At 45.5% G+C, this 562,846-nt stretch overlaps 2 protein-coding genes across 8 annotated transcripts in view; one reads left to right on the top strand and one right to left on the bottom strand.

Annotated features, from left to right (window-relative positions):
- Positions 1–135,585: 135,585 nt before the first annotated feature.
- Positions 135,586–402,089, bottom strand: CRYZL1 (crystallin zeta like 1). 2 transcript variants are annotated; one of them, XM_085621362.1, is made up of 14 exons: positions 401,858–402,089; positions 356,768–356,839; positions 341,616–341,693; positions 317,329–317,401; positions 297,582–297,626; positions 261,410–261,478; positions 243,053–243,186; positions 172,193–172,304; positions 163,933–163,953; positions 160,249–160,347; positions 143,424–143,539; positions 141,508–141,613; positions 137,070–137,115; positions 135,586–136,096 (listed from the first exon to the last, which is right to left on the bottom strand). In XM_085621362.1, exons 2-14 carry the CDS (start codon positions 356,831–356,833, stop codon positions 135,997–135,999), a joined length of 1,065 nt encoding a protein of 354 aa, XP_085477488.1. In that variant the 5' UTR covers positions 356,834–356,839; positions 401,858–402,089; the 3' UTR covers positions 135,586–135,996. The 2 variants fall into 2 exon arrangements, with proteins under 2 accessions (XP_085477488.1, XP_085477489.1); XM_085621363.1 differs by lacking the exon at positions 163,933–163,953 and having other exon boundaries at positions 401,858–402,081.
- A 38,461-nt stretch (positions 402,090–440,550) lies between these two features.
- The window catches only part of ITSN1 (intersectin 1), a 1,732,490-nt gene continuing 1,610,194 nt past the window's right edge, over positions 440,551–562,846 (top strand). For 3 of the 6 annotated variants that reach the window (XM_085621359.1, XM_085621356.1, XM_085621355.1), the window contains exon 1: positions 440,597–440,774. The gene's annotated coding sequence lies outside the window, so the exon portion shown is untranslated. Of the gene's footprint in view, positions 440,775–562,846 lie in introns of all 6 variants that reach the window. The other 3 variants (XM_085621360.1, XM_085621358.1, XM_085621357.1) reach the window with 2 other exon arrangements.

The raw sequence follows: 562,846 nt of genomic DNA, 5'->3' as shown, positions 1-562,846 counted from the left end.
CGCCTTGCGCCCGAAACCCTGGCCGCTTAACCCCAGATCCCGGTAAGCCCTATTCCTATTCCAAAGTACAGCTCCTGGACCTTCAAGTGCAGAGGGGGTAGCAATGCAGGTCTATGAACCATGAGCTCCTGGCAGGTTGCCAGGTGTATGAGTGTGTAGTTTGTAAGGCACTCATTCCGCTGGGTGCGGCTACTAATCCCCTGGAGGAGACTCGTCAGCCCTACCCCTTGTCCCTGAAGCATTCTTTTATGGGGTATCTTGTGAACGCTAGATCTTTGATCAAGAATAAGGTAGAATTCAGGGATTTTGTGTCCCTTTGCAAGCCTGACTGGGTATTTATCACGGAAACCTGGGCCAGAGACTGCTCTGGGCCTGATATGGTGGAGGCCGTCCCCTCCGGGTATGCTCTTTCTAGACTTGATAGGGAAGGGAGGATAGGGGGTGGTCTAGGAGTGTTGTATAAAGACATCTACTCGTACTTCACTGAGGCACTCACCACTCCCTCGGATCCCTATCAGGCCCTATATTTTTCCCTGAAGACCCTACCAGCTGAAAGTTTTGTTGGAGTAGTGACCTTTCGACCTCCTGGACCGAGAGTGATGTTCAATCAGGATTTCAGTAATCGAATAGAGCCCTATCTGGCAAGATCAAATATAACTCTCCTGGGTGATTTTAATTTTCATTTAGAGAAGACCCTGTGTACAGAAACACAGGTATTCTTGGAAAATATGGACTCCTGTGGCCTCCCCCGGCCGGTTATGAGCCCCACTCATACTGCAGGACACATTCTGTATGGCATTTTTTCTAATGATCCTAGGATTAAGGTGAAGGATCCTTTTCCACTTTCTTGGTCTGATCATTATGCCATTCCATTCCATCTTCAAACTGTAGGATCTCACCTAGATCTCAATATCAAGAACAGGGTGGAGATGAAATCTCAAGCTCCTCAACAAGGAGGACCTTCCAAACAGACTTAGCAATTATGCATGCCCCCTTCACCCGGTTGTCAATTCAATCTATGATGACTTTTCCAATTGGCTTTTGGGAGCCTTGGATTCTCTTGCTCCCCTTAATGAGCATTATGTGGCCAGAAAACGGACTTCGGCTCCTTGGTTCTAGGAAAGACGGAGAAAGCTTAGACAAGTATGCCGACACCAGGAAAGGAAATGGCGCCGTGACCTTACACCAGTCGAACGAGATTTGCATAAACTTAGACTGAGAGAATACAAACTAGCTTTTAATGAGGAAAAGGCATCATATTATTCTAGGATGACGGAATCTCTAAAGTCCCCTAGGGAACTTTTCGCTGTGATTAATTCCCTCCTAGCCCCCACTGCCAGTGGCAACACTGACGTTTCCCAGGGTCTTCGTGATAAAATGGCATGCTTTTTTCATGCATGGATATATATTCCTCCCTGGAGACCTCTAATGCTGGAGGGACTAATGTAGATCTCCCACTGGATCCTTTGGTCGCGGATCATTTGGTAGCTCCTATGAAGGAAGGCCACTTTTGCTCTTCCCTCCCATACTGCAAGAGGACACTGAGCGGCTGTTAAGTGGAATCAGGTCTGGTTCCCCGCTGGAGCCCTGCCCTTTGAAAGTTTTTAAACTGGGAATGGAGGCTATTGCTCCACCTCTGACCTCTGACCTCAATCCTTAATGCTGTTATTACATTGGGGCAGTATCCCATTGCGTGGAAAACTGTGGTGGTTAACCCCCTTTTAAAGAAGCCCTCTTTGGATCCAGCGGAGCTAAAGAACTATTAGCCCATTTCCCTGCTGCCTGTCCCGACAAAAATTCTGGAGAAACATATAAACTTTCATCTTAGCTCCTATTTGGAGGATCACCAGGTGCTCGATGGCTCGCAGCATGGGTTCAGAAGTGAGCACAGTACGGAGATGGCATTAACCGTTGTACTCAACAACATCCGAAGTCAGGTTGATGCCAGTCACACTACTTTACTGATCCTTCTGGACCTTACGGCGGCCTTCGATACTATTTCTCCTTTAAGATTGGCTGGGAGACTCAGGGAAATAGGGATTGAGGGCTCCGCCCTTAATTTGCTTACCTCATTTCTTATGGATCGGTCTCCAAGAGTTAAGATGGGCCAATTCTTCTCAGCTCCCAATCAATTGTTCTGCGGAGTCCCTCAGGGATCCTCATTGAGTCCTACCCTTTTTAATATTTATGTAGCTTGCCAGGTTTGTAAGATCTTTTGGGCTAAAATTGTTATCCTACGCTGATGACACTCAAAACATGATTACCATTACTGATAGTGTTGAAGCATCAGCTGCAAATTTTAAAAATTGCATGCAGGCAGTGGCTTCCTGGATGGTAGAGAACTATCTAAGACTCAATGGGGATAAAACTGAGGTTTTAATTTTTGGAAACAATCAGGAGATTTGGTCAGAGGCCTGGTGGCCCTACACGCTTGGATCCTGCCCCCGCCCTGGTCCTAGTGCTGGAGCGAGTTATACAAAATTTTGTATACCCACCCCATTTTGCATGTCATTTTATTAATTAGATAAATTAATTAATTATAATCGTACTAATGGTTTGGAGTGATGTGGAAATAACTAATCAACCTTATTAATGACCGAAATACACGTGGGATTTGCATCTGCATGGCCTAATTAATTACGTGTACTAAATTTCGTACGCATACTAATGATAGTTAATTAGAATATTGCATGATATATGTTGCTTTGGTGATGTAATTGTGATTCGTGCTTTATTTAGTAAGTATAAACTGCATTGAGTGTTGCTTTTGGCTAGATAAATACACACACATATGGGTATTAGCGAGGGAATAATATTTAATTCGTCATTTCTATGTATTAATTACGTTTTTGTGTTTCTGTGTTTAAGTTGACTATTCTGGCCTATCAAATGATGGCTGCTTTTGGTGCCTAACCCGACTGGCGACGCTGAACCAGGCTTGGGTGAAGTGCGCCTGCACTAAAAGATGAGCAACAATGGCCCTGTCCTGACCCCAGGCAAGCTGTACTTATCAAGGACATTGGGAAAGGTGCCAGCGCTCCAGACAAAAGACTTTATTAAAGAACCGGAACCAGCAAGTATGCTGACAACATGGACTAAACCTTATGGGAACGGAGAGTTTGACCCCTGATCATCCAATCAGAACAGTTTAAAACTCAATATTGTTACATTTTGCTATTGAAATTATTATAAAACCCATAGAATAGAGAGGTCGGGATGTCGCTCCTTCGATTTCCTGATGATATGCTGACGGAGAGGACGGTGACACTGCAGGACAGCTGTTAGCCTGAATCTTTGACGGACTGAATTAATGCCCAAACTCCTGATGAACTGAATTTGCTAAAATTGATGGGCATAGATTTGCGAGATTGCAAAATTTGACATAGAGGACGACTTTAGCCAGAATAGGTAAATATGAATGGCAACTTGATCAAATGAATGATTTAATCTGCAATATTAATATAAATTTGGATTTGAACATCTAAAGAAATGAGTTGGGTTGTTTATTCATTGAAATGTGTTAATGAAAAGGTTAATTAGAATATTAGAATTTCACTTAAACTACAACTAACAGATCCGTCCCGGTTATGAGGGAAATACCAAATGTGAAATCTAGGGCCTAATGAGTATAAGAAAGGTTTGTAGGTTTGCTGCTTATTAGGGTAAAGTGGTATCTTCTTCCCTCATTAACCAGCGCTTGGAAGGATAATCGCCTCTCGCACGGACTGATGGTGAGTGTGTGTTGGTGTTATGGGCCCCACTAGCGAATGTATGGATAGTGTGCGTGTGTGAGATCTTTTGGTCCGTGGCAGTAGGGAGGGATTTTGCACTCCGCGCTGGATCAGTTTTTCTGGTAGCAGTATGATGGTTTGTTATTGTTTGGTTTAGTGATTATTGCTTGTACATTGCTTATTGATTTTGGTTATTGATTGGTATTGATTTATGTACTAACACTCTATGTTGAGTTGTGTCGAGTTTAATGTTGTTGGTACGACTTCTGGGATGTAGGAAGTCGGAAGTTTGTAACGGTTCCATAGTAGAGCAGAGGTAAGCGCTGCTCTCGGGAAAGACGGAATTGTTGTTGCCCTGTAGGTACACAGGGGAAACGTGTGATGATTGAAGTTGCACGGCGCATTGTCTGGGTTCGATTCGGTAGCATCGTCGTGTGTTGCCATTAGAGACATTTTCTGTGTGAGAGAAGTGTGTATGATAGCGAAGGTTATCTGTGAAGTTCTGGTCTTAGGTACCAGGGATCCAACTGGCATTCCGATAACGCTGATCACTGGAAAGGTAATTGGTACTCTCTGAGCTTGTTAGAAGGACAAAGTAGAGGTAAGCGCTGCTTTGTTGACGTATGACATAATTCTGGAGCAGGACAGACTGTTCGCTGTTCTCGGGAAAGACAGGATTCTGTGTGAATGTACTACATTTTTCTTGAGTGAGTGAGTGTGAATGCAAAGGCATTTGGGTTGATTGCGAAACTCTAGGTTTATTTCTCAGGAGCATTGGGTCTCCAACTATGTGTCTTAAATGCTAGAGAAACAATTAGCTAATGCTTGTTAGAAGGGGGAAGTAGAGGGATGTGCTACTTTAGAAGTAATGATTCCGTAGTAGGGCAGAGGTAAGCGCTGCTCTCGGGAAAGACGGAATTCTCGTGAGAAAGGTCTTTTTGCTGTTCTTTGGTTAGCGAAGCGGACAATGGAGATGTTTCTATGTTGTTACTAACAGAAGTGTAGAAATTGAAACAAAAACTTATTGAGCGGATTTGTAAAGGAGGGGTAGACAGGAGCAGGAGCTGCCGCAGCGGCTGCTGACATCAGAACGACCGCGCTGGGATTGGACAGTCGGTCAGAACTGTGAAACGCCCCGGATCAGTGCGTTAGTGTACGCCGCGCTAGGATTGGAGAAGAAACAGGGTGACGTAGACGCTCCTTATTGGTGCGTTAGTGTGAGTCGCGCTAGGATTCGAGGACTGTGACAGTGATGTGGACGCTTTGAATTGGTGCGTTAGTGTGAAATCGCGCTGTGATTGGATAAATTAGCGGTACAGTTGTAAAGAGGGACTAGCTTTGCGCGAAAGACAAGAAAATGTATTACGACCCACCAGAGAAGGAGAAAAAAACCTGGTTAGGGAGAATCAAGAAGTGGTTTAAAAAGGACAAACCAGTTAAGACTAGGGAGGGACAGTTACTTCCTCCACCGAAAACCCCTGCATCCTTTATGATTGCGAAATATGGGTATCATACTTGTATTTGGTTAGATAACTGGGTGAGATACACCAAGGACGACGGAGTATTGGCTTTTCCAGAGCATGGTTCATTTAATTTGGCTGTTTTAAGAAATTTACGGGAGAAAATGATGAATTTGGAACCAAGACCTAGACCGACACAGTTTGAGGCTTTGACAAAATGGGAAGACAAAATGCATGAACGAGAAAGGCAAAGAAGTGGTAGAGGATATAGGTACTGGTTTGGAAGGCCATACGGACACGAAACGCATAGTGATCGAATGAAAAGATGGCGAGATGCGAGCATGACTGAGGGTGTGTTCCCTGTAAGAACTGTAGGAGAGAATGAAGGTCGAAAGTGTGCAGAAAAGAGGCATAATTTAGAATCGAGAGGGTATGGAGCGAATGAGTCTGAGGATGATGTTCTTGATGATATGTTTTATAAAAATCCACCACCGTATCGATCAGAACCAGAAATGTTAACTCCAAGTGCCCCAATGAGAGAAACAATGCGAATTATAAAATCCGAACCAGAATCCCTAAGTTTGAGTAAAAACAGTGGTACCAGAGAGGTAGAAAAGAGATCAGAAGGAAGAACAGATGGAGAAAATTCTGTAGAATTAGCAAAAACAACCCTGGAATTAACTGAGAGAATTGACCAAGAATCTAGAAGCTGTAACTGTTCCAGTAACGATAGGTCCAGTAATGCCTATTTTTGAAAAACAGAAGGACAGTGAGCATTGTTTGACAGTCCCTTACAGAAATAGTAACCCTGTAGAACAACCAAGAGTGAGTCAGAATGAGAATCCATGGAGGCAAACTATGAGTGTAATGGAACCGAATTTTACAAATAATCCATTTGTAGATCAGAATTGTGCAGAGAGACGTAGGACAATGATAGAGACAGTGTCAGAAACACAAAAAGATTTTGGATACGGGAGTATAGAGAAAAGCAGTAGGACCATCAACAGACGAGTTAAGTGAATGGTTAAGAAGCCTGCAGAGGAAAGACAAAGAATCCCAATCAATTGATGTGGCCAAGTTACGAATGGCATTGGAAGAATTAATAGTAGGGACTATCCCGACAGAAAAATTGAAAACCTATCAGGATGAAGAATTATTATTTCTGTGTAAAAGTGCAACCTGGAGAGAGAAAAACTTGCATGATAGGTTAGAAGAAGTGGCAAATGAAATGGGTATTTATATTGAAAAGGTAAAAGCCTTACAGAAACCATATCGAGTAGAATTCACTGAAAAGGAAATTGAAAATATGAACACCACAGGACGAATAGGTCAAATTAAGGACATAATCATTTTACTGAGAAAATGGGGAGACGTGGATAAATGGAGAAGCAGGTGGTATAGAAAACGCGATGATGCCTCAGATAAGACATTTTCAGCCTTTCCTGTAAGAGAAAAAGAGAAGGTAGTGACAGAGTGCCCTATGAGAGAGATTCCAGGAGGAGGATATGTACATGTTCCATGGACGTGACAGGATATTTTGTCATTTACGAATGACTTCCCTCGACTACGCGAAAAGCCTGTCGAGTGGTACAGACAGGTAGACAGATTTGTAAAATTATCTAAAGTACTATGGATTGATTTGAATAGTCTCTTTGACATAATAGTACCAGCAGATCTATGGTCAGAGTGCAAATTGATGATAAATTTGCCAACCAAGGAATATCCTAGGGATCCTAAAACAGGAGCACCAGATGTAGGAAGGTGGAATCTGACTATATGGTTGCCCCCACTTTTTTCCTGGTGTTTGAATGGTTTTTGACTAGTCTGGCTGGGATCCTGCTATCCAGGACCCCAGCCTATCTGCTTACTCCCTTAAATGATTGGTGTGCATATTAGATGCACTAGTGATTGGATACTGTGGTGCCTTGTGAGCCCCTAGTATATGGTACCTTAGGTACCTAGGGCATTGGTACTTCACAGGCCTACCAGGGGCTGCAGCATGTATTATGCCACCCCTGGGAAGCATTCACAATCTGACACCACAGGCCTGCTACTGCAGCCTGTGTGAGGTAGTGTTAGCACTCCTCACTGAGGTATAGGTTCCTATATCTCACCATACACACACATATAAACCTATTAGTCACCCCTATGGTAGGCCCTATCAATCCCAAGGGCAGGGTGCTTGGTTTACTATGTGAGGGGGTGCTTCTGCCTGAGCAGGACCCCTCTGCAGCTGGCAGAGTCTATTCTCTGCTGCTGTTTGTGGATGCGGTTAAACCATATACTCTTAAGTGCATTATAACCTCGCGGTAAATGCTAACTTTGGAATGACTGCATCAAAACATGTCGTGTTTGGTGTCAAACAACTTGGAATCCTACCCCCACACCAGTAACTGGTGTGGGAGTAGGATCCCACCCTTCTAGAGGGGATGACATGTACCCACTGTACTACACGGTAGAAATCATCTAGAGCCCTGGCATCACAAAATGGATGCCACCAGCACAGACACCGGGCTGCCCTCCTGCTGCTGACCGAAACTCGCAGTGGAGGGAGCCCAACAAAGGGTTTCCTGTCACAGGGAGGTGTCACCACCTCCCAGATAGGATTTAGTGTATTGGAGCTGGGTGGGTGCACTCTTAGAGTGCTTTGAAGTCCTGCACTGGGGGAGCAGTAGGCTCCTCTGTGCATATGCCAGCTCAAACCGGTTCAGGGGCTACCTGCCCCTGCTCTGGTGCGAAACTGGACAAAGGGAAGTGGGTGTAACCACCCACTACCCTGACCCTCCTAGAGGAGTGGTCATAGAGCTAGTCCCTCCCATCTTTTCACTATAAGATACCACACACTGCCAATGCAACTTAGATTACACCTGGACGACGCTCTACTAAGAAGAATCCTGGCCCTTCGACGTTCCACTATCTCTGGAAGACTGAAGAATCTCCCTTGGAGTCAAGGAGTGACTCCCCTGCTTGGCAGGCACCAAAACTCTTCTACAACGGTTGCAAACTTTACCGCTCCCGCCGGAGCCCGAAGTCCCTGCATCCCCCGAAGCGGATTTCCTGACCTCTTGACGGCCATTTTGAGTCCCCAGCGAAGCTGTGGCATCTGGACCCCACGAGTGACGAGGAACAGCAATACCAGGGAACCGTGCACTGATTTCGAGTGCAAGCCCTAATCTACGTCCAACGAAGTTGTGCTTTGGACCACTTGTTGTCCAAGTCCCTAGCAGGTCTAGGTCCGAAAATCAGCGGCCTACCCCGTCCTGAGTGACCGTGGGCTGTTGGTAAACTTTTCCTGCAAAGGCGTCTTCGCGGTTGCTTGCCTGTTGGCTAGTAACTCACCTGAAGACTTCCACATCAACTTCAAGGGCTCGCCTGGTTGCTCTGGGCCTGTCCTCACTTACTCTCGCTGGGTAAGTCCATCAGACCTTGCTGGTCTGCACCATTGCCAATCTTCACTCTACACGAGACTTGCAGTTGCCAAAGCTTGTTGGCTCCAATCCGGGTGCCGACACCGTCATCAGCTGCAGATGTCGTGGGAACCTCCGAAGCCAGCTGCTGGTCATCTTCGATCCCTCCTGGTCCTCGTGAGCGAAGAGACAAAACACCATCATCGACCTGAAGAGACGCGACAGCTGTGGTCATCCATCTTGCTGGCCACCGGTCACTGGCAAGTGACTTTGAACTCTATCCCCCCAATTTCTAGGTCTTCTGCAACTCCAATCCATCGCCGGATTCCAGCGGACACCTCTCCAGTCGTCACAAGCAGCAAGTCTTCAAGGATCTCCATTGAAAACAGCATCGCGCCCCGACACCAAAGGACACCTATGCACCCGGCTTCCCTGGGTGAGGTAACTCGTGCACTCCGGTGCCCAAGTGTGTGTTGGCCCTCGAAATACTTACCCTGTAAGTTGCTTGCCTGTTGACTTTTGCGAAGTGCCCTAGAACTGTAAAATACAAACCGTGACATTTGCCATTGAAACGTATTGAAAACCCGCGTGTGTGTTTAGACACTGCACGTGCCTCCTGTGGGCTGATTACTTACCTGCTAACACTGCAGAAATGAAGCCCCAGCGATTCCCAAGGCCCTAGGTCTCTTCATTTTGCAAGTCGAGTTTGTTACACCATTTGTTTAGTATATGGTCTGGTACGCCCCTAGGGCTACAGCCATATTTGTGCTTAATTTATTGAGAACTGTTGATCTTTTGAATGTTTACCTGGCTCTAATCTCATAAAGAGATTAGTAGAGTATATTTAGAAATAAATACATATATATTTGATATATATACCTGTGTGGTGTCTTTTCATTTGGTAATTCAAGAGATTATAAGGTAAAACAAGCTGCTTTACATTCCTCAGAGACTTAGCCTGAAGGCTGCTCTCCACAGCTACCACTAGGATAGCTTTCTTTAAAAGGTTGTCTTTAAACCTATCTACCAAGAGTCGAATTGGACTGGTGCAAGGTGGCCACTATAACTATTGACCAGCATATGCCAGGCCAACTTCTCACATTGGTGGGCAGCGTGTGGGATTCCAGCTTGCCATTGTTTTACCAGAAAATCTCTATTTGAATTACTAACTGAAAACCACTAAAGGTACTCAAGGTACATATAAAGTCAAGCTAGTATCAATAAGTTCTACTGAACTTAGAGCTGTTTGTGAAGGGATAAGCACACCCTTGCTACAGCTCAAGCTAGGTCCAGTAGGCCTCAACTAGTGTAGGTAGTACAACTCTGCACAACACTAGTATGTCTCACCATGGTGGAGCCAGTGGGTCCACCCCATCTCAGTACAAAGATATAGCCTACACTGAACTGAAGGCCTTATGCTTTGAAAGACAACTGAGGGTGGGCAGGAGTCCCTCATCACAACACCTGATAGATCTGTTAGTAGCAGATGACCTGAGACAAGCTCTAGGAGCAAGTAGGTCTGCATCAGGGGGTGGTTCAAACATAGTCTCTGGGTCTGATGATGAAAATCAAGATGACCTGGAGTCTGTGGGTGAAGGGCCAGACCCAGAAGGGTCTGAAAAGAACAGAGGAATTCTCCCTAAGAGGACTGACAAAGTGGGAGGAAGGCCTAGGTCCCTTTCAGGGGACTCTGACCATTCATACCACTCTGGAAGAGAATCTGTTCACCAGAGGAACTCCAACTTTCCCAGGGAATCCTCCTCTGAAAGAAGGTTCAAGATGCTCCAGTATGAGGAAGCTAGGCTTGCCCTCAGAACCAAGCAATTGGCCTTAGATAGGGAAGCCTTCGAGCTCCAAAGAGCTTCTAAGAAGGAGGGGTTAGATACCCCTGGTGGCAGCAACAGTGTCCCTAGAGGCAGAGATTACATGCCAGATCATAGGAACCTGTCCAAGGTTGTTCCTCCCTACCAGAGTGGGGATGATATCCACAAATGGATAACTGCTATGGAGAGGGCCTGTACAGTTCAACAGGTCCCCCAGAAACAGTGGGCAGCAATCTTGTGGCTCTCCTTTTCAGACAAAGGGAGAGACAAGCTCCTCACTGTTAGAGAAGAGGATGCTAATGATTATGAATCCCTGAAGAGTGCATTAATAGATGGGTTTGGCTTAACCACTGAACAGTACAGGTTCAAGTTCAGAGACACCCAGAAAGCACAGACTCAGGATTGGGTGGACTTTGTAGATTGTGCTACCAAGGCTCTGGAGGGTTGGATAGTTGGCAGTAGAGTCACTGACTTTAAAGGATTGTATAATTTGATTATGAGAGAGCAGATCCTTAATAATTGTCAAAACCAACTCTTACACCAGTACCTGGTGGACTCTGATCTGACCTTTCCCCAAGAATTGGGAAAGAAGGCAGACAAATGGGTCAGAACCAGGGTTAGGCCCAAGAACCAAGGTGGTGACCAGAAGAAAGATTCCACTAAGCCCAAAGAGAAAGGTGGGGATGATAAAACAGAAAAGTCATCTGAAGGGCCCCAAAAACCCAGTTCTGGGGGTGGGTCCCAAAATCCTTCCTCTTCCAATAAGAAACCACATTGCCATGTGTGCAAGCAACCTGGGCACTGGAAAACTGACTCCAGCTGTCCAAAGAATGGCAATAAAGAAAATCTTCCTCCCTCTGCAGCTCAAACACCTCCTGTTACTACCAGTAGTAACCCCCCAGGTGGTGGGAGTGCACCCAAAAAATTAGTTGGGCTTTCTTGGGGAACTGGGGTGGACTCTGGCCTAACCAGGTCCCCTACACAAGCAACTCTAGTCTGTGATGGTGGCATGGGGTTTGCCAACTTTACCATGAGTCCCAATATCTTGGGCAGGTACAGAAAAGAGCCCATGATCAATGGTCAGAAGGCTGTGGCCTACAGGGACACAGGGGCTAGTGTCACCATGGTGACAAAGAGACTAGTGCCCCTAGAACAGCTTTTACCTGAGTTTAGCTACCAGGTGACCAATATTGATGGAATTAGGACAGACCATCCCATGGCAGTGGTAAATCTCAGCTGGGGAGGGGTCACTGGCCCAAAGAGAGTGGCAGTGTCCCCAACCTTGCCTGTGGATTGTCTACTGGGGAATGATCTGGAAATCTTAGCCTGGGCCGAGGTAGACCACAATGCCAATTTAAGAATGTTAGGCATCCCTGAGAGAATGGATGAGACCCTGAGGGCCTCACCTCCACCCCAGGAGAAATTAAGGGGAGTGAAGCCTGAAACTATGGATCACTCCACACAAACAGAGAGCATAGGGGGTGAGGAACAGTCCTCCCCCACCAGACTAAAGGTAAGGGTCAGCTTTCTAAGGGAACTGACCCTGCCCCTTGTGAAGTAACTGCCCCAGAAGTGGTCAGACCTGTCCTGGCCACAACTCTGATGGCAGGGGATCCTTCCACGGTGGCACCCAGTCTGGAGCAGGTACCCTGCCCCTCTCTACCCTGCCTCAGTCAGCCCAGGGCTGCAGAGGTCAGGGAGGTCAGTGGACCCTTAATGGGCCCCTGTCCAGAGGAACCCCCTCATCAGCAGATTAGGGACACCCAGCAGAGTAGTTCTAGCCAGGTGAATATTCCTCTACAAACTGAAGGATCCCCTTTACCCCTAGGTACAGGTACCCCCAGATGGACTTGGTTGGGCACAGGGAAACCTGGGGCATAGTTGCCCCAAACATTCCAATGCCCTCCACTACTCCAACCAGAGGGACCCAACCCCCAGCTGTAGGCAGCCAGAGGTTGAACCTTAGGGCTAGATATGACACAGTCATGGACAGAAAGGCTTCCATGGTGACCAGTGTGCTGAGGAAGTTGAGACCACCCCAAATAGGCCCTCACTTCCACATTCAGACACCCCACCAGCCTACTGCTGTACCAGAAAACAATACAGGTAATTTCCCTAGACTAAACCCCTTGGGGTAGGATTTCCCAAGTGGACCATGAGACAGGGAGCAACCATGCTAGTGCAGGTTCTTCCTTATATGGCCACTCAGGAAATAAAGGTTTAACTGGGCAAGGTTAGCCTTATCTCCATTCGTTTGGGGGGGGGGTGGGGGGGAGGTTATGTAGGAAGGTGGAATCTGACTATATGGTTGCACCCACTTTTTTCCTGGTGTTTGAATGGTTTTTGACTAGTCTGGCTGGGATCCTGCTATCCAGGACCCCAGCCTATCTGCTTACTCCCTTAAATGATTGGTGTGCATATTAGATGCACTAGTGATTGGATACTGTGGTGCCTTGTGAGCCCCTATTATATGGTACCTTAGGTACCTAGGGCATTGGTACTTCACAGGCCTACCAGGGGCTGCAGCATGTATTATGCCACCCCTGGAAAGCATTCACAATCTGACACCACAGGCCTGCTACTGCAGCCTGTGTGAGGTAGTGTTAGCACTCCTCACTGAGGTATAGGTTCCTATATCTCACCATACACACACATATAAACCTATCAGTCACCCCTATGGTAGGCCCTATCAATCCCAAGGGCAGGGTGCTTGGTTTACTATGTGAGGGGGTGCTTCTGCCTGAGCAGGACCCCTCTGCAGCTGGCAGAGTCTATTCTCTGCTGCTGTTTGTGGATGCGGTTAAACCATATACTCTTAAGTGCATTATAACCTCGCGGTAAATGCTAACTTTGGAATGACTGCATCAAAACATGTCGTCTTTGGTGTCAAAGAACTTGGAATCTGGAAATTGGATATATATACCTGTGTGGTGTCTTTTCATTTGGTAATTCAAGAGATTATAAGGTAAAACAAGCTGCTTTACATTCCTCAGAGACTTAGCCTGAAGGCTGCTCTCCACAGATACCACTAGGATAGCTTTCTTTAAAAGGTTGTCTTTAAACCTATCTACCAAGAGTCGAATTGGACTGGTGCAAGGTGGCCACTATAACTAGTGACCAGCATATGCCAGGCCAACTTCTCACACCAGACCCCGAGGTAATGAAGAAATATGAGCAGGTTATGGTATTTTTGAAAAATAAAGTGCCCCCTAAAGAACAGACTGGGTAAAAATTGATCGAACACACCAGGAAAGTAAAGAGTCAGTACATGCATACTATGAGAGGCTAATACAAGCTTTTAAGCAGTTTAGCGGAGACGAGAATCTGAGTGAAAAGGATTTGAGCCATTTTGTATACAGATTTGTATATGGTCTACGACCAGAAATTGGTGATATGATTAAACAGCATACGGTAGATTGGCAAAACAAGAAAATAGATGAAGTATTGAGACATGCTAAATACTTCAGTGATGAAATTGAAGCGAAACAGCGAAAGTTAAAGGAGAAGGCAATGTGGGCACAGGTGAAGGTAGCGGAGAGACAGGAAGCACAATTGGTGGAACAAGCAGGGACCAAGCCAAAGTTTTATAATGGGAAGTACAAAGGGAACATTGAAGAAGCTAAAAAGAAATTTCCGTGTCATAATTGCGGCAGGATAGGGCATTGGAAATCCGAGTGTAAATTTCCCCCGAGTACTAACAATGAAAATCCATCATTGAACCCAAAGGTGCAGCATGAGGTGAGTGGTCAACTGCAGCAACAGCAGCAAGTTGTTCCCCCACAGAATCAGGTGCCAAAGCCGCCTTTTCCACAGAGCAGAAACACACAGAAGTATAGTAGTGAATCGGGATTCTACAATGAAGAACAGGTAAATAAGCTGCCACGCTCTAGCTCTGTCTCGCAGTATTGGCTGCAACGCGATGAAAGTGACGCAGAAGAGAGCTATTGACGGTGCCAAAGGGAGGAAGAAGAGTGCGTACTTGGCGCAACTCTAGAAGTAGACCAGACAGGACCTTTCGTAGATGGGAGGGTTAATGATGAAAATATTACTTTCCTAGTAGAAACTGGTGCTACTCGATCAACTGTTAGATCATCTGATGTTAAGAATCTTGCTCTCTCGGATGAAACGATCCAAGTAGTTGGTGTGTCCAACAGGCAAATTAAGACCTATCTTACAGAACCAGTGAAAGTCAGCATAGGGAAATTTTCAGAAATGCACCGCTTTGTGGTGTGTGAAACCAGTCCTGTGAATTTATTAGGTAGGGACTTGTTGTGCGAAATGAATTGCACTATATGTTGTACTCCGGATGGAATAGCTTTTGAAACACCGGATGATGATGTATTGTACAAGATGACCCTAGCTAACAGAGAAAGTGAAGTTACTGAAACATATGCTGTATTCAATCCTGATGAATTACCAAAAGAACTGAGAAACTCCGTAAAGGCAGAGGTTTGGGATTTCACTGGGGAGGATGTAGGACTAATGAGAAATGTAGATCCAGTCAAAATAATTGTAAAAGAAGGAGTAACGTATCGAAATGTTCCACAGTACAGGTTGACACCTGAAATAATTGAAGGTGTAACTCCTATAATAGAGAAAATGATCAGACAAGGAATCTTGAGAGAAATAATGAGTAACCCATGTAATTCACCGATAATGGGACTGAAAAAGCCTAATGGGAAATTCAGGATAGTGCAAGATTTGAGAAAGGTGAATAAAATTGTGGTATCATGTTGTCCCATTGTACCAAATCCATCAGTGATTTTATATCAGATTCCCCATGATGCAGAATGGTACACAGTAATTGATCTGTGTCATGCTTTCTTTTCCATTCCATTGCACCATGACAGTCAGCAAATTTTTGCATTTCATATTGGTGAGCGTATTTTGGCATGGTGCCGAATCCCACAGGGGTATACAGAGAGCCCCTCAATATTCAATCAGTTGTTAAAGAGATCTTTGGAGAGTCTAGAAATGCCTGAAAGCTCTGTACTGGTACAGTATATTGACGACCTTTTGGTGGCGTCAAAAACACGTGAAGCCTGTGAGGCAGATACAATAGCCTTGCTGAATCATTTGGCAGATGGAGGACTTAAAGTGTCACCTGCAAAATTACAGTTTTGTAAAAAGGAAGTGCAGTATCTGGGACACAACATTGAGAAAGGACTTAGGAAAATAACCATAGACATAATCAGAATAATAAAAGGAATGAGGGCTCCCATGACTCAAAGAGAAGTGAGAATGTTTTTGGGAATGGTTGGATACTGTCGTCAGTGGATAGGGAACTTTTCCTTGATCGCAAAGCCTTTGGTGCGATTAACAAGAAGTGATGTAAAAGATCCCCTTGAATTAAACAAAGAAGAATTGGCAGCCTTTAGACAATTGAGAGATCGTTTGTGTGAAGCCCCTGCATTAGGTATGCCTGACTATGAGAAAGAATTCGAGTTGTATTGCAGTGAAAGGAATGGATGTGCACTTTCTGTGTTGACCCAGAAACATGGAAAAATTAGAAGACCAATTGCATATTTTTCATCAATGCTAGATCCAGTAGCTGTAGGCTTACCTGGATGTTTGAAAGCGGTGGCTGCAACATGTCGAAGTTTGGAGCAGAGTGAAGGAATTGTGATGGGATATCCATTGAAAGTGTTTGTACCCCATGATGTAGTAATTTTGTTGACAAGGAGTCGTACTCAGTATATGACACATAGTCGGCTGACTAAGTATGAAAAGGTCATATTGGGTGCAACTAATGTGAGTCTTGCGAGATGTGTGAATGTGAATCCCGCAACATTGTTGCCTGATGCTGAGATTGTGGAGGTAAGAGACGAAGTTGATCATGATTGTCTGGATGTACTTGATTTGGATGTATGACGTTACAACGCATGCTATTACAACACATACCTTTACAACGCATTTTTTACAACGCAAACACTATTACAACGCAATATTTTACAACGAATACTGTTACAACGCAAAACTAAGTAAAATACTTAAAAGTGCTTTTACAACGAAAACAATTACAACGCATACCATTACAACGCCAAAAAATATATTTTTTTTTAAAAGTACAATAAAATCTGGCACGGGATGCAGGGAAATTAGGGGTTTTAGGGTGGGGAAGTGTATAAAAATGTGGAGCAAAACTGAACGTAAATTAACTGAAATGCATTACAAAATGAATGCTGGAGTATTAAAATTAATACTCGAGTATTAAAATTAATACTCCTATTTCCCAAAAAAATCCTTTATAACACATTTAAAAGATTTACACAAATAACGAATAATTAAACAACAGTTCATATACATGCAAATCATGATTATATCAGAAAATAAGTAAACGGATTAAAACAGAAAACCCATACACATAGTCGCCATTTTCTCCATCCCACTTCTAAAACTTGTCCTACAACACTTTCTATGAAAACAATAGCAAAATACATGTTCCAAAATGGATGCCAAAACGGAGCAAATAAATGAAAACAACACATCTTTTAATACTTTTTTAAATTATCATTTTCTAGAGCAAAATAAAATATATTAAAAAACACAACGAACGCTGTTTTAAAAAAAATTAATAGTGACACTGACTAAAACTTATAAATACCAGCAAGACACCATTTTGCAATCAGTTGATTATCAACTACCAGAGAGACCAGACGCAAAAACCTGACCCTCTGACACCTAGACTGTGACCTCGACTGAGAGAACACTGGAATCCTTTGGAGAAGCATTCTTTCTTTCCTACTATTAGTAAGTCAGTATTATATTTTAACACCATGTTTTGTCCTGAATCATTTTTTATTTCCATGCAAACAGTGCATTTAAATTAATTTTAATATTTTATAAAATGTACTCTAACCATTTTTTTTCTCTGAAGTAACTTTAATATATACGACCTTAAAACATCTTATTTTTGTTCCTAAAACAGAAATTTGATTTTCTATCTAAAGCAACATATCGTTTGCCTAATTTTTCTTCACCTGAACCTACTCGACTCACCTTTGTTATTGTGAAGGTAAATTATTTAATACTCCTTATTTTTTTATTTTTTAATATACAAATTATTTATACCATTAGCAAAAGTGTTGGATGGTGTAGGGGTAAAAAAATAAAATAAAATAATTTTTTTTACACATTGAAGGTGCATCATAAAGGAAAGTGTGGGATGGTGCAGGGGTAACAATTACTAATGTTACTGCACTTAGGTGCAGCAGTAGAGAAAGTGTGTGATGGTGCAGGGGTAACAATTACTATTCTAACTACAGGAAGGTGCAGCAGTAGGGAAAGTGAGGGATGGTGTAGGGGTATCCATTACTACTCTAAGTTCATGATGGTGCAGCATTATTGAAAGTGTAGTATGTTTAGGGTTACAAATTATTTTTGTAACTCAAGTGTGGTGCAGCACCATTGAAAATATGATATGTTATGTAGTTATACTTAAATAAAATGTCAGCATTACAAACAATTTTTCAAATTTTGGTTTTTTCACCAACGTTGTCAAAATCTTTTTTTTTTTTTTTTTAATTTCATTTTCACAGACAATTGTTTGCAACTTTGTGGGAAAAAACTGAAAAAGAAATAACCAAAAACTCCAGCCAGCAGGCCAAAACCACAGCAGAAGCCACACCAAGAAAGAAACACCAAAAACAAAAGGTATTTTAAATCAACACTGTTATAAATCCAACATTATAATAGTCAAACCTTTTATTTATAAATTTAAATAAAATTCCACTATGCAGAAAATATGAGTTGTAGTTGGAATAACAATTACTATTCTAACTCCAGGAAGGTGCAGCAGTAGGGAAAGGGTTGGATGGTGTAGGGGTAATAATTACTATTCTAACTCAAAGAAGGTGCAGCAGTAGGGAAAGTGTGGGATGGTGTATGGGTTAAATTTACTATTCTAACTCCTTGAAGGTGCAGCAGTAGGGAAAGTGTTGGATGGTGTAGGGGTAACAAATACTAATCTTATTCCTGGAAGGTGCAGCATTAGAGTAAGTGTGGGATGGTGTAGGGGTAACAATTACTATTCTAACTCCAGGAAGGTGCAGCAGTAGGGAAAGTGAGGGATGGTGTAGGGGTATCCATTACTACTCTAAGATCATGATGGTGCAGCATTATTGAAAGTGTATTATGTTGAGGGGTACAAATTATTTATGTATCTCAAGTGTGGTGCTACACCAGGGAATGTATAATATGTTATGTAGTTATACTTAAATAAAATATAATCATTAGAAACATTTTTTCAAAATTTGCATTTGTCACCAACGTTGTCAAAGTTTTTTTTTTATTTTTTTTTTTATTTTCATTTTCACAGACAATTGTTTGCAACTTTGTGTGAAAAAACTGAAAAACAACTAACCAAAAACTCCAGCCAGCAGGCCAAAACCACAGCAGAAGCCACACCAAGAAAGAAACACCAAAAACAAAAGGTATTTTAAATCAACACTGTTATAAATCCAACAATATAATAGTCAAACCTTTTATTTATTAATTTAAAAAAAAAAACACAATACAGAAAATATGAGTTGTAGTTGGAATAACAATTACTATTATAACTCCAGGAAGATGCAGCAGTAGGGAAAGTGTTGGATGGTGTAGGGGTAAAATTTACTATTCTAACTCCAGGAAGGTGCAGCAGTAGGGAAAGTGTTGGATGGTGTAGGTGTAAAATTTACTATTCTAACTCCAGGAAGGTGCAACAGTAGGGAAAATGTTGGATGGTGTAGGGGTATAATTTACTATTCTAACTCCAGGAAGGTGCAGCAGTAGGGAAAGTGTTGGATGGTGTAGGGGTAACATTTACTATTCTAACTCCAGGAAGGTGCAGCAGTAGGGAAAGTGTTGGATGGTGTAGGGGTAAGATTTACTATTCTAACTCCAAGAAGGTGCATCAGTAGGGAAAGTGTTAGATGGTGTAGGGGTAAAATTTACTATTCTAACTCCAGGAAGGTGCAGCAGTGGAGAAAGTGTTGGATGGTGTAGGGGTAAAATTTACTATTCTAACTCCAGGAAGGTGCAGCAGTAGGGAAAGTGTTGGATGGTGTAGGGGTAAGATTTACTATTCTAACTCCAGGAAGGTGCAGCAGTGGAGAAAGTGTAGGATGGTGTAGGGGTAAAATTTGCTATTCTAACTCCAGGAAGGTGCAGCAGTAGGGAAAGTGTTGGATGGTGTAGGGGTAAGATTTACTATTCTAACTCCAGGAAGGTGCATCAGTAGGGAAAGTGTTGGATGGTGTAGGGGTAAAATTTACTATTCTAACTCCAGGAAGGTGCAGCAGTAGGGAAAGTTTTGGATGGTGTAGGCGTAAAATTTACTATTCTAACTCCAGGAAGGTGCATCAGTAGGGAAAGTGTTGGATGGTGTAGGGGTAAGATTTACTATTCTAACTCCAGGAAGGTGCAGCAGTAGGGAAAGTGCTGGATGGTGTAGGGGTAAGATTTACTATTCTAACTCCAGGAAGGTGCAGCAGTAGGGAAAGTTTTGGATGGTGTAGGGGTAACATTAGAGCTAGTGTATTTACTTTTACATCCTAATTTTTTTTTCTTCTCTTCTCTTCACAGATAATGTCTACTCTTGAAGCAGCTAAATATATAAAATCCAGGAAAGGGAAGAATTTATTAAACCATGCAGGATACATATATAGTAAGGAAAGAGTAAGTTTTCCTAGAAATCATTGGAGGTGTGTGCAATACTACACTACCCATTGCAGTGGCAGAGCGGTTACACTTGCTAATTTAGTTGTTAAAACAGAACATAACCACTCTGCCTCTGCAATGGAGGTAGAAATAAGAGAAACAGTTAATGAAATGAAAGCTATTGCAAGCACCTCCAATGATTCTACAGGATCCATTTTAAGAGAGGTTGCACAGCATGTCCCCAGTCATGTTGCTAGTAACATGCCTATAATTCCTAATTTGAGAAGAATTATTCAAAGACAAAAGCAGGCAAGTAACATCCAATTATCTACACCACATACTTTTTCTGATATTAGAATTCCACATGATCTTTCTATTTCTTTTTCTGATGAACCTTTCCTTCTGCATGATAACCAAAACCCTCAGAAACGAATTCTTATTTTTAGTACCCCACGTAACCTAGCAAAGTTAGAAAATAGTGAAATTTGGATGATGGATGGGACGTTCAAAAGTACACCCCATCCTTTCACTCAAATTTACACTATACATGCAAAAATTAACAATAATGTAATCCCCTTAGTATATAGTTTGCTACCTGATAAGACTTTTGCAACATACTCTGAACTTTTATCAGTTATTAAAAGTAAAACTTCTCAAAGTCCTAGGAAAATAATAATAGATTTTGAATTGAGCATGATCAATGTGATCAATAAAACGTACACGGATACCCAAATTCAGGGATGTTTTTTCCATTTTTCCCAGGCATTTTGGCGTAAATTACAAAAAACATCCCTAGTTGCAGATTACTGTCGAGATAGCAAACTACAGTTTGAATTAAAAAAATTAACAGCACTTTGTTTTGTTCCTCCCGATAATGTGGACGAGTACTACACTGCTATTATAGAATCTGTTTTTTATACAAGTAATGAAGAGAAATTGGCACCCATCCTAAATTATTTCGAGGACACATGGATTGGGCACCTAAGCAGATCGGGTCGCAGGAGGAAGCCACGATTCCATGTGGAGTGGTGGAACTGTTACACGAGCTGTTTAGAGGGAGAAGCAAAAACAAATAATGCCATTGAGGGATGGCATAACTCCTTCAACCATACAATTGGCAAACCTCATCCTAATTTCTACTCTTTCTTGGAAACTTTGAAGAAGGAGCAAAGTTTTCAAGAAATGAGACTTGCCCAAACACTTGCAGGTAGTCTAAACCCACGAGTAACTGTTAAAACAAAGGAAATGTCTGAGAGACTATTGGCTATATTACAACAATTTACGTTGTGTGTGGCTCTAGACTACCTGGAAAATCTTGCTAACATTCTTTCTTTCTAAAAATAGTTATGTACTTACTTTCCTGCTTTGCTTCAAATTTAAATAACCTTTAATTACAATTGGCATACAATTATTTTCCAAACATTTTTTCAAATTTACGAGTCGGGTCTCCTAATTTTTGTCTTTTTTTTCCCAATCTTCATTTTTTTCCAAACAACCAATGTATCCCAAACAACTTTTCCATAATATTTGTCCAACTTTCCAAACATCAATAGCAAGATATTAATTTTTAGAAAACTTCCTAACTACCACCAAAAAATTCCAAAAAATCTCTACCTATTTCAAAATTTCCAAAAGTCAATCCATTTTCCGAAATGCACATTGCTGCATAAACACCAAATAAATAACAATCATTTTTTTAACAAATTATGAATACGCAAAACATTTTTTTTGTTAAATCAAGTTATTAATCATTTCTAATCGTTCAGAAGTTTTGAAATTAACATTTTTAATTGTAACTTTAATTACTGTTACAGTTACTTACATTTTTTTTTTTAACAAATAAATTTTCGCGACCCGACATAGGCATACACTAATGAAATGAACGTGGACATGCTTTTTTACATTTTAAACATCAATTAGTTATTCCGCAACCTCTCCTTATTCTTTTTTTACTATATATGTATCCTTTTTTAACTTTATATCTATAAAAAAATGTGAAAAAGTTTCCTACCTGGACGCAGATCAGCTTCCTGCTGCTTCCTCCTCCGATGCTCTCCAAAATGGCGCCTTACGTTTACGTTCACGTCATGACGTCATCGCGTGCATCAATGTTAAAAAAGGACTATTTTATTTACTATTTCAATAAATATATGTTTAAAATTAGTAATAAATAATGTTTATTTTTTCTAAAATATGTACATTATGTTATAAAAAACAATAAATCAAAAATGTTTTTTCTATGTTTTTTCAAATAAAGAAATATTTATTAAAACTTATTTGTTTACTGTTATTTATTATTAATTTGTTATTTAAACATGTTAAATTTATTTTATAATATGTAATTTTACTAAATGTGTTCCTTACCTCGACTCTATTTTCTTTTTCCTTTCAAACTTGCTTTTTCTTCTCTTTTCGCTCCTTCCTTTCTTGTTCCGCGGGTTGTATCTTCTTAAGCTGCCAAAATAAACGAAGGACAATTTATCACATAGACTTCAATACAAAAGCGTGGGAATTTTTTTAAAGTAATATCTTTTTTCTTAGTTCTATTTTCTTTTGTTATAATGTCATGTTAAATTATTTTTTAATAACTCTATTAATATTTTAAATATTATATTAATTATTTATATTTTTTTTTACATTATCATATTTTAAATTTAAATACTCCAAAAGTACTCTTTCTATTTTTAATTTATATTATTATTGACATTTTAAATTAGAAAGTTACAAATACTCAAGTATTAATCTCTCATAATACTACTCATTTATTATACTTTTTTTATTTATTTATTTATACTTTAAAAATACTCTTACATATTTTAAAAATACTCAAGTATTAATCTTTTATAATACTACTCATATATTTTATTTTTTCTTATTTATTATATTATTTTATCTCAATGATTACTCTTTCATATTTTAAAAATATAGTATTTAATATAAATAATAAAATATTATTTAATTATTTTTCAAATACTCCAAAAGTACTCTTTCTTTTTTTAACATTTTTTTATAATTAATTACATTTTAAATAAGAAAATTAAAAATACTCAAGTATTAATCTCTCATAATACTACTCATTTATTATACTTTATTTATTTATTTTTTTATACTTAAAAAATACTCTTTCATATTTTTTAAATATAGTATTTAATATAAATAATAAAATGTAAAGTAATTATTTTTCTAACATCATTTTTCAAAAAAATAAAAATAATTACTCTTTCATATTTTTAAAATATAGTATTTAATATAAATAATAAAATATAAATTAATTATTTTTCTAACATCATTTTTCAAACAAATAAAAAAATTAAAAAAATGCTTTGTAATGGTATATGCGTTGTAAAAGTACTTACCATATAAAAGCATGCGTTGTAAATGCATGCGTTGTAAAAGCTTTTGCGTTGTAAAAAATGCGTTGTAATAGCATTGCGTTGTAAAAGTTGCGTTGTAAAGGTTGTTTCCCACTTGATTTTTGTACCAAACCACGACCAGACATAAAAGATGTACCTTTGCCAGAAAGTGATTTTGTGATGTTCGTTGATGGGTCATGTTTGAGAACAGATGAAGGAGTGCTGAGTGCAGCGTATGCAGTATGCACAGTCGCAGCAGTAATTGAAGCATCATATTTGAAAGGAGTGAAATCAGCTCAAATAGCAGAACTTGTGGCTTTGACTAGAGACTGCAAGATTGGGAAGAGTGTGAGAGTGACTGTGGTAACTGACAGCCAGTATGGCTTTGGAGTCGTCCACGACTTCGGCCAACTGTGGCTACAAAGAGGTTTCCTGACCTCGAGTGGAACTCCCATTAAGAATTCAGAAGTGGTTGGAAAGTTGCTTGAGGCGATACAGCTGCCTAAACAATTGGCTGTTGTAAAATGTGCTGCACATAGTCAAGGTGGCGATTATATTGCCACTGGGAATAGGTATGCCAATGACATGGCACAGTTTTGTGCACGGAATCAGAATTTGGTCAATCGGGCTAAGGAAAGAGAAATGTCTTCTTGCTCATTGATGTTCACTAACATTGTGGGAACTTGGGAAGAGGTAAAACAGTTGCAGGATGAGGCAGGAGATGAGGAAATGAGACAGTGGGTAAAAGCAGGATGTGCCCCAAGGGAAAAGGATCATGTGTGGGTCTATAGAGATGGAAGACCAGTTATGCCTGATAGCATGATGTCTACTATGGCACGGATGTATCATGGCCAGGGACTTATTGGACGAGATGCTATGATCAGGTCATTTAAGCAGACCTGGTACAATGCAAAATTCAGACTTGTGGCAGAAAGTCTTTGTCAGAGATGCTTAATATGTCAGCAGTACAATCCTGGCAGGAAGACAGTAGTGAGTCTGGGAACAATAGGTCGAGAAGGAGGGCCTTTCACCAGAATGCAGGTAGATTTAATTGAGATGCCTCCCTGTAACAGATTGAGGTATGTTTTGGTAGTAGTCTGCCTATTCTCCAGGTGGGTGGAAGCATTCCCAACAAGAAGAAATGATGGGTTGACAGTGGCCAAGCTACTGCTGAGAGAATTCATCCCCAGGTTCGGGTTCCCAGTGACGATTGAGTCTGACCGAGGAGGACATTTTCATAATGAGATTGTAGGATTAATTTGTGAAGCATTGAATGTACAACAAAAACTACATTGTGCCTACCGACCAGAGGCTTCTGGTGTGGTCGAACAGATGAATGGTACTATCAAAAATAGAATAGGGAAAATGTCTTTGGCTACAGGTATGAAATGGCCTGATGTCTTGCCTCTAGTACTCATGACAATAAGGGCTATTCCAGACAGAACTACAGGATTGAGTCCTCATGAAATAATCATGGGACGTGCAATGAGACATGTGTTTATACCAGTCAACAAGCTGATGACAATTTCTGATGATATGGTGTTGGAATACTGTAAAGGCCTGGCTGACGCAGTTCATTCTGTGTTTCATCAGGTTGGACCAGATGCCACCACACTTGAAAAGAAGCAAGCCCATGATCTGAGCCCAGGTGATTGGGTAAGGATAAAAGTCCACAGAAGAAGAAATTGTCTGGTTCCAAGGTGGGGAAAACCACGACAAGTCATTTTGACCACGACTACAGCTGTGAAGTGTGCTGGACTGAGAAACTGGATCCATGCCAGTCATACATTGAGAATTCCAAATCTGGTGGACAGCACAGGAAAAGAATACTTTGATGAATCAGAATCAAGCACTGAATCAGATGACGAAGGGTCAAAGACTCAAGGAAACTCTGAAAGGGGGGAAACAGAACAAAGATCAGCTTTAGTCCCCAGAAGTATCGCTCTGAGAAGAAGATTGCAGATTTCCGAATCTAGCGATTCTGGAAACGAGCAAGAAGCGCAGGGTTCCAAGAAGGAACACATGAAGAAAAGAGGAAAGAGTACTGAAGACGCAACAAAAGAAATTCGTGAAAAGGAAGTACCAGATGAGAGACTGAGAGAAATTCCACCTGAAATAACAAATCTAAGTGAACAAGGGACAGGTACAGAGAGAGAGGGACAGATTTCTGCGGAAGACCCCAGAGGAGGTGTAGGGAACTGCAACCATGAGTTAGGTGAAGGGACAAGTAGCCAGCAGGAAGATTGCGTGTCGGAGACCCGAGGAGGGACAGAAGTAGGGAAAACAAAACAAGTGGTGGAAGAAGAAGTCGCTGAAAAGACAAAGCAAGTTGAGACAGAGTCTGAAGAGAGTGAAAATGAAATACCTGAAGGTCGAGTTCTAAGAAAGAGAGCTTGGAGGAATGAAAAGAATGACAAAGGAAGTAAAGTAAAAAGAGTTGCAAGAGATGATGTTTGGCCCAATAAAATAAGGAAACTGAGATATCGATTGACAAGAGTGAATTCACCAAGAGCTGAACAGGTGAATGAAGTGACAAGTCAAGAGAAATCAAAAGAAGACGACGAATTAACTGAAGACAAAGAAAGTAGAAGAACAAGGAAACCTAACCAGAAGTATAAGTCACCAGAATGGACATATGTGGCTCTGCCTGAACAGGGAGAAGAGGCAGATAGTCAAGGAAATCCAGAGGAGACTGTACTGAAAGTGGTTGAGGATGAAATAGAATCGAAAATCCTGAGAGTTCTCTTGTCCGACATTGGAGAAGAAGAAACGGAAGTTCAGGAAAATCCATATTTGGAAGACGAGAGGAGAGTGAAGAACGATGAGATGCCCAACTGAATAAAGTAAGAAAATTATTGATGAAGAAAACAAGATATTGAAGTAAATATAGTGACTGGTAGAACCAAATAGGTGTTAGAACCTTAGGTTAGAAAAACTAGTTGTGAAGTAAAAGAGGCTAAGTCAAAAGACACGGTCCATTTTAACAAGATGGCTAACATAGAAAGTAGTAAAGGTAGATGTACATTCATGAAAAGATGGTGTAAAATGTGTTGTTGTTGTACAGGATTATTAATGCTTTTTATGGAGCATCCTTGCTCTTGTCATTTCCTTTAAGGCTACTATAGACACATTAGAAGGACATAGTGAGAATAAAACTAATATAGGGAAAATTCCAAAAGTAGTTCCAACTAGAATAGATAAAAATTATTTGCATAAAGACAGGTCGATAACAGATTTTTTCTAATAATGTGTTTTCAAAATTATTGTATGAATATGTAAAGACAATGGACGTACGGGACTGCTACGTATGTATGCAGTTACCTGCATCTGTTTCTGAGGGAGTGACATATCATCACCTTCCAGCAACGTATGGAATAACATGTAGTGTGATAGCTAGTTTGTTTTATGAGACAGGGAAATTAGAAAATTATTTTTCAGATGTAGATAACATTTTTGCGCAAGTGCCTTCTTATAATAAATTGAACAAAGTAACATTAGAGTATATTTTTAGAAACTATTTAACATTCAGTTTGAAGAAGGAGGAAAATACATTCCTAGACATGGTTGAGGAAAGGAGATTGAAAATGCAAAGGAAAGCAGCAGAAGGGAAAGTGGAGAAAACAATCTGGGATATAGAGAAAGAAAAACATTTGAAAGGAGAAGCTAGTCCAACGATAGCTTTAGATTGGCCTCAGAAAGGGAAATTTTGCATTCGAAGGAATCAAACTGTGTATGATAATTATTTTCTAGGTAATAGTGAGTGCCATGATACATATCGAATCATGGGTGGTTGGGGATTCAAAGGTGGAAGAGATCCAGTCTTTCCTGGATTATATTTTATTTGCGGGAACAGGGCATATTATCGTTTGCCAGACCATTGGTATGGCACATGTTATGTAGGCCTGGTCTTTCCAAAAATCTTTCATATGGATAGAGGAGAAGATGGTGCACATAGCTTAAGTAATCATTTAGCTAGGACCAAAGAGAATCTTGGGCAGAAATTGTAGGTGATATTTTTCAGGCATTGATACCAGCAGTGGGAATAACTCTGAATGCAAACAAAATCAGAAAATTGTCAACAGTAGTGGATCGCTTGTCAACAAGCACCGCTGGAGGATTTTTATTGGTTAACACTGAAATGGTTGCCATGCGTGCTATGGTAATGCAAAATCGACTTGCCCGTGATATTTTATTGGCAAAAGAGGGTGGAGTCTGTGGAATGCTGAAAGTTCAACATTGTTGTACTTACATTCCTGACGAAAGCAAAGATCTGAAAACTTATATTAAGAATATTACTGAATTGCATGATGAACTTGCACCACTGGAGGTTGAAAGTGTTTGGGATAGAATTTGAAAGAAAATAGCTGCTATTAAGAATTTCTTAGTGAAAATAGGTAGTACACTTATAGGTAAAATATTGTTTCCATGAACATGTGTAATCTGCATAGTTTTAATGATAAGATTATGTTGTATCTGCTTGTCAGGGCTGAAGGTAATGACAGAAGGGCCACTAACCTGCAAGGACGGCCAGCATGGACGATGTCGTGAAGAGGGCTCCTCTTTCTACCCTGGGAACAACCCCACCCAGAGGAATTAACCACCGCTGCGTGAGGAAGCACCCCGGGGAAAATAGGAATGGGAAAAATCAAAGAACCAGTGGTTGCTGACGTTTCTGGGCTGAGGCTTATGAGACGAGCAGCTTCGCATCAAGGCCAGATCCCCTTCGGGAGAGCTGAAGGGGGAGGAAAGAACATGACATGCGAAATAAGGAAACAATCGCTCTATCTGCTATGCTTACCCCCCCTTTTCCATCCTTCCTAACCACGTTGTTCCTTACTGCTGTAACCTCCGCTGGCTCCCGAAGTAGGATGTCAAGGGGAAGGAAGCAGCTCCGGAGAGTTGGAGGAAATCCTCAGCCCTTTACGAAAGGATAAGATAGGCGTGTTAACCTCACAGCGCCTTTCCTCTTAATCCGTTACAATGCAAAGGAGGATGACGGGAGCAAGCCGGCTAGAGTTCGAGCCGGGAAGATTGGTCTGGTTCCGTGGACCTCCAAGAGCAGAGAACTCTCTTAGAACTCGTGGTCTCTTCCACGTAGGGAATATGGAGAGAACAGGAAGAAATAACAAAAAGCGCCGGAGGAGCGGGGGAAGCGTCCGCTCTCCGCGCGAACCTAAATACCTGAAAACGGGCTCCGCCGCTCGTGGACGCGGTTGTGCAAAATGTCACGAACAAGGTTGATTTCTGGAACTTGCAAATGAGCGTCGGCTTGGACTTCGGAACGGTAAGCGCGCAAGAGAATCCGCGGGGAATACCTTCCGCAACGCGCTTACCCTGGAATGCTGAAACGGGAAGTTTGACAAGCCCCGTTTGGCGGAAGAGGTGGGGCTTTTGTAGTGCACGTGACTGGGCGTCTTTCGGCGAGGCCAGCGTGTCGTGGCCCCTTGGCCTTCTGGGTCTTGTAGTGTGTTGTGGCCGGCACTCGGTGTTGCCGCCCGAGGACCGCGACAGAACCCCCTCTCAAAAACCGTTGTCTCGGCGGTTGGCCTGGCTTGCCTGGGTTCTTGCTATGGAACCGTTCCACCAACCGGGGACAGTGCAGGTTAGTCACCAGTTCCCAGGTTCTATCCTCTACTCCATAGCCCTTCCAGTCCACCAAGTACTGCAATCGACCTCTCACTAGTCGGGAATCCAGCAATTCTCGCACCTCATATTCATCTTGCCCATCGACCTCCACAGGTGATTGTATCGGGGGAAACCTCATGCTGTCTGGACAGGGTTTTAGTAAAGAGATGTGGAACACGGGGTGGATTTTCCATGATGGGGGCAAGGACAGCCTCATAGCAACAGGGTTTATAATTCGTTCGATACCATAGGGCCCTACAAACTTGGGAGTTAGCTTACCCACCCCCTTGAGATGCAGATTTTTAGTTGACAACCATACCTTTTCCCCTACTTGGTACATGGGCTCGGGGATTCTTTTCTTGTCGGCCTGTTGTTTGTGTGCCCTAAGTGAGTTTTCTAACTGACCCTTGGCTTCGGTGAGCACAGCTCGTAAATGGGTATGGTGTTCGAGTATGGCAGGATGTTGATTGACTATAGGCCATTCAAAGGGCAGTATGTTTGGATGAAACCCCTAGAGGCAGAAAAAGGGCGAACAACCCAACGTAGAATGTTTTGCGTTGTTGTAAGCAAATTCAGCAGTCCAGAGCAACGGGTACCAATCAGGGGTGTTCTGGAGGGTGAAACAACGCAAATATTGTTCGAGTGTTTGATTTAATTGTTCCGTCTTTCCATCTGTTTGGGGGTGGTAGCTGGTAGACAGACGAGCCTCCACTCCCATAACGTCACATAATGCTCTCCAGAAACGAGAAATGAATTGGGTCCTCCGGTCAGTGATAAGCACTCTGGGCAATCCGTGTGCACGTACTACGTGCTGGAGGAAGACAACAGCGAGCTCAGCAGAAGTAGGCAGTTTCTTTAGGGGGATAAAATGGCCCATTTTGGACAAGTGATCAACCACCACTAAGATGGTGGTGTAGGTGTCACATGGCGGCATTTCCACAATGAAGTCCATAGATATAGTGTGCCAAGGGAGTGGAGGCACAGGAATGGGGTGTAACAACCCCACAGGTCTGGAATGGCTGGCTTTGCTTTGGGCACAGATAGCACAATTCCTGATATAGTTCTTGGCGTCGTCTTTTAGAGAGGGCCACCAAAAGGATCTCTCGAGGAGGGATATGGTTTTGGTATTCCCTAGGTGCCCGCCTTGAATCGTGAGCCCATGCCATCACCTGTTGTTGTTGGGCCGTTTGGGGTATGTACAAGGTATCATGATGAAACAACAGGTTTTGTCTTGTGGTTCGATGTTCGGGGTCTTCTTGTATCCAGGTGAGACCATCCACTGGGTCCAACGACGTTTTGAGGTCTTCAAGGAAGTCTGCGGCTGTAATCGCCGCAACGGTTTCTTTCGGAAAGGCGTTCTCCGCAAGGATGTGAGGAGTTTCTTGGAGTTCCTCCTTTCGTGGTCTGGAGGTTCGTCCAACCGTGACAAAGCGTCGGCCTTTCCGTTTTGTGAGCCAGGTCGGTATTTAATGATGAAATCGAAGTCGGAAAAGAATAGAGACCACCTCAGCTGGCGGGGAGTGAGGGCCTTAGCCGATTTCAAGAACAACAGGTTGCGATGGTCGGTGTAGACTTCGACGGTGTGTAAGGCTCCTAAGAGGTAGTGCCTCCATTCTTTACAGGCCCTCTTTATGGCTAATAATTCTTTATCCGTGATGGAATAGTTTGTCTCACTAGGGGAGATTTTCCTGGAATAGTAGGCCACCGGATGGATCTGTCCTGTGTCTGGATGTCTTTGTGACAATACTCCCCCTATTGCATATTGTGATGCGTCTGTTTCAACAATGAATGGCAGGTTCGGGTTGGGATGACGCAAGATGGGAGCTTGGGTAAAGCGAGATTTCAGCTCTTGGAAGGCATCATTCGCCTCTTGGTCCCAGGTAAATTGGGTGTTTTTTCTCAGCAGTCGTGTGATCGGGTGTATGATTCTGGAGAAGTCTTTGATGAAGCGCCTGTCGTAATTCGCAAACCTGAGGAAGCTCTGTACTGCCTTAACGTGCTGAGGCGTTTTCCATTGCATGATGGCTTCTACCTTGCCCATGTCCATGCGAAATCCTTGTGGATTGATGGCATATCCCAGAAAGGCGATCTCGTTTACATAAAACTGGCATTTTTCCAATTTTGCGTATAGCGAATGTTGTTGGAGTCTGTCCAACACTGCCTTCACATGAGTTATGTGTTCCTGGGGGGTAGACGAGTAGATGAGGATATCGTCGATATAAACGATACAGAAAAGGTCTAGCAAGCCCCTCAGCACCTCATCCATGAAAAATTGGAATGCTGCCGGGGCGTTGCATAGTCCGAATGGCATGACCTGATACTCGTAGAGCCCGAACTTTGTCCGGAAGGCGTTCTTCCATTCGTCGCCGGTCTTCACGCGGACCAAGTGGTATGCCCCTCGGAGGTCGAGTTTTGTGAATATTCGGGCTCCCTTGAGTTGGTCCAACAGCACCGGTATTAAGGGCAGTGGGTACCTGTTTTTTATGGTCACCTTATTTATTGCTCTGTAATCAATGCACGTCCGCAATTCATAGCAATCTTTCTTAGTGATGAAGAAGAGTGGAGACGAGGCGGGCGATGAAGAATGTCTGATGAAGCCAGAGGCTAGATTATCTTCCAGGTATGTTTTCAGGTATCGGGTTTCGGGTTCTGTGAGAGCGCACACTCTGCTGCAAGGAATGTCCGCTCCGGGTATCAGGTCGATACGGCAGTCGTATGTACGGTGTGGAGGTAGGTGAGTGGCCTCCTGTTTGTCGAAGACTGGCCTATAGTCCTTGTAGATATCCAGAAGCATGATGGTACCACAACATTCGTGCTCTTTGCTCCCTTCTTGTAGGTATCCGGCTTGTGTCCTAGTGCCAGTCTCCTGGTGTGCTGGTTTTGCAAGGCAGTGGTCCGTGCAATAAGCAGAGGTTAAGGAAACAGTGCGGTCTGCCCATCGGATTACGGGATCATGAAGGGTCAGCCACGGCATACCCAGAATGAGGCGGAAGTGTGGTGCGTCTATGAGGTCGAACTGAATCGATTCAAGGTGAGCTTCTCCTATCCGCATCAAAAGGGGGTGTGTGTGGTGCCTCACAGGTCCAGAAGTGAAAGCCGTCCCATCTACTGCCTTTACGAGTTCAGGCTTGTTCTTACTTTCGTATGGTATTCCAAGTTCTCGGGCATACTGCCGATCCATGAAGTTTCCAGTGGCTCCGGAATCCAAAAGAGCGGATACTTCTATGGTGAGTGTTTTTGACACCCATAGTGTTACACACACATTGATGTGAGCCACTGAAGGCTGCATGGTGTTGGCCAATAGTAGAGAGACCGTATCAGTTCTTGAACCCAAGACAGGGGTCCCATCCTGGCTTGGGCGCTTTAGTTTTCCGGCGTCTGTGGAAAAGCAGTGGCCTGCGCTCTGAGGGTGGTTGGCCTTTCGGAGAGCCTGGCTCTGGCTCGGCACTCTCTAATGAAATGACCGCTTTTTCCACAATACAAGCAAAGCTTCTGCTGTCGTCTCTTCTCGCGTTCTTCTACAGAAAGCGGGCCCCGGAGACCTCCGATTTGCATTGGCTCCGGTCCTTCGGCCTGTCTCGAGGGTTCTTCGTTCGCGGGTTTATACCCTGGTGGAAGAAGACGAGTATCGCTTCTGCTCCGGTCTCCCTTTCTTTCCAGCAAACGATGATCCAGTTGGACAGTGAGGTCAATTAGCTCTTCACAGGTGTGAGGTAACTGTACGACTTGAGACAGCACATCCTTTAGTTCTCCTCTTAGGCCTTGATAGAACAAGGTAGTTCTTTTCTCTTGGAGCCAGTCTGTTTCCACTAAAAGACGGTTGAACGTCGTGATGTAGGTCAACAAATCCTGTGAACCTTGTCTTAAGATGATGAGTTCCCGGTCCAGAGACATCATGTGCGCCTTGCGATCGAACAGTTTTCTCATCGCTAGACAAAAGCCCTGGAAATCATGCAGGACCGGATCATTTCTTTCCATCAAGGGAATGGTCCAGCTGGCGGCGTTTCCTCCCATGTACGACATCATAAAGGAAGTCTTGGCCGTCCCATTTTGGAACACGGCTGGTTTGCACAAGAAGTGAAGTCTGCATTGGTTGAGGAACGTCTCGAACTTCTTGGGGTCCCCATAGAAGCGTTCGGGTGGTGCCAGAGGTATTCCCTGGTTCTGTATGATATGGACGGTGGGCGCAGGCCCCTCTGGATGTGTGGTGGCCACTGGTGTGGCGAAGAACCCAGGGCCTAATTTGTCTTCCCCTGTGACTGGTGTAGTGAGGGGAGGGGGAAGGGTCCAATCCCTGATGTATGACTCCCTTCCCGTACCTTTTCGGGGAATACCAGCTACCTCCCTACGTAACGTGTTCATGTCCTTTTTCAGTTCTTGATTCTCTAAGCGAGAGGTGTGTACTTCCTGCTGCAGAGCCGTAAGGCTCTCCAACAGCGAAGCCAACACCGTGCCGGTGTCCATCGTCCGGGCTGGGCAATTAATATAGGCTTGTCAATCTGTCAGGGCTGTACGTAATGACAGAAGGGCCACTAACCAGCAAGGACGGCCAGCAGGGACGATGTCGTGAAGAGGGCTCCTCTTCCTCCCCTGGGAACAACCCCACCCAGAGGAATTAACCACCGCTGCGTGAGGAAGCACCCCGGGGAAAAGAGGAATGGGAAAAATCAAAGAAACAGTGGTTGCTGACGTTTCTGGGCTGAGGCTTATGAGACGAGGAGCTTCGCATCAAGGCCAGATCCCCTTCGGGAGAGCTGCAGGGGGAGGAAAGAACATGACATGCGAAATAAGGAAACAATCGCTCTATCTGCTATGCTTACCCCCCTTTTCCCCCCTTCCCAACCACGTTGTTCCTTACTGCTGTAACCTCCGCTGGCTCCGGAAGTAGGACGTCAAGGGGAAGGAAGCAGCTCTGGAGAGTTGGAGGAAATCCCAAGCCCTTTACGAAAGGATAAGATAGGCGTGTTAACCTCACAGCGTCTTTCCTCTTAATCCGTTACAATGCAAATGAGGTTGACGGGAGCGAGCCGGCTAGAGTTCGAGCCGGGAAGATTGGTCTGGCTCGGTGGACCTCCAAGAGCAGAGAACTCTCTTAGAACTTGTGGTCTCTTCCACGTAGGGAATATGGAGAGAACAGGAAGAAGTAACAAAAAGCGCCGGAGGAGCGGGGGAAGCGTCCGCTCTCCGCACGAACCTAAATACCTGAAAACGGGCTCCGCCGCTCGTGGACGCGGTTGTGCAAAATGTCACGAACAAGGTTGATTTCTGGAACTTGCAAATGAGCGTCGGCTCGGACTTCGGAACGGTTAGCGCGCAAGAGAATCCGCGGGGAATACCTTCCGCAACGCGCTTACCCTGGAACGCTGAAACGGGAAGTTTGACAATCCCCGTTTGGCGGAAGAGGCGGGGCTTTTGTAGTGCGCGTGACTGGGCGTCTTTCGGCGAGGCCAGCGTGTCGTGGCCCCTTGGCCTTCTGGATCTTGTAGTGTGTTGTGGCCGGCAATCGGTGTTGCTGCCCGAGGATCGCGACACTGCTGTAGAAACAAGAAAAATGAGAAAAGAATAAAAAGTGAAAATTCAAAAAGAAAAGATAAGAAACAAGAAAGAGAAATTGAAGAAATAGAATTGGAGGAGTGGAAGGAGAGTATGTATGAATCAGTAAAAAGAGAAGACGTAGGTGAAACTGAATTATGATTAAGAGCAAGAAAACATTTTTAAAGATTCCGTAAAGACAAAACAAAATGTTTGGGTGGTGTGGTGATAAAATCACCAAAGGGGGGATTGCTGGAGCGGGATATGCAAAATGTTGTATACCCACCCCATTTTGCATGTCATTTTATTAATTAGATTAATTAATTAATTATAATCGTACTAATGGTTTGGAGTGATGTGGAAATAACTAATCAACCGTATTAATGACCAAAATACACGTGGGATATGCATCTGCATGGCCTAATTAATTACGTGAACTAAATTTTGTACGCATACTAATGATAGTTAATTAGAACATTGCATGATATATGTTGCTTTGGTGATGTAATTGTGATTCGCGCTTTATTTAGTAAGTATAAACCGCATTGAGTGTTGCTTTTGGCTAAATAAATACACACACATATGGGTATTAGCGAGGGAATAACATTTAATTAGTCATTTCTATGTATTAATTACGTTTTTGTGTTTCTTTGTTTAAGTTGACTATTCTGACTATCAAATGATGGCTGCTTTTGGTGCCTAACCCGACTGCCGACGCTGAACCAGGCTTGGGTGAAGTGCGCCTGCGCTAAAGGATGAGCAACAATGGCCCTGTCCTGACCCCAGGCAAGCTGTACTTATCAAGGACATTTAGAAAGGTGCCAGCGCTACAGACAAAAGACTTTATTAAAGAACCAGAACCAGCAAGTATGCTGACAACATGGACTAAACCTTATGGGAACGGAGAGGTTGACCCCTGATCAGCCAATCAGAACAGTTTAAAACTCAATATTGTTACATTTTGCTATTGAAATTATTATAAAACCCATAGAATAGAGAGGTCGGGATGTCGCTCCTTCGATTTCCTGATGATATGCTGACAGAGAGGACGGTGACACTGCAGGACAGCTGTTAGCCTGAATCTTTGACGGACTGAATTAATGCCCAAACTCCTGATGAACTGAATTTGCTAAAATTGATGGGCATAGATTTGCGAGACTGCAAAATTTGACATAGAGGACGACTTTAGCCAGAATAGGTAAATATGAATGGCAACTTGATCAAATGAAGGATTTAATCTGCAATATTAATATACATTTGGATTTGAACATCTACAGAAATTAGTTGGGTTGTTTATTCATTGAAATGTGTTAATGAAAAGGTTAATTAGAATATTAGAATTTCACTTAAACTACAACTAACAGATCCGTCCCAGTTATGAGGGAAATACCAAATGTGAAATCTAGGGCCTAATGAGTATAAGAAAGGTTTGTAGGTTTGCTGCTCATTAGGGTAGAGTGGTATCTTCTTCCATCATTATCCAGCGCTTGGAAGGATAATCGCCTCTCGCACGGACTGATGGTGAGTGTGTGTTGGTGTTATGGGCCCCACCAGCGAATGTATGGATAGTGTGCGTGTGTGAGATCTTTTGGTCCGTGGTAGTAGGGAGGGATTTTGCACTCCGCGGTGGATCACTAGCACCAACAAACTAGGCATCATAGTTGACACCACCCTTTCCTTGGGCCCACAAATAAATAGAACAGTTTCCACCTGTTTTGGAATTTTAAGGACCCTTAAAAAGATCTCTCAATTTCTCTCCTTTTCCTCGCGGAAACAGGCAGTTGTGACCCTTGTGTTGTTGAGATTAGATTACTGTAATGCCCTTTATGTGGGGATAAATAAGGGGCTTTTGCATCGACTTCAACTAGTGCAGAATGCTGCTGCCAGGCTGGTGATGGGCCTTCCCAAATATCACTCCATCTCGGCCACTATCAGCAATCTGCACTGGCTTCCGCTGGGTCGGAGAATTGTATTCAAAGCCCTGTGCTTGGTACACAAGGCCTTCTACAATTTGGGGTCAGAAGGCATTAAAAAACAATTTCGGAGATATGTCCCTGCGAAGCAGCTAAGATCTGCCAGCAAGAACATTCTGTTAGTCCCCAGGTTTAGGATAACCAGATGGGGGGTTAGGGCCTTTTCGCTGGCTGCGTGAAAACTTTGGAGTTCCCTTCCTCTTTCAATCACGGCTCTGGAAACCCATCTTCAGTTCCGTAAGGCCTTGAAGACCTGGCTCTTCACTACTTCTAATCCGTAAGCCGGCTATTTATGGGCACCTCTATATACTGACCCCTTTCCGCAGCATCTTGGTGCCCCTGGGCTAAGTTTGCGCTTTACAAAACTTATATTCATTCATTCATTCACTTACAGTGCCCAAGGATGGACTTAGACACTGTAGGGGTACAGGGCTCATGCACCTGTACCCTCACCACTGGTACAGTGCACCCTGGGGTTGGCTTACCTGTGCCAGGGCAGTGGATTGTAGGCATGGCACACAGGGATGTGGGTCATGTCGACTCTTCACTTTTATTCTGCACCAAAACACACAGCCTGCAAAGACAGTGTGCGTGTGTAAAGGTACAGGACCTCTAACGGTGGCACAATAAGTGCTGCAGCCTTGAGAGGCCTCCCCTGGTCACAGTGCCCTTGGTACCTAGGGTACAAGGGACTTACATGTGGCCAGAGAGTTGCCAATTGGGTTTTGCAACAGAACATTTTAGGGAAATAACAGAGGCCCTGGCAACCTGGCTGGCAGGAGCCCAGGGCACACTCGGTCAAAGAACATCGACATTAGGCAAAACGTGTGGGGGGGCACCCTGCAAAAAGGGGCACTTTCCTACAATCCCTGCTTGGGGATTGCTGCAAGAGAGCAATCCTCAAGCAAGGATCCACCCTCTAAACAACAGGGATAGGGGGAGCGGTGCCTTTGGGCAACAGCTTGTGCTCCCCCTTGGCAATTTATATATTTTAGTCTGTCTGCCCCCCACTGGGGGCAGATACGGGCAATTAACACCAACCTGCCCTGCCGGCATTGGCAAGGGGGTTGAAAGTATAAACAACAAAGTATGCGGTTCCTAACTAAAGAGGCAAAACAAAGACAAAATTCTAACTGTAATAAGGAATACCAGTGAACGACAGGAGAGTGATCTCCTCTTTTTTTTGGAATAAGGCCCTCACACACCTGACAAGAAGGTGTCTTGCTTCATCAGCGGGCCTGCTCCTACTCGGGCCGGCGCTGCAATGCCCGATCAGGCGCCCGTGATGGGGCCTACTTATCGGAGATCTTTTTTCCAAAGCCGTTAGGTAAGATGTAAGTGAGGGTCTTAGTGTAGGTGAATGAGTGAGTATGTGAAGTGATTTAAAATAGGGAAAAAAATCCAATCAAAACTATTTTAATGTACATGGCTCTTCCCCTAATTAAAAAATATGAAAAAATCGCGTATGTACACACAATGTTCTGTTTTTATACGCTAGTTTTTGTGGTCAACATGTTTCATGCCTATTTTATCAAGTAGATGGCAATTCTTCAGGACCTAAACAGTAATCCTACCTACACACATTTTTTGGTGGTGGACACAAAACACAAGAAGTGAGAAGTGACCACCCTTACAGCACCCTAAAAAAGTGTGAGGGTACCTCTGGTATAATTAAATTTGAATGTAACCCTTGTCTCTAATGATCCGGGCCAAGTCGGTACCGGTCGCCGCGGACACTGAGTTCTAGTGCCGGTTTCCTTGGTGGAAGTAAACTGTTATCCTACCCGAGCAGCGTCACCGGTCCATACGCGCTGTATGGACCGGTGACGCTGCTCGGGTAGGATAACAGTTAGGAACTACAAACTTTGTTGTTTATACTTAATTACTTGGGTACGTATGCTGGACCTTAATATAAAAAACCCTAGATTCCTAATCCCCTCCCCTTTGTCTTCAAGGGGGTTGAAAGCCCACTAGACTCCAAGTAATGTTTTTTTTTAAATATAGGGATTGACTGGCCAGCATGGGCATGGCCATACCCCACCCCAAGTAAATGGAGCAACTTTGTTTTGTTCCCACCTGGGGGGCAGACGTTGTGGTACCCATGATCTGCCCCCAGGGAAGGCATAAAGCCCACTAGACACCAGAGAAAGTTGTATTTCTTTACAATATAGGGTTAGGTGCTGCCCACCATTGGCATGGATATGCCCCCAACCCGACTAGAGGCGGCAACAGTCTTTCTGCCCCCCTGGGAGAGCAGATGGGGGTAGTTACCCCTGATCTGTCCCCCCCGGCAACAAAAAACCACTAGACTCTAGGGAACATTTGTTTGTTGAATATAGGAGTGGGGGTGCTCAGCAAGGGCATGGCCAGGGCCCCCCCAAGTAAATGGGGCAACAGTGCATCTGCCCCCCAGGGCCATCATGGGGGGACAGAGAGCCCACTTGACACCAAGGAATTATTTTTGTTACATTTAGGGATGTGGGGCTGCCCAGCACGGCAATGGCTATGCCCCTACCCCAACTAAATGGGGCAACAGTCTTTCTGCCCACACCCAGCCAGGAGAATATGGCTAACTCCTAATATCGTCCTACTTTCAATGGTGAACCGCGCACTTTTTGGACTTGGGTAGGGTGCCACCTGGAAAAACGTACCAGACCCAGACAGTTCTAAAATATAGATAACAGGGGAGTCCAGGGTGGTGTTCCCTGCAAACCTCAAACTTGTACTAAAAACACACAATTTCCCTCAAATTTCTGTGAGGAAAACTTCGGGAATCTGTGAGGAGCCACAAATTTCCTACCACACAGCATTCCCACAAGTTTCCTAATAAAAATCGTACCTCCCTTGTGTGGGTGGGCGAAGAGACACACAAGGCCTAAAGTGCTATGAAGAGAGATCAGCAATAGGAGTAGCTGAGGGATTTGGGGCCGTGCTCGGCCGTCACTCATGGAAATCTACCAACCACAGGCATTTTTGAAAAGTAGGCAACCAGGTTATTCCAGGGTGGTGTGCCTTGCAAGAATCCCACAAGAGTTTCTTACCTACAATGCCCTTCAAACCTCAAACTTTGCCTGAAATCACACATTTTCCTAACATTTCTGTGATCTAAACTTCTGGAATCCGCAGAATCTGCAACAGGCACAAATCAAACCAAGTGAGGACTCCCATTGACCTCGGTTTGAACCGTTCCAGTCTTGGGCACTAGGCCCAACCGTACATGTGGCGTAGCGTTTTTATCTGCACAAGTGGGGCAAGCTGGGTGGTAGGAAGTTTGTGGATTCCTGTAGTGGTGCGTGGAGTAAACTTGATTATTGTAATGCGTCCAGGATGCTGCAGCTAAATTGACATTAAACAGATCACACAGAGATCCTCTGCACCCAGTGCCCTTAGGGAACTTCATTGGCTCCCTGTGGAGCAGAGGATCCATTTTAAGTCAGTGTGTATTGTGTTTAAAGCCCTTCAAAATAAGGGCCCTATACTGCTGCAACGTAGACTGAAAAGATATTGTCTGAGGAGGGCTCTTCAGTCAGCTACTGTTAAACTTATTCAAGAACACAAGTTCCGAAAGGTCTGACAAGGTGGACGCGCCTTTTCAGTTAAAACTGATCAGTTATGGAACAGGCTACCGCCTGATTTGAGAGTACTGACGGACTTGTTGAAATTCAGGAAAGCTTTGAAGACCTGGTTGTTCCCTAAGTAATGGATGCCTGTAATGATGTACTATTCTCAGCTCTTTTTTCTCCCTTTAGGCAATTCCTTTTCTTAGCACCAAGATACCGGTCTGGTCACAGTGCATTCTACAAATACTATTAATATAAATAAAACAATTTCAGGCAAAGTTTGAGCTTTGAATGGTGTTGTCAGTAAAAAAAAACCACGGGGTCCACGCAAGGCACACCACCTTGGACTTCACGAGTTGTTTAGTTTAAAAAAATATGCAGGTTTGCTAGGTTTCCCTAGGTGACGCCTAGGTAAGGGCCCATAATCCACAGATACCCACTTTGTAAAAATCGGTCAGTTTTGAGCAGAAAAATGTTATATATCCATGTTGTGTACAAAATAGGTACCGTTTTTATGGGAAGGCTTAGGGCAATGCTGGGTGGAAGGAAGTTTGTGGCTCTCTGAAAATTCCAGAACTTTCCATCACAGAAATATGAGGAAAATGTGGTTTTTCAAGTCAAAATTAAGGTTTGCAAAGGATTCTGGGTAAAACAACCTGGTGACTGCCCTGCAAGTAACACCATCCTGTTTTTTTAGGTGTCTAGTTATCAAAAATATACAGGTTTACTTGGTATCCCTAGGAGATGGCTGAGCTAGGACCAAAAATCCACCAGATACCCAATTTGCACAATAAAGGTCAGTTTTTAGTGTAACAATGTAATGTATCCATGTTGCATTTTGGCTGTTTTCTGTTGCAGGCACTCAGCCTACCCACACAAGCGAGGTACCATTTTTTCTGAGCTCTTATGGGAAAGCTGGGTAGAAGGAAGTTTGCGACTCCTTGCAGATTCCTGAAGATTCCATAACAGAAATGAGAGGAAAACGTTTGAGATTTGCAAAGGATTCTGGGTAAAACAACACGGTAAGAGCCACGCAAGTCACCCCATCCCAAATTTCACTAGGAGTCTTGCTTTAAAAATGTACAGGTTTGCTAGGTTTACCGAGGTGCCAGCTGAGCGAGAGCCCAAAATCCACAGCTACCCACTTTGCAAAAAACAGGTCAGTTTTAAGTGGAAAAATGTGATGTATCCATGTTGCGTATTGGGCCATTTCCTGTCGCAGGCACTAGACCTGCCTACACAAGCGAGGAACCATTTTTATCAGAAGACATGTGGGAGTAGAGAATAGTAGAATATCTGCTATTACCAATTGGATTTTGCTGCATTTGTGCCTTCCAAATGTAAGCCAGTGTGTGAGAAACAAGACATTTTGAAAAATACCCTCTAAATCATATGCTCATACAAGTACCGACAAATTCAGAGATGTACAAACAACCAGTGCTTCTAAACTCCATATCTTATGCCCATTTCAAAAATACATAGATTACCTTGATACCCAATTTTCACTCTACATATTTCACCATATGAATTGGTCTATACTCAGCACACAATCGAAAATCATTGTACGGCTCAGCTCAGTTGTTGGCTCTGGGCAAATCGGGTTATTGGAGAACCTACAGACCCTATATATACCCACAAGCAAAAGGGTCTTGCAAACACAGTGGTACATTTCTTTTGTAAATCGGTCATTGTGACAAAAAGTTACAGATGAAAATATTGTCACAAATGACTTTCTTCCTACTCATGTTCAATATTTCTTTATTTCAACAGTTAGTTTCTTTAGGAAAACCTTAAGGGATCTACACATATGACACTTTGCTGAATTCAGAATTGTATCTACGTTTCAGAAAAATATAGCTTTTTTGTATCACCCATGGGTTTCACACTGGTTTCTACAACAAACTGGAAGTAGGTCCAATGCACTAAAAATGAGGAAAATGGGCTACATCTTTTGACAAATGCTAAAACTGTTGTAAACAATAGGTTTTTAATTCAGCTCTTCATGTTGCTGAAAGCTATGAAGTTTATTGACTTTATCACAGCAAACCTTTAGTTGAAAGAGGAAAAAAACAGACACTTTTATCTAGAGCACTTTTTTTTTCCACCCAAAAAATCAAACTGTAACTATATTTTGGCTATTTTCTCGTTCCCAACCAGGGCAATGCCCGGGGTACCTTTAGATTCCTCAGCATGTTGGAAAAAAGGTTGCAGTGTTTACCTTATGTAGAAAAACGTTATGGAGGCCTGAGCACAAACAACCCAAAATAACCAAAAAGGGCTCAGCACTGAGGGGAAAGGGGGATGGGGTAAGGTAAACAGTTAAGAAACCTGGCTTTAGATAAAATTGTCATGTCTGATCTAAGAATGGGCAAGCGCAGAGTATATGGATGACTGAGTCCTCATGATATCCGCATAGCCTGCACGTTTTGTCTTTGTCTTTTGATACCCAAGGTGGTGCTTTATCCTTGCATGGAAAAATTACAAAGAATTTTACCTTTAGTGTGAATGGCTGATGGAGACAATCTTTCTCAGGTCGGGGCCTATACAAATGTATTACTGTCTGGGCATGTGTGCATTATCCAAATATGATTTTGTTTGAATCTTTTCTTTGTGTATAAATCAGGACCCTTTTTACTCTTTTCCTCCCAATAATCACAGTTTATTTTCATTTTCTCAAGATTAATTTCCTGCATGTTAGTAGTATAGCAGATACTCGGGCAATCTAGTAATCTTCGTTATTACAATTGTATCATCTGCATATTGCAGAAATGGCAGTCAATAGTTCTCCTGTCTTGGTAGGTCTTCTGGCAGATGCTTGGCAGCATCATAAAGATCAGAAATACAAATTTAAACAACATTGGAGCCAGAACATAGTCTTGCTTGACACTGTTGTATGTTGGATTTTTTTTAATAGAAAGTGCTCCCTAGCATCTTTATTGGTGTAAAGTTGGCATTACTCAGTTAAAGCATAGATCCCTCTAGAGCAGTTCACGGTCAGTATTCTTAGGCATGGACAGTTAGATATAGGTAGCAATACATTAGCATATAAAAACTGCCACCTAGCCAATATTTAACAGGTATTTCCAGTACTGTTTTTGGCTGTGGTATTAAATGTATTTGTAAAATTAGTAAAACAGATACCCACCTCCATGGAATGTAAAAGTAGGATATTAAATACAGAAAGGCATCTCTTCAATAGCATTTTAGAACGGGACAAACTATTAATACTTGGTTATTCAAGCAAGCACAGGCATACTTGCCATGGTTAAAAAAAAACACAACAATTAGGATGTATCACAGTATGTTACTCAAGGCCAAGCTCCTGGCCTCTCCAGAATAATGGCTGGTATTTTTCTCTGAGGAGGGTGGCAACACAAGGTACAGTGCAAAATGTCCTGGATTATGTGGACTACAGACAGGGAAAGTAGGTATGAACTGAAACTGTGAGCCTTTCCTATTGAAGCTTAGTCTGTCGAGAGTCAGACACAAGTAGCATTGCCTGGTATATGTGTAGTATTCTTGAGAACATTTTATTTACTGCTCCAAGATGGGTGTCTGGTATCTTCCAGTGACAAACTAAAAATAAACTAGCCACGGTAGTATCTTGCTGTTATGTAAGCATGTCTGATGATGCATGCGTGCCTCCTCATACATCATCATGGGTAGGCTATATACAGTAAAAACATACATTGGCAAAGTCAATAGGCCCGGAGTTGTTAACCTTTCGCCTTTGCCAATGCTTGTTTTGTCTCGTCATGCTTTTTCAAAACTTCTTTGTTTAAGGAGATGCTAGGTCCTCATGGTACTAAAAAAAAAAAAAGCTGTAAAAGCAAAAATAACTTTTTTGTCTCCTAAGGTAGGCATTTCCATAGTAGCTTCTAGCATTAAATGAACTACTTTCTTTGCGGATGTGTTCCTTGTAAAAGAGTAGAATGTTGTAACTGAGAGTGAAGTTAGCCAATGGCTGAATTAGGCTGACTAATTGCCCCATGCTGTACGATGTAGCAGATTAAATACAACGGTGACTGATGCAACAAACAGACCAATGATTGAAAAGGGGTGATTGAAAGGCACTATTTGTAAGTAAATTATACATAATGTTTGTAAAATCAAAAGGTCTTGGCTAACGCCAGACCTGTAATGGCCACCTCATCAGGATGTTGAATTATTACGCATGCACCTGTAGACAGGACCAGTCTTTTTCACTTTGTTTTTTTCTGGTTTTGTCATGGCTTTTTGCTGATGCTAATCAGCATAAATAACAACCTTCTATTTATGTCTTTTTGCTGATGATGAGCAGCACAGGCAAAGCCAAAGGCCTCTTTAACACCTTTCAAGGTCAGGACCAGATGGCATTGCTGTCGCTTCTTTGATAAAGCCAGCCGTGTGTGGTCGGGAGTGTCCTTTTTGTCCAGTATCTAGTATCTCCTTCAAATTCTAAATTGCCGAAGGGATGTGCCACACAATTAAGACAGATATTGGGACAGCTAGCACAGTGTTTTAGGGTAACTAATTGGTAGCCCATCCCAGAATGATGTTGCTGGTGGGTTTCATCTACTTATGATCCCATTGCAGTCTGGGTAGATGTTGATTATGTTGCCTTATTTGAAGTCGAAGCAGTGGCTTTATAAGATGATAACTGGGAATGGGCGATTATATGTACAAGAATGTATATACACAGTTAAATTGAGGTTATACGTTAATAGAGATTTTGAGATTAGGGTCAGGAGAAAAACGTTATGAGAGGGCCCCATTAACGTCTTTGATGGTAGTAAAAAAAAGCTCAATTAAAGGTCTAATTGTTGTTATGGGAGATTTGAGTGACAGAAGGCCCTATCAAGAGTCTGATCTTAAGGGAGTCTGTCCAATGTGTACATGGAATGAGTCAACAGAACAAACATACCTGTGCACATAAAGACTTTCACTGGCTCCTATTTCTCAGGCAATAGTGGGTCAGAAGCGGTGTCTGAAGTATGTGCCTGCTCAGGTCGTCTCAACGCGTGCTTGCGATTGTGCAGCTTGGAGATGCAATAAAACTGCCTAGAGGGTATAGACACTGCAAAAGTCTTGAGAAGGATGTGATGGGTAGGGCTGAGATTTTTTGGTCCATCTCTCTCTTGGCACTTCTATGTTTGTATGGTGTAGGAGCATGGGAAAAATACAGTAAACTACTAACTTCTGTTTTCCACCACTACCAGCGACTTTGCAAATATCGTTTAATCATTAGATCATCATAGTTCTTGTCATTTTATAAAGAATTTGTCGGTGTTCTCTATATCGCGGAAAGAAATCTGCTAGCCTCTTCCCGTTATGTCGAGCTCGGTCATTTTCAGCTTCATAACATACAATGCATGATGTTCTGATGCCATCATATGGCCACTTTTGATATTGCAAGCATCGGTAGAAACACACTGGCATGTTGATACTCGCACTCGTGCTTGTGCTGGCATCCAGGAGAGCGAGCAGCGGCGCGCAGGCCATGTGTTTTCAATTAGCACGCGCGCCGCTGCTCGCTCCCGCAAGGTGGACGCCAGCACAAGCACGAGTGCTTGAACAGAGCTGACCAATTTCTAAAGGTCATCTCCTATACAGCGCATGCGCGCTGCCTAGGCGAGACCTAAAAACAAGCTCTCACCCCTGGCTTTCCTCACAACATCCATCACTTTGCCATTCACTTCTAGCACCCAGATGTCCTTGGGGATACCTGCTCATTCATAAGGTTCATTTACCCTCCAATCCCTCTTCTTGATCACTGCCTGACCCTCTTCACTGTTTTCTTTGCCCCAATCTTGTGTTCTTCACTGCTCATTCCCTCTCTCTACCCTCCATCCTCTGTTCTCCTTCTTCTCCCTCTGGTCTCTTCCTCCGACCCTTTCCTTTCTCTCCCTTTTTCATCTCCCTATCTCTAGATCTCATTTCATCACCCCTCTGCTATTGTTCCTTGTTTCTCCCAGCTATTGTCTCTTCTCTGCCATTTTGTATGTGTCATCTCCTTTCTTGTGTCGTCTCTCTCTCTCTCTCATCTTGACAAACCTTCACCTTTAGTCTCTTTTGCTCTCCTACCCTCACTTATCACCTATTCCCTTTTTTAGGTCTTGCCTGAGCCAGCGCATGCGTTGCTCTGGCGAGACATTTAGTGTGTGGGCTTTAAAAAGCCGACCACAGCTTTTTGTCTGGCATAGAGCGTGCGGTTACGCGCACAATGACGAGCAGAGGCGCCATCTGGCTTTCCTCTCTCATCATGGTGCACATCGCACACCACTCGCCAGCCTGCTTTCAGTTTTGCCATTGCGCGCGTGCACCCAGGCCACCCCCTTCTTCCCACCTCTCCTCTTCCGCCCTCTTTCTGCATCCTGAACGCCCTCTCTCCTCCTCTTCCCGCCCACACTCTTTTCATTTTCCGCCGGTCTCTCCACCGCTTCACCGCCCCCTAGCATCCTCTTTGCCACCTACTCATCTGGCTTTCCTCTCACAGCCCGTGAGCGATCGCGATCACTTTCACGGCTGCGCCACTTTCACGGCCAATGCTTGTTTATTTGAGCTACTGGATTTCCTTGCAGCAGTGATCTCGCTGTCTAATGGCATTGTGGAGACGTTGGCCAATTGTCGCGATTTAGACTGACCTTCAACCGCTTTCTTCATGCTCCCATTTGTTTGTCTTCTGTCTCTGTGTTAATTTTATCTCCGTGCCCATTCTGTGTGATTAGTATGAGTCTGTCTTTCTCTCCTAATTCGCTGTGAACTTTCTGCTTCTGTGTGTTGCCTCTGCTCCATCAGTCTATTATCTCATGTAGGTTCTGTCTGAGCTCCTTGTGTCTGCCTCTCGGTGCCCTTTATGTGTGTCTCTTTGATTTATGGAGTCTCTCTGTACCCCTTTTGTCTTGCAATGCTGCTTCTCTCGTTCTAAGTCATTTTATTTATTCTGTGCCCCTTCTGTCATTCTGTTCACTCTCCACTTTTTACGTATTGAGCCTTTATTTCTCTTACGTTTCTCTGTTTCTTCAATCTCACAATGCCCATTCTGTGGTCTCTTTTCAGTCGTTTGCTTTCCTGCTCTTCTCTCTGCCCTCTTTTTTTTCACTATGGCCCTTCTTTTTCTCAGCGCCCGTCTTTGTCACTGTGCCCTTCTTTATGTCTGTGTCCCGTCTCACGTTTTATACCCCTTCTGTTTCTCATTGTCTTTTCTTTTGTTCTGTGTCTCTTCCTTCACCTTGTCCTTCTTTCTCCATTTGCCCTTTTCTGTCTCAGTGCCCATTTGTTCTCATGTCTCTTCTGAAGAGGCACTGGACGAAGGAGCACTGAGAGGAAGAATGAGCGGAGACAAAAGGCCCTATGTTCTCTGTGCCCCGTCTTTCAAAATGTGCCTCTTCTTTCTCTATTCCCCCTCTTTCACCTTCAAAAGTGGCACTGAGAAAAAGGGTAATGAGAGAAAGAAGGGGCAAAGATAGAACAAGCATTTGCAATGCAATAGGTCTCGCAGTTACGTGAGTTTAAGCTATTGGCATTGTAAATGACAATGCCTTTTTTTTTATGTTTTTAAAACGAAAACAAAAATAAAAAGCTTTGTTATTTGCAATCTCAATAGCTCAAACGCGTAAATGCGAGACCTATTGCATTGCAAATGCTTGTTCTACTATCCTATGAGTCTCAAATTCCTCCTGTTGTCTGTAACTCTCCCCTGCCCTCTTCTCCCTTTTTTTAAATGTATATTCATCTTCCTCCTACAATCTCACCCATGTCCCTTTTTCTATGGTCTTTCTCGTCCACTCTCACCTCCCTTACTCCTACCATTGTCTCGGTTTCTCTGTACTGTGCCAGGCTGGGACCAAAGACCACATAGACATACATTGCATATACACATACCAGCAAAAGCTCTGCTTGCGTGGACTGTTGTATTTTATTAACCTGCTGTTTTAGTGAGATAGCACAAATCATTAACACTAACTGCCAGGTAGGCTTGTCTATGCCAAACCATTAACAGGATCACTCTAGTGCTGTACAAACGCAACAGTACATTATTCCCAAAGCAGAGCACAGTTTCAACACACGAAAGGTCAAGGTTATGATCTCCAGTCACTCAGTACTGCTCATAGTTTTAATACTTCTGAAAAGTTGCTGGTTTGGTGTGAAGGTCATAGGTAGGGTGGTCCTGTCTACCACAAAGTTGGGGATGTATCTCTGAGAAGCCCTGCCGCCACTTCCTCTGACGCCCCTGCAGCAACTGCAGACGGGTTTCTCTCTATTTCTAGAGGAAATGGAGGTGAATTAGAGGTCTCTGCGCTGACCCCAGGTATGGGTGTTGAGAGGTAGCGCTGGCCAAGGCGCTCCTGGTCTCCTCAGAACAGTGACTGGCTGATCCAGTCCATCTACTTGCGGCTAGAAACATTGGGAATGTAACATTTCTGGTCACCGTGTCTCCTCAGCTGGCAGGAGTTTCTTGGTTCCTCACACTCTAGTGAATGTCCACTAAACTGCTTCATATTGAATTCTAAACTTAATGCTGGGCTGTCTGTCTTTGACTAGCATCAAATTGTCCACCTGCATACTGGACAGCCATGCCCTGTATTTCTTGCGGATAGCCTCATTTAGTTATTTTTTTTCCCATCCCATGGTTGTGATTGAGTGGAGCCAGGGTCCAACATGGGTGATAAGAGATCACATCGGCCACCACTTGACCCTCACACAGTTCACTCTTGGACTTTCAGTGGTTTGATGTGCTCCTGCGGGTACTCCTCGATAAACAAGTGGGGGGCACATACGATTTGATGCTTTTTGACCTCAGCAGTGCAAATTACCTTTGTAAACCTTTTGACCTCTCCATTGGGTTGAAGCCTCCTTGGCATTATTTTATAATGTTTAATTCAAAGAGATTTTAGAAATTCTATGGCCTCTTGCCCTTGAAACGGGGGCTCACTTTCATTTCAAAGTTCCTGGACAATGCTGTGGGTAGCCATGATCTGCTCTATCTTAGGGATAAGCTCTTGGGCTGAGGTATTGTTTACTAAAAAAAAAATTTACTAGCTTGGTCTCCAGTACTTTAAGTAGTTGTCAATCAATAATATTATGTGTCGGCCATGAGACATGCTTCCAAACTCACAGCTGACAATAGCCCACATAACTTTCAGGACATCCTCTGTAATGATAGGGGCCGACGAGTCAGGACTCGCAGATGCTTGGCACATCACGCATTCCTTCCCAGATCTTTCCACCATTTTGTCTAGTTGGGGAAAACACATTTTGGTTCCCAGACAGCTCTTGGTTTTTACCATGCCTGGAGGCCAGCATGGGTGGGATTTACTGTATGGGCAGTGATGCAGCGCAAGGGGCAAAATTTACATATTCTCCCTATGTCGCAGATCCGTAATCACAACAACTCATCCATACACTCATTCATTGGTGGGGCCCATAGCACCAACACACACTCGTCACTCAGTAACTCTCACTCGAATCCGTACATAGGAGAAAAGCGCTGGACATGTGGGTACCTTATTACCTATCAGGATTAATTTTCTTTACATTATATACATTTTATACATATACACCTACAGAATCCTGACTTTAACATCAAGGCACTCCACCACTTGGTCAATGGACCAATTAGTTGGACTGGTTGATGGTGAATTAGAACCAGCTAAAACACAATTAAAGCCTAGGAAACATTTGGCATTTTCAGTAATTAATAAAAGAACCACAAACTAATTTCGTATTATTTCAACTTTGTTTATCTAATAATAATTTCCCTGCGTTATCATTTATGCACTACAGTTCATAATATAAATTCAGTTTTATTTAAAAAGAAATCAGACATTTAGTAAATAGGCATGAACTTTAGAAAGTGCAGTTAATTAGTTACCAATTAGCAAGCCTCAATGACTTTCTGAATAAACAGAGAGTTATCTGCATTCTCTGGTACAATTTCCAGGATAGGCTATCCGACCCACGACAAAGATCAAACCGTCAGACGAAATATAAGATACACTGCAAACTTCTCTCCCGGAAGCCAAAGAAACCCAAGGCAAACCATTGAAATCGCCACCAGCTCAATGCAGACCCAACGCCATGAAAGATCAACCCGATGTCCACCCCCGTTTGGCGGATGAGGGTTTTATATACCCCTTTTCCCTCTTACTTCATATTAACATGCAACAATTTAGGGGTAGAGAAATGTTCCGATTGGACAGTTTGGGGTTATCTGTAAGTTTTCTAAAAGTTCCCCAGGGTAAACTGGTTCTTCACGAAGACTTGGCATAGGAAGGCACACATTTTATAATGTTCCTTTAGCTCCCAAGCGAAAGTTGCGAATGTAACATTTAGAGGAAGAGAAGTCATTTCTCCACAGGTTCTGTATTGTTTTTCCGCTGTTCCCACACCATCGTCAGTTGGCAGGCAAACGAGTTCCTATCCTTGACAAGGACCACGGTGTCATAGATTTGGGGTCATTTGAAGATCTCCAGAGCCATCAGATTCTGCATAGAAATCATCGCGCTCACATGGTGGCATCTTCTTTAGAGACTCCATCTTGGGTACTGCGGCCTAGTAGGCCTGAATGCCAACTTAAGCAAAAAGAGACATAACAGTAATTAAAATATCGAAATGGAGATTCTAATGTTTAAACCCACACTAATCCCAATGTGCATCAGTATTTACCTAGCTGTAGCAACATTTAAAGCGATAATACTCACCATTTTATAGTCTGGAAAGCACAAACAATCACAAAGCAACATAAATCATGCAATTTTCTATTTCACCACAATATAAGGTTAGTTTACGTACCATAATTAATAAATTAATTATTCTGCCATGCAATTAGCATTTTAGTCCCACGTGTATCTCGTGTTTATCAAGGTGCAAAAGTTGATTAGTAAAATTTCACTGCAAACTGGTTATTGCAAGTTAATTTTAGAATGATTACGTAATTAATTTCATGCAATTTAGAGGAAGTATACAAAATTTTGTTTTACCTGCTCCATCAATCCCCCCTTTGGTGATTTTAAACATCACCACTATTCACAAAATTGTCTAAATTTCTCTACGGAAATGGATTTATTCAGTCCCACTTGCATTTGTTAGGTTAAATCATAGTGTTTCCCATATTGTTCTCTTTTGTTTTCTTGTACACATTATCTTGCAACTCTTCTAATTCTATTTCTTCTATCGCTCTTTCTCTTATTTCCTTCTCTTTCCTTTTCTTGTTTTCTCTTTTTCTCTTATTTTGTAATTTCCCCTTTGGGCACGATAGGTTGGAGGCTAGGAATGTACTGCATAAAACTGTGTTGAACTGATGGCCTCCTTATTTGTATTGTGATATTCTGGATAGGCTTCGATGACAACACCACATGGGGCACAGCGGTAGTATAATGCCTGCATTGTATCCTGAGCTCTCTGTATAACTAAACTGCTCAATGTAATGTGTACTACGATGTACCCCCACTTGAAAATCCCAATAAAGTTGTTTAATAAAAAAAAATAATCTTATTTTGTAATTTCCTTCTTTTCACGCACACACATCCTAATCTTAATATTAACACTAAAACAATCACAAAGGCACAGGTATCAGTATTTTTCCCACAAAGGAGCTACCTAGTTTTGTTAATAAATTCTTAATAGTGGGAAAACCCTTACCAAGTTTCTCCCATACACCTTCAACCTCCATTGGAACAATTTCTTCATACAAATCAGTTATATTCTTAATATATTTCTTTAAGTTCTGACTTTTGTCAGGAATATAAATAAAGCAATGTTGTACTTTCAGCATTCCACAGACTCCTCCTTCTTTTGCAATATCAAGGGCAAGTCGATTTTGAATTATCATCGCTCTCATGGCAACCATTTCGGTATTCACCATTAAGAACCCTCCATATGTGCTTGTTGATAAACAATCCACAACTGTAGACAATTTTCTAATTTTATATGCATTCAGAGATATTCCAACTGCTGGTATCAGTGCTCCAAAGTTATCACCTATAATTTCTGACCAACTCTCCCTTCTTCTACGTGTTAGTTGTCTACCTATTTTGTCCAATCCGTCATTTCCCCTTTCCACATGAAATATTTTGGGAAAGACCAGGCCTAGGTAACATGTCCCGTACCAATGGTCCGGTAACCTATAATAAGCTATGTTCCCACAGATGTAATGTATTCCAGGGAATACTGGATCATTTCCTCCTTTAAATCCCCACCCTCCCATGATTTTGTATAAGTCATGGCATTCACTTGCACCTACAAAATAATTATCTTATACAGTATTATCTCTACTGGTGCACAACTTCCCTTTCTGGGGCCAATCTAAAGCTATTGCTGTATTTTTTTTCTCCCTTTAAATGATTCTCCTTCCCCACATCCCAAAATGTGGTTTCCATCTTTTCCCCAGTCACCTTCTTTTGCATTTTAACTCTCCTCTCCTCTACCATGTTCAGGAAAGTTTTCTCTTCATTTCGTAAACTACAAGTGTTATTCTTAAACACTTCTTCTAAAGTTAATTCTCTTGTTTCCAGGGAAAATTCACCTAGTATTCTACCAGGAATCACTTTGTTTAGTTCAGGAACTACAGGAACCTGTGAGAAAATATTATCTACATCAGTGTAATAGTATTCTAATTTTCCTCTTTTATAAAACAAACTAGCTAGGACACTACAAGTTATCCCATAAGTCAAAGGAAGGTGATGATAAGTAACACCTTCTGATACAGATGCAGGTAACTGCATGCAAACATAACAGTCTCTAACCTCCATTATTTTCACATATTTGTACAATAATTTTGAAAAAACATTATTACAAAAATCGTTTATGGACTTATATTTGTGAAGTTCTGTTTTATCTACCAGTTTTGTGACATGACTTTCATCAGCCTTTTCATTATTAGTTCCGTTTATTGTATGTTCATCTATATTTGCAAATGTTACTCTAAATGAAACTGTTATTGCTAATATGATCCAGACAAGCATTAGTAATCCTGTACAACAAAAACACATTTTACACCATCTTCGGAGAAACCCACATGTTGGATTTCTATTTTCATTGTTTGCCATTTTGGTAATGCTCAGCTTTTTTTTTACTTACCCTCTTTTCTTCAACAATTTACCTTTCTCTAAACCTAAGGCTTTGGTTGCCTACTTGGTTCTTTTCTGGTCACGTGTCTTGTCCGGGTTTTAATTCCTTTCGATTTTCCTTTGCCACTCAATCCATGTATGAATCGTCTTTGTCTTTAGGTTTACAGTCTTTGTTCAGAATTTCCTGATCATCCGTTTCTTCTCTGGTGTCAGACAAGATAACTCTCAGGATTTCCGAATCTTCTTCTCCTTCGTCCACTTTCTGCACAGTCACTCGCAGACTTTCTTGGCTATCAGCCTCCTCCTGGATATCAGGAAGTGCCAAATATGTCCATTCTGGTGACTTGTACTTCTGGTTTGGTTTCTTTATCCACTTTGCTCTTTGCAAGTGTTTCTGATCAGTGTCCTTTTGTTTTTCTTGACTAGACACTTCCTTCACTTGTTCAGCATTATCAGATTTTATTCTGGTTAGATGGTATCTCAATCTCTTGATTTTGTTGGGTCAAATATCATCTCTCAAAGGCCTTTTTAATTTAGATCCATTCCCTTCTCGCTCTGTTTTCCAAGCTCTTTTCCTCAAAGTTCTTCCACCTTTGCTTTCTTCTTCACTTTCTTCAGATTTTGTATCTGTCTGGATTTTACTTTCTTTGGATTTTATCCTCAAGACTTCAGGTTCACTGTCTGTATCTATTCCTCCTCGTGTTTCTTCCAAGCAATCTTCCTGCTGACTATCTGTCCCTTTTTCTACCTGTGTGTGTTGTGTCCCTACACCTCCTCGGGGTTCTTCCGTAATTATCTCACCCTCACTTTCTGTATCTAATTCCTCACCTTCTATCTCTATGATTTCGGGGGGAATTTCTCTAGTACTTGTACTCGGGATTTCTTTTCCAAAGATTACTTGTTCAGTTTTTCCAGTGTCCTCATTTATTCTTTTTTTTTTTTTTTTTTAATGTATTTATTTGCATTTTTCCAATTACATTACAAAAACACTTCAAATAGTCAGAGCAACTCATTTTCTTGTTCCTCACATGAAGAGCGGAGTTCAACAGTACTGTTACACAATCAACATTACCAAAATATTTCGTGTCAACGTGATCTCTTGTTTCCCTCTCCCCCTCCCCACATCCCCTCTCTCCCTGAATTCACTGTGAGTCTGTGAGTGTAAGTCCGTAGTAAGTCCACCAAGGCTTCCATATTTTTCTAAATTTTTTCGAGCACCCCCTTGCTTTATAGATTGTTTTTCCCCCAACATATACATATCCCTACTCCTCCGCCATTCTTCTAGAGCTGGATTTGATACAGCACCCCACGCTTTTGCCAAGGCCCTTTTGACCACCACCAGTCCCAGCTGGAGCAATGTTAATTTCGCCTTGGGGAGATCAGTGTCCATAGGTATGCCCAACAGAATAAACAGAGGATCTGGGGGTATTGAGTCTTGCAATATATGCTCCAGCTCCTTCAACAGTTCCCCCAATATACCTGCACTTGTGGGCACCCACAAACAGTGTGGGTTGAAGGTACCTTCCATGGTTTGACATTTCAGGCAATTGGGAGATTCAGCTCTTCCAATCCTATGCAGTCGGGCTCTGTCATAGTACATTCTATGTAGGTACTTGAATTGAATCAATCGAAGTCTGGACCTAATAGCTACCTCCCTAGGATGCATCAGAGCCATTTCCCAGTCCAAGTTATCTATGTCCCCCAGATCGGCTTCCTCAGTGTCTGCAAAGGGTCCGGTGTGTTATTCATGATTGTTCAATAGGCCCAGGACACTGCATATCCCCCAATTTCGTCCATCAAAAGCCTACTCTCCAGCGGGGAGTATTCCTGGAGGCCCTCCATATCAATACGCTGCGCCCTCCATGCATGCCTCAGTTGTAAATATTTAAAATGTTGCGTCCTGCTCATGTCGTACTCAGTCTGGAGGTGCAAAAACGTCACCAGCTCCTTATGATATACTATATCTTTAAGCTGGGAAATGCCTACCAAGTCCCATTTCTGGAAACCTGTCAGCTTAGCAAATTCCGTGAGTCGTGTTCCCACCCACAGCGGAGTTTCCTTGGTTACCCGGCCTTCCCATTTCGTTCGCCTCTCCACTTTCTTCCAGGCCATTATTACAGTCTGTGTAGCTGGCAACAATCTTGCGACCCCTTTACCTCCATAAAGATAGTGCGAAAATGTTTTTTTGTAGAATTGTGTGTGGTCAAGTGCGTAGGTAGGTTGATCCCTTTCCCAAAAATGCGCAGTCGTTGATAACTATCAAGTGGGCAGCCCAGTAATCGGAGCGAAGGTCCGGCAGGGATTTGCCGCCCCTGTATTGGTTGCATTGTAGCTTCCCCAGCGCTACCCTAGGGGATTTCCCTCCCCAAAGAAACTTTCTTAGGATGTCATCAATCTTGATAAACACCTCTTCCGGGATTGGATGGTAAGTATTTTGCAGCACATATAAAAATGTTGGTAGAGTTATCATTTTGAAGAGTGCCGCTCTTCAAGCAGCGTCAAGGCCTATCGCTCCGCGTCTAAGCGGAATTCTCCTAATATCTTGTACAGGTTTCGCTCCAGTGCCAGCGGCTTCTCCAGCGTGACACGAAGACCCAGGTATTTTATCCCTCTGGGTGCAACCTGGAGTTGGCTGGGATACAGTACGGTCCCAACATCTTGTCCTGTGGATAGATGCACGACTTTTCCCAGTTAATTCTGTACCCCGCATGTCTGCCATATTGCTCGCAGCTCGTCATAATGTTAGGGAGTGTCTTGCCGTGGTTTGTGACATATAGAAATATATCATTGGCATATAATGAAATACGCTCATCGAGATTGTCGTTGTCATTCACTCGGAAACCCGTTATGCTCGGATGCGCTTGAATTATACATGCAAGGGGCTCTAGGACGATTGAAAAAAGCAGGGGAGACAGGGGGCAGCCATGTCTGGTGCCCCTTTCAATCGGAAACTTCCGAGACGTAACCCCGCTGAACCTGACCCTCGCCACAGGTCGTTCATACAGTATGGCTATCCATTTCCTGAACGCAGGACCAAATCCCAGTCTATCCAGGACAGCCATGAGAAATGGCTAGTGGACTGTGTCGAAGGCCTTCTCGGCATCCAGGGAGAGTATGAGATGGGGCTCGGTTCTATGTTTTACCATCTCCAACCAGTCTAAGGTTGTGTCTAGTCGATCTCTTAGGCATAAAGCCAGACTGGAAATGAGGTCCTGTGCACACGTGTGAGGATAATGTTCTGTACCCAACAAGGATCAAACAGATATCAAATATCTCATGTTCACGAAATCATGAAGGTCGACATCAGGTGTATTATGAGCAGAACTTCTTTATATACGTAAATTCAGACCATTACACAATGAACATAAATTAGCCGACACGTGTTTCGTCACAACGTGTAAAAATTGTGACTCTTTAGGGCTGTTTGTGATGTGTGGCAACTACGTGTAGCCGGGTGACGGCACGGGTGAGGCCAGACCACGGCGGGGGGGAGGTGGGAAATTCCCAACGAGGAGTGTAAAGGCTGTAAGCACATTGGAGAACACGCATACGAGATCCGACTCTTACCGACCTATTTGAAGCCCAACGTACCGGTCCGGCTTTGGCTTACCGCCTTTACACTCCTCGTTGGGAGTTTCCCACCTCCGCCCCCGCCGTGGTCTGGCCTCACCCGTTCTGCTCATAATACACCTGATGTCGACCTTCATGATTTCGTGAACATGAGATATTTGATATCTGTTTGATCCTTGTTGGGTACACCCGGAACATTATCCTCACACATGTGCACAGGACCTCATTTCTAGTTGTTGTTGTGGGTCTTGACCCACTCTATTGCAGGGGTTTTTTCCTTGGGTTTGTTTCCCCTGACCTGCTAGCACCGTAATCACCCAATTCTAGCGACATCCACGTCGCACTCGCCTAAGCGCCATTCTTCCTCAAATCCAACGAAACCCTCCACCATTGTTATAAAGCCAGACTGGTCCCTATGAACAAGTCCCGTAATGACCTGCGTAAGTCTATTGGCCAGAATTCTGGCCAGGATCTTAGTCTCCATATTTATTAGGGAGATGGGCCTATACGAACTGCATCTCTGTGGCGGCTGCCCTTCTTTAGGTATCACCACAATAGTGACTGTCCTCAAATCTTTGGGGAGTGTACCCACATCTCGTGCCTCAAGATACATCTGCAAGAGATGCTTGCTATAGAGTGCCCCATGTCGTTTAAATAGTTCTGGTGGGAGTCCTTTGGGACCCGCGGACTTCCCCGTTTTCATCTGTCCTATGGCTTCCAGAATTTCTTTTGCCGTCAACTTTGCCTCCAGCGCTTGTGTTTCACTGGACTCCAATCGAGGGAGCTGTATGGATTGTAAATACATGTGGATCTGTTCATCATCTGCTAGGGATCTTTTCGCATAGAAGGCCTCGTAGTAGCCTGCAAAGGCGTGCGCTATGGCCTCTGGGGTTACATGGTCATTTATTCTTTCTTGTATTTCCACTGGTTCTGTCTCAGATTCAGAACTGGTATCAGAAATTTCAAGGAGTCTTCTTAGTGGTACATTTTCCTGCCCAACTATTTGACTTAAACCCGTTTCTCCTGCTTCTGGGGTTTGTCTTGTTCTCGTATCTTCTGCTTCTTATTCTGAACTGGTGTCTGATACTGTCAGGATTCGGACGAACAGCGCCTACAAACCCTCATTGAACTACATTACCCAGGAAGCCCGCTGGTGCATGGGGATTTAGGCTCCGGTGTCGCGCAGGAAGTTGCGCGTAATTCTGTATCCGCTTGGTTTCACTGTCTCGGCGGAGGGAGACGAGAAGCAGGAAGGCGTCACTGGGAATCTCGAGGGCCAGGGATTCCGGGCTGGATTGTTCGTGCCAGGAGGAAGTCCGTAAGTACTGTGTGGAGGGGAGGTGGTAGTTCGGCTTCCTCGAAGTCAAAGACGGATTCCTCGCTGTAGTGACAGGAGCGGAATACGGCGGTGCTCCCGCGTATTGCCGTTTCCGAACTCTGATTCTATTTTGGGTGCGAGAACACAGCGGAGCACGGCGGTGGTCACAACCGCGTACTACCGTGTGTGTACGTCTCGCGTATGGTGCAACGCTGTATTAGCGGAGTACGGCGGTGGTCGCAACCGCGTACTGTCGTGAGAGCTACTTGTGTATAGGGGACTGCATTCTCAGCGGAATACGGCGGTAGATGGTAACCGCGTATTACCGTTAGCTAACCGGATGTCATGTGTTTATTTTGATTCCCTTGGATATAACATTGAACCTGCTGGCAGGACTCTCCGCTAAAAAACCTATGTTGAGCTCCCTTGCTGGACTTCCTTTGGAACCATCACTCTTTATTACGGAGGTGAAGCTAACCCCGTAGAACCAAGTGATTTGTCCTTTGATTACCTCAGAGCAGGGAGTGAGGTTCTGCCTTCATGAAGTCACTCCCCTGGGGCCCGTTGCTAGGGTACTCTGAGTTGTTCCTTATTATTTGATGAAGATACAGTTATGGGTATGACAGGGTATGTATGAGACATACTGGAAAATTGAGGAAACTAAAGGGATGCTTGCGGATGTTAATGCTTTGTGTGTTTTTCCCGTTGCAGGCTCAATATCTGTCATCATAACTATTAGGATCCCCAAAGAAGGCGTTGAAGCGGTAGTCATATCAGGTACATGATCCAATACTCTAGCTAGATATAAATGAGAGTAGACTTGTACACGTGATTAACCCTGTGCGTTTGTTGTTTCAGGTTCTATTCCCCTGCTGTCCCTTCCTTTTTCCCTTCCCTCGCCTGATCCCTCGAATACCCTGTGTACGTTCACGTTTCAGGGTGTTGATGATATCAGGAGGTGGACCCTCTTTTCTACAATGACTGGATCCTGTGGAGCTGGGCAAGACAGAATTACGTGCCCACGTAATTAAGCTCCGCCCGGTTCAGACGGGATGGAAAGAATGGCTACCATGGAGGATGTCCTCCAAGCATTAGTTCTGGTACAACAAGAACTGGCATCCTCAAAGGCTGAAACAGCCGCTTTGAGGGATAAAGTAGAAAGGTTATCCAGGAATCCTTTTGATGTTACTCCTGCAGCTTCCCAGATTCAGGTCACGGTCCCTCCTCCCATTCCATTAGCAAGTCCCGAAAGATATGCAGGGGATCCATCCAAAGTACAGGTTTTTTTTACACAAATTATGTTACACTTCTCCTGCAAACCAGCCTCTTTTCCCAATAACCACTCAAGAGTAGCTTTTGCGATTTCTTACTTGATCGGGGATGCGGCCAATTGGGCTGTCCCTTTAGTCAGAAATAACGATGCTGTATTATCGGATTGGGCGGCCTTTAGGGCAGAGTTCAAGAGGGTTTTTGATCGCTGAACGACTATCTTTAGTGCTGATAGGGAATTGTTGGAGCTCAAGCAAGGGAGAAGCGATTTGGTTACATATTTAACTACTTTCAATAGATTAGTGGCTGAAACGGCCTGGCCGGAGGAGAAGAGAATGTCTTTGTTTTACCAGGGACTAAGGGACGAGTTGAAGGATATTGTGGCACAAATTGACCCACAACCCATGAATTGCACAGACATGATTAATTTGACCTTGCGGTTAGATGGGGTTCCTATAGGTCCGAAAGGCCTCAACTGCGAACTATTTATAGCCCAGAGATGCCATCAGAACCCATGGAAATAGGGGCAGTTCGTACACCTTTATCTAAGGAAGAAAGAGAGAGTAGAAGAATACAAGGGCTATGCATGTATTGTGGGAAAAAAGGGCACTAAGTTAGAGAATGTCCCACTAAACCTAAGGTTTCCGAAGCATGGTCCCAGAATAAACGCGTGGCTGTGTTTTCTTCGGGCCCAGCAACCTCCACAGGGGTTTCCCCTGGAAGTGGTGAAAGCAATAAAGGATGGCAGCTCCCTTCTTTAGCCACATCGGATTTGTTAGATACAGAATCACACATAGTGATTCCTATGGTTCTTGTCCATAGTAATCAGTCCCACCATGTACACGTCATGTTAGATTCTGGGGCCACAGGCAACTTTATTGACAGCGGTTTAGTCACACACCTTGGGTTACAGAGGGTGCCTAGGAAGACGGCAGAGGAGGTATTCGCAGTAGATGGTAAACCTCTGAAATCAGGCTTGATTATGGAGCAAACGGAAATCCTTCTTTTGACCTTAGACCTGACAAAGGAAAAACATACGGAGGAGTTGTCCCTGAATATAATAGAAGCACCACAGTATGAGGTTATCTTGGGTATGCCTTGGTTATGTCACCATAACCCCACTATAGATTGGAAAACTAAGTCCATTCAGTTCCTCTCAGAAGAATGTCAAAAACATTTAGTTCCCAATAAGCATACTCAAGCGGGGGCTCTGTTACATTCATATGTGGTGGCCACAGCAGCTGAAAAAGAAGTCATACTACCTGTAGAGTACTCCCAGTTCCAGGAGGTCTTTAGTGAAGTACAGGCGGAGCAACTGCCCCCTCACAGGGAGTATGATTGTAGGATAGATCTGGTAGAAGGGGCTACGATACCTGCCTGTAGAGTGTATGCGTTGTCTGAGCCCGATAGGATTCATTAGACCATCCAGGTCACCAGCGGCATCTCTGCTTTTTTTTATATCTAAAGCCAACGGACATCTGAGAGCCTGTGTGGACTATCGAGTCCTAAATAAGAATACTGTAAGAAACAGATACCCTCTTCCCTTAATATCTGTGTTGCTTGATCAAGTAAGAGAGGTTAAGATATACACCAGGTTAGACCTGGGGGGGGTGTATCATTTGGTGCGCGTGAGGAATGGGGATGAATGGAAAACGGCGTTTAAAACTCGATACGGGCTGTTCGAATATACAGTCATGCCGTTCGGCCTTTGCAACGCCCCGGCGGCATTTCAGTATTTCCTTAATGATGTCCTTAAGGAGTTTGTGGATTTGTTTGTTGTTGTATACATCGATGACATCCTCATTTACTCCGGCACCATGGAAGAACATGCTAGTCATGTTGTCAGAGTATTGGCCAAGCTGCGGGCGCACAAGCTTTTCTGCAAATTGACCAAATGTGAGTTTGGAGTGAGGCAAGTGGAACTCCTGGGGGTAATGCTGTGCCCGAGGGATTGCACATGGCAGAGAGAAAGGTATTAGCAGTGCAAGACTGGCCAACACCAAAAAACGTGCGTGATGTGCAGTGTTTTTTGGGTTTTGCGAATTACTACCGTAGATTCATCCTCCGCTTCTCTCAACTAGCTGTTCCAATCACCAGGCTACTTAGGAAGGGTAGTGCTTTTCAATGGACTAGTGATGCGGAGGAAGCTTTTGCTTACCTAAAGAACGCCTTTACATCAGCTCCAGTGCTTGCACATCCTCGGCCGGAACTTCCTTTTGTGGTAGAGGCAGATGCCTCAGACGAGGCCATTGGGGCTATACTGTCTCAAAGAAATCCTAGCACAGGACAGCTGCACCCTGTGGCTTATTTGTCCACAAAATTGAACCCTGCGGAAAAGAACTATACCATTGCGAAAAAGAGCTGTTAGCAATAAAAAAGGCTTTTGAGGAGTGGAGACATTACCTGTGGGGGGCCGTCCACCCAGTCACCGTGTATACGGATCATTGAAACTTGCAGTACATTAAATCCGCACGACATCTTTCTCAGAGACAAATGAGATGGATGTTGTTTTTCGCAGGGTATGACTTTGTAGCTACCTTTCGACCGGGAGTAGAGAACCGTAAAGCCGATTCCTTGTCCAGATAGGAAACCAACGACTCTCTGCAGGAAAACAAAACCGAGGCTATCATCAACCCGTCAAAGGTACTGTGTGTTGTTCGAGCAGACAACTTCTTGGAAGAAGTGAGAAAACATCAATTTCTATCAGAATGGGAGGCTGGGGCTGCAGAGGAGACGGAGCGCGTAGTAAGGCAAGGGTTGCCTTTCCATAAGGACAGGTTGTTTCTACCCACTGTTGCTCTACAAAAGAAGGCTATTTTGTGGTGTCATGTATCCCCTTTAGCCGGTCATCCAGGAGTGAGAAAGACCCAGCAGTTAGTGCAACGTCACTTCTGGTGGAACTCCCTAAAGATTGATGTTGTCTCTTGGGTGGCTGGATGTGAGGAATGTGCCAGAGCAAAGAATGAAACCAGGGGAAGGAAAGGAAAACTCATCCCATGCCCACTCCGCGCTATCCTTGGCAATACATCAGCTTGGATTTCATCACAGGTCTGCCCTTGGAGAAAGGGTATTCGGCTATTTTAGTAGTAATAGACGGTCTCACTAAGATGGGGCATTTCATTCCTTGTGTAAATCTCCCTACGGCCAGTCAGACAGCTCAGTTGCTATTAACCAACATCATTAGGATACATGGATTACCTGAAGTCATCATTTCCGACAGGGGACCCCAGTTCATAGCCAGGTTCTGGAAGGTATGGTGCAAAGCATTGCACATTGAACCGTCCCTGTCGACCAGCTTTCATTCACAGACGGATGGGCAGACAGAGCGCCTGAACCAAACACTAAAGAAACACCTTAGATGTTACGCAAAGGAGGCCCAGGAGTCATGGGTGGACCTATTATGGATGGCGGAATTGGCATATAATAATGCTTGGCATAGCTCCTTCGGTCTGTCCCCTTTCCATGCAACTTTTGGGTTCGATGCCAGAGTTCTCCCGGTGAACATCCCTGAGGAGGTGGTCCTTCAACCTATGGTGCTGTCTCAAGTATGTAAGCTCCACTCAATCCAGCGTAAGGTTAGAGATCATCTGGTCAAGGCCAAAGAGGCCTACAAAAGATGGGAGGACCGTCACCGGCGAGAGGGGCCTCAGTACAAGGTGGGGGACAAGGTGTGGCTGTCCACCAGAAACATACGTTTCAAATTACGCAGTATTTTCCATCCACGGTTTATCGGACCCTACACCGTTGTAAAACAACAGAATCCTGTCACCTACAGACTGAAATTGCCTGGTACCTTTCGTATACACCCTGTGTTCCATTGTAATCTCCTGAAGCCTGCTGTGGGGGCACGTAGGCGTGCTCCACCTCCTGTGTTTCGTGACGGGGGTTTTGAATACGAGGTCAAGTGCATCCGGGATTCCAAGATGAGACAAGGGGTGCTGTGGTACCTGGTTTCGTGGAAGGGGTACGATGTAGAGAACGATTCATGGGAGCCTTGGCAGCATGTACATGCCCCTGTGGCAGTTCGTTCTTTCCATCGGCGATTCCCTTTGAAGCCTGGGCCTAGGAGGCGCTAGGCGGGGGGGACCTACTGTCAGGATTCGAACGAACAGCGCCTACAAACCCTCATTGAACTACATTACCCAGGAAGCCCGCTGGTGAATGGGGATTTAGGCTCCGGTGTCGCGCAGGAAGTTGCGCGTAATTCTGTATCCGCTTGGTTTCACTCTCTCGGGGGAGGGAGACGAGAAGCAGGAAGGCGTCGCTGGGAATCTCGAGGGCCAGGGATTCCGGGCTGGATTGTTCGTGCCAGGAGGAAGTCCATGAGTACTGTGTGGAGGGGAAGTGGGAGTTCGGCTTCCTCGAAGTCAAAGACGGATTCCTCGCTGTAGTGACAGGAGCGGAATACGGCGGTGCTTCCGCATATTGCCATTTCCGAACTCTAATTCTATTTTGGGTGCGAGAACACAGCGGAGTACGGCGGTGGTCACAACCGCGTACTACCGTGTTTGTACGTATCGCGTATGGTGCAACGCTGTATTAGCAGAGTACGGCGGTGGTCGCAACCGCGTACTGCCGTGAGAGCTACTTGTGTATAGGGGACTGCATTCTCAGCAGAATACGGCGGTAGATGGTAACCGCGTATTACCGTTAGCTAACCGGATGTCATGTGTTTATTTTGATTCCCTGGGATATGACATTGAACCTGCTGGCAGGACTCTCCGCTAAAAAACCTATGTTGAGCTCCCTTGCTGGACTTCCTTTGGAACCATCACTCTTTACTACGGAGGTGAAGCTAACCCCGTAGAACCAAGTGATTTGTCCTTTGATTACCTCAGAGCAGGGAGTGAGGTTCTGCCTTCATGAAGTCACTCCCCTGGGGCCCGTTGCTAGGGTACTCCGAGTTGTTCCTTATTATTTCATGAAGATACAGTTATGGGTATGACAGGGTATGTATGAGACATACTGGAAAATTGAGGAAACTAAAGGGATGCTTGCGGATGTTAATGCTTTGTGTGTTTTTCCCGTTGCAGGCTCAATATCTGTCATCATAACTATTAGGATCCCCAAAGAAGGCGTTGCAGCGGTAGTCATATTCAGGTACATGATCCAATACTCTAGCGAGATATAAATGAGAGTAGACTTGTACACGTGATTAACCCTGTGCGTTTGTTGTTTCAGGTTCTATTCCCCTGCTGTCCCTTCCTTTTTCCCTTCCCTCACCTGATCCCTCGAATACCCTGTGTACGTTCACGTTTCAGGGTGTTGGTGATATCAGGAGGTGGACCCTCTTTTCTACAAAGACTGGATCCTGCGGAGGGTATTAAGATAGAATATCGACAGGAAAATATCGACTAGCAATAATATCGTGGCAAGAATATCGACTGTGAAAAATATCGTAATAGAAAATATCTTTGTTAAAAATATCGTTTCTTGAGAATTACAAAAATATCGTCAAGAAAAAATATCGATGAACAGAATATCGTTGATCAAAATGTCGTTTCATATAATATCGACAGAAAAATATAAGTTGTTATAAAATTTATAAAAAAATATGTATTATGTTTTTAAAAAACTTACAAAACTCCTACTAGTAATAATATGTGTTAAAAAATATTTTCTACAAAAGAATTGTTAAAATTTTAGTAGCGGGTTATTGGTATTATAGGGGATAAGGGTGGGTAGTAATTTAAAATTTGGTTTTTACAAAATTTCTAAAATATAAAATTAGTAGAAAATAATTAAGAAATCGAAATTTTAATTAGAAATTTCGATTTGTTCACGAAATTAAATTTGTAATAAAATGTTTAAATTACAAAAAAAATGTTTAGGAGCGGGTTATTGGTATTATAGGGGATAAGGGTGGGTAGTAATTTAAAATTTGGTTTTTACAAAATTTCTAAACTATAAAAATATTAGAAAATAAATTAGAAATCAAAATTTTAATTAGAAATTTCGATTTGTTCACGAAATTAAAATTGTAATTAAATTTTAAAATTCCTCAAAAAATTTTTAGGAGCGGGTTATTGGTATTATAGGGGATAAGGGTGGGTAGTAATTTAAAATTTGGTTTTTACAAAATTGCTAAAAAATAAAAATATTAGAAAATAATTAAGAAATCGAAATTTTAATTAGAAATTTCGAATTGTTCACCAAATTAAATTTGTAATTAAATTTTAAACTTCCAACAAAAAATTGTAGGAGGGGGTTTTTGGTATTGTAGGGGATTAGGGTGGGTAGTAATTTAAAAATGTCGTTTTTTAAAAGTGTAGAAAATATTAATAAATTAGAAATTTATCATGAAATCTAAATTTAACTTCGAAATTTAAAATTTTACATGAAATTTAGTTCGTTATATCAATAAAAAATATTAAATTAATATTGAATAAGCGTTATTTTGGTATTGTAGGGTAATAGGGTATAAAAAAAAATTTAGATAGAAAAATTTATATTGTTTACTAACCTGCACATTTCCTGACTTATGTTGGATTGGAGTTAGAATAGTACTTTTTTATGGTTTACTATCCAGCACTTTCCCTGACTTATGTTGGATTGGAGTTAGAATAGTACTTTTTTATGGTTTACTATCCAGCACTTTCCCTGACTTATGTTGGATTGGAGTTAGAATAGTAATTTATTATGGTTTACTATCCAGCACTCTCCCTGACTTATGTTGGATTGGAGTTTGAATAGTAATTTATTATGGTTTACTATCCAGCACTCTCTCTGACTTATGTTGGATTGGAGTTTGAATAGTAATTTATTATGGTTTACTATCCAGCACTTTCCCTGAGTTATGTTATGTTTGGAGTTAGAATAGTAATTTATTATGGTTTACTATCCAGCACTTTCCCTGACTTATGTTATGTTTGGAGTTAGAATAGTAATTTATTATGGTTTACTATCCAGCACTTTCCCTGACTTATGTTGGATTGGAGTTTGAATAGTAATTTATTATGGTTTACTATCCAGCACTCTCTCTGACTTATGTTGGATTGGAGTTTGAATAGTAATTTATTATGGTTTACTATCCAGCACTTTCCCTGAGTTATGTTATGTTTGGAGTTAGAATAGTAATTTATTATGGTTTACTATCCAGCACTTTCCCTGACTTATGTTATGTTTGGAGTTAGAATAGTAATTTATTATGGTTTACTATCCAGCACTTTCCCTGACTTATGTTGGATTGGAGTTTGAATAGTAATTTATTATGGTTTACTATCCAGCACTCTCTCTGACTTATGTTGGATTGGAGTTTGAATAGTAATTTACTATGGTTTACTATGTAGCACTTTCCCTGAGTTATGTTATGTTTGGAGTTAGAATAGTAATTTATTATGGTTTACTATCCAGCAGTTTCCCTGACTTATGTTATGTTTGGAGTTAGAATAGTAATTTATTATGGTTTACTATCCAGCACTTTCCCTGACTTATGTTGGATTGGACTTAGAATAGTAAATTATTATGGTTTACAATTCAGCACTTTCCCTGATTTATGTTGGATTAGAGTTAGAATAGTTAATTATTTTGGTTTACAATCCAGCACTTTCCCTGACTTATGTTGGATTGGAGTTAGAATAGTAATTTGTTATGGTTTACTATTCAGCACTGACTTATGTTATGTTTGGAGTTAGAATAGTGATTTATTATGGTTTACTATCCAGCACTTTCCCTGACTTATGTTGGATTGGAGTTAGAATAGTAATTTATTATGGTTTACTATCCAGCACTTTCCCTGAGTTATGTTATGTTTGGAGTTAGAATAGTAATTTATTATGGTTTACTATCCAGCATTTTCCCTGACTTATGTTGGATTGGAGTTAGAATAGTAAATTATTATGGTTTACAATCCAGCACTTTCCCTGATTTATGTTGGATTGGAGTTAGATTAGTAAATTATTATGGTTTACAATCCAGCACTTTCCTTGACTTATGTTTTGTTTGGAGTTAGAATAGTTAATTATAATGGTTTACTATCCACCATTTACCCTGAGTTACGTAGGATTGGAGTTAGAATAGTTAATTATTATGGTTTATTATCCAGCATTATCTATTTACTATTTTTATTAAGAATAATATATGTCATGTTGTAATATTCATTTCAACAATATAAATTAAAAACATTTTTATAACATTTTTACATACATCTGACAAGTTTCTAAATTAAGAAATAACAATTTTTAGATCTTTTTTTTAATTTATATTTTAATTTGTTACTGCAAAGATTTTGAACATTTTATAAAACATTTAACATAATTTTTGTTAACAAATTATATTGCAGTTTTGTACATAAATACAGTTTCAATTATGCATACTTTAGTATATTAAATTTTTATATTTTTAATAAAAATTTAATATATTACATATTTTTTATGACATTGATTTTATCTCGATATGTACATAACATAAATTTACATTTTTTAACATCTGAGAAAAATATTTAACAATGAAAAACATATTTTAATATACAATATACAATTAATATATAATTCTATTGAACATATTAATGTATATTTTACAATATTCATTTGTTTTTTAAGACTAAAAAGTAAATTAGTACTAAACATGGTAAATTTATATTTAAAGGATGGATTTAGCTATTAGGTCTAAGTATGCTAGACCTTCTATACTTGGGTACAGTCTAGTTTTTTGCTGGAGATATTCGTACATAGTTAATGTTTGTTTACTTAGTTTAGGGCCAATTTTAGAAAGGGATTGCTCTATTCTGAGTTCTTGGTAGCTTTGTTCTTTTTTAATGCTTTGGATTAGTTTGTGAAGTGTTGGTTGACTTCTTCCTAAAGTGGCTTGGAAGGCATTATGCCATCCTTCAACTGCGTTAGTTTTAGCTTTCTGTGCTATTGTACTAGCATACACATTCCACCATGGAATTTGAAATTTAGGTTGTCTACGGTGGCCTGAACGATGTAATCTTCCAACCCAGGTATCTTCAAAATAGTCCAAGAAGGGAGTTAGTATTTTCTCATTGGTGCGGTAGAAAGGGCTGTCAATTAATAAATTGTAGTAGTTAGCTACTTCTGTTGTTGGTACATATGCCAATGCAATCAACTTTTTTATTTGATAAGCAAAGTGACTGTTTGTACAATATTCAATGCTTAAGGTCGATTTTTGTAAGTGCCTCCATATACTTTGGTTGTAGTGATAATAACAACCTTGTATTGAGGTATGGGGATATATCTTAAGGATAGCTTGAATCATGGCTATTTCAAAGTCAATTATAATTCTTTGAGGATAGTAATTATCTGTTAATTCTTTGATCTTTGTTAAAAGTTCAACGTAGGTAGTATTTGTTTTGTTTGGCAGCAGAGTATAAACTAGAGGGATATTTGTCTCTTGGTATTCCCCATGGATGGTGTAAAGTTGATAGAAAGGTTTGGGACAAACTTTAAAAGTCCCGTCCATCATCCATGTTTCACATGATTTAAGTTTTTGCAAATTACTATTAGTAGCAAAAAGTAAAACTCGTTTGTCATGACTCTGGTTGTCGTACATTAGGAATTTATCCTCATTATGTGTAATGGTATATTCAGGATATATTTTTATATCCTTAAAACTTTCTGGCGTTGGTGGAGTTGGATCTGAAGCACGTTTAGTTTTTGAAATTAATCTTTTTAAGTTGGGAATAGAAGGTAGCTGTCCTGTCACATGTTCTGGCACTTTGCTTAAAACATTTTTCAAAATAGTAGTGCTTGTTTCTTGTGATCCTTTACTAGCATCTTTCAATGTTTCCAGTGCTTCTCTAACTTCCACTTCTGTTACATTTGGTGGGTGGTTATGCTCACGTACATTTACCACATTGTTATCAACAGTTGTTGCTCTACCATAGCATGCACTTGAGTAATATTTGCTACATTTCCAATGGGTCTTATTCGCTTTTACTCTTTCTTGGGTGTAGGTGTAACCCATGTAGTTCAGCATTAGTTTCCCTTTTTGCGAAGTTATGAAAGTAGCTCCAGTTGCCATGTCTAAGGTAGATCTGTGGAAAATATATATATGTATTTTTAAGAACATTGAAGACGATTTACAGAGATGTGTATAAGAGCAGGAAAAAGCGTGAACATATACTTACTATGTGGCTTCAGTGGTAATTCTTTTATTCGTATTTCTCTTTCTGAATTTTCTTATTTTTAAGTTCTGTAGTAGTGTTAAAGAATAATTGAAAGACATGATTTAGTGTTATAGGTGTTTGATTTTATTTTCAGAATTGTTATACATACAGTGACTATACTTACTTGATGTAGTAGAAGATGTTGGTAGTGTAGTTGTAGATCGGTAAATAATTTAGTAGAGTCTGTGGAAAAAATAATCATTGGGTTACTTATAGTATTTGGATGATAGTAGTTGTTAACATATGAAGTAAATAGTAAATTTACTTAGCAAGTTTAAATAATTTTTATCAGCTATCTAAGTAGACATGGATAAGGTAGTTTATAAATGTTTTTACATCTAATTTTTTGGTCGTTGTTGATAAGTTCAACATGTTTTGTTTTCACTCTAAAGAAGAACAGTTTTTAAATTAGGGAGTTTATCTACTTTTTGCTAAGTTCGAATGAAAAAAGCAATGGGATTTTACTTACTTGAAGTGTAGTATGACGTTTTGTAGTTGTAGTCGTAGGTTTGTATTCTCTTCTCTCAGCAAGGTAACCGTTTTTCTCCAAGTTTGCGCCAAAAATGGTAAATTACGTTAAGTGTATAATTGTTTTTATATTAGTGAGTTAATTAATGGTCGTTTTTGATTGGTTCAATTAGTGAAATTTCAAAATCATTGGTCGAGAACGTAATTTCGAATTAGAAAACCGTTATTTTCGTAAGAGTTTGTTGCATCACTATTTGTTTGTTAAAGTACATTGTAAAAAGGTTTATATGTGTTTTTTTGTTTGATATGTAAATAGTTTATATGTAGAAAATAATGAAATGTGTTTCACATTTAGGCCATCGGAGTGTATGATAGTATCAGTAAATGTAATTTTTTTTAACATATATTATATATTTTTATATCAATAAGTATTAGGAAAACTAAATAATTATATGTGTGAATAGTTTTGTAAAGTAAAATAGTAAAAACAAGTGAGTAAAATAAAATAATCGTGCATATCGAGTTGGTAAAAAAAAGACGATATTTTTTGTATATTTCTATAAGTAGATAGGTCGTCGATGTTAGTGTAGTCGATATAAATGTCTAAGGTAATGATATTTAAAATAAAGTCGATAATGTAGTAGTCGATATTTATGTTGTAGATATTAGCGTGAACGATATTAGGGTTGTCGATAAAAAAAAATCGATATTTGTGTGAATTCTTGTTTAAGTATAGGATGACGATATTAATGTAAGCGATATTTTAGTGACGATATTTATTTCTGACGATATTTATGTTAACGATATTCCATCATGGAACCCCTGCGGAGCTGGGCCTGACAGATACTTCTCGTTGTTCCTCTTCAGATTGATCTTCCGGATTTGGGACTCGAAGAGTGTGACTGGCATGAATCCAGTTCTTCACTCCTGCACACTTCACAGCAGTTGTTGTTGTCAAAATCACTTGTCGTGGTCTTCCCAGCGTGGAACCAGACAATTTCTTCTTCTGTGTACTTTCGTGCAGACCCAATCTCCAGGATTTAAGTCATGAGCTGGCTTCTTTTCAAGAGTGGTCGCATCTGATCCAACCTGATGAAACACAGAATGTACCATATCAGCCAATCCTTTGCAATAATCCAAGACAAAGTCATCAGATATAGGCAGCAGTTTGTTGACGGGAATCGGGAATAAAAACATGTCTCATCGCTCTACCCATGATAATTTCGTGGGGGCTCAGAACAGTTTTCCTATCAGAAATTGATCTAATTGTCATTAGAACTAGAGGCAAGACATCTGGCCATTTTAGACCTGTGGCCAAACACATTTTTCCTAATCTGTTCTTTATGTGCCATTTATTTGCTCCACCACTCCAGAAGCCTCTGGTCGGTAGGCACAATGCAGTTTCTGTTGTACATTCAATGCTTCGCAAATCAATTTTATAAGCTCATTCTGGAAATATGTTCCTCTATCTGTTTCAATCGTTACTGGGAAACCAAACCTAGTAATGAACTCTCTCAGTAGGAGTTTTGCTACAGTAACTCCATCATTCCTTCTGGTCGGGTAAGCCTCAACCCAAGGTGAAAATAGACAGACAATCATCAGTACATATCTTAGTATGTTACATGAGGGCATTTCAATGAAATCAAGCTGCATTCGAGTGAAAGGACCTCCCTCCCGTCCTATGGTTCCCAAGCTCACCACAGTTTTCCTTCCTGGATTAAATGGCTGTCCTATGAGACATCTCTGACAAAGGCTCTCAGCTATAAGCCGAAACTTTGCATTATACCAGGTCTGTTTAAAAAGCCTAATCATGGCATCCCTGCCTATGTGAGCCTGCCCATGGTACATCCGTGCCATGGTAGAGATCATGCTATTAGGCATTACTGGTCTTCCATCACGATAAACCCAAACTCTGTCTGCTTCTCGTGGTGTACATCCTGATTTTATCCACTGTTTCTTCTCTTCTTCCCCTGCCTCTTCCTGTAACAATCTCACTTCATCCCATGTACTTACGGTGTTAGTAAAAAGCAAGGTACATAAATCCATTACCTTCTCCCTGTTACGATTTAATGAAGTTTGGTTTTGTGCACAATACTGTGTTAGATCATTGGCAAATTCATTGCCTGCTGACACGTAGTCAGTTCCCCTTCTGTGTTCACTACATTTAATAACAGCGATCTGTTTAGGCAGCTTTATCGCCTCAAGTAATTTTCCAACTATTTCTGCATTTCTGATTGGAGTTCCACTCGACATCAAGCAACCTCTTTGGGACCAAATTTGCCTAAAGTCATCCACCACTCCAAACCCATACTGACTGTCAGTAATCACAGTGACTTGCAAATTCTTTCCCAACTTGCATGCTCTAATCAGTGCAAACAACTCAGCAACTTGAGCAGATCATACTCCTCTCAAACAAAATGCTTCCAACACAGTCGCTAGAGTACACACAGCATACGCAGCACTCAAAATCCCTTCTCCAGTTCTTAGGCAAGACCCATCCACAAACATCACATAGTCACTCTCTTTCAGAGGCACATCTTTTATGTCAGGACGCGGTTTGGTGCAAAAATCAAGCACTTCCAAGCAATCATGATCAACATCATCTTCCACCTCCGCATTCACAGCATCGGGTAGTAATGTCGATGGGTTCATATTAGTGTATCTTACAAGACTCACATTTGTAACACCCAAAATCACCTTTTTATATTTAGTTAGACGGCTATGCATCATAAACTGTGTTTTACTTCTTGTCAAAAGGATCGCCACATCATGGGGAACAAACACTCTCACAGAATATCCCATTACAATTCCTTCACTTTGTTCCAAGCTCTTACAGGTGGCTGCCAGGGCTTTCAAACAACCAGGCAATGCTACAGCTACTGGATCTAGTACAGCTGAAAAATACGCAATCGGTCGTCTCAATCTTCCATGTCTCTGCACCAATACGGAAAGAGCACACCCATCTCTCTCACTGCAATATAACTCGAATTCTTTGTCATAATCAGGCATTCCAAGAGCCGGTGCTTTACACAAGTTGTCTCGCAATTGTTTAAAAGATTTCATCTCTTCTTTATTCAGCTCAAGGGGATCTTTCACATCACTCTTTGTCAAACGTACTAGCGGTTTTGCGATCAGTGATAAATTGCTGATCCACTGTCGACAATATCCCACCATTCCAAGAAACAGTCTGACTTCTCTCTGTGTCATTGGTGCTCTCATTCCTTTGATTATTTTAATTCTGTCCATTGTTACTTTTCTCAGGCCCTTTTCAATCTTATGACCTAAGTATTGTACTTCTTTCTGACAAAACTGAAATTTTGATGGGGATACTTTAAGTCCTCCATCGGCCAAATGATTTAACAGCGCAACTGTGTCCACCACGCATGGTTCTCGCGTCTTCGATGCCACCAATAGGTCATCGATGTATTGGACAAGCACTGAACTTTCGGGCATTTTTAAATCTTCCAGTCACTTCTTCAGAATCTGATTAAATATTGAAGGACTCTCTGTATACCCTTGAGGGATACGGCACCATGCCAAAATACGCTCACCGAACCAGAACGCAAAAATTTGTTGGCTGTCAGGGTGCAACGGAATAGAAAAGAAAGCATGACACAAGTCAATGACTGTGTACCATTCTGCATCATGGGGAATCTGATATAGAATTACCGAAGGGTTTGGCACAATGGGACAGCAAGGAACAACAATTTTCTTCACCTTCCTCAAATCCTGTACTATCCTAAAGGTCCCATTTGGCTTTTTCAAACCCATGACCGGAGAGTTACATGGACTGCTCATTATCTCTCTCAGAATTCCTTGTTCAATCATTCTGTCTATTACAGGCGTTACTCCTGCAATTATCTCTGGTGTTAATTTATACTGAGGAATATTCAGGTAATTCACTCCTTCTTTTACAGTTATTTTCACAGGATCTACCCTTTTCATTAATCCAACATCCTCTCCTGTAAAGTCCCACACTTCTGTTTTCACTGTTTCTTTCAACTCTTGAGGCAATCCTTCTGGATCAAATACAACAAATGCCTCAGTAATTTTAGGTTCTAAGTTTGCCATTGTCATTCTATACAGTACATCTTCATCGGGAGTTTCAAAGGCTATACCGTCAGGTGTACAAAAGATGGTGCAATTCATCTTGCACAATAAATCTCTCCCCAACAGATTTACAGGACTAGTGTCGCATACGACAAATCGATGCATATCAGTGAATTTCCCTATTCTAACCTTTACAGGATCAGTAAGATAAGCTTTTATCTGTCTGTTTGAAACTCCAACTACTTGGATTGTTTCATCCGAGAGAGGAAGATTTTTCACTTCAGCTGATCTAACAGTTGAACGAGTAGCACCAGTATCCACTAGGAAAGTAATGTTTACTTCATTCACCTTTTCATCCACAAAGGGTCCTGTCTTGTCTACCTCCAGAGTTGCGCCAAGTACGCACTCCTCTTCCTCTCCTAGGCACCGTCAATAATTCTCTTCTGACTCACTCTCATCGCGTTGCAGCCAATACTGCGAAACGGCACCAGAGCGCGGTAACTTTGTTACCTCTTCTTCAGTGTGGAATCCTGTCTCATTACTGTATCTTTGAGGATTTACGTTCTGTGGAAAAGGTGGCTTTGGCACCTGACACTGTTGGGTAACAACCTGCTGCTGTTGCGGCGGTTGGCAACTCACCTCATTCTGCACCTGTGGATTTAATGATGAATTATCACCATTAGCTCTTGGTGGCAATTTACACTCTGATTTCCAATGCCCTAATTTTCCGCAATTATGACATGGCCATTTCTTTTTACCTTCCTCTATGCTGATCTGTCCTTTTCCTTTTCCAATATTAGGTTTTTGTTTTGCTTGCCACATTCCGTTAGCTTGCTCGATCAACTGGGCTTCTTGTCGCTCGGCTACCTTAACCTGTGCCCACATTGCCTTTTCTTTCAGTTTACGCTTTTTGGCTTCAATTTCATCACTAAAATATTTTGCATGTCGTAACACTTCGTCTATCTTTTTGTTTTGCCAATCTACTGTATGCTGTTTAATCATTTCACTAACTTCAGGCCTTAAACCATAAACAAATATGCACACAAAATGACTCAAATCCTTTTCATTTAATTTCTCATCTCCACTGTATTGTTTAAAAGCCAACAATAACCTTTCGTAATACGCATGCACGGATTCTTTAGCCTCCTGGTGAGTTCTGTCAATCTTTACCCAATCAGTTTCTTTCGCAGGTACTTTATTTTTCAAAAAAGTAATTACCTGATCATATTTTTTCATTACTTCTGGATCGGGGGCTCCCGTTTTAGGATCCCTAGGATATTCTTGTGTTGGCCAATCTATTGTAATTTTACATTCTGCCCATAAATCTGCAGGTACAATTATATCAAAAAGACCATTTAGATCTATCCACAACACCTTTGAAAGTTTGACAAACCTTTCTACCTGTCGGTACCATTCAACTGGTTTTTCTCTTAACCTAGGAAAATATTGGTAAATGACAAAATATCCTGTCTAGTCCATGGAACATGCACATATCCTCCTCCAGGAATCTCTCTCATGGGACATTCTGTTATCACTGGCTCTTTTTCTCTCACTGGGAAAGCTGGAGAGGCCTTATCTGTAGTTTCCTCTCTCTTTCTAAACCATCTACTTTTCCATCGATCCACATCACCCCATTTCCTTAACAAAGCAATCAGTTCTTTAATTTGGGTCAGACTCCCTGCAGTATTCAAGTTTTCAATATCCTTTTCAGAAAAATCTACCCTATATGGCTTTTGTAATTACCTTATTTTCTCAAAATCGATTCCCATTTCACTCGCTGTCTCTTCTAACTTTTCATGCAAAGTCCTTGCTCTCCAAGTTATGCTTTTACATAAAAACATTAATTCCTCATCCTGGTATGCTTTAAATTTTTCAGTTGGAATTGTTCCTACGATTACCTCTTCTAATGTTACTTTCAATTTTGCTACATCTAACGGTTGTGGTTCTGTATCTTTTTTCTGTAAACTTCTTACCCAGTCACTCAATTCTTCCGATGTTGGTCCTACAGGGGTTGTTTCTATTCTCATTTTATCTGTCATTCTTTCTGGGGTTTCTGTTGCTGATTCTGTTGTCATAGCTGTCTTACTTGCTGGACTTTGATTTACAGTTACATTTTTATAGGTACTTAATCCTGATATTCCTGCCGTAATCTTCCATTCATTTTCTCCGAAACCACTCCTTTCTTTCTCCTTTTGCATACCGCAATTATATGGGACTGTTAAACAATGCTCACTATCTTTTTGTTTATAAAAAACAGGTATCACTGGTCCTATAGTTACAGGCACAATCACTGCTTCCATATTCTTAGTTAATTCTCTAATTTTCTCAGTTAATTCCAGTGTAGTTCTAGCTAATTCTGCTGATTTTTCATGTTCAGTTCTTACGGTCTGTGACATTTCAGAATCTTTAAATGGATTCTTTTTTCCCAAATTAGGTGGCATTTGCCCCAAATTTTTATTCATTACAGTCTCCTTCGCCGGTGCACTCAGCGTCACCAACGCAGAATCCTGTTGATATGGAGGTGGGTTTTTATAAAACATGTCTTCCAGCACTTCATCTTCTGATTCACTCACTCCATATCTGTAACCTTCTGACCCTGTGTTATTTCTCTTTTCTGTGCATTTTCTGCCACTCATCTCCCCAGCGTTTCTCAGAGGAAACATACCATCAGTCATTTTCACATTTCGCCATTTTCTCATCCTGTCATCATGACTTTCTTGACCACAATGTCCACCAAACATATAATTATACCTTCTCCCACTCCGATGCCTTTCCCTTTCATACATCTCTTCTTCCCATTCAGTCAAAGCCTCAAATTGGGTAGGTCTGGGTTTCGGTTCTAACCTCATCATCCTATCTCTTAAATTTCGTAATACTGCCAAACTAAATGAACCATTTTCCGGAAATGCTAGCACTCCATCATCTTTGGTATACTTTGTCCAATTCTCTAACCAAATACATGTATGATAACTATATTTCGCCACCATAAAAGATGCAGGCGATTTCGGTGGAGGAAGTATCTGTCCTTCCCTAGTTACAATCGGCTTATCCTTTTTAAATAGGTCTTTGATTTTTCCAAACCATGATTTTTTCTCTTTCTCAGGTGGATCGTAGTACATCATTTTTAATTTTCAAAAGTTCTTAATCAACTAAGCTTTGCAAATCACTTCTTTCACGGCTTCTCCGTATTCTGTCCAATCCCAGCGCAACTCACACTAACGCACCAATCTTAAGCGTCCACGTCACTCCTGAAATCTCCAATCCCAGCGCGACTCACACTAACGCACAAATCCTGGGCGTCTACGTCACTCTGGTAATTCTCCACTCCCAGCGTGTCTCACACTAACGCGCCAATCAGGGAAAGCTTCGCCTTTCCACGGCCGACCAATCCCAGCGCAGTCTTTCTGACGTCAGCCTTTCTCGCTACTCCTGTTCTTGCCGACCCCTCCTTTACAAATTTTATCGGCAAACTTTTCTTTATGTTTTCTTTAATCAAAATCTGTTAGTAACAACATAAAACATCTCTATTGCCTGTTTCGCTAAACCAAAGAGATAGTTTTGTTCATTTACACAAGAATTCTGTCTTTCCAGTAGGCAGCGCTTACCTCTACCCTACCTCAGAATTTTCTGTTACGCCGATAAAGTAGCACTTCCCTCTATCTTACCCTTCTATCAAGCAAAAGGCAAACTGTTTCTCTGGAGATGAAACACATGTGGAGACTCCAATGCTCCTGAGAATTAAGGCCAGAGTTTCACAAGAGAACCTATTACCATGCCACTCACACGCATTCACACAGAGATTTCCCTAACATAACACAATTCCGTGTTATTAAAATTCTTGAAACCAGACAATGTTCAATTCCATGTGACTTCTCTTGCCACATAAATCCACTCCCTACTTCCTGGACGCTTCAAATTTCCGACTACATTTAACATAAACAATACTCAACATAAAATGTTAAACATAAATCGATAATCACCAAACCAATACGATAATAACCATCATTCTGCTACCAAGAAATCTGATGCAGCGCAAGGGGCAAAATTTACATATTCTCCCTATGTCACAGATCCGTAATCACAACAACTCATCCATACACTCATTCATTGGTGGGGCCCATAACACCAACACACACTCGTCATTCAATAACTCTCACTCGAATCCGTACATAGGAGAAAAGCGCTGGACATGTGGGTACCTTATTACCTATCAGGATTAATTTTTTTTAAATTATATACATTTTATACATATACACCTACAGAATCCTGACCTTAACATCAAGGCACTCCATCACTTGGTCGATGGACCAATTAGTTGGACTGGTTGATGGTGAATTAGAACCAGCTAAAACACAATTAAAGCCTAGGAAACATTTGGCATTTTCAGTAATTAATAAAAGAACCACAAACTCATTTCGTATTATTTCAACTTTGTTTATCTAATAATAATTTCCCTGCGTTAGCATTTATGCACTTCAGTTCATAATATAAATTCAGTTTTATTTAAAAAGAAATCAGACATTTAATAAATAGGCATGAACTTTAGAAAGCGCAATTAATTAGTTACCAATTAGCACGCAACGACGACTTTCTGAGTAAACAGAGTTATCCGCATTCTCTGGTACAATATCCATGATAGGCTGTCCAACCCACATCAAAGACCGTCAGACGAAATATAAGATACGAAATATAAGATACACTGCAAACTTCTCTCCCGGAAGCCAAAGAAACCCAAGGCAAACCATTGAAATTGCCACCAGCTCAATGCAGACCCAATGCCATGAAAGATCAACCCGATGTCCACCCCCCTTTGGCGGATGAGGGCTTTATATACCCTTTTTCCCTCTTACTTCATATTAACATGCAACAATTTAGGGGTAGAGAAATGTTCTGATTGGACAGTTTGGGGTTATCTGTACGTTTTCTAAAAGTTTCCCAGGGTAAATTGGTTCTTCATGAAGACTTGGCATAGGAAGGCGCAAATTTTATAATGTTCCTTTAGTTCCCAGGCGAAAGTTGCGAATGTAACATTTAGAGGAAGAGAAGCATTTCTCCACAGGTTCTGTATTGTTTTTCCGCTGTTCCCACACCATCGTCAGTTGGCAGGCAAACAAGTTCCTATCCTTGACAAGGAACACGGTGTCATAGATTTGGGGTCATTTGGAGATCTCCAGAGCCATCCGATACTGCGCAGAAATCATCGTGCTCACATGGTGGCATCTTCTTTAGAGACTCCATCTTGGGTACTGCGGCCTAGTAGGCCAGAATACCAATTTAAGCAAAAACAGACATAACAGTAATTAAAATATAGAAATGGAGGTTCTAATGTTTAAACCCACACTAATCCCAATGTATATTAATATTTCCCTAGCTGTAGCAACATTTAAAGCGATAATACTCACCATTCTATAGTCTTGAAAGCACAAACAATCACAAAGCAACATAAATCATGCAATTTTCTATTTCACCACAATCTAAGGTTAGTTTACGTACCATAATTAATTAATTAATTATTCTGCCATGCAATTAGCATTTTAGTCCCACGTGTATCTCGTGTTTATCAAGGTGCAAAAGTTGATCAGTAAAATTTCACAGCAAACAGGTTATTGCAAGTTAATTTTAGAATGATTACGTACTTAATTTCATGCAATTTAGAGGAGGTATACAAAATGTTGTTTTACCTGCTCCATCAGCAGCCAGCTGACATAGAATCACTAGCTGATGGCCCATGAGGATGCACCCAATGGCTAAAGTGGTCGGCTCATATCTCACATTGTACAAGGATGCTAGAATCTGTTGGGCGCTTGGTGTGTGTCCGGATAAGTCGCCTTGTTGCACAGCCTGAAGATCCAGTTGTAGACATTTATCACCTTCTGTAGCTCGATGGATCTCATCCAGCATCACTGAGAGCAGTCCAGACCTTTCAATCAATAGCTCAACATAGTCTTCAGACTTTTGGACACACTCCGCCTCTTCTGATGAGGCGAGGTACTAGACTGGATTGTTGCACTGTACCGAAAATGAGTATATCTGCAAGTGCAAGATCCACTTTTCTAACATGAGTGGTGGTTTTGAGGAGGTTCCCTGAAACATAGGAACTAGGGGTTTATGATCAGTGTGAACGGTGACTGAGGGCCGACAGAATACCAATGGAAGAGTATCCACCCCCGTGCATAGCAATTTGATGTGATTTGATTTGATTTATGGATTTGTAGAGCGCAGCGAATGCCCGTGGGCCTCTTGGCGCTAGGACGGTAGTTTGCCAGGTTTTAACGAGAAACCAGGAAGATCAAGCTCAGTTGTTAAAGAGCCAGGTTTTCAGTGCCTTTCTGAAAGACCAGAGTGATAGGCTGCTCTTTATGGAAGTGGGGAGCTGGTTCCAAATCTTCACTGTCCCTAACAGGAATCTTCTGCCACCCCATCGGGCCGTTTTACATTTAGGTGTCTGCAGAAGTTTAGTATGGGCTGATATTAGGCTTCTGGCCGGCACATACCATTTCAGATGTGCCCTCAGAAAGTGCGGCCCTATACCATGTAAAGCTCTGAAGCCAATGAAGGGCTCTTAAACCATGAGAAACTGATTGAAACCTTGGGATGTCTAGTACCAATCTCGCAGCAGCGTTCTGCAAACGTTGCAGTTTTATTAGATGCTGGGATTGAATTCCCAGGTATAGTGCATTCCCATAGTCCAATCTCGAAAGGGCCAATGTTGTGACCAAGGTTTTAATTGCATCAGGAGAAATAAATGGGCGGATTTTTCTAATCATTTTTAGAATGAACCAGATACTGGAGGAGAGTTTGTTAATCTGATTACTAAATGTTAATTGTCATCGAAGATGACTCCAAGGTTTTTAACCTTGGACACTGGGGTAGGACAATCTCCCAGATTAGCAGGCCACCACCTGGGCGACCAGAAGGTTGTATCGGCGCCCAGCAGCAGGACCTCGGTCTTTCCGCTGTTCAATTTCAAGGAGTTAGACTGCATCCATTGGTTGACTTGTGACCTACAGCTCCACCAGCTGTGTGTCGTCTGCGTAAGAGACAACAGAAAACCCAAACTGCCGTATAATTGAAGCGAGAGGAGCCACATATACATTAAATAACGTAGGGCTCAGAGACGGGCCCCGAGGCACCCCACAAGGCAGTTTGAAGGGTTTGGATACGAAGGCTCCCGATTCCACTGAGAAGGTTCTGTTGGCAAGATAGGACAGTAACAGTGAGAGGGCAGAATCTTGGATCCCCAACTCCGCAAGTCTACGGGCTAATATTTCGTGGTTCACCGTGTCAAAGGCCGCCAATAGATCTAATAAAATTAAGGCAGCCTTGCCCCCGGAGTCTAGTATTGTCCTAAGTTTTTCTGCTGCCATAACCAAAGCTGTCTCCATTCCGTGTCCTTCCTGAAACCCATATTGCGAGAGATCCAAAAGATTTTGTGAGGAAAAATGTGCTGTAAGTTGTGCGTTAAGAAGTTTCTCAAGTACTTTTGCGGGGAATGGGATCCTAGAGATTGGACGATAGCTGCTGGGGTCCTTAAGATCGAGGGTTGGTTTTTTTAGCAGAGGAAGAAGTGAAGGAATTTTCCAGGAGTCTGGAAATATGCCTGCATTAATTATCTTGTCGAACACCAAACTTAGGTATTCGCTTAGTAGATCCGAAACCAAATGAAATACTTTCGAAGGGCAGGGGTCTGTTGGAGCTCCTGATCTAGTGGTCTTCACCACCTGACTGATTTGTTCTGGTTTGGGGTCGGAGAAGAAAAAAGCTGGAATGGTGGCTGTAAGAGCTAAGGCTTTTGGAGCAGTCATAGGGACTGAGCTGGCACTGTCCTTGAAGGAGTTATACACCGTCTCAACCTTATCGATAAATGACTGGCCCAATAGATTGCAGAATTCGGCACTGCTCTCTATCTGAGTCATTACCGGTGTGGAAATGTGCCTTTTAATGAGCATACCGGTGCAGGGGTCACCCTTCTCTGTCCACGGGTCCGTAGACCAACAAAATAGAGATTGGCACTGAAGCTGGAATTCAAATAAGTTTATTAATCACTCATGAGTGGGACCACGTCCATACAGCACCCTCAAGTGTTGCAGGAGGTAGTACTTTGAGTACACAGACCATGAGGCTTTTGTACACACTCTGTTGCAGGGTAAGCATGTAGATACAAATAGATGGTACAGGCCTACACAGAAATAGTTACCGACAAACATGGGCAGATGGGTGATCACTTAGTCAGCAAAGTGGGAGGGGGAACAGAACTGTTTACAACAGCAGAAAATAGTTGACAGTTACATCTTTAACAAGGTGCATTTTAGCAGCTACAGGTCTTTTCTCAGCACGTACATTGCTTTGGCTCAGTACAGAAGGAGTTAACTAAAGCTGATGACACAAGCAGAATAGAAGGGCAAGCAACAGTGAAGACGGAAGAATTACATAGCTAACAAAATGAATGCCACAACCAAGATGGCTTCAGCTTATGCTAACGGAAATTATTTCAGATTTCCACACTGGTAGTTTGGCTAAGTTCTTGGTTATGGAAAAAAGCTTCCTGCTGGAGTTCCCTGCCTCACGGATCTTAGCCGTTAAGTATTTACATTTTTCCTCTACAATCATGTTCTTGTAGGCTGCCAAAGCTTGACAATACTTGGCTTTCTCCTCCCGATCGTAGTCTACTCTATATTTCCTTTCCAGCCTCCTACATACTTGTTTTTGTGCTCCACGCTTCAGAGGGACTTTTGCGCCGAGAGCGGCAACTCTTTGTGGGTGCTAAGGCGTCCACTGATGATTTAATCCAAGGATAGGCTATGGACAGAGGTGTTAATATCTGCTGAAAGGTCTGGGTAGTGCTTAACAATAGCATTTGTAGGGGGCGTGGCCAGGCCCGTAAGAAATGGCCGCCTGACTCCGGAGCTCCGCCGGGACCGTTGGTGTCCTACAACATCCTTAGCGAATCCGAGCTGAGGGGCTTGCCCATGAATGCCCCCCAGCTCCCTCAGGCCCAGTGACCCACCGGAGCGGTTGTGCGGATGCCGGAGACCCGTGGACGGCTCGGCACGGCGGTCGCGACTGGCGGCGGTGGCGGAGTGCCTCGCTCCTGGAGCTGCGGTGCCGCTCCCTTCGCCACCTGAGGCCCCGGCTTCGGCCTAACGCGGGACGCGACTGGAGGGGCACCATCGGCGGAGGACGCCGCCCCATATGCGGAGCTGAGGTGCCGCTGGCCTCCGACTGCCTGACTGCGCCGGTTGCGTGACCCTGCAGCCTTGGGGGGCCGGCGGACTGCCACGACTAAAGCGGCACCAACAACGGAACACAGAGGCATGGTGTACAGCGGTATGGGTCCTACTGCAAGGTGCTGAGGCTGGCGGCGCCAGAATCGCGGAGGTAGGCTCGGCCATTTCCCTGACTGCTGTCGCAGGAGCGAGGGGAGGAGACCAGCCGGGGCTGCTGCTGCGAAGTGACCTGTGTTGCCTACCCGGTTGGCGGCCCTCGTTCGCAGCTGCTGGGGCGGCCTGGACATTAGAGAGCCGGCGGCAGGGGGTGGCTGAGGTCGCAGACCCCATAACGTGCACGCAAGGCTCGCTGGAGGACCCCCCCGCCCTGAGCTGTTACCTGGAGAGTGCCGGTGGTGCCAGGGTTGCGCCCAGACTCCACGTGGGTGACCGGAGCTGGTGCAGACCCGCGGGCGCTCTAGCGCAGAGACGGACGGAGGGACGTTTGGCCCCAGAGGTACCGGCGGCACCATGCGACCTAAAGGGGGCGCCACGACCCAGTCCAACAAGCTGGATAACTATACGGTAGCTAGACCGGCGGCACAGCCTGGAGGGACGACGAAGGAGGCCGCGGGCCAGGCGGAACCCTCCCTGACGTCCATAATGGCCGCAATTCAAACCCTGGGCACCAACCTGGAGACGAAAATGGACAAGATCACGATAGAGGTGAACCTGCTCCGGGCCGACTTGGGAAACACCACGGGCTGCTCTAAAACCAATGCAGCTGACATCAAAGCCCTGCAGGAATCGGAGAAGCGGCTCGAGGGGAGGGTCAACGAGCTTGTGCACCAGCACCGGCTGATGGCCCTACGGCTCGACGACCAGGAAGGCAGGGCTCGGAGAAGCAACATACGCGTGGTAGGTGTGGCGGAAGGACTTGAGGGGGAATGTATGGAGCTCTTTCTTGAGGAGTTGATCCTCCACCACCTTAAGCCCAAGAGACTTTCTAAGCTCTTTACTGTCGAGCGGGCGCACAGGGCCCCGATCCCGAAACCTAAACCGGGGGCCCTACCGCGAACAATTATTGCTAAAATATTGAACTACCGAGACCGCGATGCAATTCTCCAGGCTGCTAGACAACATGGTGATTTACAGTACGAGGGGGCCACGGTTCGCTTCTTCCCGGACTTCACGCTCCAGGTTCAGCAGGAGAGGCGCTCCTTTCAGGGGGTGAAGGCGGCACTACGAGACCGCGGGATTCGGTACATGATGTTCTTTCCCGCCAAACTGAAGATCATAGCTGGCGGCAAATCCCTTTTCTTCACTTCGCCTGCGGCGGTGCAGGAGTGGCTGGATACGGATGGGACTGCGGGGGCCCCTCGGCGAGACGGCGCACAATGGCGAGGCACAGGGCACTCCTCCCCGGGGTCAGCGGTGGGGCGAGTGGAAGGAGGTGAGCAGAGCCAGCGGTCTTGGCGTTCAAGATCGAATAGTCCCCGCTGGGACTCACCCAGAGACGACGCAGCGAGATGAGGCCACGAACGCTCGACTGAGAAGCCGTCGGACAGTAAAGTATTAAAGTTGTTGACTGTAAGACTGGCTTGCTCCACGAGGCGCTGTGACTGCATGCCCGAGGTTGCTGAGCCGGGCTCACTATTTAGCGGATGCACTGAGGGCCTGGGGGGCTGAGTGAATTGGGCACCACGGGCGGGTGGCCAGGCGGGGGCTGGCCCACGAACTTCCCACGTAGAGTTCCTCGGTGGGCTCTCACCGGGGTAGGGTTGGGCGACAGGCGCTCTGCTAATTGGGGCAGTGGGTAGTTTGGAACCCACGGAGCAGGGGGCAGGGAGGGGGGGTTTGTTTTGCAAGGGGGGGTAGGGATGTTGGGGACGGCTGTTGGGGGGGAGGGTGGAGTGAATGGGATGTCAGGTCCCCGACCGCGGGCATTGAGTACACTTGCGGGGTGGGAACCAGGGAGGGGTGGGGAGTTGGGGTTCCTTTATGGTCACACGAACTATGTTGTCACTCAGTCAGCCGGAACACCAGGGTGGTGGGACGAAGCACCCTGCGAAGCAACGGCTATGGATAGACGATGGGAGAAGAGTCTAAAAGTCCTCAGCTGGAATGTTTATTTATTTATTTATTTATTTTTTTTAAATCTTTATTTATGTCAGTCTGGAACACAGCTATTCAGCCGACATCCCGGAGGTTCGGCAGCCAATTAAGTACAACACATGGAAGTGTCCACAGCTCTGGTACAGGAAAAACAAAGGTTCCTTTTTAAAAACAACCTAAAGAAAATAACACAAGCAAGGCATTATACACAATAAACTCGTGCCAGTTCCCGATGGGGGCGCGGCCCCATTCCCAAAGACAGAACAAAGCCACCGGTCGGGTGGATGAGGGAGAAGCAGAGGCGCTAACAATCTAGCATATTATCCACATAAAAATCCCAAGTTGGAAGTGAAGCTAGGGGGAAAGTTGCTCCTCTAACGGTTCAGTGGCCGGGGGCAGACATATATCACCCCTGTACTGGTTCCATCGCCCCCATACCTTATGCCATTTCTTAGGCCGCCCCCGGGCACTATACACCGTCTTCTCCCTAAACATGCTCCAGTCCATATTTTCCATCCATGCTTCCACGGCGGGAGATCTCGGAGAGCCCCACAGTCGCGCAATATCACGCTTCGCCACCATATTTCCTAGGGTCACCCATTGAGTCTGTGCCGCATCATAGTCAGTAGGACCCCAGACATTCAAAAGACAGCGCCGTGCCTCTGGCAGCAGTGCAATGCCTGTGACCTCCTGCATCACAACATGAATTTGCTTCCAGAACTCCGCGATCACACCACATTCCCATATGATATGTAGGAAGGTGCCCACCATCCCACAGACCCTCTTACATAAGCCATCCTCGGAGAAACCCATATGAATCAGTCGGGGCCCCGTGACATAGACTCTATGAAGTATCTTAAGCTGTACCAGCCTTAGCCGTGCCGGGATCGCGACCTCCTTAGGAGAGGAGATGGCATACTGCCAGTCCTCATCATCCAGTTCAAGGCCGTCCCTAGTCCACTGATCACGCACCCCGAGGAGGAGGTCAGTCCGGACATTGACAAGCTTCTTGTAGATTAAGGAGATTGTACTCTCCGGCATATGGCCATCTAGGATCTGATCCTCCAAGGGAGAGGACTCGGGCACAATCTCCCCCTCGACGAGGACGGATCGCAGAGCGTGGCGCACCTGTGCATACCGGAAATATTCCGTACCCTCCAGATCGTACTCCGTCCGTAACTCGTCAAACGATTTCACTCGTCCCTTAACCAGCAGGTCCCCCACTCTGGATATCCCAATCAGGTCCCATTTCTCGAACCCCTTCGTGTGCCAGAGTTTCCCCAACACATCTGAGTCAAACAGCGGAGTAGCGCGGGTAAGCCTATCCTTCCAACCCAACGAGTTCGTAACAGCCTTCCACACGTGCACCGCCGTCTTGGTCGGCCCCGTGAGGGACCCATCCATCGACCTGGAGTAGAGTGCTCTAAAGTAATTACCCCCGCGCAGCAACCACCGATCCATAGCGAGGCCGGGGCTCAGCGCTGGTCCGTAGACGCCGTGGTTGATCGCACTCAACTGGGTGGCCCAATAGTATCTTCTAATGTCAGGAAGCGCGATACCCCCATCGTACCACGGAAGGGTCAGCTTTGCAATGGCTATACGCGGTCGGCCGTCCCACAACAGCGAGCGCTGGAGGCTCTCGACCTCCCGAAAATAGCTGGCCGGGACCAGCTCCAGGGTATTCTGCAGGGCATAGAGAAAGCGGGGAAGAGACATCATTTTGAACAGCGCGGCCCGGCCTAGGAGGGAAAGCGGCAACCGCCGCCAACCCGCCACATCCCGCCGCAGGCGCGTCAATGGAGGGAGCAGGTTTCTCTCATACCGAACAATTGGATCGGTGGAGATATAGATCCCTAGATACAAAAAGCCATCCCGGGCGATCTGGATCGAGCAATTCCGCGGGAGAACAGGGACGTCCCCACTCAGGGCATACAGATACGACTTACCCCAGTTAATAGTGAGACCCGAGTTCCTACCAAAAGAAGTCAAAATGTCACAGACTACTATGAGAGACTTTCTGGGTGAAGTGAGGTATAGCAAAATGTCGTCGGCATATAGAGAAATGCGGTCCTCATGATCTGGTGACCATCGGATCCCCCTTATGTCCGGGTGCCATCGTATCCATGCCGCCAGCGGTTCAAGAGCAAGAGCAAACAACAAGGGCGACAGGGGACAACCCTGCCTGGTGCCCCTCCCCAGTACGAACGGGCAGGACGCCCTACCTTTGACCGCAACTTTAGCCAAGGGTCCTTCATATAGTAGTCTCACCCAGCCAACAAAGCCAGGCCCAAAGCCGAATTTTGCAAGTGCAGCCCACAGATATGCCCACTCTACCGTGTCAAAAGCCATCGTGGCATCGAGTGCAGCCACAACGGTCGACTCCTGCAGCGTCCCCGTCCGTGCGAGCACGCCGTGGATGCGCCTAAGGTTCAACGCAGTGTTACGATGCGGGATGAAACCGGATTGGTCCGGGTGGATCAGATCCCCGATCACCCTAATCAAGCGGTTGGCCAGTATTTTAGCGAGGATTTTCGGCTCGGCATTAAGTAGCGAAATCGGCCTATAGGAGCTGCATTTATTCCTGGGCTTGCCATCTTTGTGTATGACCACAATTGTCGCCAGGCGTTGGTCGAATGGAAGGCATCCCATCTCCCGCGCCTCCACAAACATAGCTCGCAGATGTGGAGCAATCTTGTCCGGCCGGAGTTTATAGAACTCAATTGGCAGACCATTCGGGCCCGAGGCCTTGCGCGGGCGCAGTGAACGGATAGCACCCGCGACTTCGTCAGCTGTGATGTCACCATCTAGATCGTCCCTGTCTATGTCAGAGAGGCAAGGCAGAGCCAGATCATGCAGAAGTTCACACGAGTCCTCCACCGGCCTGTCCGACACCGAGGTGTAGACCGTGCGGAAATAATCTGCAAAGCACTGAACTATGCCATCCGGCTCAGTGACACTAACGCCACCCTCTGTAACAAGTGCTGGCACCACACGATTAACCCGCTCTTTTTTATCCAGCCACGCTATTAATTTCCCGGCCTTGTCCCCAACATCGTACAGTCGCCCCTGCTGCTCCCTACTCAGGGCTTTGGCCGCGTTCGTCACCAGGGCCTTATACTCCGACTGCTTAAGGCTCAATTTATGCAGCGTTGCTGCCGTAACCTCCTCCTCCAAGGCCAACTCAAGAGCCGCTATCTCCGCCTCAATCTGTGCGACCTCCGCATCCCTCCGACGTTTGGCTGCCGCTATCAAGGAAAGGGCCTCTCCTCTCAGCACAGTTTTAAACGCTTCCCACAAAGACACCGCGGACGTGACCGAGCCTAGGTTTTCCTGGAAATAGAGATCGACAGCCTTCAGCACAGCACTACGAGTCCTAGGGTCACGGAGATACCAGGGGTTAATCGGGGCCACCCTGCCCACCCCCTCTCAACCAACATCCATACAGATCCACACCGGCGAATGGTCAGAAATACCCCTAGCCATGTGCCTAGCCTCTGACACAAAGGAGGCGTGTGCAGCCAAAGTAAGTACATAATCAATTCTAGAGAGACTGCCATGTGCCCCTGAGTGGAAGGTGTACTGCCGCTGAGTGGGATGCAGCAGTCTCCAACAGTCAACCAGACCAAGGGTATCCACGAAATCTGTGAGCCATTTCTGCCCCCCCCCAGAGCTTCTTGGCGGGTGTCTATCAAGCAATCCGGAACCAACCGCATTAAAATCGCCACCAACCACCAACATCCCTTCTGGGAGATCCAGCAGAGCCCTCCCCAGGTCCTCAAATGTGGAGGGCTGCAGCGCAGGAGGGACATAAACAGAAACCAGGACCAGCGTCCTGCCCTCCCACCTCCCCGCCACAGCTGCAAATCGCCCCCTCTCATCAACAGTGGTGGAGTCAACCTCAAACGGCAGCGAGGCCCTAACAAGTACTCCAGCCCCTCTGGAGCCCGAGGAGAACCCCGAGTGCGCAACAAATTTGTAGCCCTTCCTGTTGAGTGCGTAGCACGTGTTACCTATCAAGTGCGTCTCTTGCAATAAAACTATATCAGGGGAGCATCGCTTCAGAAATTGCAGAACGATCCCTCGCTTAATACGATCCCCTAAGCCGTTAACATTCCAACTGAGTATCTTTAAGCCCCTACCCCCCATCCCGAAATGTAAGGAGACCACCACCCCCCCCGAAGAACCGCACTCGAGTTTCAGAAGCTTGCATCGCTACGCCTTGCAAAACAAAAACCAACAACAACCGTCCCAACAACCCCAATCCACCCCCCACCCTGCACCCCTGCGTAAGCTTGAAAAGCCCCCCTAAATTGCAGTGTGCCTGTCGCCCTATTCTAGAACTAGTCTACAAAAAGAACCCCAGAGGAGGAAAAAGCTCCCTTCATACCCCCGCCGCCCCCCGGGCTACTACCCTCCCGGAGAGACCGAGAACTGTGATTCACTGTCCTGGGCAAAGTCAAAATGATCTAGCACCAGAGTCCTCACTCTTGTTCATCACCGCCACCTTCTGCTCCACCAGCATGCTCCCCGCCAGCCCGTCGCTGGGGCAATGTATCCAGCCAGTCTCCGACCATGTCCGGTGATTCAAAGAAGAAAGTCCGCTCTTCATACACCACACGCAATCTGGCCGGGAAGAGCATGGCGTATTTCAGTTCCATCCCTCTGAGCCTTCTCTTAACCGCCAGGAAGCTCTGCCTTTGCTTCTGCACCGCCTGGGTAAAGTCAGGTCCACCGACTGTTCCTCCGAGTTTTCCGGGACCCCAATAATGCGCACGTTATTGCGCCGTGCCCGGCCTTCAAAGTCCTCCAGCCGTCGGGCAAAGAGGTCGTTTGCGGACCTCAAATTTCGGACTTCCAGCTGCAGGTCAGAGACATCACCCAGGAGGCCAGAGGTTTTAAGGTCCAAGGATTGAACCCGTTCATTGGTTTTCCCCAGATCTGCCCGAATCAAGTTGACGTCGATCGAGATGGTGTCCACTTTATGTGCCAGGGTCTCGAATTGCCGCCCGATAGAGGCCTGCATCCCCTCGATGGCCCCCATGACATCCTGCAGGGTTGGTTCCGTAGCGGGGGGCAAACCATCCTTCAAGGCTTCAAGTGGCCGACCCGATCCGCCCGATGACTCCTTCTGCTGGGCATAACGATCCATGTTGTTGGTTTGGGTGTATCCTCCCCGCCTGGTGCTCTTGGGCTTCTGTTTTTCGGCTTCCGATTTGGCTGACATCATGATCTGCCGCCGAAAACAGTCCCCTTGCCCATCCAGAGAAGACAATGCAACAAGTGACCGGCGCGGCGCACTCCCAGGCCAGGGCGCGATGAAATCAGGAAAGCGAAAGCGAAAGTGATGACACCGTCCTTCCGACGGCTCGCCCCTCACACGGCCGCTGTTGTTCAATTAGTGCTCGGGCACCGTGCCAGCGCAAGCCCCGGGCATCTTCCGGGGAGCAGGCCGCAAACTTCCATGTGGCACAACTTCGGCCTCCGGTAAGCGATTTCAGTCCGGACAGCGACAATCACCTCAGCCACGGCTCGCCTCCAATATTCCGGGTGTTAAAGACAGGATTCTTCACAGGATATTTGCCGGAGGGAGCGAGGGTCTCAGGAGCTCTGAGCTCACGCGGCCATCTTGGTCACGCGCTAGGCTCCTCCCCGGTGTTTGCCCCTCAGCTGGAATGTTAACGGGTTAGGAGACAGGCTTAAACGTACTATAGTCCTACAATTCCTCAAGCGTCACCAGCCGGACGTAGTCCTAATGCAAGAAACTCATTTGATGGGTAATGTCTGCCAGGCCCTCAATAGGTGTGGCTACACTTTAGCGGCGCATTCTAGCTTCACCTCCGGTTCGAGGGGGGTGGGGATTCTCCTACGTCGCTCACTGCCCTTCCATATAGACCTTATCAAAACTGACCCACAGGGCTGCTTCACGGCTGTTTCTGGACGGTGGGAGGGCCGCACGATTAACCTACTCTCTATATACATCCCGCCTGGCCTCCAGGCCCGGGCCTTCGCGGACCTGGGCGCGCTGCTCCTTTCCCTTCCCGGGGGTCAGTTGATGCTGGGGGGGGACTTTAATGCAGTGGTGTCAGGAACCCGGGATAGGCAGCCCCCCAGAGACCTGCCCCGGGGGCAGGGGTGGTTGGCGGAATTTCTTGAGACCTTCGGACTTACTGACGTCTGGCGCCTGCTCCACCCTACAGACACCCAATTTACCTTCTTTTCGGGGTCGCATCATTCATTTTCACGATTAGACTACATCCTTACCCTTCTGCACCACGACATGACAATCCTGGAGGCAGAGCTTCTGCCTAGAGGTATTTCCGACCACTCACCGGTCCGTACACACATCGTATTTGGGAATCGCCGGGAGAGCTGCATAGCACCCATAAACGCTTGGCACTTAAAACATGAGGACACCAGAAAACATATGTCCGACTCAATCTCACAGTACTTCGAAGAGAATGTGGGCTCGGTAGACTCCTCCATCACCTTGTGGGAGGCATTTAAACCCGTGATTAGAGGGGAGGCGCTCTCGGTCGTCTCAGCTAGACGGCGGGAGCGGCGCATGCAGGTTACTACGATCGAGGCGGATTTGGAGGTTCTGGAGGGGGAGGCGATGGAGGCTGGGGACAGGGACGTCAGACACAAACTGCAGTTGAAGGCGGCGGAGTATAGAGCACTGGTTACCCAAGAGGCCCAGACCGTGGCTCATCATAAGATGGGCAGAATATATGACCAGGGCGATAAAGCCGGGAAATTGATAGCCAGGCTCGAGAAAAAACAACAGGCCAGTAAGGTGGTGCCAGAAATACGCACCGAGTCTGGGATTGTAGTGACAGAGCCCCAGGGAATAGTGGAACAGTTTGCGAGACACTTCCAGCAGGTCTATAGGCGTGAGTCGGACCGGCCGGAGGAGGACTCCAGGGACCTCTTAACCGACATTCGCATGCCCTCCCTATCGGAAGAAGATCGGGAGGCTATGGATAGCCCGATCACTGAGGCCGAACTACAGCGTGCAATAGGGGAACTTCGCCCTGGTAAGGCTCTCGGACCCAATGGCCTCCCGATAGAGCTTTACAAGCTCCGGCCTGACGTCACTAGTAAGTACTTGAAACTCATGTTCGAACAGAGCAGGGAGATGGGGGTGCTACCCCGTGATCAGCGCATCGCGACTATAGTGGCAATACCGAAAGAGGGGAAACCCAAAGACTCCTGTGCGTCATACAGACCAATTTCGCTCCTCAACGCGGAGCCCAAAATACTGGCAAAGACGCTGGCCAACAGGCTCAAGGCGGTGCTTCCTTCGTTGGTCCACCCTGACCAATCAGGTTTCATGCCCCACCGTAACACGGCCCTCAACATTAGACGGTTACACGGCGTTCTGGGGCAGTGCCACAGACTGCAGGAGGATGCAGTGGTGGTCTCCCTGGATGCCACCATGGCCTTCGACACCTTAGAGTGGCCATATATGTTCGCAGTCCTGCGCAAACTGGGATTTGGACCTCAATTCATAGCTTGGGTGCGTCTATTATACACCGAACCCCTGGCGCAGGTACTGGTTAACAACAAGCTGTCCGAGGTGTTCACGCTTGAAAGCGGGACTAGGCAGGGCTGCCCCCTCTCTCCCCTTCTCTTCGCCCTCTCCCTAGAGCCGCTCGCGGCCTGGATTAGGCAGGACGTCTACCTAAAAGGTATAGCATGGACGGAAGGGTGGGAGGATAGAATATCCCTCTACGCCGACGACATTCTCCTGTACCTTTGCAGGCCACGCAGGTCGATCATTGTGGCACTCGACATATTTGCCAGTTTCGGTCGTAACTCTGGCTTCCGGATCAACTGGGCCAAATCACATCTCTACGTCTTGCGTGGTGATCCTCCGAGGCTCCCGGACACGTGCCCGATCAAGGTGGCAGAGGACGGGTTCCGGTACCTGGGAATATTCATCACCACTAACAAGACCCTGTTATACGAGCAGAATCTCAAGCCACCGTTAGTTCGGCTACAGAGGGAGGCCAAATCCTGGCAGCGCCTACCACTGTCTTTGTTGGGCCGGGCAGCCTTATTCAAGATGCTAGGGTTGCCACGGTTCCTCTATGCGCTACAAAACTATCCCGACTTGGTCCCTAACGCCTACTTTGTAGCGATAGAGGCTGCGCTGCGCGACCTCCTCTGGGCCGGGTCGCCCCGAATCTCATTGACTAAACTCACATTGGGGTGGTATGATGGCGGTATAGCCCTCCCTGACATTCGTAAATACTACTGGGCGGCCCATCTCACAGCGATCAATCAGGGGACGTATGGCGACGGGAACGATCCCGCCTACGTTATGGATAGATGGCTGCTTCCCGGAGGGAACTATGAGAGAGCACTCTACTCTAAACGGGGTACACACAATCTCACCGGCCCTACACTTCACTCGGTACAGGTATGGCACATTGCTCAGAGGAAGCTCGGATGGTCAGGAGTCCTAACACTAGCCACGCCACTTTGGGCCTCTGAAAAACTAGGCAATCTGGGACGCACCAAGGGCTTCCGCAACTGGGACTTGATCGGCATCTCCCAAATCAGGGATATCTGGGGCCCCACAGGGATCCGCACGTTCGCCCAACTGCGAGACACATATGAGCTGGCACACACTGAATACTTTAGATACTTACAGGTGCGACACTCCCTACAGGCCAATATCCCACCGGAGACCAAACCACCACAAACCTCCCCGCTTGAAGATAGGTTACTGGATGGACACCTCACAGAACACGCCATATCTCTTACGTATAAAAAACTAATCGACAACCCCCCCCGATACGCTCCTGCCCCTTAGAGAAAAGTGGGTCGCTGATGGGCTGGAGATAGACGAAGAGGAATGGCTACATGCTTTGGCTTCCCAACGGGAGGTCGCGATATCAGCCCGACTGCGACTTATCCAACTAAAGATCCTACATAGAATTTATATCTCCTGCACTAGGCTACACACAATGGGTAGGGCGGACACAGTACTCTGTAGAAGGGGATGTGGGGGTACGGGTACCTTCTTCCATGTGTTGTGGGACTGCCCGAAGATTCAACGGTATTGGAGAAGGGTGGTACAGTGTATGGAGGAGGTATGGGAGGTGGAAATTCGCCCGGAGGCCAAGAGGTGTCTTGGGAGCCAACGGACCTGCCACCGAAGGGGAGGCTCTGGGTGACGCTCGGACAAATGGTAGCAAAAAGGAACATTGCCAGACTCTGGGGAAGCCCTATTCCACCAAAACTGTCGGACTGGCACAGCGATATGGACTGGTGTATGCTGCAGGAAAAGACTGTATATGTAGCGAGAGGGTGCCCCCGGAAGTGGGTGGAAGTGTGGTCCAAATGGAATGATTTCAGGGGGGGCATTTGCGAGCCTCCTTCCGCCGCACAGGACGGCGCAGGAGCTGTGTAGGAATCCCAACGCTCTTGTTGCTCCCGGTGCTATAGAGTGGGGTGCTGAGGTCGCCTCACCGGTACGGAGGTATTTACGGTGTTCAACGTGGTGACCTGTTTTGGGGAGTTGGGGGGGGGCAGTTAATCGTTAGGCGCCTGGCGCCATTGTGGTATTCTCCCTCTGTTTTTATGGCGGTAACAAAGAGAAAATTAGTCCTGCACTATCCTTCTCTAACCTGTGAGACGCTTGCACCTTATACCGCCGCCGTACCCCCGGGTTGACGGCACCGGGCTGTGTTATATACGACAAAGTGCATGTGTACAAACTGCGCGGCCAGCCCGAGGGGTTGTAGGCTAAAGCTGTGTATTGTGGAACACTACAATAAAGGTCTTTAAAAAAAAAAAAAAAAAAAAAAAAAAAACAATAGCATTTGTAGAATTGGAGGGTCAATATTGGCCCAGTGTCGACGGGTTACCGAGGCCGGTGTGTTTCAGACTATTGGTGAATTCTGATCTGCATATAAAGTAAACAATATCGCTTTATGGTCAGACTAATATTTGAAACGATGAATTTGAAGTGAAAATCCCATCTAGGGTATGTCCAGCAGTGTGGATGTCGTGTTTGACTATTTGTGTTAATGAAAAATTAGCCATTGAGTCGACTAATTAAGCTGTGTCCCGCTCAGCCAATTTTTCTAGGTGATAATTAAAGTCTCCTAGTATCGTGAAATCAGATACCTCTAGACTGGATTCGAAGAAGGGACTGATAGTATCCAAGAAGGATGTCCGTGCTCCTGGTGGTCTATATAGAAGTAGGCCTTTTAATGTGTAATTGTTACTCAAAGAGATCTGAAATGTTGACGTTTCAAAGTCTTGTGAAGTTCCGGCTGGGGATCCCATCGCCGGTATGTCTATTCTAAGGATGATAGCTAATCCACCCCCTGTTTCTTAACTCTATCTGCTCTGATGATAGTATATCCTGCTGGTAGTGCTAATTCCAGATCAGGGTCTGATGACTCATCCGCCCAGGTTTCTGTAATGAAGGCTAAGTCTAGGTTATGTGCACTAATACATTCTGCTACCTTTGTGTTATGTTTCACCAAAGACCGTGTATTATTCAGCGTAGCCTGAAAGGTTTTGGATATTTTTTTGTGTAATGGTTTTTGTAGACATTCAAGAGCCTTAACTTTGCAGAAGCTTAGCTGCAATTTACAGTGTGGGCACTGCTTGTGCTCCTTTTGAAAGTTTATTTGAGGACAGCTAATGTCACTGCAGTTTGTATTCAGCCCAAGTAGTTTGTCCCTAGTGTAAGAAATAGACTTTGTTTCGTGGGGAAAACGAACAGGGGTTCTGGTTCTAGGTGCGGTCCAGGCATGGACGGGCACAGATGGGCTTGCCTTTGGCGCGCCGGTGGCGCGCCTGCTGCGTGCGTCGTGAATGGCATTGCGATTAAATAGGTACAGAAACTAGACTGCTGACCTAGAAGCTCTGCCCTCCCGCCCTTGAACCGGAAGTTTAGGAACCTTGAGTGCCACCAGCTCCCACCACGCAATCGGGCAAGCCCAGGGTGGACCGGGGAGCGGGCGGAAGCTGTCTGCCGGTCTTCTACACGCCGCTCTTCTGCTCCTCTGGGCACAGGCTGAAGCTTCCAGACTCCCCCATGGCCAATCCAGACGCTGCTCTCATAACCGTGAGAGCAGTGTTGGGATTGGACAGAGCTGTGCCAGCTGGTCTCTGCACCCTGCAACACAGCTGGGTTGGAGCAATGTCAGTGCAAATGACAGTTTGGTCACCCTAAGACGGTCAGCCAAACGGTATTGCGCACTGACAGCAGTGCCCACCACTTCTCCTCCCCCTGCTGAAGTGTTTTGCCCCGCCCTCTCAGACTGCTACAGGACAAAAAATTAAATGATCATCATTTTATGTTTTGTTTGCAGCTGCGGGCAGGAGGGTAACGCTCCTCCACCATAGCAGAGAAGCCACCGCTGGTAACCTTATATGTGTGATAATCTCCCCATGGAAAAGAAAGGAAAGGTGGAGTTTTACACCGGTAGGTTTGTGAACTGCATTTTGTTGTACCTTAGTAGTACTAATGTAGTGCTACTAAAGTACTACAAAATACAACCAGTTTCTTAGCAACTCTCACGTAGAGAGTGTTGCAGTAGTTGAGCCTGGAGATTTTCAAAGCGTGACAAACTTGCTTTTGAGATTCTAAAGGAAATATAGTAAATCTTTTTTAAACATTTTTTAATAAAAGGAAACAAGCAGATATGACATTCTTTACCCTCGAGTAAATCATGAAAGTATTATCAATGTGAACACCCAGAATTTTTACTGTTGTACTAAGAGCTGGGGATAACCCTGGGTCTACTAGCCACCAGCTAGAGGATCAGGTAATCGTTGGTTGCCCAATCAAAAGCACCTAGGTTTATAAAAGTAAAATTGAAGGGCGTTATTATGCACTCACTTGACCACCTATAAGAGACAACTTCTAAGATGCTCTTTTTTGTAACCAGCGACCCTTCTGAGTGGATGATAAACTTAACGTCATCTGCGTACATCATGAAAGTATAGAAAAAAGAGCGTATAAACTGAGCAAATTCAGTCACAGATATCAAAGAGTGTGGGTCTAGACGAAGGGCCCGCGGTACTCTGTGTACCACTGGTTATACCTCCGTAAAAGGAGGAGGCTATTTTTCACTACTTCTGTCCTATTTTGAAGATAAAAAGCAGCCAATCCAAGATAAGCCTCTGATACAGATCCCATGAGGCTTGGTGATGGGGACTTCATAGGCAATGGTGTCAAGTGTGGCATTTATAGCTAAAGGAATCAGGGCAGCACAGTAACTCTGTGTCACTGTCCAGCAAAGCACATCTACAATGGACACTAGAGCAGACTCTGTGCTGTTGTAGACTCTTAAGCCTGTTTGTGTGTGATTGAGAACAGGGTTAGATTCCAAGAATGAGATGAGCAAAAAATAGTTGGACATTTGGTGTCCTGCAGAAGCCCACGCCTGAATGCATGACAAACATCTAAATTAAGGGATAATCCTGCATTCTGCTACCCTACTTTACTGGGCCTCATAACGATGGACCATGGCTATAAGGCCCAGGGGAGGGGAGTCTGTCCTGCACCTTGTGGTGTTATATCATGGCTGCATAGGCCATGAGAGAGGGGCCAGTAGTTTAGTGATGTTATCATGGGCACTGATGGAAGCAATGTAAATGGGTCACCCCCCACCTCCACTGGTTAGACAGTAAAATACAGTCATAATTTAGGTACATTTAGTCTCTAATGCCCCTGGACTCCATTGCCACTATGACTGCTGTATAATTGATAGCTACATCCCTGAGAGGGGCCTCATCACTTGAGCCTTTCTTCCACGGTTGTGTGTTGTGAGGCCCAGTGAAGGCGGTCCCCATCATTTAGGCCTCACAATGCAGGAACGTGATTGATTGACCCACTGGAGAGAGACCATTGGCATAGCAATGGTGCCATGGGCCTGGGTGCATGCAAGGTAAATAGCCTTGAAACCAAGGTTGAGCACTGCGAGGCCCAGGGGATGTGGCACCCTCTGATGGGCTTCACATTGGTGGGCCTCACAGCCATGGCCCAGGGGACGAGAGACGCCTCCAATTGGTTTTGCAGCCTTGACCCAGCATTGTGAGGCCCAGGAAGATAGCCCAGCATTGGTTTAGTACTGAAAGGCCCAGGAGAGGAAGGGCCACTCTTGGCCTTGCAGCGCTGGAAGATGGCTGCAGGGCCCATGAAACATAGCTCAGGTGAAACCAGGCACTTTTAGCCAGCTAGTTGATTTGGTTTCCCATGTTCAGGTTCTTATCCAGCATAATTCCTAGTGATTTGGTTGAGTTCACTATGTTTAGGGTGCAGTTTAGCGCGGTGATCATCTTGGTTCATTCCTTTATATTGGAAGAACAGTTTTGGGGGCATATTAGTAGGAATTCTGTTTTTTGTGTGTTTAGTTTAAGCTGATGCTTGTTAACCATTGAACTGTCAACTTTGATGCTTCATTCATTGTCTTGATCTCCTCCAGAGATGAAATCTTAATATAAATCTGTGTGTCATCTGCATACATGTGGAAGAAGATGTCGGTGTGACATAGTACATGTACGATGTGCCCAATCAACCCTGGAATTTCCTGCCTGTTTATAGATCTGCTGAGGGGCTTTTCCTGTCCTCTTTGTAAAGCACAAGTGTACGGCACTAATTGTCTACAGATATTCTGTTGTGCTTCTAAATAAGGACTGGGTTGTGATTGGTAATGTGTATTGTTGGTATGTACAGTGTGTATTTCAATCGACATTATGTAACCATCGCGTCTCGTGAGCGTTGTCGTGGTATCGGTGGAATGCAGCTTGGCATTCCAGGGAAGCCACACAATCTCGGAGATGGTTGATGGATTGAACAGGCTGGGAGCCCTGTCTGTTGTTGGAGAGCAAAAAAACATAAACGTACCTTTATCATCATCTGGCACGTAATCTTTACCTAATCATCTTCATTAGACTGCTCTTGCAACATCACTTCCCTTATGACCAGGTGAAGCCCAACAAAAAGACAAATAGCTAACTCCTCCCAAAGTCATGCAGAAGTAGAAAACTGTCCCACAGAAAAGGACTAAGTAATGCATCAACAAAAAATGATCTGAATGCACAATCCTGGAACAAAAAATTCAAACGACACTACAAAATATATATTTAGAATAAAAGACAAGATGCCGGGATATGTTCTTGAAAGAGCTAAAGTTACTCCATGCAAACCGCTGAGTAGCTAACAGGTAGAACATAAAATTAAGGTGGAGATTCAGAGGTACTATCAGCAGGCCTCACCAACAGCATTTTGCATACATGCCAACTCTCCCAATTCAGGCGAGCGACTAGCGATTTCAACACTAGTCTCCCGCCTCCCGATTCTTGCATGAAAAGCCAGATCCCTGGACAGACTTCTGCTGACAGGGAAGGGTCTTGTGTGTGCACTGACAGAAACCTGCTCCTGCAGGTCAGTGCACAACATATTTGTCATGCTCTCTCGGCCTAACATAGCGTTTTCTCCCTGCTCCTGACAGGTAAGGTAAAAAAAAGGTATATTTGAAATTCTGATATCCGATCCTGCAGCAGCACTTTTCCAAGTCCCATACATGACATTAGACCCCATTCAGGTCAATGGGAGGAAAATTTAATCTCCCACTTGCCTCTTCTAAAATGTTGGCATATATGAACAAGTTACTTACCTTCGGTAACGATGTGTCTGGTAGAGACACAGTCTAGCCGCAGATTCCTTAACTTAGAATATCCTCCAGGTGCCAGTCTGGATCTGGAGATTTTCCAGCAATACCTCTGCGCGCCGGGGGACGGCGTTGCATGCCTCCGCCTTGATGTCATCCACAGATATGGCGTCAGTGGAGCCATATAAATATAAGTTCCTCCCAGTGCGCTGACGTCAGTTTTCTAATGTGAAACTTTTACGCGCCAAAACGCAGAGCCAATACTAAAACTGAATGTGGGAACAGTGTGCTAAAAACGGTTAAACATCTGTTGAGCCAACAATGATAATAAAAGAAAAAAGTAAATGATGATGAATAACATCACAATGCATTGTAGAGAAGAACACTACATAATGGAATAGACGGAAGGGCGAGAGCAGAGTACTCGCCCCGCAGAAACAGTCTCACATAAGCGAAGAACGAGACCTTCCAATGAGGCAAAACAGCAAATTAATGATACAGCAAACGACAAGCAGTCTGCAATCACATGAATGCCAAGGTAAACGACAACGAGACCTGGACAGCATGAAGGTAAGGGACGTAATACCATTTCTGCAAAAACAGAGAATGTCCAACCACACCTCCAAAAAATGACTGCAACAGAGTCAAATAGACCCCAAACTAACGGATGAAACATCAGGGAGGGGAAAGGCGGGGAGAAGGACACGAGAAACTACCACACTGGATAGAACAAGGGTGCAAGACCATGTATGGACATATGAGCCCACCACCCATTTGCGAGAATGGGCGGTGAAGCCGTAGGTAAAATAGAAGAAGAAGACAACCTGACCAGGTGAAGGATGCGGAGTAGACTAACACGCGTGAAGACAGATATCACTGGTAGCAAGTACTAGAGAGTAGAACCCAGCCTGAAAAGGGAGGATGGCTGGGCGTTAAGGAATCTGTCTCTCTACCAGATACATCGTTACCGAAGTTAAGTAACTTGTTCATCTGATAGAGACCTCCAGCAGCAGATTACTTAACTTAGAATAGATACCAAAGCTATACCTCACCAGGTTCCGTAAGAAAACCAGTCCGCCAAGAAGATAGACTAAAACAATTGGAGACCACAAGTGCAAGCATGGCTGACACTAGACCATTAAGCTCCAGAAAGGGAGCATCAACAATCAAAAGATATAGCACCACAGTCCGGCAGAGGACAGTTCGAGACCTTCACCTCCCAGGAAGGGACAAAGGAAAAACATAGAAAGTTGAACAGCCAGTGCACAATGGAAGAAATCTATAAGCTTCTGCAATAAGAGACGAAACAGAACTATGCACAGAATACATGGATCTACAAAAGATAATGTCCCAGAGACAGGACAAAACAGTACGCCAAATCAGGCAGTACAAAATAAGCATACACAACAGTGGATGCAAAGACGGGCACGTATTGAGACAGATGTCACTAATGCCGAGATATACAAAACCAAAGCTAGATATAGGGATGTGGATAAGAGGAATACCCTCATACAGACTGGGTGTACCATGTAATTCAAACCACACACATGCAGAAGCACATTAAACGAAGCATCAACAGCACACATGCTTCGGCAGAAATATACAGAATGTACCACCAACTAGTAATACCGACCAACCATACACAGAAGTACGACGGTGAAAGAAAACTGGCAGAAGCTGGAGACACACACACAGCTCGCTGTAATAAGAAGAAAGAGACAGAGCGAGCGTGAGCGTGGTCCCTCGCAGTGTGTACATCTCCCTACAGCCTGACCTGCAGGCTTGTTCACCAACAGTGTGAATAAAGTTAGCCACCATTTTTAAACACACCTTAACACAAGTCACATGATCAACTACAAACGCAGTGTATTAGAAAAATGACTTGTAGTTTTTCCTTCTACCCAAGCTTTGAATCATGATAAATTCGACATGTTACTCATACTGCCCTGAATTCTAAACGAGATATTATTAAAAAATTCATAATCCTCATTTAGGATTAAATTACCAGCAATTGTTAACGTTGTAAAAATTGCAATAACGCTCATAATCGATAACCAGAAACATGTGTTCTCAATGCAGGACTAATGCCCATTCTTGCACGATTGAACAATCCCTCATTGAAGCATTTTAAATGTACGAATTATTATACTAGATAAAAACATACTTCAATCAGCACCAGTTCCCAGTGTCTATGCGTGATATTTACACAAATCAAGCCCAAGTGGGCATACATTATGAGAAAAGGTAGACAAGTCTGTACACCAGTATCCGTCATGATGATGGCCTAAATGCTGTCAGGCATTTTTTGGGTAATCGGCCAGTCAAATTCTGGGCGCACACAGATGTTAATAGAAATGACGGTTTTTTGCTTGAAAAACAACTACTTTCTTTTTAATGGTGCGTTATATCACCAGGTGTGTGGTACAGCAATGGGCACCTGCTTCGCCCCCAGCTTTGCTAATTTGCATATGGGCTGGTGGGAGGAGCAGGTGGTCCAAAAACTGTATCCAGACATCTGGCAAAACAATGTGATGCATTGGAGCAGATTCATCGATGACCTTTTCATTGCATGGAAGGGCACTGAGGAATCTCTAGTTGAATTCATTAAAAGGTTACATACAAATTACTTGAATTTAAAGTTCACTAGTTCTATTAGTGACACCACTGTCAATGTTTTAGATTTAACCATCTACATAGATGAAGTTAAATTGGAAACAGTTTTGTATCGAAATAAACGGCAGGCAACTCTTTGCTGCATGCCAAGAGTTTCCATCCTCAAAACTTAATTAACAGCATCCCGTATGGAGAGAGCCTAAGGACAATTCGAAACTGCAGCAATAAAGACAGTTGTGATGTAGAATTACAGACATTACACGGACGTTTTAAAGCAAGAGGCTATCCTGAACAATGTATAAACTCAGCCATTTCAAAGGCCAAAAAAAGAACAAGGGAAGAAATTCTCTTTAACAAAAGCAATACTAGAAAGAAAAAAGAAATCTTAAATACAAATGAGTGCAGGATGTTAACCACGTTCAGCACACAACATAAAAGGTGAGGAGCATTTGATTCGCAGTGATCCAGTACTAGGAAAGATTGTGCAAAAAAGGCCCCAACTAACATTTAGGAAAGCTAGAAGTTTCAAACAAATGTTGGTCAGCAATGTGCTAAAAACTGTCCCCCATAAGAAAGCAACTAAAATGTGGTTGAGCAAAAAAGAAGGTTTTGTTAAATGCACCAAGCGTAAAGCTTGTGTCCATGGGATTAACACCACCATGTATAAATCAGGATTAGCCAGCAAAGAATTTAAAATCAGAGGCCATTACACATGCAAAACGGACCATGCTGTCTACGTGCTTCGGTGCCCTTGTGCCTTGAAGTACGTGGGCAGCACGATTCTACCGGTCCATAAGCGTGTTTTACAACATCTAAGAGCCATTAAAAATGGAGACAAAGCGTATCCGGTGGCACGCCACTTTGAACGATATCATCAAAAGAATATAACTGGACTATCTTACTACGTTATAGACGCAGTAAAATTAAATGAGAGAGGAGGCAACCGTGAGAAACATCTGAGGAGATTAGAATCAATGTACATAATTAAATTAAACAAACGTAGCCCTTGTAAACACATAGAACGTGTTCAAGGACGGGAGGGCCGAGCTTGTGGACGCAAACATTTGGCAAGAAGGCAAAAGACACAATTGATGGACGGAATGCAGAACAAATCAAAACATTCACCCCCAGTCAAGAGATCTGGGTTAAATCCATCATTCTTTTGCTCACCATGCCACCCCAGTTTAGACCTGGCCATATGCAAATCAGTGTTGACCCTGTGCCTCATGGGAACAGTCCAGCCCGAACTGCCAAGCCAGGTCCTCTCTGGACCGGAAACAAGCATCCTAGGACCGGTTTCGGGGTTTCACCCCTCATCAGCCAGGATAGCTTGATTCCAGTGGCACAGTGAGCCCAGGATCCATGTCTGGGCATACCTGGCACACTTAGGGCGAGAAGGCAAAAGACACAATTGATGGAAGGAATGCAGAACAAATCAAAACATTCACCCCCAGTCAAGAGATCTGGGTTTAATCCACCATTCTTTTGCTCACCATGCCACCCCAGTTTAGACCTGGCCATAAGCAAATCAGTCTTGACCCTGTGCCTCATGGGAACAGTCCAGCCCAAACTGCCAAGCCAGGTCCTCCCTGGACCGGAAACAAGCATCCTAGGACCGGTTTCAAAACATTCACCCCCAGTCAAGAAAAACCAGACAGGGTCTGAGCCATGAGGAAAGGCCAAGGACAGAAGCACTTCCAACACCAGAGCGAAGGAATAGACAAAACCAAAAAAAACAAATGCAGGCATTGCTGTGGCACAAGTTGGATCAGCAAGCACTGAGTGCCAGAACTGAAAACAGAGAAGAAACCCTTCCTGAAGCGTAACAGACCAACATGCTCACAAGAGACACTAGCTTACGGTAAAGACAGCCGACATAGGCAAAATGGAGGAAAAAAACAGCGGAACTCTTGAAAAGATAATCAAGGGCAAGAAAAAAGGGAGCATGCGTGAGCACGTTGTACCAAGCCAGACAGGACGTAAAGCCAAATGCATACATGGAAGCTCCAAAGAGAGCTACGCCACCCTTGTGGGCGTGTCCAGAGAAGAAATTCCACAACAGCAAGTGAAGCGACTAAAACTCGCCAAAGAGGAGATAGATACCAATCCTAAGAGGACCTCACGGCATCCTCAGGAAGGACGTATACCACCCTGGAAGAACTCTCCCTCGAGCAGTGGTAAGTTAGAATGTCTATACAATAACCAACAAATACCTTACATAAGGTATGTCACGTCCCTATAAAAAGGGGCACCTCTTGAGACTAGCTCCTAGACAGAGGAATCGAAAATAAATGCATAAAAAGCAAATCAAAACATTCACCCACAGTCATGAGATCTGGGTTAAATCCATCATTCTTTCGCTCACCATGCCACTTCAGTTTAGACCTGGCCATATGCAAATCAGTGTTGACCCTGTGCCTCATGGGAACAGTCCAGCCTGAACTGCCAAGCCAGGTCCTCCCTGGACCAGGAACAAGCATCCTAGGACCGGTTTCGGGCTTTCACCCCTCTTCAGCCAGGATATCTTGATTCAAGTGGCACAGTGAGTCCAGGACCCACGTCTGGGCATACCTGGCACACTTAGGGCGAGAAGGCAAAAGACACAATTGATGGACGGAATGCAGAACAAATCAAAACATTCACCCCCAGTCAAGAGATCTAGGTTAAATCCATCATTCTTTTGCTCACCATGCCACCCCAGTTTAGACCTGGCCATATGCAAATCAGTCTTGACCCTGTGCCTCATGGGAAAAGTCCGGCCCGAACTGCCAAGCCAGGTCCTCCCTGGACCGGAAACAAGCATCCTAGGACCGGTTTCGGGGTTTCACCCCTCTTCAGCCAGGATAGCTTGAATCCAGCGACAGACACCTGATAAAAGCAATAACAATACTGCAACCAAAGCAAATCAAGACAATAAGTCCGCAACAAGGGACTACAAACAATGTACTTCACTGCAAACCAGACATGAGTCAGCATGACTGTCGAAAAGATTGGCCCCATGAAAGGGCAAGTACCAAAGACGCTCCTGAATATTTTCAGGAAAACTGCGACCACGCAGCCAAGCAATGCGATGCAAAGGAAATGATCTGGCCATCGCCCGACCTACTGAATCAGTGGTGTCCATGGCAGACCGAATTGAAAACTGAGCCAGCTCATGACCATCCTGGAGTATCCGAGCCAGGTCTGCCCAGGGCCCTTGTGGCAGGGAGGGAAGAAAGGACTCCACCAAGTGCCAGAGGGCAAACGTAGCCCTTGTAAACACATAGAACGTGTTCAAGGACGGGAGGGCCGACCTTGTGGATGCAAACATTTGGCAACCACATATCTCCAACCGTCGAGACTCCCTGGTGGGTGGAAGGATCTGAGCAGAGGACAAAGGCAGCGAAGCAGAGGCTGTCTGGACGACTAGCCCTTGAACCCTAGGGTGCAGGGACAAACAGGCTGGGTCATCTGGAGCGTTGACGATGTGCGATAGCACGGTCCACGAGTCCCCCGAAGAGAGCCTCGACCAGATTCCTAGAAGAATGTCATACAATGAGGCACCAAAAGGCATCAAGGGCTCACCCTCCGCATTGCCCTGGTGGAGCAAATCCAACAATGGATCGGAGGGCAAAGCAATAGAAGGAGGCTGGAACTGCAAAATATCAGCAGCTTTGCGAACAGCCGTTGCAAACGCTGCACCATCCTCTGTCGCCATCCTTGGGGGTGACAGCAAATCATACTTAGGGGATGGTTGCAGGTTAACCCGTCCACCAAAAGCCAAAGGCCCTTTAGCCCGAGGTTGCCCAAGTGCCTGCAAGTGCGCCCCATCAACATGCTCTGAAGAAGGCTTAATCAACAGTGGGGAAAGCGAACGCCAAGGGGCCTCGTCCTCCATATGAAAAGGAATAGCAAAGGACGTCTCCGGCGTTGGATGTCAAGACAGCGCGCATCGAGGCCGCGATAGGAGATTGCAGTGTGGGACGGTGTCGACTTGGGGACAAGTCCTCGCCTGCGGCCGCAGTAGACGCCATTCCAGGAGGCCCCACCGGGCTGTCTCCTAACGCTGAAGGTGGACTGTGGATTGACGTCTGAATGGGAAGCCCGACCGGGCCGGCTCCCGACGTCACCGTGACTCCTGAGCCAGAGTCAGGGTCATCGATTGGCTACGAGGACGAATCCGCCGGCGAGCTCCCAATCGAAGTCCCTACCACCTCTGTGGGGCCCGAAGGCGCACCAGGGAGAGGGGTCGGCTCAAAGATGGCCCACAAAGCCTTGCAATAGGTCGTCATCTGGTTCCTAGTCACCCCAACACCAGGAAACAGAAGGTAGGCGGGGGTCGGCTGCAGAGGGGCTGTGTCCGGTAAGGACTGGGAAAAACAGGCACCGATGTCACGACTACGTGAGGCAGATGGCCTCCATGACATTTGCTGGTGCTTACCCGAGAGAGAAGGCGACGACGTCGGGCATGATCCCAAGACCTGCCGCAAACCGGGGCTCCAGCTGGAGAAGGAGTCTGACGCCGCCGGGACTCCGAATGGGACATCCAGACAGATAACAGCGTCATCTTTCGTTACCGTAGGGACTTCGGCTTCAGCTTCTGACATGCGTTGCATTCCTTGGAGTCGTGGTGCTCGCCCAAGAACCACATACAAATCGTGTGCGGATCCGTCCCCAACATCAGTCGCGGACAGGACTCATACAACTTAAAGCGCAAAGGCATCGGCACACTGTTCCTGGACGCTAAAAGGCGTCCGTAAGGCCAAAAACAAACAGGCCAGAGGAACCGTTTCTCCTAGATCCGCGTTGCAGCGAGGAAAAGAAGAAAAACTGATGTCAGCGCGCCGGCGTCGGACTTCGAGACAGCGCTGCATCGACGCCGTCGAACATCGAAGGAGGTTCCATTGATCGGCGTTGGTACGGTGTTGACCCGACATCCACCGCGATGGGAGATTGCAGTGTGGGACGGCATCGACTCGGGGCCAAGTCCTCCACTGTGGCTGCAGCAGATGCCATTCCAGGGGGCCCCACCGGACTGTCCCCCAACGCTGGCGTCGCACTCCTTGGAGTCGTGGTGCTCGCCAAGAACCCCATACAAATAATGTGCGGATCCGTTGCCGACATCAGCCGCGGACAGGACTCGTACAACTTAAATCCCGAAGGCATCGGCACACTGTTCCTGGACGCTAAAAGGCGTCCGTAAGGCCAAAAACAAACAGGCCAGAGGAACCGTTTCTCCTAGATCCGCGTTGCAGCGAGAAAAAGAAGAAAAACTGATGTCAGCGCGCCGTGAGGGACTTATATGGCTCAACTGGTGGACGACATCAGGGCAGGGCCATGCGAAGCCGTCCTTTGATGCGCAGAGGTACTGCTGAAAAACTGGAAAATAAAAGACTTGCTCATGGAGGGTATTCTTAGTTAAGGAATCTGCAGCTAGATGTCTCTATCAGATGATTTTGTTACCAACAACACAGCTGTTCTACTCTCAACCACATCAGAACTACTCAAGCCATATCATTGCATTATGCCCCTGACTTCCATGTTCTTCCTCTTTTGTTTATCTTCTTCAACCTATCCTCTTCTTATGTAGCTTTGTAACATTAACTCCTCACTGATCCGAAAAATATACAAACATAAGTATAGCCGTATTCTAAATCTTCAAAAAACTCAACAATATAATTTTCTTATTCTATATACAACATAATCAATAAATAACAATCCCACTTCCTCCACATTACCTGGGAGGGTGTATGCTAGCCCCTTGTCTTTAATAAAATCATGATTCTTTATACAGTAAATCTTTAATAATCGACATTTTATGGCAAGAAAGAAGCTAGCATTATGCATGTGCAATGTTTTTTAAAGCACAGCGTGAAACGTATCTATAGGTATAAAATAGAATTTCTCAAACGTATCTGCGTTAGACCAATCCACTGCCTTTATAATTTCACCCAACCTTCCTCCTGACGTAAATGTTTTGCTTGCCATGGCACCTCTTACTGAATGTGCTGCAAACTTCAACATATCAATACCTACTTCCTTCATAGCGAATCTCACCCCATCTTGCAATCATTGCATTTGTAACAGCATGAAAATTCGTAATCTTCACTGCATTTAACCACACATAATTTAGGCACATTATCTAAATCTGGATAAAACATAGATGCCGACGCTAGCCTCCTTGTCTTTAATAACATCATGATTCTTTATACAGTAAACCTTTAAGAATCGACATTCTCTGCATGCTCAAATCTTTAAAAAAGAGGCCAGATTCAGTAGGCAAATTTGGTCATAAACATACATTCAGAAATCCACATAAGGGATTCCTAGCTAGTGTAAATTTATTTATGAGTGTGGATTTTTCTGCCATGTTTGTTTGTGGCCATTCCCTGACCCCTTTCCACCCTTTAAAAAGTCAGAGATTTACTCCAACAATGAGCTGGAGTAACCCGCCTTTCTAGCATGGGAAGGGGATAAAATCACCCTCAGATTTGGTGAGGGCAAAGGTGAAGGGCCTTTCCATGAGGAACATTGTTTTCCATGTAGAGAACAAGAAAATGTGCATGGGGCACCATTCACCCGGACTGCTCTGTAGAACTCCTCATAGGGGGAATAGGAACTTTTGGGAACAGTCAAACAACTTTCCCAGAAGTATTCCTCAGCACCTGTGCCCGGGATAGCTTTTCAAGAGAATAGCCTATTATGAAACCAAGAGTGGGCCGATCAGACTTATACAAAAAAAAAAAATACCCCCAAGGTCAATTTCTTCAAATGAACCATTACTTGAGTCAACACACATGTATTCTTTAAGGAAAGCAGGGGTATAAAATTGGTTTTGACTGTTTAAGCAATCAAAACCCTCAGCCACAAGGCCATTTTCCATTTCACATGCAACTCTGCAGGTAAAACAGCTAGGAAAGACATCTGTAAGTAAATTATATAGAGACAATACGTCTGACAGAACTTAATCCTCCTGCGTTGGATTCATGACTTAATTAAAATTTCCCATCTGAAGTTGCTGTGTCAGTCGACGGGGAGAGGATGCCATCAAAAGCAGATCGTCGAGGTAAATGATCATTCTGACCCCCGTGGACGGCAGGTGTTCCACCACCGGTCTGGGAATCTTGGTGAAACACCAAGGAGCTGACAAAAGGCCGAAAGTCCTGAAGAAGATGGATTCCATCCATCTTGAAATGTCGGTAAACCAACCATTGATTGATCTCGCTCAAGTTTATCATGGGTCTCTTGCCGCCATTGATCTTGTCGACCAGAAAAATTTTGCTCAAAAACCCTTGAGGATGAGGAGTAGAAAGGGTGATAGCGCCTTTTGCGAGGAGAGAAGCGACCTCTGCGTCTACCAGAAGCGCGTCCTGTGCAGAAAACTGAATAGAACGGGGAGGGCTGTCTGCACTGGGGTCCCTTGGAACTCTATGTGGAAACCCCTCACAGTCTGCAGAACCCAGGCATCGTGTGTGATGGTCAACCAAACATGAAAGCACCCTCCCAACCACCCCACTATGTCTGGTGGGGAAGAAGGGAGAACTCTCACCTAGGCTAGAGGCTGCTGCTCCTCCCCGGAATCCTTTCCCTTTACCCTGCTGTCCGCGTGTGGGGTAAAAACTTCTGAACCTGGATTGGTCCTGGTACTGTCCGGAGCCTCTTTGAGCTGTTTGGCGTTGCTGACGACCGGCCGAGCGGCCCCTGCCTTGGCCGGCCCCGTGAAAAACATGGGGGAACACCTTTTTTTTTTTTTTTTTTTAAATTTTATTGAACAATAAATCAATTACAAGCATGGGCCTACAACCACCAGGGCCGGCCGCTAGATTCAGAAAGGATCATACAGTTGTTAAGGCAATAGTCGGCTCCCGGGGCCCAGCCCCGTACATGGCTCCGGATAGTCCTAGGGAAGCAGGATACATAGGATTAACATAAATAACAAATAAAAACAAAAGGCGAGGCATACGGGCAAAAAGTGTGGGTAAGGCTACATCCGGGGGACTCTACTTCAGACCTTAAAATAGCTATCAAGAGGGAGGAGTACTAATAGGTCGGGGGGGGGGGTCACGGGAGAGGAACGTCTATATTCGGTTGTTCCAAAAGTCGCAAGGAACCATCAAGGGTCAGGGGGACAAAGCAATATCGGTGTCCACTAGGGGGGAGTACAGATACATACGGACACGGTGGGAGGCCGCTGGGAACCCCAAAGCTGCGCTATATCTCTCTTGGCAATCATGTTCCCCAGGGCCGCCCACCGAGTCTGAGCCGCGTTATAATCATTGGGCTCCCACACATTCAGGACACAGCGACGCACCTCCGGCAGAAGCGCCACCCCGGTGACCCGGCCCATGACCACATGAACCCGGCGCCAGTATTCCGCCACCTCGCGGCACTCCCAGAGGATATGGAGAAAGGTGGCACTGAGCCCACATCCCCGCTTACAGAGCCCGTCTTCAGAGAATCCCATCGAGACCAAACGGGGACCCGTCACATACACCCGGTGGAGAATCTTTAGCTGGACCAGGCGGAGACGGGCTGGAATGGCCACTTCCTTGGGGGACGACAGTGCGGACTGCCAGTCCTCGTCGTCCAGTTCCACCCCATCCCCTGTCCACGCCTCCCGAAGGCGCACCAAGAGGTCAGCCCGATTATTGATAAGTTTTTTATAAATTAAAGAGATAGTACTGTCGGGGACATGACCATCGAGTATGCGGTCCTCGAGAGGCGAAGAATCCGGGATCTTGGTCCCCTCTCCAAAAACCGAGAGCAGGGCATGCCGAACCTGGGCGTAGCGAAAGAACTCCCTTCCCGTAAGTTCGTATTCGCTCTGGAGCGCCGCGAATGTTTTAACCGCACCCTTAATCCATAGGTCTCCCACTCTACTAATCCCAATCGTGTCCCAACGGTCAAACCCCTTCGTTGTCCAGAGGCTTCCCAGTCGATCGGAGGCAAACAGAGGAGTAGCACACGTTAATCGCCCACTCCAGCCCATGGCTACATTGGCCGCCTTCCAGATCCGTACCGCAATCTTAGTAGGGCCCGTAAGGGTCCGTCCAGCCGATCTGGAGTAAAGTGCCCTGTTATAATTTCCGCCGGGAAGCAGGAATTTATCCATCCCATACGCCGGATTCAAGCCGGGCGCATACGTGGCATGGTTAATGGCCGATAGCTGTGAGGCCCAATAATACCTGCGAATGTCGGGAAGCGCGATGCCCCCGTCGTACCAGGGGAGAGTAAGCTTTGCCAGAGCGATACGCGCCCGTCCGTCCCACACCAGTCTCCTCTGCAGGCTCTCCACCTCCCGAAAGTAGGACACAGGAATGACATCGAAGGAGTTCTGAAGCGCATAGAGGAATCTGGGAAGGGACAGCATTTTAAACAGTGCTGCCCGACCCAGCGGGGACAAGGGCAGCTTACACCACCGAGCCGTGTCCTCCCTCAAACGCCGAAGTGGAAGCAGGAGATTCTGCTCATAGCGAGCCACCGGGTTCAACGAGACGTATATCCCCAGGTATTTGAAGCCGGACAGAGATAATTGGATCGGAAGCCGAGGCGGCAAGAGAGGAGGGTCACCGGAGATAGGATAGACACAGGATTTAGACCAGTTGATCGTTAGACCCGAATTTCTCCCAAAGGAAGTCAGAACATCAAAGAGAACATTAAGCGACCGCCGCGGCGAGGTGAGATACAGGAGAATATCGTCCGCATACAACGAGACCCGATCCTCGAAGCCCGGGGCCCACCGGATCCCTCTGATCGAGGGCTCCCAGCGGAGCCAAGCAGCGAGCGGCTCCAGGGCAAGAGCAAAGAGCAGAGGGGACAACGGGCACCCCTGCCTCGTACCCCTACCGAGAGCGAAGGGCCGAGAGACCCGCCCATTAACCACCACCTGAGCCATGGGTCCCGTGTAAAGAAGCTTCACCCAGCCAAGAAATCCTTCCCCAAAGCCGAATTTGGTCAAGACAGCCCAGAGGAATGGCCACTCGATGGTGTCAAAGGCCATCGTGGCGTCTAAAGAAACCAGCACGGCTGGTTCGGAGAGGTACTCCGCCCTGGCGAGGGCGCCGTGAAGACGCCGCAAGTTAAGGGCGGTGTTACGATGAGGGATGAAGCCGCATTGATCAGGATGAATCAGATCGCAGATGACGCTCAACAAACGATTGGCAAGGACTTTAGCCAGGATTTTAGGCTCTGCGTTTAGCAGTGAAATAGGCCTGTAGGAGGCACAGCGGTCTCGTGGCTTACCGTCCTTGGGGATCACGACTATCGTAGCCAGACGCTGGTCGTCAGGAAGGGAACCTGCCTCAAGGGACTCTTGAAACATACGACGGAGGAAGGGCGCGAGTTTATCCGGGCGCAACTTATATAATTCTATAGGCAGACCGTTGGGACCCATCGCCTTGCCCGAACGAAGGGACCGAATCGCAGTTGCTATTTCATCTACAGACAAGGGGGCGTCCAGCCGCTCACGGTCGTCGACGGACAGGCAAGGCAAAGCAATATCCCTCAGCAGAAGGCGAGAGTCTTCTTCATCCCTATCAGTCACCGGGGAGTACACGGCCCGGAGGTGGTCAGCGAAACATTCCACAATCTCACCAGGCTCAGTCACACACACTCCATCCGAGACACGCAGCTCCGGGACCACACGATACACTCTCTCCTTCTTATCCAGCCACGCAATCAACTTTCCCGCCTTGTCTCCGGCATCATACAATCGACCCTGCTGCTCCCTATACATCGTTTTGGCAGCGTCAGTGACAAGAGACCTGTATTCAAACTGTTTCAGGCTGAGGGCATGTAGCCCGTCCGGAGTGACACCAGTCTCCAAGGCCGACTCCAGCCCCGAGATGTCAGTCTCCAGCTTCACCACTGCCTCACTCTTGAGCTTCTTAGCCACCACTATCTGGGAGAGGGCGTGTCCGCGGATTACGGTTTTAAAGGCTTCCCACAGGGACATTGCGGACGACACCGACCCCTCGTTTTCAAGGAAGTATTGGTCCATAGCCTTAACCAGGCTGTCGCGAGTCGTAGGGTCTCGCAGGTACCACGGGTTGATGGGAGCGATCCGCCCTGCAGACCGCGCCTCGGTGTCAAAGAGCAGCCACAACGGGGAATGGTCGGAGATACCCCGCGCCAGGTGCCTAACCTCTCGAATCCGACCAGTCTGCGCCGCGGGCATAAGGAAATAGTCTAACCTAGAAAGACTCCCATGCGCCCCAGAGTGAAAGGTGTACTGACATTGGGTCGGATGCATTAATCTCCAACTATCTACCAGGCCGAAGGTCTCCAACAGTCCACCAAGCCATGCCTGGGCAGCGGGGAGGGCCCTGGGTGGGTGACGATCCAGGTCACCCGAAACCACCGAATTAAAGTCCCCGCCCATAATCAAAAGACTCTCCGGAAGTTCAAGCAGCATTCGACCCAGGTCCGCGAAGGTGGAGTTCTGGAGGCCCGGGGGGACGTAAACTGAGACCAGGGAAAGGGGCCGCCCCTCCCACCTCCCAGTCAGACACACATAGCGCCCTCTGTCATCCGAGACTACCTTAGTGATATCCAACGGAAGTGAGGATCGCAGGAGAATGCCCACCCCCCTGGAACCAGTTGTGTAACCAGAATGGGCCACGAGGCGGTATCCCCCCCTGTTCATTGCATGACAAACATTACCAACCAGATGCGTCTCCTGGATAAACACCACATCAGGAGTCAGACGACGCAAATACTGCAGTACTACACCCCGTTTGATACGGTCCCCCAACCCATTGACGTTCCATGACATCAGTCTCAACCCGTCCCCCCCCATCCCCTCCAATAGATCAAAGGCCCCCCAGTCAGTAGCACAGTTCCCGAATCTGGACAAAAATCAATACCTCGCCCTGCAAACAAAAAACACACCGCAAAACAACCCCTCCTTCCCCCCAACCCCCCCCCAAATCCAACTCCCCCCACCCTGCACCCCTGCGGGCCAAAAAACCCCCCCAACTTGCAGTGTGCCTGTCGCCCTACTAACCCCATTCTACGAAAAGACCCCGGAGGAGGAAAGGGACCCGTCCCCGCCCGCCCCCCACACAGGTCCTAGTGAGACAAAATAAACAAAAGAAGTAAAACCCAGCTGAACAGTGCAAAATGGCAAAACCAAGGACCAAAAGTCACTCCAAAGGGGACCCGTCACCTTCGGCGCCTGCAGAGGGCCCGGGACGGCCACCTCTGTCCGGCAGCGAGTCCAGCCAGTCACTCACGGCCACAGGAGAGTCAAAAAAGGCAGTCCGATCCTCATGTTCCACTCGGAGTTTTGCAGGGTAGAGCATAGAGTACTTGAGGCCCAGTTCACGGAGACGACGCTTCACCCCCTGGAATCCCATCCGCTGTTTCTGGACAAGTTGGGTAAAGTCCGGATAAAAGTTAATGGATGAGTTCTCATGACGAACCGGGCCGTGGACCCGTGAGGCCTGCAGAATCGCATCTCGGTCTCTATAGTGGAACAGTTTGGCCACAATAGGCCTCGGGGGGGCCCCCGGCCGTGGCCGACCGCCCGGAACTCGATGGGCCCGCTCCACGGCAAAGAACTTACTTAGGCCTGCAGGGGTCAACTGTTGGAGGATGAGTTCCTCGACCAGGAGGTCAACCGGGCGGTTGTCGGAGGACTCCGGTACGCCTATGACACGGATGTTGTTGCGTCGGGCCCGTCCCTCGAAGTCCTCCAGCCGCCGGGCCATCTGATCGTTGACCGCCTTGATGTCACCCAGCGCGGCCTGCAGGTCCGACACATCCGCACCAAGGGTGGAGGTCCGCGCATCAAGAGCCTGAACCCTCTCGTTAGTTTTGGAGAGATCTGCCCGGATTAAGGTGACATCGATTGCCACCGTGTCGATTTTACGGGCCAGGGCCTCGTATTGCGTGGCGATGGTTTCCCTGATGCCGTCAATGGCGCCCATGATGTCCTGCAGGGAAAGCTCCGGAGAGACGGTCGTGCCACCACCGGCGGCGTCCGGGGGGGGGCCGGTCGCTCCAGGGGACCCTCTGCCCTGAGTGTAGCGGTCCATGTTGTTGGCCTGGACCGGTCCCCCGCGGGGGGAGGCCTTAGTCTTACGCCCCTCGGGGCCCCCTTTGCCCCCCATGTGGTCACGGACACCGAAGAAGACCGCCGACCAAGAGTCGTAGGGGCAACGGCACCGCAAACCAGCGCCGCACCGGAGACCACAATATAGCGGTGCGGGGGGACCCAAGGCGATGGGCACACTAGTGGCAGGTGGAGACAAAGCCTCGCGCAGAGGCCAAGGAAGCACCCCGCCACATCAAGTGCGTTCGCCGGCCAGCCCCCTGAAGTCCGAAAGTGAAACCGAAAGTGGTAGAGCGGCCGCTGGCACCGCACTGCAGCCGCTGTTGTTCAATTACGACACGGCTCCACGGATCACCTTCGCCCCGGGCACCTCCGTCAGGTGGGTCCCAAAAGTTCGAACAACGACAAATCAGGATTCCCAGGTCCGATTCGAGTTCTGAAAAGAGATACGTGCTCAGCCGGTCTTCATCTGCCAGATTCCATAAACCACATCAGGATATTCTCAGGATAAATTCCGAGGAGCAGCAAGGGTCCGGGGAGCCCTGTGCTCACGCTACCATCTTGGATGCGCGCTAGGCTCCTCCCTCGGGGAACACCTTCTTGATGGTGGACTGTGCTCGATCTAAAGAGGTGAAGATATTCACAAATTTACCGAGCTCCTTGACGAAGGGCTCGCCAAATAAACCACCCTGGGCAACAGCACCTGCCTCAGAGTCCGCCAGGTCCCCTAGGTTTGGATCAATCTTTATAAGGAGGGACCGGCGGCGCTCGGTGGAAAGGGCACAGTTAGCGTTTCCCATGAAGATCACCACTCGTTGTGCCCATCCGGATAAGGTCTCTGGAGAAATTATGGAGCCCGACTCCTTTGCCTCCTCTGCCATATCTAGGATTTTTGTGATGGGACTGAGAGCGTCCAGGAGCTTATCTTGGCAGAGTCTCCAGGATCTGTCAATCCCCTTTTTGTGATCGCTAATGAACTTTTGAAGAAAAGTACCCATCCGAGGGTCAATTTCAGGCATGAGGAACACTTTACCCTCCAGAGAGGGGCGAGGACACTTCGCCCGAAGGCAGTTGCGTGCCTCCTTCTCAAGGGGGCGCCTGATGTGGGCGGCCACGTATGCCGCTACCTTGTCCGCTGGCGCCCAGTCCGAGGACCGTGGGTGGACTATATTGTTAGGGTACAGCATATCCGAGGTACTCGGAGGGTTTTGAGAGGTGCTAGGGAGAGATGGAGGGACTGGGTCAGTAGGAGGCAGCACCGTGGCTGCAGGAAGGGGAGCGCCGGCATGAACTGACCGGTGGCTATCATGGAATGCCTGCCTAAGGCGATCAAAAGCATCCCCCTCCACACCTGCGTCGCGGGAGCGCTTAGACGGTGGGGACCCAAGGGGATCAAGGGGAATAGTGGTTGGGGCCAGAGGTTGGGTTGCCATCTGCTGGGAAAGCTGAGCGAAAGCTTGCTGAATTTGACGGGAAAGCCTGGTCTCTAAGGGAGAAATGGCTTGGTCCACCCCCGATAAATCGAAGTGTCCATCGCCTCATAAAAGGCATCTCCCCAGGGCATGTCAGCGAGGGGATCCTCCTCGGGAAAATCATCGTAATATGATTGTTCTTTGTGACATTTCATTTGGTTGCTTCAATGTTTGATTATTATGAGTTTATTTGTAATTGTATGTCAAAACACATTTTTCATGTCATTTTCATTGTGTAAGTACTAATGTGGTATTTCGTGTAGTTCATTATGTGTTCTTTTTGTGATCAAAGATATTAATAAAAAAATAAAAAAATAAATAAAAGGCAGAAATTACTGCTTAGGTAAACGTATTAATTTTCGTTTATCTTACTTCATATGAATAAGTGTTGAAGTCACTAGAGGTATAGGTAATTTTTTTCTTATGTAGTATAACTGGCCCTACCTACCCTCTAATCCTTTGGGCCAAACCCCTCCTTTTTTGGTGATTGTTCTTTAAGCACATGCTTGCATCAAACTCAGGAAACCTGAAAAGCTCACTCAGCACAGCTGTAATCTATCAACCTCCAGGATACAACTTCACATTCCTGAATCAATTCCTGGAAGTGACCCTCTAGCTACAAAAATGAGACAAAATAAATCTTGAATATTGTTGTCTTTAACCCTTGGGTAATAAGGCTTCCTCGAAGTCAGCAACAAACTTTCTTGAAAATACAGAGGCACTGTCTTTAAACTTAAGTGTCACAACAAACACACACGAACATATATGTGCTAACATGATGGTACTGCTGCTTTTCTGGTTGGCCCGCTCACTTATATCTTTCTACATCACAAATATGTTTTGCACACTCTCTCCAACAACAAGAACGACCAACATTTTATCCCTGCCAGTCACTTGAAAAACAAGGTATTATAGGACTTCAAAGATGGCTTTCATAGCAGGGAAAAACACCCTACAAATGTGACAGAAACAAAGATGGCTTTAATAGCAGGGAAAAACACCCTACAAATGTGACAGAACCAAATGCCATACTCAACAAGCATTTGCAATGTAATAGGTCTCGCATTTACGGGAGTTTGAGCTATTGGCATTGTAAATGACAATGCCTTTTATTTATGTTTTGGTTTTTAAAACATAAAATAAAAGGCATTGTCATTTACAATGCCAATAGCTTCCTCGCGTAAATGCGAGACCTGTTGCATTTTCAATGCTTGTTAGATGAGCTTCAAAGACTTTTGAATGGAAGCATTAAAAGAAAACCTCTCATAACTGTACCAACAAATAGGTCCTTTTTCTCACCAGGCACATGGCATGCATGATTAGAAGCTGTGTAGAAATAGCGCTTCGCGGTACTGTGGTAAACACTAATGTACTGGAATCTTTATTTGAATCCCTTTCGGAGCAGTCAGTAAAAGTGGCAAATATAATTGAAAAATTGAGCAGTTAACATGCACCTTTTGGTTTCACTTTTCCAAAATTATCCTACATAAAATCCTACTGAGCAATGTGCTGGGGGTTACTCACTTGGTGCACATGAGGTCTAAGCTTATACTTTTTGACAGGGCTGTTTTAAATTACCAGTTCGGCCCTGGACGTGTTCCAGAGTCGAGTCAATGACAAAGAAGTGGTCCAAATGCTACGTTCAGAAGGGGGAGGGTGTGGCTTAACGGCCAGTGCAGCCGACTTGGGCGCTGAGAGATCCAGGTTTAAGTCTCGTCGTGTGCTCAACATCCTGTGATTCTGGGCAAATCACTTACCCTGCCTACGGACAGCGCCTACAGACCCTCACGGGTTATTAGCGGCGCTATACAAATCCAAGTATTATATTATAGTATAATTATTAAGAAGAGAAAGAGGCAGCCAAAAGACGAGGATCAAATGTCCAAGCAAAATGGAAAAAGTGGCCTAGAAGGAGACTAGATAAGGGGGGGGGGGGGGGGGGAGGAGTGGCCCGAACGCTACTTTTAAAAGCTGATGAAACACAACTAGTAGAAATGGACAAAGTATTGAGGAACTATATGCAGCCATTCCAGGCGTTCTGAATTTCCGGTACCGACGGGAATCTCTGTATGCAATTACGAGTTTGCAGACCAAGAATTACTTGGCATAATTCTGCATGGAAAGCTGCATGTTTAAAGCTACAGATCACATTTTTAATGAAACTGCACTACAGCAACAGCACCGGCCCTGATATAATATTAATGGTCGCCGAGCAGCACGGTAGCAGCAGAAAGCCTTTTAGGCTCTCACGCAACACATAGCTAAATTATTTGCAGGGAAAGGATCCCATACCCCAGGCAGCCTCCGAGGGATCAGTGAGAGCCGGACTGCGGAGGCGCTCATTAGCGACCCTCAAATGTCAGACACCGGGAGGAAAGAAGAGGCCTGACAAGGAAGGAGACACAGCGACACAGAGATCTGGAAGGGAAGGGGCGCGAGAAAGACAGGGACAGCGAGGCACAATGATGGAAGAGGTGGCGACGGAGCAGGCATAAAGAGGGGAGAGGGCGCGAGGTAGACGGGGACTGCAGGTTAGACAGGGACAGCGAGGTACAATGATGGAAGAGGTGGCAACGCGAGAAAGGGAGCGGGCACAAAGAGGGGAGAGGGCGCGAGGTAGACGGGGACCACAGGTTAGAGATAGGAAATTATGGAAGGCTCGTGAGAGAGAGCAGGATAGAATGGGGAGAGCGAGAGAGACAAAGAGCAGTAAATTCAGACATAAGCGAAGAGAGAGAGAGCAGTAAATACAGACATAAGCGAAGAGAGAGAGCGCAGTAAATACAGACATAAGCGAAAGGGAATGGGGTCGTAAGAGAGACAGAAGCCTAGGAAAAGGAGGGGAGCCAGGTAGAGAACAAATGCATATTACGAAGAAAACAAGACAAGCCCGGCTTCTAAAGTGCTCCGGACGCGAGCTAGCGCCCGCCGCGCGAAAGTGAAAGCAAATTTGTCACGGCGAGACGCGGCGGAGCGTGGCGCACGCGCGCTTAGCGGGGGAGGGGGAGCGCATTCCAGGCGGGGGAGCGGACCCTTTGAAATATGATGCCGAGGGCGCCAGTGGGCTGAAGCGCTTCCCCAAACGGAATGCATAGTGGCACGATGCACGTGATTGTGCGCGTGCTCGCCATGCAATCCACTTTTGGGAGCACTTTGAAATGCCCCTCTTACTAGAGTCTCGCATAGCGATTGCGTAAACGCAATAGCTAGGCGAGACCTAAAAACCATAACCTAGCCTATGCACTTAACAAGCTGGCTGTGGTCAGATAAAGGAAACTGAGTCTCAACATTAAATCCAGCAACACACCATACAATGGTGAGCTGGTGGGGCTAAAACAAATCTGATGAAACTTGGAATGTCAGTGTCTCAAGTCATTGGCTGAAGAGGACACCACTGCAAAAGACACAGGTAGGCCTGGTCCCGAAAAGCAAAACTTTATCAAAGCTGTTACAGATGCCCACTATCAAACTAGAAAGATATGTAACGTATACCGTGAGCTATCCAACGCAGATGCCATTAAGAACAAGCCTAAATTTCTCAACAAAAATGTGAGGAACTCTCGGAGTTCACAGAATAAAAAAAAACAACTCACAAATCTATCCCCGTACAATCATATTACCATCCCTGCCCCAGTCTGTAACCATTTTCTACAGCAAATAAATGATCGACGGAATGCTGACAATGCAAACATTCTCCCCCAGTCAAAAGATCTGGGTTAAATCCATCGTTCTTTTGCCCACTACGCCACCCCAGTTTGGACCCAGCCACAGGCAAATCAGCCTTGACCCTGTACCCCATGGGAACAGTCCAGACTGAACTGCCAGAAAAAGTTTTACAGCAAACAAATGTCCCTCAACTGTTGTTTTTGCAGTCTGTAACCATGGCATTCATACTACAGCGGGTAACAGAGGCATGAAATGTAGCCCTCAACACGAGAGTCCATCCTGCCTATAGAGTTTTGCCCGGCTTTATGCTTGAAGGAATTCCTAATTTCACTCAAAGCCGACATCATGGATCTCATTAGCATAATAGATGCCTCCCTTCTAAAAGCAAAAAAACAGGTAATAGGAGGTTGGGATGCGGCCCGAGCGGCCTGAGCGATTGCCAGTGACAGAGATTAAGTCAAGAATTCCATCCATCACCTTGTTGTTATTGCAGTTGATGCCCTGTGTGCAACGGGTATGCCCAGACGTGGGTCCTTTGCTCCCTGTGCCCCTGGAATAAAGTTATACCCATCTAATGAGCCCATAATAAGGACAAAACCGGTCCTGAGTTGCTTGTTGTCGGTTTCAGAGAGAACCTGGTCTAGCAGTTAAGGCTGGACTGTTCCGATTGGAGCTGATTTGCATATGGCTGGGTCGAAACTGAGGTGGCATGGTAGGTGTAAAAACAGTTGGATTCGGATGCGCTTGTCAGTGGCTGAGATTAATTCAAGTATTCCATACATCGCCTTGTTGTTCTGATCCACTGAAACTTGCCATCATCACTTCTCCTAAAGAAACTATAAGCAAAAGCTAAGATCATGGATAACTATTGGCCAATGTCCAACCTTCCTTACCCCCATTAAGAAAAATGAGATACCTAGATAACAACACATGGACCGGAACCACCTCCTTTATGATCATCAGCTTTAAACGTGCAAGCAGCACTGAATCTAGCCTGCTTTACATACAAAAAATACTCTTACTCTCTGTAGATGACAAGGAAACACCCCCAATAGTGGTTGATGTTTCACCAGCCTATACGATAGACCATAACATATCGCTGGGAAGGCTCTGATGTGAATCCGATCTGGTTCTTGTTCTTCAGTTGCAGCCCACAAGTACCAAATGTATTGAGTTGTCTAAACATAAGGTGTAATATGAAGCACTGTCATGCAAACTCTGAAGCGCCTCTAGAACTGGACGATCTGCACTTTCAATTATATACATGGACAATACTTAATTCCACTTACAAATCTAAAAAAAGTACAGAGAACCAAGCCAACATCACCACATGTCTATATCAATTGTTACCCTGGATGAAAGACAGTTTCTTCTAATTAAAGGAGACCAAAAGTCTAATGGTTGAGGAGCAGAGTCTGAATCACTTTCTTTTAATTGAACTCAGAACCTGTGGCCGTCTATCCACCCCCTTTGAGGTTAGAGTCCTGAAAGTCCTATTTGTCAGTGAGCTCTCATTCACTTTCCAAGCCACAAAAGTGTCCACAGGTGCAATATTGCAGTTGTTCTGTGGAAAATCCTATTTTCAATCCAACCATCAGATGGAGCAGATAAGAACCCTTGTGATCATTTAAACTATGGTAATTGCCGGGAAAGGGGAGTCAGCGGGCAGGACACCCTCCAGCCAGTGGTGAGTGCACTTCCCATCCATAGCTGGATCGTACCCTACTGAAGGCTCAATGATGAGGTGAGTGCTGAGCTTGATGTAGCAGCGCCGTTGTATTTGTGTCTGTGGAACAACCGAGCCCCTGCACTCCACTCCCCGGCTGGGGCGGATGACGCCCGAAGCATTGGCTTGAGGAGTGTGGCCCCCTTAACTGGGTGTGCCTTGCAGACTCCTGCACATATGTGACTGGTGCACTCATGAATATTTCTGCAGTCCCAACCACTCCCCCACTCCCTGGCCAGACAATACACCCTGTAGAGATACATCAGAGAAGACCACTTCCAACAAACGGGATGCTATATTTGAGACAATAAGCATTATACGCCTATCATTGGAGGCGAAACTAAACTCAGTCACTATTCAGGTAGGGCTCCTCATAGCCAACCAGAAAAAGCTGGCTAAAAGAGTCACCCAGAGAACTTGCAGGATCTCCATCCCATTACCCAGGACCACCACCGGCAGCTAATGTACCTGAGAGACAAGATATGGTTCTTTGAAGGCAGAAGTGAGGACTTCGATGAACGTTCTCAGAGAAACAACCTCAGAGTGGTCAGTCTCTTTGAAGGTACTGAGAGCCAAAACGCAGTCAACTTCCTCGAACAGTCTCATTCCTTTCCTCTCAGTCAAAAGAGCACACCGTGTCCCACCCAGGTGTCCTCCACCAGGTGCGCACCCAGTACCTTTTGTAGCCATACTGCTTCACTACACAGAGGGATAAGACTCTCCAGGCTGGGCATGACCAAGAAGGCCAACATGGCGGACGCACCTTAACGTCCCGGAGGGTCCTATCCCTGTGATCCACACATAATCCTGACCAAGCAACGAGTATCTGCCTCCCTAGTGGCAAGTGGAGATCGGTGTCGGTGCAGAGCCACGTCCCGAGCCTTTTGCCTGACACATTGGGGTGGTGGGACTGGCGACTGCAGAGTGCAGCTGGAGGCCTCCCGGCCGCATGGTAGCGAGGGAGCGAGCGACCATGGGCCCACCCATTGTCAAGGTGGAGCCTGTGAAGTGAGCCTCGGACCACCTTGAGGCTGGCCCAGTGATCGGTGGGGGCGGTGGAGTGTGAGAGGGGACCCCGCAGTGGGGGTCCACCCGATTTTCCTGAAGCTCTGTCCCTGAGTAGAGGGCCACCCGGAAAGAGCACCGGAAGCGGTTGTGGTCTGGCCTGTCACCCTCAACGGGGGCCCCCTTCTGTGCATCAGAAGATAGGGGGGTCTAGTGGAGCCTGAGACAGCTCAAGGAGGTGCTGACTGGAGTTTCCTGAGCGACGAGCCGCTCAGAGAGATTGGTGCCGCCCGGCGGAGGAGACCCGCTCCCCTCCTCCCCTCCCAGACGGACGCAGCCGAGTGACGGATCCAGAAGGCCCACGCGAGGAGCGGACTCACTGGGGCAGGTGGTCCCACGGTCAAGGTACTGTTGGGGCACACAACCCAGGTGGGGATGGGGCCTGTCTTGGGTCCGAACGCGGGGGCAGACCCCCGACCCTGTGGCTCGGCCAGCCGACCGGGGGTTACCCGAAGGCCCTTGAGATACGGGCCTATCTTCAGCACGGAAGGGCAACAATAGGGTCTATCACGCGGGGTTCTTGCGTGGTGCCAGTGGGGTGGCCATATTGTTACACCGCTTCTTTCCATTGAGGGTCATACAGGTCACGGGGGACCCACAAGGTCGCTTCATCACTTTGGAGGGCCAATTAGAGGGCCAAGTGGTGCTACTGATCTGTGTCTATATACCGCCCATGTCTTCGACCACCGGGTTTCGAGATCTCTCACATCTCCTTACCAGTCTCCCAGAGGGCCTCACGGTGATAGGTGGTGACTTTAATGCTTCTCCTGACCCTGAAGCGGACTGCTCTGGCCCTTCACAATTTCTTGTTCGCCGTCTTACCGATTGAGCCATGGCCTGGGCACTTTGTAATGCCTGGAGGTCCTGGCACCCAGACCCTGGCAATTCACGCACATCTCTGCAGCTCACCACACTCACTCACGGATAGACCTGTTCTTCCAGCCTGCCCCTGACTGCATGAAGTTGGCTCAGATCCAGATTCTGGCCAGAGGCATTTCAGATTACTCTCCCTGTTGATGCGCTTGGGACAACCCATGGGAGGTCAGTGGCCTATGTGGCGCATGAATGCCTGGAACCTCCAGGACAGGGGTTTTACTCACAGCCTTCGGTCTGAACTCCAATTCTTCTTTCCGACCAATTTAGGCTCTGCGGCGAATCTCCAGCTGCCGGAGTCTTGTCAGGGAGGATATCCGGCTACACTCCCTGGAGGTGGCCAAACACCTTTGGAGGGCTACAGTGGCTAGAGTTTATAGCTGGGGGGACAAAAACTGGAAGTTACTTTACTGGCTGGCCTGGACCCCTTTCCCTTTGCAAGTGGTTTACCACCTACTTGAAGAAAACATTAGTACATAGCATGTGGACCTGCTATTATGAAGAGACGCCCCTTCCTAATAGCGAGAGTCGCAAATGCTATTTTGCGAGTCAGTGACTCGCAAAATAGCATTTGTACATGCTATTACCCTTTTTGCGGCCGCAAACGGGAGTAGCTCTCGTTTGAGGCAGCAAAAAAGGGTCGTACATCTGGCACATGGACCCTTAACCTCCAACTACTGGTTCAGAAAGCCAAATCAGACCTCGCCAAGTGGCGTTCCCTCCCTCAACATTTTAGGCCATATCTCCCTATACAAGATGATGATCCTTCTGCGATTCTTGTAGACCTTTCAGAATTTACCCATTCAGCTACCTCGAACCGGGTTCTCTGCCCTAGACAGGGTCATGACATCATCCTAGTGGAAACACTCTAGACCACGTATCGCTCTTGCACATTGTCAGCGAGGACCTTATAATGGGGGTCTGGGTATGTCAAACCTCTATCTTTATTACCTATCTGCCCATCTGCTCGTCATCCATGACTGGTTCAACAGGGGTGGTCGGACCCAGCGTACAGAGTGGAGCTCACACAGCTGGACTTCTCCCAGATCCAGAGTATGCTCTATGGAGCTCCGATCCCCCGTTCTTTGCCTACAGTGACCCAGGTGGTATTTCGGCTATGCGACACGTGCGCTGGAGATCCAAGTTTATGCCGAAAACTCCACTTTGGCATGGCACCTGGTTAAGGGAAATAGCGTGCCTTAGTGGCTCTTGCTCCTGAGACTGTATTTGTATTACAAGGTTGGTCAATGTCTGGTCAGGACTCATATAAGGTCTTTTCACGAACGGCAGTAGACATACCACCTCACACACTCCCAGTTTTACAAGTATCTCGAGCTCAGACACGCACTTGCTGCCCACTCTCTTTCACCGGATCCCCTGCCAGAGTTCGGCCCGGTGGAAGCCAAACTGCTGATGGGGCACTTGGGTAAAAGTCGGATGTCGCAGATCTATTGCACACTCTTTAACTCGCTTGGGACACTGGACCACCTCAGGAACTGATAGGAGGGATGGGTGGGTTCTATGGGGTACGAAGACTGGAGGGACGCACTAATGGCCCCATGGGAACTAGCACTAATAGCCCCAAGGGAACTAACAACCTCAGCCTCGTTCAAACGTTCTCTACTTTGTTTACCTCTCCACGCACCACCTGCATAGGGTAGCCTATGCCCCACCTCCACCTGCTCCTGATGTGGCACAAGATTACACTTGATTCCTTTGGAAAAGGCTTTGTGCCCCCTAATTTGAAGAACCTATGGATATGGACAACACACATAGGGTTTTCCATGAGGCCATCATTTCTGTTACTGACACACTAGCACCGCTTAAGCAACAACATGCTCATATTCAGAAGAAACATGCGGCCTGGTACTCCATTGATTTGCGAAGAGAAAAATCGAACTGTGAAAAAAAATTGAAAGAATATGGCGCACAACTCAAATGGAGAAAGATAAATCCACCTATAAAGCAGCCCTTGCTAGTTATCACAAGAATATTAAAAAGGCACGGAAAGCCCACATCATCTTGAGTCTAAATCAGGCAGGGCACTCAACTAAGGAACTTTACAAAGTTCTCAACTCCTTTTCAAATCCCACTGCCAGTACACAGCAAACTCCTCCCTCCCAAGTGCGTTTGTGACAATATTGCCGATTATTTTGAAGATAAAATCAATGTAATAATTTTTTTTTTGTAAAATCTTTTTATTGACATTTCTTAAATTCGCCCAGTATATACACTTTGTTTAATTGAAGAGTACACAACATGCAGGTTTACATCGTACACCGTGACATCTGTAGCGAGATCTATTTTAAATTATCTCAACACTTTAGTTGAGAGTACAGTCCGCTTCAAGACATGACTACTTGATACAGTGCCTGCGATGTGTGCCGAAAGCTTAGTTTGTATCTGTTGTGCTGGTGCTGTGGCATACCATTTGCTCTCTTTACGGTGTGCAACTAAACTCTTTAACCGGGATAACTATAACTGGGGTACACTGCGTCCTGAAAATGCACGGTTCGATTAGGGCCAAGTAACTGAGTCGCTCTGAGTGGTTCACTATCTGCGATGACATAGTGTAAGGCGGGAACATCGAGCTGGGGGGTGCTCCATGTATCGTGTGTCCTCATCTGAGGGCTTTGCTTTGCTACTCGTCTACCCTACTGGGGAGTCCCGTCTGGTTGCTGCTTGGCACATCTCGTCGAAGGGGACATCTAGCTCCCCGCGAATCTGGCATATCAGTTGTTTCCTGTTTGAAGGAGTGAAGTAAAAGTGCCCATTGCATGAATATGTGGTGTTTGCGGGTGCCTTTAATTTCTTCAGATCGAAGCGCTTCCTCATCTGCAGCCCCCCACTTTTTGACCGCCCCCCTCCTGGCTGCTACCGGCGGTCCCTCAGGTGCTCTCCAGTGCATTGCTATGCTTCTTTTCGCTAGAAGGAGTGCTAGGGACGCGAACTGTGTTTCTACCTTTTGGTGTTTTCGGCGTTTGGTTATGCCCAACGCGCATGTCTCCCACGTATGAATGTCTGCGAGTCCTGGAACCGTGAGGAGGGTGGTGTGTAAAATAAAATTAATATATGGTCAATTTCCCAACGATCCTATACCCGTGGAGGGCCCTAACCTTCTGCCCTCCTCCCTGAGAACGAAGGAAGCCTGCCTGGAGCATTTTCCTACTCAAGTCGAAGAAATGCTGAGAACTGCTAAATCTGGTTCTCCACTTGACATTCTGCCAGCCTATTTGTATGCCTCACTCGCCTCACTACTAGCCCCCTCCATCTGCTCCATCTTAAACGCTTCTATGAGTGAAGGGACCCTTCCACTTGAATGGAAGGCAGCACAAGTGTTACCGATTCCGAAAAAAGCACAGGCATCCTCAGAAATGCATGCCTTTTACAGTCCTATCTTGCTCCTCCCACTCCTGAGCAAACTGTTAGAAGGGTACATTAACACTGAGCTTATGGAATATCTCAAATCTCAAGGCAAACTTGATCCCTCTCAGTCCGGTTTCAGACCCTACGAATCTACTGAAACCACTCTTATAGGAGTTACAGACCACATTAAACTGTCCCTGGATAATAACAAGGCAGTGCTGCTTGTTCTGTTGGACTTGACAGCTGCCTTTGATACTGTCTCCCACCAGAAGCTGATCCATAGACTGAGTGAGATTGGAATACAAGCTCAGGCGCTGAAGTGTTTTGCTAACTTTCTAGTTCTGCGCGCTCAAACTGTCAATCTGGGTCACTTCCGGTCCCGCACTCTGACGCTCACTAAAGGGGTTCCCCAGGGCTCCTGCCTTAGCCCCACCCTGTTCAATGTTTATGTGGCCCCCTTGCAAAAATCATCAGAGAATGTGGGTTTACTCCTTATTCCTATGCAGACGACACCCAATTGTTCCTCTCCTTCGATAATTGGATATATTCGACCAAACGCCTCTTCACCGAGGGCATGCTAGCCATATCTGGTTAGCTGCCGGAAAATCTACTCCACCTGAATGCTGCCAAAACCCAGATTTTACTATTTGGCACCGCTCAAATGAACTGGCCCCCCCGACTGGTGGCCTGCTGCGCTGGGTCCAGTTCCTATTCCGAAGCGGATGGCTAAAAACCTGGGTGTTTGACTGGATGACTCGCTTTCTATGAAAGACCAAGTCCTGGCCACCTCAGGCACCTGCTACCACACGCTGAGTCTTCTCCGCAAAGTGTTTCAGATGCTCCTTTTATCAGTCCATAGAACCCTGATCCAGGCCCTGGTTGTTAGTCATCTTGATTATTGCAATGCTCTCTTTGCTTCGGCCAATGAATCCTTTTTTAATGAATTGCAGGTAATTCAGAATACAGGAGCTCGCCTCGCTCTCAACATGCCTCCTAGAACCACTTCTCTGCCACTGCTGCGGAAGCTGCATTGGCTTCCCATTCGCCAGAGAATTAAGTTCAAGGTTTGCTGCTTAGCCCACAAAGCTCTCCATGGCGGTAGCCCTAGCTATCTGGCGGACAAACTTAAGTTCTACAGCCCAGGCAGATCTCTCCAGTCTGAGGGAAAAGGTCTGCTGGTTGTCCCCTGCTATAGAAAACTTTGCACTGGGTGCAAAACCTTCACCTATTTGGCTCCAAAATACTGGAACTCACTGCCAGTGGAGCTGCAAAAGTGCACCAACCTTCTTCTTTTTAGGAAACTCCTAAAGACAGAACTCTTCGGTGGCTGATCGCCCTGCCTTGGCATACTCGTCCCCTGCAGTGCAGAGATACCCCTTTAGTGGTGATTCCGGCCCTTTATAAATCCCATACAAATCAAATACAAATACAAATGGAGCTTGCAGATTTTTACCACATGGTCTGGGCCTGTGATGTCCTAGCTACCTACTGGACGGGTGTGCTCAGGGAAGTCTCTGGAGTTCTGGGCCGGGAGATTCCCATGTCACCCACACTGATTTTACTTGGGGTACTTGAGGGGGCAGGGGGTACAAAGGCTGAAAGGTCCTTTTTGGGAACAGCGCTCTTCGGGGCTAAGCGAGACATTGTCTCACAAAGGTTGGCTTGTAAACTCCCCACCCTGGCCAAATGGAGGAGGGGTGTGGACTGGTGAGCACAGCAGGAGCGGGTGGTCTACAAAGCTCATGCGTGTCCCCGAAAAAACGTCAAGTTATGGGGGAAATGGCTTTGGCAGTTTGTCTAACCTGATGCATTGTCTTGTCAGTCGCCTCGCACCATCCATGCAATGTTTACTGTGTGGCAAATGAGTTGCCCCGCTTGGATCTTGTATATTTTATGTCGCTCTATTGTATGTGTTTTATCAAACTGTTTTAACACTGCTGTTCGTGTTCCAAATGGAAAAACTCAAAATAAATTGGTTTATCAAAAAAAAGAATCTCAAGGTTGCGTGCATGCACGGAGTACAGAATCACTATGTGTTGCTCTTGCTGGACTACACTCTGGCCAGCACCAACATGCCTCCTTCCTGGGTGTGAAGAGGAAACCACGCAACATGGGCATCAAACACTCCTATTACAAGCAAAACTCAAAATCATGACTAACCAAAATGCCCTCTTTTCCACTGAACCAGAGGCCGCTGTGGCACTTCCTCCCAGGCAGATGAACCACACACAAGAGTGTCTTGACATCCGGTCTACCACTAACAACTAGGCTGTTGACCGTGATTGCATACCTCGGTGCTCACGTCAACTGAACCATCACCGGAACAGGCCCACAAAGGTAGACAATCAGCCCTGGGCATTGTAGCTGCTCTTTGTGACTCTACACCAGAGTTCCCATCCCCAAATTCACTTCTTCTGCCGACGAGAAAACCTCTTCCATCGTAGGACCTCTTCATATCGCTGGGTCCCTATCACTGGTGACCCCCAGATGATCTTCTGTAACATTTTGACTTTGTCCCCGTGGCTGTAACTGGTTACGGCCGTGGTTTTCCCCTCTGAACAGGACTCACATCAGCAGAAGATCTAATGACAATTGTGGTGCCGCAATCCTGCTGATTCCCATGCACCCTGGTTCTTGTTGTCCTCCCCACTCCAAACACCTCATGCCTGGGATGCGTGCTGAGCCACTCACACAAGTCCTGCAGAGTGGGGTCCTCATAGTTTCCGACTTGGCCAAGTGTCACAGGTACACCCCACCTTCATGGTACACACAATGCTGATACACTAGTTTGGGTGGCCAGCTGTTTGAGCACTCCCGGTTAGCTTTTTTCCCCCTTTACTTCATTTCCCATGGCTGAACATACTCCCATTGTGCTGCATCTCACTTTTAACAAAACTTGCACTAAACCGGGTTGCACAAGTCTCTTTCTGCTAGGAGTGGGCATCTCCCTTATGAATCCCTAGTCCCCCCACGCGTAGTCTAGTCTAATCTAGTAAAAAGTTTTTATATAGCATTAGTACCTAAACAGACATGTCTTTAAGGCTTTGCAGAAAGGAAGCTCATGCTCCAATAGGCATAACTCTAGAGGCAGGGTGTTAAAGAGTTTAGGTGCCAAAAAAGACATTGAACGACCAACTAATTGGGTTTTGCAGATCTTGGGTACATTTAATAGATGTACCGAGGAGGATCTAAGTGGTCTCTTGGGCTTATATGGGGAGCCTAGAGATCTTAGCAATACAGAGCATTTTTGATTAAGAGACCTGAGCATGATGCATAAGGTCTTGAACTGCACTCTTTGTTCCACAAGAAGCCAGTGGAGTTGTATCAGAGCCCTTGTGGCAGACTAATGTCTCGGAATATTCATCAGAAGCCGGGCCACGGCATTCTGCATGATCTGCAGTCTTCTGACCACATAAAAGGGCGAGCCACGGTACAAGGCATTCCAGTATTTGAGGCGCGATAGCATGAAGGCCTGAACAATCAGTCTTTTAGATGTAAAAGGGAGAAGATTGAGGACCTTCACACATGTAACACATTACACATTACACATTACATTACACACAAATATCTAGCACCATTCAGGGAATGTACAATGCTGGTTAGCGTTACAAAATGTATTCCTTTCTCACGCACAAGGGCACTCATTTGGTGTTTCTCCCGGAGATGCATATCACAGGTCTGGAGATTCCTCGACTCCAGAGAAGATGGCAAGGGCAATTTTGTCTCTACAGCTTACTTTACACATGCTTGGAGGGCGTTGATTTGCGTGTGTCCCAAATTTCCCTTAATGGCTTGAACCACTGTTACTACCCTAGATGGCAGATTTGTCCTAGCAGAGGCCCCCTAGATGTAATTTAGTTGGCACTGGATAATACCTACGCGTTCTTGGACTACCTGTGCCACTCTATCTCTGATCACAGCCCCTTCACAACATCTTTGGCTAGGGGTAAACCTTTCTCACCCATTTGGTGGTTCCAAGGGGCAATGCTTGAAGATCTTCCATTGTATTCTTCCCTGGCATCGCATATTCAAGACTACTTTGAAATCAATGAATGTTCCACAAAATCCATGACGACGGAGTGAAATGCCCTCAAGGTGAATGTGTGCAGTCACTGCATCCGTGAAGTGTGGTCAGCTTGGAAGGCTGTTGAAGATGACCTCGCAAAAGCTGAAGAAGCTTCTAGCCATAATGAGCGGCAGATTGTCTCAGACCCCACCTTATCAGAGCCGCTCTTTGTTGCCTGAGCCCATGAGGACTCCTTAACACAGAGACTCAGGTGTCTTGATCATACAGCACACATTACTTGCATACAGACGGGAGGCGATAAGGTCAGCAGACTTGTCTGGCAAACCACCAGAGACAGAGCTCAAACCCTGATCACAATGCTTTGAGACCCGGTAGACTTACAAGTCCATACGTAACGAGAAAGCTTATTGGGGTTTCATGAAGTCTATTGTCGCCTGAATGCCACAGAAGATGAGCCACCAGCAGCACAAATAGCCGGATTTCTTAGGGACCTCCCCTTCCAAGTGTTGCCTTGGAGACCAGGGATTAAATTAATATTTCTACCACATCACAAATAGTCAAGGCCGCCATCAGGGACCTTCTGTCATGTATGGTGACCAGAGCAGACGGCCTCCCACTTGACTCTTCAACACAGGCTCCAAGCTTGCGGAATTGTACGATTTGGCACTAGGATCTGGATCGCTCCTGCCTTCCCCTAGAGAGGCGCTCCTGGTCTCTATTCCTAAACTGGGTTGAACGACGGTCCGGCATCCTATAGACCGTTCGCTATTCTAAATTCCAACTAAAAGATCCTTGCGAAGGTCCTAGCCTTCTGAATTTGGCCTATTCTCCCCCAACAGATCCACTCAGATCAGAATGGATTTATTACCCGCAGGAGTACGTCCTTGAACCGCAGGCATCTAAATGGGCTCCTTGAGGGGGGGGGGGGCCCATTCTTGGCACCGGCAGGCAGCCCTTAGTTTAGACCACAGAAAGGCATTTGAAACCCTTCAGTGGGACAATCTCTGAGTTCTCCAGCTATTTGGATTTGGCCCCTGTACCATCCAGTTTATTAAAGGGTTATCCATTCACCATATGGCGTAAGTCCAAATTGGAGGGCTAATCTGCTCCTCTTTCCTGATTGGCAGGGGCACTAGACAGGATTGTCCCTTGTCACCCTTGCTTTTCACGTTGGTCCATTGAGCCACTTGCTGCATACCTTTGAGCTGGAGGATTGACATGGGGATTCCCAGTCCATGACAAGACGCACTTAAGGCATGATTTATTTTTATACACACAGCCCGTTTCTCCATCAGAGAGATGGAGTAAATTACTCCATTGCCTTGACTGAGGTGCCAACCACCAAATTGAGGAATGACCTCCAAGCAGGCGGTCATTTCTTAAACCATTGGCAGAAGCCATAGTCACAGCGGTTCCTATTAATGTTTTTGAAGATTGGTGCAGTGCTCCATCAATATATTGGAGCCCTGCACCAAACGGACTTCTTTATTTTCAAAAAGAGAATCCCGAAGCGGGATTTTCTTTGTGAAAATAAAAAAAGAGTTCTCTCCCATGGCGAGGGGAGCAATTCAGTTTTCACTGCCTCTTACCGCCAGCGATTTCCTAGTAATGATGGGAAATTAAAACTGACCTCTAATTCTGCTCATCTAAATCAGGGTGGCGGAATTAGATGTCTGTCTCTGACGGCCCTTACTGCTCAGGGCTGTCAGAGGGGTTTAAACATGGCAGAGATGTGGAGTAGTATCTGCCGTGATTAAACCAAAGGTCCACCCGCATATAAATTTGGTAAGTGAACCACAGTCTAGGCAGTAAGCATACTTCATCACCGTTACTATGGAGTATCTATACCGCCAAGATTTAAATCAGGCCCCATGTGTCATTGTACACTGACAACCTTCTTATCTATGTTAGGGATCTCATAGGGCTACTGTTAGTGGGCCCCCATCGTCAGAGCATCCAACCCCACCTACTTCGAGAAGCTCTATGGTCTTACGCCCAAGCTAGACGTCTTAGCAAGAGAAATCTCCCCTATGCTCAAGACATACCCCTTCCTGGTCTCCCCAGTCCCTGCAGCCCTCTTACTTGGGAAAACCTTTTTAAGAAGGGCAGCCTTCTTTTGTTTGATGAACTGTCAAACCAGTTCACCTTCCACAAGGGCAAATTCTTAATCCACTGCTGCATCCAGTACATTCTCCAGCGAACCTTGGCCATTGTGGACGCTGAGTCAAAGCCGCACTTGCTTATCTATACTAACTGCACCATGAACCAAACCTTTGCATATTTCGTAGCTTTATAAACCATTCCGCATGCATACAGCTTACTCAGTGATACAGATGGCCCCAACAAGCACAGTGTCATAGACTTGCAATTCCATGCTTTTATTTTCTGGCAACTGCGGAATTTAAAGTTGAAAATTCTAATAAAGCCGTCTGAGAAACACTCAGTTACCCTAGCTTTATTTTTGTATCGGATTTGTGTTTTAAGGGGGCATGTGCAGATGCTGAACCCAAGGCATTTTTAAGGTTTTTTGGACAGGGTGCTTTGCACCATGTATTTTTAGATAGAACACATATGACCGTGTTGCGGTTTTTAGGCTAAGAAGAATTTATTTTCATCTTTTATTCGGAGTCAGGCTGCACGGTATTTAAGAACTACCATCAGGCCCTCATACAGCAGGTCCAGTTTTTAGAAATCCTAGCTGCGGAAGCGGAAGTGGGCATGCATGTGACCCCTCTTTGTCTCTGACGCAAAGTGAGAATAGTGAAAAATACATTTACTCAAATTCATCATGAGAAACATAAAACTACTGGTATTTAAGCCTAAACAAAACACAGTCATACACAATACAGTACACAGGTCTGGGCCTAAGCCTGTCCGTACAATAAACTAACAGCAAAAAAATGCGTTTTTAGAGAAACATTCATATATGTTTACTCAAAATAACATTCCATTGGTTGACCGATATCAACAAAATTTGGAGTAGCAGGACAGAAATAAAACTCGCACAATCCATTCATTACAAGAGGGATATTGTAAAGGAGGCGAGGATGTAAGACTGGAAACATGGATCAGTGCTGACAAAAACAATTCGATTTTAAGGATTATAAATGTTAGAGTACAATGAGTCCTTAATTTGTGCTAGTGGTTACATTTATGGCCACCAGCACTCATTTGGGGTGAATAGGACATGTATTTTATCAACAGAATTTGAGCAGGAAATAGAAGAATGAAAAAGGAGAAAGGAGAGAGGAGAGAAAGAGAAGAAAACATTGGATACATTGGAAAGCAGGAATGAAAAAGAACCCGCTACAGTGACTTAAAATGACAAAGTGTAGGGTGGTAGAAGAAGGAGCCTTTAGGTAGAATCAATACAAGGCAGCCTTGGTATTCTGCAACCCCGACACTCAGCAGCACTTGTGGCGTACTCCTAAGAAATGCTTTGGACCCCAGCATATATATATATTTTTTTCATTTACTTATTTTTTTTTACAATATCAGCACAGATTGCAACATCCGCTCTTTCTCTCACATCTAATTCCACAGAAATAAACCAACTGCAAATGTACAGGTGTTATGTTGCAGCCATTTACAAATGAATAGTAATATCAATGTTTTTATTTTTCTAAACTCTCGTCACACACTTCTCTTTAATTTGTGCACTTAATCTGCACTTATTCTTACCTTGTCCGATCTTCTTCAGCACAGCTCCCTGTTTAAACAGTAAGAAACAGACAATAGATTTCTTTGGAAACTTCAGAACCGAAAGTTTCAAAAGATCTTCTTTTGTCTGTATAATTTTTTTTAAAGAATTGTGAAGCAAGAAAGAAGGCATTTTGTTTTGTGTTTAATGTTCAATTAAATCATTCAAAACACGGATTGCCTAACCCGCCAGCAGTCAATCAATAAGTCAAAAACCACATACCATCAATACGCATAAATGGAAAAAAAGTAGAACAAACCAGGCCAGATGTGCCCATTGTAAATATTTAACAGCACACCGTTGGGTTGTGCGATTTCACGATTACGATCTCAATGATGCTGGAAAGTGGACACAGGCGGTTTCTGGAATAAAGGTAATGCGGGATGGGAATGTCTCCCGAGTCACAGTCGTGCTTCTAAGACCCACCGAGCTTTCCTGCTCACCAAACGGAGCAGAGACTGTTCATGTCATGGCCGCCATCAGCCACGCGTGACGTATCTGCTTCTCCGCCGCGCGCTCTTGACTCATGACCCTGGGCTTCAGAGCTGGATGACCTGCCTCCTTCTCACTTCCTTCTTCTGCACCATTTCCATGGAGACTATGGCTTCATACAATGGGACAGGTTCATCCAACTGAGGCCTAATAGAGACAGAAGGAGGTCAGTGGGTGTGCACAGAAAAGCAAACAAACAGCCTCTTCCCTGGTGATGCACATTTCGTGTATTCTACTAATTTATCTTTTCTGCGGAATAAAATGTAAAGCTTCCCAAATGTGCTGGGAAGTAACGCAATCACATTTTTTTCCCGGTGAATAGCACTTGATTCTGTCTTTGAGTTTTCAGCCTCCCAGCTGCACTAGATAAGTAACTATCAAGCAGATCAGCTCAGATAGACCTCTTTACAGTTAAATGACGCTGAAGGTGTTCTGCATAACTGCTAGGCAAAGAAGCCCGTGTGGCAGCCTTCCCGATTTCTTCTTGAGATGTGTGTGCGGCCCTAGCAGATGGAGTCTTACGGCCTCGAGATACTCAGTCATTTACAACCTCCTTCCGATTGACGTGACAGATTGTGCACACGAACATTATCTCTTATTTAGGACCGTGTAGTCGCTGATATTCTGAATCACTTTGTAAATCAGGGCACTAATATGTTAAACTATAGGCAAACTATGTTGGAAATAACTGAAATTGGACAGTCATGGTCAAAAATAGTATCGTAACAAAACAAAACATAACAAAAAGAAGCGTGGTTTTGGGATGAGATGGCCAATGTCAGATGTTTTTAGTGTTTACGACCTAACTTAACCTTAAAAAGTTTGAGCCAGGGACCCCATATATTGATATAGGTATACGCCATCTGTCCTAGCAGAGCCACACGGTGCTGGAGAAAGGCTTCCTATATGGTACCCATTTTTTCAAGTTGACCAGAGTGCTCTTCTACCTGTTCTAATATTGTGTTTCTCCGCCAATAAAGAGTCTTAAGCTTGAAGGACATAAAAAGAATAGGTCAGGAGGTTCTACGTGCCCCTTTAAGATAATAAAAAAAAAGAAAGGCAACAACAGAAAGGCTTAGAAGTTTGTAAAAGCGTAGCATGACTGAATTTCCAGTCTTACCTAAATATTCCAGACGACAGCTTATCCATCACATCTTTCAGGATATCTGAAGTGGAAATTAAGGAATGGATGCACGTATGCTGGGCTCTAGCCTATTTTACAGCTGTCAGTGGCTGACTGGGTGTGCATGCATGGAGACGGGACGGTGGGAAGAGTGAGGTGTTTCGCCTAGCCGGGCCGGGCAGTGTGCCAGTGGGGGATATGGCTGGGACCACGTGGGTCGCGACATACTTGGGTCCGATACATACAAAAGTTCGTCATTGCTGTGTGCCACTTGATATAAGGTGCCCCCTTTGCAGATTTCGCTCCTGAATTGCCACGTGTAAACTGTTTGTGCGCTGCTGATTCCCATCTGTACCGGAGTTTGTGTTGGTTTTGGTTATGTAAAAATGTATTTGGGTGTAATATGAAAACCGAATATTGCATTCACGCTGATTTACAGTACTTGATATGTTCGGACACAGCCCGCAGATGCGGCAGCTTGGAGTATCTATAACTGTATTGTCATTTACTTGCTGACCTGAATAAACAAATTTAAAAAAAAAAAAAAAAAAGGAATGGATGCACAGTACTGGAGTATGAAATAAAAATTTAGAAAGCGTGCAGTTAAGAGTGCCATGTATCTGGAGTTTAAAGCAAACATATCACTAATCTTAATCTGAGAGACGCACAGCGGCAATGCTTTGTACAGGTAGAAATCTAGTGTGCCATGTTAGCATAACAAAGGGTTGGAGGGTTCTGGAGCCAGGACAGAGTAGCACCAAGCGAATTCTGAGTAGTTAAGAGATTGTTTTACCACAGTAGCGTCACAGGAATACCAATTTGCCAGCTTGTCTTCATGAGAAGAAAGTGAGTCTGAGAGGTAACTGGAAGCCACCATCTTCGCTTTGAACCTTGTGAATGGAAGTTCCGTGTCCTGCTGGGTGAGCCACGCCAGCCGGGCTGATATTCCTCCCGATGCATCCTAGCCACATAGGCAGAGAAACTGTAGCAACACAAGTTTTCTAGTAGGGCCGCATGAGCTAGCCTAGCATCTGCTGGCCGTAAGGTGAGGGCGGGGTCTGTGACTGCCGCCTTGCTAAGGTCTGCCAGTGCGACCTAAGCACTCCTGATGTCCCTCTCAAGGGTCCTGCAGACCCCGGAAATCTGACGGGTGCAAGCCCCCTGAACGACCACTTTAAAGGCGTCCCATTCCAGCATTCTGGTGGACGCTATGTTGTGATTGTCTGCGAAGTATTTTTTGATGCAGTTTTCTTGGTCCCTCTGGAACAGTTGATCTTCAAGGCAGTCTCGCAGTAGCCTCCAAGCCGGCATAGGGGGCACCCACCGGGGATCCATGATGTGTGCATCGTCGTCGGAAACTAGCCTGCTCAGATAATCTGCATGCTGGAGTAGGGGGACCAGCGACTGAGAACAGAGAAAACGGTCCAGACATACTAACATGTCGTGTGGGTCTGAGTGGAAGGAGTAGAGCCGGGAGGTGGAGTGATGGTTGCGCCAAATGTCTGCCAGAGACCAGTGCTGCATCCGGGCTCGAAAGCGCTCTGCTTACACATGCGGAGGAGATCAGGGCTGCGGAGGACAGGAACGATCAAGATTAGTGTCTAGATTGCAATTAAAGTCCCCTCCTAGGATCCACGGTGGCTGAAAGGGAGTCCCAAAAAGCACCTTGCTCAGTATTCGGAACGTAAATACTCCCCTGGAGCATGGATCGGCCATACAGTCAACCCTCCAAGAGGGCATAGTGCCCCTCCTTATCTATCTCTCTATTAAGGTCCTGAAAGGGGACTCCAGGGCAGACCCATACCAAAGCCCCAGCGCATAATATGCCCCCCCCAACGCCAACGCAGGTGGTCAAGCTCCTTTGTTGTCTAGTGTGTCTCCTGAAGCAAATTAACTGCGCCTTCCGCCGCTTGCTATAGCGGGATACTGCATAGCACTTTCTAGTAGCGTGCATGCCCCGGATGTTGAGGGTAAGATATCGAATATCAGAGGTAGGGGTCATGAGCTAACTGGAGTGAAGAGCGCCTGCAACAGGAAATATCTGAAGGGCACCATGGAGTGTCACCCTCACCTTGTGTAGCGGGGAAATATGGGAGAAGAGAGTGGGAGAAAACTTCTGTAACTGGGTAGGGAATAGAGTCCAAATACTGAAAGCCCATTGCAAATGGCTATTTGCCCAAACCAAGTATCTACTATGTTCTCTAGAGTATCGGGGGGAAGAAAAAAAGCATGTGACAACTTCTGTCCTTGTAGAAGAATTGAGAGCCCATCAAATTCCAATATAATGTTGTCGGCCATACGTAGATCGTCGAACCGCAACAGGGCAGCTGGCATCAGCAGTATAAAAAGGATACTGGATGAAGGCTTAAATGAGAGTGTCTGCTCTCTGTGGAGTGACCGTCGGGAGAGTTTGCGAATCAGCATGGGAATCATCAGAGTGAAGAGAGTCTTCCTCTAAGGAGAACAGGTGTGGGCCCCTGTCGTCATCTGTTACCGTGGGGGTGGGACTCAGATTTGCTGCCGCTTGGATGGCCTTCCGGCGGTCTGCTATGATCTGTTCCAAGTCGGGGGAGCAGGTGGGTGAAATCCATGATAGGGGCTCCGCCGCTGCCCGCCTTTTCATCCTTCTCCGGCACCCGCTCTGTTGGTCTTCCGAAGCCCACTGAGTACCCAGCGGCGCCCAGCACCGGCCTCTCTTCTGTTGCTCCGACCAGTCGCATTCTTCCCTGGCGTCAGTGAAAAACAGCGGGGTCCAGTCGAAAATTATCTTGAGGCGGGCAGGGAACAACATTGAATATTGCACTACCTGTTGTCAGAGGCGGCGCTTGACTCCAAGAAGGAGGAGCGCTGCCGTTGGACGGCCAAGTGTAATCTGGAAATAATATCATGACTTTGTCTTCCACTCGTAGTGGCCCTGATGTTCTGACCACTCAGAGTAGCGCATCTCTGTCCCGGAGGTGTAGTAATTGCATCAGCATTGGGCAAAGAGGGGAGCCGGGACCCAAAGCGCTTGCTCCAGGGAGTAGAAGGCAGTGAGTTCAGTGCCAGGGGTGAACAAGTGAAACCACCAGTCCAGGTATGTAAGGGGGTCCGGCCCCTAGATGCCCTCTAGCAGACACAGGAAAAGTATGTTGCTTCTCCAGGAGCAGCACTCTAGGTCCTCCACCCTGTCCTCTAACTGCGCAACCCGGGCGTGAAGGTCAGCAATGCCAGAGCGGTTCTCCTTAGCGAGAGGCTGCAGAGTTGCAAGGTCCTTCTCCTCGTCCGTGACCTGGTTGGTCACGTTGCGTTGGTCATCTCGGAGGAGCGATAATTCAGTCGCAAGGGACTCAAAATGGGCCTTCATTGTGATGCAGAAGTGCTCAATGGCCGCCAGGACCCTGTACAGCTTCTCCGACGTGAGGGATGGACTGCCTTCTTCCTGCAGAGTGTCAGTGGCTTCAACCGTGGGCCAGACGGGGCAAGCCCAAGAGGCAGATTGCAACCTCCCAATATCTCCGGCACTGACCAGATCTGCGTTAAGGCTCCAACAGCACCAGGGACCAAGGGCGTACAAATGTGACAAGGGTCGCCCCAGGTGACCCTTCCAGCAGGAAGACTCAGTCTGTCGCGGTCTCTCAGTGGCCTCAGTGGGGGGAGGGACGTTCTCTTGGTTGTGCGTAGCCCAGGGGAGAGGGCTGTCCCCTATGAGTGGTAGAATGCTATGGCTTGTGTAATAAGTCCTGGGGAGCCCAGGTCCAGCGGACCCACTGTGCCCGGGGGGCGGGTGAAAGGCCCTTGAACGGGTGTCCCTCTGCGGTATGACCTTGGGTGGCTGTATGACCTCGATTGTGGCGCCGATACGGCACTCAGGGCAGGTGGGTGGCTGGCAGGGCTCCCCCCTCGATCCCTCCATCAGCTTAGCAGGTTCAGGCGAGTTTGCAGCTAGAGGGGGGGGGGGACGTCGTAGAGTCCAACGGGATGGTGATGCTGAGCTTTTTCTTATCCAGTGCCTTCTGGAAGGTGGTGATATTCTCAATAGGCAAAATACTGTGGGCAGATTTAACTGTAGAGGCAGGTGAGTAAATAACTCATTAGGAATCTGATGATTGGTCCCTGTTACGTTCCACGTGATGTGCCAGTGAGTTCTGCACTTTTATGAAGCTTAAATACTCAAATTTCTTCTTGGTGTCTCCTCAGGAGAAGGCAGTTTCCTTTAAAGAGGTTCGTGCTTTTCCGAGACTAGTAGTCGTTGCCAGTATTTTTAAGTCCAAGTTCTGAAGTGTTTGGTCCTTAGGGCATGAATATTTACAGTGTGTGGTTACTAACCTATATAAATATAAATTCTACGCATTAGTTATAAAGGTATGAAGAATAGTTTTATTTCATTTAGCACTCATGTCTAATGAATAGACATTTTTACCATGTAAGATCGCACATAAACAATAAAGGATACGAAGATATTTCCCTTGCTGTCCACTTGATAAATTCCAAACTTCATCGTTAAGAAATGAGATGGTGGCTCCTTTGAGGAATAGCAAATGGCTGTCTGGAGGGTCAATCTTTAAAAGTAAAACAAGTCTATATTACATTACTTTTTGGCAATAGATACATGTATATTAAGTCAGGTGTCTGTTTCCACCTTTCGTGCTAAGAGTTGCCACTTGCCTTTATTTGAACACATAGTAACTCTGCAAGACGGTGCACCACTCCAGTACACATCAAGGTTTGGGAAAAATCCCCCCAAAACTGACATTGATGGATCAGAATAGGTACCAGTGGAGAAGTATCAACCCAATTACACTACTCCCAAAGCCCCAGAGATGAAAAATAAAATGGTAGCTCGTTGCCATTTTATTTTTCATCCGTTGTCCCAAACAGAACGTCAGGATGGGGGCGGGGCCGCTGCTGAGTGACAGCAGCGGGGAGGGCTGTCAATGCACTGTTTAAAGTGCGCATGTCTTTTTGGCCGGCTGTCTGGCGACGGGCAGCCACACATGCGCACTTTAAACATCTCTAACCCAGCAGTCTTAAGACAGCTGGGTTAGAGAGTGCGGGCCTCCAAAGCGCTGTGCAGCGCCTAGTGAGGCCACTCCCTCCAATCAGGGCACTCCTCTAATGTTGCATGAAAGCAGCGCCAGGATTGGTCAAGGGAGTTTCCTGGTGGCTGGGCTGCTGTTGAAGAAAGAATACGTCTGGTGCAAAGAACATTGGGTTAATCTTCAGGCAAGTTTAAAAAAAAATATATATATATATATATATATATTGTTTTTGCGCTCACCCCCTCCCCATAGTTGTCAGTTGCCACTGATGGCTACAGCCTTTTATCCTGCCCCCATCCTCCAGGCTGAACAAGGATTGGTAGTGGGGACGAAGAGGCTCTTGCCACTTCTTTCCATGAGTACACAAGGTAATAGGGAAGAGAGTCCAAGGTAAACACCACATAATCGTGTATTCGATTAATGACCCACTAAAGTATACAAAAAAGTCAGGGGTGAAATGCTTGAATTTATCCGTCACTGGTAATTACTCGGGGCCTAATCCTAGTTCGCTGTTATTTTGCATCCCGTACCATCTCAGTTTGCACACTGCTATATGCAAATCAGTCTTGAACCCGCTCCAATAGGAACTGTCAAGCCCTAGCTACCTGGCCAAGTGCTCCCTAAACCAGAACACAAGCATCCCAAGACCGGTTGCCCACTAATCAGGGCTCACCAGTCAGGCATGGCTAGGATCCAGTGGCACAGTGTGCACGGGACCCACATCCGGACACACCTGTCCCACTTTGAACGTCGCACTCAAGTATACAGTTCAGGCTGGATTGTTCCCATTAGAGCAGGGTCAAGACTGATTTGCATACGGCTGGGCTCAAACGCAGGTGGCCTAGAGGGCAAAATAACAATGGAATAGGATGCTCGCCCGGGTAATTACTGGTGGCTGAGATTAATTAAAGCATTGCATCCATCGCTTTCTTGTATATATCAGTTTAATTAAAGGCATGCAATCAAAAATACATTCAGCGTCAGCTATGGGAAATTGTGCCTTTGAACAAAAATCAGAAGCTAAACTACACAAAGATTTATGAATTAAGCACGACGAACATACAATAATTCACTTTAAAAAAAATTGGTGATGGTTTACCAAGCTGTCAAAAGTCCAGGGCCCGATTAAATGTTATTGCTATTGAAATTTGTGCTCCGTTTTCTAAAGAAGTCGAAAAACAATCATTTCCGTGAAGGCTTATCTTAGTGGATTCATTGAGCTCAAGGGTCCAGCAATATGTTGAGCCCCACGAATCTCCAAAATGAAAAAACGCATTTGTATAAGAAAGAGCAGCTTCACACTAGTCCAGTTTCCTACTTCTGACGTCACCTGAAGATTTTCCATCGCAGTCACCCAGTGGCCTCCTATCGCAAGGAGTGTGATGATGTCATGCTTGTGAGGCAGCAGCGGCAGATCAGGACCGTCTCCCTTCTGAAATAGCCGGACTATAATGAAAATAAGAGCACACGTCAGACATTGATCCTTCTAATGCAAGAACAGCTTCAGTGCTTTTTCTCTGCCCCCCCACACGTTCTTTCGGAAACTACAATTCTTAACTATGTGCTCCATTATTTTTTAGTAACAAATCCATTCAAGTGGCTGGGAATAATTCCTGTTGTGTAATCTTCAAACCCTAGGTCTATCTTGTGAACTGTAAAATCACTGGTCAAGCACCCATGAACATTCTACGATCACAAGATGCTTTCATACTATGAGGATGAAGGAACAAGTAAAGGAAATATCGGCTGCTGCATCAGTGCTCCCCTGAATGCCTACTTCAATCACCTCTTCAGGCAGGAGGCCCTGCCTCCACATCTTCATCCCACATTCTAGAGAGGATCATTCCAACTTGGCCTATCTCAGTTTGCCTCATTTCTTTTTTGTGGTTGGGTTACGTTTTTGTATATTTCCATTTGTTACATAGTTGTGATCTTCCATTCACTATTTAGTCGTTACAATGTTTTGATTCAACAAAAAGCGGGGAAATGATGGGTAGCAACTAGCAGGCTCCATTTTGCTACTGGAGTAAAGTTAACAAATGCTCAGGCATGACTGGTGACCACATCTCGGTACAGTCACGATGGAAATGGAGGTATTTTATCTGATTACAGACACTATTGTGGCTAATTGCTCTTTGGCCACAATAGCAGCAATAGCAGACAGTAAGCATCGTTCTATGGATCTTATCAAAAAATTTAACTAACCTGGCTTCTAAACAAGTGAAAATCCCAATAGCCTGCATCATACCTTTTTCTAAGCATCAAAACACAGCTTCTCCTATCCGGTCAATCCGAGTGTTTTTAAACGCATATCACAGGCGGTGCGGTCCTTGCTGTGGCACGGAGGGTCCCCTAGGATCGCGATGCACAAGCTCCACCGGGGAGTATACGATGGAGGACTAGCGCTCCCAGATGTTAGGCTATACTACTGGGCCTCGCAGCTCCAGGTGATTAATGATTGGGTGTATACGGATAGTTCTGAGCCTGAATACAGGGTGGATAGGATGGTCATGCCGGGGGGGCAATTGTGAACCCCTTCTCTATGCCTGAAGGCCACGGGAACGTGGCCGGTGCATACGAGGGTGTTACTGCAGTTTTGGAAGGAGGCTAACAAACTCCTGGGCTGGGCGGACACGCTAACTGGGAGAACACCACTGTGGCTCGGTGAGAGGCTGCAGGAAGTAACCAATTTGACGGGCTTCAAAGGGTGGAGGCTGATTGGCATTGAGTATTTGGGTAAGGTCTGGAGGGGGGGATTCCCCTCGGTCCTTCGAAGACCTCCAAAGGGAATACAACCTACACCAGTCCCGACTCACACATGCCCTACGTTCCCATATACAGAGTGGCCATACTATTCCGGAGTATTCTCCCATGGAGGATAGGCTGTTGCTTGACCCCATAGTGGAAAAGCCCACATCGACAATCTACCAGAAATTAATAAACAACGTACCTGACCCTCTGGTCACTCTCAAAGCTGCTTGGGCCAAAGACTTAGGGGGCCTTTTTTTTTTTTTTTTTTTTTTTGTTTTTTAAAAACCTTTATTTGTGCATAGTAAAAGAACAAATACGGGCCTACAACCATCAGGCCGGCCACAATACGGTTGAGCACAGAGACAAACAGTACATCCCCTGTGCGTCAAGGTCAAGATTAGCAATGATTCAGGATTCATACACTGGAGGGATCCTTGACACCAGGGGAAGGAGAAGTGAAGGTTAATTTTAAGGTTTTCAAAAAAATTTTTATCGAGAAAGAAATCAGTAAAGGATAGAAACAAGGAGATTCGAGTCCGCGAGTCGGCTTCATACACTGGAGAGCAGCAGCATCATTAAAACAGCCATAGAAAATCTCATACAGTAAGGCGATGCAGTTAGATAACAGGATCATCACAGTAGTAAATACGCACCCCCTAAAAGCCGCCCCCACTCAATCCACCCCACACCCGGACCCCGAATCGAAACAAGTATAGCGCAGAGACATGAAAGAAAGAGGCCCATAGAACTAAAAAGAAACAGTAAATTACCCCCCCACCCTACACCAATGCGGAGGCTATGGCCTGCCCCCCCCCCAGCATAGTGCCTGTCGCCCAATGAACCCGAAATATAGACGAGAGAGAAAGTAGGAATAGAGTAAAGAAACTAAGAGAAGAAAGAAGAAAGGAGGCGGGGAGGAGCCCACGTATCCTCGGAGCGCCCGACACCACCGGCCAACTAAGCCTCCACACACTGAAACCCCACTACACCCAAAGGCGGTCGTGTGAAGATAGCATGTAACAACAAGGAAGTGAAGGCAGACAGATCGCGACGAGTGCGCACAACATATGCAAACAATTCCAGTCCCAGTCCAGCCCGTCCGTGAAACTATGATGATAGAAAGTAATCTAGCCCTGGCCCGATCGCGGGCTTACGATTAGAGACTTAGGGGGCCTTGATGACGACGACTGACAGGATGTGTTGCAGAGTCCTAGAGAGATTGCAATCCATCCACGGTTTAGACTAGTGCAACTAAAAATCCTTCATCGCACTTATTACCCCCGCACACACCTCTATGCATGGGGCAGGAGCCCTTCGGCGCTCTGTGTTAGGGGCTGTGGACAGGAGGGCACTTTCTTTCATATCTTGAGGGAGTGTCTGGAGATCATCCCCTATTGGACGAGAGTCACCAAAGCCATGTCTGGGGTGGTAGGAGGGACGGTGCAGATGGAGCCAAAGTGGCTATTATTGATGATCAAGGGAGACACTGACTGGTCTAGATACGTGGAACTCTGGCTGACCCTAGTGGCGGGGGTGGCGAAACTAAATATTGCTAGAGGGTGGGGGGCACAGTTTCCCCCGCGATGGGAGGACTGGCAACGAGACCTCGACTGGTGTCAAGGGGCAGAGGAAACAGTATATAAAAGTAGAGGGTGCACTAAAAAATAGGAAGAAGTGTGGACACCCTGGCACAGGTACAGAGAAACTGGTGCAATCTCGGAAGAGTAAAGTGTCTGGGTATGGCCTATTGTCCTTGATGTTCCCCATTGATAATTACATTATCAATTCTGTGATGTGTCCCACTGTACTATATTGCAACTGTGTGAAGATGTATGGTCTCATGAGCATGGTTAATAAAAATAATTTACTAAAAAAAACCCACACAGCTTCTCAAGGTTTGGCCTCTTCATAATAGGTTAATAACTAACTAAAAAGCATCATAATGGCAAACAGACAATATTGCTCTTTCTGATACTGCCACTGGATTAATTGACTTTTCACGTGCCCTGGAAAATCTACCGTTTCTGTATTAAGACCTGGAATTCACTGACTGAGTAAGCAAGCCAGTAGAATGATGTTTGTGCGGGGATTTGAAATCAGCTTCGTACATTAATACTGCATAGCAAACAATGAAATTGACCAATAAAAAGTGCTCATCACACGTTAAAAATGAAAATAGAGAGTTAAAATGCAAGGTAGAAAGTGCGAACAAATCACCTGTGGTATCGGTATAGCTGTGAGGAGGTGATCCATCATAGGCATGGATTATATAAGCGGTGTAGTGATTGGTTAGTTCAACATTCTTTGTATTGTACATACAAACAAGGGTGTCATTGCACTGCGAGTTCTTCTAAATTGGAATGATCTTTGTGTTTACAGTCAAATTAACCTGACAGTTGGAGCCTTTTGCAGCTACTCTTGATGTTCCTGTTTCTTCTACAAACATTTCTCTTGGATATGTATAAGTGACGTTCTTGCTCATGATTATCACTTCCACTCTACTTTTTACTATGGCATATGTGACAACATATCTGACGACAATCAACACCAGTAAGTAAGTAAAGTTTATTATGTGTGATTAATTAAAACCATTGCATACACTACATTAACAATAAAATTGTGAAATTTTTGAACTAATTAAAAAGTTACAAAGTTTAAAATGCATTTGTTTTATAGATTAAAAGACATACAATTGTCTCGAGGTAATATCACCACTGGCACAGTTTTACTAGTCTGTTAGAAATCAAATGTATATAAAAACTGTCTATTTAAACCAGTAACGTTGTCCAGTATAGCAATTACAGCACTCTATGGTGGATTTTAATTTTTAATAGTTGATTTTTTCAGTCTCAATGCTGTTAGGTCTAAAAACTTGGTTAGGCGACAGTTTAGCTGTACTAAATTTGGATTAAAGCACATCATCACCGCCTGCCTACAGGACCTAACTCCGTGCTGGTTGAACAATGGTTTTAACAGAGTTTTCCGTATATCATTTAGCTTCTTGGATATACATATGCTATGGATCAGAGTCTCAGTGTCACTAGCACACAGACAGCAAGGTTGGTCTCCCCCTCTTCTTTCCCACGGTGGAAAAAAAGGGTTGATTGGGCCAACTCCCAAGCGAAGTCTTAGAAATTTTTCATTTGTCACAAGCTTGGTTCCGACCTTGAGGTAGGGTTGAGGTTTGAGAACATCATAATTATTAAGCACAACCCATCCATGAGCTTGTGTGGATACCACTTTCTTGTCCTCTATGGCTGATATTAGTCTTGTTGACTTTGTTACTAGTTTTTTTAAAACCGAGTGGCCCATTGAGGTGTTCATGGCATCTATCAGACCTAGAGTCTGCAAGGATTCCTGAAGGTACACATTAGCTGGCAGTTTTCCAGTGCGGGACAGCTCGAGCCAGAGCTGATTATTCAAGGCAGGTCTGATTTTGTGCCAGCTTTTTACAAAGGCTCCCATCCTTTCTGTGACCTGGTTCTGGAGGCCAAATTCCAGCCTTATTTGGGCAGGTGAAACTTATTTGGGGAGCTGGAATATCACTCGGTAGGAGATTGCTATTTTGCTGTCAAGATTTGCAGCATCTCTTCCAGACAAGGATTCACTCCAGTAGGTGATTGTTGGCTGCAATTTAGCTCGCAGGACTTTTAGAAAGGGATCAAGCATTAGGTCCAGCAGGGGTTTCTTCAGGGGTTTTAGTGCCAAGCAGGTCTTGGCTCCCTTCATTCGTAAGGATTCCAGATGTGGCCTAAAAGAGTTGTTTTGATCTAAAATCACACCCAGGTATTTATAGTTTTTTACTTGGTCTAGGCGTTTGCCGGCCAAGTACCAGCTAGGATTTTCCTTCCTGGGATAACTTTTGATTTTTTGAAGTTTATTTTTAAAGCATTCCGGTGTGAGAATTTATAGGTGGCATCTAAAAGGTGCTATTGGAGTTCTGCTGATCAGCACTAAGTCATCAGCGTAAAGTAGGTTTGTCAATGTCATGCCACCTAGTTATGGGGCATGTGAGGAACCGTTGTCCAGTTCTGCCGGCAAGTCCGCCAGGAAAAGGCTAAATAGCAGAGGGGCCAAAACGCATCCTTGCTTTAGCCCCTTTCTAGTGGAAATTCAGCTTGAGAGGTGCTTCCCCGCGCCTAGTTTAATTCTAATCCATGTGTTGATGTGCAGTTGTATAAGTTGGTCTAGGAGGGGTGGTGGTATCCCCCATTCTTACAGCTTTTGCCAGAGTCTGGCGCGGTCGATGTGATCAAAGGCTGCTGAGTAGTCTATGAAGCAGAGATATAAGGGGTACTTACCTTGCTTCGCTGCATCCATGAGCATAGTTAAGGCCATTATGTTAGTTATGGTTCCTTGCCCTTGACGGAAGCCTGTTTGAGTTGTTGGTATAATGCAGTTTCTTGAGGACCAGTTAACCAAGTCTTTTAGTACAATCCGCGCATAGTATTTAGCCTCGGTATCTATGAGGGCTATCAGGCGATAGTTGTTTGGATCAGATCTCGCTCCTTGCTTGTATATAGGACTGATGATTGAGCCTCTCCATGACTCTGGGATTGCTGTAGTTCTTAAAGCATGTCCTATAACTGGGACTAGTGCATTGCTCCAAAAGTCAGAATCCTGTTTGTATAGCATCGGTGGTATGCCGTTTGGGCCCGGAGCTCCTGCTCGTCTGCCTCTGGATATTTGTGTTCTTATTGCATCAACCAGGGATTCATTTTGCACGTCTCCTACACTAGATGGACGGTGTGGGCTTAGTGGGAGGGCTGTCTCCTGCTGTGTCGGGTTGAGTGGTTCGCTGCCCGCATCACTTGGGTGGTGCTGATTTGCTCTTGTTAAATTTCTGATGGCAACGTGGCTCAAAGAAGCCGAAGAAATTACTGCTCCTAGTTCTTCATCATTAAAATGTTTAGAAAGACAGTCTGCCCAGGTTGCTTCAGTAATGTTGGAGTCTATGCCATGATGATTTGGCCGCTTGCAGTTTCACTGATTGCCAGAATTTGGCGGTGTTTTTCTGGTTTGCATCGTACATAGGTTTTGCCCATAGATCATTTTCCTTTGCCCTTTTGTGCTCCCATCTCCTCCGTTTTAATGAGGTCTTTAGCTCACGAAGAGTGCCATGCAGACTCAAATCATTTAGAGATTTGCGTTGTTGCTTTAGGGTTCGATTTATAGCTTGCTTGAGGTTTTTTGAGGCAGGGCTCTTTAATGTGTCTATTGGAGTGGCAACTACTCTCCTTTGTCTCCGACCTTTACTTTTTGAGTATTTATCTCCTAGGGATGTAACACATTTTCCCAGCTTTCCAGTGGATGGGCAGAATTGGCACTTCTTTGGCTGTATAGGGCTTTGGCAGTCGGTGTTATTTCGTCTATGTTGTTTGAGTTGCACCTTATTCTTTTAAGGTTGCTAATTTCCTCCAGCACAATAGAGTTGCTATTTTCTGGTGTGTTGCAGGGTTTAGTTTGAAGAGATAACACTTGCGGGAGATTATCGCTAAATTCGTTATTGCCGATCTTGAAGGTAGCAATTTTATTAAACAGTGTCAGAGTTGTAAAGGTGAAGTCTAGATGTGATGATATGGTAGGTGAGTGATACGTGGCTACTGGTGGATTGTCATCTTTAAACCAACCGTTTAAAGCTCTCATATTTAGGTGCTCCAGGCCCCTGAGTAGGTTCTTTGCAATCCTTGAAGGCTTGGTAGACTCTATATGGCCTTGTGTTGGAACTCCCCATGTGCCCGGGAGGTCCTGCGTTAGATCTTCATCCTGAGTTAACCCTAAGAGGTGCATATTAAAGTCATCAGCCAGGATGATGAGATTTGTTGACTCTTCTTCCATAACTGTCTGGAACTCCGCTACCAGCTCCTTCGCTGCCTTTGATTTTTGTTTAGGGTGCACATAAACATTTATTATTATGATGTCCTGTTTGGACTGATTAAGCAAGAGCGTTACTTTTGCAGCTTGAATACTTCCTTGCATTCCTCTGGGGCTATGGGTCCGGATGAGCTTCCCATTTCAGTCCTGAAACAGGATAGTGAACGGTGGAGCAAAATTCTTTTTCCGGTGTTTAACTTTTGTTTTTCAAGTAAAACCGTTCTCCCTTCTTGGAAGGGGAGTATATTAGTACCCCTTTTCAAGAAGGGTGACCGGGATGCTCCACAAAATTATCGACAAATTGCCCTCTTGGACGCTATAGGTAAGGTCTTCGCAAAATGCCTTTTGAAGTTAATTAATGATTGGGTGGTCAAGGGCGAATTATTACCCCTCGAGCAGACTGCGTTCAGGCAAAGGCATGGTACCCTAGATAACTTAACGGCATTACAAGTTATATCAGAAAAATACATCAAAGTCCGAGGAGGGAAAGTCTATGCAGCCTTCATAGACTTCTCCACAGCATTTGACAAAGTAGATCGTCCTTTGCTGTGGAGGAAATTATCGGACCTGGGCATGCCAACCACGATCCTGGAGCTGGTTCGGGCTCTTCACTCTGATACTTGGTGTAGAGTTTTATTGGGAGGGGAAAGAGGTCTCTCTCAAGTTATTTCTTCAGTTAATGGACTAAAACAAGGTTGTTTATTGGCCCCTTTATTATTTTCCCTATATATATCTGACCTTCCCCATGCCCTGTCCTTAAGCGATGGTATTGCCCCTGTATTAGGGGACAAGCCGATTGTCTGTCTGTTATACGCAGACGATATATTAATATTGGACCTAACTCCAAGAGGATTAAACAATCGTCTACAGGCACTACATGATTACGCAGAGACACACCATCTGAGGATAAATGTGTCTAAAAGTAAAGTAATGTGTATGACGGGAATGAAAAAGCTGAAATATGGGAGCTTTACTTGGTCTGTAGGTGGACAGAAGTTGGAAGTTGTAAAATTTTATGTCTTCCTAGGAAAAACAATATCTGGTAATTTAAGTGATAAGGCCCATAGAGCAAATAATACCCGGAAGGCATTGGCACAATGTAAAAGTTTAAGTTCTCTTTATAGATCTACTGGCAGAAGACATTTTGCCCTTCTGCTAGAGGTCTTCCGTGCCAAAATCCCAGCTTCCCTACTGTATGGCATTGAATTACTTGAATTGGGCAAATGGGGTTTTTTGAACGTTATGGAGGGCAAGATCTTGCGGTATTTAACTACGGTTAATACCGCTTGTACCGTGGCCGCTCTTAGGTTGGAATTTGGCCTGCGTAGCAGTTGGGTCCAGGGCCTCGCTGGGCTAGTGCGATGGGTCTTTAATATTGTAAAGGGAGAACCCGGTACTCTAAGATATCTTATTCAAAAAGAACTACTGGGATCCCTAAAAGAGCACTCCCTAATTGTAAAGAATTTCAGAATTGCAGTTGATCATTTACAATTGGATGAATCAGCACTTTTTACACTATCTGCATATCAGCTGAAGTCCACCTTGAAACTAGCTACATGGAAATTAAGTTTTGGGATGGATAGGGAAGCCCTCATCTTAAAGAAAGGTGTTTCCCCGGCCATTGATTCCTGCCTAATAAGGAAAATACAACCCTATGTTACCTGGAACCTTCCTCATGGTGTACACCGCTTTTTGTTTCTATTGAGGCAGGATCGTCTTCCTTTGAATAATTTATTGTCTAGATGGTATGGTTCTTCAGCAATGTGTAATCTTTGTAATAATGCTTCTCAGGATATCACTCATGTACTCTTTCGCTGCCCAGCTCTGCTTCTACATCGGCGTAAGTGGTTGAGACCAATTTGTTTAAAATTAAATATTTTGTCTGCCACCACATTCTTAGACGCCATTTATAATCCCCCGAATGAAATGTTTTGTTATAAAATCTTCAACTTTTTAAAAAGCTTTCTAGATATATACTAGAGGTTCTCAAAATGTTCTTTTTTCTGTTGTTTTTATTTTGATTTTAAATGCATGAAAATGTATTTTCCATGTGTTATCCTTTTATGTGGATCTCATTTGAGTTCCAAAATCATAAATAAAATTAAGATAAGGGTAAGATAAGGGTGGCGTTAATATGTGGTAACGGGAAGAAGCTCTCCAATTTCAGTTATTGAGACAAGGAACAGTAAGCCCCCCGAGCGGCGGCCAAAGGTTGATACCTTGCTCGCTGGAAATTAGAAGGTGGTGTAACCTTGCAGGTCAAAGGGCTTATCTTCCCAGGTCTCTTGAAGCAGGATTATGTCAAAGGTTTTCAGATACTTTATTAGCTTCTGATTTTGCATTTTAGAGGCTAGGCCATTAATGTTCCAGACGCATACTGAGGTTCCGTCACGTTCTGTTTGTGGGGGCTGTGCTATGACTGTCGCCTGTCAATGTGGACGTGCAGATGTTATTTGCCGCTGTGTACCGTTCCAATTGTCAAATGTTGGAGGAGGCAAAGAGTCAGAAGGACCTTGAGTCGGTAGCAGGGTGATTGTCAAATTTGCCTCAGTCGTTAGGCCTGGTGTTCTGCTCCTTGCTCCCTTCAGAACTGAAAAGGTCATCTGACTTGGGTTGTTTGTTTGTTTTAAGGAAATGAGTTGGATATAAAGGTTTTGGGATTGATTCCAAGCTTATCCCCCAGTTTAACAATCTATCTCTTTCCAGAAGAATTCTGTCTGCAACCTCTGAGGTTCGCCATCTTGTTCTTGTTGCTTCTGCACTCTGGCTGGTGTTGGATGGCAGGAATTCTATTGACAATAAGTCAAGGGGTTCAATGTTGGTTATGGGTTTGATGGAATGTAAGAGCCGTAGAATATTCCCTCTGTTCAGTATATCCACACGACCTCTAGATTTATATTGAGGATAGAATATTATAGTGTCTGCCCCTGCAGCCTTGAATGTATACTGATCATGGAACTGTGAGCTGTCGCTGTTAGTTACTCTGTGGGCAGGTGTATCCCGATTATGGTAAAGTGAGCTAGTGCTATTGTTTGCAATATTAAGAAGAAGCCCTTGATAAGAAGAATTTGCTATGGTTATTTCAGGGTTGTGACTGAGGTTTAAGTGTTTCATTTGGTCAGATGAACCCCGGCCTGTGTCGTGCACTTTGGTGTCTTGCTCATGGTTTTGATTTGAGAAATGTGGGCACTCTTTTTGAGCATCCCGAGGGTCTCTGCCTGGCAATATTGTTGTTTGGTGCGTTCCTTCAATTGACACCATTCTGCCCAATGTGGTGGTTGGCAGCTCTTGCCTTGTGTTAATGCTTGCCGGGAGCTTCTCCGGGACGGAGGCAGTTGGGGAAGAAATCCTGTCAGGTGGGTTCCCTGTATGTTCGCTCTTATCCTCTTGTTTGTTATTAAGACATACTGAGGGGCAAGAAGTCCTTTGCTACAACTTTGTAGATTTGGTCCTTGTGATCGAGACCTTCGTGCTTTTTTCGGGAGCTGCTCTTCTGTATTTAATATTTCATCGTTTAGTAATTCTGTAGTGGTTAAACCAATCTGAAGACAGATGGTTGAGTGTTTGACCTGGACTGTGGTTTTTTTGTTCCTAACTTTCCTTTTTCGCTTGCGCTGAGATCTTTTTGATGGGCCTTTTTTACATGGTGGTTCTGATCTAGAGCTTCACAAGGGACTGCTTTTTTCAGATAATGATTCAGTGCTTGGTGATGTTAGCACCGGTGGTTGTGGACTCTTTACTCTCGCATCATCCTTCCAGATGTCGTCATTGTCTGTATTCTGGGATGTTGTTAATTTCAGAGCGAACAACAAGTCAGTCAATATTGTTGGAAGCGTTTGTAGTTTGTCCACAATTGGAGACAGCTTCCTGCCATCTCTTTATCAGACCGTTCAACTCGTCTAGCTTTCTATCTATCCTGAGGTAAATTCAGCTGGGGTTTGTAGAACTGTGAGCTGAAGGTCCATTTTATGTGACTGATATTGCAAATCCGCAGTCGAGTATTGCATAGTGCTTAGTAGCGATTCCCAAATTAAAGTTTTATTGCTGTAACTAGTATTGCTTCTTCCTGTCTGCGCGATTTATGGACAGGTACTGGGCCCATGGCTTTAAGAGGCAACTAGTTCTTCCCACTCATGGGAGGCTAGGAAGGACATGTCGCCGTTAGAGGCAGACTGATCTACATTTTGTGGCGGCTTTGCGCTGGGTGTGTTGTTTTGTTAAGTTTACCGGGGACCAGTGAGCCTGCCTGAAGCAATTTGTCATCCAAGCTAGTAGGTGATGAAGTCTGTAGGGGAGAGTTGTTTAGTTGTGGTACAGGTTTACTTTTTTTGGTCCTCCAGTTGATCTTGTGCAGATAAAAGGCATTGTTGAAACTTTGGTGTCAGTCCCATGTCGGACCTCATTTGTTGAGGTAAAAAGCAGGCGCCTTCACCTAAGGTGTAATGAGAGAATTGGGCATTCTGAGGTTCTGATCCGTGTCCTGAACCACCTTGCTGGACAATAATTGGTGTTGCTAGCTCCAATGGGTCCCCAGATGTTGACCTGAATAGTTTAGAGTGTGTGCTAATAATTTGAACGTTGTTTGAGCTTTCCCATGGGTTATTTTGTGGCGAGGAAGGGTGCTCGTTAATGTTGTCCTTCTGGTGAGCAAGTGGGGGATCCAATTTATCACAGACATTCGCCTTATTTATACATGGTGTGTTTGTTTCCTCAACTAAATGCCTTGCTGCGTGGTGTCCCTTGGTTTTGAATTGAGGACTCTTTTGAGGTGTGCCTTTAAGATGAATTTGTGCTGCGGTTTCCTTCGCTGCCAGTGGATGTAGCTTTTGGTCTGGGCTGTGTAGAGCTACGGGTAGAAGAAGGGATTGCAGTCCTTCTATAGTAGCGCTTTTTGAGAATATTGCAGTTCCAGGATCTTTCAGGAAGGAGAACTTTGTATATATTTTTGGCTGGAATAAGCAAGGTTTCCTCCTTATCAGTATTCCTTCTATTCTGATTAGGTCCTGTTCTACTAGGCTTGTGTTCATGATAGCTTCGTTATCCCTTGCTACTGCTATGTCGCTGCCTTCCAGGAGCAAGAAGACGTTACTGTTGTAAACATTAGGGTCCAGGCTGCTCAGAGGACTGTATGCTATATTTACCATTTAGCTACTTTGTGTGACATCGAATTTTTTGCGTTTTTTCTTGTGTGTTTCGAGGTCAGGGTCCAGTGGGCTAATATCTCTAGGACCTCTCCTGCCCTCACTCTTCCGTTTGGTTGATTTGGGTTGTGGTCTTGACGAGGATTGCGGTTTTAGCTTCGTTGGGGCTTTTCTTACTCTGCCCGATCTCATGGCTCCTAGCCCTGAAGTCGGAGTTCTTTAGTCGATTCAGTCGGTTCAGTTGGTTTATCGTGTGATCTACTTGGGGCTTATTTGGGGCTACGGGGTTAGGGCTGTCAGTTAACCTTGCTAGGCCTCGCTCTTTAGCTTCCAAGAAGGGTCTATTGGAGGCAGTGGTGACGAAACCGTATAACTGCAGTACTTAAAGGTAGACGAAAGGTGTTGAAAAAATATGAATGCAGGAGGCAAGAGGCATGTGGTAGGGGGCTGTGGAGGCTGCAGATTCTGAAGATGGAGTGCTCGGGCCCAGCTCAGGCCCCCTTCTGTTACTCCAAAGGCTCGAAGGTGGCAGATCTCGGATCTCAGGCTGCACCTTATCCAATCAGTCCCCCACTGTGCCTCTGTGGTTCCGCCTTAGGCCACTCACACTCCACTCGGCAGTGAAGGCAGAGGTCCTTGCACTCAACCAAGGAGGGGCTCCGGCGATCTTAATGTACCTCTTAATGTACCTCTACCTCAACCTCTGAACATGACCCAGTACTGTCAAATTCAGTCTCAGTCTCTGTCTCTAAACAAAAGGGGATCGATTCAGGATTCGAGACCCCTCAACTTAAGGTTGTGGCTGCAGTGGGGATGTAGTGTGGTTGTAGTGTGGCTCCCTCTGAACCACGGCGTCGCCGCTCCAGGGCTCTTCGGGCATGCGCCCCCTCCTCTCTGCGCCTCTCTGCGTCCGCCAAACACCGCCGCAACTGCGGTCACAAACTGCTGGTCCGCGAGGAACCCCCTTGGCGGCTTTGGTCACCTCTACCGGGCCTCGGCCCCCCGGCGGAAAGGCTTGGCCCTTGCGGGTAGTGACTCAGATATGCGGCCGTAAGGAGGCTATTCACGGGCGCGAGGAGGTGGTAGTGAAAAATGCCGCGCTGCTCCTCGCGCCGCACCTCGCCCGTGAGTGAATGCAGTGTTTTCGGCGGCTGGCAGCAAATGCAAAAACCAGCACATTTAATTGAATTGTAATAACCGGTATATACAATCAAAAACACAAACTCTGCTGAATGGGTCTCATGTAAGACTTAAGCGTGCCAGTATACATAAACAAGCATTGAAAATGCAACAGGTCTCGCCTTTGTTTAAGGTTAATGCAATTTGCTTTGTGAATGGTATTGTTTTGTATTTGAATATATTAGGGTTTGTTTTTGATATGTTGTGATTTTTTGTTAGAATTGTAGTAGTAGTAGTTGTGTAGTAGTTTAAAGCATACTGCCACTGTATGGGAGAGAGTATTACTTTGTGCGTGTGTGTGGAGATAATGTGTCTGTGTGTGTTGTGGGAATTGAAGCGGGCAAGGGCATGTATGTGTGAGACTGTGATAGAGACACAAAAGTGTGTATGTTGTGAGAGAGGAAAAGAGAAAGACATGGAAAGACTGTGTGGCTTATTTACAAGCCCCTTGCGCCGCTGATGCGTCACTTTTAATATGGGAAAAGTGACGTACCAGTGGCGTGAAGGGCTTGTAAATAAGACCCTGTGTGTTTGTGTGTGCATGCATAGAGAGTAGCAGGGCTTTAAATGGGCCAGTTCCATCCAGGACTCAGGACCGGTAGTAATTAAAAATAGACATTGAAACAGCCCCTATCGGCCCCTATACCATTGTTCTGTCCCTAACCAGTAAAAAACACTGATCGATTTCTGAACAATTAATGCAAAAACTGTTAATGTAATCCACGTCGGTGATTTGGTATATATTTCACTTGTTTTATTAATTTTGCATTCCCTAAAAATGTTAGCTTATTTTTTAGGATGTTGGTTTCTTTCTTTTTTTTCAGTGTGGCATGTTACTCTTGCACAATGCTTTATCCTAAACACTTAACGATTATTGATAAAGCCAATAGTCATGGCTGATTTTAGGTGTATGTTGGTTGTTGTGTATATATAGCTGGGTGCAACAGAGATGGATTAGCCTGTCATGCACTCTGGTACACACTGCCTTTTCAAGCCGCCCAACGGGCAGTGCCAATGTGGCCGAACGCCCCAGGACAACACTAGGATGAAATAACCGAAAGCTCATAGAGGCACCAAAATGCTAGATGGGTGGCACACTATGGGAATCACAGAAATGTAGTTTACATGTGTAAGTCACACCCTAAATGATACATGCCAAGCCCCTTGTAGCAAACCACCATTTTTTTAGTCCTTCTTAAAGTCCAGGAAAGAAGAGAGCGTTTCACATGTACAAATATGCTTACAAATGCCGCTGTTTATTTACATTCTATACAAAACATGGGTTTGTCTTTCTATTTTACCAAAAAACGGAATATATTATTAAAATAGGCAACCCGTCCCTTGTTGAAAATGCAATTCATTTAGTTTTTTCTTTTTTTGCAATGGTGACTTTCTTTTTAAAACCCAAATTCTGAATTAAAAGATTAGATTCTAATAAAAAATTATAAAGCGAATTCTGCGGATGTAGTCTAAACACTAGTGTCTGCGTGAATCCGAGCTGCGTCAGCAGAGGGGCCCTCAAGCCGGGCTCAAAGGCCCGGGGGGTCTTTGTGAATGCAGATGTGAGCGGCCCGCGCTGTCCCCGGCTCTGGAGGCCTCTTGGCCTGGGAGGAATCAAGCACCTCTCTGAAATCAGGGCGATGTGCCTGAGAAAAAGAGCCAAGGGACAGCGCGCTCTACCGCAGCGGTGTGGACACGGCCAGTCAGAGGTTGAAGTGTGAAGGGGGTGTGAGGAAAAGGGGGAGACGTCCGAAGGGGAGGACGCGTGGGATATGGGAGAGGCGGGAGGGATGAGGTGCGTAACTGAAATAGAGGCGAGAGGACAATGTAGAAACCGGAAAACGCATAAGGGAGAGAGGGCAGAAATATGAAAGAAAATAGCAAAGAGAGGAATGGAAAAATAGGAATGACCAGCAGGATAGAGGAGTGATGGGGAAGAGGCGAAAATGGATGAGACGGGTTGAAAGGAGAAGGGGAATGAAAATAAAGGAAAAAGGCAATTGGAAGAGGTGGAGGAGTGAAGATGAAAAAGTGAAAGCAAGGAAGAAGCAGCATAGATGGGAAACTTGGGGATACCGGTTAAAAATGGGAGAGGTGGAAATAGAAGGGAGATAACAATGAGCTAAAGACGTAAAGTAAAATAGAGAAATGGTAGTAACATGAGAGACCGTGGAGTAGATGGAGAGAAGGGGATAGACCAGGTAGGAAATGGAGGGCAAAAGGGGACTGGGGTTGATAAATAGCACAGGTAGAACGGTCAGTAGGAGAGAAAGGAAAGTAGTATAGGGCAAAAGAGAGAAATTTCAATAAGGACAGAAAAAAGAAAAGAGGACGAAGGAAAAAAGTACGTAGTGAGAAAAAACGTAGTAGGAGGGATGAAAAATGAGAATGAGTCCGGTCAAGAGGAGATTCCGTCATGAGTTAGAGGAAAAAGATCGTGAGTGCGGCAAAAAAAGCACCCAAAAAACAAACAAAAAAACACGGCAGTAATAAGGAAAAGGGGCGAAATGGGGACAGGGAGTTTAGAAGGCGTGTTAGAAAGGAAGGTTAAAATAAACAGGATGAGAGACGAAGAGAAAAGAATACGAGAGATGGGAAAAGAAAAACAATAAATACAACGTATGCTATAAAGAAGGAGGCATGTAAGGCGAAATTAAGATGGTTAACGGCAGAGAAAAAGAACACAATGGAGAAAGGTTGATGCTTGTGAGAAGGAGCATGACGAAACGGAAGAACGATCGAAGTGGTGATACAGTAGCTCAGTAAAAAAAGAAAAAAGAAAAAAGTACTTAGCGGCTAATTAGGAGACACTGTCTCCAGCCGCCAGTAAAAGATGCAATCCCGGTGGACGGGGCCAAAAGCGGACAGGGTGGTACCAGGAGGGACTAAAAAGCCTCCTGGACAATCATAACACCCGGTTTTGCATAATTGGTGACGCAAAATGACGCGCACCAATGCAAAACACGGGCGGAGCAGAAAGCGAGCTTGTGGAATCGTATCGATTACAAGAAGCCCTCGCATGGCGAGAGCAGCACATGCACACTGATAATGCCAGGCAAGACCTAAAAACTTGGAAAATATTTATAATTTCAAACATATTATTTTTACATTAACTAAGTGACGAAAGACTTTCAGATTTTTATTTAGAATCAAATTATAATCGCTTTGAACACTTTTTTTTAACAGGTAATTTTAGTAACAACAACAAACCTCCACCATCAAGAACAATATCCACTCCCAAACCTCCGGTTTCCTCCAAGCAACTTCCTGCGATGTCACCTTTTCCACTGGACACATCTATCACTCGTGCTGTTTGGACCAGAAAGAATAGTTATATCGCGTTTTCAAAAGGAGTGTCAGAATGAAAGCAGAAAAAACCTGAATTCCTAAAAAATGGTGCAAGATTAATCTACAAAAGATTTGAATGAATAAACTTCGTACTTTAAATTTGAGCACGTAGAGTCCGACATGAAAAATGAACTCCCAATCCCAGATCTGTCTTGTTTACATCAAATCTGTACCAAATGGATAGCCATAAAAAAATGCAGATCTTTTTTCTGTTATCTTCTCAGATCTTTCCTTTGAGTACCTTAGATCCTAAAAGTTACCACATTCTGCTACACAAGAAATATTATAACAATGGAATGCTGAGAGCTGCAAGATTATCCAATAACCGGCTGCAAATAACTGCTTTGAAGAAAACCAAAATGAGGTAAATTAAGATCAAGCAAAGGCAAAGCCAATAGGTCGTGGCCTTTCTTTTTTGCTAACTCATGCAATAGGCATTAAAAGTTTAAAAGTAATAGTAATTAAAAATGTTGCCCTCTTAAGGTAGCTCGAATATGTTTGCAAAAAAAAAAAAAGACTTATCGTAAAGATAAATAATTAAAAAAATATATGAAATGAAAGCAGATATGAAAACAGAGATTGCCCTACTAGCTCTGGGACTCAAGTGGACTTCTTTTTAGGTACAAGTGCGCAAGCAACATGCTATCACTTACACTGAAGGAGTCTGTGGCTGAATGGGGCTTATTGATACTTGCCCCAAGAAGGGCACAGTGGTGGATGGAAGCTAAATGTGAATGACATTTGTACAGACCAATGACTGAATAGCGCTTCTTACCAAAAGCCCTTGTACATTTATGCAGCTAAATCTGTCTCTTGACCATACCTAAAATGTTTCTTTTAATCAAAACATGCACTGCATTGCTGGTTGTGAATGAGACCCACACCTCAGCCTGATTAGGCGCAGATATAAGTTTCATTACACTGACATAATTCCATGTAAAGTTGCTAATTTCGCTTTACAGAAAATGGATGCATTTTTTGTCGATTTGCACAAAGGAAAATTTTGCATTATTTTTTTGTCTATGTGGCACTACTTCAAGCAGTAAACGTCTTGATGAGAGATGTTTTGGCTAAAATCAGTCTCCTGCAGTATCTTGACTAACTTTTCTATGATGAAGTACACCCTCACCAGGAAACATCATGCAACATATTGGCCCAAGGCTTTTATAAGCACCTCTCCTAATTGTATTGACTTTTCCTGAAATATAGGGGGGGAAACAAATCACACAGTTTACACTCAGCTCAGAAACTGACCTCCATTAGAGTACATAGAGGTGTTTCAGGAAGAATTCCTAAGAGTAGAGTGTGCATCTCACACTAATATATGGTGAAGTTGGTTCCCTTGCAAATGTTTTACTTTAAAAATGTTTTAAGGTTTCGCAGCAAATGCTTACCAGAGACCAAAGAACATCTGGTCTCAAGTTGCACAGCTTTTTCCAAAAACTGAGCTGCTCTCTTTGGGTAGAGGGAAAACAGCATCATTAGAATGCGATTAATAGAAGACAACACAATTACACTTAGCTATGCCATCAATAGTTGCTTTTCAGTTTACCATTTCTATAGGTATCTATGGTAAATATTTCAAAGGCAAAACAGTGTCCCATTTGACCCTTGTTGCTCAAAATAAGGCAATTTCTCAGCTATTCTTCAATCGCCTCAGTGAAACAATTCGGCTTATTCCCATTTAAGTAATAATAAATGCCTTTGTAAATTTGTGGTTAAATTATGGGGATTGAATTTCTTTTGGCTTATCATCTAAGGATTAGAACTTAATCACATTTTAGACCTACACGTCTTCTTGAAAAAAAAATAAGAGGCCTAGTAGCCTGGGACTGATGGCACAGTAACGGCTACCAGCCCAGAAATGCCTAAAGTACAAAACAAGTTTCACAAATCCCAACCTTCTTCTCTGATGGACAAATTTACTGCAGACCGCCAGGTTCATCAATTCACTCCTTGGACTTTGCCAATCTTTTAATTTAGACTAACAAGAAAATGCATCATGGAGGAAGAGCATTTTCTAAGCTTACAGGACTATTAATAAAATCATTTGTCGATTGACCTGAAAAAACAACCAGAACATTTGACCTAACCTGCAAATTTCCACCTTCTCGTTGAAAACTCTGTAGATCCTTAGAGTATACGGTATGCCCCATAACCCCAAAAACGAATACATAAAAGCTCATGAAACAACTGAATCAATCTTTTCAACACAAAACTGATATGCTTAGTCTCGCAGTATGATGGTCAAATCACTAATAAAGAGATAAAAGGAGTGTGTCTTAGTGAACCACTTCCAAATGACTGTTGTGATAGTGGGCATCTAAGGACGGTGATATGCCTAAATTAAATGGTACTTAAAATGTTCACTCATTCGAATTCCATATTTTGCTTGAAGTAAATTATAGTCAGAAGACCATTGTTCTTTAGATAGCTGAATACAGCAACAATCTTTTTTTTGTTGTAAAGAATAATTGCCATTACTTTGTACAACTCATTTCAATCTGGCTTTCACTAGGTCAGGAAGACATTCAAATTAGGCCAGCGTAGTTCATGTGATTTCATGTTGTGTTTATTATACAAAATTCCCAAATTTACACCACCACGCATAATTACACTGTTGTTCACAGCAAAATTATAGGTTAGGAGTGCAGGAACAAGGTAAATAACCTGAACACGAGCATCTGTTGTTCAAAGAAATTATGTTTTGTTTGGTAAACAGCCCTTACTACAAATCCGTCACCCCGCATATTGTTGCACCACGGTCGTTACAATGACCGCGTTGTAACAACACATATCATTACTCCGCAAAGTGTAACAACGACTTGCGGAGGGAGGAGAAGGTGTTGTATTTAAAATCCAACACCTTCCCTACTGTCCGCACACACTGGAGTTGGAATAGTAAATTATACTATTTCAAAATCCGGAACACCTCTCCGCAAGCCATTGTTACGACTTGCGGGGTAATGGTATGCGCTGTTACAACGCCGTCATTGTAAAGACCGTGTTGTAACAACATGCGGGTGACAGCATGCGTAATAAAGAGGCATATTCGTTTTGTTTTGCTTTAAAAGACGAAATAACGACCTTACTTTAAAAATTGACCCAAGATGCATTTTGTACCAAAATACAGCACTTGCGATGGATTAGCATTTCGCTTAATTCTGTATAAATTCATGACATTTACTGGAAATATTGTTTAATTGAGAGAAAAAAATGACACAAATTTCACACAGCCTTAATGATTTTCAGTTAAATTCCCTATATGTAACTTTATTTCACGTGGGTAACGTGAACATTTGCCATGGATTCTGCCCCCGAAAAGCAGTGTTGGAAACCTTGCTTTAAACATTATGTAGCGTACACTGTATCTCAGAATAACTAGGCAACGTATTTAACACATTAAAGCAGAACACATAGGTGCTGGGAAGACTATTGTTTTATGAGCATCATAGGTTTCTTAACAAATATTAAACACAATAACTGGGGGACTGTGTGCATATATAAATAGGCAAGACAGAAAGGAAATCTAGAAAGTTTACTTACTCACTAAAGGTTGCTTAATGCCTTTTGAAAGTGAAAGAAAAGGAGAAGAAAATGAGTCAAATTAAATCATTGCATAAAAATACCACTCTCATGGTTACAAACAAAATCAATGGTGTACAGTAACTGAATGTACTACTAACAGACAGTGTTAGTAAAACGCCCAAGTGCAGTTAAAATATTTGCCTGACTTGACAATGCTCATTGTAAGCAAACTACAGAACAGCCTTTTTATCACTATTTTACTTCAACACGTTATTGAATAACAATTCGCGCTAAACACGCCATTTCTTCCTAAAATCGGAGGCCACGAATTACATAGCCATTTACGTACATTACACTGGTGTGCAAAAAGCTGTATTTACAAATGCAATTTCACAAAATGTGAATTTGCTCTCGTAAATGGATTTAGTCACTCATACAACAGGGCTGGCATGGTGTAACTTTAGGTGTAAAAAAATCTACACACAGAAAGGTTGTGGGTGTTTCTTAGTGGGAACACACGTGAAGGTAGGGGAACACAAACAAGCTCAGGTTTTGGGGCATTCGTAAATATTTGCAGATAGCTCCACATCCCCAATAGAATTATACGTTTACTCCTGCTTGGGGCAACATTAAGAACTTATTTGGTATGGGAAAGTGGAGGGAACATTTTCACAATTGTGGATGCCCTGAGGAAAAGGGCTTCCCCACGTGAAAAATATATTCGCTAAAGAGAAACACCAAAAACGCGAATCTTTGTTTTAAAATGTTTAATTGAGCTTAGCATGCCCAAGAGCAGACCGCAGTATGCATTAAGCAATCAGCACATTTACTGTAAAAATGTGAAAGATTTATTTGATTTGAAGACAAACCAGAGTATATTTACAGTAAAAACAGGATGCAGAACACAACCTGCAGAGAAATCCTGGTGAAACCAGAAAACCACGGAAGCACTGAACAACCACAGGAACGCCTTGAGGGAATACCACCAGGACATAAGAGACACCAAACGGACCTTCATCAGGAACAAGATCCACACCAACGCAACCAACGCCAAAGAACTGTTCAACCTCTTACAGCATCTCACCAAACCCCCCAGCGAAACCACGGACGTCGCACCTTCCCAGGAACTCTGCAACAAACTCAGCTCCTACATCCATCGGAAGATCAAGGCCCTCTACGACAACTTCCCACCTCCCCTCTCCCGCCGATAAGCCTACCATCATGACCTGGAACCCCGCCACCGTCGAACACATCACCGCTACAATGAAGAAAACCCAACAGACCCTTGCCCACCGCACATCTTCCACAGGGCCGCCGCCACGATCGTACCCGAACTAGGAAGGACCATCAACGCCTCCTTCAGAACCGGCACCTTCCCGGACGACTGGAAGCGGGCGGAAGTCAAACCTCTCCTCAAGAAACCCTCTGCCGACCCAACGGACCTGAAAAACTACCAGGCCGTCTCCCTCCTCCCCTTTGCGGCCAAAGAGAGATCCGTAAACAGTCAGACCGCCTTCATCGAAGAAAACTCCATCCTGGACGCCTCCTAGTCTGTATTCCGCAGCAACCACAGCACCGAGACCGCCCTGCTCGCTGCCACCGATGACATCCACATGCTACTCGACCAGGGACACACTGCGGCCCTCATCCTTCTGGACCTCTCCACAGCATTCGACACCGTCTCACACCGCACGCTTGCAGCCAGACTTCACGATGCAGGAATCCATGGAGCTGCCCTTAACTGGATCCAATCCTTTCTCTCCGGCAGAACCCAGAGGATCAGACTCCCCCACTTCCTCTCCGAACCCACTGAGATAAACTGCAGAGTACCCCAAGGATCATCGCTCAGTCCCACGCTCTTCAACATCTACATGGCCCCCCTCGCCGCCATCGTCAGACAGCATGGGCTCAGGATTGTATCCTACGCCGACGACACCCAGCTCATCCTCTCGCTCACGACGAATCCCGAGAACACCAGACTCTGCTTCCAGGAAGGAATGAAGGACGTCGCTGCCTGGATGAAGGAGAGCTGCCTGAAGCTCAAGTCTGAGAAAACCGAAGTCCTCATCCTCGGACCCTCCACCTCCGCCTGGGACAACACCTGGTGGCCCTCCGCCCTGGGGAGTCCTCCCACCCCTACTGACCATGCACGAAACCTCGGCATCATCCTTGAATCCTCCCTTTCCATGACCCGCCAGATCAACCCCGCCACTTCCACCAGCTTCAACTGCCTGCGCATCCTCCGCAAGACCTTCAAATGGATCCCCCCGAATGCAGAAAGACCGTCACCCATGCACTCATAACCAGCAGACTCGACTACGGCAACACCCTCTATGCCGGAATCAACAGAACTCTCCTACACAAACTCCAAACCATCCAGAACTCCGCCGCCAGACTCGTTCCCGGAACTCCACAGTACGAACACATGACTCAACACCTACGCGACCTCCACTGGCTCCCCGTCAAGAAGAGGGTTACCTTCAAGCTCCTCACCCACGCCTACAAATCCCTCCACAACATAGGACCCGAATACCTCAACGAGAGAGTCTCCTTCCATGTGCCCAGGAGAAACCTCCACTCTGCCGACCTCGCCCTGCCAGCGATCCCCCGCATCAGCAGAAAAAGAGCAGGCATGAGAGGCTCCTCCTACATCGCAGCGAAGACCTGGAACGAGCTCCCAGTGAACATCAGACGCTCCCTGACCCCGCACACTTTCAGGAAGGCCCTCAAGACCTGGCTCTTCGACTGATCCGGAGCTGCACCCCCCCTCCCCCCCCCCAGCACCATGAGACCCTCACGGGTGAGTAGCGCTGATTGATTGACTGCTTGAATCACTTTTGCTACAGCATACACCACAAATTCAACAAAAGACACTTTTCAATGGGAATTCACTTTTCAAAGAGAGTTAAGTTCGCAAAAGGAGATATTACTATTGCAGGACAGAGCAATTTGCTCACACAGAAGGACAGATCGAATTAAGGAGAGAGGCAGGTAGAAGCCTTTTCTAAAAAATACAAAATGGATTTATGGGAGATACCTGGAGTGAGTTGCATATAAAGGATGAGGAGCTCACATAAAGTTCTTGTGTGCACCATACAATTCACATTGATTACATACTAGTGTGAGATACATTGGCCTCAGAAACAACAAGAGCTGCTATAGGGAGGCTACGGGTCTTGAACCATGAACTCATTCAATTAGAATCTTTTGCACTAGAAAGGACCAATAATGATAATATACCTGCGCTTTATCTGTTGTTCTCACAAAACATGCCCTATGTCCATAAATATAATTATTCACATTTCGTCTTGGTCCAGAAGCATTTTTAAGATTTCAAAAGTTTCAGCCTAAGTATGCAGTTCAGTTGTCAACAATTTGCGCACCGTGAAATATGCTTATTCCAAATGTCAATTATTTACCCCACTACGGATATTATACCATTCCAAAATGCTAACACAGGTTTTGCATAAGGGCTGTAAGCACCATTACCTCTCTAACAACATTGATAGCAGCCGATGCCAGCTAGGCTTTTCCTTGTCTCAAATCAGGGTCTCTGGTCACTCTTTCCTTGTAGCATTCTTACTTAGTAATCATCATTACTTACTTACACATCAATCACCGCTGCCTACTACCTCAAACGTCCTCCGACTTTTAACTGTTTTCCCATCCATTTAAATTTAGATCTACTTTTTATATAATGATTCATCCGTTACTCTATGGTTTTTATTTGTAGCACTCATTAACATTCTTGTATGGGCAGAGCAGAGCTATACGCAAAACGAAAATAAAATACAACGTAAATTATTCAAGCTCTGGCTCCTGAAGTCACTTTGTTCGTTTGCACTTTCATTAATTCGTAGATAACTTCAAATATGGCTTCTGAGGCCGAACAACAAAGGTATGACTACACCTCTTATCTAGACACATGGCCTAGAAAAGGCAGATATGAAGAGCTGCAGATCCATAACACACTTTCCTCCCATCTCCTATACAATGAAGAAGCTTCTGGCCAGAGGATCTCTAACTTCCTTGAATTCCGAACTCTTAGTCTTCCTAGGCTGCACACCTCTGAGTCATTCCTTCTGGCAAGCTATATGCCTCTTATGGGCTGTCCATTATTACATTTAAAATGAATGACATATTAACTATTTTTAGTCTTGCTGCTATCTGGTATCCATTTTCATTTGAATTTTTTTTTACAAAAAATAAAATATATATATAAAATATATATATATATATATATATATATTTTTTTTTTCCATTTTATTTTCTTATAATTCACAATCAAACATTCAATACAGATAACAGTCCAGTTATTGTTGGTGGCATTTTTGTGTTGGTTCATCAGGGCTTGATATATTAGATCCCTTTCCTTAAACATGTTCCTATAGTCTAGATAAGTCTAGTGATTACAGGTAGGTAACCTCTTTTCATTCTCATTCAAACATCACAATACCTGGGCCATCAACTACTGGATGCCCCAACATTTACCTTATTGTGCTTAGAATATCTTTCCATAATAAGTCTTAGTTTAAAGCAGGACAACCTGTTTCTTACAGTAAGGGTCATATCTACCAGAAAACACCACTTTCAGTTTGGTGGACGCTTAATACCAGTCAATTAGGATTTGTGTTTGCCTTCTCTATGCTCTACACATATGAAATGCTTTGTTTGAGCTCCCGAGACAGAATCACGCTCCCTCCGATATCAGTCGGGAAAGTGCTCATTCTCAGATGTGATTCTGAAGAAACATATACTTAATGAAAACTCATTTGGAGTAACTATATGAATGAACCTGTTTCTTCGATATTCTCACAGTAAATACCTACCTAGGATTTGAAAATTATCCAGATGAGTGCCTTTTATGACATAAAAATTCCCTGCATTGCTTTTCCTCTTTATTTCGGTTTTACCTGAGGAAAAACATCTTTCCCCTCCCCATCTACTCTCTCAATGTCCCCTCATTTCTCTCTTCATTCCTTATCCTCTCTCAGCTAAGGATTAGAGATTGACGGAGTTGAGTACAGCAACAAATAGACGTCAAACTCCCAGGTTTTTTGTGGGAAAGCCTCAAATAGCTTCACTGTCAGAAGCCTCTTCCTGGTCCACCACAGGGACGTTGGTTAATGTACAGTGAAAGGCATGCGCTTCCTACGGAGGTCCTCCTGACCCACTGTTTCTCTGCACAGACCGCCAGCAGGAAACAGTCCAAATATCTCCCTCCCCAAACTCCTCTACAAAAGCGGAGGGAAAGAACTACCTGGTACTTTTCGTCAACCTGTTCTCCACCGTACGTTTCTAGTTTGACTGCATTATTTTCTTATAATTCATAAACAAAGTGCATCTGTTATGTTTTCATTTTTGTAATGTGATTTGGATTGGTGTCTGCAAAGTTTGTAGTTAAATGAATTTGTTTGCATTATTATTTTATTTTTACATTTGTACAATGTTTATAGGAACATTTTCTACATTATTCTTAATTTTTTATATATTTTTTATATTTTTACAATTTAACATATATGTGTGACTGCAATGTTTAAAGTGTTAGGATCATATGTATGTATTTCCTTATTGCTGGCAGTACCTACATTGGTTCTCTTGATTTCTGTAGGAGTCCCTTGCTTTACCGGTAAGAGGCCATCTAGATGTGTGACTTACTCTAAGGCATGACTGGAGTAGATTTGAGTCTATTTGGGCTGGCTTGCTACTGGAGTACATTGTGGGCATACCTTGATTGAGTCAACTAGCTCACTTAGATCCCCGTCTCTGCCCCCCTCCTTAATTTTCACTTTCCTCATCCCACTTTGTCGGAGATAATCCCAATATTTCAACCACCCCCACATTTACATGCGAAATACAGAGCAGGTTTTATGGAGTTCTAGTCGCTTGTGGGGGAGAACTCTGCACAGGAGGTACAGGAACCTGGAGAAACAGATATACGTCCGTATCTATGAGTTGCATTTATGACCATGTGAAGTAGCATTAGAAGGGTACCACTTCACGCACTCATAAATGCCTTTTGTGAATTGGGCCTTTAACCTTTGATGTAGGTCATCAGTACTTATGACATCTGCTGCTTACTCCTATGCCTTAGCACACCTTCCTTCGGAACCCTTGCATATCTCTCCAAGCATGAGAAGGAGACCGACCACTTTTGCTCAACGTGAAGTATTTCTTTAAAAATGTTTTGCTTTCCTAGACTGCAGTCTTTTCTTTGTCCTGTTGGGGATTAGACATTAACACTGATTAGGACATATAAGGCCTGATCGACCCAATCTGTTACGCTGTACGTACAATTCCTTTTAATGCTACAATTCAATGGGAGGCTGGAATTTTGGAGACATCAGTTTGGTCTACACAGGCTCTTAAACCCCCTCATGTGACAAAGACGTTTTGGACATTTTCACCTGACAATCAAATAAGAGTTATTGGGAGAAGTGGCTACAGCAAACATCTCAACATTTTAGAGGGTTGGACAATGTAATTATGCATCTTTTGTCACACCATCCCAATACTTTTAAAGATTTTTGTTTATTACATTTTCGCAATAATAACAATAACAACTGTGACACAATGTGTACAGCCACTTACCAATTACAGAACTGTTGAGGGTACCGTAGGCTTTGTTAAATCAAAATATTTACTGATTATATTAGTATTGTCTTACATTTACACAAGCCAAAGTGGGAAATCAATGGTTCTTAAATGTTTTATTGTGTGTGTGCGGACGACCCCGTGTCAGATATTTTGGTGTTTTTCATGATGGCACAATGGTCCATAACCTGGAGCCATTCTTTTACTGGTGGGATTTTGGGGGAATTCCAGTGTTTGCCTATGTCACGCTTAGCTAGTAAGAATCCCAGCCCACTGTCCTGGGTCTCCACTGGAAGACTTTGTATTTCATTATTCCCAAAGCTATAGTTTAGAGGACAGTGAATGTGAAATATGTAAAACCCCACTCTGGGTTAATGCTGTCTGGACCAATATTTCAGAATCTATGGACAAGACTTATTTTTTTATATAAACTTTATTTACCATTTTTGCATATGACTACATTTAAAGGAAGAAATTTACTTTCTTAGCCCTGCATATGAAGTAGAGAGGAATGGGGTGGCACTCGGTAGAAAAAAAGGGCTTGCTTCATTAGCCTCACTGCCTCCATAAACACAGGGAAAATTATTTTTATCTGATGGAGAACGGAGAAGTATTTTTATTAAAATGCAACAGTTTGTTTGTGCAACACTATTGTAGAGCTGCCTGCTTCCCACATTGGGCTCTAACCTTCTCTTGTGGAATGAAATGAATCCTGTAAGTAAAATAAACACACCCATTGTCCCATTCAAAAAGGACTTCTGTGTTAGGTTCATATTAACCTCATTCTCTTGATGTATGTTTATACTGCAGCTTGAGTCTGACTCCTGGCTCTCCATGTCATGATGTATGGTCACAGAAACCTTTAATTTGCTCTCTTTACTTTGAGTCTGGTGCTAAAATTTAAATTATAGACTCATGCCTTGAGAGAAAGTTTGTTTTTAACTCTTAATTTCCAAATTAAGGGCCTTATTTACATTTTGGCAGAATGGGTTAGTCTGTCACAACGGTGACGCATATCCAATCCGCTGAAACATAAATCCCAAAGAACATAATGGGATTTATATTTCCGTAGACGGGATATCCGTCACCGTTGTGACGCAGTTTCTGCCAAAATCTAAATCAGGCCCTTATTCTTTAATCAGCGTAAGATGGGATGGTGTGATAACAACATCCTTTTCAGTTATATGAGCCAGGCTTAACATTTTTAAAGAAATATTGTATGCTGTGCAAAAATGCGCCAGCCGCCTTACGTACCAGGAACAGTAAGGTCCATCCAATGGGCCCGGTTACAAGGTATTGGGCCCATCAGAATTTTACGTTCAGCCGGAACACCACTGATAAGTGGTATTCTACCCAAACATCTCACCTGCTTCAAGGAGGGGAAAGCCTCCAGGTGGAACTCGGGGGGAAATCTAAGTCCGATTTCTACATCTTATACCTTAAAAACTCCTAATTCTCCATATTGCCTTGCACCAGAATTTCCAGGACCCGTTAACTGTATACCTGGGATGGGGAAATAAAAGGAATGACAATGAGCCACACGTAATGAGGGCTAAGTGAGCAACTTCAACTTTGGCCTCACCGCACCGTCTTTGTCTGCTGACTCTTGTAAGTTACATTGGCGAATGTACAATAGACAGATAAATGACGGTTTTTCGGAGTTAGCAACCATACTTTAACTTACCAACAGTAGGCCTGAGCTTTTCTAGGTACTGCTTATCTTCTACGCTGTAAGCTGTAGAAACCACTTTGGCTCCTCTGCTGTGGGCCAACTGAATGGCAATTGTACCAAGTGGCTGTAGGCAAAGATATACAAACGCATTACAGAGGCATACACCGGTATGTTTATGCAGAACATATTTTTATATTCTCTGAACTATTACGGGTAAGAGGGGAACACAACAAGCATAATGCACAATTATAGTTAGCATAGCATTGACTGTCACAGACCAATTTTTGTTTTGTCAAGTACAAGCTGTGTGTAGTGCTAGAAACAGGTCAACTTGGCGCTGCACAAGTAAAATTAACTGAAAGCAGATGAGGGTGGGTTTAGATCCCTGGGCAGTGGCTACAGGAGCTGTTGCCTCGCCCTGAACCTATGTCATCCTCTTTCACAGGTTATGGGGAAGCACTGAACTGTACATCAGACTGAATAACAGTTTGAATATCAAAGTATTTTTGACTAGGTGCAGGACATCACATCAAGGCACACAACTCTCAGAGGTAGGACTGCAAAGTTCACAGAAAAATGTGAATACTTCCCTAGAAACAGGGCTGACTGGATTCTGGAAGCAAATAACGTTTCTCCGTTACCTGAATAAGAAATCGAAGTTTTTTTTCGCAGCTGTGAAGTTTTGTTTTCTAGCAGCAGTAAGGGTGTTGGAGAAAGAAGTGTCAAGAGGTCTCCCATCTCTGCCGGAGCCAAAGAGAAGAGGCACGGCAAGTATTGAGGAGAAAGCAAGAGGAAAGGCGTCCCAAACAGAAACGAAAATCAGCCTGACTGCCACGACTCAGGTGTCCATATTTGTATTTTGGACACAAAAGGTGGCAGCAGGGAAGAGGGTTCTCAGACTGATGATAAAGTCTGACTGGAGTGGGTCAGACACCTCTTGTGTAAGCACCAGTGCTCGGTGGGGACGGGGACGCCTGGTGTGCTGAGGTATTTTACAGAAAAAGTGTTTTTAAATCACACTAAACAAGTTTGTCTTCTCTAAAGAGCTAGTGATCCAAGTTCACATAGGAATTTTTAAGAATCAAAACTGGTCTTGATCATTAGTTATTCGAACAATCACATGATCACTTAAGCATATCGTATGATTATCATAAGCATTTGAATTATGGAGCATCTCTGGAAAAAACCAACATCTGTTCAAATGTAATTTGTAAATATATGAAAAAAAGAGAAACACATATTTATTAACGTTCAGAGATTTCAAAACACCTTTAAAAAGACAAGTCATATTTAGAGAATGATCTCCTGGTAAATGCAAAGTAATAAATGAGCCTAGCAAAAGCATGACGAGCAGCCAATATAACATTTTTAGGAATGCCATCAGGGTTTGGAAAACAAATCCTAAAAATAAAGATGCAAGCTTTCTGGGCCAAGCTTGCGATCCTTGATGCAGAAAGCACCGAGGACGTCCTAAAGAATGCTATCAGAATACAATCCTGCAGTCAGAAGACTGTGGATGGCAGTGCACAGCAAAGGGTGGTACAGTCATACTGGAATTAGTCACTGCTGAGAAGGTTATCACTCTCGAGCACCACATGATTCTGTTGCTTTATTATCTTTGTGGAAACCATGGGTGAAAGAAATGAGATGAAGTATTTAAGTAAGCTCCAGCTGGTGTGGAAAAGCAAGTGGCCTCAATTGCCCCATCTAGCAGTCTGTACTTGTTGTCAATGTGGCACATACATTACTCTATGTCTGGCAATCGCAATGTCAGGTACTCACCAGTGGGGGCTCTTGTTGGCAGGAGCCTCCTGTTATACCTGCTGCTCAGCCGGTGTGAGTGTGGTGTGGAATGCTGGTGCGTGGTGATGCAGTGGAATGTTGGATGTCTGTAAGTGTCAGTGGGAGTATGGGCTGATCAGCAGGGAGGCTGCTCCTGGTGGGGCTCATTACTATGGCTCTTCATTGAAGCTACTTAATAAACCATTTTATCCTAATCTACACCTCGGCTAATGGACTTCTTTGATTACAACATTTTGGTGGCAAGGATGGGATGCAACTGTTTAAGCTTATTTGTAGAACTGCTTTTCAATTGGAGGTAGGTCTTCCCATTTCATGGCTTCATATTTTGCTTTATTTTCATGGAGAGATGTCCAATTAATTGTCGGCTTTGGTGGTTCACTTGGTGAGGTGTTATCAGATAATGCACTTTTTCGATTACAACAACTCTGCTATTGGTCGTTTTCCTAGTAAGATTGCAAGTATTTTCCTGGGTATCGCTCGGTATTAAAGCAGCTTCACCCATACATATGTGGTGGTGAAGGCAAACACTACCCATGTTTATCCCGGCAGCAGTCTTTTTTCTCGACTACTTAAGATGGAATTCTTAAGTAATCCCCTGTTTGCCAGAGACTTGTTGGCTGTTGAATGAAGTACTCCTTAGCGTGGTGTACAGTAATCCCACCATTACAAGTACTCTTGTCTCTGAGACTAGATATGAAAAGAGCAAGGACTGGTCAGTTATATTTTGTCAGTCTGTCTGCTGTGGTTTAGAAGAGCTATAGTTTGTTCCTACCGTACCCACCCGAGTGCACTCGGGTTATGACCCACCCACTCCATAGTAGTTGTCCACACAGACGGACAGCGTTCATGGCTAGTAGGGCCTGTATATGACTGCAATGTCTCCTCTCACTTCTTCAAAGGATACACTGGTTAGCTTGACTGCTGTGCTATAAGCAATGAGAGTATTGTTGTTGATTGTTGCGCTACCTGCCTACATGAGTGTGTGTCATCTTATTATGCCTGATGAGTGCATGTTCTTATGAATCTTGTATGCTTCAATAAAAAACATGAAATCAAGAAATGGGGAGGAGGATACACTTATGAGTGGATGGATTCCTCCAAAACCACACTCTATTTGAGTTATGTGATGCAGCCGCGCGGGCGGTGAAGTAAACCCTGATCAATGAAATGGATGAATGTGTTCTCACCATCCCCAGAGAGAACAGCCACACTTTAATTATTGCTTCAGGGGCCATGAATGAATACACTCCGCTGTCAGTAGACCATCTCATCAATAATGCAGCCCTTTATTGTATTACAGTCCATTAGAACACTTACTCTGAAGTATTAAAATAACTGCTCCATTTGCCTTAAAGAGGTATGAGAAAACACATGGATCGCGTCATATTTCCAGGGCACTTGATATGGAGGAGGCAAACCACCAAAAATAATTCTTCCCTTCCTTGCAGGATTCCCAGATCGATTTTTACAACCTATTTAGTCAAGGAACACTGACAGCGGCACATAGTAATTTAAAATATAGATCCCATGAAAAAAAAGAATGACAGAACAAGTACAAAACGAAATATATACTTATTGTTCCCAGACACATTTGATGATACAGACTTCCTGGGGCCAAAGTGTGTAGGAGGAGTCAAGGGCCACATATGAGACACTCAGCTGTGCCTGATCAAGAATCAGGGTAAAATCAAATGACTTATTGCAACCCTTTTCCCCATAACTTAACAGAGGCGCAATGTCCTTTGTTTCCTGGTAGACTCCTGCATAGTTTCCAGTGCATATTTGAGTCACTTCCCCTGTGCGCCTGTGGGAGGTGCAGAGCGGACCCTGAGGATAAGCGCACCCAGCCACGACATCATGCTTTCACACACCTCGCCTGATGGCGACCCAGCTTATGATTTTCATCTGTTCAGTGTGTTTGAGGTTGATACCACAATCAAGATACATTCAAGTGTCCGTAAATGTCACACAGGTTACAACAGACTTGCGGCACCTTTGCAGGAGGATAGTGCTTTCAGGTGTATTTCTGACAAACTCTGAATCGGTGGAGTGTGGGAAGTTTGACACTACTTTAAAGTCAGAAGGAGGAGTATTTATTGCCATCTTAGCCTTGTAAGAACCATATAAGGTTACTCTATCAAAATAGCCCAAATTTCACTGACACCCTTCTAGTAGATGTAGTAAATAACACAAATGCAAACGTCCAAGAAAAGCTTTTTTGCATGAGTGAAAACTTAAGGTGTATCAATGTGTTTGAATCTATAATGAAATGAAATGAAACGAAAAATTATATTTATATAGCGCGTAACTACCCGGAGGCCTCGCAGCGCTTCAACTGATTACTCTGGCGAGCTGCAGGGTAAATTAACACGTTTTGGTGAACAGATGAGTTTTCAAGGCTTTCCTGAATGCCAGCCGATTCTTATTCTCTCTGAGGACTAAGGGAAGAGAGTTCCACAGTCTGGCGGCAGTGTGGGAAAAGGAACGCCCGCCCCATCGGGCTTTGGTGATTTTTGTTGTGGTTGCTAGATGCAGTGAACCGGAGCGAAGGGCTCTAGACGGGGCGTAAGGCACGACTAGGGGGAACAGGATGGCAGGGCCTGTTCGATGGAAAGATTTGTGCACAATGCACATGGCTTTAAACTGTGATCTAGCAGCCACTGGGAGCCAATGTAGTTCTTTTAGAGCATTCTTGGCTGACTGCCAACGAGGAATGTTGAACAATAATCGGGCGGCACAGTTTTGCGTGACTTGGAGCCTGTTGGTCACTGCTGCCGGGGCACCTAGGTATAAAGCATTTCCATAATCCAGGCGGGTGAGTATCAGGACCTGAACCATGATTCTCCTCGCCTGGAAAGGAAGCAGAGGAAGGACTTTACGGAGCATTTTCATTAGCCCAACACACGTGGAGGCAGTTTTGGTAGCCTGGACCGAGAAGTCCAGCGCTTTATCGAGCTAAATTCCAAGGCTCTTTATCTGAGGTTTAGGGGGGGGAGGAGCGCCGAGACATGTGGGCCAAATGGAGGCCAGAGTGGTCGGTGGAGAGCTGCCCAATAACATAATCTCCGTCTTCTCCCCGTTAAGTTTTAGACAGGATTGCATCCACTTAGCAACGGCCTCTAGACACGAGCCCAAGGTGTTGGACGACCCCTCAGTGTGGTCCAGCGAGACCACCAGTTGGGTGTCGTCCGCGTAGGTGACAATACGCACACCGAAGGGCTGGACTATCTCAGCTAGAGGTCGCATATAGACGTTAAAAAGTGTGGGGCTCAGGGACGAGCCCTGAGGAACCCCACAGCTAAGTGGTTGCTTAGAGGAAACTGCCTCACCCTCAAACACCTGAAAAAAACGCTCATCCAGGAAGGAAGTCAGCCATTCCAGGGCCGCGCCCGACACACCCATGCCATTCAGACGGTGTAATAGTGTGGCATGGTTAACAGTGTCGAACGCGGCACTGAGGTCGAGTAATATAATGGCTGCTTTTCCTCCCTGGTCCAGCACGGCTCTAGTTTCTTCCGTGACTGCTATGAGAGCAGTTTCAGTTCCGTGTTGAGGGTGGAACCCCGTCTGAGAGGCACATAGCAGGTTATTTGATTCTAAATAATCTACTAAGATGTTATTGATGTGCCTCTCAAGCAGTTTGCTCATCCAGGGAAGTAGGGAGATAGGGCGAAAATTGGCTAAGTTGTTCTGATCTAAGGTGGGCTTTTCCAAGAGGGCCCTAACCATCGCACACTTCCAAGGAGCTGGGACGGAGTTGGAGGTGATGGAGGCATTAAGGACATCCAGGATGACTGGGCAGATGGCATCAATGACCTTGATGAGGGTCTGCGGAGGTGCTGGGTCGTTGGGAGATCCCGAGATGACTTTAGGGATCATTCTGTCTAATGTGATGAAGTCTAGGAGGGGGAATTTGACCAACGAGCTGTGGACCAAGAGGTCAGACTCTGTTGTGATGGTAAGCTCCGTGTCACCACTACCAGTGGAGAATGAAGAATAGATGGCCTGAATCTTCTGGGAAAAGAAGGTGGCTAAATTGTTACAACGAGTTTGCGCGCCATCGGGTGACAGACGCTCGGGGGGGGGGATCAGAGATTTGGCTATTTTAAAGATTTCTTTAGGGGAATTTACAGCTAGGTTAATTTTGGAATCATAAAATTGGGCTTGTACAGATTTTATTTCATTTTTATAGAGCTTTATTGCGGCTCTATACTCGGATTTCTTCAGTTGAGAGTGTTCTTGTCTCCAGGCTCTCTCTAATTTACGACAAGATTGTTTCATAGTTCTGAGCGCAGGGGAGTACCAGGGAGCGACTTTGGATCTGTTTGTAGAGTGCAAGGATTCCTTCGGAAGGACTAGATCAAGGGTACTGGAAATCCAGTTGTCAAAATTGACAGTGGCTGTATTAGGGTTGGTCACCTTCGGAGGAGGATGTTCGGTGAGAGCCAGTTTCCACTTAGGGAGTGGGAGCGAGGCCCATTTTCTTCCCCAGTGCTTATTGTGGTTTTGTAAGGTGGGGAGGCTGCATGTGGACCATGTAAAGGGTACTAAAAAGTGATCGGTCCAGGGTAGTGGTACAGGTGTTTCGACGGTTAGGCTATCTAAATTACTATAAATGTGATCTAGAAGATGCCCCTTGATGTGCGTTGATTGAAAACCTTTCTGGAGCAGGTCGATGGCCTAAAGGTTTGATCGAAGACTGTTGGCTGTAGAGTCAAGCGGATCATCCAGATACAAATTCAGGTCGCCCAGCAAGGTGAAATTTGCCGATGTAAGCATTAGGTTGGCAACTATATCCATCATATTAGTGACGAAGTTGCTAAGGGTACCAGGTGGTCGATAGACTAACATACCAGAGAAAGTGGTGGAGGGGGAGAGTTCGAGAGTGAAATGTAGGTTCTCACAGGATGGCGTAGTAGAGGGAGTGACGCGGCATCTAAAGTTGTCTCTATTGATAATGGCCAACCCTCCGCCTCTGCCTGTCTTACGGTCCAGTCGTTTAAAAGTATAGCCATGGGGAGTGGCCCATACTGTTGCAGGGTCGGTTTCTAGCTGAAGCCATGTCTCTGTCAGAAAGAGGGCTTCAGGATTGAGCTCCTCTATCAACATGGCCAGTTCAGTGTAGTGTTTCGGCAGGTATCGGCAATTGAGGAGGAACATCCTCCATTTATGCATGGGGGGATATTTCCCTGGGTTTGGGGTGGGTATACACCAGTCACAGGTTTTACAGCGGGCCTTTGAATTTATAGGGAGGACCGAATGTAGGCATATTGGTTTGAGGGTACTCATTTACAACTGTAGAACTGTAGAACAGGTTTCCTGGCGCTTTTGCAGGTGCGTGAGGCTAGCCTTGCGGGGACTTACTCGAAAAGCCAGGGCTTCAGCTTCTTGAAGAATTCAAGATGAGTGAAGGAGGTTCTAATGTGGTGTGGAAGGTCATTGAATGCTTTAGAAGCGATGTATGAGAAGGCTCGACCTCTTGACCTGCTTTTGTGTATGCACGGGACGTGTGTTATTGAGTTTCTGGCTGAGCAAAGGTGTCTGGGGGGGTTTGTGGAAATGTCTGCGGCTGTTCAGGTAGGCTGGGTCTGTGTTGTATAGTAATTTCTATATGTGGGTAACATGGAGCACGCTTGTGTCTCGGAAGCCAGTGAAATTGCCTCAGGAGAGTTGTGATGCGAGCTCTGTGTTGGGAGATTGTGGAAAAGTCTGGCAGCTGTGTTTTGGAGTGTCTGTAGTCTTTTGGCAAGTCACTTGGTGATTCTTGCGGAGAGGGTGTTCCAATAATCCAGTCTGCTGGTGATAAGGTCTTGGGTGACGGTCTTTCCTCAGATTCCCCAGATACAGCTACCAGTAACCAAAGCCAGGTAATCTTTTGTTTTATGATATTGCAAACAAACTGAGATAGGGCTGTCTTCAGAGCCCACTGGCACAGACTGGGCTTCCAGAGTGAGAGAGAGAGAGAGAGGATACAATCTTGTTCCCCAATGCTTTCAGTTGCTTAACAAGAGTGACAAGAGAGGTATCACTGACCCAGGTACCCTGCAAGAAGGAGATCAGAGACTGTCCTAATGTCATCATCCCTTGGGAAAGCTACTTTTCAGTCTTCCAGCTGTTTCTTCATTTGCCAACCACTATTTAGGACTCTGGTCAGGAAAGAAATGGGTTTTGTTTTTCTAAAGGCTGGAAAGACGTCTTCCCAAGGGCTTCTGATGATAGCCAATTATAATGAATTAAGAGCTTCAGACTCAATTTTCATTCTGATGGTCTCATCATATGGCTATGTGCTAAACAATAGGTTTCCTGACAAAGTTAAGCCTAGATCTTTTTGTTGTACCTGTTGGAAAAACACAATCCGCTCTTACACCTTTTAGGAAGTCTGCACCATTCTATTAAGCAAACAAGCTAAGTGTAGGATTGTTATGCAAAGTAGCAGCATGCCCGCCTCACATTTACCATCCAATGCTGAAGCTAACCCAACTCCTAATTGCATGATTATTGTTCATTTTCTACAAACGTTGCTTCAAATGAGAGTTCACATGACAGAACAAATGAATTTGGGATGAGCATGTGCACAGTTTTTTCATCAGAAGGACAAAAAAAGATATTGGAGTTGAGAAAGTGATAAATCTCCACTTGGAGGTGCCAGATGTGAGCATGAGAGTGAACATCTCAGAAGCAAGTGTAGTGCTAGAGGCACTTTTGTGGCCTGACACCCTGTGATGACCTTTGACCACCATTATTTTAATTGACTTTAGTGTGTTATTTTATCCTAGCCTGAATGTACGATGTCCTGCATATGCCTGTTTCTCTTAAAAGGTTCTTTCTTGTAATCTTGCAGTCTTTCAGTTGCCAAGAACAGAACGTGTGGGATGTGCATTTGAAAGCGTGAGAGGGAGAGACAGGTATGGAATGTACTTTTTGGTCTTGAAGTGCAGTGTTGTGGGCAGTGATGTACACATGTGCTCGGTGTTGTACATTGAGAGATGAAGTATGTGATGGTATAGGACATTGAGAGATGAAGTATGTGAATCTATAAGCAGTTGTGCACAATTGTGCATTGTGTTGTACATTGATGAGAATTATGAAGTTCTTACTATTGGCTTTGACATGGCCCCATGTCATCCTGAATTCTGACTCTGTCTTGCTTCATCTTTTTCTGCGTGCACAGCAGCGCTTGCAAGTTGTTTGGGTTAATCACGTTCAAGGATTGTTTTTGTGAGAGATTGTTTAATGTACCCAGAAGGCTTTGTGAGTGTCATCAAGATAAAGGCTGGAACATGCGAGATTTGGAGAAGGGGACGTAAGAACTGCTTCTTGCCATGGGAATGCTTGCTTGGAACCTGGCCAGTTCTGGTAAGATTCCTCTGGTGCGGGGGAGGTCTCTCCCGAACCTTCTAGTGTGTTTTGAGATTATAAAGCTGAGGGTTATTGACTTAGAAACAGGGAGCTTGGAATCTGAACTGGGACGGACGCGTCTACTTTGGAGCGCGGAACCCTGGTTTGCTGAGGCTCTCAACCACGGCTGTTTAATTCCCCTGGTCAGGAGTGGGCTGAGATGCAGTGTTTGCACCAGGTGAAATATTGAGTTTTGGTTATTGCCATTGTGAGGTTTGGCCAGTGGCTTTGATCATTTTGGTTGTTTTCTTTGTGATGTCTGAGTGAGTTGAGGTGCAGATCCAAAGTAATCATCTGATGTATATATATAGCTTTCTAATCTCTTGCAGGACGTCCCAGTATATTTCCTTGAGTCTTATCTCATATTATTTGCTGCTTGTTTATTAATCAGTATTATTCATGCATTTAGATTGCTTGCATATAAACATATATATCTCTACATATATTTTAATGTTGTGCATTTGGCATCTGGGAGAGCCTTTTTGTTAGAGAGCATTGTGTAAAATAAAACCCCAAGCCTTATTCTAAGAGAGAGAGAGTCCTTGCACTTTGTAAAATAAAACCCTTTTCTAAAGGTGTTGTGTTATGTCTCCTGCTTCGCCTTGTGGGTTTGAGCTACCGTGTGGAAGATTCTGTATTATCTGATAGGCGGAAGCAAGACAGCAAGAGAATCGAGTAGAGCGGTGTATAACATAAGAGTAATACAAAAACAAGATGGTAGTTCAATGGCTCAATATGGTGTTAGATATTAAAGTGTTTTTTAAAAGTAACATTTTCATTTCACATACTTCATATCAGAATCCAGTATGTCTCAGATATTAACAATAGCAAATAAATACTCAATACATTGCACTGTTCGCTAATATGTCAGCAAAATCCACAGACCTTATTATGTGGTTGTATACTACATGACCCTCAGCAAACATCTACGTATCAAATTGCTTCAATTCCAGAGGAAACTGTTAGGAGAACCCGCCCATTGTAGAGCACAGAGGTCTATCACGACAGCAAACTAGTGTTCGGACTAATAGCCCTCCAACCAAAGTACTAGTCTGACAGGCAGTCTTGGCCGATGATTCATTCTCCTTGTTTTTTATACCAATGAGCCAGATGACGTAGACTAAAAAGGTAATTCTCTTGCAGCCACAGGTGCAATAACTAAATCCACCCGTGAATACGTCCTAAAAACAGCATATCTTCTAGAGGAGTTTGGAATTCCTTTCTGGCGTTTGTTGAAAAGATCATGATTATGATGAAGTCAAGAAAACCTATATTACAGGCTTCAAAAAGATAGCACTGAAAAGGTTACCTACTGAAAAGGCCATCATTTGCTCTAAAAAAGAGGGAATCAGAATTAAATGCATGCTTTCACAGATAATTAATGTGGACAAGTCTTTCTGAAACTCTTTAGAACATGCCTGGTGGTGCGTGGCCATCACTTCTCTGGATCCATCCACCAGTGGCATCACTAGAGGGGTTCGGATGGGGCCTGTACCCCAACTCTCTTTCTCATGGGCCCACATGGGCCCCACCACCGTAGCTGATGAAGGTGCCAGGAGGCAACACAGAAAGAAAAAAAAAACAGACACAGCAACCTACCACGCACATATGTTTGTCGATCTACCTTTCACTACAAAGCAGTCTTAGTTTGAGGCAAAGTACGAGCCTACAAGTTTACAAAAAATATTTAATCTGACTTTTTATGTGTGTGTGCATATGTTGGTCCTATACATACATTACATTTAAAAAAAAGCAAAGGTTAAAGTGATGTTATAGTTAGGAATTGTAATAATATCTTACTTTATAATAAATTCACTTAGAAAAACAAAAGTTAAAGGGACGTTATAGTTAGGTAAACATGTCAGCTAAAATATACTGTTTTAAACAAACAAAACCACAGAAATTCACAAATTCTAGTTACCTCAAGGAACTGTAATTTGTGCCCTAAAATAACCATAATTCATGCCCCTGCCATGCACAATGCTGTTATCAATTATGTGATTTCCCATGTCATTTTGGATGAAATGAATACAGTCATTGAACATTTTATGAGTGATGTAATATGCGAGGGTAGAAGCAGTGCATGATATCTATATCTATCTATCTTATCTTTTTAACTGTGGCCCGGTGTGAACCCTGCCAGTGATGGGTTTGTGGAGCAAGAGAGGTAGTGGTTGGCCCTTATCGTGGCTGACAGCAGGAACATGACCAGGAAGCTGGAGCCTAACCAGCTTACGCCATACACGTCACGCGAAAGAGAGATTCTGCACATGGTGCGTGCAGAAATTCTGGTTGAGATTTCAAGAAGGACCTTCCCTGCCACATCATGCAAATCTTCAGTATCCTTCCTTAAACGAACATTTGTCAACTGTTATTATGCTTTGAATATCTGCGTCCCATTGTTTATTTTTGCCAGAAGCTCGGACAAGGTGCTGTGGTATACATAACAGAAGACTAAACCTTCGGAAGGCACAGTCTGCATAGGATGAGTCAACCAGGCCTTGCACACAAAGCCCAACCTGGGAATGCAAGGTAAGCTGAGTGGGGAGAGACTTCCCTGCGGATTGCACAAGAGTGAGTGGGTTGAGCTTGATGTCTCCTAGTCAAAGCGCAGGTGTCACTGCACTGGACCCATAACTGAATAAATACACAGAGTGAAATACTCACTAGGGCATGAACGCAATAACAAAAAAGTCAGTTGGTAATCAGAGCACTTTCTAAAGCAGTAAGAGGGAGAGCCCACTGAGGCATGAGCGGCATTGGTCAGCACTTGAAGATTGCCTTTCGTCCCCAAGGCCCACAGCACTTCCCACTCCGGCATCAACCCAGCATGACAGACATATGTAGCTAAGCACCACAGGATCACTGCTTCAGTGGTATTGACACTGCTAGCTGATCAGGGAGACATCAGCTATCTATTGCGCCATAGGGGTGCAGCATTGTGAAATAAGATATTGAGTCTTAAGAGTACTTACTTCAGGCAGAAGGAGAGACACGAAATTACTCACCTAGTGTCATTAATCTACAATGCTGCAGTAAGAGCTCATTGATTTGCGCTACAGTGAGTATGGCATTAGTCACAAATAGGAGGGATCTGTCAGTCAAAGACATGCCAACCATCAAATTAACAAAGAAAAAAAATGCTGCAACATGACGCCACACAATCAACTACCTGAATGATCCATCTTAGAACTGGAATGGGTGGATATAATTCAAGACGTCCTACAGTAGTTCCTTAAAGAAATCAAGAAGGAAGTAGGAATGAAACTATCACATATCAAGAGCTGTTTTAAGGACCTAAAAAGTTGCCTAGCCTCAGTGGCAGTCCGAAAAGACCACCTCGATAGAACAGTCAACAAAAGACCAAATGTGGGCGGTCATACACTTACTGCAGGAACAAACAGAAAAACTGTTGTTCAAACAAGAGTATGTAGAAAATATATTGTAGAAAAGTGACATCCACATACGAAATAACATCCACATATGGTTGATACTGCCGGGAGAAAAGGGTCCAGATATATACACCTCCATGGGGTGCACCCATGCTGCATTATGTTCATATGGAAAGAAAGAAACGACTGCTAGGTCCGTCAAAGAGGCTTGAAATATTGGAGGATTGAAAGATGTTGATAAAACCAATAAGGAGGCACACTTTCAGAACAAAAGACTGCGACAGCCACAACCGAGTTAGTGAAAGGTGAAACCCTGTCAAGGAAGGAAGAAGTCATTACCACAAGCTATAGCAGTGTCCAAGGCTCTGCACTGCCTAAAGGAAGTTGGCAGCATAAGTGACTAACCTTAAAATGGTGTTGCCCCTTTAAATATTCAAGATCAAATTTGAGTCCTTAATGGCAAGAATAAACTGGGAAGGAACAGACTTTTTCCGAAACACATGAGAGGGTTGAGGACCTACATCATTTTGGTACAACAAAACAGACTGCGCTGAGCATGAAGAAATGTAAAATTAGAGAACAGGATTGAAGCCCTTCAAAATGTTAAAGCGGCTTGCAGAAAATAATTCTGGGTGTCTTACACGAGTCACACAACTGCATTAAGGAGAAATCGACAGAGAATTAAAGGACCATGGAAGGTACGGAACAGAGAAAGAGTAAGATACATTTTTTTTCTTGGGCTAGATCCCCTGAAAGTACAGATTAGATAATGCATGACTTTAGTCAGGGAAATTATATTACTCTGCATAGAGGTCGCATTCACTTGTTTCCAACCTAAGGTTCGAGACATAGGTAAACAAGCATTAAAAATGCAATAGGTCTCGCCTTTCATTAAGTTAAAGCAATTTGCTTTTCTATACAATACCATTAGCAAAGCAAATGGCTTTTATGTAATCAAAGGCGAGATCTATTGCATTTTCAATGCTTGTTAAATTGTGTCTCTGTCCCTTAGCTACAGTCTCAGCTTCTTTTGCTTTCATCTTCTACATACAAGTGGAAGATCGCAGTTTATATTTAGATTCAAGTGCAAGCTTGATGCCTCGTCCCTAACTGCACATGCCTGTCGGCATTCTGTGGTTGCACGAGAATCAGTTGGAGGAAGTTAAATACAAGTGAAATGGAGGTAAAGCAAACAACCCAAGAGTAAGCAGAAAGGCAAGTGTTAAAAATTTCAAACAAGCATTGGCAAAGCAAATAGGCCTGTCTATTTAGTCGGCCAATCCTTTTTTTCTCCATTGGCTTTAACATTCCAAAATGGCCGACAAAGCGTCAAAATATATGAAAACTGTGATACATGTGTGGCATGCAGATGCTTGATTGGCCATCTGGAATGGGGTATTTTATTAAACTAAAGCTATACTAAGATGGCTACCAATGTGCACTCATGCGCTGTCACGTGTGTCATGGTTGCGATGTATGCATATGTTGTGATGCACCTGTGGCCATCATGGCAGTTTTAATTTTTTGCTCTAGGATGGTGGACACCATTTTAGAATGTAACTTAAAAATAAAGTAAAAAGTAAATTATGCAGCAGCACAAAAAAAGGATGTAAAGACGCATGGTGGCATGGTCGTAAAAATAAAAAAGATTTTTAAAAATGTGAAGAAGCAGAGCTACCGGAAGTGGGGGTGGGGAGTAAATACAGAGTGCGCTGGTGACAGAGGAGAGATAGCAAGGAAAAACGTGCACTCCAACAGAGTGCTGAAACATAAAGACATGGTATTTTTGCAGGTGTACATTTAAAAGCAGCCAAGCCGAGGCTTTTGTTTTCCACACTATCCGGAAGACTTTTTTACAAATGAGCATTTTGTTTTTGTCAAATTAAATAGTGAACTAATGCCTTAGCAATTCAAACTTGGGGTTTACTAAAAGAGAAAACGGTCTACTATAAAATGAGATGCATGTTACATGTCTCTACCTTTGTTAGCAATGGAGAGTTACAGGGACAGACGACTGGCAGAACTACGAGACCAGGAGCAGCAGGAGTCTTCCAGATGCAGTCTCGGTTACCAAAGCAAAGTCCAACGTGCCAAGAGGGTTGAAGATGAAGTGGTTTCGGATCTGAATCTAGTCACACAATGAATTTCAAGAGCCACCCACAGGTGCGGCATGAAGTACCCTACGGAAAGGGTTGAGACGATTCAGGGTTCCCTCCCAGTGGAGGGGTTGGACAGAGTGGAGGATACTCCCATGTCCTTTGTCTAGTTTTGCGCCAGGGGGCGTGGCTAACCGCCGTACATGGCGGCTGCTTGATCACCGAGCTCCGGGCCAGGGGTCCCCTTTGTCGCCATATATTCGACTCCAGACGGCACTCGGCTCCCTACAAGTGTTGGAGGATAGCGGTGGGAGCCCTCCAAACTCACCACCTTTGCTGGAGCCCCGCGGCTAGACTGGAGGGGCCCGATACGAGTAACAGCACCATTCCACTTTTTAGGACAAGATGGCGGCTCCCGTCTTTCTCAGTTAGCGAAACACTGGGTGTACTGCTTAGCGGGGCTGCCTGCGTTGCCCCATGCCTGCTTCTGGCAATCCCACACCACTGTGAGGCGGACCTATGCTCTTCTCTCCCTGCCGCGAATGGCGGAGACGTGACCGGCTCCACACGGAGAGTTGCAGACAGACGGTCTACGGCATCACTGGGCGTCCTCCTGAGACAGGCTGGGAGGAAAAGTGACTTCGTAAAGGCTGGCGGTCTCGCTCCAAGGCTTTGCTGGGCGGCGGTGGGGCGCTGCTTTGGCCCGACGGCCTGGTGACTGTCTGCTGATGCGGCCGTGATCGGACCTGCTACCTAGTCAGATGTATTCTTCCCGGTGAGTCCGTTCTGACTTCTTCCCCAGAGCACGGAGGTGTGCAACGCGGCTGTTTGCGGCGGCCTTCCTTGGTTGTGTGCTGCCACTGCGGGGGTCACGCTGAGGTGAGTGATCAGCGGGCCCCTTGCACTGATACGCTAGACTTGTGTTGGCCGTGGCAGAGCGTGAACTATCAGGAGTCTCTGCATTATGATCCTCAAAGGCCCCTATAAAGCGCAATGAGGTTGCTGGACACATTAGCACCAGGAGTGCTGTGTTTATACTCCGGGGTTATTGGACCGTGTCCGCTTCCAACTCGTCCCACTCAGGTTATGACCTCTCCTGGCGCTTAATCTGGAGGAAGACTTTGATAGAGGTGTGGCTCACACCTCTTTTTACTCTTTGGAGAGTAATGAATCAGCCACTACGCAGCATGATGGTCGCCTTGGTCTGGGGCTGGCTGGGGCACTGATCCTACTTTGTGCATGCCTGAGTTGCCTCCTACCTCTCCCTAGGCCTTTGCATCAATGGCTACACGGTGCCCTCTCTCCTGACTAGTAGGCCACTGATACTTTACTGACCATCTTAGCACTGGTGGTTTGCAATCGACAGCGGTCCCAATAAACACGAAGTCACACTTCCGGCACGGGGATGGAGTGGTCTGGTTCTACGCAAGCCTTGCCCTATTATTGTCTGACCTGGGCGGAAACCCATAGCTGGGTGTCAGACACTCCCGGAAGGGTTTGTATGCTGGGACACTTGATGTTGGGGACTTGGAGAGCTAGTTGCTTGAGTGCTTTCAACCTACTCGGGCGCCAGCAATGGCGCGGCCCATAACCTCCAGGGAACGCCAACTTCATAATCCTCTTGTTGCTCCTGCGACACTTCCTGAGACGAGATGGGGCGGACAAAGGGCAAGAATCAGGACATGGACGACTCTAGTCCTGCATCTACCGCTACTTCTACGGAGATCGTACAGCTTCACAGGGAAAGCCCAACCGGACAAGTTGGATTTAATCCTACAGGAAATTCGCCAATCCCGGGCGCTGATGGAACAACAAATGGGGGCTCTGACAACAGACATCGCTCTCATTCGTGATGATCACAAGAAATTAGCTGACAGGGCGGCAGTACAGGACCTTGTCCCCAAGCAAAAGGAGCATTCCACTGACTTGGAACGGATGCAACACCAGATAGTGCAACTCCAAGAGCGGGTGGAGGATGCAGAGGGCAGATCTTGTCGCAATAATGTACACATTATTGGCTAGCCGGAGAACGTAGAGGGCCACAAAGCTATGCTCTACATAGAAACCTGGCTCAAATCTCTTATACCGACGGGACGCTTGTCTGACACTTTTTGTATTGAGCGAGCTCATAGGGTTTCTGCACGTCAACGAGACCTGGGTATGCCGCTCCGACCCTTGGTAGCTCAGGTGCTTAACTATAGGGACAGCGATGTGATACTACAGACTGCAAGAGAGAAAGCTCCGATTCTAAAAGACAACGTACAAATCTCCCTGTTTTTCCTGACCATACTCTCCACGTCCAAAAGCAGAGAGCGCAATATCAGGGGGTCAAACGACACTTACAAGCCATAAATGTAAAGTATGCACTTCTGTTCCCGGCTAAACTTAAAATTTTACATGATCAAACCAGTCATTTCTTCGATACCCCAACGGAAGCATGGGAGTGGATCGAACATACCTTCCCAGACCTGCCTATTGACTCGTCGCACCGACAATCGAGAGGGACCCAGCCCAGGATGCGACAATCACAGTGTCGACGTACTAAACCGAAGCGATATGAGGATACCACTGCTCTAATGACGGCACAGGTCCTAGAGGAACAGAGGAGGGCCGTCATTTCCCCTGCCAACTTCAGAGACACAAGGACAATCACAGATGACGAATCTTCCACAGGAGATGCGGGTCAATCTGAACTGGAACGTAGCCCACCCTTATTCTCGTACTTGTCTTCGCATACAGAGAATGCACTCCTCAACTGACAGTTCCACAGAACGTTTGCTTAGAACTGTGTCGATTCTACATAATAGGGCTGTAATTTGTAAGTGAAATGATGCCACTGGGTGGGACAAAACGAGGTATCCCTGCTGAGCAGGTAGGACAATTACTTGGACACTATATACTTCCTATCTGTGACAGTCTCATGTATGAGGATCACCTCCCATTGGGGGCGAGTGCCAGTGCTGTGATTTATGCATATCCTTATTGACACTGGGATAATGATGTGTGGCGCCCCGTGGGGGACCCGGGCCGGGGGGGGAGGCGGCTCCCCTCCCAGTCCGGCTTAGGCGAGACAATTGCTGTGGAGTGTTAACGGCTCCCATGGTCTCTTTTACCCATGACCCCCATTGCTGTTACAAATGCTTGTTTTCTTTATCTCTTTATGTGTTGTTATTTTTGTTTGGTCAAACCTAGTTTCGTAGTTGGACCATGAATTGAGGTGTTTAAACAAGGGGTTGAGGGGCCTATTCTCACAGCAATTATCCTTTTTATTTGCAGGTTCGTTTTGATGCGCCCTAATGGCCAGTTTGGGTAAAATACAATCATACACTTGCATTACTTGGAATATTAGGGGAATGGGTTCACTCCATAAACGTCATAGAGTATACGCCCAATTGATTCGATGGAGGGCACAGATAGCCTTTTTGCAAGAGACACATCTCACTGCACAAGAAACCACTAAGTTACAATGTAAATGGAGGGGGCAACTGTATTCCATGACTTATTCCACTTATAAGAAGAACTTATGCTACTTGGTTGAGATCCGGGGTCCCGTTCGAGGTACTGGACCAATGTATAGATAAAGAGGGTAGATTTGTCTTGCTACGGGGCAATCTAGATGGGAGTCCAGTGGTTCTGGGCAGTCTGTATGCACCTAATTCTGATCACGAAGCATTCTATGCCCGCGTTAACGCTGCACTAGCCGAGTGGTCCGAGATCAAGTGGGTACTTGGAGGCGACTTAAATGTAGTGACGGACGTGACTATGGACTGATCTCACGCTCCCCTGGCTGGGGCGCAGGCATTACGCCATTCGAAAATATTACTTAATTGGGCGTGGGGGTTGAACATGACAGATGTCTGGCGCGAGCATAATGGAGGTTGGAGGGAGTACTCATTTTACTCGCCCACCCATGACCTTCACAAACGAATTGACTATTTTTTATGTAGCTTTTCGCTCGTTACCCAGACTAACCGGACTGCATTTGTGGACAAAACTATATCTGATCATAGTACATTAGAGATTACACTTTCCTGGGGATGTGTTCCCACGCCCGTACCCACATAGCGCTTTCACTATTACCACTTAGATGACGGCGCCTATCATGCTACACTTGACTCTGCTATAACCCATTATTTGACCGAAAACGCTGGTACATCCTCCTCGACGGGACTGGAATGGGAAGCGTTTAAGGTCGTAATACGGGGTACAGCCATTAGCACCTCTACTGGGTCTTGACAACAGGTTCACAGAGAATTGCAAGATACTGAAGACACACTGCACACACTTGAAACTAGAGTAACTCGAGACCCCTCTGCCAAACCGAACCTCCAGCAAGAGCGCATTAAATATGTGGAGCTATTGGAGCAATTACGTATAATAGATCACCGTACATATTTGCAAAAAACACATGCAGACTCGGATAGACCAGGAACTTTACTGGCACGGATACTGAGGAATGCCGTACCCCCTGCTCCTGTGACTACGATATGGTCCTTCCGGCATTTTAAAGCTATCACGCAAACGGACTTTAATATAGGTTTTTATGATTATTATAAAATATTGTACACCGCCCGCCACTGATTTCCCACTCGGAAATTGCCGTATTCTTGGACTCAATAGAACTGCCACAGGTGTCTGACGAGAGCAAGACAATGTTAGCCATCCCTATAACACTTATGGAGATAAAAGCAGCAATTGGGGGCCTCCCTAGGAACAAAACCCCGAGATTAGATGGCCTACCAGTGGAATATTATGCAACTTATATACAACAATTGGCCCCGCAACTTCATAAATTATACACAGAAACTTTCGAGATGGGCACACTCCCCCTCCATGATACAAGCATTAATAACATCGCTCCATAAACCTGGGAGGGATCACTCTCTGCTGGCCTCATATCGCCTTCTTTCATTGTTTAATACGGCATTTAAGATTTTGAGAGCAATCCTAGATAACCGCTTACAACCCTTAATACAGAGACTAGTACATATTGACCAATAAGGCTTTGTGCCTGGGCGCAGTACATCCTTTTTTTGTTTGAATCTGTTTTTATTGTTTTAAACGAAAACATTCTTTGGCATTGGACATGACAGGTAAACAGGAATTCGTAAGCATGTGCAGGTGATTACCCCGTATCGGGGCCAGTAACTACTGTATCATAACATGTATTCAAACCATGCTGTAATCGCTGCCCACTTCGGAGCCAACTGCAGTATCTGTGGCAGTTCCGGTGCAGTCTCATAAGAAGTGACAGGAGTAACCGTGCATCAACCAAAGCTCTGTGCCTGTACGCATATGCCGCCCGCCCCGTTCAGGTATTGAAAACAGACAAGTTACCCACAATTCCCAAAGGTTATTCATAACAAGAACAATAACAATGGCAGCATGAACTATGTATGCATACGTGTTACCCCCCTGTCCACCATTAATTCCCCACCCCTCCATCCCCCCCGGGAGCGCTTCTGTGTGCCTCGGCCGTGACCACCCCTGTGCGATTGTGGGCACCGCAGCGTTGGGTGAAAGTAGGCAGGGGCATATCATCCCGGCAGTAGAGTAGCCCACGGTCCGCCCCCACCCGCGCCGACACTGTCGGCCACCTCCAATGGTCCCGCGCAACCCTCCACGCCTAGGCGTCTAAGCTCCCCCAGTAACTGCCCCCAACGGTCCACCATGGTTGCCTCCGCAGGCCCAACGTTTCCTGGATAGCGGCCCCCTCTGCCCCGGCCCATGCCTGAAATGAGGCGCTCCAAGCCTACACGTGTGGCGGTTCATGTGCTTTCCACCGCCTCGTGATAAGGTGTGTTGCTACTACTAGCCCCAGGTCTATGAATCGGGACGTCACCTTATCCTTACGTGATCTTTTAAAGTGGTGCAGAATGTGTTCAGGCCAGTCGAATGGGATAGTACGACCCACACTCCCCAGCAACAGCCCACTGACCGCTCTCCAATAGGCGCCCAGCCTCGGACAGCTCCACGACCTATGTAAGAAACCCGCCCCCGGTTCTCTGCATCTAGGCTGGGCGCAGTACATCCTTAAACATACTCAAACTATGCAGCATTATGTTTTTTTTTTTTTTTTTAAACAGACTTTATTAGGTCACAAAACAAAATGCAGTCGATCCCCTTCCCCCGTACTCCGCCCTCCAGCCAAATCAGAACGTGGTGCAGTGACCAGTCCACCAAACTGATCATAACTGTACAACATTCACCCTTTATGTTTTCCTGTAATTAGGAAACATCTGAAGCAGGCTGCATAGCGCTGGATCTCACTCAAGCATTCGACACGTTGAGTTGGGATTATATGCAGTCCCCACTGTCGAAATTCGGGATTCCGCAGGATTATATTCGCTGGATCAGATTATTATATCATTCCCCTACAGCAAGAGTGCGTACAGGAGCACACATTTCGGAACCATACCAAATACAACGAGGCACTAGACAGGGCTGTCCTCTCTCTGACCATTCTGTTCGCCCTAGCCCTCGAACTACTGACAAATAAACTTCGAGAGTCCTCTAGGGAATGGGGGCTAAATATCAACAATGCCCATCATGCCCTGTCTCTTTATGCAGACAATATAATTTTATATTCCAGGAAATTGAGGGTCAATTTATTCCTCGTAGCATGATTGTTCACACAATTCGAACACATAGCGGGCTTAGCAATTAATTACGACAAGTCTCACGCTTTCCTCTTTGGTCCGGATATAGCTGACCAGACTATAACATTTGGACATCGTGCTCAGGCTCAAGGTCCAGGGGGCCCTCTCTGCACAGCACTCGGTCTGCAGAGCTTCTGAATGAGCCTGGAGGGGGCCCCTACATGGGCCTTGCAGGCCGGCCCACTCGAGTTTCGTTACGCCAGTGATCGTGCTATAACCATTGCACATACCACCTTTAAATACTTGGGGATACAAGTATATAGAACTAAAACAGATCTGATCGAAGGCAATCTGCATAAAGCCATCTACTCCCTGAGGGCACAAATTGCGTTCTGGACCTCACTTCCTTTGTCAGTGGCGAGACGGTTGGCAATTTCCAAATTGGTCATGCTCCCGCGACTTCTGTATTACTTAGTTAACCTACCAGTGGTTATCCCTAGAACGGTATTCACAAACTTGAACACACTCCTGATCTCCTTAATTTGGGGCTCAGGCAGAAGGCACCTGAGGCTGGCAAAACTACTACTAGTTTGCCGGGAGTATTGGAGCCCCTGATTTCTATGCATATTGCTTAGCTTCTCAGCTACAATGGCTCTCATTCTGGATAGCTGGCCGAAATTTGCAGGAAATAGCATACATGGAGCAAATGCTAGCTCAGGGCACATTACATAGGCTGCTCTCTCCGAGCGGCACATTGCCTCACACAGTTGGAACTCTTCTTAGGACTGCCATTACCTACTGGAAACAGGCAAATATACCAATACTCTTCCCGCATATGCGTAGAATACTCCCTTGCTGGGTATTCCAACTACTTCAGGAACACTTACCACTCTTAGATTAGATCCATGGACGCAGGCTGGTGTGACAATGATAGGGGACCTGTTTAGCGATAAAGCGTTACTCACACATACTGATTTTATTAATAAGAGGGGAGTCACAGACTCACAGTTTATGACTTTCGCGAGTTTGACACGCTACGTGAAAAAATATTGGGTCCCCGCGGTACAGAACCCAACACTCACAAGCTGGTTCACCTAATGTACCTAATGGGGACTGGCAGCCACTTAACAAGGTGGTTTAACCGGGGCATACGTGCTCACCGCCATAACCATCTCATTGCCACACGTGCCAAATGGGAACAAGATACTGATAGGCCATTCTCTGACAAGGAGTGGGCAACAGTAGTGGAATACCCGAAGCGAACCTCCCGTAACTCTCGCTTTAAGTTCATTCAATATATGATCACACAAAGAGCATACTTGACCCCCCATCGACTACATGCAATTTTCCCCACCCTCCCGCCACATTGTCCTCAGTGCCCTAAGCAAGACGCCGATCTGCTACATATGCTGTGGGACTGTCCTACCTTAAAAGCATGGTGGGAGGGAATAATGACTATTTTACGGGATGTTGTAGGGAACATGGGATGGTATAAAGTAGAAGCAAGTATACTAGGTCTCTACAAAAGAACTTAAAGTACAAACCAGGTTTGCAGACTTCGCTTTAATACTTGCTAAGCGTGGTATCACAAAGAGGTGAAAATCCCCAAAGTCCCCTACAATACTCAGCTGGAAGGATGAGGTGGAGCACTGGGGTTTGGCAGAGAGTGTGGCAATCCGCAGGGAGAAGAAAAGAGGCCTGAGGAAGGAACCTATTGCTATGGGCTGGGATCAATTGTTGGAAACTTTTAAAGCATTTGATACTCTGAAGTTATAGGTGCTACAACTCAGCGACTCTACCTTTCTGCTAATAGATGTCTGTACAAGTACTCCCCTGGTTTAATCTCAATTCCAACTTAATCAATGTACTCACTCTGGATACCGATCAACTGTTAAGTGGGCTGGGAATGATGTGGGAATGTGAGGGCCCGTCAACAGGGGTGGTGGGCGGGGGAGTTAATAAAACGTATGAGACTGTTAATTTATTTATCCAGGTATTAAGATAATTGCAACACAACATGGCATAAGGGACAGATCAGTTTAATCTCTTTCTCATGGGCCCACATAGGCCCCACCACCGTAGCTGATGAAGGTGCCAGGAGGCAACACAGAAAGAAAAAAAACAGACACAGCAACCTACCACGCACATTTGTTTGTCGATCTACCTTTCACTACAAAGCAGTCTTAGTTTGAGGCAAAGTACGATCCTACAAGTTTACAAAAAAATTTTTTATCTGACTTTTTATGTATGTATGTATATGTTGGTCCTATATATACACATTAAATTAAAAAAAACAAAGGTTAAAGTGATGTTATAGTTAGGAATTGTAATAATATCTTACTTTATAATAAATTCACTGAGAAAAACAAAAGTTAAAGGGACGTTAGGTAAACATGTCAGCCAAAACATACTGTTTTAAACAAACAAAACCACAGAAATTCACCAATTCTAGTTACCTCAAGGAACTGTAATTTGTGCCCTAAAATAACCATAATTCATGCCCCTGCCATACACAATGCTGTTATCAATTATGTGATTTCCCATGTCATTTTGGATGAAATCAATACAGTCATTGAACATGTCATGAGTGATGTAATATGCGAGGGTAGAAGCAGTTCTCTCTCTCTCTCTCTCTCTCTCTTTTTGTAATTCAATGCTCCATTTATTTCCAATTCATTTCGGTCCACATATCAAGCGCAAACCAACCAACGCGTTTCGTTAACTTCTGTTAACTTGATCACGGTTGTTACCATTGAAAAAAACATGACATTTTAAACAGGTGTGATACCAGGAAATGTCATGACTTCATTTCCTGTTAGTCACGGGGTTTTCAATCCCAGGCTTCTGGGAGATGTAGTCCCCTTTGTTGCATTATACATTGTTCATGAGCAGGCTTAAAATAAACAAATAACCACGTCTAATGATGAGGATTTTAAACATTAGCAGAAGAACTGTACATACATCTTTAACGAGGAAAGATGATCATAATCATGTGGAACTACAAAGATGGATTATACGCAATACATTTTAGACCTTTGGGTTAAAGGATCGAACTCATGTGTTTTGTCTCTTAACCATGAACAATGGAAAAAAACTCATGAATGCAACGACACAGATTAAGTGTGAAAGGCCAATTAGGGCCCTTAAAACATTGAAATAAGCGGGACTGCCCACTAGAGGGCATGATTTGGATTAAGAATGGTAATATGAGACATCACTATGAGAGTAAAAATATTGAGCTTTGTTTATAAAGCGGCACATAACAATATGTACAAAGAGTTCAATGTTGCTAATGTTTAAAATCGTCCGACCGAAATGAATTGGAAATAAATGGAGCATTGAATTACAAAAAGACTGCTGGAGTGAGACCCTATCTTTTCTTCTTTCCTGGAGAAAATTGTGTTTGATATTTAGCGGCTTGGTTCAACCGCAAGGGTGACGCACCTTTAATGAGCGCCAGGAACACCTCTGAACCTCTGAACCGCTTTGGATGTATGTGCATGTGTATGTGTATGTGTATGTGTATATATATATATATATATTCACTGAAAAAAACATAGGTTTCACACATGTTATAGTTAGCGGAAATTTTACTGATAAAAAACCAATGAAATTCCCCCGTTATAGTTAGTGCAGGCAACTATAACTCACGCGACCGCAATCCTCTGCTGATGCTAATACTGTATTTAGACACTTATTTGCCCATGTCTTCTTCCATACATTTTTAGCTATACATATATTACAAATATTTTTTTTTCATAAAGACACATATGTCATCAGCAGAAGATTGCGGTCGCGTGAGTTATAGTTGCCTGCACTAACTATAACGGGGGACTTTCATTGGTTTTTTATCAGTAAAATTTCCGCTAACTATAACATGTGTGAAACCTATGGTTTTTTCAGTGAATTTGCAAGGTTTTTTAAATGCTAATTCCTAACTATAACGTGTGTGAAACCTATGGTTTTTTCAGTGAATTTGTACGGTTTTTTAAATGCTAAGTTACTTTACGCCATTCGCGGCGTGCACGCCCACTTAACGCAGTTCGTTCCATGCGCGCACTGTGCGCTTCGCGCACCGTGCGCGCACAGTGAGCACGCGGTGCGCTTCGCGCACCGCGCGCCCACTTTACGCAGTTAGTGCCGTACACGCAAGGTGGGCACGCGGTACGCGTAGCGCACCGTGCGCACATGGAGGACATATTATGCGCTTCCTTGTGATAGGTAATCTGTTAAATTTAATTTGTAAGTGATGCCAATAATACGCCATGCACAGAGAGTGTTTTTTTTTTTTTATTAAAATTTTTAGCGTAAGCGTACCGTACGCGTACGGTAAGCGTAATCGGCGAAATTTTCAAAAAATAAAAATTTACCGTTTTTGGCCTTAGGGGATCTTTGAGGACTCAACTAACATGGCTATGTGCATGGGCGCTGTCTAAACAGCCCCTTTATATGTTTTTTGCCTTTGTTTACAGCCCCCCCTCAGAGTGCGAGAGAGAAAATGGCGGCCGCCGCTTCCTGGTTTCGACCGATTCGAATGTTTACTTAGATGTAACAGCCAATCAGAATCGCGCTCGCGCACGCCACCGTACGCGTACGGTAAGCTTACGGTAAGCGTACCGTAAGCTGGCTCAGATATATATATTGATTTAAAGGCTATTTTCTCAGAATCTACTGAACAGATTTACACCAAACCTACAAAAGGCACTTCCTTGACCTAGGGACAGGTAACTCTGCCAAATTTCTAGTAATTCTGTTCAGCCGTTCGGTCTGTAGCCCTGTCTAAAGGTCCTATGGAAAAATGCATGGGAAAAACGCGTTTTGGGACCCCCCTTTTATCTCAGCCCCCGCTTGACGAATCCCCCCGAGACTTTCAGGGTAGGAGCGGAGCGTAGCGCCCCACCTATTTTGAGAAATTCGCGAGGATTCGTCAACCGGCGCCAAAGTTATTCAAAATAGAATGTTGCGGATTTCCTATGGAAAAGGGGTCCTAACTATAACTACCTACTGGCGACCGCCAGTAGGTAATATATATATATATATATATATATATATATCCATCCAAAAAAGACGACGCCGTGTGCGGTTCAAAATTTTATTTAAACTGCCGTTATCAAACGCGTTTCAACTGCAAAGCTGCCTTGTTCACTGATAGCGAAATTCAAAACGCGCGGCCATTTTAAAGTGCATACGTGCTTGAAACTAATCACATGTTAAACTACAATCGTGACAAACGTGAAGACAGACTCGTAGTTTTTTCAAGTAATGCACACCAAAAGTCCAATTAGTTTCAGAATGCAACCTTCACATCATGTACGGCGTTTTTCATAATTAAATTCATGTCAAATAATTCAACAATTTTACAAAATATAGTTACACACTCAACTTTGGTGCCATTATATTATGTTTGACATATAAACATTATTTGTCAATTTCGCTCATGTGAGCTTTACGAAAAAACGCTGAAACAATTATGCCCAAGTGGGCTTTCAATCTGTTGCAATTCCATTCTTTGATTTACTGGTAGATGCTATACATGGAAATCTTGCGAAATTTTCTGAGTCTGTCACAAAAAATCTATACAATACTCTTCCTGATTAAAATTCCTTACTGCACTATTCACATTTCGGCGGTTCTTCCCTTACATGATCGATCTACAAATGTGTGTGTAAGTCTTCCTCAATATTTAATCCTCCTGGTTGTTTGGAGTCTAACTCGATTATATAGCGAGACTCCAATCGTCTGAGTTTTCTTTCTCGGTTTCCACCTCTTAAATTTTGTTCAACAGCATCTATCACATAAAAAGTCAGGCCTTTGGTCTCTTTCCCATGCACCTTTTCGAAATGTCTAGCTACTGGGTATGTTCTATCCCCGTTTTTAATTGCCCTCAGGTGCTGGAGGATTCTTTTGTGTGCCTCTAAAATTGTGATGCCCACGTACCGCAGACCACAAGGGCACTGTAGCACGTAGACAGCATAACTTGTCTTGCACGTATATCTGCCTCTTATCCTTCGCATTCCATAAGATAGACCTGGTCTGTATTGCTCAGTGTTTATGCCATGTTTACATGCTTTGCATTTAATACACTTCACAAACCCTTCCTTTTTGTTTAACCATGTTGTTTTTGGTTTAGCTTTTTTTAAGTTGTTCCTGACTAGAGACTGTTTAAAAGACTTCGCTTTGCGAAACGTAATTTGTGGTCTCCGAGGCACATTTTTTCCGAGAACTGGATCGTTCTTGATTAAATACCAATGTTTGTTCAAGATACTCCTTACTTCTTGATGTTGCTGGCTATATGTTGTTATAAATCTACATTGTGATTCATTCTATATATATATTATCTACTGGCGGTCGCCAGTAGATAGTTATAGTTACAACCTAGTTTCCATAGGAAATCTCAAAATTCTATTTTGAATAACTTTGGCGCCGGTTGACAAATCCTCGCGAAATTTTCAAAACTAATGGGGCGCTCCGTTCAGCTCCTACCCTGAAAGTCTCGGGGTGATTCGTCAAGCAGGGGCCGAGAAAAAAGGGGGGTCCCAAAACGCGTTTTCCCCATGCATTTTTCCATAGGACCTTTAGACACAGCTACAGCCCGAACGGCTGAACAGAATTACTTGAAATTTGGCAGAGAGGTAGCCATAAGGTCACGGAAGTGCCTTTTGCAGGTCTGGTGTAAATCTGTTCAGTATTTCCTGAGAAAATAGCATTTAAAAGCATATATATATGTGGGCAGAGCCTAACCACACATCTCATCCTGAGATCTGATTGGCTGTCAGCACTTCATCCAAGAAGTGTTGGCAGCCATCTTGGGACCAATATACATGATAGCACCTCATTAAAAAGCATTGCAGTTAATAGAAGGTTTTAAGACTTTAGTTACATTATAAATCATTTGTTGATGGTACCATACTCATTTTAGGAATTGTGGTATGTTCTAAGGTGAAAAAGCCTTCTGCTGGGATATCATGATTGAGAGAAAAATATTTTCTCATGCTTTTACCACAGAGGTTTGGAAGGTGATCTATAAGCTAAACTAAGAGCTTATTTTCTGTAAATTCACATTATCTTTCTCAGTCATGTGAGAATGAAGTCTGACATTCTCAGTAAAACATGTACATCCAACAAGGGCAGAGACTGTCAGTTGATTCCTTTGTGTTCTACTTCCGCTTCCCAGAGTGTTCCAAAGAACTACTAGAGCGCTAACAGTCCTACTTATGATAAATGTATGGCACACCTGAAGCCATCTTGCTTGGATTAAAGTGGTAACTCTTAAAACATTTAATTTAAAAAGGAACAAAATGAGGGGGTTCATTTTTCCATAAAAAGTATGATTAGTGCTGCAGAAAGAAAAATTAGGGCACATTTTGAGTGACTTCTCAAACCTCTTCTATTTCATTAAAAAATTCTGACATGCAGACTGAAACATGCACTTTCAATACCAGCAGCAGTTTTCCCTGGTGAGCAGTAGCTTTACTACAGTGATCTAATGAGCAAAAAGAGTGATAACATTCTGAATTTATGGCAAATGTGTGACACATCTGAATGCCTTCTTGATGGAATCAAAGTAAAAAACTGAAAGTATTTCCTACTGAGGAGACTGCAGTAAATGAGGAAATTATGAAACTTCATAACAAATAAGTCTCCCAAGATGGCCACCAGAGACAAAAGAGCCCAAATGTAGCCCAAATATCACCCAGATGTAGCCCAAGTATAGCCCAATGACAGAATGTCCCAGAATGTTCTTAAAAACAACTAGAGCGCTTACTGTCTTCATTATGACAAAAGTATGGCACACCTGAAGCCATCTTGATTGGAATAAACTGGTAACACTTAAAACATTTAATTTAAAAAGGAACACAATGAGGGGGTTCATTTTGCCATAGAAATTATGATTAATGCTGAAGAAAGAAAATGAGGGCACATTTTGAGTGACTTCTCAAATCCTCTTCTATTTCATTAAAAAATTCTGACATGCTGTCTGAAACATGCACTTTTAATACCAGGAGCAGACTTCCATGGTGAACAGTAGTTTTACTACAGTGATCTAATGAGCAACTAGAGTGCTAACATTCAGAATTTATGGCAAATGTGTGACATATCTGAATACCTTCATGATGGAATCAAAGTAAAAAACTGAAAGCATTTCCTACTGAGGAGACTGCAGTACATGAGGAAATTAGGAAACTTCATAACAAATAAATCTCCCAAGATGGCCACTGGAGACAAAAGAGCCCAAATGTAGCCCAAAATCACCCAGATGTAGCCCAAATATAGCCCAATGACAGAAGTGTGCAAAACACTTATTATTTTGTGTTTTTGCAGTGTTATATAGTGCAGACTTGTCAGGTATTGGATTGCTTTACATGAGCATTGGTTACATCACACAAGAACAAATTAATTTTGGTTGTAGACATGGGAAGACTAAGTGATTTGACCAGAATCACAGAATGTCGAGCTGAAGCAGAAATTTCAACCTGGTTCCCCAGTTGCAAAGTCTGCAGTTATGGAAGTAACACCACATCCTCTCCCCTAAGTGCAACATTTAATCAAGTGGTCAACTGGATAAAAAAACATAAAGATAACAAATAATTTAAAAGTGCTTTGTCGCTATGTGAAAACTCAGAAAATATGTCCCTATTTTAGTCTTTTAGAGCACTAACCATAATTTTGATGCCAATAAGACCCTCTCATATATGTAATTTCTAAAGGAAATGCTCTAGGTATTACAATTTTGATTACATCAAGATGACGTCACGCGTTCCACACTTTTGTAATAAATATAGAATGTTAGCAATCTAGTTGTTCATTAGGATACTGTTGAGAGGCAGAGGCCAGGGGCACGGACTCTGAAAATTGAAGGCAGGTAGGAGGGTGCAAAGGCAACAATTTAACCACACTGAGCAGGCAGGAAGGGCCGTGGAAGCACAACAGACTATGGAGGGCAGTGGAAAGGGGGGCAGGGGCAACAAACCAACAATACAGGACTTGCAAGAGAGGCTGTTGGAGGGAAGATCTATTACGGGTCAAGGAAGCTAGGGGCGGTCCCCAGAGCCCCGGGAGCCACCACAGAACTGAGCAGGAGAGTGAGTGAGGGACAAAAGGGGCACCTTAATTTGAGCCGGGGTGCCTAGGAACGCTTGCTCCAAAAATGAAGAAAACAGACATATGAGACATGGAATTGGAGGCAGAATACAATGGCAGTTTAATTAGAAGATGCAACTTCAAAGAAACCGCAGAATAGAGACATAAAGTACAAAATACAGAATCCAGAAAATCATACAGCTGTCATGATATTCTCTGTATCTCAATTAATGTACTGACAGAGAGAGAGAGAAAACACATCTATAAATGCATCATGAGAAACAAGTTACACCAAGGAAAATGTTACCTAGGAACACTCACGTTTACTCTTAGAGCAAGCATTCCTGCAATTACGATACAAAATCTTTTAAATGCAAAAGTAAAGAGAACAATGGTTAAACATAACATGACATTTCATATAGGTAAAATAGAATAAGATACTTCAAGCAAAGCAGAGCAAGACATTTTAAGCAAAGGAAGACAAGAGCTCCCAGCTCTTGGGGAAAACCTGCAAAGCCTGTTAACCTACATACAGACGGCGAGGTAGTCCGTCGATATCTGTGGGTGCTCCCTTTTTATATCATTTTGTGGGCTCCTTTGCACGCTACATCTACCTACGTATGCTACCCAAAAGCTTCGTCTGCAGATTTTACCAGACATTTCGTCATTTACCCACTTAATGCTGACAATGGACTGGGTGAAAAGGTCAGTCTCTCAGGCCAATCGCTTATCGTAAGTTCCATAGAGCAAGTAGAAAATAATGGGTATTGTACGGGAATTCAATATATTCATGTATAAAATCTCCTCAGTTCTCCTAACTTGACGCTCTGCGGTTGCCACTCCCTTAAAAGCGGGAAACCTGCCCAGGAAGCAAGTACCAGTCCAGGATGCAGCCTACTGTATGTCGACAGCTTCAGGGGGATGTTGAACTTTGATACCAAGCACGGAGCACTCGGGTAGGGTGGGGGCTACTAGTTTGGAGCAGAAGGCCTTGCAGACCTGCCTTCAGACTGCTATACACTAAAATTGCAGAGCTATGGTCAATTTAACAAAGAGGCCTACATATTGAACAGAAGGGCCTACACAGGGGTTTTATGCTGGCTGAGTGGTAAGGATGTCTCAGGATAATTATATAGCAACACAGGACCCGCTGGTCAATTTAATACGGCCTACAAATGCGGCTGGCAGGGCAAGGACAAGGGTCTCATACTTCAGGTGTGGACAGAACGGGCCAGGAGCCCCCTGTGATACAAAATCTACCCTCCTTCAAGGCTGTGGCAATGTAATAGACCATTGTGGGCAGAAGGAAGAGGCAATGGTAGTACAACCATACATGCCAACAGACCCGATTCAGCCAGGAAACGTCCAATGTTTTTAAGCTCAAATGGGCTTTATTTGATCTGTCTCCTGTCTACAATATCCTCTTTTTCAATGTAACTCAAAGGGGAAAATCAATACTCCAGTTTTTTTTCAAAATCTCCCTCTTACCAAGTTCAAAATGTTCGCAAGTATGGTACATTGGATCATGGAAGGAAATGGGATAGGGACATGGACTTGGATAACAGAGGACAGGAGGGACATGGAGAGGTGCACCAAACTGACCCTGCAGGGCAGGCATCAGGGTTTGCAGCAGCACAATACACCACACAGGGCATGCAGGACGGGAGTGCAGCACAACAATCCATAGAAAGCAAGAGGGAGGGGACAGGACCATGCACATGGACAACAGAGAACAGAGGGGCAAGAGGCAATGGTAGCTAGCTGACCATAATGGACAGACAGGAGAGAAAGCTGCAGCATAACAGACCATAAAGGGCAGGAGGGACGGATCAGGGGCATTACAATGGAACAGACAAGCCAGGAGGGAGGGAGTAGGGGTCTGCACATGTAAACAGAGGGCTGGGGGCAAGGGGGCAGGGCAGGAGCAGCAAGATAGCCATGGAGGTCAGGCAGGATGGGCACTAGAAGCAAGACACACCATGAAGAGCAACAGTGAGACTGTGATGGCATACACACAGACCATGGAGGGAAGGTGGGAGGGGGTCAGGGGCAGCTAACTGACCACACAGGGAAGGTGGGAGGGGCCATGGCAGCACAGAAGACCATGCATGGCAAGTGGGAGGGTTAGTGGCAGCACAATGGCTATGATGGGCAAGAAGGAGGGTGCAGGGGCATGCACAAAGGACGATGGAGGATAGAAGGGAGTGTCAGGACCTGTGCACAGACAAGAAAGTTCAGGGGAAGAGACCTCACAACAGACCACACGGGCAGGCAGGAGGAGCAGTTGCAGCACAACCGACCAGGGAGGGCAGAAGGGTGTGGCAGTACAATGGACCATGTAGGACAGGAGGAAGAGGATAGGGGCATGGCATGTGGACAGGCAGGGTGGAGGTGGCAGGGACAGGTTACAGTCATCTGACAATGCTAGGCAGGTGGGAGGGGAGTGGCAGCTCAACAGAACACTCAGAGTAGATAGGAGTGGCAGGTCCATGGGACATGGTGGGCAAAAAGGATGAAGCAGGGGCATGCACCAAGACATCGGAGGGCAGGGGGAAGGAGAATAGGGGCAGCAAGCTAAGCACAGAGTTTAAGCAGGAGGTCAATGATGGGGCATAGAATTGGGCAATGGAGGGCAGGAGGAGTGGACTGGTACATCATACTAAATTGAGGGCAATGGCAGCACATCAGACCATGCATGGCAGGAGGGAGGAGGCTAGTCCATGGATTCACACAACAGAGGATAGGGAGGAGCAGGATGGGGCAGCAAGCTAACTGTTCAGAGAAGACGGGTATTAGGAACTTTATTGTTTTTAAAACATTGTGTCTGTGCGAACTACTTAAAATATGAACAAGTCTGCAGCATAATCTCACTTTTATTCAGGAAGAAGAGGACATTTGTGACTGTGACTCCGGGCTCACTTGGCAGAAACACCCCCTGACCCTCCACCCCCTATCGCAAAATGTAATGCCCGTGAAAAGGGTAGGTGAACACAGTGTTATATAGAACATAGTCCTGAGAGCACGATTGAAAATGAAAACTAGATATAGTGTATGGTATAAACTATGCACCAAAAAAGTGTGATATATGAACCGGGCGTGAAATATAATATGCAATACATTGTGCGCAATGACAGATTCATTGGAGAGCGCGAGATAGCACAGGCACTAGCGCGTGCTATGCGATATGCGCCTTGGAGTGTAATATGCACAGGGCAGTGTTGTGTAACCTAACTAGTCTCTAAAGCTGTAATATAAAATATGTGCTGGGGAGTGGAACGTTGCATATGCACTGTGACAAAGATATGGATCCCAGATTGTAATATGTATGGCATAGCACTGTGCGTTATAACATAAGCATCGAGGAAGGCACGTTAGATGGGGCAATATAACCCGTGCGAAGACAAGTGTGGCATGACATATTCACGGGGTGGTGTTACAGTGCACATGGGCTAGAGAGTGTCATAGCATATGCACTAGCTAGTGGAATACAACACAGAGGTGTGTGGCACTCGGCAGGCAATGGTGGGTGTAACACAGCATTGGGCTCTGTCAGGAGCGCGCTGTGACTCTCAAGTGATGTTCGTCCCCTTTCCAGAGAGTAAAATAAAAAGTATTACACATCCGGCAGTGGATGTGGGTTTTATTAACCGTGAGGGGGGTTTCTTGCATAGTTTTGGTCGAATTTTTGTCGAATCCCCTTTGAATGGCTTGGTGTGCATGTGTATTAAATGTGCCCGTCAATAGCTACCCATGTTTGTATAAATAAACGACAAGGGTGTCTACCGGGATTAGGCACGGTAGGGCATCAGACATGTCAGAGCTTCACTAGTGGTGTAAATACATTCCACATGGATTCATTGCATGCATAGTCGCCTTTTAATGAATATCACGCAAATCGTCATGGTGATAGGTACGTACGGTTTGTCCAGCATGTCCTAGGTGTGTCTATAAATATATATTTTTTAAAAATAATAAAAAACAGAGGCCGGCCCTGGGGATTGGGGTCAAAAAAATATAGTTAGGAGACAGGCCCTGGGGGATGGGGTCATCAGGGCCAATAAATTAGAATAAGAAGGGGAACCACACAGCCCCCCTTCTTAAAAAATTAAAATAAATAAAAGACTGGCATCGTGCCGGAGGCCATGCCCCCTCCGTGCAGCACTCTGCAAACGCGCCCCCAACAGGCATCTCCAGTATGCGCCAGGGAGCTGCGCTGCAGACAGGTGTTCTGAGGCCAAGCCCCTTTTTACACCTCTCTGCAACGCAGCTCTGTGGCGCTTACTGGAGGTACCTAGTGGTCTAGTTTGACCCTAGGGACGCTTAGGATTCAAGGGGACTTAATCTCTCAACTTAGAACAGCCACAGGGCGCGTTTACACAGTGGTGAAGGGAGGGGACGGGGCCTGAGGTGACGTGTGCAAACACGCACTATGGCACGTTTTAAATTGGGGATATAATTTCCCTTCAATACTGAGGGCCCCTGGGGGCTAACTAGCCCACCAAGTGCTTCCAGTAAGCGCCACTGAGCTGCATTGCAGAGAGGTGGTCCAGGCCGTGCCACTTTATACACCTCTCTGCAACGCTGCTCTGTGGAACTTACTGGAGGTACCTAGTGGGCTAGTTGGACCCTAGGGACCCTCAGGATTCAAATGAACTTAATCTCCCAACTAAAAATGGACACAGGGCGTGTTTACACAGTGGTGAAGGGAGGGGACGGGGCCTGAGTTAACGTGTGCAAAAACGCCCTGTGGCCTGTTTTAAGAGGTAGTTTTAATCCCCATGCCCTATTATATACTAGGGGCTTACAGAGGAGGTCATGCTAATCACAGGGGGACCCCAACGCATAATGTTCCCTAGTGTATGTAGGTGTTTTCACTGTATTCTAAGTGTCTTTTAACATAGCACTGGCTCTAGGACTGGTTAGTCAGACTCAGTTACCACCAGTATCCGAAAAAGTTGAGGGTACAGGATGATTTTGCAACAAGGCTTCTTTCTGCTCTTCTTTATGTTCATTCTGCACGTTATCCTTCTTCCTGCACTTATCTTCGTATTTGAGGACTTCTGTTGCTTCTTTCTGCACTTCTTTTGTTTCTTTCTGTGCATTTTTTCTTCTTTCTTCACATGTCCTATCTCTGTAGGCATAGTTAGAAATTAGCATTTAAAAAACCTTTGAAATTCACAGAAAAAACCATAGGTTTCAGGCACGTTATAGTTAGGAATTAGCATTAAAAAACCTCAGAAATTCACAGAAAAAAACATAGGTTTCAGGGGTGTAATAGTTAGCTGGACTTTTCACTTGTACAAAACCATTGAAATTCCCCCGTTATAGTTAGTTCAGCTAACTATAACTCGCGCGCCCGCAATGCACTGCTGATGACGTCACATATTACATCACTCATGACATGGTCAGTGACATCACTCATGACATCACTGATGACATCTCAAATGACATCACTGATGACATCATCCAGTGAATGTGTGTTTTTCTGAAAATTAAATATGTTTTATATATGTATATATATATATATATATATATTTATTTTTTTTTAAACTGTGGCCCGGTGTGAACCCTGCCAGTGATGGGTTTGTGGAGCAAAAGAGGTAGTGATTGGCCCTTATCGTGGCTGACAACAGGAACATGACCAGGAAGCTGGAGCCTAACCAGCTTACGCCATACACGTCACGCGAAAGAGAGATTCTGCACATGGTGCGTGCAGAAATTCTGGTTGAGATTTCAAGAAGGACCTTCCCTGCCACATCATGCAAATCTTCAGTATCCTTCCTTAAAGGAACATTTCTCAACTGTTATTATGCTTTGAATATCTGCGTCCCATTGTTTATTTTTGCCAGAAGCTCGGACAAGGTGCTGTGGTATACATAACAGAAGACTGAACCTTCGGAAGGCACAGTCTGCATAGGATGAGTCAACCAGGCCTTGCACACAAAGCCCAACCTGGGAATGCAAGGTAAGCTGAGTGGGGAAGAGACTTCCCTGCGGATTGCACAAGAGTGAGTGGGTTGAGCTTGATGTCTCCTAGTCAAAGCGCAGGTGTCACTGCACTGGACCCATAATAGCTCCTCAACAGAACCAAACTGAATAAATACACAGAGTGAAATACTCACTAGGGCATGAACGCAATAACAAAAAAGTCAGTTGGTAATCGGAGCACTTTCTAAAGCTGTAAGAGGGAGAGCCCACAGAGGCATGAGCGGCATTGGTCAGCACTTGAAGATTGCCTTTCGTCCCCAAGGCCCACAGCACTTCCCACTCCGGCATCAGCCCAGCATGACAGACGTATGTAGCTAAGCACCACAGGGTCACTGCTTCAGTGGTATTGACACCGCTAGCTGATCAGGGAGACTTCAGCTATCTATTGCGCCATAGGGGTGCAGCATTGTGAAATAAGATATTGAGTCTTAAGAGTACTTACTTCAGGCAGAAGGAGAGACCCGAAATTACTCACCTAGTGTCATTAATCTACAATGCTGCAGTAAGAGCTCATTGATTTGCGCTACAGTGAGTATGGCATTAGTCACAAATAGGAGGGATCTGTCAGTCAAAGACATGCCAACCATCAAATTAACAAAGAAAAAAAATGCTGCAACATGACGCCACACAATCAACTACCTGAATGATCCATCTTAGAACTGGAATGGGTGGATATAATTCAAGACGTCCTACAGTAGTTCCTTAAAGAAATCAAGAAGGAAGTAGGAATGAAACTATCACATATCAAGAGCTGTTTTAAGGACCTAAAAAGTTGCCTAGCCTCAGTGGCAGTCCGAAAAGACCACCTCGATAGAACAGTCAACAAAAGACCAAAGAGGCTTGAAATATTGGAGGATTGAAAGATGTTGATAAAACCAATAAGGAGGCACACTTTCAGAACAAAAGACTGCGACAGCCACAACCGAGTTAGAGAAAGGTGAAACCCTGTCAAGGAAGGAAGAAGTCATTACCACAAGCTATAGCAGTGTCCAAGGCTCTGCACTGCCTAAAGGAAGTTGGCAGCATAAGTGACTAACCTTAAAATGGTGTTGCCCCTTTACATATTCAAGATCAAATTTGAGCCCTTGATGGCAAGAATAAACTGGGAAGGAACAGACTTTTTCCGAAACACATGAGAGGGTTGAGGACCTACATTATTTTGGTACAACAAAACACTGCGCTGAGCATGAAGAAATGTAAAATTAGAGAACAGGATTGAAGCCCTTCAAAATGTTAAAGCGGCTTGCAGAAAATAATTCTGGGTGTCTTACACGAGTCACACAACTGCATTAAGGAGAAATCGACAGAGAATTAAAGGACCATGGAAGGTATGGAACGGAGAAACAGTAAGATACATTTTTTTTCTTGGCTAGATCCCATGAAAGTACAGATTAGATAATACATGACTTTAGTCAGGGAAATTATATTACTCTGCATAGAGGTCGCATTCACTTGTTTCCAACCTAAGGTTCAAGACATAGGTAAACAAGCATTAAAAATGCAATAGGTCTTGCCTTTCATTAAGTTAAAGCCATTTGCTTTGCTATACAATACCATTAGCAAAGCAAATGGCTTTAATGTAATCAAAGGCGAGATCTAAATTTCAAACAAGTACGGGCAAAGCAAATAGGCCTGTCTATTTAGTCGGCCAATCCTTTTTTTCTCCATTGGCTTTAACATTCCAAAATGGCAGACAAAGCGTCAAAATATATGAAAACTGTGATACATGTGTGGCATGTAGATGCTTGATTGGCCATCTGGAATGGGGTAGTTTAATAAACTAAAGCTATACTAAGATTGGCTACCAATGTGCACTCATGCGCTGTCACATGTGTCATGGTTGCGATGTATGCATATGTTGTGATGCACCAGTGGCCATCATGGCAGTTTTAATTTTTTGCTCTAGGATGGTGGACACCATTTTAGAATGTAAATTAAAAATAAAGTAAAAAGTAAATTATGCAGCAGCACAAAAAAAAGGATGCAAAGACGCATGGTGGCATGGTCGTAAAAATAAAAAAGATTTTTAAAAATGTGAAGAAGCAGAGCTACCGGAAGTGGGGGTGGGGAGTAAATACAGAGTGCGCTGGGGACAGAGGAGAGACAGCAAGGAAAAACGTGCACTCCAACAGAGTGCTGAAACATAAAGACATGGTATTTTTGCAGGTGTACATTTAAAAGCAGCCAAGCCGAGGCTTTTGTTTTCCACACTATCCGGAAGACTTTTTTACAAATGAGCATTTTTTTGTCAAATTAAATAGTGAACTAATGCCTTAGCAATTCAAACATGCGTAAATTTTAAAAAAAAGAATACTTGGGGTTTACTAAAAGAGAAAACGGTCTACTATAAAATGAGATGCATGTTACATGTCTCTACCTTTGTTAGCAATGGAGAGTTACAGGGACAGACGACTGGCAGAACTACGAGACCAGGAGCAGCAGGAGTCTTCCAGATGCAGTCTCGGTTACCAAAGCAAAGTCCAACGTGCCAAGAGGGTTGAAGATGAAGTGGTTTCGGATCTGAATCTAGTCACACAATGAATTTCAAGAGCCACCCACAGGTACGCCATGAAGTACCCTAGGGAAAGGGTTGAGACGATTCAGGGTTCCCTCCCAGTGGAGGGGTTGGACAGAGTGGAGGATACTCCCATGTCCTTTGTCTAGTTTAGCGCCAGGGGGCGTGGCTAACCGCCGTACATGGCGGCTGCTTGATCACCGAGCTACGGGCCAGGGGTCCCCTTCGTCGCCATATATTCGACTCCAGACGGCGCTCGGCTCCCTACAAGTGTTGGAGAGAAGCGGTGGGAGCCCTCCAAACTCACCACCTTTGCTGGAGCCCCGCGGCTAAACTGGAGGGGCCCGATACGAGTAACAGCACCATTCCACTTTTTGGGACAAGATGGCGGCTCCCGTCTTTCTCAGTTAGCGAAACACTAGGTGTACTGCTTAGCGGGGCTGCCTGCATTGCCCCATGCCTGCTTCTGGTGATCCCACACCGCTGTGAGGCGGACCTTTGCTCTTCTCGCCCTGCCGCGAATGGCGGAGACGCGACCGTCTCCACACGGAGAGTTGCAGACAGACGGTCTACGGCATCACTGGGCGTCCTCCTGAGACAGGCTGGGAGGAAGAGTGACTTCGTAATGGCTGGCGGTCTCGCTCCAATGCTTTGCTGGGCGGCGGTGGGGCGCTGCTTAGGCCCGACGGCCTGGTGACTGTCTGCTGATGCGGCCGTAATCGGACCTGCTACCTAGTCAGATGTATTCTTCCCGGTGAGTCCGTTCTGACTTCTTCCCCAGAGCATGGAGGTGTGCAACGCGGCTGTTTGCGGCGGCCTTCCTTTGTTGTGTGCTGCCACTGCGGGGGTCACGCTGAGGTGAGTGATCAGCGGGCCCCTCGCACTGATACACTGGACTTGTGTTGGCCGTGGCAGAGCGTGAACTATCAGGAGGCTCTGCATTATGATCCTCAAAGGCCACTATAAAGCGCAATGAGGTTGCTGGACACATTAGCACCAAGAGTGCTGTGTTTATACTCAGGGGTTATTGGACCGTGTCCCTCCCAACTCGTCCCACTCAGGTTATGACCTCTCCTGGCCCTTAATCTGGAGGAAGACTTTGATAGAGGTGCGGCTCACACCTCTTTTTACTCTTTGGAGAGTAATGAATCAGCCACTACGCAGCATGATGGTCGCCTTGGTCTAGGGCTGGCTGGGACACTGATCCTACTTTGTGCATGCCTGAGTTGCCTCCTACCTCTCCCTAGGCCTTTGCATCAATGGCTACACGGTGCCCTCTCTCCTGACTAGTAGGCCACTGATACTTTACTGGCCATCTTAGCACTGGTGGTTTGCAATCGACAGCGGTCCCAATAAACATGAAGTCACACTTCCGGCACGGGGATGGAGTGGTCTGGTTCTACGCAAGCCTTGCCCTATTATAGTCTGACCTGGGTGGCAACCCATAGCTGGGTGTCAGACACTCCCGGAAGGGTTTGTATGCTGGGACACTTGATGTTGGGGACTTGGAGAGCTAGTTGCTTGAGTGCTTTCAACCTACTCGGGCGCCAGCAATGGCGCGGCCCATAACCTCCAGGGAACGCCAACTTCATAATCCTCTTGTTGCTCCTGCGACACTTCCTGAGACGAGATGGGGCGGACAAAGGGCAAGAATCAGGACATGGACGACTCTAGTCCTGCATCTACCGCTACTTCTACGGAGATGGTAGAGCTTCACAGGGAAAGCCCAACCGGACAAGCTGGATTTAATCCTGCAGGAAATTCGCCAATCCCGGGCGCTGATGGAAGAACAAATGGGGGCTCTGACAACAGACATCGCTCTCATTCATGATGATCACAAGAAATTAGCTGACAGGGCGGCAGTACAGGACCTTGTCCCCAAGCAAATGGAGCATTCCACTGACTTGGAACGGATGCAACACCAGATAGTGCAACTCCAAGAGCGGGTGGAGGATGCAGAGGGCAGATCCTGTCGCAATAATGTACGCATTATTGGCTAGCCGGAGAACGTAGAGGGCCACAATGCTATGCTCTACATAGAAACCTGGCTCAAATCTCTTATACCAACGGGACGCTTGGATGACACTTTTTGTATTGAGCGAGCTCATAGGGTTCCTGCACGTCAACGAGACCTGGGTATGCCGCCCCGACCCTTGTTAGCTCAGGTGCTTAACTATAGGGACAGCGATGTGATACTACAGACTGTAAGAGAGAAAGCTCTGATTCTAAAAGACAACGTACAAATCTCCCTGTTTTTCCTGACCATACTCTCCACGTCCAAAAGCAGAGAGCGCAATATCAGGGTGTCAAACAACACTTACAAGGCATTAATGTAAAGTATGCACTTCTGTTCCCGGCTAAACTTAAAATTTTACATGATCAAACCAGTCATTTCTTCGATACCCCAACGGAAGCATGAGAGTGGATCTAACATACCTTCCCAGACCTGCCTATTGACTCGTCGCACCGACAATCGAGAGGGACCAAGCCCAGGAGGCGACAATCACAGTGTCGACGTACTAAACCGAAGCGATATGAGGATACCACTGCTCTAATGCCGGCACAGGTCCTAGAGGAACAGAGGAGGGCCGTCATTTCCGCTGCCACCTTCAGAGACACAAGGACAATCACAGATGACGAATCTTCCACAGGAGATGCGGGTCAATCTGAACTGGAACGTAGCCCACCCTTATTCTCGTCCTTGTCTTCGCATACAGAGAATGCACTCCTCAACTGACAGTTCCACAGAACGATTGCTTAGAACTGTGTTGATTCTACATAATAGGGCTGTAATTTGTAAGTGAAATGATGCCACTGGGTGGGAAAAAACGAGGTATCCCTGCTGAGCAGGTAGAACAATTACTTGGACACTATATACTTCCTATCTGTAACAGTCTCATGTATGAGGATCACCTCCCACTGGGGGCGAGTGCCAGTGCTGTGATTTATGCATATCCTTATTGACACTGGGAAAATGATGTGTGGCGCCCCGTGGGGGACCCGGGGCCGGGGGGGGAGGCGGCTCCCCTCCCAGTCCGGCTTAGGCGAGACAATTGCTGTGGAGTGTTAACGGCTCCCATTGTCTCTTTTAGCCATGACCCCCATTGCTGTTACAAATGCTTGTTTTCTTTATCTCTTTATATGTTGTTATTTTTGTTTGGTCAAACCTAGTTTCGTAGTTGGACCATGTATTGAGGTGTTTAAACAAGGGGTTGAGGGGCCTATTCTGACAGCAATTATCCTTTTATTTGCAGATTCGTTTTGATGCGCCCTATTGGCCAGTTTGGGTAAAATACAATCATACACTTGCATTACTTGGAATATTAGGGTAATGGGTTCACTCCATAAACGTCATAGAGTATACGCCCAATTGATTCGACGGAGGGCACAGATAGCCTTTTTGCAAGAGACACATCTCACTGCACAAGAAACCACTAAGTTACAATGTAAATGGATGGGGCAACTGTATTCCACGACTTATTCCACTTTTGCCCGAGGGACCGCTACTTGGTTGAGATCCGGGGTCCCGTTCGAGGTTCTGGACCAACGTATAGATAAAGAGGGTAGATTTGTCTTGCTACGGGGCAATCTAGATGGGAGTCCAGTGGTTCTGGGCAGTCTGTATGCAGCTAATTCCGATCACAAAGCATTCTATGCCCGCGTTAACGCTGCACTAGCCGAGTGGTCCGAGATCAAGTGGGTACTTGGAGGCGACTTAAATGTAGTGACGGACGTGACTATGGACTGATCTCACGCTCCCCTGGCTGGGGCGCAGGCATTACGCCATTCGAAAATATTACTTAATTGGGCATGGGGGTGGAACATGACAGATGTCTGGCGCGAGCATAATGGAGGTTTGAGGGAGTACTCATTTTACTCGCCCACGCATGACCTTCACAAACGAATTGACTATTTTTTATGTAGCTTTTCGCTCGTTACCCAGACTAACCGGACTGCATTTGTGGGCAAAACTATATCTGATCATAGTACATTAGAGATTACACTTTCCTGGGGATGTGTTCCCACGCCCGTAGCCACATAGCGCTTTAACCCTTACCACTTAGATGACAGCGCCTATCATGCTACACTTGACTCTGCTATAACCCATTATTTGACCGAAAATGCTGGTACATCCTCCTCGACGGGACTGGAATGGGAAGCGTTTAAGGTTGTAATACGGGGTACAGCCATTAGCACCTCTACTGGGGCTTGACAACAGGTTCACAGAGAATTGCAAGATACTGAAGACAAACTGCACACACTTGAAACTTGAGTAACTCGAGACCCCTCCGCCAAACCGAACCTCCAGCAAGCGCGCATTAAATATGCGGAGCTATTGGAGCAATTACGTATAATAGATCACCGTACATATTTGCAAAAAACACATGCAGACTCGGATAGACCAGGAACTTTACTGGCACGGATACTGAGGAATGCCGTACCCCCTGCTCCTGTCACTACGATATGGTCCTTCCGGCATTTTAAAGCTATCACGCAAACGGACATTAATATAGGTTTTTATGAATATTATAAAATATTGTACACCGCCCGCCACTGATTTCCCACTCGGAAATTGCCGTATTCTTGGACTCAATAGAACTGCCACAGGTGTCTGACGAGAGCAGGACAATGTTAGCCGCCCCTATAACACTTATGGAGATAAAAGCAGCAATTGGGGGCCTCCCTAGGAACAAAACCCCGAGATTAGATGGCCTACCAGTGGAATATTATGCAATTTATATACAACAATTGGCCCCGCAACTTCATAAATTATACACAGAGGCTTTCGAGATGGGCACACTCCCCCTCCATGATACAAGCATTAATAACATCGCGCCCTAAACCTGGGAGGGATCACTCTCTGCTGGCCTCATATCGCCTTCTTTCGTTGTTTAGTACGGCATTTAAGATTTTGAGAGCAATCCTAGATAACCGCTTACAACCCTTAATACAGAGACTAGTACATATTGACCAATAAGGCTTTGTGCCGGGGCGCAGTACATCCTTAAACATACTCAAACTATGCAGCATTATGTTTTCCTGTAATGAGGAAACATCTGAAGCAGGGTACATAGCGCTGGATCTCACTCAAGCATTTGACACGTTGAGTTGGGATTATATGCAGTCCACACTGTCGAAATTCGGGATTCCGCAGGATTATATTCGCTGGATCAGATTATTATATCATTCCCCTACAGCAAGAGTGCGTAAAGGAGCACACATTTCGGAACCATACCAAATACAACGAGGCACTAGACAGGGCTGTCCTCTCTCTGACCATTCTGTTCGCCCTAGCCCTCGAACTACTGACAAATAAATTTCGAGAGTCCTCTAGGGAATGGGGGCTAAATATCAACAATGCCCATCATGCCCTGTCTCTTTATGCAGACAATATAATTTTATATTCCAGGAAATTGAGGGACAATTTATTCCTCGTAGCATGATTGTTCACACAATTCGAACGCATAGCGGGCTTAGCAATTAATTACGACAAGTCTCACGCTTTCTTCTTTGGTCCTGATATAGCTGACCAGACTATACCATTTGGACATCGTGCTCAGGGGCGTAACACAGGTCCCCGCAGCCCCCGCGGTGCGGGGGCCCCCAAGGTCCAGGGGGCCCTCTCCGCACAGCACTCGGTCTGCAGAGCTCCTGAATGAGCCTGGAGGGGGCCCCTACATGGGCCTTGCAGGGCGGCCCACTCGAGTTTCGTTACGCCAGTGATCGCGCTATAACCATTGCACATACCACCTTTAAATACTTGGGGATACAAGTATATAGAACTAAAACAGATCTGATCGAAGGCAATCTGCATAAAGCCATCTACTCCCTGAGGGCACAAATTGCGTTCTGGACCTCACTTCCTTTGTCAGTGGCGAGACGGTTGGCAATTTCCAAAATGGTCATGCTCCCGCGACTTCTGTATTACTTAGTTAACCTACCTGTGGTTATCCCTAGAACGGTATTCACAAACTTGAACACACTCCTGATCTCCTTGATTTGGGGCTCAGGCAGAAAGCACCTGAGCCTGGCAAAACTACTACTAGTTTGCCGGGGGTATTGGAGCCCCTGATTTCTATGCATATTGCTTAGCTTCTCAGCTACAATGGCTCTCATTCTGGATAGCTGGCCGAAATTTGCAGGAAATAGCATACACGGAGCAAATGCTAGCTCAGGGCACATTACATAGGCTGCTCTCTCCGAGCGGCACATTGCCCCACACAGTTGGAACTATTCTTAGGACTGCCATTACCTACTGGAAACAGGCAAATATACCAATACTCTTCCCGCATATGCGTCGAATATTCCCTTGCTGGGTATTCCAACTACTTCAGGAACACGTACCACTCTTAGATTAAATCCATTGACGCAGGCTGGTGTGACAGTGATAGGGGACCTGTTTACCGATAAAGCGTTACTCACACATACTGATTTTATTAATGAGAGGGGAGTCACAGACTCACTGTTTATGACTTTCGCGAGTTTGACACGCTACGTCCCCGCGGTACAGAAACCAACACTCACAAGCTGATGGGGACTGGCAGCCACTTAACAAGGTGGTTTAACCGGGGCATACGTGCTCACCGCCCTAACCATCTCATTGCCACACGTGCCAAATGGGAACAAGATACTGATAGGCCATTCTCTGACAAGGAGTGGGCAACAGTAGTGGAATACCCAAAGCGAACCTCCCGTAACTCTCGCTTTAAGTTCATTCAATATATGATCACACAAAGAGCATACTTGACCCCCCCATCGACTACATGCCATTTTCCCCACCCTCCCACCACATTGTCCTCAGTGCCCTGAGCAAGACACCGATCTGCTACATATGCTGTGGGACTGTCCTACCTTAAAAGCATATTGGGAGGGAATAATGACTATTTTACGGGATGTTGTAGGGAACATGGGATGGTATAAAGTAGAAGCAAGTATACTAGGTCTCTACAAAAGACGTAAAGAACTTAAAGTACAAACCAGGTTTGCAGACTTCGCTTTAATACTTGCTAAGCGTGGTATCACAAAGAGGTGAAAATCCCCAAAGTCTCCTACAATACTCAGCTGGAAGGATGAGGTGGAGCACTGGGGTTTGGCAGAGAGTGTGGCAATCCGCAGGGAGGGGAAAAGAGGCCTGAGGAAGGAACCTATTGCTATGGGCTGGGATCAATTGTTGGAAACTTTTAAAGCATTTGATACTCTGAAGTTATAGGTGCTACAACTCAGCGACTCTACCTTTCTGCTAATAGATGTCTGTACAAGTACTTCCCTTGTTTAATCTCAATTCCAACTTAATCAATGTACTCACTCTGGATACCGATCAACTGTTAATTGGGCTGGGAATGATGTGGGAATGTGAGGGCCCGTCAACAGGGGTGGTGGGCGGGGAGTTAATAAAACGTATGAGACTGTTAATTTATTTATCCAGGTATTAAGATAATTGCAACACACATGGCATAAGGGACAGATCAGTTTAACAGACGACTGCTCAACTGCATACTGTATAACTTGGACCACGTTATATCATGTAGATACAAAATGCTATTTATTTTTCTTGAGCGCTGCCACCATGCCCTAATGTGTATGGTCTGTTATGATGAAAATGTCATCTTTTCTTCTTCTATATCTGTATTGTAACTGTAAAACTGAAAAAAGTTTGTTTAAAAAAAAAAAAAGTCTAATTTCGCGCCAGAGTAGGAGCCAACAGCTCCTTGAACTGCTTCCAACTGGAGTATGCAAGGAGGGCACCAAATGTGCCCTTCAAAGCAGTCTGATGGTGCTGGCAAGCGCCCCCAAATCACTAAGTCCTGCCTAAGAGGTGGTTACACCTCCCTGTGGCAAAAAACCTATTGTTTTACCTTTACCAGCTCGAGCCTGGCTCTGCAGCAGGAGTGCAAAATCATGTCTGTGGTCAGCAGCAGCATTAGCTTGCTGTTAGACCTTGTAAGGCTGGTACCAGGAGTTCCCCCCCAGTACATGGAATCCTACATCCAACACTAGAATTGGTGTTGGAGTAGGATTCCAACATGTTTGATACCAAACATTACCGGTTTCGGTGCATCCAATATATAGTTAGACACCTCATAATTGACTTGATGTCCACTATATGTATAAAATGGCTGATCACACTTACAAAGCCGGGAGAATCGACTCCAAGGTTTGCAGTGGGTGTCCTGCTCATACAGGGCACCCTCACACTTATAACCAAGTACCCTGCCTTCAGGTTTGAAAGGCCTACCTTAGGGGTGACTTATAGGTTTTAAGTGAAGTGACCTCAGATATAAGGAAACTTATGTCTGTTGTGAGTGGTGCTAGGACCAGCTCACACAGGCTGCAATGGCAGGCCTGTAGTCACAGGTTGAGTGGTCTCTCATGGGTGGCATGATTCATGTGGCAGCCCATGGGAGACTGCTGTTGTGTACCTATGCCCTGGGTACCTTAATACCATATACTAGGGACTTTGAAGGGTACACCAGAAGCCAATTAGGAAGGTACATAAGTACTTACCATAGTCCACTTTAGGGAGAGCACAGTGACTGTGGTCCTGATTAGCAGTATCCCAGTCAGACTAGTCGGAAAAACAGAATGAGACCAGCAAAAGGTGGGGGTGACCAAGAAAGCAGCTTCTATTTTCCTACAAGCCATAATAGCCACATTTTACAGCTTTCTCAAAGACTCCCCCAATTACAAAAAGACACCAGGACAGAGACGTTGGGAGAAGGAACTAGGCTATGACCTCACACAGAAAGACTGGGACAAAATATTTTATAGGGGGAGTTGTTCTGCCACAGAAGTGAGCTAGCAGGAAACCCAGAACAAACTTCTGATATACTGGTATAAAACACCGGAAAAGGTCACGTAGTGGAACCCAACAAATTCTGTCAACTTTTGGAGGGAATGTGGAGCCCCAGGAACCCTGTTACACCTGCTGTGGCAAAGCCCCAAGCTCCGCAACTACTGGGAGGAAGTACTCAAGGAGATTGACACGCACATTCCACAAGACCCAGCAGTTATTCTGCTATGCAAACCATACCCAAGCCAATAATCCCCAAACCAGGTTGCCATAACTTTAGTCACAGTCCTTTAGAGCATACTGAGACTATGGGGAATGACCACTGTACCCACTGTTCGTGACTGGGCAACCTGCCTCTGTAAAACACTGGCACTGGAAACATTTACGATAGCGGCCAAGTGCTTCAACGCTTCATATGAAATTACCTGGGACCCCTTCATACGCATACTATCCCAAGACGTCCGAGAATTAGCACGCCGCAAATATCTAAAAGTGATGCAACTCATCTTGAGCGAGCGATCATGCTTTATCTCAATACATTAATTACACAACCCTTTTCAGCTAGAAACATTAATGTACCAGCCTACTACACCTAGACACAGGCGGACATAACAGACAGTGCAGTGTAGAGGGAGGGGACAGGGGGGAGTTTCAGGGTAATAGTTTGTTACATGGTCTTGCGCAATGGCTACTTTCACACCAACTCACCTCGCCGGCTGTCAGAATGTAGGCAATGGTATGTGTTCAGACAAAAAATTCAATAAAAACAGTTCAACCAAAATGGGAAATTCCAGTCATACTTAAAGATACTTAAAAATTGGCAGATTAGCTGAGACCCCAGAAATAGAGCGTGCACAGATGCAACTATCATGGGCAGAAGAGGGAACGAGATACTTGGGTATCCGGCTGGCAAATACAGAAGTAGACTACCTTAAACTTAATATTGGCCGAGTAGTGAAGGGACTACGAGGATCAATCCGATTCTGGGCGGAGCTACCATAATCAGTTATGGGGCGCATAGCAATAATCAAAATGATTGTTTTACCTCATTGTTGATATGGCTTGCAACACTCCTTATACATTATCCCGCGGTCCTATTTTCATACATTAGACAGTCTGCTGATTGTTGTGGGGGAAGAAATACAGAAGGGTGCGGTGGATGACGTTACAAAAATGTGGGAAAGCGGGGGATTAGAAGTGCCCCACTCAGAGTCTACTACAAGGCCTCACAATTCCAACATGCAGTCCATTGGCTGGATGGTGAGCTAAACTGGGAAAAAGGCCTGCTAGTGGGTACTCAAGGCGACTACTCCTTGACAACGCTACTCATGATGGTAGTAGCCAAAGTATGGGAAAATGCAGTGAGAAGAGTGGTGCAGCATGCCCCGTATGCATCAGACATGCCCCTCTGGGAGCTGCGCCCCTTTGCGAGTATTGCAGAATCCATGTACGTCGGGCACTGGAGAGACGGAGGCTGCCAGACACTGGGAGACCTCTATGCGGATGGGAAGTTCTTGACTATAGATGAAGCGCAGAAGACTTTTGACCTAGGGCCTGTTCAGTTCTTACAATACGGGCAAATCTCCAGTGTTGTGCGGGAGCTCTGGCAAGGCTTCACAGAGGAGCCTTCTGCTACTAATATTTTAAAGGTCATACTTTATATGGCGGGGGGGCGGGAGATTGATTTCTCATCTTTATAGGGCACTCAGGGATGACCCACCAGACAAGACACTTAAGATACAACAAACATAGGACATGCTCCTGGACGAACCACTCACACAGAATGAATGGAAAAGAGTACATAAAGCAGTGCAGAAGGTTAGCACTAATACATGATTTAAGCTTCTTCAATATAATCTAGTACATCAGGTATATCTCACTACACGCACGATTAGCAAAATGTACCCATCCCGCATGGATGAATGTCCTAAATATAAACAGTAGTGAGCGGATTTTCTGCATATGATATGGTCATGCAGTGCACTGTTTTCCTACTGGGAAGCAGTGCTTAAAGATATACGGGAGGTTACCGGGTGGGATATCCCTAGTAATATTAAGCAGACATTGTTGGGGATCCTACCTGTGCCCAAAGGGAAAAAGCTCACTAGGAGGCTGGTCAATCTCGGGCTGGTGTTGGCTAGACGACGGGTGGTTATTAAATGGCTGAATCCTCAGCCGCCACAACATACGCTTGGAGGAGGGATATGTGCGAATCGGCAATAGCGGAGTTGGTAAGAATGAAACTAACCTGAAAAGACATTAAAGCTGAGGAAGACATTTTGGCATGGTCCTCAATGTTGATATTGATACAGGGAAATCAGGTGCCGGTATCCCAGACACTCACAATAACATCGACCCCTAACAACAAAGATTAAAAGTGGAATAGGAATAGAGCATAACTCAGTATCCATATATTGACAAATTATGAAACTGTGAGGTGAAACTAAAATTTTTCTTTTTTCTCCCTTTTTCCAGTGGAAGGGGGGAGGGGAAATACTGGCAAAAGAAGGGGATAGGGAGGGGGCGGAGAGGGAGGGGGTGGTGAATAACCTTTAAAAGTTGTTAAACACGTTTATTGATAATAGATACATATAATGTCCTGACAAAAGTAAATGTAACCAAAATGATATCAATCACAGATATGGATGTAAACTGTTATTAGAAACGTTGATAAAATATGTTTAAAAAGAAAAATACTTAAAATTGGGCCAAAAGTCAATCTTACTCCTGCTCTGGCTTAACATTCACATACTCTGAAATCAAGCCATAGCCTACATAACTTTTCTGACTATCTGCAGAATGACGGCGTGAGGAACTAAATATATTTATTGACTGCAGGCCCAGGAGGTACTGGTGCAGTGACCCAGTTATTAGTCAGAAATCCAGGTACACAAAAAGACAGCACCATTTAGCAATCAGGTGTGTTACGGCAGGAAAGGAAAACAAATCTTTCCTAATTTAAAGCAACATTAAACAAATGCTTCAGAGTACCCTCACTGTTACAATTCTGCCACAAATACCTGAACAATCTAATACAGTTAGCAACAGCATTATACGAATCATTTGTGACCAATAAGCATACCAGGACCCTCACTTAACGTTTAGAGCTTAAGAAAACATAATTTTGTGATACCCTTATGCAACAAATCTGAATTGGAATCAATCTATCAAAACTGTGGTGATCTTCAGATAGTGGGGAATGTAGACTGTGGGAGGCAGATGATGTCAGAGTAGGAATGCTGAGAGGGAGCTGGGAGGCAAAGGAGCTGGAGGGCGATGTGTTCAGATAAAGTTAAAGAAGATCCAAGAATAGTGAGTTGGTGACAAGAACTTCTGTGTGGGGGACAGAAACCTGGCAGCTCCAACCCTGGAAAACTAATGATTACTAACGAGGAACAAAAGACAGTTGTGAAACTCATAAGGCAAGTGAGGGAGTACTCGTAATATTAATGGAAAAGGGTACAGGAGTACACTTTGTCTTTTAAAAAAAATATTTAATGCCATTTTCACTAGTTTTGCCTCTTAGTATGAGCGGCCTACACCATTGCGGGCAAAGCGAAGTCATGGAATGCGCTTGTGGGCGTGCAGCTGCTATTGCATGGTAAGAGTGTGCATGAACCAGCGCAAGCATTGACTTCATGGAGCGAAGTGTGGCACTGAAATACGTATTCTCGAGTACGCGAAACCGCCCTCACAGATAGTAGAGCGCAATGTGTGTGAGGCCATTCTAATTGATGCCGCTCATTAACTGATGTCAATGCGAGAGACCAGCGTTGGAAGGGAATCAGAATATCAGAGCAATTAAAGGCAATTTTCTGCCAAGACACGTACATAACATGTCAGCAAATGTCAATGATAAATTAATCCAAAGATTTATGTTGTTCCCAATCCTCATTTCAGTGTGTCTAGGCTGGACTGATGGAACCTGCACAGGAATGACTTCTAGCTTAAAGGAAAGAGATAAGCAAGCAGGGCACTCGATATATAAAACGGCCGTTAGACTTCCTAACCTACCTATCAACAATGAACAATACATATTGGAACTGTTGTGCAGTTACAGTTCAACGATTCAAGTGTTGTTATTTTAGATTCTTTTTTTTTTTTTGAAATCTTTTTATTGGTTTATTCAACAAAACAGAAAGTAAAAACCACTCTTTCAGTGTAAGGCTGAGGACAAAGCAGATTTGAATACATCTTGGCAAGTCAGCACTAGCAGTACAAATATAAATAGGCAAGCAAAGGGCCAAACACATTAGTCTCCATCCCCACGCAATGTGCGAGACAGGGCAGCTAGTCATGGTCGCTGAGGTCAGATTCTGGTGCATCGGGTGGGGGCTCGCAAATGTTCCCCCTATAAACATTCCAGCCACCCCACACCTGGGACCATTTCTTTGGGCACCCTCTGTGTACATATACCGCTTTTTCCGTCACCATTACAAGGTCCATGTCTCGGATCCAGTGTGCCAGGATCGGTGCCTGTCCGGAACCCCATCGCTGGGCTATGTTACGTTTTGCGAGCATGAGCCCCAATGTCACCCAGAGCTGGGCCACTCTTACGTGGTCGGTCTGCTCCCAGACGTTAAGAAGGCAGAGCCGAGGTTATTTTAGATTCTTATGGTAATTTATTGTGTTAATTTATTATATTTAATGTTTATTTTATATTTATATTTTAGTTTGTTGTATTAACTTCCTTTTCAGGCAAATGGCAGATCAAAGTATGGCATCACCTTCACCCTTCTCATCGACATCAGGAGAGCCGCTGATACAGTGGAAGCAATGGAAAACAGTATTTCTAATATACATGTTAGCTATTGGCGATAACCGATATGGACCCCTTAGACGTCAAGCCATTCCACCGGCAGTCCAGAAAGCTAGAGTTACTTTTCAAGACATCAAAAAGAGCCTACGTGCACGCAACTTGAAATATGCACTGCTTTTTCCAGCTCGACTGAAGGTTGTCTACGGACAAAAGTCGATCTTCTTTGAAAGTCCAGAGGAAGCGGCAGAGTGGCTCGAAATAACTTTTACACCAGAGACTTCACAGGCCTCACTTCCGTCAGGACAACTACATCGTGCCTCCCCACTACGAACAGCTGGACTACTGGGGCTGGGACATGGTAATAATGTGAACACTATGGACGCTGGCCCGACCGCGGAACAGATTACAAACAGCCAGACAGATGCACTCCTGACAGCGGCGGCGTTGGCTGCTCATGATGCTCAGACTGCGGCAACTTCGGTGCCCTCATCGGATGCGGCCACTGTGCGCTCAGAGTCTGAGACTAGCATAACGCTGTTCCCCTCGATCACAGCTCAAATTGCCAGAGACTTCTAATGATGTGTTCAGAGATGGTCGGGAGTGGTAATGTATACAGATGCTATGCAATTTATATTACTGTTGGTGACCGATTTAGTAGGTCTAGTGTACCTAAGCTATATAGGGTAGTGTGCTAACATAACCAAAGCAGGCTCACATGGGCACTGTGATGTTTGTACGTACTGTCGCAGTTCTGGCCTTCACCCCCCAGGCGATTGCGATGTGGAATTTATTGTTTAGAGTCCATGTTGGACTTTTGTTTCAAGTTTGGTCCTCTGATGTTCTATGGGGGAACCTAGTATACCTGGAATGTGAGGAGCACACCGTGTCCTGGCGCAACTCAATAGAAGGAAAGTGGATATAGCTTACCTGCAAGAAACCCACCTTAATGCTGCTGAGGCGGCCAAGTTGCAGAAGAAATGGAGGGGGCAAGTGTTCGCCACAACATACTCAATTTTTGCCAGGGGGGCGGCGGTGTGGCTGCAAAATAATGTCCCTTTCAGGCTTCTAGAGCAGAAAATAGACCCCAATGGAAGATATGTGTTACTTCATGGCCTGTTGGACGGGGCTCATATAGTTATGGGCTGTATATATGCACCAAACACTGACCAGGATAAGTATTTAGCCACACTAGGTGCAGCCCTGACGGGATGGGCCGAATATCCCTGGGTGTTGGGGGCGACATCAATGCTGTGTTAGACGTTGACCTAGACAGGTCTCACCCCCCCTCCCCCACTACACGCTACAGAAAGCAAAAAGCAAGCTGAGGCGCTTAAGGGATGGACAGAAGGATGGGAAATTCATGACGCATGGCGGGCAAAAACATCTGGGGCACAGAGAATATTCCTTTTATTCACCACCACACAGACTGCACACTCGGATAGATAGGTTCCTGTGTTCCGGCACCCTGATGAGCTCCGTTACTTCTGTGCTCCATATGGGCAAAACCCTGCCGGATCATAACCTAGTGGAATTAATGATCCAATGGGGCAAGATTCCGACTCGGAGACCGACCTGGAAACTACAGCCAGCGATGCTGGAAGATCAGGTCTTCCACCATGCCCTCTCGGAGGCGATTGCCCATTATTTCTTTCTCGGAGAACGCGGGGTCTGCTAGCACTCGCCAGATAGAGTGGGATGCCTTTAAAACGGTTATCAGGGGCGTGGCAATTAGCACTAAAACAGGAGTTAGGGTTGTCCTGATAAACAGGCTTACTGATCTCAAGGGTGAATTGGCTGCGTTGGAGGGGGAAGCTGAAGGGACAAATGAACAATTGACACAGCTACGGGAGGCTAACATACAATATGCAGAACTCCTTGAGGAGCTACGTGTTGTTGATCACCGACTGTACACACAGAAACAACACACACAGGCAGACAGGTCGGGGCCGCTGCTAGCACGGCTGGTTCGGAACGCTCCCTCGCCCACTCCTATATTGAAAATCCGAGACAGTGACGATGTTGTAGTTAACACGCAAATAGAGTAAATTGTTGGCCAACCGCTTCTGTCAGCTTATCCTCAAACTAATACACTCTGATCAATGTGGGTTTGTACCTGGTAGGAACACGGCGCTTAACATCAGACGCCTACACCAACTTATGTTGGGCACACTCGGCACGGGAACCAAGGAAGGTTGCATATCACTCGATTTGCGGCAGGCATTCAACTCCTTGCGTTGGGATTATATGTTCTATACCCTCGCACGGTTTGGTATACCTGACGAATATATTGCATGGGTGCGCTTACCATACACGAACCCCACTGTGCGATCGCGCACGGTCAACATCTCTCGAGGCAATATACGGTGGCTCGGGGTACCCCTTGTCGCCGTTGTTGTTTATACTAGCACTGGAATCGCTTCTGCACAGGTTTCGTTCATTGGCCAGTTGTAAGGGGATAACGCGAGGTCGAGCAACTCACACTGTTTCAGCGTACGCAGATGATCTCATTCTTTATATTAAAATGGATGCGGACCTACATCCAATGCCCTCGATCTTTGCGTCCTTCCAAGAACTTTCGGGCCTGGCTATTAATGCTGCCAAGTCGTATGCCTATTTCGTTGATAACTCTACGAAGAGCAGCCACTTTACATTCAGCCCCTGGACCTTCCACGTAGCGCCTGATACTTTTAAATATCTCGGAATACAGATCTACTGTGATGCCACGGATCTCCTGGATGGCAACTTAACGCGCGCGATTACTGCTCTCAAATCTCACATCCACTTCTGGATCACGCTGCCCCTATCGGTGGCGGGCCGAGTAGCCATCACTAAAATGGTGTTTCTGCAGAGGCTACTTTATTATTTTACCAATCTACCTATACTTGTACCCTCGAGAATTTTTAAAGTATTGAACTCTTTACTGGTGGAGCTAATCTGGGGCACGGGCGCAGACGTATTGGACTGGCGAAATTACAGTTACCCACGAAACAAGGGGGGATGGGAGTACCACACTTGTGTGCATATTGCTAAACTAGCCAACTGCAGTGGCTGGCATATTGGCTTGCAGGACGTAATCTACACAAATTGGATATGTCTTTGCGGGATAGGGACAAAGTGGTCATCCACAAGCTCTTACTGCCTCAGGCCTTCCTACCGGCATCGACACCCCACCTGCTATGGATAGCCATTATTTACTGGAGGAGCGCAGTGAAGTACACCAGACGGACACCTCCGTATGCTCCCACTATTCCGCTACTAGGTATCCCCACACGAACGGGACTGGTCACTACCCATGCTTTACAGTTATGGGCTGATGAGGGCATTGCCACGGTAGGAGATTTCTTTTCTGAAGGTGTATTAATGACACATGCCACGTTTGTAGGCGTACATGGCGCACCCAATACACTGTTCCTATTACATGCACATATCTCCAGATATATACGCACTACATGGTCACCGGAGGGTACGGAACCAGCCACGAACATGCTTCTTACCATGCAATACCTGATGGGAAATGGGGCACGCCTGACAAATTGGTTGACTCACAGGATTCGGACTGAAATGGCAACCTCATTGTGACCACTACGCGATAAATGGGAGGAGGACGTGGGCCGTGCATTTACAGACAAGGAATGGGATACTGTACTAGGGCACCCCAAAAAGGTGTCTTGTAACCCTAAATTCAAATGTATTCAATTAATGTTACTTCACAGAGCTTATTTAACCCCACGCAGATTGTGTGCTATGTTTTCGGGGGCAAGTGATGCCTGTCCGCGCTGATACGCACCCAACGCAGGGCTAATAAACATGGTATGGGACTGCCCTAGACTGGGGCACTACTGGAAGACAGTATGCAAAATACTGACGGATATAGCCCCGGTGCGTCATAACGACACACTAGAATACTGTATATTGGGACTGGGGCCCAGTGGGAAGAAGGGTGGTCCCATTTGTCGATTCGCGAATCTTGCACTCCTTCTAGCTAAAAGAGCCATAACCACACGGTGGAAAGCCGCTAGGGCTACGTCCCTGCAGGATTGGCATGCGGAGGTGATGAAATAGGGTAGGGCGGAGGGAGCTGAACTACAGAGAGAGTAGTATAGAGGCCTACGGAAAACACCGATATCGCTGAGCTGGAATGCAATCATGGAAGAATATGCAACAATAGATATATTATCCTACTATGGAGTTGCGACACCATCTGTTGTGGTCACGGATCAATGATAATAGGCCACATAAGCTCCTTACAGAGTCAGTGGGTTCTATTACCTATTACCTATTATTGCAGGAATACACAGTACACCTAGGACAGTCTGTGGAACCAAGATACATCTAGACATGTGAAAATGCTCGTATGGACACTTGTTGCCGAGCTTGTGGGGGGAGGGCGGGTTGGGTAAGTTTTGTTTTGTATGGAATAGATGTGTTAGGTCATGTTAGATTTGATTAATCATGACGTATTATGCTGGTCTTCTGATGTAGGCGAAACTGTTGTGTATTACCCGCAAAGGACTGCTGTGGGAGACTCCTTCAACGATTTACGACTTTATGCAATGTCAAGTAGGGTATCTCATTGACCTCTTGCAATGTGATTATGTACTCTTTTACTCTGAATGTCAGCATATGCAACTAAACCATGTACCAATGTGTTTATGTATCGCTCTACAATGACTGGATATTTGCTGTGAAAATAAAAAAAAACAAAGTAAAAAAAAAAAATTAAAAAAAAAACGTAAAGCCATTCTTCTTCATTATTTGGAGATTGAAGTAAAAATTATTTATAAAGATCTACCAGAAGTTTCTTTAGGCATGGGTGATGGTCAACCTAAATATGTTTTTGACACCTTTATGCAGATGTTGACTTGCATCCAGTTTACCCCTAAAACTAATTTTGTTCTAGAACATCACAAGTTTTTTTCAAGAGTACAAAGATTAGGTGAGGACATTGCATCATATGTGGCAGCATTAAGAGGGTTAACCTTGTCTTGTCTTGTCTAGCTAACAGATCAGATTTCGAGAAGCACTAATAGTAAGAAGATAAAGGAAAGACTCCTCATCAAAAATCCTAATTTGGAAAAAGCTATACAAGTAGCCAAAGGCATGGAACACACAGCACTGTGGATAAAAGAAATGGATAACACAAGGAGTGATCAAAAGGAAGGTGTAATTAATGAGATTGGAAGCATTCAAGAAGTAAAGCAAAGTAATGAAAGGAGTAGTAATCTAAGGAAGAACTTAGAAGTGCCGAAACTTAGACTGGAGAGTGATATGAGACAAAGAAGTACCAGTTGGAGAGATGTGAAGTGTTTCTGGTGTGGTGCCCCAGTCCAATTTCATCCAGCACCATGTGTGCTGCTAGGAATGTGATATGCAGAAGGTGTGGTAGGAGGGGGCACTTTGCAAAAGTGTGCAGGACCAAAGTGAAGGGAGAGATAGTCAGAAAATTCAAGCAATTAATCAACAAGTCCAAGACAATGTGAAAGCATTCAAGAGATAGTGTTAACGATCAATGAAGAATTGGGAGGTTCTGGGGAGGAGCCAAGATGGCGACCGGAGCAGACGCTTGAGCGCCCGGCTCCGTCGGCCCGTGGCCTCGGACTACTATCCTGATGCCCATCCTCGCCGAATTTCGAGGTGCAACGTATGCGAAGGCGCGCTGACCGCGCTGCCGCTTTCCCGGAGTCTCAGCCCGCCCGGATGCCCGAGTTGTGGGTGCTTTTGTCCTCTGCACTAAACCCCTGCGCCATTATGGCCTTTGCCGGCCCCCTGGAAGCTCCGCAGTTACCGGACCAGCTAGCGCTAACCTGAGCCCCGCGGTCCCGATTTCACCTCGCACCACGGATCGTTGCCGGATGAGCCCGGGGAGAGACGGCCGGACACCTTCTGCACCCTGTGCCTGACGGGCTGGAGCTGTGGGGTGGGCCCCGGTGCGGCGGGTCTCCTGCCCCGCTCTGAGGACCGCGCTGTGGGAGGCTGCTGACCCCCTTCACCTATTGCCTAGCCGGCGGCAAAGAGAACCTGCGAGAAGAGAAGCGACTGTCGGCCTTCCCTGCTGCGGCGTAGACCTGAGGGGAATTGACTCCTTGCCACGACCCCCCCCCTGGCCTTTGCAACGTACAGCGGCAAAACATGGCGTTGAGTGCCTGCTCGCGGCTGGGGGGTGATACTCCGGTCTCGCCCGCTGCCCACTTTGCCCTACCTCTTCCGGACACCAGCTCCACAGTGCCGTCCCGGATTGCTGCCGATGTGGGGGCCCGGCTTCCGCTGACATGCGGCTCCGTTCTGGCTGTCCTGCGGGACTTTCAACTACAAATGTGCGCTGGCCTGCAGGCGCTGAGTGAGCGGTTTGACCCCATACTGTCGGCTGCGGGTCGTGAGCGCTTTGTTTGTCATCCACAGGGCGTGGGTCTCCCGGTGCTTTTGTCCTCTTGCGGGGACACAACGGCGGTGTATGATTGTGCTACACTGGTGCCTTCATCCGGCGTTCCCGGCACCCGGGATCCACCGCTCTCCACCTCAACTGCGGATACTTTGTCCCCCTGGTCATGGCTGCCTGCTTCATTGTTGCCTGCCTCACCGCGTCCCCGAGAGTATCCTGCTGAGCGACACCTAACGGCTTCGAGGAACCGTCCGCGGTGGCCTACTGCTTCCTTTTTGTGGAACTCCTGTTCTTTACTTGCTAGGTTTGGATTTTATGTGGTGCAAAGAGGGACCTCAATAGATGGTCGGCGGCCATTTCGTGATCCTACTTCACCATCTTCTCACAAGCGGCCATCTTGTCTTTGTCTGCTCGGGACACGGGGCCTTCATGTAGGGGCTGGTTTAATCCCAAGCCCGCGATCGGGCCAGGGCTAGATTGACTTCTATCGCCAGGGTTCATGGACGGGCTGGCCTGGGACTGGAACTGTATGTATGTTTTGTGCGCACTCGTCGCGACTTGTCTTCCTTCGCTTAAATTGTGGTGACATGGTATCTTCGCATGCAGTTTTTTGGCGTAGTGGGCCCTCAGTTTGTGGAGGCCATAACTGGCTGATGGTTTGGGGCGCTCTGGTGTCCCGTGGGCTCCTCCCCACCTTCTTTTCTGTTTTCTTAATCTCTTTACTCTATTCCTACTTTCTCTCTTGTCTATATTTCGGGTTCATTGGGCGACAGGCACTATGCCGGGGGGGGGGTAGGCCGTAGCCTCCGCATTGGTGTAGGGTGGGGGGGTAATACTCTGTTCTTAATTAGTTCTATGGGCCTTTTTATTTTATGTCTCTGTGCTCTACTTGCCTCGATTCGGGGTCCGGGTGTGGGGTGGATCGAGTGGGGGCGGCTCTGGAGGGGTGCGTACTTGCTCATTTGACTATCCTGTTATATCTCTGCACCGCCTCACTGCTTGAGATTTTATTTCCATTGTTGTTTTTACTGATGTTGCTGCTCTCCCGTGTGGTGAAGCTATCTTGCGGACTCGAATCTCCTTTGTTCTTATCCTTCACTGACCTTTTTTTTCCCTGATAAAATTATCTTAAAAACTTAAAATTAACCTTCACTTCTCCTTCCCCGGGTGTCAAAGATATCTCCAGTATGTAACTCATAACTCGTTGCTAATCTTGACCGTTGACGCACGGGGGATGTAATGTGGGTATCAGTGCTTTACTGTATCGTGGCCGGCCTGACGGTTGTAGGCCCGTATTTGTTCTTTTAAGATGCACGAATAAAGGTTTTTTAAAAAAAAAAAAAAAAAAAAAAAAGAATTGGGAGGTTCTGAAGAGAATGTTGGCCCAAAGCATGGAATTAAGTCTGAAAAACGAAACGTCAAATTAGAGAGTACATACAAACTGGAGAAGCCACATTGTCAGATATCTCTGAACAGTATATCCATTAGGGGTTTTGTGGATTCAGGGAGTTTGCTCACCCTCAGAAATTCTAAGAATGAAGTAATAGCAATCAAATTTAAAGGGAAAGCAGTCTATGGAATGGCGTCATCTGACAATATTTAGGAAAAACAATAAATCCAAATGCAAAGGAACCAGTGATGTTGGCAGAAAGGGATGTAATGAAAGAAGTGGATGAAGAAGATCAGCACAGTCTAATAGGAAGGTATTCTAAGATATTTTTAGAGGAGTTGGGACTACTAAAGTGATTATTTCACAAAATAATATAGAAAAATGGAGCGAATCTTGTGGGTCACAAAACACGGAATGTTTCTAACATGATGAGGGAGCATTTGACGCAGGAATTGGTAAAACCTCTAAAACATCTAATTATCAAGCCTACTGAAGCCTCGGACTGGCTTGCACCAACTGTGTTACCCCCAAAGCAGGGAGGAAAGATCCACCTATTCATGAATCTTCTTGAGCTTAATAAGAACATTTGGGTAGAGAGGCAGCTGCTTCTCAATGTATCTAAAAATGCTGACTGTGAAGGGTAAGGGAGTTTTGTTTAGCGTTTTGGATATGTTGGCTGCATATCATCAAGTTAATTTACATGATCAATTGAGACATCTAACATTGTTTGTCACTGCGTTAGGGGCCTTCCCCTATGGCGGGCTTCTGCTATAGAAGGATGCCATTTGGGCTTGCTTCAGCCTCAGGCTTGTTTCAGAGAATAATGGAAAACATGTTTGGAAACATGGAGCAAGTATTATGTTTCCAGGATGATATACTCATTGTGGGAAGGAGTGCAGCTGAACAGGATCAATTATATGAAGAAGTTATGAGGAGACTGGAAAACCCTGGCTGATGATAAAAAAAAGAGACAATTCAAATAAGAAATAATGAAGTAACCTATTTAGGGCATATCATAAGCGGGAAAGGAATTAAACCAAAGAACAGTATTGTGTTGGCAATCGAAGAAGCATCAAGATCAAGTACCAAAGAAAAATTGAAATCATTCCTTGGACTGGCAGAATACTCCTCGAAGTTTGTGAGGAATTTTACTCAGGTGTTGGAACCTTTGGGGAAATAATGAAAAAAGGAGTAGAGTTTGAGTAGGGAAAAGACTGTGAGTTTGCATTTGAGAATGTGAAGAAGTTCATTGCTAAAGCTCCCACACTGGGGCATTTTGATATGACACAAATAATGTATATTACAACGGATGCTAGTAATGTGGGCATAGGTGCAGTACTAACGCAGGTCAAAGACAACATAGAATATGTGGTGGGTTTTGCATCCAGAAGACTGCAGGGGGCAAAAACGTCCTATTTTGTGATTGAGATGGAAGCACATGCCTGTTGTTGGCGTATTAACCATTTTAGATTCTACGTGTGGGGTATACCTTTCATAGTGAAGACTGATCACACACTTCTGACTAATATTTTCAAAGGGGGAAGAGGTCTGAAAGGGAATTTTACACTGCAAATTTCGAGATGATTGTTATCAATGATTGCATATAATTTTGAAGTGGAGTTTGTGAGGGGAAGTAAAAATGTGGTGGCAGGTTATTTGTCAAGGATGCCGGTAGTGGTAGAAGAAGTTGTTGATAAAGTGTGTATTAGGAAAGGAGGTGTTGTGGATGGACAAGTATTGACAAAAATGAAAGAGTGGAATGCTGCAAAGGCGAATGATTTGGTAATGAGGGATGTTGAGGCGGAGTGGTGTGTGGCTTTAAGGTGGAAAGTGAGATAAGCATATACGTGCGGGGGGCTTTTATAATAAAGGATGAATTAAGCATATTTGATGGGAAATTAATGGGGAGAAATCAGTTGGTTCTCGAAGTGGCATTCGAACGCACATTATTGAAATTGCACATGAAAAGCATCTTGGTACTGGTGGCCTAGAATGGATAAGGATATTGAGGAAAACCATTTGGTTGAAAGGAAAGGGGAGTGTGAGAGTGAATCATGAAGAGATGGAAGTGAGAAGTGAGCAATTGCAAGAGAAGAATGTAGAGCATTACAACAAGAGGAAAGGAGAGAAGGAGTATGTGTATAAAGTAGAGATTGGGCTGTGGTAAGAAAAGGTGGTTTTGTCTGCAAATGAGACAGCAAATTCTCAAGTCCATGAAGAGTAAAGGAAGTCAAACGAAGTGTGGCAATTCTGGATGACGGTACTACATGGAGTATGGAAGATGTCTGTAAGGTTAGAGGGTAGGCAAAGTTATGTATTTTGTTGAAACTTGATGCAATGTATGGTGACACCGTACAGTGATGAGTTATAGTGAACATTTGTGATTGTTTCCAAATCTAAAGATTAGGCAGTACGGTATATCCTAGATTCTTGATACTTGTTCATAGAAGATATAGGAATGTTATATCACAAAATCTTTAGGTAATATAAGAGGAGGAGATGTGTGGTGATCAGTAAATAGTGGGGAATGCAGAATATGGGAGGCGGATGATGTCAGAGTAGGAATGTTGAGAGGGAGCTTGGAGGCAAAGCAGCTGGAGGCGATGACAGCCCACTGTATATGCTTGTGTGTTCAAATAAAGTTAAATAAATAATAAGTTAATAAAGATGCAAGAAGAGTGAATTGTGATCTTTACAAAAACCTATCCAAGGGAGTTATATCAAGGGAACAGGCTATCCGAAATTCTTAACTCCAAGGAACACATCTCCCCTTTGCCAAAAATACATTTTTACTTGAATGATTCGAGTACATGGAGTCTGGTATTTTAACCCTACTCAGGATCTGTATATGCTTAGCTGAGCTGTGACCATGTGTCCAAAACAATGATCTTTTTTAGAGCAAGTTTATACATTTTATTATACAATTTCTTAAATTAGTTAATTTGTTTTGCATGTTTAATACATGAAATTGGTAAAATCGAAGGGGAGGAGCCTAGCGCGCAACCAAGATGGCCGCGTAGGTGCGAGGCTCCCGAGGACCTCCGCGACCTCCTGCATTAATCCTGACTATATCCTGTCCTAGATGAGGGGACTGTGTCTGTGAGCCCGAGCTGAGGTGACACCCGTTTTCCGTTTCCAAATCGGACCTCGGACACCGGCGGGAGCACCGATTGAGGTTTGCGGCCTTCTCCACGCCGGCCCCCCGGATTGGAGTAGTGGGGCGATCCGGAGACAAAGTGAACAACAGCGGCGGGCAAGGCTGGGCGACTCGCGTACCCCGCACTTTCACTTTCGCTTTTGCGCCCTCCTTGCTGACGGGCGAGGTAGGGTTGCGGGGCGGTGTGCGGTGGTGTGGCCTTGCCCGGGTGCCCGGCCGACCCGCCGTCTGTGATCCGGCCTGCGGACCTGTGGTCGCCCCCCCCCCGGAGCCCGTGAACTGGTTTGTCGGCCCCTTCGAGGAGATTGGCACGATTTGGGGACTGCAACCATGTCCACAAAGCAAGATGGCGACCGGGCAAAGGTGAAATCGACCCGCCGTGGCACGGCCCATCAGTCCAACAACATGGACTGCTACACCCTCCAGAAGGGATCTCCTGAGGCGCCGCGTACGTCCCCTGCGGGCCCGACTGATGCTCCTGCTCTGCCCGCGGATCTGACCCTCCGAGACGTCATGGGCGCCATCGCCGAAATGAAGGCCTCGGTGGACCAGCGCTTTGACACTCTGGCGCAGAAGATAGACTCGGTCCTCGTGGATGTGGGCCTGGTAAGGGCCGATTTGTCCAAAACGAATGACCGGGTCGACTCTTTGGCCCACACTACCTCGGGCCTCACTACGGACGTGGCGGCCCTCCAAAAGGAGGTGCGCCGGCTTGGCCAGGCGAGCGCCCTGATGGATCGTCGACTGGAGGATTCCGAGGGTCGGGCCCGGAGGAACAATGTCCGCATTATTGGGGTGCCGGAGGGACGCGAGGAGGAGGCGGCGGATCTGTTTGTGGAGGACTTGATTCTCACCCATCTCCAGCCCCGGGGGCTGAGTAAACTCTTTGCGGTGGAACGTGCCCACAGGGTCCCCGGAGGAAGACCTAAGGCCGGAGCCCCGCCGAGGCCTCTCATTGCCCGGATTTTCAATTTTCGGGACAGGGACGCTATCCTGCAGACTTCTAGGCTACAAGGACCGGTCAGACTCGACAACATGGACGTCAATTTCTATCCTGACTTTACTCCGGCGGTCCAAAAGCAGAGACTGAGTTTTCTCGGAGTTAAACGTCGTCTACGGGACCTGAACCTTAAGTACGCAATGCTTTTTCCAGCTAAGCTGAGGGTAGAGGTGGATGGCCGCACGCACTTTTTTGATCGTCCCGAGGCGGCCGGGGACTGGTTGGACACTTTGCCCGGGGATCGGGGCCGGGGGGGTGGGGGGGGTGCGGTTGGTGGGGAGGGCCCGCCGGATCAGGACTGAGGGACAAATAGTAGGCCTTGCTCGGGACAATATTATTGTTATCATTGACTGCTCGTGTATTTTCCCCTCCTGTGGAGGTCGTGTGGGGTCTCTTGGGGGCTTTCCCTCCTCCTCTGGGGGACTAGTTAGTTTTTTCATCTATGGGGCGACAGGCACACTGCACTTTGGGGGGGCTGTCTGGGCTCATGCAGGGGTGCAGGGAGGGGGGAGTTCTGTTGGGACGGGTGGGTTGGGGTGGGGTGTTGTTCGTTTTTACCGCAAGGCAAACCCTTTACTGTGTTGGTGTTTTTGAGGTGCTCTTGGGGGGACAAATGAATGAAATGTGATGGGGGGTAGGGATTTGACTCTGTTGTCGTGGAACGTTAATGGACTGGGGGATAGGATTAAGCGAGGTGTGGTCCTGCAGTATCTGAAACGAATTTCTCCAGATGTGGTCTTTCTGCAGGAGACACACCTTATTGGTAATTCCTTTTATGCCATGAATCGGCGGGGCTATCGCTTGGTGGCCCACTCGGGCTTCACGTCTGGCTCGCGGGGGGTGGGCATCATGGTTAAGAACTCGCTCCCGCTGGAAATAGATGAGGTGCGCCATGATGAGAGGGGACGTTACACGGTCTTGGTGGGGAGAATGGAGGGCAAAGTAGTCGTTTTTGTATCAGTGTACGTCCCACCGGGGTTACAATCTACCACTTTTGCGGATCTGGGGCGCCTCCTCCTTGACCTCCCGGGGGGGCTTCTGGTGGTTGGGGGAGACTTCAATGCGGTGGCTTCTGGGACTATGGATCGTTACCCCCCTAGGGACCTCCCCCGGGCACAGGCGTGGCTGCCCGGCCTCTTAGATACATTGGGATTGGTAGACTGCTGGCGACTAAAACATCCCGCGCAGCTGCAGTACACCTTTCATTCGGGTGCCCATGGTAGCCTCTCGCGGCTTGATCATGTCCTTGTCCCTGCGGCCTATGCTGGGAGAGTGGGAGAGGTGCGCCATCTGGCGCGGGGTATTTCAGATCACTCCCCGCTCCTGTTGCATTTTGATGTCTTCCCGAGGGGGGAGGGCAGGGTAGCTCCAATCAATGCATGGTACCTGCGCGACCCCACTATTCGTGCCGACTTGATTAAATCCTTGCAGCGGTATTTTGAGGAGAATGTGGGGTCTGTCCCTTCGGCTATCTCCCTCTGGGAAGCCTTCAAGACAGTTCTTAGAGGGGAGGCCCTCTCCTTTATCTCCCATGCCCGGAGGCGCGAACAGGAGGAGGTGACCCGGGTGGAAGCCGAAATTACTGAACTAGAGGGTGACCTGGGGAGTGGGGTGACGGATGCCGCACTACATGTTCTACACCTTAAGCAGGCGGCCTATAGGGCCCTCGTCACGTAGGCGGCCAGGGGCCTCAGTAGAGAGCAACAGGGGCGACTGTATGATGTGGGTGATAAGGCTGGTAAATTGATTGCGTGGTTGGATAAAAAGGAGAGAGCGAATCGTGTGGTCCCGCTGATCGAGAGAATGGATGGTGTACGTGTCACCGAGCCAGAAGACATTGTCTCCTGCTTCGCGGATTATTTCCGCGAGGTGTATTCCCCGGTTTCTCCCTGCTCGGAGGAGGATTCCCATGCCCTGCTTCGGGACATCGCGCTGCCCTCCCTTTCGGTGGAGGACAGGGAGTCGTTGGAGGCTGCTCCCACCTCGGATGAAATTGCCCTTGCAATACGCTCGGTCGCATCTGGCAAGGCCATGGGCCCAAACGGTATCCCTATCGAGCTGTATAAGCTGCGACCGGATGTGCTGGCACCCCAACTTCGCGCGATGTTCCTGGCGGCCCACTCGCGGGGCTCCCTCCCGCCGGACCAGCGTCTGGCTACAATCGTAGTGATCCACAAGGAGGGGAGACCCCGAGAACGGGTCACATCCTATAGGCCTATCTCGCTCTTGAATGCGGAGCCCAAAATCCTCGCCAAGGTGCTCGCCAACCGGCTGGTCGGCGTGGTGGGCGATCTGGTCCACCAAGACCAGTCCGGCTTTATACCCCATCGCAACACGGCCCTTAATCTGCGGCGCCTGCACGGGGTGCTCGCGCGTGTTCCGTTTGTGCGGGAGCCGGCCATCTTGGCGTCCTTAGACGCCACCATGGCGTTTGATACACTCGAGTGGCCATACATTTGGGCGATGCTGGCGAAATTTGGATTTGGACCGGGATTCATCAGCTGGGTCAAATTGTTGTATTCGGGCCCATTGGCGCAGGTGGTGGTGAATGGACGAGTCTCGGCCCCATTCGCGCTGGGACGAGGCACGCGACAGGGTTGCCCCTTGTCGCCTCTCCTGTTTGCACTGGCCTTGGAACCCCTGGCGGAGTGGCTGCGGTGGCACCCTTCCATCCGTGGTCTCCGTTGGACCCCCGAGTATGAGGACCGCGTGTCCCTATACGCTGACGATATCCTTTTGTACCTCGCCTCCCCGCGTAAATCACTGATTGTCCTGGTTGATGTTTTGCGCTCATTCGGCCGCAACTCAGGCCTTGTCATCAACTGGGCTAAATCATGTGTGTATGTGCTTTCCGGGGAGACTCCCGTCCTCCCGCGGGACTGTCCGATCCAGATTGCCTCTCAGGGGTTCCGGTACCTGGGTATCTATATCACTCTGGACCCGGAGGCCCGCTACGAGCGGAATTTGCTTCCCCCCCTCCAGCGCTTGAAGGAGGACGTCGCGCGTTGGCGGCGCCTGCCGCTTTCGCCGCTCGGCCGGGCGGCATTGTTTAAGATGATGTCGTTGCCACGCTTCCTGTACGCTCTCCAGAACACTATGGACTTGGTCCCGGCGCGCTACTTCCGTGAGGTGGAGAGTCTACAGCGTCGCTTGTTCTGGGACGGGAGGCCGCGTATTGCCTTGGCGAAGTTGACGCTCCCGTGGTACGACGGGGGGGTTGCCCTCCCGGATATTAAACGGTATTACTGGGCCTCCCAGCTAGCTGCAATTAATCATGGCCTTTACGGGCCCGCCTTAAACCCGGCATTTGAAATGGACAAGATGCTCCTGCCTGGTGGCGACTACAATCGAGCGCTCTACTCTGGCGCGCCCGACCCCCGCCTGACGGGACCTACGCGTGTCATGGTGCGAGTATGGCACGCGGCTAACGCAGCTATGGGGTGGAAGGACCGTTTGACCCGGGCGTCACCGCTATATGCGTCTGAGAGGTTGGGCTCCCTGTGGACCTCAAAGGGCTTCGAGAAGTGGGACACGATCGGCATCAGTACAGTGGGGGACCTCTGGACGAGGGGGGGATTTAAAACATTCGAGATGCTGCAGACAGAGTTTCAGCTGCAGGGCAGTGAATACTTTCGGTACTTGCAGGTCCGCCACGCACTGAGCTCCGTCTTCCCAGACGTCGCCTCCATTCCGGAGTCATCCCCCCTGGAGGATAGAGTGCTGGATGGCCATGTTCCGGACAGCACGATCTCCCTCATATACAAAAAACTGATTAATGATCGCTCGGGCCTGCTGACTGGCCTCCGCGAGGCCTGGGTTGCCGATGGGCTGGAGTTGGACGACGAGGACTGGATTTCCGCGGTGGCCTCTCCGAAGGAGGTGGCCATACCGGCTCGCCTTCGCTTCGTCCAGCTAAAGATCCTCCACCGGGTTTACATGACGGGGCCAAGGCTTCTGCGTATGGGCTATGCCGAGGATGGGCTGTGTAAGCGTGGGTGTGGTGCTTTGGCGACTTTTTTACATATTCTGTGGGAATGCCCGAAGGTGGAGCGATTCTGGCGTGGTGTGCATGAGGTCCTGCGAGTGGTTACGCGTGTCGCGCTGTTGCCTGAAGCGAGGAGATGCTTGCTGAATGTGTGGGAACCAACTGACTACTCGGTTCCGCAGACACGGTGGGTGACTCTGGGATATATGATAGCTAAGCGTGACATCGCGCAGCTGTGGGGGTCCCAGAGGCCCCCGGCGGTGTCGGCCTGGAAAGAACACATGGATTGGTGCATGTTCCGAGAAAAGGTGGTGTACGTGGCGAGAGGTAAGCCTGGGGCGTGGGTGAGAGTTTGGGGCCCCTGGAACGCCTACCGCGGGGGTATTTGTGAGCCATCACTGCTGCCGGCTGCCTCGCCAGCTCCGTCCCCCTAGTTGACCCCCTCCCCCGGCCCCGGGCACAGGGTCCCCCAGTCCCTGTTCTCTTCCCGTTCCCCTCTTTAGATTCTTGTGGATGATTGGGGTCCCCCACTTAAGGAGCACGTGCTGTCACTTCGGATTGCGGGTTGCCTTGCGGGTGTGGTTTTTTTTTTTTTTTGTGTTGTTGTGTTCTTATAAAATGAAACCGTATTGCGGGCTCGGAGTCATGTGGCCCACGTCGTTGATACCTCCTGATTTACCTCTCTGCAACGCCAAGAGCCTTTTTTTTTGTATGTATGTCATATGCTCCTGTCACTCTAGCGGCCGGCCGGAAGGTTGTAGGCCCATACTTGTATATATTTGAGATTGCAATAAACGGTTTCAAACAAAAAAAAAAAAAAAAAAAGGTAAAAGAAATTGGTAAAATCCAACAGTTACGCATGTAAATGAAAACAACAAATTCCATTCACTCCTACTAACAGGAGAAAACACAATTTAAGAACCATTTTTTTATGTGTTGTTACAAGAGAAGCGCATGTCTTCACAATCACCAAAAATGGTCATTATTACACATTTTTGTCTGGTCTATTCCTAGTCTATTACAGTAGCAAGAAAGGTCAACTTTAAGGTCAGATGCAAAAACTAAGCACTTGAAGAAGAAAGTCTTAAAATGAGAGCTGCAGTTGGAGATGCTGGAGCAACAGATAAAGCCACTGCAGCGGGCTAGGGAGACAGAATCTAGATACGAGATCTCTGTGCAAGAAATAGGATTAATAAATGTCCAAATGCGGATCAGGAGAGTTGTATACACCTCTGGTCAGTGAAACAGCTGGGTTTGTATAGAAGTCTCAAAAGGAAACCTTTCATTGGAGTGGCTGTTGGAGAAAAAGCTGGATGAAGAGGTGAAAAAGGAACAAAACATTCAGATACAGGAAGAGTGAAGAAAAAGTAAAGTATATACTTTGGTACCTCGAAACTTCTAACATACAGGAACGTAAATTAAGGGATCGGCTGCCTCATTTCAGGACTTGTCACATAAGAAGCATTTTCCTTCTTGCAACCGGAGTTTCACCCATCAGAACAAAAAAAACTGTTTTCCTAGAAATTTGGGAAACCAGAAACTGACAAAGCTGTACTGGAAACGCGCTGAAAATCAAAATATAGATTACTAACAACATGATGGAAATGTTTGAACGTGCACTTCCACACCACTGGGAGCATCACCTGAGGATACATCATTTGTAGCTCAGATATGTGACAACAAGAGAAGGTCAACCATATGTCACTGAGTCCCAAAAAAAGTAAGTAAAAGGTTTTGGTAGCTGAGGACCTGAAATGTCATGGCTGTTATGAACACTTGGTCATCAAACTTGTGAAATTTATTTTAAAAAGGTACACTGTACTGTCATCATATGAGGATGATTCCTTTGACAGCTAATACTTCACTGGGTGTGGACTGTATTGGGTTTGATTTACAACACCTAGTGCATTCATAAATAACCTACAGGGTCATATTATGACAAATGTCATACCATTCTACCAGTATCATGCAAAACTTGATTTCTTGTGAAGCTGTTGGTTAAAGGGAACCCTCTAACACCATAAGAGTTAAAAGTATAAAACAACTGATTCCAACGATGTCAGGATACTAAAGGAGCAAGACTTTAAAAAAAAGACTCCATGATGAATTAATGTACATTTTTCAAATCATTTGATCGGAATAACCTGTTTGAATTTGGTTGGAGATGTCTCACTTTTTTTACTTTTAAATGAGGGATACACCTGCCACTCTCAAATAGTTTAGAATCACCATCAGCCTTTAGGATCCCTCCTCTTTCACCTTTTGTTGTCTTTTATATGTTTTCAAACTACTTAGTTGTCCAACTACTTTACTCCAATTATTTTTTCAGATCATTTGTCTGAAATGTTTTTTCTTTAATAACAAATAATTAAAACACTCGGTAATATCTCACAAGATCATCCATTGGAAGGGGGGGGGGGGGAGATATTCTGCAGCATACAATACTACACAAATCTGTGTGCCAAAGAAGTGTAATAGTGGAGGAATATACAAAATGCTTGTTTTAAATCCAAAGCTATTACAGTGTATTAATACTCACACTAGCTCCATCCATTACCAATACAGCTTTTTCAGGAGTGATATGGGAAAGGTAATGTAGGGCTGTATATGCACGCAATCCATCACGAATGGTCCCAGCAGCCTCATGCCACAATACTTTCTCTGGTTTATGAACTTTAAAATAAAAAGAAAAAGAAAGAAAGAAAGAAAATTCAAAATGCTGGTAAAATTGTATAAGATTGATCATTAACATTCTTTTTTAAATCCTGACACATTTGTGTAGCCTGTAATTAACTTTAATTATAAAGATCAGTCATGTTACATAGTAAAACAATGCCACTATATATATATTTACATTACACTTGGAGAGTTAGCCCCTTCGGTGCCACGCCCTTTTCCCCTCCTGTGCCGGGCGTTTCCCACGCGGGTGGGTTTCATGACGAGATAGTCTCGTCATGGGCACAGCGCGACCGTGCTCCATGACGAGACTATCTCGTCATGGGCACAGAAGAGGTTAAAACATATATTTAGTTATTTCACTGTGTTGAAGCACTCATGTGCCAGTCATCTTTCCAAATGTTTGCACTTACCTTCTGCAAGCATGTCTGGAATAATCCCTGGGGCATTTGCACCATGTGACAAGCCTGTGTATAACATATATAATATAAAATTATATATATATATATATAAAAAATATCAAATTAAATATATATATATATATATATATATATATATTATATCTACTGGCGGTCGCCAGTAGATAGTTATAGTTAGGACCGTGTTTCCATAGGAAATCCGCAACATTCTATTTGGAATAACTTTGGCGCCGATTGACGAATCCTCGCGAAATTCTCAAAATAGATGGGGCGCTCTGCTCCTTCCCTGAAAGTCTCGGGGGGATTCGTCAAGCGGGGGCTGAGAAAAAGGGGGGGTCCCAAAACGCGTTTTCCCCATGCATTTTTCCATAGGACATTTAGTCCGAGCTACACCCCGAACGGCTGAACAGAATTACTTGAAATTTGGCAGAGAGGTAGCCCTCAGGTCAGGGATGTGCCTTTTGAAGGTCTCGTGTAAATCTGTTCAGTATTTCCTGAGAAAATAGCATTTAAATCAATATATATATCTATAGGCGCACTCCGTGCGCGTACCGTAAGCTTACCGTACGCGCACGCCGCCGTGCGCGAGCGCAATTCTGATTGGTTGTTAGATGTCAGTAAACATTCGAATCGGTCGAAACCAGGAAGTGCCGGCCGCCATTTTGTCTCTCGCAGTCTGAGGGGGTGAAAAACAAAGGTGGAGAACGTGAAAAGGGGGCAGGGTGGACAGTTCCTGACCCCCTAGCCTTTGTCAGGGGGTCCCAGAAGGACCCCCAAGGGCAAAAATAAATTTTAATTTTTTTTCGAAAAATCGCGGGATGCGCGTAGCGTACGCGGACGGCGTAAACGGAAAAATTCCGCAAGAAAAATTCCGCAAACTTCGCGTAACTATTCCGCGATTACGCGTACCATACGCGCACGGCAAAAAAAAAATTTCAAAAAGGAAAGCTTAAAAAAAAATAAAAAAAATTGTGAGGTAAGGTTGGCTCTTAAAAGAGCCGTTGGGTTAATACAGGGATAGAGGAAAGAAAGAATGGGAATATTATGAACGTCTACAAACGTGCTGGTCTATCTTATTGTTAATAAGGGAAACACTGGTCTCCCCAAAAACAATAAGACCGCAACACGTTGTACACCTCATTGAAACCCCCACCGAAATCGAGGGTTAATGTCCAGAGGAGCTGAAGAAGGTGATGCTCCCACCTCAGAGGAAGGGCTCAGCTGAGCTGCCGATGATGTATTCGGCTGAGCTTCTGAGGTTGGGCTCCGGTGACTTACTGAAGAGTTTTCTTCAGTATGTCGAGCAAAGGTCCTGGGATGTTTATCCCTAAGGTGTCTCATCATAGAGTGATTTCCAAAGGAATACTTCTTCCTTGGATCTCCTCTAGATAAAACACGCTCACAAAGTCTGCAAGTGACCAATGGAGCATTGACCTTTTTCTGCCCCTCTGGAAAAGTAAAATACTCCCACACAAAAGAATCCTTTTGTTTCCTCCTTCTCTGTCTGATGATGGTGCTGCTAGGCTCACTCTCAGAAGAGGTCTGCTGCTCTGCCATTGTATCTCAATGTCAATTCAGCTCCTTCTCCTAGGGGATCTCAAGCAGTAATGAGGGGAATGGGTGTGGTGTGGGAAGTTTCTGGAACTGAAAGTAGTTTCAACCAATGAAAAGTGTTCTTTGTGGATCACATGACCTACCGTGCGCGCTCCGTAAGCTTACGGTACGCGCTCGTGAACAAGTACGCATGCGCAAACGTGACGCTTACGGAGCGCTTACGGAGCGCGTACGTAAGACGCACTCGCGCATGCGCATTACACGCCCCTGCGTAACCGCGACGTTGATTCCGCGCAACGCGTGTACGCGTACGTCACGTATGTATCACGTAAGCGCACTGTACTTATGACGTACGGAGCGCGTAGCGTCAGCTTACCATACGCGCATCGTATCAGGTAAGCGCACCGTACTTATGACGTACGGAGCGCGTAGCGTCAGCTTACCGTACGCGCACGGCAAAAAATGCATAAAAAAAAAAAAATACAAGTTTCAAGAGTTGTAGAAGATAATAACTGTGATGTACAACTGTATGTAAACATTAATTTTTTAAAAATTAACCATTCCATAATGCAGGATATAGTACATATATTATTTTATACATAGGTTGGATATTATTTTAATTTGCATTTAAAAAACCGTACAAATTCACTGAAAAAACCATAGGTTTCACACACGTTATAGTTAGGAATTAGCATTTAAAAAACCTTGCAAATTCACTGAAAAAACCATAGGTTTCACACATGTTATAGTTAGCAGGACATTTCACTCGGGAAAAACCAATGAAATTCCCCCGTTATAGTTAGTGCAGGCAACTATAACTCACGCGACCGCAATCCTCTGCTGATGATGTCAAATATTACATCACTGATGACATATGTGTCTTTCTGAAAAAAATATATTTGTAATATATGTATAGCTAAAAATTAATGGAAGAAGACATGGGTAAATAAGTGTCTAAATACAGTGATGTAATATTTGAAATCATCAGCAGAGGATTGCGGTCGCGTGAGTTATAGTTGCCTGCACTAACTATAACGGGGGAATTTCATTGGTTTTTCACGAGTGAAATGTCCTGCTAACTATAACATGTGTGAAACCTATGGTTTTTTCAGTGAATATATATATATATATATATATATATATATATATATTCACTAAAAAAAGAAAGGTTAAAGGTGTGTTGTGGTAAGGTGGACTGTCATTTAACCCCTAGTGCCACGCCCTTTCCCCCTCCTGTGCCGGGCGTTGCACTAGTGGGTGGGGTTCATGACGAGATAGTCTCGTCATGGGCACAGCGCAACCGTGCTCCATGACGAGACTATCTCGTCATGGGCACTGAAGAGGTTAAAACATATCATTTTAAACTAACAAAACCACTGACATTCACCTGTCATATTTATTTCAAGTAACTATAATTTGCACTCCCTTCATGAAGCATGTTGCCGTCAATGACGTCACTTCAGATTTTGCAGTGATCTTGTCAATGATGTGATAGAACATGTCATGAGAGATGTAATATGTGAGGTAATTAGAAGTGCATGGGGAGAGTGCAGCGTGAGGCTAGCTGCAGGGCCTGCCTGCAGGGCAGGGCCCATATGCAACTACCCGCACGGCAGCCAACGCCAGGCTGAACATGGTGTGGGGTTGGCCACAGGCAACCAACCCAATGTAGCCCACGGCCTTTGTACGTGCACAGTGTGGGGTTGGCAGCAAGCCTTGGTATGTAATGTTCTGTTGATTTGCATAGTTCACTAATCACCCAAGAGAGTATCCAGGGTTGGGGCAGGAATGTAGGTGTGTGATCCCCAAGGTGTTTATACGAAAAACCAAGTCTTCAGCTTCTTGCAGCACTCAAGAAATGGAGAGGAGGCTCTAATGTGTTGAGGGTGGTTGTTCCATGCTTTGGGTGCAATGAAGGAGAATGTGATTCCTCCAGTTTTGCGTTTGTGGATGTGGGGAGAGTGTGCGGGTGAGAGTGAAGCTGAGCATAGGTGTCTGGTGGGTTGGTAAAAGTGTATACGGCTGTTCATGTATTCTGGTCCAGTGTTGTGTAGAGCTTTGTATGTATGCATGAAAATCCTGATTTGGCTGTGCTTGTGAATGGGGACCCAGTGAAACTTCCTGAGGTTCAGTGTGATGGGGGTGCAGCACGGGAGATCGAGTATGATTCGTGGGACGGTATTCTGAAGATCTTTCCCATTATGATGTGGAAGAAGGATGTGCACAATGCGTTAACTTGAGGCATTGGGTTGAGCTTGTCGTAGGATGATCCCTAGATTTCTTGGGTGTAGGTGTTGGTCCTAGCACTGATGGCCACCTGGTGGAGACTCAAGGGGAGGTCTTGTAGCCAAAGACCAGTACTTCCGTCTTGCGGAGTTCTGCTTTAGGCAGTTGGTACGTATCCAGTCTTCTACCATGGTCAGGCAGTTGGTGAAGAAGGTTCTGGTGGTGGGGAGAGGGTGAGTAGGGTGTCATCGGCATAGGAGAGGACAGTGATGTCATGTGAACAGATGACGTTGACAAGCACTGTCAAGTATATGCTGAAAAGGGTGAGGCTGAGGGACGATTCTTGTGGGACTCCGAATATCAGTTTCTTGGTCTCTGATGCGAAGGGTGGCAGCTTGACACTTTGATTCTTACCGTGAGGAAGGAACAGATCAATCTGAGAGCAGATCCTTGTCTGCCAATCTCAGAGTCTTCTGATGAGTGTGGTATGGGAGACAGTGTTGAGGGCTGCGGAGAGGTTGAGCAGGATAAGGGGCACTGCTCTCCTTAGTCCAGGATGATAAGAATGCCATCGTTGGCCGCGATGATTGCTGTTTTGGTGCTGTGGTTCTTTCTGAAATCTGATTGAGTGTTGTCTAGACGATGGTGAAGTTCGAGGTGGGTTATGAGTTGCATCTTGATGGCATTTTCAATTACTTTGGCTGGCTAGGGAAGCAGGAGATGGGTCCGAAGTTGCTCAGTTGATCAGTTGTGGGCTTCTTGAGGGCATTGATTTCTTCCTGTTTCCATTAAACCCAGAAAATGGCGGACTTGATGGTGTTGATGATGTGGGTCAGGGTGGTGCTGATTGGTGATATTCCCAGGTTCTAGTAGCATTGAGGACATGGGTCCATTGGGCCCCCGAGTGGATGGTCTGTATGACTGCTGCTGTGGTGTTTCTGGTGGGTTGTCCATTCAGACAGGTGGCCATCTTGGTTGGTGGTGGGTAGGTTAGCAATGAGTTTTCTGGGGTTGGGTTGGTGTGCAAAGGTGCAATAGATATTTGTAATTTTGCTGTAAAAAAAGTTGGATAGGCTGTCGCAGGGTTGTTTGGAGAAAGCAATGTTACTGACAGTGACTTAGGGTGACAGCGGCAAAGCGAAATCCTTGACAATCAAGATCTCCTTGCAGCTGTTAGAGCTTCGATGCGGTCTCTTATTTGGTGATAGCGTCTGAGTGCAGCCTTATAGGTAGTTGTGTTGGTGGGGTCATGGCTGGCTCTACATTTCCTTTCTAACTGTCTACAGTGCCGTTTGGTGTCTCAGAGGTCTTCTGTGTACCAGCTGGCCTGCTTGTTTGCTCTATGATACCTGTTGGGTTTGATGGGTGCGAGGGAGTCCGCGTAGTTCTTGATCCAGTTGTTGATTTCCTTGTCAAGGTCGTCTGTGAGGCTAGGTTGATCTGTGCAGAGGGCTCTGAGACAGTCTGCTTTTCTGATTTTGCCCAAGCTGCAGCTTGGAGTACTGAACCTGGTAAGCATGTTGACTTGAGGTGTGTTGATTTGGAAGTGGATGGTGGGGTGTTCAGTTCATGTGAGCAATGAGGTGGAATTGTACTTGATACCCTCACTTGTGGTGAAGATGAAGTTCAGTGTGTTGATTCTGAGACTAGCTAGGCAAATCCATTTTGTCTTTCGCAATCGTATCTCTAGATACCAGTGGTTCCGGATTCCTCCCTCATCAGTAGAGAATATTTACCGGTTGCTAGACATGCTGTCAATTTTCGTAGGTATAATTCCACTCATAGCGTGCATGCGTTCCAAAGCTCGCCAGCTTAGGGGCGGCTCACGAGAGCCTTTTATCAGTGAAAGTGGGTATGAACACACTGCCTGCATGTAACAGCGCCATTACCCCATAGCATCTTGGTGGTTGTAGTTCAGTTTTCTTATTCCTGGGCATCCACCTCAGGAGGCAAAGGCCCAGTTTGTGTCTCTCCCCACTAGGTTCGATACGCGAATCACTATTTCTGTCCAGGTCCTCGGAATATCTGGACACTCCCACACCATATGGTAGACGGATGCTTCAGGATTATCGCACACAGGGCACACTGCCCACGAGCCCGGGAACATGCTCCTGACACGCCTACGGAATTAGATATGTTTGACATATGTAGTAAAACGGCAGGAGCTTGAATCTAGAGCTACGAGTGATTTGTTAGGTTTATCTTTTGCTGACCGACATCTATTTATCTGATATGTCAGTCTGAAAGCACGGGGCCCATTTGTCCCATACATATTTGGTCTTGCCAGCTGCTCTTACACACCAATGTGCAAAACTACCACGGCTCTGCGCCCTCCCCCATGTGTCGGTAGGGAGTGCAGTACTACGCTCATCAGTGGTTGTACTTGGCCACAGGTGGTGGCCAGCGCATGTATCACTGTACTGTGAACCATGAAATGACCCAGTCCGAGCCCATAATTATCAACATGCACCCTTTGCCTTGGGCATAAAGGCCCCTTACGAACACAATCCCAGCTCTGGTCCATGAGTGTGTATCAAACGTGGTGGCAAGGTCTTTTGTACACAGACCTCACGTAGCAGGAGTGACACAGAGTACGGATTGGGGCAGCATCAGACTCACATGTATTTGGCCCAGCAGTTCTTGTGACCATGTAGACTCTTGGTTGCCACAACTCAGGTGACCTCATAGTGAAAAACCACTCTACGATTCTGTCATACCCAACTGCTCGCTCATTTTACGTCCTGGGCTGGCAGAAGTGTGTAGACAATGCATTGGCCACTTCAATTGTGCTGCTGTGTAATACTTACTATTCATAGTTGGGTGCCCCCAGTCTTCCTTCTACAAGTAGAAGCTGTGTCTTATGGAGTGCTACTTTCTCGCACTTGCCCCCTCCGATAAGATCAGACAGCTGCATATGCAATTCTGTGAAGAAGGAGAGCATCAGCAGAACTGGCAGCGCAGGGAACAGATTCAACAGCCATGGAAGGGTAAGCATTTTGGCATGACAATCTTGCTCACCGGTGAGGGGGTCAGCGAGCATTAGGGAGGCAATAGCCCACACCAGAGCTCTTTGTCGCAACAAGCATGCCAGAGGCTCCATGGCCAAGGCAAAAAGGATGGGAGACAAAGAACAGCCCTGTTACATGCCACGCACTATTTCACTAATTTGACCTGCACAACATTCACCCTGGCCAGAGGTTTTGAGTACAGCAATCACACCCATCGCAGGTACACCGAGCCAATCCCATAATCTCCAACATCAAGTGGAGTTATGGTTAACTGAGCAAATTAAAAGCTTTCTCAATGTTGAAGGACACCGCAAGTGTATTCCCACCCAGTGTCCCTACCAGGTCCATCATAGTGAACAATGTATGCACAGTGAGAAAGGTGCTCCATGTGAGGACAAAACGGTTTTGGACTGCATGAATCAGTGCCGTCAGCAAGGGTAGCAGCCTATTCGCCAGGACGTGACTCAAGATCCTATAATTTGATTGCAGCGGGACAGAGGATGGTCGGAGCGAAAGTCCAATGGGTCCCTCCCCTTCTTAGGGAGCATCACTATCAGGGCCTTCCTCCTAGATCTGGGGAGTGCTCCTTTGCTGAAGGACAAAGGTCCCCGGGGCATAGCCAGTAGTCTGGCCTGGAATGAAGCTGGTGCACCAAAGAATAATAGGAATAGTGCCTTTTAGCAATAACTCTCCACAGCCGACAGCTCCTTCCAGTTGGAAAAGCACCTGGACTCTGACACCAGCCCACGAGCCTGCATAGCCCACTGTCCCAGAGTCGCACTCGATCTCCGTGCACTGGCATCTATCGTCGGAGCCACTGGAGGGGCGGGATGCAACCCCATGCCCCGCGAGAGGTTGGAGTTGGAAGCGTCCATCCACCACTGCAGGCTGCGAACCACATCCAGCTGGACTGGCACCATCAAGGACAAATCTCGAACGGGAACACAAAAAAAGAGATGAAGATGCTACAGCAAAGGACGAAGATGCAACCTGGCCCACGGCACCGTGAACAAAGAGGCCACCATGTGCCCCTGCAACTCAATCCAATGAAGCAGACGGTCCGAGGGACGAGACAACAGAGCCCCGAACAAAGACTGCAGACGCTGGATCCGGGAGCGAGGTAGGAACACCTTGCCCAGAACAGAGTTGAAGTCCGCCTCTATAAAAGACCTCCTGGGGGCAGGTTGAAGATTGCACTTTGGAAAATTGGGGAGGAAGACGTGACTTTCAAGCGTACGTATGGTGAAAGACAGATGTCTAGACATCACCAGGGCAAGGGGGCCTGAAGCAGCCAGTCGTCCAAGTATGGAAACAGAGACCCCCTGGAGGTGCAGGTGAGCCATCAGGGGAGCCACCACCTTGGTAAAGACCTTGGGTGAGGAACGCAGCCTGAAAGGCAGGACACAAAACTGCCAATGACGAGCCTAAAGGGAGAACCGCAGAAACCTCTTGAACCTCAACACCACAGGTACATGCAGATACGCATCCTGAAGATCCAAGGTAGACATGACACAGCCGGCTTGAATCAATGAGATCACACATTGCAGGGTCTCTATCTTGAAGGGGATCTTTCGGACAATTATGTTTAGAGGCCTGAGGATGATCACAATCCAGAAACCCCCCGAAAAACAAACGAAAAAGTGCCCTGCCCCATTCCGAGGACGGAACAGGGATGAGCGCCTTCTTCAGGAACAGCAGTTGAACCCCTTGCAACAGAGTCCTCCGACAGGTAACATCCTTCAGAACCGGAGCACGAATTGTGCCAGACTCTAGGGGCGGGGGGGCTTCTGGATCCTGAAGTTACCCCTCTGCTGGCGAGAAGGCTGACAAAAATTCTTTGCAGAGAAAAAGAAAGCCTCCTTTTGCCGCTGTTGCCTCCGAAAAGAAAAAGAATGGTTCCGCTCCTTAAATACCTTATGCAACCTCTCCTCAATGCCTTTACTAAAATGCAGATAACCAGTAAATGGCAGTCGCAAAGCTATGGAATGCTAAGCAGCATCTGTGTTCCAACCCTTCAGCAGTAAATTACGCCTGGCCACAATGGAAGCACCACAGGATTAAGCAGAAGCTCTAAAAGAGTTTTCACAATGTCAGAAAGAAACTCAGCCTGACGTTCCATGGACTCCGACAAGTTGGACTCCGACAAATCGGGACACTGCCTACCGTACTGGATAGTGAACAAAGTTTTGAAGTCGGAGAACAAAGACTGCGCCATATAAGCACCATACACTCATGAACTAATGGCAAGATGGGACCCCACACAAGCCTTCTACAGAGAGTAATCAACCTTCATATGCACACCATCTTTCAGGATATTATCCTCAGCCATGGATGGACGCCCCACCAGACTGGCCAGAATAGAGTCCGCATGAACCGACTCCGGAATAGCATCCTCCAAGCTTCTCAAAGGGTACAGCTTACACATGAAGCAAGGCATCATGATGCAATCGGGGTCCTTCCATTCCTTCAAAAAAAGTCCATCACAAATGGATGAATGGGCAAGGTATGGGAAGGCAACTTGCAAAAGTGGGGCAAAATCAAGTCCTTTGACGTGCTGGCGACCTCGGCATCTGGGAAACCCATATTGTCACACACATGGAAAAGAAGATCTGGAAACATATTCTTAGATATATATTTCCCCATAAGGTTCCCAGGATCCAAGGAGGTCTCATCAGAAGAATCAATCCGAAATGGAAATGTCCGAGTAGAGGTCCTGACCCCCTCCAGAACACCAATCGGCTTCTTAACGGTCTTCATAGTGGACAAGGTCTCAAAATTAACTGCCTCAGCCGGTTGTTATCACCCCCTTTACTCTTATTCAAGAGAGGGCCTGAATCATAACTCCCCCCAGAGGAGGAAAAGGAGGAAGAAAGTGGAGAGCAATGCCTGTGCTTAGAGCAATGCTTCCCCATACTGCAGTACAGACAATTGACAGCAGAACCACCCTGTAGAGCATTACAAAAACAAGGGAACCAGAACCAGAGAAAACCAGAAATTCCCACGCGCGCACAGCTAATAGCAATAAAAACAGCGGAAACACCGCCCAGAGTACAAACAGAATACAGGGGCGGAGATACCACATCCAACCCCATGCTGGCTTCAAACCAAGAAGGCGCCGAAAGGGCACGTTCAACTGGCAGAAAGCACAAGGAAAGGCTCCAGGCAGAAAGAACACTGCCTCCGGTATCGAATATCTAGAGGAAACCAGTGACTCACCCCTTCAGACCACACTTGCCCCGGCTTTGGCGAACCTTGACCCACTGCACGGCACACCAAGGCAGGTCAAGCCGCTATTCGGAATCCGCAATGTAGCCAATTCCCAGCACCGCGGGGCTGCAAAGGCAAAGACCCAAGCCGGAGCCGAAAAAGAGCAGGCAGGCATCAGCAATAGGCAAAGTGGCCCTAACAAGCGTCCGTGAAAAAATGACGGCAAGAAGGAAAACGCTGACTGGGAGACCAAAGAAGCCCAGCAAGCAGGGCTCCGGGCAGCTATAGCATTATAGGCCCTGGCAGGAGGGTGGGTGGTGTTAGTCAGTGAATATTACCTCATGTTTTATGACTGGGTCGAGAACAAGGGACATAGAGATAATGTCTTAATGCGAACACCTCCACCCTTGAGAGGTAAATGGCCTATTGTATTGAAAATATATCCTGATCTTACACTCAAAGATCAGGGCTTGGAAAAACACCCCTCTGATAGGGTATATGGACTGTTTATTACAATTACATGAATACGGCAGCAGATGAATCCCAAACGTTTTAAACTGGGGGAATTCCAAACATGTGAACCCGATCATCAGGCATACCAAGGGATAGGGGTGGCATGAACTTTTTCAAAAACCACCCCAAACACTACCTGTGTAAAGCAAAAAAAAGAGCTTACCATCAAGCCCCAGTGGGCAAATAAAAGGGCATGCAAACCCACAGAAATAAACACAAGCATTTGCAATGCAATAGGTCTCGAATTTGCGAGACTTTGAGCTACTGGCATTGTAAATGATTACGCCTTTTATCTATGTGTTGGTTTTGAAAACATATAAATAAAAGGCATTATCATTTACAATGCCAGTAGCTTAAACTCACGTAAATGCGAACCAATTGCATTGCAAATGCTTGTTTAATACAATGCACCCTGCCCTTTGAGCCTCTGGGACCTATCTTAGGGGTGACCTACAACTAAGATAAAGGAAGGTTTAGGCCAGGCAAAATGTTTATTTTGCCATGTCGAAATGGCAGTTTAAAGCTGCACTACAGGCTGCAGTGGCAGTCCTCAGGCATGTTTTAAAGGGCTACTTCAGTGGGTTGCACAATGAGTGCTGCTGGTTCCACAGTTGCATTTAATTTAAACGCCTTGGCTACCTCTAATAGAATTTACTAAGGGCTTACAAGTAAATGAAATGTGCCAATAGGCTGTAGACCAATTTTACCATACTTGAAGGGGAGAGGCACTTTAGCACTGTTTGGTACTGAAAAGGTGCACATAGTTCTAAAGCCAACAAAAGCAAATCCAGGGGGACGAGTGATGGCTTCTGTATGTGATGGGGGGTAGGGACTTGACTTTGTTGTCTTGGAACGTTAATGGACTGGGGGACAGGATTAAGCGAGGTGTGGTCCTGCAGTATCTGAAACGAATTTCGCCAGATGTGGTCTTTCTGCAGGAGACACACCTTATTGGTAATTCCTTCTTTGCCATGAATCGGCGTGGCTATCGTTTGGTGGCCCACTCGGGCTTCACGTCTGGCTCGCGGGGGGTGGGCATCATGGTTAAGAACTCGCTCCCGCTGGAAATAGATGAGGTGCGCCATGATGAGAGGGGACGCTACACTGCCTTGGTGGGGAGAATGGAGGGCAAAGTGGTTGTCTTTGTTTCAGTGTATGTCCCACCGGGGCTACAGTCTACCACTTTTGCGGACCTGGGGCGCCTCCTCCTTGACCTTCCGGGGGGGCTTCTGGTGGTTGGGGGGGATTTCAATGCGGTGGTTTCTGGGACTATGGATCGTCACCCCCCTAGGGACCTCCCCCGGGCGCAGGCATGGCTGTCCGGCCTTTTAGATACATTGGGATTGGTGGACTGCTGGCGCTTAAAACATCCCACGCAGCTGCAATACACCTTCCATTCGGGTGCCCATGGTAGCCTCTCGCGGCTTGATCATATCCTTGTCCCTGCGGCCTATGCTGGGAGGGTGGGAGAGGTGCGCCATCTGGCGCGGGGTATTTCAGATCACTCCCCGCTCCTGTTGCACTTTGGTGTCCTCCCGAGGGGGGAGGGCAGGGTAGCTCCAATCAATGCCTGGTATCTGCGCGACCCCACTATTCGCGCTGACCTGATTAAATCCTTGCAGCGGTATTTCGAGGAGAATGTGGGGTCTGTCCCTTCGGCTATCTCCCTTTGGGAGGCCTTCAAGACAGTTATTAGGGGGGAGGCCCTCTCCTTCATATCCCATGCCCGGAGGCGCAAGCAGGAGGAGGTGACCCGAGTGGAGGCCGAAATTACTGAACTGGAGGGTGATTTGGGGAGTGGGGTGACGGATGCTGCACTGCATGTTTTACACCTTAAGCAAGCGGCCTATAGGGCCCTCGTCACGGAGGCAGCCAGGGGCCTCAGTAGAGAGCAACAGGGGCGACTGTATGATGTGGGTGATAAGGCTGGTAAATTGATTGCGTGGTTGGATAAAAAGGAGAGAGCGAGTCGTGTGGTTCCGCTGATTGAGAGGATGGATGGTGTACGTGTCACCGAGCCAGAAGACATTGTCTCTTGCTTCGCGGATTATTTCCGCGAGGTGTATTCCCCGGTCTCTCCCTGCTCGGAGGCGGATTCTCATGCCCTGCTTCGAGATATCGCGCTGCCCTCCCTTTCGGTGGAGGACAGGGAGTCGTTGGATGCTGCTCCTACCTCGGACGAAATTGCCCTCGCTATACGCTCGGTTGCATCCGGCAAGGCCATGGGCCCGAACGGCATCCCTATCGAGTTGTATAAGCTGCGACCGGACGTACTGGCACCCCACCTCCGCGCGATGTTCCTTGCGGCCCACTCGCGGGGCTCCCTCCCGCCGGACCAACGTCTGGCTACAATCGTGGTGATCCACAAGGAGGGGAAACCCCGAGACCGGGTTACCTCCTATCGGCCTATCTCGCTCTTGAATGCGGAGCCCAAAATCCTTGCCAAGGTGCTTGCCAACCGGCTGGTCGGCGTGGTGGGCGATTTGGTCCACCAAGACCAGTCTGGCTTTATCCCCCATCGCAACACGGCCCTCAATCTGCGGCGCTTGCACGGGGTGCTCGCGCGTGTTCCGTTTGTGCGGGAGCCGGCCATCTTGGCGTCCTTAGACGCCACCATGGCGTTTGACACGCTCGAATGGCCATACATTTGGGCGATGCTGGCGAAATTTGGATTTGGACCGGGATTCATCAGCTGGGTCAAATTGTTGTACTCGGGCCCGTTAGCGCAGGTGGTAGTGAATGGGCGAGTCTCGGCCCCGTTCGCGCTGGGACGGGGCACGCGACAGGGTTGCCCCTTGTCGCCGCTCCTGTTTGCATTGGCCTTGGAACCCCTGGCGGAGTGGCTGCGGTGGCACCCTTCCATCCGTGGTCTCCGTTGGACCCCTGAGTATGAGGACCGCGTGTCCCTCTACGCTGACGATATCCTTTTGTACCTAGCCTCCCCGCGCAAATCACTGATTGTCCTGGTTGATGTCCTGCGCTCCTTTGGCCGTAACTCAGGCCTTGTCATCAACTGGGCTAAATCATGTGTCTATGTGCTTTCCGGGAAAGCTCCCGTCCTCCCGCGGGGATGTCCGATCCAGATTGCCTCGCAGGGGTTTCGGTACCTGGGTGTCTATATCACGCTGGACCCGGCGGCCCGCTACGAGCGAAACTTGCTTCCCCCCCTCCAGCGCTTGAAGGAGGACGTCGCGCGCTGGCGGCACCTGCCGCTTTCGCCGCTCGGCCGGGCGGCATTGTTTAAGATGATGTCGTTGCCGCGCTTCCTGTACGCTCTCCAGAACACTATGGACCTAGTCCCGGCGCGCTACTTCCGTGAGGTGGAGAGTCTACAGCGCCGCCTGTTCTGGGACGGGAGGCCGCGTATAGCCCTGGCGAAGTTGACGCTCCCGTGGTATGACGGGGGGATTGCCCTCCCGGACATTAAGCGGTATTACTGGGCCTCCCAGCTAGCTGCAATTAATCACGGCCTCTATGGGCCCGCCTTGAACCCGGCATTTGAAATGGACAAGATGCTCCTGCCCGGTGGCGACTACAATCGAGCACTCTACTCTGGCGCGCCGGATCCCCGCTTGACGGGGCCCACGCGTGTCATGGTGCGGGTGTGGCACGCGGCCAATGCAGCTATGGGGTGGAAGGACCGTTTGACCCGGGCGTCGCCGTTGTATGCGCCTCAGCGGTTGGGCTCCCTGTGGACCTCGAAGGGCTTCGAGAAGTGGGACACGATTGGCATCAGTAAAGTGGGGGACCTCTGGACGAGAGGGGGATTTAAAACATTCGAGACGCTGCAGACGGAGTTTCAGCTGCAGGGCAGTGAATACTTTCGGTACTTGCAGGTCCGTCATGCGCTGGGCTCCGTCTTCCCAGACGCCGCCTCCATCCCGGAGTCTTCCCCCCTGGAGGATAGAGTGCTGGATGGCCACGTTCCGGATAGCACGATCTCCCTCATTTACAAAAAATTGATTAATGACCGCTCGGGCCTGCTGACCGGCCTCCGTGAGGCTTGGGTTGCCGACGGGCTGGAGTTGGACGACGAAGACTGGATTTCCGCGGTGGCCTCTCCGAAGGAGGTGGCCATACCGGCTCGCCTTCGCTTCGTCCAGCTTAAGATACTCCACCGGGTTTACATGACGGGGCCAAGGCTTCTGCGTATGGGTTATGCTGAGGATGGGTTGTGTAAGCGTGGGTGTGGTGCTTTGGCGACTTTTTTGCATATTTTGTGGGAATGCCCGAAGGTGGAGCGATTCTGGCGTGGTGTGCATGAGGTCCTGCGTCTGGTTACACATGTCGCACTGTTGCCTGAAGCGAGGAGATGCTTGCTGAATGTGTGGGAACCAACTGATTACTCGGTTCCGCAGACGCGATGGGTGACTCTGGGATATATGATAGCTAAGCGTGACATCGCTCAACTGTGGGGATCCCAGCGGCCCCCGGCGGTGTCGGCCTGGAAAGAACATATGGATTGGTGCATGTTCCGAGAAAAGGTGGTGTATGTGGCGAGGGGCAAGCCTGGGGCGTGGGTGAAAATATGGGGCCCCTGGAACGCCTACCGCGGGGGTATTTGCGAGCCACCACTGCTGCCTGCTGCCTCACCGGCTCCGTCCCCCTAGTTGACCCCCTCCCCCAGCCCCGGGCACAGAGTTCCCCCAGTCCTGGACTTGTTTCCCTTCCCCCTCTTCAGATTCCTGTGGATGGTCGGGGTCCCTCATTCGAGGAGCACGTGTGATTACCTTCGATTGCGGGTTGCCTTGCGGGTGTGTTTTTTTATGTTGTTGCGTGTGTATAAAATGAAACCGTATTGTGGGCTTAGAGTCATGTGGCCCACGTCGTTGATGTCTCCTGATTTGCTTCTCTGTAACGCCAAGTGCCCTTTTGTAAGTTTGTCAGGTGCTCCTGTCACTCTAGCGGCCGGCCGGAAGGTTGTAGGCCCATACTTGTATATACTTGAGATTGCAATAAACGGTTTCAAAAAAGAAAAAAAAAAAAAAAAAGAAAAAAAAGCAAATCCAGCAAAACAAGATGGGTGAAGGCAAATTTTGAGGGAATACCATGCCAAGCATGTCAAGTCTAACTGGTTTGCCATTTCTAGACTTTAATAGTTGGCCAACATGAGAGTTCCAGGGAATTTGCACCGGGAGCATTCTAGAATTTTGGTTTACATGCATTATACCATGGCTAAATATTATTGAAGCTCAAGGCTATATTATTAGTTCATGATGTCTCAATATTATGTGAATTACGGCAGTGTAATTCATTTTTTCTCGGGCCTAATTTTTGTGTGTGTATAGCACGAGATTATAGGGCGGGTTTGTGGAGAAATGTGTTCAAGAGATGCACTGATATGAACCTAGCCATTCTGCTGTTTCCTATTCCCTCCCTCGAGTACAGGGCATTTTCCCTTTCCCACGGTCGTGTAAACCTGTTCTGTAAGGTGTTTCGTGAAGAAGGAGTTTTTAATAAATGCATAATTATGCATATCAAAGTCACTGCATAAACTTGAGATTACAAGCAGTTGTAGTCAGTGGTTCTGCAAACAGGGAAAGAACAGGCTAACACAAAAAGAAGTGCATGTGCCATTGTGAAGGGGTTTCTCGCTGTTTGGAACACGCACCAGATGTCATAGGAAGGCCTCTAGTTTCTGAGAGACATGGGAGGTAGCAGAAGAGCGTGGATTCGAGGACAGCATATTGTGCGCCGCTCCATACAGTTGCCAAGATAATCATGAGGAAGAAACCGAATCTTCTTCAAGCGAGCGACGTGCTCGGAAACATCGGAATTACGGTGTCACATTTCTTTGCGTGGCATGTTAACACGTAAAAAGTATGTAATGTGTCCAAAGGTCGACTTTCAGTGAGGTCTAATTTATCTCAGGATGAACAGAGCAAGAAACTACTGGCGTGACAACAGAAGTGCCATGCCAGGCGTGAGCGGGGACTACGCACTTTACGGACTCGTACTTCGCGACTTTTCGGCACGAGGAAGGAACAACGTTCCGGTCAGACAAATAATTGAGCTGGCACCAGGCTCCTCGAACGAGCCGCTAAGGCACATGGCACTTGGGCGACCATTGGACAGAAAGGAAACGGATGCGTGCGAGAAGTACAAACACTGTGAAATTAGGAAATTAGGGAGCTCAGTGGGCGAGAGACAGGTCTTTAATCTGGAAATTTTCCAGGAAGCCCAGGTGAAACATTTAATTTGTAAAGCTGTGTTCGCTGTTAAGAGCAGGAAGATCATAAATAAAGAAGTGCTTGTGGTCTTGCTCTAAGTAAAGGGCGAATGATCAAAGGCTCCTTCGATTTGTTGAGTCCTTCATTATGTGGCAGATGTGCCAGCCTCCGTTTAGACTCACTGACAGTTTTTTTATTTTGTACTTTAGGCGTGTGGTGTTGCACTGAGTACTAAAACATGCGCTCGCCATTGCGGGAAGGCAACGCTGTTTATTTTTGTATCGCGCTTTCCTTTTGAGGCGGCCCATCTGGACTGGATCTCAGAGGCTTGTTTACATAACACGCCTCTGAGATAAGAAATTTCTTCACGACAGCCGTGAAGCAGGAGACCCAGTCCAGATGGGCCGTCCCAAAAGGACAATGGGCGGTAACACAGAAGCCTCATTTTCAATGGGAAGCCACCGTTTACCATAAATGGTGACGCTACCCAATGAAAATGAGGGGCAGGGCTTCAAGCCCCTTTCTGAAATATACTCACCCACAATATGTCTCGCAGACGCTTGCAGCGCATGCGCGCTGCCACGCAGGTATGAGAGACCTAAAAACGGGTTCCCACTTGTGAGACAAAGGATACATTAGCTTAGGATATATTTTCAATACAATCGGCCATTGAATTACGAGTTAAGTGCTCATTCCGGAACAGTTGGTGCTACTTGAAGGTCAAAAGTTCAAATTCTAACAGGGCCAATTCAACCTTTCGTCTTCTGAAAGGCTGAGAAATTGAGTATAGTTAAATTAAGTATAGTAACATGATAATAATAGCACTTTAAAAATACAGTACTATATGAAAAAAAAATTGGTGTAACGACGGACATCACCACCAAAGTGAGGCCTATTTATGTCTTGATTCAAACACAGCTCATCCTTACTCAAAGGAAGCAAAAGCTATCAATGAGGTTTTCTGTCGTCTTTGGAACTGTAGAATATAAGTCAAAACACTGTATCCTAAATTATGTTCACTTAGCTTCCAATTTTCCATTTTTTACTCTATAGTTATTATTTGATATAGTGACCAATAATCATTACACAACTGTTTCAAAGCACTAGTGTATGAAAATCTTACCAAAATACTGCTCGTGTGCAACAATTGTTTCATAGAGTCCAGACTCCTTAGATTCCAGTGGCAAAATTCCTACAAAACAAATTAGAAACAGCTTGTGAAATGCAAATAAAAACACAATAGGAATATCCTTTTGACAATAATTTGTACTGACCTACTTTTTTTTGTAAATCTGACAAATAAGAAGCACATACAATCAGTATGATTAAAAAACACCCCTTTGAATTATAAACAACCCTTCAAGATGTATATACAGGAGAAAGGAACGAGAGAGAAGTCCAAAATTAAACAATATCCACTAGAATATATAAGAGACATATGTTAGTTGTAGATTCCTTACCTTAGAATTACCCCCAGGCGTCAGACTGGATCTGGAGATTTTTCTCTAGCAGTACCCCTGCGCGTTGGTAGATGGCATCGGTCACTGGAATGACGTTGCGGTGTCTACTTAGACGCCGCCCCTGTGTGCTGATGTCAGTTTTGACACGACTTTCCACGCCAGAAGCGCGGAGCCATGCAAGACACTGACCACTGCTCCACATAACTAGGGCCCTGGAATGAAGTCCCTATCCCTAGAAGTCAGTTGTCAGAACAGGGAGGATGTGTGGGGCAGTAAGGAATCTATAACTAACATATGTCTCTTACAGAGACATTGTTACCGAAGGTAAGTAACTTGTTCATCTGAAAGAGACTGTTAGTTATAGATTCCTCACCTTAGAATAGATACCCCAGCAATGGTAACCCCGGAGGTGGGTCTGCAAACTAAGTTCACATCAGAAAGACCCGGAGAACAGTACGGCCAAAATAGCTGTCCCTCTGGACTTGGCTGTCTGGGCAATAATGTTTAGTGAAGTGTGCAGTAATGCCCATGTGGCTGCCTGACAGATGTCAAGGAGTGGGACTCCACGCCCCAAGGCATTAGTAGCTGCCGTAGCCCTGGTGGAGTGGGCACGCAGACCCACTGGAACTTTCTTTTTTGCTAAGGAGTAGCAGATTTTTAAGCAGAGGACAACCCATCGAGATATGGTGCGTTTTTGTACAGCCCGACCTTTCATGGAGCCCACATAGCCAACAAAGAGTTGATCGTCCACCCAGAAATCTTTTGTGCGGTCTACATAGAAGGACAGTGCACGTTTCGGGTCCAGGCGGTGGAGTCTCTCGTCTTCCTTGGAAGGGTGCGGAGGCGGGAGGAAGGTGGGGAAAGTGATTGTCCTATGTGGAAAGAGGTAACCACTTTGGGAAGAAAAGAGGGCCTTGTGCGAAGGACTACTTTGTCCGGATGAACAGCAAGAAAAGGAGGTTTTGAGGACAGAGCTTTAAGCTCACTCACTCTGCGAGCAGAGGTGATGGCGACAAGGGAGGCAGTCTTCACAGTAAAGAGTCTGATAGAGCAGTTATGTAGAGGCTCGAAGGGAGTACACATAAGGAACATCAAGACAAGATTCAAGTCCCACTGGGGCATTATAAAAGGAGAAGGAGGAAAGAGATGAGTAATGCCCCTTAGAAATCTATTTATATTAGGGGACTTGAAAAGAGAAGGCTGATAAGAAAGGCGAAGAAAGGCAGAGATGGTCAAAAGGTAGCCTTTAAGAGTACCCAGGGCAGAGGATGAACAAGAGTACCTCCGAAAGGCGGGCAGGAAGGGGATCCCCAACACCATGGCACAAACTTTTTCCATCTACAGGCATATACAGACTTGGTTGAGGGATGCCTGGCTGCTATGATTACATTACAGACTTCGGGCGGAAGGTCAAAAGCTGTCAACTGCCACCACTCAATCTCCACGCAAGAAGGTGGAGACTGGAGAGGTTTGGGTGGAGGACAGTCCCCCTGCTGCTGCGACAGTCTGACGGGAGGATCGATGACCATGCTCAAGAGCTCAGAGTACCAGACTCGTGCCTAGTCCGGAGCCACAAGAATGACTAGGGCCCGGTCACGCTTGATCTACTTCAGCACTCAGGCCAGAAGTGGTACCGGCGTTAAGGCGTAAAGGAGGCCTGAGCTCCACTCGAAACGAAAAGCGTCGCTGAGCAAGTGCCACCTTGGAAATTCCAATGCGCAGAACTGCAGACATTGCGCGTTCTCTTCAGTGGCAAACAAATCTAACCAAGGCTCTCCCCACTGCTGAAAGAGACCTTGCACCACCTCCGAGTGAAGACGCAATTCGTGATCCATCATGCACCGACGGCTGAGCTTGTTCGCCCTGGCGTTCAGAGAACCTGCCATGTGTTGAACCATCAAGGACATGCTCTTATGTTCCAGCCATGTCCAAAGGCGAAGAGCCTCTTGACATAGGGTCCACGACCCATATGGTACGGCCCTGTTTGTTGCAGTACAATATGGCGGTAGTGTTGTCTGTGAACACCTGCACTACTCTTACTTTGATATAGGAAGGAATGCCTTCAGTGTCAGACGAATCGCCCGGAGCTCCGAAAGGTTGATGTGGAGGCTGGATTCTGCCGGAGACCAGAGTCCTCTGATCTCCGCCTCTCCCAGGTGACCACCCCATCCCAGGATTGATGCATCGATCACCACTATCAGCTCTGGTTGGGGAAGGGAGAGGGATCTGCCACTGATCCAATCTTGGTTCTTAACAACCACTGCAATTGACATGGAGTCTTCTCCGAGATCTTGACGTCGGAAAGATTGCCCCAATGCTGCGCCCACTGGAACTTCAGGTCCCACTGCAGAGCTCGCATATACCAGCTGGCATGATCCACCAGCAGGAAGCAGGAGCCATGAGGCCCAGCAGCGTCAGGATCATTCTCACCAAAATCCGAGATAGAGGCTAAAACATCGGTATCAGACTGAATATCCCGGACTCGCTGTTCGGGAGGATAAACCATAACTGTACCGTATTCAGAACCGCTCCGATGAAAAGGAGCGAATGAGAGGGAGTCAGGTGTGACTTTGGCACATTGATAGTGAACCCCAGCAAAAGTTGGAGGTCCGCGTTAGTCTGGAAGTGAGAGATGACAGCCTGGCGCTAGCCCGCCTTCAACAGCTAATCGTCGAGATAGGGGAAGACTGGAACCCCCGATCTGCGCAGATGAGCTGCGACCACCGCCATCACTTTCGTGAACACCCGAGGCACGCTGGTAAGGCCGAAAGGGAGCACGGCGAACTGAAAATGGTCGTGGTCTATCATGAACCTCAGGTAATACCTGTGGACCGGCAGGACGGGAATATGGAAATATGTGTCCTGCAAGTCCAACGCTACAAGCCAGTCTCCAGGTCGAGGGCAGACAGGACCTGAGCTAACGTTAGCATCCTGAACTTCTCCTTCAGGAGAAAGCAATTGAGGGCCCTGAGGTCTAGGATAGGACGCAGGCCTTTGTCCTTCTTGCATACCACGAAGTAGTGGGAGTAGCAACCACAGCCTACTTCTGGCACAGGTACCCTTTCGATAGCTCGCTTGGCCAAGAGAGCTGCAACTTCCTGGCGGAGAAGGGCAAATTATCCTCCGACATGTGATGGAAGGATGGTGACATGGAGGGAGGGGTTGTCTCAAAAGGGGAGGGAGTAGCCCCTTCGGACTATCTGCAAAACCCACCTGTCTGACGTGATGGTGTGCCAGTGGAGGAGGAGATGGCGAATCCTGTCACCCACTGGCCTCTGGTGGCCCTGAAAGGTCAGAATAGAAGGCTTTGTAGGCTGCTGCAGGGGGGTTATGGGTGGACTTGCCCGCCCGCTGGCCCCCAGACCTGCGTCTCTGGGTCCCACATCCGTGGCCAAGCACAGGCTGTGCAGCTTGCATGAACTGTTGGCTAGACTGGGTCGAACGTGGTGGGGCACCCCTTCTGCAGCCACGGTAGGGGCAAAAAGCAGACTGTGTGGGGCGAGAGGTCGCCGCGAGCCCCAAGGATCTGGCCGTAGCCCTAGAATCCTTAAAGCGCTTGAGCGCTGATTCTGCCTTATCACCGAAAAGGCGACGGCCATCAAAGGGCATGTCCAGTAAGGTGGATTGGACATCCCCAGAAAAACCAGACTTCCTCAACCAGACTCAGGGCTACTGACGTGGAAACCATTCTGCCCAGTGAGTCGGCGGTATCCAGCCCACATTTGATTGTGAATTTGGCTGCGTCTCCGCCCTCTGCCACTGCGCGGGTAAGAACGTCCCGGGCATCCTGCAGGCACTGTGGCAGCACTTGCCCAAACGTTTCCCACACTGTATGGGTATAACGGCCTAAGAGGCATGGGGTATCTACAGACCGCAGCGCTAAGCTGGGGGAAGAAAACATATTTTTCCCAAGATGGTCCAGCTTCTTGGACTGCCTATCGGGAGGAGTAGCCGGGAATGCACCACTAGAGGACGAGGCTTGGACCACCAAGCTCTCTGGGGTATGTTGGGAGAGGAAAAGTGGGTCGCCGGGGGCCGGGCAGTGGCATTGGGCAATCATCCTGTCCCCAGGGGCCCCTGTGCTGGGCTTGGACCAAGTGTACAGAAGGAAGCCCGTGAAGGCTTCATTGAAGGACAGCAGGGGTTCAAAAGAAGCCGCCGCCATTTGAAGCTCCTCTGTCAGGAGGTTAGTCCTGACTGCCACTGTAGGAAGCTCTAGGCCCACGGCCTCAGCCGCCCTACGCAACACCTCTGCATATGACGCTCCCTCCTCCGTAGCCACGGTAGGGGGAGAAGGCATGCCAAGGTCTGGGGAGGTATCCAGACCACTGGCTTCACCCAGGTCCTCTCGCCAGTCCGGCTCCTTAAGTTGTTCAGCGAAAGGGTCCACAGACCCCACCCAGTCCTCCTCACTATCCTCTGGCTGCCAGTCAGGCCTAAAAGGAACACCAGGGATGAACAGTGGCACAAAAGTGCCTTCTGGCACCGGAGCCGATGTCAGTCTGGCGCCGTATCCAAGTCGGGAGTAAGGCTGGGATCGGCAGCGCCTGGGGCGCTGTAGTCGGGATCGGCGCCGGGGAAGGTACCGTGAGGTCGACTAGCGTCAATCCAGATCCAGGCCTGGATCCTCGCAGGCCCTCCGGCACCGGAGCCGCCAGCATCGAAATCCCAGGGCCTTCAACCGAGTCTGCAGGGCCCGAAGGCACGCCGGCAGAGTCGGGCTGCTCAAAGATGCAGTGAAGTACCTCGTAGTAAGCTTGAAGCTGGGCAGGGGATGCTCCGGCACCGGGAAAAGGAGAAAAGCGTGGAGCCCTCCCAGAAGCAGGCTCTGAAGACGGAGCTGGAGAGCGACGACGCTCCGGGTCCAGAGTCGTGTTGGCTGACAGACGGGGAGAAGGTGAAAAGCGATGCTGCTTCATTACCTTCTTCTTGTGCTTTGACTTACCCGATGATCTCGAAGACTTGGAAGACGAATGATGGTGGTGGCTCAGCGATCGGTCCCGAGACCTTCCTCACGACCGGGACCTCGAACGACGCGGAGCCGACAGCTGGGCCTCCTACAGCTTTCGGGACCGCTCCCAAAAAGTCTTAGGATTCATGGCCCAAATAGAAAGAACTGACATCAGCGCACAGGGGCATTGCTAGAGAAAAATCTCCGGATCCAGTCTGACTCCTGGGGATAATTCTAAGGCAAGGAATCTATAACTAACAGTCTCTTTCAGATATCCTTCTACCAGGCTTTATCTGTGATGTAGACATTCAAAATTGACAACCTATGGGACAGATATACTTTGGAGATGGGGGGGGGGCTTGACTGACAACATATGGGATATGATTCTATCTTACCCAATAAGGTATCTCACACTTCAACGGACTGAATCTACCCAACCCCGGTGAGACTACACTTTATTTATCGATCCACACATACAGTTCACCCAGGTACTGATTAGACAGCCTGGAGGCTTGTCTGCTCGGCCTATACAAAATAATGATCTAAATGCCGATTTCTGAATTGGGTCAAGTCATACTTGTCGGGTAGATATCAAGCAATCTACCTTCCAGTCAGAGTGTAAGGAAATTTCACATGGGGTACCCCAAGGATCAGCCTGGATTTGAGCCCTATTCTTTTTAAAAGTTTATCTACGCCCACTGCAGAATCAGGTGAAATCATTTGGGATGTTGTTTATAAATTATGCAGGTGACACCCAGTTAATACTGTCCCTAGACAATAACAGCACGACCCAGATAGACAGGCTACAATACTGCCTAACGGGGATGGCAAATTGGCTCAGGAGGAATTCTTTAAAGTTTAATGGAAGCAAAACTGAGTTTCTGTGCTGCTCTACTTTCAAACTGATATTTTCTCTCCTGAATAACTTTTGGCTCTGAACCACTACTGAAGATCTTATAACAGCCCAGTTAGTCCGAAACTTAGGGGTGTATATTGATCAGAAACTATCTATGGCAACCCACATTAACAAAAAGGTGGCTACTTGCCATGGACTGATGACAAATTTAAGAACAATTGTTCCACTATTACCACAGCCAGCGAGAAAACTGGTAGTGCAATGTATAGTTCTAAACAGAATGGACTATTGCAATAAATTCTGCTTGGAGCCCCAGATTATTTACTTAAAAGGCTACACAGAATACAAGTGATGGCTGCCCAACTGGCACTGAACAAATCAAAATGTGATTCTGCTTCAAGTACTTTGAGAGAGCTTATGCCATGTGTATGGTTCATAAAGCTGTGAACGGAACAGGGCCGATTCTAAAATATATATATATTGACGAATCCTCGCAAAATTTTCAAAATAGGTGGGGCGCTCCGCTCCTTCCCTGAAAGTCTCGGGGGGATTCGTCAAGCGGGGGCTGAGAAAAAGGGGGGGTCCCAAAACGCGTTTTCCCCATGCATTTTTCCATAGGACCTTTAGTCCAAGCTACAGCCCGAACGGCTGAACAGAATTACTTGAAATTTGGCAGAGAGGTAGTCCTCAGGTCAGGGATGTGCCTTTTGCAGGTCTGGTGTAAATCTGTTCAGTATTTCCTGAGAAAATAGCATTTAAAAGCATATATATATCTATAGGCGCGCTCCGTGCGCGTAAGGTAAGTTTTACCGTACGCGCACGCTGCCGTGCGCGAGCGCGATTCTGATTGGTTGTTAGATGTTAGTAAACATTCGAATCCGTCGAAACCAGGAAGTGTCGGCCGCCATTTTGTCTCTCGCAGTCTGAGGGGGTGAAAAACAAAGGTGGAGAACGTGAAAAGGGGGCAGGGTGGACCGTTCCTGACCCCCTAGCCTTTGTCAGGGGGTCCAAGAAGGAACCCCAAGGGCCAAAATTTCCTTTAATTTTTTGGCGAAAAATCGGCGAGTACGCGTAGCGTGCGCGTACGGTAGAAATTGAAAAATTCCGCGAACTGCGTAACGTGGGTGCGCGGTGCGCGAAGCGCACCGCGTGCCCACAGCGCGAGCACTGTGCGCAAAGCGCACCGTGCGCGTACGGTACGCGCACGGTGAAAAACCTTAAAAAAAATAAATAAATACATAACTTAGCATTTAAAAAACCGTACAAATTCACTGAAAAAACCATAGGTTTCACACACGTTATAGTTAGGAATTAGCATTTAAAAAACATTGCAAATTCACTTAAAAAACCATAGGTTTCACACATGTTATAGTTAGCTGGACATTTCACTCGTGAAAAACCATTGAAATTCCCCCGTTATAGTTAGTGCAGGCAACTATAACTCACGCGACCGCAATCCTCTGCTGATGACGTCAGATATTACATCACTGATGACATATGTGTCTTTCTGAAAAAAATATATTTGTAATATATGTATAGCTAAAAATTAATGGAAGAAAACATGGGTAAATAAGTGTCTAAATACAGTGATGTAATATCTGACGTCATCAGCAGAGGATTGCGGTCGCGTGAGTTATAGTTGCCTGCACTAACTATAACGGGGGAATTTCAATGGTTTTTCACGAGTGAAATGTCCAGCTAACTATAACATGTGTGAAACCTATGGTTTTTTAAGTGAATTTGCAAGGTTTTTTAAATGCTAATTCCTAACTATAACGTGTGTGAAACCTATGGTTTTTTCAGTGAATATATATATATATATTTAGTGTAGTATAGTTATTCCATAATCTGAATGCTCTGTAGTAACTCCACAACGATCCAAGATTGGGTTTCCAGTTTCTTTAGTCAGTATAAAATCCAGTAACCTCCAGCAGATCAATTTCATAACTGCATTCATAGAATCTTCCATTCTCCCCATTCCATGTTACATCATAAGTAAGATTGAACATTCCTGCACATCTTCCCCCTTATAAAATAATCAACACAATCAGTAATAACAATATTATTAGAAATCACATTCCAACAATTAACATACATTTGAGCAAATACATGCATATCAAAGCATAAAAACAAAAACAATAGTAAAATGTTTCAGTGTTATACTCTCGTACTAAATCAACAATTGTATGTTCACATATAAGGCCAGCGGTATCACATTCACATAGTGGCCTCAGAAACCATGCTCAGATTTACAAAACTCCATCCCTTCCCATCTTCCAACACCACAACATTCCTTCTTACCTCAACTACCCTCTGTGGTTGGGAATATTTACTTTCCCCCTTCCTTACAATCCCTGCTCTTTTAGTCACCACCCAATCACCACTTCGCAAACACACTTCCTTCACATTCTTCCTTTCATCATATCTCTACTTATTCACATTTTGTTTCTCTTCCACATTTACTCTCATGGCCTCACAATCAACCCATACCTGTCTTTTCTCAAGCAACTACATTGGTGATTCCTTGGTAGCTGGCTCTCTCCCTCTGAGAGCAATGAATAGAAATACACCTGTCAGAATGAGGCGTAATCCTGAGGCCAAATCCTTTTGTCCAATTACTCTTTCCAAGATAAACCATTTGCAATTGACAACTGGATATTTTCCATTAGAATCCGATTTACCCATTCAACTAGGCGTTTAGCCTGTGGCCTGAACAATGCGACTTTCTCATGCACAATGCCCATCTTACACAAAAAATCCTTAATTAATTAAGAAGTAAATAGCACTCCATCATCCGTTGTCAAAACTCTAGGAATCCCCTCCTCCATGAAAGATTCCTTCAAAAATTCCACCACACACTGCGTGTTAATGTGCTCCATGCTCATCACGATGAACCACTTACTATGATATTCAACAATCACAGTCAAAAACCTATTCCTTCTTCCTATCCTCTCCACTGGACCTAAAAAATCCATAGCCAAATGCTTCCACGGTTTCTTGGGCAATATTCTACAATTCAAAAGTGGTTCTCTACATATCTTGCTCTTATCACTATTGCTACATGCACTACAATCTCTCACTTTCTCCTCGACCTCTCTATCCATTTCGGGCCACCCAAAAAACTGCCTCTATGTTCTTTTTGTTAAACTCCTTCCCAAATGACCTTCATGTACCATATCAATTAATCTGCCTCTCAAACTTCTCGGAGGAACAATCCGACTACATCTCAATATCTTGAAGCCACTAATACTCAACTCCTCATTACTACACACTGTAAGGTTTCACCCTTTCATTTACTTCAGCTTCTCGAGTCGAACCATTACTTATAAAATGTTTCAACTCATCATACACTTGATCCTCTACTGCAGCACGTTGCCAGTCCTCTTCAGTTAAGTCAAACGCACCTACATTAGAAACTTCAACAACCTTTTTTTCCCATTCTACATCCTCATCTGAACCATCATCAAATGGCAATCGGGATAAACAATCCGCCACAACATTTTTTTTACTTGGACAAAATCCATTACAAAATTGAAATCCATTACAGACAATAACCATTTTGTAATTCTGGGTGTAACTTTGCCTTCCAATCCTTTCCCACATTTAAATATGTGCAACAGCGGTTTATGTTCAGTACAGACAACGAAAGGTAAACCCCACATATAATACTTAACATCGCTTATTCCTCAACAGCATGCCAATGCCTCCTTCTCAATGGTGGAATAAGACCATTCTGCCCCCTTCAGTCTTCTGGACTCAAATCCAATCACCCTTTCTTGTCCATCTACACTTTGAGATAGAACTGCTCCTAATCCAACATTACTGGCATCCGTGGTAAGCACTGTCTTGTTGTTCACATTAAAAGAGCTTAAAGATCGTGATCAGATTGAATGAAATCTCACACACTTTACCGCTTGGATACAGCTCTATCAATACTTTTCTTAGGTTTAATCCCCATCGCTGAAATTTCATGACCAAGATAATCCACCTTGTTTCTCTGCAATTGGCACTTCTTTTTGATTGTCAGTCACCGTTGCTCAATTCTTGCCAAACCTTCCTTTAATACATTGTCCTGCTCATCTTCCGACCCATCTACCATCAAAATATTGTCTTGGAAACACAAGCCCTTCTCCATACCCTGAAAAATGTTGTGCATTATACGCTGAAAAACAGCAGAGTCAGATGCAAGTCTAAAGGCCTCCTGCAGTATCTGAAGGCATCCAATGGTGTGACGAAAGAAGTTAGTGGTCGAGACTCTTCATGCAGATTCACCTGGGGATACGCTGATGACATATCAAACACGCTAAACCATTTTCCTCCTCCCATCATACTCAACCAATCAGAGATGTTCGGGAGTGGCTGTCTATCCACCCATATGTTTGTGTTGAGTTCACACAAATCAATACATAAACGGATCTTGTCACCCTCTTTAGGTGCCACTACTATTGGATACAACCATTCAGATGATTTATTTGGTTCTATGATTCCCACTGCCAATAATTTATCAAGTTCGTTTCTCAAAGGTTCCGTCATCATATGTGGCACTGATCTAACCTTGTGCACCACAGGTATGGCTTTTTCCTTTACGATTATCTTATGAGTAAAACCCTGCAATAATCCAAACTTTTCAGAAAAAACATGAGGAAATTTAACAACTATACTTCCCTGTACATCGCTTTCTTCCACTTGTGCAGTAACTGATACTATGATCATAAGCAGTTCACTTGCATTCAGGTAGAACACAATGTTCATGTCCTTCTTATGTCGCCATCCCAAAGGATCTGAGCTCTGTTTGGTTATATACACCTTCCCTCTCACACTGCTGTGTTTGAATACAATATCCATCCATCTCATTACCACAATCCTAATCCTCTTCCCAATATATCCTACTGCCTTCATGTCAGATAGTAATAGCTCAGCATTACTTCCTTTGAATTTTTCCACATAAGTATCCATTCCACTTAAAGTGAATAAGCTGCCCGAGTCCACTAAAACTCTCACACTCACTCCATCCAAAGTTATATCACAATGCAGTTTCTCCAATTTTCCCTCAATTTCCATTCTTATTTTTCCCTTACTATCCTCAATCAGTGCAACATGCTCTTCATGTACATGATCGTCAACCTGGTTGACAACCAGTATGATCTCCTTCAAGTCCTCACACACATCTTCTACCATCTTAACGCTCTGTGACCTACCTTTTGTTCTGCATACCTTAGCTAAATGGCATCTCCTGCCACAACTCCTACAAATAATATTTTTAGCTTCACATCTGGTGCTTGAAGTGATATACCCAGGACTTCCACGCCAATAGCTTGCAACACAATAAACTAAAGAAATTAGCTAAAATAATTAATCAAAACAATAAGTCAATTAGGTAAGACAGCTGCTTTCTGCACTCAAACTTAACGCGGCAGCTGAGTGCAGACGCAAAGCGGTAGCTGACAAAGGGTGCGGACGTCCGGACGTGCGACAGCTGAGACACAAAGTGCAGGCGTGACGCGGTAGCTAGCAAAGGGAGTGGACGGCTTAAAACCGTCCAAAGCTGCAGCCTGGAAATACACTGCGTCGCCAGCAGAGGCCTCGTTCACTGCGGTATTTTCAAAGGTAATTTCACAATTTTAAAGGAATGCACATCTAATGTCAATGACGTGCATCAAATAGCAATGTTATAGCGATGACGGAAACTTCCTTAAGTAGAAAAAAGAAAAGAAATCAAATACATTCCAAGTCTTTTTTTTACGGTACAGAGATTGCCCGATACGGGGAATTTTAACTTTAGCTCCTTGGGAACAACATTCAAATAAGCGTGTAGGTCTCAACTGCTCTACCACTGCTTGCTCCATCTTAAAATATTGTCAATGTCATTTCGATTACTCACAATGTAATATCGCCGTTTTGCTTGAACGATCACGATTCTCCAGAGGTGGAGGTGCAGGTTGTAGTGGCTGCCCTCTGCACAGCACCTAGTCGCCAAAAACATGTAGTAACTCCACAACAATCCAAGATTGGGTTTCCAGTTTCTTTATTCAATATAAAATCCTGTCAACCTCAGCAGATCCATTTCATAACTGCCTTCATGGAATCTTCCACTCTCCCCATTCCATGTTACATCATAAGTAAGATTGGACATTCCTACACTTTCCTTCCCTTGTAACAATGGATTGAAAGATACAAATCCTTATACAAAGACGAGTGCCTTCTTTCTTTATGTAGCAAGTCCTTGATCCCCAAAACCTAGGCTGTTGGAAATATTTTGGCACTACTGTCAGTATTCCAGTTATATCAACTAGGATAAATCAGTTCCTTTTCTCATTGGATTGTGGTCCCTGGGCCCTTTCACTGACTATTCCCTTACTGTACATATATATTACCTACTGGCACTTGTCAGTAGGTAGTTAGAGTCTGGAACGACCATCCGCTCCACCTCAGACAACATCGCTCCCCATCTTCGCAAGAAACCTCAAAACCTGGCTCTTCGACAGACCCCGCTCCTTGATGGACTGGAACCTGCGACCCCCCCCAACCCCACAGCGCCTTGAGACCCTTACGGGTGAGTAGTCGCACTTAACAAACACCTGATTGATGGATTGATAGTTAGAAACATGCTTCCATAGGAAAATCTTTTTTTTTTTTTTACTTGCCTATATCATTAGTGCCCGTTGACGGAATTTTCCCCAAAAAGTGTGACGGTTATTTTTGTTGTGCATGGAAAGTTTCGGGGTGATCTATCAAGTGGGGGCCGGAAAAAAAGGGAAGGTCAAAAAAAGTGTTTTTCCAATGTTAATTTCCATAGGGAATTTTAGACACGACTACAGCCCGAACCGCTGGACGGAATGCCACCAAATTTGCTGAAAAGTAACTCTTCTTCCAGAAATGACCCTTTTTGTTATTTGGTGTAAATCCGTTCAGTAGTTTTTGAGATATATATAGGAAAACAAAATTGTATATATTGGGAAGCAGATCCTCCAAGGATCCTACAGTCCCCGTGCTGAAACCTGATTGGCTCCCAACACTTGAACTAGGAAGTGTTGGCAGCCATCTTGGGATTCAGCTTCAGCCGAGTCCCACAAAAAACGTTTGCAAAAAAGAAAAGCGGGCAGGGTAAGAATACTCTGACCTCCTAACTGTGGCCTTGGGAGTTCCCCCAATGACCCCGACAGGGCCAAAAAGCATATTTTTTAAAGAATTTCTAGTAGAAACGCGACAGAGCAGCGGATCTGCTTCAAAGTAAAAATAAATAAAAAACAAGCGCATTCTCCCACATTTGGTTACATTATAGCCCCCGGGTGGGACAGATCCCAGAAGCATGCAGGATTTATAAAAAAAAATAAAAGGAGGGGGGTGCACGAAACCCCTGGGACATAGCTGTTTCACCTAGCGAGAGCAAACACACTCTCATGCACCCACTCAGACTCCTGCACGTTCTCACAGACACAAACACACTCATCCACCCACTCACTGACCCACAAAGACACTTTACCACCCACTCACAGACTTTCTTAGACACTCATGCACTCACACAGACACTCATTGTCAAAGGTTAGTTGTTAGATTTGGGAAATCAAATTTAAATAACCTTAGAAATTCACTTAAGAACCAAAGGTTTCAGGGACGTTATAGTTAGGTAACAACATTAAAAAACATTACAAATTCACTGAAAAAAACAAAGGTTACAAGGACGTTGTAGTTAGGCTCAGATTTCACTTGTACAAAAACAGTAAAATTCAGCAGTTATAGTTAGCAGAGCTAACTATAACTTGTGACCTCGCAATGCACTGCTTACGACCAAACATAAAAAAAATCACTCATTAAATGGTCAGTGACATCATTAATGACATTTCAAGTTACATTGCTGATGACATCATTTACAGAAGATTCATTCTCTCACTCTCCACACGTGAAAAAGAGTTTTGAGGGGCCTCCACAGCCCTGAGAGCCAATATCACGACCCTTTAGGAAAGGGTAGGGGACCCCTACAAAAAAATCTTTTGTTAAAGGGAATCCCTGCAGGAATAGCTTAGGCAACCCCCATATAGGGATCCACAAAAGGGTTTGAATATGGCAGAAGGATTAGCCTATGATGATGACGAAATATCATCTATCCTAGCGCAACCATCATTAATCTCCGACACCACACTTACACAGGTAATCCAAAATAATGGGGATTGGGATTCATTAACTGAATTAAAAAGGACCCAACTAAAAACCCTACTACACGGAGCGATTATGACCGAATATTTAAGGGGAAACATCGCGCCAAACGGTCTGATCGTAGCAAACTCTCCGCGAATCTTTCTCAATGACCCAGAATTTAGACGCTGTTGGGCACTGATCGCTTGGAAATGTACCAGAGATTGGTTGGTTTTAATTATTAAGACAGCGAAGAGACTTTCTGACGCCCTCCTCATAGAAATTAAGACATTGGAAAATGGATTAAAAACTCAAATAACGATTGCACAATTCAAAAAGAAACTGGAAGAAAACAACAAAATCATAAATGAATACAAAGAATACCTAACTCAAGCTAAAATCACAAAATTCCAAAAGGACCTAAAAAGTTTCCAATTTGAAAAGACTTTTCCATACTCAAAGGAAGATTACAACCCCACAGAAAAAGAAAGATCAGATCTCTCAGACACGGAAAGCACAGGATCTGAAAAATATTCCAGTGACTCGTCCTTTGAAGAACGGAAGGGAAAGAATTGGAAAAGAGGAAACAGATCCAGAAGAAATCGGGGAGTATACCAACAAATGGGCCAGTATCAACAACCACCCCCATTTGGATGGAATCCATACATGCAGCAACCTTTTCAACCTCCTCAGTTTGGATACAATTGGCAACCCTACCAACAACCTTTTTTAGGGAGAGGCCCCAGGCGAGGCGGCAACAACCGGAGAGGACCAAGGGTACAATGGGAAACAAACAGAGACGACCCCACATTACAGGAACCCAGACCCAGTACGAGCAAGGCCCCTCGGGAATATTAAATCTCAGTACCAGAGTACTCACAAAAACCCAAGAGGATGTGTTAAATAAAGGACTTGGCTTTGTTCCAACTAACAGAACCAACATTTTTAACGTTAGGATTGAAGTGGCTGAATTTTTTCGAAGACTACGACTATCTGTCTTTTTTGAACACAGTAAAGAAGCAACTGAACAAGAGGAAGAGGAGAAAAATACGGGTCTGAGAAGAAAATCTAGATTTACCCCACCTAATCACACGATGCCACCCGCCTTACTAGCATTCGAAACAGCAGTGACACGGGAATTTGACCAACTAAGAAATACGGATACAACCTCTCTTCCAAGGAACGGGAAACCCTTTCAGAATTTGACAAGATGCAGGATGTGATTATAAAACCTGCGGACAAGGGGGGAGCAACGGTGATTCTACCAATCGAAGTTTACAGAGGTGAATGTCTGAAACTCTTGAATGAACCCCGGAACTATCGAAGGTTACCGAGAGACCCGACTACAGATTTGAAAAAAGAAATATGTGAGATGGTAACTAAAGCAGGAGAGGAGGGGTTGATCACTAAAACAGAAGAAAACTTCTTGAAAGAAATGGATCCCAGGATTCCTTATTTTTATATCCTCCCAAAGGTTCATAAAAATAAAAATCCTCCCCCAGGTAGACCAATAGTCTCTGGCATTGGTTCCATTTTGGAACCTCTTTCCAAATTCACAGACCACTTCTTGAGACCACTGGTAGAGAAAATGCCATCCTATTTAAAAGACACCCAAGACATCTTGCGTAAACTCCAGTCTTTAAGTTTCCAACCAGCAACTGACCTCTTAATCACACTGGACGTAGAAGCGCTGTATACCAGCATTCCACAAGAGGCCTCTTTAAGAGTGATTGAAAAACTACTAAAACAAGAAACATGGACGGCTATAACACCGATTCAGTTCGTGGTGGATTGTGCAAGACTAGCCCTAACAAAGAACTATTTTGAATTTGAGGGCGAATACTTTCTCCAAACCCACGGAACTTCCATGGGCATGACCTGTGCCCCAAGCATTGCCTGCCTTTACGTCCATGATTTCGAGACTACATACATCTTCAATGAGACGAATCCATATCAGATGAATCTGAATGTCTGGAAGAGATTCATAGATGATATTTTTATAATTTGGAGAGGAGAGGAAAATGAAGCACAAAACTTCCTTACATGGTTGAATACTAGGGATGAATATCTGAAATTTACCATGACTTTGAAAGGAGACTCAATAACATTCCTGGACCTGAAAATCTGGGCAAAGGAAGGAACATTGGAAACTGAAGTGTTTTACAAACCAACTGATGTAAATAACTTTTTAAGATATGACAGTTTCCATCCAAAGGCATTAAAAGACAATTTGCCGGTAGGGCAGTTCTTAAGACTGAGGAGAAACTGTTCAGACAAAACCAAGTATGAAACCCATGCAAAACAACTATCTAATAAATTGAAGACCAAAACATACCCAGAGAGACTAGTAAAACAAGCATATAGAAGGGCCAAAAATAACAACCGAGAAGGACTTCTGGAACCGGTAGTAAGACCAGAACAAAAAAGAATTGTGTGTGTTACCACCTTCGGAACAGACTCAAATAGAATAAAGAAAATTGTCTTACGACATTGGAAAACCTTGAACTCAGGGGGCCTGAAACTGGAAAAACCGTTGTTTGCTTTCAAAAGAGGGAAATCGATAAAAGATTCTGTTGTACATACCCGCCCGAAGTTACCAACAAGACAAGGACAACAAAATACATTGTGGAACCTACCAGAGGTGGTCGGACATTTCCCATGTGGATCATGTAATGTGTGTCGGCTGACACAAGCCAGTAAGACGATCGACGTGGGTTTACAAACCCCTTGGGAGCAACGCTCCTTTAGCAACTGTAACAGCAAGAATGTGGTGTATGTAATGACCTGCATTTGTAACCAGAAGTATGTAGGAATGACGACTAGAAAAGTCAAGGTCCGTATTAATGAACACCGGAGCACATTCAGATGTGGGAAAACGATAACAAAAATGATGCGTCACTTCCTGACTACTGAACATAATGAAAATGACTTCACATGGACAGTAATCGAAAAGTTACCGAACAACAGTACTGAGAAACAACTATTTAAATTGGAACAGCGATGGATCTACCGCATGTCTAGTACAACACAAGGATTGAATGAAGAAATACCGTGGACAACCTTGAGTTAGCTCTAAATAACCATTATCTGATGGCAGACGCTTGAGGCCAATGGGCAAAAAATGTGTTTAAAAACAACATCAAAGTACGTAGACCTTAATGCAGGACACAAAGTAGGCTGGCTCCCGTATACCGGATTAGGAACAACAACGAGGAGCGGAGAGTGAGAAACTGAACATGAAAGACAATTTAGACCTACCACCAACTAAACATTGAAAACAACAAATGGCCCAGGTCCACAGGATCGGAAAGATATCAAACTGGTTATACATTGATTCCGGCTTTTTCTGAGTACATTTCCAAAAGCGAGGGTGAATTTGTTGCGCTGGTGTATACACAAAAAAAACACGTGGTTTAACACCAGAATTACATTGATGCACATAATCCCAACGAAGCGCTTTAGTCCCTGAACACTAACAGGAGCACGCTAACATATGAGACAGGTGATCGGAATAAAGGGGTCCCACATAAAACGCGTAAAAAACCGCTATAAACTACAATACCCATGATCACCCAGAATACAAACGCAGCACTTCCCGCGAGCCGAGTAGTCCTCCGATTGACGATAGAGGAAACACGCGACGGGATAGAGCGCCAGACAAACCAATCAGGAGCAAGGTTTAAAACAAGCCGAGGAAGTGCCATCATCATTCGACGGCAGGCGAGTGGTGTACTAGGCAGATCGGCGGTGGCGGATCCTTGACGAAGTAAGTTTGGAACATCCTGCTATAATAGCTTATGATATAACATAGACCAAAGCGGGTTACTGAGTAGTATGCTAAAACCGGATTCGCATAGTAAAACGGGAAAAGGGGACGTGAACGGGTGCTTGTATTTAAGAGGAAATAAGTGTCACACGCCCACTGTTTGTTGTTTGCATGTAAACGTTAACCCTAGCGAATCACGAGTAATACGGTAAAACGGTTCACCTAGACAACCGGAATGGGGATGTGAACGAGTGCTCAGAACGCATAGAAGACCCACAAGGTTTTGTAACATGTTGACAACCAAAATCAAGAACATACAATGACAGCGGGACTTTACTACTCCCATGACCTAGAGGGACATGGTCAGGGGAGAATAGTCCGCAAGATGTAGCAAATCGAGGGCGGAAATTACAGAGAAAGCATATAATCAGCCATAATAATGGAGGTAGAATCACCATATAGGGGAGAATAGAAGTGAGCGGACTTTTGTAATAATGCCTACACGAATCCCTCATCTTTCACCATGTGTCTACTATACAAGGGCATGTGAATAATTAATAGACTTAGTGGGATTTCAAAGGTCGGAGACACACATACAAACGGAAGGGAAAAGACAGGATGTTTTGAATAACTAAAACCCTTGTTATTTAATGCAGTGTGTGACTACAGGACGCCACCTTTGACACACTCCAGCCTGCATGATGCTTAATAGCATCCACCAGTAGGTGAGCAATGCACCAAGCAGGGTGCTATATTTTAAAGAATTGTTAGTTGAATTCACACACAATAATAGTGATATGAGCACTCAACACGCTGCTAGAACCTAAGGATAAGAGCACATAAAGACCACCCAGAAGTAGGGCATGTGTGGTCACAACTGAAACCCGAGGGGGTCTATTACACACCGATGGTTCGGATCCCAAGGTTAAACAATCGCTATGTCCCCAACAAACTAAGAAGAACTTCGTGTTTTTCTATAAACATCACAAATATGGATTAGACCATCACTATAGGCGGTGGAAGTCATTTTTTGAGGTTGCAAATATAATGGAGATGGCATAAATATATGTAACACGAACAAATAGTCTCACATACAAATGAATAGTGAGCACGTAGTCAGTTGGCACTAAATCACTCAATATCATTGAAAAACTTATGAGCACTATAGCTGCACAGAAGTCATGGAATACATGAATTAGAGATGAGAGTGTATATTAAAGAGATCTTTTTTACTCCTTATAGAAATACTACTGGAGTTCGAACAAAAGACATACAGGTGAGTGCACTAGGCCTCACATTTGGTGTGCATGGAACACATGTAAGAAGCCCGATTTAGGACTCATAAGTAGGCTTTATAAACACCACGCCCTGACGAAGGCCCCAGACCCGACTGGGCTATTTAGGGAGGGCCGAAACATGTTGGCATTGAACAGAGGGTAAAATTGAACACACTAATGTTCAAAAAAAACCCAACATTAGGCTTTTATCGATATCACAAGTGCCTCAGAATAAAGGATCAAGAGGAGGTACACTTGTAGGTATTTTTAACGTATGCACCAAAAAATCTGGTTCGCCTCTTAAACCAGTGACCTACTTATCAGAACTCCCGGTATATCTATGGTTGAGTCCACCCAGATAGTATCACCTTATCTGGGTGTGGAGGTAACGCCGATGATGAAGCATGTCACTATTATGTGAGTGAGGCGTTTCCGTCAATATCTTTGATATTCCAACTGACGCAAGTACAGTAGGACCATCTCGAAAAAACTGTACCCCCGGATGGGGAATACAGTCTCAGGCTACAGTTGTCCTTAGTGAAAAAAAGTTGCATTGGGAGAACGCAACTGTTAGATTCATTCTCTCACTCTCCACACGTGAAAAAGGGAAAAAGATCATTTACAGAAGCACTGACACACCCACTTACACCTCTATACAACTTCTCATGTACCCACTCACGCCCACACAACCACTCGCATACCCATTCACAGATCCATACAAGTTTTTACACAATCACTCACTCATCTAGAGCCATTCACAGTTACTCATACAACCAGTCACTTACCCATACAGCCACACACTAACCCATACAGCTACTCATACACCCACTTATTCACCCATACAGCCAATCACACACCCACTCACTTAACCAAACACCCACTCACTCACCCATACAGCCACTTACACATCCATTCGCTCACTCAACATAGCCACCCACTCACCCATACAAGTACTCACACACACACTCATACACCCACACAGCCACTTACACACCCATTCACCCAGGCATACAGCCATTCAGACACCCACTCCCTCACCCATACTGTCACTCACACATTCATTCACCCACCCATACACCCACTCACACAGCCACTCACTCACCCATAGACCAACTTACATACCCACTAACTAATATAGCCACTCATGCAGCCACTCACTCACCAACACAGCTACTCACACATCCACTTATACACCCATACAGCCACTCACACACCCACTCATACACCCATACAGCCACCCACTCACACACGGATACACACAGTCACTCACATAATATGTGTTAGAAGTAGTATCACTTGTTAGTGGTGCACCTAGTATACTAATCTAACTTTAACACTCATATACTCTTAGAAAACACTTACACTCACAGGATGATGTCATCAGTGATGTCACTCACCATGTCATGAGTGATGTAATATGTGAGCTCATAAGCAGTGCATTGTGGGGGAGTAAGTTATATTTAGCTGAGCTAACTGTAACTGGTGAATGTCACTGGTTTTGTACGGGCGCTATCTGTACCTAACTATAACGTCCCTGTAACCTTATATATATATATATATATATATATATATATAAATCCAAAACGTTATGAATCAAAATGTAAACATGCGCACTCAGGACTTTGCAAAAAACGTATCAATTTATTCTGCACAAAAAAAAAACACTCATACAACACGTTTTGGCCCAACAGATACATACATGTTCCTGAGAAACAACATTCTTAAATTTAGTACGTATATGGTCATGGAAAGAGGTTTCCCTGAGCAAAACTACAAAAGCAGTGTAGCACGGTCGCCATCTTAGATGTATCAAAGCTCATAGATCGACATGTTTAAACACGTACATTGAAACAATAACGGAATAATATAAATATTGTGCTTCACAATGTTTATATTTTCCTTGATTGTTTATATTGGCTATATTATTCCATGATTTTCAAAATATTCATTCAACTTGTTTGATCATGACGATCTATAGGTTTTGATACATCTAAGATGGCAACAGTGCTACATTGTTTTGGTAACTCTGTTCACAAAGTGCTATATTCTTTAACACAGTACGTTGTAGGTAGCATATTAATTAGTTGCCATTAGTGGTTCATATGCCCACTTGGGCAGTAATTGGTGCATGTTGCTGATGTCCCATGATAAACCAGTATTATTTTAATGACATATTCATTGATCGTGGTTGACACAATTTTTGACAATATAATTTTATATGTTGCTAAAGCTTAGTAACAATACTACTGAAAGCACCCTGTTTACATGATTCCAAGATTGTTTGTATTACTCTATGATATACAATGTATTTATTTAACTTGTTTAATCATATCGATCTATGAGATTTGACACATCTAAGATGGCAACCGTGCTACACTGCTTTTGTAGTTTTGCCTATGAATTCCTCTTTTCATGACCACATACTTACTGATTTAAGAATGTTGCTTAGCAGGAATATGTATGCGTGATGAAGGGCATGGGGCCAAAACGCATTGCAGGAGCTGGTGTTTTTGTCCAGAATAAATAGATACCCTTTGCTCAAAGTCCTGAGTGAACATGTTTATAATTTTATTCATAACATTTTGGATATCTATGTTTGGTCGGGTACGTTCCAGTCATCATGCAACATCCCCTTTGAAGGGAGCGGCCTTCAACAGCGGACACAGACACACACACACACACTTGGAGATTGTGCTGATTCAGTAAAACCTCATAGTTGAGGATGATGGGAGATTCTGCCAATATAGGGGAACCATCATAGGTGAATAGCTTATCCCCCAACATAGCTGATGTCTAGATGTACGGACAGGGAATAAACTTAAATCTGAACGGCAAAAGCTAGTCAACATCACACTTCTAGAAATGAAATGTTGCTAGCTATAGTTGTTTCAGTGCATTGGCATTCATAACGTGGCATTTAATACCATTAACCTGGTTACCTCCAACCATATTACCCTATGACTATGGTGTTTATTTTTTTCCTGAACAAATGTTCTGACATAAACTCCTCCATGTACCCCAGTCTTGCTTATGCTTATAATTATTGTATTATATTGCTATGCAGAAGTGTAATTAAGGTTCAGCTACAAAAGAACAAATTGTCCTATGCCTAGGACCTTTCTGAGGGGTTACCATTAAAACGATGAGCCCATTTCACAAACAGCACCTTGGAGTATGAAAAGCAGTACTCCGGTAGTACTACCTCACATACTACAAAATGTAATTACAAAACCTACAACCAAGACTCTTCACCGCCACCTCGCCTAACTTTACTGCATGGAGATCTATGTCCCGGTGGTATAGATCTCTACATGTGTAGGTATACATTTTATTGTTAAATACGGATGAGGGACCAACTAAGTGGTGGGATAACGGGAACTAATTAATACAAAATGGATGTGATTATGGCATAATTAAGGAGGGGTTTAGGAAGGAGCATCCAAATGAAAAATGCACACCCATAGGACCACTGCAATCGACAAAATACACTTATTATAGATTTATTATGGTCAAAACAGGCTCAAAAGTACTCCAGCCCAGGCTTGGTTCTAAGTCAAACAGAGACATGGAAAATTACTGGTACTGCAACACACTTCCATAGAAAACAAGAGAGGCGGGGAATTAAACTAACACCCCATAGGAATTAATGTTACATGAATTAATTTAATTTTATGTTTAAATTATAAATATACTATTTCACATTTATTTCTATATACATGTGTGTCACGGTCAAATAATTGAATTTACTTTAAAGAAATTAAGAAATAAATAAACTTTAATCATTTTCCTCAAATTGTCCTATAAGGAGAACTCCACCTCTGTGGTAGCGATTCCACAACCTGTTGAAGTTACTAATAGTAACTTTACAGTTATAACATAAGTTTTAGGAGGTCCATGCCTTAATTTGCGGGTGTGAAGACTCTAAAGTCTAAATCTACATGGAAATCTCTACTCAGAAAAGAAGAGCAGCAAAAAAGTGGAGCTTTACACACAAGTGTAGGAGTAGATCTCGGAGTTAGCCTTGCAAACATAGGTGAATTAGCCTATCAAACATAGGTAAGTTAGCCTAGAAAACATAGGCGAGTTAGCCTAGCAAACATAGGCGAGTTAGCCTGGCAGACATAGACGAGTTAGCCTAGGAGACATAGGCGAGTTAGCTTTGCAGACATTGGCGAGTTAGCCTAGCAGACATAGGTGAGTCAGCCTAGCACACATAGGCGAGTTAGCCTAGCAGACATAGGCGAGTTAGCCTAGCACACATAGGCGAGTTAGCCTAGCAAACATAGGTGAGTTAGCCTACCAAACATTAATGAGTTCCCACAAGCCTCTGAGCAAAAGTGGTAAGAGACCACTGTCTATCTCCAACACGATTAGGGAGCGTTCAACTCTACCAGGTGGGAATTCATAATGGGGAGAAAGTTGTAAAATGGAAAATCCTTCGGTGCTGCCAGGGAATGGGGGCCCAGGAGTAATATGAGGTAATATGCAGTCTAAGCCCCTTTATCCTTGATATTTTTTATTTAAACTACCTCTGGAATGTAATGTAAGGTACAATCAATAATAGTAATTGTAGTATCAATAATAATAATAGTAATAGTGATTCTAAGTCTTCTTGTACAATCCTATGATTCCTGTAAAGAGCTCTGATACCCTAACGGGTCAAGTTCGCGCTCTATAAAACACAAAAATAAATAAGTAAGTAATGAGAACAGTGTTTTAGCACTGTTTAGAAATGTTTCAGTTTGCCTGGCAATACCGTGTAAAAGTGTTACATATTTCTATTATTGTGTGCTGAATTAGCAATTTACCTTCTAACTGATAGTTATTTCAATGTATTGCAGTCTAAAACAGCTTTTCATTTGAATTGAATCAAACGAGTGATAGTAATATTGACTCCAGTAAGACTGCACCTAAATCACAGCATGACAGATTCTTAAAACTCCTGGATTTAATGTAGGCAAATTACTCAAATAAGCCCACACTAATTTCTAGTTAGATTTCATATTTTCGAGAAATTCTCAAAAAAATCTAGGGTACGCCCAAGAAGTTGTGACTGTCGCAGATACCCAGAAGTACTTGCAAGGATAACTATTTACACCCTGAAAACAGATTTGCTCTTTCGTCTACAACTACCAACAAAGGTTCAGTTAATACTACAAACGTTCTAAGTTTGTGGATGTATGTAACATTTACAAGTGGACTCGCCCCAAAACACCTACAGATTTGCTCACTTGAAATTTTGTACATGAAATGCTGATTATGAATGCAAATTCACACGCTTGAAGATTTTAGGTATCAAAAAATGGAAATCAGCAGTCATAAGCAATCACATTTGTGAACCTATGCAAAACCCAAGTGTACACCTGTACCTGTATAAGTCATTCTGAGCAAGGTAGTATAGTAAGGAACTCTCAGGAAAACTATATAATAGTTGCTCAATCTGAGTCAGTTATCCTGTTACTGTCAAATAGCGAAAGCACCCAAGCGCCAAACTTAGGTATTGTCGGATAGTCACACTTATAACCACTCCCTTAGTTGGCTTGAAAGTGGCGGGCTTGGATCTACCTTGGAGACACAAGAGGACATCGTCATGTTCGGCCTTCCACAGGTAGCAGTCAGGAATACACACTATCTGAGCAAACATGAACTAACCAAGACGGAAAGAGTCCAATACCACATTGTGGGTTAAACCATGACATGGATTCAAAAAGCGCAGCTGATTGTATGCAAATAAATACCAGAGTTAGCACCCCCTTCTCACAGGGGGCCAACCTAGTAGATCACTTGTGGACTGTTTCCTAGATTACTCCAGGGAGTTCTAGTTCAACACCAGTCTGCAGAAGATGCCTCGTCTTCCTCTTGCTTTCCTAAGATGAAGAGAATAATGGGATTCGCTGCAGGCCCTGGACATTTTTTGTGTTTATACAGTGCTAACCCTGCCACAGGATTGTCCATCCTCGACTGGTAAGACACCCCCTCCTTCAATCAGAAGGGCATCCTGGCAACCAGAGATAAACGGGCCCTTTCAGCAACAGTTTTTTTTCCATAGGCTAGTGTGTCTTCAGAATTATGCCAAGGCAATCTTTGTATTTCTGGATCTTGCGAGCTATACCTCCTAGAGTCCAAATACTAAGGTCATGGGGTTCAGTCTTTGGTATACCTTCGGCTGACCGCTACAGCTTTCTAATCTCAAAGCTACCTATTCGCGGGCATGATTACTAGTCGTTTCTTGAAAGTAAGAAGCTGGAAAATATAGAAACTTCTGCGACCACTGGACAGTGCTTCTTCGCATACTCCAGATTGCTGAAACCTAGTTAGAGAAAACAACAGAGCTAAAGGATCAGGCAGGAGAATATCCTTAATGCACCGGAGGTTATTAATGCTGCCCAGTGTCAGACAATGCCTGTTGACACCCAATGACATAAGTAACACAACCTAGTTCTGTGACAACATCTAAACTATTATAAGGAATAGTATCTGTTAAACCGGTCAGCCCTTTGGGTGGTCCCTCCTCATCATTATTTATTTTGTCCCACTTCTGCCTCAAACCCTGTTATAATTTTCCCTTTTTGGGAACCACCAGACTTTTTAGTGTTGATGCAGGGTCAGGGAGCCATTTTCCCTACCCCTAGAACTTCTGTCTGAGGGCCTGAGACACAAAATGGTGGCCACCCATTGTCACCTGTGACATCACCAGAACCCACTGGAGGTTTCTAGAACCTTCTGTAACATTCTAGAACCCTGTGACAGTGGGAGGCAGTTTAGAATGTTGGGAGGCCATCTCAGTGTGGCAGTTGGCATCTGACTAGGGAGAAGAGAGAGGACAGAGATAGAAGGAGGTCGGAGTAAGGCAGCAGAGGTGGAAACCAGTGCTTGGAGTGGGGTCCAGAAACCCACCCTTGATGCTAGTCTCTACTGACCAAGCCCAACCTAAAGCCCTGTGTGGGACCAAGACCAGAAGAACCATCTTAAGGACCTGAATATTTGAAACAGGCCTTAAAGAGGAAGAACAGCAAGTTCCTGACCTGTTCAGTGGTGTCCTCCTGGAGTCCTGACGTCGAGAAGCCTGGAGACCTGGGGCCTGAGGTAGAGAAGCGGCGCTGACAGAAAGCAGACGTCGTACCCGGAGCCGCCAGAGGTCGAGTGAGGGCGCCGACGGAGGTCGTGGAGAGGCGCCGGAGGTCGAGTGGAGATTCACCCGAGGTCGAGGTGAGGCGTCGACGGGGGAGTGGAGATTCACCCGAGGTCGAGGTGAGGCGTCGACGGGGGAGTGAAGTCCGCCCACCGGAGTCGTCGGAAACTGAGGTGAAGCGCGCCGGAGGTCGGGAGTGGAGATCGCACTCCGGAGACACCCGGAAGCGGGGAGACCGTGTCCCTGCGACGCCGGAAGGCGACATCGAGACGAGACCGCCCAGCGACATCGAGTCGAGACCGCCCAGCGACATCGAGTCGAGACCGCCCAGCGACATCGAGTCGAGGCCGCCCAGCGACATCGATCCGGAGCCGCCTCACGGCGTCGACACGGTGCCGAGCGGAGTCGATCATCGTGAAAAGGGCAGTAAGTGGTAGAGGGGGCGTCTGAGGCCCCGTGGAGCCCTAAAAGACCATTCTAGGGCCTCGAGGGGTGTTAGAACCAGCCTGGGAGTGCCAGGGGTGAACTAAGACTGGTGCAGTGACAGCTGTGAGGGGCTGTGTAGTTTGGAGGGCCAGATCTTTAGGTTACCCTTGTTCTGCCTCAGCTTAGGCCCCAGCCTTGACCAATCTAGGTGGGACACCCCCATGCCACCCAAATGAGCAAAGTAAGACCAAGTTACCTCATGAAAGTGATCTGATCTGTAACTGTCATTGATTGCTTTTCCTTATTTATTGAGGGTGCTTTATTTATTGTCTTTCACTAATTTATTCCTGCACTGTATTTATTGTCTGACTGTATTTATTTGCCGTCTGTATTTATTGCACATCTATTTATTCTTTGCTTAATGAGGACCTGAACCTATTTATTGAAATTCCAAAGTAGCGTTGTTTATTTGACCCGCTCTTTTGAAGGAAAATCCTATTGTACTGTATTTATGTTATGAAACCTGCAACTAAGAGAAAATAAGATAAAGACATATATATTTTCATCTTGTCTCCCATAATTTTTACGGTGTAGTGTCGTTTTTGGAACGGATGAACGCATGGTTATTGTGAGGGTGTGACGTACGCTTAACACGGTGCCTGACCCCCAACAGCTCGAGCCAAGCTACCACGGTGCTGGGAACCTGGTGACTTCTAACCCGGTTGCCTGGTTTCCAACATAAAATTGGTGGCAGCGGTGGGATAGAGCTGTGCTTGCGTCTACTCGACAATAACTTTGGGTAGTCCATAGGCCTACACCGGGAGTTTTCTCCAAGCGGACTTCCTAATTTTGAGTTTTGTTTTTTCCAAATTTACTACTGGTGGTGGGAGGAGGTATTACAAAAGGTACCCCCCTGCATAGCTTCTGTAAGCAACTATCTTCTATCCTGAGTGGGCAAAATGGAGTTTGTATTGGAGGATGTGGAAACTTACACTGTGGCCCAACTCAGAGAGTTTTGTCAGCGAGAGGGGGTGTTTTGTCCCCAAGGTGCAAAGAAGGGTGAGCTCCAGACCAGCTTGAGGGCTTGGTGGGAGGCACGACGAGAAAGTAAGGTTGAGAAGGAGGACAGGGATGGAGAGCCTGACAGCGAAGGGGCTGGTTTGTACCAACCTGAGGTGGGGAACCTATTAGCAGGGCCCAGAACACTTTCAAGGAAGGGCAGCAGTGTCTCTAGTGGCGGCTTATCAGAAGCAGAATTAACTGACCGGAGGGAGAAAAGACAGCTCACCTGGGAGTTGGCGAAGCTGGAGAAAGAAAAGGAGGGACAGAGGATGGCTCACGAGTTGAGGCTCAGGGAGATAGATCTCCAGATCCTACGGGTCGGGGCACACACTGTTCCTAATGGTGGCAGCGAAGAGAGAGAAATCACCAGGGAACCCAAACCCTATCTGCCAAAAGACATAGTAGCCAGCTATAGTGCGGGAGATGATATCGCCAAGTGGCTAGCGGCCTATGAGGTCTCTTTAAGAGCCCATGGGGTTCCAGAGAAATATTGGGGAGGGGGATTGTATAAATACATGCCTGCAGCTGGCAGGGATACACTATTGGCCCTGGAGCAGGATGAGCAGACCCACTACCCCACCATGAAAGTGGCGCTCGTGAGGAAGTTTGGACTAACACCCGAGAAGTATAGACAGAAGTTCCGGGGTAGCCACAAACTGGGCACACAGAATTGGGTGGATTTCCTGGACTATGCAAAGAAGGCATTAGAGGGTTGGATACAGGGCAGTGAGGTGAGGGACTACGAGGGGTTGTTTGATTTGATGTTGAAGGAACACCTGCTCGAAAAATGTTTCCCTGAACTGCGTCAACACCTGGTGGATAGCAAGCTGACCAATCCCCGGAAGCTTGCTGAGGAGGCGGACATTTGGGCTAGTACCCGAGTGTCCACAAGGGGGACTGGAGGGGACTCTCAAAAGACCGGACAGGGCGCCCCCAGGAAGAAAGAGGGAGGGGAAAAGAAAATGGAGTTCTCTAAAGGCCCCCAAAATAGTTTCCAAGGGAAGGGAACAGGATTCACCCCTAGGGCTAACCCACCCAGAAACCCTAATCCTGGCCAGAGTCAGCAGCCAAGGGTTGTCCATTGCTTCGAGTGCAGTGGTGTCGGACACTATAAGGGAGATGTGAAGTGCCCGAAAAGACCACCCCCTCCCATCGGAGGAAAGGCCCCCGGAGTAGCTAGTGTAGTGCTCGGGGAGGAGATGCCTTTAGATAAGGGAAGGGAGTGGGTGGGTGTCACTTTAGTGTCCCTGGGAGAACGGGAGATGGTTCCTAAGATCCAGGTGCCCGCAAATACCACAAAGTATGGGCAGTGGGTCACCATCAACGGCCAAAGAGGGAGGCTCTGAGAGACACAGGAGCCAGTATGACTATGGTACGTAGCCAACTGGTATCTCCAGAGCAGGTGATTCCCGATGTACTCAACCCTGCCGCGATGGCTGACGGCAGAATGGGCCACTATCCGGTGGCCGAGGTTCCATTTGAATGGGAAGGGGTTGCAGGGTTGCTTCGAGTTGCCGTAAGCCCTGCCGTGCCAGTCGATTGTCTGCTGGGGAATGACATGGAGCATAATGCTTGGAAGGAGGTGGAATACCGGACTCATGCTGAGATGCTGGGTACACCTGACTGGGCCTGTGTCAGCACAGGGTCTGCGACTACCCGGAGGGGGAGTTCGTTTAGGCGGGAGCCTGGAACAAAGGCACCGCCGGCTGCCGACCAAGGGAAGAACCGAGGGCAGGAGGAGCCTGCCTCGGCATCCGCGCCCCGTGTGACGGATAGGCCACCGGAGGTGGTGGACCAGGAGTCCACGGAGGGGGATGTTACCGAACTGGAGAATCCTACCCATCCCGGCCGAGTGGCACGTGGAGGGAGGGCCGACCAGGGAGAAATTCTGCAAGGGCCAGAGGGAGTGTCCTACCCTTGAGGGACTGAGGCGACAGGCCGAAGCCCAGGCAGCCGGGAACGTTGAGGGGAACTACCACATTTACTGGGAGGATGGCCTCCTCTACAGTGAACCCAAGGCACCCATGCACGGATCGTCACGGGCCTTGGTTGTCCCTCAACGTTATCGAGCCTTTCTCCTGGAATTGACTCATGAGATCCCCTTGGCAGGACACCTAGGGCAAGCCGGGCAAGACAAGACCTTTGCCCGGCTTGTCCCACACTTTTATTGGCCTCAAATGAAAGTGTCGTCCGACACCTACTGCCGGACGTGCGTGTCTTGTCAAGCCAGTGGGAAAACAGGGGTGAAGCTGAAAGCTCCCCTGGAACCACTTCCTGTCGTTAGCACCCCCTTTGAAAGGGTGGGCATCGACATTGTGGGTCCGTTAGATCCGCCTACTACAGCTGGTCACAGGTTTATCCTGGTTCTGGTGGATCATGCCACACGGTACCCGGAGGCTATACCTCTGAGGACCATTACTGCACCTGTTGTGGCTAGGGCCCTGATGGGAATCTTTACCCGAGTGGGTTTTCCCAAGGAAGTTGTATCTGACAGGGGGACCAACTTCATGTCAGCATACATGCGGGCCATGTGGAAGGAGTGTGGAGTGACCTACCGGTTCACCACTCCTTACCACCCCCAGACCAATGGTCTGGTGGAGAGGTTCAATAAAACCTTGAAAGGCATGATCAGAAGTCTGCCTGAAAGCCTGCGGAGGAAATGGGACGTCCTCCTACCCTTTCTATTGTTTTCTTACAGTGAAGTGCCACAGAAGGGAGTGGGCTTCAGCCCCTTCGAGCTTTTGTATGGGCACCGTGTGCGTGGACCTCTCAGCCTGGTGAGAGACGGATGGGAAAGAACTCCCAGAAAGCTTCCCCAGGACGTGGTGAGCTACATGCTGGCCTTCCGGAGCCAAATGGCTAAGTTGTGGAAGCAAGCTTCTGACAACTTGGAAGCCAGCCAAGCAGTGATGAAGGCGTGGTATGACCACAATGCTCACCCGGTGGAGTTGGAGCCTGGCCAGAAGGTGTGGGTGATCGAACCAGGAGCGCTTAGCGCCCTCCAGGATCGCTGGTCAGGACCCTTTGAGGTGTTGGAGAAGAAGGGTAAGGCTACCTACTTGGTGGATCTGAAGACCCCTCGCCAGCCCCTACGAGTGCTGCACGCCAACCGCCTCAAACCCCACCATGAGAGGCCCGAAGTCATATTGCTGATGGTGACTGACGGAGCAGAGGACGTGGAAAGCGAGCCTCTCCCCGACTTATTTGCGTCTCAAGAGAAGGATGGGTTGGTGGAGGGAGTGATTCTCTCCCCGTCCCTAACTCCTGAACAGCAGGAGGACTGCCGCCAGGTCCTGGGGCAGTACTCTTCGTTGTTCTCCCTTGTTCCGGGTAGGACTCACCTGTGCGTCCATGACGTGGACACAGGAGACAGCCCACCTGTGAAGTCAAAGATCTACCGGATGACAGACAAGGTGAAGGCCAGCATTCACAGTGAAGTCACTAAGATGCTGGAGCTAGGAGTGATTGAACCTTCCAGCAGCCCCTGGTCCAGTCCAGTGGTACTAGTACCAAAAGCTGCACCACCGGGTGCCCAACCGGAACTGAGGTTCTGTGTGGACTACCGGGGACTGAATTCAGTAACCAAGACTGATGCTCATCCGATCCCGAGGGCGGATGAACTGATTGACCGGCTGGGAGCTGTCCAATATCTGAGTACCTTTGACCTTACTTCCGGGTACTGGCAGATCTCTCTGACTGATGGAGCTAAGGAAAGGTCAGCCTTCTCCACGCCCAAGGGCCACTACCAGTTCTGCGTGATGCCCTTTGGGCTCAAGAACGCACCTGCCACGTTTCAGCGTCTGGTGAACCAGATCCTCACCGGAATGGAGAGTTGCTCTGCTGCTTATCTGGACGACATTGCCGTCTTCAGTAACAGCTGGGAGGATCACTTGCGTCACCTGCAAACTGTTCTCCAGGCCCTGAAGCAAGCTGGGTTAACGATCAAGGCCAGTAAATGCCAGATCGGGCAGGGGTCGGTAGTGTACCTTGGACACTTGGTGGGTAGGGGAGCGGTGCAGCCCCTCCAGGCGAAAATCGAGGCTATCATGGCCTGGGAACCCCCCAAGACTCAGACTGAGGTCCGAGCTTTTCTGGGCCTCACCGGATATTACCGCCGCTTCGTGAAGGGGTATGGGACCATTGTGGCCCCCCTCACGGAGCTTACGTCCAAGAAGCAACCTCGACGGGTAGTCAGGACGGAGGCTTGTCAGCAGGCTTTTGTGAAACTGAAGCAAGCCATGTGCGAGGCCCCGGTCTTAAGGGCCCCAGACTTTTCCAAGGAGTTCATTGTCCAGACGGATGCATCGGAACATGGCATTGGGGCAGTGTTATCGCAACTCAATGAAGAGGGTCTGGATCAACCCGTGGTCTTCCTATCCCGGAGACTACTTCCCAGGGAACAGATGTGGAGTGCAATAGAGCGTGAAGCCTTTGCAGTGGTATGGGCTCTGAAGAAGTTGCGGCCATACCTGTTTGGCTCGCACTTCCTAGTTCAGACCGACCACAGACCCCATCGGTGGCTGATGCAGATGAAGGGGGAGAATCCCAAGTTGCTAAGGTGGTCTATCTCCCTACAGGGAATGGACTTTCAGGTGGAACATCGGCCTGGAGTGGACCACACCAATGCAGACGGTCTCTCAAGGTATTTCCGCCTTAGTGAGGAGAACTCCCAAGGGGTTGGGTAGCTCTCCCCACTTTCAGCTGGGGGGGACGCGTGTTAGACCTGTCAGCCCTTTGGGTGGTCCCTCCTCATCATTATTTATTTTGTCCCACTTCTGCCTCAAACCCTGTTATAATTTCTCCTTTTTGGGAACCACCAGACTTTTTAGTGTTGATGCAGGGTCAGGGAGCCATTTTCCCTACCCCTAGAACTTCTGTCTGAGGGCCTGAGACACAAAATGGTGGCCACCCATTGTCACCTGTGACATCACCAGAACCCACTGGAGGTTTCTAGAACCTTCTGTAACATTCTAGAACCCTGTGACAGTGGGAGGCAGTTTAGAATGTTGGGAGGCCATCTCAGAGTGTCAGTTGGCATCTGACTAGGGAGAAGAGAGAGGACAGAGATAGAAGGAGGTCGGAGTAAGGCAGCAGAGGTGGAAACCAGTGCTTGGAGTGGGGTCCAGAAACCCACCCTTGATGCTAGTCTCTACTGACCAAGCCCAACCTAAAGCCCTGTGTGGGACCAAGACCAGAAGAACCATCTTAAGGACCTGAATATTTGAAACAGGCCTTAAAGAGGAAGAACAGCAAGTTCCTGACCTGTTCAGTGGTGTCCTCCTGGAGTCCTGACGTCGAGAAGCCTGGAGACCTGAGGCCTGAGGTAGAGAAGCGGCGCTGACAGAAAGCAGACGTCGTGCCCGGAGCCGCCAGAGGTCGAGTGAGGGCGCCGACGGAGGTCGTGGAGAGGCGCCGGAGGTCGAATGGAGATTCACCCGAGGTCGAGGTGAGGCGTCGACGGGGGAGTGGAGATTCACCCGAGGTCAAGGTGAGGCGTCGACGGGGGAGTGAAGTCTGCCCACCGGAGTCGTTGGAAACTGAGGTGAAGCGCGCCGGAGGTCGGGAGTCGGAAACTGAGGTGAAGCTCGCCGGAGGTCGGGAGTGGAGATCGCACTCCGGAGACACCCGGAAGCGGGGAGACCGTGTCCCTGCGACGCCGGAAGGCGACATCGAGTCGAGACCGGCCAGCGACATCGAGTCGAGACCGTCCAGCGACATTGAGTCGAGGCCGCCCAGCGACATCGATCCGGAGCCGCCTCACGGCGTCGACACGGTGCCGAGCGGAGTCGATCATCGTGAAAAGGGCAGTAAGTGGTAGAGGGGGCGTCTGAGGCCCCGTGGAGCCCTAAAAGACCATTCTAGGGGCTAGAGGGGTGTTAGAACGAGCCTGGGAGTGCCAGGGGTGAACTAAGACTGGTGCAGTGACATCTGTGAGGGGCTGTGTAGTTTGGAGGGCCAGATCTTTAGGTTACCCTTGTTCTGCCTCAGCTTAGGCCCCAGCCTTGACCAATCTAGGTGGGACACCCCCATGCCACCCAAATGACCACGAGCTGTGTATGGGCAAAGTAAGACCAAGTTACCTCATGAAAGTGATCTGATCTGTAACTGTCATTGATTGCTTTTCCTTATTTATTGAGGGTGCTTTATTTATTGTCTTCCACTAATTTATTCCTGCACTGTATTTATTGTCTGACTGTATTTATTTGCCGTCTGTATTTATTGCACATCTATTTATTCTTTGCTTAATGAGGACCTGAACCTATTTATTGAAATTCCAAAGTAGCGTTGTTTATTTGACCTGCTCTTTTGAAGGAAAATCCTATTGTACTGTATTTATGTTATGAAACCTGCAACTAAGAGAAAATAAGATAAAGACATATATATTTTCATCTTGTCTCCCATAATTTTTACGGTGTAGTGTCGTTTTTGGAACGGATGAACGCATGGTTATTGTGAGGGTGTGACGTACGCTTAACACGGTGCCTGACCCCCAACCGCTCGAGCCAAGCTACCACGGTGCTGGGAACCTGGTGACTGCTAACCCGGTTGCCCGGTTTCCAACAGTATCCATCAGAAAGGTTTTTATCACAGCACCAATGTTGTCATCCGAATCTGGAATTTTAGTACATAATAGAAGTGGGCTCTTCTGATGTTGCTGTTGAAGCTGACTTTAAAGTACAATCTCAAAGGAATAGGCAACTATTGGAATGTTGACTCTGTTGCCTATCTCTCTGGGAAGCTGACAACATGTTAATCTTTCAAGAAAATACAACCATCCTGCTCTGAAGCTGGATGCAATAATATGGTAAAGTTAAGATTAATCGGAGGTCTGTGAGCTTGGTATCCTGCATGGAGACCTAGACTGTTGTTCTGTTCAGTTGACATAAATGGGCATTGTTTGGAGGACTATTGCTGTGAACATGTTGTTAATACTGAAGCTTCACAGGTATTAAGCACCTTTGATTTTGGGCATCCTGATAACCTGATTCTCAGAAGGGGACTGGAAATTATAAATGCTGTTAGGAGCTCCCAGAAATGGACAGCGTCAATCTACATCAGAGAACCCTGGTACCATCCAATAATAATATGTATGAACATTGTTAGTCATATTTACTGTATTACCCCAGTGATGTTGGAGGGTTTCGAAGATGAAGACAACTCCATGGAGACAACTGTTCCTTGTGTAACTGGCAAATGGCAAGCATGTGCTGAGTGTGACCTAACTGAAAGACAGATGTTCAGGAGTTTACCCCATGCTGCAAGTGGAATAAGGCTGACTGAAAGGAGGTTATTCTTCTTTTAGTGTAAAAGAGCAACTGAGAAAGGACTAAATGTATTGATGTCTTACTCTGTGTGGCAGTTTTATCCTGCTACAAGTACCAGAGATGCGTCATTGACCAATGCAATTACATGGTTCGAGTGAGCCAGGATCAACTCAATGGCTTGGCTTCGCATATCTATTGTGTATCTTCCGGAAAATGTGCATCACTACTATCACTTGTAATAGGCACGTCTTAGTGAGCTCTTTTTAACCTGGGGGTTTTATTGCCATTGGGAGGGTGCAAGTTCATATCATATTAGGGAATCAGAGTAGTCCATACTTAAGACAGGTATATCTGACTAAGTGGTCTAGAGACATTAGTGATAAATGTCCCTATGTACAAAAGTCCTCTGCTTATGTTAGATCCAATTTATTGTGAGAAACATGTGACCTATCCTACATAGTTATATACTATCGGCATGCCACTAAGGTAGTGCTGGATGGAATAACAAATGGGGACGTGACACAATTAGTGAAGAATAAAAATTAAAAAAGAATAAGAGAAAGCGTATTTGAAATAGGAGTATTCAAAGCTCTTCCAAATTCTATATTGTCGAAGAGAAGTAGCCATAACACACATTCTAGATACCAGGCCTGGTATCCTATCTACTTATATGAATCACAATATGCCATAATTCGAGCATGTTTGCTTGAAGGTTTTTAAGGTAACCAAAGCAAATGAAATTTCAAAACAGTCATGACTTTTTTCACATTTGTGTATATTGGACTTTGTGGAATAATGTTTAATGCAACTCAATGTCTCATGTATAAACTTAGGGTAGACTAGTTAAAAAACAATCCACAGATTATCCTAGTACCTATTTTAATGTTAATAAGTATCATCATTATTAGTTGTAATCATCCGCCATAACAAGTGTGGAACACTGTAATTTTTATAATTTGCAACTTACCCACCACCTCATCGTCTACTTGGAAGAAGGAGACCTTGGATCCCACTATGAACCAAATACACACACAAAACATCCAGTGAGCAAGTGGATAATAAGTTCAATTCCAAGAGAAATCAAGTATTGACATATTTAAACAAAAGTGCTAAAACACTGGCAAGTACACCTTGAGCTAAATGCAAGTGAGATATATATTCTTGGAAAAATCTTAGTTGATTTGGCCTGATGGGCTAGTGATCCATTTCTGACTTGGAATGAGGAAATAGACTTGAATGTTAGGATTCTGCAAGTGGTGTTTTGGGAGTTTTTGATTGGCCACTTGAGTCACTGCTAGTTTATCTTGCACACAAACCAGCTACCCATTCCAAGAAAGGCCAGAAATTACAAAAATATCACAAAGCTAAAGGATGGAAAAATACATGTGATCATACTTTTTGTATCCATTACTGTCAGGCTGAGTTATCTGAAGCATGAAGTTGGAGAGGGCACTGAGCTTTCTCTCAAATGAAGAAAGCTGAATGTCCCTGGTACACATATCTCAAGTGACCAAGACTGCAAAAGGAAGGGAACTTAAGCGCCACTTCTGGGTAAACAAGGGTGAGTAGCTAAGTCTTAACTCAAGGGACAAGTATGTGGTGAATATTGGGCAGTACAACAGAAAAGCAAAAAAAAAAGAAAGTCAAATGCAACATGGTAATGAGAAATGAGATGGTGCTCTCACAATGAGTGCGGTAACCTTGTGGAAATCTGTAACCTCATGTGGAAATCGGCAAACCTCATTTGGAAACCGCTAAACCACATAATAAAGCTCATAAACACACTATACAGAAATGAAACTAGGGTCTCTGGCTAGACAACAATGTTCACAATGTTCTAAACAAAAATGTTCACCAAGTCTAAACACACCTGGAAGTGAAAACAGAGAACTTAGCATTATAGTAGAGATATGTAAATGAAAGGTTCACAAAACGCTGCTGTTTACAAAGAGTGACAATTTTAATAAAGACAGTAGCAAGAGTACAGGCTGGAGTAGAGTGACAGAGTGGAGTAGCATTGTGTGGCATGCAGTGGCATTGTGTGGCATGGAGTAGCAAGTGTAGCGTGGAGTGGCGTTTCATTGTATGGCGTGGAGTGGCATTGTGTAGTATGGAAACATGCCAAAGTTGCCATTTAATTGCCCTATACTGCTTCAAAGCCTGGTCAGGACTAGTAAGTGCTATATAAACGCAAATATAAATAAAACACCACAATAGGTTACCAATTAGCTCAACCTACATCTATGTAAAGATCGGACGCCTTTAATCTGATGCAGAAGCTTGTTAGTACGTACAACACTCCTTTGAGAACCCATTTGTTTACAGATAAATGTGTTTTAGACTGGGAGGGGCTATTGGGCGAGAGAGCGACATAGATCGTACTGGTTGGGGATAAAGAAGATGGAGACAGGTATCGGCAGTGAAGAAAATAGTACCTGAATCATAGCCTGATCAACAGACAGACACTAAGTGACTTGAATCAAACTGTGCAAGGTCCTTGCTGCACAGAAAGAAAAGGAAGTGGCGCTTGGCAAACACTCGACAATTAGGAGGCAGCATGGAAGAGTGATAATGAAGCGAAGAAATGGTAAGCAATGGGTGGGATTCAAGCACTTTTTTGTAAACAATACCCGTCACAAGCGCAGTGCATGCACTGTGCAGACGAGACCTCAAAATAATAGAGATAACACAGCCACAGACTGGGTTGGAGACTTTTATTCTCACAATATAATTTGATTTAGTATTTATAGATTCTAACTTAAGATATTTATGGTGTGTAGCAAACTGTTTCTGCTCATTTAGTCCACCATGATTTTTCACTTTTGATTACTCAGCTTTTGGACCTTTACTGTGGGTAAGTCTCACTACCCAAGTCTCCCTCATGGTAATTAGACTGTTTACTGCCAGTGTCGACCTTTTAGGATAAGCTGATGTAGCCTACCAAGGGAAAGGGCACAGTACTGGTTACATATGAACATAGGTGTGGACTACACGTGTGAGATTACCATAGTGGTCTTATAATATTAATAGGCATTCATAGATAGGTCAGTAGGGCTTACTGGAAAATGTGTAGTGCTTTAACTGAATTACACATAAAGGCTAAATCTGCCCGAATATTCAGTTTCACTTCACTTAGACATACACAGTCCAGCATGGTATCAAACTGGGGGAAAACATGCCCTCAATTTTGATTTTGCAGATCCCAACACAAAAAAACTTGACATCTCATGGGGTTTGAAGAATGTTCATATTTCTCTGGATCAGCTCATAATCCAATTCCTGGCCTACGTCCCCCCTACTGGGCCAAGTTAATTACTCTAGAGCCCAGAAGAAGGAACATAGGTCTCCCCACACAAAAGGAGCAATTATCAGTGATTGACTCGGTTCTGGGATAGGAAGGAGTGGGGAAAAATCTTCATTTTATAATTAGCTTGGCAGGCCTACTGAACACAAAGAGGAAGCCCAGATAACTAGAGCCAACACAGGAAAGGCTCACCTTCTGAAGTTTTATTGGGAAGTAAAGAGGCACTGATGTCAGAAAGGGATGGCGCAGAGGCCCTAAAAGGAGCTCTGTCTGGCGAAAAATTAAAGTCGCCATGAGGAAATGTCCAAAAATGCTGTACTGGAGGGTGGGGTAGGTGTGCAGGGATGATGTTTCATCCTAGGATTGCCCGGGGATTCCTGGCATCTAGAACGTTTCACACCCACTTAACAAACCTTGCATAAGGGCAAAACAGTTGAGAAGACCCTGGATCTGGGAGGCAATGACGGAGGAAAGGATGAAAAGCTAGAAAGAGAAATCACCTGATGCTCTGCCAAGATGGACTAGGACTTTGTAATCAGTTGACCACCAGGACTAGGACTGGTCATTCCAGGGCCAGTGGCGCTAGGCCCCTTATGCCTCCCAAGGACCAGTTGGGAGAAGCTCTGGACTCCACTGCCCCCCCGGGTGCCTTCAAAGACTGCCATGGAGACAGGCATGAGGTGTTCTGCCAGCTGGTAGTGGAGGGTATGTGAAAGATGGCCCAAAAGCAGGAGAGGACCACCAAGAGCCAGGAAGAGGAGGAGGCTGGTGCAGGAAGCCAAAAGACTCAGCTTTACACAAAGTGTGCTGCGTAATATGGTCCAATATCGTAATCGAGGGTTTCTGGTGACATCATAAACCACAAGGCCAAAAACTGAGTGGTTTGTAAACGTCACCAGAACCTTGCGAAGGTAATATAGAACGTATTATACAGGGTTCCCTACCCGTTCTGTACTTTTTATATTGTTTATTTTGTGGCTGTTAGGTTGAAAAACCTATTTTCTTTAAAAGGAAACTTACAACGGACACGTTATAGGAATGTTTATGCTTTGTTTACTTTTCTTGGTTAATAAAGCTATGGAAAATGGTGAAGGTCCGTGGATTTAAGCAATTTTCTGGTTGTAGCATTGACTGTATAAATATAGATTTAATGCATTTGACACAATTTACAAACTTTTTAGATTTCACGAAAAATTGTGTTTCTTTCTGAAATGCATAAACATTATGCTGAAAGAGAATGAGCTGCATAATTTCAATTTTTTCCACATAATGTCGATAACCTTCCTGCATAATTTGGTTCTCCATGCCACAGTCTCCTAGTACGCCCGACAATGTTAAAGCTCATTGTCTTTGCGAGAATGACTTCTGTATTTCACAGGTAACCATTAAATATTTCTCATATTTCACCGCTTGCACACCACTTCATTTTGTGCAATAACAAGCACCAAAACATGTCATATACATTGGTACTAGAGCAAAACCCTGCAGTGCCTTAAAGTGAATTAAAAAATTCCCTTGAGCAAAAGGGAGGCAATGACATAAATGTGTCAAAGTTATGCAGACTGAGGGAGTTCGTGCTTGAATAGGGATTCTTTAATGTACAATAATTACTTCCTTCAATGCATTTTTCTTGCACACAATTTGACAGAATTTGTCCAGGGAAAAAAAAGTCAAGGTTCATACCTTGTACCGAGAGGCGGATAAGGACATACAGTATTGCTTGAATACCCCCCCCCCCCTCCACCCCCATTCCAAGGTGAGGAACTTCGAATGATATGCAAATACCTCAGCTCATGGTATTGATATTTACCAGGTGTGGCAGTAAAATAGATCCCGAGTATTCACTAGTGCAACCATCCTTTTTTTGTAAACAGAGATGCTAGTACGATTTATCCAAATGCTGCACTTTAAAAGTTGCTATAACTTCTCCTATGAACTGGCTCTATCATTTTTAATGGTTGTAAATTTGCTACATATATGTTGCTGACTTTCCCCGGTCCGAAGTTTGTTGCAGAGGGTTGGTGATAGGAATTTTTTGATCGCCATTTTGTATGTGCCATATTTTAGGGACTATTTTAAGTGGTTAGCACGCTGGTGGCCAGTGGGTCTTTTTCTTCTTACCTCCACGCCTATAAAATGTAGGGACAGGCGAAGACGTGCTGCAGGCATGCCACTGTGCCACAGTCAAGCCAGTCTGCACCTGGATAGCGCATGGGGCCAGGAACTCTGCTCATTTTGCAGCACACCCCATCTCTAAGTCAGAGGATTCACTCCTCTCCTTCAAAAGCCTGCTCTGTATCCAATGTTTATATACCATCCGCCTTGAGAGAGAGGCTACATATTGTTTGGACTGTTTGTTTTAGTTGAAGCCTCACCCCCAGCGTAAGGAGGACACAGTTACCATCTCTACTAGTGTGGAGGGCAACTCGGTAAGCTAAGACAATAATTGCTTCTGCTTTTATAGTTGGAATTGTCCTTCACTATCCAAATACAAGTGGGATATGTTTACCCTACTTGATAATTTGCAGCCAATGCCTTGTTTTTTTACAGAGATGTGGCTTAACAAGCAAGCCAGCAGTGCCCGTGGTGCTCTCCTTGCCGGAGGACTACCACATTGTTAGGCGGGGGTGGCATAGCGATAGTTTAGAGATCTCATTTCTCTGCGAATGTAGAGAGCTTTCCATCGCCAAATGTGAAGGGCTGTTTACTGTCTTAAGGTCTCTCCCATTTATTCTGAGGCACATTCCTTCGCCGCCCTCCAGCTCACAATTCTCAATCGGCACAGGATCATGTAGCGTAGTGATGAAGGCCGCAAACTTCACAATAGTGGGAGACATTCCCTTTGATAACATACGTTGTCTCTGGGTGCTCAGCCTTATACATGATTTGAAAGCTATTCAGCTTTCTCTACTTGTTAAAACAGCCACTCACAAAGCTGGTCACATCTTGAACTCTATCTTTTCAAATCTAAAAAACATTAGAGGAGGACACCCCTCTTCCACTTAGCTGGTCGGATCAATTTGCTATTCCTGCAAAGCTGTGGAACCAGACAGCCTCTCCCTGTGTTTCAACCCCACCCTTCATGTCTCGACCTTGGTCTAAACTAAATGCCCTGTTGTTGCATAATCTTCTAGAGCAAGATCGGATGAAGCTCCCCAGCAGGGTGGATGAGGCGCATCTGAAGTTAAGAGCCTGGCTACTGGATGCCCTCGACCGTCTTATTCTTTTAAGAGAAACGCCTCTCTAACTTCACAAACATTCGGTACCCTGAATGCCAGCCTCCTGCCTCTCAAAAAACTGTGTAAGAAGCTTGAACAGGCATGGAGAAAAGGCTAATGCAGCAAAATAATCTATAGATAGGCTATTCGGAAATATCTTCAAAGGCTGGAGCTTTTAGGTCCTGGACAAACCCTATTTTTCTGAGACATTTACGACTAAGCGTCCGCTTGGGTCGTGTCTAAGCCCGGCTCTTTTTAACATCTATGTTCGTCCTTTGGCAGACCTGGTAGAGTCTTCCAGTTTCATTCTATTCCCGTACGCAGGTAACACTCAATTAGTATTCTCCCTTTCCCCAGAATATGGAGGTTCTGCAGTACGCCTTAGGCCTTGCATCCTAGCGGTCTCCAAATGGATGGGGATGAATTGTCTGCAGAGTAGGGGAAGAAAAACGGAGGTGATCATTGTGGGCAACCAGCCGACACTCTAGTTTGCGGTGTGGTAGCATGATGAGCTTGGCTCTCTTCCCTCGCCTAAACCTGCAGTAAAGTACCATGGGATCTGGCTCAATGACGAACAAAGGATGGACCTCCAGATCAAAAAACTGGTTGTGTGTTGCTGTGGCCTACTCCGCAGTCCATAACATTTTCTTGTAGGCGTTATCAGACCATACGCAAAAGACCCTAGTCCAAGCATCTATCATCTCCCCCCTGTACTATGGCAATGTACTTGATCTGGGGGTTTCACAGTCCTCCCTTAAATGACTTCAGATGATAAAAAAACTTTGAAGTGCAGCTGCTACTCCACATACCTAAATATCATTCAGTGTTTGCTCACTTGCCCTTGCTCCACTGGCTTCCGGTGAATAAATAATTACGTTCATGGCATTATGCATTGCCTACAGGGCCTTCTCAGGCTCCCGGCCTAGATTAATCAGAGTCCTGATTCGACCATTAGAGCCGACTAAGGCTCCGCAGCTAGCAATGTCCAAATTAGCAAAATCATCCAGGTTCGGGAGAGGCAGAGCTGGAAGGTGCTCATTCAGCTATCTGAACTCTCTTCTACTTCAGTTCCAGTTTGGTCCCAGGGAAGCATTAGTCAGGAAAAATCACAAAACATGCCTTTTGTAAGTCAGCATCATTGTGTTTATTTGTACTGCATCAGTGATGAGAAGCCCTGGTAATGTCGCTATGTGCTTTATAAAAAATAATCTAAAACTAAACTACAGTCATAGAAATGTGTCACCTTGTATGAATTGACACACCCACTGTAAACCTTTGACAAGTGGCAATGTGGTCCTTTGGGAGGAGTCAGCTAAAAGGAATAAAGAACCCTTGTGGCCAGTGACAAGATCAACTAGCCCTCATTAGAACATAATCTCATTCACTATTTACATTCTTGGTTAAGGGCAGGTCGACTACTTGAACGCCAACCACCACAAATTAACCCCCATTTACTTTTTTAAATTTGTTTTTATTGGTTTTTCGGTAAACATATTCATATACGTGAACGAGTTTCTTTCCGTTGCTGCAACATGCAGCAGCAGAAGATGTTGATCGTCACAGAACATCAGTATACATTATGTCACAGTTAATGTTACCGTAAGCATATCCGTCTCAGTCCTTACATCTGGTTGGTTGTATGATGATACAGTACATGTATAGTGCCGCCGGAACAGTGCATGCATTTTTCAGAATATGGTACTGCTAGGGGACAGTGCGATGCAGGCAGATGGATGTGAGCTGTTCATTTAGCTATAACTATAAGTGTCGGGTATTAAACTTGGAGTAGGGTTGGGATGCTCCCGTTGGTATGCGGGTGTATAAGGTTAATATGTATGCCTCCTACGGTGTATACTACTGGCGCCGTAGCCGCGTAGTTTCGACGTGCGTGTGTATCTAATTAAGGGCGCGTGGTCAGGTGTACAGGTACGGTCTAAAGGCTAAATACTGCGTGCGCGGGATTAGACAGTTTAGGCGGTTGTCTGTGAGGACTGGGCTGGCGGGTCTGTGGGTACAGCCTCCCAGTATGTAGATATGGGTACTTTCCTGAGGCCCATTGTTTCCTCCCTTTTGATCGCTATGCCCTCTGCTCTGGCATATGCGAGGGTGGAAGTCCTCAAGTCTATGGACTGTCTTGTGGATGGCCCATTGTCAATGGTTTGGATTGGAATCAATGTCCACCTAAGTTTTATTTCCGTAAGTTCCCACCTTAGCATTCTATATGCATGAATACATAAATGTTATAGATCACAGAGAAAGATAGCCTTAGGAGGAGTACTATGCAATGGCTAAACTGGATTACTTTGATTTATTTATTAGTACTAATTTCCCATACTCGAGCCACACTTAACGGAAAGCCTTGTATCAAGCTCCAATTCCTGACACAAACTTACGTTTTTGGACAAAAATTGCTAACTTCGCGCCTGCCAGGAATGTATAGAAGGAATCTTCTACTACTGCACCACTACTGCTGAAATGTCATTCACAAATGCAGAAAAAGCATCAGCAGTAAATCCCACATAAAGAAGAGGAAGTGGTCAGTACTTAGACCTACTCTTCTTCTAGGATGGGAAAGGGAAAGGCTCACCATCGGCTTTAATGGGGTGCAATGAAAGGTCTTTTACCATGGAGAAAAACATTTTCCTGGTGGAGAAAACGAGAAAAATATATGCTTCCGCACATTTGGCTGTCCTTTACACTGAGGGGAATTGTACACTGTGTACAACTGTGCATAAGTTGTCCTTCAAAAACTCACAAGGTAGGTGCAACAGTAATCTGGAAAACCAGTGCATGGCATTGCTTTCAAGGAGTATTTTTACACCAATTTTGTGAACCACAATAAGATGCAGAAGTAGTTCAGGGAGGAGTTGTAGAATTCTGCATGTACTTTTACAATTGGTTATGTGAATTGGGCCCAAAATGTTTTGTTGTGCAAAACAAGTTCTATCTAGAAATCAGCAGTATTCCCATGGAACCCTCTTTTTCTTCCTTCAATATTCATTGGATGATGGGAAAGTGATCCACTTCATGCCCCCTCAACCAAGTTTGCAAGAATATTTTGACGGATCTGTATTGTGAAATAGATCCATTTCGACTATTGGCCAGAACATCTTGTAGTCTGTAATGACTGGATATTCAAGGAAAGGGAAGACCTGGCATACCCACTGCATACTGACTGTAACACAATTTGCTTACTACAGGCCCCCTACACTATCTATACCAATCTAAGGTTCCCCACTCATTTCCACACAGTCACCACATCGACGCGCGTTGCATGGCATAGGGACCTGCAGGAGACTGGCTAGCATCTCGGACTAAAGGTGAGACCTGCCTCTGGCTTAGGAACGGGCTCCTCTCTGCCGACAGAGCACATGAATTTAAGGCTGGGATAACATTGGGATCTCCCAAGTTAGGAGACATATGGAAGGGATACCATATGAAATCCTTTGAAGACCTACAGACAGAATAACACATGCAAAAATCACAATTCTTCTAGCACCTTTTCAGCTAGTGGCTCACCTAAATGCATACTGGGGAGAAACTTACGAAGAAAATGTGGTTACACCAGCTTAAGGTCTCTATACCTGTGAAGCTAACCACTAAAAACACGTCTCTTTTGGAGTTGGATGATGTGATAAATGTACCGTATCAAACGCCCATCCCATCCCATGCACCGGAGAGCAAGAAAGCTGTCTTTCTTGTTTGTTAAGCTGCTAAAAGATTTACAGCCCCTGGGGTACCGCCTAGGGAGATCATAGCCCATGTCCTTAACTATAAGGATAGAGACAGTATGGGACAAAAGGTTGATACACCAGTCTCCCTTGTGGCAAGGTCGGTGTCTAAGTCACACCGCCCAACTGGCAGGTTCCGGGAACTGGGCTAAAATAGGAATTTCCAAATTGGGGAATGTCTGGGTGGGTCAAACATGGAATCCTTTCAAGAGCTGCAATAAGACTTTCACCTGGCACACACTGAATTTCACAAATACTTACAACTTCATCATGCAGTAGCTAGTCACCGCACTGTACTCACAGATGTACCTGAATTCAGCCCTATGGAGGCCAAATTACTTGACGGGCAGGCTGGGCAAGGGTAGGATATCTCAGATCTACTATTCTCTTATGCGCAATGCGCCCACTGCTCTTTAACACATACAACACAAATGGGAAAGCTCAGATCAGGCTAGGTTAGCTTCAACTACACGTCTTACTTCACTCCACAATGTCGCTGGCAAGTGGGTATACTTACTGTACCCAAATGTGCCCAATGTCACTGCATGCTAGCAGATATATTTCACATGGTATGGCAATGCCCTAACATTGCCATGTATTCGGGCAGGATAGCCAGGACCCTCACACAAAACCTGAATCGCTCAGTGGAGCTATCGCCCAAACTGGCCTTGTGGGGGCTTCTGGAGAATCTCAGAGGTAGTAGAGGAGACAGGACGTTGGTGGGCATGACGACGGAGGTTTAAAAGACATTGCATGCAAATGTAAATCTCCCACCCCGCCTACACTGGGAGAGTGGCATGCAGCAATGGGCTGGTATGCCAAGCAAGAGGAAACTATATTATGTGGCGCAACGCTGTCCCAAGACGTTTCATAAGATTTGGGGTAAATGGTGGGAGTATTATGGACTGCTGAATTAACTGAGGACTGTGGTCTATACAATGGATGGAGACCTGGATACTTGTTGGAGTGGGGGTTGCTCAATGGATGCTATGTTGCATGATGGTGTTTTGCATTGAAATCGATAAAATGTGTTAATTAAAAAGAAAAAAGACACCTTGTGTTTCTTTAACCCTTGCCACCAGTTTCCCCCAACTTAGAGAGTTGGTTCTAAGATACTTTCACTCAAAGCCAATTCCCGAAAACGTATATTTTAACTCTCAAACCCCACAAAATATGACTCTTACTTGGATTTTTCCAATTTTCAATGTCTGACCTATGGGTAAAAGGTAATTTGAAACGAATAAGGGAGTCATGGCCATGCAGGATGGCCGACAGGGTGCATGCTCGGGGAGCTCCTCCAGGGCCCCGTACGTATCCTCCTTAATCCTTCAAAATCCTGCTTACAACTTGCTGCTACCTGGCGGGGATTTATCGGGGATCCTGCTCTTTCTCTTGTGAACTGTGTGGGACAGCAGCTCTGCGCCGAGGGCTGACTTGACTGGGACCAGCAGTGGCGCAGGGCCTGGAGGAGATGAGGCTGTGGTGGGGCTTGTGCAGTCGGCCCAGATTGAGCGGTGGCTGGAAGGATTGAGGCAGACGCTGCGGTCTGCGGAGGACAGCGCGGTCCTTCCCTGCCTCATTGGCAGCGCTGGGGGGAGGCCGTAACGAACTGGAAGTGGCTACCACTGGAGCATTGTAGGACGGATGATCCCGCTAGATGGTGTGCCCTTGAACTGTGTGGGCGACCAGGGCTGCCTGGGACTGAAGCGCTGCTGTAGGGGCTCCTGCTCGCCACTGGAGGATCGAGGGGGGGGGAACAGGGGGGGGGGGGGAAGTGCTCCCCCCCCCAGCGAACATATTGGATGGTGGAACCGGCACAGCAGACCGGCCTGTAAAGGCCTAGTAGAGATCCTTGAGGGTCCTTACCACAGGTGCGACCGCATTGGGGGCGTCTGGTGACATCAACTACCCAATCAACTACAAGGTCACTGGGGCACGATTGGGGCTGGTGCAGAGACCTTCCCTGAGGAGGCCTAGAGGAGCTGTGTGACCAGGCCGGAGCAGACGCTGGAGTAGCGCCCCCCTTGAGAGATAGTGTTGCACTGTGGTGGGCACAGATAATTGCTAGTGACTGCTGTGTATCCTTTTCAGGTAGGGGGCCACATGGCGAACAACTGAAGGCGAGAGGGGGGTGGCGATTGTCTGATGGACACTGGCGAGATCTGACTCACTGCTCCGGCAACCTGCTGGGGGGCAAGCCCCAAGGCCTGTGCCAGGGCAATACCATGGAGCACTATACCACACCTGAGGCAGACACTCATAGATAGACGAGTAAAGGGGGTACTCATTATGATCCTAGCCCAGATTTGCAGGGGGACAGAACCATCCAGAGCAGACCTGCTGACAGCAATTCAGGGCTCCAGGGTTGCGCTGGAGGGAAAGATCGAGACAGTATCCATAGAGGTCAATCTACTTTGCACAGATTTATGCAAAGTCTCTGAAAGGGTACATAGAGCCGAGGAGATCATTGGGGCCTCCAACTGGAAGTAACTACTTTGAAAAAACAGATAGCTCATGTCCTCTCCTAGACGAAAACTCTGGAGGCCAAAGAGAGAGAGCGTTGCAATAATGTTTGGCTCCTGGGTTTTCCTGAGCGTGATGAAGGGAGATCTGCAAAAACAATTTATTGAGAAATCGGTGCGGGATGTCCTGGGGCTAGCAGACCTTTTGGCCTATTTTGTTGTGGAGAGAGCGTGTAGAGCACTGACTGCTTCGCCGCGTTCAGGGGCGCCCGTCGGGAGATCATAGCCCATGTCCTTAGCTATAAGGATAGAGACAGTATCCTCCAGCCGTCCCTTAATACAAATACCACCCATTATGACAACCCTAAAATCTCCATTTACCCTGATTACACACAATGAGTTCAAGGGAACAGGAAATCGTTCCTGGAAGTCAAGAGAAAATTGAGAGCCATGGGGCTGAAGTATATTCTTCTGAATTCGGCCAAGCTGCAAGTGGTCTATGAGGGCAAATCACACTTCTTCGACTGCCCAGAGCATGTTTGGAGATGGCTGGAAATGTGGGAGAAAGTACAACGAGACCAGACTGGATCTTGGAGAATGCGGGGAAGCGGGGTCTCCGCCATGACTGAAAAACAGGAGATAAAGATGGGCGACCGGAACCACGCCCTGAAGGGAGACCAGTATCTGCCTGAATAGTGATCCAATTGGATGGCAGCAGATCTGGCCCGGAGGGGTTAGAGGAAGTAAGGGGGACCTCGGCAGAGATGGAGGAGCCGGTGTCAAGTGTCACTGGGACGGACAGAGATCATTTGGAATCTACCTGAGCTTTGGTGTATCATTGGTGTAGTGTGCTACCAGCTGCTCGAGGTGGAGTGCCGGCTTGGTGGCCTTGTGTATCCATTGTAATGCCGATTTTCTAGTGGATTGGGGGGGGGGGGGGGAGTACTTGAGGGTATGTGATACTCATTTATAGATAGCTAAGGAGCAGTTAAGATGGTGCACATGTAATGTCTTCTGAATCTGGCTTTACGCATGTGGTCAGGTGGCCTAGTCCCACTCTGGTAGAGGTAGGCCTTGTTCTTTATGGTTTCGGTTTCTGCTGTGGGTCCTGGCAGCTTTACATGGATGGGTGAACATGACTTGTTTTTTGTTACATTGTTTGCTGGGGGAGAGGAGATGGGTTAGTTTACTGTTTGGTTTATCCTTGCTTTCTGAAGGTTTTGTTCGACTTTGGTTGCTGCACATTGTCCTTGTTTGCACCAAAACACAAGGAGGGAGGCAGATCACATTGGGCGACTTGCACATCGGGGTGGGGGGCCATGAAAGCGTTCAAAATTATCTCCCATGATGTGCTCCAATAATGTGATCTCCTGTAATGTCCTGGGGTTAAGAGATTATTAAACAAAGTACCGGGTTAATTCTTTCCTGAAACGCACTAAGACTCACATAGCGTGTTTGCAAGAAACACATCTCATGGCCGGCAAAATATCAAAACTGGAAAAAATGGGTGGGTTGGGAGTGTCCTTCCATCACACTTACCTTGAGGTGGACATGGAGGGCCACTATGTACTGAAGCAGGGTACACTGGACAGGAAACCTATTACTATCCTTGATACCTACGCAACCAACATAGAATACAGACACTTTTATGTAGAGATGCAAGACGAGCTTCAGCATTGTTGGCTCCGCTATATGCTGGGTGGGGGACTTTAACTGTGTTGTTGCTGGTATTGTTGACTGCCAACCGCCTCGCATGGGGTCGAAACCACTAATGACAAGGGACCGGATTTAGAACTCGGCAGATGGATTACTCCGTCACAACAGTGACGGATATCCCATTCGCCGAAATATAAATCCCGTGGGATATAATGGGATTTATATTTCGACAGACAGGATATCCGTCACCATTGTGACGGGGTAACCCATGCGCAGAGATTTTAAATCAGGCTTTGGTCACTTACAGAGGCCATGCACAATCTGTGTTTACTGGATAGCTAGAGGACATTCCACCCCCAAAAGTGCAAATATACCTGTGGTGAACAAAACTCTTAGTCCGTTAAATCGCATACTATTGGGGGCGTTCCACACCAAGGAGGCAGTACACCTGGGGAGGTTTCTCACTGTTCATGCTCTGACTTTGTTGTGTATTCAGTGGCGGGAGGAGGTAGTGAGGGGGAGAAACTGGCGTTTACCCCCCATTTTTCTAATGGACAATGCATGTAGAGTGTCACTGGCTGAGGCGCTAACAGAAATCTGGAGCACAACTGGGGTACAAAGACTACTAGGGCCACTGAATGGGAGGCCATGAAAGCAGTGGTGTGGTCGGTTTGCATTGGGTCCACTACTGGGATGCGCCACTGCTTAGAGCAAGACACTAGCACTTCAGGAGAGACAGTTAGTGGAATGGCAGAAGGAGGAAGCGGGCTTCTCTGAGGCCCGATGAGGGGTTGTGGAGATGAGGCGCAGGTTGCATGTCCTCTGGAATACACTGGACAAGTATTCACTCGTTACATACACCTGTATAAAGAAGGGAACATATCTGGGAGACCCCTCCCATACTGCACTTGAGGCCCTAGGGGGTGGGGGTTGGGGGGGGGTGACGGACATAGTTACGGATCAATTGGACATACTGAAAATCTTTCAGGCTCACCTACCGACAGTACACAGAACCGAGGAGACTGCTGACAAGGGAATGGTGGAGGCATTTCTCTGTGGGAGGACGCCCCCATGGCTTGCTCCGAAAAACATGCGGGAACTGGATGGGGACCTCTCTCTGGAAAAACTGAGGGGGCCATAAAGGAACTTAATAAATCTAAAACACCGAGTTGAAATGGCTTCCCAGCGGAAAATTACCAAGCTTATACCGCCCACTTATCGGAATGGCTACTGGAGGTCTTACAGGAAGAACGTGTAAAGAAAATTCTCGCCTTAACCATGCACAAGGATGTCATTTGTCTGTTGCCTAAACCAGGAAGGAGGCAGAACCTTCCTCTTACCGACACCTTACTAATATTAATTCAGACGTTAAGGTCCTTTGCAAACTGTTGATGACCAGACTTAGGGTAGAGATAAGGGATCTAGTGCACGATGACCAATGCATATTTATCCCGGGTTGAAGCATGGCGATGAACATACGTCGACTGACCCATGTTTTACACAAGAATGAGGGAGAGGAACATGAGCTGGCCCTGGTGGCCATAGATCTGGAGAAGGCCTTCAACATGGTGGACTGGATATACCTAATGGCAGCTTTAGGAGTGATCGGGTTTGGTCCCTTCTTTAGAGCCTTGCTGTAATTGTTGTACATGGAGCTTGTGAGGGGCGTGTGCTCTCAGACAGCTTGATGGTAGGGAGGGACACTAAACAGGGTTGCCCCCTCTCGCCATTGCTTTTCGCATTAGCACTGGACCCCTGGCTGTATTGTTGCTTTTTGCATTAGCACTGGACCCCCTGGCTGTATTGTTGCAACAGGTGAGGGAATGGGGAATACCAGTGGTAGACATTATGCACACTATCTCACTTTATGCGGATATACGCTTGTATATTTACGCTCCCCCAGGGAATGCGGAAGCATTTGGGATGTCTCTGGACTCTGGGTCAACAGTCGTAAGACCCTAGTGTTTCCTCTGAGGGGTTGGCAAAAACGTCCTGTGAGACCACCTTCCGGAGCTCGGATTCCGCTAGGAGACTGAGAGCTTCTATTACTTGGGTGTCAAAGTGGCGCATACGGAGAGTGAGAAACGTAATCTAAAATTTGAACACATCCCTGTAGGGATTCGGACTCTAGGTATTCTATTCATGGGGCTAAATACATGTGTGATGTCTGACCTAGTATGCATCGCTGCAATGTATGTTTCTCTCCCAAGGATATTTAATGTCTCTGATGATACTGAGTGTGGGTACGATGGACAGCAGGTTAACTATTGATTTAATTCGATTTAAACATTTATATAGCGCACAAATGCCAGACGGCGTCTATGCGCTTGAGCCAGATGAAAAGAGAAGGTCACCACGCAATCCAGAGCTGAAAATTAATTTACAAAAAGCCATGTTTTTAAAGCTTTTCTGAAGGCAAGGAATAGTTGGACAATTCTTTATCTCACCGGGAAGCAAGTTCCAGGTTTTAACGGTTCCCAAACAAAAACTTCTTCCAACAAACTCTTTTAATTCTGGGCGGTTGAAGGAGTTTGCCGTGAGTCGACCTCAAATTTCTGGTTGATATTTACGATTTCAATTGCTTTTTCAAGAAGTCAGGGCCCACCCCATGGAGTGCCTTAAAAGCTAGACATTGGGCTTTGAATATAATTCTCTTCTCCACAGGGAGACCGGCTGGAATTTTGGAATATCCAGCAGTAATCTGGCTGCTGCATTTTGAAGCCGTTGTAGCTTTTGAAGATGCTGCTTTTGGATCTCTACATAAAGCGCGTTTCCACAGTCAAATTTGGACAACGCCAGTGCTGTCACCAGAATTTTTACTGACTCCGGTGGAATGAAGGGGCGTATTTTTCTAATCATCGTCATGATGAAAAAGATCGAGGAAGACAGGGAAGTTATCTGATGTTTGAGAGTCAGTTTGTCATCGAAGATGATGCCTACATTTTTGGCCTTATTTAGAGGCGTTGGGGTGTCTCCCAGGCACGTCGGCCACAATCTGGTTGTCCAGAAAGAGGTATCAGAGCCCAATAAGAGGACCTCTGTCTTTCCACCATTAAGTTTCAGGCAGTTCAGACTCATCCATTGATGTACCCGAGACATACAGACATTGAAACGATTTGCTGTCTCTTCCATATTGCTGGAAACTGACACCACCAATTGGGTATCATCAGTGTACGTGACAACTGAGAACCCACATTGCCTGATGATTTTGGCCAGAGGGGAGACATACAGCTTGAATAACATAGGGCTGAGGGCCGAGCCCCGAGGCACCCTACCCAGGAGCGAGAACTGTTCTGAGGCAAAGCCCCCGCTTCAACTGATTGGACTCTATCAGACAGGAAGGAGATCAACAGTTTAAGGGCCGGTCCTCTAATACCCAATTCTGAGAGTCTGTTGATTAAAATAGTGTGGTTCACCGTATCGAAGGCCGCCGATAGATCTAATAATATCGGTGCTCCCCTCCCCCTTCCTCATCCAACATGGATCTCAGTTCCTCTGTGGCCATAATCAGGGCCGTTTCTCTACTGTGCCCCTACCGGAACCCAAATTGCGATGGATCCAAAAGGTTCTCGGAAGAGATAAAGGATGAGAGTTGCATATTAAGTATTTTCTCCAATATTTTTGCGGGGAAGGGTAGTCTTGAAATGGGTCTATAGTTGCTCGGCTCAGCTGGGTCCAGCTCAGATTTCTTCAGTAGCGGTAAAATTCATGCATTTTTCCATGCAGCAGGAAAAATAGCTGACCCAATTATCCCTTTAAACAGGACCCACAGTTGCTCACTAACCACTTCCGGGACCAGATGCAATATTTTCGGGGGACAGGGATCTTGCGGAGCCCCAGATTTAGACATCTTTACCACTTGGATGATCTGCTCTATGGGAGGTAGAGAAAAACAGGCCAGAAGGTGGGCAGGGGAGAATAGCAGGCCAGCTGGGGGCATGTCAATCAATGTATTGCCGTATCCGCTAAGCTCTTTGTACACTGCCTCCACTTTGTCCCTAAAAGATTCAGACAATATATTGCAGAATTCCTTACTGCTAACTATCTTCGGAGGCTCTGGGAGTTTAGCTAGGCTTTTCACAGTTTGAAACAATTCTTTGTTTGAGTTCTTTGCCTGTTGTAATTTCAAAGTAAAATTATTGATGTTATGTTTCTTGTTATCTCCTATGCTCCTTCACCATAATACTGTAAAAATGTACAATCTCAAAATAAAAGTATTAAAAGAAAATGTAAACAAATAATTCATATGTAACTGGTAAGCCATTTCTAATCACCTTTACAGCCTTAAAAAAGTAGGGTAGGCCGCAAAAAACCTATCGGCTGTTCGAAGAAAGGCTGTTTAAAGAGGAACGCACTCAATTGATTTTACAAAGAAAGGAGGCTCAAATAGTATTGTACTCTTAATGAAATTATTTTTTAAATGTAAAATGAAAATGATTCTCTTTTATGGAATTTGTCTTTGGTGGATATACTTCACAAATAAGTACGTACTGTCAATAAAAGGACTATAAATGGATCACTAAAATCTAAAATTAAATGAACTGTAGCTTAAACAAGTAAAAATACAATTGCTGTGTTTCAGAATTGGGTATTGTATGAAATTGGAAATAAACCAGTGTGTATGTAACATTAGATATATATTCACTGTTTCAGATTTGAGTTGTTTGTATGACTTCAGATGTATAATAGGTTATATAACCATTCCATGAGTGGGTTACCTGACAAGAAGAGCAATTAGTGCTGGGCATTTGTTTCTCTGTTACCCTTTGAAACTATGTTAACACTTTTCCAAGCTGCCATGCACCCTGACTCAGTGTAACATTGGTCCCTAACACTAAAAGCTTGCATCTATTTGGCATAGCATTGGAAAAAATATAACGTATTATTAGAGCAGAGCCACAAATGGTCATATAAAAATGGTAAAAAATAGTGGTGAAAACGGGTAACTCTGAGGTACCCTACACAACATTACTATAGGAGCTGAAGTAATCCCAGTATGCTCACTCAATTTTACTTGTTAAAATAATAATAAAGCCTGTGACACACAATAATGCACCATCTAAAAATGCTGCACAAAGATAATATAATATAAGCACAGCTAGTGAAATTTTGTTAGGAATGACTACCAAGTTATCCCAGACACTTAAAAGAGCTCAAGGAAGCTTAAAAATCATGAGGTGCTTTGTAACTCTGAAAACCCTGGATACATGGGCAATACGCTGATACCTTATCTCCCATGGTTTAAGAGTGGCATTTTTTAAATAATGGATAAACATTTTAGCTTGCAAGGTGTATCAGTTAGATGTTAGCACATTGTTGTACTGATCTGCAGTATATAAATCATTAGCCTAGAAGACTGGACTTTGTGATTTCAAAAGAAATATTACCGCTTCAATGCACACTGATAAAACATTTCATTAGGGGATATAGCCTCTCTGTGTTAATCTGCTACCTGTCTAATAAATTCTCGGAATGGGAGTTACAATCTACACTTCAGCCTTTTTTTTGGAAAACAAAGAGCCAAGTTGTCACACGCATCCTATGTTTGAACTAGTTGATCTGCATATAATTTAGTGTCCCTAATTTAATTATGACTTGAAACACCTATTAGGTATATTTATTTTTCTTTTAGTTTCAGACTTCAACTGACTTGCAGACAAATCTAAACATAGTTATGATCACAGAGCATTACCTGGTGCTAATTTTAAGTAGTTTGAATACGTTTTTTCCATTATTTAAATGTGGTGTAAATTGATTGAACCTCATTTGCTTGTTCAAACCCAGGATAGTTAAACAACACCAATACATTTTTGGAATATCTGATGGGCAAAATAGTCAAATGATTACCTTAAACACTGTGTACATGTTCAAGATCTAAATAAAGAGGATTTGTAACGGTGCATCAAAGATTCATTCCAAAACTATCCTAAAAAATCATTATTATTTAGAAATTCCTAAGATTTCTAGGCACTACAATTTACTAGAGCTTTCCAGCCCATGTATTTGCATTCTAAACCAGTTACACAGAAGCAACAGTAAAAGATAAAAGGTTCAAGAAAGTAGAAACTCTGTTTAAAGGTGTTCTGAATTGATCAACAAATGAGTGTAATTGCTCCTCTTTTTGTCTACAAACATTTCATGCAGAGGCATCTTACAGCCAGATTTTGGTTATAAATAGACGGCCAGACCGTTATGGCCTATTATCATCAAAGATCTGACAACCATACAACATATAAGACTTTGCATTTAGAAGTGCATACATTGAATTATTGGAAGAATGATTATTTTAAAGTATTTGCTTTTGCTTAACCTCTTGAAAAACATTATCAAGTGATAGACTTACCCTCTAATACAACACCAGCGATTTCCCTTCCCACTGGCAAACACTCATTTTCCAACTTGGTTTCCGATAAAAACTGAAAAGATTAAAAGACATTTAATAAGTGTTTTTGTCCCTCACACACACTGGATGCCGCCCGAGTAATTGAATGCGAAAAAACATAGATTTAGGAAACAGATTCAAAAACATAATCAGCATAACTCTTGAACCCAGAATTATTTAGAACCTGAATTCTTTTTATTAGACACTTTTTTTGTAGTTTTATAAAAAAATAAATATATATAGAATTCATATTTAGATTTACCATCCATTTACCATCCATATATAACTTGATCACAATTGTTTAATTATTATATATGTGTAAATTATAGGACACAAATAACATGGGTAGTCTCCACAAATTAAACATCAGTATACAGATTACACATTCAAAATAGCAATATTCGTGGACTGCTGAGTAAGAGGTTCAGTGTAACTATGGCCTTAGGATGTATCCACAATCCTACGCGCGTTTCGGCATGTGCCTTCATCAGGGGGCCATACAATATGTTCGCCAGTGCCTAGGTGAAATATAAACAACTATCAAGAGTATGCTGAATAATAAAGTTAAAAACAGACGAAAAATTGCTATCAAATGTCAACGGTTCACATATTTTTGTAGCATTTTCTAAGAAATATCTTTTAAAATCACTAGTCAACTATACACTATTGGACATCTCTTTAATGTGAGCTAAAAAATGCTTTACACCTTATATAAAACCATCACCAAAAGTGACTATTTGTCGAATCCCCAAATGATTCTAATATATAAAGGAAAGACTAAGGAGTAGTCAAAAGAAAGAGAAAATGAAAGATATGACAATAAACTAAACAGGGTCAATTTGCATGAAAGTAATAGAGACTCACAAATGATATGTGAAGTAAGGGAAGCGGGCTTGCGTGCCTTAAACGTGCTTCACAACGACTCTAGGTTCCCTTAGATGTTTATGACTATTACATGTCTGGAAAAAGAAAGATATGTATAGTGAAAATATATAAAAAAGGGTGCAATTGTACTTAAGAATTGAAAATATGTGGAACTGACCTACGTCCAAGCGGTAGATTATTCAATCCAGCTATGTAATTTCTAAAGGTGCGATAGATGTAACATTCCGTATATATTCAGTCTAAATAGACTGCGACCTATACGATTGTCTAGACAAAAAGGAATAAGGTCAATTATAAAAAACTAATCCCACAAGAGTTTGGGCACAGAGTATCTGAAGGAGAAATGAGAGTAATGATACAACTTACTATAGAAAGAGTCCAACTCTCGAAATTTCGTATAGGAAGGAGGAGGAGCTTGCATATGGAAGTCTAGTGATTTAAAGAACGCAAAACAGTATGTTGGTGGTTGCAACTAAACTATCAGACATGGCTAAGCGTGGTGTGTAATTCCGACGAGTGTAGATCGACTTACTTGGATGTATATTAAGGCTACGTCTAGAAGTTCATCATTATTTGGCACAGTGACGTGGAGATAATTTTTTCCAGCTACGTCGGTGGACGAAAACAGGGCTAGTTTGTAGAAGTCTGGTGGTAAACGAAAACGCAAAGCAATATATTAGTGTATGCGTCTTCTCCATTGATTATGGCATAATATGTTCTTACAGCGAATCCGGATACACTTACTTGAGAGTATACTAGAACTCGACCCAGAGAATCGTCATTGTTTAGGGTGGTAACGCAAATACAGGTTCTTGCAGCTCACGCTCCGCCGGCCGGAAAGGTAGAGGTATGGCCTAAGGACCCGTATTAAATACTTGTGTCCTGTGATGGGGTATTTCCGCTATGCTACAGAAATGGAAATAGGACTACCACTCACACGGGTACTACGTAATGGTGAATGTAGTGGCCATCTTAGAAAGGAAGAATAAACGATAACAAGAGGCATATTAAATATTGCCAAGAAGTATGTATGAATGAAATTTGGAAATGGGACTAATACTTATTGTGATATATAACAGTGCAAAGTACTGTACCTTAAAAAAAGCCTACATGGATAGGGGAAAAGTTACGCAAAAGGAGTGAAGAGAAATGCGTATACTGAAGTTACAAAATAACCAATATATGATCTACAGCTTAGTTACTATTATGTTTAATCACTTGTTCCCAAGGTATTTCACTATTCATACCTTTCAGGTATGTATTGAGATGGAAAATCCAAAATACTTTTTTTTGCGTATGTTGGTGCCCGTGATGATGGAATTGTTTCTGATTTTCTCTAAAATGAGCCAACGTATTTGGTCTGGCGTATGGTTCGCTTCCATATAGTGGCGAACTAAAGGGGCTTGAGTCTTCTGAGTGCGTATTGCTGACCTGTGTTCTGTCAGTCTGGTAGACAGCATACGAGCTGTCTCTCCAACATAGCCTTGATTGCAAGGACATAGTAGTAAGTACACAACATTGGTGGTCTTACAATTAGTGAAACTCGTGAGTGGTATGTTTCTGTTGTTAAAGGTGAATTGTTTTGTTTCTATCGCAAAGTCACATGCTGTGCAAGACATGCATTTGAAATTGCCTGTCAATTTAGTGAGCCCAGTACTAGATAACTGGGTTTGGATGGCTGCAGATTTGTTTGGCAAGCGCGATCTTACTACTAGATCTTTAAGATTTTTATTTTTCCTATATGCATATAGGGGTTTTGGCAAGGCTTGATTTTTGGGTTTAGTGGCATTAAGAATATGCCAATTTGAATTGATAACATGACGCACTTTCGCATTCATAGTAGAATGTCTTGATATGAAGACCAATCTAGAATTAGGGTTTTTTTGATGAGGTGTTAACAGATGTTGCCTGTCAAAAAATCTTGCTCTCTTGTACGAGTCTCGTATGAGGCGTTTGGGGTAGCCTCTAGTGAGAAATTTCTGCTTCATTACCTCGGATCTTAAATCAAAATCTCGCAAATTCGTACAGTTTCGGCGGAGGCGCAGGAACTGACTGAAAGGTATGCTCGTTTTTTGTGTGAGGGGGTGGAAACTGTCAAAGTGAAGAAGTGTGTTCCGTGCTGTAGGTTTCACGTATAGATCTACTTCAAGATGGTCTCTATTGTTTTGGATTTGTATGTCTAGAAATTCCACTTTGACATTGTTGAAATTAGCTGTAAAGAAGATGTTGTCATCACACAAATTTAGCCAGGAAACAAATTGTGATAGGTCCTCAGGGTCTGCTGTCCAGATGAAAAAGACATCGTCTATATACCTAGACCAGGATGTTATTGATTCACTGAAGGGAGCAATTTCATTATATATGAATCGGGATTCATATAAGGCCATGTAAATATTAGCCACCGTGGGAGCACATGATGCTCCCATACTGACTCCCTTCGTTTGTTTATATAGGGAGCCATTGAATTCAAAAGTATTCTCAGTGAGTATCAACTTTAGGCAATCCAAGATGAAAGGTCTTGGGCAATCGATGTTAAACGTTTCCATGAACCAGGCTACTGCTTCTAAAGCTCCAGATTGTGGGATATTGGAGTATAGAGCTGTAATATCCATGGTGACCATGAGTTGGGTATTTTCATTGAATGGTAGATTTTCAATTTTAGTAATAATGTCACTGGTATCCCGTATATAGGATGGAATCTGTGATACAAATGGTCTTAGAATAGTATCTACATATTTGGATAGTGGTTCTGTAACAGATCCTATGGTGGTTACTATTGGTCTGTACGGTGGATTCGTGCTATCCTTATGTATACCGCCCGAGTAATTACCAGTGGCAGAGATTAATAGAACCATTCTATCCTCCAATTTTATTTTATACTTTGGTTCTAATATAGGTTTTCATTCTTGTTTCATAAACACAATATTTACCTGTGACATTCGTTAACTTTAAAAAATAATCCTACTATTTGAAGGAAAAAAAAAGCTGCACCAAGTTAGAAGGCTGTGGTCACTGTTATCTGCCTTTTCAAACAAGCATTGGCATAGCCAATAGGTCTCGCATAAACCTATAAGTGTTTAGCCATGTAGCACATTTTCACCCACCGGGCAGATTTCTGTAATGGAACTAGTACTTATGTAAAGTGTACAACAGTGTACAACAGTCAGCTAAAGCCATGTATTAATAATAGCGCGGACACAATTTTATTTTGTCAAAGATTTTTAAATGGCTGATTATCTACTATGCCAAACACAGTTTATTGTGTTTAAATACAATAAATATTGCAGACTCAGCCTTAAAATACAATTCCTTAGGCAGTCACAGAGAATAATAAATAGTCTGACATTTAGTATATTATGGGAACCCAACGTCGTTTCATTGCTTTCAAGAGATGCCATAGAGCTTCTGTTGAGTTGATTTTAATTTTAGGACTCTTTAGCTAACAAAACCAAAGTTACTCTTTACAAGTATTCAGTCTTTACCTAGGGAGAAACTGGGATATTTGCAAAGAAAATCCCAATAGTTGACTAGTCACCACACTTTATACTTGGTGCATTTGTTAATTTCTTCATTCCAGTGATAACCACCACATGCTGGCCATTTTCTAAACAGATGCCTCCGACTGCCCATTCTTAATAAATGACACATAATTTCTACAGGTTGCCCACCAGCCTTTAAATACATACATATTTATACAAAGACACACACCTCACCATCCATTAGTAGGCAGCACCTTCCATACGCCGTCTCTTTTTTAAGAGGGATAAGGAAGGACCCTGGACGTCTTTGGAAAAGGGAATCAAGATAGCGTTGCCTTATAGTTAAGAACGAAATCAATACATGTACAAACCTCAATACCACACAAATTCCGCATTCGGCGCGATGCAAATACAACCGAAAGCAGAATATTTGCCGATTTGAAGGAAAGTGGGGGAGGGGAAGGTTTAAAACATTCTTGAATTTCGGTGGGAAATGGGGGTTTATATTTGTAAGTTGTGGTCGAGTAAATGATCATTCAGTTAGAGCACACTTCGGGTAACAGAAGAATGACAAAGACACAGATGGTTGTTCTAGCATGGTAAGGGGCATTTGGGTCTCACTGTATGCTCTTTGTCCTGATGTTCTTTGAGCTATCTTTCAATAAAAACATTTAAACCATAAAACATTCTTGAAAGTCCGACCGCCAAGTCTGAGAGTCACTGCAGGGGGTGGTACTGGTACCACAAGAGTGCAGACAGACACTGCACGCGTTTGCACCAATGGTGTATAATTAAAGTGTGTACCCAGTTACTATCAATGGTCATTCGTGTGCATTTAACTGCTCTGGATGAATGACCAAACATCTCAAAGCGAGCTCCCTATGAACAAGGGTAATGGCGGTTCAAGGAAATAAAAACGCAATTCAAAATAAACCCAATATCGCATAGATACAACCACATAGTACGTATAAAGTACAAAGCCACTCCGTTCCAAAGCATCTATAACATTGTTAAAAGAGCACCAAGACCAAATTCTCAGATTGCGAATGTGGTTGCAAAAGTTGCCCTCAAGAGGCATTTAAGAGCCTCAATGCGTTAAAGGGCACCATCGACGTCAGTCTACTGCGTGGGGGCGCTCATGCATACCACCAACTCCAAGCATCTGAACACCACAAAGCTACACACTTTTAATTACTTCGACTTCAGCTTCACCAGGACAAGCACTCAGGACAACGAGAACAAGAAACTCATCACACCATCTGTGACCGCAGATAACAGTGACACCGACAACTAACCTCAAACCACCATGGGGAGCACCTGCAGACAGGTAGAAGACCCCTGCACACCCTCGAAAGCCAGGTGTCATGCATTTAATTTAGCACAGTAACAACATTCACGGCCCAAAGCCCAATCAGCGAGAACTCAACTCGCCACTCACTGCCACCACCACTGGGGGCGTTAATGCACCGTTGGAATTACTGCCACTCACTGACAATGTCAGGGTGCGCTCGTGCACGCTGCCGACGCCGATCATTTACTGCTTGCTACTGCCACCTGAGGGCGTCCTAGCATACTGCTGGTGCAGAGCCGCCAGACATCCCTTCTCAGAAAAGAAATCCCTTCTGAGAAGGACTCAAAAGCCCAACACTGCAAGGAGTGGCAGGAGAGCAGCCTGTGCATCAGCCAGCAAAGTGCATGTACTGTTCTTGCTGAATCGAAGACTCACTTCTCGCATTGGCATTTGGCAAACACAGAGCCCAGAGAAGGCTGCAATACTTGGACAATCACGCACCATACAAATTAAGCCCCAGGGCATGCAGAGGCAATCCCGGTGACGAGAACGGAAGCGGGTTGTCACCTAGTCCCAATGTACACTGATGCAAGCACCTACCTGTCCCTAAAGCTGCGTGGCCATGCCACCGTCAGGTTCTGGTCATGGTGGAGGAGGCGGGAACGAGGAGAGGAGGAGGCAGCAGGTGGAGGGGAGAGAGGAGGGGGTCTGCACCCGTTTCCCTTGCGGGAGCGAGCAGGGGCATCATCTGGTTGCAAGTTAATTACAAACAGATGGTTTCAAAGCTCGCTCCAGCAAGAAAATCGCCAAACATGCATTCGTTGCCATTGAAAGCAATGCAACGAGTGCACGCTTTTGGCCCAAAAAACAAATCGATATCAAGAGGTCTCCTCATAATCCCGGGGGGGCCTAGCTTTTTGCGGTGGAGGGCAGCGTTAGCACGATGGGCAGGGGCGGAGGGTACGCTCCGGGTGCAGTTGGCTCTTCGGAGGGATGACGAGAAGGCGCTGGCGACGGCAAGTGCATGGGAAGCGTTGGTGGTGGAACTTCAGGGGCTGATAGCTGGCGTGGCGGACGGAGGGAGTGTGTCGGATAGGCAAGAGGCGGGGGGACTGAGGAATGAGAAGGGAATGGAGGCGGACCCTGGACGCATACAAGATGTCTTGATAGGTGGCCAGGCTCGACTTGCTCAGGGAGGGGTTGAGCACCCGTACATAATTTACCGGGAAGGTGGGGCACATCAAGGGAGACGTAGGAACTGGGGGCACACTGACATGGGGGTGGGGAAGGGGGGGGGGAACGAGTTGGGGTGGAAGGGGTGTTACTCCACTTGGAAACGGGCATTGCCGATTGAAGTACAGTACTCCTGAGGTGGGTGGGGAAGCTGAACAGTAGGCTGGCTTGTTGTATTGGAAAACAATAAAAATGTTTCAACAAAAAAAAAAAAAAAAGAGGTCTCCTCATATGCAACGCATGCGCGCTGCATAGGCGAGACCTAAAAATAACACCAAGACGCACATGTAGAGACACACCTTCATCCTCCCCCACACACATACATACTAGCTCCCAGGCCAGGCTTCCTCCTCCTTCACAATCACCCTCCAATCTTAAACCCCAACTTTAGAAAGTTCTCAACTTTAGAAAGTTCACACCCTAAGCTGTAATTAGATCTTATAAGTGGAAAACAGACGACCGGTTATGGAATTCATAAGAGTGCTTTCACGAAGGCAAAACAGAAGTAATCCATGTCAATAATATAGCCAGAGAAGGTGGATGGAAATAAAAATAAATGAAAGACAGGCTCCAGAATAAAAGCAGCAATTTGCATGAGCCCGTGTTTTGATTATACCAAACAAAGGTAACATTGTAAATTATGGCTACCAGCCGGATAATCTTCCCTTTCAGTTCTTAAAAACCATTAAAGGTAACTCGAGCGCTCTCATTGTCTATAAGAGGTCCCTCAGCACCTCTTTGTGAGACACATTGTCGTTTTCACAGTCACCCATCTGAATTTTCTATGTATTGTTATTTTAGAGTATATCCTGTCCATTCAAGACCATTACCCGTGCATTTCTCTCTATACATTCCCTATGATAACTCAATACTGAGAGTTCTCAAATCCCCCTTACGAAAGTCTAGAATGCTTTCAGTCGGGCAAGTCCTAAGTCCAGGCACTAACAACATTTGGCATGACACGTTTAAATTCCAGTAGAGGGTTTCCCATTTTTCACTTAATTTGACATTGAAAATGTAACGTAGGAAGTTGTAAGCCAGTTATATCACAGTAGAGAATCTAGGAGTGACCTGCTGGTAGAGAAAGGTAGTGGAGAAAAGTGGATAAAGGTCAGGTGAATGAACAAGAGAGACCATCGAATTCCGAAGAGAAAATTAAGTGGACTGATTATTACTTCATAGAACTGAAAGAAAACGTCATGTTTTGTGGTCAAATACATTTGCAAGATATTTGAAAATGCCTATTTCAGAGCTAGACTCGCTCGAAGTTGTTTTTAATTGAAGGGTAACACTGGGATTTAGCAATTCTATTTTTTAATAAGGGCATAATAGTTCAATGGCTCATGAGGTCAATGCATCCCAATTTTTTGATTGATACCAAACAAAGTTAACAAGGTAAACGATGATCAGCCAGAAAATCGTCCCTTTCGGTTCTTAAAAGACATAGTAAACAACTCGAGCTCTCTCATTGTCTATTAGATATCAATCAGAACCACAGATTTTTTTGATTGTCTAGGTCCTGCTTTGTCTCTGTGAATTCTTTCCTCTTAATGGTCACAGTTAGTTTTTCATTTACAAAAAAAAAAAAAAAAAATATGAATAATATTAAACTCATCGATGACATGGTCAGGCTCAGAAATGGCAATCACAATAGCAACATATTTTTCCACAGTTCTGTGGGGCATTAAAGCATTAAATACTAAACCAGGGTTCTGTGAGCTACTGGTAGCATGACAGCTACATGGAAGTAGCTGTTCTGTGTGCTGCTCAGCCTACTAAATTATAAGCTTATGCTTGGTTGAACTAATATATGTACAAAACCTGAAAGTGTGTATTCAAGGCGAAAGTGTGTGCTTTTTCAGAATTCATATGCTGATGTTTGGAGAAAAATGGTTGAATTTCCAAAATATATTCCAGGCTGATATTTGAATGAAACTGAAATTAATGAAAAATTACCTGCTGTAGGATAGTCCTGCTAAGAATATTATTAACTTAGTGCCCGGGGCATTGTAACTTTAGCTGTTATGTGTTACCCCTGTAGAGGCCTGCCACATTTTCTACATGACTGCTGGCAACTGTGCCTGATGCACTGAGGTGATCACGGCTGGTAATCTTGCATACGGTGGCCATTAATGTAATCTCGGGTGATGTGGTCACTGTTACAACCCTCATAATATTAGCAGCTCAGAATTATTTTCATTGGGCATCAGTAGCTCTCACTACAGAAAAGGATGGCGACACTTGTGATAAACAGACCAATTACTGTAATGGTCTGAATACCTACACTTACAGTGAGGTATGGAATTCCTCTAAGTGTGGTGTAATTGCTGGCCTACAGTAAGCTTGCTTACTGAGAGATAAATACTTTGCATAGTGAACAATATGAAAAGATGTGCTGCCATGCATCGCCTACCATTTAGTATACAGGATTAACAGTCTGACAAAGACAGGAGACTTCTCAAACTGAGAAATGAATTTGGTGTTCTCAGGATTACGTGATCACAATACGAGCTGTAGGGCTACTTTTACAACATGCTATTTTTATCATTACTTTGTAGCTCTTTGCTCACCAAGTTCCTTGAAATACCAAAATGCTGGTTAATTCATTCGGTGGCTACACATAAAATGTATTTTGATTTCGTGATGACTTCCAATTTAGGAGTCACTTTTTACATTTAAGGAACTAAATTCAGTGCAACTTACCAGCGAACATTAGCAGTTCGGTATCTGTGAGAAATCAGGAAAGAAACAGGCGGTGTAGCTCCATTATACCAGCCTTCAGGTACACTTTCCCTATCCCCCTCTCTTAAACCTTTTCACCTACTTAGTGGAGATGGTCTCTAGCTAATTCCGTTTCTTCTAGTGTATGTGTCTCCTGCTTCGGTAAAGTCCACCCTCTCACATTTCCTGTGCTTGTAGGGTGTCCCAGCGTATGTTTCCTTTAACCCCCAAGGGACCTGGAGAGCGTGTCTTTTTACACAGACAGTGTGAGATGAAGGACACTCATTTCAGGACGTTTTGAACCACCAATCTAGCCCTTACAGTTCTGAAGACATTGTTAGTTGAAGACATTGTTAGTTGAAGTCTCATATCAACTTCATTTTGGAGTGACCACTGGAAAGTGGCTGCTGGTGCTGCCTTTACTTTCTCTGACCCCCCCATACCTATGGGAACCCCAACACCAAAACATCTCCATAACAACCAGCAGATTTCAAGATACAGGCGATTGAACTGCAAGGCACCCTTGGAAACCCACAATTGAAGCCGACAGAGTGAGACTTGGAAGTAGAGTTCATGGCTGGAGGAAGAAGGTAGCAATAGAGAGGTGCCCTACCTCGGTGCTGAAACTGGCAGCTCAAGCAGAAACTGCCCCTATCCTGGGAGCTACATCCCAGACCGCTGAATACAAGCCCTGAGCGGCTGTAGTCTTGGGGGAACTAAGGGACCGCAATAGAAGGCGGCCTAACTCAGGAGCTGCATCGATTTTCTCCCAGAGGCCCCAAGAGTATCAGGTCGATAAGGAGACTTTCCAGAGGGGGTGACCTGCAGAAACGAAGACACCGCCACTCGGTTCTAGATTATCCAACTGCTGCTGACGCAATGGAGAAGACGGGTAAGAGGCGAGATCTGGAGCCCCCAACTCAGAACCAGACGGACACAGAAGACACTACCTCGATTGCCCCAACCAACCCATCACAGGCAGACCCAGAACCGAGCGCAACGCTGCAGGACATTCCCCAAGCCATAACCACCTCTAGGGCGGCCTTCAAAGCCAAGATTGACACTGTAAAAGAGGAAATAGGGCTGCTGAGAGCTGACCATCGCCGGCTGGTGGATCGAGTTACCGCAACAGAAACAGAGATAGAAGAGAAGAAGCCGGCCCTAAGTGCAGCGGATGACAGACTGGTGACCCTTGAAGCTAAAGTGCGAGTACTGGAGGCGAGGGCGGAAGACACTGAAAACCGCTCCTGCCGCAACAATGTACAAATTACTGTTCTGCCGGAGAAAGTAAAAGGGGGACACATGGTGGGCTTTGTGGAGAAATGGCTTAAAGAGGAAGTCGCGCCGGGAGGCCTGTCCCCCTATTATGCCCTGGAGAGGGCCCACAGGGTGTCTGCTAGGCCCCCCACAGAGGCCGGAGATGGTGCGTCCCTTATTTTACAAGGACAGAGACGTAATATTGCGAAAAGCCCAACAGAAAAACCATTTAATAGTGGACAACAGAACTGTCACAATCTTCCACGACTTCTCTAGACAAGTCCAACAGCAACAATCCTCTTACCAAGCAGTAAAGAAAACTCTGCGTCAAATGGAAGTTCAATATGCAATGCCACACCAACAGGTACCAGATTGTTCAGCTCGCCTAAGGAGGCATGGGACTGGATCGATCAATGGAAACCCGGACGCAACCCCTTAGCCCAAAGACAGAGGGGTGGAAACCAGCAGCAGAGGGATTGGAACAGATCACTTGCAGCCCCCTCCAGAGCCGAGACGCAACAGGAACGAGAGAGAGTGATGGCAGCGGTCATCTCATGTGTGTCCATCATTTGCCCTTCTAAGGCGGCTTCTACTTTGGAGCTCGCCTTTTGGTCTCAAACCCTGTGTGGCTTCCTCCTATCTAACGGCAGGCCTCTATTATTTCCTTTCCTAGGGGTTGTTCACACATCTCTCCAGGTGGACAAAAGGTTGTCTTGTGGCCAGTATCTGCGAATAGTCACAGGAAACATTGGGCAACAGTGGGGCAACTTTCTAAAGTAGCCTTTTATTCAAAAGTTATATTAAATTTGACTCTGGCATTAAGACAGGTTTGATATAACGATTATGTTGATATCTTGAAGTACCAACTTTAATGGGCCCATTCAGGAGTTAGCAAGGCTGAGTTGTCAGTCTGTAACCCTGTACTCGCCAATGGGCATACTAGCCTTTCTACAGCAAAAAATTACAATTTGTTTTTTTCACTGTTAGGCCAGATGTAAATATATGTCCTAAGTAAGTTAACTTATGTCAATTGTGTATAAGCCAATCAAACAAACACTTCTAAGAGTCAGAGCACTGGCACTGAGGTATGGTTAGCGGATCTCAATGCACTTTCAGAGTAGAAAACACATCAACAACGTCCAAAACTTTGGGGTGATCATGCAAAAAGAGGCATGTCCTTACATGAAGCATTTGTTAAGTGCTGTAACAGACTTGCCCTTCTTTTCAATGACATGAGTCCCAGTATCAAAGGTGCTGGTTGTGGCATAGTTCCAGTTTATCTTATGGATCACCTGAAGCAGCTGAGACTCTTATCAGGAAAGGCAGGAAGGAAATCATTAGCTTCTGTGTTCATTAGGATTCTAACCAAGGAGACTGGTGAAGCACGGTTTTGCTAAAACCTTTACGTTGATATAATCAGTAAAGGAAAATATTTGAGACAGAACCAAAATAGGATGTCGCGATTTTAGACACCATAGGTGTAAATTGTGCAAATCCCAAGTGGTCTGTTTCTCCCGTAATGCCTGGGCACAGGCCACCTTGATATTTATCTGTCCGCATTTTGAGGTTGCCTAAAATGAGAGGGGTTTTTCAGATGGGCATCATTAATTAAGTCTGTTCCGGGAGATTGGAAGAAAAGGATTTCAGCAACTGTTCAGAAGGGTGCAATATCCTTGCTCAAGTGAAAGAAGAGGATGGGCCACTCGCTCCTTTCACAAGAAGGTGTTTCAATGATTTGTACCAGGAACCATTCACCTCATTTGAAGGGGCATCTTGCTCCGTCCTGAAAAAGGAAATGCTGCCTATTAAGAAAAGTAACGTCACAAATAAATAAAAAGTCTAAGAATGGCTGACGGAGTCTCACAATGTTCTTAGTGAAAGTGGATTGCATCTGAAAATAATGATGCGAAAAATGCGCTGGTCAGTCAGAAATGTTAAGGCAGTAATCGGTAAGCAAGTGAAATTAGGATATACTTGCTTACCAATGCAATCTACCCTGATGAAGGGCTTCGCTTGCCCGAAATGCATTGGGACTGCGCAAGCATGTTCTGCCTATTTCTTTATGTTATGGTGACATGGAATGAGATGAATTCTTATGTTTGATGATTGATAACATTGATGAATTAATACATTCAAATTGGGAATTGTCCAGTGCCTCAATATTTGATTTAACATTGGATTACTCTATCTTCCGATATTGTGCTGTGCATCCAGGGGACGTTAGCGCTGGGGTGACGCTTTTCCTTTATCTGAAGGACAATGTCAGTGGTCACCCTTCTGGTAACAGGAAAGCTCTTAATTAAGGGCTAGTGGGCTTCATCCCAAAGGAAAGGTGCCCAGGTGAGGTGGAAGGTCTCGGTCTTATCCTGTAGGTTAAAGATGACCTGCTCATAGGAGGCTCTCTTGTACATTGTCGAGAGCCATTCATCATGGGAGCGGGTGTGAGGGAACGGCAGTAGCGAAGAATGCAGATCTTAGCTGTATGCAGTAGACTGCCCTGAAGGCGGGAAAGGTCAAGGGAAGTCGCTAGATCATTTAGAAGGATCAGAGGACAAGGCGGGGTGATGTGATTGGTAGGGTAGTGCTCAGCATGGTGCTGACTGCCTCCCAAAAGGGTTGTACCGAGGGGCAATCACAGAGGACGTGTATTAACTAACATCGGTTGAAGGAGTAACAGCAATTTGCATGAGATAATAGGACCGCTGCCCGAAGTTTTATGGGAGTCCAGTGCCAGTCATACAGTGACTTAAAGAGACAGAACTTCAATTGTGCCTCTCAGGCCCCACGATCCAATGCCTCCAGAAAGTTCACCCATCCTCCGGTTCATATTCTGTTTGAAGTCTGATTTGCCATGTGATAAAGAGGCTATTTAGAAGGGGTAGGGAGAAAAGATGATAACTCAAGAGGCTAAAGAAGCCAGACATCACCCCACGGAAGCAACCCCACGTTCTAAGGTAAGAGGCTACAGAAGAGGGTTGGAGGACCCAGGGCTGCGCACCATACAACATTGAGGAAATGTCAGAGATACAAATATAGCCAGTAGTGACGGGATGGGAGACCAAATTTAATTACAAGACCGGAGGCTACCATTATGCAATATACTTTTATTGCTGCCCCAAACTGCAGCCCTTTAAAGAACACATTACATCATGAATGCAATACATCATGAATAACAAAGTTCCAAACAATAATACATAGCGCCATAGCAACAGGTCAACATCCTCTTTTATTCGCTGCTCCCGGACAGTTAAGTATACTTTTCATTACGCTCTACTTAACGATCATTATAAGCCATTTTAGACTTCTAACCATTGATTTATTCTACCTAGATCATCATAAGGTGAGTAAATTTACAGATTTTAATTAATTCTCAAGAGTTTTCTCTTTTTCTTATACTAATTTATGATAATTTCTCCTTCCTCCTCCCTTCCAATTTATGCATGGGATATCCCCCCTTTTAGTCTCAATATTTAAGTAGATTAACATACAAATTCATATTTAGCAAAACTTTACCTCCTTCAAGCTTCAGATCCCTCTAACACGAGCTACGCTCTCTCTCCCTTCTTGAAGGAACCTTCCGTGCCCTCCGGGACAAGAGAGCGGCTTTCTCTTGCCGAAGGACGGTCTTTTCGAGGTCGGAAGACCGGTCTCCTATTTCAACTTCCCGCCTCTTTCCTTTTAACCGCAAACCTAAAAAACAAGCGGGATTCAAGGAAGGAGTTCGAGGACAGGGTAAATGGGTTATTTATTTACCCGCTTCTCCCAATTGCACTCTCTACCCTCATCCTCCTCAATCGGGGGAAATGTACTAAATGGAGAGCTATTTCGGCTCAAAACATTGACGGGCTGGCGGAAGTCACTTTTCAACGTGACCCCGCCCATTTAATTATTGAAACGAGGGAAACCCCCCTTCAAAAAAGATGGAAAGAGAGCGTCAGTACACAAAAATGTTAAGAGCTCCTTAAGACATTTAAGGACTCGCGCTGTGCGTTACCATAGTAACACACAGCGCAAATTATTAACGGCCAGTAAACACGGAGGAAAACGGTAAGACCTCATTTTACACAGATATAGCCTTCGATTACAAATATAACACTATTAATACATTAATAAAAAAATAAAAAAGGGAGAGAGAGGAAAAAATGGACAATGACCCAGAATACAATGAGGAAGATGACAATACCTTCCCAAATGAGAATAACGTAATGATTTTATTAGAAAATCACCTTAAATCCTCCTTAAAAGAGGCTGTTGATTCAATTATGAATAAAAGGAAAAGAGATTTTGTGACTGAAGAAGACTATCGTCCTTTCTGAAGAATGCAAACCCTCACCCCAAAAGGGAGGCAAGGTTACTAAAAAAAAAAAAAGAACATATGGAACCACATGGTAGCCTATGCGCTAACAAGGATCAAGCTTCTTCATCAAGTAGCCTAAGCGCTACAAAAGACATCTTATTTTAAGGTAGCCTACGCGCTACAAAAGATCAAATTACTTCAAAAAGAGGTGCCCCAAGCAACACAATTAGAAAGAGCAGCCTTATTGGCGCAAAAAGATTAGGTGCCCCTCGCGACACAAGAAGATTCAGTGTGAGCTCATCATGCAAACGGATAACTTTGATTTCCGTTCTAATAATAGTTTTGACGAAGAAGACGACGAATACATTTTTGACCCCCTTGAGAATCTAGACATCGACCTCCTTGACGAAGATCTAACAGGGGCTTCTAAGAATAATTCAATCAAAGACCCCTCAGGGGTAGAGATGTTTAACCCTACTTTAATTACTCACTCAAGAGCATCCGAATGGTGGCCTTTGGACCATGTATCCAACTTTATTAAATACTGGATTCGTAAACCCCTTGAAAGCGAAACCAGAAACCTCATGAGAGCCGAGTGCCCTAGACCCTTTATAGAAAATAAGTGTGCACTAACCCCTAACCTAGACCCTGAACTCTTAACCTTTCTCTTTAAAACAGGCCTAGACCCTAGAAAAGGTCACGAACGCTGCCTTAACGAGTGCCAAGATAGGGTACTTGATATTCTTGGTCCCCCTAGTCAAAATTCTAGATTTGGCAAAAGAAGCATCCCTAAACGACACCCCAGTAGATGTAGATATTTTAAGGGGTTGGAGCCAACGCGCTCTTTGTTTGCTTGGAAATGCTAACGCAGGCCTAACTTCAGAGCGTAGAAGAGGAATTCTCATGAGAATCAACCCTAAATTGGGGGACCTCGCTTCAAAAGAAGTCCAGGGTGACACCAAAGGACTACTATTTGGCGAAAACTTCGTTAAACTTCTAGGCAAATATGTCGCCACCTTTTCGGCCTTCAGTAAGGCTCAGTTTAATATGAGAAGGATGTTTGGAGGGAATAGAATTTTTGGACGGGCTGGCAGGAGGGGACTGGTTGTCCAGCCGCGGACAATACAGGTCCCCATATTTCCAAAACCAAGGTGGATATGGAAGAACCTTCAGAGGTCATAATCCCTCCTTCTTCCCACAAAGAGGCAGAAACGTTCGTTCCCGTGGTGGTGGCAGAAACCGATCTCAAAACTTTGGAGAACAAGGTAAGATCTCTAAATCCACTTTTTTTCTCATGTAAAGGTAGGGGGAAGACTCCGACTTTTTTACCAAAACTGGCTTGCTATAACGAACAACCCTTGGGTTCTAGAAACTGCACAAGGATTCAAAATAGATTTTATTTCACCCCCCTTCCAAACACATCAACCCAGAGAATTAATTTTGGACAAGGAACAATCCACCCTTGTAGATACAGAAGTGAATCAAATGTTATTAAAGAATGCTATCTGCAAAGTATCCGACTCAAATCAGGGTTTCATAAGTACGATTTTCTTAGTAAAAAAGAAAGACAAGGGCTGGCGTCCAGTTATAAACCTAAAAGAACTAAATTCCTTTCTGGTTTACCGACATTTCAAAATGGAGGGTATTCACCTCTTAAGAGATATCCTTCAAGAGAAGGACTGGCTTGTGAAACTGGATTTAAAAGACGCCTATTTTACAATTCCAATGCACAAAGAATCCCAGAGGTTTCTAAGATTCTCCTGGAGAGGTATAACATACCAATTTCAAAGCCTTCCCTTTGGACTCTCCTCAGCACCCTGGTGCTTCACAAAGATGTTAAGACCAGTTGTGGCAGCACTAAGAAGGAAAGGAGTCCGATTAATAATTTATCTAGACGATATCCTCCTAATGTCTCAAAACAAGGAAGTCTTATTAAAACACATGAATTGGAGACCTCTTGGAAAGTTTGGGGTTCATTATCAATATAGAAAAATCTATTCTGACACCCTCTCAAAATTTAGAGTTCTTGGGATTCCAAGCAGACACAACTATAAGCCAATTACAACTTCCCTCAAAGAAACTCACCAAGATAAAGAAAGAGGTTTCTTACGTGATGTCCAAGAACTTAGTCAGTTTACGCGAGCTGGCCAGCATAGTAGGCCTACTCTCCTCCTCTATTCAAGCAGTTTCTTCAGGCCCATTACATTACAGAGCCCCACAAAGACAAAATCCTTGGGGTTAAAGAAGGAACTATGGTATTCAGATACACTCCCTCTTTCGGAAGAGGCTCGAGAGGATCTTCTTTGGTGGTGGAACAACCTAGACAGTTGGAATGGGAAGGCAATCTTCGGAAACACCCCCGAACACACGGTGGAATCAGACGCGAGCAATCTAGGATTGGGTGCCAGGATGGGTGCGTTAGAAACAGGTGGGAAGTGGTCCAGAGAAGAACTTTCTCTCCACTTAAATTGTCTAGAGATGTTAGCTTGCCTAAACGCTCTTATGAGTTTCAAAACCACCCTGAAAAACAGTGTTGTCTTGATCAAATTAGACAATTTCACGGCTGTCTCTTATATCAACCGATTGGGGGGTGCAAGATCAAAAATCCTTGCAGATCTAGCAAAAATGATTTGGTATTTCTGTTGCAAACAGAAAATTATTTCAAAAGCAGAATTTATCCCTGGGCATCAGAATACAAGGGCCGCTTGGAACTCAAGGTTCCTGAAAGACTCCAGCGATTGGAAATTGATTCCTTTTATCTTCAGGAGGATACAGAACCTTTGGGGTCCCTTTCAGGTAGACCTCTTTGCCAGCAGACTTACCTTTCAGATCGAAATCTATTACAGCTGGAGACCAGACCCCAACGCACAAGCAGTAGATGCCCTAACCCAATCTTGGAACAATCTGAACTGTTATGTCTTCCCACCCTTTTCCCTAATTCAGAGTGTTCTGCTGAAAGTCAGATCAGATCAGTGCACGATAATCCTAATCACTCCCTTCTGGAATACACAACTTTGGTTTCCGGGAACAATGGAACTAGCAATAGATGTTCCACGTTTTATCCCAGGAAAAATTGGTCTCCTTCAGGGTCAAAACAGAGAAGAACACCCTCTTCTCCTAGAAGGCAACTTGAACCTTCTTGCCTGGAAGATTTCAGGAAATCAAAAAGATACTCAGGCCTTTCAGGACAAGCTAAAGACCTTTTGGACAAATCATGGGCTCCAGGCACAAGGAGAAGATACATCGGAGTTTGGAAAAAATGGTGTAGTTGGTGCCTGGAACGGGATCTGGATCCCATGGAAGCCCCTATAGTGGATTTAGCTAATTTCCTTGCTAAGTTATTTGATTTAGGTCTTTGTTACAGAACAATAAACTTTTATAGATCAGGCATTTCTGCAGGACACTCCTTAGTTAATGAATGTTCAATTGGTTAAGACCCACTGATCCGTAGAGTAATGAAAGGAATTAGACTAAAACGTCCCCCTAAGTCAAGATACGACTCTTTATGGAATGTTAACGTCATCTTTGAGCTTCTCTCTTCGTGGCCAGAAAATCCTTTGCTTTCAAGAAAACAACTAACGACTAAACTAGCAACCATACTCTGTCTAATATCATTTAAGAGGGTTTCTGATGTTAAGGCCCTAGATATATCTAGTAGATTTTATTCCCCAGAGGGAGTACATTTTGAAATTTGGAAAAGAACTAAAACTATTACCGATTGATATTGTCCCGGGGATGGAGGGGAGGGTGGTCCCGATCAACCCCTGGTACCTGCGTAATCCCGCAATTCGCGCAGATTTGATTAAATCCCTTGAGCAATATTTTGGAGATAATGTGGGATCAGTGTCGTCTGCAGTTTCTCTGTGGGAGGCGTTCAAAACGGTACTCCGGGGGGAAGCCCTGTCCCTCATTTCCCATTCCAAGAGGTGTGAGCGGGAGGAGGTGACCCGTATCGAGTCTGAGATAACTGAGTTGGAGGGTGACCTGGATTGTGGTGTCACGGACGACAAATTGCATGCTCTCAGGATCAAACATGCGGACTACAAGGCCCTAGTCACCGAAGCGGCCAGGGGCCTGAGTAGGGAGCAGCAGGGGCGACTGTATGATATGGGTGATAAGGCTGGAAAACTGATTGCGTGGCTGGATAAAAAGGAGAGAGCGAGTCGAGTTGTTCCGCTGGTTGAGAGAGTGGAGGGTGTGTATGTTACTGACCCGGGTGAAATTGTTGATTGCTTCGCAGAGTATTTCCGCGGGGTGTATTCCCCGGTATCTTCTCGCTCGGAAGAGGATTCCCGCGACCTGCTTAAAGATATTGCGTTGCCCTCCCTTTCGGAGGAGGATAAATCGTTGATGGACGCGACTCCGACGTCTGAAGAGATCGCCCTGGCCATACGTTCAATCGCCTCGGGCAAGGCCATGGGTCCTAATGGCCTTCCCATTGAATTGTACAAATTGCGGCCGGATACATTGGCGCTGCATCTTCGTGATATGTTCCTCGCGGCCCGGGCGGCGGGTTCCCTCCCGCTGGACCAGCGTCTAGCCACTATTGTGGTTATTCACAAGGAGGGGAGGCCGCGTGATCGGGTCACTTCTTACAGGCCCATTTCGCTTTTGAATGCGGAACCGAAAATTCTGGCCAAGGTGCTGGCTAATCGGCTGGTCAGCGTGGTGTGCGATCTGCTCCATCAGGACCAGTCCGGTTTTATCCCTCATCGCAACACCGCGCTTAACCTGCGGCGTCTGCATGGGGTGCTCTCGAGGGTTCCGTTCATACGTGCGCCGGCCATTTTGGCGTCCCTGGACGCCACTATGGCATTCGACACGCTTGAGTGGCCATATATCTGGGCGACGCTGGAGAAGTTTGGGTTTGGCCCGGGATTCATTGGCTGGGTGAAATTGTTATATTCCGGACCGCTAGCCCAGGTGGTGGTGAATGGTAGAATATCGGCTCCTTTTGAATTGGGTAGGGGCACGCAACAGGGTTGCCCGCTGTCGCCTCTCCTCTTTGCGCTCGCCTTGGAGCCCCTGGCGGAGTGGCTGCGGTGGCACCCTTCGATTTGTGGTCTCCGATGGACTCCTGAGTATGAGGATCGAGTCTCTCTCTACGCGGACGATATTCTTTTGTATCTTGCTTCCCCGCGTAAATCGTTGATTGTGTTAGTGGATGTGCTGTCTTCCTTTGGCTGGAACTCAGGCCTAATCATCAACTGGGCTAAGTCCTGTGTATATGTCCTCTCAGGTGAGGCTCCTATCCTCCCGCGGGGTTGTCCTATCCAGGTTGCTCAACAGGGATTTAAGTATCTGGGTATTTTTATTACCCTGGACTCTGCGGCCCTATACACACAGAACCTACTCCCCCCCTCCAACGTTTGAAGGCGGATGTGGCACGTTGGAGGCGCTTGCCGCTCTCGCCGCTCGGCCGGGCGGCGCTGTTTAAGATGATGTCGTTGCCACGGTTTTTATATGCCTTACAAAACACAATGGATGTCGTTCCGGCTAGTTACTTTCGGGAGGTGGAGGGTCTGCAACGCCAACTGTTTTGGGATGGGAGGCCGCGGATCGCCCTCGCGAAGCTGACGCTCCCGTGGTACGATGGGGGGGTCGCCCTCCCCGACATCAAACGTTATTACTGGGCCTCCCAGCTGGCTGCGATAAACCACGGGCTTTATGGGCCCGCCCTTAATCCGGCTTTTGAAATGGACAGATTGCTGTTGCCGGGTGGCGACTACAATCGTGCGCTCTACTCTAGATCGCTCGACGCACGTTTGACGGGTCCTACACGGGTCGCGGTACGGGTGTGGCATGCGGCAAACTCGGCGATGGGGTGGAAAGATCGGTTGACCCGGGCGACGCCACTGTATGCTTCTGAGCGACTGGGTTGTTTGTGGACGACGAAAGGCTTCGAGAAGTGGGACACGATTGGCATTAGCAGGGTGGGCGATCTTTGGACGAAGGGGGGATTTAAAACGTTTGATGTGCTGAAAGCGGAATACCAGTTGCATGACAGGGAGTACTTCCGTTATGTATAGGTTCGCCATGCGTTGTCTTCCGTGTTCCCGGAGGTCGCGTCCATCCCGGAGTGCTCCCCTTTGGAAGATAGAGTGCTAGACGGGCATGTACCGGATGGCACTATCTCATTGATCTATAAAAAGCTCATCAACGATCGCTCGGGGCTGCTGGCCGCCCTCCGTGAGGCATTGGTCGCTGATGGATTGGAGCTGGACGACGAGGATTGGGTATCTGCGGTGGCCTCCCCGAAAGAGGTGGCCATACCGACCCGCCTTCGTTTCGTCCAGCTCAAAATACTCCACAGGGTTTACGTTACGGGACCGGGCCTGATGCGTATGGGATATGCGGTGGATGGGATGTGTAAGCGTGGGTGTGGCATGTTAGGGACCTTCTTCCACATTTTGTGGGAATGTCCGGATGTGACTCGATTTTGGCGTGGTGTGCATGCGGTGTTGCAAGCGGTCACGCATGTTGCGCTGTTCCCCGAGGCTAGGAGGTGTCTGTTGAATGTGTGGGAGCCGACTGATTACACGGTGACGCAGACGTGGTGGGTGACATTGGGATATATGGTGGCCAAGCGTGACATAGCACAATTGTGGGGCTCCCAGAGGTCACCCACGATTTCGGTATGGAAGGAAAATATGGATTGGTGTATGTTCCGAGAAAAGGTTGTGTATGTGGCGAGAGGTAAGCCTGGGAAATGGGTAAAGGTGTGGGGCCCCTGGAACTCCTATCGCGGCGGGATCTGTACCCCGCCACTGACGCCCGACTTGGCGGCGGCCCTGTCTCCTTAGTCTGCACATTCCCTTAATTCTGTGTTATCGTGACCACTTTGTCTCTGCCCCTGCCCTTCTCCCCCCTCCTATTCTTGTAGGTTGGTAGGGCCCTCCCGAGGGGAGCACATACTGTCGCCTAGACTTTGGCTGCCTTGTGGGTTTGTTTTTCGTTTTTCATCTAAAATGAAACCGCCATTTGGGATGTTTGGGCATTGTGGCCTCAAATGATATTTTTGATCTGTGGGACTTTCTACTGCTTGCTGCTTGTGTTTATGAATGTGTTTCATGGTCTCACTGTCTACTAGCGGCCGGCCTGAAGGTTGTAGGCCCATACTTGTATATCTCTTGAACTTTGTAATAAAGGTTTCCCAAAAAAAAAAAAAAAAAAAAAAACTATTACCGAAAATATCTTTTATCCCAATTTCCCAGAATGTAAGAAATTGTGTGCAGTGGACTGCATGAAATCATATGATTCTTTAATGCATAACCTTAGACCTATTGATCAAAAACAGCTTTTAATTTCTTTCGTGAAACCTTTCAAAGCGGTTTCAACAGCTACCATTGCTAGATGGGTTAAGTTTATAATGTCACAAGCAGGAATAGACTTCTCTAAATTTGGGGCTCACTCTTCTCGTGGAGCTATGGCCAGTAAAGTATTCTGGTCTGGAGGTTCTCTCACTGATATCCTTAAAACTGCTGATTTGTCAAGTGTTTCCACCTTTTCTCAATTTTATCTTAAACCTGTGGATCATGTGAGCAATTCAGCGTTAAAAAGCTTTAAACTTGCATAATGGTAGGCTCCGGTCTTGTAATGAAATGACGATTCTCCAATTATCATACAGAGAGAATCTTGATTTCATTAAAGACTACGGAGGTTAACATTATCCCACCCACCACTCCCTGGTGGAGATCTAAGTATTTTATGTTATTAAACTTTTATCATTTTTAACCTTGTTTTCTTCACTCCCTACAGATTAAGATACCTTTATATTTTCGATGTTTAAAAAAAAAAATGAAATACCTACCTATTTGTCATTCAGTTTTAACTGGTTAACTTTCCCTCCATGATTACAGGACTTTTAATCCGTTTAAATCGGAACTACCAATTTGATCTCTCTTTTCTTCCAGATTCTTCATCCTTGTGAAATCCGCCTCTTCATCAGTACATCTAAGTTTGTCTGTCGCAGCTCTAGAGGATGTTGACCTGTTGCTATGGAGCTATGTATTATTGTTTGGAACTTTGTTATTCATGATGTATTGCATTCATGATGTAATGTGTTCTTTAAAGGGCTGCAGTTTGGGGCAGCAATAAAAGTATATTGCATAATGTTAGCCTCCGTAGTCTTTAATGAAATCAAGATTCTCTCTGTATGATAATTGGAGAATCGTCATTCTTTGCGGAGAGGCGCAAATGATTTAAGGACACCCTGCTCAAGAACTTAATTAAACTAAGCCCTCAAAGTAGCTTTGGGCTTCCAAACATCAAACTGCTCAGGATATGAAAAAAATATTGAGAACTCCTAACACACGCTAATTTTAACACTTGTGTATTACTTATGGAGCCAATGATATAAGTAAGATAAATTTCAACACATGCGTTAGCATGGGCTAACCAAACTATCAACCAATAGATGGCAAAATGTGAACACTGCCCATAAAATATTGATTGTGATAGTCATGGCACACATCTGTATTACTTTTAGTGCTTAACTAGCAGTCCACAGGTCAACCAACATGTGTGGCAGAAATAATTACTCAACAGTGCCACTTGTGATCCAATACTAATAATCAAGTTTGTCCAATGCAAAGCAGAGTTCAATTGGCCAACTATTGAATTGGGGCATGTTACCCCATAGATGAATCACCACCTGTGGCAAGACATTGCTGGGGGTTGCAAGATTTGTCATAAAATGCTCTGGTTGCAGTCATCAGCATGGGACACTTAGATTCTAATTCTGTTTACCCCACTTGACCAAAAAGTCTGCTGTTGTAACCAAATCCAAGTATTGCTCTATGTTTTAGTTTCTGTGGAAACACGGTCAATGTTTTGAAAACAGGTTAGCCACCATTAAAGGAAACACAATACAAAAACTCAACTTGTATTGATAGCAGTATCCAAACAACCTGTGATAGTGACTACAAGATCTTTTCTTTTTCACCATTTTAAATGTTTATTTTTAAACAAAAACAAATTCAAACAAAAGAAAATTCTAACAATCATCCACATTTACAGTTTCAAAGTCATATTATAAAAACAAGCAAAGTATGGCTCTTTTTTTGATATATGAAAAGATAAATACCTTTGTATCTACAGAGCTCAGTGCACATGCCTTGACGCTTATCTTCAGATAATACTCACTTGTAGGGGGAAGATTTTCCTACAAAGATGAAAAAGGTATGTAACAAACATCTAGGTTAACATCATGAAACATACTGTAATAAGTATACTTCTATGAGCATTTATTTACTTTATGATTTAATTTCACTCAAATTGCAGACATAAGATTATTAATAGTGCACATAATACACATATAATTACAGTCCAACCAAAGCACTGAAATAAGACAAAGAAAAAACAAAAAATTATGATTGGAGAGGAAGGGATGCATTAAAATTGGTGGCCCATATTTATATGGATGCATTACAATTGGTGGTCCATATTTAAGTCCAAACACTTGTAACTGAAGAAGATTAAGCTGCGGCAGTGGAACGCATATTCAACTATAATCTATAGTCCTGACTGCCAACTCTAAATGCCTTCTGTGAGAACCTTGGAACTCTCCTCATCAGGAAACATGTAGTTCTATCTTCCATGCACAAAGAAAGTCTTTCTTGCTTTCTGAGGAGCCCAGGTCAACTTTCATCCGTGAATGTGTATGTTATAATCAATCTCATTCATGTGGTTTGCAACCCCATCGAGTCTACTTGGCTTCCAGACAGATGAATAACACACCTACATATTCCCGTGGTACACACCCATTAGGGCTCTTTGCTATACAAAAATTGCTCCTATCTATATATTCACAGGAAAACCATCTAAGTTTTCTATCAAGATACTGAACATGAACATTTCAATATACTAGTTCTATGTGCTCCTGACTTCATATCTTCCTGTTCCAACTCTAAATTAAGTTGCATGTACCCCTTGCTCGTTATCATAACAAATTTATGCCCATAAAAATCAAATCAACTACTACCGTGGGCACTTTTAAAAACACCTTGGGTGCAATGGCTATCCTGCCAATGCTTTGACAGAGTGGGTTACCTATTCTTTTGTAAGACTGTCTCCACCATTATCCTTCTTGCACCTTCTTCTCCGGTCCTCCACTGGTCAGACTTTCCACAAGCAACAACTGGCTCTGTAATGTGGACAGTCAGGCATACACAAGGTGGATCCAGGTCACCAAGAGAACTTTTGTCAGACACTTGTAGTACAGAATGAGTGTTTTGGACCCAACAAGGTTTGAAAGAGAGCTGTACAAACAAAGAAGTGGTCGGCTCCAGAAGCCAAGAATAGGAAGACAATGGGCCAGACCGGAATCACAGCAAGGAAACTCATTAATGGCACTCAGGACAGCGCAATATAATGTGCACCATTGAAGACTAAGGCACCAGCCTCATGGCGAGAGGTGAGACCGTATAAGGCTTAGAGACCACCTAGTAGATTCCAATATGGAGTGTGTAAAGGACTCAGACGGCAGGAAGAGATGGACAATGTGTCTCTTCATATCGCACTATGGGTAGCGATATGGGGCAAGTCATCTATTAGTGATGTGTATGGTCAGTCTTCATAACAGGCAGATAGGGGTTACTTGATGAAGCTCAAGGCTGAAAGGCACAGTGACACAGTCAAAGGCACAAAGAAGGACAGGAGTTGTCCTATTATCACTCACCTGGACGCACATTAAGCATGCTCACCGTCAGGGACTCTGATACACCAATGGAGAGAAAGGCACAGTGATGTAGTGATATTCAGAACCTGCTCAGGATATGTAGAAGCGCAAGCTTCAGTCACTCAGAACAGGTATAATACATGCAGAAGGGCAAGTTTTCCGAACTTAGACTAGGTGTACACATGCAGAAGTGCAAGTTTCCTCACTCACACCAGGTTCCACATGCAAAATTGCAAGCTTTGCGTACTCAGAACTTGCATAGAACATGTGCCGGAAGGGTGTTTCCCTCACTCAGAATAGGTCTTGCGCATGTTAAAGTGCAAGCTTCCCACACCCACATTATGGCCTGGGCATGCAGAAGTCCAAGCGTTGATCAACCAGAACAGGTCTAGCACATTCAGAAGTTCAAGCTTTCCATACTCAAGTTGAGGTATAGACATAAAACTTCACTCAATAAAAATAGATCGACCACATGATTAAGTGTATGCTGCCCTAAGAAAATTAAAAGAAATCGCTGAACTGCATACATACAAATATATTTAATACGTTGGTATTTACCACAGTGTAGTTACGGTAAAGATAAACCTTCCATTTAAAAGGCTTTTTTGATTTGCCTATGGTAGCTAAGATTAGTATTGAATATGCTACTTACCAGTATGCATCTGTTCTTGGCATGTAGGGCTGCTGACATTCATATCTGTGCATAGATCGCCGCCTAGTGTTGGGTCCGGATGATTGCACGTTGTTGTCCTGGAAGAGTCTTTGAAGTATCCTGGGATAGGTGACTCCTCCCCTGGACTACAGTGCGCATGGGCATCCTCTCCATCCTCAGATTGTTTTTCGCCATTGTGGCAGTGATGGAGTAGATACAGAAAGTGATGACCATGCTTTACAGTAATTCTGAGAGCGGCAGCTGCTACAGGCGCCGGGGAGGAGGGAGGGCGATATGAATGTCAGCAGCCCTACATGCCAAGAACAGATGCATACTGGTAAGTAGCATATTCAGTTCGAGGCATGTGGGCTGCTGAATTCATATCTGTGTATAGAATACATAGCAGTGCCCTCTATTAGCGGCGGCTACCAGTGCCAGCTGCAGCGGTCTGAAAAAGAGTTTTGAGAACAGCCTGTCCTACAGCTGCCTGCTGTTTCGATTGTACATCTACACAATAGTGTTTGGTAAATGTATGTGTAGTGAACCAGGTGGCTGCTCTACATATATCATGCAAAGGAATGTTTCCTAGGAAAGCCATGGAGGCCCCTAACTTACGTGTTGAGTGGGCTCGTGGGGGAATCGTTAAAGTGCGTTTAGCCTTTTGATAGCAAATTTGAATACATTTAACGATCCATCTGGCTATACCTGCTTTGGAGATAGCATTACCTTTGTGGTGTGGGGCAAAGGCAACGAAAAGTTGTTGTGTTTTCCTAAAGGGTTTGGTCCGTCGATATAATACATGAGGGCCCTCTTTACATCTAGGGTATGGAGTGCCCTTTCAGCGACAGTCTGTGGGTTTTGAAAGAAAACCGGCAGTTCAATAGTCTGATTCATGTGGAACTGCGATACCACCTTGGGCATGAACTTGGGGTTAGTACGTAGTACGACCCTGTTGGCGTGAACTTGTATAAATGGCTCTTGGACGGTTAGTGCCTGGAGTTCACTAACTCTTCGTAAAGAAGTTATCGCTACTAGGAAAGCTACTTTCCAGGTAAGGAATTGAATCTCGCATGAGTGTAGAGGTTCAAAGGGTGGACCCATCAGGCGTGTGAGGACCAAGTTGAGGTTCCACATCGGAGCCGGTGGGTGGCTTGGAGGAATGACTCGTTTGAGTCCTTCCAAGAATGCTTTGATGGCAGGCACTCTGAATAGAGAGAGGTGCTGCCTGGTCTGTAGATAGGCGGATATTACGGTCAAATGGACACGTATAGAGGTGTACGCCAGATTGCATCGGTAGAGGTGTAATAGGTAACAAATAATGTTTTGGATGGATGCGTCTAGCGGGTTGATGTCATTATTATCGCAATAAATGACGAACCTCTTCCATTTGGCTGCATAGCAAGCTCTGGTAGTGGGTCTCCTGGCCTCCTTAATGATGTCCATACAGTCAGGTGGCAGGTTGAGGTAGCCAAACTCTAGGACTTCAGGAGCCAGATTGCCAGGTTCAGCTGTTGCGGATCTGGGTGCTGAACCTCTCCATGGTTCTGCGTCAAATGCTCGGGTTTGACCCGCAGCCGTTGATGCGGCACCACGGAGAGTTCGAGAAAGGTGGTGTACCACGGCTGGCGTGCCCACGTTGGAGCAACCAGGATGAGTGTCAGAGAGTGTTGTCTGAGTTTGCGTGCCACCAGCGGTATTAGTGGTGCTGGGGGAAAAGCGTACGCAAATCTGCCGGACCAGTTCATCCATATCGCATTGCCCTGCGACTGCGGATGTGGGAACCTGGCGGCAAAGCTTTGGCATTTTGCGTTTTCGCTTGTGGCGAATAGGTCTATGTCTGGATGACCCCACTGCTGGAAGTACGGTTGGAGAACTGATGGGTGTAACTCCCACTCGTGCATCTGGTGGCTGTGTCTGCTGAGCAGATCCGCCATCTGGTTGTCCTTGCCGGGGAGGTGTTCCGCCATGAGGAACATGTTCCTCTGAATGGCCCACTTCCACATGCTCTGAGCCAGATGAGACAACTGTGGAGAGTGTGTTCCTCCCTGCTTTTGTATGTAGTACATGGCGGTCATGTTGTCCGTCCGGATCAACACGACTTTGTTGCACAAGTGTACTTTGAATGCTTTCATTGCTAGGAAGATTGCCATCAGTTCTAGAAGGTTGATGTGCATCTTCTTTTGTTGTATTGTCCATAGTCCCTGCACTGTGTAACTGAGTACATGAGCTCCCCATCCCTGGAGAGACGCGTCCGCTGTCAGTATTATTTGTGGAACAGGCTCTTGGAACGGTCGGCCCTTGCAAAGGTTTTGTGGATTCCACCAATGCAGAGAGTTGTATGCCCGACCGCTCACTCAACACTAGGTCTTTCAACTGTCCTTGAGCCTGATTCCACTGACGTGCTAAGCACTCCTGGAGCGGGCGCATATGTAGTCTCGCGTGCGGGACTATGAAAATGCAGGAGGCCATCATGCCTATCAACTGCATGAACACTCGCGCGGGCAGGGAGTGTTGTGGTTTGAACTTGGAAATCAGCATCTGTATGCTGTTGATTCTCACTAAATTTGGCTGAGCTGTGGCCGCCAGAGTGTCTATGGTCGCACCTAGGTACTGTTGTACGTGTGCGGGCTGGAGATGGGACTTTGGGTAATTTAGTGAGAACCCCAAACTGTGAAGGAGGTGAATGGTGCGGGATATGTGGCTGGCACATTGTTGGGCTGACTTTGCTTGAATGAGCCAGTCGTCCAGGTAAGGGTAGACATGTATGTGCTGCCTCCGCAGATGTGCCGCTACAGTAGCTAGGCACTTTGTGAAAACCCTGGGTGCTGTTGTCACGCCGAAGGGAAGGACTTTGAACTGGTAGTGCTGCCCCTGAACAGTGAACCTGAGGTATTTTTTGTGTGAGGGGTGAATGGGTATGTGGAAATACGCATCTTTGAGGTCCAGTGTGGCCAGGAAGTCTCCCTGCTTGAGCAGCGGGAGGACTTGCTGTAAAGTGAGCATGTGAAAATGCTCGGAGAGAATGTACCGGTTTAGGGGTCTCAGGTCTAATATAGGTCTGAGCGACCCGTCCTTTTTTGGTATTAAGAAGTACAGGGAGTACACCCCCGTACCTTGCTCGTGGACGGGTACGACCTCTATTGCACCTTTTAGTAGCATACTTTGCACCTCCTGCTGTAAGAGCGTTAAGTGCTCTGAGGACATAGGACGGTTTTTTTGGAGGTATTGTGGGCGGAGTTGAGGTTAATTCTAGGCAGTAACCGTATTTGACAATATCTTTGACCCACCTGTCCGTGGTGATGGAGTTCCACGTGGACAGGAACCTTTGTAGCCTTCCCCCGACAGGTGTTATGTGGTCGGGAGGAAGGGAGAGGGCGTCACTGCTTGTTCTTGGGGGAGGACCTGGTGTTGCCGTAGCCGCGTCCTCTGCCCTTTGTGCTGGAGCCACGATATCCACCCCGGGTGTTTTTGTCGTAGGTGCTCTGTGTGTTGCCTTTGTTGTATGTTTGCTGTGACCCCTGTCCTCTACCTGCTCCTCTATTTCCGGGGCGACGAAAGGAGCCGCTCCAAAAGGACTGCGTTTGTAGAGCCCCCATGGACTTTGCAGTGTCCGTGTCTTTTTTTATTTTCTCTAGGGTGGTGTCAACCTCCGGCCCGAATAAGTAGTCGGGGTTGACAGGTTGGTTGAGGATGTTATTTTGTACCTCAGGTTTGAATCCGGAGATTCGCAACCAGGCATGTCGTCGCAACATGACGCTAGTGTTTATGGCTCTGGCAGCTGTATCCGCGGCATCCAGTGCACACTTAATGGATGCATTTGTGAGGAGCTGTCCCTCCCTGATGAGGATCTCTGCACCTTCTTTGTATTGGTCAGGGAGATGTTGGAGTAGTTGTTCTAATGTGTCGTAGTGTGCTCGATCGTAGCGAGCGAGGAGCGCCTGAGTATTGGCAATACGCCATATGTTAGCCGCCTGTGCGGCAACCCGTTTGCCGGAGGTCTCTAGCACCTTGGACTCTTTGTCCGGGGGAGGAGCATCACCTGTTGTTTGCGAGTGTGCCCTCTTGCGAGCATTCGCAACTACAATTGAATCCAAAGGTAACTGGCCTCTAATGTAGGTGGGGTCCCCAGGCGCCGATCTGTATTTTTTGTCGATCCTGGGGTTTATTACTCTTGCCCTGGTGGGTTCCTTGAAGATGTCCTTTGCTGGTTTGAGGACACCCTTCAACATAGGTAGAGTTTTAATGTTCCTTTCTGAGGATGCGAAAGTGTCCATGAGAAAGTCGTCCTCTACGGTGTCAGAGTGAAGTTGCACCCCATGATTGGCCGCAGCACGTTCAATTAAGGCGTTGAACGCGGCAGTGTCCTCTGTGGGAGATGTTTTTGCTCCATAGAGTTGCGGGTCCTGTGCATCTATAGGTGCACCGGAGTCGACAGGGTCATCCCAAGCTTGATCAGGGTCCTGTTGGCCTTGAGGGTCCATTTCTCCGGGGTAGGGGACGTGGTCACCCATGTAGTCCTCCAAAACATCTGTGTCGGAGTGTGTGGGAGAGAAGGACAGTGGATCCTGGTAGGGGGAATGGAGAGGTTCGTAAAGAACCGGTTCCGAAACCACTGGCAGCTTTCTTTTAAGTGGGATCCGGAAGGAGTCCAAAGCTGGCTCTGAAGTTATTCTCCTTTTGTGGAGCAGCATCCTGCCGGTGTCGGCGTCGATGATATGTGACGGAGACGTCTCCGCAGGAGAACATTCGGCAGGCGTGATCGTGGTGTGGGTGACCCGTGTCCTGATTTGGAACATTTTCGGGGCCGTGGATGGCGGCAGGCCAAAAGTAATGTTGGCCGGTGCCGAAGAGGCTGTTGGAGCTTTTATTGGCTCGGAGCCCGATGTGTCCTGGAGGACTGTTTTGTGTTTGGTGCCGTGCGCAGCAACGGGCCGCACCTGGAGCGCCATCGATTTCTTTGCGCCGACCGGTTCCGTAGAAGCGGGCGTGGACTTTTTCGGCGCCGGTGAGTCATCGAGTCGAGGGGCGGTAATGGCCGTCGACGTCTTCGATGAGTGTGCCTTTGGTGGTGCTGTCGAAGCGGTGTGAGACGCAGCAGGCAGTTTGACCTTTGGGGTCGGAGTCGATTGCGTCGGTGCCGGGAGCCGAGTAGGTTTGGTGGCACCGAAGGTCTTCTTCCGTATGTCGACGCCGACGTCGGCCGTTGCAAGCTCGGCACCGAAGTCTCGTTTGGTGCGCTCGGTGCCGATGGGTTTTGCTGGCGTCGAAGGTGTGGTGGGCCTCGATCCGACCAGCGTTACTTTCGGTTTCGGTTTCGGTTGAACCAATACAGCTTTCGGTTTCGGTTTCGAAGAAGGGAAACCAGCCGGTTTGGGTATTAATGGCTGCCGCTGAATGTCCGAGGCCGGGCCAGAGTGCGGGGCCGAAGAACTGCGGGATAGGTCTTGGGTAAGGCCCGAAGGCGATCCCTCGACCGGAGCCATAGACTGGCGCACTGGGATGTCCTCAGTCTGTACGGGTAGGCCTTGCTCGTCATCGGAGCTACTCTCTTCGGCCCCTAAGGCCTCATTGTAGTCTCCTACCTCGGTGTCGTCTTCGTCTCTGCGAAAGAGGCTTTCTTCAACGTCTTCCGAGCCGGAGTCGTGTTCGGAAACGGGGCTGGAGGGTAGGTTCTCCACGTCTTCGACATCTTCGGTCTCAGCGCTGAAGATGTCGGCCGGGGCCGGTGCTGCTTGCTGCACTTCGAGTCTCGCTGCTCGTCGATTCCGGAGAGTCTTCTTGGATCGGGCACAGGCCATACATGTAGATTCGTCGTGATCCGGTGAAAGGCATTTGTTGCACACCGGATGGACGTCGATGTGGGGATATTTCGCATTACATACCGGACACCGCTTGAATGGTGTCCTCGATTCCATCGTCGATGACTGGTCGATGGTCGGGTAGGAAGCGAAAAAGTTGGTTCTGGAAGTTAGTAAACTAACAAGATACTATCGATACCGATCGGGAACAGTACCGACGCGAACTAAAGGCCTTTTGGCCTAGAAAAAGTTTTTCCTAACTTGAGTCAAGATAAGCACATCCGAACCCAATGGCGGAAAAAAACAATCTGAGGATGGAGAGGATGCCCATGCGCACTGTAGTCCAGGGGAGGAGTCACCTATCCCAGGATACTTCAAAGACTCTTCCAGGACAACAACGTGCAATCATCCGGACCCAACACTAGGCGGCGATCTATGCACAGATATGAATTCAGCAGCCCACATGCCTCGAACGCACTTTTTTGCATATTTATACAGTGGAGAAAAATTACAAGAAAAAATTGCTGTAGCAGTGGAAGACAACCATCTTTTCCTACACCATACTTACACCATACTATGGCACAGGAAATCGGCAATCTAAGAATTTGTGTTGCAGGGGATTTGCTCTACTTGTTCAGCATACAATATAAACATGAAGGCATACTGTCCTTGACTCTAAACAATAAGCCCTGGCCATTAAGTCGATAGGAATTCCCTGCCCTGTTTCCACGAAAATAGAACTTTACTCAAGCAAGTGCCTTGCTTTGGCTTAGTTTGGTGTAAATCTGTTCAGTAGGTTTTGAGAAATCAATGTTTAAAAATACTTTGGATAGGCTTGAAAGGGTATAAAGATAGAGCTATCAGGACCATTATTTCATCGATGAACTACTATTTCACAGATCCGTCATGGAGTCACAAATACACAGACGATATGCAAATCTGGTTAAAAAAAAAAAAGAAACGGCATTGGACGAGGGGGAATTTTCTCCTATCATCCATTGTTGAATCAAACTGTGAACTTGCAAATCTCTCACACTCTCATTAGATGGCCTTCATAAAAAAATCAGTCAAGGCCATTAACAAATACAATGCATGGAGCACAGCATTGGTAATAATAATACTCAGAAAAAGGCATTGGGGGATGGTGAGCCCACCTGGACCTATGTGGGAAGCCGAAAGAAACCCCTTGGAATCAAAATAATAAATAGTAAAATATATTTTTACTGCGGAATTCGCAAATCCCAGACCCTCCCTATGTCCCACAGACACTCCTGGGGTCTCAGAACTCACAAATCCACCACCAGATTTATGAAACCTTGAATTTAGAGTTGGGCACAGAGTCTGGTCAAAAGCCATGCCCTGCAGCCAACTCTCCAGCACTTGTCCTTTGTATCAGAGTCACCAGCTTATCTCGGGTTAATAAACCGTCACAGTCAAGTAAAGAAGTATATGAACCTGAGTGAGGAGTAATGAACATTTTATTTATTGCCTCCGAGACAATGCAGGTGAAAGACTTTGGAACAATTAGCCTACACCATAACATGTAGCCCAGTGAATCTGTTTAACTAGGATACAACACCTAAAGCATGAGGATAAGCAGGATACACCTAGGGTGGTAGGCTTTCTACCATAGAGAACATTAGAGAGCTCCAGGAGATTTGTAATATTGGGAAACAATTGAATATGTTCTTTATCAGTAACATCAAAATCACTGAGCTACAGGTTTCATGGTAATCACTTGCAACAAATCGGTGATTATCATAATCATGCGACATTTGGTGATCATATAAACCGCTATCGTCTGAAAGGAGTTCCACTAATCGATAACTTGTTACCTTCTCCTACATCTTAGTTTGCACATTGATATGGTCGCCATTACTAATCTGGTTCTTCAGAATATGTGCTCAAAATACTGAGGATTCAAACTGTTGTCTATGGGGGTGACAGAGTCTATTGTGAATATCAATCCATCACATTGCTTCATCACCAAAGGGCCCATAGGTGCTGGGCAGTTTGGACACACTTTCTGTAGCTTGAGAACATCCTGGCTCTAACTCCTTTTTAGGACGAGCAGTGCAGTTGAAAAGCATAGTGGCACATTTAGAAGATGTGCATTTAAGTAAGGTGATCATAATGAACCAACCCCTTGAACAGAATTCTGTAAGATGCTCTTCTCGTTCAAGCGGGAATCTAAAAGTTAATTTTAGAATTCCTAAAAAAGCTTCTACAAGATGGCAACTGCAATATTTCCTGCCATGCAGAAGGTAGAGAAAATCTTCCAATGGGCCAGAAGCACATAGAATGCATCCTTTCTTCAATTGTAGAGTGGCTAACTACAAATACATCATTCTGAGTGGTGCAATCAAGGGGCCGCTCTGACATTGTGCCACCTTTCAGTGCGCTTCCTGAGAGCTTCTTTGCCTCTGCAGCCGTGTCTATAATACAGCACTGGCGCAGAGGAAAGGGATTCCATCATTTGCCTGGGGCCACGCCCCCATGCAAATGAGGGAACACCCTTGGAAGCGCTGGAGCTGTATGTGCGTCAGCACTTCCAGTATTACAGAAGGGGACACACCAACACCTCCGGCCCCTTCTGTAATACCAAAGTTCCCCGGCGGCGCGCAAAAGGGTGCAAACGCTCGTTGTGCCCCCAGGGTACTTCTATAATATGGCCCCAGGTGTTGATAACTGGCCACGATTAAACATAGTTGAGCGCTCTGCAGTGCACGTTTCTCATTGTGTCTCTCAGTGAGTAAAAAACTTAAGAATACATTTTCTTCCAATCTTTGGCCTCTCTGCAGAACGCACAGAGCAGTGGTCACGTATTCCATTTGCAATTGTGATTCTGTGCAAACGTGTGACGGAGGAACACAGATGTCAAAATATTGATATGGCGAAAGTAAAAGAAATAAGTGCTTTGTGTGTTTGAGGGTGGTGAAGTGAAGGAGATGCGAGAAAGTGCATTAATAATAGACTGAAAGAGGGTGCTGAAGAGGAAAGAGATGATGTGTAAGATATGCAGATGGACGAGATGTAGAGAGAAAAACGGGTGCACATATCTAAAATAGAGTCATCATAACGGGATTGATTGAGACACTCTGAAGACCACTACCGCTTCCCACAGGCCTCAGTAATACCTGTTGCGTGGCATACTATGGGAATCGCAGAAATATCATTTATGTGTTAAGCCACGCCCCTAATTACATAGGCCACATCCTTTTAGATATCCCCCACTTTTTCATCCCATTTAAAGCCATGACCCAACCCATGCTCTGTAGACTGAAATTCTGAGGCGGGCTATCGGGCTGCATGGAACTGTTTTCCCTGCTACCACACTAAGGGTTGTATTTAGCAGCAGTGAAACACAAATGTTACTGGAGTTCACGACCAGCCGCATACTACGCATTTCCCTGTTGCAGAAAGTGGTCCCACTCCAGTCCACCCCCTGGGTATTACAACATCAGGGAATGAAAAAAGTAGATGTTTTGATGCTGTGACCCGCAGGGAGACATTAAGGTGCCGATTACGATCCTGGAAAAACCGGGTACGAACCGTCGGTCGGAGCGTTTTCTCCGTCCGACTCGTACCCGGTTGTAAAACTATACAAACATGGAAGTACGATTCGCACGGAAACACCATTTCCGTACGATTCGTAAAAAACACCGTCCGACGAAAATATACATACGAATGTGATCCGGGAATGCTCCGACGTGACGTCGGGACGCTGTCAGGCAGCGTTTCACGACCCAGGAAGTACGTTTCGAACCGACAGCAGTCCGGATGGCAATATTTTCACGGCACCCAAAAAGTGCCGGAGAAGCGAAGTACGCCGCGAAACGACCAGAATAGGGGGCCCGGTACGCGCCGTACCCCCCCCCAGCCCCCGTGAGTACGCGCCGAACCCCCCGTGTATGTACACCCGTGTACGTGTCGAACCCCCCCGTGTATGTACACCCGTGTATGTGCCGAACCCCCCCCGTGTATGTACACCCGTGTACGCGCCGAACCCCCCGTGTATGTACACCCGTGTACGTGTCGAACAACCCCGTGTATGTACACCCGTGTACGTGCCGAACCCCCGTGTATGTACACCCGTGTACGTGCCGAACCCCCGTGTATGTACACCTGTGTACGTGCCAAACCCCCCGTGTATGTACACCTGTGTACGCGCCGAACCCCCTGTGTATGTACACCCATGTACGTGTCGAACCCCCCCGTGTATGTACACCCGTGTATGTGTCGAACCCCCGTGTATGTACACCCGTGTACGTGCCGAACCCCCCCGGTGTATGTACACCCGTGTACGTGTCGAACCCCCCGTGTATGTACACCCGTGTACGTGCCGAACCCCCCCGTGTATGTACACCCGTGTACGTGCCGAACCCCCGTGTATGTACAACCGTGTACGTGCCGAACCCCCCGTGTATGTACACCTGTGTACGTGTCGAACCCCCCGTGTATGTACACCCGTGTACGTTCGACTCGTACCCCCACCCGTGTATGCGCTGGGGGTACGCACCGTACATACACGGGTGGGGGTACGACTCGAACGTACACGGGTGTAAATACACGGGGGAGTTCGACACACGGGTGTACATACACGGGGGGTTCGACACGTACACGGGTGTACATACACGGGGGGTTCGGCGCGTACACGGGTGTACATACACGGGTGGGGGTACGACTCGAACGTACACGGGTGTACATACACGGGGGGTTCGACACGTACACGGGTGTACATACACGGGGGGTTTGGCGCGTACACGGGTGTACATACACGGGTGGGGGTACGACTCGAACGTACACGGGTGTACATACACGGGGGGTTCGACACGTACACGGGTGTACATACACGGGGGTTCGGCGCGTACACGGGAGTACATACATGGGTGGGGGTACGACTCGAACGTACACGGGTGTACATACACGGGGGTTCGGCGCGTACACGGGTGTACATACACGGGGGGTTTGGCACGTACACGGGTGTACATACACGGGTGGGGGTACGACTCGAACGTACACGGGTGTACATACACGGGGGTTCGGCGCGTACACGGGTGTACATACACGGAGGTTCGGCGCGTACACGGGTGTACATACACGGGTGGGGGTACGACTCGAACGTACACGGGTGTACATACACGGGGGGTTCGGCGCGTACTCACGGGGGCTGGGGGGGTGGTTAGGCGCGTACATACGGGGGCTGGGGGGTGGTTAGGCGCGTATGTGGGCACATGTCTCCATGGTTGCAATGGGAGTTCGGTGCGGACGGTGTTTTTTCCATACGGTTGTGACATCGGACGCACGGGATGGATCGTACTTGCGCGGTCGGACTTCACTTTTCACGTTTGTACGGTAAATCGTCCGAGGAAGTGTCGGACACATTTTCCGACCCGAGGACGTGTGGGGAATTATTCCCAATGCGACTCGTATGGAGTTTTTCCCATGCGAATCGTACTTGGCAGTTTGTACGGCACTTGTACGATTCGTACGGTAAAAAGACCGGATATGAGTCGTACGAGGAAAATTTTTCCAGGATCCTAATCGGCACCAAAGCTGGGGCTGCCAGAAAGCTCCTTCAGTGGAAGAGAAAAACCCGGAGATCTCAGGCAGCCCCATTTTACTGCCTCTTATTGTAATTTCTGTTTTTAAGCTTCCCCAATGCAGAAATTGTCCATGTGGCAAAGGTTTGTATAAAAATGCAACAGTGTGAAGCACATGGTTTCACAACATCATACTCTACCAACAACTGCAGTCAAGAACTTAAATAAAATAATAATAATTTAGTAAAAAATAAACATGACTTGCCATTATGCCTTGGTGCCAGTACCCTTACCTGCCGCTTGATTTCATACTCATAAGCAATAAGGTCTGCCCAGCCATGTGCTATCTGGCGCTGGAAGTGTGCAATCCCTATATTATTAAGTATTCCCATGCACATAAGCTTTATGATCCAAACCACTTGCCTGAGATCTACCGCTTGTCTGAGGCCTGCCACTAGCATGCAATGAAAGAATGGCTGAAGTCATTTTGATCTATTTGCTGACACCGCCTTTCCTGCATAAACTTTAGATGTGAAGATGGTGAACACAAAAAAAGAAAGAAAAATATGAAAAAACGTACCATAACTATTAAAACACAAAAAAACTATTACAAAAATATATTTAGCACAAAAGAAAGAAAATAATATCAGCAACCGGTGACCGAAAAACAATAACAAACAGACGCAAAAAAAGGGGAGGATGATTGGACAGAACAAAATAGAGTTGCTGGCTCTAAAGATAAAACCTGGTGAACTTCATGAATTTATCAAAGATTTGACAAGACATTATGGAATATGCAGGAAAAAAAACACTCTGCAAGTTTGCATACCCCTCGAAAAGAAGTTAGAAATTCGTTAAAATTTGGAGTCTTCAGGATAGGTTTTTAGGATTTCTCCCAGTGTCCTGTAGCCATCGCATTTCTTGAAGTACTCACACACATACATATCTACCAATAAAGAAATACAACAAAAGTATAGTTCTGCAAGTGGAAATATGATGCATCACTGCGTCAACACAGATGATTTTTCATTTGGTTTCTACATGGGGAAACTATTTGCTCCCTGTGGAAAACCCCTCCCCTAAACTCTTGGCAAGTAGAGGGGTGTTGCCTCTCTTATGCACTGTGTAAATAACTTTACTCCTGACAGAGTAAATCTACAATTATTTTCAGGGCATGAAAAAAACATATAGAAATAGTGTTACTGCTCACAAACTTGGAAGTTTCTTGATGGCTGCCGCCTCATGCAGATGGGCACACCATGGGATGCCCACTAAAAGCCACCATAGGGAAGTTTGCTCACTTCTAAAATTACATCCTCCTGACATAATTTTACATACGAGTAAATTCAATTATGAGTGCAAATCCATGTTTTGTGAATTTGGAGTTGTAGTTTCCAGGGAGGTGTGCAAACAACTTTGTGAATCGAATCCAAAGCTTGTTTCAAATGCAGAGTAATTGGTTTTAAGATAGATTTTAGTGAAATGGCAAGAGTTCATTTGCAAGTTTGAACCAATGTACTACAAAAAAACATTGCCTTTCCAAGTTTTCAGCTGCATGAAACTCACCCTTTCCTGAAAAACAAATGCGATTTCCTCTCCCACTGGATTCTGCTGACAGTACAAGCCCTTCATGGTGATCTGGAAAGGTATAAAAACATTATCATACAGCACATTTCACACAATTACAGAACACTAATAAACCATCTAGGATCCTCAGTAGAAATGTTTCCTATTGTGCACAACAATAACTCTAACATAAATAATCTTTGTGCAGCAGGTTAACTTTACATTCCTAGAGCACTTCCCCGTTGATAAAAGTCATTTGTAAGGGATTTAATACGTTTGTTTTTGTGGTGTTAACATTCTGACTCTTCTATGATAATCTCGTATCTTTTCCAATGACATTTTCACAGCCGCCCACTTGTTTTGGAGTTTTTATGCTGAATTTCCAAATACTTTAACTAACAGTTGATAACCAAACATACACATTTGCACCCCTCCCCATTAGACAACTGGCATAACGTTTTTTAAAGCATGCCTGCCTGTCATATTACAGAGTGCTTTTACATCAATGCACCAATAACGCATAACACCACACATTAGGACTCAGGAAGCAGACCAATCAACATTAAACATGTTTCCTGAAGAGGAGATGACTAGAAATGAAGTTTAAGAGCTCCACTGTTCTACAAAGATAGTGTAGGAACACAGAAGGATGGGCCACTCCTACGGTACAGAAACATGGAACCTGGATTTTAATAGAGAGGAGAGCAAACAGGAGTTTAAGGTGGGACGGCCTGCCTTCTAATGTGGAAGGTAGGTCAAAGAGACTACAGTAAATAAAAGACAGGGTTTGAACTCCAACAGTCAAGAGGTAGCAACATTCTGGAAGTTGCACTGGTAATCATCTGCAGCTACAACAGCAAAGAAGGTGCCAGCAGTTTCAAATCTATTCTGTGTTAAAAAACAATACAATCCTGTATTTTTTTTAAAATGTCTTTCAGCAGCACAAAGAAAACAAATATAAAAAAATACATGAAACCCAACAGCACCACTAAAAATATGTTTGACAGTGTGCCTTTTCTATGATCACCACACATTGCAATGGTTTTGCTTAACCATAATGACCTACGTTATTACCTTCTGCTGCTGCTCCTACAATCAAGCTTGTTTTCAGCATACACGGTAAACTTGGTACAACCCTGATGGGAATACGTTTTACTTATAAGTCCCAAGTATGTGGTAGTACATATACCAAGAGACCGTAAACTAAACGCTACCCATGAGCTGCAGCACTCCTTGTGTCACCCACCACTGTAGCACTTTAAAACATGTCTCCAACCCAGCCACCACAGCCTGGGTGTGCAATTTTAAACTGCCATTGAAACCTTGCAAAATAAACTTTTTGCTAGGCCTAACCCTCCTTTTTTAATACCTAACAGCAGTTTTCGACAGTGGCAGCTCCTCCATAATGGCGGAGGAGCATCGCCCCACTGCCTGGGTCAGAGCCAGCAAATGAAAAAAAAAACGATGTTATAGCATAGTTTTATTTTTCATTTGCCGCCTCTGAGCCAGCATTGCAAGGAGGAGTAGGGCCAAGGCATGGAAGGGGGAGGAGGAGTGCTATGTGCACTCCCTAAGTGCGCAAATGTGTTTGACCAGCCATCTCAGGCTGGCAAAACACACATGCTCACTTAGGTTTCACGAGCCTGGCTACATTGAACAGCCGGACTGGAGAAACCACACAGACTACCTAATTTGAGCGGGGCGTTTTTTCAGCCAACACAGGCTAATCCCCGCACTGCTCTCATAGCAGGAGATCAGCACGGGATTGGATGGAGTCTGTCCCAGGGGCTGCTGGGATCAGGAAGAGGAAAGGAGGCACTACGAGAGATGGGAGGCTGCCGGAAGCTTCAGGTTAGTTCTTTTTAAAAGAAATATATATATATTTTCACTAGGACCATCCACATGCGATCCCCTCCCCCACGCACTCCTTCCATCCACCCCACCGCCCTTTGTTTGTGGTGGCCAAAACAAAAAATAGAGCCAATCTATGGAAATAAACTGTCAAATAAGAACATACCACCAGATTTACTAAATATGATTACTGAAGAAAGTGGAGCGGATTGCCCACCCCACACCGGACGCACAGCCTTCAAGTGTATGACAGAAATGCCAAATTATTCAAGTTCATCCCAAATGTTTATTTCTGGATAAATCATTCAATATCTTCTGTTATTCTTAATGCACATATTGGACACACTATGTACAACTTTAAATCCTTAATGCTATAGACATGCCATAACGAGCCTTATTCTGTAGCATGGACAATTGCATAGGTACTCCTCGATTAGATAATTTGCATCACCCAATGCATTTCGTGCCTTCCTGGCACTTCGTCAGGGGTTCTCTACAATATTAAGAAACATGACTGTTAGGTTACAAATTACCCTTTGTTTATCAAATTGTGCAACTAAAAAACGGTGTGTCAAGTAAACCTGTGCATAACTTAATGCTCACCCCGTAATCAACGTTTTGCCCACTGGAATACATGATAATTGATGTCGATAGCTAAATGCCCCATCTTTCCCTTTACGCTCCCCTTCAACTAATCCCCGAAGTGCTCTTAACTTCAGTAATCCCAACACATTCTCCACTAAACTCCCTTGTTAATGCGGTAACCACCCTCCCACGAGCTCATACCTCGAGTGCGTTAATGCCTGTTTCCTCTCGTTTCAATACGTGTGCTAAATGTTACCCTCCCACCTGCATTTAATAACTTCCTGTGAGGTGTTCCCGCCTTCTCGTATTTTTCCAGAACGTCTCACTCCCACTGTGATCAAACTACAATACCCACAATGCACTGTTATTGTGCTTTGAGACAACTGATGTAAAACATAGATTTTACCACACGTGTTTAAACCTCATGCCATCAACACATATTTCTCCGCCACTAACAGGTAAGCTCTCCGTATTATGAGCATTCTGTGTGACATTTAAACTTGAACATGAAATTCCCCGCCCTCCCACAGATGACACCTTTAAACGTTAATCACTCCAAACCTCAACACGTAATCGATGTTGCTTATAAAAAGATAAACATGTGATAACAAAAGTTAACCATGAGTCCAGCCGGATTTTATCTGCTGTATTGTTCCAAAAACGTAGTTCGTGCTAATCATTTTCCAAGAAGGATGTAAACATAGTCCAGCATGTAGCAAAACACATTTCATTGATAGATATTCCATAATCCATGGGTGCTCCTCGTCGGGTGGACAGAACAATAATAAGTCACAAGGATGGTGACAGAGTGCACACCAATTCATTCGAGTTTCGAAATCATTCAAGTTTATCATTTTTTTCATTTTTAAGCGTGCTAGCCCGGAAACGTGGACTGCCCAGCCACGTAGCAGAAAGATCACTGAAGAAAGTGGAGCGGATTGCCCACCCCACACCGGACGCACAGCCTTCAAGTATATGACAGAAATGCCAAATTATTCAAGTTCATCCCAAATGTTTATTTCTGGATAAATCATTCAATATCTTCTGTTATTCTTAATGCACATGTTGGACACACTATGTACAACTTTAAATCCTTAATGCTATAGACATGCCATAACGAGCCTTATTCTGTAGCATGGACAATTGCATAGGTACTCCTCGATTAGATAATTTGCATCACCCAATGCATTTCGTGCCTTCCTGGCACTTCGTCAGGGGTTCTCTACAATATTAAGAAACATGACTGTTAGGTTACAAATTACCCTTTGTTTATCAAATTGTGCAACTAAAAAACGGTGTGTCAAGTAAACCTGTGCATAACTTAATGCTCACCCCGTAATCAACGTTTTGCCCACTGGAATACATGATAATTGATGTCGATAGCTAAATGCCCCATCTTTCCCTTTACGCTCCCCTTCAACTAATCCCCGAAGTGCTCTTAACTTCAGTAATCCCAACACATTCTCCACTAAACTCCCTTGTTAATGCGGTAGCCACCCTTCCACGAGCTCATACCTCGAGTGCGTTAATGCCTGTTTCCTCTCGTTTCAATACGTGTGCTAAATGTTACCCTCCCACCTGCATTTAATAACTTCCTGTGAGGTGTTCCCGCCTTCTCGTATTTTTCCAGAACGTCTCACTCCCACTGTGATCAAACTACAATACCCACAATGCACTGTTATTGTGCTTTGAGACAACTGATGTAAAACATAGATTTTACCACACGTGTTTAAACCTCATGCCATCAACACATATTTCTCCGCCACTAACAGGTAAGCTCTCCGTATTATGAGCATTCTGTGTGACATTTAAACTTGAACATGAAATTCCCCGCCCTCCCACAGATGACACCTTTAAACGTTAATCACTCCAAACCTCAACACGTAATCGATGTTGCTTATAAAAAGATAAACATGTGATAACAAAAGTTAACCATGAGTCCAGCCGGATTTTATCTGCTGTATTGTTCCAAAAACGTAGTTCGTGCTAATCATTTTCCGAGAAGGATGTAAACATAGTCCAGCATGTAGCAAAACACATTTCATTGATAGATATTCCATAATCCATGGGTGCTCCTCGTCGGGTGGACAGAACAATAATAAGTCACAAGGATGGTGACAGAGTGCACACCAATTCATTCGAGTTTCGAAATCATTCAAGTTTATCATTTTTTTCATTTTTAAGCGTGCTAGCCCGGAAACGTGGACTGCCCAGCCACGTAGCAGAAAGATCACTGAAGAAAGTGGAGCGGATTGCCCACACCACACCGGACGCACAGCCTTCAAGTGTATGACAGAAATGCCAAATTATTCAAGTTCATCCCAAATGTTTATTTCTGGATAAATCATTCAATATCTTCTGTTATTCTTAATGCACATGTTGGACACACTATGTACAACTTTAAATCCTTAATGCTATAGACATGCCATAACGAGCCTTATTCTGTAGCATGGACAATTGCATAGGTACTCCTCGATTAGATAATTTGCATCACCCAATGCATTTCGTGCCTTCCTGGCACTTCGTCAGGGGTTCTCTACAAAATTAAGAAACATGACTGTTAGGTTACAAATTACCCTTTGTTTATCAAATTGTGCAACTAAAAAACGGTGTGTCAAGTAAACCTGTGCATAACTTAATGCTCACCCCGTAATCAACGTTTTGCCTACTGGAATACATGATAATTGATGTCGATAGCTAAATGCCCCATCTTTCCCTTTACGCTCCCCTTCAACTAATCCCCGAAGTGCTCTTAACTTCAGTAATCCCAACACATTCTCCACTAAACTCCCTTGTTAATGCGGTAACCACCCTTCCACGAGCTCATACCTCGAGTGCGTTAATGCCTGTTTCCTCTCGTTTCAATACGTGTGCTAAATGTTACCCTCCCACCTGCATTTAATAACTTCCTGTGAGGTGTTCCCGCCTTCTCGTATTTTTCCAGAACGTCTCACTCCCACTGTGATCAAACTACAATACCCACAATGCACTGTTATTGTGCTTTGAGACAACTGATGTAAAACATAGATTTTACCACACGTGTTTAAACCTCATGCCATCAACACATATTTCTCCGCCACTAACAGGTAAGCTCTCCGTATTATGAGCATTCTGTGTGACATTTAAACTTGAACATGAAATTCCCCGCCCTCCCACAGATGACACCTTTAAACGTTAATCACTCCAAACCTCAACACGTAATCGATGTTGCTTATAAAAAGATAAACATGTGATAACAAAAGTTAACCATGAGTCCAGCCGGATTTTATCTGCTGTATTGTTCCAAAAACGTAGTTCGTGCTAATCATTTTCCAAGAAGGATGTAAACATAGTCCAGCATGTAGCAAAACACATTTCATTGATAGATATTCCATAATCCATGGGTGCTCCTCGTCGGGTGGACAGAACAATAATAAGTCACAAGGATGGTGACAGAGTGCACACCAATTCATTCGAGTTTCGAAATCATTCAAGTTTATCATTTTTTTCATTTTTAAGCGTGCTAGCCCGGAAACGTGGACTGCCCAGCCACGTAGCAGAAAGATCACTGAAGAAAGTGGAGCGGATTGCCCACCCCACACCGGACGCACAGCCTTCAAGTGTATGACAGAAATGCCAAATTATTCAAGTTCATCCCAAATGTTTATTTCTGGATAAATCATTCAATATCTTCTGTTATTCTTAATGCACATGTTGGACACACTATGTACAACTTTAAATCCTTAATGCTATAGACATGCCATAACGAGCCTTATTCTGTAGCATGGACAATTGCATAGGTACTCCTCGATTAGATAATTTGCATCACCCAATGCATTTCGTGCCTTCCTGGCACTTCGTCAGGGGTTCTCTACAATATTAAGAAACATGACTGTTAGGTTACAAATTACCCTTTGTTTATCAAATTGTGCAACTAAAAAACGGTGTGTCAAGTAAACCTGTGCATAACTTAATGCTCACCCCGTAATCAACGTTTTGCCCACTGGAATACATGATAATTGATGTCGATAGCTAAATGCCCCATCTTTCTCTTTACGCTCCCCTTCAACTAATCCCCGAAGTGCTCTTAACTTCAGTAATCCCAACACATTCTCCACTAAACTCCCTTGTTAATGCGGTAACCACCCTTCCACGAGCTCATACCTCGAGTGCGTTAATGCCTGTTTCCTCTCGTTTCAATACGTGTGCTAAATGTTACCCTCCCACCTGCATTTAATAACTTCCTGTGAGGTGTTCCCGCCTTCTCGTATTTTTCCATAACGTCTCACTCCCACTGTGATCAAACTACAATACCCACAATGCACTGTTATTGTGCTTTGAGACAACTGATGTAAAACATAGATTTTACCACACGTGTTTAAACCTCATGCCATCAACACATATTTCTCCGCCACTAACAGGTAAGCTCTCCGTATTATGAGCATTCTGTGTGACATTTAAACTTGAACATGAAATTCCCCGCCCTCCCACAGATGACACCTTTAAACGTTAATCACTCCAAACCTCAACACGTAATCGATGTTGCTTATAAAAAGATAAACATGTGATAACAAAAGTTAACCATGAGTCCAGCCGGATTTTATCTGCTGTATTGTTCCAAAAACGTAGTTCGTGCTAATCATTTTCCAAGAAGGATGTAAACATAGTCCAGCATGTAGCAAAACACATTTCATTGATAGATATTCCATAATCCATGGGTGCTCCTCGTCGGGTGGACAGAACAATAATAAGTCACAAGGATGGTGACAGAGTGCACACCAATTCATTCGAGTTTCGAAATCATTCAAGTTTATCATTTTTTTCATTTTTAAGCGTGCTAGCCCGGAAACGTGGACTGCCCAGCCACGTAGCAGAAAGATCACTGAAGAAAGTGGAGCGGATTGCCCACCCCACACCGGACGCACAGCCTTCAAGTGTATGACAGAAATGCCAAATTATTCAAGTTCATCCCAAATGTTTATTTCTGGATAAATCATTCAATATCTTCTGTTATTCTTAATGCACATGTTGGACACACTATGTACAACTTTAAATCCTTAATGCTATAGACATGCCATAACGAGCCTTATTCTGTAGCATGGACAATTGCATAGGTACTCCTCGATTAGATAATTTGCATCACCCAATGCATTTCGTGCCTTCCTGGCACTTCGTCAGGGGTTCTCTACAATATTAAGAAACATGACTGTTAGGTTACAAATTACCCTTTGTTTATCAAATTGTGCAACTAAAAAACGGTGTGTCAAGTAAACCTGTGCATAACTTAATGCTCACCCCGTAATCAACGTTTTGCCCACTGGAATACATGATAATTGATGTCGATAGCTAAATGCCCCATCTTTCCCTTTACGCTCCCCTTCAACTAATCCCCGAAGTGCTCTTAACTTCAGTAATCCCAACACATTCTCCACTAAACTCCCTTGTTAATGCGGTAACCACCCTTCCACGAGCTCATACCTCGAGTGCGTTAATGCCTGTTTCCTCTCGTTTCAATACGTGTGCTAAATGTTACCCTCCCACCTGCATTTAATAACTTCCTGTGAGGTGTTCCCGCCTTCTCGTATTTTTCCAGAACGTCTCACTCCCACTGTGATCAAACTACAATACCCACAATGCACTGTTATTGTGCTTTGAGACAACTGATGTAAAACATAGATTTTACCACACGTGTTTAAACCTCATGCCATCAACACATATTTCTCCGCCACTAACAGGTAAGCTCTCCGTATTATGAGCATTCTGTGTGACATTTAAACTTGAACATGAAATTCCCCGCCCTCCCACAGATGACACCTTTAAACGTTAATCACTCCAAACCTCAACACGTAATCGATGTTGCTTATAAAAAGATAAACATGTGATAACAAAAGTTAACCATGAGTCCAGCCGGATTTTATCTGCTGTATTGTTCCAAAAACGTAGTTCGTGCTAATCATTTTCCAAGAAGGATGTAAACATAGTCCAGCATGTAGCAAAACACATTTCATTGATAGATATTCCATAATCCATGGGTGCTCCTCGTCGGGTGGACAGAACAATAATAAGTCACAAGGATGGTGACAGAGTGCACACCAATTCATTCGAGTTTCGAAATCATTCAAGTTTATCATTTTTTTCATTTTTAAGCGTGCTAGCCCGGAAACGTGGACTGCCCAGCCACGTAGCAGAAAGATCACTGAAGAAAGTGGAGCGGATTGCCCACCCCACACCGGACGCACAGCCTTCAAGTGTATGACAGAAATGCCAAATTATTCAAGTTCATCCCAAATGTTTATTTCTGGATAAATCATTCAATATCTTCTGTTATTCTTAATGCACATGTTGGACACACTATGTACAACTTTAAATCCTTAATGCTATAGACATGCCATAACGAGCCTTATTCTGTAGCATGGACAATTGCATAGGTACTCCTCGATTAGATAATTTGCATCACCCAATGCATTTCGTGCCTTCCTGGCACTTCGTCAGGGGTTCTCTACAATATTAAGAAACATGACTGTTAGGTTACAAATTACCCTTTGTTTATCAAATTGTGCAACTAAAAAACGGTGTGTCAAGTAAACCTGTGCATAACTTAATGCTCACCCCGTAATCAACGTTTTGCCCACTGGAATACATGATAATTGATGTCGATAGCTAAATGCCCCATCTTTCCCTTTACGCTCCCCTTCAACTAATCCCCGAAGTGCTCTTAACTTCAGTAATCCCAACACATTCTCCACTAAACTCCCTTGTTAATGCGGTAACCACCCTTCCACGAGCTCATACCTCGAGTGCGTTAATGCCTGTTTCCTCTCGTTTCAATACGTGTGCTAAATGTTACCCTCCCACCTGCATTTAATAACTTCCTGTGAGGTGTTCCCGCCTTCTCGTATTTTTCCAGAACGTCTCACTCCCACTGTGATCAAACTACAATACCCACAATGCACTGTTATTGTGCTTTGAGACAACTGATGTAAAACATAGATTTTACCACACGTGTTTAAACCTCATGCCATCAACACATATTTCTCCGCCACTAACAGGTAAGCTCTCCGTATTATGAGCATTCTGTGTGACATTTAAACTTGAACATGAAATTCCCCGCCCTCCCACAGATGACACCTTTAAACGTTAATCACTCCAAACCTCAACACGTAATCGATGTTGCTTATAAAAAGATAAACATGTGATAACAAAAGTTAACCATGAGTCCAGCCGGATTTTATCTGCTGTATTGTTCCAAAAACGTAGTTCGTGCTAATAATTTTCCGAGAAGGATGTAAACATAGTCCAGCATGTAGCAAAACACATTTCATTGATAGATATTCCATAATCCATGGGTGCTCCTCGTCGGGTGGACAGAACAATAATAAGTCACAAGGATGGTGACAGAGTGCACACCAATTCATTCGAGTTTCGAAATCATTCAAGTTTATCATTTTTTTCATTTTTAAGCGTGCTAGCCCGGAAACGTGGACTGCCCAGACACGGAGCAGAAAGATCACTGAAGAAAGTGGAGCGGATTGCCCACACCACACCGGACGCACAGCCTTCAAGTGTATGACAGAAATGCCAAATTATTCAAGTTCATCCCAAATGTTTATTTCTGGATAAATCATTCAATATCTTCTGGTATTCTTAATGCACATGTTGGACACACTATGTACAAATTTAAATCCTTAATGCTATAGACATGCCATAACGAGCCTTATTCTGTAGCATGGACAATTGCATAGGTACTCCTCGATTAGATAATTTGCATCACCCAATGCATTTCGTGCCTTCCTGGCACTTCGTCAGGGGTTCTCTACAATATTAAGAAACATGACTGTTAGGTTACAAATTACCCTTTGTTTATCAAATTGTGCAACTAAAAAACGGTGTGTCAAGTAAACCTGTGCATAACTTAATGCTCACCCCGTAATCAACGTTTTGCCTACTGGAATACATGATAATTGATGTCGATAGCTAAATGCCCCATCTTTCCCTTTACGCTCCCCTTCAACTAATCCCCGAAGTGCTCTTAACTTCAGTAATCCCAACACATTCTCCACTAAACTCCCTTGTTAATGCGGTAACCACCCTTCCACGAGCTCATACCTCGAGTGCGTTAATGCCTGTTTCCTCTCGTTTCAATACGTGTGCTAAATGTTACCCTCCCACCTGCATTTAATAACTTCCTGTGAGGTGTTCCCGCCTTCTCGTATTTTTCCAGAACGTCTCACTCCCACTGTGATCAAACTACAATACCCACAATGCACTGTTATTGTGCTTTGAGACAACTGATGTAAAACATAGATTTTACCACACGTGTTTAAACCTCATGCCATCAACACATATTTCTCCGCCACTAACAGGTAAGCTCTCCGTATTATGAGCATTCTGTGTGACATTTAAACTTGAACATGAAATTCCCCGCCCTCCCACAGATGACACCTTTAAACGTTAATCACTCCAAACCTCAACACGTAATCGATGTTGCTTATAAAAAGATAAACATGTGATAACAAAAGTTAACCATGAGTCCAGCCGGATTTTATCTGCTGTATTGTTCCAAAAACGTAGTTCGTGCTAATCATTTTCCAAGAAGGATGTAAACATAGTCCAGCATGTAGCAAAACACATTTCATTGATAGATATTCCATAATCCATGGGTGCTCCTCGTCGGGTGGACAGAACAATAATAAGTCACAAGGATGGTGACAGAGTGCACACCAATTCATTCGAGTTTCGAAATCATTCAAGTTTATCATTTTTTTCATTTTTAAGCGTGCTAGCCCGGAAACGTGGACTGCCCAGCCACGTAGCAGAAAGATCACTGAAGAAAGTGGAGCGGATTGCCCACCCCACACCGGACGCACAGCCTTCAAGTGTATGACAGAAATGCCAAATTATTCAAGTTCATCCCAAATGTTTATTTCTGGATAAATCATTCAATATCTTCTGTTATTCTTAATGCACATGTTGGACACACTATGTACAACTTTAAATCCTTAATGCTATAGACATGCCATAACGAGCCTTATTCTGTAGCATGGACAATTGCATAGGTACTCCTCGATTAGATAATTTGCATCACCCAATGCATTTCGTGCCTTCCTGGCACTTCGTCAGGGGTTCTCTACAAAATTAAGAAACATGACTGTTAGGTTACAAATTACCCTTTGTTTATCAAATTGTGCAACTAAAAAACGGTGTGTCAAGTAAACCTGTGCATAACTTAATGCTCACCCCGTAATCAACGTTTTGCCTACTGGAATACATGATAATTGATGTCGATAGCTAAATGCCCCATCTTTCCCTTTACGCTCCCCTTCAACTAATCCCCGAAGTGCTCTTAACTTCAGTAATCCCAACACATTCTCCACTAAACTCCCTTGTTAATGCGGTAACCACCCTTCCACGAGCTCATACCTCGAGTGCGTTAATGCCTGTTTCCTCTCGTTTCAATACGTGTGCTAAATGTTACCCTCCCACCTGCATTTAATAACTTCCTGTGAGGTGTTCCCGCCTTCTCGTATTTTTCCATAACGTCTCACTCCCACTGTGATCAAACTACAATACCCACAATGCACTGTTATTGTGCTTTGAGACAACTGATGTAAAACATAGATTTTACCACACGTGTTTAAACCTCATGCCATCAACACATATTTCTCCGCCACTAACAGGTAAGCTCTCCGTATTATGAGCATTCTGTGTGACATTTAAACTTGAACATGAAATTCCCCGCCCTCCCACAGATGACACCTTTAAACGTTAATCACTCCAAACCTCAACACGTAATCGATGTTGCTTATAAAAAGATAAACATGTGATAACAAAAGTTAACCATGAGTCCAGCCGGATTTTATCTGCTGTATTGTTCCAAAAACGTAGTTCGTGCTAATCATTTTCCAAGAAGGATGTAAACATAGTCCAGCATGTAGCAAAACACATTTCATTGATAGATATTCCATAATCCATGGGTGCTCCTCGTCGGGTGGACAGAACAATAATAAGTCACAAGGATGGTGACAGAGTGCACACCAATTCATTCGAGTTTCGAAATCATTCAAGTTTATCATTTTTTTCATTTTTAAGCGTGCTAGCCCGGAAACGTGGACTGCCCAGCCACGTAGCAGAAAGATCACTGAAGAAAGTGGAGCGGATTGCCCACCCCACACCGGACGCACAGCCTTCAAGTGTATGACAGAAATGCCAAATTATTCAAGTTCATCCCAAATGTTTATTTCTGGATAAATCATTCAATATCTTCTGTTATTCTTAATGCACATGTTGGACACACTATGTACAACTTTAAATCCTTAATGCTATAGACATGCCATAACGAGCCTTATTCTGTAGCATGGACAATTGCATAGGTACTCCTCGATTAGATAATTTGCATCACCCAATGCATTTCGTGCCTTCCTGGCACTTCGTCAGGGGTTCTCTACAATATTAAGAAACATGACTGTTAGGTTACAAATTACCCTTTGTTTATCAAATTGTGCAACTAAAAAACGGTGTGTCAAGTAAACCTGTGCATAACTTAATGCTCACCCCGTAATCAACGTTTTGCCCACTGGAATACATGATAATTGATGTCGATAGCTAAATGCCCCATCTTTCCCTTTACGCTCCCCTTCAACTAATCCCCGAAGTGCTCTTAACTTCAGTAATCCCAACACATTCTCCACTAAACTCCCTTGTTAATGCGGTAACCACCCTTCCACGAGCTCATACCTCGAGTGCGTTAATGCCTGTTTCCTCTCGTTTCAATACGTGTGCTAAATGTTACCCTCCCACCTGCATTTAATAACTTCCTGTGAGGTGTTCCCGCCTTCTCGTATTTTTCCAGAACGTCTCACTCCCACTGTGATCAAACTACAATACCCACAATGCACTGTTATTGTGCTTTGAGACAACTGATGTAAAACATAGATTTTACCACACGTGTTTAAACCTCATGCCATCAACACATATTTCTCCGCCACTAACAGGTAAGCTCTCCGTATTATGAGCATTCTGTGTGACATTTAAACTTGAACATGAAATTCCCCGCCCTCCCACAGATGACACCTTTAAACGTTAATCACTCCAAACCTCAACACGTAATCGATGTTGCTTATAAAAAGATAAACATGTGATAACAAAAGTTAACCATGAGTCCAGCCGGATTTTATCTGCTGTATTGTTCCAAAAACGTAGTTCGTGCTAATAATTTTCCGAGAAGGATGTAAACATAGTCCAGCATGTAGCAAAACACATTTCATTGATAGATATTCCATAATCCATGGGTGCTCCTCGTCGGGTGGACAGAACAATAATAAGTCACAAGGATGGTGACAGAGTGCACACCAATTCATTCGAGTTTCGAAATCATTCAAGTTTATCATTTTTTTCATTTTTAAGCGTGCTAGCCCGGAAACGTGGACTGCCCAGACACGGAGCAGAAAGATCACTGAAGAAAGTGGAGCGGATTGCCCACACCACACCGGACGCACAGCCTTCAAGTGTATGACAGAAATGCCAAATTATTCAAGTTCATCCCAAATGTTTATTTCTGGATAAATCATTCAATATCTTCTGGTATTCTTAATGCACATGTTGGACACACTATGTACAAATTTAAATCCTTAATGCTATAGACATGCCATAACGAGCCTTATTCTGTAGCATGGACAATTGCATAGGTACTCCTCGATTAGATAATTTGCATCACCCAATGCATTTCGTGCCTTCCTGGCACTTCGTCAGGGGTTCTCTACAATATTAAGAAACATGACTGTTAGGTTACAAATTACCCTTTGTTTATCAAATTGTGCAACTAAAAAACGGTGTGTCAAGTAAACCTGTGCATAACTTAATGCTCACCCCGTAATCAACGTTTTGCCTACTGGAATACATGATAATTGATGTCGATAGCTAAATGCCCCATCTTTCCCTTTACGCTCCCCTTCAACTAATCCCCGAAGTGCTCTTAACTTCAGTAATCCCAACACATTCTCCACTAAACTCCCTTGTTAATGCGGTAACCACCCTTCCACGAGCTCATACCTCGAGTGCGTTAATGCCTGTTTCCTCTCGTTTCAATACGTGTGCTAAATGTTACCCTCCCACCTGCATTTAATAACTTCCTGTGAGGTGTTCCCGCCTTCTCGTATTTTTCCAGAACGTCTCACTCCCACTGTGATCAAACTACAATACCCACAATGCACTGTTATTGTGCTTTGAGACAACTGATGTAAAACATAGATTTTACCACACGTGTTTAAACCTCATGCCATCAACACATATTTCTCCGCCACTAACAGGTAAGCTCTCCGTATTATGAGCATTCTGTGTGACATTTAAACTTGAACATGAAATTCCCCGCCCTCCCACAGATGACACCTTTAAACGTTAATCACTCCAAACCTCAACACGTAATCGATGTTGCTTATAAAAAGATAAACATGTGATAACAAAAGTTAACCATGAGTCCAGCCGGATTTTATCTGCTGTATTGTTCCAAAAACGTAGTTCGTGCTAATCATTTTCCGAGAAGGATGTAAACATAGTCCAGCATGTAGCAAAACACATTTCATTGATAGATATTCCATAATCCATGGGTGCTCCTCGTCGGGTGGACAGAACAATAATAAGTCACAAGGATGGTGACAGAGTGCACACCAATTCATTCGAGTTTCGAAATCATTCAAGTTTATCATTTTTTTCATTTTTAAGCGTGCTAGCCCGGAAACGTGGACTGCCCAGCCACGTAGCAGAAAGATCACTGAAGAAAGTGGAGCGGATTGCCCACCCCACACCGGACGCACAGCCTTCAAGTGTATGACAGAAATGCCAAATTATTCAAGTTCATCCCAAATGTTTATTTCTGGATAAATCATTCAATATCTTCTGTTATTCTTAATGCACATGTTGGACACACTATGTACAACTTTAAATCCTTAATGCTATAGACATGCCATAACGAGCCTTATTCTGTAGCATGGACAATTGCATAGGTACTCCTCGATTAGATAATTTGCATCACCCAATGCATTTCGTGCCTTCCTGGCACTTCGTCAGGGGTTCTCTACAATATTAAGAAACATGACTGTTAGGTTACAAATTACCCTTTGTTTATCAAATTGTGCAACTAAAAAACGGTGTGTCAAGTAAACCTGTGCATAACTTAATGCTCACCCCGTAATCAACGTTTTGCCCACTGGAATACATGATAATTGATGTCGATAGCTAAATGCCCCATCTTTCCCTTTACGCTCCCCTTCAACTAATCCCCGAAGTGCTCTTAACTTCAGTAATCCCAACACATTCTCCACTAAACTCCCTTGTTAATGCGGTAACCACCCTTCCACGAGCTCATACCTCGAGTGCGTTAATGCCTGTTTCCTCTCGTTTCAATACGTGTGCTAAATGTTACCCTCCCACCTGCATTTAATAACTTCCTGTGAGGTGTTCCCGCCTTCTCGTATTTTTCCAGAACGTCTCACTCCCACTGTGATCAAACTACAATACCCACAATGCACTGTTATTGTGCTTTGAGACAACTGATGTAAAATATAGATTTTACCACACGTGTTTAAACCTCATGCCATCAACACATATTTCTCCGCCACTAACAGGTAAGCTCTCCGTATTATGAGCATTCAGAATGCTCATAATACGGAGAGCTTACCTGTTAGTGGCGGAGAAATATGTGTTGATGGCATGAGGTTTAAACACGTGTGGTAAAATCTATATTTTACATCAGTTGTCTCAAAGCACAATAACAGTGCATTGTGGGTATTGTAGTTTGATCACAGTGGGAGTGAGACGTTCTGGAAAAATACGAGAAGGCAGGAACACCTCACAGGAAGTTATTAAATGCAGGTGGGAGGGTAACATTTAGCACACGTATTGAAACGAGAGGAAACAGGCATTAACGCACTCGAGGTATGAGCTCGTGGAAGGGTGGTTACCGCATTAACAAGGGAGTTTAGTGGAGAATGTGTTGGGATTACTGAAGTTAAGAGCACTTCGGGGATTAGTTGAAGGGGAGCGTAAAGGGAAAGATGGGGCATTTAGCTATCGACATCAATTATCATGTATTCCAGTGGGCAAAACGTTGATTACGGGGTGAGCATTAAGTTATGCACAGGTTTACTTGACACACCGTTTTTTAGTTGCACAATTTGATAAACAAAGGGTAATTTGTAACCTAACAGTCATGTTTCTTAATATTGTAGAGAACCCCTGACGAAGTGCCAGGAAGGCACGAAATGCATTGGGTGATGCAAATTATCTAATCGAGGAGTACCTATGCAATTGTCCATGCTACAGAATAAGGCTCGTTATGGCATGTCTATAGCATTAAGGATTTAAAGTTGTACATAGTGTGTCCAACATGTGCATTAAGAATAACAGAAGATATTGAATGATTTATCCAGAAATAAACATTTGGGATGAACTTGAATAATTTGGCATTTCTGTCATACACTTGAAGGCTGTGCGTCCGGTGTGGGGTGGGCAATCCGCTCCACTTTCTTCAGTGATCTTTCTGCTACGTGGCTGGGCAGTCCACGTTTCCGGGCTAGCACGCTTAAAAATGAAAAAAATGATAAACTTGAATGATTTCGAAACTCGAATGAATTGGTGTGCACTCTGTCACCATCCTTGTGACTAAATATGATTACAACATTGAATACAATGGAGTGCTCCGTGCTTCAACAGGCCGGTAATGGCCCGCAGAGCAACATTCCAATGTTTTTTTAACAAAGGCCTCTGGAGCCCGAGGGGATTTTAATTCCCTCGGGCTGCAGAGGCCTTTGTTTTATTTGTAAGAACATTCTGCCCTCTAGTGGCAGAATGTTCTAATAGCCTTATAGCCCTTCGTAGCTGGGCTAAACCGGCTATTAAAGTCCCGCTCCCGCTGAAGCAGGTCTTTAATAGCCGGTAAGGCTATATTATTAGAGTGCACGAAGGATTCTGGACTCCGGTTGAGCTAGGAAGTAATGGAGCACTATCTCGGAAAATCTATACACAAAATGGACTGAAACAATGCTGTATTCTGGCACCAATGTTGTTTTCTATTTACATATCAGATAATCTGGAGGCTCTGTGAGCAGTCCTGGCATTCCCCACTCAAAAACAAGCTGATGTTGCTTTACCTCATCTTCTTTATACAGACGACATTGTGTTGTTAGATTTGACACCAGTAGTTTTACGGCGACAAATCAATAATTTGTTAGAAACTGTGAGCGTTGTTAAAACAGAAAAAATAAAAATAAAAATAATAATGCTTTCTAAGAAGGGGTGTAAGAAGCAAGCTTTCATGTGGTGTTAGGCTGATAGCGAACTAGAAGGTGTCCAGGAATGTAAGTACTTGGGAGTTGTTTTTAAAAATAATGGAAATTTTAGGTCCCATGTAGAACACGCGTTGGAAATGCAATAGGTCTCGCCTTTGTTTAAGTTAAAGCCTTTTGCTTTGCTAATGGTATTGTATTATAGCTATTTATTATTGAGTGTATGTATGTGATATGTTGTGGTTCTATGTTAGAATAGTATTTGTTAGCTGTGTAATAGGTTAAAGCATAGCGTTAGGAAGAGAAGATTAGTGTTTAAGATTTGGGAAGTAGAGTGAGTAGAAGAATAGCATGCGGGTTAAAGTATTATAGTGAGGAGTAGAATAGTATGAGGCAGAAGATAGGTGCGGGGGAGAGCAGTATGAGGGAGAAGGAAGGAGAGGGGAGTAGAAGAGTAGTAGGAGGGATATGAAAGGAGTGTGAGAAGTAGAAGAGTAGTGTGAGGTAGAAGGAAGGTAAGATTATTTGATTAGTATTAGGTAGAAGGAAGTAACTTCCACACTAGAATTTCTTAGGTGGAAATGGACCGCTGTAATTCGCAATTAAATTATAGCTCCACTCAGGGCAAGAACGAACTTCCTTTTCAGTTACTAATGAGGTGCAACCAATACGCATACAGTGTTACCAAGTTTAAAAAATATGAAATGATGAAGCAATACTGTCACAAAGTGTGTTGAATTGTGTCACATCATTTTCCTTTTCTTGTCACACAATTTACTTAGCCCTGCTGCATAATTTGACTCCCTCCTGTCTCATAATTCCAGTGGCCCTGGGTACTGTATGGTATGGCCTATCATTGTATAGTGGTATAGTATGGGCTGCCAATGTAGGTTTTTTATGATCTCTCTATAGATGTATACATCTCTCACTTCCTTTAGCTAACCAATCTGCATTTTCATGCCTGGTTTAGACATGATAACTTGACCCCATCCTCCCTTCACCTGTGGGTGGCTGTCCGAGCCTTTCACATTGACAATGGGCTGTAGCTTAATTTTTGTTTATGGGACAACAAAGGTGACAAAACAGGAGGCTTTAGTTAAAGTGTGGAATGTTGTAAACCATGAACCATGCCCACATACTCCACGAAGGACAAGGAATAAATATCTGTCTGGACAAACGTGAATGGAACCTAGACATTCTGACCATATGGCCACAAACGGGACTTCCAAACCATACTTAGTGGTTTGTAGTCTGACAAGTGGGTAGACGAAACTATGCAGAGTGGATGGAGCTGATTGCTTAAAAACTCAGACTGACTGAATGTGAGAGGATGTGGCGATGAGAGTGACTTTGGAACTGTATTACTGCACAACACATGAAGTAAGTTTGCGGTGATATCCGATTCTGTGTGTTCATTCAATGATGCTTGTTTAACTGACATCAAAGGATTAAAGACTGGGTGGTACTGCTGCACCTGGAGTCAATGACCAAAGGTACATCTAGTGAAACAATAACCCACGAAGCCAATGTGAACACAAAGGCATTGTGAAAGCGTTGTGAGCAGAAGAAGCCAGTCGAACCAATCCATTCAATACAATTCACAGAAATAGAAGGGAGTGAAGGATTTTAGATGAGCTCCAACTCTTTGTATTGTGTTTAAAATAGTTTTTAAGGAGATGATTGACATTTGAAATCATTTGTTACTGCTGCCTCCCAAAAACTGACTTGTCTGCAAACACAGAAAGATGATACAACATGCCAGAGGCTCGGAAACGCTTGTGAAGCGGAGGCAGAGTCAATTTAATAGGCATGCATTAAGGGTAAAACACATGACTATCTTATGTTCTGTGTGCAGGACCACAGACAAAATGTCATATTTTCACCTTTCATCTCTCAATTTAGGGACATAACTGGAGGTTATGGTGTACTTGGATGATACAGGATTCATCCTTAGACTGGGCGGAGTATGTTATTTGAGTTGGTATGCCACTTCCTAGGTGGGTAAAAGACACACAGATGATGGACAGAATGCAGAGCAAATCAAACATTCCCCCAGTCAATAGATCTGGGTTAAATCCATTGTTCCTTTGCTCACCATGCCACCCCAGTTTAGGCCCAGCTAAATGCAAATCAGTCTTGACCCTGTGCCTCATGAGAACAGTCCAGACCTAACTGCAAAGCCAGGTCCTCCCTGGACCGGAAACAAGAATCCTGGGACCGGTTTCGGTGTATCACCCCTCATCAGCCAGGCTAGCTTGAATTCAGTAACACAGTGCGCCCGGGACCCACGTCTGGGCATACCTGGGGCACTTAGGGCAAAAAATCAAAGACACACAGATGATGGACGGAATGCAGAGCAAATCAAACATACATCCCCAGTCAATAGGTCTGGGTTATATCCATCATTCTTTCGCTCACCATGCAACCCATTTTAGACCCAGCCAAATCAGTCTTAACCCTGTGCCTCATGGGAACAGTTCAGACCGAACTAGGTGAGTGGCATACCAACACAACTGTGACTGATTGGGGAGGGGTAAGACTAAAATTAGAAGCCCACCTCTCTCACAAATTTCTATAAAAAGTGGATAACAAGTTATTCTCTTCAAAAATAACAGCCACTTCCCATCCTCTTAATGTTTTCCTAGCACTGTGTAAAAATGTGAACTCCCTCAGGAACTGCAAGTGCAATATCCAGCGCATTGAACTTGAATCCATGACTCAATTAAGAAAAATAGGTCAAGTTTCAAACTGAGAATAAGGTGGTAGATTCTGTACTATGCTTGGGTAAGGCTCTCATTTAATAGGGCAGTCCTCAAGTATACAGCTTGAGAAGGAGGGTGTGCTGTGGACTCATTAGAATTAAGTTGATCCAATTTAGGATTATCATCATCGTTCATTTGCGTTAATTTAATTTAATCTGGAAATAAGTCATTGTGGTATCCTAGGTTATAGAATCACTTCATGAAGTGGTTCTGTAACCTAGGAGATTGGGGCGGTTGAGGCAGACTGGAATGAAGACTGCGATCTCAGCAGCTGCTTCGTGGAGTGGTCCTGTGGATGAGGTCTACTTGTACTTGAACTTAAATAAACGTCTTTACGTTCTCTATTATACACAATATCTTCATTATTACACTGGAAAGGTTGTGAATTCAATTGAGTCTGGTGACGTGATAACATTTTTAGAAGAATTATTTGAGAGAGAAGGTTTTCCGTCCAGTCTCCTTACGGATAATGGGGTGCAATTTACATCTAGGCAAGTTGAAGAGTTTCTTAAGGAGAGAGGTGTAAAGCATAAAAATGCTTCTCTCTATCATCCGGAGTCTAATGGTGTTGTTGAACGCTTTATTAAGGTTTTAAAGGAAAGTCTTCAGTTGTCTCTAAATTGTGAATCTAACTGGGTAGAAGGATTGAGAAAGAAAGTGAGAGAATACAGGTTGACTCCTTACTCTAGCACAGGGGTCTCACCTTTCTGTTTGTTTAAGGGGAGATTACCTTGTTGTGAGGTAAGTCCTGGTTGGCTCATCTAGAAAAGGTTAAAAGTTGATAAGGAAATGTGTGTTCCTACAGGTTGGGAAACCAAAGAGGAAGAGAAAAAGTTGAAATCCAAGATAGCGTATGACGTGAGAAAGGCTGTTAAAGAAACTAAGGTTGAAATAGGAGATTGGGTGAGAATCAAATCTCCAAGAAAAGGTGTAAAGTGTTCAATATTTAGCATGCCTTGTAAGGTTAAGAGATTATTTAAAAATGCTGTCAAAACTGATGACAATAGAATTTGGAACTTAAACAGAATTTCTAAATGTTCTTATGAGCCTGCTACTTTGAAGACTAAGAAATGTGGGTCTGATAGAGTGCTGGTCAGACCTAAACGTGAAAAATGTAAACCTATTAGTTTTAAAGATTATGTTTAATATTGTGTTGTTGTTTTCCTATTAAGTTAGTTGTTTGTTTATTAATGTAAAGCTATTCACTCTAATGATTAGGTTTGTATTTTGTTTTTGTTTTCTTTTAATTCAATTGTTTGTTTATTATAGGTAAGGAGGTGATGTGGTATCATAGGTTATAGAATCACTTCATGAAGTGGTTCTGTAACCTAGGAGATTGGGGCTGTTGAGGCAGACTGGACTGAAGACTGCGATCTCAGCAGCTGCTTCGTGGAGTGGTCCTGTGGATGAGGTCTACTTGTACTTTCGTCTTTACGTTCTCTATTATACATGATATCTTCATTATTACAGTCATCATAACTCATGGGCAAAGAAAGAGCCATCGATGTCACCTCAGAAGGTCATGTGTGGTGTAACACCTTAAACTACTGAATCTAGGGCAGAATGGCCAGGGAGCCTGACTTTGGCTGCTTCCTGGCTTGCTTTTGGCCCTCTCACACAATCTGCGTACTTATACATCCTTGGATCCTGGCACATAACTCTAAACCGACAACAGTAAAAATCACATTCTAATCGAAGGCAGTGCTCATTAGTACAGAACACAGGGAGAGCTATGAAACCTCACTCTTCTTGCACCCACTAGAACATACATCTTTAAAAAATACTTACAATATTTAAAAAATCTCAGTCAATTGAAGGTCCCTTGGCAAAACAATTCTAGGACAATCTCACAATGATACAGTTAAAAACACACATTCACTCCTAGATAACACAGCAAATACGCGTTCACAGATAGAAGCAAGGCAACAGAATGTTTAGCAACATGTAGCATTTCAATGGCATGAGATTAGTATTAAAGTGCCTTGCTATATCCCTAGCGAGGGGTATACTTAAGAATTTCGGGGATTGCTTTCTGATTTTGAAAAGAACAACCTCTTTAAGTTTGTCCTTCATTTTTCTTGGGATTCGAGTAAGTAAAAAGTTATAACTTTACAAAATTAACCATGTAGCCTTCTATGGCCCGATATTGTGTCATAGTTCCAAGGTACCAAAGGACATTGTCCCCAAAAAGGGATATTCATATCCCATATGTATCCTCCTGATAGGCACCATCGCAAAAAGAGGCAATACCGTGCACTCCTGTTGGTCCCCTTTGAGTTTCAAACATCTGTGAGAATATTTCAATCACCATGATCCTAGCCACTGCAGTGACATGGGCGCTAGCTACAGTCATTCTGATCCAGACCAAGTGGTATCCACTTTTTGTTTGATTTTTCGATAAGGTTAGCTGTTCTTCTTATATTATCTAGTGTTTTTCTGTTGTGGATGAGGCCAGATTGATCTTCGTGGACAAGGCTCAGGACAATTACAGATAATCTAGTTGACAAAATCTACATATGCAATTTGTTATCTACATAATTGGCACGTAAGGGCTACAAAGTCGGCCATATTTCCCTGGCTTCGGAAGCCCCACTATATCTGTATCAAACGCAGATTGGGAAGCCACTCCTACATCAGACATGGACTGGAACAGCTGTTTGAACATTGGGGACAAAAATTTCTAAATTCATCTCTGTATCCATCAAAGCCTTTCATGAATGCAGCGGTTTTATGGCAGACTGTACCTCTTCTTCTGTAATCGGAGAGCGCAAGACCTCTTTTTGATTGTCCGTGATTTTACGGAATGGCAAAGAATTCATCATAGCACATCAGAGATTCCTCCTCTGTACAGTTTTTATAAAAACATCTGTAAACAATGCCCCATTTCCCTGTCCTTATGCATCAGGATCCACGGTTATCTCTTAACCCTATGATTCTCTCTGGTTTCCCTTGCCTCCTGGTGCATCTTTCAATAGACTATGCGCCTTGGTACCATGTTTGTAAGTTCTGCACCAATGTGTAAAGAGTGCCTTCAATGGTGACTAAGAGCATATTCAAGTGCCCATTTATCATGGTCACCTTTTTTAGTGCTGCTCTAGAACCAGTGGTTTTATGATTTTTAACTAATCTAACGTCTGTTTCTAATTTCTCAAACAGTGTCCTCTTCTGTGTTTCCTGGAGATCTGAGTTTTTATCCTTAACAAGGCTTTCAGAACCTCCTCTAGAGTCTCTCTCTTGCCGTGCATGGGAGCAAAATGTTAAGTTGCAATATTTAGGCTGGAGTAAGTGCCAGATAATACTAGCTCCAGGTGGTCCAAAATCAATATGGAGACCTTGTACATCAGGTTTGCCTGACTTTGTGCTCACTAATTATATCCAGTTCTGAGTTCGCTTGGTTTAAGTCTCCCTCCATAATCATTTCTTCTTCAGCAAATCATTATACTTTCGTCAGTAGACCTTGGGTGACTATCTTCTCTTAGATTTGGTGCTTATCTCAAGAAAACGGGTAGTAATTGTCTTCCTACTCGGCACTTGACAAATGTATACTGTCCCATCATATTCACTGGTATCTCCAACCAAACCGCCCCCAAAAGTCTCCTCAACATCACCACAGCCTCATATGTCTTGTTAGGTGCTGCTATATGAACCTATATGAGCCTTGAACCGGTGCGTCTTTCTCCTTTTTAGGTGGGTTTCCAGCAGGAATACTCTCTTAGTTTTAATTTCCTCTAGCTTGCTATGCACCCGAGTTCTTTTCGTAGGGAAATTTACTTCCCCAATTTGAGAACCTTACACTTTACCTTGTGCACTTACCACTTCCAATTTTTAGTCCATCTTCTTGCTCTATCCTGTCGCTCTCCCCTACCAGTCTTTCTCCCCTTTTTCTCCTCTCTCATCACCCTTTGTTACCCTCCCAACCAGAAACCAGGCAAACTGGCAAGTAATGCCAAACTAATTTAGGAGTTAACCAGAGAAACTAGCTTCACTCATCATAGCTGCATCACACAGTGTTTTTCCGGGGCCAGCATCCTTCTCAGAATGTTGATCCCCTAGGCCCCTTCCATAAACTTTTTGAGACAAGTTTTTTTTATGCATTCACAACCTTCTTTAAGAAGATCAATACAACCAGAAGGTAATTATTTCTTTGAATTTAGTCAGTATGCTTTCTTTGTATTGTTCTTCTCTTGTCATGCTATATCGCCATTTCAGACCTACTCCCTTTCACTAGATCGGCCTCGCCTCTGAGCTTTTTGTGCTGGCGCCTCTGCCATTTTTCTGATTGTTGGTTATGAGTTGTTGGCCCGGGTCTTTTAGATCGAGTTTGTAGCTCAGCCAATATTTGAGGTGTGTGTTCCAATGCTCTTCTATCAGCAGTACTGAATCTGCCTCCTATTGCAGGGGTCATCACAATTCCGTGAGATCTTTTGCTGGCTGTGTGATTTAGGTGAATAAACCTCTTATGCATTTATGCCATACATCCTTCAGTGAAGCTGGGGCCTCTAACTACCACTGCAGGTGGTGTACTGCTTTTGCGGCTCAATATGTCAGTAGTAACCCTTGCTTCCTTTTCACCCTTTCAATTAAAGCTCATATACTGTGGTGGTCTGGTGAGTGTCCACAGGTGGGTACATGTCAGGAAGTTGGGGGCATCCTGTTTTCCCTGCCACACAACTTTGGATAAATACAGGGGCCCACCTTCAGCAAAACGGCGCTCCCTTACCAGCTCTTCTCAGGGAACACTGCTTTCCTACTTCTGATATAAGTTTTAGATATCTTCCTTCATCTGCGTCTTTTCTTCTAGCCTTTCTCTTTATCCTGGACTCAAGTTCTCGGTCTCAGCTCCTTTCTTCCAACCTAGGTGCCTTCTTCCAGTTTCATTGCTGTCCCTCAACCCTTCAGTTGCCACCCATCGCTACAGGTCATTCATTACTTGTGTGGAGTGAAGGCTGATCGGGCCTTATTTTCAAAAGGAGCTGTATCTAAGTCGCTCAGGTCTCCCTCTCAACAGCTGCACCCCCTTTCCGCAATCTTGCCTTTGCTGTACCCCTTCACCGTTATTCCACTTCTTCTTCTCTCACCATCTAGCTGGGTCAGGGACAATTCATGGCCCAGAAACTGCTGCCACCACAGTCCCCAGCATTCAATTTGATCCTTCTGACAGCACTCTCCGAACCAAGTCTGAGGGCAGCTTCTTTCACCTGAGGAAATATGAATTTTTATGATCAATTGTGTCCCCTATCTTAGACCCCAACGGCTCCATGTACGTGCTACAAGTACATGTATGTTCCCTCCACTTCCAGCTATGAAGACGCAAATACACTTGTGTCCAACGTTAACATGTCCTCTTTCAGATCCGCCATGAATGGGTCGAATATTCCGTTCCTAAGTATGCTTTGCCACCGCCTTTATATGGTGCACCTTTCACGTTTTTCAGCTCTGGCAAGTTAGGACCTGAATTCTGCCATCGAGCTTTTCCTGCCTTCTGCCTCTGAATGCTCCAGCCTGGACCTGCATCTGTATCCATGACCTTTGTCTTACTCCCTGCGCGGCTAACGGTGCCTGGCCCGGCCTGTTGCCTGCCAAGACTGTATTCAGCCTTCAAGTTATCTGCTCCGCTCCTCGAGAAATGCATTCCTGTCTAGTAGTTTAGGTAAACATCCTTCCAGCTACAGAGCAAAGGGCCCGGCCTTATTGTCTCCGTGCAAGTAATTCATGGCTCCTGTTACCATGGTAGGCCCATGCCCCCTCGCATCTCATGTAGACACTTAGACGCTTATACACGCACTAGCAGTCAGTATAGGATAGCCTCTGCCTGAGAGACCTTTCCTTCCAGATAATACAGTTCCTTAAACACAAGATATTAGATACGATTTGGGATTAGGTTGTTCTGACATCCCAGACTTCTGTCTCCTCATGTAGGGCTAAATGTCAAGTCCCCTTCACCCTCCAGTTACACGTCAGTCACACGTCATGCTGCTGCACGCGCATCTCTGCCATGTATTTCTGTTGACCTTGCAGGATTCTCTTATGGATCCACCCACCTGTGTCATCCTCAGAATGACGTTTCTAGTACACGCCCTATGCACACCTATTGTAACGCCTTTTTCATTACGTATGTGTATTCTTATCTCTCTTCTCAGCTGTCACGCCTCCTGCATCTGTCTTCACTGTAATGCATTGACTATATATATGATAACCTGTCAATAAAGTATTGCTCTATCCCTTCCCGAACCCTCGTGGTGACGGAATCCGATTGCCTGGTTCGAACCAATTCCTTTGTAAGGAATAAATCCCCTTTTAAAACCTCAATTACCACGGATTCTGCCTCTTATTTTTACTGAGTTATTCTTATTGAATTTTACCGCATAAATTAAGTCTAGGTAATTTAAATTTACCACACACCGCAGCAGCAGCAAGGATTTCTTTTGAGCTCATTGTCAAGTTTATGGGGCTAATATGCATTGTTCTCTCAGACTTTCACTATGGTAAATCTGGCATCTTGGCTGGTCAGCCGTGACCTCTAGTATTGTAACTTTTTAAAAGAATTTTGTAAGTCAGACTCTAAATGTCCTAATATAAATGCGACTCATCTGCTTCTAATATTGGGACATGGTAGGTCTTGTTAAAATCATTAACAGAAAAAGTCTTCAAGGATGGCCACATCATTAAACATATTAAACGGTGAGGTATCTATTCTGATTGAAAAAACTAGGGAATTCAGAAATTTGTTTGGTTTGGCCGCATGCAACCTTTGCTCTTAACCAGGGTCAATGGAATTATACTGCAGAGGTGTACAAAAGTATGTGGAAGAGTTTATTACATTACGTAGCCAGAAAAGGGAAATTATGAGATCTATTGCAGGACATTTTGTAATAATATTATTTCATTATTTTGTCATTATACACATGTTAGCACTGTCCGGGTAAAGGTTTCATCTCACTAGAATCAGTTTTACACCCAAATACGCCTCTAAGCAACTAAAAGGAGACCAGTCAACCTTTTTGAATGACCTTCCACTGTGCTGCAACACATCACTACGTTTTTAGTAACATTTGATCTGTCTGAGCTACAAATAATACTATTTTGTTAAAATCTGCAAATTATGCAGCAGATGATGGATTATATGGCAATTCATTAACTATGCAGGAAATGCCATGGATGCAGAATTGCATAATTCCAGCTGCCCTCCTCTGAACTCACTGTGGCTAAGGAACCCTTCTGACATTCAACCTAAATACTTAGACTGGATTGAACATTATCTTTTAATGGTGACCACTCTTCCGGGAATCAATTATCAACTTTTTCTCGTCTTTGAGCTATACTGTTTCTAGACCAGGAGCGTATGTTTAATAAAACGGATTGCTCATTTAATGGTCACTGGAGATTATATTTAAAAGAGAAGGCTTTCATTGTTTGGGCCTTCTTGATGGTGATCCAGGGTGAGGTGGTTGTGAGTGTTTTAACTCCAATATGTGACACCGTGACAACAGTTCTGGGATACTTGTTACCACCCCTATTATATAGAAAACCAAACTTTTACCTTTTGGTCCCAGAGCGCTTGAATTGCACTCACAGGACTGGGTTACTTATAGGATGCAAGTCAGCCCACACTGCTCAGACAGGGATGAGCCTAGCTTTTTAACCACATTAAGGCCTATAATATCCTGGACAGATTAGTGCCTTTTCCTTATCAGTGTAAACATTATTCTCCGACAAAGGGGATAGCTTTGGGTTCCTAGGAGTACAGCCCTACCCAAAGCTCCAGAGTTGTTTATAGGTTCCTCTGTCCACATTGCTCAAACATAGATAGGTCTTAACTTTCTACTCACAAAGGGTTGATTGAGGCCTTGTCAATCTGTGACAGATTAGAGATGTGTTTACCTGTTTAAACATAATTCTCTGCATTAGTGGTCTAATATTCCACAGACAACTCAAACGCTCGACATAATGCTCACTTGTGGAACCAAGTGTAGGCTTATCTTGCCATGAAGGCTGACTCAACGGGCCCTCCACCTAGGACACGGGCAGCATGGGATAGGGACGTGATGATACCCCCTAAGCGATAAGAAGTGGAAAGCAATGAGTGGGCTCCCACACACAGTATCTTGTAATGCACGTTTTAAGTTGATACATTTCAACTACTTATACCGCACTTACATGAACCCGGCGAGACTGCACCACATTGACCCAGACCGATCAGATGCTTGCCCTATATGTGGTACAGAAGGGGCGGGTTTTTTGCATCCAACATGGGGGTGTCCTGGTGTGTACCAATTTTGGACCCACGTGATTGAGTGGGTGAAGGGGGGTACCGGTTTCCGGGTTGGAGCTACCCCCACTACACTACCTACTGGGGCAAGTCACGAAACCCAAAAAACGCTAGACAGTATACTAACTCTTGTAATTACTTCTGGTTTTAGCCAAGCGTAGGATAGCCATAATATGAATGGGGAGGCGATACCCCACAGTCGATGAATGGTTGAGGGGTGTGCGTGAGTGGACGCTTGCGGAGGAGGCCCACATTAAGGCCAGTAGGAGGGTTGAAAAACTAGAAGAGAATCTCGGGACATGGAGGAAGCTATGCAGAGTGTTTTGAAACCCTGAGGTAAATGTGAGTGATCAGCACGCTTCAGCTGCGAGTGACAGTATGACTAAGGAAGATGTGAGCTGATGTCCTTGATATTTTCATTGTCAAGCTCCTAGATATAAGGCATCTGGTAATGTAATAAGGGATAATGTACTATTTAAGTAATTGTACTTTGTACTTGGACCCCTTCTGACCGCAAGCTTGTAACTGTATACCCACTGTGACTTATTGGAAAAACAATAAATAAAGGTTCTTAAAAACAATAAAACATAATTCTCTGGCATTGGTGGTAGTATTGGGTCCTAAGAATACTGTCAAACACACAGTTCCTTAGACAGGTGATCAACTGTATATTTGTCTCTACTGCCACATCCCCGCCCTTTTCTCTACCTTGACTGCGTAATCCATTGACGTAAAAGCTAAAGATTTGCAGGTATTTCTCATTCCAAGCAATTTCATGATACAGCTTTAATGACAATACTTGGCAGCAGTGGAGTGACTTTCTCTACTTATAAGATGACCAACGATACAAACATTATGCAAAAGGAAGCAGTTACCATCCCATCCAGTGTGGAATTATTTGACACAAAGAGGCTGGCAGATCCAGCCAGAAGGCGTTGCAATCTTCTTTCTACTGAGTCACTTGTCTGTGATTAATAACACAGAGAAACATTAAGATGATCGTTATGAGTCGTCCAGTAAACCGGATGTTGTAAAACCATAGCCAGGATTACTGATACCACAGGTTAGGCTAATTACAAAGTTTCCACAGCTCTTTCCCACGTTTGGCACAATTTTCACTAGATATAATCTACCAATGGTGAAAAGTATCAAATGAAAATACCATAAGTTTGGGGGATTTGCCACAACTTGGGATTCAGGTGAAAACTCATTTTCTCACCCAAATCGAGAATAAGTTCGAAGTCTGAGTGTGTGGATAAGAGGGTTTATAAAGGAGATGTAACGGCAAAAGGTGTGCTCTTCCAGCCTGCAGAAACGAGTGAGCAAGTGAGAGTAAGTAATTTATACAGAGAAAGTCGTATCTTGACCTATAATGTTTTAATTGACAAACTTCAAGGAACCAGGACCAACAAATCTGCAAAACATGAATAAAATGCTAAACATGCTGGGCTTGAGGGTTGTGTTAAACTGTACTGTTATTTTAACCTCCAGTTAATGGGTGCGCCGGCACAAGAGGAGTTGGGCTATGTGTGACTCCAGTAGGAAATTCTGGGTATGGTGGCCTTGTTGTGGTGCTCTCTGTGGTTGAATAATTTTATTTATTTACTTTCTTAGTTGGTGTTTTAATAAAAGTGCGTTTTGTTGCCTTCAGGCCACTGGATGGTACTACCCTTACTGCTTCAATGGTGTTCACATTGTGTCGGATTAGCCTCCCGGAAATGTTGTTTAAGCCTACTCACTCTGACCACTTGAAAGATATCAATTAAAATGTATGAAATAAAGCCATTTTAGAGTAGAAGGGCCTGCCAAAGAGAAACTATATAGTCTGTGGAGAAACTAGATGTTGCAGAAACTAGACATCTTGGCTTGATGGTCTGCCCACTGAGATCTGTTGGATGATCTATATTCCTGGGTGGGGTAAGTCGCTAGATCATTTATACATCTACATAGTGCCAATCTAGTAAGAGGAGTAGTGGAGCACTTTAGCAAAGGCTTCCATAGAGCGGAAATACAACATTGCTTTTGACCACACATAAAAGAGGTGTTGCTAACCCTGGAGTGTTGTTCTTCTTTGGAGAAATATTATGTTGAATATGGGAGGGATCCCGTAAGGTGTAGCTGGAGCCAGCACCAGTTGGTGAGAAGGCTGCTGTGTGTTGGCGTGTCTCAAAGGATTAAAGCTCATTAGCCTGCAAACAAATAAGCATATTGGTGTTTCTCAGTGATTTGTATTAATTGTCCTGTTTTTTTAAGCACATTTCACTTCATGTATGAGATTTGCCTTTGGTCTGCAAGCTTTAAAGTTTCCTTCAATAGAAACGCCTGAAAAAAATACCCAAAATGCGGAGGAGAAAGCTAGAAGTATACACGCAAACAAGAAGGCGTGTGTAGAGGCTAGACCGCTGTATTCGCTGGACTGCCCTAATTAGTGGCGAAGTGGCGTCCATCTTGAAATTCTCAGTGGACCTGCATAGGCGCGTGTCAGACTGGACTCCTGCCCTTTAACTTGGGAATGTGGCAGCCGTCTTGAAATTCTCAGAGGGGCATCCAATACTGCTCAGTGTAATATCTTTCATTTAATTTTGGGAAACAGCATAGTAGTCTTTTAAATGATTAACAACAGATAGCTCTCATAAAATAGATGGAAATAGGCTAATGCCGGTGGATGCCAACTCAATGTGTCCCCAGAAAATAGTTTTAAAAAAAATTGAGAATGTGAGCCCATGTGCCAATGGAATAGCAAAGTGTCTCCGATATGTTCCCCTAGCACTCTGTGCGCATACACTATGAATCATTACCTATCAGTATGTCATAACGTGAGCCTTCTTACATAGTGACTTCTTAGATAGAAACCGATATGTATTAGTTCAACTGGGTCAGAGGAATGTTTTCAGACTGTGGATATGTGTGCCCAACGTGTAAATCCACCGCTGTTCATTTTCTATATGTAGTTTCCTCAAGTCTGTATCGATTTGGTGAGGCTGTATGTGTTCTATAAGAGCCCAATGAAAATCACTGGTAGCGTGGTTTGTTTTATTGTAATGTGTGGCCACATTGGTGGTTGCTCTTCTACATCGGATATTACTCCTAAGTTCACTGATCCTCAACTTTACTTTCCTCGTGGTCATGCCCACATATTTCCCATCACATGGACATGTAATTAAATGCAATTAGGGTGTTGCAATTAGTGTGTTCCTTTTGTATCCACTTGTGTTAGTCCCAATTCCAATGATGTGCTCTTCTTTGTCAAACAACAATCACTGCACCATCGGCATGGGTGATGTCCCATGACAGGTGGGAGGCACCCTAAGGGGCAGGGCATAGTGACTGCTAGTTTTGGGAGACACCCTCTACTGTTGGCTCATATATTTCAGTGATAAATGCCATGGCTCCAAAGACTGAGAAACTGGGTGTATTTTGCCCAGAGAACATTATTCTAGGGTTTGCTTTCCCGGCCTAACAATTATCCCCTCACCCCCACCCCCGAAAAAAAACCTGACTTTCATTTTCAATTTGAATAAATAAGCACATGGGAACAAGAGCTATTGCAGATGGTGGACGTGTGAAGGGCAGTGACATGTTAGTTGAAGCACTTGATGAATTTGTTGAGTTTTACATCTTGTAATTCTCTTTGGTGATATTTGGAGGAAGAGACTAACTGGTAGGGAGCGGTCCAGGAACAGTAATTTTTCAGTACATCAGGTGGTATCCTATCTCTTATTTTTACGGAACCAATCTTTTACTAAAGCGATCCAAGGTGGAGTCGGGGCGCTAGTGAACCCATGGCAAGATGAGCGCACACTAGTGCAGCTCTGCCGTCCGGAATCAGTAACCCATCAACCATCCGAGTAATGAGTGCCAATCAGCGGTTCTAGACCTCGGACCTAAGAACTGTGGTGAAGAAGAGAATGGCAATCTGAAAAGTGGAGCTGAAAGTGGTAAATACCGAGGAATTGAGGAGCTGCTGGGTGCTGTGGGATAATCTGCAAGAAGGCGGCCGAGTGAACACAGCGGAGACTAAGCGGCTGAAGCCTGAGGGAAGTCGAGGCTGTCCTGGCGTCTGGGGCACTGGTGCTGCTCAATATCCAAGCGTCGTTGTAGTGCGGGACCTGCAGTGTCGCAAGGTGGGAACTGTGTGGTGGTGGCCGCGGTGGGCATGTACGATCCTGGGGAGGCTGCGGCTGGGCCCTGCCCGCGCTGCACGGATGAGCGTTACATAAGGACCCACTTTGCTGCGGCCTCCCGGCGTCACAGCTCCTGCTCGGTGCGTGGCGTCACGCTATGGCGTAGCCGTGAAGCGGAGAAGCAGAGGGCCCAGTGAAGATTTGTGCTTGCCCCGTTATGGCGATCTGCCTGAAGGTGCAGCGAGGGAGTCCTGTTGCGTTGTCGCGAGGGCTTTAGGGAGTCCTCAGCGGTTGTAACATACTGCTCTCTCCGTGCCAGTTGCTGCGGATAGTGGGCTTTCTACGCACCCTGAGAGAGTACGGCACGGGATACCCCCACTTCAGAGACTTTATGAGTGGCGCGGGCGGCAGATTGCACAGGGGCGTAGGGATCACCGGCACGGGGCTTGAACCGCGCGGGGCTCTTCCTTTCCGGCCGTACCACCCACCGTGGGTGGCGGCAGCCACTGACTGCAGATATTCCACATAGAGTCATAGGGAGCTGATTTGAGGGAGGGAGCCCAAAGAGCTACCATGGTGTCCATGGGGAGTGAGAGAGCCCGGCAATTTATGGCAGTGCCTGAGCATCGCAAGTGAGGTGTGGCCTTTACCAGCCTGCTGGTCCATTACATAGACAATCGGCTATCACGTGAAACACCCCACCTCCGTTTGCAGTTTTGTTCTGAATGATCTGTAACTATGGGCAAGACGGATAAACAACAGTCACAATTAACCTTTGAATCTTGCCGCTCGGCGCAGCCTGTGATGACACATTCAGACACAGAAATAGAGGTTGGACAATCAAGCACACTCCTATTAGAGTCCACATTGCTGGCGATGCAGCAGAGTCTTCAGGCCCCAGATGGCAAGCTAGACAATTTCACGTTACGTATGGATAACATGGCTGCCAAGTTGGATAAACAGGTGGCTCGTCTCACAACAGCAGAGTAGCAAATATTCACGGTAGAGGATGAATCTCATGAAACAGCAGGTAAGTGCTGTGGCATGGAAAAGATCTTGGAAGTTATAAGAGCGAAAAATGAAGATTTGAAAGCGCGCTCTCAGTGCAATAATCTTTGAATCCTGGAGGTCCCCGAAAGTACCAACACGGGCCGCTTGGGAGGACTACATTGAAACAATGTTAAAGGAAGTCTTTGGCCCAGAGCATTTCTCCTAGGTCTTAAATCATTGAGAGAGCACACAGATCGCTAGGCCCAAGTCCGCCGCCGGGGCCCCCCCAAAGCCTATCATAGCCAGGCTCTTAAACTATCGCAATCGTGCCAATGTATTTGCACTCCTCCCTTGGATACATTAGCTTGGTGCAGGGGAAATAGTGGGGATATTCTGCCGAAGGTAAAATGTCTGAGGTTGCAATTTGACGCAGCATGGGGCTGCGGATAAGGCTAACAGCAGTGATGTCTGTGGACTATTCGAGGAGGCGCTGTTATGAGATGATATATGGTCTTTGTGGTCATAGAGACTGTTTCTGAGACTGTTACAGTTTCTCAGGCAGGTGCATCTGCATTAGGTGCGCGGTCATAATAATAGATTACCTCTTGTAGTCGACGCATGCTAAATACCAGGTTGACATTTACCCACAATGTGCTTTACGGCCACCCCCATGCCGCGAGTGGGATATAAGGCTCCTGGCTGCCCTACGAGGATATCCTCCATTATTGTCGTTAACATGTTTTCTTAAAATGGGTTTTGTCAATGCTTACTAAATTAATCCAATGTTACTTGCTGTTATGTTACCTAGGTAATGTCTTTAGCATGCTTGGGATGCTAAAGTGGGAGGGGGGTGACGAGCTGTTTGGTTTCTGCAAAGTAAATCATGGGCACGCACACATTTATATCACACAGGTATGGTTGGTTGAGGAAGTGACTTCACAATCAGCGCTTGAAAGTTCAATGCTAGAGAAGGTTAGACTTATGACTTGGAATGTCAGAGGGCTGAATAACCCCAAAAGAATTAGACAGGTGTTGGCCTATTTAGATAGGCACCAAGTTCATTTGACACTACTGCAGGAAACCCACCTCAAAAGAATAAAGAAGAGGTGGGTAGGGGCTAAATGGGCAGCGGTGCGTGCAGCATCTTCATATTCATCATATTCCAAGGGGGTGCTCATATTAGTGAAAAGGGGTACACTTTCTTCACTTACACATAATAAATCGGATGACATGGGTTGCTTTACACTTATACGGAGTATTCTCTGTGGTACGTAAATTACTGTTGTTACAATATATGGGCCAAATGTTGATGACTCCGAGCTTTATCGTAGTTTGGAGAGTAAATATATACCCTCCAGCCAGAAATAATAATATGGGGACGGGACCGAAATACCTATTTAGATCCTGACTAGGATCGGAGCATGGTCACAGAGTGGCAGGGTAAATGATCAACACAGGTTATCCATGGAATTATGCACGCTCATAAGTTAATCGATATCTGGAGAGTGCGGCATCCCTGGTCACTGGAGAGTACACATATCTCCTTAGTACATAAAACTTGGTCGAGATTGGATTATTGGCTAATCTCTGAGGTAGTAGCTCCATGGGTGAGAGAGGTTGCACACCTTCGACGTACTCTATCGGACCATTCACCTGTGGTGTTAGATTTGGAGTTCCCCATAAATCTGGCCCAACCTTTTCAGTGGTGACTGCAGGCAACATTGCTGCTGGACCCTGTCTTCAGAGAGGGGGTGCGGAAGGCTATTATTCATTACTTTGAAGAAAATTAGGGCACGGTGGAGGGGGAAAGGCACACAATGGGAAGCTATTAAGGCAACAATACGGGGTGTATGCATTGGTTTGCAGGCTGGTGTACTGAGAGATTTACGTACCAGGATGCATAAGATTGAGAAGACACTAGCGGGGTTGGAAAGGCAGTGTGAGGAGAACCATAGCATAGGAACCTTGGCAGAAATTAGGGAATTGATCACTGAATATAATGAGACAGCGGATCAAGAAATAAAACATCTGTCCAGGTACAGGGTGGCTAGAGCTTATGGTGAGGGTGGGAGTCCATGGCCATAGTCTGGCCTCTAAGATCAAGGCACCTAGTGCACCAGAATTCATCACAGAGTTAGATCGCCAGGATAGGACAAAAAGCTACAACACTGCTGAAATATTGAATCAATTTGTAGATTACTACTAATTATATGGGCCACCTGAGGCAGCTACTGGGGACGAAACACTAGCTTATTTTGAGGAAATTGTGCTCGCTTGGTTGTCCCTGGGGCAACGTGAATTTCTAGTGCAACCAATTAAGGTTGAGGAGGTGAAGGAGGGCATCCAAGCGCTGCCTGGGGGTAAGGCGTCCGGAAACGATGGGCTACCTAGTGAATTTTACAAGGATTTGCTAGCTCTGCATTTAAATAAAATGTATATCAAGGCCTATGAGGTAAAATGGCTACCCATCGCTGCGCGACGCACTAGTGATTACTCTACTGAAACCAGGCAAACACCTGGCAAGATGCGAATCGTACAGGCCACTTTCGCTTCTGAATATAGACACGAAAATCACAGCTAAAGTTATAGCGTTTAGACTGCGTCCGATGCTCCCGGCTCTGGTACTCTCGGACCAGTCGGCATTTGTCTCAGCCTGATCCACCACACATAATTTGCAAACGCTTTTCGTCATTCTGCATCAGCTCGACCCGGAGGACAGAGCTGCGGCTTTGGTTTTAGATGCAGTTAAGGCTTTTGACTCCATACAGTGGAAGTTTAGCTCCGCTTTATGCAGATTGGTGTGGGTGGGAAATCCTTACCAGGCCATACGAACAGGGAGGATTTGGGGTCCCTGACTTAGGTATATTATTTTGGGCACAATCGCATTTCGCCTATTATTGGTATTACACCTGCCTTTCCTCCCCCATGTAGCAGTAGAAGCAGACGGTGCATATCCAAGGCCACTAACCGCTGCGCTACCATGAAGACACTCATTATGTCACCTGCAGGTAATGAGCACGATAGATTGCACAGCTAAGGCTTGGCAGTCATTAGGGGCCTGGGTGGGGAAACTACCACTGTGTGCACCTGCAATGCCATTGGCACACCATACCGCAATCTATGTGGCACAAAAGCCTAAGGCATTTTCGATTTTAGCTGATTCAGGGATTGCCAGTTTGGCCGATGCATATCAGGAAAATTCATTTGTTACCTTGGAGGCCATGAAAGCGAGAAACACCAGTACCCCGCTATTAGTTTTTACATATTATAGACTGAAGGAGGCCCTCAAAACTTTAAACACAATACACACAGTCACACCACTGACACTGAAGCCGCTACAGGCTATGCTCGCCAGCTCCTCCCGCAGAAAACTTATCACCAGTTTATATAACGCAATGCAGGCAGACACTGCCCCACAATATAGTAGAGGGATGGAGAGGTGGAATGAAGTACTTCATACTCTAATATCAGGGAAAGATTGGGAATACACCTGCGCTTTAACAAGTTATTTAACAGCGAACTGTAATTTGCGGATTATCCATTTTTTTTTTTTTTTTTTTTGGAAAACCTTTATTTAACAGTATGTGCGGACAAATACGGGCCTACAACCCGCAGGCCGGCCTCGACAATAAAAGGCACATCAGCAAGCAATTATACAACTCAGCAGCATATCAGTACAAACACGAATAGACCAAGTTACGTTATACACAATTGTGCCGCCGAGCGCCAGGATGATGAGGTTTAATTTTTATAAAGTCTTGAAATAAGTCCATAGCAACAGGTCTGGAAGGATCCGAATCAGAGCAATGCAGTTAGGACTATAGTGGGCAACGATCATCAGAAGAGTCAGCAAGCATTATCCGTAAGGTAATCAATCGCACTCAATGAAATCAGGATAGGAAAGAAGCATATCACATGACGATCCCCAAGCACTACCCACAAGTTCCCAATCCTCCCATCGACCCAAGAAATAATAAAGGAAAGAGCAAGCGAGAAAGGTAAAGAGTAGAAAGGGAGAAGAAAAAAGAGAAAAGAAAAAAAGAAAAAGGAGGCCCATAGAAAAAAACCAATAAGGAAATATACCCCCCACCCTACACGCATGCAGAGGCTACGGCCTACCCCCCCTAGCAGTGTGTCTGTCGCCCCAAAAGAGTACCCGAAATGTAGGAGAAGAGAAAGAGAAGAAAAAGAAAAAGAATGTCACGGTTGATCGGAGGAGGGCCAAGGATCTATTCAATGCAAGCAAAATCGTTACCCGCGGTCACCCAACCCCAGGCCCCGACCTGACACCCATGCTACATGTACCTCCGACAGTCACAAGTCCCAGTCCCAGCCATATACGTGTCAATGTGCAACAAGAAAAACCCCCTTCCTCAGCCTTGGCCCCTTCGAATCTGCAGTCCAACAGAATCCAATTGCAGTACAGCCAACCTGGACGGGATGGGCCACCATGGAGTCCGGTGCAGAAGTCGAGGTGTAAGAGACAAGTCAAACTGGAGTGAAGCTCGATAGTAAAGGACCACAGAATGCGCCACTGCTATGCCGTGGCTAGTACAACAGGGAGCAGGACGATGCATAAGTTCCAGAGTAGCGGCCGGCCGATGTACAGGAAGCAAGTCCAGGAGGACGCGCAGAAACGTGGCACCAAAGGACAAAAGAGATGGGCAAAACGGCGTCTGAGACACAAGCTCCGGCCATACCAAGGGAGCAGTATTGTCAGACTCCTCCAGGGCAGAGCCGAAGAGTACCGCAGCGGGCACTGGGACACGTCCCCCCGTCACTGCCACATACCTCAACTCGGGTGATCCACCGACAGTCGACTGAAGATGTGGCTTATCATGCCGCACTGGAGGGTCATCATGGCCAGCTGAAAAAGTCGAATCAAACCGGTCCCCCAAACGAGTGGCAGAGTCGTGGAAGGCCAACCGCAGGTCCTCCAGTGCTGCCAGGATGTCGTGAAGCCCCAGCGGTGGATCAAGGCTGGAGGGTGCTGTTGCGTCCGCCATCTTAGGCAAGCAACCATCGAGCGCCCCGGGAAGCAAGCCCCCTTCACCAGCCATCGGTATCTGGAAAGTGATGAGCTCTCAGCGGGGCCCTGGTGGTGCAGGAAACGTGGAGGCAGCCGGTCGTGGAGAGGCTTCAAGGACCAGGGAATCTGTGGTGCAGGGAAACCCACCGGCAAGACCAGGGTTTCCGATGCGGAAGATGGCGTCCGCTGCTGTAGGCTGCAACAAAGAAGCGATCCCGGCCCTCTCCCAGCTGGGCCGGGATACAGTATACGGGAGCCGGATACAATGTTGCGAGCGGGGCGCGCTGGGCAGCCGAGCATGGAAAAGGCTGCTGTGAGAATCCCAGCGCCGCGCTCCAGGTCCGGTGCACCGGCTCCTCCCTCTCCACAGCGGCCGCTGCTATCGTTGTCGCCGCCGGCCGTCCCCACTAAACAATGGCCCGGCTGCGACCGCTTGGAAGGCCGGAATGGAAACCGGGGCTCAACTCCGCCGGAGCAGCTCCGTTCTCGACCGGAGTCACAGTAACGTGGTCAGGAACGTGGCGCAGGTAAGCGTAGGGCTCGGAGGCGCAGGATTCTTGCCAGGATATCGACGAAGGGCGCAAGGGTCGGCGGAGCCGAGGAGCTAGGCGGCCATCTCGGCTGCAGGCTAGGCTCCTCCCCCCGGATTATCCATTTTAAATATATACATCAACTATGCTATTCCCCCTAGAAACTGCAGAGGTATGGGTTGAGAGAGACAGCCAGCTGTAAGCGGGGCAAAAGGCCTGATGCTGATTTCATTCATCTGGCGTGGTATTGTGAAAGAGTGCAAAACTTTTGGGTGCAGGTTACTAAGGCGTATTCAGATATGGTTCTGGAACCAGTGGGTTGCACCCCACATCTGTGTTTGTTGGGACTTATTGGACACTTAAAGCCACAGAATCAGAGATTGGTGGCAGTCGCTCATTTGCTAGCAAAAAGGAAAGTGGCTCAAAACTGGGAGGGTAGAGGCGCCCCCAAATTCTAGCAATGGTTAGTGGATATCACATATTGCAGAGATCAGCTGACCCAATATGCAGAGGAACTTCCAGTACCGTACAGACCTAAAGACATTTGGGCCCCCTTTACTGCATATCTGCTGACTAATCAATGTGAAAATTCGCCTGACGACTTACATGACGATTAAACTCTCGGTCAGCCATAGCTCCCTTCCTAAATATTCCATGCTGTATCACGAACAACATGTTGTGTAACCGCCCTGAGTGCAGTAAGAGCAATATGATGTATTTTGTATGTGTTATGTGGTTGTGATTGTCTGAAGTCAATACAATAAAATTTTATAAATTAAAAAAAATAATTTTAAAAAAGCGGTCCAAGGTGATAATAACACAGCTTTATGCCTACAACCAATGGATAATTTTATAACAAAACAAAACAATATTTATCTTAAGAAAAGAAACGGACAGAAAAAATCTGAATACACACCTTACCCCCCTCCGCCCACCCCCCACCCAAGAACCCTGCACCAGTCACGCCCTATTTAGTCTCTGACAACGCATGTGCTAATTGGCCTTCATGGGGTTGCTAAATAGTATCTATGGAGTTGGTGTAGGTTTTGTTACCAAATCAGGGAGTAATTGCAGAATTTGCAAGTATTTAGGGCGTCAGATTTGCAGACTTTAAAATGGCATTAGTGCAGTCAGAAGAATAAATAGGAGTAAAGAAGGGTTTGCTGACAGATTTGGTGATGTGTGGCAGCTGTGGGGATACTGAGGCCCTTGTGGGCCCAATTTGGTTCTCCTTTGAGCTTTACATTTTACACATTTTAGCAGACTTTGTTTTAGCCCTATTTCTTTTTACATATTTTGTTTCCACAATATGATTCTAAGTAACGCCGCACATGCTGCTTGTTTTTAGAAAGTTTTTCCTACTACATAATCTGTACTCTTCGTTCAATGCTATGAACATGGAACGTGATATCCTAGTACATACGTTTTCTGCTTGGAAACAGATTCTAACATCTAGACAAATCATCACATCAGAGATGTGTCTCTAACACAGTGGTTTCAATATATAAACAGTGCACTGTCCCTTTGCGGGTCAGAGGGGGCACTCCAGCCACAACTGTCCTGGGACGGCTGCAGCTCTGCCAATTGCGATCTTCCGTGCTGATCCTGCAGAGAGGGATTGCCAACCAACTCCAAACCAAGTCTATGATAATAGATTTTATTGTGTATGGTTAATTAAAACCTTTACAATTTTACCTTAAAATCATCAAATTAACAAAACATTCATATTTACTTTTCCAATATCTAAAAGGGTAAAGGACATAAAACATCTAAATCCTAAAGAAATATAAGCTATTACACTAATTGATGCCAGATGCTAGCCCTCCACCATTTCATATTTTGAGTTTAAGTGCAAAAGTTGCAAATATGTGTACCGCTGTAAACATAGGACTATCTAAAATCAGCCTAACACTAACAAAATGTTGACATTGAGAGAAATGCCAAACCAGGTCATTCAGGTATGGGGTCCCAGTCTATCCTAAGAGATCCGGCAGAGGATACACCCACTATGCTATCAGAATAGGGGTAGCATTAGATAGGAATACAGATAGATAGAAATCAGACTGTCATGGTTGGACTGTTTATTCTTTTCATCAGGTTCATAATGTTGGTTACTTTGCTTTATTTTATCTGCCCAATAATTGCAGCACATTCTTTCTATGCAAGACTACGATTGTTTCAATAAATGGATTGAAAACTATCTTCACATCTTTCCTCTGTTTCACCAAGGGCGTGCATGAGTAAGCAACTATAGGGGTAAGATCCGTTTCCACAATTTCCTTGGAGATGAGAGTTTCATGTTCAAGGGTGCCAAAATCACCAGCCACCCCAGAAGGGTTAGGGGCTCGGGTGAGGCACTGTGAGGTAGCTAGGAATTGGGCCAAAAGTCTATGATGGTGTAAACGGACTCAGTCCCTGCATTCTGAGGTCCTGTTGTCCTAATACACAGTCCTACATTTTTTAGTGGGAACCATATAACAGGTTCCCACAACAAGAATCTTCAAGATCAAGGTATGATGGGAAAGTATGGTGAAAGAAAGGCATGGGGCAACCACATGCACTTTCAGCTAACCAATAAAGAAAGGAGAAAAATCAAAATAAAGTGTAAGAGATGGGATTTAACTGCAGCACCGGGAAATACATGCATTGCTCTTCCAGAGCAAAGTAATGCATACATTTACAAAGAATGATTTGACAGAACATCAGAAAATAATGAAATATTGGAGAATACCAGTTGAAGGATCAAAATCAAAATTCTCCACAGTGTCTACCACTACCACACCATCTCCCATGCACAACTCAGTCAAAGGCACAACAAACATACCTGTATTGCCCAAGCAAAAGAACAACAGCCTGCCACCACAGACCTGCTTCAGGACCCAACTGGACTTCCATATTCCCATTAAAGGGCATCACAACACTACACATTTGTCAAGAACCTTGGTCATTAACTTCTAATTAGAGCGATTATTCCTGCTGCTTGTCACATGCCAAAATTTCCAGGCAAGATTCTGTCTCAATGAAAGCTTGATGGACATAGCACACAGACATCACAGGTCTATCACATCATGGGAAGTGAAAAAGATATCACGTCTTTATTTCCTCAAGACTGCAATAAGAAATAGGGACGAGGTGACACTACACAGATGATTTATGGGTAACCTTCATTACATGGAATTCTAGTCTGCCTTAACATTGTTCCTTTACTCACAACAGCTGTTATGATTTTCCTTGTGTTCTTTTCCTCTCAGCCACTTGGATGTGATGTTCTTTCAGTATTTTAGTTATTCATAAAGAGAACGGTTACCTAGAAGGCTTCACGGCACCGAGACATAAACTGGCCAAAAGAATAGAGAATCATTTAACAAATCAGTGCATTCTGTCAGATGAGGTCTTGATGCTTGAATAGAACAAAAACGACTAAAGCACCTGATAAAAAATAATGGGCAAATGGAGTGCTTAGACTTGGAAACATGGCGAACTGAAAACATGGGGGTGATCTAGAAACCTCAGCAGCGCCTAGAAGCTTTTCAGTCGTTGGTGCTTTATAAAATCTGATTTGAGTAGAACATGGAAAAAAACAACTGAGTAAACAAGGGTGTAGCTGGCACAGCTGACCTGGTGCCCCATATCACATTTGACACCTTCAGTCAGTTCTGTTTTTAGGTGGAAGCCTGCCAGACAGCTGCTAAAGACATCTTGGGTACATTCAGATACCTTCCCCCCTGGGAATGCATTCCTCCCGTGGATTACCATTGACTTTGTGGTTTGTAACTCACATTTTCTGGCTATTTACTGGCTTTGTTGTAGGCTGTCCAGATACAGTTCGTCCCTCCTAAGGAGCAAAGACTTTTCACACTACCTCTCATTGTATTCTTCCATGAGTGCTCCTTTCTGTAACAGGCCTGTAAATCTTGTTCGTATCTTGTCACATTTTCTGTGCATTCAAAGACAAAGGTCAAATTTCAGGCTCCGTCTTCCAAGGGAGCCTATTGTTCACTTTTCTTTCTCCGACTTTAAAGTTAGAGGATTTGTATTAAAATATTCTGGATACAGTGGGCAGAGGAAAGGTTTTTTTTCCTAGCACACAACAACATTCAAAATAAGTATGAAAATACTGCAGAATATAATAGAATTAGCAAAGCATAAATGAAACACATTTTTGGTTAATTCTGAAGTGTGTCGGAAACAGATACTTTAATATGATCGAAACAAATAAATACAGTAAGTGAGGCCATTTCCAGACATTATCATTTGTGCACTGTATAACTTTATAGAAAAACTGTATGTCTGTGCAAATGTAATGGTCATTTCAATTGAAAATGTGTTGTCTGTAATGGCAGTATGCTACTACACCAAGCATACGCCATTCAACCCCACTCCACTCGACACCACTTCACTAAATGCCTCTCTACTCTACTCTTCACCACCCTACTCTATGCCAATGCACTCCGCTCAACACCCCTCCAGTGTAGGCCACTCCACTTTACTCCATTCTATATCATTTCACTCTATGCCACTCTGCAACACTGCACTCTACGCCACTGCACTCTACTCTATACCACTCCACTCTATGCCTCTGTACTCTGTGCCAATCCACTGTACGCCACTGTAATCTACTCTGCACCACTGCACTCTATCCTGCACCACTCCACGCCACTGCACTCTATGACACTTTTCTCTACTCCGCACCACCTCATACCACTGCACTTAATGCCACTGTACTCCAGACCACTCTAAGCCACTCCACTCTATGCCACTCCAATACACAACGCTCAATACCACTCCAATTCTACAACACTCCACTCCACTCTCCTTTCTGCACCACTAACTTTTTGCTAGTGTACAACATGGCTAAAACACATTGGCAAAGTCAATAGCTCGTGCATAGGCGAGCCCAAATGCCTGTTTAACTAAGAACCAGTAATATGCTTTTTTTGTTATTTATTTTACTTAAAAAGTTTTATATAGCGCTTGCTTGACCAGTGGGTATCAGAGCGCTTTACACACAGGAGAGAAAAAGAATTGCATTACATAGTAGGACCTAAGGAAGCAAAAATACATAAGTAAATCATAATAATTAGGCAAACAGTGAAGGGGAGGGAGAAAAAACATTCAAGTAACCACCTATCCTTGATGGTCAAGTGAGAGGGGAGTCAGCTAAGATATAGAAGCTTTAATAAGTAGGTCCCTGCTTATAATGGGAAACGTTACAATACAAGTTCCATTCTCAAAGCTACTGTTGGGTTTGAAATCCAAAAGTCGCTCAAGGAGTCGCACATGACATTGGGAGACGTGACAATGTCCAGGTAAAACCTATTTGGTAAATGGTTCAGCAGGGCATGCCAGACAGCCCTCATATGCTGTTCAATTGAGTGCCTGCGAGTCCCACAGTCAAACCACGCGCAGCATACTGTAACTAGTACGAGCATGAAATCTCAAACTGGTCCGTATTCACAATTCATTCGGTCTGGTCAAGAGTGGTTTTGCTAAGTGTGTACGAAGCAAATCCGGAATAAGGGAAAGTGTTTATTAGTAGAAAAGGAATATTTCCAGCTCATTCAGTCAGCACCGAGAGGAAAGAGAGGTGGCTATGAAAACAGTGCCTAGAGCCGGGACCGAACGTGTCCTTCGCGCCTCTCCCGCTCCCTCCCACGGTACACAAATTAGGGTTATCTATCAGCACCTCCTACCTATTCTTCTCTCTCCTGGGATGAGTTGCGAGCCCTTCCTGTTCTGTGAACCGGGGTCCAGACACAGTGAGAGCGGGTCTTCTCAAGGAAAAAAGATCCAAATAAACATATACAACCCGGTTACAAAGGTGCAAACAACATAACGAAAAATATCAGAATTCGTGGTCCAAAATACAATATATGAAGCTGTCTTGAGATCATAATATAAAAGCTCACTCTTGTATGAGTGGAAGACGGACTCAACTAGGAAGCACTCCTTCAGCTGTCTGCAAATAAAGCAGCCATTTTGGAATGGCATTTTATTCCTTTCAGTGGAGAGGTAGTACATCGCTATATAACTGCAACATAACCGTGGGTACCACAGTATTGTTCTGTTTGGATTTCACCCCGTTTCCATAGACGTAGAAAACTGGGAGTTAAGGGCGGGGGCATTTATCACCCCCAGATTTTCGAGTGGGAGTTGCAATGGACACTGTGCTCCCAGAAGTGGAACTGAAGATTGAACTGCAGAACAGGTCTCTCTGAAGACCTGCCGCGCACGTGCAAAAGTCTCTTTGAAGCGCGTTTACCTGTAGAACAAACTCTGCCCAGGCTCAAATGCCTCTTTGGTTTCTTTGTTTTGTTTTTTATTTAATTGAGGTCATTGAATTATTGAGAGAGCCCCTCCTAAAATCCTTCTGTTTGTCAAGTCAGGAAATGATATTTAGGCTCAACACCTCAGTGACCCACAATTAAATAATTTGTAGGTGTTAGATTTGGGGGTCTCCAGTTGGCAGAGTGTAGTATCTTCATAGAGGTAGGTACCTTTGCCAAATAGGGACCCATGCATCTAGTCAGGGTAAGGGGCTACACTCCTAAAATAACCCCTGCTCACCCCCTTGGTAGCTTGGCAAGAGCAGGCAGGCTTATCTCGGAGGCAGTGTGTAAAGCATTTGTGAACACATACAGTAACATAGTGACAACACTACAGATGGACACCACACAGGTTTTATTATAAAAATAAGTATTTTTATATAGACTCAACACAAGACCAAACGACAAAAATCCACAATACTGTACTCAAAAATACACTTTAAAATATTAGGAAATAGCTCAGTTCTCTTAAGATTATAAATGCGACACTTTACTCTCAAAGTACCTTGGATGCGTAACGCAAAGCAAACAAAAGGGTCGCACTCAGGGGAGTGGATGTGTTGGTTCCTTACTGAAGCGCAGGGGAGTTGATGCTCACTTCCTTACTGTGTGGGGAGGTAATGTGTCGGTTTCTTACTGCTCTCCGGTACGATGCAACAGGGTGGCGCCTCGATGCGATACTTCTCTCAGGTGCGATGCGACAAAATGGCGTCTTGGTTACGGTGCGACAACGTTGATGCGATGCATACACGCCTGACGACCGTGTGGCGACTCTATGATCTTCTGAGCCGCGACAGGCCCTGCGACACGCTCCTCCGGTGATGCGACGGTGACCTCTGCGGCGGCGGCGGCACGCTTCTCTGGTGATGCGACGCGCTTTGGTGATGCGATGGCGACAGCGGCGGCACGCTTCCTTGGCGATGCGACAGCTTGTCTCCTGGAGCCCCCCAGCCCCTGTCACTCAGAAACCAGACATGTAATACACAACCCAGCAGAGGCAGGCTTGGATAGTTAGGCTAGAAAATACCTACTTTCTAAAAGTGGTATTTTCAAACACAGAATATTAAAACCAACTACGCTAAAATATGTATTTTATCATTCTGAGTTCAGGCATACTAAATTCGAAGTTCTACCTAGTTCCCTGAGTCAGTTAGGATTATGAGATGTTATAATCAAACTGCTCATTCTGGCCTATGGGGACAGGTAGTCTTGCAATAGTGAAATAGGACATGCCACACACATCAGGGCATGTCCTACCTTTTACATACAATGCACCCTGCCCTGGGGCCTACCCTAGGGATGGCTAACATGTAGAAAAGGGAAGGTTTAGGGACTGGCAAGTGGGTGCACTTGCCAGGTCAACATGGCAGTACCAGACTGCACACAGGCTCTGCAATGGCAGGTCTGAGACACTTTACAAGCTGCTCTGGTGGGTGGCACAATCAGTGCTGCAAGCCCACCAGCAGCATTTGATTTACACGCCTTGGGCACACACAGTGCACTGTACTAGGATCTGACAGGGAAACCAAACAAGCCAATCATGGAGTCACTAATCCATACATAAATTTAACATAGGGAGCACTTGCACTGTGGCACTGAATAGCAGTGGCACAGTGCCCAAAGCATCTAACAGCAGCAAAAACATAAAAGACAACAGCAAAAAATGGAAGGGAGACCCACGCCAATGGTGCCAGGTCTAACAATAGGTATTGGAGCCCCACACAGTTGCTCCTGGTGTTACAGTGCTTCAAACAGACACAGCTATACAGCAGGGCTACTTAGAGACATGTTCTGTAACTGTGTTTAACCTTCAATGAAGACAGAATGATGTAACCCTACAATGGCTGAATTGCACAGTTTGCATTTCATCCATGCAGCTGGTCACATCCCAGCTGGTCACATCCCAATCAGTTAAAGTTAAAGGCCGTTGCTTATAAGGTTGACCATGGGCTACATTTTGTGTGAGTTGGAGCTGCTAAGGGTCTTTCGTTTCTGGAGATTTGCAGCAGTTGTAAGAGATGTTCTTAGAGTTTCTCATTGCTCAAATGGTTGTTATTTCTCATATTTATGTTTCCCTCCTCTTCATTGCTTGATTTTGCTCAACGAGAAAGTGTCACTCATACTCGTCGAAATGACACTCATAATTGCACTGAAATTATAAAAAATGTCACACACAGCAAACTGAAATCTTGGCAGCTATGAACCAGGAACCCTGGTCTTAAATCCCAGCTTCCCCACTTGAACGCATTTTATGAGCCACAGAACATTAGAGTCAAGCCAGACTGCTGGTTCGGCTCTCTCCAAGGTTGTCCATGACCCCCTCCCCCCAAATCCACAAGAAATGTAGTGTCTCCTACACCCTTGTCCATTTCAGTCTGCTATTTTCCAGTTGCAAGCTCCATATCAAGCTAGGCTTAAAGATGATTTTGTTTATTGCAAGTAGTAATTTTCAGTACTCTCAGATACTGAGTACCTGCACTTTTTTTGCGTTATTCTTTGTATTAAGCCTTATCTAAAACAGTATACAACCATATCAATAAAACAGTCTGATTACAGTCAGTATGTACATGTTGGCCACAAAACAGATTTCTACCATCAATAAGCCATGTGACTACTCCAAAACAGATGTAAAGTGAAAGAGAAAAGCTAATAAGCCTAATCCCACCAACGGCAACTACCCCATACACAACCCCCACCCTCCCGAGCCCAAGGGGGAAGAAGTAACGGCAGCAGAGTCATGAAAGGCAGAGTGAGTGACATAGTCTGCCAGCATAGCTGCATTATTTTATAAAATCCAATCTTGCACCACAGTGGGCATGGTGTGCATGCCTCAGATCAGTCATGGGTGTACTCCATGCTGGTGTCACCCAGAAACAGCTCAAGAAACTATAAAATGTCCAAAATGCCACAGTCAGGCTGGTCCTTGACATCTCCCGCCGCCGCCATATCATGCAACACCTACGACAACTCCACTTGTCGTCGGTCCTTCTGTGCCTCTCAGGATCGGTTTGTTGCTCAAATGGGTCCACCTATTAACAGCCTTAATTCCGGAATGCCGTAATGGCACGGCAGCTTAAGGTGGTCAATCAGTGGAAGGAAAGGATGGGGACTGCGGGGAGGGAGACCTGTGAAGACAACAAAAACAAGATAAGCACCCCCAAACTGTACTCCTATCTCTATTCCTTTCCACCTCTCTGTTATTGGGGCCCTATTGTTAACATACCTGTAAAGAAAATAAATAGCTTCTTTTGTCAAGCTTCTCAAGGTGTTTGTGAGACTGTACACCTTCTTTGTCCAATGCCGTAGTAGGGCTTGGTTTCGCTTGCCAACTCTGTGAAGTTTCAAAAGGGCGTACTAGAACAGAAAACAAGCCTTAGAATCTGTATCTCATAACCCTAGGTGATACCGCCCCCCCTATAGAACAGCTGGACAGGATACCCACCATGTGAGTGCTGGTTGAGGCTTCACAAGGGCGTAAGGTGCAACTTCCACTACTCCCTGTTCCCCTCTGCTAGAAATTGACAACAAAAACACACGCCTCCTTTATATATCCAAATGAAACAAACAGCAAGCTTGTAGGCAATAAAGCGCTCCATGACACTCATACAAGTTTCTCTGGTTTCTTGTTGATAATATTCAGCGTGTTACATCACACACATTCATCTCGTGAGTAGCCTGTTCACAACCGTGTTGTGTTACGACACACACACTCCTCACTCTGGTCGCCTTGTTTCAATACTTGGGCGTGTTACGTCACACATAATCCTCGCATTCGTGTAGCAGTGTTATTGGACAGTTTGTGGCACACACTAAAAATACGGACCTGACTTGGTTCCAATAGTTTCTAGTTTGAGTAACCACCGTACTTTAAGATAGTAACAATAATATCAAGGAGCCCCTTTTTAACTTATTGACCTTGAGCCTTTGTAATTATAGAATGTCACATAGCTTTCTCAAGAATCCTTTAGCGGAAATAATGCCCCTAGATCACGGTACGTTGCGCACGTACCGTTGATATCCTCAAGTAACTCTGAAGCTGGCGGTGTCCAATGACACCCTTACCGCATTACCAAGGACCGCGAGTCCGACTCCGGGAACCTCCGGGATCGCCGACCTGCACGAAATAATCTGCGGCGTCTTCTTCCTGGTGCTCGGCTTACGTAGCCCTCTGGGACGCCATGTCATCACTTCCGGGGCGCGCGCGCGACTCCTCGCATGGCCTGCTGGGAGTGGTAGTTCTTGCGCGTGTCCAGCACTCGCAGACCCTCTGGAAGACCGCGGCCTGTCTCACCCATGCTGCGCTAGTAGGCGGAGGGACGGGTAGAGCGGTTGTCCGCTTCAGGTACGTAACACCACTGGCTCTCAGTCAACAAGAGAATCACCTTCAAGCTCCTCACACATGCCTACAAAGCTCTCCCCGACGAAGGACCAGCATACCTGAACCACCGCCTCGCATTCCACGTACCCGCCAGACAACTCCGTTGGGCCCAACTCGCCCTAGCCTCTATCCCCAGGATCCACAAGACCGGAACCGGGGGAAGTTCAATCTCCTACCGCACTGCCAAGACCTGGAACACCCTGCCCCTCCACCTCAGGCAATCCACGTTGCTGACCCAATTCAAGAAGGACGTCAAGACCTGGCTCTTTGAATGATCCTACACCCAGAGGGACCAGCAGCAACCCCCCACACCCTTTGTCAAGATTCAAAAAGGAAGCCAAGACTTTCCTAATGGGCAAATTCCTCCCATAAACACTCTCAGTGCACACACAGCTCAGCAGCCTAGCAATATGTTTTTGCTCCTTACTTGAACTCCGCCTGTGTAAGCCGGTCTTCATATCTTTGCAGTAACCTTGCGTTCTTATAACATGGTCATTTGCTCATCATTGTTCATCTTTCATATTTCACTGTCACTTGCCCTATCTCCCGCTAGGGTACCCTTGATCGCCCATTCCTACTCTCTGTAAATAGCTTGTTATCGCTGCAGAGTGTTCTCATGATCGAATATTGTGAATAACCTGTTATTCAACCAAGTGTATGCATGATCGCCTGTCCCTTCTTATGTAATAGCTGTTATATCGCCTATTCTGAACTTTTGAAACAACTTGTTATCCCTTATAGCACGTTCGCGCTCTATAAAACACAAAATAAATAAATATTAGAAGCAGAAGAAAGTAGACATAAAAGCTGTTTTAAAAACTATTTTCTTCTACTTGCAAAGCAGTACAGGAGGATTAACCCCAGAGGCCAGCCCCATATTTAGCAGTAGTCACACCTTTATACATTTATTTTTTAACCATTTCCTTGATAGGTCGACTACCTAATTTGGAGGAAAATCTAAAAATCCCCTGCAAAACACTACTCAGCTTAGCTTTGATATTTAAAACCTGCTGTGCCCATGAGCCATTACCCATAAAAAGAATGCCCAAATAACAAAATTAGTTAACTGAAACAATTGGGGTAGTTTCAATAAAAATGGTTCGACATGGCTTTTGTTTTGGCCTGCAGACCATGGTAAAAGTTTTGGATTTGTTGATCACCATTTTCTTAGAGGCCATAAACTCTCCAAAGGCACTAATCAGTCTCTGCAAGCCACACGCTGTCCTCGCTGGTAAAACAACATCATCAGCGTATGACAATACTGGTATAAGGCGTCCAGCTGCTCGAGGAATGTTGACTTGCAGAGACTGCAGGTGATTATCCACCCCATTAATAAAAAGAGAGAACAATATTGGGACTAGCACGCAACATTGTTGAATACCTCGCCTTACTTTTAATTAATCAAGCATTCCCCTGGGGGCCAAAACAAACTTGACTGAATACATTCTCATCAAGGCGAGAGAGAAACCCAATAATAGGCCTGGGTGCAGCTAGGGAAATCAATGTTGACCAAAGAAGATTATGGTCGACCAGATCAAAGGAGCTACTTAAATCAGCAAAGATATAGGGCGGCTGACGTAGCTCTAGTATATTTCCCTATTTTTTTAAATTAAGTCTTTTTATTCAAATTACAGATATAACAACAAAGAAGAGCACATCTTCAGTATATCATGTTTTTCGATTATCGTGCATTACAGTTCTCATAAATGTAAACATCATTGACAGCTTGGACTCTACGGCCCACCAACCAAAAAACTGACCATAGCTCCTTCCCATCCCACATTCCTTCATGTCAAACGTGGTGTCCCTCACCCCTGTCCATAATGCGGCCCACACCCTAATTCTAAGTTGACGGGTGTGTACCCATACAAGACATTGGCTAGGCACTCCTCTGCAACTAGTAAACAATCTCTCAATTTCTCTACCCAGTGCCCATTTTCCCCGCCCCCGTCAGTTGCATCAGATTAGCCAACAGATACATGCATAAGGGATCCCATATGTCTTTCGGCCTTGAGGTTAATGGGAGTAATTCTGATTAGGTCAGTAACTGTTCCTTCCAGAAAATTAGGTCCTGTATCCAGTCCTTAAATTTGGGTGCCCGCCCCTTACCCAATCTGCAGGCCACTTTGCATTTGGCTAACAGCAGCCCTAGCGCTATATATTTCCTGTAGGCGAGTGTAATCTCCTCCATGTAGCGCAGCAATGCCCTGATCGGTGATGCCAGTAGGGGAGCTCCCATCATTTATACTTCCCTATTATTAACTACAGATTGTTACATTGTGTTACAGTCCCCAACTGCTCCCTAAAACCAGACTGTACAGGGGATAAAATAGATTGTTTTTGTATCCATTCCTCCAGCCTTATTAATAAAACTCTACTCATTACTTTTTCGCTGAAGAGTCCAGGAGGGAAATTGTGCGATACTTTTTAGGATCTGCTTTATCCCCCTTTTTATATATGGGCACAATAGTAGATATGCTGCAGGTAGGTGGAAATATATCTATAGCAGCTCAATTAAACACCCTAGTTAGGATAGGCCCCAGAGTTCAGTGGCGGATTTGAAAACATCTACCGGTACCCTGTCTGGGCAGGGAGACTGTCCCTCAGCGCTGGACTGTATTTGCCAAAAGGACTTCTTCATTTGTGATATCCAATGGGAGGGGTCCCCATTCACACAACACCCCACCTCGGACTCCAGCTTCCCCATCCCCACTACTCTGTCTAAATATTTCAGAAAAATGTATCACCCTTGTATCACAAGAAACAAAAGAACAAAGCTCCGGAATATCATATTTTCTTTTAAAAGGTGTATTCCAGAATAACTTGGTGTCCTTATTTTCTGCGGCAAGAGCCAAATCATCCCATGCTTCAGCCTGAAGTGTTTTTTTCATTATAGCCAGGTCCTGTTTATATTGTTGGCGAAGAAACTTAATAACCAGAGTATCCCATGGGGAACTACAAAGAGCATATTTCAACGGCCAGAAGGCCTCGGTACAGGCATGGTCAAACTATCCCATTTTAGTATTCAGCGATGCATTGAGGCAACGGGTCAGATATGATTTTATAGAACTAATAATATGGTTACAATTTTCCACCAGAAAATTTGGTGAAACATCTTCCTGGAGGCAATAACTAATTTCCATGAAATTAGTCAATACTATTTTTTGTAGTAAATTGCTAGGGTCAATGCCCGCCCACTTAATTCTTACACCATTAAGCCTATTGGGAATAATACTATTTACGGGAAACAACCATTACAACACAGTCATTACAACGCCAACGCAGTCATTACAACGCAATATCCTTTACATCGTATGCCATTACAACAAAAGTCACTACAACGCATGTCACTACAATGCATGCCATTACAATGCATGCCACTACAGCGCATGCCATTACAATGTATTTTAAAGTAAGTAGCGGGAAATAGTAATTTTTACCCCTACACTATCCAACACTTACCCTACTGTTGCACTCACTGGAGTGGGAATAGTAAGTGTTACCCCTCACTATCCAACACTTACCCTACTGTTGCACTCACTGGAGTGGGAATAGTCATTTTTACCCCTTCACTATCCAACACTTACACTACTATTGCCCTAAAAGTATTATGCGTTGTAATGGTATGCGTAGTAATGGTATGCGTTGTAATGGAATGCGTTGTAAGTGTAGTTTCTAAAAATGCGTTGTGATGACATGAGTTGTAAAATCATGCGTTGTAATGGATGTTGCAATGTAAAAACCGCGTTGCAAAGGCATGCGTTGTAAAAGTTTGCGTTGTAACGTGTCCTATTTCTATTTACTATAGGAAATTAATCACACTTCTTGCCCCAAAAAAGAAAGGGTGATATAATAGGATTGTGATCAGTTAGAGCTAAGGGTACGATACTGGGGGTACCACACATGACATTAGCTCAAGCAGTTGCCAGTACATGATCAATGGTTGGTAACACATTTCTTCCAGTGAAATGATGGAACTTGATCCCCATAAGCATCGCAGCCACACCTCAGTAACTGTAGATCGTATTTAGAAATCATAGATTTCAATGATTCCCCAAACTCATTATGGCAAAAGTGGTCATTCCCCACCCCTTCCTGGTAAGTGTTTCTGCATGTCCGTGTAGCAGATAGTACACAAGCCTGAATATTAAAATCACCTGCCCATAATAATACAAAGTTTCCATGAATAGAACGTTAAAAGACTTTCAGGCCATGGTCAAATTCTGTAGCCACTCTACTACGTGTGGCAACAAAAATACTGTTGTAATTATTCACTAATACAAAATCTCTTCCTCCCTTTTTATTCAACCACAATATTTGAGAGTGCGGGCCCACTGCTGAAATTTTCTTAACATTCACAGAAATGTTATTAGAAATAAGAATCTGCAGCCCTCCTTTCGCTCACCCAACTTGAAGCGCTATAGCTCCCAAAAAGTGTGAAGCTAACCCTGCTACAAATATTGGGCTTGTGCACCAGGTTTCTTGAATACATATCATTTTAAAACCAGATATAGTATTGATCCAATCTGTATTGATTATCTTACTCATTAGCCCTCTCACATTCCATGTTGCAAACTTATAACTTCCCTCCAAATAATGACTTACGACAGCCATAGCTGGGGCATAGGCATGTAGACTTCTAGAGCTAGATTGATTATTACAATTCGCCTCATCAGACTTATATTCAACCATAATTTCCAGACCCGGAGGACATACAAGATCCCTAAGAGCCCCCCAGAGTACAGCTTGTGTGGGGGCATGGAGGGCCCGACGACGCACTGTAAAAGCGCACATCGAGTCCCGCAGCGTGAAAGAGCTGAACAGCAGTGGAGGCCTTGACTTTGCCATCTAAAAAGCCTCTGGGGTGGGACTTTGTTCCCCAGAGTACAGCTTGTATATGAGTAGGCCGGCCTTATGACACGCTGTAAAAGCGCACATCGAGTCCTGCAGTGCGGGAGAGCTGAACAGCAGCGGGGGCCTTGTCTTTGCCATCTAAAAAGTCTCTGGGGTGGGACTACGTCCCCCAGAGTATAGCTTGTGTGTGGGCGGGGCCAGCCAGATGATGCGCTGTGAAAGTGCACATCGAGTTCCCTACAGTAAGTGGATTACTTTGCTTAATGAGTCCCCCCACTTTCCCACTGGTGCTCTAACAAAGCCAGTAGCAAATATGGGCAAATGTAAAGTTGGAAGTGCTAAGATACCCATAGAGCCTAGTACCATACCTAAGCGCACCACTATAGACTCTTTGTTGGCATGCGCAGTGGGAGTTATATCCAAAGAAATCGGTCTAGCAGAGCGGCGTTTGCCTCTGAGTATGCCTGGGCCAAATGGGACAGATGAATATGTGGCACCTACCGAGGAGTTGGAACCTGGATGGGCAAAGAGCAGGAGAGTCATAGTATTGGCACTACTGAGGGCATGGAAGGGCATATTATTCATCAACCATCTACCGTGCCCGGATGATGTTAGGGTCTTCACCATCATCCTTGGCTTCTGCGTCTCTGTTTTGCTTTACACCCCCAAATAAAAGAAATTCAGCACTCCCCAGCAGAGGCAATCGGAATAGCAAGAAAACACCTGAAAAGAGATCTCCACACTCATGAAATGAGACACATCAAAAGAGAGTTTTTAGAATAAAGCATGGGGTTTTATTAATGCAACAGTTCCTAACAGAAAAGCTTTCCCAGATGTCAAATGAATCAGGTAAAACAACTTGCAAATGTAAATATACTTATATATATTCAAAATCACAGTTTGCCCAAAAGCGAGGCGCACTTCCCCTCGGTGTTGTCAGGTCAAGGAAGGTTGCAGGTAACACCGGCGTCTGCAGCAACCGACGCGTTTCAGGCTGACGCCCTTCTTCAAAGGTTTATGCTGCTCCCCACAGAATACCAACAATCAGAACATCCAGTGAACGCCCTTTATTTGAAATCCGAGATAGGATTCAGGTGAGTAAGTGTCACAATGAATTCTGGGACTGGAAGTTCTTTATGCAATAATACCCCAGTGGGCTGCTGGCAACTTAGAGGCAAATGTCCAAATTAATGTCCTCGGTATGCCCACACTTCCTTCCTCCATACAGCCTTTCGCCTGTTTGGCCCACAGCGCTATCACAGAAACAGCAGCGGGACCGCTCATATGCGGCGGTGCGCCTCCCGGCCGGACCGGCCGTAAATATTCAAAATCACAGTTTGCCCAAAAGCGAGGCGCACTCCCCCTCGGCGTTGTCAGGTCAAGGAAGGTTGCATGTAACACCGGCGTCTGCAGCAACCGACGCGTTTCAGGCTGACGCCCTTCTTCAAAGGTTTATGCTGCTCCCCACAGAATACCAACAATCAGAACATCCAGTGAACGCCCTTTATTTGAAATCCGAGATAGGATTCAGGTGAGTAAATGTCACAATGAATTCTGGGACTGGAAGTTCTTCATGCAATAACACCCCAGTGGGCTGCTGGCAACTTAGAGGCAAATGTCCAAATTAATATCCTCGGTATGCCCACACTTCCTTCCTCCATACAGCCTTTCGCCTGTTTGTCCCACAGCGCTATCACAGAAAAAGCAGCGGGACCGCTCATATGCGGCGGTGCGCCTCCCGGCCAGACCGGCCGTAAATATTCAAAATCACAGTTTGCCCAAAAGCGAGGCGCACTCCCCCTCGGCGTTGTCAGGTCAAGGAAGGTTGCAGGTAACACCGGCGTCTGCAGCAACCGACGCGTTTCAGGCTGACGCCCTTCTTCAAAGGTTTATGCTGCTCCCCACAGAATACCAACAATCAGAACATCCAGTGAACGCCCTTTATTTGAAATCCGAGATAGGATTCAGGTGAGTAAATGTCACAATGAATTCTGGGACTGGAAGTTCTTTATGCAATAACACCTCAGTGGGCTGCTGGCAACTTAGAGGCAAATGTCCAAATTAATATCCTTGGTATGCCCACATTTCCTTCCTCCATACAGCCTTTCGCCTGTTTGGCCCACAGCGCTATCACAGAAAAAGCAGCGGGACCGCTCATATGCGGCGGTGCGCCTCCCGGCTGGACCGGCCGTAAATATTCAAAATCACAGTTTGTCCAAAAGCGAGGCGCACTCCCCCTCAGCGTTGTCAGGTCAAGAAAGGTTGCAGGTAACACCGGCGTCTGCAGCAACCGACGCGTTTCAGGCTGACGCCCTTCTTCAAAGGTTTATGCTGCTCCCCACAGAATACCAACAATCAGAACATCCAGTGAACGCCCTTTATTTGAAATCCGAGATAGGATTCAGGTGAGTAAATGTCACAATGAATTCTGGGACTGGAAGTTCTTTATGCAATAACACCCCAGTGGGCTGCTGGCAACTTAGAGGCAAATGTCCAAATTAATATCCTTGGTATGCCCACACTTCCTTCCTCCATACAGCCTTTCGCCTGTTTGGCCCACAGCGCTATCACAGAAACAGCAGCGGGACCGCTCATATGCTGCGGTGCGCCTCCCGGCCGGACCGGCCGTAAATATTCAAAATCACAGTTTGCCCAAAAGCGAGGCGCACTCCCCCTCGGCGTTGTCAGGTCAAGGAAGGTTGCAGGTAACACCGGCGTCTGCAGCAACCGACGCGTTTCAGGCTGACGCCCTTCTTCAAAGGTTTATGCTGCTCCCCACAGAATACCAACAATCAGAACATCCAGTGAACGCCCTTTATTTGAAATCCGAGATAGGATTCAGGTGAGTAAATGTCACAATGAATTCTGGGACTGGAAGTTCTTTATGCAATAACACCCCAGTGGGCTGCTGGCAACTTAGAGGCAAATGTCCAAATTAATATCCTCGGTATGCCCACACTTCCTTCCTCCATACAGCCTTTCGCCTGTTTGGCCCACAGCGCTATCACAGAAACAGCAGCGGGACCGCTCATATACGGCAGTGCGCCTCCCGGCCGGACCGGCCATAAATATTCAAAATCACAGTTTGCTCAAAATATATATATATACCACATAGACACCCATTGAGCCTTTTGATCCAGTACATATTGGAACAGTTTCAGAACTGTTTGGGTTAGGGTGCCCAGTGAAACCACATTCAGGGCCAAATCCAGATATGCCCCACAAATAGCAAAGGACAACATCGATATATTCCATGAGGCAGTTAGTCAGGACATGATGAAACTCATGAAGAAAGTACCATCACGAAGCAACATCACTATGAATCAGCGGAAAGCCATCACAACCTTACAAAAAGATGACAGCATTGTAATCAAATCCTCTGATAAAGGGGGGGTGTGGTGGTTATGAGCAGAGAGAAATACATACAGGAAGCTCTCAGACAGCTAAACAACACCTCATGTTATGAAAAGGTCAAAAAGGCTTACCTAAACAATTTACAAGATAGATTCCTTGATCTATTGAAGGGATAGTTTTAGAGTCAACTCCTGAATTGGGATGAGTATCAGTTCCTAAAAATGAGTCACCTATGACCCGAACACTTTATGTACCTAATGTACATAGGAGCATAGGCAATCCCCCAGGTCCTCCCATAGTATCTTCAAAAAATAGTCTTTTTGTCAGGCCCTGACCGTGTTGCGCCTACATTGCAGACAGAGAGTAGTGGTAGCCGTACTACATCTCCCAGAAGGCCATACTTCTGGGAGGGACCTGACTTATATAATCACGTACCACGCAAGGAGCGTTGTACGTGATTCTGGCTGAGAGTTCTGCTTCCTGGTTTCAGAGCGGCTACTCTGAAGTTCACTGCTCGTGTGCCCCCTGGATTCTCCGCGTTCTCCGTTGAGACGTGGAAAGGATTAATTGCTGGTTGTTGTCGGGATCCTTCGGAGCCGCTGGACGCGTTCTGCTTGGCTGAGCGTGAACACCTTCTTCTTGTGTTTTTTTCTTCCCCCTTGCAGCTGCGGTGGGAATGCTTGTGGCGTCTGCCTCTATTTAGCTGCCATCCTCCTATCTTATCCTTTGCCCGTGGCTGCGGTAAAGAAAATGTGATCTCTACTTGGCCGTTGGAGGTGGCAGGCTGTACTTCGCTGGGGTCTCCTGCAACGCCATTGGAACTTTCAGTATTTGGCATTTAAAAACCAGTAAGCTCTCAGGGCATCTGGAGTATATGTCTGGGCGCGGAGACCTTTTTTCTTTCGTTTATGATGTTATGCTAATCCTGGAATAACAAAACTGTATTGCTGGGTCAGCTGGTTATTCTTGGAGCCCTGGTTTTTGACTTTGTGTTATTGGAACGCTAAGGGATCAGTGATCCCAAACATTTTGATGCTCTTTCCTGGATACCTCATGATCCATACTTGAGTGATGAGATTTCTTCCCTGGGGCTGGAATTGGCCTTTTTCTTTTGAAATGAAGGGTGTGTGACAGAGGGCATGTATGGAGAATAGAAGTGTCTATTTACAATCATGGTAATGTTGGCTTGTGTCTAAATGGTGTGTTTGCATTTCTAGGTGTGAATAACTTCCCCATGGAAAGAGAATTATCTGGCCAGAGAGAGAGGAAGGGTTCACCTCAGGGATGATCCTTTTTAGGGTATGGTTATGACTCTAGTGAGAATTACATGAGAGTAGCCAGAGAGTTAAACGGTATTAATTGTTTGCTTATTTTGTTACAGGTTTTCCCTTTTCCACCGCTGTTCCTACCCTAACCCTATCCCTCGCTTGATTGCCTTTATGCTCTGTGTATATATATATCTATGGTCAGAGTGTGGGAACGTCAGGAGGTGGACCCCTTTCAGCATCACCCTGATCCTGAGGAGCCAGTTATCGTGACACTCTTTGAACATACCTCCATCTATGTTGACCATTTTTTGTCGCAAAAACAACAATTGATGGACAGAATGCAGAACAATGTCATACATTCATCCCAGTACAGAGATATGTGTCTAAATCCATAATTTTTTTGCTCACCATGCCATTGCAGTTTGAACCCAGCCATATGCAAATCAGTCTTGACCCTGTGCCTAATGGGAACAGTCCAGCCCGAACTGCTAGGCCAGGTCCTCTCTGGACTGGAAACAAGCATCCTAGGACCGGTTTTGGGGTTTCACCCCTCATCAGCCAGGATAGCTTGACTCCAGTTGCATGGAGAGCACGGGAACCACGTCTGGGCATACCCTTCCCACTCTGGGTGACAAATTCAAAAACAACAATTGATGGACAGAATGCAGAACAATGTCATACATTCACCCCAGTACAGAGATCTGGGCCTAAATCCATCGTTTTTTTGCTCACAATGCCATTCCAGTTTGAATCCAGCCATATGCAAATCAGTCTTGACCCTGTGCCCAATGGGAACAGTCCATCCCGAACTGCTAGGTCAGGTCCTCCCTGGACTGGAAACAAGCATCCTAGGACCGGTTTCGGGGTTTCACCCCTCATCAGCCAGGATAGCTTGACTGAGGTGGCAAAGTGAGCTAAAGAACGATGATGGATTCAACCCAGATCTATGACAGGGGGTGAGTGTCTGAAAAGTTTCAGCACTCCGTCCATCATCTTCTTGTGTTTGCTTTGTTCGCCCTAAATTGGCAGGGTATGCCCAGACGTGGGTCCCTTGCTCACTTTGCCACTGGATTCAAGCTAGCCTGGCTGATGAGGGGAGTTACCGCAAAACCAGTCCCAGGATGTTTGTTTCCGTTTTAGTGTAGACCTGGCTTGGCAGTTCGGACTGGACTGTTCCCATGAGGCACAGGGTCAAGACTGATTTGCATATAGCTGGGTCTGAACTGAGGTGGCGAAGTGAGCTAAAGAACGATGATGGATTAAACCCAGATCTATTACTGGGGGTGAGTGTCTGAAAAGTTTCAGCACTCTGTCCATCATCTCCTTGTTTTGACCATTTCTTAATCTACGTATGTGAAAGATCTGAGTTACTATGTGAGGGACACTAAGGCTTTTCTACAGAAGATGCAAAAAATACATTGGGGGCAGGAGCACTGGTTAGTATGTCTAGATGTTGAAAGCTTATACACTAGCATATGACATACAGATGGTATTAGAACTGGCAAATATTTCTTGAAATCCAGAAGCATTCACTCATTAGAGCACACTCATATGCTGCTCCAGATTATAGAAATTTGCCTCACTGAAAATGTGTTCCTATTCAATAATGTGTTATACAAACAGACACAGGGGACATCTATGGGCACCTGCTTCACTCCCAGCTATGCCCATTTGTTGGTAGACTGGCGGAAGAAGCAGGTGCTCTGGAGTGAAGCCTTTGACAAATGGACAGATAGAGTGAACTTATGGTTGAGATATACAAACAGCTAAACCAATACCTCGAAGAAAACAGAATCCTGGACCCTTCTCAGTCAGGGTTCCACAGCAACCACAGCACCGAGACCGCCCTCATCGCCGCCACCGACGACATCAGGAGCCTTCTGGACAATGGGGAGACCGCAGCACTCATCCTCCTAGACCTCTCCGCTGCCTTTGACACCGTCTGCCACCGCACACTACGCGCACGACTCCATGCCGCAGGGATCCTAGACAAGGCTCTGGAATGGACCACATCCTTCCTCTCAGGAAGAACCCAGAGCGTCTGCCTCCCCCATTCCGATCCGAAGCCTCCGAGATAATCTGCGGCGTACCCCAGGGCTCCTCTCTCAGCTCGACACTGTTCAACATCTACATGGCCCCGCTTGCACACGTCGCCCGACAGCACGACCTCAACATAATCTCCAATGCCGACGACACCCAGCTAATCCTCTCCCTCACCAAGGACCCCACCACCGCCAAAGCCAACCTCCACGAAGGAATGAGGGCCGTCGCCGACTGGATGAGGGCCAGCCGTCTTAAGCTGAACTCGGACAAGACGGAGGTCCTCATCCTCGGTTCCAACCCCTCAGCCTGGGACGACTCCTGGTGGCCGACAGTACTAGGGACAGCCCCGACACCCATAGACCACGCACGCAACCTGGGAATCATCCTCAACTCAACGCTCACAATGACCAAGCAAGTAAACGCCGTCTCCTCCTCCTGCTTCAACACCCTCCGCATGCTCTGCAAAATCTACAAATGGATCCCAACGGACACAAGAAAGACAGTCACCCATCCCTCGTCAGCAGCAGACTCGACTACGGAAATGCCCTCTACGCGGGAGCCCCAACCAAACTCATCAAACAACTACAACACATCCAAAACGCCTCGGCACCACTGATCCTCGACATACCACGCCACAGCCACATCACCCCCCACCTGAGAAACCTGCACTGGCTCCCCGTCAACAAGAGGATGTCCTTCAAGCTCCTCATCCACGCACACAAGGCACTCCACAAGACCGTCCCCGCCTACCTCAACAGTCGACTCTCCTTCTACATCCCCAACCACTGGCTACGATCCGCTGACCTCGCAATTGCCACCGTTCCGCGCATCCGAAGAACTACCACCGGCGGGAGATCCTTCTCCCAACTCGCCGCCAAAACATGGAACACCCTACCGCTGAGCCTACGACAGTCCCAAGACCTGCTGACCTTCAGGAGAACACTCAAGACCTGGCTCTCCGATCAGTAGCAGCCTCCTTCCCCCCAACGCCTTGAGACCCTCGCGGGTATGTAGTGCGCTTTACAAATGATTGATTGATTGACAGATGATGTATTTCTGTGTGTGAGTGAACTGAGAATGATCTGAAAACTTTTGTGTTTGAATTGAATAACAACATTGTAAATTTGGCAATAAGCGGGGTTCACTCGGACCGTTCGGGACAGATGATACTGAGGTCCACTGGAAATGGCTCAGACACTTGGTTTGATGACCTGGAACGTCAACGGACTGGGCGATAAAATTAAGCGGGGCATAGTTCAGAACTACCTACACTGCCATCGTCCGGATGTGGTGCTGCTCCAAGAGACGCACCTCATAGGTAACTCCTGTCACGCCCTAGACCGGAAGGGATACCGTATGGTGGCCCACTCCGGTTTTACCTCGGGTTCTCGTGGGGTGGGAATTCTCCTGCGTAAGGGCTGCCCATATGTGGTACACAGCACTCACACTGAACCTCAAGGTCGCTATGTTGTCTGTTCGGGACAATGGGAAGGGAAGGCCCTTACCGTGATCTCGGTCTATGCCCCGCCGGGCCTTCAGCGCCAGACCATGGCGGACGTTGGGAAGATCCTATTGACCCTGCCGGAGGGCGCTGTGATAATGGGCGGCGACTTTAATTTAACGATGGACGATACCATAGACCGTACCCCACCCAGAGGGACCGCCCCGAGGGGCACGCCACTGGGCAATTTCGCGGACGCATTCGGTGTGGTGAACGTTTGGAGGTGGTTACACCCCCGAGAAACGCTTTATACTTTTCAATCCGGAGTGCATGGCAGTCAATCTCGGCTTGACTACTTGTTCACGCTCACGCAGGATATTCATAAATTCACGGATGCCTCGGCGCTGGCAAGGGGGATTTCCGATCACTCCCCGGTCGTGGCTTCCTTTGGGGCCAGCAGCATCCGACAGACGGGCCCCATCCGCATTCAGCCCTGGTTGCTGAAAGTCCCACACATTCGAGACTCTCTGCGTCACGACACTGATTGCTATTTTGCAGAAAATGAGGGGTCGGTGGCCTCGGCGGTGATGCTATGGGGGGCCTATGGGGCAGTTATTAAAGGGAAAGCGTTATCACTCATGGTGGGACACAAAACGGAACGACGTCGACGGGTTAGCGAGCTCGAGGCGGAGATACTTCACCTCGAACGGGGGAATGCTCTCACCTCGGCCCATGACGCCCCACACTTGCTTTAGGTAAAGCGACAAGATTATAAGGAGCTGCTCTATGAGGAGGCCAGCCGCCGATCACTAGCCGCTCGACACAGGATATATGAGCTGGGAGAACGCACGGGTAAACTGCTGGCGTGGTTGGAACGGAGGGACCTGGCGGCGCGATGGGTGGGGGCGATCAAAGGGCCGGACGCAACACTGGTCACCGACCCTCAACATATAGCCGAAGTGTTTGCTAAGTATTATGAGCAAATTTATACCCCGCCACTAGACTCCCAGGCCGGCTGGGCAACAGACCTCCTCGCAACCATCGAGATGAAATGTCTCTCCCAGCAAGATCGAGAGACGCTTGAGTCAGACGTTTCGCTGGAGGAAGTTCTGACAGCCATCCGCGATGTACACTCGGGAAAGGCCATGGGTCCCAACGGAATGCCGATCGAACTCCTGAAAAATATGGCTCTGAAGGTGGCACCCCACCTGCTGAACCTCTATAAGGAGTGCTATGAGACCGGCGCCCTTCCAACCGACATCCGCACAGCCACGATAGTGGTAATCCGCAAACCCGGCAAACCTGCGGACGAATGTGCTTCATACCGGCAAACCTGCGGACGAATGTGCTTCATACCGGCCCATTTCCTTGATCGCAGTGGAGGCCAAGATCCTAGCTAAGCTGCTGGCCAACCGACTGCTCCCCTACCTCGCGGATTTGATTCACCCAGATCAGTCGGGTTTCATGCCGGGCCGTAACACCCCTAAAATCTGCGGCGCGTCCACGGCGCCCTGGGCCGTGCGGCGACACTCCGGGAAGATGCGCTGTTGTTGGCGCTAGATGCCAAGATGGCATTCGACACGGTGGCCTGGGAGTATCTATTCGCGGTTTTGGCCCAGGTGTGACTGGGCCCTCGGTTGCTTGGATGGATCCGACTATTGTACACCCGGCCTACAGCCTGTGTATCGGTCAATAACCACCGCTCGACCTCCTTCTCCCTGGGTCGCGGCACGAGACAGGGCTGCCCCCTGTCACCGCTCTTGTTTGCCCTGGCGCTGGAGCCCCTAGCGGTCTGGATCCGTAATGACCCCGAAATTCGGGGCCTCAAATGGACAGCGGATCACGAGGATCGCATTTCGCTGTACGCAGATGATATCTTGCTATACTTGGCCTCCCCCGCTCGATCGCTTCGCCGGGTACTGCATATTTTTCATATTTTTGGGGCCCACTCAGGTTACCAGATCAACTGGTCCAAATCCCAGATGTACTCACTACGGGGCGATCCGCCGCTTAGCCCTAGGGGGTATACCATACCGGTTGCAGTGCAGGGCTTTCAATATCTAGGAGTTTTCGTAACATTAGATGCAGCATTATTCTATGTGCGCAACCTTGAAGGCCCTTTGCAGAGGTTCAAATCTGACGTGCTCCACTGGAAAACGCTGCCCCTCACGCTCCTTGGCCGTGCAGCCCTCTTCAAGATGCTAGCGCTCCCCCGTTTCCTCTATGCCCTGCAGAATACGCCTATCCCGGTCCCAGAAGCCTATTTCGTACAGGTTGACGCGACACTGCGGGGATTGTTGTGGGATACCGGAACGCCGCGTATCGCAATGCAGAAACTAACTATGGGCTGGTATGATGGGGGGATTGGTCTGCCGGACCTCCGTCTTTATTATCAGGCCACACAGCTTATTGCGATCAACCAGTGGGTGTTCGGGGCGCATGATGACCCTAGCTTCCGCACCGACCGCTGGCTCATGGGGAAAGGTGGATATAACCGAGCACTGTACTCAAACCCGAAGAAACTGGGTCTTACTTGACCCACGGCCAGAACGGTGGAGATTTGGCATCTCCTCCAGAAGCGAATGGGGTGGTATGGGCGGCTGACTAAGGCCACTCCACTGTGGGAACCGGATTGCCTGGGACGGCTGAGCACATGTGTGGGGTTCGATAAGTGGGACCTCATTGGCATCTCCACAGTGGGAGACATGTGGGTTAAAGGTAGAAGGGAGACGTTCGCAGAGCTGCAGATTAAATACCAATTGGCCCCTTCGGAGCAGTTCCGATACTTACAAATTAGCCATGCAATTGACGGCGCCCTGCCCGCTGAGGCCCCGCTTCCAGCCTCCTCACCCTTGGAGGACAGATTGTTGCTTAACCCTATGGACCGCAGGGCGACTTCCCTCACGTATAAGAAACTAATCAATAATCGAGAGGACCCGATGCTGAAACTGCGGGCCAGATGGGAGTCAGAGGTGGGCGAGCTGTCTGACGAGGGGTGGAGAGATGCGCTGGCCTCCCCTCGGGAGGTGGCAATATCAATGCGCCTCCGCCTGGTCCAACTCAAAGTCCTACACCGGGTTTATTTTGATGCAGTCCTATTGTGCAGTTTGGGTCGGCGCCCAGATGAGCGTTGTATCCGGCAGTGCTCTCAGGTAGGCACGTTCACGCATATTCTATGGGCGTGCCCCCCCATACAAAACTATTGGACAGACGTCACCCGCCAGATGGCACGGGCCACCGGGAAGTCGGTGGTCCCCTCCCCTCAGTTATGTCTCCTGAATGTGTGGGAGGACACGGACCTTACCCCAGTAGAACAGGAATGGGCGGCACTGGGTTGGGCCCTGGCTAAAAGAAATATTGCCCAGAAATGGGGGATGGCCACTTTGCCGTCCTTGAGCGCCTGGGCCAAAGATATGGATCCAGCAATGGTGGCTGAGAAGACAGTCTATATAGGGTGTGGGTGCCCCAAAAAATGGGACCACAAATGGGGACAGTGGAACAGGTATAGGGGAGACATTTGTATATCCCCCACGGTTGAGCTCCGGCGGAAGAGACAGGCGTTACTGGACACATTGGGCCCCGGGAATATGTCCGGATCTCTGGTAGACCCCTAATCAGCTGCTATGAGCTTTGGATTGAGTTTGTCGCTGAACGAATTTACCCTTGTTGTGCTGATGCTCGCTCATGATGCCCTTAAATGTACTCTGTAAAATTCCATACTGCCTAATGATCACGATTGCAGATTTTAATGTTAATAAACAGTTATTTAAAGAAAAAACATTGTAAATTTGAACTTCACAATGCAGTATAGCCAGAGAACTGTTGATTTTTTAGATCTGAGGTTGACCATAGAGAATGGCAAGCTTGATACTGACCTGTTTAAAAAAGAGACAGCTGGGAACTCAATATTACATGCGGCTAGCTGCCATCCACCTAATTTAGGATGGAGCATCCCCTGCAGTGAGTTTTTGAGAGCCAAAAGAAATTGTAGCTCGATTAAGAATTACAAAAGAATTAAAAAAGGAAATTATAGGGAGATTCCGTACTAGGAAGTATTCCCATAAAATGCTGCAGATAGGAGCAATCAAAGCTGACAGGATAGAGAGGAGTGGAGCTCTTTTTGGAGTTCCTGAGCCAGAACAAGTATTAAAAGAACATACAAGCCTGATAACTAATTTCAATATCCAATCAAGAGATTTCAAAGATATTGTAAAGAAAAGATGGAATATCCTTACACAAGATACTGTCTTGAAACAAATTATTTATTTAATTCATTTCCCCTATTCCTTCGTCTGTCGACTTACCACCCTCCCCTACCACACCGTGCTTACCTGCACCGACTTCCGCTGGAAGTTTTACCTTAAAACATATCAGTTGATACTTGTTAAATTCAATATTTACTAGACACAATTGTTGAGAGGCATCCCTAGACGGTGAGCTAGCAAGTAGACATTCAGGATTTGTTTTGCATTTTTTTAGTCTTTGGAGCCTTTGCCCTGCCCTCCCAATCACTAGCACAGTTAATCCTGTCTCTTTCGCGGCACCTCAGAAGACGTGACCGTGAGCACTATCAGAGTTACAGCCTGGATTTGGGGATCTCTTAGAGGATTCAAAGATCTACCACTGGATTTGAGGATCCTGAGATTCAAAGATATGCTGCAGTATTCAAGGGTGTGTCTTTCCTCCCTGTAGATGAGAGGAAGCCTCTTCTTGGGCTTTGCTCTCAATTCCGTTTCCTCTGCTTAGGCTCAGCTCTTCACTTGTGTTCCTGGCTCTCCAGCTGAGATTATCTTCAAGCCACATATTGAGATCATCTCCCCAGTCGTTTTCTGTCTGTGCAGCTTCTTAAAATTCCTATACAGTGTAACCTCAAAAGACTCTCCTTGCATCCTCGGATTTATTCAGTCTCTCCTAGCGCTGTGTTCAGCGGCCTCAGGTTATTGATAGCTAGGGAGAGTTAGATGTTATTTTTTGGGATTGTTGCTCCCCTGTAATACAGTCATGATTGTGGCAAATTTTACTTATGAGAGGTAACGTAAAAGGGAAATTGAAATGAATGCTTATGTATAACAAGAAAAGGTTTCATGAAATTTCATGATCGTCGCATTTACTTACTTTCTCATTGAGTCCAGAGAACAGCACTAAGATAAAGAAACTGCAAATAGGAAATGTTGGTAGGAAGTGATGTTAAGATGTGAGAGACACCTGGCACATTCTCTTACAAGACTAATCATGAGAGGTACCATATTTGATATTTATTCTGAACATGAACAAACTCTCACACTTCCCATTCTGTTGTTGGTGTTTCATCAGAAGTTGAGCTGTCGCAGGAACTCTTGTTTTGGAGATTTTTTGCAGAGCATAAATTGCAGCAGTAACAATATGTATAAGCGAAAACGCTTTATGAAAAGAATGGATAATTCCAAATATATTTGAGTTCTGTTTTCAAGTTTTATTTGCGACATTCCAACCTTTTCAAAATCACAGGTATATAACATCTTTGAAACTCAGTTTAAGAATGGCAACACAAAAAGCCATGTACTGCTAATGTGCATGTTATACAACTTTCTCTTACTGCATACATATATATAAATAAATATTATATATATATGATATATATGTGTATGTGTGTGTGTGTGTGTGTGTGTGTACAGGCCACAAGTCCAGAGTACACGCGGGCAGACTGCGCCTACCCACTCTTTTCACTGGGTGGACGCCGCCCACTCTGCCTAGAAGTTGGGCCGCCCAGAAATATGCTAAATTAGCCCCAGTGTAATTTTCAGACAGCAGGACACATTCAGTAGTACCTGCATGTTGTCTTCTTTCCTTCGGAGCAGCGGGGAGGGGGCTTATCAGATTCTTGCTGGGCCCATAACAAACGTGAGGTTAATGGGTCATCAGGCCTCCTTTTGTTGGAGTAACCTGTCTGGGAGCTATTGGGAGCCACACACCTAAACACAATGGAAGGGAAACAAACCCACACAGCTTATCAATTCACAGGTAGTTAAGACAGGCATACTTTTGACTTTGTTCAGTCCTTATATATAAGAGATATGCATGCATTGTAAGAATGTCAGATGTGTTGGTCTGTCCCAGTATTTACATAAAAAACACATTAAATGCCATTACTTTGTTTTATTTCTTTTAGTGGGCTATAGCGCTACTCATCCCAATGTAGGGTATCAAAGTGCTTTACATAGTATGTACACATTGTGCATTGACAATAAATCATATGTGTATAAATCAAGGTGTAGGATGTGTTTCATACGACAGTGAGGGTTAGAAGGAGTGGAGTCACATGTCCTTCATAGCTCACTGTGCTCCATTAGAATGATTACAATTTATGAACTGCAAGTAACAAAAAGACCTCTGTGGTAAAAGCAGTTACCCACTTACCCATTTACATAAAATAAAAATCAACTATCCGCATGTTGGGGTTGGGCCAAACAAATGACGCAAACATGACACAAAATCTGGGCCTCAATTTATATATTTATTTTCTAAAACCCACCCATAAAGAAATTGGCAACAAGGAGAAACGTTACGGTAAATCTCCTCTGTTAATTTGGTCGCAAAGTCTGCATTTTTAAATATCTCATGGGGTTAAGGCACCTGCTGCAGAGATCTTTGTGTGCCAACTACGTCTAAGGGGATTATAATAATACTAAGATAACTTTAGAGGTTTACTTATTTGTTGGAGAGATCTGTGCTTTGTGAAGTCTCAGTTTTGAATCACATTATATATATACGTATATATATGAGACTTCAATGAAGACTTGAATAGAAAACCTTCTGTGTGACACTTGAAAATGCCAGGGCATATACTGAATATAAATTATGCAAAAAAGAAAACAGGGACCTCTGGGTAGTTCCAAAGTTTAGGTGGAGAGCAGCTCCTTTATATGGGGCACCCTACCACACCACCGACACTTTGAATCTGCTCACTTCAAATGCCTGTTTCTCTAGCAGAGTATTTAAGTATAGTATTAGCACAGTGCCATCCACGCAGAGATAGAGAGTTTCAAAGCCTCAGTGATGTTGTAGGGTGCTCCATATAAAGGAGCTGCTCTCCACCTAAACTAGACAACTACCTAGAGTTCCCTGCTTCATTTTTGGCATTCCTCTCTCTCGCTCTATATCTCTATATATATAGCTATATCTATCTATCTATATCTATATCTCCCACACTCTCTCTCTCTCTCTCTCTCTCTCTCTCTCTCTCTCTCTCTCTCTCTCTCTCTATATATATATATATATATATATATATATATCTATATATTATCTACTGGCGGTCGCCAGTAGATAGTTATAGTTAGGACCTATTTTCCATAGGAAATCCGCAACATTCTATTGGGAATATCTTTGGCGCCGATTGACGAATCTTCAATCTCCAAACTTTTGGCCAGCTCCGCTCCGCTCCTACCCTGAAAGTTTTGCGGTGATCCGTGAAGCGGGGGCCGAGAAAAAAGGGGGTCCCAAAACGCGTTTTCCCCATGCAATTTCCCATAGGATCTGTTGTCGCAGCTACAGCCCGAACCGCTGAATGGAATGACACCAAATTTGGCAAAGAGGTAGTCCTCAGTTCGGACTCGTGCCTATTGCATATTTACTGTGAATCTGTTCAGTAGATCCTGAGAAAATTAGGGTAAAAACGTTAGTGATATCCATGGCCGCAGAGGATCCCGATCGCGCGCTGGATGCTAATTGGCTGTCGAGCGTCTCTCTACATTCGAAACCAGGAACTGTTGGCGGCCATTTTCTGCCTCGGTAGAAGCGAGGCTGAAGATGGAAGGGGAATAAGTGTGTAAAAGATATAAAGGGGGCAGAGTGGAAATACTCGGACCCTCTAGATCTGCTTAGGGGGTCCCAGAAGGACCCCCTGTGGCCCCCCCCCCTTTTTTTTTTAAAGCGGCGAAATGCGCGCACGTTGCGCGCATCCTATCGCGTTGGATGCACGGATTCTCTCGCGGTGGGTGCGCGGATCCACGGCAACACTGAAAGGTAGGGTGTATATTTTTGTTTTTTAAAGGTATGATTGTTATTGGTTAACAAAAACAGATTGTAAGGAACATTATATATGATAAGATGATATGTTGAAAAGTCAAGCACACTTCCTGTCTTGTGTAGGAACATTGTTTGCTGAACTTGTGACCTGTGAGCTCAGTGCAGTGTTCCATGACCTGTTTCTATGGTAACAGGCAGAAGGCAGATTGGGGGAAGGGTTGAAATGTATTTCAGTTGGAAAGGGTTGAAATGTTTAACCAATAGAAATGTGTGTTTGTTTTTGAGTTTATGTGCGAAGGATTGTGATTTGATGTTTACATGTATATGTGTTGAAAATGAAAGGGAAGCTTTTCCATTCTTTGCTTTTTCTGAGAGGTGCACAGTGCAGAGATTCTGTAAAAGAAAATATGGTGAGTGATTGATATACTCCTTAATCTACAAAAGAACTTGAAAGATGAGTTATTTAATTGTGAGGGGATGTATGTAGACTATTTTGATTTTAATCAGACTAATGTATTTTTCCTGCTAAAGTGTAGGGAGTACTTTTTTTCTCTACAATATGTGTGCATGTAGAAACCATTCTGTGATAGGCATTTGTGTTTTTTATGTGTTTGTAGACAGATAACTGTGCAGTTTTTATATTTTGGTAGACTTAGAAACCAGTCATTGTTTATGAATTTGTGAAATAAGTTATGTTATGTTTCTATACTAAAATGTAGTACTACTTCTAGATGTGTTTTGATATAGTGCAAGGGATAGTGTTGTTTGTCTAGAATCACACAGTGAGTCTGTGTGCATTTGGGAACCACTGTGAGAGAAGCATTTGGTAATATCGTGTATTTGCTGACAGATAACTGTTTTAAAACCAGTCAGGTTGTCAAGTTTTAGTAGCATTAGAAGACAGTTATGGCTTATGCTTTCACTAAATGAGTGAGGCATTGACAGTAAATTGCAGTCGTGAAATATGTAGATTGTGTGCAGTTCCCTTACCACTTGCACTGTAGTGAATGAGTTTTGGTAAGCTCATAGGGATAGTGGTGCTTGTTTAGAATCACACTGTGAGTTAGTGTGTATTTGGGATCAGTGTGAGAGAATCATTTGGTAACATCATGTATTTGCTGACAGATAACTGTTTTAAAATCTGTCATGTTGTGAAGTTTTAGTAGCATTAGAATCCAGTCTTTGCTTATATGTTGATTAAATGAGTCATGTTTTGACACTGATGTGCTGTACTTAAATATGTAGATTGTGTGCAGTACCATTAACTCTTCCAGACTAGTGAATGAGTTTTGGTAAACTCCTAGGATAGTGTTGCTTGTCTAAAACCACACTGTGAGTCTGTGTGCATTTGGGTAAAGATTGTGAGAGAAGCATTTGGTAACATCGTGTATTTGCTGACAGATAACTGTTTTAAAACATGTCATGTTGTATAGTTTTAGTAGCATTAGAAGACAGTTATGGCTTATGCTTTCATTATATGAGTCAGGCATTGACAGTAAATTGCAGTCGTGAAATATGTAGATTGTGTGCAGTTCCCTTATCACTTCCAGTGTAGTGAATGAGTTTTGGCAAACTGCTAGGGATACTGGTGCTTGTCTAGAATCACACTGTGAGTCTTTGTGCATTTGGGAACCATTGTGAAAGAAGCGTTTGGTAACATCGTGTATTTGCTGACAGAAAACTGTTTTAAAACTAGTCATGTTGTCAAGTTTTAGTAGCATTAGAAGCCAGTCTTTGCTTATGTATTGATTAAATGAGTCAGGCATTGACACTAAAGTGCAGTCGTGAAATATGTAGATTGTGTGCAGTTCCCTTATCACTTCCAGTGTTGTGAATGAGTTTTGGTAAACTCCTAGGAATACTGGTGCTTGTCTAGAATCACACTGTGAGTCTGTGTGCATTTGGGAACCACTGTGAGAGAAGCGTTTGGTAACATTGTGTATTTGCTGAGAGAAAACTGTTTTAAAACCTGTCATGTTGTCAAGTTTTAGTAGCATTAGAAGCCAGTCTTTGCTTATGTGTTGATTAAATGAGTCAGGCATTGACACTAAAGAGCAGTCGTGAAATATGTAGATTGTGTGCAGTTCCCTTATCACTTCCAGTGTAGTGAATGAGTTTTGGTAAACTCCTAGGGATACTGGTGCTTGTCTAGAATCACACTATGAGTCTTTGTGCATTTGGGAACCACTGTGAAAGAAGCGTTTGGTAACATTGTGTATTTGCTGACAGAAAACTGTTTTAAAACTTGTCATGTTGTCAAGTTTTAGTAGCATTAGAAGACAGTTATGGCGTATGCTTTCATTATATGAGTCAGGCATTGACAGTAAATTGCAGTTGTCAAATATGTAGATTGTGTGCAGTTCCCTTACCACTTGCACTGTAGTGAATGAGTTTTGGTAAACTCATAGGGATAGTGGTGCTTGTCTAGAGTCACACTGTGAGTTAGTGTGTATTTGGGATCACTGTGAGAGAAGCATTTGGTAACATCATGTATTTGCTGACAGATAACTGTTTTAAAACCTGTCATGTTGTGAAGTTTTAGTAGGATTAGAATCCAGTCTTTGCTTATGCGTTGATTAAATGAGTCATCCTTTGATACAGATGTGGTGTACTTAAATATGTAGATTGTGTGCAGTACCATTAACTCTTCCAGAGTAGTGAATGAGTTTTGGTAAACTCCTAGGATAGTGTTGCTTGTCTAAAATCACACTGTGTGTCTGTGTGCATTTGGGTAAGGATTGTGAGAGAAGCATGTGGTAACATCGTGTATTTGCTGACATATACCTGTTTTAAAACCGGTCATGTTGTGAAGTTTTAGTAGCATTAGAAGCCAGTCTTTGCTTATGCTTTGATTAAATGAGTCAGGCTTTGACACAAAAGTGCAGTCCTGAAATATGAAGATTGTGTGCAGTTCGCTTGCCACTTCCACAGTAGTGAATGATTTTTGGTAAACTCCTAGGTATAGTGGTTGTAGTCTAGAATTACACTGTGAGTCTGTGTGCATTTGAGAACCACTGTGAGAGAAGCATTTCGTAACATCGTGTATTTACTGACAGATAACTAATTTAAAACCTCTCATGTTGTCAAGTTTTAGTAGCATTAGAAGCTAGTCTTTGCTTATGCATTGATAAAATGAGTCAGTGTCCCTCCTGTTGACGCTGCCCGGCCTCCGGGATGTGGGCTAATAAGCTGTGTACGGAGGCATCCTAGCCTACCGAAGATCTGGCACAGGTGATTGAGGCGCAGACCCGTAATGTATGTACAGTGTTAATCCTGTGATTCTGCAATAAAAACGGTTTAAAAAAAAAAAAAAAAAAAAAACATTTGATAAAATGAGTCAGGGTTTGACACTAAGGTGCAGTACCATGTACTATTCTGTTCACTGTGGCAGAACTGAAAATTTAAAAGTTTTACCTAAGCACTGTCCTAGAAGTAGTCTGATTATTTAGTCAGTTTCTAAGTACCAAATAGATTGCTTCAAATAAAAGTGTTCTGACATACTATACACTTGTCTTTTACACCTTCAATTCCCTAGTCAGTATCCATACACTTCCAGGAAACATCCTGTCACTTCCTTTGCAGTCCTCTAGAGACCCATTCAACAGCATGTACTAATCCATTGACTGTGCCAAAACTCAAACACTTATAAATTCATCTAGACACTCTCTTTCCAGTACTCTAATGATTCAGTCACTGCCTAAGTATTCATGCACTGAGCCAGGTCTTAGCACATGGACTACGTCAAACCCATATCCACTATGCATGCAGTCCTCTAACCACCTACACACTTGTCTTTCACACCTTCAATTCCCCAGTCAGTATCCGTTCACTTCCAGGAAATACCCTGTCACTCTCTTTGCAGTCCTCTAGTGACCCATTCAGCACCATGTACTAATCCATTCACTGTGCTAAAACCCAAACACTTATAAATTCACCAAGATATTATCTTTGCAGTACTCTAATCATTCAGTCAGTGCCTAAGTATTCATACACTGAGCCAGGCCTTAGCACATAGACTGCTTCAAACCCCTATGCACTATGCATGCAGTCTTCTAACCACCTAGACACTTGTCTTTCACACTTTCAATTTCCTAGTCAGTATCCATACAGTCCAGCACTTGTCACTGCCTTTGCACTCCTCTAGTGACCCATTCAGTACCAAGTACTAATCTATTCTGTGTGCGAAAAGCCTAGCACTTGTAAATTCACCTAGGCACTCTCCTTGCTGTACGATAATCATTCAGTCAGTACCCAAGTAGTCATGCAGTGAGCCAGGCCTTAGCACATGGACTGCTTTAAATGCCTATGCAGTATGGATGCAGTCCTCTAATCACCTACACAGTTGTGTTTCACACCTTCTATTACCTAGTTAGTAGTCATACTCTTCTAGCAAACACCCTATGAGTCACCCAGTGTGTCTCTTTATAGTACTGTAATCATTTAGTCAGTTAGCATGTAGTCTTTTAGTGAGGTAGGCTTTAGGGCATGAACTGCTTCAAAGTAGTATGCACTATGCATGTAGTGTTTTAATGATCGTCACACTTGTGGTTCAGGGCTATAGTTTCATAGTCAGTTTTTATATAAAATGTGTTTGTACGGTAATGGAATAGTATAAATTTGAAAGTTATTAATATACATTTATTTGTCATTCTTTTTTACAGATACAGAACAGGAGTGTTTCTCATCTGTTTGCACTCTTCTCGTGCAAGATTGTTTGGATGAAGGGTCCTTAGGTGTTTCATCATACTTGCTGTGCCGCACGAGTATTTTTTGTTAGGATCTCCTCGTAACAGAACTCTTTGGCAAATCTTGCGAGTGACGAAGGTGGCATTGGTCTTTGTTTGCTCCTTGGAAAAAGTAAAAAATGTCCTCACCACTGAAGAAAAACGTTGTTGGTGTGGTGCCTTCTGCAAAACATTTTCTTCAGATTCGGTAAATATTTTAAAGCGGCAACATTTACAGTTTTTGTAAGTTAAACTTATAAAATGTTGTTAGCTGCATGCATTTTATATATCTGTGATTTGTTTCTTGTGGTATTTTGTTGAGAATACCATGTTGTTTTTTTTTAACAATCTTTCTTATTTTCCAGGTCTGTCGTCGACATCCATTGTCCCCACAGTAGTGTTCCGCCTTGTTGTTTTTTATTATTGTTGTTACATTTTGTTTATTAGTTTATTGTTCATATATATGTTAATAAAAAAATAAAGTTTGAAAATAGTTTTTCGTTTATATATTTATTATTATAAAAAATAAAGTTTGAAAAAATAATTAATAACGTTTTTGGTTGTTCTCTTAACTGCTGTGTGACTCTTTCTTGTTCTTATTACTGTTATTTGATGGAGTCCACCATGGTGTTAAGTTTTGGGGCACTTAACGCTGGAATACTGGTGATATCTGCAGTTTGCACCGACTTCTGAATAGTGTATTAGATTTATCTCAACTTTACTTCCGTTAAAGTGCTGATAATGAAATGGAGAGTAGCCGTTCCCGTGCAAAAAGACACGAGGTGCACCTTTCAGATTTATTCTAAATACCAAAATCCTGTATTGAATTGCACTGAGGTATTGGCTGCACTTACAGTGTACACACAAAATCTATTAAGAAATCTCATTGTATTTATATTGATTGGGAATAGTGCGTCAGGTGCTGGATCTTGATGAGATACACTGCTCAGTTCGTATATATTGTTCTGCACACGAAAAAAATCACATCACAACTTTCACACCAATTGCAATGCGAAACAAATTCCGGCGATAAGACACGTTAGCACCAGGGATTTTACACCTGCTTTCTGCTGGTGTTAAGCAGGACAACTACCTGCACCATGAAAGGGAACACAGCCAAGAGCCACACCAGAACACCCACAGGTACCATAGAGTCAATGAGCATGATACAGGGATACCCATGAGGGCCAGAAGACTCATCTCAACAACTCCAGGACTGCCAATGCCCCCCAAACCCACATATTAGTAAGTGTGTCCCTGTGGTCATTGTCTTAGCATGATAGGCACGAGCCCTGCAACATCACAGTGTGCTGTCACCTCAGCGTTGGCAGTGAGCCTGGATGTGTAGCTACGCACGCATCCTCCTGCATGCACAACTGGCGTGTGCTGGTCTGGGGTTCACAGGTCAGTGCAGGGGTGTGCCTATCCAGCAAGGGGAACGGGGTGTCTCGGACATGTCCGTGTACAGGAAGTGCGGTAAGTGTGTCTCTGTGTTCTGGTGTGGCCTGCTACAAGAGCCGCAGCAGTTGATGTTGTAAACTGGCATGCACCACCTCCAAATGGCACTGTGATGTTGTAGTTGGAATGTAGCAGGACATGCACAAATAGGCATTACAATGGTGTGCCGTACGAGTGCACGAGATACAACAGCGCACCGTACAAAAGTGTGGGGGCTCGTGGGAGGGAGGTGCAGCCGTTTGGCAACATAACACACAGTGAACTCGACCATGTGCCACATGCTGGGCATCTCATCCATGATGACCACGGTCGCAGACATTCCACAACACCAACGACTGGCCTTTGTACACATCCTGTATGAATGCAGCGTGGTTTTCACTTCTGTGCTCGTTCAGTAGTGTGATGTTGGCGGGTTGTGTGACTTGTGCTGCTTGTTGGTGTGTTTCATTTTGGCCATTGTTAGTCTATATGTGTGTTGTACTGAATTGTGCATGCGTGCCATTCTGCCCATCTCCCCTCCTCCCCCCACTCCCTGCTTCTTCCTCTTCCTAGTGCTGTTGTGTCTATAATTCTGTTGCTGCACACATAAATACATGTAAAGAATAAATTAGAATAGTTCCTTGATTCTTTTAGGTTTCAAAACTTCTCTATTGGTTTCTTTTTAATTTTCCATATGAACCGTTTTTTTAATATTCAACAACACATAGAAGTCAGAAGTGCAACGTATTCTATCAACACACTTTCTAGAACATTCTACAACACATGCAGGTTAAAAGTTCATCAATTTTTTAAAACTTAACGATATTGTTTTGTAACATTTTCTTGAATATTTAACCACACGTGCAGGTTAAAAGTTGACGATTGTTTTAAGTTCGAACAGTACCTTCCAAATGCAAGTAGCAGGTGTGGTTGATCTGAGCAAATTTTATCCTTTGATATGTACTCCACGTTGAAACTGCTTTTTCTTAACCAATCACAAAGATGCTTTTCCACAAAATTAATGTGCACCCTACTTTTAAAAAAGAATGCTTTTCATGATATCTTCAGAGATAAGTTATAGATAGGAATTAGCATTTAAAAAACCTTTGAAATTCACTGAAACAACCATAGGTTTCATGCACGTTATAGTTAGGAATTGGCATTTAAAAAACCTTTGAAATTCACTGAAAAAACCAAAGGTTTCAGGGGCGTTATAGTTAGGAATTGGCATTTAAAAAACCTTAGAAATTCACTGGAAAAACCATAGGTTTCAGGGGCGTTATAGTTAGCTGGACATTTCCCTCGTACAAAACCCTAGAAATTCCCCTGTTATAGTTAGTTCAGCTAACTATAACTCGCCCCCCGCAATGCACTGCTGATTACGTCACATATTACATCGCTCATGACATGGTCAGTGACATCACTGATGACATCTCAAATGACATCACTGATGACATCACTGATGACGTCATCTATGTGATAAATTAGTACACCTTCTCACACCCTAACATAACTTTTGATACACCAACTCAAAATTTCAGACGGCCATTTTGAAGACCATAGATACTCCAATACCAATAACTACATACCCACTCATTGACTCTTAGGTCTACATGCACCTCCACTCACTCACCTGTACAGTCACTCATACTTACAGTCACTCCGTACAAGACTATCATCATATGCATTTATACAGATATATAGACACTCACACACTGCCAATCATCCATTGAGGTACTGACACACCTAGTCAGTTGTGCAAATAATTAAACACAGTCCAATTGACTCACCTATACAGTTAAACACACTCAAGTTCACTTACTCATAAAAATACTAAAAAATGTTGACACTTATTCAATTACTAGTACAAGCACACACTCATCCATACAGCCAGTCCCGCAATCACACACTCTCACATATAGATAGTTATTTACTCTTATACACATATACACTGTGTTTCACATATGTAGTTACTGTCACATGTACAACTGAGATATACATTCAATCACTAACACACCCTTACATACACTCACCCAACCATACAGTCCATCACAGTTGCACTCTTAAAACCATGCACCCATAGAATCACCCACTCACACATCTATGCACAGAGTCACACACACCCCACCCACACATACACTCAGGCACCCATACAGATACTCAGACAACCAATCAATAACCCATAGAGACACTCATATTGCTATTCCCAAAACCATGCAGCCGTTTATACACCAACAGATAGACAGATACAGACATTCACACAGTTTAGTCACTAGTCTGCAGTAAGATACATTTAATGACTCACTTCTAGAGTCAGTTACGCACCTAGAAAATCATCCATTCACACACTTGTACATCCACTCATTCTTCCACCGGCCTTTCCCTATATATATTAAACATATTAAAACTGTTCAGAAACACATACTCAACGGATGACGTCATCAGTGATGTCATCAGTGATGTCATTTGAGATGTCATCAGTGATGTCATCAGTGATGTCACTGACCATGTCATGAGTGATGTAATATGTGACGTCATCAGCAGTGCATTGCGGGGGCGCGAGTTATAGTTAGCTGAACTAATTATAACAGGGGAATTTCTAGGGTTTTGTACGAGGGAAATGTCCAGCTAACTATAACGCTCCTGAAAACTATGGTTTTTCAGTGAATATATATATATATATATATATATATATATATATATATATATATATATTGTCCAACAATTGCCCTGCAGCTACGAGAGGTCACTCAACAGCGTTCTACCATCCGGCATTAGAATGCAGCTTGCCTTCCTGTTCCAGCTTTAAAATAATTCTGCCGACGCGTTTCAAGGCAACAGGCCTCTTCTTCATGGGCTTCAGCACACAACACAAATGAAGCTCTAGTACATTAATTTCCGGCTTCATTTATTTCCATACCGGCCCCCAGTGGGCGTGTACTCAGTGCACTTTCCTTTGATGCATGATGGGGCATGGAGTCCTTGATGCGAGCGATATTATTAACTTTAGGTAGTTCAAATGTGCGTGTATTGAGCATCTATTTAATTTCCTATAGTAGGTGACGGAACATTAGAACAAGCTAATTAGCATTTGGAACGCTGTGCCGTTTGGTCTAAATAGTTCAAAACCACAGCCTCTCCCAGCTGGTATTTGTGTACCTTCCCAGCTGGCGATGGTGCTCCTCTCCACGGTCGAGCCACTGTGTATGAATATTGTCCAACAATTGCCCTGCAGCTACGAGAGGTCACTCAACAGCGTTCTACCATCCGGCATTAGAATGCAGCTTGCCTTCCTGTTCCTGCTTTAAAATACTTCTGCCGACGCGTTTCAAGGCCACAGGCCTATTCTTTATGGGCTTCTGCACACAACACAAATGAAGCTTTCATACATTACTTTCCGGCTTCATTTATTTCCATACCGGCAACCCAGTGGGCGTGTACTCAGTGCACTTTCCTTTGGTGCATGATGGGGCATGGAGTCCTTGATGCGAGCGATATTACTAACTTTAGTAAGTTCAAATGTGCGTGTATTGAGCATCTATTTAATTTCTTATAGTAGGTAATGGAACATTAGAGCAAGCTAATTAGCATATGGAACGCTGTGCCGTTCGGTCTCAAATAGTTCAAAACCACAGGCCATGCTCAATACATGGCCAGCTGAACATCCTGTGATTCTGAGCAAATCACTTAATCTCCCCGTGCCTAACATAAATGAAAGTGTCCTCATGTAATGCAACTGGTGCTATGTAAAGCGCTCTGACACTATATAAAACTCTGTTAAAAAAAAAAAGCAGCAGTTATATTACATGAAGTGACTTTTTATATGCACTGGGAGATGAAGTTATTTTCTGTCACCAGTCCTCCTTCCGTTTCTCCTTTTCGCCCTCCCACTTTTGTCACCCCTCTCCCCATCTTTCATTCCCATGTGATTGCCTGACTTCTTTCTGTCACTCGGTTTCTCGTGGTCTTCCAGGTACCGGTTTTATATAGCACCGGTGCAGCGCTACAAACACGCAGTGCTTTGCAGGAGAGGGGATGGGGTGTAACAAGAGAAGGGTTATTTTATAGGGCTTGGGGGTGTACCGTTCTCTTCCCTCTGTCTATCATTCTATCTCTTGTTTTCTTGTCCCAGTGTCTGTCTTTGCGTTATTATGTAAAGCGCTCCAATACCCTTGGTCCAAGTTGGCGCTATATACAACTGCAAAATAAATATAATAAAAAAAGAAACCAGAGTGGTCGGAAAATAGAAATAACAGCGAATGGAAGGGACACTGGGTGAGCGAATAGGAAATGGGGCTAGACTAGACAGAGGGTGAGAGAGACGGAAAACCACGACCAAGAGAGAACTGTCAGAGAAACGGAGTGCTGAGGGTCAGAAAGGAGTGTTCGGGAGGGAGTGCTGTGCCGGATGCAGCACTGAGCACACAGCACGCAGGGGAACTCCTCGAAAGAGCAGACAGACACCGCACTCAGCTGCCCGGGGAGGGGGTGTACTCCTAGAGGTAGGACACATGCCTATCGGAGGTCCCTCGTGTGAAAGGCTGCTTTACGGGAATTCTAGCGCGCAGCCTGAGGGCTCTTCACGAAGGAGAGCAAGTCAATTCTCTGTGTGTGGAAAACCGCAAACAAGAGAAAACTGTCAGAGAAACAGAGTGCTGACGGTCAGGAAGGAGTGTGTGCAGCGCTACGGGACAGAGTGGGGAAGCGGAGGAACCGTTTCGAGAGGGAGTGCTGTGCCGAGTGCAGCACTGAGCACACAACACGCAGAGGAACTCCTCGAAAGAGCAGATGGGTCAGACGGACACCGCACTCAGCTGCCCGGGGAAGGGGATAACTCCTTGAGGTGGGACACATGCCTACCGGAGTTACCTGGGGTGAAATGCTGCTTCACTGGAATTCTGGCGCGCAGCCTGAGGGCTCTTCACGAAGGAGAGCATGTCAATTCTCTGCGCGCATGTCACTCACTATGAGCTCGAGAAAATAATACCAGCACAAAATAAAACACAGCCTACAGGTATGGAACAAGCAGTTCAGAGGAGGCACACAGCAGGGCGGCATCCATATACAAGCGCGGCCGTGAAAGTGAAAGCTACCGCGCTATGTTAAATGAGTAACCGGAACCACGACCAGCTGCCAGCCTGCGCGCCGCTGCTCGCTTCCGAGACCGAAAGGCCATGGGAGTAAACGTTTAGAGGAAAGGCAGGACATGCACCCGTCTTTGGCCATTTGCATGCTTTCTTTATTGAAAGCCACACGCAAAGGCCAATGGAATGTGTGGGAGGAGTCTGACCCACACGGAGAAGTCTTTGGGAAGTCTGGAGTGATTCCAAGAGGCACTCTCCTAGGGCAGCGCATACGCGCTGTGCTAGGCTCAACCTAAAAACACTATAAGACATTTTTTATGTTAAACCTTTATTAAATAGGATCGTTCAGTTGTACATAATGTTCCTTAGTTATATACAAGGTAACAAAAATGCTTATAACATTTTTTTATTGTAACTTTTCAACGTGCTGCACAGCAGCCACAACACTCAAGTCTACAACATAGCTTAAAGACATTGGCAAAGCCAATAGCTCTGGCTAAGCACTTTTAAGGTCCCAAAGGCAAGACCTATTGGCTACGGCAAAGCCTGTTCACAGAAACAACCCATCTCTTGGTCAAGCTCGTCTTTCCTTCCTCAGCACAAATACACCCCCTGCTCCTCAGCTCCCCTCGCCCTTCTTAATTCAGTGCCCCATAGGAGTATTAAGTGATATAAATGTTACAAAACAATGATGATGGGAGTCGTTGCAAGAGGAATAATCGTAGTCCTTTTCCTTATCTAGCGCATCCACATTACACAGCCTCGCATCATATCATCCACTGAAATTCCTTGCTTTTTCTCTTAAAATGGCCAGAGTGTGATCAGTTCTTAAAAACGCTCAAGTCGCCCTTTATAGAGGTCGGATTCTGGGCTCGCTATCAATGGAGCAGAGAACCCGTATAGGATTTATGGTGGCATGAGCAGATTAACATAACACCCGCATTGCCAGAGCGGTCACCATACAAAACACCGATGTAGGCCTTGTGACCAGCAAAAGCGTTTCTCTTTAATTTGAAATAGACTAAATATTTTAAGGCAAAGTAGATAACCGGTAGATTTCAAGTATTCTAACAGTAATTTATATATTAGGAATTGGTAATACTTTTTAACACGTCATACTGAAAGAAGATTCGTTTGCTTTTGTAAAATAATCAAAGGGTTGGACGTCGTATCCACACCTGAACATTTACGTTAGTTGCAGGTTTCGGTGTATCTCAGATTGCATAAAACAATAACCCTTTTAGAAACGGGCGCCATATTCAGCTGACGTTCCGTTGCAGTCTTTCTTTTGTGTTAATGATGACAGTTTTCTCTATTTTGTTCTGAGGATAACCGTACAACGACCCCTTCCTTAAGTCTGTCTTCTAATGTATGACAGTTAAAAACCTTGCCCTTTATTCCCAGTATATGAAGTTCACGAGATTGCCACAAGGGGTAGGGGGGCTCATTTCCTTGTCATTGGCTAGGTCTCCTGTTTGTTGGCGCTGAGAGGGCGGGAGGAATTTTCCAAAGGGTTAATGGGGCATGTGTAGGTTGTGCTGCACTACGGTGGCTCGGAGAGGGACAAATTATTAAAGGGACTGAAAAAATCTAGCCGCGATTAAGAAAGGGGAGGGGAGAATGTGCCGCAGCTGAAGGGAGAGCCCAGGACCCACGGAGGCAGTTGCCCGGTCATCCGGGAACGGGGAGAATATGAGGTGAGGTATTATTATTATCTCCAAGGGGGCTGCGAAAAGGGAGGAGATTGGGGGACAATCGGGGGACACACACGACATGCACAGAAGCTCCCAGTTTATTTCAGACTCAGAATCACAGCTCTGCTCTGTGTGGAGAGCCTTCCCTATGCATGTCTTCGCTGGTTCTAGTAGCCCATCCACAGTCTGTGCCAACCGGCTCCATGGGAACATCTGCACTCAATGCACTTCTTAGGCGCGCGTTCAACGGCTGATGCCCTTCCAGACTCTGTATGGAGATCCCATGTACTTCCCTGAGTATGTCATACCTGGCTATCCACGTTCTGTGCACCCGGCTTTATGTTCACATCTATAATCACTGCGTTTCTTAGGCGCGCGTCCTTATGCCGCCTGACAAAACTCTGTTCACGCGTAATAGAGCGGCGCAGCCCACCCCATGACCCAAATCCCCGTAACTACATACAGAGCCCACTTACTCTCCCAGAATTAATTACTTCTCCACAGTCTTTGCCTCCCAATCCCCCCTCCCTCCCCCCAAAATACTCTGTGTGGCTATATAGTCCGACCCCATCCTCAAGGCGGGTGCAGTCTCTGTCCCAACTCCGGTAAGCTCTGGTGCGCACACTGCCTAGTAACACCCTATGTTTTCTACTTTATATGTACATCCCCCCCCCACCCCCCCCCCCAATTTATTGTATTTTCTGCAGATTGTATGCACGCCCAAAGTGTATGTTCTGCGAAAGATGAGTGCATAACCAGTCTGTGCCTCCACGGGCTCCGTGTGCACATACATCCACATGTAATTACCATCTGCGGGCTACGTGAGAACATCTGCAGTTCATGTCCTCTGATAGGTTATGTTCACAACCCCCAGTCTCTGTGTCTGTAAATTGTGTGCACACCCATAGCGCACAATCTCCTATTGCTGTATACATATGCACCGTCCCTGTTCTCTATGCACAACCCTATTTATGCTGGCCCAGCACATAATTCTCCAGGCTCAGGCAGAATAGGTTACACTTGCACAGCCTATTACCTTCCAGGTCCAGTGTACACATCCACAGTTCTGCTCCCCCCAAGCACAAATGACTTGCTCTACCCGTACATCCACAGCTATTATCCTTCTCGGACTGTATCCGCAGACCATGCCCTCCCCATACTAGATACCCAGCCATGTTGCCCATGTACACACCTAGACTCACTTTTTGTGTGTGCATATCCTGAGTTCATGCTATTTTCCCTTTTTCTGCTGTTGCCATCCAACAAACATCATGGGCAGGACAGAAGATCATTGATCATGTACCGGTTGCCATTCACTTAATACGCAGAGGTTGGCAGAATTCACAGCTGGTAAAACATGCATAGTTATGACCTGCAGAGACGAGTGTGTGAGCGGCTCGTGCGCTTAGCATAGATGTGGGTGGCATCTCTCCTCATACGATATCTGAGTAATTTCTAGCAGAAATTACATCGGAGGTGGTGCTGCGCAGCAGACAATCATGCACTGAATGAATAAGGTATGGGTTCTCCTGTCGCTATCTTATTACATTTTAACTCGGTCTGGTGAGATGGGCGGATATTGCTGTCACGGAAAAAAACCCTAGAAAAAACCTAGAGTCTTGGTACAAATTCTTATTCGTATGTTAAACAAAAAAAAAACACATTCACACGTACTTTGGAACCTTCCTTCTATACGTGCAGGTGCAATAACCACATACTGACCTTTATGAGTGTTGTAATATTCCTTAATCCTGTACCTACCGGTATATTCGCATCCTGAAATGAGGCTTTGTTCATCGGGCTACAACTCCTCTAGTTAAGCACGACCACACAATGGATTTTTTTAGAAGGCCGGACTCAACAACGCTTGATAAATGTCCACACTATGCAGGAAATAAATGCGCTGCCGTCAGCCCCTCTTAGGGAAATCCTTCAAGATGTTCGTAGCTCAGTACTCCTTTGTTTTGCCTTAGAAGCTGTTTTTGTAAGACAACCTCTCGTAAAGAAATAGAAATGTAATTTCGATTTTGGATGTCAGTTTTCTGCGAACATTTGTGATATATATTCTCCGTAAAATTCGACCTTACTGAGCAGTAAGCTCAGTAGGAATGTATGAGAAAACCATGGATTTCCAGAGAAGGCTCAAATTGCAGAACATCATACACTCCCCACACATCTTACTTATGGGACAATGGGCAGGACCCTGTGACATCATTCCATGCAGTTTCTGTAGTCACACTTCCCCGCCCTACTGACGAATCTCACCTCGGGGTCCTTTTCGGCACTGGCTAATCAATAAAACATTCAAGAAGTGAATGGACTGCTGTCAGAGACTCTAAGAGGAATAATTGGGAATATTTATTGCTCTGTACTCGTGTGTTGTATCCGGACCTGCTTTATACACTGCATTTCAGAAAGAGAGATGCATATTTTCTCTATTTTCAGTTATTAGACCAGTCATGCAGGGTGTTCATTTATTTTCTATTTTGAAAGTGCCATTATGAATTCATTAGCAACCCCCATCATGCTAGCTAGGAAAGAAAGGGGTTTCGTTGGATTTATTGAGCCGTTTTTATTCTTCGGGGAATCTGTGCACTAGTCGTAGAAATGTATCATTTGTGCCAGAGAATAAAAAAAAAAAAGAAAGCAAAACAATGGCTATCAAAGAATAAATATTTTGCAACACTCTATTTTTTTAAAATGATAATGCAACCAGTTTAACGCATGTCCAATACAGGAAATGTTAAACTAAAATGAATGTTTCCGGATTTCATTCTGGTTATGATCCTGTAGACTGGACCCAGTTCACCAAGTGCCATGCTAACTTGGATGTTGATTGAGTTAAATTGAGATTTGCCATGAAAGAGAATTTCAGTGATCCTCTGTAGACTTGTTCTCTGTTAGTTCAAAAAGAAATCTTATAAAATTGCATCCTCTGTATCTTGTAATGGGACAACATGTTTGCATCAGTTCTATTCGAAAGCCAGTTCCCCCTTTAATCATTATGCCCACATTTTGTATCTTGTGTGTACTTTGATTTCCTCTTATGGGAAAGTTGTTTGGTTATGCTGCTTCTTTGCGTATAGTATTTAATTTGCTCTGGTGCATCAGAATTTCAAGTGTCATTAATTAAATTACCTTGTCATCGCCCGGAAGTGACCCAAAAAAATCAGTTGATTATGTGTAATGTCACATGCACTACCCTCTGGGGTTGAAATGGTGGTGACTGTGATAAGCCTATGGAGTTGGACACAAATGAGTGTTCATCGTAAAAGAGCCCAAAATAATTTCGCGAAGTTCTTGTTGACAGTAATCATCTTTTATGTTGCATAAGTCTCTGGTTGCCAGCACCATCTAGTATAATAACAGAATATAATGTGTACATTTTAAAAGGCACCCAATCTCAAACAGATGATTTTGTCGCTTGTTACGTTATGACATTTTAATAGCACATCATTTATAGTTTTTTACAATTTCAGATAGGTCGTGCACACAGCTGTAGCGAATCCAACACAGTTATGTTTGGATAAGATGCTTTATTCTGGTAGAAATGCCCCAACGCGGACCAATTACAAATCGGCCTGTTCCCTCCAGCCGGTTCTCTCGTTCTCCTCAATGGATTCCTTCCATTACAACCTTCTCACTCCTAATATTCATTGAGGAAACAATAGAGGGACTATGCAAGGGTACACATAGATATTAATATATAAGTACCCAGTTCAGTTCAAAAGCTTTATTCGGTATGTAAAATACAACCATATAAGCAGAACAAAACACATAAAATACATAGCAAACTAAAGTATCTTGTACGCTGAACATGACAGAAAACAATATGTTAAAACATTATTAAAGTGCATAGTGCTTCCTTGAACAGTTCAGAATTAGACTTGGGAATTTACTAACAAAGCATCTACACTATAATTTTTAACAAAGTACAGGTTCCATATAAAGTGTCTAATGTGTGCAGATGTGCAAAAAATGCTATGTATAGTAACAATAATAAAAATACAATGTTCATCCAGAATTCACTCAAACTATAAAGTGCATATAAAAGTCTGGGCGATGCCTAAATGTGCAAAGTACATAACAAAATACAACTAGACAACACAGACTAAAGACTTCCTTATATTTATGCATTTTAGCACATATGATGCCACAAAAAAACGGGTATCAGGACTTTCCAGAGTTGTTAAAAACTTCATTGCTGATTTGGTGGACCGAATCTTATGTTTTAAAAGGATAGGTTTAAGATAAAATTTCCTAAAATAACAATAAAATTTACAGAACAGTAAAAAGTGACAGCAGCTTTGTTTTGAAATATTATCACAAGGACACAGCATATTGGATTTAATCTTCATATCCGGAAATGAGACTAAATGGTGCACAATCCCTAGCCTTAGGCGGGTTAGGACAAATCTGTGGGAGTTATAAGTCACAATCGCAAGATATGTCTGGAAACCTCTCCTTAAATTCAAATCAAGGTAAGAAGCAACGGTTGTTAAATTACTAGACTGATTATCTCTAGCCGCATTCTTGTATGCTAGAAACCTCAATTTTATATCTTTCTTTGGTATCAGTGCGGCTGCTTCTGGGTTCAGACGAATATTACAATCAAACAGAAGATTAAACCAGTAGTAAATATAGCTCAGCCATGGTATACGTGACGAATTATCAAGGTTCAAACAGTCCTTGATAATTGTTTGTGTGAATACTGTCTCTGTTTTGGACTAGATGGAGCGCCAAAGTAGCAATGGGCGTAATGCAGCTAGGTCCATAATGAAGTCAATACCGGCTTCCATATGAGTTAAAAAATTAGGAACTGAGGGGGGGGCCACATAGCACTTTCTTCAAAAACTTGTTTTCATCGTTCTGTAAACTATTGACAGGATGGTGGCCCCATACTCCTGCCCCATACAAGGCGAATGAAATACACCTGGCTTTATAAATAGCCAACATATCTTTCAATCTCCTTTGCCCTAATTTAGCCGCAAATCTAAAAATACTACTGGTGTTTCTATTCATCTTTAATCTCACATTCTCGTTCTCATTAGTCCATTTCCCATCTCCAGAAAATGTTATCCCCAAATAACAGAAACTGTTGACCGATTGTATCTTAACTTTATCAATAAAGAAGGAAGATTTAGATTTCACCTTCTTTCCACAGGTCATAACAAAAGTCTTGGTCTTATTGACTACCAGTTTCCTATCTTTAATAAATAACACAAATCTATCTATAAGACGTTGTAAACCATTCTGTATTTGTGATAAAAGAACCGCATCATCTGCGTATAAGAAAATTGGGGTAACGCTTCCGTCAATCAAAGGGGTGTCTGAGGGCAATTTGCTTAAAATCGAATCAATTTCATTAATAAATAAGGAAAATAAAAACGGAGCCAAGACGCACCCCTGACGAATTCCTCTTGCAACTTTAAAAAAGGGCGTACATTCTCCCATAGGACCATAACGTACTTTACATGAAAGTCCGGAGTATAGCCGAGCCAAAAAGTATACACGCTCTTTGGGGGCACCGAGATCTAACAAGGTGTCCCATAAGATATTGTGATCTACAAGATCAAAGGCACTGCTCAGGTCTGCGAAACAGAGGAACAGATTACCATCCTTAGCAACAGTATATTTATGTATAAGGAGGTCTAGATTAACGCACTGCTCCAACGTCCCCAGACTTTTCCTAAATCCGTATTGTGCCTTTGAAATTATCGAATTATCCTTGGCCCAAGTCTCAAGTCTATTTAAAATTATTCTACTCATAATTTTTATAGATGCGTCTAGTAGGGAAATGGGACGATAGTTACTTGCCTCGGACCTGGAGCCTTTCTTAAAAAGGGGAATGATTATAGACTGGCCCCAGGAAATTGGCATCTGTCCCTCCACTGTTGCGTTAAAGAACCTGGTTAGAATGGGGGTCCACAGATGTAACTCGGATTTATATAAATCCAGCAGGACCCCATCCGGGCCAGGCGCCTTACCACCTTTGCTGTTACTTAGACCCTCATAGACCTCGTCCAGACTAATAGCCAAGGGTAATCTTGGCCAGGTAAGCTCATTATCCTGAGGGGGATCTAAAATTGACCTATCCGGGTTAAAAATATTTAAAAAATGATGCATCCACGATTTACAGTCAACATGAGAGGTTATTTCAGGCACTGTATCATTTTTCAAAAAGGGACTATTTATGGTATCCCAGTATAATTTACTATCATTTGTATCTGCCGCAAAACTAAGATTGTTCCAGGCCTCCTCTTGAAGAGCTTTTTTCCTCTTAATAAGTGATGTTTTGTAGACAACACGACAATTTTTAATTATTGTAGAGTTTCGAGGTTTGGAGCTCAAGGCGCGTTTTAAAGCATGGAGTGCCTGAGTGCAGCTTTTGTCAAACCATCCAGTGTTGATTTCTTTTTTCCCCCTATAAGGTTTTGTAAGCAGGTTGTCGATTGTTTCATTAATTGTACATAGGTGGTTAAGTACAACATGCGAATGTACCTCATCGCCAATACAATAATTTACCTCCATGTTGCATTTTCTTAAGACCTCCTCCAACAATTTGTGTGGGACAACCTTTGTCCATTTGATCCTAAAACCATTAGGTCTTACTGCCTCGATATGGTTAATACAATTGTTGGCATCCATGTTTTTGTGACCCCAACAATGCAGTGATAAAGAGATGCTATTGTGATCACTTAAAGTTTGCTCATTAACACACAAGTTAGAGTATGCACTATCATTAGAAAGTAAAATGTGGTCAATGTATGAATTGGCTCCTCTTCCAGTAAAAGTTGGACAGTTTTCGTTAATACTATTTTTCGTGCAATTTAACATATCCAAGTCAAACTTAGCTAGCATCATATTTAGGGCCGTGCCATAAGCGCAATGTGGGAAGTGTAAACAATCGGTTTCCCCCGTATTACCACATTCCCTTCTTAATCCGCATAAATTACTCGTGGCAAATGGGCAGGCACTTATGTTAAAATCACCCAACCAAAGGACGATCGACTGATGGCCTGAAACTGCCTGTGTCCTCTCAATTTCTTTTTCTAACTGGGTCAGAATTTTACCTCTGTCAGCAGTGAATACATTATTATAAATATTTATCAGCAACAAATCTTTTCCTTTGTCAAACTCTAGACATAATACCTGAGAATAGACATCCACTGAAACACAACTTTTAATTTTACAGGAGTTTAGTTTAGTTGATATTAAAAGCAAAAGGCCACCTTTGGCTCTTCCAGCAGTCGAACTCACTGCATTCAAACTGTGTGCTGAGTATCCCTCAATAAAAATGGGTTCTTCGGACCAGGTTTCCTGAAGGCATATTATGTCGTACCCTATATCAATAAAATCCCTCCAAAAAGGGGAATCTAATTTTCTTTTCAAACCTGCAATATTCCACGTAACAACGCGGTAACCTGTATTAGGGTCGCAGTTAACCACTATACAATCGTTTAGTGGATCTACAGGGGAGGGATCTGAATTTAAAAGGGAGTCTGTGATAGGGGGCAAGGTTATAATCCGAGTCCGTTGGGTTCCTATGCTCTCCCCATCAACTTCCACTTTATTAGATTCAGGTAAAGAGGGTAAGAGAACAGTCGCTGCTTTATTAGACAAATCACAGATAGCTTGTTTGTCGTGCGACTTCCTGGTAATATCAAACAGTCAGTCGTTTTCCTCCAATGAGGACAGGGCAGAATATCGGTTAAAAAGGGGGAGAGTATAATCCCTCTGCCTGCTAGGTGGCTCGTTTCCGTGAGTATCCCCACTATTAAAATACATCGGGGCTCTCGGTGGCAAGTTAGGAGGGCAACCAACCCCCCCCTAATTAAACCAAGTTCATAATGCTCGTACTGTTGGGGCCGTCGCAGTTGTGTGCAATTCAAATGACTGTAAAAATAACCTAGAGGTCTAACAGAGACTAAATTAACCTGGTTGGGTAAGGAGGCGGCTCTTAAGAGGACGGTGGCCACATGTTGTGGGTATTTAAAATTAACTATAATATAGTTTTCCTGCCATCCCCTATCCAGCCAACTCTGCGAGTAGATAGTATATCGTTAGAAAATGCCAGCGGAAAACCACAGTTTTTGTTAAGCCAGGCAAGTGATTTATTTTTTAGAGAGTCGTGAGTTTCCTGCCAGGAGTTAAGCATACAAGAGTCGACCTCAGGTACATTAATCAATACCACTGTGTAAGGTGCACACTGTGGTGGGAGGTTAACAATATGGTTTCTCTTGTGTATAGTAGGCCCAATGGCATCTCCCTCAGCTACAGGCTTCTGAATATTCTGTGGGCGTGTGTGTGCAAAATGTGATTTGCCTGATAAAGTGGCTATAGTAGATGAATGTACTGGTAATACAATAGATGACACATTTATAGGCCGACATAACTGGCTGCTATCCCCCGGGGCCATGGAAGCTCCCTTACTGTAAGTAACAGACGGGTGCAAAATGGGGTCCAGGACGCAATCTATTGGATTATGGTCCACAGGGGCCGAAACGGCCGGTTGGGGGGTTGTCAGAGAGGAAGGTCGAATTACATGAGAATCCAAAAGACCTTTTAATCTGTCTACTTCTGAGGAAACTGAATCTAACTTCGCCAACAAGGGGCTAATTAAAGCCTCCAGTTTGGACTCTAAGATTGATACCAGGTGTCCTATTGAGGCTGTATGAAGAAAAACCCCCTCGACTTTATCATTAGGCCCTAATGTTTCTTTTAGTGTGTCTGGTGTAACCCCCCTACTTGATTGAGGTGTACCTTGCTTTTTTAACTTACGAGTTACCACCCTCTTCACTGGTGCTTTCCTACACGCCCGCACTCTTCTCTGCATAGGAGAAGGAGTTGGGGTGGTCTTTGAACAGGGTACTACAATCTGTGAGGAGGTTGAGTCATTTAGGGAAATAGAGTCATCCATACTTTCAGCATTATCCACATCAGGGGGTACATCGACGTTCGCGTCTGCAGTGTCAATATTAGCCCTACGACTTTCAGGAAGAGATGTTTTAGTATTAGGTGCTAATATGTCCGCTGGGGATACTTCAGGGCTCGATCTACCCAATGAGAGTCTCCTATCTTTGTTGATCTTGTTTACGACTTTTACAAGGTAGTTATCCATAGTCCTCTTTTCCCCTGTGCCGGATAGGTTAGATGACTTGGACTTCAACATCAATGATAACAAATGCGACAACTTGCGGGACAGGTGTATGTATGTGGAACTGGTTACTTACAAGTCCGTGAATAATCAAGAATCTGGGCCCGGCCCGGCCTCTACCGGCCCCGGACGGCCACAGACGGTCCCGCCCTTGTCCCGGGCTTCTCCCGGCGCCGCCGGCGCACGGTCCCGCGACGCGGGAACAGCGCCGTGAATTTATGCGCCTCCTGGCGCGCAAGTCGAGGTCACGTGGTTCGTGACCGCTAGGGCTCCTGGGTGTTGTGGTCCGGTCTCCCCACTGCGGCCGCGCAAGATGGCAGTGCGGCGGCGGGAGCCGGGACCGCTTCAGGCAACGAGGGAGCGGCGGCAAGCAGCAAGGTCCACGGGTCACCAGGGCCAAGGAGATCCACGTCTCAGGTAAGTTATCACAAGTACCCATTACAACAACAGCAACTTCACTTTTAGTGATTAGGATTTTTACTATGTTTTTATATTGGTTTTATGGTCAGAGTGGTTGTATAATTCACATTTTAAATCTATGTAGTGTGACATTTTATATGGCTATATTTGCCAAATAAAAATATATAACCACAACAACAACTTCAACTTTAAGTGCTGTTTCCTAAAGTGTCTGTACTGGTGTGCCGTCTTAGTGTCTAAATGTCGCATTTCAGTTTATAACCTCTTCTCTCTCCATCCTCTACCATATATTAACAAACCTTTACTGGGGAGTGCCAGATTAGATGTGGTCCCCATGCAACGCATTGCTTTAATTTCCAAATAGCTTAACCCCTTGCATGCCCGCCCCTTTCCCCGCCCAGTGCCGCGCTTTGTATTAGCGGGCGGAGTTCATGACGAGCTGGACTCGTCATGGGCACAGCGCCACCGCAGCCCATGACGAGTCCAGCTCGTCATGGGCACTGAAGGGGTTAAAGGACTGATCCTTCTGTGCTCCTTACTATTGTATCGAATAAAGACTTTGCATACTAGTTTGTTTTTAAGAAACACTAATCATTTTGTATGCATGGCAGCAATATACACTTTGGTGCTCCTGAGTATCAGCCACTCTTGGGCATACATGATTTTTGAGATGTATTCAACTGGGAAAAATACCAGTCGTAGCAGGGCTACATAAAATGAATTTTAACATGATAAAGTTGTTAAAAGAGCAAAATAGTAAACGAAGATGACCTCCGATTGTGCAACCCTTGTGACTGCTGTTCTAGAGTTATTATGAACACATGGGTAAGGAGTGCACCCGGGGCGGTTGGTAAAAGAACATCAGTGTCTTTGGATTTTAGGCCTCAAGTATTCCTACTATGTGTACAAACGTCTGCTGACTACTTACCCTCCTTGGAGCGAGTTGTCAACGTTGTACGGTCCGACCCCGAATGCTGGACATTTTTATGCGGTCTCAATCAAGGCGGGGTTCCCAGACTGCGTTCTTATAATTTTTTCAGTTTGCTGTTCTAGGATGGATTGAAAAAACGTTTATTTGCTTGCTCGAAAGTTACACCAGTTCCTGGCTGTTTTGCTTTCTTTTCTTTTTTTGCAGTTGTTACATTTCTCTTCAGCAGCCCACATGTTTGTAATCACCATGTGATTTTTTTTTTTTTTTTTTTTTTTTCTGGCGTCCTAGTTGCCTTTTGCTTAACAAGCAACTGGAACAATCCGTCTCAGGTCGTTAAAGGAAGTACTATTACATTTTATAATAGTAATACCTGTTACTTACTGCACTTCCCAACACTTCCCAACAGTATATATACTGTTGTTTGAAGCGCTGTACATAAACAGGTTATTGTTTGTAATAGTCCATCAGGCTGTATTTGCATGTAACTAATGCAGAGGTAAATTTGTCATGGTGAAATGGACTGTTCTGTAGACCACCCTAATCCTTTTCTGAGAGCTCAACGAAAAAAACGACTCCTCCAGAAAGTATTTAGATTCTATCTTTTAATATATCAAAGAAGTATAGACTCCACTTGACCCTTTTATTATAAGAATCCTTCCTTGCATCCAGAGGCACCTCCAAAAAGTTACAACTTTGTGGGTTTTAACAATGATTCCAGTGCTCCTGTAACCCCCAAAAGAGGTCCCATGTTTCTAGAGCGAACCCTAAATATATAGGTACAGAAAGTCCATCCTCTAGCAGACTTTTCACCCTAGTAGATGCAATTTGAGTTTGTAAAGTTCCTCTGTTTGTAAAGCCCTGAATCAGAATACGGCATTTATTAACACATTTGATTTTTTTTTTTTTTTTTTGCACACTTTGCTTAGAAATGCGTGTTTGTATATTGGACCCAAACAGCTGTTTTTCAACCTCTAAGTTGAAGTCGATCCCGAAAGTCCATCCATCTCTTCCACCTTGTAAGCCAAGCTACCTAATTTTAACATTGAGTAGGCCTTCCATTGTGGTTATAGAAGTTAATGCTTGTTTGTTTTAATTCATTCATAGATTAAGAATTGTTAACTCAGTAGTTCCACCTAAGCCTCCAGTTCCAAATGCATATGTCTCTCCAAAGCAACATCCAAATGAGTATTTCATGGTAAACTAAAGTTCCTCTTTAGCTGAAACGTTGTGCAGAGGTATGCATAATTTTTTTTTTTTTTAAAACCTTTATTGCGGTAAATGCACAATACACAGCGTCTGCCTACAACCCCTCGGGGCCGGCCGCTATGACATTGTAGAACATAGAACAATAATGTCAGGATAAGAAAAGGTTTAATTTTATGATTTTGTCGAGTACAATGTAGTGAACTACGAGAGGAGTCGAAGCTAACATTGACCAGGAGAGACATAACCATTCACGAAGCTCCCAGAAGGAGGCGTTATATAGGAAAGCATTTGCAAGGAAACAGGTAGCCACCATCCGGGAACTAAGAGCAAACACTATACCACAGAATGATAGAACACAATAAACTCCCAACTAACACTGAACCCCGACCCCGAAGAAACAAAGAAACATAAAAGAAAAGGAAACCGAAGAAGAAGAGCGAAAGAAAGAGAAAGAGGGCCATAGAGACAAAGAAAAGACATGGAACACATCCCATCCCCCCACCCTGCATACCAGCGGAAGGCCACGGCCCACCCCTCCCCAATAGGCATGCCTGTCGCCCCAAATGAACCCCAAGTAGGAAGAGAGTCCGGAGAGTGGGAAAGAACATCCCAGTCTCCGACTCCCAGAGAAGGCAGGAGGAGGAAATTTTACATACTCCCGGTCACCACAGCCCCATAAGCATCCCCCACCCTGAGTATCATCAGCACAACTGAAGTAGCAAGCAAAGCAGCAGGTGGGGAGACTCCATTCCAAATGTGCAAATAAATCCGATAATTAACAGTCCCGTCCTAGTACCCGCCCGCCAATACGTACAGCAAACTAAAGGGAATCGCCCAGCCCTGGCCCGATCCTAAGTGGCCCCACAGATCCACCCCCGCAATCAACAATAGCAAGTTACACACATGCGGCACAGCAAATACATGGACAAATATTCTAGTCCGGGTCATGCCAGGCGGTCAGGCAGGATCATCAAGGGAGACAACATCAGCCCTGGCCAGAACGCGGAGACCCCACCAAGCATGGCCACCGCTGGGAGTGTACCTCAGGCAGAACAAAGGAGCAAGATGGCCGCTCCCGGCTTAGAAGACGCAGAGGGAGAGGAAGCGAGAGTTCCCAATCATAAACCATCACCACAGCGATAGTAACCAACACAGTTTTCCCCACAGAACGGCACACACTCCGGCGATGTTGAGGAAGCCGTGGCAACACTTGCAGAGGCAGAGTCTCAGCTTGTAAAGTGGAAGGGAGCTTTGTATCCGCAACTTTGTCATTAAAAGAACACTCGACACTGTAGCCAGGGAGAGGACGTTCCACAGTATCCCCCTGTCGCCACATTGTATCCACCTCGAAGGGAATGAGAGGCATTGGGGGGTCAGACAACCGCAGTAGTTCCCTGGATGGCATAGCAGCATCGATCTTCCGCTCCAGTTCTCGAGTGTGTTGGCACCATGTCGCCCTCAAGTCTTCCAGGGCTAGAAGGATATCACCATAGGTCAGGTCAGCTCCTCGCTTCCGCATGTCGGCAGTATGTAAAGGCGCCACCAGGACACCCTCCAGCTCGACAGTAGGCAGGGAAGCTTGCGTCAGGGGTATGGAGGCTTCCGTCTTTCCGGCGAGGTAGACCGGCACCGCCACCATTTTGGCAGTTAGCCCACAGCGGAGGGGTGAGGGCGACTCCATAGGGCGGAGGAATAGTAGTTAAGGCAAGAAAAGTTACTGCTGCTATACGGGGCTCACTCGATGGGAGAGCCCTCGGCTGTATTGCAATGCGGGTGGTGGGCGCTCTAAAACGGATACCGCTCTGACCGCTGGTAGCAGGACAAAGGAAGGTTCGCCAGCCCGGGCCCAATCCTACAGGAATTCTCTCCGTCGCGAAGAAGGCTCCGCCAAGCCGCCCACTCCACCTCCGGTCACATTTCCCCAGGCGCCGGTCCAGCCTCAGGTCGTCTCACCGTACGTGATAAGCGGTGTCCGGTGACGGTGGTCGGGCCAGGGTGCGTGGGCAAGGTCCGAAGTCGGCAAACTCTATGAATCCTCGACCAAAAAAGCCGGCGGGGACATCGAAGGAACGCGGAAAGTATCAGCGCATTCGTGGTTACAGTTGCTCGCACCGTAGGCAGGATTAAAGATCAGGATGTCATATAAACAGCAGACGGGCTGCGGAGCCGGGAGCTCAGACGTCCTGTCCGTCCGCCATCTTGGCTCCTCCCCCGAGGTATGCATAATTGAATGTTGCTATTTTAGTAGAATCAATTTCATAATCGCACTAACAGATACCCCTGCTATGATGGATACACGTGTAATTGAGAGTGGTGTTACGAAATAGCTACTCAGAGTAAATACACAGGAGGGAGAAAGGGAACGCAGAGGGACAGATATAATTTTCAAGCACAGATTGCTTCATGGCCTTGCCCCATACTTCGTGATATTGACTTCTGGTAGACACTTGTTGTTTTTCTCCAGTATGCATGCATCTGATGTTTCTTCCAACAATAGGTATGTCTAGTTACAAAATTCAAAGATCTTTAATACCACATGTCTTTGAACAATGTTGTGCTCAGGGGATATTGCAATAAATAGGTTGCTTATTATATGCAGATGATTTTGCATTTTTAGGTCTTACCTACCATATAGTGCAAGCTTTCAGGTTGCAAGATACCTTTTGTGGTCTATAACAAGAACTTACAGTGGGCTTAGACCCTACCAACTGCTTCCATTGGTTGGCTTTGTCACTCTTGGGTGATTGTTTCTAAATTAGGTGGCTTTCTTCCCCCTTCTTGTGTTTGTCCATTATGTAGTGCATGGAATTTTACCATCCCTTTGCTTGGTTGTCTTGTACCCTGGCACTGTGCTCTTTTAGGAAATCACTTTTTTGTTTGTTTTTCGTTAAGCTCTTCATGAGTGTGTATGTTGCTAGCTCTCCCTTGTGCGGATCTGCTGCCAAATGCATGCTTCATGCTCAGGTCTTGCTCTCTACTTTGTGTGTTGCTTTTCCCCTCCTCCTAATACCTGGCTTTATTTTTATTTTATCCAACCCCCACCTACTATTCGTTCCCTCCCTACTCCTGTACCCCTCTACTGCTCGCTCACCCCTTTCTGGCAATAAAAAAAAAAAAAGCAACACGCAAAAATAATTAAAGTGGACTTTTTGTGGAGAACCTAGCCGCTGCCATTTGTTGCTATGTGCTCCACTGCAACAAAAGTGCTTTTTGAACACTTACATTTTAAATTATTATTATAAAGTCTGAATTACTAGATTGGCAAATAAAAAAAATGAATAAAGTGCCTTATGAATTCTATTGGGGCGTGCAGTCGTGGTGACCCAAGCATGCGCCTGCAGAATTGCGAAACTGTCATTGCTCTCTTTAATTTATTCTTTTTACTAATGCTGTAGAGCATCTCTAAAATCATTGCCAAAGCTAGTAGGTTCCAAAGGGGAGATCTATTGGCTTTACCAATACTTGTTGGGTTTAACACCTTTCGGCGCAAGATCTTGTTGCATGTGTATTGCTAGAATAATGCATTAACCATAAATGGAGAGAAGATACTTTAGTTCTAAGTAGGAAGCGAGGCATACAGTTTTAATTGATAGAAGATGATCAGCTAGAAGTAGTGAACGAATATCTCCGCGTTACCACTTTTCTGCACTTTCAGGAGGATCAACACTGGAACTGGGTAAAAGCTAGAGCCTTCTGTATTTTACTTATCAAATACTTCTAAAGCCGCTAATAACAGTACTAGTAATGAGGGGGCAGTGAAAGGCACTAGACATACTTTAATTGAAATGCCCTATAGTGTTGAAGATCCCCCCCCCCCCCCCCCCCCCCATCAGTGTCGCAAGGATATTGGAATGGGTGACAGGGCACATTTAGAAGATCTTTAAAATACAAATAAAATATTGTCATGGAATGTGGCAGGGGAAAAGAGGTATTTAGCCTGAACCTTTATTGGGACAGTTTTTTGAAGCCCATGACTTTTATCGCTTTCAAGAGACCTGGAGCATTGACCCCATCTATAGGAATGAGTTGACATCCTAGTGTAACAACACAGTCCAGCAGGGGAAGACAGTCCGGGGGCCTAGTAATTGAGGTAAAGATTTCGCGCCAGTGTGTAATTTGCCATATCATCATTGATTCACCAGACTTACTAACAGTCAGCTTGAAGCTTCCAATAGATATGACCCGTCCACCGGATGGAAGGCCATTCGGCTGATTCTAGGGTAATGAGCTAGAGAATATACTGGTTGAACTTTGTGGTAACACTAATATAATAGTAGTGGGGGACTTTACCACTACTATGGAACCCTTAATAGCATCCGTTCCAGAGTTAACTTCAGAATTAAATTCTCAATGGCAGATCCTCTGGATAGAACTTTCCCCAGTGAAGTGGACAGCTAGAGCTGCACAATTGTTGGCATTGACGCTCAATTTAGACCTCAGAGCGGCCAATGGAAGGACCCTATCTGACAGGGAGCGCAAGTCTACCTGTAATAGACCAGGAGATTCAAGCAGAAGTAATTATTTTCTGATTAATTTAAGTCTCTGGCCCTACCTAAAGGATATGAAAGTAATGAGCAGGATGAACAGGGATTATAATGCAGTGTCTTTGATACTGGATGGTACCATGGCATTAAAACTCCTAAGTGTTTGCCACCCGGATTTGGGGGATGTTTCATTTTCTAACAGTGGTAAAGCTGTCCGCTGGTACGGGGTTGTTGGACATCCTGATGCTCTGGAGAGAGTCCTAAAGAAGGCCAAGGAGGTAGTGGATAAATTAATCCATCTCTCCCCTGGAACTAGACCAGTGGTATTACAGGATAAGCATGAATTGCTCCTAAACTTCGATTAGACGATCTTTATCCAATGAGAGAAGAGCTAGGGAAGAATTGATTTAATGAGGTGGCATGGTATAATACACTGTCGTAAAGCCGTATCTAAACTTGTAATAGCTGCCATAGCTAATTGCAGAGATGCCTTGATGAAGTGTAGATGTTTATACATGAGGAACTGACGAAGGTCAAAAGAGAATGGGAGAGCTCCCTGTGGAAAAATCTACAAGACTCGCTGTCAGATAAAGACAATATACTTTTCTGGAAAGTAGCTGCAGTATGCACCAGGAGAGTACAAAGTAATCTGGAATTCTGTGTTCAACCCCAACAGTGGGTCACTCACTTTGGCAATTTATTTTTGAGAAGCAGCGACCAAGTTCAGTATGGCGCAGCCCCGTCATTGGATTATGAACATATTAAGTGCAGCGATTCAGACAATTTAGTATTTGAGCTAAAAAACTCTGACCGCTATTAACTCTTGTCTTGTAGCAAGAGCACCAGGGCCTGATAACATTCAAAATTGCTTGTATAAGGCTTACATGGAAGTTTGGGGCCTGTACATCAATCTCATCGCTAACACCAATTTGTCAGGTATGTAGATTCTGTCTTCCTAGAAAACGGCGGAGATCATCCCGATCTTAAAAAGGCCCATTAGCCTGATAAATGCTTTTCAGAAAAATGTTTGTAAGCACGTGCTTGCCCATCTGCAAGAGTAAATCGAGGATCAAGATATGCTATCTGAGTTTCAGGCAGGTTTTAGAAGCAAAGTTAGCATTGTAGACCAGGTCTTTCGCTTTACATGTATTTTTGTACATCGATAATCTTCAGGGGCAAACTGAGCCTTAGTGGATTTACGAGCCACCTTTGACCTGGTCCCAAGAGCAAAGTAATGGAAGATCCTTGATGAAATGGGCATCCCTGCAAACCTATTGAAAATATTGGTCCGGCTACACACAGAAAATTATTTGCAAGTGAAGTTGGGCGAAAATGGGCAATTGACAGAGCCCTTTAGAATTAAATGCTTAGTTAGGCAGCGCTGTGTCCTGGCCCCAACATTATTCTGTGTATTGATGGGTGTGACTCCCCAATGTGGGTGGCAAGATGATGCCAGCCCTCCATTTTGCACGACACCCTGTTGCTTTTGAAATATCGGGGGCTTCAGCAGCTTAACGCATTCTGGATGGAGAGGGGCTTGGAACTGAATAGTTAAAAAAAAAAAAAAAGAATTATGGTTCTTAGCCAGCCAGGGCAAAAATGCTATAAGCGACATTTGACCGTGGGTTGATAAGGTGCCCTATTTCGACTATCTTAATGTAAGGCTCATGCTAATTTTAAATTGGGACCCATCAACATCAGATATCACAATCCGTACTAATCCAACACACAGCTAGTATAGTCCTAATCCACAGACGGACAACGTCTAGGAGTGTTGCTCCAACCCTTGAAATTTGTAACCTAAAGGCTGTAGGTGCAGCCTTGAACGGCTGTGAAATTCGGGGATTTGTGAGCATACAAATATTATCAGCAATAGTGTGAGAAGTTGGCCTGGCATATGCTGTCCATTAGTTGTAGGGGACACCTTGCACCAGTCCAATTCGACTCTTAAGGTGATAGGTTAAAAGACAACCTTTAAAGAAAGCTATCCTAGTGGTAGCTTTGGAGAGCAGCCTTCAGGCTAAGTCTTGAAGGAGTGTTAAGCTTATTGTTTTACCATAGATAACCTCTTGAATGACCAAATGAAAGAGTAGTCCACACAGGTGTGTGTGTATATGTATGTATGTATGTATGTATGTGTGTGTATATATATATATATATATATATATATATATATATATATAACCTACTGGCGGTCGCCAGTAGGTAGTTATAGTTAGGACCACGTTTCCATAGGAAATCCGCAACATTCTATTTTGAATAACTTTTGCGCCGGTCGACGAATCCTCGCAAATTTTTCAAAATAGGTGGGGAGCTACGCTCCGCTCCTACCCTGAAAGTCTCGGGGGGGATTCGTCAAGTGGGGGCTGAGATAAAAGGGGGGTCCCAAAACGCGTTTTTCCCATGCATTTTTCCATAGGACCTTTAGACACAGCTACAGCCCGAACGGCTGAACAGAATTACTTGAAATTTGGCAGAGATGTAGTCCTCAGGTCAAGGAAGTGCCTTTTGTAGGTCTGGTGTAAATCTGTTCAGTAGATTCTGAGAAAATATCCTTTAAATCAATATATATATCTGTGACAGCTTACGGTGCGCTTACGGTAAGCTTACCGTACGTGTACGGTGACGTGCGCGAGCGCGATTCTGATTGGCTCTTAGATCTTAGTAAACATTCGAATCGGCCGAAACCAGGAAGCGGCGGCCGCCATTTTCTCTCTCGCACTCTGAGTGGGGCAGCATAAATGAAGCCCAAAAATGTGTAAAGGGGCAGTATATTGAGATAATAATCACCCAGCAGTGATATACGGGCCCCCAAACAACCCCCAAGGCCCAAAAAACCCTTTTTTTTTTTTTTTTTCGAAAAATCGCCGATTACGCTTACGGTAAAAATTTGTTTAAAAAAAAAAATGATCCACACTCTCCCCACCCCATGTGCAAATGGTTCCCGAGGTGCACCATTTGTGCATGGCATATAAATCCAATGAAAATAATAAACAAAACATTTCGCAACGATGCGCATAATATGTCCCCCATGTGCGCACGGTGCGCGAAGCGCATCGTGCGTACATGGCCCATTCCGCATAATGTGGGCACGCGGTGCGCGCAGCGCACCGCGTGACCACCGTGCGTGCATGGCACTAACTGCGTAAAGTGGGCGCGCGGTGCGCAAAGCGCACCTCGTGCTCACTGTGCGCGTACGGTGCGCGAAGCGCACCGTGCGCGCACGGAACGAACTGCGTTAACTGGGCGCGCACGCCACAAATGGCGTAAAGTAAGTTAGCATTTAAAAAACCGTACAAATTCACTGAAAAAACCATAGGTTTCACACATGTTATAGTTAGCTGTACATTTTACTGATAAAAAACCAATGAAATTCCCCAGTTATAGTTACTGTAGGCAACTATAACTCACGCGACCGTAATCCTCTGCTGATGACATATGTGTCTTTATGAAAAAAAAATATTTGTAATATATGTATAGCTAAAATTTAATGGAAGAAGACATGGGCAAATAAGTGTCTAAATACAGTATTAGCATCAGCAGAGGATTGCGGTCGCGTGAGTTATAGTTGCCTACAGTAACTATAACGGGGGAATTTCATTGGTTTTTTATCAGTAAAATGTACAGCTAACTATAACATGTGTGAAACCTATGGTTTTTTCAGTGAATTTGCAAGGTTTTTTAAATGCTAATTCCTAACTATAACGTGTGTGAAACCTATGGTTTTTTCAGTATATATATATATATATATATATATATATATATATATATATATATATATATATTCTAAGAATAATCCCACTAGTCTCTTTATGAGACTGGAGGTAAAGATACAATTCAAACAAGCATAGATAGTTACAATAAATAGCACTGGTATCATAGGGCCGCAGGGGGGGACCAAACCATATATTAAAGTGGTATAAGAACCACGACAATTCTACAGACAGTGCCTAGGGCACTTCGGGTCGCTGGCCCCTTATGAAACCACCCAAGGTAGTGAGGAAGGGGACCCACGGGAGACGCGTGCAGTGGTATAAACTACTGTCGGGATCTCGATTAAACCCTATGGAGAATGTCGCGGTTGGAAATTGCAAGAGTCTAAACACTTCTAGTAGGAGTTCAAGTTCAGCAGCCTAGAGTTAAGCTCTTGGAGGGCCCACACCCACGACAGTACCGAGGTACCACTGTTACCTGCCCCAGGGAAGCCGGTGCATAGGTTGTTTTCGATGTCGGGTCGCGATCTCGTTTTCAATGGAAAAAGGTGAAGAACTGCTGCTGGCGTGAAGCGTCGTCGATGTCGTGTAGATTGAAGATGTAGGTCTTGAAGGTAAGGACCTGAAAGCAGAGGGGACAGAGTCTGGGTCACGGCACAGTGACCAGGGGGCTCAGGAGAAAGAGCCCTTCAATGTCGGGTGCTTCCAGGTGGAAGATGGGTAGCTTGGATCAGCAGCCACGGGGTCCAGGAGGTTGAAAGGAAGGCCAGCTTCTGGAGGGCGACTGTCCCATGAAGGCCGCTGCGGTGTTAGTGTCCGGATTGGATCCACTAAGCCTTGGCAAAAGAAGAATACAACGTCTTACCCCGTGTTCTAATTGTAAATAGGGGGCATTGGTTTTAAAATCTATGCCTTCAGCTAACGCTTTATACTACTTTAGCTGAATGGAATATTCTTTTTCATTTTCGTAACTGATTCTAGGAGTCAGATTTTTTTTTTTTTTAAAAAGCTTCAAATGTGTTGGGGACCACTCCTGTAAAAGTGCTACAGTGCATTGAGAGACCTCAACAGCCTTTGACTAATTCCTATTAAAAGTATACTGTGATGCTTCCTCTTTAAAAGTCTCCAATTTTAAGAGATACCTTAAAGTGTCTGGTGCTGAGTGTAATAAATTGTATGCCCACCTTATGATGTTGGAAATTATTTGAGCGAAGATTCCCGTTGGAGATCATATCAAACGAAGGGCTTGTACTGGTACCGACTGAGACACCTTTACTAATTTTCGAAGTATGATTCCCTCCTTTACAGATTGCCATGTTTTAATTTGTGAAAATTCCATAGCATATGATAGAATTGGTGGAATTTTCATACTATAAACCTCCAACATAACTTTAAAGTGTCTATTACCCGTAGTACGATAGTCTCTGTAAAACCCCTACATGAGATTCTGCCTTATGACTTAAATGTTAAAGGTGGGCTGTGTCTTGTCCCCATGCAAGTGTCAAGCGCCCTTCGCCATTTCCCTATTGTCGGCAGGGAGGTTCCTTTCCAAAGCTGACCGCTTTACCGCTCCCCCACCCTAGAGGAATTTATTAAGTATTTATTTGCGAGAACCAGAACAGTGAGGTATAATATAAAATGGAAAAGTTTGGAGCCAATCAAGCACCCTGGGGAGAGAAACCATCTTGAAAATTGTCGAAAGCCCATAAAGCGAGAGAGGTAGGGAAGACCATATGGAGGTCTCATCACGGAGCTGAACAAAACTGGGATTGATATTTCTCATCCAGGACGTCTTGGGGCAGGGAGAAACATATACCCCCAGATATTGGAAGCCATCAGTAGCATGTCTGAGCGAAGACGCCCATGTACCTCTACCCTGCTGTCTGCAGACTGGGAAGAACACCAATTTGGATGGGTTGGTATGGAGGCCAGTGGTCTGGCCAAAGACTCAAAGAATCTGTAAAATGCACGGCTCGTTATCTATGGGTCTGTCATGAAAAATAAAACATTATCGGCATATAATGCTATATGATCTGATTGTGAGTTGGGCCAGTCAAAACCCTGGAGCACCAGATCACGGCAAACCCATTTAGCCAGGGCTTCTACTGCCAAGGCGAATGGGGACAGGGGGCAACCCTGACGTGTGCGGCGGCAAATGGGGAAAAGGAGGGAACACTGACTAGCAACACGCACCGAAGCCATAGTGCAGCATACAGCAGGAGTACGTATGCCCGAAAGTGCGGGCTAAAATTACTTGCATCCAGTAGCTGGAATAGGTACTCCCAGCTCAAGGAATCAAAGGCCTGGTCTATATCGGCAAGGAGTATGGCGGCGGGGCGTCCCAGCTCAGGGGCCAACGCCCTAGCTTTATGGACCTGGCGAATATTATGGCGGGGGCTCGATGTGGCATAAAGCCAGATTTGGTCCAGGTAGACCAGCTCTTGAATGCAGGTCCGCAGGCGATCTGCTAAAACTTTACCCAGGAGTTTGGGTTCAAAATTAATTACGGAAATAGGGCGGTATGAGGATGGCTCTTCTGGAGGACGACCTGGTTTTAAAAAGAGAACTATCTCCGCCTGACGCCAATCATGGAGCAATAATTGCCTGTCAAGGGCCTCATGTATTGTGTCCAACATGTGTGGACCTAGCGTACAAATGAGAGCAAAGAAATTCTATGGGGAACCCATTGTGACTAGGGGCCTGGCCGGACCGCATCGCAGTTGGAGCCGCCGTTAAGTCCTCCACTGTAATGGAGAAATCCAAGTGATCCCGCATCTGATCAGTCAATCTCTGGGGGGAATATTGCGAAGGAATTCTGCTATGAGGTCCTCTGAGATGTTCCCTCCGTGTGTATAGTGTGGAGAAGTGATGTGCAAATTCCGTAACCACCGCTCCGGGGGATGTATGTAAAACACCATCTCTACCTCTAATGGTTGGAACCACGGCAGGGGCATTCCACGCCTGACAGTCGATGTAACATTGTGCTCGATTTGTCCCCCTACTGGTATATTCGGTGTTGAGATGCTAACCATATATCCTTAGCCTCGTCTATAAGGTCTTGATGTAACCGTTGTTGCGTAAGAGAGAGATTACGGTGAAGGGTAGGACTAGGGTCTACTGTATATTGTGCCTCGAGTGATGCACATTGATCTTGCAGCTCCGTCCTCTGGGCAGAGTGCTTACACTTGTCATTTGTCCTGTAACTAATGTCCACCCCCTGGAGTGTAGCCTTGCATGCCTCTCAGAGGGCCTCTTTGTTTGGCGCGGAGTCAGTGTTCAGGGTAAGATACTCTTTAAGTGTGTCGGTTAGGCACTCTTGATAATCGGAATCTCGGAGGTGCCACGGGGACATTTGCCACCGAAAAGTGGGCTTCTGTACGTGCAAGTGGAGTGTCACCCAGACCGGGGAATGATCTCGACAACCCTCTAGGAAGCTGGGAGACCTGGGAAAACCTATGGATATGTTTGTGGTGCAAATAGGTAATCTAGACGGGACATGGAGCAATGAACCATGGACAGATATGTATAGCCTGACTCAGTTGGATGGTATTCTCGCCATATAACTGCCCATCCCAATGTCCCAGCAAGCAATGACAGTTTAGAGGTCGTGGCTGAATAACCCACACCGGCTCCACGACTCTTATCGGTTGGTGCCATAGTGTCGTTCCAGTCCCCTCCCAGAAGAGATAGGCCCTCCAGAAGTTTGCCCCACTGGTGAGTAATGTTGTCTACAAAAGTGCTACCCAGAGGTGGGGGTGCATAAATACTGCCCCGATTAACCGGTTCCCCATAGAGTGTACCCGACAAAAGGACATATCGTCCTCCAGGATCTACCCAGTGTTTAAAATGGTGGTATGGAACACAGCGGTGAGTCAGAATGGCTGTTCCATGGGAGCCCCTGCTGAAACCTGCATAATACACCTGTTGGTACCCAAAGCTAGCCAGGCATGGGGCCTTATTATCCAATAGGTGAGTCTCCTGTCGGAGAAGTATGTCTGCTCCATAGCGTTTGGCCTGTCTTAAAATGGCCCCTCGCTTTATTTAGCATTCCTCGGATATTCCATGTGACTACGGTTAGTTCATTCACGTGAAAAATTGCTGGCTGGGTTGCCATATGTAAGGTATTGGAACCAAATTAAGTGGCCTGCCTAGTGGAGAGTTGGACATGTGTCTGCGTATGTGGAGAAACTGTAAACTACTCAACTCTAAACCCGGAAAAGCTCCTGCTCCCCACCCCTCCGATACCCCCAAGAAATCGGAGCATCTATCGCAGTAGAAAACAGCACAGGACCCTAAACGTAGATCCCAGAACCCTCCCTCCAATGGATCCCAACAGCCCATATAACATTAATAGTGGAGTATACGTGTCCGGGACAGTTCAATCACAGTGGAACGTGTCCACCTCTACTCCGTGCTGGATAGACTGGTTAGTTCCGAACTGTACCATCTCGACCGCAGTCTATTGCTAACCATGCAGGGCGTAGAGTAATGAATGTATGAATTTATTTATAGAGCGCTACGTTCGCTGCAAGGAGCATCTTGGCGCTAGCAGAGTAATCGAAGAGGTAGCAGCAAGTAATCGAGAGGTTAGATATGAGGGATTGCATTAATAACAAGTGTCATATGAGGGGGAACATGATACTGTCGGGAGCAGAAAACATCCATGTTTTCAATAGCTTCCTGAAGATACGTTTTGATTGAGCCAATCTCAATTGGAGTGGCAGAATGTTCCAGGCTCTTGTTCCTAGAACAGCTATTGTTTTGCCTCCTTTTGTTTTCAGACGGTAGCTGGGGACTGCTAGATAGTTACCCGAAGATGATCGCAAAAGGTGTTCTGTGGTATAGGGGCGTATTCTGGACCTGAGATATGTCGGCCCTGATGCTTTTATTGCTTTATAGGTGATAGTTAAAACTTTAAATGGGATCCTTTTGTGGATTGGTAACAAATGCAGTCGTTGGAGTGCTGCCATTGAAGGGGATCCTCTGGGTAGCCTAAGCACCAACCTGGCCGCTGCGTTTTGGACCACCTGTAACTTTTTTAGAACAGCCTTATTTACTCCTGCATACAACAGGTTGTTACAGTAGTCCACACACGAGAGAACTAGTGCAACCACAACTGTTTTCCTAGCATTCATAGGAAGTAGGTCCAGAAACTTTCTCAGGATTTTTATGGTATGAAAGCACATGCCTGCTACCGCCTGTACTTGGCTGTGGAAAGATAGAGTGGGATCAAACTTAATCCCTATGTTCCGTACTGTGTCTGCAGTATTTGGAGGTGGAACCATGTTTTCAGGCCACCATTGACTGGACGTGAAGAGATGGGCTTTCCCGAACAGCATGATTTCAGTTTTTGGGCTGTTACATTTCAGATGGTTGAGTTTCATTCCATTCATGACTGCCGTTGGGCGGTGATAGAATTTTTCTTCCGCTGTGGTTGAATATGATCTGTGTGTCATTTGCGTATGTAATGGCTTCAACTTGTATGAATCTATCAGGACAAGCAGTGGGGTCATATAAAGATTAAAAAGCGTTGGGCTTAAGGAAGAGCCCTGTGGCACCCCCGATAATAGCTGTTTTTCTGCAGAGTTGTGGCTGCCGAGGGTAACTATGTTGTGTCTATCTTCTAAAAAAGAAAAAAAAAAAGGCAAGCGCCTTATTGGTAATGCCACTGGTCGCAAGTCTATCTAGCAGAATGTCGTGGGAGACCGTGTCAAATGCGGCCGCTAAAGCCAACAGAATCAGTACTGCATCCTTGCCCTGGTCTAAGCGTTTTCGTAGTATGAAGCAGCACTGATTCCGTTGAATGGCCAGGTCTGAAACCAGATTGTTTTGGATGTAGGATGTTTTCCCTCAGCAGGAAATCCTTTAGTGGTTTGTTGGCCAGTTTCTCCACTAGTTTACTCAGCCATGGTAACAGTGAGATTGGTCTGAGATTTGAGAGGGTGGTAGGGTCCGCGATTTTTTTTTTTTTTTTTTTTTTTTTTTTTAAGGGATTTTACCGCCGCAATCTTCCAATTGTCTGGTACACTGGAGGATTCAAAAGAGAAGTTAATTATTTGATTTATGGACGGATTAATAATGTCCACAAGTACATGTAGTACTCTAGGAGGACAGGGATCAAAGGGTGAACCAGATTTACAGGTGAGAATGGCTTGTCTCGATTGTTGATTTCTTGAAAGCAAGAGAATTCTCCTGTAGTCCTTAAGGATGTAGGCTGATTGGCCGGGGAATAGTCTCAGTGAAATCTTTCCTCAAGTCAGTGATTTTGTTCTCAAAATATTCAGCAATTTTGTCGCACAAACCCTGTGATGGTATGATTTCCTAATCAAGTATTTTGGGTTTAATATAGGTTTGTACGATGTTAAAATTTTTTTTTTTTTTTCCTGCTTGATTAATTTGGTTGGAGTAGAATGACATTTTTTTTCCTCCAATTTATTATGATGGTGGTGGAGTCTAAGAGCTGCTTTAAATGGAATAAGGTCCACTTATTCATGGCCTCGTCTCCAGATTCTTTCCAATTTCCTACATTGTCCTTTTAGTTCCTTTAAGCGAGGGGTGAACCAAGGAGCCTGTTTTTTCTTGTTAATCAGGCCTTTCCTGGGGCAAGCAATTGGGGCTAAGCTATCTGCAAGGGATGTCATCCACTTGTTCAACCTGTCGTTATCAATGGAGGGGATGACTGTAATGGTGGGGTTGCCTGCTTCAGCCATTGTTAGAAGCTTGAGATAGTTAAGCATGCTATTCCACTTGCGACTCCCTATGGGGCCGTGTAGACCCCGGGAGTTCCCTACTTGAGTTTTATTCAAATCAATTTTGAATGGAACATATTTATGCTCTGACCAGGTAATTGTAGTAGGGTGCTCTACGAATAAGCTGGTCTCATTTGTACAGATACCATCTATAGTATGTCCAGCATCATGTGTGGGGACCTCTATCAATTGTTTTAGTTCCATGGTGCTGATGATTTCAGAAAAATGTCTATTATTGGGGATGTTTTGAGCTTTTAAGTGTATATTAAAATCTCCCAAGATGGTGAAGTTAGAATATCTAATCACTAGGGGGCTGATGCTTTCCCCTAAAGTGTCTAAAAAATTTGAGGATAGGGCCTGGGGGTCTGTAGAGTAGTACTCCAGCAAACGTAGTGCTGCTGTTTAACTGGAAGCAGAAAGGGAAGCTCTCGGCTTCCTTGAGTTATATGGCATTAGTTGTTGAAAATTCAAGTCTTGCTTATATATTCTTGCCAGGCCCCCTCCCCTTTGCCAAATTCTATCATGTCTTGCCAGTGTGTATCCTTGTGGGAGTGCTTGTACAATGTCTGGATTAGAACACTCATTCATCCATGTTTCTGTGACGAATAGGCAATCTAAATCCCTTGTGTTCAGGAGGTCATAGATAGTAGGGTGTTCTTGGTTATTGATTAGGCCGCAAAGTAATAGTTTGTTATGGACTTTGCTTTTCAATGGGGACCCTCCTGGGACTGCTACTGGAATTGCCCAGGGTAGTTCTACACATACAGCAAGTTAATGGGCCCTTCATAGCGTCTGTGTGAAACTGGATTTTACATTTTGTTGGCCTCACTGTTGAGCTCCATTAGGTCTTTGCTGGTGTATTGTACTTCTGGGTGAGAACCGGCAGCATCTCTGGCCTTGGCCGTGTTGCCGACAGGCGCAGACCGGCTTGCCTTAGGTGCGCGTCCGGCGCAGCATGTGATAGAAATACTCTTCCGGAAGCCAGCCACTAGTGCTGCGACCTGCAGTGGCTCACCGTAAGTGGGTTGAAGTGCCTCGTTGGGACAGCGTTTCTCCGCTCAATCGGCCTAAATTGCCGCGGCGGACCGGAAACGCTGTCCTTGGAAAGTGCTGCGTGCAATATCACAGGAAGCGCAATGCTTTTAAAAGGCCTATAGCCAGGTAAAAAGAGCGAAAAGTAAAAAAATGCGTGCAGTTTTGCTCCATTCCCAACCTCCCTCTCCTGCGCGGTCAGGATCTTTGTCTGCAGCGCGTCCGGAGTAGCAGCTGATAGAAATACTCTTCTGGAAGCCAGCCACTAGTGCTGCGAAGCGCAGTGCCTCACCGGAAGTGGGTAGAAGTGCCTCGTTGGGACAGCTTTTCTCCGCTCAAGACGCATGCTCTGGGCTGGAGGATCGTCGTGTGGATCCAGAAGTGTCGTGGCTTGGATTTCGTTCTACGTGGTCTATTCGTTTGTGAGCTTCTGGAAGAGTCCGACTCCAGCGGTGGCGGGGAGCGAGGTTTCAAATGCGCATGTTTCTCAGACCAGGCAAAGACTGCTTCAGGCGAGTCAAAGAAGGGTGTCTTAGAATTATACAATAATCAAAAAACAGGGGGAGGAAGATGGAAAAGCCAGGTCCACCCTCCTGATGCAATAGTGAACCTACAAAATCCGAGTTATCGGATAGGGACCTAGCTGGGAAAATTCATTTTCGCTCAATTTGAGTTGGAAAATCTATCTGAAAGGAAAGATTTCCTTTCTTCTTTTTTATTTTTTTATTTTTTTTGAAACCGTTTATTACAAAACTCAAAAAATATACAAAGATGGGCCTACAACCTTCCGGCCGGCCGCTAGTAAACAAAAGGAGCATATGATACACATTGTAGAGCGCGCGTTGCGGCTAAGGAAGATGCACAGGAGTTAGCAGCGTTGATAGCCACACCATCAGGCCCCACTGTACGGTTTCATTTTAAACTGAAATAACAACCAGAAAAAACAAAAACCACAAGGCAATCTACAATCAGAAATAGCAGCATGTGCTCCCCTGAGAGGGGGACCCTACCAATCCATAGGAGTATCAAGAAGGGGAAGAGATCAGGATTAGGGCTGGGTAAAACTCTATGCCCGGAACAGGGAAGATGGGTCGGCTACGGGGATGGGGCAGGCGACGGATCGGGCAATAACTGTGGAGTACAGATTCCCCCTCGATAGGCATTCCAGGGGCCCCAGACTTTCACCCATGTCCCAGGCTTACCTCTCGCAACATACACCACCTTTTCCCGAAACATGCACCAATCCATATGTTCCTTCCAGGCCGAGACAGTCGGGGACCTCTGAGATCCCCACAGTTGAGCAATATCACGCTTGGCCACCATATATCCCAGAGTCACCCACCATGTCTGTGGCGCCGAGTAGTCGGTAGGTTCCCACACATTCAACAGGCATCTCCTCGCTTCGGGTAGCAGCACCACATGCGTAACCACACGCAGGACCTCATGCACACCACGCCAGAATCGCTCCACCTCCGGGCATTCCCACAATATATGCAGGAAGGTCCCCAAAGCGCCACACCCACGCCTACACAACCCGTCCACAGCATAGCCCATACGCAGAAGCCTCGGCCCCGTCATGTAGACTCTGTGGAGTATCTTGAGCTGGACGAAGCGAAGGCGGGCCGGTATGGCCACCTCTTTCGGGGAGGCCACCGCAAGGGTCCAGTCATCGTCCAGCTCCAGTCCATCGGCAACCCAAGCCTCACGAAGGGCAATCAGCAATCCCGTGCGGTCATTGATCAGTTTTTTGTAGATCAATGAGATCGTGCTGTCCGGAACGTGTCCATCCAGCACTCTATCCTCAAGGGGGGAACACTCCGGATGGATGCAACGTCCGGGAAGACGGAGCCCAGTGCATGGCGGATCTGCAAATACCGAAAGTACTCCCTGCCATGCAAGTGGAACTCCGTCTGCAGCATCTCGAACGTTTTAAATCCTCCCCTCGTCCAGAGATCCCCCACCTTGCTAATGCCTATCATGTCCCACTTCTCGAAGCCCTTAGAGGTCCACAGGGAGCCCAACCGCTCGGACGCGTATAGTGGTGACGCCCGGGTCAGACGATCCTTCCACCCCATCGCCACATTAGCCGCGTGCCACACTCGCACCATGACACGCGTGGGGCCGGTCAGCCGAGCGTCGGGCGTGCTGGAGTAGAGCGCTCGATTATAGTCTCCACCCGGGAGTAGCATCTTATCCATTTCGAATGCTGGGTTTAAAGCGGGCCCATACAGGCCGTGATTAATCGCAGCCAGCTGGGAGGCCCAATAGTATCGTTTGATATCCGGGAGGGCAATCCCGCCGTCATACCATGGGAGCGTCGGCTTTGCCAGGGCGATACGCGGCCTCCCGTCCCAGAACAGGCGGCGCTGCAAACTCTCCACCTCACGGAAGTAGCGCGCCGGGACGGGGTCCATAGTATTCTGCAAAGCGTAGAGGAAGCGCGGCAGAGACATCATCTTAAACAATGCCACCCGGCCGAGCGGCGAGAGCGGCAAGCGCCGCCAGCGCGTGACATCTTCCTTCAGGCGCTGGAGGGGGGGAAGCAAGTTCCGATCATACCGGGCCTCCAGGTCCAGAGTAATGAAGACACCCAGGTACCGAAATCCCTGCGGGGCGATCTGGATCGGACAGCCCCGCGGGAGAATGGGCGCCTCCCCAGAGAGAACGTACACGCACGATTTAGCCCAGTTGATGACAAGGCCGGAGTTACGACCAAATGAATGCAAAACATCAACCAGTACTATAAGTGAGTTACGTGGGGAAGCTAGGTACAGGAGGATGTCATCGGCGTATAGGGATACGCGGTCCTCATGCTCGGGGGTCCAACGGAGACCACGGATGGAAGGCTCCCACCGCAGCCACTCTGCCAGGGGCTCCAAGGCAAGCGCAAAAAGGAGCGGCAATAAGGGGCAGCCCTGCTGCGTGCCCTGGCCCAGCTCAAACGGAGCCGATACTCTGCCGTTCACCACCACCTGCGCCAATGGGCCCGAATACAGCAATTTGACCCAACTGATGAACCTTGCGCCAAAGCCAAACTTCGCAAGCATCGCCCAGATGTATGGCCATTCAAGCGTATCAAACGCCATGGTGGCGTCCAGGGATGCCAAAATGGCCGGCTCCCGTATGTACTGAACACGTGCAAGCACCCCATGCAAACGCCGCAAGTTAAGAGCTGTGTTACGATGGGGAATAAAGCCGGACTGATCCTGGTGAACCAGTTCGCCCACCACGCCGACCAGCCGATTGGCCAGGACCTTGGCGAGAATTTTAGGCTCCGCGTTCAGTAGCGAAATGGGCCGATAGGATGTAACCCGGTCCCGAGGTCTCCCCTCCTTGTGGATAACCACGATTGTAGCCAGACGCTGGTCCAGCGGGAGGGAGCCCACCGAATGGGCCTCCAGGAACATCGATCGGAGATGTGGTGCCAGCGTATCCGGTCTCAATTTGTTCAACTCGATGGGGAGACCATTAGGACCCATGGCCTTGCCGGAAGCGACCGAACGTATGGCGAGGGCGATTTCGTCGGAGGTTGGAGCGGCGTCTAACGACACTCTGTCCTCCTCCGAAAGGGAAGGCAGCGCGATATCCCTGAGCAGGGTACGGGAATCCTCTTCAGAGCAGGAAGACACCGGGGAATACACCCCACGGAAATAGTCCGCGAAGCAGGAGACAATTTCTTCCGGCTCAGTAACACACACACTGTCTGTTTTCTCAATCAGCGGAACTACACGACTCCCTCTCTCCTTTTTGTCCAGCCACGCAATCAATTTACCAGCCTTATCACCCACATCATACAATCTCCCCTGTTGCTCTCTACTGAGGCCCCTGGCTGCCTCCGTGACGAGGGCCCTATAGGCCGCTTGCTTGAGTTGGAGGACATGCAATACGGCATCCGTCACCCCACTTTCTAGATTACCCTCCAACTCGGCTATCTCAGCTTCCACCCGGGTCACCTCCTCCCGCTCGCGCCTCCGGGTGTGGGAAATGAGGGACAGGGCCTCTCCTCGTAGTACTGTCTTGAATGCCTCCCACAGTGAGACAGCCGAAGGCACGGACCCCACATTCTCGTCAAAGTAGCGCTGGAGGGATTCAATCAATTCAGCGCGAATAATGGGATCGCGCAAGTACCAGGGATTGATCGGGACCACCCTACCCTCACCCCTCGGGAAAAGGTCCAGGTGTAACAGGAGCGGGGAATGGTCCGAGATACCCCGTGCCAAATGGCGCACCTCTCCCAACCTCCCAACATAGGCCGCCGGGACCAGGACATAATCTAGTCGTGAGAGACTACCATGGGCCCCCGAATGGAAGGTATATTGTAACTGCGTGGGATGTTTTAAACGCCAGCAATCCACCAATCCCAAAGTGTCTAATAGACCAGAGAGCCACGCTTGGGCCCGGGGGAGGTCCCTAGGGGGGTGACGATCCACAGTCCCGGAAACCACCGCATTAAAATCCCCCCCCCACCACCAGAATCCCCCCCGGAAGGCCAAGGAGGAGGCGCCCCAGGTCCGCAAAGGTAGTCGACTGCAGCCCCGGTGGGACGTATACTGACACAAAAACCACCACTTTGCCCTCCATCCTTCCCACCAAGACCGCGTAACGTCCCCTGTCGTCATGGAGCACCTCATCAATCTCCAGCGGAAGCGAGTTCTTAACCATGATGCCCACACCCCTTGAGCCAGACGTAAAGCCCGAATGGGCCACTAGGCGATAGCCACGCCGATTCATGGCGCAGAAGGAGTTGCCAATAAGGTGTGTCTCCTGCAGAAAAACTACATCGGGCGAGATTCGCTTCAAGAACTGCAGGACCACCCCACGTTTAATCCTGTCCCCCAGTCCATTCACGTTCCAGGACAAAAGAGTTAGTTCCCTACCCCCCATCATAGACAAGAGCCACCATTCGTCCCCCCGAGTGCACTATAGAGCTAGCACAATGATACTTTTGCCTTGTGGTGAAAACCAACAACACCCCCCCCATCCCTACCCACCCACCCCAACAAAACTCCCCCCTCCCTGCACCCCTGCATGAGCCCGAACAGCCCCCCCAACGTGCAGTGTGCCTGTCGCCCCATATATATAATAAAAACTAGCTAAGCCCCCTAGAGGAGGAGGGAGAACCCCCAAGAGACCCCACACAACCTCCATAGGAGGGGAAATTATACAGACAGACGCTTAATCGAGAGTGGCAACATTTTTGTCCAGAGTGAAGCCCAACATCACCCCCTCAGTCCCGATCCAGTGTGCCGTCTCCCCCCCCCCCCCCGCCCCCCAGATCACGATCCCCAGACAGAGTGTCCAGCCAGTCTCCGGCCGCTTCGGGGCGATCAAAAAAGTGCGTGCGACCCTCTACCTCCACTCGCAGCTTGGCTGGGAAGAGCATTGCGTATTTAAGGTTCAAGTCCCGAAGACTGCGCTTGACGCCTTGGAAGCTCAGTCTCTGCTTCTGGACCGCTGGGGTGAAATCCGGATAAAAGTTCACCTCCGTGTTGTCAAGCTTAACCGGCCCCAACAGTCTGGAGGCTTGCAGGATAGCGTCTCTGTCCCGAAAGTTGAAAATCCGGGCAATGAGGGGCCGCGGAGGGGCTCCGACCTTCGGCCTTCCCCCGGGAACCCTGTGGGCCCGCTCCACCGCGAAGAATTTACTCAGCCCCCGTGGCTGGAGATGGGTAGCGATTAGGTCCTCCACAAATGGGTCCGCCGCCGCTTCCTCCCGTCCCTCGGGTACTCCGATGATGCGGATGTTGTTTCTCCGGGCCCGACTCTTGGAGTCCTCCAGGCGCCGATCCATAAGCGCGCTCGCCTGACTAAGCCGGCGCACCTCTGTTTGTAGCGCCGCCACATCAGTAGTAAGGCCCGATGCGGTGTGGGCCAAAGAATCAACTCGGTCGTTGGTCTTGGAAAGATCGGCCCTCACCAGGCCAACATCCACGAGGACCGAGTCGATCTTCTGTGCCAGTGTGTCGAACCGCTGGCCTACCGAGGCCTTCATCTCGGCAATGGCGCCCATGACATCCCGCAGAGTCAGATCCGTGGGCAGGTCCGGGGCATCAGGAGGGTCCTCAGGGGATTTGTGCGGTCCGCCGGGAGATCCCTTCTGGAGGGTATAGCGATCCATACTGTTGGCCTGATGGGTGGTGCCACGCCGGGTCGGCTTGGTCTTTGCCCGGTCTCCATCTTGTTTGGTGGCCATGGCCACTAATCTCCCGGTCGCACCAGTCACGTCGTGAAGGGCAGGGAATCGGGGCCACAAGCTCCGGGGGGGGGCCACCCCCGATCGGCGGGGTGGGTCACAGCCGGCGGGCAGGCCAAGTCTCCCAGCGAGACCACACCAACACAAGGAGCCCCGCGACCCAACCCTGCAGTGATTGCAAGGGGGTGCGAAAGTGAAAGCGAAAGCGCGGGGTGCGCGACTCGCCCGGCCCGCCGCTGTTGTTCACTTTGTCACTGGATCACCCCTCAGCGCAAATCCGGGGTCTGGCGAGGAGAAGGCCGCAGACTTCAATCGGTGCTCACTCCGGTGTCCGAGGTCCGATTTGACAACGGGAAACGGGTGCCACCTCAGCTCAGGCTCACCAACACATTCCCCTCATCCGAGACAGGATAAATTCAGGATAGTCGTGGGAGGTTGCGGAGGTCCTCGGGAGCCTCGCACCTACGCGGCCATCTTGGTTGCGCGCTAGGCTCCTCCTCCAAGATTTCCTTTCTTGAGTCCCCTCACTCACCAGGGGGTCTCCACAGTGACATGCTTCATCATTGGGGCCATCTCAGCCCGCTGCGGGTTGAGGCGTGCTATGACTTGCGATGAGACGTAGGAGCACTGTATGTGGGGAGCTATGTGTAGTGCTGTGATGTAGTGGAGTAGTGCGTGTTAAAAAGTACCAAACTAGTGGGCGAAAAACTTTATTCTGGCTCCTAGTTGGTATATTAAAAACAGGGCGAGTCTCTAGTGGGCGTATCAAAATGCGTTAGGAGTCCCTAGTAGACGTCCACATGTTTCGAGCTTTCTCAGAGGTCATCGGGGCAACACAGGGTCCAGCCCTGTGTGTACCACTCCCAGGTGACCTAAAGTGAGGTAAAATGAAATACAAATACGCTGCAAGATATGCAAGTGTTAATAATACATACGATACAAATTAGTCACGTAGCATCTGTAAGAAAGAAATGAGAACATTTGTTAAGAATCCCAGCCCCCCCATTTGGGGGAGGTAAGAATACACCGCAATACCATGATGCTCCTTGTGGTGTGTGCTTAGACACTGCCCTCGTGTGTTTCGCCATGAAGAGCTGCGAGATAAAACACAACAAAATACTGCTTGCCTAAGACCTTAATGGAACTTGGGCGCTGTTGTTCCAGTGCATGGAATTTAAAATTAAAATGCACCTTGTGACTGCCGTGTACATGACCAACAATAAACAAAACTAACATATAACATAGATGACATACTGTTTAGTAAGCAATAATGTGCCTCATGGTCTTAGAGGGGTGAGAGGGTTCCGACTGGAACTCTGAAAAGACGGTAGAAAAGTGTGGTCAAATGCTGTTTTTCAAAAGAGATCCTTGTGGGGAGAGAAAACGGTAGCGCTGTGGGAAATCTCCCGCAGTCTACCCGATATTCGTTCGTTTCCTGCAAAAGAAGGTGACTTATTTTGTAATTTTACCTGAATTCCGTCCTTCAGACCGCATATTGGCGTGTCTCTGTTGGGAGCTGGATTTTAAGAAAGTGTTTCCGCTCAGTCATGGAAGGAGGACTGAAGCGTCAACCTTCACAAAATGGCCGCCGTGTTATGTGCTAATGGAGTGGCCCTCTTAGTGAAGTCAAAAGTAACTCGAAACTAACGTGCCTGGTTGATGACATAGTGTGCACGCATGCAAAAAGACATACACAAAGAGACTGGTGAAGGATTCACAGGCGTCTTAGGCGATTACATTAAGTGATGTTATAACTTAATAACTTAATAACGTTAAATACTGAGGGAAGTGTATGTAAAAATGTATGCAACAGCCTTTTATAAAGCCCTATTGTGGTGGTCATGTTTAAGAGCGTTTTTGGTGCTCCTGTTTCTATCATGATGTCTTGAGGTATAATGACACAGAACGTATTGAGTGCTGATGTTGCTAACTTTTTGGCATTCCGTAATATTGTCTCTAGGTCAACTAGGTTCGGAAATTTGCAGTGATTGTCTGTGTGGAGTCTACAAATGGAAGTATGAAAACTAACAGCATATGCGCGGTTTATGCTATATAATTCTCATTTATCTAGTTACAGTTTTATTTAAGATCTAGAGGAGGCTGAGCCATCTTGGTTAATCATTTAGTAAATTGGCCCCACGGGATATTGTCATTTAGACCTTGGCTGTCGGACCGTAACTTAAAAACCCAGCGTTGTTCTTTCTCATGGAGTCTATGTTCTTGATTCTCACTGTTTTTCCAAAACCACCCACTTCATATCGTTTGGTGTATGTTTAGTTTCGATGAAGTGTCATTTTGGTGGTTACCCTCGGACACCTTATGTTGCTACGGTGTTCAACTATTCGGGTGCTGACTTTTCTGGTAGTCATCCCGACATAGTGGAGGTTGCAGGTACAGGTGATCAGGTATACGACACCTGTGGTGTTGCAATTGGTGAAGTTGCGTAGTTCCCAGGTCATTAGGTTGTTGAATTCCACTTTCTTGGTGTCTGTAGTTAGATGGCGAATGCTGCAATTACTGCAAGGCTAGTGTCCACCTTGTAATGGTTGTAGAGTCCTTTGCGACCCCTCTGTGTTTTCCTTATCTTTAGGTTGTGTGTGAACAAAGTAATTTCTCAGGTTTTTGCCTTTTCTGTGGCTAAACATGGGCCTAGGTATGTCTAGATTGCCACTGTTGAGTGTACGCTAATGTTGTTTAACTATTTTGGTCACCTTGTTCGATGCAATGTTGAAAGTGGTTATGCAAATTTGGTTTTTTATCTTGTGCTTTTGGTTGTCTGGGTTCAAGGAGCACTTCTCGATGGTTATTTGAGGCTTTTTTTGGCTTTTGATACTAGATGTTTTGGATAGTTTCTTGCTATTAGTTTCTCCGATAGGTCTTTCGCTTGAGTGTTATAGTCTTCCCTGTCTGTGCAATTTCGTCTCAATCGCAATAATTGCCCGAAAGGGAAGATTGTCTATCAGTTGTCTCAGGTGAAAACTGTCGTAGATTAAGAGGAGTTTCTGGCTGTAGGTTTGAAATGGGTGGTGGTTGTAAGAATGCCACTGTAGGCTTTGATGTTTAGATCCAGGAAAACTAGTTGAGATCTACTTATAGAGAAGGTAAACTTTAGGAATGGGTCTTGAAGGTTCAGCCAGTTGATGAAAGCTGTAGCTTCTGACTCATTCCCTTTCCAGATCAAAAGCACATCGTCGATGTAGTGTTTCCATAGTTGGAGGTGTTTGATGTGTGGATTGGAGTTGTGCAATATTTTTTGCTTCTCTAGTTGATGTGCTCCCCATACTGGTACCATGAGTAGATCTCAACTAGTTTTCCTGGATCTAAACATCAAAGCCAACAATGGCATTCTAACAACCACCACCCATTTCAAACCTACAGCCAGAAACTGCCTCCTAATCTACGACAGATTTCACCCGAGACAACTGAAAGACAATCTTCCCTTTTGGCAATTCTTGCGATTGAGACGAAATTGCACAGAGAGGGAAGACTATAACACTCGAGCGAAAGACCTATCGGAGAAACTAATGGAAATCCATTTTCCCAGCTAGGTCCCTATCCGATAACTCGGATTTTGTTTTTCTTAGAATTATACACCACCCAGAGTCTGGCTGGATATAGCAGCATGTAGGAGATGCTGAGGTCTCGTAGTCTCTTTTTCGCTGCTGTGAAGGATTGCCGCTGCTGCTGCACCAAACGGGTAAAGTCCGGGAAGATCATTATGGGCTTGGAGTCAAAGATGAGTTTGTCTCTGTGCTACCGTGCAAACTTCAACACAGCATCCCTGTCCGCATAATTGATCAGCCTGCGATAACCAGCTGTTCAGCCTTCCCGGGATGGGGCCTCCTTGTGAGTGCCCGATGAGCTTTCTCAACCACGAAGCACGTGGAGAACATTTTGGCAGGCAGCAGATCCTTGAGCTACGAGGTAAGGAAGCGGTTCATAGTTACCTTCGCATCCTTCCAGGAAACCAACAAAGCGTAAGTTATTGCGCCATGCGCGGCGTTCTGCATCCTCCACCCGAGTGGCCGTCAATTTATTGATACGCTGCTGGAGGGTAGTCACATTATCTTCTACTGAGGACACTCTCGTCTCCGCTTCAGGGATCCGATCCACAGCTTTCTTCAGGTCCTGACGTAAGAAAGACTGCCATGCCAACTGCGCCAATCTTGACCTCCAGCGTGTCTCTCGCCTCCGTGATGGCCACCAACAGAGCTGCATTATCTGGTATAGAGCCAGGTGTGGGACCAGCACTCGCAGACATGGCATATTGGTCTAGGGTGCTATGTTTCTGGCCCGAGGTGTTCGGCTTATCCTTCCCCCATCGCAAGCACTCGTCATAGCCACTGCAGGGAGACTCTGGTTAGGATTTGTTTGGCTGCAGGATCACGACTGCTCCAATCCACTATGCTTAGGGCACCGGGGAAAGCGCGACGGGCCAGTCCTCCCGCTGTAAGGTCACAAGCTGCACCAGGTCTAGCCCATCCGCCTCCGCAACGGAAATCCAAGTAGGCCCCTCTAACCGGACCCAACACGCCAGACCAACAGCCCACCACTCTACGCCAGCAGGCCCAGCTCCGCAAGGCGATCCTCCTCTGACACACAGGAATCGGGCACGCCGTGGGGCCACTCCAGTCTGTAGGGCTTACTGTGTGTCCTCAGCCGCTCACCAGCTAGGTGGCTCCAACGGCACCCTCCACTCCTGGTGCGATATGTAAAATGCCTCCAGGTGGTCCCAAGAGGATGACACACATGCCGCTAGTGCCACAGCAGGGGTCCGTGCACGGGCCGCATAATTGATATGGCAAATAGGTCAAGGGCAAAGCACGCGGATCCAGGCACCAGACACAGGCGGTGCCGCCTCTGACTGCAGAAACACCCCTGGCCTTGCGCCGGCTCCCGAGCACCGCACCCCAGGGAGAGCTCACAGGCCACCAGGGAGGCCCAGCCACACGGTGCTCCAACACCTTACCCCCAGCACCGGAGACCCAGGTGGCCGTCTCCCACTAGCTGAGCCCCATTCCGGACCAACCCCGCAGCCCCAGCCACAAACGGGCCAGCCCGCAAGGCTCCCCGGCAACTAGTACCACGGCCGCAGGAAGGAACAACTCGCAGTAGCGGGCCCCGGCAGGGCGGGAAGCGGACACACCTGCAGCACTCACCTTGGTCCACCTGTGCCTCCCTGCTCCTCACCTCAGAGCAGGCCCCGGTCCAGGTTCCCGTGGCGTCTCCCAGAGGGCCTGTGGCAGCCCGCGGCACCGGGCCCAATCCGGGCCACCTCCCAGACAGCACCTGCGGCCACGCACAATCGGCCACCGGCGTCCGAATTTATGCCTCGCTCCGGACGCACCTATGGCAGAGGCAGTTCCCCCAATCGTCGAATGGGTGCACTGAGTCAATATTGGGAGTATTATGACAGATTATAGAGGCGGACACGCGGCGCTCGTTCAAGCTACGTCCGCCATGATGGCTGCTCAAGCCATACCTCAATGTGCAACACTTTTTTTTTTTTTTTAAAGAAACCTTTATTTACACAATAAAATACAGACAAGGGCCTACAACCTCCAAGGCCGGCTGCTACAGAGCCCGAGGGCCCGCAATGCAACCCCACACATTCAAATAAACCAGAGGCGAAGCTCCCGGCAGTTCGTGAGCATATGCAACAGGCCGTGGCCATAGGTCCAGAGCAATCGGATAAGACAGTTTCATTTTTTATGAAATACGAAACACACTCAAGGCAATGAGAGTCCAGAATAGCAGCGTGCGCTTCCCAGGACGGGGGACAAGGTACAGTATCCAAAGCAGTTCTTGACAGGAGGTGGATGTGGGGCGCAGTGGGAAGACAAAACATGGAACACACCTCACACAATCCCGCAGAATGTGCAACACTTTTAACAATAAACTTACCTGTGCAATATCTATTTGTAGACTAGTAGTTAATCTTTCACTTCTCAGTGGACCAATTGAACATTTATATGGTTACCTTTAAACAGTGTAATGCATATGCTGCTCTTCTGATGCTTCAATATACATTGATCTGTCTCCCTGTAATCCGTGCACATCATGTGATGTGTCTCTGTCTCTCCTGGAGACTGTATCCGGCATTTATTGTGGCTGCCTGTAAAGTGCCTGCCACAGGCATCCCTTCTCAGGGAAACCTCCTTTTACCACGCAGTCATTACCACAATCTGCCTTTACAACCCAGTCACTACCTCGACTGCGAAGTTACCGCTTGTTTTGTTACCATGCAAGTCGTTACAATGACTTGCTTTAGGGGGCCCGTTGTTGGACTTGCATTGGATTTTAAGTCCAACACCCTCCGTACTGTTGCGTAGACTAGAGTTGGAATAGTGAGTTATACTATTCCAAAGTCCAGTGCCCCACTAATGCAAGTCTTTGTAACTGCTTGCGTGGTAAAAGAACGCATGGTGATGTCAGTCTGGGTAGAGACTGCGTTGTAAGGGCATGTGTGAAATACGCATGCAGGGTTATGTCATAGCCCTCTATTGCTCCTGGGTGGACCTGATGGGCGTTCTCTAGCTCCCTGGTACTAGTGCATGCCTGGTGCTCCTCTTATGCGGCTGCTGGATTGTCCATTTATCTCATTGGGCATTGTTTCTGAGCTTGAGCCGTTGGAGGCTGGTATTTAAAGGTACAGTGCTACTGTGGGCACACCTATCGCTTTCTTCAGCTCCTAGAGGTTAATTGCAGCTGGCACAATGGGACCCTAGAGAGAGAGCGTGGGACTGGAGGCCGGGAGGCCCAGAGACCGGGAGGCCCAGAGACCGGTAATAAGAGAAAAGGGGATAGTTGGTATTGATGGATGAGAAGAGAGATTGAGGTGTGGAAGGGGCAGGCTGGTTGTTCCCCATTCTGGTCCTGCTTGAGTGGACCCTGTGCTTGATTACCTGGCTGCCTCGAACTAGTTAAGGGCATGTGCTGCTCCTCTGTTGGTCATGGAAAACGAGCCTGACATTTATCCTCTCTGTAATACGTGTATGTCACATGTAACTGCTCTGTCATTCCTGGGTAGATCCTAGCAAGCAAATTCTGAAATATGCCTATCATTGCCAATTCTTGATGATAAATGAGTGAATGACTTTTACAAGCTAGGCATTAGGCTATAGGCTCCTAGCCTTGCATCTCTTACTCCCTCACTTTCTCTATACTTAACCTAACCCATTCCTTAGCATGCACTACTAAAGATCATCCCACCTGATTGTGTCTACTTAATAATTTATTCTGAGGTTAAACCACTGATCCTCTTCTGGTGTCTGTCTCACTCGATTAAATCTCTGTATCTCCTTGAGGTTTAGCCCCTTCCCAGGGGTCGGATTCTGTCACTCCAGTGGTGATTCCTGGTGGCATGGCATTGCCTCTAGGGGATAGGATTCAGTTGCTCCTGTATGGACTGTATTATTATTCTTGGTGGCTTAGCACTGTCTCCAAGGTTAGGGTTCTGTTACTCCTGGTTTAGTGCCTCTGGTTGCTTCTAGGATCACAACATAATAGTATTTCATTGATACCACTATTGCTAGATGATTGCAATAAACTTGGATGATCACCACAAGACCGCATGCAATTCACTGAAATCGCCTAAAGGACATTGCATTAACCTTTCTTCCATTAATGTGGTATGGTAGATAACTGTTTGATAAACAGCATGAGAATGTTTCTTCAGGTTGCTTCACAAATGTCTCTAATGTTGTAAGTATCCCAAAATGGAGCATGCAAACCAGCAGTAAAGCACTTTAACGCTTGTTAGGGGTAGACAACGCAATATAAATGCCAATAGATTAGTGTCAAAGGTTGTAACAGCGTACAGCACTCCATACATTCAAATTCCACAACATTAGCCTATATATGTGAGGAATTGCATTACAAATGTGTATCTGATACATAATGCAAATGTTGTCACATGATCAGAAAAAACAAATGACCAGCTGTAACCCTTATGCGTGACTAAATCACGGACAATGGATTGAGATGGAGTACTATGCTAACCGTCTGTCAAGTGCTTCCGTGTCTCATTAGGGTTAGTAAGCGTTATATAATTACATCTATAATGCTTCCCTATTCCATTCCCCTATCAAAGGCAATAAACCGGACAAAACGCCCCCACTGTTTGTTTATGACCAGGGCTGCTGTAATTTTGTGATTCTGCAACCACAACGTTTCCCGCTTAATCATGGATATGCCACATATTCCAGCATCTGCTGCATAATTTGCAGATTTCACCATAAATGTTGTTTCTAGTTCTAGCTGAAATGGGTAAAAAGTTACTAAACAAAAAGCTGCACACGAAATTCCTTGCAGAACCAGATGCTTTGGAAAGGTTAAGGCACACCTTTCAGCTCCTTGTTGCTCTGTTCAGGTGCAGCCATTCCCAGACATGAATGTTTTTTTAAATGACAAAATAATACTACATAGATGTGCCACATTATGCAGCACAATGTGACTTCTTCCTGCCCCCTAATTTTGTCAACCCTGCTGCATACTTTGTTTCTCCACGGCTGCAGATGTCTGGTGTCCCTGTATGTGACTGCTGATTGCTTGCCTTGGACAGTTGAATTGCAATTAGGTCTTTATTGGGTAAAACATTGAAACGTGCATTAAATGTACTTGTTCGCCTATGCTAGAAGCAGTAAGACTAGAGTACCAAACCTAGCAAAAGTTTGGATTATTATTTATTATTATTATTTTTTTATATATATATATATATATATATATATATATATATATATATATATATATATATATATATATATATATATATATAGTTTTTTTTTTTTGTTACTGCGTTTGGTGAATTCAGCTTAGGAAAATTGTCATCTTTCTTGTACCCAACGACTTCTCTATTGAATGATTTCCCTTCCAACCCATTTTCAGCTAAACATAATATCGATCAAACTCTTTTTTTGTAATGCCTTGTTTAGGGAATGCTATGGGCCTAAGAAACCGTTATGAATTTCTTCATAGAGTAAAAAATCCATCGTTTGAATAGAGAGTTGTTGCCTGACCCAGCGTAATAAAGAACTCATGAAACTGTTAATTTAGATATAGGTAAATGCTTATGCACAATACACTGCAAATTTCCTCTGACCCATCTCCACTTGGACTGCCATTTATTTCTCTTGCATAGGGATGTTGTTCTTTAGCTCGTGTTTTTTTTTTTTTCTTTTTTTTTTAAAAATTTTTTTAAGTGTTTTCAGAACAGTTAAAACAAAAAGACACTGAAATAAATCTTGCGCACAGATCCTTTGACCAATTAGCACCCAATTGCACAATCCCACAACCAACCCCAGTTCCATTGTACTGATACAGACCGCAGCTCCCCACCGGCCATCTCAACAATCCGAATCAGAGGAGTCCTCATCTGAAAACGATGGCGGGTCACATATTCCCCCCCCTATACTTGTTCCATGCCCCCCAAACCTTGTCCCACTTGCGAGGACATCCCCGCCTGATAAATACTGATCGCTCAGCGAACATGGCTACATCCATATCTCTCCTCCGTACGGACAGCAACGGCACCCCCACCGCTCCCCATTTTTGGGCTATGTTCCTTTTGGCCGTCATTATCCCCAACGTTACCTAGCTCTGCGCCTGACGATTGAGATCATTGGGTTCCCACACATTTAACAGACCTCGCCGAGGCTCCGGCACCAACGATACCCCGCATGCCTGCGACATTGTACGCAGCGTTTTTTAATTTTTATTTGAAAGTATGACATTGTGTTCCCTAGATGTAGCAATAGTTATCATGGTGGCAGTGGCCCCTGATCTGCCCCCTGGGGGGGCAGAAAGCCCACTAGGCGCCAACGAGTACGCAGGCTTTTTTTTATGCGTGGGGGTGGGGGATGCCCAAAATGGTCATACCAATACCCCCACAAAAAATAGCCACTGCCTTTCTGCCCACTGGGCTCCGACTTTTTTTTAGCAATGTGCATACCTCTGGATTTTGGGCCCTAGCGCAGTTGGCACGCAGGCAAACCTGTACATTTTTGAAAACTAGACCCCGAGGGAATCCAGGATGGGGTGACTTGACTGGCTCTCACCAGGTTCTGTTACCCAGAATCCATTGCAAACCTAACCAGCATTTACAATGCAATGGTCTCGGCATTGTTAAAGTTAGAGCTATTGGCATTGCTCATGACATTATTTTTGTTTTTGTTTTTAAAACATTTAAAGAAACGGCATTGTTATTTACAATGTCAATAGCTTAATCACTCTCAAATGCGAGACATATTGCATTTGCACCCACACACAGAGCCACACACACAAAGCCACCCACATACACAGAACCACTCACATAGCCACCTATACACACACAGAGTTACCCACACAGAGAAAGCCACCACGCATAGAGCCACCTACAAAAAAAGCCATCCACACAGAGCCTCCCACACACACACAGAGCCACCCACCCACACACACAGAGCCATCTGCGCTCCCTCAGCCGGCTTGTGAGTGTAATGTCCCATGTGCTTGTGCTGGCGTCACTAGGATAAGCTAGTCCCCATTGTTTGGTTGGCTGCACGCGTTAATGACAGCTTTGCGGTAATTGTTCATTATATGTAAGACATCAGGCCAATCTGAGCTGTTAGCCGAGACCTAAAAAACCGCTAAACGTAATATAGCACTTGTAAGGCATCTCCGGACAGATTTTACACCTTCGGATGGAGTAGGGATCATTCTAAGATTTCTTACCTCCACACAAGGAGCACCTGTCAAGTTGCTGAAAGAAGAGAAAAATCAGGAGGAAAAGGCACTTTCTGCAAAATAATGCAAGAATGTGTAGGACTTGGAATGAAGCCAAAAAGCCCCCCAAAAAAGCATGTTTTAGCCAAAAAAAACCTAAAAGGCAGCACTTTGTGGATCCTCCTGACAGAAACTAAATGCCTCACTGACCTTTCCCTGCATGGTGGATAGTGTGGATGACTCTGGAGTTACTTAAAGGGGCAGTGTAGTAAATTGTGGGGATTTACAAAAGGAGGTCGTTCAGTGATGTTTTCCAACAAATGTATTTACGTTAATTAAAAGGTGTTTCTTTGTTTTATTTATTTTTTCCCTGTTAAATGCTTTACAAAAACTCAAACAGATTATATTAAAAAAGATAACCTAGTTATTATACAAGAAGAAAAGGACATATATAGACATACACACCCACGTATCCACAAGACCGCCGACAACAGAACAGCACTGAAACTCGCCACTCGCAGACATCACCAGCTCATCCGCACCACCAAGAAGAAATCTCTGCGGGAACGACTGGACAAGAACGCCCATGACAGCAAGGAGCTCTTCAACATCGTCAAGGAGTTCTCCAACCCCAGCACCGGCAACAACGACATCACTCCCTCACAGGACCTCTGCGACTCCCTCGCCTCGTACTTCCACCGCAAGATCGCCAACATCCACAACAGCTTCGACATTTCACCCCCGCACCCATCGGTCGTACCTTCGCACCCCGCCGCCACCCTCCAGACATGGACCGAGGTGACCCCCGAAGACCCGTCACGCATGATGAACACCATCCACTCCGGATCTCCGACCGACCCGTGCCCCCATCATGTTTTCAACAAGGCAGCCTCTACCATCGCACCCCACCTCCGAGACATCATCAACACCTCCTTCAACACAGCAACTTTCCCGGAGAGCTGGAAGCACGCCGAACTCAGCGCTCTGCTGAAGAAACCAACAGCGGACCCGACCGACCTCAAGAACTTCCGCCCCATCTCGCTCCTTCCTTTCCCCGCCAAAGTCATCGAGAAGGTCGTCAACAAGCAACTGGCAGCCTTCCTCGAGACGAACGGATCCCTCGACCCATCACAGTCCGGATTCAGAGCCAACCACAGCACCGAGACCGCCCTCATCGCAGCCACCGACGACATCCGAGCCCTGCTCGACAACGGCGAAACAGCGGCACTCATCCTCCTAGACCTCTCCGCAGCATTTGACACTGTCTGCCACCGCACACTAGTCCAACGCCTCAACGACACCGGCATCCAAGGGAAGGCTCTGGAATGGATCATCTCATACCTCTCCGGCAGAACACAGAGAGTACGCCTCCCTCCGTTCCGCTCCGAGGCCACCGAAGTCATCTGCGGCGTCCCGCAAGGATCGTCGCTCAGCCCCACTCTGTTCAACATCTACATGAAACCCCTCGCTGCCATCGCACGCCAACACAACCTCAACATCATTTCCTACGCCGATGACACCCAGCTAATTCTCTCCCTCACCAGAGACCCCGACACCGCCAAAGCCAGCCTGCACGAAGGGATGACAGACGTCGCTGAATGGATGAACATCAGCCGCCTGAAACTGAACACGGACAAGACAGAAGTCCTCATCCTGGGACCATCACCCTCCGCATGGGACGACTCCTGGTGGCCCCCGGCACTAGGCACCGCACCTGAACCGACAGACCACGCACGCAACTTGGGCGTCATACTGGACTCCTCCCTATCGATGACCAGACAAGTCAATGCCGTCTCCTCAGCTTGCTTCCACAACCTCCGCATGCTCCGAAAGATCTTCCGATGGATCCCAACCGAGACCAGGAAGACGGTCACCCACGCTCTCGTCACCAGCAGACTAGACTACGGAAACACCCTCTACGCCGGTACTATGGCCAAGCTTCAGAAAAGACTTCAGCGTATTCAGAACGCCTCCGCCCGACTCATCCTGGACGTCCCCCGACGCAGCCACATCTCGTGCCACCTGAGAGACCTGCACTGGCTCCCGGTCAACAAGAGGATCACGTTCAGACTCCTCACCCACGCACACAAGTCCCTCCACGACCTAGGCCCAGGGTACCTCACCTTCTACACGCCCACCCGCCGGCTACGTTCCGCTAACCTCGCCCTCGCCGTCGTCCCTCGCATCCAGAGAGCCACCGCTGGAGGAAGGTCATTCTCCTACCTGGCAGCTAAGACTTGGAACTCCCTACCCGTCCACCTGCGGATGACCCAGGACCACCTGGCCTTCAGGAAACAGCTCAAGACCTGGCTGTTCGAGCAGTAGCAGACCCCCTTCCCCAAGCGCCTTGAGACCCTTACGGGTGAGTAGTGCGCGATATAAGTTCCATGATTGATTGATTGATTGATTAATGAGAAGATAGGAGCAACGAAGCTCCTCGAAATGGTCTGGAAAACTACAATTTGTAGAAGTATTAAAAAGATCCACTGAGTGTTGAAAACAATTTTTTTTCAGGATAGATTTAGCAAATGCGCCGTCTGCCCGCGTGTTTAATCACACTGATATCTGGCCCATGTCGCCGTCCAAACAGCTTCCTCAAACATTGGGGAGTGGTGGGGGAAGGGGTCGGCATTTGGAAGAAGACAGTGTACTATTCCCGTAGTCCCTGGCCAGCTCTACTCCTCCATCATCGGTCAATGCTCCAGAGGCAACATTCGGGTAGCAGCCATGGGAGCCGCCAATATCTTTTTCAGAAATTTAGTTGAAGCATGCCAAATTGAAAAGGTACTGCCAATGCCTTTTAAAAAAAAAGACTAATTTGTTTTTAAAAGAGAAATTCCCAAGTGCGTGCTGTACAGTGCACTACACTGCAAATTCAGTCCAATTTGGCCCACCATGGCACCTGCGATGTGGCTGGAAGCGCAGACCTGGGAACTAAAGGGCCCAGCTGATGGCAGGAAGCAGGTAGGAACAAAATGTTCCCCTGCCTGAATAGGTATCTATGTGGGAGTTCCAGGATCATGGTGGTTGGAGGTGGTGGGATAGTAAACGATTTGAACAAAGAGACTAAGCCCTAGGTTGCTGTACACTTTAAAGGTGGCTCCGGAGGCCCAGTTATCTCAAGTTATCTCAAGACTCCCACAAGACAAGGGAACTAGAAGCAAGTGGTGGGCCAGATCAAAAAGGCTAATGCCTACTAGCCCGCTATCTTACTCTTACCTGGCCTAGTGTGCCCTCCATAATGCTGGCTCTCCCCATTCTGGGGGAGATTCTTAGAACAGAGTGTTGAAAATAACTTTGAGCCTGCTTGATTTACAAGAAACAACTGACCGGTCCTCTAAAGTTGAAGTATTATTTAAATTTGTCCAGGAAGTCTGGATCTATAGCAGATTTTCAGGATATCCATACAAGCATCCAGTATCTAGAGCAGTTGGTTCCTAAATGTCTAAAACCTGAACAGAATTTTAGATCATCACTAAACATAGCTGGGAAGTTTCTAATTTGGAATCTTACATATTTGTCATAGAACTCTTGGACTTGCCTTTTAACCATGAACTATTTCTTATTTGAAGGTGCCTTTTGATCTACAGAAGAAGGGGGTTTCAGTGGACAAGTGCTTTATTCCAGGTGTCGCCATTCTCTACATGGACAATTTTGAAACAAATCAAATTTTAACACCCAATAATACTTGCCTCCAAAATATTTGGAAACAATATATAGACATTGTCTTATTCATCTGAAGGGGGTGCACTGATTCCCTCCTAAACCTAATTGACTGGCTTAACAACACACTCCAGCACTTAAACTTTACTTTTGTCGATAAGAAAGCTGATCTGGGGGCGTGGCCAAGATGGCGGCCGAGTAGGAGGTGCCTACTCGTTGCTCCCGACCTGAGGCCATACCTGCATAGCGTCAACCAGCAGGGCCCTCACAGCAGATTCGGACCCTCTTTGAGCCTGCGACATGCTCTGACACCTCTGGCCTGACTTTGGTGCAGCGCAGTCTTCTACCGCCCAACATCGAGGCCTGAGACGAGCTGGACCCGGAGCGCTCTGCGGCCTATCCAGTGGCCGGTGTGGGAGAGAACAGGAGCGGAGCCACCGGGAGTTGAAGCCTGCAGGCTGCCCTCCCTACTGCTCATCGGCCGTACGGTGGGGGATGTGAGTGGACCTGGTGATTGGCGACGGGAGCGGGACGGAGTCCATGAGGCTTCCCCACCATTGCGGCAAGGTGGCGCGGATATGAGCCCGCCGGAGAAGCGACGTTGCACCCCCTCGAGGTGAGCCTCAACACGGTGCGGCCCAGCTGCCTACCGCGCCTGGACCACTGAGCTTCCCCCTCCCGGTGTGACTGCATCTCCCGCAACGTGCCGCCGCCATGCCTTACCACCAACACGCCTGGTTCTCTGAACTTGCAAGCTGTCCATCGGCGCTGGCCTCGTTCCCTTGCTCGATGTCCCGGCCGCTGCATCCCGCCAATAGGCGCCCTGTCCTGCCAGGCCCTCGCAGCAAGCAAGCCACACTGCGAAAGAAGGGAGTCTGGCTCTGGGAGGCGAGTCAGCACAGAGATCGGAGGCTTAGCAGCAGGCAGGTGGGAGGAGCTCTCCACTTAATCCAGCACAATTCCCATTGCCAAGCCCTAAAACTGCCCTTCTCCTGTGCTACATTGGGGGAAACCATGAACGGCTCCACTCTGAGAAGAACGGCGTGGACTGCTGGGCTCAGTGACCTGCGGAGCCGCCACTTTACCTATACTCGCTAACGTTGTCCCGGAAGTTAGGGGAAACCTCTGCTGGAGGTGAGCTGGTGAACGGACCTGTGGAGGACCCCCCTGGTTAGCTCGGGCACGTTTTCGCCATATGTAGTACTACCTAGTGATTGCCAGAGAGACCCGGCGACTTCCTCCTGATGGCTACTAATAAATCGCGGAAGGATAGGTCCGTCAAGGATCTCCTACTCAAGACTGAGTCCGGAGGTGCTGAGGCAATACCAGAGGAGGAGCACGCAGTGTCCTGGAGTCCCTCTTTGCGGACCTCACAAAAGAATTCCACAATATGATAAAGGATCTCACGGTGAAGATCCGGGAGATGCGTAGAGATATTGACTATGTGGCGGAGAGAGTGGACGACCTGGAGAACGACAGCTGCCCGGGACGAGGAGGTATCTCAGCTCCAACAAGAGGTCCTGCGACTCAGAGACCAGCACTTCGATCTCCAGGCTCACGCAGAAGACCTAGAGAATCATTCCCGTCGGAATAACCTAAGGATTCGGGCAGTACCTCAGGGACCAGAAGACCAAGATATCGAGGCCTTTGTGGTAGACTTGTTCCGACACATCCTAGGGGGCCCTCCAGACCAGGAGATCCGGCTTGACCAAACTCACTGGGTGGGACTCAAGCGATCACCGGCGGCTCCTCCCTCTGACATCCTAACATGTGTTCATGACTTTAAACTCGAACGCATCTTACGAGAGGCACGGGCCAAACACCCAGTCGAGTTCTGCTCCCTCAGGCCCCTTCTCTTTCAGGGCCTGGCTTCCACACTTCAGAAAATGTGAGAGTTCTGCCCCATCACAGCGTGCTTATGCACCGAGGAGATTGCTTATTTTTGGGGTCACCCGTTTAGCCTCATCTTTAAATGGGAAGGCAGACTTCTCCAAGTCCGTTCCTTAGAGGAGGCGTCGATGCTTCTTCAGCTTCCAGACGTAAACCGCACCATACCGGGGGACGCTACCACCACTAGACGCCGAGCTGGCTCTGCACGATGGCAACGGGTTGGGAATTTGCCAGTGAGCCCACGCCCGGACTCAGTCACTATTGCCAAGGAACGCACAGCTGTTCTACAATACCTGTCCGGTGACTCGAATAGCACTGGTTGAACTGCACGGCCTGAGGTGATATATACATTTTTACTGGGCCTTAATGTGCTTCATTTGCATGGGGCGGGGGGCGGAAGTGGCGGAAGTTCGTGTTATCCATCTCACACCTCACCACAGGACATTCGTGGACTTTACAAGTAAATGGTTCTTGTTGGTAGTTTTTTGTTCTGGGACTTGGGATTTTTTCCACCTCCTCCTAATTTCACTGACAGGATGACACTTGTTACTCCACCCTCTTCTTCATCTCTGCAGTACAGGGAACGACTCTCTAGAACACACTCGCAGACTCCTTATGTCTTTTTTTTTAAACTTTGTTTATTAAATTTTTATGTCATGTCATTACATACATACAAAAAACCATAATCAAGGGCAAGTGGCATTGCAGGTCACAAGTCATAAGAGCATCTGATCGAGTGTAATCACAGGGGCCAAGTGAACAACCGTACACAGTATAACATGAGTCTTAACGCTGGTACATAGGGTAGGGATATCAGGCAAAAGGACAATACACAGTATAATCATCTGGTAGAGGCGTGGGGACCCTCGGACAGAGCTCACCTATGCACCACACATCTCTCAAGGCACGACCCCATCCCATAGATCTCGTACGAAGGGCACATAAAAACAATCCACGTGATCTGGAATAACGTAGATGAGAGACCCACAAGGGCCGCCCAGAGATGAGGGGGAGAAAGGTGAAGAGAGAACACCGCATCCACACCCAGAAGTCCGCAGCCGCTCACCTTGTGCGGGATGTACATCACGAGCGCTGGGAGTCGGATCGGAAGCGGCCAGGGGGGGGGGGGCGTCTTCTGTCAGAGCCCCTGGACATTGCAGTAAGTAACTTTGTAATGGTCCCCAGAAATCGGCAGGGCGGGACCGGGCAGGGAGTAATTCGGAGTATGTCAGTATCTGCTCTTGAAGCAGACTCCTTATGTCTCCTAACATTGTGTCCCTTAACGTCAAAGAGCTGAATAACCCTACCAAACGTCGAGCTGTCCTGTCCTACCTTGAGCAGACAGACGCTCATATTTGCCTGCTTCAGGAAACGCCTATTGTCTGCTGACACACACACAGATTGCGATCCAGAGCGTTTCCCCACCAGATGTTCTTCTCTACCGCTTCCAAAAAGGTGGGAGTGGCCATTCTGGTCTCTACGAGAGTCCCGGGCCAAGTAGGCAGTAAACTGGCCGAGATCAGAGGGAGGCTACTGGCCCACACCTTCACCCTGGACGCCCAAGCATTTACAATTGCCACAATCTACGTCCCCAGTGATGGGCAAGAGGGCTTTATTAGGAAGGTAATACCCAAACTCACAGGCCTACCGGACAAAACACTACTGTTGGGGGGAGATTTTAACTTAGCCTTTGATGGCGACATGGACCGTTCTGGACAGAGGTGGGGGCAGACAGGCCCTTTATAAAGAAGGGAAGCGCCTGTTGGCACAGGCTGGACTTACAGACATTTGGAGACTCCGACATCCCGGGTCCAGGGCTTACACCTTTTACACTCACACACACACATGACATATATCAGACTTGATTATGTTCTCACCTCTGACTCCCTGACACAGCAGACTCTGGACGTGGAGATCCTTCCCTGCCCCCTGTCTGATCATTCGGCGATGAGGATTTCCCTAGCATTCCACCATCGCCGCCCTACTCGCCGCTTCTGGCGCCTACGTGAGACCCTGTTGCAACGCCCCTCAGTAGTACAGCAAATCCAGAAATGTATAACTGACTACCTAGATCTTTAATGACTCTCCTACCATTTCTATGACCACCCTATGGGAAGCACTGAAGGCGGTGGTCCCGGGGGAATTTCTTGGCATAGCGGCGGCTGACAGACAGGAGAGCGAAAAGGGAGCGCCTCTCAGGAGCGGTAGCATAGTTGGAGCATATACATCAACGAACGGGGCGCACAGGATCTTGAAACTCCTTAAAGTGGCCAGGGCACAACTGGCAGGTTTCGATGTGGACTGGGCTGATCATGCAGCCCTTCACCTGAAACGCGCTTTTTACGTGGGGGGTGACCGGTGAGGGCACCTTCTTGCAAATCGACTCTGGGCGCAACGGCAAGCAACTAGGGTCACGGAGATGCAGGACCAGCAGGGGAAGGATTGTAGCAATGACCTGGACATTTTGGATATGTTCTGGCAATTTTAAGAGGCCCTATATGAGGCTCAAGCTCTGCCCGACAGCAGACTGGCCAACTACCTTCACGGTGTCGCCACGGCCACACTATTACCGAGTCACGTAGCAGAGCTTGAGACCCCTATCCGCTTGGAGGAGGTCATCTCGGCAATCTTCTGTTTGAAACACAATAAGTCGCCAGGCCCGGATGGATTCTCCTCCGTATTTTTTATAAAAAGCTTTGCGCGACTCAAGCTCCACTCCTGGTACGGGTTTTTAATTCGATCGGGTCTCACTCGGCCCCCTGCTTTCCGCCCACTATGCTGGAGGCGTTTATCGGTCATCCCTAAACCCAGCAAGTATAAGCGCCTCTGCAATTCTTACCGCCCTATTTCACTCCACAATGTGGACTTAAAGATTTTCACCGGAATCCTGGCGACCAGACTCTCCCGTCATCTTCCCGGGTTGATTGGCCCAGATCAGTCTGGCTTCGTTCTTGTACGCCAGTGCTCTGACTATACCAAACGGCTCCTCCACCTGGTGGATCGATCAGAGTGCTTCCCAGCGGAGCGACTGATCCTCTGTCGACGCTGAAAAAGCGTTTGATAGGCTCCATCGAATGGGTGTTTTGCGAGTTATGCGCAGCCTACGGCTACTGTGCGGGTGAATGGAGTGGCTTCCTTGGCCTTTCCGATTTGTAGTGGGACCAGAAAGGGGTGCCCGCTGTCGCCGCTCCTGTTCGCCCTTTATATGGAGCCTATGGCCCAGAGGGTGCGAGATGATTCTGGCATTAGAGGAGCGTACTTCGGGAGGACGGAATATAAGCTCCGCTTATATGCGGACGATGTAGTGGCGACGCTAGAACACCCCAGGGAATCCTTACCAGCTCTACTGGACGAGCTGGATCGGTTTGCACTTGCCTCGGGCTTTAAGATCATTGTGCACAAGCCCCAAGCCCTCAACCTGTCTCTGGGGTCCGAGACTTTGGGGCTATTAGAGCGCTCTTATCCGATCCAGTGGGCCCGCGATTCCATTTCTTACCTGGGTCTGCAGATATCTGCTACTATCAAAGACACCAGATCGTTGAATTACACGGTAATTCTGCGAATTATCCGCGATTCCCTTAGGGGATGAAGGCCACATTCCCTTTAATGGCTGGGCCGTATAGCAGCGGTGAAAATGGTGATACTGCCCCAAATTCTCTACTTGTTCCACACACTTTCGCTGACCCCACCAACAGGGGTCATATGTGCACTGCAACATGAAATTGAGTTTTTCGTTTGGCAGGATCAGAGGGCTCAAATGCGTCGGGAACTTACCTACAGAGACTCGATGGAGGGGGTCGTTGGGAGTCCCGGACCTTTTAGCCTACTGGCAGGCGGCACAGATGAGGGCGCTGGTGTAATGGTCCCGCCCAGAATCTGAGAAACACTGGTTGTTTATGGGGCGCTAAGTGGCGCACGAGCGGAATGGCCGCACTTGAGTGAGGCTCCCGCAGGCTGGTATTAAAATCTGTTATTTATCCTGCTCCACTCGGGGTAAAATGTTTGAAACAGCGTGAGGAAAGGACCTCACACACTTTGAGATTCAGCGGTGTGCAGCTGTGAGCAGGCCGCATTGTTTGGTGCCAGACAGTAGCAGCCGAGCTTGCAGGCCGGAGACCGTGACTGCCACGCCTGGAGCCACAGAGCGGCAGTGCCGATCACAAGAGTCGCGGTCCCCACGAGGAAGAAAGGCTGGAACGCAATAGCGGCGGGGTAAACATTGCAGTGAGCACATCTCCTGTAGAGCTGCCTATTCTCTGAGTCTGCCGTAAGACGCCTACATAAACAGGCGAGAAAGGTAGGTGTGGGAGGAAAATACTGCAACAGAAAGCTGTGGCGCCGAAGCGGCCTCCGGAGGGGACCATATTGAGGGCGGATATGGAGAGGAGCAGGCCCGCCTTGATTGCATACAGAGGGAGGCCCCACGGTTAAACATACGCTGTGCCTTCTATCAACACACGTAGTGGAAGGGGTTCCGGAGGCATGCCTTCACCCGGTATAACGGAGCGCTGCGGAGCTGATATGATGAAACGATCCCCATTAAAAACCTGAAGGCGGGAAACCCATAACAAGGGCACGCATTAGGAGACATTGCCTATAGATAGCGGATGGATCAAAACCCGCAACAAGACAATACAGCTGTCCCCACTTCTACAGAAATCTGCAGCTGATTCCCCCAGATTGAGGCCGATGATGCAGAGGGGGCCCAATTGAGCAGCGGACCAACCGCACTGGGACAGAACACAAAAGGACAGGGTTTAATTACTCTCAAACTACACTGGGCACAGCTTGCAGGAGGTCCATATACCCGTCAGTGACACTGGTCTGTAGAAGGTTGCAATTATGTCCCAGTGCACCCGAGTGCCAGATACACAGGAGCAGGTGTCAAGAATTACTCCCATTGAAAAACGGGGAAACAGGAAACTCGCCACGAGTAAACGCTGAGGGGCGTCAGTTGTAGATAGCGGCCACACTGGTGGACACACCCAGGCTGCGCAGCCGCCTTTATCTCTGGAAGATTAAGTGCAAGGTGCCTCCAAAACTAGGGGCAACGGCACAAAGAGCAGTCCTACCGAACGACGGAAGATCAGTCGTACATTGTCCAGATTAACGGCAGAAGGTATAGTGCGCCACGAAGCCCGTTGCAAGATCAAAAGCAGCACTGTTGCAAGGCCCAAGCCCAGCCAGACGCGGTCACTAGCCAGCAAAGACAGAACCAAGATGGGGGAAAGCAGACACTGACGTTTGACGCCAAAAAACCCACAAGGCAACAACAAGCGGAAGCGGACCTTGGAGCAGAATCCTCACAGCAGGAACAACAGCCCATGACAGGGGAAGACTTTAAATCAATCCTGCTGGAGGTGCGGCAAGGCTTTGCGGTCATCGCAGATAAAGTGGACACGATGACAACCCGTATGGACGCGATAGTCTGGAAAATCGAGGGCCACGAGACACTCTTGAAAGAAGCAGAACCACGTATCTCCACTGTCGGACACCACCAACCATGTGCAAAAAACGACGGCGCAGATTGATAAGTTGCCTAAAGTCATAGCAGCTAAAATTGAGGACACAGAGGCGCGTAGTCGGAGAAACAACATATGCGTTTTGGGAATACTGGAGAGTAAAAATACGGGCAAGCTGGAAGAATATATCGAGAAGCTCTTTGTAGCTGTGGTGGGCACGGAATTGCTCTCCCCTCATTTTATAGTAGAAAGAGCTCACCGATCCCTTAGGCCGAGACCGCCTCCTGGAAGCACCCCCAGGCCTGTCATCACTCTCCTGTTAAACTACAAGGACAGGGATGTTGCATTGCGAGTGGCCAGGGAGAAAAAACAATTGAATTACGAGGGAATACCTTTCATCATTTACCCGGACTTTACACCACATGTACAGGAGGAACGATGACCATTCCTGGCAGTGAAACACAAACTAAGGCAAGCCCAGATCGACTACGCCCTCCTATACCCGGCTCGTCTCCGAGTCACCCATCAAGGAACCCAAACGGTCTTCACCAAACCCCAACAGGTGGAAGACTTTCTAAAGAAACTTCGCAGACAGAGAAGATCGCCAACGCCGGAAGGCTCATCACGATCTCCTTCTCCAGAAATGGAATAAACACCGCTGTAGATAGTGCTTGATAGTAGATGTGAACTGCATTGCGGCACGTGGACATAGTCGCGTTCGTAACGCAGTACAGGAGAGCGGGACAAGACTCTCTGCACATGACAAATGAGGACTTACCAATGCAGGACGCCGAACAAGGAGTATAAAAGTACGCTGCAGCCGGCCACCCTCAATCTACCCAGGGACTAGCAGAGAGGGTTGCTACACCTGGACTGACTAGAGGTATTCGTGAGCCACCCAGATGCATTACCCCACCGGGGAATACCCCACTATTTTCATTTTCCTTAGCCTTTTCCTAATTCTCTTCTCAAGTTCGAAATGGAAAGAGGTTGATCTTACTGTTAGAATGGAGAAGCTGATGGGTGTTGGGGAGGGTCATCTATATCTGGCATGATTGGGATACTTCAGTGGGTGGGGGAGGCAAGGGGATTGGAGTTTCAAAGTTACAGTGAACCACATGCACAGGATGTTTTACGCATGATTGACTTTTTGAGTATGCACATTCCGGAGTGTACATGCTCAGGGAGCACAGATCAGTTGGGGATGAAAGGATACAATGACACAGGAGGATAGAACTACACTAAGTGCTGTCTTGGAATGTCAGGGGCCTTGGGGATTCGAGGAAATGGAGACAAGTACTAGCTTATTTAGACAGACAACAGATACACGTGGCATTATTACAAGAAACCCACCTAGACCGGAGGGCCAAGAATCACTTTGCAAGTAAATGGGCGGGATGTCGATTATTTTCTTCCTACTCCTCGTATGCCCGTGGGACAGCAATACTCTTCAAAAAAACAAACCCGATTCGAGCAGGCAGGTGTGATCGAGGATACACAAGGCAGATATGTCATCGTATGGGGGAGACTGGGCAGAGACTCAGTTACGATTGCAAACTGTTATGGTCCTAAGATGGATAGCCCGGAATTTTTCACGGATCTGTTGGGCAAAATACTGTCAGTTGGTTCCACCCATATAATATGGGAGGGGGGTTTCAATGTCGCTTTGCAACCTCACCAGGACAGATCTAATGCAGCCGCACACCACTATACCAACGCACAGGAGGCATTGCAGGACATAATCGAGGAGGGTGGACTGATCGATAGTTGGAGACACACGCATCCGCAAGCACGGGTAGGTACACACTTCACGTCGCATAGAGGGACTTGGGCAAGGATAGACTACTGTTTGCTATCGAGGGGGTTGGGGTCCGATATACGCAATGTGATACACGTGGCTAGAGCACTCTCGGACCATTGTCCGGTAAAGGTATCGCTCACCCGACCGGGATATGACAGTCCTAGGCCAAGTTGGAGGCTGCAACCCACGGATTTGTTGGATACAATTTTCCAAGCGGAATTGGGGGAGGAAATTCAGGATTTCTTTGCTAGAAATAAGGGATCAGTTGATAGTGTAGAAGTGATCTGGGAGGCTTTTAAAGTGACAATAAGAGAATTCTGCCTCTCAAAGAGTTTTGGGGTACTAAGACATACGACACACATTACAACACCTAGAGCGAGAATTAAGGGGGTTGGAGAGACAAATGGGCAGTGGAGCGATGGGACAAGTGCAAAGCAACTGCCGAGGAAAAATTAACAGAATATGAAGAAACTGCACAGAGTCGAAATTTAGGGGACGCTACTGGGTAGCTTGTAGATCTGGGGAAGGGGAGAGACCGGGTAAGGCATTGGCAGAAGTGACATGACGCCCTCGCCTTAATACTCGCATATTAGAGGTACAAGGACCTGGTAAAATACAACAACGGGCTTCATTAGCCATATTGGACACTTTTATCACACACTACAGCATGTTATACACTTCTCAGGGACATGGATCACTTGATCTAGATGACTTCGTGGGGGAGGTAGCGCTTGGCTGGCTAAGTGATACGCAGCGAGAATTCCTTCGTCACCCATTTGAGTTAGACGAAATTAGGGAAGCAATAATGCAGTTAAAAAATGGGAAAGTGCCTGGATCAGACGGCCTACCGGCTGAATTTTATAAAAGCTACATTGACCTCATGGCACTTGTGTTAAAAGAGATGTACGAGGAATCCCTAGAGGTAGGAATACTTTCCCCCCCGCCCCCTCGATGAGAGAAGCCATAGTTGTATAGCTGCTGAAGCCGGGGAAACCCCCTGAATCTTGTGACTCATATCGGCCATTGTCACTGATGAATTGTGACACAAAGATATTAGCAAAAGTATTGGTTAATCGTCTGTCCCTTCTAATGGACAAACTCATACTTCCTGATCAATCAGGGTGTGTACCGGGCAGGGCTACGTCACATAACCTCAGGACCCTGTTCTCATTGATCCAGGCAGTAGCACCCGAATTCCCACTTGCCGCGGTGTTCCTAGATGCCACCAAGGCGTTTGATTCAGTGGAATGGGACTACCTATTCGGGGTTCTGCAAAGGATGGGGTTACCACTTTTATATTTATCGTGGCTCAAATTTGTGTATCACCAGCCCACTGCTAGGATATTGATTAATGGCCACTTATCTCGTCAGCTCACAATTTCCAGAGGCAACAGTCAGAGGTGTCCGCTTTCCCCACTTTTATTTGCTATCGCGGTAGAACCGTTGGCTTCCAGACTACGTCGAGTTCATCGATATTAATATTTGTCATAAGCAGCAGAACGCTTTATATCACTCTATGCAGATGATATAACTCTATACGTTAGAGATCCTCAAAACACTATAAACCCCCTATTACGAGAATTCATAACATTTGGTAGACTATCTGGTGTTCGTATCAACTGTGGGAAATCCCAGGTTTTTCCTCTTACACCAGCAGTGGTTCAATTCCAACTCGACTTTCCGCTAGAATGGTGTCACACAGACTTACGGTATGTCGGCGTACAGATAACCAGAGACTGGGACGAAACCATAAGAGCGAATTACGGCACGGCTATTACGCGACTAACTACTAACATCACAAGTTGGATATCATTACCCCTCTTGTTGGCGGGCCGGGCGTCTCTCTTAATTATAATACCTCCGCAATTCCTTTATCTATTCCTCAACGTTTCCTACCATCCTGGGTGATATTTTTTAAACACACTATGCTCCGAACTCATTAGATTGCTCTGGGGAGGGAAGCAACCATGACTTTAATGGTCAATATTAACCAGGCCATATGACCAGGGGAGTCCCTGATTTTGAGGTATATTTTTTAAGTGCTCAGGCGCATTATGCCTACTACTGGGTACACCCCCCCCCTCGCTATATGCCCCAGGTGGCGGTAGAAGACTGGCTTGCGGACCCAGTACCGCTAAATGGACTGATACATGGACCAGCGTGCACATGTGCGACACCACACACTACTGTCACCAGCACGGTTGATGCATGGAACCAGATAACCGCACTCTTGGGCATACCCCTTCTTTACTCCCCTAGGCTGCCACTATCTCATCATCCTAGTCTATCCCTATTGCAGGAAAAGGGATTCCTAGACTTATGTAAGTGTGCTCATATTAACACATGGGGAGACCTTTTTCACGAAGGGACATTCCGTACACTGGAGCACTTTATGCAAGAAGTAAGATACACACCTCTGAACGTATTTCTAGATGTGCGACTACGGCAAGGAATGCGGTCGATCCTCCCAGACTTCCCACACGAACCGGAGTGCCTGAAGCCGTTGCACCAAATGTTGGCATCCACTGATGGAAAGCATCTGGTGTCAGGCTTATACAGCACTATACGCATGCACAGAGTGGGAATTTTTAGCCCAGCCAGACTACATTGGGGAGAGGACGGGGGGAAGACATCACTAAGGACCCGTGGCAATATTGCTGCCTACAGACAGCACAGATCTCGGTTAGTTGCAGGTTGCGAGTGATACACTAGAAGTATCTACATCGGCTATATTATACCCCGATAAAGAAGCTAAGATTTAAGTTAACTGATAATGACAGATGTGAACGAAGTAGACAGCCAGGGGCGGGTTTCCTGCATTTAGCTTGGGAATGCATGAGGATACAAGAATACTGGGAACATGTGTTTATGGCGTTGGAAAAAATGGTTGCTAGTGAACTGGAGAGGGATCCACTTCTTGCACTTCTTGGATACACAGCACGGATACCTAAAACAAAAAGTACAGGAAATTCATAGCTGTATCGCATTTACTGGCAAAACGGAAGGTGGCCTGCAGGTGGGGGAGAGGCCGAGCCCTGAAATTCAAGAAATGGATAGCAGACCTAATGTATTGCCAAGAGCAGACTACCATATATGCCGAACTGCTACCGAATGCCTCTAAACCCAAAGACATATGGGGACCATTACAAGGATATCTCCTCTTGCAAGGCCCCGACGAGACACCTACCATGCCACCCTCGACACATCATTAATAGGAGTTCTGTTTAAGCAATTGGCCCTTTTTCCTTTTTATGTCACAAGCAAGCCATACTTAAGTTAGTTGTTGGCAGAAAAGGGGTTCCAGTATCCATAAAGAAAAGGAGATACGTATTACTGTTTATGTATAAATTGTAACTCCAGGCTAGCCCAAACGCGAGACTGAGTTATCTTTTCTAATCACCCTGTGTCATCACTCTTTACATAATTGAGTTGATCTACATAAGATGTTGAAATGTTTACTGAAAGAGACTAAGGATGTCAGTTATTTATTTGCTGTGCTTAATATGAATATGTATTCTGTAATGATCTCAACTCACAATTTTTTTTTTTTTTTTAAACACTGGTTGTTTTTGGATAGATCCATTGCTGGCCAGCCGTTATGGGGGGCAGGGGGGGTTGGGGGGGGCTCTCTTTCTCTCTTTCTCTCTTTCTCTCTTTCTCTCTTTCTCTCCCCACCCTACTTTGTTAGCATGGGACAAGACTGCGGCTTCTAGGGGGCTTACAACATTCTCATCCCGATCACGCCCTTAGCAACAAAACCCTGACTTTACACCCGGCCTTGACCCCGGAGAGTTCCACCAGTGGACCAAAGAGGGCTGCCGTTCCATAGGCCACCTCTTTGACCTTTCGGGACCCTGCTCTTTTTTGGCTCTCCGCACCAAACAGGACATTCCCGGAACGGTATCTGTACTTACAGGTTCACCACTGGGTTCTTCAAGGGGGCGATGAGGGAGCGGAGAGGCACCTGACTCTGTTCGAGAAATGGCTGCTCACATGACACCGCGACGCACGGTTGATGTCCGACCTGTACAAATATGCAAGGTGTTCATCCGACACCGGGAAGTCCCCCGGTCTTCTACGTTGGGAGGGAGAGTTGGGTAGGGTCCTCTCGCAGAAGGAATGGAAGGATATTTCTCATAGGCCCAATGCATGGCCCGCAACCTCGCTTCCATTGAGACTGCCACTAAAGTGGCTACCTACTGGTATCTAACCCCAGTTGGACTTCATAGGAGCAATCCTCCTCGTAGCCCGCAGTGCTGGCGCGTCTGTGGTTCACTGGGCACCCTTACCCACTTGCTATGGGACTGTCCTTCCCTGGGGACATATTGGCAGCAAATCCTCAACGATGTAGATTCCCACTTTGATACACAGATTCCCAGTATACGTTCTCCTGGGTCTCCCTAACACCGTCACCTTCCCCCTTAGATCCTGGAGGTGTAGGCAGATGGCATTGGCTCTGGGAGCAGCAGTCCAAAACGTTCCTATGCACTGGGGCACCAGGACAGTCCCTACACGACTAGGATGGCTCCATAGGCTATAGGCCATTTTGGGGATGGAGAGGATCTCTCTCTCTGTCTCACCCAGGGGCCTCCTTTCATGACTTATGGGCACCCTTTCAGAATTTACAGAGCTCCCCTGCCCCAAATACTTGCGACTCCTGAGGCTCTTAAGACCCACCCACACAGACTGCCACCAACATCTCTGCCACTTGAGACTCTTTAGACAATTCTTTCCTAGGTTATTTCTCGTTCTCCCATTTTACAGGGGTGCTTCTGGAGGAACGGGAACAGGAGGAGGAACGGGAACAGGAGGAGGAGGAACGGGAACAGGAGGAGGAGGAACGGGAACAGGAGGAGGAGGAACGGGAACAGGAGGAGGAGGAACGGGAACAGGAGGAGGAGGAACGGGAACAGGAGGAGGAGGAACGGGAACAGGAGGAGGAGGAACGGGAGCAGGAGGAGGAGGAACGGGAGCAGGAACAGGAGGAGGAGCAGGAACAGGAGGAGGAGGAACGGGAACAGGAGGAGGAGGAACGGGAACAGGAGGAGGAGGAACGGGAACAGGAGGAGGAGGAACGGGAACAGGAGGAGGAGGAACGGGAACAGGAGGAGGAGGAACGGGAGCAGGAACAGGAGGAGGAGCAGGAGGAGGAGCAGGAACAGGAGGAGGAACAGGAACAGGAGGAGGAGGAGGAACAGGAGGAGGAACAGGAGGAACAGGAACAGGAGGAGGAGGAGGAGGACAGGAGGAGGACAGGAGGAGGAGGAGGACAGGAGGAGGAGGAGGAGGACAGGAGGAGGAGGAGGAGGAACAGAAACAGGAGGAGGAGGAGGAGGAACAGAAACAGGAGGAGGAACAGGAGGAGGAGGAGGAACAGGGGGAACAGGGAGAACTGGAGGAGGAGGAGGAACTGGAGGAAGAGGAACTGGAGGAGGAACTGGAGGAGGAGGAGGAGGAACTGGAGGAGGAGGAGGAACTGGAGGAGGAGGAGGAGGAACTGGAGGAGGAGGAAGAGGAACTGGAGGAGGAGGAACTGGAGGAGGAGGAACTGGAGGAGGAGGAACTGGAGGAGGAGGAACTGGAGGAGGAACTGGAGGAGGAGGAGGAACTGGAGGAGGAGGAACTGGAACTGGAGCAGGAACTGGAGGAGGAACTGGAACTGGAGGAGGAACTGGAGGAGGAGGAGGAGGAACTGGAACTGGAGCAGGAACTGGAGGAGGAACTGGAACTGGAGGAGGAACTGGAGGAGGAGGAGGAACTGGAGGTGGAGGAGGAACTGGAGGTGGAGGAGGAACTGGAGGTGGAGGAGGAACTGGAGGTGGAGGAGGAACTGGAGGTGGAGGAGGAACTGGAGGTGGAGGAGGAACTGGAGGTGGAGGAGGAACTGGAGGAGGAACTGGAGGAGGAGGAGGAACTGGAGGAGGAGCAGGAACTGGAGCAGGAACTGGAGCAGGAACTGGAGCAGGAACTGGAGCAGGAACTGGAGGAGGAACTGGAGGAGGAACAGGAACTGGAGGTGGAGGAGGAACTGGAGGTGGAGGAGGAACTGGAGGTGGAGGAGGAACTGGAGGTGGAGGAGGAACTGGAGGTGGAGGAGGAACTGGAGGTGGAGGAGGAACTGGAGGTGGAGGAGGAACTGGAGGTGGAACAGGAACTGGAGGTGGAACAGGAACTGGAGGTGGAACTGGAGGTGGAGGAGGAACTGGAGGTGGAGGAGGAACTGGAGGAGGAGCAGGAACTGGAGGAGGAGGAGGAACTGGAGGAGGAACTGGAGGAGGAGGAGGAACTGGAGGAGGAGGAGGAACTGGAGGAGGAGGAGGAACTGGAGGAGGAACTGGCGGAGGAGGAGGAGGAACTGGAGGAGGAGGAGGAGGAACTGGAGGAGGAGGAACTGGAGGAGGAGGAGGAGGAACTGGAGGAGGAGGAGGAGGAACTGGAGGAGGAGGAGGAGGAACTGGAGGAGGAGGAGGAGGAACTGGAGGAGGAGGAACTGGAGGAGGAGGAGGAGGAACTGGAGGAGGAGGAACTGGAGGAGGAGGAACTGGAGGAGGAGGAATTGGAGGAGGAGGAGGAGGAGGAGGAGGAAGAGGAGGAGGAACTGGAGGAGGAGGAAGAGGAGGAGGAACTGGAGGAGGAGGAGGAGGAGGAGGAGGAGGAGGAGGAACTGGAGGAACTGGAACTGGAGGAGGAGGAACTGGAACTGGAGGAGGAGGAACTGGAGGAGGAGGAACTGGAACTGGAGGAGGAACTGGAACTGGAGGAGGAGGAACTGGAACTGGAGGAGGAGGAGGAACTGGAGGAGGAGGAACTGGAGGAGGAGGAGGAACTGGAGGAGGAGGAGGAACTGGAGGAGGAGGAGGAACTGGAGGAGGAACTGGAGGAGGAACTGGAGGAGGAGGAGGAGGAGGAACTGGTGGAGGAGGAGGAGGAACTGGTGGAGGAGGAGGAGGAACTGGTGGAGGAGGAGGAGGAGGAACTGGTGGAGGAGGAGGAGGAGGAGGAACTGGTGGAGGAGGAACAACTGGAGGAGGAACAACTGGAGGAGGAACAACTGGAGGAGGAACAACTGGAGGAGGAACAACTGGAGGAGGAGGAGGAACAACTGGAGGAGGAACTGGAGGTGGAGGAGGAGGAACTGGAGGAGGAACTGGAGGAGGAGGAGGAACTGGAGGAGGAGGAGGAACTGGAGGAGGAGGAGGAACTGGAGGAGGAACTGGCGGAGGAGGAGGAGGAACTGGAGGAGGAGGAGGAGGAACTGGAGGAGGAGGAACTGGAGGAGGAGGAACTGGAGGAGGAGGAGGAGGAACTGGAGGAGGAGGAGGAGGAACTGGAGGAGGAGGAGGAACTGGAGGAGGAGGAACTGGAGGAGGAGGAGGAACTGGAGGAGGAGGAGGAGGAACTGGAGGAGGAGGAGGAGGAGGAACTGGTGGAGGTGGAGGAGGAGGAGGAACTGGTGGAGGAGGAACAACTGGAGGAGGAACAACTGGAGGAGGAACAACTGGAGGAGGAGGAGGAACAACTGGAGGAGGAACTGGAGGTGGAGAAAGAGGAACTGGAGGTGGAGGAGGAGGAACTGGAGGAGGAACTGGAGGAGGAACTGGAGGTGGAGGTGGAGGTGGAGGAGGAACTGGAGGTGGAGGAGGAGGAGGAGGAACTGGAGGAGGAGGAGGAGGAGGAGGAGGAGGAGGAACTGGAGGAGGAGGAGGAAGAGGAGGAGGAACTGGAGGAGGAGGAGGAACTGGAGGAGGAGGAGGAACTGGAGGAGGAGGAGGAACTGGAGGAGGAGGAACTGGAGGAGGAGGAGGAGGAGGAGGAACTGGAGGAGGAGGAACTGGAGGAGGAGGAACTGGAGGAGGAGGAACAGGAGGAGGAGGAGGAACAGGAGGAGGAGGAGGAACAGGAGGAGGAGGAGGAACAGGAGGAGGAGGAGGAACTGGTGGAGGAGGAGGAGGAACTGGTGGAGGAGGAGGAGGAACTGGTGGAGGAGGAGGAGGAGGAACTGGTGGAGGAACAACTGGAGGAGGAGGAACTGGTGGAGGAACAACTGGAGGAGGAGGAACTGGTGGAGGAGGAGGAGGAACTGGTGGAGGAGGAGGAGGAACTGGTGGAGGAACAACTGGAGGAGGAGGAACTGGTGGAGGAACAACTGGAGGAGGAGGAACTGGAGGAGGAACAACTGGAGGAGGAACAACTGGAGGAGGAACAACTGGAGGAGGAACAACTGGAGGAGGAACAACTGGAGGAGGAACTGGAGGTGGAGGAGGAGGAACTGGAGGTGGAGGAGGAGGAGGAGGAGGAACTGGAGGAGGAACTGGAGGTGGAGGTGGAGGAGGAACTGGAGGAGGAGGAGGAGGAGGAACTGGAGGAGGAGGAGGAGGAACTGGAGGAGGAGGAGGAGGAACTGGAGGAGGAGGAGGAGGAAGATGAGGAGGAGGAACTGGAGGAGGAACTGGAGGAACAGGAGGAGGAACTGGAGGAACAGGAGGAGGAGGAGGAGGAGGAGGAGGAGGAGGAGGAAGAACTGGAGGAGGAGGAACTGGAGGAGGAGGAACTGGAGGAGGAGGAACTGGAGGAACAGGAGGAGGAGGAACAGGAGGAGGAGGAACAGGAGGAGGAGGAACAGGAGGAGGAGGAGGAACTGGAGGAGGAACTGGAGGAGGAACTGGAGGAGGAACTGGAGGAGGAACTGGAGGAACTGGAGGAGGAACTGGAGGAGGAGGAGGAACTGGAGGAGGAGGAGGAACTGGAGGAGGTGGAGGAGGAACTGGAGGAGGAGGAACTGGAGGAGGAGGAACTGGAGGAGGAGGAACTGGAGGAACTGGAGGAACTGGAGGAACTGGAGGAACTGGAGGAACTGGAGGAGGAAGAGGAGGAACTGGAGAAGGAACTGGAGGAGGAACTGGAGGAGGAACTGGAGGAGGAGGAGGAACTGGAGGAGGTGGAGGAGGAGGAACTGGAGGAACTGGAGGAGGAGGAACTGGAGGAACTGGAGGAGGAGGAACTGGAGGAGGAGGAGGAACTGGAGGAGGAGGAGGAACTGGAGGAGGAGGAGGAGGAGGAGGAGGAGGAGGGGGAACTGGAGGAGGAGGAGGAGGAACTGGAGGAGGAGGAGGAACTGGAGGAGGAGGAGGAGGAACTGGAACTGGAGGAGGAGGAACTGGAACTGGAGGAGGAGGAACTGGAACTGGAGGAGGAGGAACTGGAACTGGAGGAGGAGGAACTGGAACTGGAGGAGGAGGAGGAACTGGAACTGGAGGAGGAGGAGGAGGAACTGGAGGAGGAGGAGGAGGAACTGGAGGAGGAGGAGGAACTGGAGGAGGAGGAACTGGAGGAGGAGGAGGAGGAACTGGAGGAGGAGGAGGAGGAGGAACTGGAGGAGGAGGAGGAACTGGAGGAGGAGGAGGAACTGGAGGAGGAGGAGGAACTGGAGGAGGAGGAGGAACTGGAGGAGGAGGAGGAACTGGAGGAGGAGGAGGAACTGGAGGAGGAGGAGGAACTGGAGGAGGAGGAGGAACTGGAGGAGGAGGAGGAGGAGGAGGAACTGGAGGAGGAGGAGGAGGAACTGGAGGAGGAACTGGAGGAGGAACTGGAGGAGGAACTGGATCTGGAGGAGGAACTGGATCTGGAGGAGGAACTGGAGGAGGAGGAGGAACTGGAGGAGGAGGAGGAACTGGAGGAGGAACAGGAGGAGGCGGCACACTGGCTTGTTTGTTCTATTTCTATGCAAAACTAATAAAAGAAACTTAAATCTTACTTTTTTCAATTTTACCATTAAGGTATGCAGTAGTAAATTAGGAATCTCACTAATTACAGACCCACTGTATGTAATTCACTCCTCCTATACTCTAGCACCACCCTAGTGGTCCATATTTCGTATGGCCAGTTCCTATGTGTATTTGGGACTTGAAAATGGAAAGCAGATTACTTCTGAGATGCAGCTGTCCTATAAAAAAGTGTTGGACAGAGGCTATCCGAGCTGCCTTGTATTATTATGATAATAATAATAATTCATTTATACAACCACAAAAAATCAGCCGGGGCTTCCATACAAAGTATCTTCAGGCACAAAAAAAAATCTGAGAATCAGAAAATTAATTAAAAAGAAAAGTCTTCAGAGTTTAGGATTGCATTGATTTTTTTTTTTTTTTTTTTTTTTTTTGGGATAAGGATACAGAATCATTCGCCAACATCCAATTGCTGGCGAAGAGGAGAGCGAGGAAATGGCAAAGGTTTATAGGGTTTGACGGTAAACATCCGAGACAGTAAATAAAACAAAACCTACCATGCTCACACATAATGATGCAATATCAACTCCTTTCCCACCCCCCACTGTGCAAGGGTGTTAAGTATCTGTTGACATTACTAAGGCATAGGTCTCGCAGATATATTGGACAGGAGACTTCTCAAAAAGTGATAGACAAATATTTCAAATAAGGGCCCCACATTTTCTCAAACTTGGGTAAGGTGTGGTTTACAATCTGTCAATTTCTCCATACTAAGCAAGTCCCAGAGTTTGTGTGTCCAATCTGTGCCGTGGATATAGTGTCTGTTCCATATCGTGACAGCAAGACTTGCTTTGCAGCGCACAATGCCAGGGTTATGGCGCTCACCCCTGAGGGAACGTAGTGGATATGTTGAGTCATTGGGCAGGCCCAGTAGGATGTAGCTAGGGAAACTGGGCAATTCGGTGTTGAACATGTGGTCGATATCTATGAGAACCTCCTACCAATAACGATGCAGATTGGGGCAATACCATAACAAGTGGGATAGGGTGTCGGAGTGATAGCAGTGAGGCGAGCATCTGTCATCACTACCCCCTTTTCCTTTTAACTAGACGGGAGGGTGTATAGTACCAATAATGAATAATCTTGGTGAGAGTTTCCCTCACCGAGGCGCTACAGGCCAAGGTGCTGGCTCGATGCAAAATGTTGGTCCATTCCCTGTCTGGGAACCAGCGTTCCCACTCCATCTCCCACAGCGCTCTAGCTGGCGAAGTCAAAGGATTAGTATAGGTACTCAAAATGCATAAATGTCGGACAACAGGCGTCTGTCATCCCGCCTTGACAATAGCCAGCTTTCAAATGGAGTAAGCGGTCTACTTGCTGAGGCCATATCGACGGGTGGGTTACCCAATGACGAATGGTGACCGTGAATCCATTTTCAAAAAGAAGCTAAAACTGGCAAAGTGTATCTAAAGCCTTCAAACCGGCTTGGTATTGTCCCTGGTAAGAACTACTTACCCCACATGTAAAAGCAAAGAAAACTTGAATGACCACGTTTAATACTTCGCCAAGAAAGTCCTAAAAATCATTACAAACATTGGTCCATATTACAGACCAGTGATCTTTCCTGAACCACTGCTTTCCTCACAAAAGAACTAAAAACCTCCAAGACCATTTAGTCAGAACTATCAGTTGGGAACCATTTATTAATTCAACAACTAATTATCATCGGAGGGCTTGGCTCCTTTATGCTGACACTATAAATGTTTGAACTGTTCAGTTTGTGGCCATGCTACCAATACTAAGGTGTTCAGATATGGTACAATAACCCTTGACCTTAGAACAGCACACCTATTGCAACTCTTCCAATGTCGTATGCACCATTTGGTGTCCCTGTAAACGGACTATACATTGGTCAGATCACATAAAGGAGATGACAATGTAAATCAAACACAAAAGCAGAATTCACTGTAAGAATTAGAATGCAATGCGCCACTTGTTCTACACTTTATTTCCCGAAACCATACTGAAACTGATCAGTAGATGTGATTTGGTAAATAAGGGTTTGAATACCATTCATGATTGAAGCAAAATGGTTTGTCTGAATGTACTGTTCGACTTTTTGAACAGTAAAATCTGCCACTAAATACAAGTTAAGACATTATTATTTTAACCTTACTGTCTCCTTTTCACGCATTTGTTGCTCTGTTTTTTCCACTGATCAATTTCCATCATTTACTATATACACAATAAAATTCTTCTCCCCTTTTACAATCCTATTTTCTTCATTGATTTCATGTTGCACAATCCTTGATTCCTCATCCTTAACCCATCACCTCTGTTTGCATTTCCCCTCTCCTCTAGTGAAATACACTTCACGCGTCAACACTTTAGATTGTGCTAACATGTTGCTGTCTGACTTGTTCCTTCCCCATAGCGGTTCCTGAAGCATTCATTTGTCCCGCTCAACGCCCTTGCGTGTCGGGCATCACGATTTTGTGTGATGATGCTGCACTTTCACTTACAGTGACTTTTGTAGGCCCCTGCGTTCCCTAGTGACAATTGTAGACCCCTGCGTTCCCTACATTTGGCATGGTTCGACCTGTGAGATTGACTCAAAACTACTTTTTGTCCGCTCTGGCTACAAAATTAGTGGTGGTACCCACCCTGGCCTATATCATATGCTATAGAGCCATTGTACACTAGTATGGTTTCGGCCATCCGCTGCCGACCTTGTTTGATGACCTCTCAATGTAATTCTTATAAATTAAATAACTGTGCTCCAACTATTCATTTGTGAGCTGTGTCTTCCCGCCCTTTTTGACTACCTGCCTATTGCCGTTACCCTCCCTCCCTTCCTTTAATTCTTTATGAACTTTAAATCATATAGCCAGCATGCACCATGTTGGGGCAGAAACGTCCTCTGCGTGGTTATGGACGTGTATCCCTGCCTGGAGTGTCCAATTGTGTTGTCTGGATCCCTAATGTTGATGATTTGTTTATTTTCATATCACATGCAAATTTGAATCGTGCGTTTACGCTATGACATAGGCCTGTCTCACTGATTGTGATCTTTTTAGAGCAGGAGGGTCGCCCAAAGTGCTGCCCTATAGTGATGGAAGACTACTGCCTTCACCAAGAGCTAAGCCGCACGAGTGCGGTGGTGGCAGCATACCGTGTAGTGATCAGTAGGAGGGAATAAGCCCATTTTAGGGTGAAGCCTACCAGACGGCTGCACAGGCTGGTTTGCTAATCCAATCTTGGGGACATTCAGAAAGCTGACCTAGGAATGAATTTCATTTGTTGCTTACCATTGGCTTTGTGGTTTGTAACTTAAATTTTCTGGCTTTCTATTTGCTGGCTTTAATTACTCTGGTCTGGCCAGTTTGAGTTTGGCCCTCCTGTTGTCCAAACATTGCTTACTGTATTCTTCTACAGACTCTCATTCTGTAAACAGGCTTTTATTATTTTTTAATGGAATTGTTTTTGTCATTTTTTTTCATCATCCATTTAAACATTGGTAAAACAGATGTCATGGTAGGACAACATCCTAGAAATACCTTGTTCAAATACAGGGCAAAATAAATCTGAGCATTTGCATACGAGATATCATGCTGTTTAGTTAATACTCTCGGGGACTGTAAGCAGGCCTTTAAATCTTGCTGTTCTCTTGTCACATTTGCTGTTCATTCAAAGACAGAGATCAAATGTCCAGCTTTTCGGAAGCTTGGTGTTTACTTTTCACTCTCTGACTACAAAGTGAGAGAATTTATATGACAATCCATCCGAGTATCCATGTAAGTGTAGAGGGTGTAGGATGCTCCAGAATATATCAAAATTAGTAAAAATTAAGCAATTTGTTTTTGTATTTCTGAAGTCTGGTGGAATCAAATATTCGAAAGCATCAATACACTAATTGATTACATTTGCATACATTGTTTTTGTGCAGTAAATCCGTATTTTGGTGCAAATATAATGGTCATTTCAATTAAAAATGTAATGGCAGTGACCTACCACATAATTCATACTCCACACTACGCCCTCCACTTTACACCACTAGCCTTACTCCCCTCTATCCCACTCCAATCTAACCCACTCCACTGTACCCCACCCCACTTCGCTACAATCTTCCCCACTCCAATCTACCCCACCCCACTTCAATCTACCTCTCTTCCATCTAACCCAGTTGACCTCCGTCCACTCCACCACGATCCTATCTACCCCATACAATTAACACCACTCTACCCTACCTCACTTCCCTTCACTCCATTCCAATCTATTCCACTCAATGTAACTCAGTCAACCCCACTCAAATCTACCCCACTCTGCTCCAAACGACCCCAATCCAGCCCCATTTCAATGTACACCAATCCACTCCAATCTGCCCCACTTCACTCCACTGTCAGTCCAAATTACACCATTCCACTCCAAACTCTGCAGTCTATCCAACTCCTCTCCGCTCAAATCTACCCCACTCTACACCTCTCCACTACAATCTATCCCACGCCAGTCTACCACAGTCTACGTCACTCCAATCTACCCCACTCCACTCTGATCTGCCCAATTCCACTTCAATCTACCCTACTCCAATTTGCCGCTTCTACTCCACTCCAATCTACTCCACCCCTCTCAAATCTGCCCCACTTCGCTCAGTCTACTCCACACCAATCTAACCCACTCCACTCCACCCCACCCCAGTCTACCCTACTCGAATTGCCCCATCTACTCCACTGCAATCTGCCCTATCCCACTGTTTTCCAATCTACCCTACTCCGCTCCACCCTATTCCACTCCTATCTACCCCACTCTGCCCCAATCTACTCCACTTCACTCCAGGCTACCCAAATTCAGTCCCCTCCATTCAGTGTACTCTAATCTACCCCCATTCTATTCTACCCTACTATGATCCAGCGAGTCTACCCCACTCCATTCTGTCCCACTCTACCCCCACTCCACTCTACCCCAATCTACTCAACCCCACGAACATTTAGCTGTGCTGAACAGCAGCCACACTGGTTTACATAATGGCTAAAACACATTGCCACGGCAAATATCTCTTGCTTAGGTGAGACCTATGCCTGCTAACGTGTGTCACCAGAGTAAGGTTTACAGGCTCACTCACCTATTCAAAGTTCCGCTGTTGTGGGCTTAACCTCCATCACCCCCTTCCCCACTGGCCTGCATTAGTTAGACGTAGAGTGCTGCTCAGTTCAGGAGTAGTGACTGCGCTGGATATATGTGTGTATCGGAAGGGTACTGTACAGGGATTGAGAGCAGTGTTGTGCAGTGTATCTAAGTGTGTGCACTGGTTGTATGTGTACAAGAGAGGAATATATTACATGAGAGATGTAGAGCTACACAATGCATGCATAATGAAGGCATTTGCTGGGTTACTGCATTGTGAAGACATGAGAAGTAGAGTAATTTCCACAGACATATTTGTGTAATGCTACATTACTGTACCTTGGGTGGGACACACTGGAGAAGGGAGTGAGAGCGACTCCTCGTGTACACTTCAAAGGGTGATTCAGTGAGAGTTACAGGGGAATCATAAAGAGTAGGGCTGGGAGACCAGGATTAACCTTTTGATGCATTTATCACTGTGGCTGACATCTAGATGTGTCCTCTAGTCACTCCCATGGCCAATTTTGTGAGGCTATCTGCTTCAGAGACCATCCTGCTGTGACAGACAGCCTTTCAAGATGAATAAGAGAAGAATAGTATGCACTTCAAAAGAAGCAGAACCCCAACATAAAGCTTCAAAGACCCAGACCCTAAATCACATTTGGAGGTTGAAACCCCAAATATTTGCTATCTGCTTAGCACGCAGAAAGGCTGTACGAGGAGGGAAAGCTCTGCTAGAATTCTGCATGTGACAGACCTGGGGGCTAAAGCCTTCTAGTCCCCTTGCAGGGTGATGGGATATCACCAACCCAGGGAAACCAATACCACCTGCTCTGGAGTACCAGTGCCTGCCTGTTACAAGACCAATGTGCCCTGTGAGGGAGAGTGTTGGTGGGAGCGAGGGCCAGCAGGGAGCCCAGCTGAGTGGACTCACTGTGTGACGCGGCTGCTGCAGTGATTGTGTCATTTTCTGTGTGTAGATTCCATGTGGCGACCCCCGAATGCCACAAGGGGGCTACAGTGAAAATGGATGTGAGCAGAGTGCATTGCGGGGCAAGGGAAGCCTATGCAGCATTGTGTGCAGCGTCCATATGTGCCAGGATGGGCTGCCGTGATACGAACTGCTCTGCGGTGAGGACCGGTGTCTTGGCCAGTAGTTACGACAAACTCGTATGCTAGGAAGGGCTGCTGATACTCAAGTTGTTGTAAGGATTTGGTTGGTGCCGGAGTACTGTGAGCCATATCCTGTAGGTCACCCCGAAGCATAGAGGATTGAGCCTGGTTGGCCCCCGTGAACTGAGGAAACAAGGGGTGCTCCACCACCTCACCTTGACCCTAGCAAGGAGCATCAGAATACAGTCTCCAAGCGCTGGGCAGAGAGACTTTCCATGGAAGAGACGAAACCAAGCACATTCGATCACTGCTGGAGCCGGCCTTGTATTTTCAGGAGAGAGCCCGCGTGCAGCCAACTCTCCGAGCAGGACTGGAGCAGTGTGAATGCCTGCAGTCTGGGTGCTTGCTGGGGCATTGCAAGCCTCCTTGCTGCTGTACTGGGTAAGACTGGTTACGAGCCTATCGAACTCTGGGGGTCGCCCTGCTAAAGCTGCTGCGGCACCAAGATGCTTTTGACCATATTGTTAAGAGTTGAAGTGGACTCTTGAGTTAAGGCCTAATAGTGAGCATTCTCTGCATGTGGCCACCAGTGAAGGGGTAATTACCCCTACCACATTACGAAGAGCGGGTGGGACAGGGATTTGGTAGTGAAAAAAGCCCCAACCTCAACTGGAAATAGGTTGTCTATATATGTTGTAACATTGCTTTGAATGCATAGAGTTCGAATTAAAATATTTATTTTTATTATAAAAATAGTATTTGACTGGACATTGATTTATTGACACTACTGTGTGCTCTTTGAGTTATGAGTCGTGTTCACTGACCTGTATTCACATGATTACCCTATACCCACCACTGAGGGAGCCTTGGGCTGCTTGACCGTAGCTCTAGCTCAGAAGGAGTACTAGGCCTAGTTGCTTTGGATCCACAGTATGTCAGACCCTGGAACCTCAGAAGTATAAGACCTCAACCCCACAGTTGGGCCCAGTAACTTTGCGTGCCCAGTGGCCCCTTTGAAAGAGGTTCTGATACACCACTACGGTCTCTCACCCCTTTGCCGACCAATACTGACTGCCTGTGTGATATAGTTTTGAATTTCCTTTGGATTGCCTTGCTGCTGGCCCAGAATTCGGCCAATGCGCCATCTCATGTCTTGCATGGTAGTTCTTCCACCACTAGGACTACCTGCGAGTCCCTGTTCTTTTCAGCCTTGTAAGTAAGACTAAGTAGATCCTAAGGATTTGTTCTTCACCTTATTCTTTCCATATATTACAGGTCTTGGATGCCCCTATTCTTAGAACTGTAAGCTTTCGCTTAATGCACCACTGTATACACACTATTTGTCATTTATTCAGTTTTCTATAGGGCGAACAGCACCGAAGGGTGTTGGAGTGCTTTACATATGAAGTCATACATTTGATTATAACAAAAATCAAAGGAAAATCTGTGGTACCCTCAACAATTATTTTCGGTCAATGGTATATGCTTTCATTGACGTACTAGTAGTTGGTTTCATCCTCATCGGGTCTTCTTTTTTTTTTTTTTCTTCACCAAGAGGTAAACTCGCTTTATCTTAGTGCACCACTGTGTGCGCACGGCTTGTAATTCATTCTGTTTTCTATAGGCCGAACCACGCCGAAGGGTGTTGGAGCGCTTTACGTATGAAGTCATACATTTGATTATGAAAAGCCTCTAGAAATGTATAACTTGTGCATTGCGGTGATGTACATAGTCTAAATTTGAAATAATTGACATAACATAGTCCACTGCTTCTGATTAAAGGGGTTGTGCATGAGTTTTTCACATAGACGGGTGCCAATTAATTAGTTGGGAGAACCTTCATGTAGGGCTCTGTGAATGATGCATGCTAATTTGTAACTGGATCTAACTTCGGTGTTAAGCCAGTTTAAAACGAGGATGGAGGGTATATGATCAAAATTCTTGGTGCTCAAGATAATTCTGGTAGTCGCATTTAGCATTGCTTTGATTAATACCAGGTTATTTATAGGCAATCCTACTAGAATAGAGTTGTTGTAGTCTAGACCTAAGAGTAGAGGGCCTGGGTAACTTGTAATAACTCCTGTTACGGTATGAAAGGTTTTTTTTTGTGGTTTTTTTCCTCTTTCAATTAGAGCTGTAACTATGCACCTTTTGGTAGTGTAAATGATGTGCTTTTGTAGTTCACATGGTTGTGGAGGGAGAATCTCAGTGACTTGAAAATCCATTATCCAGTCCAACGCATAGCCCAATAAGAGTAGGTACCTTAAGTATCAAGAAGGCCTAGGTAGACTTATTCCGAAGAGACTTCATTTATCCATATGATAGGATCACCCAATATAAGATCTTCTTTGCCCACCAATTGGGTATGTACATATAAATGAGGAAATCCAGTAAAAAGTTATATTTTCAAGCGATAAACCACAGTAAATTGGTATTAGATTTTTATACTGAATTTTTCAATTGAATGTTCAGTAGATGCATTTGAAAGGAGATTTCCCTGCAAGTAAAATTATCCGAATGTAAGATCTCCACTCTTCTCCTTTTCTCCACTGACAATTTTTATAAATGGCCTCAAAGGACGAGAAGTGTCATTCAAAATAACTTGAGGATTTTCAGGGACTTGGTTTCTGTCACTGCTGGAAATGTCTTCATCATTTAATAGGTCACAGCAGTGTTGCGTTTTGCCCTGCGTACTTAATCTCAAGGTTTTGCAGTTTCAGAGATCTTTGTGGCTAGCTTGAGCCTGCTGCACTGTAGCTTTCTCCTTCTCCATCGGATCCAGAAATTGCTTACGGGCCAACTTCATTTATTTGAAGTGCCAAACAATAAATATATCTGAAATTTCTTATGTAGTTCTATGTCGGGGGCAATTATATATTCAATTAAACAAACCAGGTTAAAGCTTATAGTTAGAAAAACTTAATTTCCCTATACAAATCAAGTGTTATGAATGCTATGATTTCACATGCTATCAGTGATGTAGTATGCAAGGATATAAAAAGTGCACGGAAAAGGTGCATGAGTTACAGTTAATGTAGTTTGGCGACTGAAGTGACAAGTGTCTTTGGAGGTGTCTTGTAGTTATTTGAAGGTGGTGCTTAATTTATAAATTGAAGTTATAATTCTAACTTTACCTTTGTGTTTTTCATTTTGTTAATGGTTTTTATTTTTTAATAAGTGTTTCAAATCGCAGAGTGGAGTGTCATTTATTGGAGTGTAGTACAGTGAAGGAGAGTGTCCTAGTCTAGAGCGGAGGTCCGAGGAGTAAAGTGTTATACAGTGGAGTTGAGTGTTGTACAGTGTAGTGGCATGTCGAACAGTAGAGCTGTGTGTTGTACATTGGAGTTTTATCTAGTTGATTTTTGTGGAGTGGTGTATAGTGCAGTGTTGAAGTGGATTGACATACAGTGTTATAGAGTACAATGGCATAGAGTGGTGTGCAGTGCCAGAGTAGATTAAAGTGGGGTGAGTGGCATACAAAGAGTTGTGTACAGTGTTGTATACTGGACTAGAGTATTCTGGAGTAGAGTGTTGTACAGTGGCTTACCTTAAAGTATCGTGTTGTACAGGGGAGTGAGTGGCATGGAGTGTATTGGCGTAATGTAGGTAGTAAACCGTTATAAATTGGGGTGGGGTCTTGTACAGCAGAGTGGAGTTCTGTGTTGTATAGAAAAGTGTCATGTAGTGGAATAGAATGGTGTATATTAAAGTGTACAGGCATAGAGTGAAGTACAGAGTTGGACAGTGGAGTGTACGGGGATAGAGTGGAGTAGAATGTCGTAGAGTGGCATGAAGAGTGGTAGACTTTTATAGAGTGGAATTATATTGAGTTGTCGAGTGTCATAGAATAAAGCGGCGTAGAGGGGAGTGACTTACACTGTAGTGGTGTAGAGTGGATTACCGTAAAGTGGAGTAATTACCGTGGAATACTGTACAGTGGAGTGTAGAAGGGTGGAGTGGCATACAGTGGAATAGCATTGAGTGGTGTACAGTGGTGAGGCAGAGTGGAGTAAGGTACAGTGGATTAGTGTAGAGTGGGGTGGTATACATTGAAGTACTGTAGAGTTGAGGAAACTATTATAAGTTTCAGTGGTATCTCTTACAGTAGCGCTGTGTCGTACAGTGTTGGAAACTGTCTTACTGTTGAGTAGAGTGTTGTACAATAGAGAGTACGGGCATAGAGTTTAGTGCAAATTTGGAAAGTGGAGTGTATAAGGATAGAGTGGAGTTGAGTCTAGTAGTGTGGAATTGTATAGAGTGGAGTGTAGTACAGTGTAATAGCGTATAGTGGAGTGGGGAGAGAGGACTAGCATACAGTGGCATGTCGTAGCGTACAGTGAAGTGGGCTAGAGTGCAGTACCATACAGTGGCGTTTCAAAGATGGAAGTTGCATGCAGTATAATAGCACAGTGGAGTGGCATACAGTGAAAATGCATATAGTGGATGGCGTCTTATGGACTAGTGTAGCGTGGTGTGACATAGACTGAAATGGCGTACACTGGAATGGCATTTATTGGAATAGCGGAGTGGCGTGAAGTGGAGTACAGTGGAATAATGTGGAGTGATGTGCAGTAGTGGCATAGACTGGAATATTGTACAGTGGAGTAGAGTGGCATAGATTGGAATATCTAATAGTGGAGTGTCATACAGTTGAGTGTCTTGTAGTGTAATTGCATATAGTGGAGTGGTCTATTGTGGGGTGGGGTAGAGTGTAATAGCATAGAGTGGAGTGGAGTACAATGGAGTGGGGTAGAGTGGAGTGGTGTACCATACAGTAGAGGGGCAAAGACTGAAGTTGCATATAGCGTAATACATTTGAGTGGCATACGGTCAAATGACGGGGATGTGGAATTCCTATAGCCCGACGCCCAGGACATATTGTTTGGGGTCAAGTGCAACAAGTTTTCATGTGTATTTTGTCCTTGGGACAAGTATGCCAAACCCCCTGCAGCACAAACCCTTTGGCTGCTAGTTTGCAGTACAACATTATGGATCAGGGAAGGACACGGTTGTCTGCAGTTAAGGTAATATTGTGATCCATAAGTTAATGCTGTTCAAACTTGTATTTATGGTTCATTAATTGAAAGCCTTTATTATTAGGGTGAGCGCTCGAAGTAACTGTTGTAAGCTCTGACTGCACTACTGACAGTGGATCCAGTATAAAAAGGTGTACACGCGTTTTCAAAGTTTAGCAATATGAGGCTATGTATAATGCTCCCAAAATGCTCTCTGATTTGATGCAAATTTGCAGAAGCTTGAAAGCAAGATTGATTCTTTGTTTTCAAAATAAAATGTAAATGAATAAAAAGCAGGAAAAAACATTTAGCTAAACTACTGTAAAATTTCAGGTACCATTTCTTTGCAGCATCATTTAGTAACATGTTTTGATGCATCCCTGTATTTCCCAAAAATATTCATAATGGAAAATCAGTGTAACCAGCTTCAATAAAATAAACCAGCATTGGCAAAGCTAGTAGGTCAAATTGGTGGTCAGCTTTTTAGTTATGTCAATGTGGGACTCGTTTTGGCATGGTTTTTGTAAAACCTTATTGGTGTGGGAGCTGCCAGGCCCTCTCCATTATAACAAACATTGTCAAAACAAAAAAAATGTTTTTGGTCTCAAAAAGCACACACTGCCACAGTAGTTACTGGCACTGAACAAAACTACTTTGTGTGCCGATATGCTACTTGTGAAAGAGCAGAATACGGTCACTCACAGTGAAGCAAGCCGATTCAGAGAGAGAGACAGAATTTTAATAAACACAAAAGGTCATGGTAAACGCCAGACCAAATAAGGGGCCCAATTAATAAAGAGTCTCAAAAGTTCACCCATGGTATATGTCCTTGCATTAAATGCAACTATACGGCTTTCGTGAATTCCCAAGAATTTACACAAGTAGGACAAGAAATCGCTCACCTAGAAATTTTTGTGAGCTGCATTTTAGCGTGACCAAATATGCATGTGAAGATTTGCTTATGTGAAAATATGAGTGTTTGCAAGTTCCCTCCAACCATTTTTTTCACCAACTCTGGAAGAAGGTTTGTCTGCCATTGTCAGGAGTAAATTTCCAACATTTCTCAGTATGGGAAAAGATTAGAGAAGAGTTGTTGAAAACCCTTAAAACATGCAAGTTACTAGGTTTGCACACACTCAAAAGGGCATTCTAACCCTGGAACTATTGCCTACCACTACCTTCAGCCCCAGTATATAGCGCTGCGAAAACGTGGCAACATAAGGGTATTGCAAGTTTTCAAACCCTACTATGGTATGAGCCCTGGCATCATCAGAGAAGCTATAGCAGAGCTCTTATATAATGAGATTGCTGCCATAGTTTGTGGTCGCACTACATGGTACCAAAGGGACAAGTGGATTTTGTTACAGTACAAGTAGATTTATGAAGCAACCTTCCCCATGGACATTTAGATATTGTATTAAATTCCACACCCCTGAAATAGCATATAGTGGAGTGGTGTCTAGTGGATTAGAGTGGCGTAGAGTGGAATAGCATATACTGGAGTAGCGTATAGCGGAGTGGCATACAGTGAAGTGGAGTACAGTGGCATACACTGGGATATCGTATAGTGGAGTACAGTGAAGTGGTTTAGAGTGGATTGGCGTATACTGGAGTGGAGTTGTGTACAGTGTAATAGAGTAGAGTGGAGTGGCTCCGAGCGGAGTGTTGTAGTGTGGAGTGACATGACGTGGAGTGTAATAGTGCATAGTGGAGTAGCGTATAATGGAGTGGTGTAGACTGGAGTGGCATACAGTAGCGTGGGGTAGAGTGTAATAGCTCACAGTGGAGTGGCATACATTTGAATTGCGTCCAATCGAATAGCTTAGAATAAAGTGGCGTGGAGTGTCATGCACTGAATTGGCGTAGTGTGGTAGTGTGAGAGAGGAATAGCATACAGTGGAGTGGTGTACAGTAAAGTTGAGTACAATACAGTGGAGTGTCAAAGATGGAAGTTACATACAGTGTAATAGTACAGTGGAGTGACTTACAATGAGACCATATAGTAGAGTGGTGTGGCATCCAGTAAAATAGCGTCTTGGAGTGGCGTACAGTGGAGTAACATAGACTGGACTGAAGTGGCATAGAGTGGAGGTTTGTAGAGTAGTGGCGTACAGTGTGATAGAGTGAAGTCTCATACAGTGAAGAGATCTGGAGTAGAGTGGAATAGCGTATAATGGAGTGACTACAGTGGCATGGCATATGGATGTATGTGAAATTTAGCAGCAGTGTAGACTATGGGGTGCAGAGTAACGTAAAACAACGAATTGGGCTGCCTTGCCTTCCTCAAGAATTACCAGTCCATGCAGGGCCACGGATGGTTGTCTTGAGTTGCTTTGTAAATCTTACTTCAGTATTGCACTGTCCTTGCAACACCATGCATGACGCAAGGGTACCGCAATCCAGTATTACAGCTAGGCCTTAGTTATATTTTGGGCCATGGCATACCGTGATAACTTTGCAGTATACTGTGGTACATGTAAATGACAAGCCAGTATCTATTTGGGTAATGGCTGTTTTTAGAGAATGAAGAGGTAGCCATATTATTTTTACTACACTTTGGATGTGTTCAGTGTTCCAGCCTTAGATATCGGTAATTAGTAGGTCCCTACCTGTTACCGCTTAATTAAAGTGCTAATAGATAGGGAAATGTCTTTATATTTGTTTATATATTTGTAAATAAGTTTACGGCCATGTACCACGTTAGTTTAAAAACATTTTGTGACTTTACATGAAAGTACAGCGGTGACAGATATCATGAAGATTAAATGTCTTGTAACTTACAACAAATACTTACCCTAAACTGCAGTGCCCAAAAAGCATCCTCTTTGCACCATAATGTATAATCCTGCCAGATTTCATGTAAATTCATTCCGCCGTTTTCACGCTACATCAAATATTATAGTGTATAGAAAAAGTGTATAGAAATGGTTCTGTCGGGTGTACCTTTGTGCATATGAGTCACAAGAGAAACAAAAAATTACTTTTGTGAAACGAACGCGGAAAACAAACCTGACCAACAGTTAACGATATTTGAAAAAAATCAGTCACATTATTTGTGTAGAACTTTGTGTTAATCAGAATTGATGCATTCAGAAGTATCCAGTATACACAACATAATACAAAAATACAATAAGGCTGTGTGCAGATAAACGTATAGTGTTCATGTGACAAGGTGTTTAGTGACCATTCAGTGCTGTATGTACAAGGTGATGACAGGATTTATATACATGGGGAAAAGAGCAACTGTTAGATGTTGGGCCAGAGAAAACAACATAAACGACCAAAAGACTGAATAAATGCTTCCTTTAATAAGTATGGTTGTTATGATTCTGTGCCAAATATCGTCGACGTTTCAACCCACGGTGTGCTCCTTTCGGTAGTCACTACGGGTCTTCATCAGGACAGGGGGGGTGAAATTTTGACCAATGCAGCAAGGTTGAGTGATGGAAGAGTCTGGCCACTCCGTGTATTTATCGGGGAAGTTATTTTCTGATTAGAATCGTATGTGCTTTTAAAATGAATCATTTGCAATTAAAACAAAAATTCTGTGATATAGAGAAATGTTTCAGTGACTTGTGCTAAACGTGGCCTTGTCTACATATTCTATTAACATGACTGTTCTTTCATAATAGTCATTATATATATTTCTGATTCATAGTGTCCACAGTAAAATGTGCACGGTTTGTAATGACCTATAGTTCTCAAAGGACTCTGGATGAAGCCTTTAGATACTTTCCAAGGGTCTTCCTGCTTGCGCACTGTATTTCATTCACTTATGAGTCTTCTCATTGTTTATGTAACCATGTTTGTTCGAACACCTCGGATGACGTTAGCTCAGAAGGGGCATATTTATTCACTTAAGGGCTAGTGCTCCGATGGTGGTATTATGACCTTTTATGTTGTCGAATTGTGGTTTGCTGTAGTTTTGATACATTTGCTCACCTCATGCTGACTTCGATTTAATTCCTTCCTATGTGGACATTTGTTATAAAGCCTCTTGTATTTGGGGGTGAGCCAGATCTTTTTGCGTCTCTTTGAGGGATGCCGTCAGTTTCTCTATCGTTTTGATGCACATTTTGAACTTGGTCTATTTTTTTAAATTATGCAGTTTGCTGCATCTACCATAAATGCTAAAGAATCTTTTTGGCAATTGATTTCTGTCGTATGACTATTTTTCAAACCGGACTGTATTTTGGTCCTGTGTAATGCACTTTATTATCTAATAAACCTTCATGGTTTCCAGATTTTCTAATCTCAAGCACTCTTTGAGTCAGTCTTTATTAGTGACTGTATTTTGAAATGCTGTTTTGACTCTCATCACTAGGGTCACATTGCCTTGTCCATTTTTTAGGTCAACACTATGCCACACCCCACGATGAGTGCTGTGAGAATCATGCAGATTATCTAAGAGATAGCGTCCATATTGTCTAGATGTGAATTTAAGTTTGACCAAACCAATGTCATGAGGTTAGAACTGGATAGGATTGTTCAAGATAAAATATTTAGTGACTGCAATACTCTTGGTCACAATGTTAACTTCTGCTCACTGAGAAGGGGGAATTCTAATGAAGAATGTGTGTATTCACCTCCTGATGAGAATGATTGAAAGGTTGATTGGTGGTAATGAAGGAGGATTTTGAAGAATGAATGGAAATAATATACATCGGAAAGGTTGCAAGGTATGGACGTTTGCCGATTTAGAGAATGACCAGCATTTTTATTATTGTGTATATTATACTGTTGTATCGCTCATAAATATAATTTTTTTTTATTAATGTATTTATTGATTTTTTTTGTAAAGGGAGATACAGTTACAAGAAAAATCTGTCATTTTACAGACACAAATGCACCAGTTGACACATTTTATACATTTCAGGCAGAAGCAATTTATAGCACAGAATACAGTCCACTGAGTCCATAACGTTACCCTTAATCTTTAGAGCAGGAGCTCAACAGTTCGGAGGAGAGATCAGCTTGTGAAGATACTGGTCAAAATTCACTTTAGGCTGTTACAAGATCTACCAGCAGCAAAGTATCGGAACCTCGACATTGCCCAATGTAGTTAGCGTGCCAGTATGGGAGAAGATCGGCTAGCGAACTAGGGTACATAATACATTCATCATGCGATCACCTTACAGTAAATTAACCCTAGCGGTTACACTTAGTCATTGGAGGGAGGAGCAGCTAGTGGATGTGTCGGGAGGTAGCCTTTCAAAGGGTCCCAAATATCGTTAGGCCATGAAGTCGGGGGAAGCAGCTCTGCATAATTGTTTAGCTGCTCCTGGCAGTATTTTAAGTCAGTGAGCCAATCCTTGAATTTCGGCGGCCTCCCTCTGCCCCATCTACACGCAATGCGGCGCTTGGCCATTTAAAAAACAATGGCAAGGTAGCGCCGGTAGGGCTTGTCCATTAATTCAGTGTAGTCCAGCAAGGCCTCTAAAGGTGTGCAGTCCAGGGTTACTGATGTCATCTGCTCCAGAGCATCGCAAATCTGACCCCAATAGGCATATATACTTGGGCACCCCCAAGCCAAGTGGAGAAAGTCTGCACCCTCTGCGCCACATTTATCGCATCTGTCGGAGTCTCTCAGCTTGTATTTGTGTATTTTGGCCGGGGTATAGTATAAGCGATGTAAAAATTTGAAGTGTTATGCGAAGTCTGCTACTCACGGAAATTTATTCTGTCTGTAGACCGCAGTATATCCCTTGTTTATCTGAGATCTCATGGCCTAATTCCAGTTCCCAGTGTGCGCGGGCGGGGCAAGGGGTAGTTTCCTGTTGAGTTTGTACAGTGTGATAGAGTAGAGAGACAGCATACTCTGGAGAGGAAAGCTTGTAACACCAAATGCAGAGGGGCTAATGTGGGTGGCTCCAACGGGAATGCTAGGGTATTGTGCCATAGACTTTGTCGGAGCCGCTTATAAACATACTGAAATCTAATTTTGTTACTTAAATAGTTTCTTAATTATTAAGAGGAAAGAAGTGTAGTGTTCTAAAGTAGTGGTCTTTAGTTGTAGGAGACAGCTAACCGTCTTCTATTATGTGAGCAGCTGTGACAATCTTGCCGACTGTTAAAATCAGGCTTGCAAGAAGTGGCTGCTCCTGCGGTGTCTTTTTTTTTTTTTCTTCCTCCTTCTTTTCTAAATGAAGGTAAATAATACGACTGGTCTACAAGCAGGAGGGGTATCCTGCTTCTGTAAAAGAATGGCTTTTTATGTTTTATTTTGTAGAAATATTATTTAATCTGATTTGTACGTTTTGTTTAGAGCATCTAACTGCAATTAAAAACTATTTTGGCTTTTGGTTGCTTCAGTCAATTGGCCCGCAGATGTTTTGTGATGTTATTTTTATAAAGTTTGTCCATACATGATGGGGTTTATGAGCACACCTTTTGATTAACTTTCAAACACTTTTGTTAATAATACACCTATTGTTCGTGTTTATTGTTCATGTTGTGTTTATGTTCTCCACATATCTTTTTTTCACCTGTCTTTCTTCTACCTTTGAACCTCTGGAGCCTGTTACATTATCTCCTTTGATATCTTTGTGCATGGTTCAGAACGCTGTTGTCTTTTTTTTTTTTTTTTTTTTTTTTTTTTCCCCCCCCCCCAATATTGTTCTTGGTTACCATATGACTAAGAAATCCTACAGCTGGAAAGGGATATTTTTATTTCCTATGGCCTTTCTGCTGCTTTGGTGAAACCTTCTGTCGAGCAAGCATTCACTGTGGCTTACCACGTTGTTGGCACCTCGCAAGTTTTTGCACCCCTTTCATCCTTGCATTTTTGTGAAATTTTAATCATATGAATGTTTTTTTCATTCTGCTGCTCCTTAATGAGTAACTGTCATTATTACTGCATTGTTGGTAATGACTGTGGAATGAACATATTTGGGACGGCTATGTGGTAGGGAGTGGTCAGACTTTGTGAGTTTGTGTCCTTCCACAGCTCAGAATCCCAGTGCTGGTATTCCTGAATTTAAACATACACTACAGATCAGTGCATAGACACTATAGTTGTAACGTGGGAGCGAGTAAACCTGATGGCTGTGGATGTTCGTCTCTGCTGCTGCTAACGCAGTGACTGGCATCTCAGGGCTGCATTTCAGGGGGCCGACAGGTGAGAGCAAGGAGCCAACGAATTGGAAACTTGAAGTCCAGCTAAACGTGGGGCAAAGGCACATGCTTCGTTTTATTAGTGCAAGGTTTAAGGCTCTTGCCACTGAAATATGAAGGACTCAATGGCACGGTTTTGTGTGTGCTATTTACCTCCGATTTTTTTACCATTGCAACCTGGATAAATGGAAAATTAGAATATTTCTTTTTGCCTCCGATTATTGTGATCATTTCACTCTGGGGAACTCACTTGACCCCTGCCATAATACTGACGTGTATGGACAGCACTGAGTTGTAAATCAGTGCTCCATACAGAGCATGGAGCGCATACTGCATCCTTCAATCCTATACTCTAAGGGCACCCTCGAACCTGATCAAGCTGGAGTACTTCTTTGGGGATATGAAGCACTCAACAAAGGCTGTACCACAGTACAGGTCCTCTGGATATCACTTTTTAGTTCAAAACCTAACGGACCACGCAGCTCTCTGGGGACATTCAGAAAGTTGAAACCTAGGAATGGTTTCTGCCTGCTGCTTACCATTGGATTTGTGGTTTGTAACTCACGTTTTCTTGCTTTCCATTTGCTGGCTTTATTTATTTTAGGCTGTCCAGCTTGAGGTCGTACTTCCCCTTGCCCCAAACCTCATTTACAGTATCCTTCCCAGTGCTCCCTTTCTGTAAACAGGCCTATAAATATTCTTAACTCGTCACATTTGCTGTGCATTCAAAGACCGAGGGCCAATGTCAGGCGCTGTCTTCCGAGGGCTCTTGTTTACTTTCCTTTCTTTGACTTCAAATTGAGAGGATTTATGTGACAATCTGGCTGGATACTGGGGGTAGCAAAGAGTTTTTTTCTAGCACACAACAATGTTTAAATGAACGGTGAAAGTATTTCAGAATATATCAGAATTAAAAATACAAACCAAGCACATTTTTTGTTCTTTCTGAAGTGTGTTGGAAACAAATAATTTGATATGATCAAAACAAATCATTACATTAGGTGATGCACTTTTCTACCCATTTCCTTTTAGGTTGTGCACAGTATAGTTTTATTAGTAAAACTCTGTCTGTGCAAATGTAATGGTCACATAATTATTTTTTTTTTTTATTCAGAGAGATATTATCCACATCCATAACTTATTCATACAATAGCAATTGTAATCATTTCATCTAAATTAACACTGATTACAAGCATAAATTCAAACCGAGAAACAAAAAGAGAAAAGAAATGACAGAAAAGAGTAGGTTAACAGTTTCCGAGAAATGTATACGGTTCCTTATACATCAGTAACTCTTAATGCAGATTAATCTAGAATACAAAGGTAGAGGAGACGAAAGAGAAAAAGGGAGAAATGGGAGAAATGGCTAATCTATCAATGATACAGAATTCATTATAGCCATAACCTATACCCATTACCCTAGCCTGGATAGCCAGTTTGTTATCGGAGCCCAGAGTTTCATAACCCACTTTTTAGCCTGGTACCCCTTACATTCATAAAGGGCCTGTTCTAATTTATATATGGCGAATAAGTGGGCCAGACATTCATGGAAACTTGGGGGCATTGGATCCTTCCATCTGGTTGCGATAAGTAGCCTGATTACAGTAACTGAGATGAATATAATGCCGATCTGGGGGTTGATCCAGTCTTGCACTATTATCATACCCCACCATCATTAACGAGGGGGTTAGAGCCACAGTTTTACCCAAGATATTCTCCCAAAACTCTATTAATTCCATTTTAAGTAGGTCAAGTTTGTGCAGCCATAAAACATATGTATCTCCTCCGCTGGTCCTATCCCACACCTCGGGCATTTGTCGTCCTCCCTTTTCCCCCAATTAGATGATTTAGAAGGGGTGAAGTATAAATTATATATGGTTTTATAGTGTTGTGCCTTTAAACTTGCTGATAAAAGCACGTTTTTAGCCAGCAACCGTGACCTGTCTATATCCAGATCCTCATTCTCTAGTCTGTTGGCCCACTTTGTTTCCACTTTCTCGATGTCATCCGGAACTACCTCCATCATCAAACCATATAAATATTTAATTTTACAGACCGGTCTACCCATATTCTCAAACAAAGAGATTTTAACACTTGAGATTGCCTGCCTCCATTTACTAAAGAATCCCTTTATTTGTATATATTTAAAATACTGCCTGTCAGGAATTCCATACTTTCTCCGCAGCTCGGAGAAGAGATATAGTTGATCTTTTAATTATAATGGTCACTTCAGTTGAAAATGTGTTCTCTTTAATGGCAATGTGCTACCACACCATAAATACTCCACTCTACGCTGCTCCACTCTACCCTACTCTGCACCATTCCACTTTACACCACTCCACGCCTGTCTGCATCACTATTCTCTGCACCTCTACTCTCTACAACACTGCACTATGTGACTCTCTACTCTACCCTGGACCACTCTAATCTATTCCAATGCACTCTTAGCCATTCTACTCCACACAACTGCACTTTTTCCCAATGCACGCTACACCACTCCAGTCTAGGCCACACCAGTCTACTCTTCACAACACCACTCTATGCCACTTTACAACAATGCACTCTATGCCAATATACTATACGCCAATGCACTTTACTCTAACACTCAACTCAATGCTCCTGCTCTCAATGCTGAAACACTGTATGCCACTCTAATCTACTCCACTTTACTCTGCCATTACACTCTATGCCACTCAGCGCAACTGCACTCTACCCTGCACCACTCCACTCTGCCACTTCACTTTACTCTGAAACAAACTACTTTGCGCCACTCCAACTTAACCAGTGGACTCTATGCCAATGCACCCTACTCTGCGCCACTGTACTCTGCGCCACTGTACTCTGCGCCTCTACTCCTCTATGCTACTCTATTCAGCATCGCTCTCTACTCTATTCTGCACCACTCTATGCTACTCTATTCTATTCTGCACCACTCTATGCTACTCTACTCTATTCTGCACCACTCTATGCTACTCTACTCTATTCTGCACCACTCTATTCTATTCTACTCTACTCTATTCTGCACCACTCTACTCTGCACTCTATGCCGCTGCATTGTATGGTGCTGCCCTCAATGCCACTGCACTCTCCAACACTCTACGTCAATTCACTCTACACCAGTCCACTCTACTCTGCCACTGCAGTGTATGCCACTCTACGCTACTCCACACTATACCACTCCAATACATGACACTCTCTGCCACTTCACTCTACTCTTCACCATTCCACTCTACAACACTCCACGACACTCTCCCATACGCCAGTAGCATTTAGCCATGCTGAACAGCAGCCTCGCTGGTGTACAACATGGCTAAAATACATTGGCAAAGCCAATGGTTCTTGCGTAGGCGAGACCTATTGGCTGTGCCAATGCTTGTTATATTATTTACTAAGGGTGTATCCTAGGGAAGCAGTTGCGTGTATTTTAGTTTCATATCCGATGCGAAGAATGTCTTGAATAAGTGTCCTAGTCGAGGCGTGCTACTTCAATCGAGGTCGTTTCTAATGCACATCGAGGAGCCCAGGCTAGACGGTAGTCCCGGGCTCCGGCAAACATGCTCGCTTTGAGCCATGCAATGTATCACTCAGTCCTCAATTAGAGTTCTCACTGTGTGTAGTTGCCTTCATATCTTGGTGTCAGGGTAGTCCCAGGCAGCAAGAAACCGTGTTTAATCGGGTTGCTCAGTTTTGCCTTTGCTTCTAACCACATCCAATCCATTCATGCCTTCACATGGAGTCTCCTCGCTCGCCGTCTTTGTGCTTCTTTTCTGCTGACCTGGCCGTTTTGTTGGCTTTGTGGTATGGATGATGAATGTGTTTTCCTTCCTTTGAGATTGACGGTCGAGGCACTGCTGGTGCCTAGCGTAGCGTGAAGGCACGGCTCTTGGCTCCTCATTGTTCCTGGTGGGCCCTGGCAGCCTCCGCTCATGTTTAATTAGAGCGCTTGCTGTCTTGAGTGATGTCTGATGATCTATTCTGTGAGCTGCTGCGATTCTTCCTCGACCCCCCCCCCCCTCCCCCCCCTCTCCGTGTGAGCCTTTAGTCCTCCTGCTCGTCGAACCCTTTTATGAATGGCTTTTTCCATGTAATATTATTAAAGATTAGCACATCGCTGCTTGAGGGGAATGTGTGAAATCCCTCATTCTTATGACTTTTCATTTTCTGAATTTGTGATGACCATTCTTTGGGCGATGCCGAAAAGCCTTCCTCAGGGCAATTTGTAGGATGCGTAACTGGACGTCACTGGCTTAGATGCATAAAATGCTACTGGTGGATAACTTCATATGACAAGCTTGATGTTGAAAGTCCTGGGTGTAGGTGACATAGTTCTGCATAGCAATACAATTTCCCAGTCGGGTCTTTGGTGGCTCCAAACACTGGAAGTGATGAAACAAAGCATATACCCTTCAGGCCTCTAAAGGTCTTGACATCAAGAGATGACCAGATTTCCGAGGTGACGCAAAGTTTTTTTTTTTTTTTTTTTTCTCTTCTTTTTTGTGTGTGAATACCTATCCTATTGTTAGGTCTGGCGTTAGCCAAAACGTTTAGATTTTTGCTAAACTTATATGTATAATACGCTTATTTATAGGGGCTTTTAGCCAACCAGCACACTAAGCCATTGGCCAAATTCACTGTGAGTGACGGCAGTCTGCCCTTTCAATAGGAGCTCATCTACACACGTTTCCTTTACTGCCCGGGACTAGAATCTGTGATTTTTGAAGGAAAATAAATATTTTGGCTTTTAACCATTGTGTTTTTCCATTTTTTTCTTCTTTTGATTAAATTAACAAAACCCGGCAGCTTCCCCACCAATAAAGTTTTGCAAAAAACATGACAATAGAAAGCAATCAACTGAGCCAAAAGACTGCCCAACAATGCCAAAAGGCTAGCAGCCAGTGCCAGACCTATTGACTTTGCCAGTGCTTGTGTAGGTGTGTCCTAGATGTAGCTTTAGCTTATTTGTCCAGACTTGTATATTAATGCAAAATGAATAAATAAAAATGCATACTTGCATCAAAACATAGGAGGGCTTTGAAACGGCCCTTGCTTTTATTTGACCTGTTAAATTGTCATTCACATTTTGCTTCTGCCCACCAAAGCATAGAGCATTATCAGCCCACCTCAGTATTGGCTTTGCTCACTTTGAGTGACTGCATTCTGCTTATGCTCCTGTGCGCAACCGCATAAAAACTAGTCCACTTTTGTGCCAGGGCCAATCTCTCCTTTAAGGTTTGTTTGCCAATATATGCTTATTTCAGTAAGTAGCACTACCCTGCAGCTGACACTAGTTCTTTGACGACCTGTTTTGTGTAACCTGCAAGCGGAGAGGTTGAGCATACCAGCGTGGCTGCAGCAGTAAATGTTCTGAGAAACGGTAACTTAAACTCAATATCAACCGATAGCCCAAATTGGAAGTATAAATTGCTTCCCTAAATCCACCCGAACTCATTATCAGTAGAAGTAAAGAAAATAAAGAGGGAACACACGATAGCAGAACACGTTAAAACCTATGTGCAAAGTACTTTCATGTTGTGTGTGAGGACCACCGAGGTGCAATTATGTTATGTTGTGGGACGCAGTGCCTGGCGGTGTGATGAGCCACTTAACCTACTACATAAGAAACACCAAGACCTTCTTTGATGTGAGAACTGATGCAGTTTATTATATTTACAAGCTGGTACATATATTTTTCACGAAAGCACTGGTCAAGATTGTATTCCAGACATGCAGACATGCAGATAACTTGTATGTCAATCAATTCACTTCGTAACTTGTCATACAGTGAACATCAATTCCTTTCCGTTGTCTAACTGTACGTCATTGCATGTCATAAGCCACTCTTTAATGGTTGACTATAAATCACTTTCATCCCCATGAATTCTGTTGTGATTGCCCTTAATGTTGCTTACTGAGTACAGCGGGTTGCGACTTCGAGGTTTCCCTTGAAACACATGTCTGGTATTTTGGCCAGAATGGGCTGCAAGTGCTATGTCCGCCATTCACTGAGGCATCCCAAGGACCCTAATCGGGCCATTGTCCTCGTGTGATGTAATTTATTTTCAATCATTGTAGCTCCCCTCCCGCTTCTTCCTCCGCCTTGCGGTTGCGACGCCTGTGATGGTTTGTTGTGGGTGGGTGAGATTGCGATTGCGGGCAACAATTGTGGGGACCGTTTGTCCTGTCCCCCTTTTGGCCGCATGATGGCCCTGCCCCATGGCTATCATTGGCTTACAACATTTACTCATCGTGATATTCAGCTTTCTTATTGAACTTTTCATTGCACCATGACTCAATGCCCCTTGCCATTCATATCTCGCTACCACTTCTGACCATAATATGTCTGTGGGCAAGAGCCATCGAGAGATGGATGTCAGATCTGCTTTTATCACTTCTGATCGTGTCTGCTGACAATATTTGTCGGTTGTGCTGTTGTTATCCCCAATTATCTTGTTTCTTATTAGAACACCAGAATCTTGGTGTCCAGTTGGCGCCATGGCCACGGATAGGAGCATGGTACTATACCATCTTGGGTGAGTTTCCCATTAGTGCAACTTTGTCACCTCATCCTAGTTTCCATTAGGATACCATGACCTTTCCAGCCTTCTGTTTTAGTTGTTTTTAATTGGTTTTAAAATCACTAGTTGTAGGAGTATCTCACTGTATAGAAACATTGACACATGGTGTTTAAGGACTTCAGATTGGACCATCTAGTCATTATGGGGTTTATCACCACTCTATGTTGCATATCTGTACAGTACTCACTCACTTCGTCCATTGCCTTCTCTTGGGATGCCTTACTTACAGTTTCCTTTCCTTTTAGGTTTCCCTAGGCATATGGCGAGACCGTTCCCATTTAAAAGGTAGTAGGTAACTATTGCACTTACCGCTTTGTGTAGATTCTTGACAGCTTGTATAGGTCCTGAGGAATTGCCACGGATCACTAGGACCATTGGGCAAGAAACATGTCGACCAGTACAGATGAGCTTAGCTAAGCTGAATCATAACATCAGCTAGCTGCCATTCTGTTTTCACACTTTTTATTCAGGTAGAGAGCCACTCCCAATAAAATTATTTTTGGACCCTCTAACTTGTTTTAATTCACTTTCCTGCACTCACATCTACACCGCTAGGTTCCTCTCACACACACTGCATCATACGGCCAGGAACTGAAGATCTCCGCCAAAGAGCCCCTTTTAGGGTGCCCGTCGGGCATTGCAGCGCCGGCCCGACGAGGAGCAGGTCCATATGATGAAGCATGACACCTAGCTTGCTGGGTGTGTGAGGACCCTAGTTCCGAATAGAGGAATTCCTCTTCCTTACGGTCTCTTCTTTCTCTTCACTTCTCTTCTCTGAGGAACTGCATACTTTTTCTTCTCCATATGACTTACTGGGCATGTATGCTGGACCTCCTTAAATAATTAGCCCTTCAGTCCCTCCTTTGTCTATATAACCTGCCCCATGGCTATCATTGGCTTACAACATTTACTCATCGTGATATTCAGCTTTCTTATTGAACTTTTCATTGCACCATGACTCAATGCCCCTTGCCATTCATATCTCGCTACCACTTCTGACCATAATATGTCTGTGGGCAAGAGCCATCGAGAGATGGATGTCAGATCTGCTTTTATCACTTCTGATCGTGTCTTGCGTTCTAGCTGTGTGAAGTTTTTGCCACTCAGATGTACCCCTATGGTGTCCGGGCTTCAGAGTGCTTGCTGCTCGTGTCTCACCTTTGGCAACAGTTGGTTCAACCTTATACCAGGCTTGCCTAACAACACCAATTTGGTGTTGTGCAGCCATATGCCTCTCTGCAGTCTCTGTGCGCTAGCCCACAGCTGCACCCTTGTGATGTATGAGTGGCCTAGCATCCAAACCTTTCCATCTCCCTGCTCCAGTCTCTGTCGCAAGAAATCAGCCATATGTTAGTTCTTGACAGGCTTTATGTAGGCTTTAAAAGTATGGTACTTGAATCTCCCGAACCGTTGGATATCCTCTGCCCTCAGTTCATGTGCAGCAGCGGTTGTGGCTTCTCCGGTTCGGAAGGAATGGGACTCGAAGAGCGCAGGCATTAGGCCTACCCGCACCAATAACCTACGCATTACAGAGGTTAATTGGAATTCTGAGGTAGGTTCCATCGCCATGTATGAACAGGGAGGGGGGTGGCACCTTGCAGTCTGTCTGGCTGATAAATGCAGGTCAGGCATACGGGGCAAAACCCGTTGGAAGCGAGGCAATCCAACCGTGTGAATCTGCTCTTTCTTTCTTTTTTTTTTTTTTTGAAACCTTTATTACAGAATGCAATAGATATACAAATATGGGCCTACAACCTCCAGGCCGGCCGCTAGCAAACAGTGAGATCATGAAACACAGTTATAAAACATAAGCGGCAAGTGGTAAAGGACCCAGAAGTCGAAAGAAGCGTTTGCGGCCACACCGTCCAGACCCCCCAAATGGTGGTTCCATTTTTTAATGAAAAACTACAAACCAACCCACAAGGCAGCAAAAGTCTAAGCAACATTATGTGCTCCCCTAGGGAGGACCCTACCGATCCACAGGAATAGGGGGGGGGGACGGGCAGGGACAGAAACAAAGTGGGCACGATGACACAGAATCAAGGGAACAAGCAGACTAGGGAGACTGGGCCGCCGCCAAGTCAGGCGTCAGTGGCGGGGTACAAATCTCGCCACGATAGGAGTTCCAGGGGCCCCACACTTTCACCCACTTCCCAGGCTTACCTCTCGCCACATACACTACCTTTTCCCGAAACATACACCAATCCATGTTGTCCTTCCATACCGAAACCGTTGGTGACCTCTGGGAGCCCCACAATTGTGCTATGTCACGCTTGGCCACCATATATCCCAGTGTCACCCACCACGTTTGCGACACCGTGTAGTCAGTCGGTTCCCACACATTCAACAGGCATCTCCTAGCCTCGGGAAACAGCGTCACATGCGTGACCGCTTGCAACACCGCATGTACACCACGCCAGAATCGCGCCACCTCCTGACATTCCCACAAAGTATGGAAGAAGGTCCCTAACAAACCACACCCACGCTTACACATCCCATCCACGGCATATCCCATACGCATCAGACCCGGCCCCGTAACGTAGACCCTGTGGAGTATTTTGAGCTGGACGAAACTAAGGCGGGCCGGTATGGCCACCTCTTTTGGGGAGGCCACCGCAGATACTCGTTGATGAGCTTTTTATAACTCAATGAGATAGTGCCATCCGGTACATGCCCGTCTAGCACTCTATCTTCCAGAGGGGAGCACTCCGGGATGGACGCGACATCCGGGAATACAGAACACAGCGCGTGACGAACCTGCATATACCGGAAGTACTCCCTGTCCTGCAACTGGAATTCCGTCTGCAGCACATCAAACGTTTTAAATCCCCCCCTCGTCCAGAGATCGCCCACCCTGCTGATGCCAATCGTATCCCACTTCTCAAAGCCTTTCGTAGTCCACAAGCAGCCCAATCGCTCAGATGCGTACAATGGCGTCGCCCGGGTCAACCGATCCTTCCACCCCATCGCCAAGTTTGCCGCGTGCCACACCCGTACCGCGACCCGTGTAGGACCCGTCAAACGTGCGTCGAGCGATCTAGAGTAGAGCGCACGATTGTAGTCGCCACCCGGCAACAACAATTTGTCCATTTCAAAAGCCGGGTTGAGGGCGGGCCCATAAAGCCCGTGGTTTATCGCAGCCAGCTGGGAGGCCCAGTAATACCGTTTGATGTCTGGGAGGGCGACCCCCCCCGTCATACCACGGGAGCGTCAGCTTCGCGAGGGCGATACGCGGCCTCCCATCCCAAAACAGTTGGCGCTGCAGACCCTCCACCTCCCGAAAGTAGCGAGCCGGGACGACGTCCATCGTGTTTTGTAGAGCGTATAAGAAACGTGGCAACGACATCATCTTAAACAGCGCCGCACGGCCGAGCGGCGAGAGCGGCAAGCGCCTCCCAACGCGCCACATCCTCCTTTAGGCGCTGAAGGGGGGGGGAGTAGGTTCTGTTTATATCGGGCCGCAGAGTCCAGGGTAATAAAGATACCCAGATACTTAAATCCCTGCGGAGCAACCTGGATAGGACAACCCCGCGGAAGGATAGGAGCCTCCCCTGAGAGGACATGTACACAGGATTTAGCCCAGTTGATGACTAGGCCGGAGTTGCGGCCAAATGAACACAGTACATCCACTAACACGATCAACGATTCACGCGGGGAAGCAAGGTACAAAAGAATATCGTCCGCGTAAAGGGAGACGCGATCCTCATACTCAGGAGTCCATCGGAGACCACGAATCGAGGGGTGCCACCGCAGCCACTCCGCCAGGGGCTCCAAGGCGAGCGCAAAGAGGAGCGGCGTCAGCGGGCAACCCTGCCGCGTGCCCCTGCCCAATTCAAAAGGAGCCGATACTCTACCATTCACCACCACCTGCGCCAGCGGTCCGGAGTACAACAATTTCACCCAGCCAATGAATCCCGGGCCAAACCCAAACTTCGCCAGCGTCGCCCAGATATACGGCCACTCGAGCGTGTCGAACGCCATAGTGGCGTCCAAGGACGCCAAAATGGCTGGCTCACGTATGAACTGGACCCTCGAGAGCACCCCATGCAGACGCCGCAGATTAAGTGCGGTGTTGCGATGAGGGATAAAGCCGGACTGGTCCTGATGGATCAGATCGCATACCACGCTGACCAGCCGATTAGCCAGCACCTTGGCCAGAATTTTCGGCTCCGCATTCAACAGCGAAATGGGCCTGTAAGACGTGACCCGATCCCGCGGCCTCCCCTCCTTGTGAATAACCACAATAGTGGCAAGACGCTGGTCCAGCGGGAGGGAACCCGCCGAACGGGCCGCGAGGAACATATCACGGAGATGCGGAGCCAGTGTATCCGGCCGCAATTTGTACAATTCGATGGGAAGGCCATTAGGACCCATGGCCTTGCCAGAGGCGACCGATCGTATGGCGAGGGCAATCTCCTCAGATGTCGGAGCCGCGTCCATCAACAATTTATCCTCCTCCGAAAGGGAAGGCAGCGCAATATCTTTAAGCAGGTCGTGGGAATCCTCTTCCGAGCGGGAAGATACCAGGGAATACACCCCGCGGAAATACTCAGCGAAGCAATCAACAATTTCCTCCGGCTCAGTGACACACACACCATCCAGTCTCTCAACCGACGGGACAACTCGACTCGCTCTCTCCTTTTTATCCAGCCACGCAATCAGTTTTCCAGCCTTATCACCCACATCATACAGTCGCCCCTGTTGCTCCCTACTCAGGCCCCTGGCCGCCTCAGTGACTAGGGCCTTGTAGTCCGCTTGTTTGAGCCTGAGAGCATGCAGTTTGTCGTCTGTGACACCACAATCCAGATCACCCTCCAACACAGTTATCTCCGATTCGATACGGGTCACCTCCTCCCGCTCACGCCTCCTGGAATGGGAAATGAGGGATAGGGCCTCCCCCCGGATTACCGTCTTGAACGCCTCCCACAGAGAAACAGCAGACGACACAGATCCCACATTATCCCCAAAATATTGCTCAAGGGATTTGATCAAATCTGCGCGAATTGTGGGGTCACGCAGGTACCAGGGGTTGATCGGGATCACCCTCCCCTTCCCCCTCGGGACAATATCGAAGTGCAACAAGAGCGGGGAGTGGTCTGAAATACCCCGAGCCAGATGCCGCACCTCCCCAACCCTCCCCGCCTGTGCTGCTGGCATCAGAACATAGTCAAGCCTCGAAAGACTACCATGAGCCCCGGAATGAAAGGTGTATTGTACCTGCGCAGGGTGTTTCAGCCGCCAACAATCCACCAGTCCCAGGGTATCCAAGAGGCCAGACAACCAAGCTTGGGCGCGGGGGAGATCCCTGGGCGGGTGACGATCCTCAGTTCCGGAAACTACAGCGTTAAAATCCCCCCCCCAACCACTAAAGTCCCCTCCGGCAGTCCAAGAAGAAGGCGCCCCAGATCAGCGAAAGTAGTAGTCTGCAACCCCAGCGGGACATAAACAGAAACCAAAACGATCACTTTACCCTCCACTCTACCCACCAGAGCCGTATACCGTCCCCTATCATCATGGAGCACCTCATCAACCTCCAGCGGGAGCGAAGTTTTAACCATAATGCCCACACCCCTCGAACCAGAGGTGAAGCCCGAATGAGCTACAAGGCGATAGCCACGCCTGTTCATGGCACGGAAGGAATTACCAATAAGGTGTGTTTCCTGCAGAAATACAATATCAGGTGAAATCCGTTTTAAGAACTGCAGGACCACCCCCCGTTTTATCCTGTCCCCCAGTCCATTAACATTCCAGGACAGAAGTCTCAGTCCCCTACCCCCCATCACAGCCAAAACCGATCAGTCTCTTCCCAGAGAGCACTTTAGATACAGCACAACAATACTTCTGCCTTGTGGTACAAACAAACAATACCCAACCCCAACCCAACATCCCAAACAAAACTCCCCCCTCCCTGCACCCCTGCATGAGCCCAGACAGCCCCCCCAACTTGCAGTGTGCCTGTCGCCCCTGTGTGAACTAAACTACAAAGACCCCCTAGAGGAGCAAAGAGAACCCCCTCGAGACACAGCACAACCTCCAATGGAGGGGGAACGAGACACAACAGTCAAGAAACCCTGAGCTTGGCTGAAAAGTGGCATCGTCAGGAATGAGCCCCAGTGTCAGGAAGGCCAAACGGAACTCTCCACGGAGGCAGAATGAAGATAAGTTCCCAATGCCCTCCTCCCAGAGCTCACTGCGTTAATTCAGCTGCTCCAGGCAGGGGGAAAGGGGAGTTGGACAGAGAAAGAGACACTCGAGCTGGCCTGGCTCCCTCCTCAATCTTCAGTGGGATTTCTGGGAGACCTAATGCACAGAAGGAGACAGAATGCCATTCAGTACCCTTTCTAACCTACTTAACAGATCTTGTTCACTCGCTCTCTCTCTCTCTCTATCTGAGCTTTTCTCCTACCAGATCTTTTGCTTGAGTATTGCCTCTCTTTATATTGTGCGATGTTGTTCTGGTTACGGCTTTCTATAACCTGTATATGCACAGAAAAACCCTGGGTTACTCTCCACTTACTTCCCTCAAGATTCCACCATAACATTACTCTTCTACTCTTTCTTACCAGTCTATGTTCTTAGCAGATATGACAATTCGTAACCGGAGTTCTGAGAACCTGTAGTACTTTCTTCTACTACAAGTCTTTGCTGCTTGGAAGGATGGTTGCAGTGAAGTCTCAAGTCTCCCTTGCTCTCAAGGTAACGCGCAAAAAGGGACAGGGAAGGATAGACAGGAGGAAGGGAAAGTTCAAGGGAAAGTGCATAGGGCGGTAAGGGGAGACAGAGCTTGAGACGAAGCAAAGTTCTGCTGAATGGAGAATGAACTGGACACCAGTCTCTCTGAATCTGCCACTTGAGATAACTGAGTGAACACTCTCACCGTATCTGCTGTCGGTATCCAAGCGAACTCCTTACTCAACGGTAAGCCTACCGGAGGACGAGAGACCCTGGATATTCTGAAGTTACTCTGGAACTCTGATACCACTTCTCCTTACTTCCGCGACTCTGGTTCAATTCTTCAACTGACTAATGTTTTTTCTCTCTCAGACTTTAAGTCTACAATTCTCTCTGAGATGCGTCTCCATCCGCTGACAACAGTCCTGCGGAGACAAATGAATTTCCTAGTGACAGGAGTTCTTTTGTGAGGAGCGTGAACTAAAGCTCCCTCACACGACTATGGTTAAATTGAAGTGCGCAGCAAGACGCGCTTCGTGAGGAGACGAAGTCTCGTGATCCCGCGAGACTTCAAACGCAATGGGCTAGTCAGGAAAACTCGGCGGCCATCTTTGAACGAAATCTAAAGCTCTAAATACTTGTCCATAAATTGCAGAGGGAGGGCTTAACCCAAACTCGATGCAGTCCTAACGAACTGCGCGGCGTGATTGTAGCATTCAGCCCCATCCTGACACCCAGTGTCAATACCTCATACTCGATCCGGTGGGCACTCTCCTCCCGCTGCCCCCATCCCATCCCGATCATGTCCCCCAGACAAAGTGTCCAACCAGTCCCCGGCCGTCTCAGGACGGTCAAAAAAGTGAGTGCGACCATCAGACTCCACACGCAGCCTGGCCGGGAAAAGCATTGCATATTTTAAGTTCATATCTCGAAGCCGCCGCTTGACGCCCATGAAACCCAGTCTCTGCTTCTGGACCGCCTGCGTGAAATCAGGATAAAAGTTCACCTCCATGTTCTCCAGCTTAAGTGGCCCCCGCAGTCTGGAAGCTTGTAAGATCGCATCCCTGTCCCGAAAGCTGAAGATACGGGCAATAAGAGGCCGCGGGGGGGCTCCGACCTTCGGCTTGCCGCCAGGAACTCTATGGGCCCTCTCCACCGCAAAGAACTTACTCAGTCCTCGAGGCTGGAGATGAGTAGAAATTAAATCCTCCACAAAGAGATCCGCCGCCGAATCCTCCAGCCCCTCAGGCACTCCGATAATGCGAACGTTGTTCCTCCGGGCCCTGCTCTCGGAGTCCTCCAGTCGCCGATCCGTGAGCGCACTGGCCTGCCGGAGCCGGCGTACCTCCGCCTGGAGGGCCGCCACCTCAGTCGTGAGGCCCGACGCGGTATGGGCCAAAGAGTCAACCCGGTCATTTGTCTTGGATAGATCTGCTCTAACAAGGTTGACATCGATGAGGACCGCGTCGAGTTTGTGCGCCAGGGTGTCGAATTGTTGACCCACCGAGGTCTTCATCTCAGCTATGGCGCCCATGACGTCCTGCAGAGTCAGATCCGTCGGCAAATCCGGGGCATCCGCGGGGCACTCGGAAGACTTATGCGACCCGCCGGGAGAACCTTTCGGTAGGGTGTAGCGATCCATAATGTTGACTTGAAGTGCGGCGCCACGCCGGGTCGACTTGGCCTTCAGCCGATCTCCATCCTGCTTCGTGGCCATCGTCTTGTATCTCGCACCCCCACGAGTCATGCAGCGGTAGACGAGCAATTGAGGCCGAGGACCCCGGAGGTCGCCTCAGGAAGGCGGAGCAGGTCCCCGCAGGCAGGCAGGATCCCCCAGCGAGGCAACCACCACACAAAGAAGCGCCGTGATCCCACTCGCGATGGCGGCAAGGGGACTCAAAAGCGAAAGTGAAAGTGTGGGGTACGCGACTCGCCAGGCTCGTCCCGCCGTTGTTATTCACTTCCCCACTGGATCACCCCCCAACTCAAGTCCGGGGTCAGGAGAGGAGCAGGCCGCAAACTTCAATCGATGCTCATCACGGCACCCGGGGTCCGATTCAAAAACGGAGAACGGGTACCACCTCGGCTCAGGTTCACCGACACAGTCCCCTCAACCGATTCAGGATGAAGACAGGATAAACGTAGGAGGTCGCGGAGGTCCTCTGGAGCCTCGCACCTACGCGGCCATCGTGGTTGCGCGCTAGGCTCCTCCTGCTCTTTCTTTCTTGATCGGTTTTGACCACCTCATCTGCATTACTAGGTGGTTGTCCCCATGTACACGTCTTGCAGCTAGAGACATGCATTCCCCTAATCAATCAATCCACTATTATTGAGCGCAATGCTGTCACCCGTAGGGGTATCTGGGTGCTGAGGATGCCGGAGCTTAGTCGAAAAGCCAGGTCTTCTGTATCTTCCTGAAGTCTTCCAGGGTGAGTGCTGTTCGGAGGTGTAGAGGCAGTTTGTTCCAGGTCTTGGTAGCGATGTAGGAGAAGGAGCAGCCACCGCTGCAATGGATGCGAGGAGTGTGTGTTCGGGCAAGTGATGGGGACCGCAGTTGTCTTGTGGGCTGATGGAAGTTCATTCGATGGTTGATGTAGGACGGTCCCTGGTCATGCAGGGCTTTTTAGGCGTGCATGAGGATCTTGAACTGGCATCTCTTCTAGTTGGGGAGCCAATGGGTGTTTCTGGGGTGAGGGGAGGGGGTCATATGGGTTCATTTGGGAAGGTTCAGGATGAGCCTGGCTGCTGTATTCTGTATCGTCTGCAGTCTTCTGAGGAGAGGAATGGAGATGCCAGTGTAGAGAGAGTTGCTGTAGTAGAGGCAGCTGGTGATGAGTGTTTGAGTGGTGGTCTTTCTGGTGTTGAGTGGGATCCATCTGGAGCTTCTGTGGAGGGTGTGGAAGCAGGAGAAGGTGAATGCTTTGACTTGACGTTTCATGTCAGTTGGCTGTCAATGATGATGCTCCGGTTGTATGTGTGGTCTGTCAGAGTTGGTTTGGGTGTTGGTCCGAGTTCTACTGGCCACCAGGTGTGGTCCCAAGCGGAGGTGCTCTTCCTGAAGATCAGAAATTCTGTTTTTGTCCAAGTTTAGTTTGAGGTAGTTGTCTCATCTATTTTGCTACGTTGGTCATTGCATTGCGGAAGTTGGTTCTGGCGTTGCAGGGGTCTTCGGTGAGTGAGCGGATTAGTTTGGTGTCGTCTGTTTAGGAGATTATGTTGAGTCCATGGGATCTGATGTCCGCGAGGGGGGGGGGGTCATGTTGGAGTTGAAGAGGGTGGGGCTAAGGGATGAACATTGCGGTTCGCTGCAGATGACGTTCTTGAGGGTGGAGGTGAAGGGAGGCAGTCGGATGTTGTGTGTGCATCCTGTGAGGAAATGGGCGACCCATTTGAGGGCGGTCTGCTAGATACTTATGCTGTGGAGTCTCTCGATGAGGGTGTGTGAGGAGATGGTGTTGAATGCCCCTGAGAGGTCGTGGAGGATCAGGGCCACAGTTTCTCTGTGGTAGAGGAGTGTTCTGATGTAGTCTGTGGCAGTGATCAGCACGGTTGCGGTGCTGTGATTAGTACAGAATACAGACTGTGAGTTGTCGAGCAGGTGGTGGTGTTTGAGAGATTTGGTGAGCTGTTGGTTGATCGCCTTTTCGAGTACTTTTGCTGGGTAGGGGAGCAAAGAGATCAGTCTATAGTTCTTAAGGTCGCACAAGAGTTGTTTTTGGAGGGGTTTCACTTTGGCGTGTTTCCAGCTGTCATGGAAGGTTGCGGTGGAGATGGAGGTTTTGAGTATGCTGGCGAGTTCTGTGATGATTGGGTTGGCTCTGAGGTTGAAGAGATGGTGGAGGAGGGGTCAGTGGGCACTCCGGAGTGGATGGGTGATATGATGGCTGTTGTGGTCAGTTTGGTGAGGAGAGACCAGGTTTTGATTGTTCGGCTATTGTTTGCTGGTTGGTTGAGGTTGTCAAGGCTGAGAGAGGTGGGTTGGGGTTGAAGTTGTTGTAGACAGTGACAGTCGTCCTGTGGAAGTAGTCCGAGAGGGTGTCGCAGAGTACCTGGGAGGGGTGGATGGTGTTCTCTATGGCTGCCGGGTTGGAGAGTTCCTTGACTGTCATGAAGAGCTCCTTCATGTGGTTGGCTGTGGTGTTGATGCGGGCAGAGATTGCGGTTCTCGTCAGCTTTCTTGATACACAGGTAATAGTTGCTGAGGGCTGCTTTGTTAGCGGTTCTGTTGGAGGGGTCTTTGGTGACACACTACTGTTTCTTGAGTCGATAGCAGTGCTGCTTAACGGATCTAAGCTCTGGGGGTGTACGAGCTGGGGGGGCTGTGTGTGTGACGTCAGCAATTGTGAAGTGGACTATGGCATGGTCAATTCATGTTAGTTATTTGATGTAGGCGAATTTGATTGTCACTGGAGGAGAAAATGGCGTTGAGTGTGTGGCTGGCTTTGTGTGGGTTCGGTGGCTGATGATGCTTACGTTTTTGAGGAGGGTGGTGGAGTTGGCGTCATTTTGGTTGTCGACATGAAAGTTGAGATCGCCGAGTAGGACGTAGTGATGGGAGTGTATGGCTAGTGGAGCGATTAGGTTGGCGATATTGTCGCAGAAGGCTGATCGGGGTCCCAGGAGTATGTAGGCAAGGTTGCCTCTTATCGTGGTCTTGGCGTTGGTCTGTAGTCGAAAGTTGAGGTGTTCCATGAGAGATGTCGGGTCGTTGGTGGTGGGGGATCGGATGGTAGGTCCTGGAGGGGGCCACAAGCTCACTAATTCTGTAGGCCCCAAAGAATGCTAGTGAGAATGCTGCCTTGAACAGGTAAGTCTCCCTGGCAGATGAGCACGTGCTGGGTAGTGCGTGCAATATTGCCGTTAATCTAGTGAAGTCAGTGGGCTGCCTGCTGGCTTCATTTTATTGGCTGTAGTCTGCCCCATCCCTGCAAAGCCATGCAGCAGTAAAATTAGTTTGTTGTGTTCCTCCCCCTGTACAGTCTTGAGTAATTTGCCACTGCGCTTAGGTGAGACTGAGTCCACGCTTTGGATGATTGTGGCCAACAATTGTGGGGACAATTTGTCCTGGCTGCATGTTAGCCCCACCTCGTGGCTCTCATTGGGCCATTCAAAAGACGCTGCTTCGTCTCTGGGCGCCAATGCTCTGATAACACGAAGCGCTTGTTACACCTTATAGTGGTCCTGGACCTATACTTAGAAAGAATTAATCAAAATATTTTGTATTTTATGATTCAGTTAACCATATCATTGAATGAATTAAACAGCAAAAAAGAGAGAGAACGACCTGGAAAAGAATTCATCATATGTTTATTCAATGATGTGTTGGATAAAAGCCATACATGTTATATTAATCACATGAATCAATCAAAAGAGGTTGCACCAGAGGAAGATGTGCAGTGAAAAGGAGAGGGTGCTCAAGTGTAAGGAAATCAAAAAAGGAAATACTTCAACATATTATCTGGAATTTAATATGTCAGGGCAGGGAAGAGCGGTTACAAGTCACCGTCTTAGCTAGTCTGTCCCAATGGCATTCATATAAACTTGACTTTTGTTTATTCACAGAAATCAATTCCGATGCAGCACATTGAAAAGGGTATTTCGGGTACAGACTAAATACAAAGGGGCGTCGACGTTTCGATCCGACTTGCGACCATAAGGGAAATTTAGACAGCCTCGGTCTTGCGGATCTTCATCAGGACTTGGCCTGGGCAACCTAAAAGGCAATTGGCGCCGATTAGTAGGTCGTTGCATTAAAAGGGGGTTAAAATCAATAAAAGGTTTACAGGGGCTCACCTATCAATTATACAACCTAAAAGGCAATTGGCGCCGATTAGTAGGTCGTTGCATTAAAAGGGGGTTAAAATCAATAAAAGGTTTACAGGGGCTCACCTATCAATTATACAACCTAAAAGGCAATTGGCGCCGATTAGTAGGTCGTTGCATTAAAAGGGGGTTAAAATCAATAAAAGGTTTACAGGGGCTCACCTATCAATTATAGGTGATTAGCGAAATCCACGGTTCATACATGGAGTCCAATAGAATGAATTCTATAGTCAACCTTGAAAGACAAATGTAATCAATGTAGGATCAGCTAAATTAATAAACTTCTAACTACTACAAAGGGATACAATGAATTTATTACCTTGACAGTGATTCACTGTCAAGGTAATAAATTCATTGTATCCCTTTGTAGTAGTTAGAAGTTTATTATTTTAGCTGATCCTACATTGATTACATTTGTCTTTCAAGGTTGACTATAGAATTCATTCTATTGGACTCCATGTATGAACCGTGGATTTCGCTAATCACCTATAATTGATAGGTGAGCCCCTGTAAACCTTTTATTGATTTTAACCCCCTTTTAATGCAACGACCTACTAATCGGCGCCAATTGCCTTTTAGGTTGCCCAGGCCAAGTCCTGATGAAGATCCGCAAGACCGAGGCTGTCTAAATTTCCCTTATGGTCGCAAGTCGGATCGAAACGTCGACGCCCCTTTGTATTTAGTCTGTACCCGAAATACCCTTTTCAATGTGCTGCATCGGAATTGATTTCTGTGAATAAACAAAAGTCAAGTTTATATGAATGCCATTGGGACAGACTAGCTAAGACGGTGACTTGTAACCGCTCTTCCCTGCCCTGACATATTAAATTCCAGATAATATGTTGAAGTATTTCCTTTTTTGATTTCCTTACACTTGAGCACCCTCTCCTTTTCACTGCACATCTTCCTCTGGTGCAACCTCTTTTGATTGATTCATGTGATTAATATAACATGTATGGCTTTTATCCAACACATCATTGAATAAACATATGATGAATTCTTTTCCAGGTCGTTCTCTCTCTTTTTTGCTGTTTAATTCATTCAATGATATGGTTAACTGAATCATAAAATACAAAATATTTTGATTAATTCTTTCTAAGTATAGGTCCAGGACCACTGTTTTTTGTAACATACATTACCCAGGTCCTTGACCAGATTGGGTTACCCCGTTTTTTGTAATGTTACACCTTATAGATAGATCCGAACGCTTTCCGGCCAAGCGGATGCTTCTCTCTGTCGACGCTGAGAAGGCGTTCGATAGTGCACTGGCCCGATTTCGCAGAGACCCTAGCCCATTTTGGTTTCCCACAGCGTTTCATTACATGGGTGCTTAGCAACTATTCTAACCCTACGGCCTTGGTGCGGGTAAATGTGCTTCTCTCGAAGACCTTTCCCATCCGGCGGGGAACACGACAGGGGTGCCCATTGTCACCTCTTCTGTTTGCCTTATATATGGACAACCAAAAATCAGAGAGTTACCCAGATAGGACCAAAAAGTTACCGGGTATTGAAACTATTCAAATAAAAACCTCCCTTTTGTGTCTATTGATTCACAGTACCAAATAGTTTACACCGAACCAAAGGATATCACCTATACTAAATATCAGAACACATTTTTTTCTGTTTAAAATTATTTTATTCACACGTTTTTAAGTTGTATTGTTGTGAATCAATATAGACACAAAAGGGAAGTTTTTTTATTTGAATAGTTTCAATACCCTTTTGGTATTTTGGATTTGGTAATCTTAGACGACATCGACGCACACTTCGAGATTCCCCACCTACGGGCGTACATTCTTCTGGGTCTCCGAAACTCACTCACCGTACCACTCAAAGCGAGAAGAGGCCGACAGATGGCTCTAGATCTATGAGCGACCCAAAAGCAGATCCTTTCCCACTGGGGCACTCCGAAGATGCCAACATACCTGGGGTGGCTCTAAAGACTCTGGGAAATTATGGGGATGGAGATAATTTCACTCTCGCTGACCCACCCGGGGGCCTCCTTCTGCGACCTACCTGTGGCAACCTTTTCTCACATTGTTGACTGCAGAGTTTACAGAGCTCACTTGCCCAAAATACCGGAGGGTCTTGCGGGTTGCTGATCCACCCACTCAGACGGCCGTATGGAAAACACATCCCCCTAAGCTTTCTTGTTCGAGGACTTCCGGTAGTAGAGGTTCCGTAAAACTTCTGTCTTGGTTTAACTTGGTTGGAGGAGGGGGGGGTGGGAGGAGGATAAGGGGGGGGACGAGGATAAGGGGGGGCCTTTTCTTTGCATTTGTTTTTTCTACTTTCCAATGATATAGTTTGTTTGCTGGACTACATTACGGTATGCATAGCTTCTGCTGGACATGTATGTTTACTCCTGTTTTTTAAATCAATAAAAGAAATTTAAACATAAAAGATACCTACTGTTTTGAGGAAAAAAATTGCCTCCTGGGTCCATCCTCCATTATTCAGTGTGAGTAGTTGGGAGGAATGGGGAAGAGAAGTTGTAAGTCCAAGATGTAACTGTCAGGTGCTGTAAGCGCTTAAGGGGGGTGGGGAAGATTGCAGCTTTTTAAAGACCATTACATAGCAAAAATAACGGGTAATTTTCTGACATATCTAGTTTGTTTTGCTAGTAGAAAGTGAAAAGGTCACTCGTAAGCAAACTGAAAACGTGGCAGCTATGTGATGTTGATACGGTGCCATGTCACTTTAGAACTTTGCCACGGTAAACTGGGGTTCCATTGGATGCTACGGGAATTCCTTAATCTGTGATGGTCACCTTGTCGTGACATTGACTCATTGCCATTTTACACGAGGAGATTCCCCTCGCATTCAAATGGGATTCATTTGGATTCAAAGGCCCTACTTTTCTCGTTTATTTGAGCTATGTAGCCTTTATATATACTGCAATTGCACTCCCTCAACTATTAACACCTTTTATGCATTCCCAAAAGTCCCCAGCACAGGAACACGTTCACCTTTTCGTCCTGCCTGAAATACAATAGATGTAATGTCTGAAGTGCTAAATAGTTTGCAAACATGTATTTTCATTTTTAGTATTGATTTGTGTTGCCTTTTGTGGATTGACTCTGATAAGAGTGACCTTTTATTGCTTGGAAGTTTACTTGTACAACTACACATCATTGATTTAAAACTTGTTTTTGGTTGGGGGGGGGGGGGGGGGTGGATGTGTTTTATTTTTATTGGCTCTCAGTTTGGGGAGCAGGGGTGTGGCTGCGGTCTATCCACCTCCCGGCCCCCCTCCAATGCCTCCCTCTGTCGTCCAATTTGGAGGCTGTTTCTGCTGACATTTGTGGATTTCACTGCCTTTGGTATTTACATGGTACTGCCCTTCAATGCTGCCAGTGTTAGCCATGCTGAACAGCAGCCTCGCTGGTGTACAACATGGCTAAAACACATTGGCAAAGCCAATGGCTCTTGCGTAGGCGAGACCTATTGGCTGTGCCAATGCTTGTTATATTATTTACTAAGGGTGTATCCTAGGGAAGCAGTTGCGTGTATTTTAGTTTCATATCCGATGCGAAGAATGTCTTGAATAAGTGTCCTAGTCGAGGCGTGCTACTTCAATCGAGGTCGTTTCTAATGCACATCGAGGAGCCCAGGCCAGACGGTAGTCCCGGGCTCCGGCAAACATGCTCGCTTTGAGCCATGCAATGTGTCATCATATAATTGAGTGACAGTAAACTGTTTTTTCCTTATGTCAGTTTTCCTCCACTGTATTAATGAACTGGGATCTGACGTTGCACACTAATAATAGATGTACAAATGTATGTTTATTAGGATAGTTCGCCTAAATAACGGATAAAGGGGGGGGGGGGGGAGTTGTAATCTGAGACGTTAGGAAATACACAACTGAATCTATCAAACAGCTGACTCTGGATGCTGTTAGGTCCCTATGAATCTATATCGAGAAACAAAGGTCCCTTTTCGTGCAATGCTGTCCAAGTGGAGGAAAGTTTGGTCTAGTGAGTAATGAGGAGTTAAATCTTCTCAAAGTTGATAATACTGTTATTCTTTGTTAGTAACTTTTACCTAAAATTATTCATAAGAACCCTCAGAATCCTCCAGGGCGCTTCATAGTATCCTCAATTTCTAGTTTCTTGGAGAGCACTAGATAATTTTGTATCCAGTAGTGAGACCTAGCATCCTATTGTGGGGACGATACTGATTTGCTGTGTAAAATTCATAATATTCATGGGGAAAACATATATTCTATGTTAACCATTCATGTGATGTCACTTTATACCTGTATCAATCGCAAATTATGTTTAGAATCATGCAGACACTTTTTAAAATAAAGGCTTTTGCATTTCCTAGACCACACTGAGATGCTTTTAAACATGATTGAATTTTGCCATACCATCAACCTGTTCCTACTTGAGGGACAGCTGTATAGACACCGCTATCTCGGACAGCTTTGGGCACCAGCTTCTGCCCCAGCTATGCAAACATCTTCACGGGCTGGTGGGAAGAGCAGGTGGTCCGTAAGATGAGGGAGAATCGGATTCTGACGATTCCTGTATGGTTCTGATATAAATGAGGTGTTTATCTTATGGGATGGTAGCAGGAAAGAAACCGAGGAATTTATACATGAATTACAGCACAATAATCGTAACTTGTCCTTTTATATCCCACATCAGTAACAAAGAGGTTGAATTCTTGGACATCAAAGTCTCGGTTTTGGCAGGCAAAATTATTACAAATCTTTTTCGAAAAGAGACTGCAGGCAACCATATCCTTCATGGCTCCAGTCATCACCCTGAAAATCTCAAGTGGAGTATCCCCTACGGGGGAATTCCTCGGGGCAAAGCTTAATTGTAACACAAAGGAAAGATTCCGTAATGAATGGTTTCAGATGAAACGAGCATTCTCAAAGCCAGTACGTCTCACCTATGGGAGCGCGTTTTGCTTTTGCAATGTGTTTTAGCCATGTTGTACACAAGTGTGGCTGCTGTTCAGCATGGCCAAATGTTAGTGGTGTGGGGTGGGGTGGATTGGAGTGGGGTAGCGTGTAATAAAGTGGAATAGGGTAGATTGGTTTAGAGTTGAGTGGGGTGGATTGGTTTGGAGTGGGGTGGATTGGTTTGGAGTGGGGTGGAATGGGGTAGATTGGTTTGGAGTGGGGTGGAATGGGGTAGATTGGTTTGGAGTGGGGTGGAATGGGGTAGATTGGTTTGGAGTGGGGTGGAATGGGGTATATTGGTTTGGAGTGGGGTGGAATGGGGTATATTGTAGTGGGATATCTTGGGGTAAAGTGAGGTAGACTGTACTTGATTGGCGTGGATTGGAGTGGGGTAGATTGGCGTGGATTGGAGTGGGGTAGATTGGCGTGGATTGGAGTGGGGTAGAACGGTGTGGGGGTTGGTGTGAATTGGCCTGGGGTGTTTGCTTTGATTGGCGTGGGGTAGTTGGCGTGGATTGGAGGGGGGGGGTTGGCGTGGATTGGAGTGGGGGGGGTGTTGGCGTGGGTTGGAGGGGGGGTTGGCGTGGGTTGGAGGGGGGGTTGGCGTGGGTTGGAGGGGGGGTTGGCGTGGATTGGTGTGGGGGGGTGGGTTGGGGTTGGCGTGGGGGGTTGGAATGGATTGGAGCTGGGGGGTGGATTGGAGCAGGGTGGGGTAGAGTGGAGTACATCGGAGGTGAGTGGGCTAGAGAAGTGGAATGGGTGGGGTAGATTGGAGTGTGGTAGATAGGAGTGGGATAAAACAGGGTAGACGGGGGTATAGTGGTGTTAAATATATTGGGGTAGAGTGGAGTTGGGTAGATTGGGTGGATTAGAGTAGGTTTGATTGGGGTGGAGTGGCGTAGATTGGGCTGGATTAGAGTAGGTTTGATTGGGCTGGATTAGAGTAGGGTAGATTGGCTGGATTAGGGTAGGTTTGGTAGATTGGATGGATTAGGGTTGGGTAGATTGGATGGATTAGGGTTGGGTAGATTGGATGGATTAGGGTTGGGTAGATTGGAATAGATTGGAGTGGGGTAACCTGGAATGGGTTAGATTGGTTTAGAGTGGAGTGGGGTAGATTGGTGTAGAGTGGGTTGTTAGATTGTCGTGGGTTAGAGAGGTAGACGAGTGGGGTAAATTGTAGTGGGGTGAGTGAGATGAGAATGGAGTGGCGGGGCGTGGAATGACGAGGCTGGTCATAGTGTCTTACAGTGAAGTGTTGTGGAGTGGCATGGCAGAGAGAGTAGCAGAATAATGTAGAGTGAAGTGGTGTGGCATAGTGTGGTGTATGCATGGTGTGATAGCGCACTGCCATTACGGACAACAGTTTTACTGCGCACAATGTGTAGAAATTTTATCACCTAGTGTACGGGTGTGTTTTGATCGTATTAAAATATTTGTTTCCACCACACTTCAGAATTGCAACAAAAAAAGTGCTTAATTTCTACTTTTCTCATTTTTATGTATTCTGAAATATCAGCACAGTTCATTTTTGTTGTGTGCTAGAAAAATAACATTCAGCCTGTCCTTTTGCATGGGTACTCAGCAGGATGGATTGTCACATACATTTTCTCACTTTAGAGTCCGCGAAAGAAAGGTGAACACCAAGCTCCCGTGGAAGACCAAGCTTGACATTTGAACTGTCTTTGAATGCCCAGCAAAGTGACAAGCCACGAACATGATTTAAAGGCCTGTTTACAAAAAGCAAGTTTGTGGAAGAATACAGTAATCCCGTTTGGGCAACAGGAGGTACCCAAACTGGGCAGCCTAAAGAAAATAAAGCCAGCAAATAGAAATCCAGAAAATACCACTAAGCCAATGTTAACAAAGGCGGAATCTATTCTTCGGTCAACTTTCTGAATCTCACCATAATGTCTTTAGAAAACTGACAGCTGTGCAGTCTGGTAGACTGTGACCTAGCAACGGTTTAGACAAAGAAGGGGTTATTGCGCCAAGCAGAAGCAAAAGTAGCCCAGGTAACCAGGGAACAATGTTTATTCTCTAACCATAAGATTAGTAATTTAGAAGATGGCATAATTTTTACCTGTGTTACATTTACACATAGAATAAAGCGAGCAAAGAGATCAATATAATAATAAGAAAACACTGACATCTAGTTAGTTGGGTCGAAAAGTTCGTAGTAATCTTTACTTGCCATAGGGCCAGATCGTTGAAGGACATCCTAACATTTAGTTATCTGCAACCAAGAGATGACAATAGTTGGTTACATCTGAGGAAGGTTTTTTTAAGTGCAACAAATGTAAGGCCTGTAAGTTATCTGTGGGTAACCTGACCGTCTTACAATTAAGTTTAAGGAGCTTCAGCAACACATTACATGTGCCTGTGAATATCCTGCATATGTAATGAGCTGTACTTGTGACCGCTTTTATGTAGGAAAGTACTATCTTTCCGGTGCACTAATGTATTTTAGAACACATGTGGGCTATAAGAAATTACGAAAATGTATGCCCTGTAGCAAGACATTTTTACGGGGACCATAAACGGAACCCTGACCTTCAACAGTTTTTTGGTATTGACAAGATACAGTGTAAGGCTGGAAGAGGTAACCGAAAGAAAACTCTGAGACAGTTGAAGTGCAGTTACATTTGGGGATTTGGATGCAAAGTATCGGAAGGATCATAATGTAGATGATGAATTGTCAGTTTTCTTATAAATGTATTTTGTTCGACTTTTTAATGTAATGATGTATAATACTTGATCGTCTATTTTCAGATTCAATTTCACTGGATTGACCCCCAGTTAGAAAATGTATGGGGTAAATGGCTTGTGACATTTTTTTGGGCTGCATCTTTCTTTACATCTTTACATTTTTGGTTTTTATTCCCTTTTGATATTCATTATTTGTTGAGGAATCCTTTAACAGCATTCACCCACTTGGGCATTATCATATTAATTGAAATTATTAAGAAAACATTAAAATATTTTTTTAACAGATTGTGGAGTTTAGAACTGTTGTGATTAGTGAACTATTGCAGGTGATTACTATATTCCATTTTCATATGGTTGCATTTTGATTTTACATTTTCAAAGAACTGGGAATGTTTAGTGTGTATCTGTTTATAAATGGATTGACTGGTACTCCTCTACTTCTGTTTTGCACTTGAACACTATGGGGATGAATTTATAAATATTGACATTGGGCAGGACGTGAAACCCACTGGGGCACCTATGAATATTAATACATTTTGAATTTCGAATTATAGTTCTTTGGAGTATGACCTTGTGATGTATCCGTCATTATTGCACCCTTTTTTATCTGTTATGAATGAAGGAATTTAATATGAATTGACAAACTCGATTTGCTTTATGAAGTTGTCGTCACAGCATTACTATTTGTTTAGACTTAGTCTTGTAATTTTATTGTTCTACATTTGCAATGTTGCTACTTATCTTACATAGTATTTCCTTTATGTCCAGAAAGGTGTATTTGTTTCTGTGGAGTGGTGTGGCGCATTAGTTTGATGAAGGCATTTACCCTGAAATGCGCTACATCTATAACTGCTTTGAAAGCCACTTTTGAGTGCCAGTTTTCTTCATACCTTTGAAGCGTACAGAGTGGATTTATAACGTGGGGTGCTGCACCCATGTGCCTAAACTGACGCTAATGGTGGATGCGACCAGAGTTATTAATATTGCACACTGGTGATAGCTAGTATTTGTTTATGGTGCGGTCAGAATCACCCTTAAAGCTGATAAAAACAATTTCTTAATAAATGTGGCTCTAATTGAGGAACCTGCTACCCCCAAGGTGGAGAAAAAAAACTCAAAAGGGTTTGCAAATCCTTCTATGGGCTACAGAAACTCGGTGGAAGGAGCTGTTGGACCCTCTGGGTGGGTCCCCAAACCCAAAAGGACACCAAACAAGGGTCCAACTGGCTCCACCGAAACATGAAACCTCCATCGAGGTCCGCGATCCACCTAAGCATGACATAAAAACAATAATGATGTAAAAAAAAAATTAAATCAAAAGGCCCAGCTCTCACTTGATGGCATTGTGCTGCATGGGTAGTCTGTGCGTGGGGGGTACGGCGCAAGGCTTTAAGCCACCCACCCCTGCACATGGCTGAAGCCCACAGGTCGTGCACTGCATGGGGTTGATACCCTTAATGGGTTGGGCAGTGAGCTTGTGGGTAAGCCAGGCTGTGTGATCAACCCCTGCTATGCAGTAAAACGTTATGATTTCAGTGGCTGTTACGACCGGCAACTTTCAGTGGCCTTATCAGATTTTGTTTGTAACCATAACCTCACTTTAACTGTGGGTTTTAATAGTGGATTTGAGAGGTTTTTTTTAAATATATGGTAAGGTTTCATAAACGATCCTAACCATAGCTCCACTTTAATTGAAGTTTTTTCAGTGAATATTATTTATGGTATATAGGTTTCAGTCAATGAAAACACAACCCTAGTCAGGGAAATTATGTAATGTGCAATTGAAAAGTATTGACAGAGCAAGGTACTGAATTTAGTTTTCTGAGATTTGAAGATAAAATGCGATCCAAGGTGGATCCTGGAGCAATGGCGACGTTGTCGAACAGATGTTGGTGCTCAGACCGGGATGTAAGGTTTCCTTTCTGTTGCTGTATGCCCAAACCACAAAATGAAACTATGAAATCAAGGGCTCTAACCAAGAGTGACATCCCCCTGCCCCCACACCTCCACTGCATGCTTTGGCTTGCAGGAGGGATGCGTTCTTTTGTGAAGACCTATTTTTAAGCAGGCCCTTTTGTTTCTCATAACGCTTTAAACTAAAGATAGTTGATGTCCAGGTTCAATGGTTTTGCTCCCTGTTCATGTGTTTGTCCCGCCCTGGACCAATTCATTTTGATAGTGTTCTGATGGAATGAGTGTATCCTTTCACAGCGTTCTTTTGAGGACTGTTTCTGTTCTGCGAAGCCCTCCTAAAAGGTACTGAAACATTAAACCGCATTATATAGTCAACATTTAAAGACACAATGAACAACGCAGTATATAACTGGTAATTAAACTCTGCACTTTTACTGCCCAAAAAGAAGAATCTTTGAGCAAAAATGGAAATTGCCACTTGTGCTTTAAAAAGTAGGAAATTCCATTATTTCAACCACTCTGGAAAATTGGGAAATATGTTGACGCAGTGGCACGTGAGGGCAGAAAGTTAGAGAAAGCTTCATGTACCCTTACTCCTGTCATTCCATTGTTACACACGGAGAGAGGTGGGCCAGGCAAGCAAGACTTTAGCCTTGCTCGGCCATGTGTCTGGCTGTGGTTCTGCGTTCTTAAATTTGGCAAGCTGCATAGGAGCCAGCTCCGGCATTCCCAGCACGGCCTCTTTTGCCTCCCATGTGCAAGTGCAGGTAGATCAGGTTTCCATGCAGTAGGCACCCATCATTGTTAACTGGTTTTGCAGTGCCTTGCAGCATCGCCTATGGCTTAGATTGGTTTACGGAGCTGTTTCACTCAGGTTTGTGCAACCACTTCATGGTGATTATTTTATTTGAAATTGGTTCAATGGATGGAATCACACCTTTGTTTTTAGGTCTCGCCTGGCGTAGGCTGCGCAGACATGCGCAGTCTCGCTGGCGAGATTTTAAGTTTTTGGGTAGCTTTCACTAGTGGGGTTTAAGCCCCGCCCCTCTTTTGGCTGGCGTCACCGTTTATGCTAAACGGTGGCCTGCTATTGGAAAAGAGCTTCCAGTGACGTACACTTTTTTCTCTTTTAGAGCCGTCCCAGTTGGACTGGCTCGTCTGACTTCCTGCTGGCGTAAAAGGTTTCATATCTTTATGGGGCCAAACACATGGCCCCATAAAGATAAGAAAGCTTTTAGCAGGCGAGGCCGTCCAAGTAGGACGGCAGAAAAAGGCGAGACGAAAATGTCATGGCGAGTGCTTGTTATTTTCTTACTGTCACGTGCTATGTGACTGTAATCCGTGATTTATCTGCAGGGAGTCCTTCTATGCCACACACAAGCACCTTCGTGACATTGTGTGCCACAGCAGTCATTCCTAAACATCTCTAGCTTCCTTGCTTGGAGACAGTACAAGCAATTTCCGGGCGTGTAAGATCCGCAGAGCCGTGTTTTGTGTCTCGCAGTTTTATATAGCTCGAATTCAACTTGGAGGTATCAGGGCGCTTTACAGGAGCACCAGCTGTTCCAGACTGGCACATCCATGTTTTGTTAGGTGTGGGGAGATGAAGTGATTTGCCCAGAATCACAAGAGGTTGAGCCGCAGAGACTCGAACCTGGTTACCCAGCTTCGAGGTCATATGCTCCAACCGTTAGGCCACATCTTAATGAGTCCAGCCTGCAGGGACAGGGTCCCCTGTACTTACACTCCAGAGTGTGTCACTCCTGGGCGTGTCACTCTTAAGTTTGTCAGTCCTGTGTGTCTCTCCTGAGGTTATCACTCATGGCTGTATCACTACCGGGTGTGTCATTACTGAGGGTGTCACTCCTGTGTGTCACTGGGGCATTGGGTAGAGCAAACAACCCCGTACTGGTCACCGTGTTCTATTTGTATGTCGATGCTTGTTTAAACCCGAGATGCACTTGGTGGGCGATATACCCCGACTTTGTCACATGAGAGCTTGTGTCTCACTCTTCACCAACCAGCAGGAAGTGCGTGAATCTTCTCAGAGCGAGGGCTACATATGGAGGGGGAGAGTGCATCCCCCACGTGCACGAGAGCATCTCTGAGGCCCCTGACAGTGAGTGCACGTGTGAGGGCGTGTGAGATCCGCAGAGCCGTGTTTTTTGTCTTGTAGGTTTATATAGCTCGTACTCAACCCGGAGGTATCTGGGCGCTTTACACGAGCATCAGCTGTTCCAGACAGGCACATTCATGTTTTGTTAGGCGTGGGGAGATCAAGTGATTTGCCCAGAACCACAAGAGGTTGAGCCGCAGAGACTCGAACATGGTTACCAAGCTTCGAGGTCATATGCTCTAGCCGTTAGGCCACATCTTATTGATTCTATCCTGCAGGGACAGGGTCCCCTGTACTTACACTCCAGAAGGTGTCACTCCTGGGCGTGTCACTCTTAAGTTTGTTAGTCCTGTGTGTCTCTCCTGAGGTTATCACTCCTGGATGTATCACTACTGGGTGTGTCATTACTGAGGGTGTCACTCCTGAGTGTGTCACTGGGGCGTGGAGGAGAGCAAACAACCCTGTACTGGTCACCGTGTTCTGTTTGTATGCCGATTCTTGTTTAAACCCGAGAGGCACACTTCACACGTACTGTAATGTACAAACTATGCGCAATCCGTCATGCTCAGTCTTCTGAATGAAAGGCGGCTAATGTTGAATAAATAAACACTGATCGTGTCTCCCAGCTGTTTCACATGCAGACCCCACAGAGGGCAGTGCTTCAACGCGCACCCTCCGAGCTTTGTAACACTCGCTTGCAGCCTCAGACTCTGTACACCTCCAGAGCCACACACCTATTCCTATGTGTAACTCTCCTCTGTCCCCGGCCACACGCTTTCTCTGCGTACTGAAACTCCCCTGGATGTCTAGCTCCTCTTTACTCCTCTTGGTGCTATGTCGTATGCTACAGGAGCAGGCGCAGTGCTGTGAGGTGAACAAGGGAGGGTGCCTCCTTTCCTCACAGTTGTGATCGGTAGCAATCCGAGTATGTCAGGCATGTGAGGAGGGGCAACGACCACCAAAAAATACAATAATTCTGTTTTAAATGCAAGCCTGCAGCTGTTCCACAACTACAACGTGTCAACATCGGTAGTCATAGGCGCACTGTTGACACATTCTGTAGTGTGCAAACCACACACACACTTGACATGTACTGTAAACACCACACACACACTTGACACGTACTGTAATGTACAAACTATGCACAATCAGTCACGATCAGCCTTTTGAATGAAAGGCAGCCACCGTTGAATAAATAAACACTGATCGTGTCTCCGAAGTCCGCGCTCGGCATTACTCACAGTGAGGACTCTAGAATCTTCCTTTCAGAAACTGTTGCTAAGCTCGAAACTGCATTAAAGGTTTGCAAGATTTGACTCCCTCTAACCCTCTTACCTTCATTAGGTACACCTTCTGTGTTATGTACCGTTCCCATTGTACCCTTCACACTTTGTAGCACACAGTGTAGACAAGGGTATTCATAGACCAGTGTAGACACTTTCTAAACAAAAGGGGTCATATGTGGTTCGGCAAAGTGGCAAACCCTCTGCAAGGGTTAACTGGTCAGCTTTCAGTTGACGATTGCTGCATTCAGGTGTTCAACTGGTACTAATGAGGTGCGGCTTTGCTCATACACTATTAGTAGTTGTTAAACTGTCAAAAAACTGAAATTACTGCTACATATTGTGCCACATTATGTTACATATTTTACTTTACTTGCTACATAATTATGTCAACCCTATTCTTCACTGCCACTTAATTTTAGTGGCCATGCTGTAGTGCTTTATAGTGTTTAATTAGCTGATATAAGAAATAACTCATGGGCAGATATTTCTATTGTTCTGGTGTCAATCTGGCACTGACCAGATGTGGCATCAACACCTTGTCATAGCCTGGAGTGCTGGTCCATTAGCAGAACCCCCAATCTGAAGCGAGAATAAACAGTATACATGGGTGGCGGGTCATTATATCCAAATACGTTTTTCTGCCCCTATAGATTTTGTTTCCAACTATCGCTATCATGTACTGCTAGGAACTGCGGCCTCCGTGGTGGTTCTTTCTGGCTTATCTGTACGTCATAGAAATTTTCACCATTCAGAAATAAATAAATCTAAAGGGAAAGTTGAAAGAAATGAAGGGCGACAGCAGCTCAAGTATTTAGGATTAACAAATTCGGATTCACGGTGTTACAGTTTACATGAAGCGCACAACAGGAAGCAGCTACTGATAGATAGGTCACATTATAGTACTTGGTGTCATGTGACAGAGTGCCACCCTCTGACACAAATGTCACCTGATAAGTAACGTAAACCCTTCTCACCACCATAATAACAAAAAGATGCAACCAGGTCTGGACTGGCCCAAAAGCAGCAGCAAATGCTGCTCAGTGTGCACACTCACCCTGCCTATAACAAGGATTACTGCCTTCACTATTGAAAAAGCTACCCAATAGGTCTCGCCTTTGGGCCTTTATAAATATTTAGTTATGCAGCACAATATCCTTTGTTCTACAACATCAACTGTTGCATGGCTAAACACTTATAAGGTCCCGAAGGCGAGACCTATTGGCTATGCCAATGCTTGTTCACATATTGTAATACGTCTGGTACTCTCCGCCTACTGTCAAATCCGAGGCATTTGGAGAAAGGGAGTTGTGGGTAATGCTCTGAATTAATGCAAGCCAGAATACCTGAACTGTATATATGCATTATTTTTAAAATTTTTGTTTTAGGTGCCATTGATTATTAACTTAAATCCTGGTATCAAGTACAGTGTACTTTAACCAGGTTACAAGACAGTGTTTGAAGTGAGAACAATTTTACTTGTATGCAAATTCATTCTAAATCCTTTCTGCATATGATTTTTAGGAAACCTTTCCACAGAACCTTTTCTTTAGGAAGCTAAACCATTTGTTTGGGCTCTATATTTGTTGGTCACTGAAGGGGTTAATAAATTCTTGCCTCCTTAGTTTGTCCAAGTCTAGAAGGCAATTTACAAAACAGAATCTGAATTTATTGTAAATGAAGGTCCTTACTCGGTTTTAATTTGGGCTTTGTCTGCGTAGTTAATGAAGAAGATTCCACGGAAAGCAAGTAAGAGCAGCCTGAGGGCATAGCTACATGGTGGAGATAAAGACAAAACCCGGCTAAGCACAATTGAACTAATTACCGGGTTTAACAGAAAAAGAAGAGTGAAACTGAGTACATAAAAAAGGATAGAAATCCAATCCAGAGGTGAAAAAAGTTGGTTCCACTCTTTCATTCTTTTCCTAGCATATACTGGTAACACTTCCAAAATCAAAATACTATTATGCCGAACACAAGAGATGCAGGACATGCAAACTTAATATGTGACCTTATTTCTGCCAAAGCCGAAGGACCTCTCATAACCCAAGCAGAAATAATTACCACCATCATGTCACAAATTAAGCACTTGCTATTGACAGTGGTTGGGATTTGCAGATTGCAATACCAACTCGTCCTTTCATCCTTCCAAGGCAGATAAATTAAATGCCTTAAATACTTGCGGCAACAGTAAGACGTGTAGTTTACAGCACTTGAAAATGGCTCAAAACTGTGAAGTAGCGCATTACATAAAAGCAAGGAGATCTTGCAAGATAGGGCAATGGAACCTACAAAAGTGTTCAGAAGTGAGTTGAAAACAGCAATTGTGTTTCATATGGTTGCAAGAATAGTGTCTAAACCAGGCGGTTACAGAGCCTGTGGTAAAGTTTCCATCCAAGCAAGGTTTACTAAGCTTCAAATTTAAAATGACAAACCTCACTCTTGGTTGATGGGCTCGCTGGTGTTAAGGAGTTACTGCTGGAACAGGGGAGGGTGCCCGGATCTAATGCCCTTAACTGAAATTTAAATAACCTGGAGAAAACATTAGGAGGAGGAATTTCCACTATCTTTGACGAGCTAAACCGTACCTCATCGCACCATCTCTTGGGTTTTTGTGACTTTCTAGAAACGCACACGGGTCGTAAGTGGATTAAGGGGTGTACCAACGTTTTTTTACAAAATCCATTCTCTTTCCAATTGATTAGGTGTCACAAGATCAAGCAGGTCAATAGGTGACAAGCTCGTGGAAGGATCTGCCCTTTATGCTTCCAAACATGTATACCTCCCATTGTCAATAGAATTTCTTGACCAGGTCCAAAGATTGACATTCCAGCTCTGTTCAAGCCAGATCCTGCTCTCAAATACTCAGATTATGCTAACTGTTGTAGGAGACTTCAATAATACGAGTCTAATCCTTGACACACTAGAGGAAATGTGACCGGTACTTGGGAACCTCACAGAGCTAGTACCTTTCTCTGAGGCAGTCAACTTAAAGAATATGTGAAATGATAACCACTAACAAAATCCTGTTTTGCTTTTATCCAGACATGCACTCCGTGTTTCCAAGGCTTGACCCGTTATTTCTACCAGAGACAAAAAACGGGCTAGTTGGTATGCATTTCTGCAGTGACCATGTATGCTAGTTGGTAAGGCTTATTACTTAAGGGAAAAGGTCTTGGATCATATAGTACGTGGAATGCCTACGACTTAATCGATCCACATGTGTGAAAACTGCTAGGTCTTGTGGCAAGAGACGATTCCACCTTCTGTGGTGTAGACCGACTATGGAAAGTGGTAATGACCAAGAGGGTAGAAACTGTAGCATTCCTTATAATTAGGAGCACCCTTCTTATATAGATCCCCCCCCAAATCAGACTTTTATCCAGGTCTCTGGTGGTCAATACATCACTAGAGGGAATTCTCACTGGAATGAAGATTATAGGAAAAATCTCCCTAAAACATATGAATATCGACGCAAGCCCATCAATCGAATGGCGTTGTTTGACAGGGACCAGTCTGGAAATTTATTTGCTCAATATTTTATAAATATGCATATGTTCAAAGCAGAGCAGTGTGTTGAGGCATATCATGACTCCAACAGAATTAACCCCTTATGAAAATCACATTCCAGGACAAAGACATAGTCAAAGCTTCAGTGGATGAGAATAAAATACCTTCAATCCAGAGCTCAAATATAAAATGGGAAAAACCCCAAACGGTTCATTTTTTAACTCCATCTTAGTCCAGCATTCCGTTGGGAGTTTGACTGTTTTTTTTAATGTGCTACCAATATTTAATGTACGAAAAAAGGTACCAGTTATGATATTGGTTGTTTCCCAAAAAGCAGTACTCAGATGATGGTGCCTAACTGATGTTCATAGTACTTAAAATCATTTAAGCTAAGGTACATGCGAGGAAGCTATCAAAAGGAATTCTGAGGTTCGTGTCTAAACTATATGGATCAGAGTGACTGTTAACTAGATGTTAGGTCAACTAACCCCGAGAATCTCCCATTGAATACTGTTCAGATTCCAAAAGATTGATAATTCCTTGATCGTAGTATCCTTAGACTCCGAGAACGCCTCCCTCTCCATTTTGTTTGTAATACATGTTGAGAAAATGTGAGATAGATGTTCAAAACCTGTCCAAACTTCCACTGAGTGTTAGTCTGAGCATTTCTGTGAGGTGCTGTATCAGCAGGGGAAGAGGATGCAGTGTAGATGGAAGGGTGCATTCTTTTGTTGCATTGTTTACCTGTAGGCAAAGTAACCCGAGTCTCCGTTTATCCTGGGATTACTAACCTAACTTGCTAGTGCTCCAGACTACTGTTGGTGTATATGCGGAAATCAGTTCTGCTGGGTAAGTACTGAAGAGCATGATCTGGGAAGCGCAGTCGGCACACTATAAATAGTTGTCACCTGCAGTTTATAAACCCTGAACAGTGGCACGGATCTGCTTGCCATTATGTTGGTGTTTTATAACGAGAACTAGTGTAGGTGTGCATATTTACTGTACTATGCGGTGGTTTAGGATGCATGTGATGGTGTTGTCTATGTGATATGGCATGTGAGGCAGTATTAAC

This window comes from Triturus cristatus, chromosome 8, assembly GCF_964204655.1.
Source record: "Triturus cristatus chromosome 8, aTriCri1.1, whole genome shotgun sequence".
Taxonomy (NCBI): Eukaryota; Metazoa; Chordata; class Amphibia; order Caudata; family Salamandridae; genus Triturus; species Triturus cristatus.
The sequence above is the reverse complement of the archived record's forward strand: the minus strand, read 5'-3'. Positions and strand labels throughout refer to the sequence as shown.

What these genes read in the sequence shown, in the direction of transcription:
- CRYZL1 (XM_085621362.1), bottom strand. Translation starts at nt 356,833, where the DNA reads ATGAAGGGCTTGTACTGTCAGCAGAATCCAGTGGGAGAGGAAATCGCA. An exon ending in AGTAGACGATGAGGTGGTGG is followed by an intron (nt 261,479 to 297,581) that starts GTAAGTTGCAAA and finishes TTTGTTTTGTAG; the next exon opens with GAATTTTGCCACTGGAATCT. An exon ending in TGGTAATGGATGGAGCTAGT is followed by an intron (nt 172,305 to 243,052) that starts GTGAGTATTAAT and finishes CTTTGCCTACAG; the next exon opens with CCACTTGGTACAATTGCCAT.